Genomic DNA, 459839 nt, shown 5'->3' on the forward strand with positions numbered 1-459839 from the left:
TACAAAAACAGACTGAAGTACAGGCAAGTCAAGTGATTGCTCCAAACTCATAGCTGGTTACTGCTGGCTCTAGGCTTTGAAGACAGGCAAGAGTTATAGCCTACAGTCTAACCACTATTACTAATCTGCATGTTGTATGACAGGACAACAGGATGTTTCTCCACAACCCATCCTAGTAGAAGAGATGTGTTGATGACCAGAGAGGTGGCTTCAGGCATATGGCCAGGTTGACGGAGTCATTGCATTGAGCTGCAATTCTTCTATTTGGGAGTTTCAGATTGTTGGTTGAAATGCCTTAAAAGATAGGACAGCCCTATATAATATTTTTCCAATAACTGAAGTATCATACATTCAGTCAACATTTACTGTATTCCTGGCATTGTTTTGTATGCCAGCTTAAAAGCATTTGAAACATGTATTTTTAGATAAAAGTACTTTGCAGAGAAAAGTTACAATGATCTTTGGTTTCTTCATTTGTAGTTGGGTCTAATAATCTATGCCTTGTCTATGTTCCAGGATGGTCAAATGGATTAAATGAGATAATGTCTGTGAAATAACTTGGCTGCAGTAAATCACTGTGTAATGTTAATGCAATGATAATGATCAACATAGTACACATTTCTTTTGAACTTCTTGTGCACTGCAATGAGGAAAAGTCAAAGGCCAATCAAGTCATAGCATGGTCACCTGACACTGAGCACATGAAATATCAAGTCATAAGTTATATGCCATCCATGGAATGCTTATGGGTACAGGATACCTTTGGAAACTTCTGATAACTCCTACATTAATCATTTAGGGATTTCTAGTTTATCTAGTTTCTTTTTTTATATTGTATTTGATCCTATTTGCACATATATTTTAATATAGTCTATTTTGGGTGTGTGTATTTAATTTACACACTCTTCCAAATATAATACTCTTTTGTAATAACTCATAGCACCTAGCAGAGTATTCAGGAAATCGTCATTTAATTGAATCTGTGTCGTGAGAGTAAATGTTTAGACTTTTTTTTCCTGCAAGAGGTATAGGAACATACCTCTAGAATAATATAAAGAGAGGTATAACGCTGGTTTCAGTGTTTTCTCATTTATTATATAAAAGAAAAAATTAATGCAGTTGGTTTGTACACATTTAAATTCCATAGAACAAATCCATAGAAATTAGGATACTCTATGCATGCACTCTGCATTTTCTTTGTTAAATGTTTTTGTTCACAAAAATAACAACACATTTTTTTTCTTTTTAAAGCCACTAAAGCAGAGGGAGAACAAAACATGCAGCACTGTATACATTTGCATAGTATATTTTACCCAGCATGCCTTGTAGAATGCTACACATTTACCTATATGAGAAAAATAAAAGGGGGTAAATTATTAAAATATATAACTAAAATTTAAAGAAAGGAAAAAATTATTTGGCAAAGGCAGTATTTTTTTTCCACTTTGTACCTGGAGATACAGCAATAGCTTGGGATATCAACAGCCTCAGAATAATTGGTAAAATCTTTTTACATCAACTTGCCTTATTTATTTTTAGTTTTAATAAAATTATGTTTTTCCCTCCCGCTACCCCTTCAAAAAAACAAAAACAAAACAGCTAATGGCTTTAACTTATGTTTCAAAATAGTATTCAATAAAAAACAAATTAAAGAATCCCTAAATACTTTACTTTGTTGTTGTTGTTGGGACATCTTTATTTATCATTCTGACTTTAGGCTGTGAAAAATATAAAACATTTCAAACATGTCCACAATTTAGAGGAGCCCTATGAGCTCATTTGCCATTACTTTTTGTAGCTGTTACTGAAGGAGCAGAAATAAGAACAGTAAATATAGTATGAGTCTTATCACAAAATAACATGTAATAAATTTTATGCAAGGGAATAAAATAAAATAAATTACATCCACAGATTGCAAGGCTATGAAGTAAATTGCTGGAAAAGTATCAAGCAGCAAGTTAAAAAGATGGTAGATGAAATAAATCTGATAAAACTTAGAATTAAATCTATATACTTTTAAAAAATACGACTGCCAAATTTAACAGTGGATTTTGTTATAAGTTTGTGCTATAACAAATGTGCTTCTTTCTCCTCAATCTATTTTCATATTATTGGCAAAATATATATCTTTTATAATTTTGTACTATACAATATATGTTTTGCTACATTATTTTTCTACTGCTAATGCAGATAAGAAGTAACAACATAGATTTATTTTGGCAATAAAATGTTTTCATTTTAATAACATCCCAGAAAATATTGTAAGGCATATGAAAAATAGTATGCAACAATATAGCATTAATGATCCTGCATCTTCGATACATCCCTTATGCATACAGAATTCACACTGATTTCAGTTAAAAGTGTGTGAAAAATGGCATGCAAGTAGGGCAAGAGTGGCCCCTACATAAATATAGCCATTTGTTGAGAAATTTGAGTGTTCAAAACATAATCAGGAACACTTACAAAATATTGAAAAGCTAGAGGCCAGCCACTTTGGGTTCTTATGTAGTTCTCCTTTTAACTTAATAATTTTCCAAGAGGATGCATCAGTATACTCCCCAGACCACTCTAAATTCATTAGTAACATTTTCTACCATCTCTCTGCAAACATTTTACATACTTCAAAAGAAACAAAGGAAAGTTTCATATGTATCTATGACTCTCCAACACTCTTGCTATTCACTTACTTGTAAGTTTCTCATGGTAAGTGGGAGTTACAGCCCTTGTTCAAGTTTATCTGATGAGATAAATTTTCTAGTCTTCTCATACTGTCCCTCAATTATAGGAAGCATTTGGGATTAAACCATCCACAAGTAGATAAAAATAGTTGCTATAAGAGGGGCTATTTCATTTGAGAAATTTCATTTTAATAAAAGAAGAAATCTTTAAAAAGTAATTTTTGAATGTTGTAGCTCTCTGCCCATATAAACCAGTTTAACTATTTTGACTAACTTGGCTGTTTAAGTCAACAACAAAAAAGTTATCCTTGTTGTCTGCTGACAACTACTGTATTGACTAGTTTGATCATAATTATGTAAAAGAGGTGGCCTGTTCTCTGTCCTATAGACACAGTTTGAGTAAGTAACTTAGTAACAGAGTATTAACAATATTTAAAGATATGAGGAACGAATAAAACAAATTTTATTACACAATTTGCTATAATGTTTTCATTCATATAGTCATTCAAAGATGAGTTTTATATAATTAAAAAGAAAACAACACGCAACATTGTCACGCAACACAAAGGCAGAAATAGAAAAGAAATAAGGGGTACAGTCCCATTTATTTAAAACATTTATATGAAGTTTGCTCCAATGACATGGGAGTCCAAGATAATGCATACCCTTACATAGGAAATGGCTAACTGTCCACAGGAGACATTAAGGATCAACAAAAGTTGAATTTCCAAACCAGCTGCACTTAAATATCAAGTTTTTGGATCTACTCTTTAGGCTTAGAGCTAGATATTGTAACAAACTGCACACAAAGGCAATCCCCTTGCAGTTTGTTTTGTTCCCTATGATGACCGATTTCTTAAATTAACCTTGTGTCCTGATAAACTGTGAACCAATTCAAAGAAAACTCCACTAACATGGAAGAAAAGAAGGGTGACAAGAGTATTTTGGAAACAGTTTAAAATTTAAAGGGAATGTATATTTTAAGAATTTATGCATTTAGTTTTGCAGCTAGGTTAGCAGTAAGAGTAATAAATCTGATTACTACTTATTGAAAAGTGTTTTTCTCTTTAAAGACAGATTGTCTTCTCTAGAGAAGAGGTAGTATAAATATTAATATATAGGGCAATTTCTACAGTGGCATTATATCATTTTTATTTTTTAGCAAATACCAAAATAAAATTGTATAACTAAAAAAATACACTAGCATGCAAATTAAGGTTGCCTAGAAACATTCTTGACTGACATCCTGGGTCTCCACAACATTTTATGATATGTTCATTCAAGGGTTTAAATTTGCAAACTATCTTTTGGCATAATTTCCTTCTCTCCCTCCCTTTCACTGCCCTAGCTTCCTATTACGAATTTTAAGGCCCCCACACAAAAGACAAGTTCAAGTATGCAGGTATGAAAAGTGGTTAACATTCCAAAAATACATTTTGCAGACAACAACAATAATAAAGTAATTAACAAATTATTCAAAGGGAACAAATAATTTTCTTAGAATTTGTTTTATATTTAAAAAATTCATTTCATTAAGGACTAAGTGCAATGACATATTGTCACATAATTAAGACTCTCTTATTAGGAAAGACTATCAGTCTAAATTGTTAATTTCAATTTTGCTTTCCAATAGAACTGTATAAAGATAAGAGAGAATCATCAGTCATTTATAAACATTTCCAAGTGTTGCTTTAAATATTGGAGTAAACAAGATAACATTGTTGATTATAATACTGGAGTCACATTATAGCCTTGAGTATTAACATCAGGATTGACAAATTGCATTCTCTTTTTTCCCAGAACTACATTTTCACATTGTCACATGAGTCTACAGTGTTACATGTTCGCAGACTAAAATTACAGAATATGTAACTTACATATTCTGATATTACATATACTGAAGTTACAGAATATGTGATTTATACAAGGTAAAACGCCTCAAAACATTGTAAGAGTTGTTTCTCCTGCTTATCATTTGCTATTTTGAAATAAAATAAGTTAAAAACAAAGTATTTGTGGAATACGTATTTTTTAAAGTTGCTTGATATGCTTGGCAAAAATAAAACTTTCATTTAGTATATATCTGTATTTTAGTATCATTTACACAGTAAACTCTAACACTTAAAAAAAGGAAACTGTGTATCTCTTATTTATTTGGAGAAGATAAACTTATTACAAAAGGAATGGAAAAGAATATGCCAAATCAAAGTAAAATTTCAAATATGTCCATCAAGAAAATATACATTATACCCTTTCCAAGATTGTTAGCTTTTGAATAAGAATGCAAAGCAAAACAGGTACAGACACTTGATGGTAAACGACAGATTGGTTTTGTGCACAGATACTGAATAGACCTCTCTCTTTATCAGCATGACATGGAAGACTTAGAAACAAGGCTTTAAGAAGCTTTTAAAAACAAGTGCTTTTTAAAAATTGAAAGAATATGGTAATCTTGCTGACTAGGAAATATAAGTAAATGCTGTTGCAGCTACCTGCCATAAAATGTAAATATCTTAAAGTAGTTAAATGACCAGATTGCTAATGCTACTACAGAAAAAGCTGAACAGCTGTCTAGTCTAAATTTATCACCTTGGTGCACTCTTTGCAATTAAATACTTTAATGCACACAAACAAGAAACCAGTAAAGCATATAGAAAAATGTTTTGGCTAATGTTTTCTTTTTCATGCAAATATGTGCTGTACATGTAATAAATATATTTTTGTTTGCTGGAAAATGCTCTTCTGTGCTCTAACAAAGTATTCAGTAATGGCAGGTTCAATGTTTATTAAGGTGTCTAATGGATACAGGTCTTTCACATGTCTTAACTGAAAGTTCTGTAAGCTTCACTAGATGACAAAAGAACCTCACAAGTCAATATCACATGTTAACTTTTAGAATTTACTGAGCCCATATTTTCAATTGTATCAAATATGTGAGATAACTTACATAATTATAGGCATCCTCATCATAGCTAAACAGGTTCATAATGGAGTATGCACAGTGAACAGGAGGGGAGGGAATGTGGGAGGTCGTGATGGGGTTCAAGATATGTATAACTAATCAAGAATATGGAATTTATTTTTATAGTCAGGAAAATTATTTAATGGGTGCATGCTTTGAGAGCGTAAATATTGAAAGGCGTGGGAGGAAAATAAGGTAATAGAAATCAATTATTATTGTTTTCCAAATATAGGCTTCATGACATGTACCAGTAGAAAGGGATTTTTATGCCTCGTCCTACTGGGGCTTTCGAAAAATTCATGCATTGTGGACTTTTAGAAACAAGAGTCTTTTCTGAAAGATATTTGTGTATTGTATAAAAGGGTCAATTTCAATAATTCCTTGAATCATAGTGCATCTAAGGCTTCCTTGATAACATAAGACAGAAGGTCACCAATTCTGTAATTTTAGCCACTGGAAAAACTGTCAAGACTTAACAGGTGAAGAGGAGTGTTCATTAGAAATAAGGCAGCTCAATCTCCAAATTCTTTGTAATTCTCGACAATAAAAATGCTGTAATTTTAGTGAACAAATATACTCTGAATCTGTGAATTTGCTTTTTATTGCAAGCTTTTAAATTCATCATTTGTTTTCACATTTTTCATTTAATCATTTTGTATAAACGCAGCTTTCAATATCAAAATTGAATGTTTCCATGTAAAACAAAAGTCCTTAGCATGACTATAAAGAATTTGGGGAAGGGCTAGAACATTCATATATTCAAAGACAGAGACTGAATGAAGCAATGGAAAGATATGCAATTGTGCTGGCAGGAAATACAGGCCCATGTTTGTGGGAAGATGGAGAGATGAATTCCCACCTGGAGATGTTTAGCTTCGCACTCAGGAGGATCTGTGCCCATCCTTACTGTCTGACTTCAGACTCCTGGATGTATGTAGTTGTGCTCAGAGAAAGGAAAGGGGAAACAACACCCCGTTTCCCATGTCCAGTGATCAGCTATGATTGGGCTTCTCTATATTATTCTCTCTCACTGCTAAAGAAATTTTGAGGTTTTTTTTTTTTTGCCAACTTCAAACAAGCTAACAGTAGGGACTAAACAAAAAGCAAAACACTTTGAATACAACAGCTGTGCCAGGAAAGAAACAAAAATATTAAAATCTGAGGAGAGCGTATAATTTCTGCATTAATTTGAGGTGGGTTTTTTTGGCACTATGAATACATTTGGTAAGTTTGAAAAGCCATTCTGTCAACATTAACATATGTTAAAATGTTTATACAGTCCAACTTTAAGTGTAAATTTAAATTCCAGCAAATAAATACCATACCTGGTTTTGGCTTCTTTTGGTATTTTGATTTTCTTATTATTAGGTTTTTGGTTTTTTTGTGTTTTTTTTTTTTTTTTTTTTCAGATTTTTAAATTGACTGCAACATGCTCAAGTAGACTTTCTAGTCGATTCGCCCAAATTCCAACAGGAATTGGTTTATAAATTGGTTCCAACTGGAACTGGTCATTTGGAATTTCCAGCATGGGAAATTATTTTATATGTGCCTTGATAAATACCCTAAATTACAAATCAATGTGTCTAAATCTAATGAAGAAAACAAAAGGTACTGTTATGTAAATGCTGAGCTTAAAAATATCTATATGACTGGGCATCTAATAACCATCTAGACTTAAGGGCATAATGTACTTTTTTTTTTTTTTTGCCCCTTATTTAGCATCAAATGACAACAGCCCATAAGCACAGTAAATACTGTGCTGTACTTGCCAAGTTAAGATGATTGGTTTATCCTAGCAGTGCTATGGCAAATTGTCAACAGATGAATTTTTTGTTTGCTTCTGCAGACTCAAAGCCTATGTCGGGAGTCATGGCTATATCCCCCAGGCGATCCTCGGTTCCTATGGGGTTTGTATGTGTCCTGGTATGAGTCAGGGTAATCTTCTTCCACAAGAGGGTAATGATCTCGGCTATGCTGGGAACTGGAAGACAAGCGGTTCCTACTCTTCCGAGCCCGTTCATTGTGATAATTTTCATCAGAGGTCATTAGACTTCGTCTTTCAATTGGAGAGTTCTCCGTGGAGTGGTTGCTGTGCCTCATACGCTGACTCTAAAAATATCAGATAGTTCATCGGTTACATCATGTCAGTTTCATTCATCTAGAAGATGTAAATGCACGTAAAACAGTAGGGTCTGTACAATAAAATGCTAAATATCTGACTTAATAAAGCATTTTGATGCACAAATGGTCTACTCAAAAGATCTAGTCTATTTTATTTGGGGCAGAACATGCAAAGATACGAAAATGCTGATAGTTTGTGAATTTAATTACATGATGCTACACGACTATGCTTCCTATTAAAAATAGAAATTTGAAAGTTAACTGCTGAATGGAACTTAATGTATCTATGAAGACCTAATAACTCCACTTCTACTGCAAAAATGAGGATCATTTTACTATTGGGAAATAAGTTAAAGTTCAGAATAGCGTCTGCTATTTTATTTCTCTCTTGAACTGATAAAATCTTTCTTCCCCTGAAGTCACACACTTCACCTTTATCTAGCTGAATGTTCCTTATACCTTTTAAAAATATTTTCGTGCAATTATGATTTGTGCTGCCCATAAAATAATGTGTTTGTTTCTTCATCATACATAAATGTTAAGGCTCTCAGCAATATTCTTTCCAATGGAGTATGCAATAATTCTAGAGCTGGCTAACTGATATTTACAATTCTTGCTTCCTCCACTGAAATGTCCTGCAAAAATTATCTTCAGATATAAACTAAATTCCTTTAATACCATTAATTGAAATTAATACCGTCAAACACTTATTTGATGGCTCGTTTAGAAACTGTTATTCAACATTTTCCTTCAAATCATGGGAAAACATGTATCATAGCTATGTCTCTCTACTTAGGTAGGTCACCTCAGTCAAGAAACAGGATCCTGATGAAACCAAGGACCCATATACATTTCCTCTAAGGGACACTCACCTTCACACAGCAGGAAAATCATTCAACGGCCACAGCCGGTGCCTTTAACCCCAGCCAGGAGTCTAACAATTAAATACCCAGGATAAAGGGCATCATGTTAACTCACGTGAAACTGGGAGAACCCCCCTAGGTGGATGTCTTAGAGGTGATGAGTCTGTTCATAAACAAAGTGCATTTCACTTCTACCTACATTAGAGAAGCATATTGCTTCGTGCATCCATTTCTCATCCCACCATGTACAATTTAGAGCCAATCCAAACTAGTCAGTGGAGATACTACACTTGGCTTAGCACATAGGCAGTGAAATCAGGCAAGAGATGGTCCTGGTGCATACAAATATACCATATATTACACAAGCACATTTCCCATGTTCATTTCCAGCCTCAAAGCTATTTGTTTATAGGGCAGTGTTTTGTTTACAAAGATGAAATTTTGCAGCAAAGTAATACAGTTAGAATAGCGTTTCAGAGAGTGCCCTTTCTCTCAGAGTTAACTCTACGTGATCTACAATTACGATTATCATTATAACCCACGAATATAAAACTAGTCATGATACAAGAGGCCTCAATTGACTATGTGTTCCTTAGCTAGCTGTGGGTTGGACTCCATTCCAGCAGGCTCTTGACAAATGGTAAATAATAATTGATTTAGAAAGGCAAAATTCACTTTGTATCATAATGTCTCTGGCTCATCACACCTAGCCCTGAGTGAAGCACTAGAAGAGCAGAAGAGAAAGCCTCTTCCTCCTGCACTTGTCCCCAGCCTCCCTAAAGGACACCTGCCATAGCCACTGACCAAGATGGATGCCCACACAAGAAAACTCAAGGATCTGTCACTGTTTCCCAACACAGTGGGCTCGACTCATGTCCACGTTCTGTACTGAGCAAGCTAGGGGACAGGCCTGGCAGCCTGTGGGGCAGGATTAGTTAAGGACAGTCAAAAGGTCCATCTGCCCCAAAACATCTTACTTAGCTTGCTATGGTGTCTTACACTGCCACCAATGTATAATCTTTAAGAAGTGACCTGGAGAGATAATGGGCAGCTGCACTGAGTAGGGAGTAAGTATCCTGGTAGAGTTTAGACACAGGAGGGATTAATTTGTCTAAGTAAAAGTCATTATACATTAACAGAGAGCAAAGTTCTTTGGCAAGGGCCACTGTAGGTAACTTTGCCTAGGGTAGACCATGGTGAGGTAATATTTTGGATTTTTTTTTTTAATATAATGCCCACCCATGTTTCCCTCTTCAGATTAAGGATAATCCAGTTTCATCCCAATCAAGTTCTCTGCAGAATCTTCAACGTAAGGCTGTAAAAACATGGGTGGAAAGTGACAATACCTGTAATCCGGAAATTGCTGTGGGATATGGTGAGAGCGCAGTTGAACCCAAATTCCTCCCGAGCAGAGGGGTCATGGGGGTGCTACCGGTTGTGTGGGCAGCACGCCAGTAGGCTTCAAGGTACTCTCCCAGATGTTCACATGCATCTTCCAGCTGATTTTCATCCAGTATAACATCAAACATTTCCTGCAGATGACAAGAAAAAAATCCATTCTGGGGAGCCTGGGTGGCTCAGTCATTAAGCGTCTGCCTTCAGCTCAGGTCATGATCACAGGGTCCTGGGATCGAGCCCCGCATCGGGCTCCCTGCTCCGCGGGAAGTCTGCCTCTCCCTCTCCCACTCCCCCTGCTTGTGTTCCCTCTCTTGCTGTGTCTCTCTCTGTCAAATAAATAAATAAAATCTTTAAAAAAAAAAAAGAAAAAGGAAAAATCCATTTTACTTATACCTCAGGTTTTAGGCAACGAAACCTAAAATTCCACTTAATGCAGATAATAGCATTTCTAATATCTAGTACCAAATATCACTTTTGAGGGGCTGGACTGGCAGTTTCTAAAATTAAAGTCAAGTGAGGTGCTGCACAGTTAACCAAGTGCAAATTTGGACATTGACACGAAAATGGGAGTGCTCATTCAATGCTTAGATCTTTCATTACTTAGAAGAAAAAGATGAGGTGAGTGTACAAGTATTATATGCAGAATATAGCAAAAACATTCATATTTATCCACAGATTTATCCATAGAGCTCAATTACACTTACTTCAGAATACAAGAGAAGCAAGTTAATAGCATTGAAAGAGGAGTTCTAAAAACGTTTTGGGCAATGACCATATCACTGAAACAAATATTTCATCTTCCAAAGTAACTATGTCGAAGGGAATAACATTTACTAAGATAATTTTCAGAATGCCTGTGAAAATGTTATCTGTCTCATGATAAAATAATAGGGAAAGAAGATTTAGGATTTAATACTAGAAAACCACATTAAGGTGATTTCTGCTACCAAAAGATCATTGTGTGAAACAGTTAAAACAAGGACCAGGAGTATTTAATCGTGGAAGGAAGGGGTGTCATACAGCAAGTGTCTGGTATCCGTGTTTCTGTCAGTAAGGATTCTGTCCAACATCTGGCCTATAATCAGGAAGTGTTTTTCCACCCCAAAGGAGCAAAGTGGCACTTCAGAGTCACTGCAGTGTGGCTGGGAACACAGACAGGATGGACAGTCAGAAAACAGTGGCCCCTCGCAAAGAGAAAAGCCATCCCATAGCTAAGGGAAATCACACTCCCAACTCCAAACAGCTGGATTCAAACCTTCCCTCTCGCACCATCACTGCCACTCCCTACCTCCTTTTAAGCTCATTCTGCCAAGATAAGAACCTGCCACTAATGAATCCAATACAGGGTTACTGCCACCAGCAATGCTACTGTGCCCAGATTGTAGGTTCATGGCAACTGGACAACTATGAGTTGGTGATAGGTTAGCTGACTCACTCTCCTCGGTGTGAGGCTTCCCTCAAGCAGAAGTCACCATGGAAACCACCTCTTTCCCAACATTTACTATTTGAATGTTTTCATCACATTGATCTCTACTGAACATTTTGACCTTAATTTGCAAAGCAGTTTGAAAGTCAGTGAGAAATGCTTAACAGTGAGAAATGTTCAGCAACTAGGCATAGAATAAGGTGACTTCAGTCCAAACTGATTGGTATTTGAGAAGACTCAGCCAATTCATGTAGAAACCTTTCCCGGGCACCTGGGTCAGTCTATTGAGCAACTGGCTCCCGATTTCAGCTCAGGTCATGATCTCAGAGTCGTGAGACTGAGCCCTGCGTTGGGCTCTGCGCTGGGCGTGGAGCCTGCTTAAGATTCTCTCTCTCCCTCTGCCCCTACCCCCTCAGGAAAAAAAAAAAGAAAAAGAAACCTCTCCTCTTATTAGTAGATTTCAGATTTTTTTTTGCATATTTTATTTATTCATAAAATATTTACTCAGTGCCTATTTTGTGCTAGGCATTGTTAAGTATATCATGGCAAAGAATACAGACATTGTCGCTATGCTCAAGAAACTCCCCTCTTCTAGTGGGAGACACAAGTATTAAAATCCTTAATACTCCAAGTCACACTGGGACTTTAATTCAGAACAATTAAAGAGACTGAGCCAGTGAATGTTCAGAGCTGCAGCTTTAAGTTCGGAATTTAGAAGGAAGCCCAGAGACACAGGTGAAAGTCGAACTTAAGAGGGAGGGGAAATTATAAGTAAGTCAAAGAATTCTATCTGTAGAGGGAAGAGAACAGATAAAGAGAAGACTCAATGGGAGAAAGAGACCATGTGGCCCATGAAAGAATGGGAAAAGAGCTGGTTCCTACAGTGTCAGTCAACACATACCCTTACGATAATTCCCCTGTTCCACAAAAGTAACTCAAGGGAAGGGCGCCTGGGTGGCTCAGTGGTTAAGCAGCTGCCTTCGGCTCAGGTCATGATCCCAGGGTCCTGGGATCGAGCCCTGCATCAGGCTCCCTGCTCCGCGGGAAGCCTGCTTCTCCCTCTCCCATGCCCCCGCTTGTGTTCCCTCTCTCGCTGTCTCTCTCTCTCTCTGTCAAATAAATAAGTAAAATCTTAAAAAAAAAAAAAGTAACTCAAGGGAATTTCTACCTCTGGCCATCAAAAGCCCCCAGCCCCCGTTAATGTAACCCATCAACAGGTACAGACGTCGGATCTGAGAACTGTCCCTCGTGCTCTGATATGAACTTGCATTCTCTGATAGCACTGCAGCACTAACTTGAGTGGGACGAGAACAGTCCCCCCCTTGCCCCCCCCGAAAGAGTATGCACAGACTCAGAAAGATGACCCAGGAAGAAGGATGACACTGGGCAGCCCAGGAATGAAGGCCCACTCTGTCAGCCACTGCACGCTAAAACTGTTCACAAATTCTAAACTGTATGTGATTTGGAGTCTGTGGTTTATATAATTTCATTTATGTTAACTGTATACTTCACTTACATAGGTCTCATTCTATAATGTGGGTTCTCAACAACGTGTAGTCTCAAAACCTCTTTTTTTTGCTTTCATAAAGTCCCAAGTGAAAGAACCCTCCAAGGACCCCTGGACTGAGGGTCCAGACTATCACAGTCAGGACAACTAAGCCCAGAAAGGGAAAAACCAGGTAGGCAGCCCCCACTAAAGGGTATTATTTGAATAATGTTTATATCCACTTCACTGTTCCACATGTTACACGGTCATTCTGCAGATACAATTAAACATACACTTTATTACAAGTCATTTTAATAAAGTACTCCTCTTTGCCAATGGACAGAATTTGTACCTATCAGCACATGGCTATTTGCTCAAGCCTCAATCATTTCTAGGAAACGATGCTTTTGCACCTGCTAAAAAGACAGCTGTATGATGGAAGATGATTTGAAACTGCTTTTATGCTTTCAAAAGCACAGAGGAAAGCAAATTTCGGCTTCTGAATGAATACTGACATATGCGTCTCATTTTCAACTAAGAAGAATTTCACAGTCTGTGTATCTGTGGCAATTTTTCTTTTCAACTGTTTAGGAAATAACACAGCTGATGAGACCAGAGTGTTAGAATGTGAGTATAAGGGCATACATTTTTAAAAGAAATTATACATGAAATTCAAAGAGAAGCAGCCCCGTGAATTATGCAAATCAGCTTTGCCAATTTTTCAAAAATTTAAAGGTTCAAGTCTAATTAGTTCCTTACTGTGCAATACGTGAGACCTCCAGCATGGGGTTTGGATTCAGACAGCTATCTAATCAGCGGCAGAGGGTGTGGGAAATGGGACAGTCACAGGCAGTAGAGAGGCACCCACTCAATGATAGCATGCCCTTGGTGAATGCCGAAGATAGGGTAACATGAAGCTGTTTGCCAAGCTCTGCCACAGCAAACACCTCTGACATACTGGGACGGGGTATTTTCTTTAGCTGAGGTGGGCAGAAATAGCGTGGCTGCTAAAGTAAATACATCATGAGCAGAGGAGTCAAAACAAACTCTTGGAAAACCAGGCACAGGAGGTGCCTTTTCTGGATAAGCTTGTTGGGCAAAATGAAATATTAAAGCATTATAAATATAAGAACAGTGAAAACTAGGCCTCCAGCTCACCCAGTGGTTCAGAGAACTAGACAAAAGGGACCAGGGAAAGCAAAGACTGATGCTGAATTCAATGGAAAGGAAGAAGATCTGCAATAGCTTTTAAGAAAATTTTAAGTACTTAACGATCTGTCTAGTTGTCCATTCACAGAGCAAAGTTTCCCAGAGAAGGCACCCGAATCAAGGCTGATCCTGATCTGCCTGGGACTGAGTGTTTTGGGGTACTTTGGACTATCAGTGTCCAAATCTGGAAAATTCGGGGGGGGGAGTGGGACAGTCGGTCACCCTAGTTTTTACAGAAGATAGAGCACTTTTCAGTTCCTACATTGAGAATTGGAGCAGGTTCTGTTTATTTCTTTTACATTCCTTTGGGCGGGGAGATACTGAGACAGAGTGGACAGGTCTTTCTTTATGACTATGAAATCCATCCTTTCTAGCATAGAGGGGAGGGTCTCATGAAACCTAACATATAATTTGTAATATGTTTTATCTAGGATGTTGCTATTGAACATTTCCTAATAAAAAGTTTATAAAACTTAGAAATTAATTTTGCAATTTAATTTTAACTTTTTTTTTAAGTTGGCGCATTACAGAATACTAGCTAGGCATGAGAGTAAATACAGATAAACTCTCCCACGGGATGTGCGTCACTTTATATTTATTTATTGTGTATAGATAAAACCTCAGGTGGGTCATCTTTCCTATTTCTAAGAGGAAAAAAGAAATAATAGGGGTAAGTACACTTTTATTTCTTTGCTCCTAGAATATAGAGATCCTGAATCCACTACCATTTAAAAAAAAAATGGCAGATACAATTCAGTAAAATAAAATGGCTGAATGACAAATATGTAATGCTAATTATAAAATAACCAACCAATGTTTCTTTCATATTGCAAGTGCATTCTTGATATTATTAAAGCTTTTGAAGTCCTGAGTACTTAACTCACTGGTCAGCTAGTGATGGGAAACTGGATGTTAAATTAAAAGAATCTTGAAAGATTTAGGAAGTCTTACAGGGGATACAAGAAAGCCTACCAATATTATGGGCTCTAGCAGTTAGTTCATCTCAGGCAGTTTCCAACTTTAATAAGCTGAACGGGAAAAGACAATCAGAATTCTTGCCACTAATTTCAGGGGCAAAACATAAAAGCAAAGAATATCAATGACTTTGATCCCTTGTAGTTCCTCTCTTAACAATCTGTGACGTTCATCATGAACCCATGCACATTTCCTCACCACACCCCTCCATCCTGTCCATTCCTATTCTTCAAAAATTACAACATCTCCCAGTGTTATTGTCTGTAGAAGAGACACCCAGTGTTTTTGTTAAGTTCAAATTAATCCAATGCTTTAAATCATAGCACTGGTGGGAGTGCTTAGTTGGTGGGGTATCCAAGTTGGGTGGCCAAAATCCCCGCAATAAGAGTAGTCTCCTTTGGATGGAGAGAAACTAGATCCCGTGCAGCCTTGTTTCATGAAGGAAACCTCTCAAATTGATTATTTTCTTTTTCAAAAACACTATTCTGAATTAAACTGTGGACGCCCAGGGGCTCTGTAATAATGAAAGCACCACTGGGGACAGTTACTTTAAATAGATGGGTGGGGGGCGCCTGGGTGGCTCAGTCGTTAAGCGTCTGCCTTCGGCTCAGGTCATGATCCCGGGGTCCTGGGATTGAGCCCCGCATCAGGCTCCCTGCTCAGTGGAGAGTCTGCTTCTCCCTCTCCCTCTGCCTGTCTCTCTGCCTACTTGTGCTCTCTCTCTATCTCTCTGTCAAATAAATAAATAAAATCTTAAAAAAAAAAATAGATGGGTGAATCCACACAATTCTAAATAATTTACATAAAATGGCTGGAAAAGGGCAGTGGAAAATTACTACCATGATAGCAATATGGTCAAGGATACCGGGCACTACCATTCACTTCAGAGTTCTTGTGTTTACTAGAATAAGTCTGAGTCTATTCGGCAATGGAAAATAAAGGGTGACAGAAGAGAACTCCAGTGGTTACTGTAATGTTAGAGGTTTGCAAGACTCTGTGAGGAGATGAGTTCCCCTCTTGCAGAGAGAGCGATCAATGTCATTTTACATGCTCAAAAAAATTACACAGCTCAAAGAGCCACAGGGTCATCTTATAGTAACACAAGCCAGCTTGTAACTAAGTAGGATTAAGGGATTATATTTCCTTTATATATTCAATTGTCTGCCTGTCTGCCTTTTTTTTTTTTAAGGGTTATTGATTGTGTCATTTTTTATTTTTATTTTTTTAAGATTTTATTTATTTATTTGACAGAGAGAGACACAGCGAGAGAGGGAACACAAGCAGGGGAAGCAGGAGAGGGAGAAGCGGGCTTCCCGCCGAGCAGGGAGCCTGATGTGGGGCTCGATCCCAGGACCCTGGGATCATGACCTGAGCCGAAGGCAGATGCTTAATGACTGAGCCACCCAGGCGCCCCTGCCTGTCTGCTTTTCTCACCATGTATTATGAGGCTCTTATTATCACAGTACTGGGGCGATATGAACTTTGGTCTTCTTAAAATGTACTATTTTTCAATATCTCTGAAAAGGAAAAGGGTAGTAATACCCAGTAGAAGCAAAATGAAATCTCACAATACAATGTAGAGACGGATATTCCAATTAAAAATTCAGGCTGGTCATATTAAAAAAAAAAAAAAAAGTGGGTCCTAGTCTCATTGGCTCCTTTTCTGTCTGCATCCCACCCTTTTTTTTTTCTGTGAATCCAGAGCAGGCAATGAAGCAAAGTCTTCCCTCTTCCAGAATACAACTGTCTGTGGCAGATTAAATATGGCCACAAATTCTTTGACACTCTGTCCCCTGAGATGGAGGGTTTAATGTCCTCTCTCCTTGAATCCGGGCAGCTCCTGTGACTCCTTTGCTAGCAGAACGCTGTACCATTATCTAAGGCCATTATCTAAGCTTAAGAGACTGGACTTCTTGGCTCTTGGAGCCCTGGGAGCTGCCCTGTAAGAAGCCTGTATCGCTGTCGGAGAGATGCCATGGAAAGGCCCTGAGACCACGTGGAGAGAAAGAGGAGCTGGCTAAGCCCAGCCTTCTAGGCATCCCTGCTCAGGGACCATGTCAGCCACCAGCTGAATACCACCAAGTGCTCATGTTGGAAGTCACTAAGTTTGAGGGAACTTTACTGCACAGTCACAGATAACCAAAACCTTGTCCTAGAACAAGGGTGGCAACTTTGGTCGGCTGGCTACATGGGGGCTGCTTCTATAAACAAAGTCTGACCAGAACACTCCCATTCATTTACGTATTACGAGTAGCTGCTTTCCTGCTACCAAAGCGGAGTTGGGTAGTCTTGTGAAGACCATATGGCCCAAAAACCTAAAATATATACTTTCTGGCCCTTACTGAAAAAGTCTGCAGACTCCTATCTTAAAAGAAGCTTTACCTATGAAACCCATGCTTCTCTTTCCAGAATATATAGTAACCAGTTTGCTGCCATTCACTATCTTATGCTGACTTTGGCCAAGGTTTATGTACTTTGGAAAGCCAGTTCACCTCTCTTGGTCTCAGTTCCCTCATTTGAAAAATGAGCTGGTTGGACTGGATCAGTCCTTCCCCAGAAGTGTTCCATGAAACACTAAATCCACAGGATGCTCTGTGAAAAATGGTTCTGTAGGCAAATTTATGGGAACCACCGTATACTATCCTGATGGAGGTATAAAATACTCATTAGCATATGAAGTTTTCTGCAGTAGAAAAACCAGTGTAGCTTTGTTTACATAGTGTTTTCTCAAACATTGTTGGTATCAGAGCTCTTTCCCCATAGCACCTGCTGACATCACATGAAGCCCATATTGGGAAGAACACTCCAGGAAACACTACACTGGGTGCTCTTCAAGGTTCCTTTTGGCTTTGACAATCCCTGGGTGTAGGATTCATTTTTCTGGCTACAGAGAGCCAGTTTTTTTTCAGTACTCTTTTAGATCTCCCTTTCTAAAGACTGATGCCTTTAATTTCTTAGCAATGTGTGACTCTGCCAGTATAATTTGCTGACTTTTCAGATTGGAGATGCAGTGGCCAATTAAGCAAGTTGTAAATTCTCCTAGAGGAACTAAAATGACACAGTGATCACCAGTCTTTCAGTGACAATTATAATTATGGGTCTTAAAGTAAAGCAGGAACAAATGCAGGCACATTTTTAGATTACTACTAGTTTTATAATCCAAAGATTTTTTTCACATGTGCCAACACAGAGTGTAAAATTCCTTCTTAGCATTACAAACGCTATTCAAAGAAGATCAAATGAACATGTTTAATAATGCAAGCAGTGTTTAGAAAATATTAAATACAAAGTAACCTTACTTATCCAGACTGCTTGTTTAATATTTCAAGTTATCTGATCAATTACATAAAACAGGAATTTGCTGCTGAGATATAATAGAGCAAGGCTGTCTTGCCAGTGCATGAGGCTGTTTTGAGATTCCTGACATATGGATAAATCCTAAGATATCTCACAGTATTATCTGCATTTAAGTATGCACATGTATTTTCTTGGTGCCAGCTATTTCAAAGGTAACACATTACATTATATACACAGCTCAATTGTCAACCCTCTCACAGCAGCTAAAATAAAACAATTTTAATAGGACACAAGTATATTCTCTAATGATTATTAGGGAAAAAATGTAAATAAACTCATTCTTATAAACAGATCAAAGAAACAAGTTTAATTCACCTAAAATGTATCTCAAGAAATCACTTATTAAGACCTCTTATAAGGGCGCCTGGGTGGCTCAGTCGTTAAGCATCTGCTTTTGGCTCAGGTCACGATCCCGGGGTCCTGGGATCGAGCCCCACATCAGGCTCCCTGCTCGGTGGGAAGCCTGCTTCTCCCTTTCCCACTCCCCCTGATTGTGTTCCCTCTCTTGCTGTCAAAAAATAAATAAATAAAATCTTAAAAAAAAAAAAAAAAGACTTCTTATAATGTTATTCACCAAAACGTGTGTCTATATTAACCTAAACTAGTGGTTCTCAACCAGGAGTGATTTTTTTCCCTAAGGGACATTTGGCAATGTCTGGAGACATTTTTGGTTGTCCTAATTTGGAAGCTGGTACTGGCCAGGGATGCTGCTAAACATCCTACAGTGCATAGGACAGGTTCCCATAACAAAGAATTATCCAACCTAAAATGTCAATAGTGCTGAGGTGGAGAAACCCTGATCTAAACCACTCTCTTCATCTATAAGAGATTTACAAAGTAATATCTGTAAGGATATTCATGATCTACCAAATTGTTTGCTAAGAGTTGACTTAGCCAACTGTAATCTCTTTCTGAAAAACTGAAGAATAATTGACATTTGATATTGTATCAGTTTCAGGGGCAGGACATACTGATTTGACAATTATATACATTGCAGAATGCTCACCACAAGCAGAGTTACCATCTGTCACCATATAAAGTTTTTACAAATTATTGACTATATTGCTTAGGCTGTACTTTTTATCATGACTTATTTATTTATAACTGGAAGTTTGTACCTCTTAACCTCCTTCACCTATTTCATCTGCCCCCCTCACCTACCTCCCCTCTGGCAAATACCAGTTTGTTCTCTGTGCTTGAGTCTGTTTCAGTTGTTTGTCTGTAGCCAACTGTAATCTTATTAGACTATGCAGTCCTCGAAGGCAGGAACATGCCTTTGAAATCCCAACACCTAGCGAGGTAACAGGCCTAACACTTTTTTTTTTTTTAAGATTTTATTTCTTTATTTGAGTGAGTGAGAGAGAGAGTGTGCGCATATGCACATGTGCATGTGCTCGCATGAGCGGGGGTGGGGGGGGCGCAGAGAGAGAGGGAGAAGCAGACTCCCTGCTGAGCAGGGAACCCAATGTGGGACTCTGATCCCAGGATCCTGAGATCATGACCAGAGCCGAAGGCAGCCGCTTAACCAACTGAGCCACCCAAGCACCCCAGGCCTAACACTTAAATAATGTTTGCTGAATGTATTTTAGTTCTTGTAGGTGAGCCGCAGAAAATTAAGATGACCAAATATTTTGAGTTTGTCTGATTTATCCATACAGTGGCATGGATACCATGTCCTCAGCCGTGCCCACGGATCGTTCCATAGAAGTATCTGATATTAATGACATTTTGAAACAATGAAGCTATCACTTAACTTGATATATTTTCTGTTTATTTTTATACTCTCCTCTTCCTTGGGCTCCACAGATGTTGGTTTTACCAACATCTCTACACCGATCACTTCCAAAATCTAGACAGAATCAATCTTACAGTTGAGAAGGGTCTTAGATACCATAGCCTTCAGCCTTCACCAGAGGAGATTCCTCTCACAACTCTGACATTTGTTCCTAGAGCCCACTCTGTGAATGGAGAGCCTCCAAATGAATGCAGTGAGAGACTAGGAGCTCACCACTTAGAAAGCCATCCCATTCTTTTCGGCATTTGCATTTGCGTAGACTTGTGAAATGCCTTGCTCCTGGTGGGTGAGTCTGCTCACTCTGTCCAATGAAATTAGACAGGCCTAACTACTCTCCAGTCCACCCAGATCTGCTCCCAAAACTCCCGCAGATCTTGTGGCCACCTCAGGGACCTCACAGAACTAGGCCACCTGCACAGTGTAGATCCTTCTACATCTGTGAAGACAAACATGGCCAACGAATTTCGAGATAATAATCTGTATTTTCTCCCTTTTGTATTTTCCCCCTTTCTTTTCTACCACTCATGCAGGTGACAGGGTCTGGGCTTCCTTGTCTGGCATGGGGATGGGCGTGGGGGGGGGGTGATGGGTGCTGTGGCAGGAAATTGCCAGCTCTCCATTTCCCTTCCTGGGTTTTGTTTCCCAAAAGCCTAAATTGGTTGAAGAGATTTTGCTAACTGACTCAGGAAACAAAGGAAGGTGGGGATGCTTTTAGACATAACAAAAGCAAACAGGAAGTTCCCTTAATAGCAACAAGAGGGGAAAAGAGGGAGACACCTCCTCTCCCTCAGACACAGAAGAGAAAGGAACTCCCTTGCCAATGTCCAGAGAGCAGGAACTTCCATGTCTCCTGCCTTACCAAGATTCTCTGTTCCAGATGAGGTCCGATGCAGCAGAACATCCATCCTGAAGAACCACATGGACGTGGCCAATGGTTGCCTGAACTGGAACTCTCCCCCTCAACTCCCTCAATTTCCTTACCAACTCCCCTTTACCACTTGAGGTCTTTGTTCTGTCCTGGAGATTTCTCTTGCACAGCAAAGGTGGGGGCCAGAGCCTCACCTGCACGACACAGCTGTGTAGAGGTGGAGGGGCACAGTGAACGGAGGTTTGTTGGAGGCAGACAGTCCTAGGGTTGAGTCTGGGGGCTCATTTACTAATTGTTACCTCCAACAAGTTTCCTAATCGGGGACTTAGCTTTCCCTTCTAGAGAGTAAGGATAATGTTATCTACTAGGGTGGTCAAAGAGGCCTATCCTCAGATTTACTGGAAAACCTGCTGTGATGAGTGTAGTCAGCAGATAGCCTGGGGCGGGGGTTGGGGGGACTGTGGCACCTTCTGGAACAACCACAGCATTGGTCCAAGCCAATGCCGTGCTCTCCACAGGCCGCGGCTCCTAGCCAGTGCCTGAGCACAGCACGGAGACTAGAGCCTGAACAGCTCTGCCCAACATGTGACAAACATGCAAGAAAGCTGCATTTCAGTCTGAGGCTCCTCCAATCCATTTCTCCTTCCTTCCTCCTTTCCTTTCATGAGATCAGTCTGGTCTGGTCGGAAGGTTCTCCCAGCCTGTTCTGTCCTCTTTCTTGTTTAGTCTTTCAAACGCATTTTCTCCAATAGCTTCGTACTTCTAATTCCATTTAGGTGTCTGCTTCCCAGGAGACCCAAACTGACACACTCTCTTTACAAGACTGTTCTAAAAATTGGAAACAATAGCACAGCCTAGTGTTTGGTGGCTGCTCAGTAAAGGTTAACTTCCTTCAGCAGGTAAGGATTACAGAGTCAGGGGCTAGGTAATACATTTTTGTATTTACACGAAGGGCTTGAATTATACATTCCATTTTGTAAGTGGACTTCGTTCATAGGCAGTGTGAAGTTAGACTTCTTAACATAGCACTCCAGACACCAACCTATCCAAATTATCTGCGGGCAGGTATCCAGTTGTGTATACAGGTAGGTGGGACTGAGAGGACAGGCAACTGGCTTTGGAGCCAGATAGATTTAATCTAATCCTAATTTGCTGGGTGACCTTAGGAAAATCATTTAACCTCTCTCCCTTCAGTAGCCTCATCTACAAAATGGGGATAATACTGCCTACCTTACTAGGTAACAGTGAAGATTAGAGATAATCCATGTAAAGCATCTAGCATTGTGTCTGGCCTGTCTAATAAGCATCCGATAAAAGGATGCATCATACTCTTATTGTCTTTCATTCATCCTTTCATTCATTCACTTATTCAATAAATATTTACTGTGGGCCTACCGTAATAAAGGGCTGAGATATAACAGTGAACTAGAACAGGAACAGATCTTATAGAGTTTGACAGCTTAGGCACGGCAGAATGCAAAGTACATCCGATATTTATAACAGAAACACCTAGATGGTGCTTATTATGTGCTAGACCCTGTGCTAAGAGCTTTACCACATAGTCACTCATTGAATCTTTACACCAACCCAGTGAGGGAGGTACTTGCTCAAGATTACAAAACCAGTGTGGATGTGAACACAATCTGGCTCCAGAGTCCATACTTTTAACAGCCATGCTGTATTGTCTCTCTAAACATCCGAATTAGATTTTATGCTTCCACAGAACATAAATGATCCTTATACAAGTATATATTTAAAAGTCTAGTAAATCAAATCAATGGGAAAGACAGTTATTTTCTTTAGAGAAACACAGGCACAGAAGGAGTAACTCAGCTGAGCAACAGACACTGATCAGCTACTGGTGGCCCCCGGGGGCGCGGGGGGCAGTCACCTCCCCACACCCACCAAAATCCCTGCCATTGTCTTGGCTTCCAACTCAGCAGCTGTTTTCTGGCAATGGCACCAGGAAAAACATTGCTATAATTTGATTTTTCATCTTACTTAACCCTGACCTCTTCATCTGCTATTACCGCAGGGCTCTTCTAGTTCCCATAAATTCTCAGCCTTCAAGGTCGTATCTTTTCTGCCTACTGGAACTTTCTGGCAGAAAAATTAAAGGAAAGTCAAATCAGGATGTTTTATTTGTATTTTTATTTTTCATAAACGTGTCCCCATGACTGGATTAAGCAGTCTGCTGAGTGTTTGTGAGGTCAAGGTAGCAGGTGAAGACATGGGACACAGGACACTAGGTTCATTTCTTCTTACATGGCAGACACCACCCAGTTCTGGATGGCTGAGTGTAGCCAACATGACAACAGCACTTTGTTTGAAAAACCCTGTATGTTTATGATAACATATCATCACCCTCATTCTAGAACAAAAATGACCATGGTAATAGGAAAACAAAAAACACAAAACACACCACCCACTCCTGTCTTGGCAAGAATGACTAAGACAAAAAATGATGGTACTTACTGGGGGACATTGTGCAAGTTTGTCAGCTGCTACCAGTTGAACATTTAAGTGTTTGCTTTGGGACTTTCCTCTAGATTTAATCAACCGCTGTAAAACCTGACAGAAGAAGACATGACTCAATGAGTTAAAAGAAAAATGAATAAACCAAGACCTTTTTAATAGTCTGGTTAGCCCTGAGTATTAATAAAGAGGAAATACAATATGAAAAATCATATATGTAAACTCTGTAATGACATCACCCACTTACACTGGCTCTCACTTATCATGGCTTTGATACGTGCATCCTATTCTCTCTCCATGTGGGTCCCAGTGGGATCTCAAGTTCCCGCCCTAGATTTTACCCAGAAATTTCAAAGAGAGCCCTGCAAAAGAGGAGGGACTGCTCTGTACCAGGTCATTTATGTCCAAATTCAGTTAAGTAATATTTTAGTTCACTATCTCAGTATCAGATAAGTATCAGTCTTTTATGTATCTGGTCCTTTTGATCATTGATAATTATTGAGGTGTTCCAGTTTACATTCATAAGATTTCATGATAGAAATCTAGGCAAAACATTTGCACTGCCATATTGCTGCATATAAACCAGTGAATATCTGTGTCATTTGGGCACTGCTGTAACTGCATTTGCCATATACTCCCTCTCCCTTCCCTTTTTTTTTAGCTGAAACAGGGCCCTCACCCCCAAAATGGTACTAGTCAGTGAGGCTCTATGACACCTCAGTGTGTATGTCCATAGGAGCCCCTGTTCCTACACTTAAGCAGGAGAAAGAGGTTGGGATCTATTCTGCTGCAATGAAGGGTGCTTGGATCCCCTTCAGTTTCTGGGCCAAAGAGACCGCCAGGTGGTCAAGGCAAGTTCAGTCCATTCTAATGGTTCCCCAAAGGTCCTGGTTTGGTCAGGATTCCCAAGTCCATCCTGTGCAGAACCAGTGCCTGCAGAGATGGAAGGCTGAGGGGTTGGGGAAGGACACAGCTTCTTTAGACATTCTCCCTCTGCGAGAGGCAACTACTGCTCTGGCTGGAAATTGAATTGGCGTTTTAGTGCTAAAAGGCACTCTTGGAGGCATTAAAAATAAACTAATTGTTAAGGTAGTACCTCCCTAGGATATCTATTTCACATTAACTTTTTAGAATGTCATCACTTCTTAAAAATGAAAGAACAGCCAAATCAAAAGAGACCAATTTGAGGCTGTCTCACTTTTATTTTTATCTACCTTTGTGGCATAGAGACACATGGCAGATATTCCATTGTGTTTAATCACAGAAGACCTACTCCTTGAAGAACCCAACCTGAGCACATATATAAACGTCTATAACTTTTCCATAAGAGATTTTATGCAGTGATGTTTGACTTTATATATGATCAATGTATATAGTTTTCTTGAACTATGTACTCTCTCAACCAGGGAGAGAATATAGGTGCTACAAGAATCAATATTACCCAAGAAATTTACTAAGATAGAACCTAAAGTCTCTGAAAAGCCATACTTACTTTTTCTCACCTTTCTTAATTTTTTGTTTCTATTACATTCTTGCATAACTGCCTGGCTGGGGAACCACAATAGAGAGTGACCTTCTTTAAAACAATGGCTATTCTTTATTTGCTCTCTTAGAATTTCTAGAACCTGTACAGACGTGGGAATTAAAACTGCCCATTAAAAAGGGTCTCAATAAGATATTCTCCTGACCCACTAACAAAAAAGCACAGAGCGGGTGCCTGTTGGTTAAGCGACTGCCTTCAGCTCAGGTCATGATCCTGGAGTCCCAGGATCGAGTCCCGCATCAGGCTCCCCGCTCAGCAGGGAGTCTGCTTCTCCCTCTGACCCTCCCCGCTCTCATGCTGTCTCTCTGTCTCATTCTTTAAAAAAAAAAAAAAAAAAGCACAGAGCAAAGAATATTTCAAAGGAAATGAGCTTCTGATCCTTAAGGGACAAATGAGCTAATTACCTTTGGAGATGAGACCTTTACATGAACAATAATTGGTGCTAAAGAAGTCTTTGTAAGTTGTGCTGGGTGATTGATTGTGTCTGCATCAAGAACAACCAGTTGCAAAGATCTTGCCAACTCAAAGATTCTTTCAATTTCACTTTGTACTTCCGCTAAAAGGAGAAATAATAAATAACAGGACATAGTTATTTTTACTAATTAGTTCTTAAATTTAAAAACATAGTACCCCTTTCTGATGTTTGTCTATATTGCAAAACAGAACATTTTGAATTTCATACTTCTTTTAACTTAAGATCTTTTCTAAAGAGATGGGTTGAGTTCTGGTTGGTTTTCACCAAACCAAATATTTGGTGAAAAAAACTGAGATGGTTCTCTTAACTCACTTCTTACACTTGTCCTGAAATTTAGCTATTTATATAGCTATGTTGTTTACGATTGTTGCTTTGTTCTAAAGAACTTTTACTTTAGCTATGAAAGCTGAAACCCCATTTAGGAAAGAACTGAACTACATGTGTAGAGCAACATCACATGGAAAGCAAATTACACTGAAATATTTCAACCAATCAACAATGTATATATTAATATTGTGGAAATATGTTTTTTAAAAACCCCCCACAATTCATCTGTTTTGACTGATATGCATATTTTTTATCCAGGGTTAAATGTCTGGGTCTACTCTTACAACTAACATATTGCTATGTCTTAATTCAAGTATTAGGGCCAGTACACTTGTTCTAAGGCATAATCTTCAGTATTAAAAAAAAAAAAAGAACTAAGGCAATTATATTATAAATGCTGAAATGCCTTGAGAACGAAATCTATTCGATTGGCTTTAATAGCCAAGTGACCTGAATCTCTGCATGAATCTGGTCAAATAAAAAAATCTAGTTATTCTCCATGTCTGAAGCAATCCAGCTATTTTTAAAACAAAGCAGATTATCTATAAAAACATAATCTGGTTTTCTAAAACATAAAAAGCTTTTTCATATATATTTTATAAATCATCTGATATATTGATTGGGTCATGTTCAAAGTCTGAATCAGACTACTTAATTTTCAGAGAGATGATCTTGTTTTACTTTTTACTTATTTTTATTTTTGGCCTATGCATTATAGGGCGTGACCTAGCAATGTTGTAATCGTGTTTAAATTACACAGAGTAGACAAAGTTGCCTAATGTAAATTACTTCAAAGATGGCCTAGGAAAGAGGTGATGTTGCTTTAAATATACTCTTTGAAAAGGGTTTCTACCAAAATGCCATGATCTGTTTTGCTTATCCAGTATATATTCAATTTCACGTCACCCACCAAAAAGTCCTCCCTTCCATAGCCAGACATACTGACAGGGTGTGCAGGAGCATGAATGCTCAAGACTATCTTGTAACTCTTATTTTCTTGGGCTTTGCATAATAGCCTAAAATTCTTCCCACAAAATCACTGATGTTTAATGCATGATTTGTATTAGAAATAGGAATTTCAAGAGTGAACATAGCTATCATTTTTCATATGATCCAATCCCAGTGGTCTGAAAGATTTTATATTGCTTTGAAAGATGACTAGCTCCCAAGACATTTACGTAAAGAATTTGGACAATTAGGCTCATTTGCAAAATTCTTCTGAAGTCACAAAGTGCACTTGTTAATAACACACCTGTCCCTTTTTTCTCGCATGTCAAAAACAGTTAAAAAAATATTCTTCTTATAAGTTCAGAAAATAAAGTGTGTTTGTATTGTAGTAGATTTCAGCCTCTGGCTGTTGCCGAACGTTCTCCATTTGTTGTTGTCATTAAATTGCCACTGGTTTAACTCCTGTCCAGGGCTGTTGCAGAACAAGTCTGCACTGCTTTAAATTTCAAATCTGAATACAATGTTTCCCGAAGTAGCAAAAAGGTAGTGAGGTAAACTGGACTGCTCCAGTACAAAGAACCCTTGAGGCACACTGTGTAAATAACACAGAAATACCTAGCCTTATTTATTCTGCATCAGCAATGAGGTAAATGTGTTTTTTGACCTGTGCAGAGGGCAAGCACATCCAAGACTTAGACAACACAGAACTCTTAGGCAATGCGCACTCTGGCAGGAGGGGAGAGGTGCTCGGGCAAGAAAGCCAGAAGGCTGCAGAGGCCACATTATATACTAGAGTGGGTCCATATTTGCATAGTATGTATTTGGAATTCAATATATAAACTGTATGTCTGAGAAAGAGAATGGCATATATATCTACATAGCTCATTTTCTTAAAGAAAAACTTCAAGCTAATCCAGCAATCTTGACTTCCCATGCTGATTCTCGGTTCCAGTGGAAGGTTCCAATGGAAGTTTCATCATGATCTTATTCCAGACAAATGGGGCCCTGAGAAGTCATGGATTACGATGCTGGAAGAACCTCCATGAACACTTCTATAACTTGACCATGACCGATCTAGACCCACCTCTCTCCAGCATCTCTGTCATCTGTGATCTTTCTTATATCCAAATGCTTAAACTACTCCCTTGGGTTCAGAGCAACATTTCCCAAAGTGAGTACCCTGGGACACTAATCCCTTAAGATATCCTAAGAGGAAAAAGAGACTTTTTTGCAAAATATTGCAGGCTCTAATAGTTTCTTCTGGAATTTCAAACATGCATTGCCCTTTGTATCTTAATGGCTCTCGGAAGTCTTGCAGTAAAGACTGCCAACTGTTTAATCCAAATCTCCAAATTTGACTATGGAAAACATTTTGGATGTAACAACTATTAGTATCCTTTAGAATTCACATTTCATAGAATCTACTCTGGAGGTTTCTTTAGCAAGGTATACTTAGAGCTCTAACACACTGACCTCAACCTACTTTTCCAGTCTCTTTCCCTGTTGCTTTCAAACCATGCCACCCACTCCCCTTTTCTAAGCTTTCTCTGAACAAACTACTTGTTTATCAACCACACAAATGCTGATGCCTTTGCACATTTTTGTCTGCCTTGAAGAACCAGCTCAAATATAACTTCCTCGAAGTCTTCTCTGATACCTCTTACTCCCTACCCTTCTTTCCTTATACCCCTAGCTCTTGGCTCATAATTCCATTATCAGACAGCATTTTAACCATCTGCCCCTTCTTTCCAGTGGCTTATGGGTAAGATATTTTTCTTAGTTATGTTTGTACTTCCTAGGTCTGGCATAATGTGTGGCGGCACATAACAATAAACATGTGATGGCGGAATGTACAAATGCGCAGTAACAAGCCAGCAAATGGACATAAGTGGCTCACGTAGTGGTTATTATAATAGATTGCCATTAAATTATTTCTAATGGTTGTAGGTATATGAATTTGCAAAGCAAAGGGAAAAACTAGTGAACTGACATTCACCTTGTTTTGTTTTCAATATTTATACTAACTCCACTCCACTGACTGAAACAGGTGACTGGATTATACAGGATGACTTCAAAGAATATCCATGAGACCCTTGGCTGGGGTAGACGTAGAGTCAGGCAACCCTGCGTATACATTTAAGTGTTTTTTAACCTCTCATTATACATCAGAGGAAGGAGTAATCAAAAGTCAAAGGCACTTTGTGGAGTGAAAAGGAGAGTGGAAGACAGGAGAATAGACAATGGATGCTTATTTAAGAAATCTTCAATCTAATTTGGAATCTTTGTCTCCCACAGCATTTAACTTTAGTCAGTCCCCTACTCTGATTCATCATCATCAACCCTTCCATTGTTACTTCCTTAAGGTCAAAATACTGTGTCTTTAAGAGTGTTTCACTCATGTCAGCTGTGACTCAGGTATGACAGACATCATTAACAGATGTGAAAGATCTAAATACTGAACTAAGGAAAGAACCACTGATGTCCGGGATCTTGCCCTCACAAGGACTGACAACTATTCCACTGGTATGTTTAACATTCCTTCATAAACCATCCAACAAACATTTATTGAACAATTACCATGTGCCAATCCCATGCCAGGAATAGAGATGATACTTCATAGCCTCTTTCTAATCTGTACAATTCTTGGCTCAGGGTCAAGGTTCAGCCTCCAACAAATTCTTGCATAGGATGTTTGGGTGTGCAAGCTATCTTGGAATTTTTTTGTTTTCTATCATCATCTCTTGAGATGAATGTCATTTTTCCCCAGCAGCATGGACTTGTTTCTGTGGATGGTGATTCCATCTCCCACAGCCCTGTTCATCCATGGCTTTATGTAGCTAACCACATATTGAGTAAGGGGCAGGTGGGGCTAGGTAGGGAGAGATAGGTAGGGGGCTATGTGACTAGGCTCACAGAGGGGGCTACGTGTTCGGGCTCACAGCAATCCCAGATGGGGAAAATGCTGAGGCGAATAAAACCAGAGATGAGGGAATATAACGAGACTAACGAGTCTACCTCATTTGTCTTAGATGTCAGAGATCTCTGTAACAGCTACAGGTGGACCACTGAAAATTACCAAACTTCAAAGAAAAAGTAAACGGTGCTATCAGTGGCGGAGACGTCAAGATTTACGTTCCCTAGTCAGTTCTCAATAAAAGACTGTCAGTGAAAGCCCACAGCGGCAACCCACTCGGGACCCCTCTCTCTTTAGAGTTTTTTTTTTCATCTTTCCTTTCTGTTCTCATCTTCACTTAATAAACTTTCACCTCACCCTTTTGTGACTGTGAGATTCATTCTTCGACTCCGTGAGACAAGCACCCTGCAATCTGGTAGCAATATGGTATTTTTTTTTTTAAAGACTTTACCCATTCATTTGAGACACAGAGAGAAAGAGAGAGAGCATGAGCAGGGAGAAAGGCAGAGGGAGAGGGAGAAGCAGGCTCCCCGCAGAACCAGGAGCCTGACGTGGGGCCTGATCCCAGGACCCTGGGACCACGACCTGAGCCAAAAGCAGACGCTTAACCATCTGAGCCACCCAGGCGCCCCAGCAACTTGGTATTTTTCCCTTCTCCATCATGGTGAATTTCAGAATGCTTTCTGATTGTGCTCCAGGAAAGACACATTTATACTCCCTGCATGTTATTCATGCTCATGGCTCTTTCCACTTAAAGCTGTGACTATTCTGGGTACTACCAGCTAGCAGCAGAAGCAACACTAAAACACCATTATCTAGCTTTCTTCTAAAGATCTGAGAAGGTTGAACATCTCATTTCCTTTCATGTCAGCTGTGACTCAGGTATGACAGATATCATTAGCCTCGTTGAGAAGCTGGGGCAGAGTGGAGATGAGTGGTTTCAGGTGGTTAGGCAGTAACAGACCAGGAGAGCCCAATGAGGATTCTTCCCACCAGACTACTAATTAACTAAATGACTAGAGCTGAGAGAGGAGGCTCTGGCGGCTATAGGACTCTGTTCCCTTCTTTTCCATGGATACCATTCTTTTCAGTTCATCAGCACTTCCCCATTCAGAATGGGGAGCAAACTGGAAAAAAGACATTCGCAAACAAAACATGTGTCATCCCACTCTGAAAGCATAGCTTGGACAAGTACCACATTTGAACATCTTACCTAAGCTGGACCGAGTGTTCGAACGTTCGATTATTGCTCTCTTGCTGGGGTTATTTAGGACAGACCTCTTAGCAAGAGAAATGTCAGCTGTCACTCTTGTTATTGATATCCTATGAATAGGAACACAGAACAGAACAAGCCAGTAAAAAATGTTATGGGGCTCTCAAGTGATTTATAACCACAGTACTTAATAACCACTTTATATACAGCCCTGTGACCACAGTATAATAAACATTTGCCACAAGTATTTTAAACAGGCTTTGGCTAGTATTAAAATATAAGTCAGGTAGAATGGAGGAAGGTTTTGGCTGTTTAATCAAAACCAAAACTAAAACAAAAACAAACCTGTTGTTTAAAAATCAGCTCTTCCTCCACTATTACCTACCTTGCCAAATTCTCTTTATAATGCACACCATATCAGAAGGGAATCAGAACATATGAATAAACCATGCCCTTTCTGGGAAAGAGCAATACAATTTCCCTACAATTCAGTTGATTTGCTCTTGAACAAGACTCCAGGAACTATGAATGCTCTGCCCAGATGTATCAATGCTGCTGGCCAAAGGGGAAAGCCCTCTTCATTTTCATCATGGACACTCAACCAGTTGGTAGCAATGTTGCATTCCCAGTGCTCAACAGTTAAATTCATGTTACAAGAAGCATTTCTCCCCAAGCCCAAAGGAATGTTTCATTTCTAAGAATATAGAAAATATGATTTCTCTTCTGCATGCACAAGATTCTTCAGCATATTTGCTTAAGACTTTGAATGCATAAAGTGGGAAGCGATAAGACACAACAGTTGAGGGCAATGTGAGGATCGTTGTGAGGATTTTGGGAAGTCAGAAAGTTTCCTGCAGTTATGCAGGAGAAGAATAAAGCAAAGACACTGCAAATGAACTGAGAGAGGAGTCTATTTGCACATGATTGATCACATAAGGATCTCTGGAATTTATAGTTTTAAAATTCTTGACTTTAAACTGGCATTGATCAATTTCAGATGATTATCCACCTGCAGAATGCAAAGAATGCTTCTCTAAGCCAGTTACTGCCACCACGAAAAGGACCTTTCTCCATTCTTATCTTCAGAGCTTGGCAGAGTTCCGGAAAGGAGACAAAAGAGTAGTGCCCCTTCCCTTTATGTGCAGTGCACCCATTCTCCTTCATTTTTATATGCCTTTGGGGGTTGGGGCAGGGAAGAGGTAGAGTTGTGAACAGTAATTGAGCCATATGTCATCTCATACCTGTTGTAGTATACTATCAACCCTCTCAGGAGACTCTTCACCTGACTTCAGTGACCCAAAGCCTTAAGGAAAATATAAAATACTCCTTTTCACAAATGACTGGAAATTGCTTTTTTAAAGCAACAGGCTGTACAAAAGTTCTGATACCATTTTAATGCAAAGCACCTTCTTATGTCATTGTATTGTATTTATAAGCTGTAGATGGCCGGTAAGTTTTATGTTTTTACATTTTTTAGAATTTTTAAGCATTAATAAATTATTTGAAGCATCTTCAAATTATCTTCTGCAGAAACCAAGGACTTTGTGAAATACCCTCAGGCCACTGAGAACACTGAAGGGAAGCTGAGTTGGCGGAGCGTGGGAGTTCCTACCGTCCATGCCAGGCAAACGCCTCCACATTTCTGTTTTCTACATTGGGGTTTTATTTATGATTTCATTGTAAAAAGCTGTTCAACTGCTAAAAGACACTGGAAAACACTGGTCAAGTACAACGTCTTCATTTTGCCAAGAAAACCGAGACACAGAGAGGAAGTTCCACATGATTAGTGAGAGGCTAAGAAGGCCTAAAACACAGACCCCCAAACACCAGGCCAGTACTTAGTCACCTGACTCATAAGTCTCTTAGAGTTTCAGTTTTCTTCTCTAGCAACCCTGAATGCCCAGATGCAAGCCAAATCATCAAGCACAGACGCAGTCGACCTTGACAATGTACAGAGAGGTGGTCAGGATTTCAATGAGGTTAAAGTCAAGTGAATCTCATGTCTCAGTCTCCATTACTCAGGTGGCCTTTGCAATTTAACGTATGAAATCTCATGGGCAGTCCTGTGCTTACAGCTCCTTTATTTACAGAACAGGTTTATTTTTGTGTTTCTGTTTGTTTGTTGTTTTTTAAAGATTTTTATTTATTTATTTTTGTCAGAGAGAGAGCGCACAAGCAGAGGGAGTGGCAGGCAGTGGGAGAGGGAGAAGCAGGCTCCTCGCTGAGCAGGGAGCCCGATGTGGGGCTCGATCCCAGGACCCTGGGATCACGACCTGAGACGAAGGCAGCTGCTTAACCAACTGAGCTACCCAGGCTTCCCTGTTTGTTTGTTGTTTTAAGAATAGAGTTGCTGGTTAGGAACATACAGTCAAGTTCCAGAGGAATTCAAATCTATGACTGGAAAGAAGTGGGTTAATTTAGGAACAGAACTCAACTTTCTAGAATAAAGACTTTTGGAGGGCCTAAAAAGTCTGTTCTGCATAAGGGAGATCAAGTTTTCTAGTTCTAAACAAGCCAAATAGTGACCTTTGGTTCTTAAAATTTGAAAGGATTACCAACAGGTGCATACTCTTATTTTTTCTGGATCTTAAACATGTTTACGAAGCTATTTTCAAACACACACAGAGCTTTACAAATTTTTACAAGTTCTACCAAAAAGCAAGCAAACAAAACAATAACACACACATACACAGAAAGAAAAACTGCTTCATATATTCCACAAATAGGAAAAGGTATGGACAATATAGGGTTCTTTTTCTTGTTTTATTTGACAACTAAATACCAGCAGATTTGTTAATCTAAGTTATTTTTTAAAAATATTTTTTTAAAAAAAGATTTATTTATTTATTTATTTTAGAGACCAGAGAGGGGGGCGGCAGGGAGAGGGACAGAGAGAATCCCCAAGCAGACTCCCCACCAGGCGTGAAGCCCATCATGGGGCTGGATCCCAGGACCCCAATTGAGATCACAACCCGAGCAGAAAACAAAATTAGGCTGCTTGGTTAAGTATTATGACACGTTATTTCTTTTTTTTTTTTTTTTTTTTTAAGATTTTATTTATTTATTTGACAGAGAAAGACACAGCGAGAGAGGGAACACAAGCAGGGGGAGTGGGAGAGGGAGAAGCAGACTCCCTGCCGAGCAGGCAGCCCGATGCGGGACTCGATCCAGGGACTCCAGGATCATGACCTGAGCTGAAGGCAGTCGCTTAACAAACTGAGCCACCCAGGCGCCCCTACACGTTATTTCTTAATAATAGAACACATGCATGCATGAAAGAGCTCAGGACAAGACAGACACAGCCCCAGAAACCCTTCAATAAGACAAAACAGAGGTTTCTACTTTCCATACAAAGATGCCTACTATTACCAAAATCAGACACCAAATCCAAACTCTTTTTTTGTAGAAGGCTTCTCAACAATATAATTGAAGTTTATATACATTTTTTAGTTTTATATGTTAAAAATATACTTTATATACTAGTTATATATTTATTATTATTATTATTTTACTTATTACAATGTCTTTTCTACTTCTCTTCTTGCTGTACTCATTCCCCCCAGTGTCTTTCAGTACTTCTGTGCATCTTATTTGATATATGTCTTTTTAAAATTTCCTTAGGAAACTTTTCTGTGACATAGTGTCCGTGATTACTGACTGGGAGATAAACACTAACAGAAGTTCAGTTCCTCAGCCAACTGGGTATAGTAGCAAATACCACTGAAAGCTAGCAAAAAATGTTCTCTAAATCTAAGCAAATCTGATCCCAACTGTTCTTTATTTCTGTTTTGGAATTCATCATAATTGCTGCAATCTATCATGACTTAGGAGTATTAGTTTTCTGCAAAAAACCCGCTACTTTTAGTTATAACACATTCATTCAAAAACAATTAGTATTTCCACATTCATTCAGAACAGCTATAAGGTCCTTTTATACTCTGTCTTTGCTACATCTAATAAGCAATGCCATTAGTGCATTAATTAAAAAAAAAACTCCTAGTATTCATAGAGAAGACTATTCTTTTTTTTTATTCTTATGTTAATCCCCATACATTACATCATTAGTTTTAGATGTAGTGTTCCATGATTCATTGTTTGTGCATAACACCCAGTGCTCCATGCAGAATGTGCCCTCCTCAATACCCACCACCAGGCTAACCCATCCTCCCACCCCCCTCCCCTCTAGAACCCTCAGTTTGTTTTTCAGAGTCCATCATCTCTCATGGTTCGTCTACCCCTCCAATTTCCCCCCTCTTCATTCTTCCCCTCCTGCTACCTTCTTCTTCTTCTTCTTCTTTTTTTTTTTTTCTTAACATATATTGCATTATTTGTTTCAGAGGTACGGATCTGAGATTCAACAGTCTTGCACAATTCACAGCGCTTACCAGAGCACATACCCTCCCCAGTGTCTATCACCCAGTCACCCCATCCCTCCCACCCCACCCCCCACTCCAGCAACCCTCAGTTTGTTTCCTGCGATTAAGAATTCCTCATATCAGTGAGGTCATATGATACATGATAGAGAAGACTATTCTAAAGAACAGAACAGTACACTGTCAAGAGAATGGGGATGGAGGGCATACATAGATCTGAGTATTCTTCCTGGATCTTGCCTTTGCTGGGTGTGTGACCATGGACAAGTCATGTCATCTTTTGAGCATCAGTATCCTAATCAATACAATGGTGATAGCGGCTTTGCCAAACTATCTCATGGGACTGTCCATGGGAGCAAACAAGATAATATATAAAAGTGCTTTACTAAATAATTATTCATGGTGTCCTATGTTGATAGGACATAATGTATATAAGACAATTACTGGAGATTTGAAGACTGGAAAGGGACAGTTTCTTTATATACTATCCTCAGAAATTGGCAGTCTACCATGAACTCCTGACCCCCAGAGACCATGAAATTTATATATACTTTGAGGGTGAGAGAGTCAGGTCAGACACGTAATCAAAACCTGATAATGTGAACGCCTGTTTGGCATTCAAGTATTCAATTACGTATCTGTAGTGTTTGACCACCGATGAGTCTGTATTTAAAGAGAGAATGGTAGAAGGAGATGATAAGAGGGTGATATTGATTTTGAAACAGAAGGCACTGTGTTCTTTTCCATTTGTTGACTGCAGTTGCAAGTTGTTTTCATTCTGCTGTGCCTTGGCTCCTGTGTGATACCATCAGGTGTGCCCATTGCTGTTTATAGCTAAATACTAGCTCTCTGAGTCTCCTAAGTTAGTTGTACTCTCAGCCTCTTTTCTTCCGATTCTTTCTCAAACCCTTTTTTTTTTCCTTTGAGTAGCCTTTGGCTAACAACTTCCTTTAACTTTAGATCTTATCTATATAGGCTACAGGATGTTCATTTAGGATTTTTGGCCATGATCATGTTGGTTACAAAGTGTTCGACAACTGCCATAGAGCTGATCTGATCTAGTTGTCAAAATGCATAAAGCAACAATTTTATTGGAATTTGAAATGATTAGCATAGGTCAACAAACGGCAGTTGGTTTGACTGCCTGCAGTTCAGACTACGAATGGTATATTCAACCAGTCGAACAAACCTCATCCTGAAGGACGATCCCCAGTGAATGTTTGTGGCATAAAATGAAGAGAGAAAAGCTGCATGCCACTGTATGTTCACTGGGCTGATGCCACGCACCTACTTTATGATCTGTGCATAGGAACTGTCACTATGTGTGGATATCCACACGGACAAAGATCCCCCCGGGAACTAGTTAGTGCTATGCTGTTCTTTTTCTTACACATATTGCAGTTAGGCCCGGCAGTAACAGCCACAGCAATAACGCTGTGTAGTAAGTAGCTCTCAACTAACTCAAATAATCTGAGGTATTAAAAAAGGGGCAGGTCTGTGATTTTGTAACAATCAGGCTGTTGGACTTGAATCCAATTTGTTGAATTATTTTCTAACCAGGATCTGAAAACAGTACTGAAGAAAGCCTCTTAGCCAACGGATCCCTTTTTTGCTCTTTCTGAAAAATAGTAAGACTTTCCCTTGACTCTTTTGTCTAACCTACTGCATTCATAGCCAATTAAACACTGAGTAGGTTTCCATTAGAACATACTGTTTATGCTGTATCACTGTGCCTTCTGTGTAATTGTTCTCTTGGCTGGTTTCAGTTAAAGACTATTTGTTGTTTTCTCTCCTTTTATTAATTGGTAAAACATAATACAGCAGATTGTCATAGCTCAGAATGTAAGGCCATTTCCCACACAGCAGATGTGTCACAGTCAGTGTGAGGCTACAAGCACGTTGCTTCCTCCTTATCAAAGTCTCTACATACCCTCAGCGAATGAATTCATTACTGGTTTTTCTGCTGCACTAGCCTCTTAGGATTTGAAAGCAAGTCCACTCTGCTACTCCCGCCTTTACCATCTATCTTTTCCCAACTCTGCCATAAATCAGAGCTCTCCAGGGCTGGGTCTCTTTCTCTGGCTATTACTTGTGCTGCTCTTTGAATCTTCCTCCTATCTCTGGATCGTCCGCTGTGCCATCAGACCGTATGGAACACTTGGCATTGACATTTTAATTCTATTTTTACTAAAACCGTCTTCAACAGTGTGTGTAAATGCTTCATGCAGCAACTCTACCCGACTCAAAACAAATCTCTGCTGTTACCATCAAATGCACTTCCTCCTTCTGGGCCTGAAAACTGAAGAAGAACCTCAGATGCTTCATTCTTGAAAATAATAATTAAGCCACTCGCTTTCTCTTTGTTAAATTCTAATAGTTCCCTTCTTCTAGTCCCATAGGTCCTACCTTTCAGACTGTTAAAAACGTTGTTTATAAGGATGCTATGTGGTGACAGAAACAATCTGACACAAACAGGTGTGTTATGGGATGGGATTTGTTTAGCTCAAGGGCTGTTATGGGGTCACCTGATGAGGTGCTGCTCAGAACTTCCTTCGGTAAAGACACCACAGGTTAAAACCACGCAACTTTAAGCATAGCTAGGGGAAATGTTTGTGCGTGTGGCCAATAACACAGAAGACTAAGCCATGCATGTTAGCTGCCTCCAACCCACAGATTGCTGCATGAGGTAAGGGTTACGGCCCAGTCATCAGCAGGCAAGGCCAACCAAGGCCACTGCCATCAAGTTAAAGAGTCAGAGTTCAGCCGTTCTTTGCAGTGCTTTTTCAAGAAGTGAAATCCCAATAACCAAACATTCTCAAACAGAAGCAGTTTATCCATCTGTTTGTAGTTGCTGAAGAAACAATAAAAGAACTTCTACATTTCCACCCAACTCTAATATTCAGTGCTTTTCATTTGTGTGAAACTACTTCATTCTCTACTTATCTTCTTTTTTTTTTTTTTTAAAGATTTTATTTATTTATTCATGAGAGACAGAGAGAGCGAGAGAGAGAGAGGCAGAGGGAGAAGCAGGCTCCCAAGGAGCAGAGAGCCTGATGCGGGACTCGATCCCAGGACCCTGGGATCATGACCTGAGCCGAAGGCAGACGCTTAACCATCTGAGCCACCCAGGCGCCCTCTCTACTTATCTTCTTTAAGAAAAGGGGGAATGAGGAACAGAATAAACCCATGGCTTTCTTAGTGTCTTGTGTCCACTAGATGAACGTGGCACAGACGGTCATTTGTTCCACAAAATCGATTTCCTCCTCCTCTGGCCACATAGCTATACTACATTTCCCAGACTGCTTTGCAATTCAGCATGGCCACATGACCAGGTTCTGACCAATGAAAAGTGAGGGCCATGTGCATCCCTTCCAGGCTGGCATGCACCTCTCCCCACCGGCTGACTGGAGAGACCACCCTCAGGCCGAGGACCCCAAATGATGGGTGGAACAAGCTTTCTGTCCATCCTCCCCTCCCCAGTAGAACCCTCTCCACCTAGCTGAGGAATGCCTGTCTCAAACTGTTAAATGAGCAACAGTAAGCTCCCATTGTGTCTGAATCATTATACATTTTGGGGTCTATTTATTAAGGCAGCCTGGCATTCTATTAATGTAACCAGCCATTCACATAAGGGCACTGAAGCATTCTGATTCCTTGAACTAAAATCTCAACTATTGGAACCGAAATCTCAGTTTCTTTGTATGTAGTCCCAGAAACTAATGAATATTTTAAACACAATTACCCAGAAGGCTTTTCTTTTGACAAATATACACAGTTTGTACTTAAAGCATTATTATGTTTACTTTTTCCCTTAAAATACCATATTTTACTTTATTTATTTATTTTTTAAAGATTTTATTTATTTATTTGACAGAGACAGAGATAACGAGAGCAGGAACACAAGCAGGGGGAGTGGGAGAGCGAGAAGCAGGCTTCCCCTCGAGGAGGGAGCCCGATGTGGGACTCGATCCCAGGACCCTGGGATCATGACCTGAGCCTAAGGCAGACGCTTAACGCCTGAGCCACCCAGGCGCCCTTAAAATACCATATTTTAAAAAACCTATTTGAAGCTATTTTTAAAAAATATTTGGTAGTTTGATGCATGTACCCATACTTCTCAGTACACACTATGTACATTTTCTTCATTTCTATTAAGTCTTCATTATTTGCAATGTGGTTATTTTTACAAGGAATGCATTCTGCATTGTGAGGGAGCTTAGTGCTTAGTAATGAGCCAGTATGGACTTTTTACCATTTCTCTGCAAAACACAGAAAACTCCTTTAGACATTTTTCACAAACCTTATATGATAAAATTATTTGATGGCTAAAGACTGAGCCATGTTAATCACAGGATACGTACAAAATATATCAATAAAATACAAGGTGATTTCTTGGTAAAATAAACCCAGAACTAAGCATCCAAACAAGTACTCTTCCCTACAAATAGTCACTTTGGGAAGCTTATGATGAAAACATTTCTTGCACTCTTCTTTTGAGGAAACTCAGTACTTTATACCTTCGTATGTACACACATACATGCATACACACACACACACACACACACATGCATACACAGTTCCCAGCGAGCCACCACATTTATCAGAAACAATCCATATTTTCACTAAGATTTTTCATCAAATAAGTTTGGTATGAATTCACTAACAAGCAAGGAAATAAAGACAAACACATATATTTGCTTAAAACAAATGGATTATTTTCCTTCTCAAGGTCCTTTCTCCCTTGGGGATTCAATGCTATACTTCATAACTTCATACCTTCAGAATTCTTTCATTGTATTCTTCCCTGAATACTGAGTTAACTTTTAATTAGAAAACTTCTGCAATCACTGGAAACAGATCCACAAATCAATTTGTCATACATGTTCAGTTAAAGGAAAATAAAAATACAAAAACATCTGTATGTCTCACCTCCCATCAAACCTGTGCTTCAGGAAATCAAAGAGGGCTTTCTGCATCATGTCTGTTACCTTGGCAGAGGTGAGAAAAAAAGAATGAGGCAAACACACGCAGAGACAAGAGCACAGAGACAGAGCGTGAGAGGTCAAAGGTGAGAGAGGTGGGAGGGAAGGGCACTTTGTCTGAGCAAAGACCTCACACAGTCTGTTGTCTCCAAGGGGTGGGGTAGGTTACCATGGGGGGCATGTTTCACGCTTAACCACTTACAGTTACTCCAATTCCCCCTTGGTTGTCCTCTAGGGTGTTGAGGAATGAACCAGCAGTGTTCACTAGACCCAAGGCAGAACCCCTTCCCTTCTTAGGCGATAGGACTGCAGCCAAGAGACCACAATAAGCTGGCTTTACTCGCAAGTGCTGCCGGTCCTTGGCTCCCCTGAGTGGTGCCTGCCTCCCAGGAGGAGCAGCTAGAGCTCCTCAGGCCAGCCCTGGACTTAGCCACCGGCTTCTTGGTAGAAATTTTCCATTTCTATAGATCACTCTCCTGCTCTTCCTCTGACATTCCCCACGGAGAGGCAAAGGGGAGGGAGAGAGAAGGGAGGGAGCCAGGCAGGGGGGAGAAGGGGAGAAACAAAAGGGGATGAGATTCTTAAATCTGCCTCAAAGAGATTCATTAATTCATTCCATCAATGTGTATTCAGTAACTACTATGGGCCAGAGATTGTCCTGGCTCAGTGGGAATGGTAGGACCCTGGAGGTTGCCCACCTTTGATTTTAATGTCCCACCCCACCTATTCTTATCTATGCTAGCACAGAGTCAGAACGGTGACATCTGAAATGTAGGACATCTAAGTCTTTACTCTTTTCCTTCTTACATGGTATTGTTTAATCTCTGAACAAGTTCATTAATACTTTCAGTGGAGGTTTTTTTCCTTCTCTGTCCTTAAAATAAATAAGCAGAGAAAGCACCAGAAATATTTCGTGGGATAGGTCATCATCTTGAGCACCCAGCAAGGTGAGATTTGTTGGTGCTTTGAGGGTTTAGGTTTGCTAGCATATGTTCTCTTGTGCTGTTTATACTCAATTATTTCTTTATTTTTAATTTTTTTTAAGTAAGCTCTACGCCCAACGTGGGGCTTGAACTCATGACCCGGAGATCCAGAGTTGCATGCTCTACCACTGAGCCAGCCAGGTGCCCCCATACTTGATTATTTCTAATAGTAATGGGAATGGTTGAGACAGATAAAGTCTTTCACTTTGAATTTAATGCGGAGCAAAACGTTGACCAGAATTTTTCGTTATAAACGTTTTAAGGGATATATTTCTAAACAAAGAGATACATATAAGGTGAGAAGTGTGCCAGAGAAGGAAGCAAGAGTGAAGGGTCACATAAGCCCCATCCTGTGCCACCTGCCTTCACAGGAGGCAACTTGGCTCCATCAGTACCTCTATGTAAGCAGACCCTCGAGGAGCAAGCTCCCAACAGCTGTCTCTTAGGTTCTTGATCAAGAACTGAAGCATAACAGACTGGTATTTGTACCTCATAACCCTTCAGTGACGGCCCCACTAACACCACGGGACGCATGGATGGCACAACATCGTAAGGAGGAATGTGCTCCGTCTGAAAAAGATGATTTGACATGCATGACAAGGTGAGGCTAAGCACACCTCCTCAACAGCCACAGAATTCATAGTTCTCAGGTCAAACGAGAAATGATTACCACAGGTCCCCACCAAGGAGGCTCATCCCTTATTTTGTAGCCATTTGGGTCACTGAAATGGAGCATTGCAGGCATGTATGGATAGAAACCTTAACAGTAGATTTAAAAAGGAAACACAACTTACCACTTTTTGCTTCTGTTTTGCTAAAAGACAACAATGAGAGCCATATCAAAATATGTAATCTCTGTAAATGATAGTACATGATTTTAAAAGATGGAAGAATGTACCGATTTGTCCCTATAATTCTCATCATCTCACAATTACCCACTCTGCAGAACACTACTCTATTATTTCATTCTGGACAAGACAATTTTGAAGAAAAATGACAGAAAAATGGAAAAAAAAAAAAAAAACCCAGACAGTTTCCTCCTTGTACGAATGACCTTATATCCTGATTTCATGATGGGTGTGGAGGGTGCGCTTCATAACAACACCGGAAGTTCTGGGCCAGCCATGGGCCATAGGATGTTCCCTGCTGGACACAGCATACAGTGTAGCTGAGAACAACGTGGACAAATAAAATTTCATAAAAAGGAACTAAGAATAACAATTTGGGTAAAAATGATCCTCACCTCAATCACTAGTTAGTTTTGGATTTGTAATTTTGATGAACCATGAGAAAGTTTTGCAGTCCTTTATGTGTTCGTAAGTTTTCTGCCTACTTTCCAGGACATTGACACATTTTTCCTACTATGTTGTTGTTAATTTCAAATAAATTTATAACTGGTTATTCCTGTTCTTTGTTTGCAATAGTGCAAAGCTACAATGACCTAAATGTCCAATAAATGGGGATGAGGCAAAATATTTCGATATCTGATTAAACTGGTTTTGTGGTCATCCAAGTAGGTCCAGTCCATTTGGGGGCAACTCAGAGACCTAGTTCGGTTCAGAGACCAGGAGATCAGGAAGAATCCACACCAACAAGAACCCAGTACTCAGAACTATCCCAGAACCAATCACGTTTACTGCAGTTATGGTAGTCCAGGATAGACCTTGGACTTGTCCTTCTGAGTTGGTAATACAGGATGCCTTAATCAGCATCAATTCTGGGCCAGCACAAGTTAGACTACAGGAGTCAGAGAATGTGGTAGAAGAAAAATTCCTGCTTGAATACCTCCATAATTACCAAATATATAATAACTCCTGATTGGACCACCACTATCCCTTCATTTCCATTATCTGCTCTCCAAATAGAAATGAGGTCATCCAGGCCCATTCTCTGTTTCAACCCTCCCAATCTCCACAGCCCAGGCTGCACCATCCTAAGTTCCCCATGGAGACTGGAACAGAGCATTTTCTTGAGAGTCTACAACTTTTTTTTCTTTTTAATTGGCCTTCACCATCTTAAAGTCTGTTGGTTTCTTGGGTGGAATAATGAACTTGCTTCAGATTGAAATGCACAATGGACAGTTACTGGCTCTGGGGAGTAAATAAGATTTTTCAAAATTAGATTATAATGCTCTGAGTTTTTAGTATTAATAAGTACCCTTTAAATAGAATCAAATTACTATAGAAAGCAAATGAGCAATGAAATATTAAGTAGAAGAATCTCTTAAATCAAGGCTTTAAATTGTTTCCAAATTAGTAAAAATACTTTCTGTATGTTCAAATAGTAAGAAAGAAAAACATTCCATTAAAAACAGTTAAACTAAAACCCTCACCTGTTGATGTGGGTGTTGCTCGAAATGTCCCTGATACCATTTCTCCAAGACTTGAAGAAGAGTTTCCACTGGATTTCCTAGGATATAGAAAAGGAACTTAGGACTCATTCCCCAGATTCCTTGCAAATAGAACTTAAGAGTACAAAGCTTTCTTTGGCCTAAATCCTACTGAATAATTCAAAACACATAAAATCCTGCTTTGGAGAAGAACTTCAAGATTCTGTCCAAATGTTTTCTTTGACCTATTATTTCTCAGAGAAGGTGGGGAACTAACTGGGACCTGGAAATACTTTGCAAAAGTATCTCTCCTAGTCATTCAATGCAGAAATTAGGCAGAAAAATCAAGGACAGAACCACTCTTGTGAACTGATGCTTAACTAATACCAGTCACCAGTTGGATGCATCAGTTGGATATCAAACATAGCTCAAAACAAGCTGTAAGAGCTAGAAGAAGCATTTTTTTTTAAAGATTTTATTTATTTATTAGAGAGAGAGAGAGAGCACATGAGGGGGGAGGGTCAGAGGGAGAAGCAGACTCCCTGCAGAGCAGGGAGCCCGATGTGGGACTCGATCCCGGGACTCCAGGATCATGACCTGAGCCGAAGGCAGTTGCTCAACCAACTGAGCCACCCAGGCGCCCGAAACATTTCTTTTTAAAAAGTGATTATATGATGGGGTGCCTGGGTGGCTCAGTTGGTTAAGTGTCTGCCTTCTGCTCAGATCATGATCCCAGGATCCTGGGATCGAGCCTCAAGCCGGGCTCCCTGCTCGGTGGGGAGCCTGCTTCTCCCTCTCCCTCTGCCTGCCACTCCCCTTGCTTGTGCTCACTCTTTATCTCTGTCAAATAAATAAAATCTTTTTTAAAAAAGTGATTATATGGGAGTCAAAATTAAGAGAAGAGGGTAATAATATAATAATATTATTTGTGACCTAGAATGGAAGATTTTTCCATTGGTCTCCTCACGTGGCTTTGGAAGCTTCCCAGGAGCCCACAGAGGCCCTTGGGAACCCACCTTCCTATTTCTCCAGTGTTCTTCCCTCTCAGTGCTTGAGAGTATCGTCCCTAGGTCAGAACAATCCCAATTCTCATCCTGGCTTTGCCATTTACTAGTTACAGGATCTTGGCATATTATATTTCATGTCTTTGAGCCTCAGTTTCCCTATCTATAGAAGAGGTTACACCTCATAGGGTTGGTATAAAGAAAGTGAGCTCTTGGTTTTACTCTTTTCGTTCAAAAGTACATAATAACATTATTGTTTTTAAAGATTTTATTCATTTATTTTAGAGAGAGAGAGAGTGGGAGCAGGGGTAGGAGCAGAGGGAGAGAGGGGATCTCAAGCAGGCTCCAACAAGAGGTCGATCTCACAATCTCAAGATCATCACCTGAGCTGAAATCAAGAGTCGGACACTTAACTGACTGAGCCACCCAGGGTCCCCAGTACATAATAACATTATGAAATAATAATAATAAAATAACAACTTTGGAAATGATAATAATACATTTATTATTTCATTCAACAAATATTTATTGAGTATCCACTGTTCTAGAAACTAGGAATACAACAGTAGGGGGAAAAGACAAAATCCCTTCCTCACAGAGAGAGATTTTAGCAGGAGATATCACTATCAAACAGATGAACAGGTAAATACATAGTATTTCTGATAGTAATAAGTGCAATGGAGGAAACTAAGTCAGGAGAGGGACAGGAAATAAAGGAAGGGAAGTGGGTACAATTTTAAAGATGGTGGCCGGAAAGGGGTCAGTGAAAAGGTGATATTTAACAAAGATCTGAAGCAGATGAAGGAGTGAGCTGGTGGAAATATGAAGAAAAGGGCTCCAGTAAGAAGAAGTGCAAAGGTCCTGAGGTAGGAACATATGTTCCTGATTTGTTTAAGGAGCAGCAAGGGATAAACAGTCAAGAGGAGGAAATAAGAAGAATTAATAATCAATAATATTATAGGCATGTTAGATACTAAAAAAGATTTATAATTAAAAGTTGGGCGGGGCACCTGAGTGGATCAGTCGGTTCAGCGTCTCTTGATCTCAGCTCAGGTCTTGATCTCAGGGTCATGAGTTCAAGCCCCGCTTTGGGCTCCATGATGGGCATGGAGCCTACTTAAAAAAAATTAAAAATTAAAATTAAAAAAAGTGGGGCTAACTATACTTTTGGGATATCTTATCACTGTTTAAGAAGTTCCCATTGAGACAAAGGCAAAAGGACTCCTAAAGAACAGAGGAGCTTCTGAAGCAGAAAAGGATCCAACAGAAAAAGTTGAGAATCAAGAGAAAGAACTGCTTCTATTTTAGGTCTTTCAAAAAATGATAATATATATCAAATTCATGCTTCAGTGTAGGTTCACAATATACACAGGCTCAGTATGATTCTGATTTCTCTTTTCTCAGGCTTTGCGTGTATCCCTGGGACCTACGAATACCTGCACTGAGATTTCTGTGGCTGTTTCATTAGTTCACTAGAGGTTGATTCATCCCAAGTTAGACGGTGTCTCCATCCCATTACCAAGAGATGGCAGATGTCCTGGGTGGAGAAAGGTGTTTCTAGAGCCGGACGGTGGCACATGTACCGTTGCATTCCACGCCCACTTGAAAGGGGGTCTCTGAGAGTTAACCAGGAAGGGCCCTGATGGCGGGTCAGGCCAGGTTCCCACCTGTACTGAGAAAGAAGGCCTCATATGACTCGTGGAGGAGAGCTTAATTTCCAAGGAAGGTTTGCTGAGGCCACAGAAAAGTCTCCACTGTGGAATTTGTGTTGATGTCCGTGATGTGAGGCTCAAGCATGCAGTGGGGAGAGTGAACTCTCTGAAACCCCTCTGTGTCAATTTCAGAAACGCCTCATACACAGACAAGCACATTTTACTCCAAAAGCATACATTTTTAACCTAATAAGCAAACTGGAAAACATCATCTTATTTTTCTACCCATCTCCCCAAATAAGTTTATAGAAACAAAGGAGCCTTACCCTCCGTGAAAACGTCCCCTTTTTTGTTCTTGCTGAATCCGTATGTTCTCCAGTCTAAGCGGACTTGGGATGAAGCCAATCTCACAGCCCTCTTTCACCAGCCTTCCTATCCACCAATCATTGTTATATTTCTGGAATGCAGATATAAAACTGCTATCAGTAGTAATTCACTTATCTTCACATCCCATTAATTAATTTCTGAGGACCAGAAGAACCAAATACTGTTTAAATTATACTCGATTGCATATAAACCCTATTTATATTATATCATACTATGTTATATGTATCTAAGCGTCCACAGACTAAAGCCAAAGTCTGCAAATTTTTTACCTAAAGGCCCAGATAGTAAATATTTTAGGTTTCGCAGGGCTCGTGGTCTCCGTTGCAACTTCTTACATCTGCTATTGTCACATGCACGTGGCCATAGACAATACATAAAAAAGTGAGCATGGCTCTGTTTCAGTTAGCCTTTTCTTTCTAAAAAAAGACTGCAGACTGGAATCAGCCTGCACACCACAGTTTGCCAATTCCTGGACTAAAGTTGGGTCCTAACCTTTGGATTCCTTTGGTCCTTGTCAAGAAGCCCTAACCAATTCTTAAGAAATAGATTTTAGAGGGAAAACTATGCATCAATGTAACTGGAACCCTGGAGAACAAGACAGACAAATCTGAGATGAAATACATTCAACTGTCAGTTATTTGTCAAAAGCTTTCCGGTAAAGATTCCATGATATTGTCTGTAATCTACTCTCACTGGAGAATTGTAATCTTCCAAATATAGGTTTACAAATTCAGATCCATCTCATTACCTGATGAAAAAGAAGCCTACTCTTACAAAGGTTAAGCATATTGTATATATGTGGAATTTTTGAAATAATCTCCAAATGGCCTGAAGTCCAATAGGAACACCAGGATTTCCATTTACATAAAGTTCCATGACATGTAAAATCAGAAAATAAATCCATGCAAAGGCTTCAGCCAGTATGGGGTAAGACTCTGTGAACATGATCCTATTCAGTGGGTGAGCAAAATACATTTGTAATTACAGATTTGCTGAAGCCTAATCAGAAGGCATATTTAATCCAAGCCACCTTTCTCAAGGGAAGGTTTCAGGTAGGTGATTTTTAGAAAGCAGGTATCAGTCCTATTGTTTACATCCTCCAGAGATGATGCCAAAAACTTTGTCTTCATCAGTGTTAGGCAAGGTAACTCTCTCTCATTGATCCAAGAAGTATCTGGATTTTTTTTCCGAAATGAAGAACTATATGTAGTATACTTTGTCTAGCTCAGAGAAAAGTGAAATTTATATGTATACGACACTGACACATTGTGAAGGAGAAATGGTTTCATTAACTCACTGCAGCATGAAATTCTGCATAGCTGTGAGTAATTCTCAGCATCAGCCTCACACTCAAAAGCAAAACGATATGGCTTAGGGATTTGGCCTTTATTATGCACACAGCTCCTGCATGAGGCATGCATGGCACATAGTATGAGACTGCACTTCAGGAATGTGGGTTGAGGGGGACACATGGGTGGCTCAGCCCATTAAGCGTCTGCCTTTGGCTCAGGTCATGATCCCAGGGTCCTGGGATTGAGTCCTACGTCGGGCTCCCTGCTCGGCAGGGAGCCTGCCTCTCCCTCTCCCTCCGCCTGCCGCTCCCCCTGCTTCCCCTGCTTGTGCTCGCTCTCTCTGAAAAATAAATAAATAAAATCTTAAAAAAAAAAAAAAAAGAAATGTGAGTTGACCTAATATAAAATCTTGAACAATCGAAGTCTTGATTTTTCCCATCTTCCCATCCTGTATTTCAGGATAACAGGCCTGAAATAACAGGCCTGTTTATTTTGGAATCAATAAAAGGCAAGGAGGCCCTTTTAGAATCTTTGGTGCACAGGTCTGGAATGTAAATCTTCTTGTGGTGGGAACAAAGCAGACTATGAGTCAGAGTGTCCTAGGGTTTAAGTTACTTCCTGAACCGTAAGTTAGCCCGCTGGAACACTAATTTATTAAACGGTACCCAAGTGACCTTAAAGGGCTTCCAGAAATGGTTCATGGCAACTTCCCAATCTTTTAGCTTCGTTGTAGGAAGCAGCTAAAGCTCAGTGAGAATCTGGCTCAATGGAAATGACAGTTCTCTGACTACCCCAGTAGGAAGTTGCCACATAGATTCAAGAGCTTCACACGCTCATCATTTGGTGAATGTGATAAGCAGACCTGCAGCTTTTCTCCGAGTTTAAGCTTCTCATTACTGAAAAAGTGCTTAAAGCCGTGCATAAGAGATGGCCGTCTAGATGAGAGAGGAGAGGAGAGGCGACAGCTTGATTACAGAAATGTGTTCATCTGCGCGGATGCTCCAGAAATGCATGCGAGGGGTTCTGGGAAGGTCACCTTAGTGTTGTTCCAATCCTTCTCATTCTCATTTCCCGAACATGATTAGCACTTTCTCTAAGATGTTTTCTTATCGGATATTTCAAGATCTGAAAACAAGTGGCTCTAATCCACGTAGAATTACCAGCTCAATACCATACGTCAAACTGCCCGTCTGACAAGAAAGTCACTGATCGAGGAACATATAAATCAAAAAAGCAACCAACAGGACAAACTGAGAATACCAATGGAATGGAGGAAAGCATTAACATACAGCAAGGTTGGAATGTGGGTGTGAGTGGGTGTGCATAAAATCTGTGAGAACTTCTCTTACCTTTTAGAGTTCTGCTTCTCCTTGGAAACAATGGGTGTTAGCAACTAATGAATAAGGTTTGGTCATTTTTGATGGAAATGGTGAGACAATCCACTTAACCACTTGGATGCTGGGGCACATGGTTCAGGCTTGGGGTCCTTGCTTACCAGGCAAATGTGGATATCCTCACCTCATACACCTTGAGGACATGGAAATCAAGTCTTTGCTACCCCAGCTTCCTGTTAGCAAGGCTCTGAACCATGTGTGTCTGCACCCATCCTCTCCCAGCATGTTACAATGAGTAAGTGGTCCCCCCCTATCAAAAATCTTACCCCCCACCAACTTGGGGGTCTGGATCCCACCCTTCTTGCCTACTCAAAAACTGTACTCCTCTGCCTATCTTTCCTTTCCCATCAACCTCTCCCTCTCTCTGTTAATATCAGCATGTGCAGGTGCTCCAGGAGCTCCCATCTCGAAAGATAACTTTTGACTTCACATCCTCCTCAGTATACTACCTGGTCAGTGTCAACTTCCTTGAAAGTATGCTCTACGCTAGCTAAACATACTTCCTAACTCCCCTTCTCTCCTCATCCCCCTTCTTTGGCTTCCAGACAATCGTCCCAATGACTTCCGTGCTGCTGACCACCATGTTGCCAACCCAACGTCCATTCCTCACTCCTCATCTTAGGGTACATGTCATAGCATTCACCACAGCATTCACTTCCTCCTTTGGGACACACTCCTCTCTTGATGCCCATGCATCACCCTGTCCTGGTTTTCCTCCTGTATGTCAGGCTTCTCCTGTTCCATTTCCTCATTTGTTGAGTCATTTCACGTAGCCCACCTCTGCAGGATGGAATTCCTTTGGGTTTGATGTCGGGCTGCCTTCTCTTCTCCTTCTACTCCCTCTTTAGGTGACTTCGATCATTAACACAGCTTTAAATGCCACACATAAACTAATGACCTAAAATGACATCTTTGGCCAACCCTTTCCTCGAAGTTCCAGATTCTTATATCTAACTTCTACTTGATATGTCCTTTGAGATGTCCCCTCCCCATCTGTCCTTTCCCCACCTTAGTCTTCTCCATCCCCATTGCTCAATTCACAAACCTTGATTTCCTTGATCATGCGTGATTTCTCCCTCATTCTTAGTTTCTTCACCTGGTCCATCACCACCACTCTTCACTGAATGTCTGCAAAAGATCTCAAATCTGCCTACTTCTTTCCATCTCACTGCTGCCATGCTGGCTCGGTTCTGTTAGAATGGTTCTAATGGTCTCCCTGATTCCATACTTATCCCACCCCAATCCATGGTCTCCACAACAATCAGAGTAGCCTTTAAAAAAATAATAAATTCATCCCACTCCTTTGCTTTTAAAGTCTTCAATGGCTTCTTATTGCACTCAGAATAAAATCTAAAGTCTCATCATCATTTTAAGGTCCTCTTTGACCTGTGCCCTGCTTACTTCTATGACTGTCTCCTGCTACTAGGTCCCTGGCTCACTGCATTACAGCCATATGGCTTTCTTCTAGTTAACTGATTGTGCCAGGCTTTTCTCCTACCGCAGGGCCTTTGCACATGGTGTTTCCGCTCCCTAGAAGACCTCCTCTTGCTCTTTTTAAGGTTGGCTCCTCTTCATCTTTCAAGTGTCTACTTAAAGGTCACATTGTCCAAAAGGCCTTGTCTGATCACCCCTGTATTTAAAAGTATATATAACACCCTCATCCCTATGTTTTTTTTTTTTTCCTCATCCCTATGTTTTAAATTTTTTAACATCTGCTTCATTTTCCCCCCCAAAGCGTTCACAATTTGGAATTATTTATTTGTTCATGATCTGTCTCCCCACTAGAATTTCAGCCCATGAAGGGAGGGAACCTGTCTTTATTGATAGCTATCAGACAACATCTGCCAGGGCCTGGCACACACTTGAACACAAATGTTCAAGAACTGTATCTTGAATGAATACCTGAACAAAGGAACAAATGTAGATAGAGCCTCACCCAGCTCACATGGGCACAAGGCAAAGACAGACATCTGTGGACATCCAGATGTTTGACCTACTTGCTATCAAGTGGTTGAAGTGTTAAAACTATGTATATGTCTCGGTGTCACCACTGCCATTGTAGAATGCAGAGCTTCAAAGACAACGATTTGCAAAATTGTTACATATTTACCACGTGCATCTCATTTTAGACTGGGGGTATGTGCAGGTATTTCAGCAATGTGGAGTGATTTTTTTTTTTTTTAAGATTTTATTTGTCAGAGAAAGAGAGCACAAGCAGGGGAAGCAGGGGGAGCGGCAGGCGGAGGGAGAGGGAGAAGCAGGCTCCCCGTTGAGTGGGGAGCCTGATGAGGGGCCCGATCCCAGGACCCCGGATCATGACCTGAGCCGAAGGCAGACGCTTAACGACTGAGCCACCCAGGTGCCCCTGAGTGATGGGTTTTTATTGACCACACTGCCTCCAGTTTCACTTTACTGTCCCACTCTCTTTTTTAGAGGGGCATGAGGGCTTGCCTACTTTGCCAGTGTATGCCACCAGCCCCGTCGGGAAGTTCCTTGCAGAACAAGGCAGGCAAGACTGCTCCTGACCCGGCCTAATCCTTGTGTCCGTCTTCCAGATGCCGTCCCTCCCCTCTACTCCAGCCCTTCACTCAATCTGCGATCCTTCCAATATATTTCACTGGGTTCAACAGCTCAGCATGGACAACATGCTGCAATCTTTCCTATCTTCAAAAAATAAAAAAGCAAAGAAACATTTAAAAACACTCCCTCGATTCTATACTACCTTTTTCTGGCTACAATGCATTCTCCTTTTCAACTCAACGCTTTTAGGAAGAGCAAATTGCAATTCCTCTCCTCTGGCCTCCAGGTTATGTGGGTAAAGGCCTGTTAAGTGTCTTGACGGGGCTTTCACAGCACCCCAGACACAGTGTACCTAAAAGCCAATTCACAACCACATCCATCTTGCAGCAAGGCTTCTCCCCTCCCTGCCCTCTTCATCCTCCCACCCGCTCATCCCCAGAGTGCCCCCCTGCCTTCTTTATTTTAAAAGCTGACACCACCCTCTACCCTTTCTAGTGAGCTGTAAACCTGGCCTTTCTCTATCCTTCCTTTCTCTCTATGTCACTTTCTCCACTAGCGCCGCCCATGTGAAATCTCCCAGTCCTGTCTGTCTGCCTCTTCACTCTCCCTCCAAGCTGATCCCTCTCTCCAGCCCCTCTGCTGCAATCTCGGTCCAGCCTCTGCAACACTCCCTCGATCATCAGAGTTAGTATGCTAAGACACAAGGCTGGTGGCACCTGTCTAGTATTTAAAATTCCTCTCCAGCCCACTGCCTGGTGACAAAGTCCAGGCTTCTTGTCAGGGCCAAAGAGGTCCTCTCTTATCAGGCCCCTGCCTCTGTGACCCGGCCCATCCCCCGGACCACTCCCTACCTCCCACCCTCCAGCCAGGCTGCACTGCTCCTGGCTGTTCCTTCCACTTGATCCACCCCCACACCCAGCCCCCTGAACTCCCTCAGGCTTCACCATTTCTGTAGAGCTCCCAGCCCCCTGACCCTCCTTTCCCCAGCCACGTGGTCCCTCCTGCTCTTTCTTCAGGTTCCCACAACAACTATTCAATTTTTCTACAATAGAACTTGTCATCCAGGGCAGAAACTAGGCACCTGCCAGTGTTTCCCCCCAGACTCAGAGGTCCCGGGCAGCGGGGACAGTGTGCCTTCATCTCTATCTCTCGATGCCCAGCACAATGTCTGAGATGAAGTAGGATTTCAATTTAGGTTGACTAAATGGAAGTTTTTGATGTCATCATTCCACCTTTCAAGTTGCAAGGCCTCAGGTCCTCCCTGTACCTCTCGATCCCTTAAGCTTTCTGTTTTCCAAAGTCCTCTGCCCTCTTCTTAGCTTTAACACTTTAATTATTAATTATACTCTCTAGTGTTGGTTGCAAGGTCAAGGTCCACAGGATTACAGCAGAGATATTTATAACTACAATATCGCTTGTAAATGGTCCCTCACGGGAAGGTGCCATGCCACCAAACTCATGTTTCCCTAAGTTGGATCCGCAGACCTGTGGCTCTGCAGTCGTACAAGGTGATTAAAAGGTGACCAGGGGACCACAGGTCTGTCCCCTGAATCCACCCTATGATGACGGTGATCCAATGTTTTAAATGTGTGATCATGCAAGCAATGATCTCAGTCTTCTAAATCTCAGTGAGAATCAATGGATTTGGAAAGCCCAGCAAATTAAATGAGGTAACACACTGACAGCTCCTCAGGGCTCCTCTTGGTTCAGTTTGGTTCAGAGCCAATCCCGGCTCTCGCCTTATGGCAGATTAAGGGATGCAGAGAGTCCTACATTTACCTCTTTAATGTGGAGAAAGTCCTTGGCATCAAAGGAAATGGCCGTGCTCGGAACAGGCACATCCTCATCCAAGGCACCACAGTAGCTCACGTTCGTCTTCACAGCAAATGCTACAGGCTTGGACTGGGGGCAGAACCATGGCATAAGGATGGAGGAAGAAGACAGAGTGGGATTTTTCATATTAAAAAGTATAATAAGATAATTGATAGCACCAGGCAGGAAGGGGAGACCACTTTCCAAAGAGGTGTCTCAAATGGGTTTCACAGTCCCTGGCAGCATAGAGAAATCTGCATTGATGACTCTAAAAATGATTCAACCCAATCAGCCTAACCATTTTCCCCCTCCTGTGCTACTTTCCAACATCCCAAACAAAGAATCCTACCCTACAGTGCTGGGGAGGGATGCAAAGACAAGAGGGAGTTATCTGCTTTGCCCTCTGCTCCTAAAACTTATGTTTGCTATTTTAAATGATGATAGGTGCCCTTGGGATACAGGAAATGTGTGCTAAGTCTTAAATTAAAAGGTGGTGGTGGGAGTAAAATAAATATTTTTTGAAATAGCCTCAGATCTGTAAACCTGTGGAATCCCACTCAGTAGAATGAATACCTTGTCCTGCCAGGAAAAAGAAAAGCCACTTAAGGGTAGACCAGAAGGACGAGCACCGTCTTCTCCCTAAGTAACAAAAGCTGGTTCTGAAACTCTTTTTAGGCAAATTCCTCCTCAGCAAAGTGCTCTTGGGCGGTTGCAGCCTCGCAGAAGCTAAGCAAACCAGCAGCCTAAGCTAACAGTGCTGCTGGCTGCCATTTGGGTGACCACAAAGGCCACAAAACACTCTAAAAGAAAACTAAAACAAAAATTAGCCACAAGTGAGAACACAAGGTTCCTGCAATCCTGGGCTGCTCTGTTAGTGGCTCATTTATTCGTGCTGAGAACATGACCAGGGAGCAAGAGTTGAGGCAAGACCCCAGTTAGATTAGAGTCTTACCCATGTCCCTTCACAGGCACTGCCCCAAACCCCCTTCAGCCAACCAGACACAGATAACATGTGTCACAGCAAAGGAAGACGCCTCATTATCGACATCGTTCCCCTCTTACTGCTCTTAAAGAGTTTACTGTAAAAACAGAAAAAGGAAGGAATTCATATTATTTGAACTTCAGTTTTTTGTCTAAAAGTTAAAAAGACTGGATCAATATGCCTTAGGAGTCATCATGGAGGGTAAAGAAGAGAGGCTGGCCACAATCCCCGTCTTATATTTTGCATAAAACTTCATTTGATAGAAGGAGTCTATGCTAAAACAAACAAACTAACTAAAAACAGTTTGAAAGGCATAGAATAGGAGATCTCTAGTGACTCTTCTAGTTCTAAGATTCAAAAATGCAGTTTGCTCCCTATTGCCCGCTCTGTAGGTACAGAGATCCCCAGGTGGGGGCTTTCCCTCTGTGGAATATCTAAAGTTCTGTTTTGGCAACACCTCTGATTGCTCAAATTTGCCGAAATGCTAATAGTTGTTCACAGCTCCAAACCGCATGCTGAACTTGAGGTAGGAGACTGAAACCAAGAGGGGAGCAGTAGAGAGACCCCCGAAACAACAGTGCATGAGCAGCCCGAAATGAAGGCTGATGGCACAGAGAATGAGGGGTAAGCAATGGGCAGCACAACCTGCACCTTAGAAGGCTCTCTGCCAACACTGGCAGTGGCAAGCTTAATATTAGCCACAACTGTGAAGTAGGAAAAAGAAAGGCCAGTTAAGGGTAGACCAGAAGGACGAGCACCATCTTCTCCCTAAGTAACAAAAGCTGGTTCTGAAACTCTTTTTATAATTCACCACCAAAGCTAACACAAAGGGTGAGGGGTCAGGGTCTCAGGAAATGGCCCCCCTGGGAATGGTATGAACCTCTCTTGGGGGGTGAATGGGTCAGGGAGCCTTACAATCTGGTACCTTATCAGGATGATCATTAAATGACTGTTCCAGAGGAATCTGAGGCAGGGGCTGGGCAGCTGATACCTGTTGAGCAACATGCCACCGTGGAATCAAAGAGGGGCAAGAAAATCACCTTTGCTCTCTCAAGCTGGATAGCGGCTTGTTGTTCTCTCTCCTGCCGAATTGCTTCCCGATCCTCTTCCAAGGAGACATCGGAGTCAGACGGCCTGCTCGTGTAGGAATCCGCTGAGCCCTGGAAAGGACAACCCAGAGGGGTTTAAATGAGGTGATGTGGAGCTTCTTCAACTGTCACATCCATAAAGCATCCTGGAGCGAGTTGTCTTCATTTGTGTAGGGTTTAGTGCACGCACTCTGCACCCATGTTGCAGATGTAGGTTCAGACGGCAGGATATAGTTAATTATCTTAGTAATTCAGAAGGAAGAATGTTGTGAAGGAAGATATTTTGACTAGATCAAGCGCTAGGAAGTGAACTACAATGAAAATTATGTGATATTCAGCTCCAGTTTTAACCGATTTATCTAAGATTTCCATACAGCAAAGCAGAATCCTGCATTAGTAAATGAGTTTCCAGTTCTAGTATCCACACCATTGAACTCTTTCACTATTAAAGCTTCAGTCATTGGGACGCCTGGGTGGCTCAGTCAGTTAAGCGTCCAATTCTTGATTTTGGCTCACGTCATTGATCTCAGGGTTGTGAGATCGAGCCCCACGTCGGGCTCCATGTTGGGTGTGGAGCCTGCTTAATAATCTCTGTCTCCCTCTTCCTCTGCCCCTCCGCCCCTCTCTCCCTCTCAAAACAAAACAAAACTTCAGTCATTGTCCTACAATAGCCATACCTGGTCACTATGGCTACCAAGCCATGAACCTTAAAGATGAAAACAAGGATGTCCTCAACAGAAGCACACATCTAGGAAGGCTATTTGAACAACACTGAAATCCAGCCTGACAGATGTGGCCAAGGTACTGGGGGCGCCCAGCATCACTCGGTATTCATGGTGTAAGAAGAGATGAAAACTACAGGAGCTAGTTAAAAAGTTAAAAAAAATTCCTTTTAAGTTTGCCTTCTGGTTGCTAAAGGAACGTCACCCTTACGATATCCTCAAGCTGGCATTACAAGTTGATATTTGCATAGATGATGACATTTACACAGCAGCATTATTGATAGAACTGATGTATTTGGCATGTTTCATAAGTCACGCACAGATTTTGAAAAGCATAGACCTATCCATATAGCTGAGAATCTGCTATCCACTGCAGAAAAGAACTCTAAGAATGGTTGACTGCTGAAATGGATCCTTTGAAAGTTTTCCTAAACTTAGAAATGTTAGGGTTAGCACAGATTTCCCTGGTGGCCTAGGACAGTAACTCCTGGTGAGAGGTTTTATCAGAACACCCAATAGAACCCTGGTTCTTAATTCTGCTTCTGCAACTTACTTTAGAAAACTGTATGCAAGTTACTTCGGCCACTCCAGACTCAGTCTCTTCATGTGCACAACGGGGACACCACTTACTTCAAAGAATAACGAACAGCTAATTGACTTAGCCTTCACTATCATACCAACACAAGAACTAGCTGCTTTGCACACCTCATCTCTGAATCCTTGTAACAGTGTAGAAGCTTCGATTCAAACTTGGGCAGTTGAACTTTAGAACCAGCAGTTTGAAACCCTACACTGAGCTGCACCTGATATTAAAATATTTACTCCAGGGGGCGCCTGGGTGGCTCAGCCGGTTAAGCGGCTGCCTCCGGCTCAGGTCATGATCCCAGGGTCCTGGGATCGAGCCCCACATCGGGATCCCTGCTCAGCGGGGAGCCTGCTTCTCCCTCTCCCTCTGCCTGTCTCTCTGCCTACTTGTTCTCTCTCTCTCTGTCAGATAAATAAATAAAATCTTAAAAAAAAAAAAATTTACTCCAGGATCTGGCACATGGCAGGTACATAATAAATGGCCATTCTCATCCCTGTTTCCTAGTCCGGAGAGCTCTACATTGATTTTTTTAAAAAATTAACAGACTCTAATCATTTTTTCAACTCACTTATATATGCACAATAGCCCATCTCAAAAAGTATTCATTTTTCTTATTATATTTGTTGCCAAGAAAACACTGTTTTTTTCCCAGCTTTACTGAGATATAATTGACATATAACAACATGTAAGTTTGGGGTGTAAAATTTGTTGATTTGATGCACTTATATATTGCAAAATGATTACACTATAAGTGTGATAACCACAATGTGCCCAAATCCATGCACTTAATGTAGCACTTTTGAAAGTGCCCTTTATAGAAGAAATGGATTTGTTAAACAAAAATTATAACCAAATTCCTCTGTGCAAAAGTACTGGGGGAAAATCTGGACCTACAAAATGGATCAATGCAAGGTGACTGACTATTCTATAGATCCCTCATTGCTGAAAAAAAAGCTACCTTGAAGTCCTTTTAATGAGTTCTCTTAGAACACAGCTTTTGTCCAAAGTTAGGTATAACTGTAAAAAATCCAGAGTAAGAGAGAAAGGAAACAATGTTTCTAAAATATATACGAGAACAGTTTTGAGTTAGCGTGAGGTGATGCTTTGCGGCAGTATGATGTATGCTGTAGATCATTTTAAGACACTGGACTGGCTGTGTGCCGAGGTCTGGACCGGCACATGATTATGCTGCGTGAAGTCAGCAAGGAGGCACTTGCCATGTTTTGCAAACATGTGCTGGGGAGGCTGGTGACTGTGGTTCAGGAGCAGGCAGGCTGCCTGCTGCAGCGGTGAGGCAAACGACTAAAATAGGCAGTCTACTGTTGACACGAGGAGACAGCTCATTCCCGAAACTACCTTAACGACTTTTCATCCTGGCATTCCATCATCTCTGAGCACACAAGAAGCAAATCAAAGGATTCCTGCAAATGAACTTGATTTTGAAATGTGAACAAGACGGTGGAAATTTCAGAATTACTTATTAAGTTCTACTACTGCCAAGTACACATAAAAGCAGAAGCTTCTGTTTACTTCCCTGTTTCTGAGACTATGGGTAGCGGGAAAGATAAAGCACTAGGATATTCGTTTTCATAATCCCAGGGTTACATCATTTCGACATTTACTCTGGTTTTTCTTCTTCTTTCTTTTTTTCAATGCCATCTACATTGCTTTGAATAGGAAAATCACTGCTGCTGTCTTTCAGGGTCTGGGGAAAACCAAAGTCCACCATCAAGAGCCCAAATTTGGCTCATGGATGTGTTCTGCTGGCTTGGCAAAGAAATGGTTTCTTGTTTTTATTTATTTGTTTTGTTTTGTTTCAACTGGGTGAAAGAGAGTATAGACATAGCCCAGGAGAAAGAAGGAAAAGAAAACAAAAAGGAGTTGAGTGGTGTACAAAGGTTCAGAGAGAAGAACAACAAAGCCACAGGGCAGCAAGAGGAGACTGCCTGGGCCAGACCAGAGGAAGGATCTGGAAGGGAAGGGGCTACCGCAGGCTTGGTAAAACTGAGGGCTGGAGGGGGCGGGCTGCCAGAGAGCTGGTTACACATTTATGACCAGGCACAGGGAACTGGCAAGAAGAGAACAAGGCGGGCTGCCAAGAGGATATAAGTGAACATGTAAAGGTTACTCTCTGGCAAAGGCTGGAACATGCAGCCCCACCAGCTTTCCATCTTCCGGAATTCTATGTCATAAAATGGGCAAACAGCAAGCTAGCCAGCTTATCAGCTGAGCCAAACCTGTGCAAGAGGCATGACAGAGGCTAGCTTCAAAAGTTCCTAAGCAAACACCATGGCAAGTCCCATCTTGGTCTCCAATGAACCAACTAAATCAGGAGAGAAATGGAAGCAACTGCCATAAGTCTCTTCATAAATATAATATATGTATATAGACAGATGTATATGTATATGCTTGGATGTCATTTTTTTTTTAAAGATTTCATTTATTAATTTGAGAGAGAGTGTGTGTGTGAGAGAGAGAGAGAGAGCATGAGAGCGGGTTAAGGGGCAGACAGAGAAGCAGACTCTCCCCTGAGCAGGGAGCCCGATGTGGGGCTCGATCACAGGACTCTGGAATTATGACCTGAGCCCAAGGCAGATGCTTAATCGACCCAGGCATCCCTCAGGGATGTCATTTAAAAGCCAAAACATAATGGATTCTAGTAAACATCAAAAGAGAGAGAGGCACCTGGATGGCTCAGTCGGTTAGGTGGCCGACTCTTGGTTTCAGCTCAGGTCATGATCTGGGGGTTCTGAAATGGAGCCCTGCGTTGGGCTCTGCGCTCAACAGGGAGTCTGCTTGAGGATTCTCTCCCCACCCCTGTTGCCCCTCTCCTCCCACTCACGCTCTGTCTAAAATAAATAAATCTTAAAAAAAAGAAACGCAAATCTTTCCATTAACATAAGGCTCAGACCTGTTTTCCGCCCTTTTTTCAATATTGAAAACAGACTCATGCCTTTCATGAATCTTGAGTACAAAATACAAAACACTGATGGAAACACTGGAAAATCAGTTTGCTGTTGTTCTGGAAGAAGGAAAGTGATCCCGAGTCGAACAATGGAAGGGCTTCTTCTCATTCCCAGAGGCGGGGCACGACGTAGGGGAGAGAGCAGTCATGGGCTGGGGGGCCAGCCAGTGCTGCGTTGAACACTCTAGCCAGTTTTTCCTGGCTGGGGATCTTGGGCAACTTATTTTAACTTTCTAAGTCTCCATTTCATCCCCTGAGAGATGAGGATAATAATGTACACCTTGTAGAGTTTCCCAGTGTTTGGTTTGAAATGAAACCTCACCTTTTACCACCATTAGGGAAATTCAGGGAATGCCAGCAACTAATCTTTGACTCACTAAAATTCTGGCAGCTTCTCAGCATTAAATTTTTGGCTGCCCCAGGGTTTTAGGATTTACATCTTGTTATTTAAAAAAAAAAAAAAAACAGCATTACTGAGGCATAATTTATATATCATTAAATTCACACATTTTAAATGTACAATTCAATGATTTTTAGTAAACTTACAGAACACAATTTAAACCAGAATCTAATATTAGAGTATTTCTACCACCTCCAAAGAGACCTGTGTCATCCCCAGTCCCTCTCTAATCCCATTGCAAGACCTGCGCATCCACTTACTGACCCTGTCCTTTTAAAATTGGAATATACTTTCTCTTTTTATAAGAAATTTTAGTTATGTGTATTTTATTATTTTATTCTATTATTTGTATTTTATTGTTGTATTTTATGACTATTTTAATATTACGTCATGAAAGTAGAGTAAGGAGAAGGGAGAGTTCACAAATGTTTATTTTATTTTATTTTTTTAAAGATTTTATTTATTTATTTGAGAGAGAAAGACTGAGAGAGAGAGAGCATGAGGGGGGGAGGGTCGGGAGGGTCAGAGGGAGAAGCAGACTCCCTGCCGAGCAGGGAGCCCGATGCGGGACTCAATCCAGGGACTCCAGGATCATGACCCGAGCCGAAGGCAGTCGCCCAACCAACTGAGCCACCCAGGCACCCCTATTTATTTTATTTTTAAGATTTTATTTATTTATTTGAGAGAGAGATCGAGAGAGAGAGCATAAGCAGAGAGAGGGGAGAGAGGCAGAGGGAGACGGAGAAGCAGACTCCCCAGTGAGCAGGGAGCCTGATGCTGGCCTCGATCTCAGGACCCTGGGATCACAACCTGAGCCAAAGGCAGACACTTAACCGACTGAGCCACCCAGGTGCCCCCAAATGTTTGATTTTAAAATGCATTAATAGCAGAACAGAACCTTGTTCTTGCTGGAACGTTTGGGCTTCAGGCTCAGACAGTCTTGGACCTCTCACTTGCTAGCTCAGCTGTCCATTCACTGAACACTAACCTCTGGTCAGGTCTGCAGTGGCTACTGCATGAGAGGAGAATGGCTTAACCATCTGAGAGTCTTTCCTCATTCGAAAAATGGAAATGAAACCCTTCAGGGTTATTTTGGAGAATTAATAAGATACCATAGTACAACATAGTATACAGCATAATAATGGCACATACTAAACCCCTGCTGTCCTAGAGAACTTCTGTAGTGATGGAGATTCTCTTTATGGGTGCAATTCAATATGGTAGCCACTAGTCACAGGTGGTTATGGAGCACTTGAAATGTGACTAGTGAAACGGAAGAACTGAATTTTTTATCTAATGTTTAAATGCTTAAATTTTATTTTACTTCAAATAATTTAAATTTAAATACCCACACATAACTAGTGGCTACCATATTGAGCTGTGCGGGAGCAGACATTCCAAATGTCAGTTTCACTTCCAGATTAGACAAGTGAATGTCCAACCTGGTGTAAATTTGGTATTTAATAGTTGTACCAAGTGGACTAAGTGACGATGGAATGTCCAGAGAAACATATCACTCCCAATAGATTTGAGTTTGTTTCTCTCCACCGAGTTTGCAATGACTTAAACGATGCACTTTTCCACACTGCAGAAGGAAAAAACCCTTACTTGATTATTTTCCCAGATTTCCCAGGGTAGATGGGTGAATAGCCCACTCACAAGGCTGCTCTAAGCAAAAAGGTCTCTTAGGCATCCTTTATGTTTACAGTCCAGCCCCGCTTTCTTACAGATACTTTCTTCTCCTTCACCCCCTTCACCAAACATGCCAGAGCTTTTTGCTAAGGCACCCAGCCTACAAGGGTCCAGGCTAGTCTCCAAGGCAATGTCTGGTGCAGAAGCTCAGTTTTGTTGAAAAGAAAGACACTCTTGCTCCCATCAACATCTATCTATTCTTTGCTCCATGATTTTAAGTTCTAGGATGGTTGGTTAATTGACCAAGGTTTATGATTACTGGGTGTGATGTTAATTGTTAGCCATCCCAGCCCCATAACATGAGTTTGGTGTTGTTTTTTTGTTTTTAAAGAATTGTTTTCATTGCCTTAATCCAGAGCACTGGATAGTGTGTGCATTCTCAGCACTTTGGCAGAACAAGGAACTTTTGAAACTACACCTTAGAGATGACAATTTAACTCTGCTTTAAGGTACCTTGTGCCATTTCTTGTAATTAGGAGGCTGGGTGAAAGAACGAGGCAGCTCTGTGGCCCACTTCTACTGGACCTAAGACCTGAAGGTCAACCCCAGCCATTAATCTAAGCTTCGTTTGGGGGCTTCAAAGAGCAGTCAAGGGCAGCAAAGCAGTATGCTCTGAAGAGGCCATAAAGGGAAGGAAAGAGAATAAATGCTCACTCAACCCTTACTTTTATGTCCAGACAGGGAAACTAAAGGGACCCCTTGCCTTCTTTTTTTTTTTTCCTTTGCTCCTTCTCCAACTTCTATTCTTTTTTTTTTTTTTTTTTAAGATTTTATTTATTTATTTGACAGAGATAGACCCAGCGAGAGAGGGAACACAAGCAGGGGGAGTGGGAGAGGAAGAAGCAGGCTTTCCGCTGAGCAGGGAGCCCAATGCGGGGCTCGATCCCAGGACCCTGAGATCATGACCTGAGTGGAAAGCAGATGCTTAACAACTGAGCCACCCAGGCGCCCCTCCAACTTCTATTCTTGCTAGGGCCTGCACCCCCACCCCACTCTACACCTGCCTTGTAATGCAAACAGCATACTTCCTCCTTGTAAGGGACAAAGAAATATTGCTATCTTTGGAGTCTTCCAGCACAATAGATAACGTCTAAGGAGTGACTAGGTAGGGTCATCTAAACGTTCAAGACCACTGACTCCAAAAACCTTGATGCCAAGACCCCTGGCTTCAGGGAATGAGTGACTCATGAGGGACAACAGGACCCTGTCCTTGTTCTGGCCAGTTCCTGGATGCCTAAGAGGCCGTGTGCACCAGACCAAAAGTGACAATAAAAACCCACACCCCAAGCAAAGACAAGACTCATGCTCCTTTCCTTTCCAAGTCTCCCGGATGCTCTGTCTATATATATATATTTTTAAAGATTTTATTTATTTATTTGAGACAGAGAGAATGAGAGACAGAGAGCATGAGAGGGAGGAGGGTCAGAGGGAGAAGCAGACTCCCTGCCTAGCAGGGAGCCCGATGCGGGACTCGATCCCGGGACTCCAGGATCATGACCTGAGCCGAAGGCAGTCGCTTAACCAACTGAGCCACCCAGGCGCCCCGCTCTGTCTATATTTCTCTATATATACATGTATCTTCAACAAACTCTGTTTTCACTTCCTCCTGGCTCATATTTGATTTCCATCCTGCATGAACCCAGCCTACCCGGCACCAATGTGAGTTATTAATTTACGGACTTTATATCATCCCATCAACCCTATGAAGTAGGTTATGATTATCCCCATTTTACAGATGAGGCATTTGAAGCTCAAGACAGACAGTTAAGAACCTTCCTCCATGCCACTATCACAGGGAGCTCGCTATGCAGCGGGCAGGAGCATGGGTAGAATCTTTTAAAAAATTTTCCCCTACAAAATCAGATGCAAAAACTTATGTCAAACATTTTAGTTCCTTCAGTAAAACAAAACCCCATTCTACAATATTTTAACACTGACCATAGACTAAAATGTCCCTAATTTAGAATGATGGAAGTAGGTAAAGAAATGGCAATCTGAGATCATGGAAAGTGAATTGCAGGCTGCTTCTCAATAGACGTGTTTGCCACGCGGTATCTCTAGATTATCAAGGCTTTGATTTGTAGATTTCTTTGAGCTTCTGCTTTAATGACAGGATTTCTGCACAGCATTTTAGTTATTGATAGGAAATTTTCAGGTACCTCTGAGTACCTTAAAGTAACTTAAAGGGTCACTCCCCCAATTGTGTTTACACTACTTATGTACAGGCTATTTCTTGTAATTAAATTATAATCATATACAAACTTATAGTTAAAAACAAAGTGCCGCCTTATCTGAATTATCTCATTAGTGGAATCCAAATTAACGGGTTCTATTAGAACTGTTTTACGTAACAGTTTATTTAAAAGGAAGTAATATTCATTTAGAAAACTTAACCAGCCTCACCCTTCTTGTTCTGTTGACTAGTCTGACTAGTCTGACAATGGCCATAATTGCCTAATTTCGGATTGCTATTTCTTTCAATTGCCAAGAAGACCCATTAATGGAGGTACAATCACTACAGAAGAATGTCAACTGACCTCACAAGCACAAAGAGGGAAGTAACAAAAAGGCCCAGATGGAGATGGACCGGAAGTCTCTATCAGCCGAGCCATTAGGTGCTGTGGGAAAGGAGAAGTTGAAATGTGGGCTAAAAGTAGATTTGCAATTAATCCCTGCCAATGGTGGTAATGGGGAGGCAGATTCTTTTTATATTGGGGGTAGTATAAGAACCGCAATTTCACGTGGTTCTACTTAATATACTGGGAGAAGAACAAAAGATAAAGATTACTTCATATGGATGCCATCTGGCTGAAACGGCTTTGATAACCAGTGCATAATATTGTACAAATATGTAAGAAGTGTGACATCAGTGAACACAGTTAGCAGTAAATCAAAACCCTTCTGTGAGACTGAGGGGTAATATAAGTTGAAAAAGTCATGATCAGGTTTTTTTGTTTGTTTTTTTTTCTGTTCTGTTGCATCCAGTAAGAAACTGTACCCTAAAGGTAGGCATGATGAGATGATGGAGCTCACTCTCCTTATGGGAAAGGGAAAGTGATCACCTGCTGGGAAGGTGGCTTCAGGCACAGGCCACAGAATAACATCATGGGACATTGAGCAGCCACCCCAGGAACCAGCCCTACCTGGTCAGAGTGTAGTAAGAGCTTCTGACCAATTCATGTAACACAGGTGAGTGCCTTGCCAGCTATGCCTGACTAACCCTCGCGCTGGCCCCTGTCAGCAGAAACCTGGGCACAAGTCTTCATTCAAGGGCAGTAGCTAGAGCAGCACTAATCTGGTTTCAGCTGAGATGTTAAAAAGGAAATGACGGTATTTGCTCAGGAAATCCTGGATATGCTGCTGGTAATGCAGACCTGCATACGGATGAGGGAACTAAAAGTTTCTTGTAAATGTGGACTTCTACGGCCCTTCTGGAAAAGTGACTGAGAAGTGCTTCCTTCTCATGTTGTCCCAGAGTGGTCTGCAAAAAGTAGCCCACAAAACACTACTTTTGTGGTCGACGTTTGAGTCATATTAGAAATATGATAGTAAATATGCTTCTCCTAAAAGTAGCTTCAGGCAATCACTTACATCTTCAAAAAAAAAAAAAAAAAAGACCTTTCCTTCTGGCATTTAAAGGGAAGGATAGGTTGGCTTAGAAGAGAAGAAGAAAGTGTGGAAAGGACTTACACCTCACCTGTATATTATTTCTGGAGCCTCCAAAATTGATGAAAAATTACCTTTAATTCGCTGGAGCTATTTTTTATTCATTAAGTTTCTCATTGAGTGAGTGTGTATTGACAGCTAAGGGAATCCAGGTGTGTCATCAGGAGCAGAAATGCTTCCCCCAGACAGCTGCAGGTGTTAACGGAAGCCAGAGTGAAGCACCTACTTCATTTCAGGTGGGGACCATGTCTTAACAGCCTTTGTTGTCCTCGGAGTGCACAGCACAAGCCTTGTACCGCAGAGGAGCTCAGAACTACTTACTGAATGAAAGAGTACATTAACCTTAAATGATAATTTTGATAGGCAACATTATTAGTAATCATTATAATATCAAAAATAATAATAACCACTATCATTTATGGAGCACTATGATGTCCATATATATGTACTATGGTTAGGGTTAAGCACTTTTATTAATTGTGGTCTTGGGAAAGAATATTTCCTGGAAAAGCCCCAGCAAAGGCTAGATTGGTATGAGTTTTTCTCTTTGGTTACCAGCCAATCTCCTAAGTTTCTGAAGCCTGTATATCTTAAGTTAAAAACAACTTGATGTAACTTACTGGAGCAGTTTAAATTTAGGTACAGATGCTATTTTGGTATTATAAGAAAGGGACTGATTCGAGGGTATTGAGAGGTGTGGTGGGTCCCTTACGCACACTTGCAGAACACTTGCCGCTCTAGGTCAAAGCTGTGCCAACCCCTGGTTACCTCCACAGAAGAAGGAATCTTCCAGCAGCTTAATGTCATGGGCCTTGTACGCTAGACTGCCATATTCTTTACACACTTGCTAGCCCTCTGCTCTTTGGGGTCTTGATAGAGACTATACAGTGCCCAGCCCTCCTCATCCAAGTGGACCAACCCCATTTGGAATGTGGAGTGGCCAGAGCTCACATCCTTCCCCTGGCATAGTGCCCTTCCTCCCCAGCGCATTCAGAAGTGGGAGGAGATGAAAGCAAGGCTTGTTTTTTGACTCCCATCTGACAATTCTGTGTTGGAACCCATTAGGTAGAGGACAAGGACTTACTCTTAGTTCAACCTTTGGAACCAGGAAATGGGGCTTTAATCAGAATAAAACCGCACTTTACAGATGTTATCTAATTTAATCACCATAAAAACTTTAAGAGACAGAGTTCATTTTCTGCATTGATGTAAACAAGGCTTAGAGTCACCAGTAATATGCTCAAGCTTATACAGCTGGTGAAGTGTGGTGAGCTTTGGTGTGACTGACTCCAAAGTCTTTGCTAATAGCTAATAACTAAGCCCAGCAGAGGTGCTGGTAGGCACTGTTGGATGAGCAGATCATCAGGGTTGGAGGCATAAAAAAAAAAAGTAGAATCAATTTCTCTCTCTCTCTCTGCTTTTAAAATTAACTAACAATTACTAGGATGTTCTGTCCTCTCTAGTACATTATCTTGATTTCTCTCCAAAGTTCTTTTGAGGCCTTATTGACAGGTCAAGCTGCACGCTCTAAGTCACCCAGCAATCAGCTAGTGAAGCCAAGACTTGCCTTTCAAGCAAGAGCATCTCTTGGATGATCTCTAAGATTCCTCTGAGATCAGTTCTTAAAGATGTCTTTATAGTGCCAGGAATCAGGTCTGCAAGTAATTGGGGATGGAGTGTTCATTTGCATTGACAACAGAATACATATAATCAACTATTACTAAGGATGTGACCATCAAACCTGTGGGTTTTCTCTCCCCTTTCTTCAGGCCTATCCATTAGCTCATTAATATATCCAGAGTGATTAGAGAGGAAATTGATAGCTGCTCACTTTTTGTTAGAAACTTTTTTGGACCAAACAAACAAAAAACAAGTTAAGAGATGAAATTATTGATGAAAATGAATCTGGGAGAGATACTATGATTTAATTTATTCTGATCACCTTTATTTTTCATTAGGAAATCTAAGGAGAGGAAGTGATTATTCAGATGAGAGCTGGAATAGAAAAGAGCAGTTCAGACTTGGGCTTTGAAGCTAGACTGCCCCAGTTGGAATCCTAAGGCAGTCAGTCAGTCACTAGATGTTTGCTTCTGGACAAGATATTTAATCCTTTATGCTTAACTTCCTTTCTGAAAAGCAGCATATTAACCTAACTCATGCACCTGCTGTGAAGATTATACACTCAGAACAAATAGTGGAAGCACTCAGCAGAGGAATCACTCAGTAAAAGTTAGCACTGAAGTACACTTCAGTTGATAGATTTATCCTGGCCCTTTGTTTCTTGGGTGAGCCAACTTGCTGTTTTTAGCCCCTGTCTAACAAATAGAATGCTGATGGCAAGATCACATTCTCTTTTATGACTGGGTAATATTCCATTATATATATAAATGTATCTACTTATATTGATAGATCTATATTGATATAGATAGATTGATAAATATTTCACATTTTCTTTATCCATTCATCTATTGATGAACACTTGGGTTGCTTCCATACCTTGGCTATTGTAAATAATGGTGCAATAAATATAGGGGTACATATATCTTAAAATTAGTGCTTTTGTTTTCTTTGGGTAAATAAAATTGAGGGACCTAAAGTGTATTACGCTAAGTGAAAAAGTCAGACAGAGAAAGACAAATACCATATGATTTCACTTATATGTGGAGTTTAAGAAACAAAACAAAGAACAAAGAACAAGAGACAAAAAAACAGACTCTTAGATACAGAGAACAAAGTGGTGGTTGCCAGAGGGAGGTGGGTGGGGGGAAGGGTGAGATAGATGAAGGGGATGAAGTACACTTATCATGATGAGTACTGAGTAATGTATAGAATTGTTGACTCATTATACTGTACACCTGAAACTAATATAACACCGCATGTTAATTATATATCAATAAAAAAATGGATAACGATGTAAAGCTAGCTGAGTAGGAATTAAATGCTCTAGTAAGAACTTTTATTGAAACAATTAAAGGTATTGGCTAAAATGAAGTTTAGAAATCAGGTTGGCCTTATTCCTCCATATTTTCTCTGCCTGCCAAAGCTGTGTTTACCCAGGAGGCATTCCCTCTTCGAGAATAACCTGAAGATAGTCAGTTTTGGTTTTTTGTCAGAGAGTAGCATGGTTAAAATGACTGTCCTTTGAGTGTAGGAATGATGCCCTTGACCCACTCTCCACCCTAAGCTGCATGGCAGCTCCAAGTGACATGCTCACTAGCTGGGCTGATGTGGTGGCCCTCCTCTCTAAGACTCCAGCACCCACTTCAAGATGGCCAGGGCTCGGGTAGCCACCAATCACAGAGCATAGTCATGTCCTCTGCTAACCCACCCACACCTCAGGCTTCAGAGCCAGCCCTCTCAACAGAAGGAACCAATCTATCAGAAAATTTTAGAATTCTAAATGTGTTCAAAGAGTTACCTCCAAGAGAGAAGGCTCTTTTCCCTTCCAAAAGCAGAATATGGAGTCTCTGGGCACAGAATATACAAGCTGCTTTACCTTAACTATATTTTGCTTTTTTTCCTATTTCCTCGCCCTTTTGCCTCCTTGAAATACATGCTTAAAAAATGAAAACGCTCGGGGCTCCTGGGTGGCTCAGTCATTAAGCGTCTGCCTTCGGCTCAGGTCATGATCCCAGGGTCCTGGGATCGAGCCCCGCATCGGGCTCCCTGCTCGGCGGGAAGCCTGCTTCTCCCTCTCCCACTCCCCCTGCTTGTGTTCCCTCTCTCACTGTGTCTCTCTGTCAAATAAATAAATAAAATCTTTAAAAAAAAAATGAAAACGCTCCCATTTTAAAGATGCGGTAAATTTATTTAAAATAGGACTTTTGGGGCGCCTGGGTGGCTCAGTTGGTTAAGCGACTGCCTTCGGCTCAGGTCATGATCCTGGAGTCCCGGGATCGAGTCCCGCATTGGGCTCCCTGCTCGGCAGGGAGTCTGCTTCTCCCTCTGACCCTCCCCACTCTCATGTGCTGTCTCTCATTCTCTCTCTCAAATAAATAAATAAAATCTTTAAATAAATAAATAAATAAAATAAAATAGGACTTTTGTTATCACGCTCATTCTGCATCTTAATAGATGGGGAAAAATTCATGAACCATATACATACATAATTCAAATGGTTAGATTTGAACTAAATTAACAAACATCTGAGTACCATAGTCTTATAGTCTCTGTTGTCAGGGGCGACAATGGTTATAGAGCAGAACCCAAGCCCAGGTGAAGGCAAGGCCTGAGAAGAGAAGCAGGGGATTCCCATTAAAACCTAAGAGACAGGATGTCTGGTCAGTGGAAAAGCTTTTTTTTTTTTTTTTTTTTAAAGATTTTATTTATTTATTTGAGAGAGAGAATGAGAGAGAGAGAGAAAGCATGAGAGGGGGGAGGGTCCGAGGGAGAAGCAGGCTCCCTGCTGAGCAGGGAGCCCGATGCGGGACTCGATCCCGGGACTCCAGGATCATGACCTGAGCCGAAGGCAGTTGCTCAACCAACTGAGCCACCCAGACGCCCTGTGGAAAAGCTTTTTTGTCATTGGGTTCATCCTGAAAGCTCTTTTCCTCCACCACCCCTGCTATTGCAGGGGACATGAAACTCCTTCCATGCTGCCACAACAAAGCTCAGAGACTCACAGTGTAAAAGAGGATGACCCTGAGACCAGCAGCCAGCACTGGGCAGGCTGATCTGGAAGAGACAGGTGCTTCCATCTTTCCAGTGCTGCATGCACCGACGCACTGGGTAATGTAAAGAGAAGGGACACGTCCAAGAAATTCAGTCCAGGGAGACTTGGTCCCTTAATGGAGAACTTAAGGCAAATGCAGACACATACACTAAGAGTTCTCTGCCTCTTGAATAAAAAGGTTCCAGATGACAAAGGAATATTTCAGTGAAGGTGGCCTTCACTGTTTCACTAGAAACACAACAGCACTGAACCAGTGAACGGAGATGCACATGGGCACTGGAAAAAAAAGAGCTCAGAGATATTTTCCTTATGTCCCCCAGCAGAGGGGTGCTACTAATAATACCCAGTGAAAAGGGCCAGAAGTCAGTACCCAACAGCCTTGCAGAAACTGTGCACACAGTAGTGAAATTATGCTTAACTGCCTGGTTCTAACCTCACAGTCTCGCTTTAGTCAGTAATACTAAGCACTTTATGGTCTTTATTAAGTTCCAAATAAGAGAATCCTTTCAAGTGTCATTAAAAAAGTATATATGTGAACCAGGCAAATCTAACTAATAACTGTCACCAGGTTCTGGGTAACCCAAGAGGACTCACAGGTGCCCTAACAATGCTAAGTCATGTCTGATTGTCTACCATCTAATATGGGATTCAAAGTGACGAGAACTTGCTGAAAGATCAGTATGTATAAGACCCCATGCTAAGTGCAATGGATGTATGAAGATGAATAAGATGTGGTCCTTGCATAACAGGGGCTCATAATCTGACAGGGCAGACAGTTATGCAAATGAGCACATTATGAAGGAGAGCCTGAGAAGGGATAGAACAAAAATACAAATCCAATTTGTGAATAGGAGATAGCAGATTAGTTCCGTTTGCGGGAACAGAAGATAGTAGCAAGAAGGTGAGAGAGTGTTAAGCAGGGCCATCAGGAATAGACTGTACAGCAAAAGACATCAGGACAGGGCATTCCAGATGGGGCAGACAACAAAGCCAAGCAGGAAAATAAAGGAAATCTTGGGAGAAGGATGAATTTTGTAACAGCATAGTCAGTATTGGGGTGGGAGTTGTGCAAGATAAAAGGCATGTTTCTCACCCTTCAACAGTTGATAATCAAGTTGAGGAGATGAGATAATGTGTTCATGAAATAGAGTAATTTGGTGCTGGAACTATGTTATTTAAAAAAAAAAAAAAACGATTAGGACTATTGACTTTGGAGTTGCAAGAAGGCAGAGGTCAGTCTGAGGTGGCCGAGCAAAGGAAGCCTCATGGAGAAAGCAGGGTTTGAACTGCATCTTTTTTTTTTTTTAAGATTTTATTCATTTATGTGAGAGAGAGAGAGCACAAGAGGGGGTAGGGTCAGAGGGGAGAAGCAGACTCCCCGCTGAGCAGGGAGCCCGACGCAGGGATCGATCCCTGGACTCCGGGATCAGGACCTGAGCCGAGGACAGCCGCTTAACCTTAACCGACTGAGTCACCCAGGTGCCCGGGTTTGAACTGCATCTTAAGGACCAGCTGGGGTCAGGGAAATGTTTCCGAGGCATTTCAAGAAAAGGCAGAGGCATTGTGAACAAGAGCACGAGGAATGAGACAGTGGAAGTGTTGGGGAATGAGAAGTTCAGCGGTCCATGTTGAGAAGAAGATGGAAGGAAAATTGTGGAGTGAAATAAATGCAGATCCCAGCAAATCGGGGAAGCTGGGAGGAGGTGTTTGCTCAGAGGGTGTGAGTACTGGGCTCACATTGCACTGGAGCGAGAGTTTCCAATGGGCAAGTGTGCGCTGGGAAGATGGGTGGGGAAACGTGAAAGAGTGCAGTCAGAGAGTGACTGGGAGGCTGACAGGATGATGGTGGTGGGAAAGGGCAGGCTAAGTAACACGTTCCCAAGAACACATTCCAAAAATGGTTTAGACACATGGTAGTTACACGGTGGTGAGCAGAGCCTAACAGAGAGTTGTGGAATCACTAGGTGTACACCTGTAACTAATGTCACAATGTGTGTCAACTAGACTTCAATTAAAAAAAAAAAAAAACACCCAGGGGCACCTGGGTGGCTCAGTTGATGGGGCATCTGCCTTCAGTGAGGGTCATGATCACGGGACCTAGGATCTGCCCACATCAGGCTCTCTGTTCAGCAGGGCATCTGCTTTTCCCCCTCCCTCTGCACCTGCCCCGCTCATGCTCTCTCCCTCTCAAATAAATAAATAAAATCTTAAAAAAAAAATCACCCAGTTAAACAGTAAACATCAGCATAGGAAATTTTTACAACAAATGCATGAAAAATAAATTATAAAAAATAATAAGTACCATGTATTACCTACTCTATTCCAGCAACTGTTCAAAAACCATCTTATTTGATACCCAGTGCCTTCATGATGTTTGTTTTAGTATACTATTGCATAAGTGAAGAAAGTCTGTTTTAGAGAGACACATTAATTTGCTGTTATGGATTGTACATTTGTATCCCCGCAAAATTCACTATGTTAAAGCCCCAAACCCCAAAGTGACTGTATTTAGCCACAGAGACTTCATAGAAGTCATTACAATTAAATGAGGTCATAAGAATGGGGTTGGCCTGGCTTCTGTTTCCATGGGGTGCCAGGCTCTTCATGGTGGCTCAGCTCTATATGCAAACCTACTCCTAGTAGATGTCCTGGCCCTGTGTGGAGGCCAGGGACCCTGAGGAGGCTCAACCCCCTTTGGAGGCCCATGGGCTTCTTCCCTAGGATGGCTTTTTTCTGAACGAAGAGCTGATCCTGTGAGAGCTGGTGCCTCAAATCTCTGGGTTTTATGTAAACAAGGGGTTTGATGAGATGGTATGGTTCCACGGGACAATCTGTTTCAATGGCCTATCTCCTTAGGATGCCTGTTGGAGGCTTAGGCAACAGCCACTGAGCAAATGTCCTTGAAGTCTTTGTTTCTCCACAACGAGTCCGATCTTCCTGCCATTGAGTTCTTTGCAGCAAGCTCTGGAAGTCTGAAAATTAAGAATTGCTTCTTGGAGACCCTACCAGGAAGAGAGGACTGAGGGTTTGGGAGTCTGGAGGTATCAACAGAGTCATGGCTGTGATTCTGGTGTTAGCTCTCAGATGTGCCTTCCACCAGGCAGAGAAATCTCTTTCTACAAATATATATTCATACATATATATACTTGGCTATACTCATGCACTTTCCTAGAGTTGCACAGCTAAAAAGTGAAATAGGGGAGAAGCAAATGGACTCATCTGGCTCCAAATCTCACGCTCTTTCTTATTGTAGCTTCTCTGAAACATTTATTAAATACCTAAAATGCTGGGATGGGGTAACTGGGTGATGCGTATTAAGGAGGGCATGTGATGTAATGAGCACTGGGTGTTATATACAACTGACGAATTACTGAACTCTGTCTCTGAAACTAATGATACACTATATGTTAACTAACTGAATTTAAATAAAACAAGTAAAAAATATATTATATATATAAAATGCTACAGATAGTAAATAAAAACAGCAAAGAACACTTCATGAATAATTACAAAAGAAGAAATCTGATCAGGAAAACTATGGTTTTGAGCAGGCTTGCATGTTACTTCATTAGTAACAACAACAAAAAAATCACGCAAGAACCAAGATTCAATAAAGATATGAAAAGGGTCGGCAGGACACAATTTACTGACCAGTTAGCATATGCAGGCACGGTCTTAGGTGTTGCCTTAAAGGTGATAAAGGAGGTGAAAAACATCTTTTAATTTAATCATTTTCAACTTGAAGACCAGTATTTTTCACTCTGTGTTTGTTTTTAACAACTGTGTTAAATCCATCAACAAACTGTCAGCATTTCTATTCAGCAGAGAGGAGGAGAAACAAAAATCAGCTGATAAGAAAGAAAAAATGTAGTAGATGTGGGAAAGTTTTAAAATGTATTGAGCCCTTCATCTAACAGGACCAGTAAATCCTCATTATTAATTTCATATTTTGTGAAAAGTTTCTCAATTTAAGCTATACTTGTTCAAGGCAATATCATAAAATTAGTAAATAATCCCTCCTCCTAAAAAAGACCATGAAGATTAAAAAAGGAATGTGGACTGAGTTTTGGACACTGCTATTGAAATATAGTTTTGTACTTATTCCAGGAGTTCTTTATAATGAAAGAGAGCATAAAAATTGACAATGATGAACAAGCAAAATGCCTCACTGGGCGGAGGCTGAGGCTTATCTTAATTTCAAGAATAAGAATTTGAGCAACAAGCCTTTCCCATCTTAATGCTTTACTGAACGAATTCCTGATAACCTATTTTTTCTGCAAATTCTATTCCTCCATTATAAAATTGGAACCACAATAGAACCTATTACCATTTAGTACAAAATGCTGTAAAGTATGCTGAATATGAAGGAAAAATGAAGCTCACATGGGCAGAACAACTAAACTTGCCTAGAAAATAAATCACTATGCACCCTGTCAATTGAGTAGTTCTCATGAGAATAAACTGGATGTAGCTGAAGTTGGCAGCACTCTTAGTGGTTAACATGATCATTCATCTTTTGATGGGATGTCAATCTAAGCTTGCATAAAAACTGCAGCAAAAATGCCCCATGAACACCCTGGAAAATTCCCCCAGTGAAAACCCTCCCGAAAACATGTGAGGCTGAGTCTATGACCAACTTAGACGTCAGATGACTAAATGAAGAATGGTTCTCCGCAAATACCAGAATCTTGTGTTCTAAATAATAAAAGTTAAGTCATCATCTGTCCTGAGATATTTTCTCTTTATGGTAGAGAAGCCTACAACTGATATTTTGTTTTTTCCTTCAGCCATCAGGAAGTCAGAATTAAGTTCTAACTTCCCTCTTGATACAGATCTTCTCTTAATTTGTATCTTCCATGACCCTAATCTTTGCTTACTAACTTTTTTGGGCTTTATATTTTTTTTAAGTCACCTCAAAAACTGTAGAATGAGGTAAGAGTAGAATTAAAAAAACAAAACTACCATGATTTTCATCAAATTTTATTCTACCATTTGTGATGAGTGAAACTTTCCTCCATTTTGTACAAAGATAGTTCTTTTGAGCCCTTGGTTGCTGCTAATTAAACTAATTATTACTAGCGTCTCTTTTCAGACTGGAAGTTTTTTAATCCCTCTCTTGCTGTCTGCCCAGGTTCCTGCTAGCCATTTGGAAGTTTCCAAGTGAGAAATTTGCAGTTTACTGTGCTGTGGGTTGGCCTACTTCTGCCAATGAATGCTGAATTTGTGATTCATTCAGTATGTTTCTTTCTTTAAACTGAGGTACCATCAACATATAATATTATATTAGCTTCAGGTGCACAAAATAATGATTCGGTATTTGTATATATTACAAAATGATCACCACCATAAATCCAGTTAACATCCATCACCACACAGTTACATTTTTTTTCTCGTGAGAGAACTTTTAAGATCTACTCTCTCAGCAACTTTCAAATATGCAATACAGTATTATTAACTATAGTCATCAACAATATGTTTCTTTGTATTTACTAAGATTGGGCATAAGCATGTATTAAATCAACTCAAAATCTTTGTCCCATTACTCTTTATTTCATCAACATCAAACTACAACAAAATTTTAAAATGTCTCTTCATTTATTTTGCAAAAAGAAACAAAACCGGGGCAACATTATTAAAATGGTATCTTAAATTGTCCCTGCCAACACTTAGGTTCATCTTTCATCTTTCTCCTCGAACATGCCCCAGTCATAATATGCTTCTCATGTTTTTCCAGATATACTTCGTTCACAGTGCGTGGCACATGGTCGGCACTAGAAAATACCTGCTGAATAAGGAGGGGGAAGTGTTCTCAGATCAACTTGCCTTGTACAGGGTGTTGACTCTTATTCGAGAAGGTCCTTTTCTCCTATCCATGTGGCAAACTGTGTTTCATCGATCCACTGTGCTATAATTGTTTGTATGTGTTGCTGTTTTACCTTTCTGACAATAATTACTTAGCACAAGCACTGCACCATTTTCGTCTTTGTGCCTCCAACATGGACTTGGCAGGTGTATAATAAATATCTGTAGGTAGGTAGGAAGGAAGAGAAGGAGGGGCGAAGGGAGAAAGGGACCGACATTTCTTTGCACTGCTCTTTAAAAAAGAATGTATGGCACTTTACTAGCCACTCAGAGTTGCATTTGGTAGAGAAAAATGCTTGCCTCCAATTTTTCAAAGCCACGCCTGCAAAAACAGATTGTATTCTGTGTTTTACTGAATCCATCCATTCATGATTAATTGGGTAGTTAAACACTTCCAGTTACATGTGCAACTGGGAATTCCTCCAGCTGTCATTAATTTCACTAAAGATTCAAATTCTCAGTATTTATCTGCTGAAATGAAGTCACTGTTACTCCTCAGCCAATCAAAATGGAGTAATAAACTGTCCATTATTGACAGACAACTGAGTAATTTACAAACTGGAGTATGTTAACTCCAGTTGCCCCACTGGTTACTGTCATAATAAATATGATACCATTCAGTCTCCTGTTTTCTTCCACTGACCAGGTGAAAAAAAAAGAAATCCAGATACATCCCATAAATCACTGAACTCTGAGACATTCAACATAAATACAGTCATAATAAGCAACGTCTTAACACCTGAAATTGAAGGAAATCCATTTCTTCGGCTTCCAGTTTGTTAGCTGGGTAGCAAGAGAGGGACTGCACTTGAAACCTATGCAGCATTTGGCAATGACACATTCTGAAGTGTAATGCAGAAGAACGAGAATACTATCATTTTCCCTCACAGTCTGCAATCATACAATGAAGTGGGAATATGATCCAGCTCATTTTGGCTGTCAGCCTCGCAGCATGGCTCAAGTGTGTGCCAGGATGCTGTGCTATTAAATGTAATATATATTATATGTAATATGGGCCTGCCGATGAACCTAAAATATTCAACCCATTCTCCAAAGAAGGAGGAACAAAGCTCAGCCACCATGCCTTGTAATCTTCTTCCCCCAAACTGGACTTCTCACCAGCCAGTTATTGATCACCCATTGACACTCCATTTGCTAATACACTGTATAATCAATTTACAGTTTCTCATATGCTACAGATAATGCAAAATGCACTTTACTTCCACCTAACATACATCTTCCAACAAGAATGTATCACTTACTGTCTGAAGTAAGTTCCTAATGAATCTTCACAGACAGAAAGAATATTAAACTTCTTACATCGAGTTCATATTCAACTCAATGGGTGTAAACCCCGACACAGCCAGATCCCCTTTAAGAAAAAAAAGTGTTTAGCCAAAACCCTACCTTGGTTTCCTTCTAGCTCTGCATAAGCAGCTATGTTGTTTAGTCTCTCCACACACACACACACACACACACACACACACACACACACAATGCAATCACCTACCTATTCAAAAGCCTCCAGGAATTGCAACAAATCCAGAGTATAAAAGTTGGCTTTTTCCTCAAAAAGTTTAGGGACCCTGTATCAAAAAAGAGCTACTCAGATGCAGTTTTGTTCTTAGAAACCTTCAATTCAAATCAGTGATTGATAGTACAAGAACATTTAAAAAGAAGCACTTATCAGCCTCTTTAAATAATTTCCCAGGGTGCCTGGGTAGTTCAGTCGGTTAAGTGTTGGACTCTTGATCTCAGGTCAGGTCTTGATCTCAGGGTGAGTTCAAGTCCCACATTGGGCTCCATGCTGGGTGTGGAGCCTACTTAAAAAATAATAATAATTTCTCCCACTTTATCACATGAGTTTTTAAAATAAAAGACATTGGTTGCTCTATGAATAAAAGCAAAAGATTTATTTTTCACTTTTTCAGGAATAAAAATAATTGTCTTATGTATTACTGTCTAAGCGCAATCATTATTGAGCATTATTATCTATATAAACACTAAAAATAAACCATTGTTTCCAGCTACTAGGGCAGAGGGGAGGAGGCTAAGAATAATCATTCTGAACTACAAAGCCAACAACTCTTTTCATGGCAAGACCAACTCCTTCAGGGTTAGCCATATTTTCAGGAAATGCCTGAGCCACTGTTATTGATGGGAAATAAAGGGAAGATGCGATGCACCCACATCATTTACTAATTATCTCTCTGCAGGTTTATTCCCCACTAGCTTATCCACTCTTTACAGGCAGGAACCACACTTCTTTCTGTTCTTTTTCTTTTCCTCAGGGTTAAGCTCAGTACCTGGTTTTATAAATGTTTATTGAATGAGGGAGCAAGGGAATGAGTAAGTAATTTAGAGATAAACAGAAAGCAGAAGGTGGAAAAAATTGCACAGGAAAGAGCACTAATATATGATCAGATATTTTCATTAGGGATATATAGCCTTAACAATTCTTTCCTGCATGCTAAAGCTGTTTCTTATGTTAACATTTTTTTTTCTTGAATTGGGTCCTTAACATACTGCTCACCAAAGAAACAGAAGCAAGCAACCGAGATTATTCTAGAGAAAAAATGCTTTTATTTATTTTTAATTTTATTTGAGAGAGAGTGCGCACATGCACAAGCAGGGGGAGGGGCAGAGAAAGAGGGAAAGAATCTCAAGCAGACCCTGCGCTGAGCCTAAAGCCTGAGGCGGGGCTCTATCTCATGACCCTGAGATCATGACCTGAGCCGAAACCAAGAGTCATCACTTAACCGACTGAGCCACCCAGGCGCCCCTCCATTTTTTTATTTTTAATTCATGGGAAGACTCAAAAAATAAAAGTGGCCTTAGCAGGAAGGGAATGTTGAGCGGCCAAGGGAAACTGTTATGAGTCCTAGTACAGTGTGGCCAGTCTCCTGCCTCAATTTCCCCAACTCCATCCAGTGTGTATGAAAGTGTGAGTGTATGAGGCGGGTCTAGGGCTGAGCTGTGGCCCTCTAAATACACTTTTTATTTTGGGGTAATTTCGGATTTACAGAAAAGTTGCAAAGGTAGTACACAGAGTTCTCACATACCCTTCACCCCGGGTCCCCTAACATTCCCATCCTATATAACCACGGTCATTTGTCAAAACTAAGAAACTAACACTGGTACATCACCATTAACAAAACTCCAGCTTTCATCAGACGTTGCCAGTTTTCCACTGATGTCTTTTTTTTTCTGTTCCAGGATACCATGTTGCATTTAGTACACGCTTTTCTAAATTATATATCACCTTGATTTTGACTTAGGGAAAACTGCTTCAAAGATTGATTAAACATCACAGCCCTTCTTCCTGTTTCCTCCAGCTCGTGTGTGGCGGACGGGCCGGCAGCCTCCTTCCCTGCTCTCGGCCAGGAAGAGAACAGCAGGTGCTGTCCTGCTTCAGTTGTTGGGCACAGCGGCTCACTCATGTGGGCTAAGAATATTTCAATCAGGTCAGCACACAGTTTCTAAATAAAAGAAACTGAGGTAGAGTAGAGATGATAGCAAAGAAGATAACGGGTAACAAAGAGCATCCCAAGTTGGATTTTCAAAGGGATCACACGTGGATCAAAAGTTCTCAAATATTCTTCAAGAGGCTTTTGTCTGGACGCTTAGCTTGGTGCAGGGGGTTAGAAAAAAGCCACACTAAGAGAACGCACGGATGGGATGGGCCTCTGCGGCTGTCAAAACCAAAACCCTGGCAGGGAGGCTGGAGAGGAAGAGCACAGTAGAGAAAAGTACAAAAGCACCAGGAGAGCCCAATTTCAGCAAAGGGGCCTTTCAAGGGCATTAACAGCAGAAAATAAGGAGCTCATTTGCAGCTAATTTCCGTGTTCCCAGGCCTTATAAGCTAGAGAGCAGTATATTTAGGTAGAGGTGGTGAACTTGAACAGTTTGGAAAGTTTGAAAGCAGACTCCACGCAGGGACTGTATTTAAGGCAAAGAGAACCTGAACTTTTTGCTTGATGATGAAGAAGAGAGAATTCTATTCTAGTCAGAACAGTAGCTTAAGGCCCGTCAGGATACCTTACCTAGCATCCTCAGCTCTGCTTGGTTTCAGAGATCTGCACTGCAAAGGAAAGTGAAGATCCTGAAGGAAGCATGTGGAGGGTTGCTGGTAATGACAGATCATGGCAAAAAAAAGAAAAAAAAAATAGATCAACTAATCTGGAGACAGAAAGCTAAAGGAAGATTTTAAATAATGTGCTTTAAGAATCTGAATGGCTCAAACTCAAAGACTGAAGGAAAGCAATTTTGCAGTGAGGGCAGAGTGGAAGAAACCATGCCGCACTGCAGCCTGAGAGATTTAAGTCAGACGTAAAAATACATTTTTTTTTACCAAGACAGTAAGAGTTCTGAGGTGCAGGACTAGTTTCTGACACAGACTATAAAATTTCATGCCCTGTTTTCTCAAGTTCCCTCATAGTTTTGAGAGGTTACTTAAATAAGCTGGTATTTTAGATATTTTCCCATTTTCTTTAATTAAGTAAAAAGCGAAAGTGGCAATATAAAGGGTTTTAAGTATAAATTTTTTTTAAGGGAAGAGATATTATGCTTAAAAAATGATAGCTGGATATATTGAGGAAGAAAGAAAACTAAGTGTTACCCTTGACTTAATTATTCCTTGGTCTTCTTTTTTTTTTTTTTTTTAAGGTTTTCAGGTCTCATACTATGATTACCTTCTCTTATCTCCTTTTCAAAGCATAGAAAGACCCATCCTACATGATTTCTTGATATAACCCCTCTCTATTTGTTACAGAGAAAAACAATTAGAAATGCAAGAGATCAAGAAAGATATAAATTGAACCAGTTTACTCTATATTTATATGAACATCTAGAAGAATAAAAGTGCCTCAAGCATAAAATTATTCATGCCTACTTTAAAAGCTTTCCATTGAAAAAGACCTATTATGGAATAAAACATTCAACATGAGAATCTATCACTAGTTTTAAAATAGTCAACTAAAAAAATCTTAAATCTTATTTTGATTATAAACTGTTGAAGGGAATGAATTAGACACACTTATATTTATCTAAGGAATATTCAATACTCAATGATTGCTCATATCTAACAAAGAAAGCCAAAATACTGAACTGTATACAACCTGCCTACAAAGCCTCAAGAAGAAATAGCAGATTTCTGTTCTGGTACAAGGTCAAGCTTTTCAGACTATGGGCTTAGAACAGTGGTTCCCCTCTTACGCTGTTGGGGGGAATGCAAGTTGGTACAGCCACTTCGGAAAACAGTGTGGAGGTGCCTCAGAATATTAAAAATAGAGCTACCCTATGACCCAGCAATTGCACTCCTGGGTATTTACCCCAAAGACACAGATGTAGTAAAAGAAGAGCCATATGCACCCCAATGTTCATAGCAGCAATGTCCGCAATAGCCAAACTGTGGAAAGAGCTGAGATGCCCTTCAACAGACGAATGGATAAAGAAGATGTGGTCCATATATACAATGCAATATTACTCAGCCATCAGAAAGAATGAATACCCAACTTTTACATCAACATGGATAGGACTAGAGAAGATTAGGCTAAGTGAAATAAGTCAAGCAGAGAAAGTCAATTATCATATGGTTTCACTTATTTGTGGAACATAAAGAATAGCATGGAGGACATTAGGAGAAGGAAGGGAAAAAGGAAGGGGGGGAATCGGAGGGGGAGACGAGCCATGAGAGACTATGGACTCTGAGAAACAAACTGAGGGTTTTAGAGGGGAGGGGGGTGGGGGGATGGGTTAGCCCGGTGATGGGTATTAAGGAGGGCACGTTCTGCATGGAGCACTGGGTATTATACGAAAACAATGAATCATGGAACACTACATCAGAAACTAATGATGTAATGTATGGTGATTAACATAACATAATAAAATTAAATTAAAAAAAAAGAACAGTGGTTCCCAATGGGGGGAATTTTACACCCCCAGAGGACATTTAGTAATGTCCAGAGATCATTTTGATTATCACACTGTAAGGGAAGGGGTTGCCACTAACATTTACTGGGTTGAGGCCAGGGATGCTGGAAAACTTCTTAGGATGCATGAGATAGGCTCCCACAGCAAAGAATTATTTGGTCCAAGATGTCAGTAGTGCTGAGGTTCAGAAACTCTGGCTTTACGCCATGGAAAACAGTATGGGTAGTTCTCAAAACATTAAAAATAGAACCACCATATCATCCAGCAATTCCACTTCTGAGTATATCCAAAATAACTGAAATTGGGATCTCAAAGACGTACCTGCACTCCCATGCCCACTACAGCACTATTCCTGATGGTCAAGATATGGAAACCACCCACCTGTCCATCAACAGACGAATGGACAAAGAAAATGTGGTGTATACATGTAGAGGGGTATTACTGATCCTTATAAAAGAAGGAAATCCTGCTATTTGCAACAACACGGATAAACCTGGACGTAAAATAAGTGAAATAAACCAGCCACAGAAGGGCAAATCCTGCCTGATTCCACTTACATGAAGTATCTAAAATAGCCAAACTCACAGAAGCAGAGAGACGAATGGTGGCTGCAGGGGTTAGTATGGGGAGGGGGAAATGGGAATGGCTCAATAGATAGAAAGTTTCCATTTATACTCAGATGAGTAAATTACAGAGATCTGCTATATTACAGAGTGCCTACAGCTAACAGCAGTACTGTACTGTACACTAAAAGAAATTAAAAGGGTAGATCTCATGTTAAGTGTTTTTACCACAGGGGAAAAAAAAAACACAAAAGGATACCAGGAAGTTTTGGAGGTGATTGATATGTCTATGTCTTGATTGTGGTGACTGTTTCATGGGTATTTATCCAAATCTATCAAACCATACACATTTTTTTTTTTAGATTTTATTTATTTATTTGTGAGAGAGAGAATGAGAGACAGAGAGCATGAGAGGGAAGAGGGTCAGAGGGAGAAGCAGACTCCCCGCTGAGCAGGGAGCCCGATGCGGGACTCGATCCAGGGACTCCAGGATCATGACCTGAGCCGAAGGCAGTCGCTTAACCAACTGAGCCACCCAGGCGCCCCTAAACCATACACATTTTTTAAAAACAAGAAACTCTGGCTTAGAATCATCAGCTCTGGGGCGCCTGGGTGGCTCAGTCATTAAGCGTCTGCCTTCGGCTCAGGTCATGATCCCAGGGTCGTGGGATCGAGCCCCACATCGGGCTCCCTGCTCCGCGGGAAGCCTGCTTCTGTTCCCTCTCTCGCTGTGTCTCTCTCTGTCAAATAAATAAATAAAATCTTAAAAACAAAAAAAAAAAGAATCATCAGCTCTGCCGTTAATGACCAGTTTATTTTTTCAAAATTAAGTGGACATATTTAGAAAGTGGACATATTTAGAAACATGTTTGTGTTTTTCTTTTTTTTTTTTAAGACTTTATTTATTGGAGGGAGAGAGAGAGAAAGTGCGAATGGGGGGAGGGACAGAAGGAAAGGGAGAGAGAGAATCTTAAGCAGACTCCCCAGTGAGCGCAAAGCCCAACGTGGGGCTCGATCTCACAACCCTGAGATCATGACCTGAGTCAAAATCAAGAGCCGGACTCTTAACCGACTGAGCCACCCAGGCACCCCTCTGTTTTTCTGATTAACAGGAAAACAGTTTACCAGCCAACCAACTATAGCTTCACTTTTCAATAAATATTTCAATGAGAAGACAGGTAGGATGTAGGGAAACTAGTAACAGTTAGCCAATATTTATAAAGCTGGAGTTTTGATAATACACTCCTTGAATATCCAGAAGAGGATGTAGCTCTCTCCTATGGAAGAATGAAACCATCACAAATGAAAATACAACTGCCAGCTTTGAAGGCTTTGGGAAGACCCAGCGACACCTGTGTGACTGGATCTCAGTGGGGTCCCTATATACGACCCCACTGGAGTATAAGGAATATAGCTATAAAACAAACACCTGGAAGGACTCTGAGGTGAATTCGGGTCTGGGAATGTGCTGGTAATGGGTTTAATAAAGAGTAACCACCACATAGGGTTGAGGACTACATGCCAGTATCCTGTAGAACACAGAGGAAATGTTCAAAAATATATTAGCTAGAATGAGAATAATGAAGATGATTGTCACTGTTACAATGAATACCAAATGAGTATTTCCAAAGTGAACACTGTTGTTTACCCCCACACTTGTCCCCTCCATATGCTTTGTCTGTGACAACTACAAGGGCATTAAAGAGAAAGCTGGCTGGAAACCTCAATGCACTGACAACTAAAAGAGATCTTTTGTCTTAACTCCTCCTCTCAATATGGCAGAAGCAAACATTTTGAAACAAAAGAGAGAAGGGCTGGGGGGAAAGAATGCTACCAATTTCCACATTCAGAACATACAACCGCCACCTCCAACCATATGTACTGGTTTGTTCCCTGCCAAAGTATGTGGTTTGCCATTGGAGACGCACAGCAGGCTTTCCATTTGCCACAAAAGCATGTATTTACTTTTTTAATACAGCATTTATTCAGCATTGACTAAAGTCTATTATTTCACTCATTCCATCGACAAGTATGTATTAAGCACTCAACCACAGGCAGGGCACCATGGGAGTTACAAAGTTCTGTATGACTCTGTCTTTCCTCTCAAATTGCTCACAATCAGGCAAAGAGAACAGTAAACCTTACCAAGAGACAAATATGGATGGCTCTGGAGACTCACCTCCTTCCCTCTTTGGCTAGCTACACAGAAAGCTGGCTCAGCTCAACAGAAAATAAGCTGATACCAACCACTGGGCTCCAGAGGCTTTCCCTTTCTAATAAGGTCACTTCCCTGACCAGGGAGCTTCCACTGTTACACAATCACATGGATGTGCCCCGACGACTGACCCTATCATACAGAGAGTACTCTCTACCAGAACTGTGGCTATGGCGTCTGCACACATCCACACCTGGCCTAAATTGTGGGAGGAGAGGTCAAAGGATTGCATGCATTCTGTTACGTCCGCTTATTATTTATTCTCTAAATAAAACCCACAGTAAATCTTCACTGTGTAGCCATTAGCATTCCTACAAGTGACCCCTTGCATACAAGACAGAATTGGTAATGGCAGCACGTCCAGAGATGCAGACATCATGTTAACTACATCTATAGTTTACCATTCCAAATTTGTACAGATTTTATGAAATTTGAAGTATTTCTAGTTGCACAAAATAGATTCAAATAATCATTGACTGAAGAGTTTCTTGAAATCCAAAGGCATATAAGAGAACTGAATGAATCCTGTCCCCTAAAGTTCTTAGGACATGGAAGGTGCGTTTTAGATTGGAGCCAACTGTAGAGTCAAGCTCTCTTGAAGGGTGAGTCTAGAACATTAATCAGGGTAGCCTCAGGAAGTATGGTTCAGAGGAGAGATCATGCTCAAGTCTGATCTGGGGCCATACTAAGGCAAGAGTTCTGTGAATTCTGCTTAGCAGTTCAGGCTTTGCCAAAGAGGGATGGTCTGGAATGCATGAGGAATCCCAGGACAAACCTGACTTCCAAGTAGAGACAGGCTTATATCTATCATTACAGCCATCATCGGCCATGCCCTCACCTTTAGGGAGAGACTACTGAAGCAGATGAGGTACCTTGGTTGCAAAACGTCAGGAGGCACTCACCATCAAAATGGTGCAAGTGCCAACTTGGCAAATGCATGATACTGAGAGTGACTGCCTTCTTACATTTGTGCCCTGGGCACCTCTGTCTTAAGGAGGAAACACCCTCAGGTTCATGCAAGTGTAGGTTGGCAGTGTGCACAGAGAGTAAGCACCTCCTTAAATTTTGTACCCTAGGCTCCTTACTTGCCTCACCGTTCACCTCTTCCCTTCTTCCTCTTTCCCATTTGGTGCCCCCTTAATTTGTACATTAGTCCTCCGTGCACACTTTGAAGAACTAGGATCTAAAGAAAACATTAAGACCAGATCCATTTTAATAGGGGCACATCTTGTTTGAAAAAAACTACCCAGACTGAATTTTTTCCTCATATAACTAAAAACCAGAATATACCTTGAAAAGTTCAGACAAGACAGGACCGAATTCCTGACTCATTTTTCATCCTGTCATGACAAACACTCAAAAATCCAGCTTTAAAGCCATTTTGCAATGATTGTGATTTCCAAATTGAATGCCTGGTAATTAGCTCGTGCTATATGTTTGGTAATATTATGGCCACTCATTAAGCATCACACCAATTTAGAAATTATTAGATGTCAGAATGTGTCTTTCTTTTGTGAATATTAATTCGTAGAATAATTGTAGAAAGACTTCATGTTATATTCCTTTTTTACTCTACCAGTCCAGAGTCTTTATAGTAACCTCAGACATATTACCAGTCCAATGTATATAATTGGTTTATATACATTGTTTGTAATTTGTATATAATTATATTTATAACTATATATTATAATTATATTATATATATAATATATAATTATATAATTATATTTTATATAATATATAACAATAAATATAAATATATATAATTATAAATTATATATAAATATATATTTATATAAATTATATAAATTATATTATATATAATGCATATTATATATAATATAATATATAAATATATAAATTATATTTTATATATAAATTATATTTTATGTATATAATAATAAATATAAAATATAAATATAATTTTATGTTATATATAAAATATAATTATAATTATAAAATAATTATACAGTTTTTAATTTGGTTCTCTACTTACCCAAGACGACTTTCCATCTAAACATGAAACTATGTTTTATGATAATGATCACACCTGACAAGTGAAACAATGCTAAGTGGCTAGTTATGATGGGTCTTCAAGATTTCGAGAACTGGCCTTAGAATCCTTAGCTTTTGCCATTTAAACTCACTTGATTGGTTTAGGAAGCATGAAAGAGCTTCACAAACACTGCCTTTTGGAAACAAGTCACAGCTTCATCATCAAAGGATGATGTTTGTTGTAATTGCCAAACCATAACTATGAAGATGGTGAATCTTGGTTTAAAACAGCATAAATGATAGTGGGTGAGCTACACAGATCTAGTCATGTCTCCTTTATACTTTTCTCATCCAGGAGTGTATTAGTTTCATATTCTTACTGTAACAACCACAAACTCCATAGCTTAAGCCAACACAAATTTATTATTTTACAGTTCTAGAGGTCAGAATTATAAAATGGGTCATACTGGCCTAAAATGAAGGTATTGGCATGGGTACATTCCTTCAGGAGGCCCGAGGGGAGAATCTATTTCCTTGCCTTTTCTAGCTTCTGAAGGCCACCCAGATTCCTTGGCTCAGATTCCAAGCGAGTAATGTTTGGTTGAGCCCTTCTCGTGCTGTCAACTCTGATTCTATCTCTTCTGCCCCCCTCCTCCATTTATAAGGACCCTAGTGATTACATTGAGTCTACAGGGATAATCCAGGATAATCTCCTCATCCCAAGGTTAGCTGATAAACTACCTTAATTCTCCTTTGCCATGTACCCTAACATATTCACAGCTTCTGGGGACATCTTTGAGAGGTGATTATTCTATCTCCCACATGGAATTTATATAAAATTTGCCCTGTGTGAGGCAGGGGTTTTTAAGATTCATGACATTTCAGGCGTTGGATCTTTGGTATATACAATCTGAAGTTTCTTGACAATTAGAACTTTCAAAAAAAAAATTCTTTTACAAGGGCAGTTGTAAATCACACATGCTATTTTCATACCATTATTTTGAAACCTTTTGAACTATGTAGGTCAGTTTCATAAAGTATTGAGTTGATTCTTAAGGACCAGGTCTAGTCAATACCCAAGATTTGTTGATTTTGCCTACGGTGAAATAACTTCACATTGGAATTTCTCCACATTCCTATTTCTGAACCTATGAGGATTGTCAGACTGTGTAAAGGAATGGCACTTGCTCTCTAACCCGCAGTGCAATACCTGGACCGGTAAAGGAACAGCAGCCTAGGTTTTTTTTGTTTGTTTGTTTGTTTTTTGTGGGTTTTTTTTTAATTTTTTTATTCTTATGTTAATCCCCATACATTACATCATTAGTTTTAGATGAAGTGTTCCATGATTCATTGTTTGTGCACAACACCCAGTGCTCCATGCAGAATGTGCCCTCCTCAATACCCACCACCAGGCTAACCCATCCTCCCAACCCCCTCCCCTCTAGAACCCTGTTAGTTTTTCAGAGTCCATCGTCTCTCATGGTTCGTCTACCCCTCCGATTTCGCCCGCTTCATTCTTCCCCTCCCGCTACCTTCTTCTTCTTCTTTTTTTTTTCTTAACATATATTGCATTATTTGTTTCAGAGGTACAGATCTGAGATTCAACAGTCTTGTACAATTCACAGCGCTTACCAGAGCACATACCCTCCCCAGCCTCTATCACCCAGTCACCCCATCCCTCCCACCCCACCTCCCACTCCAGCAACCCTCAGTTTGTTTCCTGCAATTAAGAATTCCTCATATCAGTGAGATCATGTATGATCTCACTGATATGAGCAGCCTAGGTTTAATAAGTGCCTGTCCGTGTGGCTGTGACACAGACAATAGCTGGGACTATGGTGAGATGGAGAGCACGTGATCTGCCTAAAAGTACCACAAGTAATTTTTTTAAAAAATAATAATTATTCTCAACCAAACACTGCACGTCATATGTGGCCCCTGCAGCCTCCCTGCTAGAGGCTGCTTCCATTCTGAGTCTGACTCCAACTCCCACAGTTCCAGAGGATCCATTATGACTACTTGGCCATTAGAGCTTCACCTTACTTGGCCCTCCCAATTCCTTCTTGTCCTTAAAGACTCTGACATCTCATCTTGCTCTTCTATATAGGGACTGGGTCTCTCACGAGCTAGCCTGATTTGGGGTGCATCGCTGTCCAGACCCTGAACTTCTCCTGTGCTTTGCTCCTGTCCAGGCAACAGGACTATGATCCCAGATGACCCCTTGCCTGTGGGCTGCTTAGAGCTATTCGTGTGGCCTTTTTGTTGTAGCCACTATGTGAAGGGGCGCCTCACGGGAGGCCAGTGGATGGCCTCCAGCTGATATTCCATTCTTCAAGTGCAAAATATTTATACTTGGCTAAATAATCTCAGATTGGCCTACAGAATCCTGATGGGAAAATTTGTTTCTGTGTGTCAGACAATGACATCACATTAATAAAGCAGAAGCAGCAGCGTAGGACTGAGATAGGAAACTTGGATTCTATCCCCAGTGCTCTTACAGATCCGTGGGGTAACTCTAGGAAAGGTCCTCATCCCCAAATGGCCTCAGTTTTCTTATAGGTAATATAAAGAGGATTGGGAGATTACTTCTTGGCTCAATGCACCATGGGAGCAAGTGATAATTTAACACTGAACGCAGGCAGTCTGTTATTCTGAAATTTCTAATAATTTTTCATGAGTTTTCATCTCATCTCCATTCAGGAGGGCTGGTTTTTAAATATAAATCTCTGATATATTTATATTTATTTCATTTAAACACATTTACACTTAAAATTATATATTATATATATTTATATATATGCATATGTATATACATATACATGTGTGTGTATGTGTGTGTAAAATCTGTTCTAAAACCTAAAGTTTACACACACACACACACACACACACACACACACACTTCCTGTGGAGAAAAGCTGTAACATGATGGAGGTAATTACATATAAGGTAGGAATCCTAAGAAGCTTTTCCAATCTCTGAATGAGTAAGAGAAGTTCTGGAATATATCTACTTTAGGAGGTTTCACAATAGATCTCACTTTCTCAGACATTTCAGACAGGCATTTTTCCAACCTAAGGTATTTACAATACCTATGACATTCATTTTTCACCCTTTAGAATTCCAACCAAGAATTAATAATATCAACCTTTAAGGAATCCCATACAATGCTCCAGGATTGAAACTTCCTTACTGATTTAAACAAAGTTGATCATTCCATCCTTTGTGCTATTGTTGTAGTAATACCTACCACCTCTATTATGGTACATATCACATTGCATGGTACCTGTTTACTCCTCTGCCTCCCCCATTTGTCGGTGATCTCTCTAAGGATATTCACTGGATTTTATTCATCTTTGTATCTCCAGCACCCAGTGGAGTGCTTGGCGTATAAAAGCCATTCAATACTATTTATTGAACAAAGGACTAAATTGCTAAGAAAGTTTACCTGCACTCCAAGCTACCTGAGGCATTTCTATTATTTTCTGATTATATTGCAGAGAATGAACACTAGAAGGATGTGGCTTTTAGCTAACAAGTTTTGTGTATTTAGCAGTCACATGACAAAAGTAACATAATTTGGGGACCTACATCATCATTTTATTTGAACATATGAAGCAATCTCTGAGTACCCTTTTCTTTTATTTTAAAGATTTTATTTATTTATTTATTTGAGAGAGAGACAGACAGCGGGGGGAGGGACCGAGGGGGAGGGAAGAGGGAAAGAATCTCAAGCAGACTGCTGAGCATGGAGCCCAACATGGGGCTCATTCTCACAACTCTGAGATCATGACCTGAGCCAAAACGAAGAGTCTGATGCTTAACTGACTGAGCCACCTAAATGCCTCTCTGAGCACCCTTTTAAAATGAACTCCTAAGGTTGAGATAACAAGCTTTTTAAACTGCCTTAATATCAAACCTGCAGAGCTACATTTAACATTCTATCAGGTTAATGATGTTGCTGCTGAATGAATTCCGTAAGTCACTCATGGGAGACTGTCCATCATTTTGGAACTGTGTACATTATCAATACCTAAAACTGAGATGAGTTTTGAGTATAGCTAAGGAATTATGCATATTTCTTCTGAATTCAGAGGAGCAGAGTAAATGGGATGCCAGTAACATTTGTGAACTTTTGACTTTTGGGGCAGAAAATAGGAATGGGGAGAGGGTGAAGACGATAGAGTGTTCCTGGGGAAAGGCCTTGGAGGCTTTTGTCAGGATGGCAACAGTGAGGTTGTAGAAAACAGCAACACCCAGGATACTGTGAAGTTACAAGTGTTAAGAGTTGCTGACAGACTGCGCTTTGTGCTTTGAAAGAAGTGTACAACCCAATTCCAGGGAGTTTGACCAAAGCAACTAGAAGAATGGAGCTACCAATTGCTGAGGTAAGAAAGACTGCAAGAAAAGCAGGTTTGGGAAGAACATGGGAACCCAGATTTGGACGCAATGCATTTGCTTGCCTATTAGGCAACCAGGCAGAGATATTGAGTAGGCAACTGGAAATAGTAGGGTAGACTTCAGCAGACAGGTCAGGGCTGAAGTCATCATTACCTGATGGCAACATCAGAATACAATGAGGATTTACAGCTCACAGCTGGATGAGATGAACAAGATAATGCGTATAAATAGAAATAAAAGATATCTAAGGATTATATCCAGGATCACGCCAAGATTAAGAATGCAGGAGATGAGGAACCAGTAAAGAGATCAGAGAACTACTGGTTAGAAAGGCAGGAAGAAAACCATGAGAGTATATATTCCTGAAGTCAAGTGAAGAAAAGCATATCGAGAAGAAAGAAAGATCAATTGTCTCAAATACTGCTGATAGGGCAAGGAAGATCATTGGCTATAACAATACAGAAGTCACTGGTGATAAAAGCAATTTCAGTGGATTCTGGGGGCAAAAGCCTGACTGAAGTGGACTCAATAGAGAAAGGGGAAAGAGAAGTAGAAAGCAGAGACTACAACAACTCTGAAAGGGAATTTTGCTATCAAAATCAGGGCCTCTTATTAGGGTGCCCAAAGAATCTATGGGTAGAATTCAAAAAGCTCATGAATTTAGATGGGGAAAGGATGGTATCTTTATTTCCACTACTCTCATTTTCTTCAGTTATTAATGTAAAATCATGAGTGTCTTTCTTTGTCACCACATCTAGAATTCATGGAGAGTTTCATATCGCATTACAGTTGTTATAGACATCTCAAAACATCATGATCATCACTATTTCAAATGTTTGGTAAGTATTAGACCCATAGCTAGACCTCATGAGACTATGATCTTCTGCTATAAAAGTGGTCCTACAAATACACTGGCCAACTCTTAGCAAATGTGATCCAAAGTTCAGCAGCCTGGTAGTGAAGGGACGTATTCTCACAGTGCTGACCCAGACGACTGTGTTGCTTTTCAGTATTCCTTCTCCATCCATAATTGCTTGTTGGCCAATTCATGGAAGGAGATGAGTGGTTTTCATTATTTCCAATGTATAAAATTTGATAGCTCAAATGAGAATTATTAACTCCCATAAGATGGTACAGCCTTTTGTAACAGGTACAAGATGCAAGAGCTATGACTGAAGAGAACCTTTGCAGTAAGATGTCTTTAAAAAACAAAATTTAACTTTAGCTTGCCTATATTTTAAATGTATTATCTAATCCATTAATAAAGAATAACATGGTCCCATTTCACAGTAACTGAAAGTTATTTTGATACCAAATTCCAATATAATTTGTTTCTCTTGCATTCCTGTTTTATTTTTAGCATTTAAAAACATTATTCTGAGGAGTCCACAAACTTCACCAGACCATGAAACATATTCATAACACAAAAAATGAAGAATGCCTGCTGAAAATAGAAGAGAGAAATGAATAATAGGAGGAGGAGGAAGTATTGAGAGCATGTTCTAACATGGAGCAATACAAAGATATTTGCATTGCAGATGAGAATGATTCAGTAGAGAGGGACGAAATGGCGACGTAGGAATAGGGGAATTGCTAAAGCAACGCTCCTGAGTGGGCAAGAGGAGATCGATCTAATGCACAAGGGCAGGGGGTTAGCCTAAGATGGGAACCTGGGCCATTCATGCAGTTGTGAAAGAGAAGGCAGAGAATATGGGTGGACAGCAGGTAGGGGGAAGAGATGCTGACAAGACCCTGTGGGAATTCTCTTCTGATTGCTCCTATCATCACATTAAAATGAGAAGCAAAGTCATCAGCTGAGAATGGGGTAGGGGAGGAGGTGCATGAGGTTTGAGGAAAGAGCAGAAGGTGTAAATGAAAGGGTTGTCCAGAAGAGTGGGAGAGTGAATGGACTAATACAATGCAGTGTGACTGGTGACTAGTATCGGGGACTTGCTTGAGGGTAATGATGACAAATTCCAAGTGAATCATCGCAATTGTGTGCTTTACTCCAGTCTCATCTAGGGGCAGTGATGCAGGTGCTGAGTAGGTGGAGAGTCAGATACACCAAGGTTGTGCAAGTGAAGACAAAGCAAGAGAGTGGCAAGATTGCAGAGAGTGGCCAATGGCTAGGAAATGAAGAGCTCTGATACAGAAGAGGTGAACGTGACCAATCAGATCCATTTTTTCTTTCTACCTTTCCCTGTCTCCTGCTTTCCCGGGAAGCAAACACAAAAAAGGAAAAATATCAGGCAGGTGGTCTCAGGAACAGAAGCTGAAAGGCTGTCCAACGGAGAGAGGCACGGAGAGGGCTATGAGTAAGCACAAGTCTTAAGTGAGCAGAAACTGGAGTTGAGTATGTCATAGCAGAAGGAGAAGACTTGGTCAGGTGAAGGGTTGAGCATGGAGTCAAGATCTATCAGCTCCTGCTGCTTCGGGCCTGACCTGCTCAGAACAGGTCCCTGGAGCGGCTTCAGAACCTGAGCACATCAGAGATACTATCCACAGCTATCTGGATAAAACAGTATACAAGCAAATGAGAGCCACTCATTACCTAATCTTTAAAAAATACCTTTCAATGACTGAATGACTTTCAACTTACAAATGGGAGCATTAGATCCTCTTGGTGTCCCCTTTTGCATCACTTTCTATGTTGTGTGCTAAACTGTACATATCTAAATATAAGTATCTGAATAACTATAATGTAACAGGACCAAAAGCAGCCCTGTGAGGACAAGAACCACACCTCATTTATTCCCATGTCTCTTAGGACATCCTATTGCGCTTGGGAGGCAGTCCACAAATGCGTAGGTGTGATGACTCTTATGGATTACACCCTGACTATATCTCACCTTTTTCTGCCTCCTTGAGAAACTGAGTTGCCTAAGTGGAGCCAGGTAGTTGAAAAATCAACTGTGGATTTGCAATCCCTGCACTTTTTTGGCAAATTACAGGAATACCTTAGAGATATTGTAGGCTCACTTCTAGACCACCACGATAGAGTATCACGATAAGTCAAGTCAAATGAATTTTTTGGTTTCCCAGTGCACATAAGTTATTTTACACTATACTGCAGTCTATTAAATGTGCAATAGCATTGTGTCTAAAAAATACAATATACATACCTTAATTTAAAAATACTTTATTGCTAAAAAATGCCAGCCATGATCTGAGCTTTCAGCATGTTGTAATCTTTTTGCTGGTGGAAGGTCTTGCCTTGACGTTGATGGCTGCTAACTGATCAGGGTGGTGGTTGCCGAAGGCTGAGGTGGCTGTGGCATTCCTTGAAATAACACAACAATGAAGTCTGCTGCAACAACTGACTCTTCCTTTCACAAATGATTTGTCTGCAGCACGTGATGCTGTTTGATAGCATTTTACCCACCTTAGAACTTTCTTTCAAAATCAGAGTCAACCCTCTCAAAGCCTGCCATTGCTTTAACAACTAAATTTATGCAATATTCTAAATCTTTTGTTGTCATTTCAACATTCTTCACAGCACCTTCACCAGGAGTAGTTTCCATCTCAAACACTCTCTTTGCTCATCCATAAGAAGCAACTCATCATCCATTAAAAGTTTTATGAGATCACAGCCATTCAGTCACATCTTCAGGCCCCATTTCTAGTTTTCTTGCTATTTCCACCACACCTGCAGTTACTTCCTCCTTCACTTAAGCCCCTCCATGTCATCCATAGGGGTTGGAATCAACTTCTTCCAAATGTCCATTCATGTTGGTATTTTGACCTCTTCCCATGAATCATGAATGTTCTTTAATGGTATCTAGAATGGTGAATCCTTTCCAGAAGGTTTTCAATTTACTTTGCCAAAACCATCAGAAAAATCACTATCCATGGCAGCTACAGGCTTATGAAAAATGTATTTCTTAAATAATAAGACTTGAAAGCCAAAATTCATAGGCTACAGAATGGATGCTGTGTTAGTGGCCATGAAAACATGAATCTCACACATCTCTCATCAGAGCTCTTGGATGACCAGCTGCACCATCAGTGAGCAGTAATATTTTGAAAGAAATCTTTTTTTCTGAGCGGTAGGTCTCACAAGGGGCTTAAGATATTCTTTAAACCATGTTGTAAGCATGGTTGCTCCATTTGTAGGGCATAAGCAGAGTAGAGTAAGCATAATTCTGAAGGACTCTAGGATTTTCGGAATGGTCAGTGAGCACTGGCTTCAACTTAAAGTCACCAGCTGCATTAGCCCCGAACAAGAGTCAGCCTGTCCTTTGAAGCCAGGCACTGACTTCCCCTCTCTAGCTGGGGAAGTCATAGATGGAATCTTCTCCCAACAGAAGGCTGCTTATCTACACTGAAAACCTGTTGTTTTCTGTGGCCACATTCATGGATTATCTTAGCTAGATCTTCTGGATAATTGCTGCAGCTTCTACATCAGCACCTACTGCTTCACCTTGCACTTTCATGTTATGGAGATGACTTCTTCCCTCAAACATCATGAACCAGCCTCTCTTAGTTTCAAACCTTTTTCTGTAGCTTCCTCATCAATCTCAGCCTTCACAGAATTGAAGAGATTTAGGGCCTTGCTCTGGATTAGGCTTGGGGTTAAGGGAATGTTGTAGCTGGTTTGATCTTCTATCCAGAAGATCTATACCACTGAAACTTTCTCCATATCAGCAATAAGGCTGTTTTGCTTTCTTATCATTTGTGTGTTCACTGGAGTAGCACTTTAATTTCCTCCAAGAACTTTTCCTTTGCAGACACATCTTGGCTGTTTGACACAAGAGTCCTAGCCTTTGGCCTAGCTTGACTTTTGAAATGCCTTCCTCACTAAGCTTAATCATTTCTAGCTCTTCTTTTAAATTAAGAGACACGTGACTCTTCCTTTCCCCCGAACACTTAGAGGCCATTATAGGATCATTAATTGACCTAACTGCACTACTGTTGTGTCTCAGGGAAGAGGGAGGCCCTGAGGGAACAGCAGGTTGGTGGAGCAGTCAGAACACACCCCACATTTATTAAGTGCCCCATCTTATGTGGGCATGATTCATGGCACCCCAACACAACTACAATAGGAGCATCAAAGATCACTGATCATGCATCACCATAACAAATATAATAACAATAATGAAAAAGTTTGAAATACTGAGAGAATTACCACAATGTGACACAGAGACACGAAGTGAGCAAATGCTATTAGAAAAATGGCGCTGATGGACTTGTTCAATGTGGGGTTGCCACAAACCTTCAATTAGTAAAAGATACACAGTATCTGCAAAGCACATGTAAGTGATTTTATTTCTGGAACTTACACATACTTTTCCTTTTCCTCTGGCAGTTAGTTATATGAGTGTATTTCAAACATTTTTTTACCATAATCTACAGTAAGACATTAATTTCACAGTGGTCCAGTAAACATGTGCATCCTGAACCCACAGATCCTTAATTCTTACTGTATGGAATGCTCTTGGATAGTTTTCTGTTTTTATTCTATTTTATTTCTAGTTTTAAAAGTGCAGGTCATAATATATTAAATGCATTTAATGACCCACAAATGCTTTGTCACCTACAGTTTGAAAATACTAACCTCTGTGAATTAGAAAACAAAAGATATTATTATATCTCTCTTCTGTAACACCATACAAGTAATTTTTTTATCAAGATAGAAAATAAAGCTGCACAGTTGAAAGGAAGAGACAACAATTACCATATTTGCAGGTAATACGATTGCATTCCTGAAAACTTCAAGAGGATCAACTAAAAAACTAGTGTGAACAAGATGAAAGTTGAGTATATTGTTAGTCACTATGTTAGCATATAAAAAACAATAGTTCTCCTTTACATAAATAATAACCTAATAGATAACAAAGAGAGAAAAACCTCCCATTTAGGATAAAAACAAAATAGCTATAATACTGAGGGGAAAATACAGAATGCCCAGGCCCTATTTGAAGAAAAGCATAAATCTTCAGCAATGATCATACAAGAAAAATTACACAGAAGGGTAATTGCTCTGGGGTGAAAAGAGTCAAAATTGTGAAGATGTAATTTTTCCCACATTAAATGTAATGTAATCATAATCGAAATACAAATGGAGGGCCACCTGGGTGGCTCAGTTGGTTAAGCATTCCACCCTTGATTTTGGCTCAGGTTGTGATCTCAGGGTGATGGGATGGAGCCCCACATTGGGCCCTGCGCTCAGTGAGGAGTCTGCTTCTCCCCTCCCTTTGTGCCTCCTCTCTCTCAAATAAATAAATAAAATCTTTTATTTTTTATTTTATTTTATTTTTTAATTTTATTATGCTATGTTAGTCACCATACAGTATATCATTAGTTTTTGATGTAGTGTTCCATGATTCATTGTTTGCATATAACACCCAGTGCTCCATGCAATACTTGCCCTCCTTAATACCCATCACCGGGCTAACCCATCCCCCCACCCCCTCCCCTCTAGAACCCTCAGTTTGTTTCCCAGAGTCCACAGTGTCTCATGGTTCATCTCCCCCTCTGATTCCACCCCCCTTCCTTTTTCCCTTCCTTCTCCTAATGTCCTCCATGCTATTCTTTATGTTCCACATATAAGTGAAACCATATAACAAATGTTGGAGAGGATGTGGAGAAAGGGGAACCCTCTTACATTGTTGGTGGGAATGCAAGTTGGTACAGCCACTTCAGAAAACAGTGTGGAGGTTCCTCAAACAGTTAAAAATAGAGCTACCCTATGACCCAGCAATTGCACTACTGGGTATTTACCCCAAAGACACAGATGTAGTGAAAAGAAAAAAAAATGTAGTCAAAAAAATGGTAATGTTCATAGCAGCAATGTCCAAAATAGCCAAACTGTGGAAGGAGCTGAGATGTCCTTCAACAGATGAATGAATCAAGAAGATGTGGTCCATGTATACAATGGAATGTTACTCAGCCATCAGAAAGGATGAATACCCACCATTTGCATTGACATGAATGGAACTGGAGGAGATTATGCTAAGTGAAATAAGTCAAGCAGAGAAAGACAACTATCATATTAAATAAAATCCTTTTTAAAAATACAAATAGTACTCTTTGGAGAGAAATTTGACAAAATAATTCTCAAATTCACATGGAAAAATAAACTTATAAGAAATGCCAGGAAGACTGTCAGGCAAAGACAATATCAGATAAATACATAAATACAGAGTTCAGAAAAAGTCATAAATGTATATAGATGTTTTATACATAGTAAATGTAGTCCTTCAAAACTGGGGTGGGGTAGGCAAACATGGTAGATTAATTAATAAAAGATGTTTTTGGGGGCGCCTGGCTGGCTCAGTCGGTAGAGCAGGCAATTCTGCGAGCCCCTTTGTAGGTGTAAAGATTACCTAAAAATAAAATCTTAAAAAAAAAGATGTCAGGATATCTGGTTGGCTTTGAGGGAAGTAGTTAGATTGTACTTTTACATTATTTATATTCCCCTAAAATGTCATATGGATCAAAGACTTAAACAGTAAAAAAATTAAACTAAGACAGTTTTAGGATAAAGTATATACAACTTTAACACTTTTTTCAAATGAGGAGTATTAAAGCATGACCCAAATTTCGGAAGTCATAAAAATAATTAATAGATCTGTAAATATAAGATGGAATACACATGACTGCACAAAGACAGTTCTATAAGGGTATTATTTGTAGTACTGGACATAATATCAAAACACTCAAAACTGCATAAATGCTCATCAGAAGGGAACTGGTAAAACATTACAGCACAACCCAGCCAAGGATTGCTAAATAGCAAGTGAGATGAATGGGTGGGTCTAGATGTACTGATATAGAAATATGTTAAAAGTATATTATTTAGTGAAAGAGAATGTTCTAGAACATTCTATACATATATATAAACATATAATATGACACATATAATTTATGTGTCTTTACATACACTATAAATGTATGTAATATTCACATTACAGTTTATCGTGTAAGATAGATAGCAAAATACTATACATATTGTTCTGTAGTTTGCTTTTTTTTCATTTAACAACCATCTTGAAAATATATATATTACAAAAAAAAATAGTACACAAGAAAATGTTAGCAGCTACCTCTGGCAATTAAAATTATGGCACCCCCGGGTTTTTACTTGTCATTTCATGCCCTTCTGTGCTATTTGAAGTCTGTTTTATCATGAGCTTTTAAAAAGCAGACGAAAACATGCCAGTACCACATCCAAATACCCCATACTCCATCCTTCCCCGTTTCAGCCATGCTCTGTTCCTCTTCGGTTGAAATACATAAACCTATAAAGTCACTTCCTACAGTTGAACTCCCCGGTTACCCTGGGTCACTGCAGTACACGAGCTGGCTACTGACTAGAAATCGCGATGCAGTCTGCACTGTGCTTGCTCTGACAATGGAACCAGTTTAGGATTCATGCTAACTAGCGACTAAAACACAATGTCTGGGAGCCTGTTACTGGTATCTCTATGGACACACTAAGCCCTGAGATGGCCCTAACGCGGCAGTAGACATCAGCTTCAGCTTCTAATTATTCTTCCTGAAGAGCCTGCCTGTCCGGTCTAGCTGGCAAGGACATACGTAGTACATGACACATGAAGGCCTATTTCCAGGCTCACAAAAAGAACACGGCAGCACCAAACTTGTGAAACTCAGGCATCATTAAATTACAAACCTCAAAGATGTTTCTAAATCACATTTCACAGTTCCCATTGGTCCCAGGCACTCCCTTTGTCACTCTCCCGAAAGCACAGGGCGACAAAGTGGCAACGGGTTTCACCAGTCCACGAAACAGATATTCCTATATTGATAAGAGCTGAGATTTTGCGGGGTTTTTTCCTTTAAAAATAATTGTTTTTTAGGTTGCACAGTAGGAAGACAAAGGAATGATTTCCACCCCTCCTCAACATTTCCTACAACTTAAAGGGGAAAATGGCAATCTAAATTTCCATCAGTAAGTTTTAAAAATGAGCAGAAAAAAATTGTAAGATACCCATATATTATGCAACTATTAAAAAGAGACACAGCTTTCGATCTGTGATCTGGATGCAAGCAAAATGGTAAATAGGACACGATCTTATTTTCTGTAAAAGTAAATCCAACCAAAAAATGACAAGGTACATTGTATGTGACTGAATGTGAAGAAATAAATGGAAAGACAGACACTAGGTTACTTATCTTGACTTTACTATTAGAGATGGTGAAAATGGACGAGAGTTGGAAGAGATGGCTAATTTCTGCTTTTATACATCACTGGGTTGTTACAATAAGCACATACTACTTTTATGATTTTTAAAAATTACAAAATAAAGTAGAAAAACATCTTAAAAGGAAGTAAAATCGGCCACTGAACAAGTATACATCCTGAAAGAATCTGTAGGAATGACAAATTTCTACCATACATAAAGTTACAAGTGTGACATGAACCCCAAGTTTGAAATAGCCAATGCATGACAGTCAATAACAACCCTAGAGAATGTGTATCTGGTATGAGTTGAATTGTGTCCTCCCAAAAAAATACATTGAGGTCCTAACCCCCAGTGGATCAGAATGTGACCTTTTTGGGGGCAATATGCTCTTTACAATGGTAATCAAATTAAAATGGGGTAATTTTGTAAAAGAAAAAAATATTCTTTTTCCTGTTACCATCAGAATCTAGCTATTACAAATCTCACAAATGTTAGCATGGAAGCACCATAGATTTCAGACTTCTGGCCCTCAGAACTACAAATACAATAGATTTCTGTTATTCTAAGCCACTCAGTTTGTGGTATTTTGTTATGGTAACCCCAAGAAACGAATACAGTATCCAACAACGTGATTCAGAAATCTCAGTGTCTCAGTGCTTGTCTGGGTATATATATTGAATTGTATATATACAATTGAGCCTGCTATCAACGGGATTATATCCTCTGATTGCTCTGTGGACACATGCTGTCTCCAGTAAGACAGGAAAACACCTTGACCATGTCTTGTTTTATAATGATAGCTAGCACTTTTGATTACTTACTAATTATTAAACATTGTGCTTTTCATGGATTATTTTATATAAACCCAATCACAACCCTTGAGAGGTTGTCAGTTTTATTGTTTTCATTCCATAGTCTTTTTGAGCCCCAGTTCCCCTAAACACTGTACTCCAGACCACACAGTCAGAAGCTTGGACTCACACCTGACAACGCCAAGTTCTCTTATTGAACTGCTAAACCCCACTTCTTCCACTCAGGCTTCCCCCACAGTGTATGGTACTGCAATGAGTCAAAAACAGCTTACACTTGGGCTTTTCAATTAAGTTGTGACACTTGATATCCAAGTCCATATATTTTGAGATTCTGTTTAAATTAGAGGATCACCATTAAAATAACTATATTGAGGGGCATCTGGGTGTCTCAGTCGTTAAGTGTCTGCCTTCGGCTCAGGTCATGATCCCAGGGTCCTGGGATCGAGCCCCACATCGGGCTCCCTGCTCGGCTTCCCCCAGCCTGTTTCTCCCTCCCCCACTCCCCCTGCTTGTGTTCCCTCTCTCGCTGTGTCTCTCTCTGTCAAATGAATAAATAAAATCTTTAAAATAAATAAAATAAAATAACTATATTGAGGGCTTTTTTTAATTGATGGGGGAAGACTGCCTAAGATAGCTATACCTAAAATGTAGCAACCAAATACATAAAACTTCAACTATCAGACTTGATAAAGTAGGAAGTGATTTGGAATATGAAACCCGCCTTCTCATGGCTACAGAATGTAAGGCTGGGCCTTTCGCCGAGGAGAACAATACTGTGAGGGGTGTAGATTCTTCTGCACCTACTCTAAATAGAGTTACAAGGTGACTGAGGAGAAATAGCTAAATTATATGTATTTTGTAAGACACAGAGAGAAAAAAAAAGTTTTCTGCTCTTTAGGGAAAGAGCAGCTGCTTTGTGGGCTGAACTTGGGATAACTGTCTCCAACCAGTGTGTTCATGGGGGCATAAGGGAAAAGAATGTTTCCTATGTGGAATCAGTATTGTTCTACTCTCTTCCTATGTCATGTCATCTTTGTAAACTTGGGGAATGTGAAATGGCCAAGGAAGCGTGTGTGGCCACGTGGTTAGATTTGGAGGCCAGAAAGAGTTCCGGAGAGGCTATGTGTCTGCATAGATTCCAGTTTTTTGAAAGGGTGAAGTGAGCACAGTACAGCAGAGTGCTTTATTTTTTAGTTAACTTTGAACCAGATACTATACTAGATGCTTAATAGGCATTGTCACATTTAACACGATGTAGGTAGTATTCCCATTCTACAAAGTTTCAAAGACATAAGGAACTTAGAGTAATAGATCTAAAACTCAGTCAAAATCCATATTTACTCCACGATACCACATGAAATAGAGAAATCTGATAGTATTTCTTGATTGAGTGCTGATTAATATATGCTATCACTAAACATGCATATCCCCCATGAATATACACAGATTTATACAAATATACACATATTTGTTCCATGTTGTCAAGGTAAAGAGAGCAGTGATACTTTCCTTTGTGTAGTTACTAGGGATCTCTGTACCTTCCCAGAACTTATCTGGAACATCCATGGGTGGGTGAAAAATAAGTAAGTGTCAATTTTCTGATTAACTAAGGTAGAACTCTTAGAATCATCAGAACTTCAAGACACTGTTTTCATTTGCATAGTACCGTGCCAGTGTGAAACAAGGCTCTCTTGTGCTAATGGAAAGAAAGCTCTTAAACAGAAGAGATTAAATGAAAGGTTTTAGAATTAGAGACCTTGATTTAAGTCTTTGGCTCAGCTACCTACCAGCTGTGCTTCTGGGCAGGTGACTAATTTTCTAAGCCTCAGTTTCTTCATTTGTAATGAGGCAACTACCATTACAGAGAGCACAAAGGGCTTCCTTAGTAAGAATGAGACATGTATCAAAGCACTTAACGTGGGACAGAATCCATAGAAATTATCAGATGGTCTAAAGCAACATCTCTAAACATGTGAAATTTTGTGCTTTGATTTTTGGCTTGTGGAAACTTCCCTATTTTAACATAAGAATGGCTTAAATAAGACCTGGTTATTTGAAATTAGTGAAACAAGCTGCGTTCAAACTAATAAACGTTTGGAAACAATTGTTACCATAGTTGAGCACACCACTATAGACAAACCCATCTGTGGATATAAATCTTGAATGAAGATTGCTGAACTCGCTCAAGAAAATTCAAATTATTTCATATTCATAACATTTCATCACAAATTATCAACATATGCAATGTTATTACGGACACGATTGTTACAAGATTTGGAGAAATAGTGTTTACTAGGCAGCTAGATATTCCTCATGGTGGGATATGTTCTTTTATTCAATTAGAATACCAACTTTCAAAAAAGTTCCCTTTCAAAGAATATGAAATGCCTAGAAAAGGGAGATCTGGGTTGCTTTCTGAAAGACTATTGTTATCCTTTCTGTATAAGTGAATCTACCCATTTTTGAGTTTACAGATGCTAATGTGTGAACTCTTAAGCCAGCTATGAAAAACAAAACAGAACAATATCAAAACTGTATCAGCTTCACCTTAAGATTCCCAAAATTTGGGGTGCCTGCGTGGCTCAGTTGGTTAAGTGTCCAACTTTTGATTTCAGCTCAGGTCATGATCTCAGCAGGGAGTCTGCTTGAGATTCTCTCTCTCCTTCTCCTTCTGCCCCTCCCCCACAATATTAATAAATAAATCTTTAAAATAAAATAAAATTAAAAACTTTTTAAAAATTTAAAAATTAAAAAAATAAAGATTCCCCAAATTTGGTCAATTAAGCAATCTGGTCCATAACAAATTAAAGTTGTGGAGTAAAGTACAATTCATGAGTTTTTCTGTGCTATTTGAAACAGAAACATAAACGGCTTTTGCAGAGTGCCAGAAAGCCCACGTTAATTTTCCAAGGAATGGGAGTTCAGACAGCACGCAGTTAGGAATCCTTGACTGAAGGATTCTGGGAAGCAGCCAACTCTGTTTATTACACAGAGGACTGTGGCTTCCTTGCTATAAAAAGTCATGTTCAGGCTCTAATGGGACATTCAGGGATCACAGTGCATTCTGCTTCTGCTCCCTTCTTCAGGGCATCTTGGCCAAAAACCTCGGCCAAAGAAGCATGAAATGGTAGTCTGACCTCCAAAGAAATTTTGTGCAAATAATTTTGTTTAAGTGGTTCCCATCCCACAAAGAATAGTGAAAGGCTCTGGATCCTGTTGTGAAAATAACTATTAAAGATGAATCGTGCTGGTTAATTTCAGCTCAGCGAATTAATGCGTTCTGTGCCTGGGACGTCTTGTGGTATTTGATTCTGTGGTCATTTGTGTGTCAACTGCCTCCTTCTGAGATGAAAAGCAGCCTTCCTGGGAGCAGTTCTGACGCCGAAAAGTGAAGCCCCCTCCTCCTTTCATCTGTCTCTCCTAGTAATATGTGGTTGGGAAGTCCCTAGGGCCTGGACCACCTCTCATTAGGGAAACAAGATGCCTATTACATCATCAGGTGTAAATTCAGTTCTCCTCCTGTAGACGAATATGCTGTGGTCTAATATGAGCCAGAAGAAATGCCACTGAAAGCCTCTAAAAGCCCTGCTGTGTTTCAAGATTATAAATGTTTTCTGGGCTCTCAAAGCATAAATCATTGAAGATGCTTCAGTTGATTTATGGAGGTCATTTCATGAGAGTGCATTTGGTGTCTTTATACATCTCACTGAATAAGGTTTTCTTTGTAGGGATCAGAAGTGGCCTTGTCAAAGGAGACATGTGGTGGTCATGGAAAAGGCACAAATTACATTTTAACCCAATTTCAGCAACGAATAAGTTCCATTCCACACTCATAGAGTTTCCTATTTGGAACTCACTAAAATTAACACATTTCAGTGAATTCCGATCAGAGCAGGCCTTGTAAGTGGCTAGGTTAGATACTGACTTACATGACAGGAAGGATATTCTCCCTTCCAGTCCTTCCCCCCACAAAATCTCTTTCTGCCAGTCCCAGGATTAATTTCCACTGTTAGTGAGTTATTTTTTCAAGTGTTAGAGTTTTGTTCCATTTTGCCTTGATCATCTAGAACTCCCTATAAAAATACAAAGACCTCTGGAAGGCTACATTAAGCCCTTTTCAACTATTAACTCACTTCCCAGCTACCCAAGAGATAGTTATGAACCTGGAGATGAAAGAGGAAGGTAAATAGAAGTATCTGAGATGTGAAGTCCTCCCAAAAGGAAGGAAACCTTTCTCAGCTAATTTCTATTTACTATGTATTTTTGCATACTATGGAGGAGATAAACAGGATATTATGGAATGGTATCATCTCCCAGAAATCAGAGAAAAAACTTGTCGGTCTTCTAAGGAATCTTGGCATCTATAGTCTGGGGAATGCTATGCCTGGAGTCGCTCATGGTACCCTTTTCTACAGACAATGGATATATAGTGACTTGCAGAATTTACAATGAACAATGGAGTCTTATATCATGGTGCCATATTTGATGACTGCTAATTGGCCACTGATGGAATGGTCAAAATCTAACTTCCAACTGACACACAGGATCACCTCATTTCAAAGTTGGAGGGCATCTTAGAGAGCATCTAGTTCATTTGCCAATTTAAGAATCAAATTCCATGAAAATAATAAATACTAAATGGTCTTTTAGTCTCTGCTTGAACACTTGCAGGGCTGGGGAGCACACCCATTCAATTTTCAGAAAGTTCTGAAATTTTACTCTTATATATTATAAAAATCTGCCTCCCTGAGATTTCTATCCATGAATTCTAATCCAATACCTGAGCTCCCACAGAACAAGCTAGACACACATGACAGTCATTCAAATATCTGAAGACAGGTGTCAAGCCCCCAAATCTATGAGGTACCAGAAATGGTGAATAATAAACATTCTGCCTTTGATTTAAAGAAATTCTAGCACATTCTCTGCAAACATGAGTTCATAAGGAGAGTAAAAGTTTTGTCTGAGGTCCTCTCTTGAAGTATCCTGATGTGCTAATATGGTGACCTGAACGACTCTATCAACTTTGACCAGCGGACATAGGTATACAGAATGTACCTGCCCATCTGAAAAGTTTGGGGAGGCTATTCAAACCATTCATAACGCTTTATTTCCTCTTTTTTAGTTATATATTTACATCTTCTTTTTATTTTTATTTTTTATTTATTTATTTTTAAAGATTTTATTTATTTAAGAGAGAATGAGATAGAGAGAGCATGAGAGGGGGGAGGGGCAGAGGGAGAAGCAGACTCCCTGCCGAGCAGGGAGCCCGATGCGGGACTCAATCCCAGGACTCCGGGACCATGACCTGAGCCGAAGGCAGTCGCCTAACCGACTGAGCCACCCAGGTGCCCTTCTTTTTATTTTTTTTAAAGGTTTTATTTATTTGTTTTAGAGAGGAGAGAGAGAGTGCACGAGGTGGGGTAAAGGCAGAGGGGGAGGGACAGGGGAAGTAGATCCCCACTGAGGGCAGAGCCCACTGCAGGGCTTGATCTCAAGACCCTGAGATCATGACCTGAGCCGAAACCAAGAGTCAGATGCTTAACCAACTGAGCCACCCAGGTGCCCCAATTTGCATCTTCTTTTTAGAAGGACTACAAGATAGAGCATTTTGAAATCTTGGACCCAACTTAACCAGCCTCTGACTGGCTATACTAAACCCTACTGGGTCAAAGTTCCCTTTCATCTGTGTCTTTCCGAGTGGGGTCATGTCTGAGTGCAGAGATAGTGCTATCAAGGAATGGAACCTGCCCCCTTTGGTATGGATGGGCAAAGGGTATCATTGGTGCTTAGAAATTCATCCATTTTTACTTTCACTTTACATTGGATTTCTAGAAACAAGGCCTTTCCTATGATTTCAGAATTTTATTCAGATGTCAGAATGTCAGTGAAATAAAAGGTTTTTTTTTAAGAAAGACATTTGAAGTATGAGTAGGGTTGAACTCTTCCTCTCCCACACACAAAAATAAGAATAATTTGGAATTCTCTTGCATTTGGAGAATCTGGAGAAAGGGACATTAACCTAATTGCACACAACAGCCTCAGATGTCCAGTACTATGGTAAATACAATGGAAGAAGTCAAGGGTTAGAACCGGCAATGCTCTCTGGTGAGAGAAAAGCTGGACTGGGAGCCAGGAAACAGATTCTTTCTCAGCTTTGCTGTACTTTGAGACTTTTGTCAGATCTCCTCACATCTCATTTCTTTGTCTATAAAATAGAGACATACTTTCCCTATACCCTTCCCAACATTACTCTTAAGAAAATCCAAAACACCTGGGGCGCCTGGGTGGCTCAGTCGATTAAGCGTTGGACTCTTGATTTTGGCTCAGGTCATCTCAGGGTCATGAGATTGAGCCCACGTCCAGCTCTGTGCTGAGCGCTGAGCCTGCTTAAGATTCTCTCTGTCCCTCTTCCTCTGCTCCTTCCTGCCCCTTGCTTGTGTTCTCTCGCTCTCTCTCTTTCAAAAAAAAAAAAAAAAGAATAAAGAAAATCCAAAGTTTCTAATATATTATGAGAAGATACTCATCTTTTGCTTTTATTTTTTGCCCTTCCTTGTCGGAGCCCTTTCCCTCAGTGTGTCCACATTGCTTCAAGGGGAATTAAAATTAAAACTAGCATCCAAAGAGCAACAATGCAGTGGAAAAAAAAAAGTCTACCCTTAGTTCTGACTTCAAAAATAGATTTTTAAAAATATTTACAGGAGACACAAGAGCTTTGAAAGCCAAAACACTTATTTTGAAGCAGTGGATTTGGTTGAGAGAACTAAGTACACTTGAGAACCAAAGGGAAGCTATTCAAGGAGTAGGCCAAAGAAAACCAGATGATGGTCACCTGGATTTTGAGAGTTGTGAGGAGAGCGAGATAGCCCAGGGCCTGACCCTGAGGTTTTGCAGAGGGCCTCAGAGAAGGGGGGCAGGTCTGAGGGCCCAGGACTTTCCTTGAGCAAATGACCAAGTCTGGATGTCTCCAGCAAGGCATTATTCATTACCAGTTATGTGATCACTGTGGCTCCCTTAGGCTGAACTCTTTCTGGCGAGTGAGGGACTTCCATCCATAGCTGTGGGCACCTCACTTGGGAATTAGCCCACCAAAGTGACTACCCATGAGCAACAATTTTCTGAGAGCCTTCCAAACTGCTTTGTGTGAATATCCCTCTTCTCAGTGACCCTTCACTACCCCCTAAAAATTGATGGGCCAAGACAATGGTGAAACTCACCATGTTATGACATAGAAGTTCTTCAGAAAAGCAAAAATACTAATAATAATTTAAAAATACCATACAAATGTAAGAAATTAGGAAGCAAGTAAGGGGGAAAATTCATTTCATTTATGTCAATTCATTTCTTAAAATAAAAAAGCCTAGCCTCTTAGATAAGGTGAGCTGAGAATTATATCAAATTTTCTATCAGGCAATCTGTCCTACTCCTAAATTATACTCTTGTTAGTTTTAAAATCAATCCTGGAAAAAAAATTGTTCCAGTCTAATAAAATTTACCCAAATAACGATTCCTAATTTATCTACATGATTGGCAATCATTCACATGTGTGTGTGTGTGTATATATATATACATATACAAGCAAAAAGCAAATTAATAAGCAACAGAATCCAGTTTCTTCCTAAGAAGAATGTCTCTTTCTAGTTAATGTGACATTCATAAACAGTGTTCTGAGTCCTTATGCTACACACGACGTGTGAAGCACGAGGTGCTGACCTCAAACCATATAGCCTGACCTAGATTCTAGAATCTCAAAAATCTCCTAAAAAAGAAGCCTCTGGATTTGAGTAGGATGTAGGTAGAAAATGTATTAAGTGGGACCAGCAGAGAGAAATGGCAGGTGAAAAGGCAGGAAAGGGATAAGAGTTGAGCGAATAGAAAGTCTCAGCTAACTGCTTCCCCAAAATAGGGTTCTGGAGTAGAAGGCCAGATTTCCGATCACCGATTCTTTAGGACTGGGGGCAAATCTGAGTGCTGGGAGTGTCTCCAGGGCATCCAAAGACTTGAGAGGTACGGGCTGAAATTTAAGTCTCAGGTTCAGCATTTACTAACTACTGGGCTTCAGGCAAGATATTTATTCTATCTGAGCCTCAATTTCTTCATCTGTAAAATGGGCATAGTACTACTACCACCCAACTTATCCTTGAGGTAGAAATCCTTTTGTCAACTATAAAGATTAAAGAAGGCAAGGAGAGAGCTATGTGGTATTAACTGTTTAAAGCGGGGATAAAATACCTTTGCCAAATGCTTGTGTTTCTAAGAGTAGTGTGATTCTAATGAAAGAGGGGTGTGTGAAGGTATTATTTCATTATTATCCCCATTGCAGTAGCACCCATCTTTTGGCACAGAATTGGGCATACAGAAATGCTCAAAGGGGCATTTGCTAACAATAACCTGATGTAATAATCTATTAGTTTCCTCCATAAATGTGCTGTGACTAATGAGTTATTACCCAGATCCTCTGAAATGGATTTATAAACATAGCCAGTATTTTATTTTTGGAAACTCTAAGTTGTGGACTGAAGGAAGCCTTATTCTGAAAGTATTAGACTCTCCCATGCTATTATTTATGAGACAAAGAATTCTTCTGGATGAGCAAGTAGCACTTAGAAAATAGATTTCCATTTTTTTTTTTTAAAGATTTTATTTGTTTATTTGACAGAGAGAGAGAGAGAGAGCACAAGCAGGGGGAGCGGCAGGCAGAGGGAGAGGGAGAAGCAGGCTTCCCGCTGAGCAGGGAGCCCGATGCGGGGGTCGATCCCAGGACCCTGAGATCATGACCTGAGCCAAAGGCAGCCGCTTAACCAACTGAGCCACCCAGGCGCCCCGGAAGTAGATTTCCAGTTAGTACCTCCACAGAAACATATGAAATGAACCAAACCAGACTAGGAGCAATTTGGAAAGAGACTTTCTTCAACTTCCTTCCTAGTCCATTTTGACAACCCCAAAGAAGCACTGAATTGTTAACTTTAAAATGGTTAATTTCATGTTATGTGAATTTTCCCTCAATGGAAAAAAAAGAGAAAAAAATATTAAGACTAGCACCTCCCCTCAAGTAGTTTATGGTTAGGGTCTGATCAAACAACAAAAATAGCCTTCACTCATCCAACAAATATTTCCCAAGTGTATGTTTCATTCTGGGCATAAATATAATGCCAAAAAATGCACAGAGCAAAGCACCTTAAGGTTAGGGGTTAAATTATGTCACAGAGCCAAAATGAATCCCTGGAATTAATGGGAAGGAGATGGGTGTTGGCTTCTTGGAGGAGATAGAACTATTCTGGCCATGAAAGAGAGTATTATGTATAAAGTAAAAGGTGAAAAGAGAGTTTTTAGGCAGAAAGAATGAAAAAAGGCCCAACAGTCACCCTGAGCATGGCATGGATGCTGGATAGCAAGGAATCCTCCCTAATATCCATGCTCTTTTGTGATACGGCTACAGGAAATGCTATTTGGGACTCACCAAGCCACTGAACAGAGTAACTTACAACATGGAGAAACACAGACTGTGTTATAGGGAGATGAATGTGCAAGTGTCTAAATGCAGGATGCCTATCAACATATGAAATATCAGGCAGGAGGATGGTTTCTGGTACCGTGCTGCCGGTTCTGAAACGTGTCTTGCCCAAAATGTCATAATGAGAAACTTGGCTGAAGATATAAATAGCACTGATGATCAAATTTATGGTTGACCATGACACTGGGAGAGAATACTCACACATAGGATGACAGATGGAAAATCCATAAAGAATTCTTCTGGCTGAAATGATAGCCATATTGGACAAGATGAAATTTAATATAGATAAATGTATTTAATTCAGGGTGGGGGAAGCCTATCCAAGTACAGTTATGAGAGGCCTGACTTGAAAGCAGTACAAATAATTAAAAGAGTTTGTGGTTTAACTGACTATTGAATTAATATTAACCATGTCAAACCCCCCAAAAACCTAACATGGGGTTCAGTTCTAAGTGTCTCATGTTAGGAGGAACAGTGTCAACCAGGAGAGCCTCCAGAAAAGAACCAGGAGGGTAAAGGATTTTTGAGGATCATTTGAAGAAACTGGGTATGTATAATTTGGGGAAGACAATGCATGGTAACTGTGTGTAAATACTTAAAGGCCAGTAGATCAAAAAAGGGCAGAACTAAGGCAAATGGACAATTATTTTTTTTTTTTTAAGATTTTATTTCTTTATTTGAGAGAGAGACACAGCGAAAGAGGGAACACAAGCAAGGGGAGTGGGAGAAGGAGAAGCAGGCTTCTCGCTGAGCAGGGAGCCCGATGCGGGGCTCGATCCCAGGACCCTGGGATCATGACCTGAGCCGAAGGCAGATGCTTAACAACTGAGCCACCCAGGCGCCCCGACAATTATTTTTTTTAAAGACTTATTTTAGAGGGAGAGAGAGAGAGAGAAACTTAAGCAGACTATACCCAGAGCTTGGAGCTCGGAGCCTGAAGCGGCGCTCGACCTCATGACCCTGAGATCATGACCTGAGCCAAAACCAAGAGTCTGACGCTTAACTGACTGAGCCACCCAGGCGTCCCTCAGTGGACAATTATAGAAACTCTGATTTTACCTGTATTCGAAAAAGACTTTTCTAGCAATTAAAGTGTGTGAAAAGAAAACGTGCTTCCATATGTTGCTGTCACTAAGAGTGTTAAAATTGCTCCTGAGTGACAGTTTGTGTGGGACACTGATCATCAGGTACAGGATTAGACTTTCTAAGGTCCCTTTCAGTGCTGAGCTTCCATGATTCAGAGATAAAGAATGCGGTAAAGGTGAAACATAGAGTTCCTCAGGTCTGATCTCGAGGATGAAAGAGAGTAAAGTATTCAGCAGGAGAGAGACGTGATAAAAGCATAATCTGAAGACAGGAGGGAGCACATGGAATGGAAAGGAGAAACACTGGAATCCAGGAACTCAGAATTAGGGCTGTGGGGGGGCGCCTGGGTGGCTCAGTTGCTTAAGCGTCCAACTCTTGATTTCAGCTCAGGTTATGATCCCAAGGTCATGAGATCGAGCCCTACATCAGGCTCCAAGCTAGGTGTGGAGCCTGCTTGGGATTCTCTCTCTCCCTCTGCCCCTCCCCCACCCTAAATCCCCCCCTTTATTTATTTATTTTTTTTTTTTTTAAAGATTTTATTTATTTATCTGAGACAGAGAGAATGAGAGAGACAGAGAGCACATGAGAGGGGGGAGGGTCAGAGGGAGAAGCAGGCTTCCCGCCGAGCAGGGAGCCCGATGTGGGGCTCGATCCCGGGACTCCAGGATCATGACCTGAGCCGAAGGCAGTCGCTTAACCGACTGAGCCACCCAGGCGCCCTAAATCCCCCCCTTTAAAAAAAAAAAAAAGAGAGAGAGAGAAATGGGGCTGTGGCAGTAGTCCAGCTATAAGCCAACAGGGTCGAGACTGGGTCAATATTAACAGGAATAAGAAGGAAATGGCATACTACATAATATATGAAAAGCTGCCAGGATTTAGTCACCAGCTACTTATGACACAGGGAGTAAAGGCTAAGCTTATTTGGGGTACTGGAACTGAAATGATAAGATACCCAAGTGGAATTATCTGGTAGGCAATGGGAGCTGCAATACTAGAGACTGGATGATAAACCACAGATAGAGCTAAAGATTGGAGACTTCTTCGAATAAAGATGATGGTTGAAGCCATGAAACAGATGAGCTCCTCTAGGAATAAAAGAAAAAAAGAGAAAAGATCATGGTCTAAAATAAATCTTAGGAAAGAGTAAGTGCAAGAGATCCCAAGGTGGAAGAGAAGACCGTGAAGGAGACAGGAGGGACCAGAGGAGCAGGAGACCCTGGACAACGTCTGTCATGAAAACTATGAAGGTCAGATATACAGGGGTGTTGCGGGGAGGAGCAGCCGTGCCAAACACAGCCGTCCTTGGTCCAAGATCGGATGTGCCAAGACCACCAGCACTGGAAGAAGCAGATTATGGTGGACAAGCCACCCATTCTGTCACTCTACAATAGTTCTGCTCCCCATAGAATATTCCTCCACGATAAACATTTTATATATTAGATGACTGTGAGTGCCAGTAAGACACATACATATACACTCAACAACAACCCATAGTCTGAGTTATGGATTTGGGGACCCAAAGCATAAGCAAGATGAGCCCAAGTTAGACTATATCATGTTCTCCACTGAACGGAACCGTTTTATCTGGTTACTGTACAGAATTACCAATTTAAGAAGTTTTAGAATTATCTTTTACTTGTGAGGCAAACCAGTGACAGAACCAAACCCTAAAGGAAGAAGTTCTGCCTTGGAGAATGTTATGGAATGAGTTGTGTCCCCCCACAAAAATCGTATGTTGAAGCCCTAGCCCCTAATACATTTGGAGAGAAAGGCTTTAATAATGAGGTAAATAAGGTTAACTGAAGCCCTAAGGATGGAGCCCTAATCCAATAGGACTAGTGTCCTTAGAGGAAGAGGAAGACACATCAGGAACGTCCCTGTACAGAGAAAATGCCGTGTGAGGACAGAGTGAGCAGGCGGCTGTTTATAAGCCGGTCTGAGAAGTCTAACTAGTAACTAACGCTGCAGGTACGCTGACCTTGGTCTTCCAGACTCCAGTACTGTAAGAAAATAAATTTCTGTTGTTTTAAAGTGGCATTTTGTCATGACAGGCCAAGCAGACGAATACCCAGATCACAGGCCTGCTTTAGATCTTGCTTCTGCTCCGTGGTCATTTCATATCTCAATCACTCGCTGAGACTAAGTTCAGTATTTATTGGAAGTTCTACTAACAGAGAAACCCAGACTGTGAGCACCAAGTAATTTTCTGCAGGGGCTTGATAAATTTGTGTGTTGAAACAATTTCTCAACTTTCCCGCCAAACTGAAAGCTCATCAAAAGGAAAGCAACATGGAATAAGGGAAAATACTCAGGTTTCGAAGGCAATTTTATCCCAGGACTACCTCTTGCAGGTGACCTTCCGCAGAGGTAGAACAAGCAGACAAGTGGCTGGTAACTTAAAGAATTCCAGAAAGCCTCCTCTCCTGCATGAACTTGGGCATATGGGTCTGTACCTCAGTTTCCCCATCTACAGAATGGGGATAATGATAGTATACATCCACACATTTGTCAAAAGGAATAAATGAGTTAATACAGGTGAAGAAGTTAGAATTAGCACCTGGCACAAAGCACCATACAAATATTAGCTAGTGTTATTGCTAACGCTGTTGTTATTATTATAAAACAGCTCCCCGATGAGGCTTCAGAGACCAACCCTCCAGGTTTGCCTGGGACATGCCTGGGATATGTCCAGGACGTGCAGGTTAGTCCCAGGCAAACCGGGATGGGCTCAACCTAAGGGGCCTCAAATTCCTACAGGTTCACTTCACGGAGGTTGCTACTGAGATGCAAACATTATCAGAGAGAGGCTGGGCCAGCTTAAACCATTAGCACTCTTTAACATTTTACAACCAGATCTTCAACTTAGCTAGCAAAATGCTGAGAACAGTAGCCACAGGATAAATTCTGACAGGCAATCAGCAGTCAGAAAAAGATGGGAGCTTCAGGGTGTGTCCTAGATAGCCACATGCTCTATCAGGGTATCAGGCAGTGGGCAGAAGGAGGCAGAAAGGGGACCAGCATCCCAAACAAGGAGGAGAGAAAGAAAGAAGGAGACAACGGTCCCAGAGATATGCTGTTTCTCGCTCTCCATTTTATCAGAAACCATCCTTAGGTGGAGAGTACTTTATCATAGTTGTAAGGACCCCTTCCCTAGATCCTTATAGAAGTGAGATCATGACTCTGAAGGACTGTGGTGATTCTGAGCCCTTTAGAAAAACAAAATCCGAATAAAGCCTGGTGCTCCGTGCCACAAATCCTGGTGTGACATGTGCTCACAGCCTGAGATTTGATTTCAGTCCAATCCCCTAAAGAGAGACACCGGATGAAAAACATTCTGTGTGTGGCCAATGTGAAGAAAAGAGCAGTCATCAGAAAAGGCAATGCTGCTGAAACGAATGGATTAAATCCCAATTCCAGAAGTGCTCTCTATAGCCGGCAGCAGGTGCTGGTGGTGTCATCCTGGATGACGGGGTCACCCAGGTGAGTCAACAGGGAAGGAGCTCTGCAGGTGTGCCAAGAGATGCCTGGAGCTTGCCCTTCAACGTGAGGTGCTCTATAAACCGGCAAGACTATGGTCCTGGGGCTCTTTAAAGATGGTGCTCCTTGGGCACCTGGGTGGCTCAGTCGGTTGGGCGACTGCCTTCGGCTCAGGTCATGATCCTGGAGTCCCGGGATCGAGTCCCGCATCGGGCTCCCTGCTCGACAGGAGTCTGCTTCTCCCTCTGACCCTCCTCCTTCTCATGCTCTCTCTCTATCATTCTCTCTCTCTCAATAAATAAATAAAAATCTTTAAAAAAAACACTCTCAATTTCTGCAATTATCTCATTATTTCTGGGGGTTTTTTTCTCTCCTATACTTGATTAGAGGACATAATTTTACCACTCAGTTTTTATTATAGATTATAGATCTGTTCAGATTTTCTATTTCTTTTCAAGTCAGTTTGGTAACATATTTCTCTAGAAAATGGCTTATTGGGGCGCCTGGGTGGCTCAGTTGGTTAAGCGACCGCCTTCGGCTCAGGTCATGATCCTGGAGTCCCGGGATTGAGTCCCGCATCGGGCTCCCTGCTCGGCGGGGAGTCTGCTTCTCCCTCTGACCCTCCTCCCTCTCATGCTCTCTGTCTCTCATTCTCTCTGTCTCAAATAAATAAATAAAATCTTTAAAAAAAAAAAAAAAGATGGTGCTCCTTGCTGCCCCTAGCGGATCCTGAATGGAGTTCCAGAAGCTGCATTCCTAACCAGCTTCCCAGGTGATTTTACTGTGGTTTGTGGACCATACCTTAAGAATCACTGCTGCAGGGGTTCTGCGTCACACATAAACTAAACAACTTTAGAAACGGTTCCCAAGTGGCCTGGAAATGTCTGTGCGCTTTTCAAAGGTGCTTCTGGAAACATTTCCTGCAGGCCTCCCTTAAGGAGAAGATTCTTTGATTTGCAAAAAGTTGTGAGATCTTCTGGCTCTGGTAGCAGAGGCTTCTAACTGGGAGTGAGCACTTGCCTGCTCTCCTCTCCTTCCCTGAGCCCACCCTGCACTTTCTGCAGGCACCTGCCTCAACACAGAGCCCAGCAGAGAGACAAATGAGATTAATCACGTTATGAGAATGCCTGTTTGTTGGCTGACTTGTCTCTGATTTACAAAAACAAGCGGCAGTAGACTTAAAAGGGAAAAAAAGGCCAATGGAAGCAGTGAAGTGGTATATGAAGGATTCTCTTCTTGGCTGCAGCTGCCGCAGGTAGGTGAGGCATTCCCATACTCCACTTAGGAGCTCAGGCCTCTAGGAGACCAGTGATTCATGAGGAGGCTTTCTTGGGCCTTCGGGCTGGGGCACGCATAAAACAATGTGGGTATGGATAACAGCGCCATTAGTGCATTTATCACATGTGGGTCGGCTGCTTAAAAACCCCTTATGAGAAACTAGGACTGAACCTGCCGTCATTTTCTCTGTAGAGACCTGAATTTAAAAAGCCTTCCGAGAATCATGGAACACTACATCAAAAACTAATGATGTAATGTATGGTGATTAACATAACATTAAAAAAAAAAAAAGCCTTCTGAGCCCCATGCCACCATTGCCTAAGTGAACCTTTCCTGTTCGGCTGCAGAGCCAGAAGGTAGGGGCATCACCTAGCAGCTGCTTGCAAAGTACAAGTTATGTAACATGTGCTATGTAAGCAAAGAGCAGACGCTTAGGCTGAGCAGAGGACAGCCGCTCCCACTTTGATCTCGAATGTCCCTTTATGTGCTCTGACCCAGAGGTCCCCCAAACAGACAAAAAATGATAGGACTAATGGAAGCAGCTATTCCTGCCAAGTGTCTTATACCCTCAGGGATTTGGAAAATAGCAGTTCCTCTGCCCCTGGCCACAGTGCAGAATGGGCATGGGATGGGGTGGGATCATATAGGCATTCACTCCGAGACTGGAAGCCCTTCATGTTTCCAGCCTTTCTCCCCACACCCTTGCAATATGAAAGCACATGTTCTAATGCAATAAGTTTGAGATTTGTAGAATAAATGGCTGCAATTTTTTGAAGCTAGGCATCCATGACCTAGCTAACACCCTGCCTTCCCTAGTTTTGTTCAGGCATCTACTTTGAGAACTCGTTTGTGCCAAGCACTGCTGCAGGTATTTGAGACACATGATAAACTAAACAGAGTAACAGTCCCTGTCTTCATGGAGCCTAGTAAAACACATAAGGAAGCAATGAAAATACAGTGGAGCGTATCAAAAGTTCAGGCTGGGGAGTCATGAGGGACTCTGGCAGGATATAGTATTTGAGCAGAGCCTTGAGGAGATGTGACAGCCCTTTGAGCGAAGGAGAGAACATGTGCAGAGGCAAAAAGGGATGTAAGAGCTTGCTCAGTTGGGGACCCACAAGTAGGGGGTGTGGCCAGGTGTGAGGATGCCTGTGGGAGAGAGGGAGAAGCTGAAGCTAAAGACCCCAGCAAGGACCAGTGCATCGGGGTCTTGATGTGCCAAAGAAGGAAACCTGCAAGTAATTCTGAAGACCATGGTGAACCACTTAAGGATTTTAACCAGGTATGTAACAAATGAGGTTTGCATTTTAAAACAGATAATTCTGAGAGCAAACGATTCCAAGGGAAGGACTGGAAATGGACAACAGCAGAGGGAGAGCAATCAGTGAAGAGGTCATCTCAATAATCCCAGTGGGAGATGGACTGAGGAGACATAAGAAATTCTCTGCTTCCATGGGTATACAGTTATATTTTTTATTGCTCAATATTGATCTCTAGAAGACATCCTACTATACGTTTTCAGTCTTGTTTTAAGATCCATAGACTTTATGTGGTGACAGAGTCATATGCCCTTTTCTGTCTTCATGATGTCTGCCCTAAAGTTCTCATCAAAACTAATGACCTTCCTCTAAACAAAACAAAACAAAACAAAACAAAACAAAACAAAACAAAAAAACTAATGACCCTGTGGAAGACAGTTTGGCAGTTCCTCAAAAGCTAAACACAGAATTACCCTTTGACCCAGCAATTCCACTTCTGGATCTATACCCCCAAAGAGCTGAAAACAGGTATTCAAACAAATACTTACATGAAAATGTTCCTAGCAGCAAAAGGTGGAAATAGCCCATGTGTCCATCAACAGATGAACATGGTATATCCATATGATGGAATATTATTTAGCTATAAAAATGAAGTACTGATTCAATATGGATGAATCTCGAAAACTTGATGCTGAAGTGAAAAAAGCCAGACACAGAAGGTCACATATTGTGTGGTTCCATGTGTATGAAATATCCAAATAACTAAGTCCACAGAAATAGAAAGACTGGATGCTCAGGGTGGGAAGAGGGAGGAGGAGTGGGGAGTAACTGCTTGATGGGTACTAGGTTTTCTCTGGAGTGATGAAAATGCTTTGCAACTAGACAGAGGTGGTGGTTACATGACACTATGAATGTACTACATGCCACTGAATTGTTCACCTTAAAATGGTAAATTTTATGGTATGTGAATTTCACCTCAATTTTAAAAAATTGTTTCTAAACCTAATGCCCCATTTTCACTCTCCCTCCTTCTCCAACCCTCTTCCCCTATAATCAATCTCCTGATGACTGAAGTGTTATAGGCTGGAGTTGGCCAGAGCAAACTCTCCAGAGTTGGCACCCAGCACAGGGTATGACATTTTTCAATTTCCCTTAAGGGTGCTGAGAGTTTAGAGCTGGCAGAACTAGGGAGGTCAGCGAGCACAGGTTTCAGTTTGCTCCTTCAAATGGTGGAATCTGATAGTTTAAGAGAATGCGATGTGTATCACAAAACAGGACAACAAGATGAAGTCCATGCGTGGGAAGAAAGCTAAGGTCCCATTGCAGGAACACGTGCAGCAGGCTTCAGTAAAAGCAGCTCAAGAGATGCTTGCGGACTGCAGTTTGGCTTCTGCTGTGGCTGAGCCTCTGATTCTTCCTATGAGAAAAAACTAATGAGGAAGCTGGAGTGCTGTGCCCAAGGAAGCTGATTAACCTCCATCCTCCAGTCTTTGAGAAGGAGGCATTCTGAGAGACCTCATCTAGTAAACAAAGCAGCACAACATTACTTAGGCTCACTGGGAACTGAAAAGGGACTTTCTAGAGCTTGGAAAATAGCATTGCACACTAGGAAGGCCCAGAGGCTCTGGCTACATATGTGGATACTGCCATGGACTAACTGTGTGGTGACCAGAAGTTATTAACTCTCTCTGTGCCTCAGTTTCTTCATCTGTAAAATAGGGATGATAACACCTATCTCACCTGCTCTTGGGAGAACTAAATGCCAAATGTCGTGTGACATATTCAGAAAGTGCAGAGCGATATTCAAATTGTTTGATGACTGGTATGATATCAAGAACAACTAATCAGAATAAGTGCTGAAACAAGCAATCCAATCAGAATGGACACCAGCTATGCCCCATCTGTGTGCTATGCAAATAACATATGGATCAGCCCTCAAATAACCCATGGTTCATAGTAAGCCTTCAGTGGAAAGTGACCATTCTTTGGAAGAGGCAGCTAGAAATAGGATTCTGGGGGTCACTGTTTCTGAAAACACAGACCACTCTTACAGCTCTAAGTATAACACAGACGAGGGCAAGCGCAAGTTGGAAAAGATCTTTGAAGGTCCCCTTTGCCTGGGAGCCTCCTCTTTCTCCTGTCCCCTTACCACACCCCACTTCTATAGACAGGTGATCTCCAGGGAGGGTGGCAAAATGGATCCTGTTTCCCAGACACTTAAAAAGAAAGCGCAGGGCGCCTGGGTGGCTCAGTTGGTTAAGCGACTGCCTTCGGCTCAGGTCATGATCCTGGAGTCCCGGGATCGAGTCCCGCATCGGGCTCCCTGCTCAGCAGGGAGTCTGCTTCTCTCTCTTGTGCTCTTTCTCTCTCTCACTCTCTCAAATAAATAAATAAAATCTTAAAAAAAAAAAGAAAGAAAGAAAGCGCAAAGGAAGTGTAAATATGCATGAGGGATATTTAAAACTGACTAATCATTTGCTCCGAAAAAAAAAGGACCTCCAAAGCAGCTAGCCCAGGACTTAAAGGCTGCCCCCAAAGGAGATAGGAGCGTGCACCAGAACGCAAATATAGGCCCTGATGTCTTCATTGAAAAAAGGATTGCTATGGGGAGGGGGGGTGTCAGCTGCGCTAACAGCATGTTTAGTGATGTAGTTGATTCACATTCTGGCATTGCTCTCAAAAACATTTGAAACATTTATATTCCTAGGAATAGAGGGTAAATTTCAGGGAATTGTATGAGAAGGATGAAAAACGGCTTCTGGCTTTGCTCAGCATTTTGCAAGCACAGTCTTCAAGTGTGCAGAGCGGCTGAACGCATCCATGGACGAGTGAGTGCATGGCTCGTGGAGAAGAGAGGACAGGGTATGTTTGGAGAAGAAACTGCATATTACACGGGGTACTGGAATGCAATTTTTGCCCTAAACTTAAGAAAATTAAGAGACACCTCAGCTGAGATGAAAGATTCTGCCCTGACACGGGGCACCTGGGTGGCTCAGTTGGTTAAGCAACTGCCTTCGGCTCAGGTCATGATCCTGGAGTCCCTGGATCGAGTCCCGCATCGGGCTCCCTGCTCGGCGGGGAGTCTGCTTCTCCCTCTGACCCTCCCCCCTCTCATGTGCTCTCTCTCATTCTCTCTCTCTCTCAAATAAATAAATAAATCAATCTTTAAAAAAAAAAAAAAAAAGATTCTGCCCTGACAGAGAAAATGTGCATTAAGAGGCTCAGTCATCATCACTAGGAACTCAAATAGGGAAGAGATGCAGCAGAGTGAGACTACCATGTTCCCAGGACTCCTCCAGGTGCAAAGGAAGCTCCCCCTTGTGAGGCTCCACCTCCCTGCTGCCTACAGATTAGTCCGGATGCTTGGGTCCCAAGGCCATGCCCAATCACTAGCAGGTCTCCCTCCTTATTGGTCTGCCAGTGCTTTGCTTATTCTTTCTCCCATTGTTCTGTTTCTTCATTTGATCTGCCATGCCTCCCCCCTCCAAAACACCCACCAAGCCACCCTAACGCCTCACTTACCTGTTTCAGAAAGATGCTCTGAGTCAGACACTTGGATTTGAATCCTGGCTCTACTGTTTACCATGACCTTGGACAAATCATTTAACATTTTCTGTGCCTAGAAATTGAATGGTAAAAGTACCTGCATCATAAGGTAGTTGTGAAAATTAATGGAAGGAATCCATGTAGTACACTTAGAACAATTCTGGCCCACAGCACATGGTAACTATTATTATGGTTATAGTGGTCTGGCTTAAATAGTATTACTTTTATGAAATTATACAGATGGGTCCCGTGCCTTTCCACAATTCCCAATTCCTTTTGTGCCTGGGTTTAGACTCTGTACCAAACCTCCTAAACCTGATTTCAGTCATCCTAAGCTGTCTTCCAATTAATAATAATAATATCTAAATTCATTAAACTGCTCTGCGTCAAGGAACTTTATTTAGCTCTTTACATATGTTCTCTAAATTGATTTTATCACCACAAAGGCCATGTAAGGATATTATTATCCTCGTCATACTGATAGGGAGATAGACTCAGGGAGGTAAACAATTTGTCCAAATCCCAACAGTTTATAAATGGCAAGCATTGTGATGAATCCAATTCTTTTTTGCAAAAATAAAACACAACCCATTATTTTATGGTCCCCCCTGGTTGTTTCATATGCATGAATCTGATCCTCTTGACTTAACTAAGCATTTTCATAATGGGCACATCTTCTATTTCTATTCCTCTTATAAGAAGTACCAACATAGTACAGTGTCAGACATGCCACAGGTACTACCTGTTTGTTTAAATGCTCAGAAAAAAAGCATATCTGTAAACAGTTCTTTGGTTACACTTCGATTTATTTACTGGTCCTGCCATTCTCTTACAACATACACAAAGATAAACTCAAATGGATGAAAGACCTCAATGTGAGGCAGGAATCCATCAAAATCCTAGAGGAGAATATAGGCAGTAACCTCTTCAACATCAGCCACAGCAACTTCTTTCAAGACACGTCTCCAAAGGCAAGGGAAACAAAAGCGAAAATGAACTTTTGGGACTTCATCAAGATAAAAAGCTTCTGCACAGCAAAGGAAACGTCAACAAAACAAAGAGGCAACCCACGGAATGGGAGAAGATATTTGCAAATGACACTACAGATAAAGGGCTGATATCCAAGATCTATAAAGAACTTCTCAAGCTCAACACCCAAAAAACAAATAATCAAGTCAAAAAATGGGCAGAAGACATGAACAGACACTTCTCCAAAGAAGACATACAAATGGCTAACAGACACATGAAAAAATGTTCATCATCATTAGCCATCACGGAAATTCAGACCAAAACCACATTGAGATACCACCTTACACCAGTTAGAATGGCAAAAATTGACAAGGCAAGAAACAAGTGTTGGAGAGGTTGTGGAGAAAGGGGAACCCTCTTACACTGTGGGTGGGAATGCAAGTTGGTACGGCCACTTTGGAAAACAGTGTGGAGGTTCCTCAAAAAGTTAAAAATAGAGCTACCCTATGACCCAGCAATTGCACTACTGGGCATTTACCCCAAAGATACAGATGTAGTGAAAAGAAGGGCCATATGCACCCCAATGTTCATACCAGCAATGTCTGCAATAGCCAAACTGTGGAAAGAGCCGAGATGCCCTTCAACAGACGAATGGATAAAGAAGATGTGGTCCATATATACAATGGAATATTACTCAGCCATCAGAAAGGATGAATACTGAAATTTTGCATCAACATGGACGGAACTGGAGGAGTTTATGCTAAGTGAAATAAGTCAAGTAGAGAAAGTCAATTATATGGTTTCACTTATTTGTGGAACATAAGGAATAGTATGGAGGACATTAGGAGAAGGAAGGGAAAAAGGAAGGGGGGGAATCAGAGGGGAAGACGAACGATGAGAGACTATGGACTCTGGGAAACAAACTGAGGGTTTTAGAGGGGAGGAGTGTGGTAGGATGGGTTAGCCCGGGGATGGGTATTAAGGAGGGCACATACTGCATGGAGCATGGGGTGTTATACGCAAACAATGAATCATGGAACAATACATCAAAAACTAATGATGTTCTGTATGGTGACTAACATAACGTAATAAAATAAATAAATAAATAAATAAAAATAAATATTTACTGGTCCTGCACAAAGGGCACCAACAGATAGGTCTAAGATTAATTTACAAAGCTGATGTCTTAATTTTGCACAGTAAGAACTTAAGGAAGTCTGTTGCCCAGATGACCCCTGTCTTTACATGAATGAGCCTGAGGATCCAAGGACACATCCTGCTGAAGGGATCTACCACTGTTCTACCTAAATCAGGATGGCCCAAAGTAATAAGTCCCAGGGTAGCAATGACCAACAGCTGCTACCCTAGTCCCTAGAGTTTTTCCAATGTCACACAAAAAATAAGGTTATGAACTAATAAAGTAATTTTATTTAGGCAGAATTATTTCCATGGACCTTTTCATAATCAACTCATAAAAAAAGAACTGGGATGATTTGTTTAATACTCTCATCTATAAAGAAATACCTGAAGAGTAGGTTTTATAGGAAAATGCTTAAAATTTTCCTTGCCAAGTGCAAGAAAAACTAAAATATGTGTTCTGTTTCAAATTATTATACCTTTCTGTTGGATTTCCTGTAATTTTTTTGTTGTTGTTTTCATTTGGGTTTACAGATTAACATAAGAAGGTCCATTTATGCGGGGCTCACTCTACTGACCTCATCTGCGAAGTCATAGAAATTTTGGATATGACCATCACCGACATAATGGCTCTGATAATGACAGAGTTGCTAAATTATGATCTAAGCTTGGAAATAAAAGGGAGGAAGTTGCAAGGATCTTATATTCAAGACAATGTCCCTGAACATGTCCTTGCAAATGAGAACAAGTAAGAAGAAATGAAGAGAATATATGATGGTAAGACAGGATTATTTCTTTTTTTTTTTTTTAAGATTTTATTTATTTATTTGACAGAGAGAGACACAGCGAGAGAGGGAACAGAAGCAGGGGGAGTGGGAGAGGGAGAAGGAGGCTTCCCGCAGAGCAGGGAGCCCGACGCGGGGCTCGATCCCAGGACCCTGGGATCATGACCTGAGCCGAAGGCAGACGCTCAACGACTAAGCCACCCAGGCGCCCCAAGACAAGATTATTTCTACACAGAATGCCTTTCAGCATTTTCTGTGACAAGTCAGCAGCTCTTTAAATGAGCCCCTCACTATTTCAGAGCTGCACCTGGTTTAATTGATGACTCTTGTCATTTCCTCACGGGTTGGTGCAATCCAGTCCCATTTTACTAGACACTGAGAACATCAATGTCATGGAGGCTTTGAGCTATAGCACCTATTCACTGATTCGGTATCAATTTCTCTCTTACCCTTGGTGTAGTTGGGGTTGAAATAAGGGAGGCACAAAAGAATGAAGGGAGTTGGTCCTTGCCCTCCAGCACTTTATATATGTAGAGATAAGCAACGGACACATGGAATAGTGAACTTGCTATATAAGGTGACATGCCCAGGTGAGTGGGGGTAGATGCTGCTATGTGAATTCAGAAGATTCAGAAATGCTGGGAACAGCCTCACGAAGTAGAGTAAGAGTTGGACTTCATACAGTACGAAAGCTGTAAGGGGGGGTGGTGGGCAGAGAAGAGCTCTCCAGAAGGAGGGGATGGTGTCCACAATTCTTGTACTTGGGATTAAGCACTGTCTACTCATGTAACTCTGGGGGAATCACACTGACTAGAGCAGGGTTACATGGAAATGGCTGAGATATGGCCATACAGGTCAGTAGAGTAGGATTCTATAATACCTTGATTCTTCAGTATATCTTTAGTATATCTCAAATGATTAAAAATGGCTTACATTTTAAAGTGGTCAAGAAACTGTTAAGTTCCATATACACACACAAACTTGTCACCAATGTTCATAGCAACATTATTCATAACTGCCAGAAAGTGAGAACAACCCAAATTTCCAACAGATACATACATAAAATGTGTTATATATATACAACAGAATATTATGTGGCAATAAAAAGAAATGAAATGCTGATATATGCTATATAAATCTGAAAACACTATGTTAAGCGAAAGAAGCCAGTCACAAAAGGCCACATATTGAATGACTGATTCCACAGGTACAAAATATCCAGAACAGGCCAATCCATAGAGATAGCTCAGGGCTGGAAAAGTTGGTGGGAAATGGGAATGACTGCTAATGTGTGCATGATTTCTCTCTGGCGTGATTAAAATATTCTGAAATTGACTGTGGTGATGGTTGCCCAATTCTGCAAATATACCTAAAACCACTGAATTGTACATTTTAAATGGGTGAATTGTATGGTATGTAAATTATAGCTCGATAAGCTGTTATTTATCTTTTTAATTTAAATTTTACTTAGTTAACATACAGTGCAATATTGGTTCCAGGAGTAGAGTTCAGTGATTCATCACTTACGTACAACACCCAGTGCTCATCACAACAAGTGCCCTCTTTAATATCCATGACCCATCTAGTGCATCCTCCCCTCCACCTCCCTCCATCAACCTTCAGTTTGTTCTCCATTGTTAAGAGTCTCTTATTCTTCCCCCCATATGTTTATCTGTTTTCCTTCTTAAATTCCACAGATGAGTGAGATCATATGGAATCTTTCTCTGAATGCCTTATTTCACCTAGCATAATACACTCTAGCTCCATCCATGTCATTGCAAATGGCAAGATTTCATTCTTTTTGATGGCTGCATAATATTCCTGTGTGTGTGTGTATGTGTGTGTACACACACATCTGCTTTATCCATTCATCTGTCGATGGGCACTTGGGCTCTTTCCATAGTTTGGCTATTGTTGATAGTGCTGCTATAAACATCAGGCTGCCTGTGCCCATTTGGATCTGTATTTTTGTATCCTTTGGGTAAATACCTAATAGTGCAATTGCTGGATCATAGGGAATAAAGCTGTTATTTAAAAGCAAACTATTAAGAGAGATGAACTCTAGGGAAGAGGATGTAGGGAGTCTAGGGTGGGAGGGGGGCTTAGTGTCACCAGTGAGCCCTGTTGGAAATATCAGGAGAGAAGACTGAGTTTCCCTTATCACACTCCAGCTCTTTTAAATATAAAGGCCTTTTAATTTCCTAAGTCTGCTAGCCTCCATTTTAAAATTTACTTTGATTTTTCAAAGAAGAAATAATAGTATGGCTGGTCATGGATATACATAACTACTATAACTATAACTATATATATATACATATACATATATATCTACATATATCTCTTGGGAATCCCTGACAAATATATCACATTCAATCATTTCTGACCACTCCCTGGGTCCATCTTGATTTCTGGAGGAGTTAAGGTTATCAAATTTCAATTTATTCCAGTAACAATTTACTGAGCACCTGTCTAGGGACACGCACGCACGGTATGCAAAGCTATGCAAGGTTAGGGAGATGAGTGAGAAAGACATTCCTACTTCAAAGTGCTTGCCACTCCAGAAGACAGTAGGACAAATAAATGGGGACCTAAATGAAAAGGGACACTGTGAGTGCTCTGTACTGTCACCAAACTGCTGAAAGACCTACACGGAAATCATCTTGCGAGGGTATAGCAACAATGCAAAGCCTAAGCCCCATCCCAGACTAACTGAAGCAAAGTCTCTGAGAAGAAGGCCCTGGAAACATATTTTTCTAACGTAAACTCCATTCCAGCCCACAAAATCCACCCAATTTAAGACTGAGAATGTTTCCAGCAAATAAGGCTGACATAAATAACCTGAACAACATTTCCTCCACTGAATTCTGCAGCATGCCAGTTCTTCAAGTAGTTACTAGGTATTCCTTGCGGGGAGGGGATGGGTTCTGAGGTCAAATAAGTTTGCGATATCTTTGGGCTAAACAAAATTTAATTGGTTTATTTATTACAAAATGCTAAGAGACTTTAGTGGCCTATTGTATGCTGGGAATCTTTGAGAAAAGGACATACAATGTGGTTATTACCAAACTTATTTGTCTAGGGGATCATTTTTGTCACATATATCAATAGGCATATCAAATTAATGGTTAGAGATTCATTTACCAAAATTAAGAGATAGAGATACTCTGGAAAAATAATATGACCTTCTACTCCTTAATAGAAAAAGAAACATATAAGACAATAATATTTTTTTAATAGTTTTTTTTTTCTGGTTAGGATCTAAGCAATATCCCAAATGCCCTTTTTTGTAATCTAGTTGTCACTTGTAATAAGACTCATTTACTGAGAAAAAGAATGATTAAAAATCAATTTGAAGATTCTTTGCTGCAGAGTTCCTCTGGAGAGCACGTTTCCTCTATGGCTTTCAGATATGCATGGTAAGGTACAGAAAGATGGGTATGGGGGCCAGAATGCATAGAGCTAGAACATAATTATTCTATAGCCAATTCCTGGTCACTGTGGGTCCTGGCTGTCTAGAACAAAACTATTTCATAACCTTGGGATGAAGCCAGCAGTTTTCTCAGCCAGGAATCAAGATCAACAACTGAAGGACTGAAAACTTCAGAACCTGGACCCTGCTTCTAACCGGAGCTCCCTTGGGTCAGTTCCAAAGGCATCAGAAGAAATGGCCTAGTTTGCCAACCTCAGTGACACCATCATCCTGTCAGCCACCCAAGCCAGAAGTGGAGGGGCTCCTTCCAGACTCCCTTCCCTTCCTAAGCTAATTAGTCATGAAACCTGCTGCATTGATGACTTAAGTATTTCTCAGTTTACCTCCTCCTCTCTATTCCCACTGCTACTGCCCCAGTTGAGGCCTACACCACCTCACACCTGCACTATTTCAACAGCTTTCTAATTGGACTCCCTGCCTGAATTCTCCCTCCTCAAATCCATCTTCCACTCTGACCCATGTATGTCTGATCACACCTTTCCAGTTTAAAAATCTTTCAACAGCTCCTTATTACCTACTGCAAATAATTTTCCCCATACTATGCTCTGCAAAACACTAATATTATGTGTGGTCCACACAAAAAAAAAAGAGAGCTCTTTGAAACTGAAAAGTAGGTACAATGAGGAGGAATACCTATCAGTATCTGACCTGTCCTCAGTATAGCAGAAGGGTCCAAACATTCCTTGGAGACTCAGGACCCAGCGGAAGTTCCAATCAGTAAATCAAGAAATGCTTCCAGAGTCTATAAGTATCATTGGGTAGAGGATCTTGGATGTCATGTAACATAATGCTTATGGGATAATGGGCACTTTTTACGCTTCTCAGAAATGGTCATAGTTTATAGCCAGAGCCTACTGAGTATCCTCAAGTTTTCTCCAGGAAGTCATTCTAGAGCTTTGAAACTATCCATTTTTCATTAAGTATGCAGAAGTGAGGTTTTATGCTCACAGCATCTTTGCAATCCCTAAATTAGGAACTAAAAACTCAAATACTCTAAGAATCAGATAGATCACAACTGAGAGAATTCTGGCTGAGTTTCCAGAACAAGGTATCTGATGTGTGCCCTCCCCCTCAACGTCTTCAAGATATCTTCTTACTAAACTAGTCACTGAGTTAGACAAATCTTCAGTATTTGAGTTGGCTGCTGGCTGGCATTTAAAAGCCAGCTTCTCTATGTAAATGCAACACTCAAATGAAAAATCTAACAACTAGATGCACATCTTACAGCCAGAATATATTTTAGTTAAAAGGGATATGAATCAAAAATGTAGATTCACAGAATCTACGTTATGCATTTCCTTGTCCTTTTTCTATCTTATTTATATTCTTCTTTATTTTTCCTTCTCTTAAAATTTTTTTGGATAATTTATACAAAGTTTGGAATGTAGCATGAACAACCTTCTTCTAGTTACCTTTATATCAGTGTATATTTCAAAACCAGGGCAAAACAATACATACTTATCAACATACTATTCAATCCTAATAAAATCCTTAGAGTTGTATCTTGCATTGTTCTTTATATTAAGCTTTGATCCAAGGAGTTTCTCTCTCTCTCCCTCTCTCACAGCTAATGAAAGCATCTATAACAACAAATGGTAACAGTGTACTTCAATTATAAGACCCACCTCATCCTTCTTGCAAGACTGCACTCCATGCTAATAATAATTTAGAATTAGAGCTATAAAAATAATATAAGAAACCAGTCTCTAAAAATAACATATGTTATTTTATAAGCAGGTAGATTTTGAAAATGAAAACATTCAAGTAGTGTTCATGTAATATGTATGCTAGCTTGGCTTTAATCTAGTTCCTTACATACACTTAGAGACTTACTCAGTACTTCTCTATTGAGTGTGTACATCCACATACCAAGTACACAGTCTTCCAGGAGTAAACATCTGAACCTTAGGACCTTATTTCGATAACCTCAACCAAGACTCACAGCAATCATCATTTTATCCCCTGTCACCAGAACTGGCTTTCTGCTGAAGCCCTGGCACAGTTCTGAAGCATAAGGATCAGCTCTCACCCCAAGAACAGCTTGGCTCTGACCCTGCAGACCATGCTAGAGGAGGGGAGAAAATCTACTTCCCAGAGTCCTCCTTACCTTAAAAATCATGGTTTTCAGAGAAGTGAGGCATCTGCCACATATAGGTATGTAACCACCACTATAGTGACCTGTCCCAGAGAGAGCATGAAACAAAAGGCCAAGATGAGCATCACCCAATGAGAAAGTCTTCCACTCTGGGCACTGGAAGAATATGGTTTACCCACCTCCCAATGATGACTCATGGGTCCCATCCTTAGTCCACTGGTCAAGAATTAGTGCTGTTTCTAAACTCAGGACTCCAGCACATGGTCAGCATATGAATCTACTCCCTTCTACGCTTCCTAACAATTAGAAGCAAGAACCTTTATTATATCCTTCCTAATCTTAATCCCAGCTCCCAGAATCCCACTAGTTACATTTGTTTTCCCAAAAGAGACTCCCCAAATTTCTAATTGAAGTATATCACACACATAAAGAAACTTGCACATATCCTATGTGTACAGTTCAATGGATTCTTACAAATTTTACGCACTGTATAACCAGCAAGCAGTCAACACTGACTTTTTAATAGAGATAACCAAGGTCTGCTTAGCTTCACTAAAAATGACGAGGCCTGACCTCCAAGCTAATATTTTCCAAGGGCTTCCTCTACCTTACAAAACAAGTTCTGCTTCCAACACTGTCAAGGAAACACTCCTCTTGACTTTCCTGCCCCCACTTAGTCCATGTATCTTTTAATAAGGAGGCTGTTGTCAGAACTGTAAAATCTCATGACATTAATCCTTACTCCCACCAATCCTCCCACTGTTTCTGTTTCTACGACTTGAGGAGAAATCCTAAGAATTATTTTAGTCTGGTCATGACAGCGGAGCACAGCTGACCCACAGCTGACCGTTCTTCTGTATCTGCTTAGTATCAGCAGAGACCTTCATATATTTAAGGCAATCATGGAAGCCCACATAGCTTAGCTTCTCAAGCTTTCTCCACAACACTAACATTTAAACCTTTTATTTTATCCCATTTCTAGACCTTGTTGAAGTACTCCAAATCTTAATAATAATTTTAAAAAACAGTACAGGGGCACCTGGATAGCTCAGTCTGTTGAACGTCCAACTCTTGATTTTGGCTCAGGTCATGATTTTGGGATCGTGGGATCAAGCCCTGCATGAGGCTCTGCACTCAGCACAGTCTGCTTCTCCCTCTCCCTCTGCTCCTCTCCCCACTCTCGCTCTCTCTCTCAAATAAATAAGTAAATAAATAAATAAACAGTACAGGAATTAAAATCCAGGTCACCATTTGTACTGGAACTAGAGACATATGAAAGCCAACACACACCTCCAATGGAAAATGACCAACAGCATCTCCTTCAGAGCTTCACTAACAGCTTCAGAAGTGTGGTTTAGGAATGCCTTCAAACTGCATGATTTCATCTACTGACACCGATATAAGTCAGACAGGGCTCATCAGTGATGTGGATGAAACCAACATCCATTTACCTCTCCGGATCAACACCCAGCCCACCCCCACTCTGCTTTCACAGTGTGTTGTTGCTGACCTATAAGCTCTGCTCTTTGGCTTCTGGTTGTGTTTGGCCAATCAGAACCCTAGCATAGATCAGAGTAAGGGAAGAGAATGAGATTGGAGTATACATCCCCTGGCTTCCTCCCTGTGGGATGCCCGTAGGCTGAGGATATCCCTCCCCAAGGAAGACTGCATCCATCTCAAGGTAGCCTTCTTGACAGAACTCATCCCTCCCAGGTTCCCATAACCATGCTTTTGCCCTTTCCTGGTTCTGTTGGGCCTAAAGGTGCTAACAGCTCTGCAGTTACCAGCCCTGGGAGTACTGTGGTATCCCTTGTGGCTTCCTTCTACCCTACCTACACCTCTTCTATTTATTAAACCTCTCAAGTTATCCTAATTTGAGGATGCTGTTTTTCTGTAGGGATTCTGACTGATTCTGAAGGAACCCCACTCATAACTTAGAGTTCCTTTGATCTTTTACAAATATTGCTATCCCTTTTACTTTTAAAAATATCACTACTAAGTCATGCAAACGTTTCCCTGAATTGGAAGCTCATGGAGATGAATTGAAAATGAGAGAAACAATAAAAATGGAACTTTGGTACTCTTGGCTAAGGCCAAATGTAGCATCCGTGTGCAACTGCCATCAAGACCTGCATACGAATAATGAGAATTCTAACATTTCCCTAAAACACAAAACCTCTTTCAGACGTTCTTTAGCACTGAGCTTTTATGTTCGTCTAAGTTTTGTGGATGTGTTGTCATTTCAATCCATCAAAATGGGGACTTTGAACCATAACAGAAAACAATATCAAACAAGAAAGCTTGAAAGAAATTGGGACTCTAATCTGGATTCCAAGTAGATAAAGGTCTCACCACTGGGGTCAGAGAGCAATCTGTTCTCTGTTTTGGAAATTCTCCCAACTCCCAAATGCTTTGTAAGCTGTCAAGCAAGCACCATGCAAATAATACAACTCTACCAGCCTTTGTTATTCCAATTTTTTAGATTATTAACCCTTGCATTTGGCATCATGAAAAGAAGAGTGCTCTGGTGAGATACTTGAGGAAGGTTCCAGGTCCAGCTCCACCATAAATTGTCTGGGTCATTCTGCACAAGTTGCCTAAACTTTTTGGGCCTCAGTTTTTCCATTTATAAAATAAAGAGGGATGAACTTCACAAGTTTTTGTGGGTTTTCAAGAACCCAATTCTTACAACAGAGAGTAGACAAATTCTTCTTATGAAACCTGGAGGCCATACATAGCCTAGAGCTGCTTCCCACAACCAAGAACACTTCTTCGAAGTCTTATGTTTCATTTTGAGCTAATTTCCTTTAGTCTCAATCAAAAAAGGGTGTTTATTTTAATATAAAAATATCTTACAATACATACCAATCCATATATATACATCTTAAAATGTGCTAATCATTTAACTCAGCAATTCCAGAAGGCTGTTCTGGAGAAATGCTCCATGTGTACACAAATATTCCTCTATAAGAATGTTAACTGTAGCATTTAGCTACAGGATTGAAAAACAGGAAATATTCTAAATCTACCAGTGGGCTAAATTCGTTATGGCAAATCCACACTATACAGTCAGTATGTCACTCAGTTTGTGAAAAAAGAATAAATTGATATGGAAAAACATCCATGGTACATTTTTTTCTGAGGAAAAAAAGTCACAGGACAATATTTATTATGTTCTTATTCATGCTTTTTAAAATTACAAATATGATATGTGCATTTGTAAGTATGTTTTTCTAAATACCCATGTTGGTCAATGTATAGGAAAAAAGACTGAATGGATACCCACTGAATTGTTAAAAACACCTACCTGTGGAGAGAGGAATAGGTTGGGAGGTTGTTAAGGAAAACCAATTTTTCATCCTATATAGTTTTGTATTATTTACACATTTTCTCCTAAAACCTCATTTCACTGAATTTAAGATACCAATTATTTTATTTTATTTTATTTTATTTAAAGATTTTATTTATTTGACAGCAAGAGAGGGAACACAAGTAGGGGAAGTGGGAGAGGGAGAAGCAGGCTTCCCACCGAGCAGGGAGTCTGATGCAGGGCTTAATTCCAGGACCCTGGGATCATGACCTGAGCCGGAGGCAGATGCCTAACGACTGAGCCACCCAGGTGCCCCTAAGATACCAATGATTTTAAAAACCAACATTAGATTATGTACCACTAGGGGAAAAAAACTGCCAATAGAGCTATGAGCCATTTTAGGGCACCTGGGTGGCTCAGTCAGTTAAGTGTCTGCCTTCGGCTCAGGTCATGATCCCAGGGTCCTGGGATCGAGCCCCACATCGGGCTCCCTGCTCCACGGGAAGCCTGCTTCTCCCTCTCCCTCTGCCTGTCGCTCCCCCTGCTTGTGCTCTCTCTCTGTCAAAATAAATAAAATCTTAAAAAAAAAAAAAAAGATGTAGCCCCATTTTAGATATATCAAAATGTTGGGGGTGGAAGGCAGGGAATGTGAGCTTTAGGATTAATAAAATACAATATAAGACTTGAAAAATTGTTACAATATTAAAAAAAATAACATTGGCACTCTAGGAAGATGCACATCTAGGAAGAGGTTTTATATACCAAATTGTTGGTATATAAAATTAATAATTTTATTAATTATTAATTAATTAAACATGACCATCAAAGTGGTCTTTTTTTTTTAATCAAATATCTACCTAGGTCTTTTTGATCTGTTTGGTTTTATTCCTTACTCTACTCTTCAGTAGCCTAGCACTTCACAAAAGTGCAGCATGACAACTAAGCATGTTCTGTGTTTCCCTACCTTATCAACTTTATCTTAATTCCATTCCTATATTCTAAGCATTAACAATATGATTAAACATGAGATGATATAGGGGCTCCTAAGGGGCTCAGTCAGTTAAGCTTCCAAATCTGGATTTCGGATCAGGTCATGATCTCAGGGTCGTTAGACTGAGCCCTGTATCTGGCTCTGTGCCCAGCGGGGAGTCTGCTTGTCCCTCTTCATTTTCTTCTCCTCCATCACTCCCTCCTCTTTCTCGTGCTCTCTCTCTCTCTCAAATAAATAAATAAAATCTTTTTAAAAAAGTGAGATGATTTGAAAATCTGATAAATTCTTAATTCTGTCCCTTAGATCAATAGAGCCATTGAATCAAATAAGTCCAAGACATTAATCTCTGGGACATCAATTAAAATTAAATGATATTAAGCTATAAATAATGACTCTTTGGAAACAAACCAGGGAACTAATTTGTTGACCAAATATTTTAGCATGATATTCACCACATTTTTCTGCCTTCATGATAGATACTTGCTTCCAACTCTTACTTCATTCAAACACTCTTTAAGGGAATATTTGAGAGGTTGGACTGAGGTAAAGATTGCCCCTTTTCTTCTATCCTCTGGCCTTTCATTTTATCATAGAAGAAAATTAAACAGATCAGGCACAGTGACTCCTTTTAAAAGTAATGAATGACTTTTTAAAAAATAATTAATGTCTCCTAGAATTTATTATATTCCTGGGGTTTTCTAATTGATTGATTATTGCTTTTAGTACACCCCAAAGGATAATAATGATGAGCTGAAGAAAATTTTGTAAAGCAAGAAAACACCAAACAATAAACATTCTTGATGATTAAGCAACGTAACAATCATAAAATAATTATTTAAACTTTTTTCTTGTCAACAGTCTCCTAGTGATAGCTAAGACAACTTGGCCAAGATGGAAAGATACAAATCATTTAAAGCAGAAATACCACTCCTCACTTATCAATAAGAGTTAGGAGAAGCTTACTTCTCAAAAAGCATTTGCTTTTGATTTTTTTTCTTAGAGATGAGACTCAAGTGTTTCCATCTCAAATCACTGTGGGCTGGAAGTGCAATGTGGGTATTGGCAAGCAAATGAGCAACAGACAAAGCATCCTTTGGCTTTAGAGTTAAAAGTCTTAAATAAAACATCCCCCCTTTTCAAAAATCTAGTCCTCTCAAAGATGTGCACCATATACACTTTCCTCCTTCAAAGATTCTGAAAAGGCCAAACATTCAGACTCAGGGACCAAATACAGAGACCTTACTCAGTATGCACAACACACCATGGTAATTGATCATTTCAAAAAGCAAATGGCATATGGTGGTATTTGTATCCAAACTGAAGAAATTGCTTATTGACAAACAGAACAGAATTTTAGATGTAGAAAAACCTTAGAAATCATCTAACCAAGTGTTTTCATTTTATAGGAAGGAAAATTGAGAATCGGAGGGATCAAATGACTTGACCAAGGTCACTACTAATAAGAGGCAAACACCAAGACTTCCAACTCCTAGTGCTCTTTCAATTAGATTCTACTGCCTCTTTCTCTGAAACAAAATACAACAAACTAATCAGAAGGCCTTAGGACATCAGTACATTCTTCCACTTGACAGCCACTATAATATTTTTTTTAACATTTTTTTTTAATGTTAATATTTGACAGAGATTTTTATTTAATTTTAATATTTGACAGAGAGAGACACAGCGGGAGAGGGAACACAAGCAGGGGGAGTGAGAGTGGGAGAAGCAGGCTTCCCACTGAGCAGGGAGCCCGATGCGGGGCTCGATCCCAGGACCCAGGATCATGACCTGAGCCCAAAGCAGACGCTTAATGACTGAACCACCCAGGCGCCCCCCACTATAATATTTTTAGAAAGCACTGTCAAACCATGCAAATGCTCTGAAAATAAACTAAAGGATTAGATGGAAATACCAAACCTGCAGAGAAAGGAGCATGCCAAAAGCATAAATATATTCATGATATGTATAATAATAATAGCAGAAAACACATGTTTTAAGGGCTTTACACATACTACCTTATTTAATCTTCAAAACCACCCAAGATGTAGGTTTCATTACTATTAACACTTTAGTAATGTGGAAACTGAGGCACAGCAAGTCTAAGAAATGTACCCAAAGCCACAAACTGGGAAGTGGGGAGCTGGGATGTCATCCCTAGAAATCTTGCGTGGAGTCTCTGCTTTTAATCCCAGCATTATTACACTACATTATTGTTTTGTAATACAAAGTACAAAAAGTAATTTTAAAAAAAGATTGAGAAACAATTTTAACTACAACCCTTTTACTCACCAAACTTCTCAACAAATCTGCTAATAGAGAAGTAACACTGAAGGTCAGTGTTATATTATGCTCAAGCTAAAAAGAAAAGAAAGATTAAAGAGTAATAGGATTAAAATGGCAAAATAAGAGAACTAAGTTATTCACAAACTACACAATCAAGCTCTTGAGCAATTGACAGTTGCCAGTATTCATGTTAGAATGTATCCCTTCCATCAGTTCCCCTGAACAAAAGGGCTGAAAGCAAATTCAAAACATCCTGTTTCAAGTTTAAGACTTTTCACTATTTCTTTTTTTTTTAAGATTTTTTTTTTATTTTTAAGTAATCTCTATACCCAATGTGGGGCCCAAACCCACAATCCCGAGATCAAGAGTCGCATGCTCCACCAACTGAGCCAGCCAGGTGCCCCTCACTATTTCTTGAATGATGCAAAAGAAAAAAAAAATGTACTGACATAGTGGCACCATTTAAGATGAGAGAAAAATATTTATTGCTAGAACTATACATTTATGTTATAAAAGAATACATAAATGTAGAGTGAGACCAAGTACTGATCTATTTCGATCTTGCAAACTATCATGTGAGCCATCTGAGCCACCTCCCCTTTGGCATACCCAGAAGTACTGTAAAAATGGCTGCACAGTTTTATCTTAGATTCACACGCTCAGAATCTTAAAAAGTTCAAAGCCCAGGGCATAAAAATCTACAACTCCCAATCTGCTTGCCATGATTTTCTATGAACTGCAAACTCCCTCGAGTTTACACACTAAGCAGTGCCCTCTGGGGCCCTGTCTCAAGTAAGATCACATGCCAGGGTCCTTAGCAGGGTGGCGGGTTAGAGCTATTTCTGTTTTTGAAGTCAACGAGGCCTGATGGAGGCACAGTAAAAAAGGCAAGTAAATCAGCCTGATTTAGATCAGCTGCAGAGTCTACATCTACAGAACTTTCTTGGTATAATGTTTAACTCAGCTTCATGGATATGTGAGCTCATGACGTGATGATCACTGTCAAGGACTAGTGGGGGAGGGAAGAGAGAAAAGAGAAAATGAGAACAGTCCAGTTCTGTCTTCTTGTGCTCTTCGGGTGGCTCAGTTTCCCCAGGTAAGGGATAGTAAAAGGAGATGGTGAACAGAATAATGAGAGAACCACCCACATAGAAATAAGGTCCGCACTGAACTCGGATAGAAACAGAAGGGCTAAGGCAAGGATGCCTGCCCACCTTTTCCTAAAATAACCCTAATTATTGCTGACCTTCCTACAGAATACCTTGTACCACAGAAAAATGTAGTGTTCACTAAGCACATATGGAGTCACAGGACTATATTCTAAAATCCTGACTGACTCATCATAATCTAATAGGAAGAACACCAGCAGGAAAGAAGATGCAGAAGTCCCAGAGAAAAGGTGGGGAACTGATCCTAACACATCCCTCTGTCACTTGAAAATGGAAATGACAAAGAAAGTAGCCAGAATGATGACCTTGGAGAGGCAAATTCATGGATTCTGATCAGATTTAAGGGCTTTCTCTCTTTAGCTCAATGACAATTACATCTAGAAATCATTTCAATATACATTTTAGAAAACCATCATTGCTAAGAATTGACTGATTGAACAGAAATTTCTGTTCATCATTCACTTAGACTCTGAGCAAATACCAGAATCACTCTCTGGCCAGTGATGCCAACAAACAGACCTTGGATTCTTTAACAGAACAGGTCTCATTCTCTAGAAATAGACCAAAAAGACTTTCTGACCCCGGAAGGTCCTCTGATCTCCCAAACCATAAAGACCTCCAGTCTTCCCGTTTCCAAAAGGAATCTAATCCTTAATATGCCTACCGTGGTTTCCCAAATGTCCCTAAACACACAAAGCCTTCTCTTTGAAGTTGATCCTCCTTCCTAGCAAGCACAAGGACGTAACTTCATATTTAAAATAACTTTATCGTATCTCTGACAGCAGCAATTCTTTATTCTCTTGTGGCTGTGTGCCTTTCAACCCTCTCGGGTATCTTCCTTTATGTCAAAAGCAGTTATTTTTCCTCCTCCAAAAGCTGTATGGCAGAAATCTCCCACTTGGCATTAACCATCAATTAGCAAAGCATGGAGCATATCTATATACGAATGTACCGGGGTGTATAGAGGGTGTACAACTATGGGTACACAGACATGTAGGCAAACGTACACAGTTGTGCAGCTTATAGAAAATGAATAGTTTAAATAATTAGCATATAGTTATACTTTTAATAATGTATAGATACATATAAATTTAAAGGTGTGCTTTTATATGCACACACAGATATTACATACACATTACAGTTTGTAAATTCACCTTCACTTTAACTTTTACACCTATAAGATTTCTAACAGTATTAGTAAATACATTAGGCTCCTTTCTATGAGTGGAAACATTTCCAAGGATACATTTTCCTCTCTAGTAAATGCCCTGAGTTATGATCTGATTATCTTTTTCGCTGAGAAAGTCTCAGGTCTCTCCCTCGAAGCACTTTAGAATGTAAGCATTTAAAGATGGAAGCAACTGTGTCAGAGAAATCAACTATTAATTCTATGTGCAAATAGCCCTGACTTCACTTTACAAAATACTCTAATTAAAAGTCTATATTTCATTTAAAGCGCTCAAAATTCCAGAAGGCCCACGTAGAAGATTTAAATTGTGCAAAGCACCTTTTGCACAGGCCAGTCTAGTTCTAGTGTGCTGAATCTTTTATCAGCTGAGAACACCATTTCACAGCAAAGGATGCAATATACAGTGGCAGGTTTAGAATGACATATTCATATAGATGTGCACTGAGAGTCTGAAAAGATACAAATCAATATGTTAGCAGTGATTATCTCGTGGTGGATTTTTAGGTAACTTCTACTTATCTGCTTCTTCCATTATACCCGTAAAAACATCACTGCTATTGTTTGTGTAATAAACCTGCTGAATGAAAAAAGAAATCTACTCGTGATTTCACAAATGTGAACATACACAATGAATCCGTTTATAAAACAAGGAGCAGATCTATCAAAATCTATTGTGAATCAGATAAAAAACACATAGTGTATCTGGGAGGCTCCGTCAGTGACAAGCATCTTGGCCACCTGGACCTCTATTAAGACCAAGCGCAGGTAGTGAAGGTGGGATAAGGCAGCCTTCACACGGAAGACAACGTAGTACGAGTCTGTGCGCACGATCTCTTGTAACTGGCCTGGTCCGGGTATGTACTCATTCAGGAGCACACATTCCATGATCCACATCAAGGTAACAAAAGGAGTAACATGATGTTCTGCGTGAAATCTCTCATTCCTATGCAGAGCTTTGCTGTGGGGCACTGAATCATCTTTTGCACTTCCTTATATTCTGAATGATGCAAACAATCAACTATTCTCCTAGAAACCAGAGCAGAAACTAATGGACTTGTCCCAAAAGGCTCCACAGAACTCAAGAATCTAAAATGCCCAGACTCAGGTGTGTTCCCACATGGTCCTTGTCCCTCTCTCTTTATACATACAGTGCATGAAATGCCCAAGTTACAAGTGAAAAGCTAGGCTATTAGAAGGATAATATCTATCCCTGGACCAGAATCTCAAGAAAAACCTTGCATAACAGGACCCAAATCTCTCTCTTACTGTGGGGATGTGAGGTGCTAACAGTGTATAATGATGCTTTATCCTTACTCAGACTAAAATTTCATCAGTCCCTAGGCAAGATGATCTTATTACAGACTTACTGTGTGAACACACTGAATACAATCACTTATCCCATGTTAAACTCCCACACACCCCACAAAGACATTTCCAACAGCACAGAGTGGTAGGACACAGGCGGACGGCACCCCGACCCCCCCGAGAAAGTGCCGTACTCAGCTTTTAGTGCCTGTATATTCTTGGACTGCAGCTGGTCATCTGAGAAAAGCCTCTTCACACCTATCCAGCAGCCCTGCTCCGAGAGCTCTGCTCCAGTCTGGGCGAACCCCCACACTTACAGCCATAAATGCATTAGCACTGAGAAAGACTGCTGAGGATGTGGCACTCCAGGTGTGGCTTTATCTGTCACTTCACCGGGTCAGCTATTTAGGCCTAGTCTTCTCCATTGGCTTGAAGCTTTGGTCACACCATCGTGGGTAACACATCACATTATTCTTCCTTATAAAAACAAATAAACTCAAATGAGCATCCTGAGCCAGTTCATCCCTCCAAACACCTCTGCCTTCCCCTCTGATTTCAGTGACACACTTTCAATCCCAGCCCACTGAAAGCCTCCCGTACTTCTAAGTGAGGACCGGCCAGATGCCGCTCTTCATTTCTTGGGTTTCCCACCTTCCTCGCCTCCGCAGATCCCCGAGGATCTCAGGCTGCTGGCCACCACTGAGTCACCAGGAGCACAGCACTGCAGTACCTAGCACTACCCGCCATCAACTACCACCAGTCAAAGCACTGCACTCTGCACCTCCCACCCCACAGTGAAACTCGGCCGTCCTGGGAGGCTGGACCAAAAGGAGGGGGGGAAATGTTTTCGTACTTATAATGGCCTCCCTCCAAACCAGTGCATCTGAAATTTACACAGTTCTAGAGAACAAGGTGATGGGTACATTAGTTCCTAGCCGACTCTGCTCATTCCAGCCGGTTTCTAAAATAACTGGTGATTCCGAAAGAACTCCTGTCCACGGAAGTGCCATGCAGCGCCCGAGTTAAAACAGATGGTCGCAAATAAAAGTTACAATTCAATAAGGCCTCACACATTTCACAACTGAGTGTGGACAGAAGGGGTATGAGAAACGATCAGGCCTCCTGAAGGACCCCGCTGGGGAAGCTGGCTTACTGAACTCCTATAGTTCTTCCACCCCACTCGCAAGTGTGGACTTCCTCTATTTCAGCCACCAACATGTCAAACTACAGCCCCTTGCGATCAGCTGGCAGTGGGGATAATTTACGAGCACACTGGGCACCATGCAGAGAGACTTTGCAGAAACAGAGTTAGAGTCAGAGCTAACACCGAGACAAGGAGGAAAAATGGAATGCCTCATCAGAACAGAGGATTTCTATCTTTCATAGAGAGCACAGTTTGATACATCCGTCTGCATTGACATACATGTACCATGGGGCTCTGTTGTTGTTGTTGTTGTTGTTGTTATAGTTTGTTTATTTGGTGGTTTAGCCAAGGAATCTTATATAACACATTCCTGTTTCAAATGTAGCAGCATGTATGGCATTTCACTCATATAAAATTCAGACTCCCCACAGCAGGTCCCATCAGCCACCCCAAATCATTTTACCTTGCAACATTTCAATATGATTGAGGAAAAATCAAGAACTACCACTAGCACAGAGTGAAAGCAAGACTCAGTCATCAGCTTTACCCTATATCCGCAAGCTAACATTCTGGTGGTATGATTTTAGGGCTTTCAGAAAACCATTTTCATCCTGATCTTAATAGATGACATGAGCCTGACCTACGGAAGGAAAGGCGTCCAGTTTTCTAAACCAAAACACACGTGAGCCTACTTCAGTCTTCCAGGGTAGAGTGGCGGAGCGCTAGCCTCTGCCTCTGCACTGGGCTGTTAGATGACCACAACCTTTGCAGCTCATTTCCTTAACAAAGAAGCAGTAGATCTGCACCACTTGTTTGGTCAGAAAGCACATAATACAGCTACAGCTGAGCAACTTCCATTCATGCTAGCTCACTAAACAATGTGTATTATATAATGAATGAGCCTTTCCTCTGAACCCTTCTATTGGAAAACATAGGCACTTTCTGCATAGTTTAAGCGGATCTACAAGGAGCAGTTACCCCTTGTGAGATCAAACGTGGACTGAGTAATGTATAAATCACAAACAGCTTACACTCTTAGATGCCTTGGCTACCACCCTAGTTTCTTTTTTGCTTGACAAGAAATTATATAATAAAACATAATTTCAGCTCACTCTGAACTATACAGAGAACATTCACACAGCAGCTAGCAAGCGCCCGAATGATGTTGGCTTTCAGCTCCATGTTCCCTGCGTTGCCTAAGAAATGGGGTTGGGGGGGTGAGTGGGAGGAGGGAGAGGAGGGAAGAGGGAATCAGCTATCTGTGAAGATACTTACAGCCTCGGAGTCTTCAATTCCATGCAGGTACAAATTGTCATACATGGAGGTCTGATAATCCAGAGCACCTCTGTCAAGGCAAAAATAAAATTGCTACAGGAGCCACGGCTACAGCTAAAAGACAGAAAAGGCCCGTTGGAAGGACTGCACTTGTCTCATCAATTCCCGGGATTTACCAGGCAAGATGCTATTCATTCACATCACACAGGGTGAGGTTATCCCCAGAGGCAGTCCAGCCCTGGCATTTTATCTGCCTTCCCAATACAGAGCATAAGAAAGCAAAACCCTTCCTCAAGCACAGACTGGTGACTGAGCTAGGAAAGTGGCCTGTGATTGGCTCAGCTTCCCTGCTTCAGTCAGCTGAAGAGTGTTCCCTCGGAGAGTGGAGGGCGCCTCAGAGCATCCTACCCAGCAAGGAGCTGCTTCCTGTTTCGCCTGCACTGTGCAGTTCTGCAATCCACACTTAGCAATATCTGAGAGGCTGCTCGGAATGTCTGGAAAGGCAGACTCTTGAATACTTTAAACACGACTGCTCACCTTCTTAATTAAATTCGCAATGGGTGGGGGGAGCAAAGGAGAAATTTTATTTTCAGAGAATATTGTACAAAGACAGGCAAACAGATATGAACTCCCATCCAGCATCTGTGCTTAACAGATGCAATTTAAGTCAAATGGGCAAGAAGTCATTAAAAAAAAAACAAAAAACAAAACAAAACCACGAAGGTAAAGGAAAAATGGATATGATAAACAGATGTAAGTAAGATTTCTTGTGGGAATTTCTACTGTAGAGGTCTTCAGTGTTCTCACTGAAGTCTCTCTGCCCCACTGGCAAGAAAAGACCTCTGTGACCCAACTAGTGAAGTTTGAAAAAGAAGCCCAAAGTCTCTCAAAGGCTTTTATTTAGATGCAAAATGTTTAATGTCTTTTTAGTTTGACATTTTGAACCTGTGACAGCTAGTGTTTTCACTTAAATCCTTCATCCCCTTTCCAATACTTAGACCTTTAATATTCCTAAAGCAGCACTGATCACTTCCCCAAACCCCAAAAGAAAAAGTCCACTCCCTCCCTCTGCTCCCACCACACCACAACTCGGTTTGACTTAGGACGGGTCCCACACTGGAGCCTACCTAGATACTGCTTTCTGGTCAACCAATAAGGTGCTGCAGCTTTGAAAAAGGAGAGCTCACGCTATGAGAAGGCAGCCTAGCTTTGGAAAAAAGAAGTTGGTGGTGGACAAAGGACATAATCTAGAGAAGCTGCATGACTCACTGGGGTAAGCAATGACCCAGAAACTCAGAGGCTCTGAATCCAGTACCCACGTCACCATTCATTGGTTGGATGACCCTGGACCAGTCACCACCTCTACGGGCTTTAGTTTCTTCACCTGCCAAACCGAGGTAAGACAGAACTCCGAGAAAGAACTTTGAAATCCAAAGTGCAACGTAAACACTTATCAGTGACAACCCTGCTTTGTCAGCCGGAAGGCAATGGCTGCAGTTCACGGGAGCTCAGCACAGGCGTGACTGGCTGGCCGTGGACCTAGGAAATGAGGCCTGTCCTTCTAGCCAGTATCTCTGAAAAGCGTAACTCGTAAAGGGACAAACCGGAGTCACAAAAAGCAACACAAGAGCTACAGCAGTTGAGCAGAGCCCAGTTCTTCCAGGTCTGCACTGACCCCCTGATGTCTTTCAATCACAGCTGCACGCCTTGGAAACGGCACCAATACTTAGTCACTTTGAAATATAAAAGATGGCAAAGGGACTCATCTGTCCTTCAGAACCCCAAAATGGTAGGGTTCATATCTGTGCCTACACAGAGGGAGGACGGCAGAAGAGGATGGAGGCAACTGGCAGGATTCCAGAGAAAGAAACCCAGTGTCCGCTCTCCCTGTTGACACCTGTGTGTCCTGGAGCGAGTCACTTGCCAGGCTGACCCTCAGCTCTCTCCTCCATAAAGCAAGAGGACTGTGTCAAAAGATCTGGAGCTTCAAATTCTTGTATCAAATTCTATTATTATAATTAACTACAGCCATATGATATTTTAGCCAGAATCTCTAGAAAATTGAGGCAAGAGGGTCTTTTCTCTCCTTAAGATTTTCTAGATCATTTCCTTACTTTACCATTTCCATTGAGAGTGTAGATATTTCCCGAGTGTCTTTAAATAGGCAACTAAATTAGGGGCAAAGCAAGAGGCAATCCACTTCCATAATCCACCCAGATGAGAGAAATTGCTCCCTCCTGGGAAAACTGGACATGGCTCAGCTCCTCTCCTCATTTCTTGGTCTTGGAGTGCTCCTGGCAGCTAATGTGAGGGTCCAAGGGAAGTTTTTAAGGAGCAGAGGTTCATTCAGGGATATACTAATACATGCACTAAGCAAGTGGGACATCAGGAGAGAGGCACTGGATGGAGCAGAGCATCCTATAGTTACTCCCTGCTACCCTACATCCAACCTCTGCAGGACTAAGAACAAATGTGAAGCAGGTGTTGGCTGGCTTCGTCTGCTTCCCAGGACACTAAAAAAAAAAAAAAAAAAAATGCTGGACTCAGAACCAAAAACTGTTAGAGGTGGGAGAACCTCAGAGGTCACCTGATCCAGCCCTCATTTTAATATCCAGAATGGTTAAATTGCTATATTGAAAACCATAATTTTTTATACTTGAATGTTCCTTCCCCACTCCCTTCTTTCTCACTTTCTTTTTTTGAAGATTTTATGAGGGGCACCTGAGTGGCACAGTCAGTTAAGCCTCTGCTTTGGTCTGGGTCATGATCCCAGGGTCCTGGGATCGAGTCCCACATCAGGCTCCCTGCTCAGCAAGGAGCCTGCTTCTCCCTCTCCTTCCTGCTCATGCTCTCTCTTGCTATCCCTGTCGCTATCTCTGTCTCTTTCAAATAAATAAATAAAATCCTTAAAAATAAGTACATACATACATACATACATACATATTTCATGGGGCAACCAGGTGGCTCAGTCAGTTGAGCGTCCGACTCTTGGTTTCAGCTCAGATCATGATCTCAGTGTTGTGAGATCGAGCCCCATGTTGAGCAAGCCCGGCGATCAGCGTGGAGTCTGCTTGTCCCTCTCCCTCTGCTTCCCTCTCGACCCCGCTCACGGTCTCTCTCTCAAATAAATAAATAAGTAAAATCTTAAAAAAAAAAAAAAGATTTTATTTTTAAGTAATGTCTACACCCAAAGTGGGGCTTAATCCTACAACCCCGAGATCAAGAGCCACAAGCTCTACCAACTGAGCCAGCCAGGTGCCCCTCCCCACTCCCTTCTTGATGGGGTTTTCAAGAAAAGGGAGGAGAAGCAGTGGGCATGTTCCCAGGAGGAATTTGGTAAAATAGAAGAAGGTCATTTTGGTGGGAAAACCCCTATCTCTTCCTACTTTCGTTCTAAAAACAAGAGAAAACCAGTGAAGAGACTTGGGAGTCTGCCCCTAGGATTTAGATCTACACAGAATAAGCACTGCACCTGCAAGTCATCTGAAGGCTTCACCCAGTCCCCAGGCTAACCCTAGAGTTCCAGATGAACCTTACAGAGAGATTCATTCTGGACTTCCCTAGAGGAACTCTGAGGAATTTCTAGAAAAATGAACTCTTAACTCCAAGACAATTTGGAACTGACCATCTCTGTCCGAGATTCTCTGAACTGAGAACGAGCTGAGAAGTAGTGAGAGGTCCCTGGGAGCCTCCTGGGCTTGTTTCAGATCATCTCAAGTCCCTAGCTTTTGGTAAAAGGGCCTTGGGATTCCAGCAGGTCTAAGTTCTGAGGGCCCAATTTCAAATCTCACTGCAGCAAGGGGTGAAAAACAGCCAAGGGACTGGCACCCCCGTGGTTTGGACTTGAAGAGTTCTCCAGTTAAATGACTGGTTGAGCACATGAAAGAGAAACCACCCCACCCCCAGTCTGCTTCTACATCAGGCTACAGTGAGAACAAGTCTGAAAACCTTGTGGCTCATCTTGTGTTGGTGTTTCCGTAACACACCTACCTCTCATACTGAGAAGCCTCCAAAACTGCATAGCCCCAAAAAAGACTGCCTCCCATTTTGAGGCTGCTCTGCTGAACGTGCGTCTCACCCAGTTCCATTCAAGTCACTTCTCGTTACGATCAACAGTTCAAAGTCAAAAGGCCTTAAGAAAAGGCATTGCCTGTATAATTCTATTTTGTAAAAGACCCATGATTCTTGGTATGGAGGTAGTTCTTACAACTTGCCAGATGTCTCAACTGAGCTCAATTCAGTGGAGGAAATGTTATGGTCCTCAAAAAAATCAGGAAAGCTCTCTTTGGTATCTCAAGGCAAGAGTTTGGTTTTTTGTTGGCTTCAAACTTAGCGACATGGAATTCCTTTTCCTTACCTGAGCTGGGCTTTGTGGTCCAACAAACCCATGGAATTGGCATTGGAATATAAGGGACAAGCATTTCTCCTTTCTACTTGTTTGGGAAGGGAAGGGAGGAGGGAGAAAAAATCCAAGAGCCAGTGCAGATTCGCTCTAAGTTCTAGATAGCCACAAACAAGACAACTGGCATAGATTTGGAAGCAGAAGGGAATTTGCTATCCGATTTTCCAACCAGATTTCTCCAGAATTTAACTTTTCTAAGCCAGTTCAGTTATATGTTCTACAGCAGGACTCTGGGAGGTCAGGGGAAAGATTCTCACTGGCTCTCTGTGGGCTTAAGCGCAAGCCCAAGGCCTTTGCTTGCCAATTCAGCCTTGGGGTTGTTTGCTTTTTTTGTTTAAGTTTTACGAAGTGAACACAGTGTGCTGGACGATCTTCTTCCTCTTCTGCTCTGCAAGTATTAGTCCACTCGTTTACTTCTAGAATGTGCGGCACTGCAAGCATTAATATCGTAACCCCCGTTTCCTCCCTGATGTGCCTGCAGACAGGTGGTACCTGCAGAGCAGACAAAGGAGTGAAAACAAAACAAAATAAAACAAAACACTACAATTGATGTCCCTTTTAGTAGTTTTCGGAGTTTGAATTTAGACCTTACGATCCAGGGAGGCAGGAGCTGGAGTCTCTCTGGGCCTCATCTCTAACATGGAGATAATAACAGTTCCGAACTTAATGAGTTAATATATGAAGGGCACATGGAAAGTGCCTGGCACATGAGAAGGCACAAAGAATTGGCCTTTTCATTTTTGAAGAGAAGTAGTATGGAATCAGGGCCTCACCCAGCTCCTAGCCGCCCCCCCCCCCCCCCCCCAGTACACTGCCATTTGCGGGAAGGGTATTCCCAGGCATAGTGTGAGAGGAATGCTATGAAACAGGGTGGTTAGGAGCAGGGACTCCTAAGCCAGGCTGCCCGAGTATCCCCGCTGTGCCACTTCCCAGCTGGATAACACTCAGCAAACTATGTGGCCTTTCTGTGCCTCTCCTTCCTCATTTATAAAAGGAGGATTCTCCTAAGATGATCATGCAGATTAAGAGCCTTGATAGAAGAGAGTGCTCAGAATGGTGCCTGATGGACACTCAGTGCTCCACAAGTATCAACTGCTTCTTTAAGTCCCGACCCGAAGCCCTGGTGCTCTTTGCCTCTAGGGTGGGATTCCTCACGCCTGCCCCGAATGCTGGCCTGGTCCTCTCTATCCCCACCTGGGGCCCTGGTTTCAGCCAGCAGAGCTGAAATCAGCATCCTGCCTCCTGTTGACCTACTTAACTTCATGCCAGCCTCCTCCCGGCAGCCCACCTGCTTCATCTGGCCAGGCTGCCTGCGCCTTATGCTGAAGCTGGCATGCACGCCCAGGCCTCCTCAGCCTGGCAACACCTCGACCCTTCAGCCGCCATGCTGAACTCCCCATTTTTCCCGTGAGCCCCAGCCCACGAGATACCCACACTCCTGGACTGGACTCCCGGACACCCAGCACTCTCACACTGGCCTTACCAATGGCCTGGCCTCTTGCCAAACTAGAATTCTGACCTCCATCACCCCCACCAGCCACTCCTGGACTGCCCCAGCCTGTCACCCGCCGCTGCCAAGAAAAGGTCCCCATGAAAACCCTGTAACGCCTGCCACTCCTGCTTCTTACCAAGGAGGCAAAAGCAGCATGAGAGAGACACACGGAGAGAGACAGTGATAAACAGGCCAAGACAGAAAACCCGAGAGACACTCAGAGTAAGAATGAATATATGGACTAGCTCCCTTCCTCCCTGCCATTCTGGATGGCTCCAGGAAAAAATAATACTTCATAATTCATAAAAGAGTGAGTGTAAGTAAGGTAGGAAATTCCCCTGGCCTATTCAACTCGACAGAAAATGACAGATCTCTCCCTGTGATTGACATATTACTCAGAAGTCTCTCACTTACCAAAATTTCTGGTAAAAAAATGCCAATCTCTTGGCAAAAACATTCCATACAACCACAATTTTCATTAACGCTACGGAACTTTATCTTCCACGCGTCTCCAAAATGAACTGAGCAGACCTGTCCAGTTGGCCCCTCACTGTCACCAGAACATCAGTTAGCTAATATTGTTCATGCTGATATCACAGCTACAGCTTTCCAATTGCCACCTGCTCTGCACTCCTGTAGAGGCTGGTAACTTGGTATCAGCAGGACAGGACTGCATCCTCCAGGAAGCTGACCGAGGGATGGGCCATAGCAATACCAGAAATCCCAGAGACAGAAACGGAGCCAAGGAAGTGGCTGCCATCATAGCTGAACAGTAATCTGATTCCTTTATCGGCAAAGCTTCAGCAGGGGTGAGAAGCAGGAAAGGGGGGAGGAAGGGCTCCATCTCCCCCATGCAGCAGGGCAGAAATGAATCAGTCACCAACCTACTACACGGTTTGGGCAAACCATTTCTCACGGTTCCTAATTTGCAATAAGGGGTAAACATTAGTTGAGGGTTGTTTTTTGTTTTTTGTTTTTAATGTAAAATTTGTGAAGTTTTATTTTCTATATTGTTACTACTTTTAGGCAGAAATTCGTGGTTTTGCCTCCCAGAAGGAGTTTTTTCTCTCTGATTTGATAACACAGTTCATGTACAGATCCATTTGGCCATCAAGTAACACCCAAAAATGTCTCCTGGGTACATAATCCGTCCTCCAAATAAAACTTAGATTGTGTCAGATCTTATCTGAAATTTTCCAAGGCTTCCTGTTGCTCTTAAGATAAAGACCTAAATCTTTAACTTGGTCTAGGCTGGCCTCGACGTTTCTCTTCTGGCATCCCTCATTTCGCACCCCCGTCCCCTTCACTCTCTTCCCTACAGCCAGCCCGGTCTTCCTGGACACATCACACACCCTCCCACCGCCCTGCTTTGTCTATTCTGAGCCCTCTGCCTGGAACCCTACACCTTCTCCCACCTCACCCTCCATGAATAAGCATTAGTGAGACTGATGAATTAATACCTTTCTCCAGAATGGGAGTTCTATGGGAAGAGGAATCATGTAGCTTCTTACTCACCATTAGATCCTCACAGCCTAGCACAGAGACTTCCACATAGATAGTTTTCAACAAATATGTGAACAATTCATGATGGCCCTGAACTCCTTGGCTGCTTCTGCACTTTGGCTACCAAAACAGTGTACTGACTAACAAACAAACATAAAGTTTACAAGATGAAATGTGAATATTTTCTGAAGATAAGGAAACTCAGAACCTGAGCATCCCTAGAGAGTCCACACCAAACTGTCTTCATGCCCTGACTGGGAGAGCAGTCCTGTTCAGATTTAGATTCTTACAAACTAAATAACCTAGGTATGACATACTGGTATTATTTTAACAATATCTTCATTTCAAAGAAAACAATTTACGATGTGCTGATAATTTGGGGGTGGGAGGTGAAGGTGAAGGAGAAAAGACTCCACGATCATTCATACCTTCAGAACCTTGCACAGGGTATTCATATTGTCTGGGAGGTCTCCTCCACTATGCTGCACTCCACCCTCGACTTTTTGTATTTGGTGAATTCATTCTTTCTTTAAGATCCAATGTAAATGTCATGAAGACCTTCCCCAACTCCCTTAGACATTAAACACTCCTTCCTCTATATTCTGCCCTCCTCTACCTCCACTAATGGGCCTACTACATGACAGTGTACTCTGTTCAATAAACCTGCTTCTTCCACTACAAGATGAACAACTAAAGAACAAGAACCATGTCTTACTCAGTTTTGTACCCAAATGCTTCATGCCATAGAACATCTTCCATAAATACTGGTTGCAGGAACTAAATAACACACATGAAAAGAAAATCCCCATTTGGGGCTCTAATGTCACGGTCTCCATCATAACCCATGCAGCCTAGGTGAGTAGATGTTTGAAATCTTAAGGGAGTCAAAAGAGAAGGGAATGAGCCAGGAATCTGTGAGGTCAACTTTAAGGCTGCTGTGGATTTAGAAAACAAGCCCCCAAAATGGAAAGGAGAGTCAGGAAGCCAGGTCTGAGATGGACTTAGGTCAGCTAAAGAGGCTTTTCTTGTAAGGAATCTATGAGCAAAGGGCATATTGGTGTATGATGGATGAATAGTAGTATTAGGGTCCTGGGATGTTTCCTAAAACTTTGTTGCCTCAGAACGTATTTTTGAAGAAATACCTACTTCCCTTTGGAAAAAAGTACCAGACTGTGTATCTTTCAAGGGCAGGAACTATGTCTTTTTCATCATGTAAATAGGAGTTAGACCCCTGTCTGATCCAATACCTACCACAATAACTGGAAAATACAAGTTCAATGACTACACTGGAAAAAGCTGAGTAAGCAAGTATGATATAAGATGACCTCCACAATATAACATAGCCCTGAGGGGACCATGATCTCAAGTTCTATCCTATCTCATGCAGCCTCAGACACTAAGCATACTACAACCTCAACAGGGCAGTAGGAAAATCTGACCAATGCCCAAATACTAAGCTTGGAGTAGCAATGTTCATTCTAGATCCCACCTGAAGTAGACCTAGAACTTTTAAATTACTGCTGGACTTGAGTAGGATTATCTCAGGCAATAGATTGGTCTTAGGCTTCAGGTTGATGGTTTTCGGTTTCTGCAACTCAGTGAACAGTAAGGAGAGAATGGTGGTTTTGGTGCACGCTGCTGACTTTAGCCAAGATGACTAAAAGCCCTAGTATCCATTCTCCTATTCTTCCTTTTAGCAATTAACCACATTCCACCCCCAATTTTAGCAAGGCATATGACTCTCCAACTAGGAACTACATTTCACAGCCTCCCTTCCAGCCACATGTGATCCTGTTCTTGCCAACAGAATGTAAGTGAAAGTAATGCATCCAACTTATACATCACATATCCTGACACATCACAACTTACACGTGTCCTTGAAAGGATACTGATTGCCCACCACATGCTCTCTTCCTCATTCTTTTGGATGTGGTGCTGATGAACCAATTTCCACCACACAGATGGAGGATGAAGAGTAATAAGGCTAGAGAAGCTTGAGGCAGTAAATGAACTGTGGAGAGTCCTACCTCTGCTGTCCTGGACTGCTCTCCTGCCCTGTGGAGTGAAAGAGAAAGACACCTCCATCTTATTTAGGCATCTTTACTTGGAGGTCTCTTTGTTGAAGCAGCTTAGGCTAACTAATCCCCGGTGCAAAAGTAACTAAAATATACATGCTACTAGAGTGGGAACAAGGCAACCAGAAAAAGATGTTCAGAACTGGGCTCAGATAAGGCACCTCACTAGGTTATGTCGTTTCTACTAACTCTTCTTTCACAAAATGCTAACAAAACCAAAATGGTGGTCAGTTATAGCAATCCCCACCCCATCCCCTCCATCCCCTTTAAAGCCAGAACATTGTTATATAAGTTTTTAGCCACAATAAGCTTGTTTATTTTCTGAAACCAAGGATAGGGACAAAAACAAAATGTTGGTAAACTAAAAACACATAAATTGCCAACTGCATACTGCTTTTTCAAAGCCCAAATGATTTTTAAAAAATTTTCAACTTGGGGTGCCTGGGTGGCTCAGTTGGTTAAGCTTCTGCCTTCTGCTCAGAACCCTGGGATCAAGCCCCAAGTCAGGCTCCCTGCTCAGCAAGGTGTCTGCTTCTCCCTCTGCCCCTCCCCTGACTCTTGTACTCTCTCTCTCTCTCAAAAAATAAATAAAACCTTAAAAAATTTTTTTCAACCCTATTGAGTTTTTGAATACTAGTAGATCACTACAAAGAGAAAATTATTCGCCACCTTTTAGCAAAGTCCCTAAGGATTTCCCGAAGATTTGAATTTTCAATAGAATTTCTCCTAGTTCCCAATCTGTTTGGTCATTTCCTTTGCAGTAGTGGATGGAAAATTAGTTGGAGCACTAAGTCCAAAGCCTTTCCCCAAGAGGCACAAACGGAAACAAGCTGAGCTACTTGATCTAAATTCCAATTCTCAGAAGTGATTCTTGCATCACATATTCAAAAAAATAACAGTCATCTCCATAGAAAATAGTATAAATTTTGGGACAAATAGCAAAAATAGTGTATGTGCATTTGTATTGATAGAAAACAGGAGAATAAAAAAAAAAATCCCTTATATCTGTAGGCATGTCTCATAAATCCAAAAGCATAAAGATTTTGGAAACACACACACACACACACACACACAGTACTGGCCTTTGCAAAGTTGTTTGGCAATGCATTTTTCCTAATAACAGAAAGTGATTTCTCAAATATTTAAGAAAGATAGATTGAAAATTAAAAATAGCAATATCCAGAGGCTTCCTGGCTAGTGCCTGGAAGAGCATGGGACTCTTAATCTTGGGGTCATGAGTTTGAGCCCACATCAGGTGTAGCGATTATTAAAAAAATAAATAAATAGATTTTAAAAATTAGCAATATCCAAAAAATATTTAGGTGCCATGTACCTTACCGCATATGAAACTCACCGCATTTCTGAAGCATGTGTAAACAGCAAAAGTTATAAGTACTACTTGACCCTCTGGTCTTGTGTACCTCAGAAATCTGTTCTCCTAAACTGAGAAAGGCAATAGTATTACAATTTTTCATAAAGAGTAGTTTAAAACAAATTATTTCTAATAGTTCCTCTAAGTAACTCTTTAACACCCAATCAGCTCTAACTAAATATAAAACACTACAAGATAGTAAACTAATAACCAGTCAGTCTGGAAATAATATCAAATCATAAGGTTCCCTGGGTTTCTTGGGCTCCTCTAACCATCCATTTAAACCTATGGATCACATAAACAAAAAGGACTGTTTCAACAAACTTGGATATGTTAACATACAATGAAAGAGATATAAATAGAAAATGGGGGAAATTCATAAACACATTGCTCTCAAAGTACTATCAGCAGGCATTAGGAAAAGGAGTACTATTAGTAAGTGTTCAGATTTACCTAACTTAGCAAGAAATTACGAGCTTTTTCCTACAAGATACCTTTAAAATTTGCCATCAAAGTCTTGAACTAAAAGACTAAAGACAGTATCAGGCAGATGGCCTTTGGGACTCAACTAATAAAGGTTTACTTTTAAAAAAGATTATCTGCTAAAATATTAAGACATTAACCAACAGCAATTTTGGAAATCATTACCTTATCTGCCATCAAGCAAATCAACTACTAAAAGTTGGGGGAGAAGAAGAAAGGTCCAGTAGGAGAAAGGATGATCAAGCTAACTTCATAGTAGGTAGAGGTCATTTATTTCCTTCCACATTCTGCTCTTATTCGTTGTGTTTACTTCATTTTGAACCTTATACTTGATGAATATAAAGCAACTAGAATGATCTGAAGAGTTAGAAATCATGGGGAAATTTCCTAACTCCACATAGCTCTGAAACCATAAACGAAGAGAATAAACATATTTTTCATTATATTTGCCTTCCATCTTCTTGTTTACTGCCGTCTCTATATCTTTCTTGTCCTTACTTGAGCCTTATTTCATCCACTCACTACGCTTTCCCCAAAACATGTGCTTACGATCCAGCTTCCTACTGCTTCTTATGCTTGAAACCAACTTAAGCGTTTTTCTAGTCTACCGAAATTTCCCACAAATCTCCCCTTTACAGATCAACTCTCCACTTTAAAATGAGATCTTCCACAGCCAAACAAAAAATTTTTGTTTTTCCAACATTTCCAAGGAGTATATTTATTTTTTCTGAGTAAATATACTCTTCTAAAAAAGAAAATTTGCAACAAAATTCAGAAAAGTACAAAGACAAGAAGAAAAATCTGTAGTCTTACTGTTAAAATATGATTATTGTTACTACTTTAGTGTTTGTCTTTGTATGCATTTTGTTTCACACTTAAAACATGTTCCTAGGGTGCCTGGGTGGCTCAGTTGGTTAAGTGTCCCACTCTTGATTTTGGTTCAGATCATGATCTCAAGGTTATGAGATCAAGCCCCACATCGGGCTCCGCTCTGGTGTGAAGCCTGCTTAAGATTCTCTCTCTCTCTCTGCCCCTCCCCACTCTAAAACACACACACACATTCCATGTAAACTTTTGCATTCTCTTAACAATAACAACAGAAGTATTTTCTCCGGCATTACCAAAAATTCCTCATAATTTATTAAATTACATAATACTGCATCATATGTGCAGTTCCCATTGTTTTGCTCTTGTAAGTAATGTTGGAATTATAGTCGTCTGCAATTCAGATTAGTTTCTTGGGCTGACTCCCAGATATTCTTGGGTCAGAGTGTATGAACATTTTCAGCCTCCTGATCACAATGCCAAATGTTGTACAGAAAAATTTCTACCAATTTACATACCTATTAGTTAAATGTGAAATGCTAGCTCTTAGTCTTATCACTAGCCATGGAGCAAGGTGGGTACCTAGGGGTCTAATTGTTTTAATCTGTTAATTTGATGTGCAAAAAGTGGCATCTCACTGACACTTTAATTTGCAGTTTTTGCTAAACGAACATATATATTTGCTAATAAACAAATATTTTAGCGACACTACATGTTTTCCTAAGTACAGCAAATCTACTTTCTCTGAGTGATGAAATTCCACACCTAAATAACAGATACTGTGATGTTCTTGTCTCCAGTTTCTTCTGGGAAAGTCTTATGAAAATGGCATCAAAGGCAATGGCTCTCCGCAACAGCAGAAGATCAGAATCACCTGTGGAACTTTTTAAAAATCCATTCACAGTCTAGAAACCCAAGCTCCATCATGTATATTTTCTAGAAATCCCACTGCTATTTTAGTAGGCAACTAAATGAGAAGACCACCAGGCTAAGACTGCAAAAGTCAAATATCACACCTGTCAAGTAAATAAGCAAGTGCATGCAGTTCTTCAGGGATGTGATGAAGAGTGTATGCCCTATACTCTCATTTTATTCTATGGCGTTGACCTTACATCCATAAAGCAACTTACTCGCTCTGTGAGATCCACTTTTACTGGGTGACATAATATCACCCATATCTCTTACTCTCATTTCTAAGAATTATCTTGTTTCACATGATAAGAAAGTAATCTAAATACTGATGTACCTTGTGTTTATATTCCCAGCACTTGGCAGAAGTTATTTCCACAGTAGATAGGATAAACAGCTGGTGTGTATTTCCAAAATGGCACTTCTTCCAACTCAAGGAGAGCTTCTGCCTGCATTCTATGGGCCAGGGATAAGTGTTCATACTATTTATTGATTTATGGTGATGTTTATCAAAATAAGAAATCTCAGCTAACCCTTAGACCCACCCCAGTTCCACTCCCATCTCTGAACAACCAGTTATTCCCCTTGAACACTATTAAGCACCACAGTTGGACAGTTTGTGGACATGGATACTGGTATGACATGGCTCAGCATAGTCATAACCTGACATAACCTGGGCTTAGAAAGTGCGCTGATCTTACTCTCAGAACTAGGTTAGCTAACACTATCATGGGGGAAAATATGAGGGGAAAAAAGAAGATCTGATGTCAGAAAGAAAAATGTCCTCCATGTCAACTCTAGTAAATCCCTTTTGGCTAGAATGTACTAGCATTAAGAACAGCCTGGGCCCAATCAGACTCTCCTGGCACTGCCTGGATCTCAGTGCCACATTTAGCATAATCCCCTACTGGGGGGAATCCCAATTTGGGGATTGCAAATCGAATAGTAATCAATCATTAGCACAAGAAGTTCTGCAAGAATTGTTTCAGAGATTATTTTTTTCCTTTGTAGGTGCTAAAAGTGGTCATCTTGTACCACCACAGAGAGACCATTCTGGAAGGAAGAGATGGAAGGGTAGTACCAGCTAAAGTGCTAAAAACCAGTACTTACTCTGTAGGGTCAAAATTGTCATGTCCTTGACAAATCCGTAAGTGGAAAACTCACTCCAATTTTCCAACAAAAAAAAGTAATGGACAGATTTTCAAAATTAGGTAAAATATGAGTCCAGATGAATTATTTTATCTGTTCTGCAGATAAATTCCCCCAAGTATCAGCATTATCATGCCAACCACCTTGGGCTCTTGGTACAAATTAACTGAACACAACAGACAGGCTATTTGAACTTCAAAAATTAAATCTTTATATGGCAATGAATATCCTTTATGGTTTACTACTGCAGCTCAGGGGCGGTGCTTCAATCTCTTGGCTTGGTTGAGTTCAGAGAAGCAAAGTGAACACTCTGTTTCATTCTACTCATCTCTCTCCAGGGGCTCTTTTGCCTGCCTTTGGATTGTTCCTGCCACGAATATCACCCTCAAAAAAGCCTCAGGACAGAAAAGCTTGGGAGGACACTGAGTATAATAAGCTGTGATGAAGCATCTAAAATAAAGGGACTTTTGTTGATGTTTTGAACTAAGTAAAAGAAAAAAAAAAAGCATTAACAAGTGCACTAAACTTGGTGACTGGAATTAGCAAACCAGGACATATATACAAGTGTATTCACGAGGTCACACGTTCACACCTAGGCATTTAGCTGTGTGTCACTGTAAATCACCACGCCAGCACATTCCCTCCTCTTCATTTTTTTTATTTTTCTAAATTTAGTGCCATTACAAATGCTGTTAACTCAGATAACTTAGAATCTATGCACAGGAGAGTGAATCACAGTTTCCATGAGATCCACCAATTTAAATGTCTTCCCTTTTGTATATTTCCATTACCAATGACACTATCTCAATCATTACGTGTCATTTTTCTGGTGTTCATTCTTGAGGATTTTATACATCTGCATAAATATGACCGAAAAATGTCTTTACATATATTCATTAGAGATTGTACCCCTCCTTTTGAAAATTTGATCTCATGAAATGATTTTTATATTCCCTTGTTATTACCAAAAATTTATTACCAAATCAAATACAATTTTTTCAAAAGATCCTGTTTGAGATGAGGATACACTGTTAAAATAATCTAGAAATCAAAGTAAAGTAAAATCTGATTGGGAAATTGTTGCAAGTGATTGGCTATAAATTAATGTTACTGTCTATTTTTTTCTAAAAGAAGTCAAAGTGGACAACGAAAGCAAAGGGATAGACAAACCAGGCTCCCCACCTCAGAACACTGCCTCTTCTATATATTCCTTTACAGGTGTCTCTCAGTTATTCACATTCACTTGCTCTCGGCCCTGCTGAGCTCTTGAGACCCTAAATACCTCACTCAGTACATCTGCCTTTCCTATGTTCACTTCACCCACACACTGGTGGAATCTAAAAACTTTCTCCACCCTATACCAGACTGTGTTGACAGGTCTGATTTTTTTTTATTTTCTTTTTTTTAAGATTTATTTATTTTTTTTGAGGGAGGAGGGGCAGAGGGAGAGGCTGAGAGAGAATCTCAAGCAGACTCCACACAGAGCACGGAGCCCAGCTCGGGGCTCTATCTCACAACCCTGAGATCATGAGCTGAGCCGAAACCAAGAGTCAGAGGCTTAACCAACTGAGCCATCCACGCGCCCCTGATTTTTTTAAAGGAGAATTATGCAGATGCATCCTTATGACCTCCACCGGTCTCTCAACACTACTTTTTAGTCCACTCGGACTGCTATAACAAAACGATATATTGGATGGCTTAAACAGCAAACATTTATTTCTCATAGTGTTGGAGAGTAGGAAGTCAAAGATCAAGGTGCCAGCAGATTTGGTGTCTGGTGAAAAGCCTCTTCCTTGTTTGCATATGGCCACCTTCTTGCCAGATTCTCACACGGCCGAGAGAGCAAGCTCTGGTGTCTCGAGGTCCTCTCCTTATGAGGCCGAGAAAGCGAGCTCTGGTGTCTCTTCCTCACTAACCTCATCACAGAGGCTCCACTCTCATGACCTCATCTACACCCAATTACCTTCTAGAAATCCCACCTCCAAATGTCATCACATTGGGAATTAGAGCTTCAAACTATGAATCTGTGGGGGACACAAAACACTCGGCCCATAACAACTGTCCAGCACTCCTGTATCTATCGTCAGTTTCTCCTCAGTCCACACAAACCTTCGTCAGTCTGAAACTCCTACCTCATCCCTCTTCTTTTACCATTAACATTTGTCTCACACCCTAACTCTCCAGGAGGAGAACATATCAACACTCCCTAAATTTCCTGTTCCATCCTACAAATTGGACCTCTTTCTATTCTGTTCCTTCCAAGGTTGATCTCTTCATCTGTACTCAGAACCCCAATTTCTCAGGTCTCATTATGAACCTGGTTCCATATACTCTCTTGACTATAACTTCAACCCACACCTCTCTCCTGGCTGTTACCCTTAACACACAAATGTTGTGAAGTACCATCACTCTCAAGAACAACCACCCTTCCCTCACCTTGCCTCACCCCACTACAACCTATTTCCATTTTTCCTTCATAGCTGACATTCAGAGAGTGTATCTACACTCTTGATCTTCATTTATGCTACACTAGTCAGTCTTCACAATCTGCCCTTTATCCTCATCTCTGACTCAAACTGTTCTCACCAAGGTCGCCAATGACCTTTTTGTAACTGTGTCTAACAGAATTTCATCTTTCATGACCTCTGACACTTTAGACCTCCCTTTTGTTGGAAACTCTCTGGCCACCTCTCCAATTTTCCAGAATACTACCTCCAGTTCTCCCTTAGCTTCAACCACCTCCCATCTTCTGATAATTCATAAATAAGTATGCTCAGGTCAAACTTAAGTCTGGAGTTCCAAGCCCCTGTGCCATAAGACAGAACGGCACTGCTACCCAGTTGTCTGATTTGGAGATTTAAAGATCATCCTTGACTCTTCCCTTCCTTCTCTCCACTGAATCCCGTATTCTGTTATTATCCCCAACACCTTTTGAATTCCTCCTCTTTTCTCAATCCCTAGGAGTTGAGGCTCTCCTAATTTTTTCACTGCATTATTGTGACAGCCTCCTTACTGGCCTTCCTGCCTCCAGCTGTACCCACCTTTCAAGTCCCACATCTTTCCATTTTAATACCAAAATATTCTGTAAATCTTATGACATTCTGCTTAAACAACATTGATAACACCTCCCTTTCTTTGGAATAGAATTCAAAATCTTTCATGGGTAAAGTAGAAACCACATCCTGAAGTGACCAGCCTCATCTCTTGCCTGACATCCTCACGCCACACACTCCAGCCATATCCTATTATACCCTGAAGTATTTGCACTTGCTATCCTGTGTTTCTGAAAACACTGAAGCCTTTATCTCAAAAAATGGTGTGCTTACCTCATTCTCTTTAATCATTCAAAAGCCAACCTGGGAATCTCCTCCCTTGGAAGCCTTGCCAAAAGCAAACCCCGCTCCAATCAGATTATAAGATCCCTGTTGCAAGATGTCCCAGGTCCAGATGCCACCACATCATAGCACTTAGCACACTGTGCCGTCCACAGTCAGGTGAGAACAGGTGTTCCAGGAGGAACAGGGGCTGGACCTTGTTGCACTGTTGATTCTACCACAGTACCTACTATACAGAATGTGTTCCCCAATTTTTTTAATACATGAAAGAGTTCTACAAATTCTGGGATCAACCTTGTCATTGGTCAAGGAGTTTCAAAGAAACACATTCTAATCCCTTTTACCCTCCGATTATACCTGAAACACCAATGTCATGACATTCATCCTGATGAAAGCACAATTTCAATGGAGCAAGTGAACAAGGAGGTAGTCCACAGCACTGGAAAGAGATCCCCATGTGCAAAGACACATAACAAAGGATGTGAGGAGAGCTTTCAAAAATTAGTTTGATAAAATGACAAGTCCATTTACAATCTTGCTAATATTTGTTTAAACAGCCATTTTAGAATGATGTTTTGCAATTGGGAGTTGGGAAATTGTGTAGCTATATAAAATGACATAATCTAGTGGGAGTACATTTGCAATGAATTACATATGGAAGGAAAATTACACTAAGGTTCTTTCAAAAACTGCATGTCTAAGTCCTATTTATCTTTAGACATTTGGTTACACCAGAAAATATCTGACAGAAGCCCGCTCACGAGGAAATCCAGATTATTTCTAACATGCTCCCATCCAAATAGCATTTACTAAATCTTTTTAGAAAGAACGATTGAATACCGCTCTACACAATGGCATTGAGCTGCTCATCACTTCCTAACTTGGAGTTCAGCTCCATATTAAGCTTTAGGACTGTGAGCATGGGGTTCCATGTTGGAGACCCACGTCAGCCTTTCTCATAATCAGTAATAGATAAGGCCAAAATTCCATATTGGCTGAGACCTAGCCAAGGGAAATCTTCTTCCCAGAAGTTGGTCAAGTGCCAGCTCTAATTATATGTATGTCTAAGATTCTTTATGCAATGTGGCAAGCCACACTGACTATTCTGAAAAAGCACTTTTCTCTTCATTTGTCCCGTTTCCTGGGAATTTTAATTAATAACAGTGTGCATTTCCTCCCTACATTATTAGTTTATCTTACAAGTAACTAAGAATGAAATGTAAGGGCAACTATGGCTTTGGGGAAATTGTTAAGTACATGACTGTGGAGAGAAAATATAATAACCCTCGGCAGGAACCACTACATGGATACCTACTCTGGAGGGTTTTTACTTACCAACACAAACTTCAAGCTTTATCTGTAAACAGCATAGCTATTTCACATGTCATTATGATAGTTCTTGACAGGTGTGAATGTGAACTGAGTCCTTGGGGAGCAAATTTAAGTTTCCAGAAAAGTTGCAGCCAGACCCTAGCCACTGCATCAATCAAAGATGCAATTCTTAGCCCCATTTTTTCCTATATTCCAATGGGGACCCATTCTGTCACCCCTAGAAAAAGTTGCCCCTATGAGCACTCAGTCGATGCAAGCTGAGCATAGCATTTCACATCCTCTCACTGACTTTTATTCCTCCAAAATCAAGGTCAAGCCATGTCACTAAGAAGCTTTGGAAATATTCCACTTCCTAAATTGCAAATGGTTTTGCAAGCAATGCAGACAGAAAACTTCAGTTCTCAGTACTGTCAAAATGACACCCTCATAGGCTTCTAAATTCAGTAATTATTGTTTTCCTCACACCCACTCACAGGGCTGAAACTGAGTGGATCTCACAAGGTCCTGAACTCTGGTACCCTTTTTGGGGAGGTATGGGAAGAAAGGACAAGAAAACATCTTGGATAAGGTCAGGGTCAGGGATGTTGAACCATGTTTCCGTAGCATCTTTTTTTTGGGTGGGGGAGGGGGAGAGAGAGAGAGACAGGCAAGAGGCGGAGCAGAGGGAGGGGTAAAGAATCTCAAGCAGGCTCTGCACTGAGCACGGAGCCCGACATGGGGCTTGATCTCACCAACCCCAAGATCATGACCTGAGCTAAAATCGAGAGTCAGACGCTCAACCGACCGAGCCACCCAGGCACCCCCCTTAACATCTTTTTTAACTATCAAGGCTTTACCCACAAGCTTTCATCTTGTTAGGAAACACATTTTTGATCACTAACTATATCTAGAAACACTCCTTGAGACAAAGTAATTTGTAGATACCATTTTTGTTTGACCCAGGAAGCCCAGACCTACTTTCAGGGACAGGAACTAGGAGCCTGGGGCCCAGGAGAGATGATATTCATGGGAGCCAATGAAAGTTGAGTCAAACCAGGAGCATAAGGTGGCAGTGGCAAAGCAAGGCTGAAACACTGCAGCAGGGAGAAATCTGCAGGCCAGGGGAGGCGAACAAGCTACAGGAGGTGGCAGGCCATTTCCGGCGGCCATTGCTCTGAACAAAGGGGCAGAGGTCAGGGACCACTTTTTAAAGCTGAAATGGATAAATGCAAAGAAACATATGTGGAGAATATCAGTCGAACGTGCCTAATATCCTCACATTGAGGTTTAAATTTTACTAATCTGGAGAAGGGTCCCTTTTCTAGATGCCTCATGGATTCTTTACGCAAGCATTATTGCCTGCCCAGCCTACATCTAGTAATACATACATACAAAGGCCAGATTCCTTTTAGCCCACTGATTTCTACTAGCCTTGCAAATTCTTGCAATGACTTCTGTGCCCAAGCGAAAACAGAAAACAAACTTAGACGTGAGGCCCATATGCTGATCAAGCCAGGAATTAGCGAAATTGCAGAAACTTTAGTTTTTAAGCTTTTCAGAAGTTTATACTCAATAAGACATATTCCAAATTATTACTGGCCCACTGAATACCTCCAAAAGGTTGGCAAGCAGAAACGCCAATGTTAACTACGAAAGTGCCTATCCCCTTAGATGCACACCAGGAGTGTTCTGGTCCTTTAGATGACACAAGGGAAAACATACCTTGAAAACTCCCCCAGGCAGTGACAATAAACCACAAGGCCAATGCAGTTATAAGATTGAATGAAAACCCATCATGTGTGAACTTTTTGAGTATGTGATCTGTGGCTGGCAATTGTTCAGTCACGTGTTTAGCATCAAAGGTGTTTAACACATTAGACTGAATCAGAATTAGCAGGAAAAATAAGGTGCTAAATGTATAGATAAAATGACTCAAAGCGTAACACCATTGATGGAGATGCCTCATTTAAGTCTGTCATTTACAAGTCTGTGGGGCCCAGCAACACAGCCGGGGACTCAGGCCCTATATTATAACACTGCCCACCAGTTTCTGCTAGAGCTAGAAACTGCTCCTGAGAAGAAGCAAAGTTTTCCTTGGCCCGGTTTACTTGAACATTTACTCCACCTCCCCACATAGCTTTGTTTCTACCAAATTGTTGCAGGGCTGACCCTGCAAACAAGTTCAAAGCAGTTCAAAGTCCGCAAAGGAAAAATAAGCTTTTAGATGAATGTTTGCAGCAAGTCCTTATTAGGAAGAAAGGCTGTCTTCTGTTCTGTTGTTGCTTCTCTCAAACAACCATATAAACAATGATTCCAGCCACGTTATCTTTCAGACAATTCACTCGGGTTCAAGGAAGGCATTGTCAATAGTAGGTATCAGTATGGGGGAAAAATCCATTTGCTTGCAGACACCACACCTCTAGCCAGCTTAGATAGAGTCTGAGCAATACAATCCCAGCATTTGTTTTTTCACCCATTTATTGAATGAGGCTTAAACAGAACAAATTCAAGGCTTGGCTCCGTGTGTGTGTGTGTGTGTGTGTGTGTTTGGCTGTGAAGGTCAAGACCCTCGTATACTGCCCAGACAACCAAAAATTAATGGAGTAAGCACCCCTGGAGATGCACTGGGATTCGGGGGATGGGAGCAGAAAACTCAGAAAAACTCCCAAGTGTTAATGCTGGGTCAGCCTACAACTTGCTAAGTGACCTTATATAATCTTTCTGGCTTTCAGTTTTTTCCTTCTGCAAACTGAAGAATGTGACTGACTCCAAAAAAAAAAAAAAAGTCTGATATCCACTTCCTTCCTAAGACTTTCACCTTTCTTTCCAATCTGGAGCTGAATAAAGGTGCCATTCCATTCCACTACTGAAGAATACAGAAACCACAGGACAGTTTCCTTATTTTCTTTTGCTTGATTGCTTCTCTTCTGAACAGCAGTTTCTAAGACCGAAAACCCAGTATCTTGCCCAGGAGGCTAAAGAAAAGAGGGAGAAACAGAGTCATAGGAAATGTCATGACAAATAGGCACAGCTCGAGAAAAGCTCTGGTTTTCAAACTGGCTCTGCTACCTGTTGGTGTTTAAGAAAAAAATAACATGGATCACAGGTATGAAAGCCAAGGGATTTTTACTTCACTGTGGAAAAAAATAGATAAATAAAATATTTACACTCTGTAGTAGGTTGAAATGGTGCCCCTCCCCATAAGACCTCTCCATATCCAAATCCCTGGACCCTTGAAATGTGACCTCATTTGGAAAAAGGATCTTTGAAGATGCAGTTAAGCTAAGGATGTTGAGATGAGATCATTCTCGCTTATCCAGGCGGACCCTACATCCAATGACAGGTGTCCTTACAAGAGACAGAAGAGAAGACAGACACGGGGGAGGAGGTGATGTGAAGAAGGAGGCAGAGATTGGAGAGGTGCAGTCACCAGACAGGACTGCCAAGGAATGCCAACAGCCACCAGAAGCTAGGATTGTCAAGGAACGCAATCTCCCCTAGAGCCTTCACAGGAAGGTGACCCTACAGACACCGTGACTTCAGACTTGTGCCTTCCGGAACTTGTGAGAAAGTAAGTATCTGCAGGTTTATGCCACCAAGTGTGTGGTAATGTTATAGCAGCTTCAGGAAACACATGCACACTCTATCCATTTACAACCAAATCGCTACAGAAACCCCTTTTTAATATATGGAACTGTCCTTTTCCCTACTGCCATGGGAGCCATCATTTGAGAATACGTCTCATTATTTCACAGCTTCTTTAGTCTATTATGTTGGCACATACAACAAATGCTACCTACAGATCCCTCAGTCTGTTGTGTCTGCTAGAAATGAATGGTTACCAAGTAGTTGAAATCAAGTAAGTTGGCAACTACGTGATAAGGGGAGAGAGAACATAACCTGATTCCCCAAACTTACTTCCCCAAACTCTGCCCCATATTATCTGTATGAATGCCAGTAAGTCCCTTCATTCCTTTGACCCTCAGTTGCCTATTTGTAATGTGGGAACAAAAGTACCAATACCTCACGAGCTGTTTTAAGGCTCAGGTCGTAGATGTGAAAGTAACTGAGGACTGTGTAGAAATCAACAGTGCCGTTATCCCCTCTCTCACTGTGTATCCTCCCCTCCACAAACAAGCAAACAGAGGCACTGAGTAATCCATCTGAGAGAATCAGCGATGGATACGGCTAATCACTGGCTGCTCGTGCCAAATCTGGATCAGGATCTGGTTTATTCAGCACACACCCAGAAGATCTATTTGTACAGCTGGCCTGTCCCCTGAATTCCTGCGCTGTCTAGCCGAGTCTGTGAGACTCGGCACAGAAGTGGGCAGACAGGCCGTCTGCCAGGCTCCTCGCTGGGTGTGTGAGTGGGGCAGTAAAGCAAGCAACCAACCCCGCCACCAAAGTAGGACGAGCAGGTGAGCCTTATTCCCCTCAGAGTCCAGTTACCTTCTGCTTCCCTCTGTCACCTCAGTGCCAGTGCTGGGAACTCTCACCCCAAGACAGAGTCCAAATTTTGTTCAGAGAATTGTTCTTGCAGCTCTAGCCCGGGGACAAAAGCAGCCACCAGCTGCTCAGCCTGAGAAAGCAGGTGGGAACAGGGTGTTTTAATTAATTACCTTGACAATCACTCACTCCAAGGCCTACCCCTGACCACCACTAGATGGCGCGGCGGCGTTTCTTCCCAGCTCCAGCGCAGAGTGGCATTCACCTCCCCAGTCATTCCAGATCCTTTTGAGTTTTCGACTTTATTACCCTTTTAAATCCAATCCCATCTGCTGGTATCTTCCAGAAAAGCCTCAACATTTCTGAGCTGTTGATTGGTCCCTTTCCTGTTTGCCAGCTCTATCATGGCTTTTTTTTTCCTCATATCTTTTTGGGGAAATCATTTCAATGCGAATGTGGGGTAAAGAGGAGATCAATACTTATGTCATTGCATCATCTTAACAAAAGCACACTTATTTGAGAAATGCATTAGTCAAAAAAAAAAAAAAAAAAGCCCTAGTCTGCTCCTCTACCCCCACCCTGATTTACTGAACCAAAATTCACAGGAGTGGGGCCCAAGTGTACAGTTTCTTAAAACCCCTCCAGTGATTCTGATGCAAAGTCAGAGCTGAGAGCCACAGAGTTCAACTTCTTGGTGTAATTAAGGCAGCAAGTAGAGTGCAAAATAAATCATTAGCAGCCACTTCATTTTGTTTAGGTACCAGGCTATGCCACCCTAAGAGTTAATTGAAAATTACTAACCCAACTCCAGGACATAACCAGTACTTTGCAATCTAAACCCTCTTTCAGCGGGTGCTTTATTAAACAAAATGCTTGGTGGGGAGTGTCTAGCTAGGATTCTATTCCCATATTCACTTCTTCCCATGTACCCTCAATAATAACACTTATTACTTACTTCCCTCACAAGAGTGTTAATTTACAGAATTTGAAAGCAATTCAAACAAACCTTGTTGACTGACGTGGGCAACATCAGTGTTGTATCAAATCACTGTGTCATCAATCCCGTAACCTTTTCTTGGGGATTTTAAGAAAAGTGTTGCCATTAGTTAGCTCAGGCTGCCACAAAATACCAGACTGGGTGACCTAAACAGCAAACACTTCTTTCTCACAGTTCTGGAGACTGTAAGTCCATGATCAGGGTGCCGGCACGGTTGGGTTCTGGTGGGAGCTCTCCTCCCGCCTTGAACACAGCTGCTTCTTGCTGTGTCCTCACATGGCTGAGAGGTCTTCTCTCACCTGTCTCTTCTCATAAGGGCACAAATCCCATCATGACGGCTCTACCCTCATGACATTAGTACCTCCCAAAGACCTCATCTCTAAATACCTTCCCACTGGGGACTAGGGCTTCAACATATGGATGTGGGGGGGGACACAAACATTCAGTCCACAGTAAGTATTATGCTGTCACTTGACCTTTCCTCCCAGTCATACCTTATGTGGATCCTGTATCTTCCAAGATGATGTTCACTGAGGCCAGCAAATGAGTTTCTCTCAGTGAACACCCACCTCACCTGACGGTCTCCCTTCGAGCAGCACCATCACTGCTTCCCCACGTCTACATGACCAGACTCTCCTCTGAGACTATAGATACAGGGTCTGTTCACAATGGTGGCTAAATGAGGACGAAAATAGTACTTCCTTCACAGTGTGGTTGTGAGACCAAGAGGATTAGAACCAGTGAAGGGCTTGAACCGTGACAGGGGAACATAATATTCTTTTGCTACTTGTTATCTGGCGTTGTCATTACCATTGGGTGGCTTCATCTGGATGCACCCTGGGACACTGCCAACTCAGCATGTCCATAACTGAACTCCTTACCTGCCGCTCTAATCGGTTCCACTCTCAGAGCCCTTTCTCAGTGAGTAGCATCACTGTCGACCTCGACATCCAAGCTGGAAACCTGGAAGGCACCCTGAACTCCCCATGTACTTCCCCTACCTCCACTGGGGCGCGCACCAAATCCCTTCCGCTCTACCTTGGAATGCTCTCAGTGACAGCACGCTGCATCTACTCTCCCCTCCTAGCAAGCGAGTGGTGAAGGGGCCTGAGCTGAGGCAGGTAGAAAGTGTGGAGGACGGTGCACGAGGCCAGAGCCAGCCTCTCCGTTCTCACTGCCCCCCGCGGCCTCTTCATGGGCCTCCAGTCTCCCACCTGCAGATATTCCTAAAAAATAACAATGACAGGCTTCTCTCCCGTTTACTGGGCACCAGGTACTCTTCTAAGCACTTCTCACATCACACCTCATTGAATCTTCTCAACAACCCCATGAGGTAGAAAGATTTCCATTTTACAGAGAAAGAGGCTGGGTTGCCAAAGGTTATAGTCAGGAAGCAGCAGTCAGCTTGCAAACCCAGGAAATCAGGCCCAAAGGACGTGTTCCTAATCCCCACGGCCACCTCCCCCTAGCCAGCGGCACCTGGCTCAGGGCTGCGTGCCGGAAGGAGGTGGAAGAATGGGTGGCAACACCCCGTTCCTGCCCTCCTGAAGTTTCACTCAAGTGGGGAGATGAAACATGCATGTTCCTGAACAAAACCATCATCAGGCGAGGCAGGATCCAGTCAGTTACAAAATGAGTCAGACCGGTATACACATTTGTGGAGGACGACTTTTACATCAGGCTGGGATTTCAAGGAAGGAGCGTGGGAAACGTGGTTCTGATGGGCTGTTGATGAGAACGTGAGTCAATGGGAAGGGGCACAGGGAGCTTTTCAAATCGGGCGGAATGACAATGCAAAAGACACCAAGGAGCTTTCTGAGAGGTGTTTTCAAAAACGGGCTTCTGTTGTCCCATCAGGCAAAGATCCTAAAGATGCTGCCAATGCCCCGCTCTCCGAGGAGTGGGCCGGGGCGCGCCGAAGCCTTCACGTACTGCGTGCCACGGTCACAGGGCTACCATTGCCTTCCCCTGCTTGCCCCAGCCACGATCACAGGTGCACCTGCACCTTCCCTCTCGGCAGGTCCCAAGAATATTTCTAAACAGAACTCTTTCTGAGTCTCACAAGTGACTAATTCGCAATGCAGCAATATTTCAAAGTGAAGATATTGCACTTGGAAAGCGCCCCTCCTTCTTCCCTTCAATTAAAAACAAAACAAAAATGATGGCGCTTCTTGAGTCAATAAATTAGAAATATGACTTTTTTTTAGGAAGATGGTTTTTTTTAACACCAAATAATGTGGAGCTAACAGAAATCAAAGATGTACCTGCTTGGCTTCTTTTCTGCACATATACACCACAAATAACACTGAGGTTAGACTATGGTCTAAATATCTGCAGTGGAAGATTCTGCAGATACTTTCCCAAAGCAAAAGTCTATTAATGGGACCTATTTATTTTAGTAAGAATTCTTCTGCAAACAATTATGTAACTTAAGCAACTCACTCATTGTGGCCTTGGCAAGTTAATTAACCTCTCTGAGCCTTGGTTGGTTCACCTATTACCTATCAAATATAATTAACAATGTGTACCTCATACCATACAGAGCTGCTGTAAGAATTAAATGTCACGATGTTGGCGAGGATGCGGAGAAAGGGAAAACCCTCCTACACTGTTGGTGGGAAAGCAAGCTGGTGCAGCCACTCTGGAAAACAGTATGGAGATTCCTCAAAAAGTTGAAAATAGAGTTACCATATGACCCAGCAATTGCACTACTGGGTATTTACCCCAAAGATACAAATGTAGGGATCCAAAGGGCTATGTGCACCCCGATGTTTATAGCAGCAATGTCCACAACAGCCAAACTATGGAAAGAGCCAAGATGTCCATCAACAGATGAATGGATAAAGAAGATGTGGTATATATACACACACACACACACACACACAGTGGACTATTATGAAGCCATCAATAAAATGAAACCACATGGATGGAACTGGAGGGTGTTATGCTGAGTGAAATAAGTCAATCTGAGAAAGACAAGTATCATATGATCTCAGTGATATGAGGAATTCTTAATCTCAGGAAACACACTGAGGGTTGCTGGAGTGGTGGGGGGTGGGAGGGATGGGGTGGCTGGGTGATAGACATTGGGGAGGGTATGTGCTATGTGAGCGCTGTGAATTGTGTAAGACGGTTGAATCACAGACCCATACCTCTGAAACAAGTAATACATAATATGTTAAAAAAAAAAAAAAGATAGTAGGAAGGGAAAAATGAAGGGGGGTAAATCAGAGGGGGAGACGAACCATGAGAGACTATGGACTCTGAGAAACAAACTGAGGGTTCTAGAGGGGAGGGAGTGGGGGATGGGTTAGCCTGGTTATGGGTATTAAAGAGGGAACATTCTGCATGGAGCACTGGGTGTTATACGCAAACAATGAATCATGGAACACTACATCAAAAACTAATTATATAATGTATGGTGACTAACATAATATAATAAAATTTAAAAAGAAAATTAAATGTCACCACATAGGGATAAAATGGGATTCAAATGTGTGGTATGGCAATTATTATCATTATTAAATAAATACAGCAGTATCAAAATGAACATGCCATTGTCCTATGTGGTTATGGTGATGACTCAGGACTCAAATGGAAGCATTTGCAGTTACATACAGGAAAGAGGGAAGGTTAATGTCAATAGTATTCCTATTTGATATAAATTAGCATTTGCATTTTGTGTGATTAGCAGGAAGTCTGTTGAATTAATAAAGGTGGGAAGTTTCTTGAAAGCATCAATTATTATGTTCCAAATTATTTTTAATTCTTTTAAATTTTATTTTTAAGTAATCTCTACACTCAACACGGGGCTCAAACTTACAAACCTGAGATCAGGAGTCGCCTGCTCCACTGACTGAACCAGCCAAGTGCCCCTATGTTCCAAAATTTTCAAACACATCTTATCAACGACCATAATGCAGAGCATGCTTTCCACTTCTGTGCAAATGAACTTCAACCTCCAGGACCCACATAAAATATAAAGTTCTGCCTGATAATGACATTCTCTTCCTATAATTTAAAGACAATCAGCTGTACTATTTGCTTTATTAGCCAGATTTTTAAAAAAAGATCTCTGCAGCTGTTCTCATAACTTATGCAGCCCCATTTTTCAAAAGAGCTCCTGACGTGGCTATTATATTCTGACCTCCTCTCCAAAAGAAAGGAGACACATTGCAGTACAAACTTCACATTTTTCTCCCCGCAGTTTTTTCCCCCTTCTCTGCTCTATTTTTGTATAAACACCATGTTTTAGAGAACCTTCTCTTCATTTTCCCGCCTCAAATGAACTGGGATAAAAATGTGATTCATCATTCTATTGACTGTATTTAGATATAAATACAGAGAACTCTCCAGAAGTTTACAGTAGAGAAGAAAGATTTCAAAATTAGTTGAAGAATTCTGGGATCAAGGAAGAAAAACTTTAAAAATAAATCTTACATATTTGATTTGCTCATTCTTTTTTTTAAAAGATTTTATGTATTTATTCTTTTATGGGGGAGGAGGGCAGAGGGAGAGGGACAAGCAGACTCCGAGCTGAGTGCAGAGCCCGACACAGGGCTCAGTCCCACGACCCCAGATCATGACCCAAGCCGAAACCAAGAGTCGGATGCTCAACCGAGCCACCCAGGAGTCCCTACTTTGCTCATTCTTGACAAATCTTTGTAGGCACTTGAAGAAGAATGTGTAAGTTCTGTAGCTGTACCCTGAATCAGTATTGGCTGGGTACCTACAAGGAGGGCACAGTGCCCCTTGCTCTATCCCTTTCTTTCCCTCTGAATGAGTCCCTGGCACATTCTCCCCATCTCCTCCACCACCCACTGCCCCTGAGAGGCTCCGGACCCTCCCTATTCCCTTTCCAGATCCTCCTCTCATTTGCCGGTGCCTTGTGCACAAGCCTCACTCCTGCCCTTCTGCGTCCTTTAAGAGCAGGTGTTTGTCACACTTCTACTCTGTGCAAACACCGTGGTGGAGAAGGTCGTAACTGAAAGCCCTAGTCCCAATTTACTCAAAACGGGAAAAAAAACAACTCAGCCTCTCTCTCTCTGTCTCTGTCTTACAGGTGTGCACACACAGTAGCAACAAAAACCAAAACCCTCCCAGCCCATCCTGCGCCCCCTTCATACAGGAGGGAACTGACTTATGACGTGAGAGTCCCTTCCGTTTTCCTGAAATTACACAACGCAGCGTCAGGGCTGGACGGAGGGTGTGGGAGGGAAGGAAACAGAGGTGCTATGGCAACCAGGTCATGTCAGCATTTTCCAACAGGAACACTGCAAATACCAGTGGTTATGTGGGGTTTTTTTCTGTTTTCTTCAAGTCACAGGGAGTCACGGGGTTCCTTGTCTGTTTTTTAAGTAGCACCAGCTAGTGACATCTAGTGGTCCCTATTTAAATTACTCTTGGACTGTAGTGCCACAAATAAAGAAATTAAACATAACTTTGAGGAAACTCAGTAAATTTTAAGTACAACTGTGGCAATCGTTGTGTCCTAGATTTCTGCCACAGTCACCTCTTCACACCTCCGTCTCCTCATCTGTAAATAGGAGTAAGAACAATACTGAGCATGTGGCCTCTGACAAGGATGGAAGGAGATAATATATGCTAAGTGCTCAGAATGGCACCTGCCACATAGCAAGTGTTCAATTAGTATTAGCTTCACATTATTTTCATAGATAGAATGTATTTTATTTATTCATTTGAGACACAGAGATACAGAGAGAGAGAGAGCATGAGCAGGGGGAGAGGCAGAGGGACAGGGAGAAGCAGGCTCCTCGCTGAGCCAGGAGCCCGATGTGGGGCTCGATCCCAGGACCCCGGGATCATGACCTGAGCCGAAGGCAGACGCTTAACCATCTGAGCCACCCAGTGCCCCAATAGAATGTATTTTAAAATCTGGAACATAATAATTGGTTAGCTACATCAGTATTCTAATGTATTCCATTTGTCTTTGTCACAACATAAAAATATCTTTAAATACTTAACAAAACTGCATTAATTTTTACCCACAATCTTCTAGTACTGTTGACTCAGCCAAAAAGGTGTGCTTTGTGTGTCATGTGGTCTTGCATGTCCTTGACATCACCCTGCCTACCTGCAGGGATGTGGGGACCTCTCACTGAGAAGTTCAGTGTTACCTAACACTTGCCTGAAAGCCCAACAGTGCTCCACACTGCTCTGGGTTTATGTACGAAAGCTGAATGTCTTAGGTAGGATGTGGCCTATTCAGTTTGCCACCGTCTATACCATTCCTTGGCACCTTGCACTAAGCCACTTCTCCCATTTATGTTGGCTGCTGGCTCTGAAAACACTACAGTTCACTACCCCCTGCTTAGACACTAAAAGAAAGACCACATCTCTTATTCTAGAAGTGAAGGCCTTTCGTGGTCTGCCCTTCTGGTCATGTTCTATTCCTATGATCCCTTCACGCCAGCCACAATCCTGCTAGCCGGATACCCATCCAGTCTCCGTATCTGTCCTTAGCCAGTTCCTACTGCCTATCTAGAATGCCCCCCAACCTCTTTCCACCAAAATCCTGTCTCTCCTCCAAGGCCCACCTTACATTCCACCAACACCTTGGAGACTTCCCTAACTGCAATAGCCTTCAGTAATCTCTTCCTTTTCTTTGTCTTGACACCTACAGGTCGGGCTAATCAGCTTCCTGGGGTGGTGGTTGTAGGCGAAAGGAGTTAATAAGTACTTTGCACCTGGCACGTCCTGTGTGCTCCACAAACGAGGCCTTACTGTTACCACTTTATTTTTCTCACCTGACAACTCTACCACCTACTGTGCTTCTGGTGCACGTGACTTTCTCTCATCATTTTTTTAAAGATGGTAAAATATACATAACATAAACATTTACCATTTTAAACATTTTTATTTTTTTTAAAGATTTTATTTATTTATTTGACAGAGAGAGAGAGAAAGCAAGAGAGGGAACACAAGCAGGGGGAGTAGCAGAGGGAGAAGCAGGCTTCCCACCGAGCAGGGAGCCCAATGTGGGGCTTGATCCCAGGACCCTGGGATCATGACCTGAGCCAAAGGCAGACGCTTAACGACTGAGCCACCCAGGCGCCCCAGATTTTTTTTTTTTATTGCTTGTCACCGAGGCCTTTCACTTTTCTCTCCAGCTTTCTTTTTTTTTTTAAGATTTTATTTATTTATTTGACAGAAAGAGACAGCGAGAGAGAGAACACAAGCAGGGGGAGTGGGAGAGGGAGAAGCAGGCTTCCCACAGAGTGGGGAGCCCGACGCGGGGCTCGATCCCAGGACCCTGGGATCATGACCTGAGCCGAAGGCAGACACTTAACAACTGAGCCACCCAGGTGCCCCTTTAACCATTTTTAAAATTAAGAGATAACTGACATACAACACACCAGTTTCAGTCCTATAACATAATGATTCAATATTTGTAGATATTGTGAAATGATCACAAGAAGTCTAGATAACATGCATCACCACACAGTTACAAATTTTTTTCTTGTGACAATTTTCTTGTCACCATTTTTTAAAATATCTTTATTTATTTGAGAAAGAGAGAGATCACAGAGGGAGAGGGAGAAGCAGACTCGCCACTAAGCAGGGAGATGGACATGGGGCTTGATCCCAGGACCCTGAGCTCATGACCTGAGTCAAAGGCAGATGCTTAACCTACTGAGCCACCCAGGCGTCCCCTCTTGTCACCATTTTTAAGTATATAGTTCAGTGCCATAAATTACATCCACACTGTTGTGCAACCATCTCCACCATCTATTTCAGGAACTTCTTCATCTTCCCAAATTGAAACTCGGTACCCATGAAACACTGGCTCACCATTCCCTCCTCCTTCCCAGGATCAGGCAAACAGCCTTCTACTTTCTGTGTCTGAATTTGACGGCTCTAGGCACCTCATGCGAGTGGAATAGAGTAGCATTTGTCCTCTTAGGACTGGCTTATTTCACTGAGCATAATGTCCTCAAGGTTCATGCGTGTTATAGCATGTGTCGGAACTGCCTTCCTCTATAAGGCTGACTACTCTCCCCCTGTATGTGCATCCCGCATTTTGTTTAGCCACTCAACTGTTGATAGACACTTGGGTTGCTTCCACCTTCTGGCTGTTGTGAGTCATGCTGCTGTGAACATGGGTGGACAAACCCCTACCTGCTCAAGTCCCTGCTTTCAGTTCTTTGGGGTATCTACGCAGAAGTGGAACTGCTGAATCACAGGGTGACTCTACATGTCAGTTTTTGAGGAACTGCTATACCATTTTCCATGGCGGCTGCACCATTTTGCATTCCTGCAGGGAATGCACAGAACTTCCAATTTCTCGATTTCCTCAATATCCTCACCACTTGTTTTAGGTTGGTTGGTTGGTTTTTCTTACAGGAGCCATCTCAACGGTGTGAAGTGTCTACCATCTATTGCCTTAATCTCCATTTCACACTCTACTTTTCACTCCCTTCTCTTGTTCAATTTTCTTTTCCCCTCACAGCATCACAAGCTTCCTGGTGGCAGAGACTGTCTTGGACAATTTCTCTATGCACAAGTTTGGGGTCTTGATCCTCACAGCATGATCCCCAGTGGCGTGGGCACACATGGGAGCTTGTTAAAAATGCAGACGCCCTGGCTGTGCCCTGGAACAGCTGAACCAGAATCTGCATTTTAACAAGATCTCCCAGGGGTTCGCAAGCACACGAGGAGCACAGCCGCACTATGAGGAAGGAAGGCAATGGACCTTCATTCTGTCCCCAGGTTCCACTACCTCATCCTGCAGGTGCTTTATAAATGTGTGCTGACTGAAGGGTTCATGAGAAAAATCAACAGCCCTGTTAACATCCAGCATCAAGCATTGATCAAAAATGTGAAAGAGCATCTCCTGAAAAGTAGTTCAAAGCAGGCTGAAAAATAGGGCAGAGAAAACTCAAAGCCAAGTGGAGTGAAGGAAACATGATAAAATGGCAGGTGCTACCCTGGGTAGGATCCTGGGACAGAGAAAGGTCATTGGGCAAAAAGTAAGCAATCTGAATAAAGTACAGCCTCTAATTCATTATAATGTATGGATACTGCTTCATTCATTGTGACAAATGTACCATATTAATGCAAGATGGTAGTAATAGGGGAAATGGGGTATGGGGGATATGAGAATTCTCTGTGCTACCTTCACAATTTCTCTGTAAATCTAAAACTACTTACTCTAAAATAAAAAGTTTAGGTACGCCTGGGTGGCTCAGTCGGTTAAGTGTCTGCCTTCAGCTCAGGTCATGATCCCAGGGTCCTGGGATGGAGCCCTGCATCTGGCTCCCTGCTCAGCGGGGAGCTTGCTTCTCCCTCTGCCTCTGCCCTTCCTCCCCTTTCACGTGTGTGTGTGTGTGTGTGCGCGCGCACGCACACACGCGTGCACACTCATGTGCCTCTCTCTCAAATAAAATCTTTAAAAATAAATAATGAGAAGGATTCAACTCCAATCAAGGTTTTTACATAATAATTTCTATATTTTTCTACAGAAGTGTTTCAAATAAAATTTTGCTTTCCTAAACAATGATGATTTTGCATAATTTGCTAACCTACTTATGAATATTTACTTAAGGCTAGTCTGTAACACATATAATCCTGTTATCATAACATCTCAAACTTGAATTTCTTTTCTAAAAGACTTTTTCCATTCAAAGTTTATTTAAAAGAGGGAGGCAGATAGAGCAATAAAATTTAAAAATACATGAAAAAGCTTACCTTCAAAAGTCCTAAGTACTTAGAATTAAAAACACTCAGGGCACCTGGGTGGCTCAGTTGGTTGGGCGACTGCCTTCGGCTCAGGTCATGATCCTGGAGCCCTGGGATCGAGTCCCGCATCGGGCTCCCTGCTCGGCAGGGAGTCTGCTTCTCCCTCTGACCCTGCTCCCTCTCATGTTCTCTGTCTCTCATTCTCTCTGTCTCAAATAAATAAATAAAATCTTAAAAAAAAAAAAAGAATTAAAAACACTCTCCTGAATGCCTCCTGTATCAGAGGAATTCAAATTTGAAATCGTCCAGAAAATAACGAAAAGTCGATGGATGAAGAATTGAAAGAAAGGGAGGAGGAGGGGGGGAGGGAGAAAAGACATGGGGGTGGGGGAGAAGAAGAACTAACCCAACTAAATCGGTTTTTGTTATTTGAAAGAGCCATCAGTTGAATGCCAATTAATAAAAGCACACCATGATTCAAAAAAAAAAAGAGGGAGGCAGAGAATAAACAGGGCATCAAAATGACAGCTGAGGAAGTGTAGGAAGTAACAATTGTGTCATTAATTTCCTGTTGTGGGATTGGCTGGAACCTCCAAGGCCTTGTTGTCAAAATGACATCTTTGCAGCCCTGAGGAACGCCAGCCAGCCGCTGCTTGCCTTTGAATCTGACGGCGGTCCGGTCTCTCTCTGCTGGGCCCGGGAGAGGACACAGCACAGCTGAGAACTATCCCAGCGCTATCTTATCTGCCTTCGCTGGGTTGGAATGTACTTTCTTGAGATGAAAATTTAAGTTATGTCAATTCTTAGAAGAAAGCACTGACATCGAGTCAGTAACTAAAGTCCAGTGCCACAGGGAGCTAAGTTTTACTGACAGGCTACTAAGTTCAGGCACTGCAGCAACCCTTTACATAAGCTCATTCTCTCTAGGGAAATGCTTTCTTTCTCTCCTAGCTCCTCAAATAAGCTCCCTCACTGAATATGTCACATTTTGTTTATATCAAAATATTGACCTTAGGGAAGTAAACACCATTAAAACCAATCTGCAGTATGGGACATCTGGGTGGTTCAGTCAGTTAAGCATCTGCCTTTGGCTCAGTTCATGATCCCAGGGTCCTGAGATCGAGTCCCGGATTGGGCTCCCTGCTCAGGAGGGAGCCTGCTTCTCCCTCTCCCTCTGCCCCTCCCCTTGCTTGTGCTCTCTCTCTCTCTCTTCCCTCAAATAAATAAAATCTTAAAAAAAAAAAAAAAAAAAAAGAACTTGCTATCATTTTAAGTTCAGTGTGGCACAGGAATGATATGGCTATCAAAAAACTGATATAGTATTATCCTGAATTAATAAAAATATAATACTCAGAACAATGGAAAAAAAGCATTTACGAAGAACAGATCATATGTCATACATTGATGTTCGAAACTTCGAACATGTCATCAATTTATTGTTCACAATACCCCTTGGATGAGGAATTGTTGTCCCCATTTTACAAGATGGATAAACTCGAGACTCAAAGATCAGAAAATGGCACATGGGTCCCACAGCCAGGGTGTGGCAGAGCTGGATGCTGAGCCCAAGCATATCTGATGGCCGAGTTCGTGCCACTTCCATTAGGACCACTCTGCCCAGGCAACTGGTTTGGCCATAGCTGGAATCCCACATTGATTCCAGACCTTGCACTGTAAAAGGGGGCCTAGGGATCCAAGGGAACACAGCCCAAGGAGAGCAACCAGAGAGGGGGGGGGGAATTAAAACATCTTCTGTGAGAAATGGTGAGAGAAGAAACTTGGTCCCAAGGCAGGGAGACACATTTCAAGGACGCCCGTGTAGGAAAAGGGACAGACATTCTGGGTGATCAAAGAAAGCAGAACTAGGGTGAAAGAAGGCCAGAACTAGAGGGAGACAAATGTGGGTTCAAAAAAAAGAAGAATGCAGAACTATTTCAGAAGAGTCACTGTCTCATGGAGCAGTGAGGTCTGCATTCCAGCTGGTGAGAGGTCACAAATGATCTAGATGAATAGTGATCTAGAATTCCAGATAGACTTTAAGATCCCTTCTAACTCTGAAACCTGGGACTTAGTTACCCTGATACAGAGTTTTACCACCTAGTCCACTTACACAGAATATACACAGGCCATATAAGGATCACATGTTTTCATAAAATATGTCTAATTCACACCAAATATATTGAAGTCTTTGTCAGCTCTTCAAGGACACCATTATGAATATTAAATGTCATCAAGCAGCAGGGACCACAGAAAAATCAGTGAGAAAAAAATATCAGGCTGCAAAGAATGAGCATGTGAGAAGTGTCTTCAGGCCTGGTGGGGTCCATTTTGTACAGGTCCTAGTGAACCGCCCTATGGAATTCCTGGAGTTTCACATAGCAGAGAGGCCCTAAAGAGGAGGCCATATCAAGTACCTGGCCCCTCAGAAAAGCGCGCACTGGACACAAAACCCGTCCCCCAGCCTACTGAGGACATCCGCTTTGAATCTCTTCATGCAATCATTAGTATGGAATCAGCAAGAATGTGGCAAATGCCGGGTTGTAATCACAAAGACTTAGAACTCTTCAGCAAGGGGCGCCTGGGTGGCTCAGTCGTTAAGCGTCTGCCTTCGGCTCAGGTCATGATCCCAGGGTCCTGGGATCGAGTCCCACATCGGGTTCCCTCCTCGGCGGGAAGCCTGCTCTCCCTCTCCCACTCCCGCTGCTTGTGTTCCTGCTCTCGCTATCTCTGTCTCTGTCAAATAAATAAATAAAATCTTTAAAAAAAAAAAAAAGAACTCTTCAGCAAGGAGGTTTGCCCTCCTATCATGCATTACAGGATAGGCTGATTGTTTCTTTCAGAAGGACGGAATCCTCACAGCAGAACTTTTGCAGATCTCCTGACTTTACTCTGTATTACAGACTGTTTCAAGTCTTCTGGGCCACTACCTCTCTTCCACATGTCTCCCCATCTGTTCTGTAAGGAAGTTCACTGGCTAAGCAAGCAAGGCCTTCCCTAACCAGCGGGAAAACACTACACCATCCTGTGAGACCACGGGTGTGGCAAACATCATCAATAGTGAACCTAACGCATCAGTCTCAGTTGTTATACCCAAAAAAGCTGACAGGTCAATCTAGACCACTTAAGTTTTCTTCCGGGGCACTATCACGTGAAGGAAATGTTTCAGCCATAATTTCACGTAGAATTAGTCATGCACATCCACCCCCACAACTCCTACGCACCCCTTGGCTGCTCAATGTTAATGAGGTACAGCACATGCATGCCAACAAGCAATGCCCTATGGTTCAAAAAAGTCCTTCTTGGACCAGTACAGGTCTCTTTCTCGATCCTTCTTCTTTCTGATGATTTGGGTGCAACCCAAAGAATCATAATTCCAAATCAATATAGAAAAACTACTATCAGAAAAATGTTTTATTGGCCACTTTCACTTCTTAAAGGTCCTGTGCCTCCAAGAACCAATTACAAAGACATTTATGCAGTCACTGGGTTCCACTATAAGAAATTAAAATGTTTACTTTAATTTAATTATCCGAAGTAACAATCAAAAGGACAAAAACAAATGGAAGAGAAAGTGCTTTAACCCAAGGCCGAATACACTGCTATCTTGTACAAAGAGCTCATTTGTCAAAACCATACAACCAAGTCTTCTCATTCTAGAGAGAAAAGAAGGCTAGGCTTGGCACTGAGAGACCTGGTTTTAGTGTCCATTCAACCACTGCATGGCTGCAAGGATTTCAGTAAGTCCCAAACTGCTCACGGATCATTTCACCACACTCAAAAAATCTGTGATTGTACCATACTCTGAACCATCAACACCCCTAAAAAAAAAGTCTATTATCCCCAAGCTCTGATGTCCCTGGTGTGATGAATTTTATTACCACAGGGGGTACCATATTCACTGCGGGGCACAGGGATTCTTTGTCCCCAGTCTGTGGATTCAGACCCAGACAATGTGTTGTGAGCAGAAATGTGTGGCACTTCGGGATAGAAGCTTTAAGAGCTAACATGCTCTCTTCTCTCTCTATCATAGAACTGACAAAGTTCCACACGGGGCTGTTCTGTCAACCCAGGTCCCAGAGTGAAGGCGGTAAAGAATGGCAGGGAGAGAGAGCCTACAGCAAACCTGAAATGGGCAGGAAGCACAAATAAGAAAGAAACACTTGTTGTGTTCCTAAGCACCCCTTGGCTGCTCATTGTTAATGAGCAGGTCCTAGTGAACCACCACTGAGGCTTTTCGGTGTGTTTGTTAGCATGGCAAAACCTCGCCTGTCCTCACTGTGATATGTGCAATTGCCAAATCGGTTAGTCAGCGCCTGCAAAAGCATTGGTTTTCGTGATCACAAGCTCCAATTTTAGAATTGTTTCAGACAGATACATGCTAAAATACGTCTTTTACAAAAATTAGGCATTTACTCAAAAGCTTTTTCTTTAAGTTGCTGCTAAAAATAGGTTGACTTGCTAACCTGGGAACTCTATAACAGTTGCTCTTTCCTCTTACTAATTACTATAGTATTAGTCAGAAAAGTCAAAAATACACAGTGCATCTGTTATGAGCAACAAAGAAAAACATTAGCTATTCATAGCAAAATGAGGACTTTAGGGAGCCTTGGGACTCCCATTCAGAGATACCGGAAGAATTTAGCAATGTAGTACTACAACAACATTAAAATTACTAATGGCAAGAATAAGGAAAAAGACAAAAGTTCCATTTAGAAAATGCTTTGCACAAACTACATATTCTCTAACTATAGAAGGAATGAAACTTGCTTTTTCCCCCACTGAAGAGGATTCTAAGATCCTATTTTGAATTCAGGTTGCCATGGAAACCAGTAGAATTCTGGATGGGACTCCATCATAATTGCTGCATAATTTGGTGCACATAGAAGAACCCTAGCTCACCGTCTCAACTTAAAACTAAGTCACGACTCCGGTTTGAATCCTTAGATGAGCCTCACAATTTGAGGCTAAAACATCTATAAAAAATAAGATGCATGAAAATGATACTCCTTCAAACTTACATATTTTGCTTTCAAAGAAAGAAGAGTAACCTAACATGACTGTGACCTACAGTTATGCCCTTTGAAACCAGGCATAATATGTCATTCGTGCTACCAGGCATTCATGTCTATGTATGTGTGTTCAGGCACCAGGGTGGTTGGGGAGAGTATTTTTATGTATAGCAGCAATCATGTGCTTCAGAAAAAGCACAAAAGCTATGATACAACCACTCTACAAAAATGGGTAGCAATAATAGCTAACATTTATTGTGTGCTGTCTTTAATTCTGTTTTTATATTAATGCCACAACCTCATAAGGTCTGTACCATTATCATCTCCATTTTATAGATAGGGAAACTGAGGCACAATCCATTTACAGACGTTGCCTAATATTATGTAGTGGTTAGAGGTAGAACTGGGACCAGGGAGAATGGCTCCAGAGTCTGCACTTTTAACTACTAGGCTTTTCTGCTTCTCTGAGCATCTCAGAAATTTGCAACTACAAGACAAGCTTAGCTCAGGTTAAGAACACAGGCATAGCACCCATTCCAATAGCTCTCAAGCTCTAGGGCATACAAATCGCTGCGGCTACTTAATGAAAATGCATATTCTTGGGCCCTCCACCCAGAAACTCTGATTCAACATGTCAGGGGGTGGGACCAGTGCACCTGCATTTTAACAGCATCCCTAGTGATTCTGACGGAGGTGTTCTGCAGGCCACACTTTGAAAAACACTGACCTCACCGAATTCAGCTGATGAACAGCTGAGGATGGATGAGGCAACTTCACCTACTGAGAGGAAAGCTGAGAAACAGTAGATGGCCTTAAAAAACCCTCTGTGGATAGAAAAGCCAAAAATAAGTCTTAAAACAATAAATCTCTTGTACTTTATTCCTTAGAATTCTCCTCAAGCCTTTGATCAGAGTCTATTCTAATTTTGCACACAATTCTAAGAAGTACAGTTACCTAGTTTTTAAGATCACAAAAGATTAGAAGCAAAAATAAAAGGGAAAATAAGGCAGAAACACTGACAGCAATGAATGAAGGCAGGTAGAAAGAAAGGAAGTAAGGAACAGGCAAGGGAAAATGTTTAAAGTACATTGAAAGAAGAGTGGGAGCATCGGTGTTGAGACTACTAGCCCTCCGCACATCTGGAGGAAGGACTGGTTCTCAGAAGATGGTAAAAAATTACATTCCTGATGCCAGGTCATCCAAAAACAAAAAGGAAGGTGGGTTAATGTTTTATCGTATTCTATATACTATTTTCAAAGGACAACAATATCAAATATTTGAGGAAACTCGCCACTTAAAACCACTGAAACTCAAAATCGGGGTCCTTAAAAGCTGGTATGTGACCATTCTCTCTCTTGGGCTAGAAAGTTGCTAAGCAATTTATTGGTGGGGGTTAGTGAAGCCAAGGGGGAAAGGGCTTGTTGGTGATTAGGACCTGGGTTTGGGGGATGGAGGATACACACACCATAATGTGTTTTGTACTCTGCTTCTTGAAGAATGTAGGTTGCATTGGCAATGGCACAATGACCAGACGTTGATGTTGAACGAAGACTGGTATTGTGTTGGTGCTGGCACTTGGGAGTATTTTTTACTAGAGTGCAGGCTTTTCAGGACACTCACCCAGATGGTAATTTTCAACTAGACTCCTTTTCCTTTAGTAAAATTGGATGATAGAAGTTATTTCAGATGATTTCTGGTTATCTCAGTGCTTTGGGAATATGATTTTATATACAAGCTTCTTTTCTATTCCACTTCTACTCCTGACGACTAATTAGAACTGATTCAAAAAGTTAGACGTATATGTGTGTCAGACAGGCAGACCAGAGAGATAACAAATGAAGGAAAATTATTCTCAGATTTTTGATTTCCCTATATTTAGCAGCAATGACACAACATAGTTCCTCAGTACATGTTTAATGCATGAATGGATGAGTGGATGGGCAGATGGATGGATGGATGGATGGATGGATGGATGGATGTACAGACGGACGAGTGGATGGATGGATAGATAGATGGAAATGGATGGAGGGAAAGAAGGATGAATGGGTGGATGGATGGAAGGATGGAGGGATGGATAAATAAATAGGTGAGTGTTTGGAAGGATGAACAGATAAACAGATAAATGAAGAGCTTTTCTGATAATACAGAAGATTGTATCTCCCCAGCAAAATAATATTGCTAATAATGGTTTTAGAAGGTTAAAATTACAAGCAGACCAAATATAGTTAGATGACCACCAAATATATGTGCATGCACATATGTATATGTACTTATGCAAAGGACCAAGAATGGAGGTACTCCTCAATAAAGTTGGTTTTCTCCCTCTTTTCTTTTATTATTCTGGAAATGTCAAACAACTCACACAGCTGCCGTGAAACAAGCAAGAGGACCCTGCCACAGAAATGTGGTCCAAGTCAGTAGTACATGTAGCTGACCAAAGGAGCAAGAGGAATCTTTAGACGAAGAAGCAGCTGTGATGGGAGCTGAGAACACAAAGAAAGTCTACGCAGTAGCTGAGGCTCTAAAAAATTCAGGGAAAATTCATTGTGCTTCTATTTGTCTCAACTCGAGATCCTTAATCCTGCAACCCACAGTACTGATTCATGTCCATCCTCAAGTCAAAGTCTCTAGAGCCTAGAAGTCCTAGTCCTTTTAATTGAGCCCTGCCCTTTTGGAAAAAGGAGAGCCTTTTCAGACTGAGATGTACCCAGTAGTGTCCATGTGAGATATCAGGGCCATGGTAGTTTAACAGGTGTTTCTATGTCCATTTGGATTTTGGCAAAATCAAGATGATGGTGGCATTCTTCTTACCCTCCTACGGTGTCTCCGCTTTGGGGTTCCCAGGTAAGAACTGGTCAGGACTCAGGAACTGAGAGCAAGCTATATTCCCATTGCTTTGAAAAGTTAATAGGAATAGAGACTAGAAATGGCCCCAGAAACTGTCCTTGTGACTGTAACCTTCCAATCAATGTTATAAGAATTCTGGTTGCCCCTGGTGGATATTCCTCTTGACTCCAAAGGCAAGGAGAAAATAGACTGCCTCCCTTTATGTATAATAGTAAAGAGAAAGGTTAAGCTATGATACATACATTATACTAGAGACACTGGAAGCTTGTACAAGAGGCCTAACCAAGCAGCAATAATGAAAGAGCTATTAAAGAGGTCAAGTGGAATTCCAAACCTCACACAGGAATAAGGTGAGAAATTAAGAATATCAGAAGAAAGGGCACCTGGGTGGCACAGGTGGTTAAGCAACTGCCTTCGGCTCCGGTCATGATCCTGGAGTCCTGGGATCAAGTCCCGCATCGGGCTCCCTGCTCGGCAGGGAGTCTGCTTCTCCCTCTGACCCTCCTCCCTCTCACTCCCTCTCATGCTCTCTGTCTCTCGTTCTCTCTCTCGCAAATAAATAAAATCTTAAAAAAAAAAAAAATTTAAAGAATATCAGAAGAAAAAACATTCGGACATGGCATGAAAAATGAAGAAGGGTAAAAAGATGAACTCTGGCCAATGAAATATCTTAGCAACACCCAGTGACACAAGTCTTGGCTACTATGATGTCTAACACATAGTGGCAATGTTTCAATACCATTCATTGCTTCTTGTTAACCAAGAACTGTTTCAAAGAGGAAAATGGTCTTCTTTGAAAGGACATTTCTAAGTGACCAATGAGTTGTGATTTCTTGGGTGATGAAATCAAGAGACCACTTTGTCCTTGGCCTCCCAAAGACACTTTGAGGAAAGTAAAATGATTTGGGAAAAGAAAGCACAGGGCATTTCCTTGTCTAAAACAGTACTTGAAGGAGTCAAAAGCCCAAACTGGGGCACCTAAAATGTGTTTTCTATAAATGCATAGATTTAATCTGCCACCTACAGCTGTGGCTTGTCCTCAAAATGCACAAAATAACTCTGAGACCTTAAAACAATGCTTTTTTTTCAAATTATGTTCTGTATCTTCTTTTAAGCAAGAGGAAAAATACATAATCCATTTTAAAATGATTTCAAATAAAATAAAATTTAGATTGGTACTTAAAGGGTTAAACCTTCAATAAAGAGAAATGTTACCCTTCAGGTAGCCAAAGTGTGACTTAATGAACACTGGTATTAATTGCTTCAACCCATCCTCCCTTAACATTTGATTCACCTAGAAATGTCAGTAGGCTATCAGTAAAAGCAAAGTAAAAAGTCTCAATATGAAAATGCTATTCTTTTGAGAATGTTGTCAAAACTTAGAGGAGAATATTTGACACCCTTTTTAAATATTAAAACAGTGCCTATTTTCTCTTCTCATATATTTGTTTATGAATCAGTGATGTTTTATCAAGTGTAAAAATATCACTTTTTATTTTTTTTATTTTTATTTTTATTTTTTTAAGATTTCATTTATTTGAGAGAGAGAGAATGAGAGACAGAGAGCATGAGAGGGGGAGGGTCAGAGGGAGAAGCAGACTCCCCGCCGAGCAGGGAGCCTGATGCGGGACTTGATCCCGGGACTCCAGGATCATGACCGGAGCCGAAGGCAGTCGCTTAACCAACTGAGCCACCCAGGCGCCCAAAATATCACTCTTTTTAAAGACTTCACAGAATTAGAGACAATACACATGGAACTTTACACTGAGTCTTGAAAGAATGAAAACTAAAAAGTTGAAAGTAACCTGATTTCCTCTCTTACTCTTTCTTCAATTCTCACCTTTTAAAGAAGAGATACAGCTAATTCCTTTACCTTACTGAACACTGGCTTTTTACATTTTATCTTCTTAAAAGATTCTCTTGAGTAGAATACAGATTTAAAGTTGTGTATGTTCAAGAAGTATAAGCTCCTTATTTCAAACACGTCATTTTGAACCAGTAGGCAATGTTCCAAAACACATCACGATTACAAAGTTCCCTTGCAACTGTGGTGACCTTGAGAGCCTGACGCAGAAAACTCAAGGGAGACAAGCTCTTCAGCAATCTGCTTATTATCTGCATCTCTCCCCTCCAACCACCTCTGCATCCCAATATACACCACTCAAACCACCTCGCTTATTTTAACTCCTACTAATGAACCCAGTTAGGTTAGTTTTCCCCCCTCGGTATACTCGGTGAACAGCAGAGATGAATGGCATGGTCCACAGGCATTATGGAGAAATGGTGGAGGAAATCTGACAGCAATAACTATTTTATGAAGAGCACAATCGATGGCTCAAATCATACAAAAGCAAAGTACTTGAGTGCTTTGCAAAAAACAGTTAATTCAGTCCAAATGCAATATAAAAACATGAACAGTAATCAAGAATTACATCTATTGCTACAATTTTCCCAAAACCTCATTTCATTAAGTTGGACAAGAAGCGCAATATTCCTTTCCAAAGAGATGGCAGCATGTCATAGATCTCTATTCCATTAATATGCCTGATTTGTGGTATGAAAGCATGGACTTCGGGGTGCCTGGGTGGCTTAGTTGGTTAAGCGACTGCCTTCAGCTCAGGTCATGATCCTGGAGTTCCGGGATCGAGTCCCGCATCAGGCTCCCTGCTCGGCAGGGAGTCTGCTTCTCCCTCTGACCCTCCTCCCTCTCATGCTCTCTGTCTCTCATTCTCTCTGTCTCAAATAAATAAATAAAATTAAAAAAAAAAAAAAAGAAAGCATGGACTTTATTTTAATGACTGGCAACCTCTACATTTGCTTCAGTGCTCCTTACAGAGTCACATAATTCAACATTTGGTATGATTCTCCCTTAATGGAATAACATGAAGCCAAAGAATTACAGAAAGCTCAGTGCTCTCGTGGGATCCACAGCATCTCATCACCTGCAGTACTGCTTCCATGACTCACCTACTGAATCATGTACAGACCTCACAACTGTGATCATTAAGACCCAGGTGATGAGGGCGAAGGAATTTAGGGCTGTTTTGAGGTTCCCCGAGTTTCTATTGACAGTGTTTGCACTTGGAAAAGCTGAGGAAGTCCAAGAAAATAAGTTTGGACCAAAAAATGAAAAGACAATGGATTCTAGATAAAGGCCACTATGGGCTTGGGATGAGAACAGTACTGAAAAACAACTTAAGTGCACGACTTAAAGAATTGAAAGCACTGGGCGCCTGGGTGGCTCAGTTGGTCAGGCGACTGCCTTCGGCTCAGGTCAGGCGACTGCCTTCGGCTCAGGTCCCACATCGGGCTCCCAGCTCAGCGGGGAGCCTGCTTCTCCCTCTGACCCTCTCCCCTCTCATGCCGTTTCTCTTTCTCTCTCTCAAATAAATAAATAAATAAAATCTTTAAAATATATATATATAAAAAAAATAATAAATAAAAAATAATAATAAAAAAATAAAAATAAATAAAAAGAATTGAAAGCATTTCTGTGATTACAAAGCCAAGAAGAGAACCTTAAAAAGCACAGGTAAGTCAAACTACCCTCGAGACACACACACATTTGCCATGGTCACAACTGATATTTAAGATGAAGAAGCACTATAAATGGATCATGATAGCTGTACATAAAATGTCAGGAATACCCTAACATGTCTAGTTTAAGAACCAACTCTTTCCCAGTTCAAGGAAATTGAAGAAAACACAAAATGGCTAAAAATGAATATTTGTAGACACTGGTTTTTGTAATGACATAGCTTATGACAGCTACTTCTACTTTCTTGCTTGTCTCTTTTATATTTAAGCAACTTCCATAAAGTCTTTATATAAGGGACATTACAATTTTCTTATTGGACAGTCCTAAAAGGGCATTAAAAGATTATATGCTATTTTAGCTTTGAACTGTGAAATAAAGAGGTGAGGAATATTGCCTCAATCATTGCTTATTAATCGAGCATACCAACCATGACAGGCATCATTGTGTCTTTGCCCACAAGCATATCATTACACACCTGAAGGGTGCCGCATACTGAGCGCCCTGTCACGGTAGCAAGGTGCTAGGCAGTGTTCATTTAGAAATCACAATACCAGAAATCTAAAACCCAATATTAACTTTCAACCAATTTCTCATTTGGATAAATCATTAGCAACCATTAGTTCCTATACTGTCAGACAAGTAAGCAAGCTCTGATTTTTACTGTTCTTCCAATGTTAACCCACCTCCAAAATCTTGACTTTCATTTGTATGAGTTAGGTATGCTGACTTTACTGAAAATAGGAAATGGTTCAAAACACTTTTCTCTTTCATACCATCGAAAGTGCAACAGTGCAACCACAGAGCTGAGAGCCTGGAACGGTGGGGTGGGGACCAAGAAAGACAAGAACTTTTTCTCCAAATTCTCCCAAACTATCTACTTCCATCTACCAGATTCCAGATATGAGCACAAACTGTTTAGTTCCCAGCCCGCAGCCTGTATTGTAAACCTAGGAAAAAGCAGAAATGAGAAAAACATGCATTGAGCCTACAGGGCAAAAGAAGTGGTTGTAACAGTAAAAGAAAGACTGCTCAAGGGCCAGATTAAATTAAAAATCTGGGTCTCTAGAACGTTTCAAATGCTCTGTGAGGTGTGCAGAAAACATTTTGTTATTGTGACACATGAGCGTCCTGTTTAATAGGAAAATAAACTCCAGGAAATTAAGCTGCAAAGAGGCCACTGTTATTGAAATCATTGATATCAAAATCAGATATCCAGTAGTTTTAAAGGAATTGTGCCCCCGTGTGGTTTTTAATAAGATTTCAGAAAATGGTCAAGGCTAACTCAGTGGTCACACTTGTTACACCACGAAACGGTGCATTTTTCTTATGTGCACTTTTTGTTTATAGTTTTAATGTGATTATAGTTGAGCCTAGAGCATTGCAGAAGAAAATGTACATCCACGCGTTTATAGCATGAAGGGTTGTTCCGTCTATCTCTTGCTTAGTAAAGAGGAGGATGTGAGGCTAGGACTTGCAAAGGGCACTCGCTGCAGGTGCTCATGCACCTGGGCCACCACGAGCCGAGCCTTGGCAAGAGTGCCCAGAAGATACTCCTGGGGGCTATGAGAAGCGAACCTCCACATCTACCCTTCCACTGCAATGGGTCCAAGTATTCTGCCTTTTCTCCTATTGTGAGCAAACCACCCCAAGTTCCTGACAAAACCAGCCCCTCCAGTCATGCACTGGGTCTGACCAAAGGAATGGGCTCCAGCAATTCTCAGTCTTCTCTCCTGCACTAGCCACTGGACTATCCCCCACCAGCACCAACATAGCAACATGCCATCATAAAAACCCTCTCTTGGCCCCATTTCTCCCTACAATTAGCTCCCTATTTCTCCACTCCCTTTTCCTGCCACGGTCCCTAAAAGAGTTGCTCACATTAACTAAAGCCAATTTCCTATCTTCCCATTCTCTCTCTTTTCTCTTTCTTTCTCCCTCCCCAGCCTCCCTCCGTCCCTCCATCTCTGGTTTATCATGATTCTTAGCTTGCTAAAGTGGCTCAAAACTTTATTCACGACATTCCTGTCATTAGTGGGGCTGCTTTAGTTTGCCATTAATTAAAAAAAAAAAACATGGGAGTTGTAGTTTGTTTCTTTGAGTTCCCATTAACAAACTCCCACTTCCCCTCGAACCCATTCCAGTAAGGCTTTCTGGCCCACCATTCTACCAACACTGGCCTCACTGAGGTCACCAATGGCCTCCAAGTGGTTAAATCCATCCGTGAATCTCAGGCTCATCTAACTTGACTCACTGACAACATTTGACTCAATTACCTTTCCTTTATCCTTGGACCGCTTTCTTCCTTTCGCTTCCAGGCATCTCCTCCCACTTTCCTGGCCACTCCTTTGTCTCCTTTGCTGGATCCTTAGCTCCCCAACCTCTAAACCAGTGGCTCTCAACCCTAGCTGTGTAGCAGAATCACCCAAGAAGCTTTTAAAGGAGTGAGATCGATGCCGGAGCCCCACTCCTAGCGATCCTGATTTAATTATTCACGGGAGCCCCCCCCCAAACACACACACCCGGGTGGGCTACTAGATTGCCCCCCGGCAATTCCGATGTTCCTCCAGGACTGAGGATCACTGCTCTAAATGCTGGAACTCCCCAAGGCTCAGTTCCCGGACCTCTTCTCTTTCTGTCTACCCGCAGTCTCTGGGAGATCTCATCATCCAGTCTCATGGCTTTAAATACTTTTTACAAACTGATGTCTGAGTTTTGAGTTCATCTGAAAGCAGAGCTTGAGCCAAGGACTTGGGTGCAGTGAGGTTATCTGGAACATGATCCCATTAATCAGGAATTGGGGGAGTAGGGAGAATAAGAGAAAGGATGAGGAAAAACGAATATAATGTGCATTTTCTGAGTCACTGTTGTGGGCTGGATTCTGCTGGACCTCCTGGAAAGTGTACAGAACCCACCCTCCCCAGGATGCTAAAGCATTTATCTACTTGCTTCACTTCCTGCTGATGGAGGGTTTCCCTGGAGGCATTAACTTCCTTGCACTTCTGGGCTACAATGAAGTTCAGAGAAAGCCAAGCAACAGAAAGTGAAAAGATAGGCACTTTGCACTTGAGGTGAGTTTGAGCTCACAGTGACCTGCCTGGTGGCAGACATCAAAGGTGGTACCCAAGGCAGGTGCCACATCCAATGCCTCCAAAATGTATATATCTATCCTTAACCTTCCCCCAAACTCCAGACTCACATAATCAATTTGGATTTTTAATAGGCATCCCACATTTAAGACTTCCAAAACAAAGTGCCTGATCTACTCCTTTCCCCCACCAAAACTGCTCTTTTCCCCAATCTTCAAAAAAGGGCAACAACCCCCATCCGTCCACTTGCTCAGGCCAAAAACCTTCAGTCATCAAAAGCAAGATTCCTTTTTCCCACTCCCCACATTCAATCCATCAGCAAATTCTATTGACTCTACCTTCAAAATATATCCAGAATATGGCCACTTCTCACCACCTCTACCTCCCCAGTCGAAGCCATCATCATCTCCTACCTGAATTATTGCTACAGCCTCCCGACTGGTGTCTCTGCTTCTACCCTTCTTCCCCCACCCCCTTAAATCTACTCTCAAACCAGCAGCCTGAGAAATCCTGGTAAAACCGTAAGAGAGAACACGTGACTCCTCTGCTCCCAACTTCCCAATAGCTTCCCTTCTCACTTGGAGCAAAAGGCAGGGCACAACAAGAGTTGGTTCCCTGTGACCTTTTAGATCACATGCTACTTAGCCTTTTTGCTCCCCGAACACACCAGGCACAATTCTGCCTCAGGGCCTTGGCACTTGCTACAACCTCTGTTTAGAGCACCCTTTTCCCATTTAACCATTGGCCTCCTTCTCTCATCTCCTTTGGGTCTTTACTTAAATGTCATCTTACTGAAGTCTTTTCCTAACAGCACTATGTAAAATTGCAACACTTTTCTGACTTTATTTTTCTTCATTGAATTTCCCACACTCTAACATAGTATGTGTTTTTCCTATTTACCTTATTTACAGTCTTTTCTACTAGAATTTGAACTCCATGAGGGCAGGGATTTGGGTCCATTTTGCTCACTCCCTGCTGATCTCCAGCACCTAGAAGGGTGCCTGTCTTTTTCTTTTCTTTTGAACTCACGACCCTGAGATCAAGACCTGAGCTGAAATCAAGAGTCAGATGCTTGGGGACGCCTGGGTGGCTCAATCATTAAGCATCTGCCTTCGGCTCAGGTCATGATCCCAGGGTCCTGGGATCCAGCCCCGCATCAGGCTCTCTGCTCAGCGGGAAGCCTTCTTCTCCCTCCCCCACTCTCCCTGCTTGCATTCCCTCTCTCACTGTCTCTCTCTCTCTCTCTGCCAAATAAATAAATAAAATACTAAAAAAAATTAAAAAGTCAGATGCTTAACCGACTGAGCCACCCAGGTGCCCCTAGAATAGTGCCTGTCTTATAGTAATCTCTCAATAACTAGGAGTTGAATGAATGAATAAGACCAATAATTATAATCATTAATATTCACCAAGTATTTTCCCTATTCCAGGCACTCTAATGAGCTTCCATGGATTAACTCATTTAAGCCTCACACCCAGCTTAAGATCTAAATTCTATTTTGGTCTCTATGTTACATGTGAGAAAACAGAACATAGAGTTGTTGAGTTACACAACTGTCAAAGTTATGCAATTATTAAGCAGCCCAGAGATAAGCCCAAATACGTCTCATCCCGAAGTGTGGACTCTTAACCATCAGAAGACCCTGGGGCTAATTGCTAACCCCAAGATTAATCACTTCTCCAGATCTTTAGGGAAACCCATGTCACTGCGACAATGATGTCCACGTAGATGAGCTTGAGGAGGGAAAGGAGAGTCCACTTAGTGAGTTGGGTGCCACAGACAGGCAGGAATAAAGAAGAATGCCACAGAGGGAGGGTCAGGGGTACAGCCAGTCACAGGGGGGGATCTGTCCACACCACAGATACGTACTGAGAGCCGCCCACTGCTTGGCACAGTTCTTGTCCCTGGGAGTTGGGTGGGGAGCAAATCAGACAAAGCCCTTATAATCTAGTGGGGGGAAAACAATCAGATAAACTTTTAATACAAAATCAGGTAGTGCCGGTGGTGATCAGAGAAAGCCTCTCCGAGAAGAGCTGTAACAAAGGAGCTGCCTCCATTTTTGGTGTTGGGTGCTGACAGCTTTCAAGTCCCGTGCCTCCTCCTACCCCTCATGACCCACCTCAGCCGGTAGGAAAGTCGGGTGCTGTCTCCTTTGGCTCTGCTGGGAAGCCCAAAGTACACATCCCCACTAAGCCCAAACCCCTAACCACTGTAAAAGCCAAAGCCGATTGCCCTTTCCCGCTCTCATAAGCCATTTTCAGACCTGCCTGGGAACCTGCCTGCTCCCCGCCCAGAGAGCTGTCATCTGTGAGTGATAAATTTTTTGTATCCTCTTTCTGCATCACCAACGCGGCATCATCAGTTTTGACATCAGAACCAAATTTTGGATCCTGAATTATTGCTACAGCCTCCCGACTGGTGTCTCTGCTTCTGCTCTTCTTCCCCCACCCCCTTAAATCTACTCTCAAACCAGCAGCCTGAGAAATCCCCACCAGGGCAAGCACAAAGTAATAGGTCCATCTGAGCCCAGACCTAAATGAAGTGAGGGAATGTGGGAAGTGCACATAAGGGTGCAGCCCATGATCCCCTTTAAACGTAAAAAAGAAAAAAAATAAGCCTAGGAATTTCAGGAATTCCCAGGTGGATGCTGAACCAAACAGTTACTGATAGGTTAACTGTTATTGTAACCTTCAGACGATCAAAGAGCACCAATGGGAAAACCTGCATTACAAAATTAAAGCCACCCAAAACGTATAAATGGTAATGAACAAGCATTTCGTTATGGCCCAGATTCACATGTGTCCAGCGTGAGTCAATGCACATTCTCCTGACACCCAGCAACGCCTCTTCTAATACAGAACACCCAGCCTCATCACCGCCCTCCTTCCCCCGACCAGTTCTAGTGTGGCCCGTGGCCCCCAGACAAGCCTCTCTGTAACGACCCTTGAATATTTAAGCCATGCCATTTCCAGATAACGATGCAATCATTTCATCACCACGATGCAATACGTGTAACTAGATCATTCCTATTTGTCCTTTTATGAAAGCAGAGGATTATTTTAATTTGTTCTCCTTGGCATCCGACCAAGACCGAGACCAAATGAGCAATCTGTTGGTCAAAAATATTTCAGGTGTAACCACATGGTGAACAGCTTGCCGGGAGCTTTGGGGGAGTCATAAGAAAAAAGCAGATCCCTGCATTTAGTGCTTAAAGTCTAATAAGCAATAGGGAACTCACACAAGTGGGTATCAGCAAGAAAAGAATAAATACATAAAAACGCACCCACAAGGGCTAGGGATGGGAAGCCAGGGAAGCTGCCTGTTCCAAGAGAATGGCACTAAGCAGCCTTAAGGAGAAAAATCCAAGTTGTTTGAGAGAGAAAATCCCCTCCGGGAGGAAGAGATTAGGGCTGAGGAGGTGGACTGTATTGATCACGTGACAGCAAAGGTATATACCATCATGGTAAAAAGGAAATCACAGAAAAGGGTAGAGACCCTGGAAACCCAAGTTCAAGTTCAAGATGCCTCATTTTCTTTCAAGGGCACCTTGTGGGATTGAGACTGGGGTGGAACAAGGCCCTGGGAAGATGGCTCATTTGCCGCGCGGCCCGGGGTCTGGGCCCAACAAGGGAGTAAAGAGGGAAGACAAGGGTGGAGCCGTCCCCGGGAAAGGGCCTTTGGGGCAGAAAGGTATCACCATGAGGTAACAAGATATTTCAAGATGAAGAAATAACAATGTATTGAGACACCTCCTGCCAGAAAGAAAAAGAGGACCTAAAAAAAGGATAACCAACCACCCTGGTGGGCCTGGGAACTGTCTTGGTTTTAGCAACTGATCTCCCTCCCATGTCCTGGACCCCCAAGGCCCCAAGATGGTCACCCCACCAAGGACACTTCACAAATGATTAAATCCAAGCACGTAATGGGTCTAAGGCGCCATGGTAACGAAGTAAGGACAGGAAATAAACGTCTGAGGGTGAATCGTGATTTAAACCGCAGCCCTATGTTACAAGGGACGTTAGGAGGACATTTGGGATGGTAGGAGGACATTCCAGAAACTGGAACCACCGGACACTGAGGATGAGAGTGCATGCAGGGTGAGTGATTTCTTTTCCTCCTGACCTTCCACTGTAGACAGGTGCTGTCATCTGGCCTCCAGGACTGCACAGCCTGAGGGAGACGACCAAGCGCTTGACCGAAGGGACTGGGCAGGAGACGGCTCACAGACGAGCACGGGTCTCCTCACCTGGTCTTGTCACCTCTGACCAGCCCTTCCTGGTGGCTCCTCATCCTCAGGTTTCAACCCTGCCAGCCTCCCAGGGACTAGAGGAGAGTCCACGGAGAATGGGAAACCCGGAAGGGAGACAAGGGGCTAATGGTAGAGAACAAGGTCATAGGGAAAGAAAAGAATGCTCAATAACCATCCATTTTCTAAAATGGCTATTTCCCTCCAGTACTAAAAATCTGCCTTTTCTATCAGCATCCCACTGTCTAAAAGGTAAACCCCGTGAGGATGGTCTTGCAAAGCCAAAGGCTTAAAGCTTTGCACCCCGAGCGTTGCTTTATCTAAGACTCAATTAGGGGAGGTGCAGCTCCTTCGTTTCATGGTCAGGAAAGAGCAGAGCGCAGCACAGCCTTGATGATTCAAGCATCCGCATCCCTCAAGGTGCAGAAAAGGAGGCAAAGAAGGGGGAAGTAAATGGAACGGGAGGCCCACCAATCTCTCCACCAATGTGGAGCCTGAACTCACGACCTCAAGATCAAAAGTTGCATGCTCTTCTGACTGAGCCAGCCAGGCACCCCTTCTCTGAAAATTTGCAATTCCGCTTATTTTTATTTTATTATTTTTTAAAATTTTAGTTAATACAGTGTAATATTGGTTTCAGGAATAGAATTCAGTGATTCATCACTTACATATAACAACCAGTGCTCATCCCAACAAGTGCTCTCCTTAATACCCATTATCCATCTAGCTCATCCTCCACCCACCTCCCTCCATCAACCCTCTGTTCTCTGTCATTAAGAGTCTCTCATGGTTTGTTTCACTCTCTCCTTCTTTTCTTTTCCCCCTCCCCACATGTTCATCTGTTTTCTTTCTTAAATTCCACATACAGGTGAGGTCATATGGTGTTTGTCTTTCTCTAACTGACTTATTTCACTAGTATAATACACTCTAGCTCCATCCACGTCATTGCAAATGGAAGATTTCATTTTTTGATGGCTGAGTAGTATTCCATTGTATATAGATACCACCTCTTTATCCATTCATCAGTCAATGGATATTTGGACTCTTTCCATAGTTTGGCTATTGTGCATGTACCCCCTGGAATCTGTTTTTTTATCCGTTGGGTAAATACTTAGTGCAGTCGCTGGATCATAGGGTAGTTTTATTTTTAACTTTTTGAGGAACCTCCATACTGTTTTCCAGACTGGCTGCAACAGTTTGCATTCCCACCAACAGTGCAAGAGGGCTCCCTTTTCTCCCCATCCTCGCCAACACCTGTTATTTCTTGTGTTGTTGATTTTAGCCATTCTGACAGGTGTGAGGTGGTATCTCATCATGGTTTTGATTCATATTTCCCTAATGATGAGTGATGTTGAGCATCTTTTCATGTGTCTGTTAGCCATCTGTATGTCTTCTTTGAAAAAGGGTCTACTCAAGTCTTCTGCCCATTTCTTAACTGGATTATTTGTTTTTTGGGTGTTGAGATTGGTAAGTTCTTCATAGATTTTGGATACTAACCCTTTATCAGATATGTCATTTACAAATATCTTCTCCCATTCCATAGGCTGCCTTTTAGCTTTGTTGATTGTTTCCTTTGAGGTGCAGAAGCTTTTATCTTGATGAAGTCCCAATAGTTCATTTTTGCTTTTGTTTCCCTTGCCTCTGGCAATGTGTCTAGTAAGAAGTTGCTATGGCCAAGGTCAAAGAGGTTGCTGCCTGTGTTCTCCTCTAGGATTTTGATGGATTCCTGTCCCACATTTAGGTCTTGCATCCATTTTGAATTTATTTTTGTGTATGGTGTAAGAAAGTGGCCCAGTTTCATTCTTCTGCATGTTTCTGTCCAATTTTCCTGACACCATTTGTTGAAGAGACTATCTTTTATCCATTGGATATTTTTTCCTGCTTTGTTGAAGATTAGTTGACCATTGAGTTGAGGGTCCATTTCCGGGTTTTCTATTCTGTTCCATTGATCTGTGTGTCTGTTTTTGTGTAACCTTATAAACTGTTTTATTTCCTCACTGATGGGTTTATCTTAAACCCCAAAGAGAAACTCTCCACCTGAAAACATGCTTTTAGCTTTATTTATTTTTTCCAAGTTGGTGGCCAAATAAAAAGTTTGATTAAGACCCTGGGAAACTGACGTAAATTGGGAAGCATTTTTTACTAAATTGAAAATTAGGAAATTTAAAATTCATAAAGTTAATACTTTAAAAGTGTTTATTTAAAGAGTTTTTAAATTATTCTCACTTTTTAAAGATTATGGATTCATTTAAAGTTCATTCATAATCAGTAACTGGTTTTTAACTTTTACAATAAAGCTTGACACATGCCATAAATATTTGTTGACTTGAACTTTATTACGGAATACAGTTTTCTCGTTATCTGACAGCCAGTTCAAAAACAGGTCTATACATATTTCTGTGGAGAGAGAGAGAGCACACAAACACAAACATAAGCGAATGCCTTATGAAGCAAGCATTGTTCTAGGACCTAGGAAGGCAGCAGGAAGTCACAGGCTCTGCCCCATGCCTTCTAGCAGGGACAAAGGAGGGAATACATGGTCAACAAGCACAAAATAACAATTACAATTATTAAAACAACAACAATTAAAATAGCAAATGGTTATAGTATTTGCCATGTGCCAGGGCACCACACTAAGCGTTCGCATGTATCAACTCATTTAATCCTACAACAACTCTATGAAGAGATCTACTTCACGGATGTAGCAACTGAGGCAGAGACGTTAATTAACTACACCGTGTCCGTATAGCTAGTAAGTTATATCCCTCTTTGGGAACTAAATGGCATTCCCAAACTGAGTGATTCCAGGAGAGTTTAATAAAGGTTCTTTTCTCAGGTAGGGGAAGTGTTTAAGGAAACCAGCAAGGTAGTGCAGAACCCCAGGGCACAGGGTGGGCCAGGCCTACCCCAGTTTGAAGGGGTGAGGTGAGGGAGCAGGTGCAAGAAACAGAGGGGTGGCTGAATGGACGGTGCCTCTTGGCTAGGGGTATGGCCTTCCCAAAGAGGGGTGCAGGTGCCAAGCCCAGGAGAAAGCCAGGCTCTGCACTGGCCTCCGCTGTCCTCCTGCCTCCCTGACTGGCTGGCCCAACCGCAAGCAGAGGGGGCAGGCCTGAGGCAAGAAACCCAGGGACAGGCCCAGAACCGGGTGGAGATAGCAGCTAGCCGGGGAAGGGCGCACAGAAGGCATGCAGCGCATAAGGGGCAGCACTGAGATACACCTGAGGGATGTCACGTCACAGTCTGTGCTTTTACAGGCATCTAAGACCATTCCCGGCACTGGAAATGCTATGAAGACAGAAAACTGAAAAATGATGGACGAACTTGATGCAGAAAGGCCCCCTTTCCTTCAGGCTTGCATGAGGAGCGGGGAGCCAGGCAAAGACCTAGAGAGCACCGTGCCAAGCAGGGGATGAGCTGGGCATGCCTGAGGGCCCGAAAGGGGCCCATGTGGCTGGTTAAATAACAACCAAGGAGAATGGAGGGAAATGAGGATGAAGAGCGACGCAAACAAATGTTTTTGCAAAAGGGCAGATGTCTACGCAGATGTCTACTTGCCAGTGCAATCAGACTCTCGGGTGGGCCCTTCCCTGCGCGCTGTGGATGGGCTGCCGGCCCTTGAACGTTGCTGAGAACAACAGGGAGGGTGCCGAGGGGCTAGGCCCAGCATCCTGGAGCAACAGCTTCCCTTGGGGTGGAGGTCTCTCGAGGTCTCCCGAGGCCTCCAGCTGCCTTTCCAGCACGTGACATGGCTCCCTATCGGCATCTGCCATTTAGGGCGAGAGGCAGATTCAGTGTGATCTGGGTAAATACCATTTCCAAAAGTAACAGGAGACCAAACCTCCCATCTTTTTATAAATTCTCCTCCACAGACGGTATAATCTCAAAGGACAGAGGAGCCAAACTTGGAAGAATTTTTTTTTCTCCCCTATTTAGAAAGTTCTAAATGATCTGACACAACATTTAGCTAGTGGGGGTGGGAGGAAGTAGAGAGAAGGGCCTCAAGGCAAAAGTCACATGAATTAAGGAGAAAAATGAAAAGTATAAGCTTTTGCCCTTTTGCAAGAACTCTAATCCCTCTGATATTTCAAATTTCCCCAAATAGAATTATTCACTCCTTCTGTTTTTAGGTAACAGAACTCTCTCTTCTTTATTCACAAGGTACAGGTAATCAGCAACATGATAGAAGAACTTTTTATTGCTCAGTGTGTCTGGGTCAAACACTATTTTTATTTCCTGTTTCCTTACACCTGGAAGAAAAAATAAAGTTCAGCAGCACCTTAAGCAGGAAAAAAAAAAAACACGAGTGTTTCTCCCTCCCTAAGAGGCAGCTCTTCCAAATAAAACCTGTCAGGCTTAGGAGCAAGATGGACTCCGAGTGACATTCTGAGTCATTACTGTCTCCCATCAGGGCTATGAAATTATCAGAATGCTCAGGGTCAGTGCATTTAAGTTTCACTTCAAATTAAAGTCCCAACAGAAGTTAGGTTGTGCAAAAAGTAGGTCTTACTACATCCATGCTGGGTAGCAGCGCTCTGCCGGGGAAGTGGGAATGGAGAGTGGGATGCGGATGGCAACGCTCAATGGACTGAATGCTCCTGAAGCCTCCATCAGGGCGATCACATGGGGCTGCAGCAATGGGTGACACCACTGAAGGGACAAGGCCACTCTGCAGGGGGATTAAGAGGAAGGACAACAAGCTGAACTTGCAGCGTTCTCTGGCCTTCTCTTCTTTATTTTAGGCCCCATGACCAACAAAATGGGGCCACCACATGCAGCCTCCCTACAGAAAAGCCTCCTGTCATGAAAAGCATCACATAAATGCCATTTTTACTTAATGCTTTGCATATGAGGTAGAAGGATGTGGACTTTATTTTTGCTCCCTAGGTGTTTACACTCTGCTTTGAAAGACCAGGGGATTGCATCATATATAGAGTTGCTGCTTTCTCCAATAGAGCCCTCACAACATCCTTCCAAACACAGCTAACCTTCAGGGTAAGAGAAAGAGGATATGGGGAAAAGAGTTCCCCTGGTCTTCTTAATGTCTACCAATCACTGCATGGTGCTGCTTGAAATGGGACTAGCCGGTTTTGACTTCCTGCCCTAAATGGATCGACAGCAGGGCTGAGATAGAGGAGCTGACTGACCCAAGGAACCACTTGGGTGGCTGGAAGTCCTGGGAATGCGGTGGCAAAGTGTTGTTAAGTGCTTGACAAGTGGCCCCTGTTGTTAAATGAACAAATTTCCTATGTCCTGACCTAATCCTAAACTAACTGGTCTACTTTATAACCCAATGCCCTCTAAAATCCCAGACCTCTGAGTAGGAAGAAGGGATGTCTGATTTCCAATGAGAAATCAACGTCCAACGTTGTCTCCACCATACTAACAAGCAATATCCAAATGCCTCATGGGAGGCAAGAATGCTCTTAAATGGACTCTTTATTTTGATATTTATTTTCTTCCTTGTTCCAAAAATTATTTTTTTAAGATTTATTTATTTATCTGAGAGAGAGAGAGCATGCACGCACACACACACAGGAGTGGGAGGAGGGGCAGAAGAAGACAATCTCAAGCACACTCCCTGCTAAGCATGGAACCTGACATGGGCAATCCCACTACCCTGAGATCATGACCTGAGCCAAAACCAAGAGTCGGACGCTTAACTGATTGAGCCAGCCAGGTACCCCATTCCAAAAATTATCTGAATTCCAAAAATACTAGAATATTAGAATGAAACTAATATGGATTAAGACTGTCCTTGTTAACAAAAAAAAAAAAAAAAAAGACGGTCTTTGTTAGATAAATCACAAGATGACTTTGCCTAAGCTTAATAAAAATTTCCAGTATGGAAGTTCCTGAAAAAATTAAAAACACAACTACCATATCATTCAGCAATTCCACTTCTGGGTATTTATCTGAAGAAAAAGAAAACACTAACTGGAAAAGATATCTGCATCCCCCAGGTTCATTGCAGCATTATTTACAGTAGCCAAGATACAGAAACAATCTAAGCATCCACCAATGGATGAATGAATAAAGAAATGTTGAGATCTTGCCATTTGCAACATGGATGGACCTTGAGGGCATTATGCTAAGTGAAATAAATCAAAGACAAACATCATATGATCTCACTTATATGTGGAATCTATTAAAAAATAAAAATAAAGTTTAAAAAACCAAGCTCATGGACACAGAGAACAGGTTAGTAGTTGCCAGAGGCAGGGAGTGGGTGATGGGGAAATGGGTGAAGGGGGTCAAAAAGTACAAACTTCTACTTATAAAAAGTAATGGGATGTAATGTACAGCATAGCAAATACAGTTACTAATACTGTATTAAATATTTGAAAGTTGCTAAGAGAGTGAATCTTACAAGTGCTCATCATGAGAAAAAAAATTATCTGACTATGTATGATGACAGGTGTTAGACTTATTGTGTTGATCATTTTGCAATATATGCAAATACTGAATCATTATGTTGTAAACCTGAAACTACTATAATGTTGTATGTTAGTTATACCTCAATTTTTAAAAAGAAAAATAAATAAAAGTTTCCCTCAAGCCTGTTCCCTCAAGCATTTCCGAGTTTAAAACTTCAAGAGTATTTCAAATTCTCCAGAAAATATTTAAACCCCATCATATCAATGAAAATAAAGGTGTTAACTGTGATGAAGGATAGATTTCAATGAGGTTGTCAACTTCTAGAAGTCGTTTCCAGAGCCTGGGATATGATATTCCCAGGGTACTTTAGACCACTCAGGCTATATTTAGAGTTTCTAGCTTACTGTGGACCCAGTGGCCTATGGACAGACCATGGCCGAAAGGCGTGATGTCAAACAGAGCCTTGGTTATGCCTTCAGTTACAACATAGAGCAAGTATCCTCGGCCACAACAAGAAATCCCTTCAAAAACTGCATTTGACAAATATTAACTGAGTACACGAGGAACTGCTTTAGATGCTAAAAGGTCACTATCGTGAACTGTTAATTCAAAAGTAAAAAAACAAAACAAAAAACTTGGGCAGCATCCTTTTTTGGGTTTCCATCTCAAAACATTTATGATGGCCTTAGCCACAAGATGGCGCTCTTAGACCATCCTGCACACCTGCTAACCCTGACCGTTTATTCTTGGGGGACAAAGAGCAGGTTTCCAAGGGCTTACTTAGGGTCTTCTTCCCTGAGCTTCCATTCTGTTACCTTCTCAATGAGTCATGTCTGAGAATCTTGGTTTAGGCATAAATAATGATAACAGCCTCTTCATCCCCTTTGAAGAGCGCTCTAAAATATATCTTGCAGTAACACTATTATCTAAAAATGTAAGGAGGCTCTCTCCTTTGAGTATGAACCCGAGAAGGTGCTTGCATGGCATTTATATCCCACTGATCTACAAAATGTATCATTCCAAGAAAAATAAATCCTGCTTGCTCCCAAATCTCAATCTTTGCTAAAGAAACACATCTGCAGACATTACAAGGAATCATGCTGTTCTTGAGCCCATATAAATCCTAGTTCTGCAAATGCTTGTGTATCTGACTTCTTGATTTAGGCATTTCAAAGCAAAAAAAGAAATACCGGCTAACGCGTTTTGAAGTATTCCATGAACAACTCCATGCGACCTTCTGACTCCTCATGAACCTCCATTTTTCTCATTCTTCTTGCTTTGACCAAAAGCACCTCACCCCTCCTAGGTGAGGGCACAGCAGTTAGGATGACACTCTTTCCTAGAGATGGGAGGAAGAGAAGGAAATGCTGTGGGGCAGCCGTAGCTTTCCTTTGAGACCCGAAGGGAGGAGGTGCTTTGCCAGAGAGATTTTTCTTCTCTCAGTTGGTTGAAAGTCAGCCAGGGAGGCCATCCTGCAGCCAAGACATCAGCAGGCCTGCAGTATTGCTGCTCGCCCCTCATCCTCGGAGCTCCCTGCCAAATGCTACAGCAGGGAGCTGGCAGCACCCCAACCTGCAGGGAAGACGGAGCCAGGCTTCAGCAAGCTGGATGCGAAAGGCAACGACCCCCAAAGAGGTTGTGACAAAATGCAGGGCCCAGGGAATCTGTGCATTGCCCACGCCGGCAGGAAAAACTGGGGAGGATCAGAGGGGCTCCCCCCACCACCACCGAAGAAACGCACGTCAGGAACCTATTGTGATCTACCATGCTGTGTTTGGGGGCTGGAAGTGGGAGTGCTGATTGCTCGCATAAATCCTGCAGAGGGCAAAGCTCCCAAATTCTTTGAAGCACTGAGGATGCTCACCTGCAAGGGGAACGCAGAAGAAATAGCCACCTAAGAGATTGGTGAGCCTGTAATTCTGGGGTTTGCTAATGCTCATACCAGAGCGTGTGCACGCTGGAAATAGTGGAACAGTCCTCCCCAGACCCTCTCCAAGTTCTGCTGTCTGCCTTTGACCTAATGTGCCAAATTCAGACCGCATATCCCCTGTCTGGCTTCTCCTAAGGACAACAGGGTTTTGGCTAATGGCCAGCTGGGAGCTGGAGTGCTGCCTGATTGCAGATAACGAGCATGCTCTGCAGACGTGATGAGCACTTGGGACTTCCACCTCAGGACCCGAATCTCACTCGGAGGCAGAAGTGGATAGACGTGTGGGCACAGCCAGAGACAAGGGAGGGGGAATGCTGCCCTTGCCTCAGCCCGGCCCTTTACCTTAGTCCAGGGTCTCCTGCAACAAATTAACATCAGAGGATGAGGCTTCCCTTTCTCCCTGACTCTCTCTTCACAAAAGACGCAGGCAATCAAAGGCAGGACAGGCTGCAAGCTCAGTCGTTTTCAAAGATTCACAGAATGTGACATGAGTAGAAGGGTGGGAGGTTGGTGCCTCACAGACAGGCACAGAGGTCCTGAGAGGTCACACAGCATGTTCGCGGTGGACAGACAGCAGGCCAGGCGTCTGCCCCCTGCCCCGATCCCTCTCGGGGCAGGAAAGGAACTCCCATTCTCTTGCCAGGCCTCAATGTCCCGACCCCATGAGAACTGATGACAGTTCCCCAGAGATGCCTCCCTGCCAGCCCCTTTCTGAGAGCTCTGGACAGGGACAGAGGAAAGATAAACCAATCCAGAACAGACATCCCTTGTTTAGTTTATATGGGAGTAATTAAATCACATTTTTTAAAGATTTAGCTGTACAAGCTAACATTTTCTTGCATTAAAAAAATCAAGAAACAGCTTTTTTATTTCTTTACCTACTTAAAAATCTTATTATTCCTCAATGTTGAACCTGAATCTTTTCTTGGTCAGCTTTTTACAGAAAGCCTCCACTTTTCCTACTCTATTCACTTGCCAAATAGCATACAGAGCCCTAGAATATTCTTAATTGTTTTTACATAGGTTCTGTCTTACGTTTCCAAAGTTATTGTTTGCTCTTTGCAGAGAATAGCCTTGTTTTATGCTTCTATCTCTTAATGAAAACATCTGATTGATAATTCTGCCCATGGCAGGCATGCAGACCAAGGGAGCAGGGTGGGATGAGGGTTGCTTATAGAGATCCAGAAATTCCTTTATGACACTGGGCAAGCAGAAAGCTCTGAGAAAACGAAATGAATCCTCAGAAACCTAGCTGGAGACATGAAGTGGGCACTGAACCTGAACGTATATAAAATAACATCTATTTTTGAAAAGAATTTAAAATAAAGAATTGACAACAGAAAATAAAATGAAGATATTTAGGCTTGTGCACACTTTGGGCATAAATAAATGACAAAGATTAAAGCCCCTTAATTGTACTAGGGAAATGAATATACTTTATCAGTGAATGAATTCTAATTCCGTATTCTATTTCTACAAAAATTATACTGGCTAATAAATGATGTGCCCCCCTCCCTGTTTTCACTGCAGCTAAATGGTTACGTCTCTCATTTATGGGTTATTCTGAATAAATTAGCTGGAAGATTTTTTTAAGTCTCAAAAATACCAAGAGGTCTAACCCATATACTAGTTAAAAAGTAGAATTTTATATATCTGCTCTATCAGAAAGTTCATGAATTTCCTATTTCACGGTATTTAACTCCTACATTTTAAAAAGAACTCAGTAACATTAAGCACCTTCAAATTTATAAATCCCTATAAATGAGTCTGGCTTAGATAAGAATGGAACCAAAGCCTATGAAGCCATGTCTACCTGAGGTCTCATATTTCACAGATATTTCCTTCCACTAATTAAATTCAGAATGAACTTTTGAAGATTTGAAAATGTTTACACCTTACCTAAGAATCGGGCCATTTTTTTTCACACCCAAATGGGCACGTTGCCATCACCAAATGATGATAATTAGCCTCTAGCTGACATTTTTTGCGACGCAAACTGGTATTTGCAGGACAATTTCCTAGTGAGAAAATGTCCACATAAACAAAACTGCATTATGCTCCAATCCCCATGGTGGTCCATCCCAGCAAAGTCCTAAAGACTCCTGGCAGCAACTACCGATCCCAGCCTTTCAGGGTGGAGGCCTCTGAGCAGCCAGGGCAGAATCTGTGAACTCCATAAAAGGAGCACAACAAAGATTTCAACCTCAGAGAAAGAGCTCTTTGGTTTTTCAACAAACTCTTGGCATTCAACATAATGATTCCAAAACACTAAGACAGATGACTTTTCCCTCTCTCATTAGCTAGTCCCAAAGTATTTTGCTTTTTCCCCTTTGGAACTTTTTGCTGCAGAATCCTCTGTGCACAGATAAGTCTATGTTTCCAGGCTCAAGAATCTGTTTAATAAACCATGAATTTATAAGGCATCATCATTTTTTAACTGCATAAACTGAGTACTCAAGGGAAACATTTCTGGAATAAGGCAAAGGGCAATCTGTAATGGGGACTATAAATTTCTTTTTTTATTTTTTTTTTATTTTTATTTTTTAAGATTTTATTTATTTATTTGAGACAGAGAGCATGAGAGGGAGGAGGGTCAGAGGGAGAAGCAGACTCCCCGCCGAGCAGGGAGCCTGATGTGGGACTCAATCCCGGGACTCCAGGATCATGACCTGAGCCGAAGGCAGTCGCTTAACCGACTGAGCCACCCAGGAGCCCCGGGACTATAAATTTCTATTTAAATTTGCCATGAGTGATTAAATCCAGTTAAAAAAAAAAAAAAAACAGAATTAACGTGACAGTGGGAGAAACATAAAAGTAGGCAATTGGATGAGCAGGGCGGGAGGGAGGCCATTGCTGGTTATGAGAGACTTTACTAAAATCACTATCATGGAAGATCAGGGTTTGCATAGAAGACAGCCACGGAGACCCTGCAAGAAAAAAGAAGAATCTGGGCGAATCTGGCCATGGCCATGATGCTTAGAGATCCTATCACTGGAAACACTCCCCTCAGTAATCCTCTGATTTTCTGAAAGAGACTGAACCAAGAAACAGCTCTGGGTAGGACTTCTCTTTGCTCCTCCAACACCTTAAAAAGAAGGGAGATATTTTGCAAGTGATTAAAAGATAGCGTTTTGTCCAGTGTTATTAGAAGGAATAGTCACCTGGAAGTCAGAAGGCCAGATGTTAGCACTAATTCTTCCTATTGATTCCATCAGAAAGAGGAATACATTCTAGGAATCTGATATTCAGCACGGTCACTATAATTAACGACACTGTGCTACATACTTGGAAGTTGCTAAGAGAGTAAATCTTAAAGTTCTTACCACAAACATTTGTAAAAAAACACATAATTATCTGAGGTGATGAGTGTGTCAAATAACCTCACTGTGGTAATCATTTCACAATATATATGTGTATCAAATTTAAAAAATCTATGAGAACATGGGGTGCCTGGGTGGCTCAGTAGGTTAAGCGTCTGCCTTCAGCTCAGGTCATGATCCCAGGGTCCTGGGATTGAGCCCCGCATCGGGCTGCCTGCTCTGCAGGAGGCCTGCTTCTCCCTCTCACACGCCCTCTGCTGTGTTCCCTCTCTCTCCCTCCCTGTCAAATAAATAAATAAAATCTTTTTAAAAAATAAAAATAAAAAATCTATGAGAACATAAAGTCCATACAAAGCCTTTGTCTTGCTCACTCCATCATCACTGGCCCTTGGAGTAATGCCTGGCTCAATAAATATTAGCTGAATGCATGGATGAATGAGTAAACTATGTAATCTGTTCAGTGCACCACTCCTATAGCCAAACCTCACCCCAGTGTGGGGATGGAATGGACCAGCCGCTACTTCCAGAAGCAACACTCTACCTCCCCAACATCCAAGGCCAGGTCAATGACTCTGTAAGGGACAAGCTCCCAAACTACTTGTTGCACGGGTGGTGAGGCGAAGATGTTTTTGGGATCCTCCTCCTGCTTCGTCCGGGGTCACCAGCAAGGTCTCAAGCAGCATTTGTTCCTGCTCCCTTATAACCATAGGAATGCTATCTAATTCTGTTTCTGCTCCTCCATCTGCTCCTCCCCAGGCTCTGTCTGTGGGAAAACATGTCTGTGGTTTTCCAGAGAACTGGACTGTATCTCTCAGACTCGTCTGCTTAGGAAAAGGCCTGCAACCTCTCCAATTTCCTGAGTGAGTCCTACAGACCAGAAACTTACTCTTCAAAGTCAGGCTGAAGTCCAAGGAGCTAAACTGGCAGAATTATTGACCAGAAACACCAGCTAAATTTACTATGTTATTTATTGCTCATATCGTTGGCCATCTGCTAATAGTAGATAATCACTGGAAGATGAGTAAGAGGAAAAAAATGGTATTTTACATCTTAGGTTGTTCCTTCTGGCTGAAAAAGTGTGGTTAATTTTTTTACACCTTCACACTTAGAATTAAAAGTGTGTGTGTCTGTGTGTGCATATATATGTATGGCATGTATGTATATTCTTATAGAATATACTTATAGTCATAAAGATAATACACACACTTGGAGTTTTTGCATATTTGTGGAAAAATACCTAGAATTCACCTTTTTGTTTTACTAAATAAATCAAAAGAAATTTCTTCATTCTTCAAGTATTAAACTGTTCAACTGAGCAACATCCATTCTTCAAATATTAAACTAAATTGAGAAGGCTTCTCCTTTTCCATTCATAAACATCTGATTCAATCAGACTTATTAAAACAACAGAATTATAGAGAAAAGATCAAAATAAATTACTGATGTAAAATATACTAAAAACAAAATGTGCTCCTCTCTTTGAACCATGGAGAATATCTGTTAAGATTACATCAAACAAAAATGCACTCCTTTTAAAACAAAATTATTGAAAGGACACTTCCTGTATAAAATCTACCATACAGAGTTTGGAAAAGAAATAAGTATTGCTCCCAGGTAGAGGACTTACCAAGCACATCGTAATAATGGAAAACATGTAAGGGCCACATACAATAAAATCAACTTCAAATGAAACATTCCCAACACTTCCCATCCCACATCCTCACTCTGGTCATTTTCTCTGGCAGGAACACATTTGCCCTCATCTCTGCCGGCCCTTGGAAAGCCTGGCTTCCCCAGGAGGCTCACGGCCTGGCTCACACAGCTAGTATCGTGGGCCTTGTCTACAATAAGGGACTAGGAACAACCCAAGGGCAGTTCTATTCTTCAAGGCTCCCAGAACACATTGCATCTAAAAAGTTCTCAATAATACAAGTTTGCTAAATAGAACTGAATTAAGAGAAAAAAGAGATTTGGGGGCAGGAGGTTGTACCTGGGTGGCTCAGTTGGTTAAGCGTCTGCCTTTGGTTCAGGTCATGATCCCAGGGTCCTGGGATCGAGCCCCGGGTCAGACTCCCTGCTCAGCGGGGAGTCTGCTCCTCCCTCTCCCTCTGACCCTCCATCTGCTTGTGCTCTCTCTCGCTCTCTCAAATAAATAAATAAAATCTTTGGGGAAAAAAAATGATGAGGGGAGGGATAGTACTGGAGAGAGGGAGGGAGGGACAGGGTAGAAAGAAGGGAGAATATGAAGCAAGTGTATGAAATGGTATTGTTCCAGCTCAGGACTTCAGGCCAGAAAAATCATTTTCCATCGTGTAACTATTCCCAGAACATATAACTAGATACACATATGGATATACATGGATATTGGAGACGTATTATTTGCCAACTTCTTTTCAGAGCTTTAACAGAGCAGATGAGGTTTTATTTAATATGCTTTAAAAGAAAAGGACTGGGAGTATACTCATGTTCACAGCAGCATTATTCAGAACAGCCAAGAGGTGGAAATACAAATGTCCATCTGCAGATGGATGGATAAACAAAATGTGGTGGATATATACGACTGGAAATTGCTCAGCCTTAAAAAGGAACAAAATTCTAATACATGTTACAATAAGGAGGAACCTTGAAAACACTGTGCTAAGTGAAATAAACCAGACACAAAAGGGCTAATATAGTGTAATTCCAGGCACACGAGGAACCTAGAATGGTCAAATTCACAGAAACAGAGTAAACAGTGGTTAGCAGGGGCTGGAGGGAGGAGGTCAGGAGGAGTCGTGGTTTAAGGGGCACAGAGTTTCCATTTGGACTAATGGATGAGTTCTGGAGATAGATGGTGGTGATGGTTGCACACCAATGTGAATGTGCTTAATGCCACTTTATTGTACACTTCGAAACAGTTAAAATTGTAAATTTTACTACAATAAAAAAAGGCAAGGATTGGGAAAGAGGATCCAAGGTATGGCTCGCAGATTTAGAGGTAACTTCTTTCCCTCTCCTTCACACACCCCACTGCGAACTCCCGCTCCTGGGACTTCTCCCACCTGGTTCCAAGAGAGTCCGGATGGCGCCTTAATAATGGAAGATCCACAGTCTACATACAGTGATTTGCAGCTAGCAGGGATTCATTGAACATTTGCAGATTGGAAAGGAAAAAAAAACACTGGTAATTAGCAGTTGGAAGGATTTTTTTCTTTTTTAGCACAGAGACAGGAATAGGAGGGGTAAAAGGTTCTGATAAATCAACTAGAATGTAGGCAGATTAGAAATCAACACGTCTTGTTGTTCAGAGTAACTGTGAATCGATGAAAGGATGGGAAACTCTTTAATGACAACTTCTATTCCAAGTGGGAAAAAAATAAATCATATGTAACTAGAATCAACTTGAGTTAGCATTTTTAATAAAATGGAAAAAGAAATGAGTTGTCAAGAAGGAAAAGGCAACTTTCTACCTGGAAACTGATTCTGTAACAGTGTATTTGTTATTTCCTTGGGCCTGCCCATCCATTTAGGGAGATGAGAACATCCCAGGCCACTGAGCCCCCATTTTCTCAGGGGTGACCGACCACAGGCAGAAACAAGTCCTTCCTGGAGGAAGAAAGGATGTTAGGAACACAAATACAGTCTGTGGCTCAACAAGGGAAAAAAGAGGTTAAGTTATCAAAAAACACCTTTGGCCTGGAGCAATTTCATAGAACAATCAGTAACATGACTCTCTTCCTTCCGTAATCTCTTCAGCTAGAGCTGGTTTCAACTTGACTACGGTAAACAGGACAGTCTCTTTTGCCCTTCTAGAAATCTGTCTCTCACAGTTCAGCCTTACCTCACTTCCCTTCTTGACTGTCAGCTAAGCCTATTCAGGGCCACACTTTGACCACGGAGGCCTACATCTAAGCGAGCCCTTATTTCTGCCTTTTTAAGATGTCACCCTGGGCAGAGGCCTCTGATGGGAGCAGTTAAAATACGCCTGCTGGGCTGTAGGCATCTCAAAAGGAGATGAGAATTCTGCCTGCTTTTCATCAAACCTTGACTTTTTTAATTAAATTAATTAACCCAGAAATGCTAGTCAGTTTAACATCTCAGGCAGCTTGCCGGAGCCCCTGGGTATCTGGACTAAACCGTCCCCTGGTGCTTCCACCCAGTTAGGAAAAAAGTGTCTCTATCTATCCTGGGCCACGGGTATTGAGCTTCTGTTAAGAAGAGATTAGGTCAAGTGGAGTTTCTCAACCTCAGCACTATTAACATTGTGGGCCGGATAAGGAACTCTGTTGTGGGGGCGCCATCTGTGCATTGTAGGATGCTTAGCAGGATTCCTGACCTCTACCCACTAGATTAGCGCCCTCTAGAGGCAACAACCAAAAATGTCTCCAGGCATTGCCAAAAGTCCTCATGGGGGCAAAATCTCCCCAGCTGAGAACCACTGGAGTAGAATGAGAGTCCATCCTGCTGCTCCCCCCTCCCAGCATCAGAAACTTCAATCTGAACGATCCTCTCCACTCCCCACCCCCCCAACCCCTCCAGAGACTATGTGTTAGGCCCAGGAGGGTCCATCAGCAGGCAGCCAAGCTGGACCCAAATTAGAATGGGTGAGAATTTGTCCAAGTGGAAACCAAATGGCCTCCATTTCAAAGCCCAAGCTAAATGAAGGAAAGAAGAGAATAAGAAGTAACCAGAAATAACCTCTGTCTCCCAATTATGAGAGACACTGACAAAGCTAGCCCTTCATCGGCCAGCCTTCTCTCCCGCCTTCCCCTTAGCCAACCAGATCTCCCCAGGAAGAAGCAGGAAGACAGCTCTCTGCACAGAGAGGAGGGCCCACCTGGATCTCCCAGGTGCCCAAGGGATGGAAGCTCTGCATTCTTGTTCAGCTTGGCAACCTGCTCACTATCTAACCTCGGATAAGTCATTTAATTTTTCTGGATTTCTTTTTCCTCAGCTGTAAAATGAAAAAGCCAAATCTTTTAGACCTTCTCTGAAGTTACTTCTAGATCTAGATCATGATTTTAGGGGCCCAGTGCTTGGGCAGGGTGCAGGAATAGGGTAGGGTAGGTAGAAGACAGAGGGCAGAGCAACCAAGAAAACAAAAGAACCGTCTCTGGTGATAGCATAGGATGCACAAGAGAGGGAATGAGCTAGATTTTTTAAGAAAAGTCAGGGAGGCTGAAGGCCAGCAATAATCAGATGCAATTTTGAGGACATAAAGAAGGAAGAATTCATAAGAAGTAGCTTTCTATATATTTCAGCACTCCCTACATGTTTACCCATCCTAACTGGTTCTGTTCATACCCCGAAACCTCTCTCCCCCATTTGCGTTCCCTTTCCATCTTATTTTACAAGCCTATTTCTCCTTCTTTCTCCCTGTTTTGTACTCTGTTCACTCTTTATGATGTTTCTTTCTCTGTGGTTCTCTTGCTTGCTCTCTCTCCCTCTCTGCCCCTACCTCCTTCCTTTCCTTCCCCTCCCTCTCTCTTGCCCTCTTTCTCCCTGACCTTCTTCAACAGAAGAGGAAGTAGGTAACCAACCCCAGCTCCAGATTCCCTCTCCTCAAAAGATTCAGATCTTCTGGCAGTCAAACCGTGTCCTGAAGGATGAAGCTTCCACCTGCTAAGTTCTGACTCTATCGTATTTCCTTTTGTAGGACTCGAGTCAGGCCGATGTTTACAAATGACCATCATAAACCTCAGGTGAGGAACTTCTAGTGAAGGCCAAATATGTCGACTCGATTGCAAGGCACTTGTGTCTGAAATGACCAGGCCACAATACAGAGATGCATTATGTCTTCATTTGTCTTAATTTGGCCTGCAGAACTTCAGTAGGAACCTGACTGTACTATGTGGGCATATCTTGACCGAGCTGGTCCCATTCCAGGACAGGGCAAGTTGGATGAAGGCCACAGATTCCTTGGTGAAATACAGTCCATCACAGCCGAGCCAGGAAAGTGACTTTCCAAAGGGACACATGGTGTTAAGCCTGCTGCCCATCATTCAGACACTAGGAAACGTTCAGGGCTCTCCCACACCCAGCTGCAACCTTCACCTTCCCCCACTCCTTATCCCACAGGAGCTGATCAGAAAGATCACCACTTGATATTTATGAAGAGAACACCGCCTCTGAGGGAGAGCTTTCCGGAATGCTGGACAGTGGGAGGAGGGCACGTCACAAACTAGATTCACTCTAAATGAGCAAATCAGCACAACTGGAACATGAACAAAACCTCTCATCAGCCACAATCAAGTAAAAAGAAACTTCCTGGAGAGTAACAGCCAGATGGGAAGTTAATATCGTTCAGACCGTTAATGCTCCACCAATGCTCACTGCTTTTTTAACAAGCAAATGGGGCCAGGTCTGGTAGAGACAGGAAAAGAAAATTGCAGGCACATCCGCTTTTTCTTTAAAAAGCACACAGAATTAATTACATGATGCAAAGACAGGTGATTGCTGAAGAAGTTTACCTAATAAAGTCCCTTCCCTTGACCACACCTGTCTCTACTCAGCAGCCCAGCTCTCCCTCTGGCTTTCTACAATCACTTTCTTTTCTTTCTTTCCTTTTTTTTGGTAACAGCTTTATTGAGATATAATTCACGTACCATTCAAATCACACATTTAAAGTGTACAATACAATGGGTTTAGTGTATTCACAGAGTTGTGTAACCATCACCACATTGGAGAATATTTCCATCACCCCAAAAAGAAACCCCATTCCCTTTAGCAGTCACTCCCTGATCCCAATCCCTCCTATCTGTGAGCCACCACTAATCTTTCCATCTCTGTAGATTTGCCTATTCTGGACTCTTCACATAAATGGAATCAATATACGGGGGGGAGGGTCTTGCCTGGCTTCTTTCCCTTAACATAATGTTCTCAAGGTTCATTCATATGATAGCATGCATAAGTACTTAATTCCTTTGTATTGCCAAACAATATTCCATTATATGCGCATACCGTATTTTATTTATCCATTCACTCAGCCTCTCTCTCCCTCTTCTCTGATGGACATGTGGATTGTTTCCACACTTTGGCTATTATGAATAAGGCTGCAATAAACATTCTTGTATAGATTTTTGTGTGGACGTACGATTTCATTTCTCTTAGGTATACACCTAGGAATGGAATCGCTAGGTTATAAGGTAACTCTAAATTTAACCTTTTGAAGAGCTACCAAACTATTTTCTGAGATGGTGGACCATTTTTCATTCCTCCCAGCATTTTCCACATTACGTTATTTTCTATATTTTTGCCAAAAATTATCTTTTTTATTATAGCCATCCTGGTGAGTGTAAAGCAGTATCTCATTGTAGTTTGATTTCTATTTCCCTAATGATTAATGGTACTGATTGTGTGATTCTGGCCACTGGTGTATCTTTTTTGGAGAAATGTCTATTCAGATCCTTTGCGTATTTTTTAAGTGGGTTATTTATCTTCTTATTACTGAGTTGTAAGGGTTCTTCATATATTCCAGGTACAAGTGCCTTATCAGATACATGATTTACAAATATCTGCTCCCCTTCTAGGTGTTGTCTTCTCACTTTCTTGATGGTGTCCTTTGAAGCACAAAAGTTCTTAATTTTGATGAAGTCTGAATTATCTGTTTTTTCTTTGGCTACTTGTGCTTTGGTGTCACATCTTAAGATCCACTTCCTCTCTAAACAAGGCTTTTTCAGCTTGCGTTGCTCAATCTCAGGCATTGATTTTGTTTCCATTATAGCAGCAGGGCCTCTCCTTAGCTCAACTCCCTCATAATGCCGGCGCGGCAGACCATACAGCCCACAGGTAACGCGAGACACGAACGGGCTTTCGTACCCCACTGAGTCCTGCAGCTCTCTGATTATGGCTATGATTATTATTGAACACTCACACGTCTGTGTAGGGCTTTTAGGCTTCTGGGGGCTTTCAGAATTATTAATTACTACTTAAAATAGCTGTGAAGGATAGGAAAGAAGGTGATCCCCACCCCCCTACCCCCTGCCACTGCCATTCTGAGATAAGACAATTAAGAAGAAGTTGTTACAAAGACAAATAATTTTCATCAGAGAAACTCTAACCTCTGAAATTCTCTAATTCTGATGAGGAGGGAGGGAGGAAATAGAAACTGGGCAAAGTGTGACAAAAAGAAGTCAAGGCACACAGCAAGGCAGGGGCAATCGAAGCCTCATATCCTGATATAATTATTCACTCTCACCACCACCTCCTTGGGTGACCCACCACACCACAGCCAGAGGGGCCTTATTCAAAAATCTGATTATATCAGATGGCTCATTGATATGTGTGACACTTTTCAGAAATCAGAATTTTTCAGAAGTCAGAAATTTCAGGTTCCCAAATGCTTCTCTAGCTCATCTGCTATAATTATCTCCCATGTTTCCCACACTCACACCTTATTAAATTCCTGTTTACCAAAACCATCGGATCCCTAAAACCTCCTTTGCTCTCGAATGCACTTTCATTCTTCTCCACAGAGCAGACTCCCACTCATGAGTGAAGACCCAGACGGTGTTGCGTCCCTGGTGAAGTCTTCCCAGCTTCACCAGGCAATTAATAGATGCTACCCTGTGTGGTATCCTCAGCATTTTCTTCATAATTCCATTATTATTATAACCCAGATGGCAGCTGGAATAGCCCTGCCCTTTACGCTCTAGTTACCACTGGCTTGCACCACAATTCCATATTCTGTGGAAAATTTAATACCCATCCAAGATTTCTGAAATTCCCAGAGGATGAGGGGAGAATGGTGTTCTATCCCTGAGGATCCTGTCACTTCTGATTTTTTTCTCTCTACTGAGTTCTTACTTTGGGCTCTGTCTTATGACTATTTCTTGCTTCTACAAATATGGACCTCAACTCCTCATGCTGATTTCCACTGAAAACTGTGGTAAGTAACCCTTAAGATGGCTACTAATGATCCCTGCCCCCTGGTATCCTTGTCGTGTACAATTCACTCTCCATGAGTAACTTGCTTCGAATCAATAGAATGGAGCAACATGGAGGGATGTCACTTTGTGATATGATTTACAAATCATATTTGTAAACTTGTTCTTGCTAGCAGACCCCCTTTCACTGGCTGGAGAGGCCCACGTGGCAAGGAACTGGGGTTAGTCTCCAGTCAACAGCCAGCAAACCACTGAGACCCTCAGTCTGACAGACATGAAGGAACTGAATCTACCACCATCCATGTAAGTGAGCTCAGAAGCAGATCCTCGCCCACCCAATCCTCAGATGAGACCCTAGCCCTGGCTGACACCTTGAGTGCAGCCTGCGATGCAGCTAAAACCGAGGTCCCAGCTAAGCCGCACCCAGATTCCCCAATCCACCGAAAATAAGAGCTAACAAATGTGTGTTGTTTATGCAATAATAGATAACTAACACAATAACCTAACAAATAAACAGCCCCATTCAGCCGGGGACTTCTGTGTGTACAGAAGACTTTACTCATGGTTTAGAAAACCCAGAGGCTTTACATCACAGAAATGCTAAAAGACAAAGCTGAATCCTGGACACTTAGTTTATAAGAATCATTTAGCCACTCCACTGTCAGCCTCCTTCTCATCCTCCATGACATCCTCTATCTCATGCCAAACAAATACCATATATATCTAAAATACACACACACAGAGACAGAGAAAGAAAAGGACTCTGACATTATGTGCCCTTGATAGGTCCTAACAAGGTACACTGACAAAGCACCATTTTTCTCCATAATTCCTGCCTAAGGCAGTCAGTGAAGAAAGGGCCCTTTATTTTTCTAAGGGTATAGTATAGTATAAGAAATAGAACACAATTTACCATGATGTTTTATAATTATTTGTTTACATGTCTTTCTCCGCCACCAGACTCAGTTTTTCTAGAAAAGTGACTGCGTTTCATTCATCTTTCTGTCCCCCGTGTGCTATACAAAGTTGATTCAACAGTCAGGACTCAGTAAATGTTTGCTGAATGTGTATTCATTACATAGCATTACACTAAAAGATCTACATTTGAAAGTAGTTATTAATGCATTATTAAATTAGGAGAACCACTGTGCTTGGCAACAAGTAAAACTACACCATAATAAGATCCTCAGATATTTCAAATAACTAGAACTCTTTAAATTGGTTCAAGAAAAACTATTACTCTGATAAATCCAATATTAGAGCATGCCATGAGGCTCAAATGTATTAATTAAATGCTCTTTTAAAAAACATATGTTCTACATTACTAGATATTCTATAACTCATGGGGGAGTATGTTAGATTTTCGGCTTAGAAACAATTGCTCAGGGATTCCAAGTGTAGGAATTTAGCATAAGAGAGTAAAACATCAGCATTATTTTTAAAAGTGAAAAACTGGAAAACCAACTATGCAGCAACAGGGGCAAGTTAAGTAAATTATGACACATCCACACAATGGATTAAAAGAGATGAACTTGATCTTATTTATTAGCTCAGAAAGTTGTCTACAATATTGTCTTGTATGAAAAGAGTAAGTAACAAAGCAGTACGTAAATGTTTGTAAAAAGTGCACTTGCCTATATTTACCTATACATATGTAGAGAAAACATGGAAGGATATACCCCCACATGTTAATACTGGCAGTGACTACATTATTGGTGATCTTTATACTTTTCTATATTTCTCAGATATTTTGTAATGAGCATGTATTTCTTTTTAATCAAAATATTTAGAACTGTTTAAAAACAGAGAAAAGACTCAATTAATTTTATCCCAGCTTAGCAAACGTGGACTACCAATCAAATATTTGCAAATTAACATTCTGGAATGTAAAAGCACCCAACATAATCTATCACACTTTAATTTTAAAAGCAACTTTAAAGTAGATTCATTTGAGCTTCCCAAAACTCTGCGCAGTAGAAAGAGCTTGTTAAGTCCATTTTAAACATATTAAATGACTTGTTCAAGTCATATACTGAGTAAATAAAAAGAGCCAGATGTAGAGGTTATGGTTTCTGCCTCCCAAAGCAGGGAAGAGAAATGTTATGAATGGTTCCAGATGCTGCTGGTCACCTCAAATGATGATCACAAAAGTAACGATCAAGAATGTTTTGTGGATATTCTGATATCCTGAGTACTGTAATTCTTTCTCCGCAAATACCAAAGACTACTGGATAAATTCATTTTCCACGTTGTCTTATTTGGGAAAACTTCTGACAATTTTAGTTAACTATTCTTTTCATTGGTCCTACAAATAAGCACAGGCCACTATATGGAACTCCAAGTGCATCCAGACAAGTAGAAAGAAAAAGCCAAACCAAGAGTTTAAGAATAACAGTATTCAGGCAGTCAAGATGCTGGGCAGGGCACGCAAAGTCCCCATCCGCCCAGTCAGGGGTCTTGACAACACCGTGGAGTTGCAATCAACGCTTCATTGACCACTCTTCTAAGTCATTTTACTTTAGTTTTGAGCCAGTCCCTTCGTGTATATGTCAGTTGTCGAGGGGAGTTCGCTTTAAAGCACAACAAAGAAATACTCAGAAAAACAGCATTTCTGACAGATCCACGCATTCCTGAAGCAAGCCAAGGTGGTACATATCCAGAATGGGCCACTGAAACAGAAGACCCCTTGTGGCTGAGCGGGACTGGAAATGCCACAGAATGGACCATCTCCTCATCGCTGAACAGTGAAGGAGGCTCCTTCAGGGAGCACTGAACTTAGAGCAGCACAGCAAGACAGACTGCAGGCATTTGGCAGAGGACACAGGGGAGGAGACAGAACATCCCTAAAGTCTGGCTTTACTCAGACCTGTGCAATGACAAATCAGGAAGGAAACAGAGCAGAAGGCAGGACGCGAGGTGTGAACTGTGTGCAATTTTAGACAGAAAGGCTGGCACTTCTCTGAAGTTAGCATATCCGCTTTGGGACAAGGAAGTGCCCCTTTGGACTTAGATCAGCATTAGGGTGTGGGCCAGCCAGCCACCCAGCAGAGGATCAGCAGATGAGTCGAGACCCATGCCAGATGGACCGGAAGAGAGACAATGCCGTAACTGCTCCACAGTAAGGAATTCACTGATCCCTTGTTGAGAAGGGACTGGATTTAATATCAGACACACCAGAATGCTACTGGGAATTTACTGCATACATATTTATGAATAGTCAACTGTTCAGTAAACTGTATTTAGACCATTCCACGTTGTAGTTTAGTTATTCTCAACCAGTTTCGATATTGTCAGTTACAAGCCTCCTCATAATCATCAAAGGAATTGGTAAATTAAAGATAACAGAACAGCCAACCAACACTTACTACATGCTGAGCAATGTTATTAGCCAGTTATTTGACATCTGTCCATTTGTTACTATCTCCATTTTACAGATGAAGAAACTGAGGCGGGGGTGGTTAAGCAACGTGCATGAGGTCCCAGTTAGGAAATGGTAGAGCCAAAACCTGGACCCAGGCAATCTCATTCCAGTGGCTGTGCTGTAAGCACTAGACTACAATAAACCACGCTATACCAAGCCAACTCCAACTGGGGCACAAAATCAGATTCTGGGGCTCTGCGTGCATAAACCAGGTAAACAGCTCTCCTTGCAGAATGAGGCTTGAATAGGTTTTCTGCTCACTGTATAATTTCAAGAAGCCTTTGTTAATGTTAACCATTTGCAAAATTTAGATCAAAAGAAACAACTTAAATTCCACGCAACACGCACAGCATAATTGAGTGAGGCATGCTAGGTGTTAGACAGTGGGAAGTGGGGAGATGGGAGAAAGGACCAAGAGGACAAATGCCGACCTAAAGGAATATCTCCAGACGATCGTCTCCCCCAGAAGAAGAAAGAACTACTTTTGCAGGTTCTCACATTTTTTAAAGAAAAATTGAAAATTCAGATTCTTGTACAAAATCCCTCCAATTTTTAAATCTTGGCACTCATTCAAAATTATTTTTCTCTGAACGATGAGCCAAACAAAACCCATCTGCAAACTTAGGCTGCCCCCTCAGTTCTAGATTCACTGCAGTTCTTGACAGACAAAATGATCATGGTCTTCTGAATGGCAGAATCCTGGAAATTAGCAGAAGTTCTGAAACGTTAAGAAGACAGTCTCCAATACGTAACTATACCCAGGTTGGTTTTGGTCTGGTTATGTCTAATGGCAAGTAAATGAATCCAAACATCCCTAGTGTTTACCCCTGGTGTAGTATGTGAATGCAGCCATGGACATCTGAGTTGAGGGTCCCCAAAGTGGGCTTTAGGCACTCCAGGTGGTGTGCAAAAACATCCACGGAGGTGCAGGCAGAAAATACTCGCATTTGTATTTCTATTTTTTTTTTACTCTTTTAAAATTGCATTTTTATATATGCATCATAAGGTTCATAATAAACTTTAAAGGAGTACATGCATATATTCTTCAAATAATAGATATACATAAAAAAAGAAAACAGATTTCTTCACAATAATTGGCTATGACAGCTACAGCAACACTGGCCTGAAAATACACTCAAGCAAAGAAACTAGATCATAAAATCCAAGGAATTCTATCTATATGCATAGTCATGAAATCCAAAAAATGCTGTCTACATAAGCATATAGGTCACACAGGGAATTCATCAACAAACTCTATATTAAACAAAAGCCTGACTCTCCAGTCCCCAACCAGATGCTACACAGCAGCACTCTTCTGAAGTCAGGACCAATCGAAGGAGCTGCTCTCAAGGGCAGGGGCTGATTCTTATTTCTCTATTCAGTACCAGCTGCCTAGCACAGAGCAGACAATTCACGGACACTCTTGCTTGTGCAGTAAACCTTCTTGACTTGCCTATCTGTCCTCCAACCTGGACCCACAGGATAACACCAATTTTGAGAGTGCTTATCTACCTTTTTTCCAAGGAGGTTCACTCCTGCCAAGTTCGTTGGCTGGTAACATCTATTTTGAAGGTTTGGTTAGGTCTGTTAAAAACACACAGATAGGGGCGCCTGGGTGGCTCAGTCGTTAAGCGTCTGCCTTCGGCTCGGGTCATGATCCCAGGGTCCTGGGATCGAGCCCCGCATCCGGCTCCCTGCTTGGCGGGAAGCCTGCTTCTCCCTCTCCCACTCCCCCTGCTTGTGTTCCCTCTCTCGCTGTGTCGCTCTCTGTCAAAATAATAAAATCTTTAAAAAAAAAAAACAACAACACAGATAATCCTCATAAGTAAGAGGGAAAGGAAGAGTGCTAGCAAGAGGAGTTCTTAGTAATGAGCTGTTCGGACCAGGTCTTCAAGGACTTGACACACTGCAATTTCTGGCTTTTTACTGTAACGTTTGACTTCTCTACCTTCCACTTGGGAAGTAACAGCATGCAGCAATTTAATGACATAATTTATTCTCTACTCTCTTCACTTGTCCTCTCCCCCAGGCAGTCCTACATATACTCACATTAAGACTATAGTATTTATTTTTTTTAAAGATTTTGTTTATTTAACAGAGAGAGAGAAAGCACAAGCAAGGGAGGTGGCAGGCAGAGGGAGAAGCAGGCTCGCCACTGAACAAGGAGCCTGATGTGGGGCTCCATCCCAGGACCCCGGGATCATGACCTGAGCTGAAGGCAGGCGCTTAACTGAGCCACCCAGGCGTCCTGACAATATTTTTTTTTAAGATTTTATTTATTTGACAGAGAAAGACACAGGGAGAGCAGGAACACAAGCAGAGGGAGTGGGAGAGGGAGAAGCAGGCTTCCTGCGGAGGAGGCAGCCCGATGCGGGGCTCGATCCCAGGACCCTGGGATCATGACCTGAGCCGAAGGCAGACACTTAACAACTGAGCCACACAGGCGCCCCATAACAATATTTACTTTTTAAGAAGGAGTGATATTTTATTTTTTTAAGAAGGAGTAAAATTTTAAACATTATTCATTATTACAAAAGTTAAATATATTCATATTAGAAAAAATAGAAAATAGATACTGTTAATGAGCATAATAAATGAATCCATTTAGTCAATGGATCAATCAGGTGAGATAAAGCCTGTATCACATCCCTCGCTGACCACTTCTCAATGTCTCAGCCCCACATCTTATTCCAGTGCTTGTTGAAGTGACCAGGTCCATGCAAGATTCAAGCAGATTCAAGCAGGTGTAATCTGATCACACCTAGCTTCTGCCTCCCGCTCCCCCTCCAAACACCATTCGTCTCCTGCTCCAAAGCTTTTTAATGCCAACCAAGGCTTAGGGGCACACAGTTATCTACTCCATACTCATGTATTTGCAACCCAAACCCATGCATTTGCAGGAAAGTCATCACCTTTAGGCCACTCTTGACCCAAGAGGGACAGAAGCCAATGGATACATGCTTCTTCATTTCAGCCTCCAGGCACACAGTTCTGAGATGCATTTTATAAGGCTCCTCAAAGCACCCAGGATCAAGCACCTACTGCCCTCAACTGTGGTCAGTTTGACAATGCATGCTTGCTTTGGCTTCCCTGCTTCCCTTTTCCCTTCCTAGGTCCTCTACTCCAACTGGGACCACATCCCAAATAAATTACCTGCATGCAAGCACTCATCTCGGGCTCTGCTTTCTTGGGCACCTAAGCTACAAGTATTGATAAGGAAGTGGACTTGGAAAGCAGACCCTCTGGATTATGGAGCTGGATCACTCACCCACTGCTGGTGGTAAGCAGCATGATGATAATTCCAGGCATGCAGTAGCATCATATTTGCTCTTACCTGGGGTGGATTGGGATGAGGTGCAGATGGAATACGAAGCACTGCACTGAGACATAGTTGTAGTACTTGAATGTTATGGGGTCAATTACAACAATCATGGAGTTGTTTAGCTGTTGTTAACTGCTTTGGAAGCCTTGAAGAGATAAAATTAAAATTACACATCCAGGTCAGTCAACCATTCACACAAGGCACACCGTGAAATGCTTCTGCGGCAGCGTTTAGGTTGACCTTCATCTGAGGCAGCCATGAGGCAGACAGTGCTGAAAATCAGGCTCAGGCACTAACTGTACAGCTGGGGGCCTGCAAAGGAGACCGAATGCAATCTCAATGCATCTCCTGTCCAAGTCAGGGCCCTGACAGGAAAGCAGGTGACTCTATTAGCTAGAATCTGGACCTCTGGTGGATGAGCCTAGGAATCTTAACTCCCTGATTCCTCCAGGCTATTAACAACAGCTTAGTCCTTCTTGCTCGAGGAGAGCTGCCTCCCCTCTCCTAGAGACCCTGCAAAGTCCTCACATAAGGTAGGTGCCCAACAAGGTAATTCTTGTCCTTTTTGGGATCTCCTGCCACATCATCTCTTTGTCTTTGAACCAATAACTTAGAGTCAAATCTCAGCACAGCCCAAGCAGGGAAACATAGTTCCTGTTGTAGAAATAAACTGCTCATTCATCAAAGCAACATATATCAGCAGGAACCAGAGGAAGATAATTTGGAGGGGATCCTGAGGGTTTTAGACCAGGGAGTGCAAAATAGCAGGCTGGATAAAGGATAACTGATTGACATGGGCACACTCTCCTACGACTCTAACTTCAAAGGCCTCGAGAGGACACCAGGACATCAACATCCTAACTGAAATAGCTCCCCTGAAGCTTGGACAGGACAGTGGCTTCCTGTGAATAAGGTGGAGAAGCCGAAGTGAGGAACGGATCAGGAGGATCAGGTAGGTGAGCCTATGAACATGAACTTATTTCTTGAGACTGAAGAACCCACCACCCATGTTTCCTGGGAAGGCACAGAAAAGAATTCTCCCTTCACCAAGGCAGTAAGAAATAAACTAGTATCTTGGGGATGCCCACTGGTGCCTTTTAGGAACCACTTCACCCCCTCTAGGTGCCACCCCTTCCTCCCATTACGGCTGCAGCAATCGGCTCTGTACAGGCTCTTGACCCGCTTCCCACCAGTGTGATCTGACGGTGCCCAGCCTCGCCCCGTCCATGGGCCTTTGGCTTCCTGACCCTGGGCTTCTCGGGCAACAAGGTGCAGGATACTTGGCACTCACACACGTGCAACCTGGTAGTATGAGAGAGTCTTGATCCAGGGGCCGCCCTGGATCAAGGAGGGGCAGAAGGCCGTGGAGAAATGCTTTCCCCTTTGTTTTCTAGGTGGACAGTTCTGACGTGCATCTCACAAGGCTCCTTAAGAAGGCATGGTGTCATCGATCACTAGTTGCTCCTAGCGCTGGTCAACGTATGAAAACATCCTGATAATGGCTTTCACTCTCTCCACTTCTGCTCCCTGGAATCATTTATTAATAGACCATAGGCACCAAAGCTTTCAGAGGGACTTTGGATACAACAAAACCCAATGGCTTAAGGAGAGTGTGAGAGAGATAGTGCTTTCATATGGATCAAGACCTCCGCCTCTTAGGAAATTGGTCCCACAGCAGAAGTCACACTGATGACAAAAGCCTCATCAGCACATACCCACCCCGAATCAACCTCCCACTGAATCTCTATCACAAGCATATAAGCAACACCCTTCTTTTCTTTTTCAGTAGAATCAAATGCTACTAACACACATACCCTCCACACTGGGTCCTTTACACATCAACCTGATCGGCTGACAGCAAAGAAAGTGAATATAGAAACATAACAACGGAAAACAGGGAGGAAAAGGTTTTAGTGGATACTTAAATGAAAGTCTCAGACATTCTTGTAATAGGATTTTAGCTCCAATAATGTAATAAAAAGCTCCCACTACAGGGTCAGGCACTCTAGATATGCTTAATACACTTCTGTTGTTTTAGAGAAAAACGTATCCTTTATTTTAGATCTTCCTTTAGATAGAATAACCATCTACGCCAATATTTGCAGCTAAACAAGCAAGAATATGTCATGACTTCTCAAAAAAAAAAATACTTATTAGTAGCCCCCAAAATAAGAAATCAACTTTTCTGTGCAAGGCCCAACCATACTATATCAGAAATAGGGCTTTTTTTTTTTAAGATTTTATTTATTTATTTGAGAGAGAGAGAGAGCACAAGCGGGTAAGGTGCAGAGAGAGAAGCACACTCCCTGCTGAGCAGGGAGCCCGATGTGGGGCTCAATCCTGACTCCGGGATCATGACTTGAGTTGAAGGCAGCCGCTTAACCGACTGAGCCACCCAGGCGCCCCAAGAAATAGGGCACTTCTTGAGAAAAAGCCAGAATTTCAGCAAGCTGAATATACCCCTCTTTTAAAAATATCTTTTCATGATTTGCTAATATACTAGGCTTAGAGAATCATTTATTCACTAGCTGGGTTTGGGGCTGCAATGCTTTATTTGTGTCAGTCAAAGATAGCAGAACCCAATCAAGGGGTGCCTGGGTGGCTCAGTCGTTAAGCATCTGCCTTTGGCTCAGGTCATGATCCCAGGGTCCTGGGATTGAGCCCCGCATCGGGCTCCCTGCTCCGTGGGAAGCCTGCTTCTCCCTCTCCCACTCCCCCTGCTTGTGTTCCCTCTCTCACTGTGTCTCTCTCTGTCAAATAAATAAATAAAATCTAAAAAAAAAAAAGATACCAGAACCCAATCAAGCCCACATGGGCTATGCCCCAGAAATCATTCATGCTTTTTCTATATTTAGCACAAACAGCACACATATGCTTAACATAAAAATGATTGTCCACAGAAACTGCACAGCAACAAAAGAGCCTTGGTTTTGATTTCTGCATAGATGTTAAAATAATTTAATGCATTATTACTATGTTGTTGACTCCTAAGTGGAGGACAATATGTAAACTCATTTGGCTAGCAAAAAGGAAGTTCGGAAGTAGAGGCTAATTTAAACAGGTTGTCCAATAGTTAATCATTTCGGCAAACCAAGTGCCATATTCTAATCTGCATGAGTATTAAAATTATATTCATACCTGCTTAATCATAGTTGCTATATATCATAAATCATTCTGGATCAAGAAACAAGTAATCAAAAGCTGAATATTTAATAACTGTTGTTCACACTGAAATTTCTTATGCTATTAATATCTAAGTTCCCTTCTGTGACTTTAGGCTATTTTAAAAGGGGGAAGAAATACAGAAATCTTGTTACCATGGAGACTGTAAGCCGGTCAGCCCATCTGCTGAAGAGGATATAAAATTTTGTAAGTAGAATTTTAAAAGCCTTACTATGAGAAAGACTTCCTCAAACACAGTAGGGGGTAGGGAGCTACAGAAAGTCTGGCAAAGGGCCATTTGCAAACATTTGGGCTATCATTATTTTGATACTAACCATGAATTTGCAGTAATTCTTATTAAGGGGAAACTATTAATATCCATACATCAGAATACTAGAGATGTAAAACATATTTTGGCATGTTCTTTGCCAATGTTTATACCATTTTTTAGGGAAAAAGATTTTAAGAATGTATACTAAAAACTAGTCCAGGGAAGCCTATGATTTGGTTTATTTGATTTTTAAAAGTGCTCCAGATATTTACCACAGGTTTTTATAAAACAAATATCATGCACTTTAAACAATTATGGTGTGAAGGTACGACATTTTGAGGACCTTATAATAATATTTAGCCTTTCTCTTCTGTTTTTTAGATATGTGTGCCTAATCCAGAAATTTATTCACTCAACAACTTGTAAACCTAGTAGGCACGAAGCCCTGCCCGAGATGAAGGCACAAGAAACATTATAAAGCAGTTCGTGTCCTTAAGAAACTGAAGGAGGTGGCTTATCTTCATTCATTCACCCATTTATTCATTCAGTAAAGGTTCTCTGAGCACCCACTATGTGCCAAGCACATTTCGAGGCACTGGGAATCACGCCGTGATCAAGAGTGACAAAAATGCAGCTTATGCGCGGGTATAATTTACAATTAGAGGACAGTAACTGAGAGGGGCGGTTTAGTGATAAGAACAAGATGCTGTAAGATGACAGAAATGGCTCCTTCTGCCGGGAGCAATCAGATAAAGATTCCAAAGAGGAGACTTTCGAGCTGAGGCTTCAGAGAGGAACAAGGGCTGGAACAACATTCAAGACCAAGAGAGCACAGTGTGGTGGCAGAAATCTGGAGAATGTCTGTCACGGAGCTGGATTTTCTGTCACACTCCAAGACAAAATGAGAAATCCAGCATGGCTAGAAGGGCTTAATGAATATCAAATTTTAGGGAAATTTCTGTATGCAAGTTGATTTGAAAGTGTAATTATTTTCATAAATGTCTGTGATAGGTGAATTCATTTTCCTAAACAGCAAAATTCCTGGTTAAAGAACATTCTTGTCTTAAGATAAGTATCACAAGTCAAATATAAATATAGCAATAGAAAACTTCTAATGCTGTAAGCCTTTTTCACAGGTAATCTCTCTCAGTCAAGGCTTACAAAAGCCTTGCAATGAGGTACAGCAGTTATTACTCCCGTTTCACAGAGGTGGAAACTAAAACTTAAAGGAGGTAAGTGACATACTCTAGATCTAGTAAAGGGCTAAGCTAGACCCTGAACTTCAGCGTTCACCATAAATATTGTGCTCTTTCTACTAGACTAGAATTTTGTGCCAATTTAAGGGTTTTTACAAAATAACAGGGAAAAGCTCTCACAGAGCAATGTATCACAAACATTACTGGTTTGTGGAAGAAATCTATACGTATCTACTTTGTGCACTTGGCAGAAAAGGAGTAAGGCCAGGAGTGCTGAGAATAGTCAGCCATCAATAAACGCAAATGTCACAACGTCAGCATAATGATTTCCTTAACAAAGTGACCTTCCTCCTTGTTATGGAAGGTCCAAAAATTCACCCGCCCCACCCTTCACCCCCCACTCCTGCAGCAAATCCAACACATTTGGAAGTGTCCTCTCCATTGAAGTGGCTGCTTTAGCTCAACGCTGTTTCCCCTGTGTAGTAAGCTGGCAATCATGGTTTTACTATGTTTCTATGAGAATTTAGCCACCGCCCCCAGATTCTAGTGCCATCACCAAGTCTGGCATTAAATTAGCAGAAAAATGGAATTATTATGAATTTTGAACAAGCTGATACAGAAATGTAAACAAATGAATTGCTAAATATATAACTTAAAAAGCAAACAGGTTAAAGAATGTTAAAGAGATTAGAACGGAGTGCAGGATAATAAAAACTCTGGAAATAATTAAAGATACATTTTGAAAACAGAATAAAAGAGGTAATTGTGAGCATATTTGTCAATCTGCTGTCATTGTTTAAAATAAAGTCCCTTACTAACTGTATTCTTCAAGAGAGGCCTCCCAAAACTTGGGACATCCCCTTCAACAAGAAACACAGTCTTCTAGCATTAAGATCTCTCATTTGACAAGCAACTCAAAGGACTAATCTACTGGGGACATGTCTCTGACTCCAGGGTGAAGAGCAGGGATCTCGGACCAAAGACAAGATTATATGGAGGCAGGTGGGATGGGATTCTATGCTAGATCCAGGAAACCAACCCCAAAGCTAGTATATAGAGAGAGTCAAGAGCTGAGCCAGGTGAGGAACCCCAAGGAAGACCATGTGGACTGAGTTAGAATAAAGCAGGCAGGCAGGGGGAAAATGGCAAGAGAAGAGAAAACAAAGCTGTGTGGTCAATCACTCCAGGAGCTGGGGACCATGAATCTCAGGAGCAGGATGAACAACAGAGGTGAGGAACTCAGAGTAAGTGCCAGAAACTAGCATGTTCCCAAAGCCTTCGGAGCTCCCAACGCTTACCGCCATCAGCTCCACCACGACTACCACCACCCACCCATCCTATCACCATCACCATTACCAACATGGCTACCACCAGCCATGCCCACGTCACCAACACCACCATCTTACCACCATCACCACCACCAGCCCTGCGATCAACATAACCATCATCCCTCTAAGATGTTCTCTTCAGAAGCACAAAGGAACAGGCAGAGGCTTTGAAATTTCAGCCTTCCCCACCAGTCTCTGAAAGTAGAAGGCAGCAGTACTGATACAAATTATGGTCCCTACCCTGCTTCAAAAGCAGCTACAGTAGGTTGTGGTCTTAAATAAAATAATTTGTACCCAAGATATACCTATACTATCCCATTTCTCAAAATTCTCATAACCCTCTGTGAGGCAGATATTGTTATCCCCATTTTATGGGTGAGGAAAATGAGCCTCAGGTCGGTATTACTTGCCCAAGGTCATACACCTCGAAGGCAATGGAGCCTGGACTCACATTCTAGTCGGCCTGATTCCACAGCTGATTCTATTTACAGCTCTGCTGTGCTGCTTCTCTGAAGAAAATTAAGATACAGTCAAGTCCGTAAGGGGATTCACTGGTAGTGGGAGAGACCTGTAAACATATCATTTCTTTTTTTTTTTAAAGATTTTATTTACTTATTTGACAAAGAGAGACAGCAAGAGGGAACACAAGCAGGGGGAGTGGGAGAGGGAGAAGCAGGCCTCCCACCGAGCTGGGAGCCCGATGCGGGACTCGATCTCAGGACCCTGAGATCATGACCTGAGCCAAAGGCAGACACTCAACCGACTGAGCCACCCAGGCGCCCCTAAACATACCATTTCAAAACAATGTGAGAAGTGCTCCAGATGTACTAGGGGATGAAGAAACTAATTCTGGGGATGCCTGGGTGGCTCAGTCGGTTGGGCGTCTGGGTCATGATCCCCGGATCGTGGGATCGAGTCCCGCCTCGGGCTCCTTGCTCAGCAGGGAGTCTGCTTCTCCCTCTGCCTGCTGTTCCCCCTGCTTGTGCGCGCTCTCTCTGACAAATAAATAAAGTCTTAAAAAAAAAAAGAAAGAAACTAATTCTGCCCGGGGCAATAGGAGAAGACTGTACAGAGGATGTGACATTTACACAGTCGTGAAGAAAAGAAGTAGGAGTTCACCAGAAAAAGCAGTGGAGGGGAGAGCAACCCACAGGGAGTGCCAGCAGATGTGGAGGACGGCCGCAGTGTTTACTTCCTCCCTCCCGCTGGCCCTGCGGATTTTCCCAATGTTTGACCTCTGGCCTGACTGAGAGCCTCCCCTCAGGTCTGGTCACATTGCCAGCTTGTCTCTTTGCAGGCACTGAGGCACACTCCCCTCGGCCATACACACAGACACCTGTCTCAGCCTTTCCTAACTCTGGCTCGAGTTCCAGAGTCCAGCACATCCTGAGGAAGTCTGGGATGAAAAGATCTGGTCTGCAGGACTCAGGCATCCAGTCTCCGGCCCAGACCAAAGCATCAGCCACAAGGTGATGAACTGCTGAGGCCAAGTGCCAGTCAGTCGGTGCTAACCAAGGCTTCTTAGACGCCCTCTGTTCAGGCAGAAACTGTCCTGAAGCAAATCCCGGATGGAGCATCCAAATGAAACCACTAAGAGAGTAAAGCTATTGCTCACCTGCATGTCACCAAATTGTAACTAACATCCCTGACATCAAGTCTTGCAAACCAGTGCTTAGGGCACATATTTCGCCATGAGGTCTACTGGGAAAGTAGATTAGAAGGGGAATTGTCCGGAGTTCAAGGTGCCATGGTAGGGGCCAAGGTGCCATGGGACCACACCTGCTTTAATTTTTCTTCCAAGCCCAAAACACTGAGCTTGACACTACGGGTCCACAAACAATTGTCTTCATGTTCTTGAGTAACCTTTCAACCACTTTCTGAGAAGACCCTCAGTCCATGGATCACCTCTAAATCTTCTTTTCAGAAACATGTTTTTCTTAGATACCTCAACTCTTAAAAGAAAACATCAAGTCTATCCTTAGCACAATGTCTCACTTAACTGACAACAAAGACTAGGCCTTACCTGGGTTCTGATCCAGGTGCTGAATCTCAAAATCACTATCATTCTGTTCATTTACCAATCAGTATTTATTAAACACTTACAATGTGTCAGATGCTTATTCTGTTCACCTGGAATGAGCGATGACAAGGATGTACAGGTTCCCTGCCTTTTTGATGCTTACGCTCCTGTAAGGATTGATGGGAACAAATAAGTAAAAAGAAGACTATGCAACTAAGGTGATTTCGGATAATAAAGGAACGTGATAGCGAGTAAACACAAGACGGGGCCTGCCTTTAATGGGCAGCCAGAGGAGGTCTTCAGAAGGTAATGTTTGGGCTGAGATGGGAGAAGGAATGAGAAGGAAGCAGCCGTGTACAGAGCTGGGGAATGAGCATTCCAGCACAAGAGGACAGAGGTGCAAAGGCCCAGAGACAGGATTAACCTTGGCTTATTCAGGGGCGCCTGGGTGTCTCAGTCAGTTAAGCATCTGCCCCAGGCCCGCCATGTGAGGCTCCCTGCTCGGGGCGGCGGGGGGAGTCTGCTTCTCCCTCTCCCTCTGCCTGCCGCTCCTCCTGCTTGTGCTCATGTGCACACACTCTCTCTCTCTGTCAAATAAATAAAATCTTTAAGAAAAAAAAACAACAACCTTGGCTTATTCAAAGAATACAAAGAAGGCCTTGGGCTGGAGGAAGGGGCTGCAGGGGGAGTGCAGAGTAGTAAGCAGGGGTGTGGCAGATGAAATAAGAGTCTGGCAGGAGTTCTATCACTACAGAGCCTTGTAGACAATAAGGAATTTAGATTAGACTTTCACACAACTGAAATCCATTTGGAAGGTTCAAAAGAGGGGAATGCCGTGATCTGATTTCCTTTTTAAAAGGACAACTCTGGAAGTTGTGTAAAGAATGGATGTGGTGGTGAAGGGAAGCAGGGAGACTTTCAGTAGACCGGAAGCGAGATGTTGCGGCTCACACTAGAAACTAGGCTGGTGGCGAGAGAGATGGAGAGAAGTGGATGGATTTGAGATGGCTTTCGGAGACAGAACTGATTGCAAGGATTATTCAGACCCATCAATCCAGGATCATCCCAAAATTCGTCCATGAAGAACAATATTTCAGGACGATGGCCTATAGCATATGCGGATCATCAGTTCATCTACAGCACTGATGTTCACGGGCCCTTCGAGGTGCCTCTAGAAATGCTGCCGAGAGCATGAGGAGGAACCTGGGAGGGTGATCCAGATATAATCCCTCCCCATCAAAGCATCTCCAAGTATGCTGATTATATCACCAAGGACAACATCTGCAATTTCATTGGAAGAAATTTTTATGTTAAAGCCAAACTCTGCAAACCACTACTGTGACAAGGCAGAGTCTAAGTGGCCCCAATAACCATTCTCTCTTTCCGACCAGAAATAGAGCCATCACAATTTTTAGCCTTCACGTGGCTACTCAGCTAGAGACCACATTTCTCAGTCTCCTTTGAAGGCAGATGTAGCCTCACGACAAAGTTCAGGCCAATGGGTTTGGAGCACAAGAAATATGTTTAACTTCTAGGTCATTCCTTTAAAAATGAAACTGCTTATTCTCTTCTTTCCCCTTTGAGCTGCCTAGGAAACTGATGCCTGGAGCAGTCACGCTGGACCCAAAGATGGAATCTAGATGTTGAGAATGGCAGAGCCTGCCCACTAGCCTGGGTCCTTGGAACACTGATCTCTCAGAATAGAGCTATTTACCACTCTGAACTGCCCACCTACCTCTGGACTGGTAAGTGACAAAGAAATATACATTATATCTTCTTGTTTCAGTGGTACAGCAGCTTCGCATATGCCCAGGCAGAGCCTCAACAGCCAATGTATGATCCATCATGTCTCTCATTCCCTCTTTTGCAGCAAACTGAAATATGCCAGGGAATGGCTTCTCTATTGGAGTAAAGAACAACAGCAAGGAAGGCCCCAGACAACCCAGGAGTGTGAATGCACAACAAGTCTGTGTTGCTGTAGTTGTTGTTTTAGGGAAGTTTTTATTACCGCAGCATCACCTGACCTATCCTGACTAATATATCCTGGTTGAAAACAGCCCATGGATTTTTACATAATTACCTGGTGATCCTAATAGGCAGCCAACACTGAGAACCACAGACACTTGTGGACCTTGTATCAGTGGCTCCCACATAATTGCTTTTATTGAACTGTACTTCAGCATGATGAGGAATATTATCTCTACACTGAAGGATAACTATAAGAAACAACTCTAGAATTATGATAGTGTGTCACTTCACGGTTTAACCTACTGTCATACACAGCGCTGACTCTATGAAAACAAGGGACAACTTTCTCTCTAGTCTCAGTGTGGGAAGTATTTGTGCTTTTTCTAAAGAACAACTTTATTTTTATTCTTGGACATTGTAAATCCTGTAACTGATCTTGCTTTCTTCTTTAGGTAGTTCCTATAAAGTTCAGAGTCAAACTTGAGGCTCCCAACTAGCAAGTAACTAGAGTTTTGTTGGCACACATTTTGTGTACTCAGCACACATTCTTACGCTTATTTTCTCCTTAGTTCATTTTATTGGCTTGTGATATCATACGAGCTAATGTAAGTCATTTCTAGAACAAGGCAGGATATAAATATATCTTTAAATAATAAATAAGTAGCACGTGCCACTGACTGGAAGAGAGAAGAGAAAGAAAATAGTTAAGTGCACCAGCTTACCCAAGCGACTTGAACACATGAGATCTGTTATAAAAATATCCACCGATGTCTACTTATTAAATAGTTAATATTGGTTAAAAACAGAAATCCCTGCCTTATTTATCAAAAAATGGGAACCCAAGCTGAACTACATATGCTAAACATTATGCCCCTGAGAAACTAGGGATAAGCAGGAAAGTCAATATTGAAAGCTCCTAATGCAGCGTTTTCAAATGATATAAATCAATCTTGCGGTTCAACTCACCTTCAGCAAAGTTTCAATATGGCAACTTTTGTTATTCTTTATTACAGATTTAAAGCCCCATTAGCTACTTGCTCTTCCTGGTGGCCGTAATAATCATAGCACCAGGAGCTACACCACTCCACAGCCGATTTCCTCTTAATAGCCTCCAGGATACACATCTGCGAACCATCTTACCACATTACACAAATACTTCATTCCTGACAACCCACTCTATTCTCCACATATCCTTTCTTGTCACATGCATATGCTTGAAACCGTTATAAATTCCAGCTCTATCCCAAATTATCTTTCCTCTTGTAAGCTTCTCCAGATCATCTCTTTGTTACCTTCTAAAAAGGATATCGTCATCTAATACTTTCAATAATATTTGATATTGAATGATCCTACGTTTTATGAGTTCATCTCAGCAGCTAAGTGACACAGGATAGCTGCAAAAACTACAGAATACAGTGGTTTCTAGCACGATGTACGAGTTGACCACACACAGCTGCAGACACAGACATAAAGTCCTATCATACTAGAGCTTGAAGGAACCTCATAGGTCACTAGTCCTCCCCACTTAAACCCCCATTTTGCAGACAGAAAAACGGAGGTCCTGGGAAATATTAATTCAGTAGTCATTCCTGTATTAATACTTGTGTCCCAGAAATTCATTCTTGAGTCAGTTATTTGAAACTTGGTATATATTTTCTCATTAAGAAACAATGTTACAGGGGCACCTGGGTGGTTCAGTCCCGGGGCAGATGGAGAATAATGTCTTTTCCTCAGTGGGACCCTACAGAGAGATGCAGGCCAAAAGTACAGAAGCAGGCTTTCCAAGGGACTCTTGGACATGCAGGGCACAGGAAGCTCTACCCAAGTGCCCAGGGGACCAAGTGTGACCCAGAATGGAGGACGTCTGGAACAAGCTTGTTCAGAGAGGCTGAGGAGCATGGTGCTGTGTGTCACCTTCTAGGTTTTGCATGACAAGCAGCATCCTAACTGGAGGAAAGCAGTGTTCTCGTAGAGGCAGAGCGACTACAGCAGGAGAAGCCTTCCTCAAAGGCTGCAGCAGCAGGCATCAATGAGGGACAGAGCTGTGAGCACCCGCTGGACTCCCAGAAATAACGGACAAGATATTAGGAGGCAGGTTTGAGGTCCTATGTCTACCTACACGTAGGAAAGGTGAACAAGCAAAACGCGGATTATTAATGTTGATTCCTTACCACTTCTCCCGTTCCTCCTTCCTCTTATCCCACACATGGTACCTGTCCACAGAGACCCACAGGCTGGTGGCGCCTGGGGACATCCAGCTTACACAAAGGAGAATCTAATAGGTGAACAGACAAAACAGAAGGCCAGCGAGGGGTGCCTGGGTGGCCCAGTTGGTTAGGCGTCTGACTCTTGGTTTCGGCTCAGGTCATAATCTCATGGGTCGTGAGATGGAGCCCTACATCAGGCTCCACGCTCAGCAGGCTGTATGCTTAAGATTCTCTCTCTCTCCACACCTCTGCCCCTTCCCCCGCTCGCACTCTCTCTCCCTCTCTCTCAAATAAATAGGTAAAATCTAAAAAAAATAAGAAGATGAATGCCAGAGAAGGCAGTCTGGAGCCATATTGCAGAGCTTTGTAGGGAAAGGTTCTAGAGGGGTTTGACAAAGATGGTCATCACGTGGAAATGGTGAGACCTTCCTCAAGGAGAAGGAATGGCATGACTGAGTGGGTGGTGGGGAGAAAGCACGGTTTGAGTCTAAGTCTGGGTATGTGTGCTAATATCAAGGGCAGAGGGGACAAGTTTAGATGGGAAAGTGGGGGAAACTGTGAGAAAGGACAGACTCAGGGAGCCTGAGGTCTTTGTTGGGGAGCACGTCTGCTTTGTTGTGATGCACCTTTAAAGGATGGGAAGATGAGCCCATTTGTAAACAGTAAGTCAAGCTACAATACTGTATGAATGACTACAGCCCCTGAAGACTCCTGGGAACAAGCATATTTTTCAAATAGGCTGCTCGTTAACCCAAATCATTTGAAACTGCTTGGACCTCAGACAGTGGAGGAAGAAGTGCCAAAAGGCTTCGGGCATGTTAAAACAGGTATTCTGGGGCAAAAGAGTCCTAACAGATGCAGTTCCAGAAGAAAGCTTAAAATGGACCGAGTTTGATCCCATTCACCCACCCTCCCACTCTACTAATCTCTACTAATGTAGATCTCCACTAATGTAGAAACAGCAATAGTAATAATAACACCCATGGTACAATTACCCTTATAATGTGTATTTGACATCATTTTTATTGATATTATTTGGTTTAATTTTCATTTTATAGGATCAAAAGAAATATTTATGTTAAAGTAAATGAATATGACAACCAATACCAAATGAAAAACTGAGCCTTTCCTACCAGAAGTTCTCCCTATAGCACGGAGACCAAAAGAATAAAAAAATATCCCCCAAACTAAAGCACCCCTCAAGCTTTCTGAAATTAGCAGAGAATATTTGCAGCTGACCTATTTCTCTCCCACACGACTGTGTTGATAATTGACTTTTGTCCCCCAGGGAAGTGCTCAAATATAATTGAGCAGCACCTGCCACATAGAGAGTACAGTTTTATAGACCCAATAATTCCCATAAATATTGTACTTAACTTGGGACTCAAGCACTCTGCTTTCTCCTTAATTGTATCTCCCAAGGAAAAAATATTATAATTACCAAAGCTGAGTTACTATAAACATCTAGATAAAATTTAGAAGTATTTTGGATTATAAGTGTCCAAGACATTTCTCTGATGAAAAATTATTGAAAATGATGGCAGTAACTACTCTTATTGCTTACTTTTTTAATTCCAGTGATCTCATCCTATTATATAAATCCCCTTCTATAGATGAGAGTCACTCAGTTTTGTTCAATTCTGATGACAAGGAGGCCAAGATCACGGATTTGATTTCCATGCGGGTCAAACAGTTTTACTCCCCCACAAAATTCAGCTTTATGACCTGAGACTGTAGCTCTACAATGAATATAAATATGATCTACCCTATTCAATGCCATGACTTGAAAAGCTCTCTGGAACATAGAGTTAAGGAAAGTCATTGCAACAAATGAGAACTATCTTCAAGGAGTTTCAAAGCCAGCTCTATATTCCAGCCAGGTGTTCATGAAACATCAGCCTTCTCTGGTTCTGAAAGCAGGTTGCCATAGCACACGGTGTATCATTATTGTTACCTGAAAGCCCTAAAACTATTCCCTTAAAATTGAATGATTTAGCCTTCGCATTAATTTCGGCTTCTAGCTCTAGTCCTACCCCCTATACACACGTGGGCCAACATCTGCACATTTGGACCAGGGGTACAACTTGAAACCCTCAGGCTGGTGTAGAGAATATGTTAATGAAAAAAAACTGAAGCCAGTCACAAAAGATCACATTTTATTGTATGATTCCAGTTATATGAAATGTCCAGAATAGGCAAATCTATAGACATAGAGACTAGTAGATTAGGGGTGGGGAGGAGTGTGGAGAATGACTGATAATGAGTACAAGGTTTCTTTTGGGGGTGATGAAAATGTTCTAAAATGAGATTATGATGATAACAGAGTACAGCCTCTGACTTCCTGAAAGAATGACTTCCACCCCTCTGTTACACACACGCACACACACTAAGAGGCCAAATAAGAAAGTCACGTCTTTGGACATGTTAACCCTAACAGTGACCATTTTACCCACCTGCTTGAATGGGAAACATAATCAGCATGTTGAGTTCTTGACACCCAGCACTGGGCCATTCGAGAAGAAAGTAGAAGGGTATGATAAATTCATCTACATAATATGCTACTATGCATTTCCATGACTGCTGGTCTTTCCAACACTAAAAAAGAAATTGCAAAAAAGTTTTCCTAAGGAGTTTAAAATTAGTATTATAATATAATATAGTGAACACTACAAAAAGTCACCATTTCTAGTGATTTTGACAACCCAGAAAAATGCAGATTCTTTTTAGGTTTATGTTTACAAAATACTTCTCTCAAAACAAAGACTACTGCCACAGCTATTAAACTGCAGCCCCGGAGAAAGATGCCTCCACCAACAAAGAATGTAAAATGAGAAATAAGATAGGCCCAGCTTGCCATCCAAATGATTACAGTGAAATGATCAGAGAGATTCAGGAGATGTCACAGAAGCTGTACAGCCCCATCTAATTAATGCTTTCAGGACATAAAGCACAAATGCTGAATGACATCCCTTCAGAGTCAAGGAATCACCTCTGTTCTGTGCATGTGTGTAATAAGAAAGGACATGCTCGGGCGCCTGGGTGGCTCAGATGGTTAAGCGTCTGCCTTCGGCTCAGGTCATGATCCCAGGGTCCTGGGATCGAGTCCCGCATCGGGCTCTCTGCTCCTTGGGAGCCTGCTTCTCCCTCTGCCTCTCTCTCTCTCTCTGTCTCTCATGAATAAATAAATAAAAATCTTTATTAAAAAAAAAAAGAAAGAAAGAAAGGACATGCTCAAGAAAATAGGAAAGTTTGCAGATGGGCACGCTGACTCCGGTGAAAATGAGAACTATCTTCAAGGAGTTTCAAAGCCAGCTCTATATTCCAGCCAGGTGTTCATGAAACATCAGCCTTCTCTGGTTCTGAAAGCAGGTTGCCATAGCACATGGTGTATCATTATTGTTACCTGAAAGCCCTAAAACTATTCCCTTAAAATTGAATAATTTAGCCTTCGCATTAATTTCGGCTTCTAGCTCTAGTCCTACCCCCATTCCCTGCCCCAGTTTACGTGGTTAAAGCCACGTACAATTGCTAATGTGTTGCTCCGTAGTCAAGTTCGTAACAACTCTTCTAGAACAAAGGGTGTTGTATTCTACCTCAACGTTCTTCTGGGTCACAAAGTACAAGGGCATACAACTGTGTGAAGCAGGGCAGTACCAGCTGCTCGGATCAGAATGTGTTTCTATAGGGGTTCTTTGTGGGTAACAGCCTAGCTCTTCTCGAGACTCAGCAATTTGCTGTATTCTAACCTGGAGAAGTACTATAAAGACTGTGTGACTGGGGAGGGTGCAGGAAATGCTCCGCACGGCCCCACAGAGGAAATAGTGGTGCAACACCCTGGGTTCAAAGGGAGTGAAAACCGTCCAGGGCCTGTCTCAGGCACACCCTGCAGAAGGACAAACTCAGAGGATCCATGTTGCTGAGGCCTGTAACCCATTCTTGGCGCACACACTCCTGCTGGGAAGGAAGCTCCAGCAAAGAGCGAGCAACAGAGAGGATGACACTGTTCTAGGAAACACTCCGCTCCAAAGTGTTGCCTAAAACAAAGCATGCAGAGGCCAGACAGCAGAATGGGGCCGGCATACCCCTCTGTGCACATGCCTGCAGACATTTCCTAGAGTCTTCAGTGAATCTGAGTGAACTGCAAGCCTGTTCTCCCTGGTTAGGGCTGATGCTTTCTCGGAGTCTGAGCTGCAGAAATGAGACCAAGAAATGGCCAAACTAGGAAGAAGATGAGGAGTTTGGCTAATGCTACAACATCAGCTAGAAAAGATGGGTCAGAACTAGATTGGCTGGGCTCAGCTACCCCAACTGAGCTAGTAGACTCACCAGAAGCAGAGGGACTGGTTTCTACAATGAGCTACACCACATGGTTTGACTCAACCACATTCTCTTTAGTCCCACCCCTGCTTTTTCCCTTGATGAATGAACAAGCAGTCTTTGCTCCTTAACACCCGAGGACGACACTGCCTGGGGAGGCAGCAGAGTCATTAAAGAGAGAGAGCCACAAAAAAACCAAGGTCCTTTTCAGCTTAAGTGTCCACACAGCATCCTATATAACTTTATAGAAAGATTAAAATTTCAATCAAAATTCATCTAAGTTTCAATAAAAAAAAAAAAAAACTCACCATCCTAAACTGAAGGATAAATAGTTCTTTATTCTACAAAAACGAGACTTTAGGGAACTCTGTGTGCCAAGAACAGGGACTAGGAGAAAAGCACAAGTGACTGGTTCACAGGTTAGCTGCCCAGGAACTGGATTTCTCAATGAGGAGCATGGTAAATTCAGTTCCATGTATTCAAGCCCAAGAGCGAGAACAAAGCAGTTGGTTGGCCACGAGAGGCAGAGTTCTTCCTTGGTCTCAATTTGGGAAGATGCATTCCAGATAAAATTCACACAGGAAATAGGTGTGAACTTTTCCCTCAGGTTCACTGTAACTGTATTATCCCACTTAGCCAGGAAGTTAACTTCTAATTTTGTTAATGAACAAGAATCATTATTGTCTTCCATGCAGTTACAATATAATAATGGTTGTGCTGGTCCTGTCCCATTTCCCTCAGATTCATTCCCCCCTTTCTCTGTGCTCCTTTCTATCTCAAGAGGGCCAAGGGTCTGCAGGCTGCTTCCCAGGCTCCCAGTCAGCCGGTTTCCAGCTGGGCTCAGCCAAGGGCAGGTGCATCAGGAGACTGAGGGCTGGCTGGGAGGGGGCGGGGGCAGAGTATTCCTCCCCATTCTCTGCCCTCAAGTGGCTTCTTTAGTAGAAGCTATATATCCTCTGAGTGTGTGTGTCTCTCTCTCAGTAGAAGCTATATATGCTCTGTGTGTGTGTGTCTCCCTCTCTCTTTTTTTAATTGAGGTATAACTGACAAAGAACATTATATTCGTTTTGGGTGTACAACGTAACGATTCAGTATTTCTATATATTGCAAAATGATCACAAGTCTAATTAACATCCATCACCATACGTAGTTACACATTTTTTTCTTTTGATGAGAACTTTCAAGATCTATTCTCTAAGCAACTTTCAAATATGCAATATATTATTAACTATAGTCACCATGCTATAGATTACACCCACCATTACTTACTTATTTTATAACTGAAAGCTTGTACCTTTCACCCCTTCACCCATTTCACCTATTCCCCCACCCCTGCCTCTGGCAACCATTAATCTGTTCTCTGTATCTATAAGCTCAGGTTTTGTTTTTTGGTTTGGGGAGGCTTTTTAGATTCCACATACAGGTGAGATCATACAGTATTTGTCTTATTATTTGATTTATTTCACTTAGCATAATGCTTTTAAGGTCCATCTATGTTATCACAAATAGCAAGCTTTCATTATTTTTATGGCTGAATTACACACACACATATATATTTCTATATTCACACACTCCATAACTTTTTTATGCACTCCTCCATCGATGAACACTTAGGTTCTTTCCATGCCCTGGCTATTGTAAACATTGGCTGCAATGAACATGGGGTGCATATATCTTTTCAAGTTTGTGTTTTCATTTTCCTCAAATAAATACCCAGAAGTGGGATTGCTAAATCATATGGTAATTCTATTTTTAATTTTTTGAGGAATCTGTATGCTGTTTTCCACAGTGGCTGCACCAATTTACACTCCCATCAACAGTGCACCAAGGTGCCCTTTTCTCTACATCCTCACCAACACTTGTTATTTTTTGTGTTTTTATTGTAGCCATCCTAACAAGTGGGAGGTGATGCCCTCTGTGTTTCTGGCTCCCACAAAACAATACACCAGGGGCTCCAGCATCTACCAGGTGACTCTGGCCCTTGGGCTCCAGGAACAGTTTCCTTGTCCTGCTAGCCTAGAGGTCACAGTGGCTTCCCACTGTCACTAACCCAAAAGGTTAGCTTCCAACCTCTCCCATCACCTGTTTAACCATGTCTCTACATTCAAGTCCCTCAGTTGTAAAATCGCAAGTAGTTTTGTTTCCTGGTTAGACTCTGGCTAATACAATGACTACTAAACAAACAAACTTACATGAACCCACGTAAACAAAAATTCCATCTCCTGGTAAAATGAGGGAAAAAACTACAGTCTCAAGATTCTTCAGTTGTTGCTTTGTTCTTCACAGTAACCATACAAGTTAAGAATACTTCCACGATCAGGGGCGCCTGGTTGGCTCTGTCAGTTACGGGACAGACTCTTGATCTCAGCTTGGGTTGTGATCTCAGGGTCACAACACTGAGCCCTGCATCAGGCTCTGCAGTGAGCGTGGAGCCTACTTGGGATCCTCTCTCTCCTTCTCCATCTGCCCCTCCCTACTATGCACTCTCTCTCTCTCTTAGAAAAAAAAAAAAAAGAATATTTCTAGGATCTAAGAGGAATAAGCTCCATATGTCCTTTCATGTGTCCACATTTCTGTTTGTATGTCTGTCCTGATTTTTCAGGGATGAAGTGTGTTGTGATGGAAAAACTGGACAATCTGGGTAAGGTCCCCTGTCTCAGTTCTATTACTACTTGATGTGATGTCGGTACAGGCTTTATGTCCTTGGGTCTTCTCATTCATCTGAAAATGAGGAACTGAAGTATTTTCCCTCTGCAATGTCTTCCTGTTCTAAAATTTTGTGATCCTAAGTTTATGGATGAATTTTGCACATATACACGCCTCTAGGCATATGATTATTCTTAGAGCTATGCACAAAGCATACACCTTCTGTTGATGAATCTGCATTTTATTGGAGAAATGTATCTCCAAATTATAACCCAAAGAATTTTTTTGCCAGCTTGTTTTATTATAGTATCAACTTAGTAACTAAATATGTTTTCAATCTCTAAATACAGTGTGGGTTTACTGAATTATGATCACGATCATTTGATTAGCATACTTAAAAAAAGCCCAAGGTTCTGTGATCTTAAGTAGAAGGCTCCAAAGATGGCTGCAATAATAATAATATGTTCTTTTGTAAGGTGACCTTGCTACACCCCATCAAAAGAGAGTCTATTTCCTCTCCCTTTGAAACTGAATTAGCCCTTCGTTTTGGTTTCGAGACTATAACAGAAGCAATGTCATGTAGCTTTTAACAGTAGGTTTTACAAAATCTGTAGCTTTACTTCTTGGGATGCCCCTTCTTGGAACGCAGCCACCATGTTGTAAGGAAGTTCAAGCAACCATGCTGGGAGCCCAGGTGGAGGAAGACTGAGCCCCCTGCCGAAAGCTCTAGTCGAGTTCTCAGCCAGCAGCCAGCACCAACTGCCAACCACATGTGTAAGGCTATTTTAGATCTTTCAGCCATGCCAGTGCCCAGATAATACCACACGCTGGTCAGCACACTGAAATTTAAAAAAAAAAAAATTGTGTTGCTTCAAGCTGCTAAATTTGGGGAAGTTTTGTTAGGAGGCAATTTCTCCCCATTAAACACAGAGTTTGATATTAGAGCAGAACCCCATGCCTAAAATATATCAAGCTAGTCCTCCACCCATCCGTTCCTTCATTCATTCAAATAAACATTTATTAAACATCTACTATGCTAAATTCTGAAGATACAAAGGAGACCAAATGCAGACCTGTCCCTGCTTATTATCTGGAGGAGGGGACAGATATTAACAGAGAAATCTAATTATTGAGAACTGGCAAAATGCACTCTGGAATGAGGTAGGTGGTTAAGGAACTGATGTCATCAGAGAGATGAGAAAAGTAAGTGAAGACTAGGGGTGCCTGGCAGGCTCAGTTGATGGAGCATGCAACTCTTGATCTCGGAGTTGTGAGTTCGAGCCCCACCTTGAGCGTAGGGATTACTTAAAAATAAAAAATCTTTAAAAAAAAAATAAAGATGAAACTTAGGTCTCAAGGAAGATTACAAGTTAAGCAGGCAGAAGAGAGAACAAGAGCCCTCCACACAGAAGGTTTAGCATATCCAAAGAGCCTATGGCAGAAGGAAAGATGGTGTGTTCAAGTTCTACATCCAAAGCTAAAAGATCATGGTTCAAGATGAGGCTGGAAACGAGTAGAGGTCAGGCTTTGTAAGACTTGCAGTCCTCATAAGGGCAGCCTTAACAAGGACAGGTCAACAGACCAATCATACTCTGATCAAATTTTCTCTCTGAACCCCCGTGGAGAGAAAAATGGGAGTAACCTGGAGGACTCCATCACACAAACTCTATGTGCAATGGCACCCAGAGTATTTCAATATTCAGTGCACACAGGCATTTTGCCCACACCCTCATTCCTTGCTACACTTCACTATATTATGTGTATATACCTATGTCTCCTTAAGTAGATTACAAAATCCTTTGGGTTCAGGAGCTCTGTCTCATTCATCTTTTCATTCCTCTTTTATAGTATCTAGCACAGTGCTGGGCACACAGCAAATGTTTATTAAGTGTTTCCTAAAGTTTTAAAACACAAATAAATAGGGGCCCCTCGGTGGCTCAGTCGGTTAAGCATCTGCCTTCGGCTCAGGTCAGGATCCTAGGGTCCTCTGGGATCGAGCCCCGAGTCCAGCTCCCTGCTCAGCGGGGGAGTCTGTTTCTCCCTCTGCCCCTGCTTGTGTGTGCGCATACGCTCTCTCTCTCTCTCTCACTCACTCTCAAATAAATAAAATCCTTTTTAATTAATAAATAAAGAAAGAAAGAAAGAAAGAAAGAAAACATTAATAAATCCACTCACAAATGTCTGTCAGAAGTGATCTCCTAGGAAAAAATTCTACAGGCTCATTTGCAAAGCCATTCCAATGACAGCAACACTCTTAAGAAAGTCTTGTGTGAAACATCATTCCTTTCCTGTTGTAGCAATTCTTGAGTTTTATCCTCAGTGAAGACGGACAACAGTCCATCACATTTCCAAAGAATGCCTCTGTGTACACTTTGAAGATCATTACTGGGTCACCCAGCTCTCTCTTCTTACAGTGGCAAAATACTTCATCTTCTCACCTTTCCTCAAAGAAACCATTTAGTTGTTCCCTGGATTCATTCCAAAATCTCCATCCCTCCTAGATTATGGAGGCCAGCAATCGAGGAGCCCACAAAACAAGGCCAAAGATGCCTGAAGGACTTTGTGAGCAGTCCACAGAGCAGAGGCAGGCTCTCTTTCTCAGTTTGCTTGTTTTCAGGCCAACTCACATGGGCACACAACACACACAAACACTAAAACTTTTTACCAGTTTAAAGAATAAACAGTTTTACTAGGTGAGTTTGCCAACTGTCCTCTGTTCTTCACCACCAGCCCTGTCTTACACATCTGATTTGACATATCACTTTTTTGTGAGAGGGAACACTTTCCCTCCCTAAATTTGTAAATAATATGACACCAGAAATGAGCAGCACTATTTTGCTGGCATTCCCACTATTTTCATCATGTGTGAAGGCACCACACAGACTATGAAATATCACCAAGAAATTCCATCCCTCTAATGTATCAAGAATTCAAAAACAATAAACCACTGGTCATTCTACAAATAATGAGGCTCTAATAACATAAGCAGCTGTTGTGCTTCTTAAAAAATATTTTTTTGGCACTCAGGTGAAAACTCTTCAATTTTACTTCAAAAAATACTGTTAAATTCCATTTGCAATAACTTTTCATCTCTTGTCAAAGAAACAAAAATCCCTCAGTTATTTTTATTGTAGCCATTATAGAAGTCTATATTATGCCATTTAAACAAGATCATGTGTAAGATACTTACTGAGCTGTAAGTGCTCACAAAAATTATGTATTATTTTTGCACAGAAAAAACAGGAAGATTGTGTATATAATGCAATTATACCTAACTCCTAAATTTAAATTAGACCATTTTATTAAATCAACAAATCCCAGTTTCAGAAAAACTAATGAAATATATTTGTTCTAAAAATGTGCATTGTTTGGGGTACCTGGGTGGCTCAGTCAGTTAAGCCGGTTAAGCATCTGCCTTTGGACTGTCTGCCTTTGGATCAGGTCATGATCCCAGGGTCCTAGAATCGAGCCCCACATCCGAGCCCCACATCCGGCTCCCTGCTCAGGGAGGAGGCTGCATCTCCCTCTGCCTGCAGCTCCCTCTGCTTGTGCTCTCTCTCTCTCTCTCTATCAAATAAATAAAATCTTAAAAAATAAAAATCTGCATGATTTAAATTACTCCCAAAATTATTAGCATGCAATATTTTACATTTTTAAGACAATACATAGCAACACACTTAACAAGAACTTATAAATGGATTAATCTCAATCATTTATTGGAGTAAATTGAGGAAAGAATAAGGATATCAGAAAAATATAGATTGTTTTGTTTGTGGCTGGAAGAGTAAAGCATTAGTGAAGTGATAGTGTAGATGAGTTCAAAAGTTTTAGTCAAACAGTTCACAGAATACACTGCTGTATAATTAGTATTTCTAAGAATTTGCAACAAAAAAACACTACCAAAAATAGGCACCTACAAAATAAACATCAACAAGATCTCAGTCACATAAGTCAAAAATTTTTTAAAGGTGAAGAATGTCTTTGCTTTATCAAATACACAAATGACCCAAGCAAGCATTGCAAAGGAGATAGAATGCACTTTTAGAATGAATTCAGGATCTAAAATATATTTATTTTAATAATGCAAACGCTTGGTGTTCACTGAATTAAACAGTAGTAGTAATAATTTGTTTCCAGAAAATGAATATCTGCATAATAAGTATTATCTAAATATGTTTTATGAACCCTTTAGAAGAAGTCTGAGTCCAATTCTGAATCTAAAACCCATTTGTCGTGGACAATCTGTTTAAATTGATGATAATCACTAAGGAAACACACCGCAGCTGCCACCCTTGGTTAAAAACACATTACACAATGTTCTGAGTGACCGAGAGGGAAAAGAACTTCCCAAGGTCATTCCAGCAACCCACAGCAGAGCCTGGAATAAAAGCGTCTTGGGGCGATGACCAAAGTATTCCCAAATCACCCGGAAAGCACACACCTCCACAGTTTCTGTTCCAAAGAAAGATCAAGGTGATTCACTTTTGCATGATCTCGCTAGCACCCAGCACCTATGTAGAGATGGTTTCATTTACAGCACATGGGCAGTACAAAAATTAAGGACCAATCTCCTATGTCAAGGTGAAAGAGATCTAAGCATTCAGTGTAACCGGCGATCTTTAGCACACAGAACACTCACTAGAACCACGCAGAAGGAAACAACCACGAAGAAAACAAACACCAAGTGTAGTACCACCCAGACCCCGGGACTGAGTGCCGGCCTTGGCTTATTTTGATTTGACCAGATCTGGGAAGTCCTTCCCTAGTTAAGCGAACCAAAGAAGAGGTCCCAAGTGACACCAAACTTTCTGTTCGAAGTGTCTTTCATTTGACCAGAGCTTGCAGATCTCTCCCAAGACCTAGACGGAGAAGAGTGTTCGAAATAGGGCAAAACAGCAGAGTCCGCGAACTCTCAGCCAGATCAAACCATGTACCGGGCCCCAGGGGCTCTGGTTACCTAAAGCCAAGTACACGACTTGAAGACGTTTCTCCACACACAGAAAGCGCAGCTAGAAATACTTTCCAGTCTTCAACTCAATATTCCTGCCCTAAGCCACGTCTCCACCAACTTGCGTCCGCACGCACGAACTTCCAGGGCGGCGCGGAGCCGCCTGGCCGCGAAGACAGCGCGCAGGCGGCTGCAGAAGAAGGATGCAGCGGGAGCGCCGGGCCCCGGCCGGAGAGAGGCGCGCAGAGACGCGACCCGCCGCTCCGGCTCGTGGGGGCAGCGCTCGGCTCTCGGACCCCCGCGCCCCGCACCGGGCCTTCTCCCCAACTTGCCCATCACCGCCGCCCCCCCCCCCCCGGCCACGCCGCCTCCCCGAGTCCGCCTCCTACCTGTCTGAGGATGAAGCTGGTTGAAGTGGTGCTGCCATCGGATCTTTTCAACCTGCTCCTCCGGGTCGTGGTGCCTCGGGCCACCTGGACTCGACACACGGGGCCAGAGAGAAGCCGGTGAGGACCGAAGCGTGGAGCCGGGCGACCACCCCGGGCTAGAGTCCGCCTCCGGACCAGCTCCCGGGGGTCTCCCAGAGCCCGCAGCCCAGTCTCCTCCGCGGTCCCCACACACAGCCTCTACCCCCACCCACCCACCACAAGCCTCGACGGCTGAAAAGATGCCCGGGAAGAGCAGCCCGCGAGCACCCACCACATCCATTAACAAAGACTCTCGGGGTGCGGGGTCCGAGTGTCCGGCATCGGCTGGGGAAGGCTGCGGGCTCCAGAGCGGGAGCGCTGAGACCGACGAGGTGAGGAGGAGGAGGAGGTGGAGGAGGAGGAAGAGGAGGAGGAGACAGAGGAGGAGCTGGAGGAGAGAGGGACGCGGAGGAAGGGTGGGAGAGCGGCGCGGCCGACTGCCAGGACTGGGGGCCCCGCGTGGCCGACAGGAAGGCGGGGCGCGCTCGGGCCGCCGGGGCGGGGGGAGGGGGGAGGGGGGCGGGGGGAGGGGGGGGGTACCTGAGAGGTGGGGGAGTGCGGCGCGTCGGCCCGCCCGTTTTTGGCGTAAGAGGCGGACATGGTTCACGGCCGCATGGCGGGTCGGTGTGCGGTGGGCGGTGGGCGGAGGGCGGAGGGCGGGCAGGCACCCGGAGGCTCGCGAGCGGGAGGAGAGGAGGGCGGCAGGACTTCTCCAGCGGGCTGCGGGCCCCGCGCCGGCTCCCGGCTGCCTGCCCGCACTTCGGAGAGCGCGACACCTTAAAGGGACCCAGGCGCTTCCCCCGCGCCTGCAGCGGGGTCCCGGGCAGCGGCCCCCGCAGACGGAGGTCCCGCGGAGGGGGCTTCTGGGGATCTCGCCTACCCGAGCCGGTGGGGAGAAGCGCTCCCCCCACCTAGCGAGCGCCTTACATTAGAGCTTTCCAGAGAATGAAGGGAGGGGGGAAATCTGGGATGGGGGTGGGAGGATTAAAATAGTCTGCACAGTTTCAAATGAGACAAAGGTGGCACGGTTCATGAATCAGGACTTGGGGAGGGACGCCGGTGCAATGTGGCAGGGAGTGGGAAGAGCCGACCGGGCGCGCGCGCGTCTGTGTGTGTGTGTGTGTGTGTGCGCGCTCGAGCGCGTGTGTGTGGGGTACACTGGAATTTTAACAGGGCAAGAAGTGTGTGTGTGTGTGTGTTCGAGCGCGTGTGTGTGGGGTACACTGGAATTTTAACAGGGCAAGAAGTGTGTGTGTGTGTGTGTGTGTGTGTGTGTGTGTTCGAGCGCGTGTGTGGGGGGTACACTGGAATTTTAACAGGGCAAGAAGTGTGTGTGTGTGTGTGTGTGTTCGAGCGCGTGTGTGTGGGGTACACTGGAATTTTAACAGGGCAAGAAGTGTGTGTGTGTGTGTGTGTTCGAGCGCGTGTGTGTGGGGTACACTGGAATTTTAACAGGGCAAGAAGTGTGTGTGTGTGTGTGTGTGTGTGTGTGTTCGAGCGCGTGTGTGGGGGGTACACTGGAATTTTAACAGGGCAAGAAGTGTGTGTGTGTGTGTGTGTTCGAGCGCGTGTGTGTGGGGTACACTGGAATTTTAACAGGGCAAGAAGTGTGTGTGTGTGTGTGTGTGTTCGAGCGCGTGTGTGTGTGGTACACTGGAATTTTAAAAGGGCAAGAACAGAACCTTCCTTCCGCGACTTCACTCATCAGCCCACTGTGGTAAGGCATGGGGCTTTGTGGATTGTTTTTTGTCCGTGTTTTTGTTATTGTTTTGTCAACTATAGCTTCACAACCCCGAGCCATAAACATGCAGGCGACCGCGGGAGACCCTGCCAACCTGAGTCTGATTCAGCCTCGCAGGAGATCAGCGTGTCCTAAGGAGTTTTGAAGGTCATGTTCGACCTGCTAAAAAGCAAGACTTGGCCACGTGCCTCCCATTTCTACGCAGATAGTTGATTTCAAGCGCTGATTTCAAGCGAGGAAACTCATCCTTGAAACCATACACAATCCGTGCCATTGTTGCAACCCTTGGTTTCCTCCTGCACATACAAGAGATTAATTTGAAATCAAATTAAGTGCAAACTGTGGAGAAGGGGAATTTGAAGTATTAAGAAGGGGGAAGAAAAATACATGAGAATTCAAAAATAAAGAGACCCGTTTATCTATAGTTACTGCATGAGAAACCCATCAATAAAATATACATAGTATCTCAAACTGCTAAATCAGCCCTGTCACCTCACATTCTAGTATTATTTTTGATGGAAACAGCCATGTTTGTTTTAACTATTGGCTGCTTATTGAGGTCCTGATTCTATCTTAGCACCCACCAAACACTTCCTTTCCATTCCCGCCTTCTTCACTTAATCCAGACCTTCATTTCTTTGTACAGTCTAACTAGTCTCCTTGCTTTGGGGCTCTGCATGTGCGCGCAGGGGCACGTGTGCACACACACACACACACACTTCATTCCAACTACACACTACAGGCAAAGTCATTTTCCTAAAATCTCTGCCAAAGTCATTTTTCTTGAAAAAGCACTCATTGCTCTCAGCAGCCTGCAAGACGGTTCAACAACCAAGCCCCACTTCTCCCCCCTGCTTTTCTGGTCACCACTTTATTTCTTGCTTAATCTCTTCGTACAGACCTTCCAGCAAGCAGTCAGGTCTACTCATTATTGCTCAAACAAACCAAATACAATACCACTTCAGCAGTTCTGCCTTGGAATGTGTCCTACTTCCAGCCCACCTACCCAGCGGAATCCTACATTTTCCTCCAAACCTACCCCAGCCACACTCCAAACCTATCCCAGCCCAGACTTCCTACACAGAAACCCTCCCTGATCACTCCAGTCCTGGAGAGTTTCTCATGCCTATGAAAAACTGGAGTACTTATTCCCTGGGCATTTACTGTAGACTGCCTTGGTTTATTAGTTGTCTTTTTATGAAAATTGCCTAATTTCCAAAATAGATGTTTAGCTTTTTATCTTGTGTTTGTATACCTTACATAGAGTAGATATTTCCTAAAGTTTATGGGTAGTGGTATGTCTGCCAATGCAGAACTCCTTGCTTTAGTTACCATCGATTCAGTCCATCTTTAGTTCTGAGCCATTTAATAGCTGATATTTTATCTATGTATATAAAAATACGTATCTATATAGATAGATAAAATATCTATCTATATATATAGAATGAGTTATTATGTGGGCACCAAAATTTGAGTTTTCTGGCTTTCCACTGCCCACAGCCACTGACTTTAAATTATGAAAAAAGAATCTGCAGTAGCATGACAGTGAGGAGCTCTCTGCATCTACCCTATAGCAAAACTGGTAAAAATGATCATTTTTCTTTCATTTAAATCTCTGGAATGGTCCTAAGGGTACACAACAAATAAACATTTATTCAAGAAAACTCAGAAAGAAAAGTTAGAGTCTGTGGTATATGAACCAAGACCCGCTCCCTCCTTCCCTGCTTCCATCCAGCTCAGCAAGAGAGAAACTCCATTCCACACTGGTGCACCCTGGAACGCAGCATTTCCTCTCCCATCAGCTCCAGTGGGAGGGTTCTCTTCCTTGGAGGGACAGGACATCAGCGTTTATCATCCTGCCCTCACATCCTTGTTGCTGAGGTTAAATTCCCATCAAATACAGCAGAGAGAAGTGCGCTCCCTTCTTTGGCCCAGCCCCCGCTTGTGGGATGGAGGCTCTACCTTTGGCACAGAGCCGCTGAGAATACTGGGGCCCTGACTGCTCATGCAGAGGCAAGCCTGGAGACCTGGCAGGCTGCCGCTCCCTACCAAGCACTCAGCTCCTACGGGGGGGGGGGTCACACAAAGATAGGTGCACCATTGTCCCTGCCCCCAGCACCAGGCATGAAGGAATGACGTTGGACCCTTACTTCATACCACATACAAGAATTAACTCAAAATGGACCAAAGATCTATATGAAAGAGGGAAAAATGTAAAACTATTGGAAGGAAACATAAGGGTAAGTCTTCATGACTCAGATTTGGCAGTGGATTCTTAGATATGACTCCAAAAGTACAAGCAACAAAAGAAAAAAATAAATTGGACTTCACCAAAATTAAAAAATGTTTGTACTTCAAAGGGCACTATCAAGAGAGTGAAGACAACCCACAGAACGGGAGAAAATGTTTGCAAAGCATATATCAGATAAAGGATTCCTATCTATAACATATATATAAGGAAATCTTACAACCCAGTAATAAAAATCCTATTTTAAAAATGGACAAAGAGGGGCACCCGGGTGGCTTAGTCATTTAAGCGGCTGATTCTTGATTTTGGCTCAGGTCATGATCTTGGGGTAGTGGGATCAAGCCATGCATGGGCCTCTGCACTCAGCTGGGAGTCCGCTGGGGATTCCCTCTCTCCCTTCCCCTCTGCTCCTCAGCCCCACCCCCTCCCACTCCCTCTCAAATAAATAAATAAATCTTTTTTAAAAAAGATTCTCTTCCTCTCCCTCTGCCCCTACCCCACCCCACCCCTACCCACACCCTTGGGCACTCTCTCTAATTAATTAATTAATTAATTAATTAATTAATTAAAAATGGGTAACGAATCTGAATAAACATTTCTCCAAAAAAGATATCCAAATGACTGATAAGCACATGAAACGATGCTTGACATCATTAGTCATCAGAGGAATGCAGATCAAAACCACAAGATACCACTTTACATCCACTAGGATAGTTATAATAAAAAACAAGTGTTGGCAAAGATACGAAGAAATTGGAACTGTAATACACTGTTGATGGGATTATAAAAACAGTACAGCCACTGTGGAAAACACTTTTGACAGTTCTCAAAAAGTAAAACACAGAGTTACCGTATGATGCAGCAAGTCCACTCCCAGGTATATAGCTAAGACAAATCAAAGAATATGTCCATGCAAAAACTTGTACAAGAATGTTCGGCGTTATTCATAATAGCCAAAACTGGAAGCAACCCAAATGTGCACCAACTGATGAATGGATAAAAAAAAATGTGGTATATCTATCAGTGGAATATTATTCTGCAATAAAAAGGAATGAAGTATTGATACATGCTACAACATGGGTGAGCCTTGAAAATATTATGCTAAGTGAAAGAAATCAATCACAAAAGGTTATATATTGTATGATTCCACTTATATGCAATGTCCAGAACAGGGATATCTTTAGAGACTAAAAATAGTTTAGGCTGGGAGTTATCAAGGTGGTAACTAAAGGTACAGGGCTTCTTCAAACTGAGGGTTGCTGGAGGGAGGTGGGTTGGCGATAGGCTAGATGGGTAATGGGTATTAAGGAGGGAACTTGTTGGGATGAGCACTGGGTGTGGTATGTAAGTGATGAATCACTGAATTCTACTCCTGAAGCCAATATTATACTATACATTAACTAACTAGAATTGAAATAGAAACTTGGGTGAAAAAGAAAGAAAAAAATTTTAAGTTAAAAAAAAGGAAAAAAAAAGTCCAAGCCTTCTTTTGGAGGTGAATAAAATGTTCTAAAATTGATTATAGGGGCACCTGGGTTGCTCAGTCATTAAGTGTCTGCCTTCGGCTCAGGTTATGATCCCAGGGTCCTGGGATCGAGCCCCGCATCGGGCTCCCTGCTCAGCAGGAAGCCTGCTTCTCCCTCTTCCACTCCCTCCACTTGTGTTCCCTCTCTCGCTGTGTCTCTCTCTGTCAAATAAATAAATAAAATCTTTAAAAAATAATAATAAAAAAATAAAATTGATTATAGTGATGGTTGCACATATTGTGGATATGCTAAAAACCAATGAAGTGTACACTTTAAATGGATGAATTGTATGGTATGTGGATTCTCTCAATAAAGCCGTTATTTTTATATGGACCTAAATGTGAGACCTGAAACCATAAAAATCCTAGAAGAGAGCACAGGCAGTAATTTCTCTGACATTGGCTGTAACAACATTTTTCTAGATATGTCTAGGGAAACAAAAGCAAAAGCAAAAATAAACTATTGGGACTATATCAAAATAAAAAGCTCTGCACAGCAAAGGAAACAATCAACAAAACTAAAAGATATCTACTGAATGGGAGAAGATATTTATAAATGACATATCCAATAAAGTGTTAGTATCCAAAATATGTGAGGAATTTATACAACTCAACACACAAAAAAATAATAATCCAATTTAAAAATGGGCAGAAAACATGAATGGACATTCTCCAAAGAAGACATACAGATGGCCAACAGACACATGAAAAGATGCTCAATATCACTCATCATCAGGGAAATGCAAACCAAAACCACAATGAGATATCGTCTCACACCTGACAGAATGGCTAAAATCAAAAACCCAAAAAACAACAAGTATTGGAGAGGATGTGGAGGAAAAGGAACCTTCATGCACTCTTGGTGGGAATGCAAACTGGTCCAGCCACTCTGGAAAAGAGTATAGAAATTCCACAGAAGGTTAAAAATAGAACTACCCTATGATCCAGTAATCACACTACTGGGTATTTACCCAAGGAATATGAAAACACTAACTGGAAAGGATATATGCACCCTATGTTTATTGCAGCATTATTTACAATAGCCAAATTATGGAAGCAGCCCAAGTGTCCATCAATAGATGAATGGAAAGGGGTGCCTGGGTGGCCAAGTCGGTTCATCATCTACCTTTGGCTGGTTCAGGTCATGATCCCAGGGTCCTGAGATAGAGCCCCGAGTTGGTCTCCTGCTCAGTGGGGGGTCTGCTTCTCCCTCTCCCTCTGCTGCTCCCCCTGCTTGTGCTCTCTCTCTGTCCCCCTCTCTCTCTGTCAAATAAATAAATAAAATATTTTTTAAAATAGATGAATGGATAAAGAAGATGTGGTATATATGCAATGGGATATTATTCAGACATAAAAAAGAATGAAAACCCTATTTGCAACAACTTGCATGGATCTAGAGTATCATGTTAAGCGAAATAAGCCGGTCAGAGAAAGACAAATACCATATGATTCCACCCATATGTGGAATTTAAGAAACAAAACAAAAGAACAAAGAAAAAAGAGACAAACTGAAAAACAGACTCTTAACTATAGAGAACAGATGGTTACTAGAGGGGAGGTGGGTGCAAGGAATGGGTTAAATATGTGATGGGGATTAAAAGTACACTTATCATGATGAGCACTGAGTTAATGTATAGAACTTTTCAATCACTATATTGTACACCTGAAACTAATTTAATACTGTATGTTAACTCTACTGGAATTTTTAAAAATTAAAAAATAAAGTGAAGAGTTGGTTTCCCAGCTCTACCACTTAATTTTAAAAATAACTAAATAAAACTACGGCTATTAAAGATAGGTGAGAGTGTATGTACAGACTTAGACATCTAAGGCATATTAAGTGAAAAAAAAAGGATTAGAACCAAAGATCACATTTGTGTAAAATGATGTGCATGTGTATACACACACACTCCCTATATATATAGGGAGAGGGCACATTTTAATTGCTAAACTTCCATATAATACAAATATTTCACCAAGAAAAGCACTTAATAAGAAGCGTTTTTATCCTATGTACTTAAAATGCTTGGATATTGTTTAAAACTACAAAGCATGTTTGAAGTTTTCCAGAAAATTTAAATTATACTTGAGGGGGGGGAAAGCTGTTATTTTAAAAAATCTTCAGACTGTATAAAAAAGTAACTCAAAATGGATCATAAATCTGTGTGTGAAATACAAAACTATAAAAACTTCTCGGAGAAAACCTACAGGACTTTGGATTTGAAGACGAGGTTTTAGATGCAAACATGATCCAATCCAGTAAAAATTGGTATGTTGGGCTTTATTACAATTAAAATTTTTGCTCTGTGAAAGACTTTGTGAAGAAAATGAAAGACAAGTCATGGATTGGGAGAAAAATATTTGTAAGGCACAAATCTGATAAAGAACTTGTAAACAAAGGTGCACCTGGCTGGCTCCAGTCAGTGGAGCGTGTGGGGCTTGATCTTGGGATCGTGAGTTCGAACCCCACATTGGATAGAGTGATTACTTAAAAAAATAAAATCTTAAAAAAAACCCTTGCAAACAAAATATATAAAAACAACTCAAAACTCAGCAATAAGAAAACAAACAACCCAGTTAAAAATGGAGAAAAGATTTGAACAGACATCTTACCAAAGAAGATATATGGATAGCAAATAAGCATGTGAAAAGTTGCTCAACATCATTTATCATTAGGGAAATACAAATTAAACAATACAATACCATTATACTCCTCTCCGAATGGCTAAAGTTTTTTTTTTTTTTTTAAACTGACAGTACCAGTTGTTAGTATTAGAAGCAACAGGAATTTGTATTCATTAGTGATGGGAATGCTAAATGGTACAGCCACTTTGGAAAACAGTTTGTCAGTTTCTTAACAAACTTAGCATAGTCTTTCCATACAATCCAGCAATCATGGTCCTAGGTATTTACATGATTGAGTTGAAAACTTACACTGCCTAAAAACCAGCTCACAAATGTGTATAACAGGGGCACCTGGGTGACTCAGATGGTTAAGCGTCTGCCTTCGGCTCAGGTCATGATCCCAGGGTCCTGGGATCGAGCCCCATGTCTGGCTCCTGGCTCGGCGGGGAGCCTGCTTCTCCCTCTCCCTCTGCCTCTCCCATGCTCATGCTCTCAATCTCTCTGTTTCAAATGAATAAATAAAATCTTAAAAAACAAAACAAAACAAATGTGTATAACAGTTTTATTCATAATGCCCAAAACTGTAAGCAACCAAGATGTTCTTCAATAGGTGAATGGCTATAACGTGGTATAATCATACAATGGAATACTACTCAGTGATAAAAAGAATGAACTAACAAGCCACAAAAAGACATGGATAAACCTTAAATGTATATTGCTAAATGAAAGAAGCCAGTCAGTCTGAAGCTGTACTTTAGGATTATATTTTTCTGAGATTCTAGAAGAGTCAAATCTGTAAAAACAGTAAAAGGTCAGAGGTTCAGGAGGGGGAGTGTTGAATATGTGAAGCATAGCAGGGCTTTTTTTAGGGTGATGAAATTATTCTGTATGATACTATAATGGTGGATACATGATGCTATACATCTGATAAAACCTGTAGAACTTTCCAGCACAAAGTTAAGCCTTAATGTGTGCAAATTTTTAAAAAGTCATATAGGAAGTTGGGAGGTTCCAGGCTGGAATGCAGAATGTAACAAAAGAATATAACTGTATTACAAATTTATGGAACAACTTCGCTGAAGGAGATTGGCGGGGGAAAGGGCGGTGGCCTAAATATCTTTAGAAACTAGTGGAGTCTGTAAGACTAAAGGCAAAAGGAACTGTGCATAAGCACTCTACTCACATGCTGATGTTTCTAACTCGAATCCATTACCACATGGATCCTCCTAGCCTTCTCCCCTTACTTATCTGCAACTGTCCACTCCAACAGGTGAAAACTTGGCTCCCATCATCTGCCATCGATTTACTTAGATGTTCAATTCCAGTATATATGTATAGTGACTTCAGAATTGTTAACCCATACCTCAGGTAGTAACTTTATCAGAGGCAGGAGGCAGTAGAGGGGAGGGAGGTGGGGGGATGGGAGAATTGGGTGATGGACATTAAGGAGGGCATGTGATGTAATGAGCATTGGGTATTATATAAGACTGATGAATCACTGACCTTTACCTCTGAAACCAGTAATACCTTATATGTTAATTAATTGGATTTAAATTTAAAATTAGTTAATTTAAAAAGAAACATCAGCATGAACTCAGGTGTAGCTTAATATAGACATAGATAGCTATATAGGTTAGGCTACACATATTTTCTTGCTCTCAGCGAGGGCCTAGAAATAATAACATGTCAGTAACAACAAACACATTTAGTACCCAGGTCTTGGTTTCTAATACCATCCTCTAATAAAAGAAATCAGGGCACCTTGGAGAAATGGCTGATTCTAAGACTGGAGCAGGAAATATACAAGATGAGCCCAGAGTGTCTTATAGTGCCAGAAAGTAAAGAACGCTTTCAAAACAAAACAAAAAGCACAATGACTGGGGTATGTCAAAGGGACACAGGAGCAAACTGAAAGAGCTCCCCATGGCCAAAGTTGGAACAATTTGAGCAATAAAATAAAGTAGTATTGGAATCCATCCCAAAGTATAAAATAAGTATTCATGAGTCCTTAGTGATAAAAGTAAATGACTGAATAAATAAATAAATGAAAGAGAAGAGACAAGGTTCTCATGTGGAAGAATTCCAAATAATTTATGTAGATATTCCACACTTAAGGAAGGAAAGAATAACTCCCCCTTCTTAAGTGTGGGCTGCGCATTAGTGACTTCCTTCCAAAGAGTACAACACGGAATGGAGGAATTGGAGAAACTTCACAAACACTACCTCAGTCACGTGATTAAGATGAACATCAATAGTGATGTCAGGTTGATAATACATTACCTTGATATCACACGAGGAGAAGGATACTTTACCTTTGTGACCTTCTTCCCCCAAACCCCTAACTCTAACCAAGAGAAGACACCATACAAATCCCAATTGAGGGACAGTCTACAAAATATATGACTGGTACTCCTCAAAATTGTCAAAGTCATCAAAAACAAGGAAAGTGTGAGAAGCTGTCAGAGCCAAAAGGAGTCTAAATCAAAGACCAAGGGCACCTGGGTGGCTCAGTTGGTTAAACATCTGCCTTTGGCTCACGTGATGATCCCAGGGTTCTGGGATCGAGCCCCACGTCGGGCTCTCTGCTCAGCGGGAAGTCTGCTTCTCCCTCTCCCTCTGCCTGCCGCTCCCCCTGCTTGTGCTCTCTCTCTGTCAAATAAATAAGTAAAATCTTTTAAAAAAATGAAAAAAATCAATCAATCAAAGACCAAACCAATACCAAAATCACCAAATGGGGACATACACTCCAGGAGTCAAGGGCATGGGCAGATATGTACAATTCTCTTACAGGAAAGGAGGGGAAGTAAAACCCAACAAATGGGGGTACCTGGGTGGCTCAATTGGTTAAACGTCTGACTCTTGATTTTGGCTCAGGTCATGATCTCAGAGTCCTGAGATTGAGCCCCGCCTCGGGCTCCACACTGGACATGGAGCCTGCTTGAGATTCTCTCTCACCCTCTGCCCCTCCCTCCCCAAAACCAAAAAACAAATGAAAAAACACGACAAATACCAATACATCCCTTTGCCTGAAGGATAATTTACTTAACTAGACAGTTACAAAATCTGATCACTGTCCTTCTTTTTCATTCTGACATTTTTGGTGGCTTGTTTTAAATTATGCTAATTCTTTCTATAATATTTAAAGGAAGAATTCTTTTTAAAGTTCACAGGAAGGTGCTGAATGATGTAAATTAAATTCCAAATAACATTCAAATTCTGTCCCCAGTGAAGAACATAGACTTACAGACATTTAAAGGTGGAAAAGACCTTGAATAAATCTATAATGGTGGTTCACAACCAGTATAAATATGTAAGTGTGGGATGTGGAGATTGAGATATCCAGTATTGTTGGGACCCTGCATAGAATTTGCTTTTTCTTTCATCTCCTTATTGTCTTGCACTGTCTCTTGCTAATGTTACCTGCCCAAGTGTCTGACTGTGACCTTTCCCCTTTCGAGGTGACTCCCTTATTGAATGCTTTTCACAACCATTTGGCCTTCCTCCAGCCCGTAGCAGGGGTCTGTGATGTACACTATCCTGTCACAAGTCAGAAAGAAATGTTCACTGTGTTTCTGCAATCCCTAGGCTAAGGCTGGAGAAATGAGCTTGCTGTTCTGGAAAGCATCTTGTTTACTGATTTCCATATAGAGGAATATAAATAAGGTGGTTGGGAATGCATGTTGAATGAGCCAAATGACAGTATCTGACAGAGCCAGATCCACATACACAGAGACAAATCATCCCAGTGCAAGGTGGCAACCACTGTAACATAATTACAAGATGCTACTATAGGGCAGCATGGTCTGGGGGCCAGAATCAGTGCAATGTGCAAAGGCTGACACTTGAAAAGACAATTTATTAGATGGACAAAAGCATTTCAGGCAGAGAAACAGAGCCAAACACAGGTATGAAAACGCAAAATTGGCACCTGAGGAATTTTGGGTTTGGAGTTGGAATCCAGTGTGTATATAAGAAAGTGGAAGAGGTTAGAAGGGTTGTCAAGAGTGAGACCATGAAGACCCTACCTAATTATGTAATCACATAATCACAGAGTTTGGCCCTGGGGCACCTGGGTGGCTCGGTCAGTTAAGGGTCTGGCTCTTGGTTTTGGCTCAAGTCATGACCTCATGGGTCCTGGGGTCGAGCCCCACCTCAGGCTCCGTGCTCAGCGCAGTCTGCTTGTCCCTCTCCCTCTGCTCCTCCCCGGCTTGTGCTCTCTTTCTTTGTCTCTCACTCTCTCAAATAAATAAATAAAATCTTAAAAAAAGAAAAAAAGAAAAAGAGTTTGGCCCTTATACAGAATGTAACAGAAACCTGAGCTCAGGCTGAGGAATTCTCTCAGTAACTTTGGTTCTTAGAGAAATCAGTGTGTGTGGACCCTGGGTTTTTAGACTTCAACTCAGAACCACTCTCCTCATTCAAATCAGCCTCAACTAGTTGTCGCCTGTCATTTTTCCTTCGAAATCCCTTGAATTTTGCTCTTTTCTGTTCAGAAAACACAGAACTCCGTGTGCTTCCTGAAGCTCCCGTTTTCTCCGATCTTTGACCCCTCCCCCTCACAGATTCTCATAAAGAGGCAGTCTGTTTACATCAAGCTCTGGTCTCAGCAGCCCCCCTGTATAACCGAACTAATTGTACTACAATGCACACATTAAACAGATCCAGCCACTATTATGCTCTTCCTCACATGAGCATTCTCACATCTGAAGGCATTTTGTAACCATGTGAGCCCTTGGGACCCCATCTATCTCAGTGATGTGTGGGAAAGGAAGTTGTTACAGTTGTTACCTGATAAATACAACACACAAATTATTTCTAGGTATTAGTCACACCCATATAGTGGAGAAAAGCACATACTTGAACATCAGCTACAACCTGGTTTATAATCCCAGCTTTGCCACTTACCCTAGCTGTGTGACTTACCCTCTTCGCTTACCGCTCTACCAACAGGTGTTAGAATTCAGTGACAGTGTATATGAAAATGGTTTTCAATCAAGTCAAAGTGCAATGTCTGACATTATACAATTAGTTAGCTCATGGCAAAGCCACAAATACAATTCAGGCTTGGAAATTCAAGTCTTAGCATCCCCAGCATATAATAATTGCATTATTGAATGCACTGATGAATGCTAATACATCTTTAATTTTTTCATGTTTCTAAATAGAAGAGACAGGAGCAGTTTGGAGCTTTTACCCTCATCCCTATTTCCAGGGCCTTTTCTATCTCTTTTGAGAAAGTTAGAAAAAAAGTCCTAGTTTTAACCATTAGGACAGATGTAAATATATTAAATCCAGCCTTTACTGACTAAAAACTATGGTATGCTCATATTAGAGGATCTTTCTTTTTTTTTTAAGACTCTACCCATTTATTTGAGAGAGAGGGAGTACAAGTAGGGGGAGCAGCAGACAGAGGGAGAGAGAGAAGCAGGCCCCTGCTCGGAGGGGGGGGCTCAATCCCAGGACCCCAAGATCACGACCCAAGCCAAAGGCAGACACTCAACCCAACTAAGCCACCCAGGCGCCCCTTGTATTAGAGAATCTTAACAAGAGCTTATTTGATGGTGGAATAACAGATCAACTTAACTTTGAATTTATTTACTAGGCACACAAATAGTAAGAGGTTGTAAACACACTTGGGCATGTCTGTCCCTGTGGCAGATTATAGTATGGCCCACTCTACATTCATTCCCAATCATCTTCTCCCCTATCTTCTCTAGAGGCTAGAAGGCAAAATACTAACTTCCCCAGACTCACTTGCTGCTAATAGTAGCCTTTTGGGACATTTCTGACCAATATCATACGGGTGAAAATTGCAAGGGGAGTTTCCCAGGAAAGAAATATGATAAAGATTATTTTTGGCTGCGGTTCTAAGTCTCATTTTTCTATGTGGACAATGCATTTTTCACATACTTGTCTGAAGTTACTTGGAGGGAAAAAATTCTCTGACAGCTAGGAACCATCATTATATTGACACCTATCCTCTCTGTTCACCCTGGGGAGCTATATCCTAAATAGATGGCATGGACTCCTCTTTAGGTATGTGACAAAAGAGATGAGAACAAGGCTGTTACCTTTTATTTTTTTTTAATTTTTTATTCTTATGTTAATCCCCATACATTACATCATTAGTTTTAGATGTAGTGTTCCATGATTCACTGTTTGTGCATTAATACCCAGTGCTCCATGCAGAACGTGCCCTCTTTAATACCCATCACCAGGCTAACCCATCCTCCCACACCCCTCCCCTCTAGAACCCTCACTTTATTTTTCAGAGTCCATCGTCTCTCATGGTTTGTCTCCCCCTCCGATTTCCCCCCCTTCCTTCTTCCCCTCTTGCTATCTTCTTCTTTTTTTTTTCCTAACATATATTGCATTATTTGTTTCAGAGGTACAGATCTGTGATTCAACAGTCTTGCACAATTCACAGCACTCACCATAGAACATACCCTCCCCAATGTCTATCACCCTACCACCCCATCCCTCTCACCCACCCCCACTCCAGCAACCCTCAGTTTGTTTCCTGAGATTAAGAATTCCTCATATCAGTGAGGTCATATGATACATGTCTTTCTCTGATTGACTTATTTCGCTCAGCATAACACCCTCCAGTTCCATCCATGTTGTTGCAAATGGCAAGCTCTCATTCCTTTTAATGGCTGCATAATATTCCATTGTATATATATACCACCTCTTCTTTATCCATTCATCTGTCGATGGACATCTTGGCCCTTTCCACAGTTTGGCTATTGTGGACATTGCTGCTATAAACATCGGGGTGCACACACACCTTCGAATCCCTACATTTGTATCTTTGGGGAAAATACCCAGTAGTGCAATTGCTGGATTGTATGGTAGCTCTATTTTCAACTTTTTGAGGAACCTTCATACTGTTTTCCAGAGTGGTTGCACCAGTTTGCATTCCCACCAACAGTGTAGGAGGGTTTCCCTTTCTCTGCATCCCCACCAACATCTGTCATTTCCTGACTTGTTAATTTTAGCCATTCTGACTGGTGTGAGGTGGTATCTCATTGAGATTTTGATTTGGATTTCCCTGATGCTGAGCGATGTTGAGCACTTTTTTATGTGTCTGTTGGCTATTTGGACGTCTTTTTTGGAAAAATGTCTGTTCATGTCTTCTCCCCATTTCTTGATTGGATTATTTGTTCTTTGGGGGTTGAGTTGAGAAGTTCTTTATAGATTTTGGATACTAGCCCTTTATCTGATATGTCATTTGCAAATATCTTCTCCCATTCTGTCGGTTGTCTTTTGCTGGGCAAAAGCTTTTTATCTTGATGAAGTCCCAATAGTTCATTTTTGCCCTTGCTTCCCTTGCCTTTGGCGATGTTTCTAGGAAGAAGTTGCTGTGGCTGAGGTCAAAGAGGTTGCTGCCTGTGTTCTCCTTTAGGATTTTGATGGACTCCTGTCTCACATTTAGGTCTTTCAACCATTTTGAGTCTATTTTTGTGTGTGGTGTAAGGAAATAGTCCAGTTTCATTCTTTTGCATGTGGCTGTCCAATTTTCCCAACACCATTTGTTGAAGAGACTGTCTTTTTTCCACTGGACATTCTTTCCTGCTTTGTCAAAGATTAGTTGACCATAGAGTTGAGGGTCCATTTCTGGGCTCACTATTCTGTTCCACTGATCTATGTGTCTGTTTTTGTGCCAGTACCATGCTGTCTTGATGATGACAGCTTTGTAATAGAGCTGGAAGTCCGGAATTCTGATGCCACCAGCTTTGCTTTGCTTTTTCAACATTCCTCTGGCTATTTGGGTTTTTTTCTGGTTCCATACAAATTTTAGGATTATTTGTTCCATTTCTTTGAAAAAAGTGGATGGTATTTTGATGGGGATTGCATTGAATGTGTAGATTGCTCTAGGTAGCATTGACATCTTCACAATATTTGTTCTTCCAATCCATGAGCATGGAATGTTTTTCCATTCCTTTGTGTCTTCCTCAATTTCTTTCATGAGTATTTTATAGTTTTCTGAGTACAGATCCTTTGCCTCTTTGGTTAGATTTATTCCTAGGTATCTTATGGTTTTGGGTACAATTGTAAACGGGATCGACTCCTTAATTTCTCTTTCTTCTGTCTTGTTGTTGGTGTATAGGAATGCCACTGATTTCTGTGCATTGATTTTGTATCCTGCCACTTTACTGAATTCCTGTATGAGTTCTAGCAATTTTGGGGTGGAGTCCTTTGGGTTTTCCACATAAAGTATCATATCATCTGCAAAGAGTGAGAGTTTGACTTCTTCTTTGCCAATTTGGATGCCTTTTATTTCTTTTTGTTGTCTGATTGCTGTGGCTAGGACTTCTAATACTATTTTGAATAGCATGGTGATAGTGGACATCCCTGCCTTGTTCCTGACCTTAGGGGGAAAGCTCTCAGTTTTTCCCCATTGAGAATGATATTCACTGTAGGTTTTTCATAGATGGCTTTTATGATATTAAGGTATGTACCCTCTATCCCTATACTCTGAAGAGTTTTGATCAAGAAAGGATGCTGTACTTTGTCAAATGCTTTTTCTGCATCTATTGAGAGGATCATATGATTCTTGTTCTTTCTTCTGTTACTGTATCACATAGATTGATTTGTGGATATTGAACCAACCTTGCAGCCCAGGGATAAACCCCACTTGGTCGTGGTGAATAATCCTTTTAATGGACTGTTGGATCCTATTGGCTAGTATTTTGGTGAGAATTTTTGCATCCATGTTCATCAAGGATATTGGTCTGTAATTCTCCTTTTTGATGGGGTCTTTGTCTGGTTTGGGGATCAAGGTAATGGTGGCCTCATAAAATGAGTTTGGAAGTTTTCCTTCCATTTCTATTTTTTGGAACAGTTTCAGAAAGATAGGTATTAATTCTTCTTTAAATGTTTGGTAGAATTCCCCTGGGAAGCCATCTGGCCCTGGGCTTTTGTTTGTTGGAAGATTTTTGATGACTGCTTCAATTTCCTTAGTGGTTATAGGTCTGTTCAGGTTTTCTATTTCTTCCTGGTTCAGTTTTGGTAGTTGATACATCTCTAGGAATGCATCCATTTCTTCCAGGTTATCTAATTTGCTGGCATAGAGTTGCTCATAATATGTTCTTATAATTGTATTTTTTTGGTGTTGGTTGTGATCTCTTTCATTCATGATTTTGTTGATTTGGGTCATTTCTCTTTTCTTTTTGATAAGTCTGGCCAGGGGTTTATCAATCTTGTTAATTCTTTCAAAGAACCAGCTCCTAGTTTTGTTGATCTGTTCTACTGTTCTTTTGGTTTCTATTTCATTGATTTCTGCTCTGATCTTTATTACTTCTCTTCTCCTGCTGGGTTTAGGCTTTATTTGCTGTTTTTTCTCTAGCTCCTTTAGGTGTAGGGTTAGGTTGTGTATTTGAGACCTTTCTTGTTTCTTGAGAAAGGCTTGTATTGCTATATACTTTCCTCTTAGGACTGCCTTTGCTGCATCCAAAAGATTTTGAACAGTCGTGTTTTTTATTTTCATTGGTTTCCATGATTTTTTAAAATTCTTCTTTAATTTTCTGGTTGACCCATTCATTCTTTAGTAGGATGCTCTTTTTTTTTTTTTTTTAAGATTTTTATTTATTTATTTGACAGAGAGAGAGACACAGCCAGAGGGGGAACACAAGCAGGGGGAGTGGGAGAGGGAGAAGCAGGCTCCCTGTGGAGCAGGGAGCCTGATGCGGGGCTCAATCCCAGGACCCTGGGATCATGACCCGAACTGAAGGCAGATGCTCAATGACTGAGCCACCCAGGCGCCCCTAGTAGGATGCTCTTTAGCCTCCATGTAATTGAGCTCTTCCCAACTTTCCTCTTGTGATTGAGTTCTAGTTTCAAAGCATTGTGGTCTGAAAATATGCAGGGAATGATCCCAATCTTTTGGTACCAGTTGAGACCTGATTTGTGACCTAGGATGTGATCTATTCTGGAGAATGTTCCATGGGCACTAGAGAAGAATGTGTATTCCATTGCTTTGGGATAGAATGTTCTGAATATGTCTATGAAATCCATTTGGTCCAGTGTGTCATTTAAAGTCTTTATTTCCTTGTTGATCTTTTGCTTCGATGATCTGTCCATTTCAGTGAGGGGGGTGTTAAAGTCCCCCACTATTACTGTATTGTTGTTGATGTGTTTCGTTGCTTTTTTTATCAATTGCCTTATATGATTGGCTGCTCCCATGTTAGGGGCATAGATATTTACAATTGTTAGATCTTCTTGTTGGATAGACCCTTTATGTAGGATATAGTGTCCTTCCTCATCTCTTATTACAGTCTTTGGTTTAAAATCTAATCTGTCTGATATAAGGATTGCCACCCCAGCTTTCTTTTGGTGTCCATTAGCATGGTAAATGGTTTTCCACCCCCTCACTTTCAATCTGGGGGTGTCTTCAGGTCTAAAATGAGTCTCTTGCAGACAGCATATCGATGGGTCTTGTTTTTTGTGTTTTTTGTGATTTTATTTATTTGACAGAGAGAGACACAGCGAGAGACGGAACACAAGCAGCGGGGAGTGGGAGAGGGAGAAGCAGGCCTCCCGCGGAGCAGAGAGCCTGATGCGGGGCTCGATCCCAGGACCCTGGGACCATGACCCGAGCCGAAGGCAGACGCTTAACGACTGAGCCACCCAGGTGCCCCCTCAATGGGTCTTGTTTTTTAATCCAATCTGATAGCCTGTGTCTTTTGATTTGGGCATTTAGCCCATTTACATTCAGGGTAACTATTGAAAGATATGAATTTAGTGCCATTGTATTGCCTGTAAGGTGACTGTTACTGTATATTGTCTGTGTTCCTTTCTGGTCTATGTTGCTTTTAGGCTCTCTCTTTGCTTAGAGAACCCCTTTCAATATTTCTTGTAGGGCTGGTTTCGTGTTTGCAAATTCCTTTAGTTTTTGTTTGTCCTGGAGGCTTTTGATCTCTCCTTCTATTTTCAATGACAGCCTCGCTGGATATAGTATTCTTGGCTGCGTATTTTTCTCGTTTAGTGCTCTGAATATATCATGCCAGTCCTTTCTGGCCTGCCAGGTCTCTGTGGATAGGTCTGTTGCCAATCTAATGTTTCTACCATTGTAGGTTACGTATCTCTTCTCCCGAGCTGCTTTCAGGATTTTTTCTTTGTCTCTGAGACTCATAAGTTTTACTATTAGATGTCGGGGTGTTGACCTATTTTTATTGATTTTGAGAGGGGTTCTCTGTGCTTCCTGGATTTTGATGCCTGTTTCCTTCCCCAAATTAGGGAAGTTCTCTGCTATAATTTGCTCCAATATACCTTCTGCCCCTCTCTTTCTTCTTCTTCTGGGATCCCAATTATTCTAATGTTGTTTCATCTTATGGTATCGCTTATCTCTCGAATTCTGCCCTCGTGATCCAGTAGTTGTTTATCTCTCTTTTTCTCAGCTTCCTTATTTTCCATCATTTAGTCTTCTATATCACTGATTCTCTCTTCTATTTCATTTATCCTAGCAGTTAGCGCCCTCATTTTTTATTGCACCTCATTAATAGCCTTTTTGATTTCGACTTGGTTAGATTTTAGTTCTTGTATTTCTCCAGAAAGGGTTTCTCTAATAATTTCCATGCTTTTTGCAAGCCCAGCTAGTATTTTTAAAACATGATTCTGAACTCTAGGTCCGACATCGTAATAATGTCCATATTGAGTAGGTCCCTGGCAGTCGGTAATATCTCTTGTTCTTTTTGTTGAGGTGATTTTTTCCATCTTGTCATTCTGTCCAGAGGAGAATAGATGAATGAGAGAACAAAATGCTAACAGGGTAACAACGTCCCCAGAAAATATACTCTAAACAAATCAGAAAAGACCTGAAGCCAGGGGAAAAGAAAGGGAAAGAAAGAAAAAAAGAAAAAGAAAAGATAAAGATAAAAACAGAACAAAACAAAGAAAAAAAACAAATTATGATCAAATATGATCAGGCTGGTGCATAGATCAGTGCCACACACTAGATTTTGGGTGTATTTTGGTCTGTTAGAAGAAAGCGCCTCCCAAAATTTTAAAGAAAGAAAAACTTATATATGTACAAAAATAAGGGTTGATACAATGAAGGGATGGAATATGACTGTAAAGATGAAAATTATAAAAAATTTTATAAAAGGAATTGATAAGAAGTGTTTGAAAAAAGAAAGAAGAGGATTTTAAAAAAAAGAGAAAAAAAAGGGAGAGAATGTGATCGGCAGGAGACTAGAACAAAGCCATACACTAGAGATTTAGGGTATATTTTTATCTGTTAGAAGAAACTGTATCTCAAAATTTTAAAGAGAGAACAACATATATATATGCCAAAAATAAGGGTAACTACTATGAAGGGATAGAATATGACTCTAAAAATGAAAAATAAAAAATTTTTTTTAAAAAGGAATTGATAAGATGTTGGTTGAAAAAGGGAAAAAGAAAAATTCAAAAGAAAAAAAAAAGGCAGTTAAAAATAATTAACTTTTAAACACTAAAGAATCATGGGAAAAAGCCATGAATTCTACATGCAGTACTCCCCTAGCCCTGGAGTTCTGCCGTTCTCATTGATCTGTAAACTTGGCCTTGGCTGGCTGTTCTTGCTGACCTTCTGGGGGAGGGGCCTGTTGCCGTGGTTCCTAAATGTCTTTGCCAGAGGCGGAATTGCCCCGCCTTTGCCGGTCCGGGCTAAGTAGTCTGCTCAGGTTTGCTCTCAGGAGCTTTTGTTCCCTGCAAGCTTTCCGTAGAGCTTTGGAGGACGAGAGTGAAAATGGCAGCCTCCTCCCAATCTCCGCCCCGGAGAAGCCGAGAACTTGGGGCCACTTCTCAGTGTGCCCCCAGAGAAAAGCAGTCAGTCACTCCCGTTTCCCTGGTCTCCGGCCGCACTCCGTGCTCACCCGGCCTGTGACTGAGCGTTTCTATCTCTGGCTCAGGACCCCATGTAGAGTCCCCAAACCCAGCTGATCCCTGCAGTGCGCTCCCGCGCCGCTCATCCCAGGGAGGAGAGGAGTGTCCCCCATCTGCCGCTTGTTGGGCCCCTGCTGGAGGAGCAGTGGCTCGACTGTGCTGCGGATCACGGTTTACGGCAACCCCGAGCTGAGAGCCTGCGCCTGGGCTCTGTCTCTGCAGCTGGCTTCCCCACTCTGATACCTGGGAGCTCTGCCACACTCAGGCACCCCTGGTCTTCCTGTGACCCCAAGGGTTCTGAGACCACACTGTCCCACGAGGGTTCCACCCCTGCTTAGCCACTGGAGTGACGTCCCTCAGCAGAGCAGACTTCTAAAAGTTCCGATTTTGTGCCCCCTGGCTCTATCATTTGCCAGAAGCAGCAGACGGAGGCCCCCTCCCCCGCCGTCTATCCTCGCGAATATCGCCTCGGATTCACTTCTCCACACATCCTACCTTCCAGAAGGTGGTCGCTTTTCTGTTCAGAGAATTGCTGCTCTTCTTTTCTTCGATCTCCTGTTGAGTTCGTAGGTTTTCAGAATGGTTTGATCCCTATCCAGCTGAAATCCTGAGACCAGATGAAATCCAGGTCTCCTACTCCTCCGCCATCTTGCTCCGCCCCGAGGGCTGTTACCTTTTAGAACTGCAAACTATATAGCCATGGAGTCGTTGCATTGCAGTTGTAGTTACTGACTGCCATAGGGTAGGTTATAGCAATGTCCAAAAGCAGCTGGTGAAAGAAGTCTCTCCAACAAATGGTGTTGGGACAACTGGATATCCATATGCAAAAAAAATGGAGCTAGATTCCTACCTCGTACCATGTACAAAAACTAACTAAAAAATGAATCAATGACCTAATTTTAAGAACTAAAACCATAAAACTCTTAGAACCAGGAGAAAATCTTCATGACTTAGATTTGCAATGGACTCTTACATATGATACCAAAAGCAGGAGCAACAAAGAAAAAAAACAGGTAAACTGGACATCATCAAAGTTAAAAACTTTTGTTAAAGAATGTCATCAAGAAAGTGAAATGACGGGCGCCTGGGTGGCTCAGTTGGTTAAGCAACTGCCTTCGGCTCAGGTCATGATCCCGGAGTCCCAGGATCGAGTCCCACGTCAGGCTCCCTGCTCAGCAGGGAGTCTGCTTCTCCCTCTGACCCTCCTCCCTCTCATGCTCTCTGTCTCTCATTCTCTCTCTCGTAAATAAATAAAATCTTAAAAAAGAAAGAAAGAAAGAAAGAAAGTGAAATGACAACCTACAGAATGGGAGAATATATTTGAAATCATGTATCTAGTGGAGGTCTAGTATCCAGAATATATAAAGAACTCTTACAAGGCAACAAAGGACAAGCCGGTTAAAAAATGAGCAAAGATGTACATAGACATTTCTCCAAAGAAGATATACAGTAGCCAAAAAGCACATGAAAGATGCTCAACATTATTTGCCTTTAGGGAAATGGAAATAAAAGTCACAATGAGTTACCACTTCACATATACAAAGATGGCTATAATTTTTTAAAATTAGAAAAAGTGCTGGTGAGGACATAAATTGGAACTCTTCTGCATTGTTGTAGGGAATATAAAATGGTTCAGCTGTGGGATTTTGATAATTCCTCAAGAAATTAAACATAGAATTGCCATCTGACCCACTAATTCTACTCTTGTATATATCCAAGAGAACTGAAAGCTAGTACTCAAATACATATTCACACACTTTCCTAGCAGTACTATTCACATAACCAGAAGATGAAAATAACCCAAGTATCCATCAACAGATGAATGGATAAACTGGTATTATGAACCTCATATATATACTGTGGTGTATGTGGAGATAAAGCTCAAAAAACATATGCTAAGTGAAAGCAGACACAAAAGGTCAATTTTGGAACTAGAGGTAGTGGTTTCACAACATTGTAAATGTACTAAATGCTACTGAGTTGTTGTTCACTTTAAAACGGCTAGTTTTATGTGAGTTCACTTCAGTATTTAAAAAAAGGTAGCTGGCTCCCTAGACCAACAGGTAATCAGTAGACTAGGTCACTGACTTGCTGTAAAGGTATTGGAAAGCCTTTATTTTCCTCATCAGGATAGCAAATGGTGTAAAATAAGAAAAGCAAACTCCCATTCTTCAGGAGCCTTTGTGGGAAATACCCACCCACCAGTTTTGTTTCTTCTGTTCCTCTGCTTGCCTTTGAACATTTCTCCAGTCAATACCCACTACTCAAGATGGACAGAAGAGTGGCTAGTAAAGGCATAAATTGTAATCCTGTTAATATCTCTGGCATAGTAAATTATTGAGATGTGACGTTAAAAAAAAAAAAAACAGTAAAAATGGGATTATGGAATCAACAGGGATCTTAGTTTCATTAATCCATGCAATTTCATTAGAATTCAGAAAAGATAGTAAGATTGCTACTACTGGACTACAGACATTTGTCTCTGAACTCTGGTGCCAAACTCAACCAATCTTATAAAAGTTTGAAATGGTTGGTACTCAGATTTTGCTGTACACTTTTATCCATGTTCATTAGTTTCCTAGGGCTGTTGGAACATACTTAGTGGTTTGAAACAACATAAATGTCTTCTCTCAGGTTTAGAGGCTAGAAATCTGAAATCAAGGTGTCAACTGGGCTGTGTTCCCTCTGAAGGCTCTGGAAGGGAATCCTTCCATGCTTCTTCCAGCTTCTGGTGGCCCCCGGCCATCCCTGACTTGTGGCAGCATCACTCCAGGCTCTGCCTCCATCTTCACATGCCCTGCTTGCTATATGTCTGTGTTTTCTCTTAAGGACACCTTAAATCCAGGATGATCTCACCTCAATCCTTAACTAATTACATCTGCAAACTCTTTTTCCAAATAAGGTCACATCCTGACAATCTAGGCAAACATGAATTTGGGGGGGGTGGGGAACACGATTCCTCCCACTACACTTTGTAAGAAGCAACATAATTTCTCTTTTTGACACAGTAAGGTTTTTAGAAAACTCTAACTCAAATTGAGCTTGGTAAAATTAGAATAATTCTTCTGGGAAAAACTTAAAAAAAATCTAAATCTTTAATCTCCAAAAGAAACTAAATTGTACTAACAACAAAAAAATTAAATCCCTGGAATTGAGTCCTCCCTTTACTTATTGACTAAAACTGATGTAAGTAAATAAGAAAAATGTCTTCTCACAAAAAGAAAGCATGATAGATTGGTGCTATATTATGTATAATTTATTACTTACAAAAATAACTTGAGCTTTCTCATTATAACAATTCAGTAAATCCTTCCCTAGAAGCCAGAAGACTTAGACACTTATGATTTTTACTGAGAAACTTTTAAAAATACCTAAGCCATAATATTTTTAACATTCAAAATGTTTAAAAAATTTGGAAGGCGAAACTTTAAATCATCTTTAAAACGTACAGTGAAATTTGTTATGTGGTCAAGTATCAACTACTTGAAATAACATCAGATGACAATGTATTTGCAAATAATTTCAAATCCTAATTGATAAATAGTATAATTATTTAATGTTCAGGTAATTTTGTAGATTACCAAACTGTGAGACAATGTTGGTAGACTGTACATTTTCTAAACTATAAGAACATATCCCGCTTCCTCTGTTTTAACACCCAAGGGAAATTCTTTCTACATTGATGAAAAGTGATTTTATTATAAATTTTCAGAAAATTTTTCTAATGTACCGAGATTTCATATGAAATAGAAGTTATTTTTATTTTTTTTATAAAACAGCAAGTATGAACCCAATGTAGAAATCTGATATTAGACAATTCCTTTGGCAGTAAACATTTAATTATAAAGAGGTCTTAAAATAAATACAACCCATAAGATCACGGAGAAGAAAGAAAAGTAACAACCCTGTTATTTCCTATTAACACCAAAAATACCATCTTAGTACACAGATTTAATAACATTTTTATACTATTAACAAGCTGCAACACAAAATTCATTATACAGTGTGGCCAAAATAAAATTGTTTTTAATTTATGAGGGAGAAGAAACTCCTGGATGTATAAAATTTCACAGATAAATGCCAATATACACGATTTATATACATGTCACATGTTATATTATTCCCAAACTACATTTGGTGAACCTAATTAGCTGATCCCAATTTAGTGGGTTTGCAGTATTTATACGAGTTCAAAGACTTATGCAGAGTTAAGCTTTTACAATTCAGATCACAATTATACATGAAATATTTACACAAACATTAAAATAACCTTATTAAATACTGTTTGGGAGGGAAAAATGTAAGATTTTCGATATATATGCAAACATTATCAAGAGCAGCTTTATAAATGCTTTTTATGTTTTTTCTTTAAAGAATAGAAGATTCATTTCCCAAAAAATAAGGTACCATTTTAGAATTTTTTTATAAGTGTATAATTGAATTCACATGGAAGGAAAATACTGGATGAAATAAAGAATATGAGACATTCAAGGTTAAAATGCTTTCAGTTACTTATATCTGAAATAAGACAATGACAGAAACTGGGCTTTCAAATACTGTTGTTTTTTCCTTTAAATGTAGACCAAGTAGTATATAGCCTATTTTATTTTAGGACACAGTTTCTTTGAAAAGAGAACATACTTGTAATTAAATTTCTGTAAATAGATAAATGACAAAAATTTCCAGAGCACTGTCTTCAAATGAATTCTTAGCAGAAAGATTAAGGGTTCTCTTTAAAAAACAATTTAGAAATCTTGCTCCCAGGCAAGTAACTTCACTTATGTCCTTTGTTTTTTCCCAGTCTAAGTACCGTGTATCTGTAAGCATATATATTCGCCATCTTCTATTTTGTGTTATCTAGAAAGTTGGTAGATGATGCAATAGTGTATGAATTTTTAGGAGAAAACAATCCCTACTGGTTTACTACCTAATTCCTATAGTATGTGGAATCTATTAGCACTGTAAACTAATTTATAAAATATAGGCTTCAGAAAAACTGTCTTGATAGCTTCCCTATCAATCCATTGCCTATTATTCAACAGGCTCAGAATTATCTCTGAAAGGAATGGCCAAATTTCTCAACAGCCTGGCATAGCAATGGTACTTGAATTACCTCTTTAAAGAAACAACACATCTATTAAAAAAACACTCATTATTCATGCTTGGGATATATCACATCAAATTACGAGGAAATGTCTCATGGCTCAAATTCACAAGCAATCCGTAAAAAGAAAATGCAGCATCTCTGCACACCACACTTCAGGAAGGAAAAGAAGTGGACCTTATTATTTTCATTAGAGAATGTCCAAAGTCACTTTAGAAGGTCATTAGTGGCAATTCTAAATACAAGGGAGCCTTATAAGGAAAATGTTTGTCTTCAGGGAATGGAAATGTTTTGTGGGGCATTCCTTAGCCCACAGCTGGCATGACAGGGGACTAGCTAAATGCTTTATCACACATCTGCATTTATATGGTCTTCCCCGTTAATAATAGAAAACATTTTTGTTCCTTCCAAATTGCTCTTGCTTCTATAGACAATTATATGCTAATTATTACTCAACATAACAGAGAGCAAAACTGACAGTACTGCAAACACAACTGCAATTTAAGGAGCCAAAGAAATATGCTGGCAAGCTAAATGCTCACCCAAAAAGAAGTCCGCCTTTTGAAGTAATGGTTTGTGGCGAACACTGAAAAAAATAAGCAGACACAAAAAAATAGTCAAAGGTTTTGGTGCTCTCCCAATTATCATGTTTTAGGGATAAAGAGTGGTTTCTTTAAAGCAAAAATGTAATACTCCTATCTCATGCTGTTTCGTGTCATAAGGCTACTTACTGGGTGTCCAGATTTGTGTAGATTTGAAAGTAAGACAAAATTAACTGGAAGCTACCTGAAGCTGCCTCTGATCAGAAGTTGGACTTCAAACAAATTGGATTGAAAAAGTCCTTTCATGGCCTAGCAGAGTAAGTTTTTGTGCTTTATTTATTCATGGTTCGTTTGAGTTGAGAAAAAAAATTTTTTTTCTTTTAATATTTTCAGGTTAGAATCACAAGGGTCAAGTAATACACATATGAAGGCTTTCAAGAAAATGCTTGGTTTGTTCTAAAGAAGAGGCTGCTGATGGTAATTTGTTTGCTGCTGTGCAACTGAATGAGCTGGAACTGCCACTGGAAAGCCGGCCAGTTGTGGCAAACTGGAAGCAGCGTTCTGGTAAGATGACATATCCACAGACACCCCCATCTGCTGTGTATAAGCAGCTGTACCAGTAGCTGCCTGAAGGTTAGAGTTCTGGTTCATATAAGTAGGGTTGGAAACAGTGTCTTGTCCAGTGCTACAAACAAAATTTTAAAAAGAAAACCATATTTACTTTGCATTATCTAGGTCATGGTCAGAGATCAATCATCATGAAACAATAAAAATGCCTTTTTTATCTTTTAAAGTTTATATAATAATTACTCCAACTGTCCAACACTGTTAATATAATTTTTATATTTGGTGAGAAGAAAGTACTCATAAAAGAAACAAAATATAAGATTATAAGGCCTATTTAATTTTGTTTTCTCCAAAATCTCCTACTGCAAATATTTAAAAACCTTTTGAGGAGATGCAGATTGTGCTTCTCACAGTGGTATCCTTGGCCAGCTAAAATGAGCACAGAACCGCCCAAAGTACGCCTGCAGACCGTATTCTCCCTTCTCGCAGCTCTCAATCCAACCCGGAGACCACCTCTTTTCCTCACATGCTCTATACTTTCCTTTGATAGGGCACTTTCAAAGCTGCCCCTGGTAACTTAACCTGAATCTCTACATAAAAATAATAAAGGCAGGGAGAACAGTGTAATCCACATAGGACCCTGAATCTACCCTCAAGATAGTCTTGACCTATAGTTTACTTATTAACACTACACCAAAACAAAAAAACAAGTTGAAAAATTACACCAAATTGCAGAACTTCTGCTTATTCCTATAATTACTATAACATACATTTTTAAAAAAAAGATATATAATTTCAAATTATACCAAATACACTGCTTATGAGGATTAATGTCTATCTCTCCAGTTTTTTTCCTCCATAATTTCTAGTATCAAACAGAGTAACAAAATTTTACATTTTAACTGAACTAAACACCAATGTGAACAGGTTTACTTAATTTTGGGATAATATCTAAAATTTACACTCATGAAATTTGAGTGGGAAAACCTTAAAGATCATCTACCATGACTATACTGAATGAACATTTTGTATGGTTAAGCTGTTAATGGAAAGCAATATTTAAAAATCATTTGCACGGGGCGCCTGGGTGGCTCAGTTGGTTAAGCGACTGCCTTCGGCTCAGGTCATGATCCTGGAGTCCCTGGATCGAGCCCCGCATCGGGCTCCCTGCTCGGCAGGGAGCCTGCTTCTCCCTCTGACCCTCCCCCCTCTCATGTACTCTCTCGCTCTCATTCTCTCTGTCTCAAATAAATAAATAAAATCTTTAAAAAATAAAAAAAATAAAAATAAAAATCATTTTCAGAACAGAAGTGTTAGTATAAAAAATTAGGCCACAGGAGTGTCTGGGTGGCTCAGTCAGTTAAGCATCAGACTCTTGATTTAGGCTCAGGTCATGATCTCAGGGTCGTGAGATGGAGCCCCACATCTGGCTCCAAGCCCAGCATGGAGTGTACTTGAAATTCTCTCTCTCCCTCTGCCCCTCCCCTCCAGTGCTCTCTCGCTCTCCAAAAAAAAAAAAAAAAATTAGACCACAGATTCCACAGCTCAAATGCACTTGGGAATCAAGTAAAGTTTTGATATTCAGGAGTGCATGCAGATAAATATGCCTGGGACTACTTTGCTAGGCTGATTACAGCACTGTGCTAAGTATATCATGGGCTTGGTCCCTGTAAGGGACAGTTAGCTTTAGTTTGTCCCAGAGACCCAGATTATAAGCCATGTCTGGGCAACCATTTTAGTAGGGGTAGTAAGGAGCATTATGGACTAAGAGCATTATGGACTTCATGGCATTGGGAATGAGAAGTTCTACAACTTCATCTCAATTACTATTATTATAAAAAGAAAAGTCAATTTATTCTCATGAAATTCTGTGAAAATTTAGTGTATATAATTACAAAATTAACACAGCTCCCAAAAACTTACCTTAAATATGGAGTCTGTGCAGGCTGTGTTGTCACCGAGGAACTGACATTTGGAGGCAGAGATCTCAGTGGACCAATCTGATCTGGTCCTAGGCTGTAGCTTTGGGCAACAGTGACTTGGTGAATGCTTTGACCCATATAGTTTCCACCATGTGATTGAACTGGGTATGTCTATTAACCAAAGAGAAAAAGCTGACTCACTGATTTCCCAAACACCTATCTAACAATATATTTAATACTTTAAGAGACTTAAATAAAATTAAATGTTATAGTTCTTTGGGGAGCAATCTGGTTCTACCAATCCATCCACCCTAGTACAAAAAGTGGAGAGCTTCCAAATCACAGTGCCAAATCTTTGGAAATTTATGATTTACTTGATTGTTCTTTTATTTTGCAGGAGGTGGCATATTTTTAAGCAGCAGGCTGGAATCCATCCAGGTTGCCTATTACTCAGTAACATGTCTTGCTGCAAAGCCCCAGGAAACTACATACTCCCTTGAAGGGCAGCCCATCATCACTTCAAGTCACCAACCCAATGACAACCTTCTTCACCCCTATCCCAGGATGACTTATTCAACTCCTTCCTAAGAATGAAACTTGGGAGAATAAGAATAAATGGTATCAGGGCAGGGTGCAGACCTTCTCTGGCAATGTCTCCTTTATTTTCTGCCTTTACAACAAATAGGAAAAAAGTAAAGAAGATTTTTTGGTAAAGGAGATGTATCCTCAGGAAACAGCAAAATGGTCTAAGTTTCTTTGGATATTTTACATGCCCTAACTAATGTTCAGGGTAGTATCTCCTTTAAGAACAAGATCTACTATCTGCCTACCAATATAACAATGCAAACACTAAGTATCATACAGTAACTATCATCACTCCAGTTTTAAACAAATCTATTTGTAAAGCAAAGACCATGGAGGGGCACCTAGGTGGCTCAGTCGGTTAAGCATCTGCCTAGGTGGCTCAGTCAGGGTCCTGGGATTGAGGCTCATGTCAGGCTCCCTGGTCAGTGGGAAGCCTGCTTCTCCCTCTCCCTCTGCTGCTCCCCCTGCTTGTGTTCTCTCTCTGTCAAATTAAATAAATAAAATCTTAAAAAAAAAAGACCATGGACATGAAAATTTAGCATGCTGAAGTGCCAAATCAACTTTAAGGTAGTTGCAATCATATCACCTCCTTGGCCAACATGTACCAACCCATTGACAACAGGCTGAGCCTGGGAATGGACCTCTTCTACAGTGCAGGGTTCCTGAGTAGACTTCACAGATTTAACTCATGGTGTGTTACTCCAACATTTTTAGGATGGAATTTTTTTTCTAATTAGAATAGGATCTTTGAATATTTTAAATGCTGTTATGCATGAATAGTATATATAGAAGTTATATGAAGAATCAGACAGAAAGCTAACTTTTTAGAAACCTGAGTTATGCTTAGCAAAACAGATTATAAATAGTATGCAACTAAACACAAAAACCTGACATAGGAATGACAAATAGCCCTTTAGAGACACACAAAGAAGCAAATATAACAGTTCTATCATTCAATGGAGGAGACACTTCTATTTTATTCCACTTTCACAGTAGCCGCAAATAAACTCACTGAAAACAGAAGCAATACTAAATAAACCCCAGCTGTCTTTTGCACCCAGAAATCCTTTCTACCCTCATATGTAATGATTCTTTTCACCATTTTCCAAAAGTTCGGGACATGGCATATTTGATAAATGCATCTTGTCTGATGTGACAGTTACCATAGAAACTCTTCTTTTTTACTTAACAATTATGTCGTGTCAAGTCATCTAGCTTATGCACCCACATTCTATCTTTTCTCCTTGGTGTCTCCTTCACACACTCCTTTACATATCAGTTCTCATAAATTAACATGAATTTTGTTCATCCAAATTCATTCTGAATTCAATTGCTAACTGGTTGAAATTTAAAAAAGGCTTTGGAATACTTGATAGTGATAAATGTAAGTATTCACTTCAGCAGGAAGCACAGAGAACGTGTAAAGTCCCGGGAAAAGAGGCTATTCATTAATGGCTTCTGGACCCTGAACTCACAGGCCTGCATCACATCCTTGTTGTGCTTGAATTCTTAACAATTTAAGTCACATCAAAGAAAAAATATATAGCATGATCTGAGGATAAAAGAAGTTCACTAACTAAAAAGCCTTTTACTAATCATGTAAGTCAAAGAAATCTTGACACATTTTTACTTGTGTTTTTAAGATTTTATTTATTTATTTATTTAACTGACAGAGAGAGAGAGAGAAGGAACACAAGCAGGGGAAGTGGGAGAGGGAGAAGCAGGCTTCCCGCCAAGCAGGGAGCCTGATGCGGGGCTTGATCCCAGGACCCTGGAATCATGACCTGAGCCGAAGGCAGTCCCTTAACCCACTGAGCCACCCAGGCGCCCCATTGACAGCAATTTTTAAAAGAAATGTTAAATCTTGCTTGTTGAGCAACAGGAACAGCATTGGTACCTCATCTAGAGGACTTTCAATAGGTCAGGCACTGTCCTAAATTAGAGGACTTGAACATTTTACTTAAAGGATTTATGCTTTATATTTACAAAAGCAAATGAAGAACCAGAACTCCCATCATCTATTTAATGGTCTCTTTGTTCATGTTAAAAATGAACTAAAATTATTTATGAAATAGCCATATCTAATTTGTCCTGGTGAATGCTAATTGTTTAGCCCATATTTGGACCAACAAAGATGAATTTTATGATTTTATTCATGGACCATAGAAATTTTAATACTAAGCTTTAAAACATTTTTTTGAATTTAAAACTTTTTTCTAATTTTGAAAAATGTTCTCAAAAATATGCTCACCTGCATTGGAACCCCAGCTGATGAAGGTGGGTAATGTGCTGGAGGATGGAGCTTTGAATAGACTGGATATACTGGTGCTTCATTCACCAACTTGTTATATAGTTCCAGGGCTTCCAAGACTTTTACATTCAATTCAGACAATTCTGAATGCTTCCTGATAGAGAAGAAAAAGCACTGTAATATTCTTCAATGCTTTTAAGCATGCATTTAGGAGCATAAATTACTTTTTAAATTTAGCACATTTCCTATTCATATTTTAAAAGGTTCTTTATATACAATGAAAGAATATTCACCATGGGAAAATGGGAGGAGGAATTCCTTAATTCTCATAATAACTAGGCTGATAGGACTTCATAATATTAGGGAAAGTCCCTTCCACACCTCATAAAAATTCAGTCAGTTCGTAATTTTGGTGCTAGGACAATTCTGTTTCACATGTTACAGGCTTCTGTTGAAAACTCAAATACAAAGCAAAATAATTTCTCAATTTTGGAAGAGCCCAAGCCTTAATTAAAATCTAAGTAGAAGAAAGTACTCAGGCAAGGTCAGGAGCCTGCTTTGAAGCACGATATGACTAAAATAAAAACACACTCATAAACAAAATCATACTTTTTCATTTGCTTATGTACATTAAAGAATCAAATGAAAAAAATCTTAATAATTATCCTAGAAAATGCAAATAAAAACAATTAAAACATAAACTAGTCCCTATTGTTCTTGTTTGTTGGTTTCTTTTGAGAAGGTGAGTGAAATCAGATACTTTGTTGTATAAATAACAAATCCAAGTAAGAGCATTTTTCAAATTTGCCCAAGGAACTCCAGAGCAAATCCTTCTGACTTCGTACAATTTTGTCTATTCCCCTGGGGAGTAATAAAGAACTCCCATTGCAACTGACAAGTTCATACCAGTTAAGTGTCCACTTCATGTGGCACCCACGGCCTGTTTATTAAATGTAGCTCTTTTTACATACACACAGAGAGGCTCAAAAGATAAGCAACAGAGGCCGACGACCAGACACAGGACTACCAAATAAATGACCTGGACTGAACCCTATCAAGACTTGTCACCTTTCCTCTATAATGTTTCCTTTATAATATTATGTCTGAAACAAACAAAAAGGTGCTATTTCCTCTCTTGCATGTGTGACTATATAAAGCAGGTCAAACTCTATTTTCAGAGTATCATTTATAAACCACAGAGAAAGCTTCAGAAATTAGTGTCCATGCTAACAAAGGTGTGACTAAGAAATGACCATAGGCATTTGGTCCACATAACCCAGTATACTGATGAAACACCAGAACACAGAAATCACCTTCAAAGATTCGAGACATTACCCCAAAACAATTAAAAAATTTTTACTGAACTGTGCCCAAACACAATACTAGCACAAAGAAAATGGAGCAGAAGGTGTAGTTTTCTCCTTCAAAGAGACTTCAATCTATTAGGTAGACAAAGCTAAGCACATGGAAAACAGCAAGCAATATAAGATGGCATATAATTGAATCCAAATTTATATGAAATAGGTAAGGAACAGAAGAGTTTAGAAAAGTAGACTAGTTTGGGTGGTGGTAGACTGAAAAGGCTCTATGGAGAAGCTGGGACTTAAACTGGCACCTGAGGAAGGATGGATAGGCCCAAGCAAAAAAGGAAGACTAAGTCAGGTCAGTAGGACAGTGTGAATTAAGACAGGCAAAAGGAATGAGAAGGGTACACAATGGAAGAATGAAAAGGGCAATTTCATCAAGGTGGTAGAAAACGATTTTTGGAGGGCAGGAGGAAATAGGATTAGAATAGTCTGGAACAGGGGCTCAATCGGTCAAGCATCTTACTCTTGATGTCGGCTCAGGTCATGATCTCAGGATAGTGAGATCCAGCCCTGCCACTATCTAAAAAAAAAAGAAGAAAAATCTGAAACATTGTTAAGTTCAGACCATGGATCTCTCTTCAATACATCTATCTAAACTTTCTTGGAGTCTATTACATGTTTGCCCAATATAATTTCTTAGTGTGATAAATGCTAAAAAATCTCATTCCAAACAATGACGATAGAAAATAAATGTAAATTTTTTTTTTCTGACAGCAAAGTTGTTTTTCTTATTAGGAAAAACAAATCGATAATGACCCATTCAAGGGAAAAAATGGTATTTTATTCATTTCGGAATGCTTGACAAGGAATAAATAGTCAATAAAAATTTGTTGAAGAACAGCAAGCATTTTCCAGAATAGGAGCTGCATCTGTAGTCAGTAGCCATGGAACAGAAAATGCCAGCTGGCCTACTCAGAAACTGAAATTGAAGAACTAACAGGTGAGCTGTGACTCAAAAAATTAACTCGTATCAGAAACGGTCACTCTGATTTTTAACTGTGCTAGACCTGTTTCTTTGAAGATATTCTTTTTATCAACAAAAATAAGATTATACTGTCATATCCTCTTTTTCATGACATAGTATAGTATCTTTCCATGTCAATAGATATTTATCATTGACAATGCTTTTTACTGTAGAATGTATAGAAGTGTAATTTTATCTTAAAAATCAATCTCACACTGAAAGGCATTTTAGTTACTTCCAATTTTGTTGTTATAAATAATACTGTGAAGAATACTCAAAGAAGTAAATCTTTGCATATATCCTTATATATTTAGTATGGGCCTGAATTTGCTGGGTTAAAAGATATGGACTATTTTTAAGATCCAGAAAGGTTTATAATAATTGTACTCCTAGCCACACTCCTAAGGTAATACTGATGTTTTCTTTCTAATCATTTCCAGTTTGATTATTCACTGACCCATCAATATCCTTGCACTGAAACCACAGTAAATGTGTATGTAGATATTTAATGCTTTCTCCAAAATAAGAATATGAAACTACATTTCATTTCATTAATTTCTGAAAGGGATTTGTTTTTCACTTCTGTAGAAAATATAAAGGATTTATAAAAAAACATCTTATGGAAAAAGATTATAATCTTCGGTGACTAGAAAAAATCTTGCTGCTACTACTCTTCTCTGGCAAAGGCAGATACGAAGTAAAGTAATTCCTGTTCTTCTTGTGCGGGTTTTGTTTGTTTTTTTTTAAGATTTTATTTGACAGAAAGAGCATGAGAGAGAGAGAGAACAAGCAGGGGGGACAGCAGAAGGAGAAGCAGGCTTCCCGCTGAGCAGGGAGCCTGATTCGGGGCTCAATCTCAGGACCCCGGGATCATGACCTGAGCCCAACGCATTTCACTTAACTGACTGAGCTGCCCAGGTGCCCCATCTTCTTGTGAGGTTTGATACAGTAGTTCAATAAACAGAATCTAGAAAGGGATGATGATGGAACACAAAAGCCTTATCCTTGTCTTCCATTCACTACGGCTTCTCCCTGTAACTTCAAACAGGAAGCTGAAGAAGCAGAAAAGTCAGAAATAAATGTAAAGCTCAAAATGCTGAGTCTATCCTTCAGTGCTGCTGCTGTTTCTAAGGAAGAGTAAGACTATGTGGGATAAGGAAATTAAAAACACAAGAGAAATACAGAAATACAAGGAAGAAAAATGAGGGGAGTATGTGTATTGGATTTAGCTTCACAAACACAAGGGAAATCTTTTTTTCTTTTTTTTTTTTCCCCTAAAGATTTTATTCATCCACTTGACAGAGAAACAGTGAGAGAGGGAACACAAGCAAGGGGAGTGGGAGAGGGAGAAGCAGGCTTCCCGCGGAGCAGGGAGCCCAATGCAGGGCTTGATCCTAGGACCCTGGGATCATGACCTGAGCCAAAGGCAGACGCTTAACGAATGAGTCACCCAGGAGCCCCAACACAAGGGAAATTTCATTTGAAAGTTTTACAAATATTACTTCTCATCACATAACAAGACCCCAGTTTTCATTCTGTGCTCTATTCAGCTTTATTCCTCATTACTCATTATCCCTCAGTTCCAGCCCAAGTAAGAAAATGAAGACTGGTACCGTAATAGCAAGAGCCCATGATTCTAGGTATACTATACTGCCATAGGGGAAAAAATGCTACCAAAATAAAAAGTACCAGCTTGCTATTTGTTTGTAAGAGTTTTGGAAACTGAGAGACAATTTCAACAGATTGAACAGTTCCACAAAACTTCTTAAAGTTCTGCCAAAAAACAAGTAATCCATAAGAAAACTATACTTGTTGGGGTGCCTAGGTGGCTTAAGCATCTGACTCTTGGTTTCAGCTCAAGTCATGATCTTGCTGTCCCAAGACTGAGCCCCACATCAGGCTCTGTGCTCAGTGCAGAGTCTGCTTCGATTCTCTCTCCCTCTCTCTCCAGCTCATGTGCTCTGTCTCAAACAAATAAATAAAATCTTTAAAAAAACAAAGAAAGAAAGAAAACTATACTTGCTATTCCCTGCACAAAGAATCTCACCTATCAATCTCTTCAAGTTTTTCATCTATCATTGGGCCCATCTGTTGGCAGATATCTGTAAATACAAAAATAATTTTGAACCTTGAAACTTAAACCAGTTCAAATCAATTTCGACAATTTTTAACAATGGAGCACACCGATATACAACACCATGCATAATACAAAGAAAATGAGGTGTATGTTAGAGAAAGGACTATAAAAGACCTAATTTTAATACTATTCAGCACCAATATTAATATCTGTGACCAAAGGCAAAATCAAAATCAAAAGAGAAATCTGACCATGTTCTCTGAAGTACTAAGTTTACGACTGTGAATCTGGAGCTATCGCAAAACCTAGAAAACTATTATTAGCTAAGTAAATGAACTTGAGTCACAGTATATAAAATATATAATTGTGTACAGATTACATACGAGCATTTTCCAAGGACCTAAGCCATTTTAAAATTAAATATTTTGTGTTATTTCCAAATGTAAACACTGATAAAATGAATAGTGTAGTATCCTATATTCATAACCAGTTTCTTCTATAAAAAGATTTAAGATTTATCCATTTATCAGAGATTTTTCTCCCAAAGGATTAAAAAAAGGCAAAAAAACATTTGTTTCAAATTTCTTGGGGATTGAAAGGACATATCAGCATGCATCAAATGACTACATTACAAAGTTAACACCGATCATATATAATTTTGCCCTTTAAAATCATGATACAAGAGAATTATAAGAAAAATAAGAATTTCTAACACTTTGACTCAATTAATTTAATATGCTCTTATTCTTAATTCTGTCCTTTTTTGGATTGCAACTCTCTTCAGCCAGTATCACTAGTGGGCTTACAGAAAAATAAAGACTTCCTTCTTGAACATGATAGGCAGATTTATAACATCTTCCAAGTTATGTGTTTACTATTTTATTACACTAGTCTGTTTCCCACCAGAGATCTCTAATTTCTAAAAGCAAACACAAGGCAGAAAGACATTTAAGACATTAGCTAAAATATTAAATGACATTAAAGTAATCTCTAAGGCTCACTAAGTACCTTCTAAATCCAAGAGGTCTTGGGAGTCTGGTTTTGAATCTGTTGGATCTATACTCTGGAGTACCTGCAGGGCTCTATCCATCTTATCCTAAAAAAGTATAAGGACACTTAGAAACTCAAAAGCTTTCATTTCAATGACCATAAAAATTACTCTTTCCAAGCATTCTCAAGGATAATAGATTTTTAAAGTATTGATAGTTTAACTATTAAACAAAAGAAAAACTCTACCTCATCTATATAAACAGGCTCAGGCTCTGATTTCTTAATTTCCTCCTCCTCATCATCAATTACATTCAATTTGTCCACAGCTGCTATGGAAACAAAGTAAACTTTAAGTTCCTCAGCATTTACTTTGGTATTTTAGTCACTAATATGTAAATAGCCTGTGATTATCCATAAGAAAAAAAAGGAAACCCTTTAGTCATCACATTTCATAATTAATATACGTTATTACATATGTTCATTCATTCATACCACAAACATTTATTAGCCCTTACTATGTGCCAGGCATTGGAAATACATCAGTGAATAAAACAGCAAGAATCTCTGCCTTGATGGAACTTACCTTCTAGTGGAACAAGTGAGCAATATTAATGGGAACTGTTATTCTAGGCATTTTCTGAAAAACTGAGTGTTACCACTAGGGTGAATATATAAGACAGTAGAGTGTAATCTGAACAGCTAAATTCAGAGTTAAATATATGAGCTCCTTCTACACTTTCCTTGCTATAAAAATGTATTTCCCAAGGGGCGCCTGGGTGGCTCATTCGTAAAGCATCTACCTGCGCCTCAGGTCATGATCCCGGGCTCCTGGGATCCAGCCCCGCATCGGGCTCCCTGCTCAGCAGGAAGCCTGCTTCTCCCTCTCCCACTTCCCCTGTTTGTGTTCCCTCTCTCACTGTGTCTCTCTCTGTCAAATAAATAAATAAAAAATCTTAAAAAAAAATGTATTTCCCAAATGAACAAAAAAATACTCGATTTCATCTTCAAAATGAAAAAAAAAATACTCAATTTCAACCTAACTTTGATTAATAGTTTTAAAGCAACAGAAAACAAAAAAACCCCCACCTTTCATAAAGAGAAGGTTGAAAAATAATTTATAAATGTACATATCCAGAAAACAATTTAATGTTCACTGGCGTGTTGCTGTAATGTACTATATTTTAATAAAGTAAATTTTGATAAAAAATAAAATTATAATAAAAATCTACCTTGCCTCTAATCCAAAAATCTGTTTGCTCTCCAGGCCACGTGAGAGCCTTCAATGAAGACATCGTGTTCTGTCTGAAAAGTACTTAAGGTTTCCAATAAAATGTATACCCCTCAGGAAAAAAAAAAATCTCTATAACCAAAGGATTTTTAAGTCCCAACAGTTAGCCACTTACTTCAAATATTTGGCTAACTTTCAGACAGGTCCTAAGGAGCAGAGCTCAACATAACATGAGGATATACTGAAAAGCCAGAATAGTTTTTACTTTTAAAACCACAGCTCAGGGGGCGCCTGGGTAGCTCAGATGGATAAGCGTCTGCCTTCGGCTCAGGTCATGATCCCAGGGTTCTGGGATCGAGCCCCGCATCGAGCTCCCTGCTTGGCGGGGAGCCTGCTTCTCCCTCTCCCTCTACTGTTCCCCCTGCTTGTGCTCTCTCACTCTCTCTATCAAATATATAAATAAAATCTTTAAAAAAAATAAAAAATAAAAAAAATAAAATAAAACCACAGCTCAGGTGCTCTAGCCTACCCCAAGGGGTAATTTCTATAAAGGATCCCCTGAGCATGGTCTTACGAAGTTATTAAAAACAGCGTCTCCTTGGGGCGCCTGGGTGGCTCAGATGGTTAAGCGTCTGCCTTCGGCTCAGGTCATGATCCTGGAGTCCCGGGATCGAGTCCCGCATCGGGCTCCCTGCTCGGCAGGGAGTCTGCTTCTCCTCCCTCTGACCCTCCTCCCTCTCCTGCTCTCTGTCTCTCGTTCTCTCTCTCTCAAATAAATAAATAAAATCTTTAAAAAAAAAACAACAAAAAAAACAGCGTCTCCAACTTTCACAATACTTAGAGCGTCAGACTAGAGGAATAAAAAGTATAAATACTGGCAAAGTACTCAGTCTTTAAATGAGTCTTAAAGTCTCTCAAGTTTACTTTAACTGAATGCCTCAGTCCACCCATACAAAGATGATGTTCCCCACAATGCACAAAGCTTTCACAATTTAAGTTTTTTCTCTAACACCGATAATACAAACTAGCACTGACATGTTCTGCAGTGAGTCAGTATAAGTACATCTAAGAGCAGACTGGCTGACTTTAGAATCATGGCTCTATCACCTACTAGCCACATAAACCCTCAGCCTCAGTTTCCTTATCTGTAAAATGGGGTTAACAGAAGAACCTATCTCAAGAGTTATGAGGATTAAATGAAATAGTGCAAGCCAATGACTTTGCAAAATACCTAATAAATGAATACTCAAACACCAGTGAACTGTATTATTTCCGATCATGAGCATCATTAGTAATACTATTAGCTGTTCTTTACACTCAGCAACCCCCACCTTTCTGCCTGCATAACAAATGGAAGCTTTCTCTGCATGGTTGACAGCAGAAGATCTGAAGCAGGAACCCACTGTCTTAATTATACTGTTTTATTATTGCTTCAAGTTCCCTAGGATCAAATCAAGGTGAGGAAAAATTTAAAATTTAGGAGTACTCCTAACCCTTGTAATCACATTTGGCACTTGTCAACCAGCCCCCACCCCGCCACCTACTCCCTTTGATACTGTGGTTCAGTGATGAATAAAACCAATATTCTTTATACTGAAGATTCAAACTGCCTCTTAAACCATAATTAGGTTGAATTAAATATCTACATGGTCATCACAGATTGTTTTATGCCTTATATGGAATTATGCACATTAATTCTCAGAGTTTAAAATAAAATCATAAAAAAATTAGTTCTTGGAATTGACTTGGAATAAGTTAACCCTTTAATTTGGTAAGAAATTAAACTGTACTGTCTATAAATAATTTAAAACAGAGTAAAATGCCAATCTACTTTATATTCAAAATTGAACCAGGGCACCTGGCTGGCTCAGTCAGTAGAGCATGTGACTCTTGATCTCAGGGTCATTAGTTCGAGCCCCATGTTGGGCATAGAAATTACTTAAAAAAACAACCATAAAACTCAAGTGTAAAAAACTTTAATAGATTTAATCTTCCCTAAAATTTAACTTACCTGACTCAGACTCTATGTTTAAATTAGTTGTTACAAAATTAGATGGGAAGAGTCCTATTCCTCTGTGATTTTCTCCTTTCCACCAATTGGCATCACTGAAAATACAGTACAAAAATGTCATTTGTTCTTCTACATTTCAAGTACATTAGCAGCAAGAGGAATTAAAATAAAAATTAAATTTAGCCTACTCTGAAAATACTAGTTCATATCCAACTATATTTAAAAGTAGTTCTTAATAAAAGATACAGAAAAGCACAAGTAAAGCAAACATCCACATTCCCATATTTAAATTTAGAACGAATTAACAAGTCATAGCTGATTTTGGGCTTTAAAAAAAAATTATCAACAACCCCAAGTCCCAACCCCACATCCAACCTACCAAACCATTACCTAAAGCTGGTATGTAGCCTTCCTATGAGTGTATTTTCATTTGTTTACATACACCTATGGCAAAGTTTATATATATATATATATATATATATATATATATAAATCATTATAGATTTTTACATTTTATATGTTAATATTTTCATATCTTGTTTATCCCTTTTTTTTTTTTAAAGATTTTATTTATTTATTTGACGGAGAGAGACACAGCAAGAGAGGGAACACAAGCAGGAGGAGTGGGAGAGGGAGAAGCAGGATTCCTGTGGAGCAAGGAGCCCAATGTGGGGCTCGATCCCAGGACCCTGGGAGCATGACCTGAGCCGAAGGCAGCCACTTTACCAACTGAGCCACCCAGGCGCCCCTTGTTTATCCCTTTTAAAGACCCATCATCCGAATACAGCATATTTGATTTATCCATCCCCATACAGATGGACACTTAAATATTTCCAGTCTTTCACTTTATAAAGACTGGTGTAATGATTATTCTAGATTCTAGGGCACACAAGCCAACAATACTTGAGGTTACTCACAGATGTGGACTTGCTGGGCCTCAGGATAAAAACATTTTCCATTTTACCAAATACTGCCAAATAGTCTTCTTAAGTGCTTATGGCAATGCACCATCTTCCTTCCCTCAGCAGCATGTGAGAATGTCATTTTCCCTCATGCTTGTTAACTGTCCAAGCAACACTTGATATCAGACAGGAGAGAGATCATATCTCAAGGCTATGCTCATTTGCACTTCCTGAGCATCCACATGTTTTGCCGGTCATTCAGACTGCCTCTTCTATGAACTGCTTGTTCATGTTTTCTGTCCACTTTTCTTTTCCACTGGGCTATTTATCTCTTTTCATGGATCTGTAGTTCTTTATATATTCTGGATAGCAACTGTTTGAATTATGCAAATACTTTCTCTCAAACTGTCACTTGTCTTTTAACGTATGTTCATAGTTTCTTTTACTGCATGGTGTTTTTTGTTCCATGTAATCAAATTTTAGCATTCTTTTATGGTTTATAGTTGTTTTTTTTTTTTAAGATTTTATTTATTTATTTGACAGAGAGAGAGACAGAGAGGGCAGGAACACAAGCAGGGGGAGTGGGAGAGGGAGAAGCAGGCTTTGTGCAGAGCAGGGAGCCTGATGTGGGACTCGATCCCAGGACCCTGAGATCATGACCTGAGCCGAAGGCAGACGCTTAATGATGGAGCCACCCAGGTGCCCGGTTTATAGTTTTCTTAAAAGAAATCTTTCTTGGGTCCCTTCGGCTCAGGTCATGATCTCAGGGTCCTGGGATCGAGTCCCACATCGGGCTCCCCACTCGGCAGGAAGCCTGCTTCTCCCTCTCCCACTCCCCCTGCTTGTGTTCCTGCCCTCTCTGTCTCTCTGTCAAATAAATAAATAAAATCTTTAAAAAAAAAAAAAGAAATCTTTCTCTATCCCTAAACTCCCAAATCTGTTTTCTAATATACTTAATAGTTTTAGGTTTTCTTTCTTATCTCTCCCCCATGTTTAAGTCTTCTTTTTTTCTTAAAGATTCATTTATTTTAGAGACAGAGAGTGCATGTGTGTGCAAGCATGGGGAGGGGCAAAGGGAGAGGGAAAGAGAATCTCAAGCAGACTCTGCATTGAGCGTGGAGCCTGACACACAGAGCTCGATCCCACAATCCTTAGATCATGACCTAAGCAGAAACCAAGAGTTGGAGGCTTAATCGACTGAGCCACCCAGGCACCCCACCCCATGTTTTTTAATTCATTTGGAATGAAACCATATGTACTACGTGAAACTGAATCAAAGTTTTATTTGTACTATATAAAGAGCCATTCATCCCGGCAAAAATTTATTGAATAGCACATCGTTTTTTCTACTGATTTAGGATATCCTATCTTTCAAACAGCAGGCTGCTATCTGTTCATGGGCAGATGGATCTGGATTCCATTCTGTTGAACTATCTATATACTTATTTACTACAGCTTATTAATAGGCCTTGATACTTGGCAGGGAAAGTACCTTCTCTTGAATACTTTCATATCTCCATATTAATGTTAAAATTAAAACGTTTTCAAGGTCTCTGAAAATAAGTCCTATTGGGATTTTAATTAGAAATGCACTGAATTTATGCATTAATATGGGAAAAATGAAATCTTTACAACATTAAAGTTTTCTTTACCATGAATATGGTATCTCTCTCCATTTATATTTAATATATTTGAGGGGCGCCTGGGTGGTGCATTCAGTTGAGCATCTGACTCTTGGTTTCAGCTCAGGTCATGATCTCAGGGTCCTGGGATCCAGTCCCGTAATGGGCTCCACACTCAGCACAGAGTCGGCTTGGGGTTCTCTCTCCCTTTCTCTCTGCCCGTCCCGCTCGTGCTGTCTCTCAAATAAATAAATCTTAAAAAAATAAACATACTATATATACTTATATTTCTTTATATCTTTCAAATAATTCTGTAACTTTCTCCATAAAGTCCTCACATATCTTTATTAGATTTATCCCTAGATCATTTATAATTATTACTAAGGAGAATGGCAATTTTTTTCTATTACATTTTCTAAAGAGCTGTGATTAAAGTACCCACTGATTTTTGTATGTTGAGCTTGTATCCAACAACCCTGATGAACTCTTACCAATTTTAATAGTTTGTCCATTGAGTCCCTTGGATCTTCTATATGGATAATCATAGAATCTAGAAATGATAATTTTGTCTATTCCTTTCCAAAAATTTGACTTATTGAATAGACATTCCTAAAAATGAAACTTCAGGATGAATTAACTCCTAGGACTCTGGAACATCATTTCATTTAAAAAGTACCACAAAGATGTGAGCTATATATCACCCAAATTCTTAAAACCAGAAAATAATTGACGTATTGACAATTCTTATGTCTGCAGATATCTATATAAAATGAGAAATTCTCTTACGTGCTTTTTTAAATTAAACATTCCATTTTAAAAAGGACAGCTGAACTCAGAGGAATTTTTATATAAAACCAGAAAACCCAACCTGTGAAATGGACATGTGGGTTTTATTTGAACCTATCAACAATTTTATCTGTAGCCTTCTCCAGTGGTCCTACTAATGTAAGATTATTTCCCTCCCAACCAGTACTACAAACTCCCTGATAAAGCATAAAAGTAGGCAAAACAACCAAATGCCATGTCAAAGCATGATGACTCCTTCCTAGCCCTAATCCAGCTCTATCTACATTCTCTCCATGGACAATCTTTTGATTCTTTGGAATGTTAATGACACAAAGTACTGTTCAATTTTAAATTTCTAAATTAAGGCAATTCAGCACTATAATTTTACATAAATTGTTTGATAATTAAATGCAGCATTTATATTTAGAGCTTTTTATATTAAGAAAAAGAATAAATCACAGCTGAAGTGAGTGAAAAGTGATAAAGACAGAAACTTTACTATCAATTAACTGATTATACAGCTAACACTTATGAAAGCCTACCAAAGAGGGGCCAAGTGACATCAGGTTAAACACTGAAGTTACAAAGCTAATGGAAACAGTTTCTGCCCTCAAGAATGAAAATCTAGTGCGGTATTTTTCAACCCTCCTGTACCAACTAAGAACATGTTACCTTGCTTTACCTTGTGGGATTTGTTTTCTCCTTCCCCCTTCCTCCCACCCAAGGAAGTGCTGACCCTCTTCAGAATCATATAGCCGGAGAGACATATGTACGAGCAATGCTATTATGTGCAGGGAGCTATAGCAGCACAGAGAAAGAACTTCTAACTATTGGAAACTAACGACAGAGAGTAAAGGCTGCTCAGAAGACGTGAAATCTGCATGGGTTTTGGATTAAACTGGCATTTGCTAGGAAGAAAAGGAAATTAGGGCTATGGAAATATAAATGACATCTGCTCTGCTGCCATTAAAATAAATGAAAACCTGAGTCTTTTAGGCTACTGACTTCTCAAATAAAACAACTTACTTGCTGACTTTTGTTTTTTTAAGATTTATTTATTTATTTGAGAGAGAGAGGGAGATTCCTCAAGAGAATCCCAAGCAGACTCCCCACTAAGTGGGGAGTATGACGTGGAGCTCAATACCACAAACCATGAGATCATGACCTGAGCTGAAATCACAAGCCAGACACTTAACTGAATGAGCCACCCAGGGGTCCCTTTGCTGACTTTTGTAATGACAGTGGCTCAAGATTAACTGATGCCTTTTTTATGGATATGATAATCATGTGAAAAACCACAAACATACAAATAATAAACCTGGAAATCTTGGTAATCTTGTGGGGAGGTTGTTTCCTTAAAATACCTTTTTAATTTAGGGAGCCAATCCTACTTGATTATTTGAAAGAGTACATAAAGAACAAACAAGGAGTGGTGAGATAAAGCTAAAAATGTAGAAAGTGAAAAGGTGGTTTTGTTTTTTCTTTTTTTGGTATATTCTGTTAATAAGAAATGTGTGCCTTTTCTATTAGTTCTGTGTTTCTTAAGCTGAGGTCCAAGAATGATGTATCTTCAAGGCACTTCAAATTCTACATATGAAAATTTTAATTTTATGCTTTCATTTCCACAGCAATATAAAAACAATGAATACAGTCATATTCTGGATCACCTAGATGATCTCTTTAACTGAAGACTGCCATTTAACTTTAGGACCCAAGTTTGCATTTGTGCTTAAAAATCTTGCCAGTGATAATCTATCACCCAGAATGACAACATTTAACCTACAGGTATTAATGAGCATATCTATGGAACTTTAAGATTGGGGTATCCTATCATTAAAATGACAGCAATCAATCTACATATTCCATCATATTCATGTTGAATCCTCCTAGAAGTTATAAAGAAAAAAGTTCTCTTTTGCAGTGTTAAGTCTCAACTGAAAATACTTTTATATGAGTCTAAGTTGTTAAATGACTTTGTGCTTAAACATGTGTGGAAAGACACATGCAGCACAGCAACATAACCCTTTACTCACTGCAAGCCTGTAGACTGCAGTAAGAGTATAGTGCCACGTGAACATCAATGATGTCAAGGGATACATTCGGTACTCACAACAGGTACAAAAGAAAAAGTCAGAGATTTGAGTTATCAAAACACAGGGTGGTACAGGGCTGCTGAAGGTAAGTGCTAAAGTACCTGTGCCATTAATCAGTACTCTACTTACTTACTTGTAAGTAGCAATTTAGTTTATTTTTTTAAAGACTTATTTATTTTAGAGACAGCGGGGAGTGGGGGAATGCGCAAGGGAGTGTGCATGAGTGGGAGGGGTAGGGGGAGAGGAAGAGAGAATCTGAAGCAGACTCCACAATGAGCACAGAGCCTGACTTGGGGCTGGAACTCATGACCCTAGGATCACAACCGGAGCCGAAATCAAGAATCAGTTGCTCAACCAACTGCACCACCCAGGAGGCTCCAAACAGCAATTTATTTTAGAATATTTTCTCACTACATAAAACACTCAAAATTTGTATCTTAGAGCAAAAACTACTCATATTGTAGTTTAGTCTCTATTCACTTCACAAATTCAATTTTCTAGTTGTATAGGAGTACCTGAAGTATAAGCTTAAGTTCTTTTGTGAATATTCTAACTAAAACTACACTAAGAAGCCTGACATTTCAGACTCTGTGTTCAGTCTACTGAACTACTTCTGCACCTTAATATTTATTTACTCTCATTCAGGGATGTGTTCCACTCCGAATGATTATTAAAAAAAAAAAAATTTAAAGAAGAAAAATGATTACTTTCTTGACTGCCTAAAAGACCTTCTTTTTCTTATTCTCAATTTCTTGCAAAATTTTTCCTATCCCATCAAAACCAAAGTTCACCTGAAATGAACCCCCTGGTTAAGCCTTCTTTCCCAGATGCTGTACCTGGTACAAATCTGGTCGCTACTGGACCCCAACATTACCTCTTTCATGGCATTCACAATCTGTATTCCATACAAATATCTACAGAAATTTTAACTCTAGTTAGTCTAGATTTTAGAAGACAGAACTGTGTCCTCATTCATTTTTTATATAAACAGAGCCTATTACATAACATTTTCTTAGTAACTATTCACTGTGGGAAAGTAAAACCATTTTGTGTATCTACTCATTTAAAAACGCACTAGACTAATATATCCTTACTAAGTTATTTATAACAGATACCAAATGCATCTGCAATCTCTGTTCGCAGCAACAAGCTGTTAGGAGTCACCCTTGCTAAATTTCATCAACTTCTTTTAAAACCAAAGTAAAAAATAGAATTAGGCCCAATAGAGACAGATCTATCCTTTTTTTAAAAGTTGAAGTGTAGTTGGCATACAATATTATATTAGCCTCAGATATACAATAGATCTATTCTTTACTATAACTTTAAATGATAGAGAAATTGTGAGGAAGAGTAGAGTAGCAAGTTAAGAATTGGGGAAGAACTGAGTGTAGCTTTTGGTTGCTTTTATCAGATAATATAGCTGGGGCGCCTGGGTGGCTCAGTTGGTTAAGCATCCGACTCTTGGTTTCAGCTCAGGTCTTGATCCCCGGGGTTGTGAACTCAAGCCCACCATTGGACTTTGAGCTGGGCGTGGAGTCAGCTTGAGATTCTCTACCTACTCCCTTCCTCTCCCTCTCTCCCGCTCTTAAAAAAAAAAATTAAAAAAAAAAATAATAATAATATAGCTGTATTTCTTCCTAAAGGCTGTTATTTTTGCCAGTAATTTTGATATACACAACTCCCCAATGTAAATGTATTCAGATGATGACATATTTATGCTTCACAACTATGATAAGCAACATTATTTAATACATCTTTTATCCAAGATATAAAAAATACTACCAAATTTAACAAAATAAGGAATTCACATCACCTAGTCTAACTTTTATTTTAGAAAAAAATTAAGGTATGAAAAGGCTCTATTATGATTTAAATACACCAAAGTCAAAGACCTGAATATCCAGGATTCTAAATAAAGAATATTATACTTAATAACTTCAAAATATTCCAGAAATAAAGATATAAAACTTACCTGTCATCCAAAACAATAATAATTTCACCATGTTTAAAGGTGAGTTCATTGTCCTCAACGGCTTCAAAATCATATAAAGCTCTCACTTTCCTTGCAACTTTATTATTTAACTGAATTTCTGCAGATGGATATAAGGATTTTGTTTCTGCATGCTGCTGCTTCTGTTCTTGCAATGATAATTCAATAGCTAATTTGAAAAATTGAAATGCAAGAAATGAAGAAGCCAGAATTAATTCTGATTTTTTTTAAAGTTTAATAATGTAATACTTAATAAGAATAAATGAAGTGAGTATTTTATTTGTCCAGTTAAATGCTAAATAGTTAACTTTCTTGGGACGTGGGAGGTCAGGGCAGAAAATCATGACTTTTTTTTTTTAAATAAAGTTTTTGCTCATTCCTTATTATCACAGTCTGTCATATACAGCAGCTATTATTTTTATAGCAAACAGATTGTGACATTATAATATGGGTAGCTTTCCATATAGGACAAGCCGTGAACATATTTCTGTGCTTGACTCATAACTTTGGCATTAAAGAAAAGGTGAAATGAAATCTCTTCAAAGGTAGGACATTAAATACATATTACTGACAAGGATTATGAATTAAATCAATATTGTATCATATCAATTGTTTTCCTTACTTTTCAGACCCTACTAGATTTGAGGTAAAATACTAAAAGTATACCCAGTTTGATTATAATTTTTATTTAAATAAATTGTTCTGGCAAGGATGTTTTAAGCAACACTAAATTATACATGCTTGAGCATTTACCTTTAGCTATGTCTTCATCTTCTTTGTTTTTGTTCGATGATGTACCATTCTTGGCAGCAGATGAGACAGTCTGTAAATGTATGAGTAAAATGAACACAGCCACCGTTTCAAAGAAAACACAAGCTCTATAATTACTTGCACATGTTAATTCTTTAAAAACTGATGAGTTTCTTTTAAAAGTGAAGTTCTTTGTAAAAATTTTAAGTAGCAGTTTTCAAATACTAAAACAAAACATCAGAATTTTCAAGAAAACATTATAAATTCACAAAGGGCACAAACTGATTAGATTTTGCATCCATCTTAGTATCTGATACAGAACATGGCATACAGAAAGTACTTAAATACGAATCTCTCCTGATTGTACTTCCCTGATCTCAACTGTCCAAGGTCTCTTATTCAGTGAGGGGCATCAAGCTCCACAAGAAGCGGCAGCAAGAAGCCATGATAATTATTGAAGAGAGAGGGCGGACAGAGACAATGGGTGCAGTTCTAGGAATACACGTTAAGCTCTCATTTAGTATTCATTGTACTTGAATCTTGGTGCTTCTTCAGGCACAGTAGAGGACTTAGGAAGGTCATGTTTAAATTTAAAGGCACGCAAGACAGAGACGTCCAGGATTCTGAACCATCAACCAGTTCTTTAAACACAGGTTTTTGACATACGAAGACAGAGCAGAAAAATGCTTGCTTTCATTACTTGTAAGGTTTTTGTCCCCAAATCCTTAGTTCTGGTCAACTCTAAAGATTCTTTCTGTCTCTTTAGTCTACAGTCTAAATTAAAATAAAATATACATTTCTCGCCCTCTTAGTTTCTTTCCCTAGCCCGTATCCTAATATGAAGTGGAAGGCAAGAGGCACCGAAGCAAAACTCAAGATAGCGTTCTTCTCCCACACTTAAATAGCCCACTCTGTGACTCATTATCCCTACCTCCACCCCTGTCCTACTAAAGCTATTCCCTACCTCCTCAAATAAATTTCTAGTCTTATAGTTCCACTCATCTATATGTAAGCCATTCACTCCACGCAAATTCACTCTTCAACAAACAGGTCTTGAGGTTTCTCAATTCCATGAATTTGTTCGTAGCATTCCTTCCCCAATAGGACCTCCTCCCTCCTATCTATTGGAATACATTCCAGTCTAAAAATTCTACCTCTTTACCATCCCAGTCTGTAGTTACCTCTCTCTTCTGGCATCTAGTCTTTGTTACCCCTCCCTCATCCATATGTGTCACTTACAATTTAGTTATTTTTCCCATGTATATAGCTACCCTCCACATTTACTATAAATTTTTCTTTTTTCTTTTTTTTTTTTTTAGATTTTATTTATTTGCGAGAGAGAGAATGAGAGACAGAGAGCATGAGAGGGAGGAGGGTCAGAGGGAGAAGCAGACTCCCTGCCGAGCAGGGAGCCTGATGCGGGACTCGATCCCGGGACTCTGGGATCATGACCTGAGCCGAAGGCAGTTGCTTAACCAACTGAGCCACCCAGGCGCCCCTTACTATAAATTTCTTAAACATAAGGGCTCCCTCATACATCTATGCCTTTTGCATGACTCTAGCCTTAAACAGATTATTTATCGCTGATTCACTTCTCAAAGTTCTGATATATAAAAGAAATTCCCTCAACAATTGAAACATCTACTAAATATAAGGCACTATCTCAGGCACCTGGAGAGGAGAGGTGGGAAGGGATGATTACGACAGACCTTGCCTAGTTTTTATATAAGATACATACCTTCAAAATAGTGTAAGGCCAACCACGGATCTAAATGAATCTCTTACCTGAGAACCTGCTGGAGGAAAGGTAATTCCTTCTTCCTTCATAGATTTAATAGTTGCAGATATTAGACTAAACTGAGGATCCTTCTGAAACTCTTCTGACCATTCCACCATTAAAGACTTAAGTTTTTCACATACTTTAGGATGAGCCTTTTAAAGGCAAGGCAAAGAAAGAAATAAAACTATGGTTAAAGTAAGTACTTGAATTATTTAACAGATTATCACCAAAATTCTCTTTAATTATACAAACATCAACAAAAGTCCACCAATCAATCCCTAGCCTCGATGAGTGCTTGATAAATGCCTGTTTTCGTTTTAAGATAGAGCTGTTTCTTGTAAAATTACCCTTTTAACATCAATTTCTAACTCTTACTATAATGACAACAGATCTTTTATACTCAGAGGTTATTTCTTCTATTTTTTTTTAATATGCTCAATATCAGATTAAGCTTTTTATATCAACTAAACTAAAATTCCTGGATTTTTGCCACTAATAGCAAGAGAAGCTTCAGAGTTTCTATCCCAAAGAAATCAGTAACAGAAACCCTATTGTGAAGCACCCCCAACCCTGCTCTAAAATAAAGGTCCTCTTTGCTTGTCATCTCTAGTGTGAATCAGTACAGCCGAGTGGTTGGTTTGGACTCTTAAGTTCTAGAAACCTGGATCTGAACTTCAGCCGTGCCACATACTAGCTGCATGACCTGGGACAAGTTACTGAACTTCTCTCTAAGCCTCAGCTTCTGCATTTATAAAATAGGAATGACAAGAGAATCTAACTTTTAAGGGTTATTAAGAGCATTAAACAAGACAGTCCATGTAAAACCCTTAAAGCAGTGACTGTTTACTAACTCTAAATAAAGATTAGCTATTATCACAAGTATATATGCTTTGGGAAGGAAAACAGTTTTTGGTGCTACAAATGAAAACATCAAGTTTTAGAACAGAAAGTTTATTTCATTTCAAACTTAGCTAAAAGTGATTTCATTCATAATACAACTTTATTAATGCTATACATAGTTAAAATGACAGACAGTGTATGTACTTTTTAATGACTTAAATTTCTTCTCTTCTTAAAATTTACCTTATTTTTTATCACAGCACGTACTTCTGTTGCAAAATCACGGGAACATACTTCTAAATGAAATATCTTTCCACAGTTTGCCACACAAGCCCCAAGAAGCTATTAATTAAAATAAAAAATCAATATACAAATGTTGAGATATTATCTTACTTAACTTACTGAAATAAATACACATTTAAAATTTGGGTCAAATAATAAGCTGACTTTTACTTACAGTTAACGCCTGCAGAGCAACATGAGGAACCTTATGATTTACCCTTTTCATTATGGCTTTTAGGCAATCTTTTGCTCTAAGAAAAAAATGAAGAATATTAAGCATTTATTCAGAGTTTCAACTTAAACATTAAAAATATAAGGCATTCTACTATCAAATAACTTTAAATTTAAAAATAAAATCCTGGGGCACCTGGGTGGCTCAGATGGTTAAGCGTCTGCCTTCGGCTCAGGTCATGATCCCAGGGTCCTGGGATCGAGCCCCACATCGGGCTCCTGGCTCAGCGAGGAGCCTACTTCTCCCTCTCCCTCTGCCTCTCTCCCTGCTCATGCTTTCTCTCTCTCACTCTGTATCTCTGTGTCTCAAATGAATAAATAAAATCTTTAAAAAAAAAAAAAAATCCTGCAAACTTCACTTCATTAAAGGAATACATCTGTAAAATGATTCCACATAATATTTTGTTCATAGAACTGCGGAACTCTAAAAAAAAAGGAGGAGCTTGTTGCAAAGGTTGTATATCCCATATCAAGAACCAAATAATTTCCTCTAAAAGAGAACATAGGCAGCAACCTCTTTGACCTCAGCTGCAGCAACTTCTTGCTAGACACGTTGCCAGAGGCAAGGGAAGCAAGGGCAAAAATGAACTACTATTGGGACTTCATCAAGATAAAAAGCTTTTCCACAGCAAAGGAAACGGTCAACAAAACCAAAAGACAACCGACAGAATGGGAGAAGGTATTTGCAAATGTCTTATCAGATAAAGAGCTAATATCCAAAATCTATAAAGAACTTATCAAACTCAATACCCAAAAAAACAAAAAAATCCAGTCAAGAAATGGGCAGAAGACATGAACAAACATTTCTCCAAAGAAGACATACAAATGGACAACAGACACATGAAAAAATGTTCAACATCACTCAGCATGAAAGTAATACAAATCAAAACCACAGTGAGATACCACCATACAATGGTCAGAATGGCTAAAATTAACAAGTCAGGAAACAACAGATGGCGGGGATATGGAGAAAGGGGCACCCTCTTACACTGTTGGTGGGAATGCAAGCTGGTGCAGCCACTCTGGAAAACAGTATAGAGGTTCCTCAAAAAGCTGAAAATGTAGTGATCCGAAGGGGAACCTGCGCTCTAATGTTTATAGCAGCAATGTTCACAATAGCCAAACTATAGAAAGAGCTTAGATGTCCGTCAACAGATGAATGGATAAGGAAGATGTGGTACACACACATACACACACACACACAACAGAATACTACTCAGCCATCAAAAAATGAAAATTTGCCATTTGTAACGACATGCATGGAACTAGAGGGTATTATGCTAAGCGAATTAAGTCAATCAGAGAAAGACAATTACCATATGATCTCACTCATATGTGGAATTTAAGTAACAAAATAGGGGATCATAGGAGAAGAGAGGAAAAAATAAAACAAGATGAAATCAGAGAGGGAGACAAACCGTAAGAGATTCTTAATCATAGGAAACAAACTGAGGGTTGCTGGAGGGGAAGGGGGTGGGGGAATGGGGGAATTGGGTGATGGACACTGAGGAGGGCATGTGATGTAATGAGCACTGGGTATTATATGACTGATGAATCACTGACCTCTACCTCTGAAACTAATAATACATTATATGTTAATTAAGTGAATCTAAATAAAAATTTTAAAAAAGAGCCAAATAATTTCCAAAAGATCAACACAAGAGAACTATGTCATATAAATTATCTTCTTGTTTCTTCAAGACAGATTTAGTGTTCAGACAGCAAATTCTTATCTTAAAAAAAAAAGTGCAAGTTACATAGTCTTCAAAGGTGTAAGTATAAACATGTATGAAGGTACCCTGAAAAGCTGTAATGTTAAATGCTTTTATCAGTCTTCTAAAGTATAATCAGTTCAGCTTATGTGCTGTATTCCCCCTACAAAAGCACCCTTATTTATATTCACTTTTTCATAATGATGTTATTATATTTACCTACTCATTATTGAAGGGCTTCTTCACTCTATTACATACGTTATTTATCTACTTCATTATTAAAAGACTCCCATACATGTCTAAGTCACAGGGGAATTCCCTAAATAACTAGTCTATTCATTGTTAACATGTGTCCCTAGTGCGTCAAAGCTTTATATATCTCAGGTTTTCAGCTGAACTCTTTGCCCCTTGTTCTTTCAGGAGGAGGTTAATCCCACAAATCTGGCCACCAGGATCTCTTAACTTTTGTCCCCCAAAAGTAAAGAGTAAAATTCCATTTTCCTTTCAAAGTTACATCAGGGAAAGAGACACAGGTTATGAAGCTCCTAGACATTCATTGGGCATGACGGGGACTCTTACCCATTAGGAGTGCTTCCAACTTTGTCACATATGTCCATAATAAGACTCCAATCTTCTGTAGTGTTGTACTCATTTGTGGCTTTTTCTATAAGATATCAGCATACACAAAAATTAGGACATGTCACACTTGACAATAAAATACTAAGAAAGGCACAGTAGTTAAGAAGCCCTTTTCTTTTGCCAAATATAAAAAACTGAAAAACTTAAGACAGAGTAATTTTACTACTTTCAACTTTAAATTTTAAAACTATATGAATTAAATGTTCTAAGGTACACCAATAAAATGTCTTCTAAATAGTTAAATAACACTAAATAAATTACAAATCATCAATAATCCTATCAAATTCTAATTTGGAAGAACGCCTTAAAAATGTGTCATCATTGGCACGCCTGGGTGGCTCAGTTAAGTGTCTGACTCTTGATATCAGCTCAGGTCCTGATCTCAGGAGTGTGAGTTCAACCCTGTGTTGAACTTAAAAAAAAAATAATAATAAAATAAAATAAAAATATATCATCATATAAGGAAATATGGATTAGACTCTTCACAAAAGCATTGCTTTTAAAGAGCAAAAAAGGAAAATGGATTAATAAAATATAGTAAATTCATACAGTTGGACGTGAAAATGAGTTATACAGAACTAAATGTACAAAAATGTATAAATCCCAAAATATAATGATTTGGTTTACACTGAGTTTAAAAAGCTAATAGTAGAATATATAACATTCACATAAACTTTTTTTTTTAAGATTTTATTTATTTATTCATGAGAGACAGAGAGAGAGAGAGAGAGAGAGAGAGAAAAGCAGAGGGAGAAGCAGGCTCCCAAGGAGCAGGGAGCCTGATGCGGGACTCGATCCCAGGACCCTGGGATCATGACCTGAGCCGAAGGCAGACGCTTAACCGTCTGAGCCACCCAGGTGCCCTCACATAAACTTTCTAAACAGCTTTACTGAGATATAATTCACATCCCAATACAATTCACCCGTCTAAAGTGTACAATTTGATTTTTTTAGCATATTCACAGACTTGTGCAACTATCACCATTATCTAATTCTAGAACATTTCATCACCCTAAAAAGAAATCCATACCCATTGGCAGTCACAGCCCAATGTCCCCCCATAACCCCCACCCTAGACAACCATGAATCCATTTCTATAAATTTGCCTAATCTGGACTTCTCGTATAAAGAGAATCATACAATATATGGCTTTTTGTGACTAGCTTTTATTTAGTAGAATGTTTTCAAGTTCATCCATGTTGACGCATGTATCAGTACTTGTTAATTTTATTGCTGAACAATATTCCACTGTAGATATGCTTCATTTTATTTATCCATTCACCAGCTGAACATTTGGTTGTTGTTCAGTTTTGTTTCATTTTTTAACTTTTTGGCTAATATGAATAATGCAATGTTGCTATGAACATTTCTGTACAAGTTTTGTGTGGTACATACTTCTCTCCTTAGTATATATCTAAGAAAAGTGCTGAGTTGTGTGGTAATTCTATGCTTAATTTTTTTAGGAACTTGGCAAACAGTTTTCTAAAGCAGCTGTTCCATTTTACATTCTCACTCTATATGAATGTTCATATAAAGTTTTAAAATATTCGAAAACACTATATTCTCTAGTGATACTTATATAGGTAGTAGAAATATTAATAAAATGCGTAATAGTGGTAAACATCAAACTGGAGATAGGATGGGGGGTATACAGGGGCTTACTTGTATTTATAAAGTTTTGTTTATTAAGTTAGGCACGGAATATCTAGAGATTATTTTATTCTCAGCATGTTTTTGTGGTCTGAAGCATTTCATAATTGAAATAAAAATTAAAAAGTAAGATTTTTAAAAAGCAAGATGAGAATATAATGACTGCATTACACTGCATTTTTACTTTTTTTTTTAAGATTTTATTTGTGAGAAAGAGAGAGAGAACGAGCACAAGCAGAGGGGAGCGGCAGGCAGAAGGAGAAGCAGGCTCCCCACTGAGCAGGGAGCCCAATGCGGGCCTCAATCCCACAACCCTGGCATCATGACCTGAGCTGAAGGCATGTGCTTAACTGACTGAGCCACCCAGGTGTCCCTACTCAATTTTTTATAAAATTATAAAATCAAGAAATACTTTTTTTTCTGCTGTTAGAGAGAGAGGGATATAAAAATTACCACTTTAGAAACATTGTTTAATCTTTTCCCTTTTTAATAAATTTATAATTTCAAATATGGCCAAACCTGAGTATTATATTCATATAGGCCTATCATAATAAGCAGGAAAGATGGTAGAAATCTAGAGCTATTCCTCTATTAAAGGCAAGGAATAATAAAAGAAGGCACAAAATGAACAGGCTTAGCAAACTTTGCAAGTAGGAAACAGAAATACAGAATCCAGTTAACCTGTTAAATGCTGGAACTCACTTTTTTTAAAAAAAATTATGTTATGTTAGTCACCATACATTACATCATTAGTTTTTGATGTAGTGTTCCATGATTCATTGTTTGTGTATAACACCCAGTGCTCCATGCAATATGTGCCCTCCTTAATATCCATCACCAGGCTAATCCAACCTCCCACCCCCCTCCCTTTTAGAACCCTCAGTTTGTTTCTCAGAGTCGAGAGTCTCTCATGGTTCATCTCTCCCTCCAATTCCCCCCTTCATTTTTCCCTTCCATCTCCTAATGTCCTCCATGCTATTCCTTATGTTCCACAAATAAGTGAAACCATATGATAATTGACTCTCTGCTTGACTTATTTCACTTAGCATAATCTCCTCCAGTTCCGTCCATGTTGATGCAAAAGTTGGGTATTCATCCTTTCTGATGGCTGAATAATATTCCATTGTATATAGGGACCACATCTTTTTTTTTTTTCTCAAAGATTTAATTTATTTGACAGAGATATAGCACAAGCAGGCAGAGCAGCAAGCAGAGGGAGAGGGAGAAGCAGGCTCTCCATGAGTAGGGAGCCCAATGCAGGGCTCGATCCCAGGACCCGGGGATCATGACCCAAGCCGAAGGTAGCCGTTTAACCAACTGAACCACCCAGGCGCCCCGCAACCACATCTTCTTTATCCATTCATCTGTTGAAGGGCATCTCGGCTCTTTCCACAGTCTGGATATTGTGGACATTGCTGCTATGAACACTAGGGTGTATGTGGCCCTTCTTTTCACTACATCTGTATCTTTGGCGTAAATGCCCAGTAGTGCAATTACTGGGTCATAGGGTAGCTCTATTTTTAACTTTTTGAGGAATTTCCACACTGTTTTCCAAAGTGGCTGTACCACCTTGCATTCCCACCAACAGTGTAAGAGGTTCCCCTTTCTCCACAACCTCTCCAACATTTGTTGTTTCTTGCCTTGTCAATTTTTGCCATTCTAACTGGTGTAAGGTAGTATCTCATTGTGGTTTTGATTTGAATTTCCCTGATGGCTAATGATGATGAACATTTTTTCATGTGTCTGTCAGCCATTTGTATGTCTTCTTTGGAGAAGTGTCTGTTCATGTCCTCTGCCCATTTTTTTACTTATTTGTTTTTTGAGTGTTGAGTTTGAAAAGTTCTTTATAGATCTTGGATACCAGCCCTTTACCTGTAGTGTCATTTGCAAATATCTTCTCCCATTCTGTGAGTTGCCTTTTTGTTTTGTTGACTATTTCCTTTGCTGTGCAGAAGCTTTTTATCTTGATGAAGTCCCAAAAGTTCATTTTCACTTTTGTTTCCCTTGCCTTTGGAGACATGTCTTGAAAGAAGTTGCTGTGCCCGATGTTGAAGAGGTTACTGCCTACTAGGACTTTGATGGATTCCTGTCTCACATTGAGGTCTTTCATCCATTTAGAGTTTATCTTTGTGTATGGTGTAAGCGAATGGTCAAGTTTCATTCTTCTGTATATAGCTGTCCAATTTTCCCAGCACCATTTATTGAAAAGACTATCTTTTTCCCATTGGACATTTTTCCTGCTTTGTCGAAGATTATTTGACCATAGAGCTGAGGGTCCATATCCGGGCTCTCTATTCTGTTCCATTGATCTACGTGTCTGTTTTTGTGATCACCAAGACAGCACAACATACCATGCTGTCTTGGTGATCACAGCTTTGTAATATAGTTTGAAATCAGGAGCTCACTTTTAAAATCCATCCAAATTGCTTGAACTATTAATGGATGGAAAGTAATTATTGTGACATATGTGTTGAAATGACAAGCCAGAGATTTTAGAACAGTAATACATTTTTGCCTACCGTAAGTTCTAGACTCAAGCACCACACTATGAGGTGGAAACATCTACTCAGGTCCAGCTTTTTCCCTTGTACAAAGATGACTAATTCTTCTACATGGGAAGTCAGACCATGCTGTCTATTTTAGAGGTTTAAAATACTTAACTAGGTCTTAATTACACACCTAATAAATTCAGTGACTTCAAAAGTACAGACCAGAAAAAAACTCCTAATTCTACCAACCTCTTTTGAAACTATGATGCTTATCTTTCCAGACTTTTTTCTACATGTATATGGAAAACTACTGAAAATACATAGAAACCTAAATAAAACAGAATCCTGTATGAGGTGGCTCGAAAAAGAGCACCCCAAAGCTGGTAACTCTATCCCTGCCAAAGTTATGAACAAGTTGAGAAACAAAACAAATAATAAAATATCACTGCTATTACTAATAGAAGCTGTAGGTGTACTAGACAAATGGGCTTGCTGATAGTGAACCTCAGAGGTGGGCATGCTTTAGCACTAGACAGAGGCTGACCTCTCCCTGCAGAGGTAAGCCCCTACACAGCTTATATGATAGAGGAGGAGATGAAAAATCACTCAACGGCTGTAGAAAGACTAGCTAGCTCCTACACATCAATGAAGTGCGTCCGTAGGGATAACTACTCTCAAATTTACCAATCAGATAAGTCATTACATCAAAGATGAAGTGACTTAAAGGAGAAAGAGCAGACTTAGGGTGACACGAACGGAATTCCCTTCTCAAGAAGGAAACCAGAGGTAGAGAAAAAGTATTTCCCACTAATACTTGTGATCATACTAAATATATCATTTCCTAAGCTGCATTTCCACTTATATAAACATCTATGTTCATAAATATAAACCTATACCAATACTTTTTAATAACTGCATGCTGTATCATTATATGCACAGTGGCCACAAAGTACCTCCTCAAGCTAGTGAGAAGTTATCAACACACTGTGATTTTAAATCCCTCAGGCTCTCTGTTATACTCACTGGTATCATCATACATATTGACGCCCCCACAGAATAAATGTAAAATAATTAAAAGAGGTTAGGATTTCATGCAGAGGCCCTTCTACAGATGCTGCATAGCATAAATACTTTGTCTATTATATGTCTCTACCCCACCTCTCTTCCTCTCAACCCCCAAAATGAATGTAAGCTCCATGATGGCAGGAATTCTTTGTTTTATTTACTATTATTATTTCTAGTGCATAAACCAGCATCTGGAGCACACAGTAGGGTACTCAGCAAACAGTGGTTTGATGAATAATGAATGACAGTTGCTCCTCCCTAAAACTTTGAAGTCTGTACAAAGTTTTGGACCAGCAAGAGCTTCTGGACCAGCAAGTTTGCTAAGCAAACATCCAAAGGGGCTGCATAGGATCAAACTTCACTAGCAACATCATGTGGCAACAAAAGGCAATAGCACTATTGGCCTACAGCTTTATAAGGTTCCAGTTCCCTGCTTTATTTACTAAAGAGGAATGACAATACCTTTGGCACTCTCAACCAAGAGACAAGGTAAGTAGGGAAAGGAATGTCTCAAGAGGGAAGCAAAGGGCTTCTTGTGCTGTGATGATCTAGAGTCTGAAGAGCAAATCACATGTATTATATGTGACTTGCCAGCTTCATGCTCATCTTTTCTTTGCTTTTAAGCTTTTTGTTTTTGATAGGGTTTTGTTTTTCCTGTACAGATCATTCTTTCTTTCTATAGCATCATTCGGTACAGTGTTTAGAACTACCTGAAGATTAAATATTCACCTATATTATCTTTTGAATATGTATTATTTCTCTTTTATAGGTAAATCTTTAGTCTCCCTGGAATTTCATTTGGCAAATGGAATGAAGTAGGGACAGAAAAATATTTTACTAATTATTTGTCAGTAGTTCCAAAATCAAGGATCTATCATTTCCTCTTTGACCTGTGAAGCCAGTATCATCATTTACCAAATTTTGCCAGTACACATATGCATGAGTACAAAGAGCTGAGTCTGATTTTAGACCATCTAATAACCTATTATTGATAAAACTCAACTTTTAATGATTATTTCTTCAATTTCAGCCTGTGATACACAATTAAATGTGAAACCTATTAAAGACCTACCAAAAACGCTTCCAACAATTTCAAAAATACCTAAACAGTATTTTTTACTTGATTTAATTTTTATAGAAAATGGAAAAATCCTGATTTGAATACTCTATCCAGCATAGTTTATGCTCTACAAATACAGGATTCGCAATTACTCTTTTAAAAAAGTAAAAAATCTGAAGACTTTATAATGGCCTGCCAAAAAGGACTTCATTTTTCAAGTGAACTAAATAACAGTTAAATTATGTACTTAGGAGTATTTTAAACTCCTGGAAAAAATTTTAAATATTATAATTAAGGAACCATTCTTGTACAGTATTGTCACTTTACCCAGTGTTAAGGCCATACCTCACATTATCCTGTGTCAAATGCATAGAGAGGAGAGAGAGTTTAAAAAGCCCTCCTGGGGCCTACATGCTAAATTTCCAGGGTTGGTGGGTGTAAGCCAGGTTTTGATTACTGCATATAAAGAGCCTCAAATACACTGAAATATTTCACAAAGATTCTAACAATATCACATTCAGTCCATCAATACCTATAAAGAACAAAAAGGCGCCCCCTCTACACGGTGCATTATGTTCAGCATACAATTTTAAAAACAATTCAAGTCTACCCATAAAACTTTTAATGAAATAGGCTCTACCAGTAATTTTTAAAACTTAATTATATAAAAGAAAAATGCTCATAAGACATCTATAATGCTCCTCCTACTATGTTTGGAAATAAAAACTCATGACTGGTCTGCTTCCAACCACAGCAGAGTATCTACTACCAGATTTGTTATTCTACCAAAAAAAAGTACAAAACAGGCCACAATATATGAGGCAACTGTGTTCAGGAAATGAATAACAGGCAGTGCAGGACTGAGATCTCTGAGGGAAGGGAAATATGAAGGCCCCACGATGGCCCAAGATTTTGCCTGGGAACACTCTCCTGTCCCAACACAAGGGGAACTAGCCCAAGCAGAGCAGCTGGGATAAACAGACCAAATATCTGAGCACCAAATTTCTGGGATTTAACATGGGTCCTTGGTCAAGGGCTAGGCAATTTGAATCTCTATGAAGTCTAGCAGAGATCACCTGCTATCGGGCTGGAAGGTCTGGCAGTGCAGGGAGTCCTCGGAGTTCCTGCTTATTATGGACTGAACGTTTGTATCCCCACAAAATTCAGATATTCAAGACTCAACCTACAGTGTTGCTGTATTTGGAGACTGAGCTTTTATCTAAAGGTTAAAGGAAGTCATGAGGGTGGGGCCCTGATCCAATAGGATTAGTATCCTAATAAGAAGAGACAACATGGAGCTCACTATAATCTCACTATCTCTCCATACAAGCACAAAGAAGAGGTCATGTGAGCACACAATGAAAAGGCAGCCATCTGCAATCCAAGGGAAGAGACATTTCAAGATGGTTGACCTTCATATCAAGAGACCAATCCTGCTGGGACCTTGCTCTTGGACTTCCAGTATCCAGAACCGTAAGAAGATAAACTTGTTGTTTAATTCATCTAGTTTAACGTATTTTGTTATAGAAGCCCAAGTGGACTAATACTCCCTGCAACCAGAGTAGAGAGAACATTTCAGGCATTCAACTGAAACACAAAAAGAGAGTAAAGGTCCTCTGTAATTTAGTACAATATCAAAATGGGCCTGCCTCACAAAGAAAATCAAACCTAACAAAAACCTAAAAGATCCTCCCATAACTACATGACAGAACAAAATTCAACACTCTTTAAAGAAAGACAACATATCCTAGCCTCTTTACAAAGAATAATCATCACCAACAGCATAATATAAAAAATCACCAGTATACGAAAAAGTATCCCATAATCAAAATATAAGTAATAATAAAAAAAGATAATAGCATAATTCAAATATCAGAATTAGCCCCCCAAAAAAGTACTTTAAAGCAGGTATTATCAAGAACTTAAAGCAAAAGATGGTCATAATAAGTAAGTAGATGGTGAGTGCTCAGCAGAGAAAAGGGAACTATAAAATTAGAATTTCTCGAACTAAAAAGTAGGATTATCAACTAAAAAATTCACTAGAGATGGGCTTCAAAACAGACTGGAGACTGCAGAAACAGTGAATGTAAAGAAAAATCAACAGCAGTTATCAAATTTGAAGAATAAAAAAATTTTAACTGAACAGTCTCAGTATAATACTAACTTTTTAAACTTGCTATGTAACAAATTACTCCAAGTTAGTAGTTTAAAACACCACCCATTATTACCTATAGTCCTATAGTTAAAATCTAGGTATGCTTGGCTGGGTTCTATGCTCAGAGTATTACAAGACTTCTTATTGGGGGGTTTGGTGTTACTTAACTAAAACATGGTTAACTAAATTCACACATACTGGAACTATATAAAATGAGGACTATCTGTACATTAAAGCAGAGTTTAAATCCTTCCTCAAATGTGCATGGAACTATCAAAACCTGGAAATAATTTAGGACAATATACACAGTATATTCTCTAAATACAATGTTTTTTGTTTTTTTTTATTAGACCAAGTATAATACCCAACCACATGGAAATTAACAATCAGGAATATAATTACCATTATAACAAAGAATACACAAATTTGTTATAATTAGTATACAACATATCAGTATCTTTTTTTTTTTTTATAGATTTCATTTATTTATTTGTCAGAGAGAGAGCAAGCACACAAGCAGGGGAAGAAGCAGGCAGAGGGAGAAGCAGGCTCCCCGCTGAGCAAGGAGCCCAATGCGGGACTCAGTCCCAGGACCCTGGGATCATGACCTGAGCTGAAGGCAGACGCTTAACCAACTGAGTCACCCAGGCGTCCCAACATATCAATGTCTTGAGACGTGACTCAACCAATGCTTAGATGTTAGAGGAAAAATTGTGTTTTATGTATTAATACAAAAAAGACCAATTATTTTTATACCTTATAGTAGTTTAGGAGAAAACTGGAAAAAATTTTTTTTCAATAGTTTCCAGCAATAACTAGAAAATGGAAAGTAAGTAAATGACTAGAATTCATTTTTGGCATCTAACAGGAAACCACAGCTCACAGCTTTTACTAAAGATACAAAAATGTTCTTTCTTTGGACCAATTCATTATGAACTAAATAATTATTATATTTTTTTGATCTTTTATTTTTTTTTAAGATTTTATTTTTATTCATTTGACAGAGAGACAGCGAGAGAGGGAACACAAGCAGGGGGAGTGGGAGAGGGAGAAGCAGGCCTCCCGCGGAGCAGGGAGCCCGACACAGGGCTCGATCCTGGGACACTGGGATCATGACCTGAGCCGAAGGCAGACGCTTAACGACTGAGCCACCCAGGCACCCCCTAAATAATTATTGAAAATGCAGGAGAGCCAATTCTTTCTAGTTTATAAATAAGTCATACATGTTTAATGATGAAAATAATTATATATACTTGTTATTAAGTTTCTAGACCACACAATTTTTGTGTAAATTTAGACTAAAGTATTTATGTCCAAAAACCTCAACCTGATAGATAATAAATATTTCATCACTTTCTCTGACTTTAATAACAACCACACTTAGCATTCTAGAATATCTGGGTTTAGCATACATTTTCTCATTTACTCCTCCCTCCTTATTTAATGTTTTGGTTTGTTTGGGTGTATTTCACTGATGCAAATCTTTAGTTTACTCTGGGGAAAGCAGTAATATAAATTCTACCTTAAACTGTTCATTATCTTTTTTTTTTTTTTTTTACACTGTTCATTATCTTCTAAAATGAAAACCAACTTACAGCTCTTAGTACTGAATGGTACGTAATAACTGAATTAAGAACAACCGTAATAGCTTCAAAACATTTTATATATGCTAAACCACTTACACTTCAATCAAATGAAGTAAGGATTCCCCATTTTATAGATGAGGAAACAGACACAGAAAACTAGCGCAAGGACAGAAAGCTAGTAAGTAGTTAAACAGGGACTTCAGTCTGGGGCATTTGACTCAGGGTATCCTCAAACTGCTGCTTGAGCACAATTTTTGTTCAAAACTGCTAAAGTGAGGCGCCTAGGTGGCTCAGTCATAAAGCGTCTGCCTTCGGCTCAGGTCATGATCCCAGGGTCCTGGGGTCGAGACCCACATCGGGCTCCCTGTTCCGCAGGAAGCCTGCTTCTCCCTCTCCCACTCCCCCTGCTTGTGTTCCTGCTCTTGCTATGTCTCTGTCAAATAAATAAATAAAATATTAAAAAAAAACCAAAAACTGCTAAAGTAACTCTTCCCAACAAGTTAGTTTTCAGTTTCCCTATGTGCAAATATTTTAAATATACTGAATAGGGCAAATGCAAATTCAAGTCTTGTTTATAAGGAAAGGACCATCTAATATCATCTAACTTACATCCACATCATCTAAAAATACAATATATTTAAGAGCTTCTCAATCTGGTGGAATACAGAAGAGTGACTGACAGTCTTTTGACTTCACACTTCACTAGCATTTTTGGGGGGCACGTAGGACAGTTAGGAAGGAGAGGAAAAACCACATCAAAATCATCTTTTACTGCCTTGTAATATTGTAAACCATCTATTAAAAAGGCAAAAGGTCTAGGACCAGCCTTTATATTCCTGCAAGTTCACTTTCTTCCTGGCTGATACTTCCAACATGCCCTCTCTAAACCTGTCAGGTGACACCCATGCATGCTCCCAACTCCACAAAATGGGCATGCTCATTTCCACACTCTTACATTAGGGAATAGGGAAGAAACAGAAATGTAGTTAAGCATAATTTTTATTGTAATAGACCTATCAGGAAGCTTCATAGCTTCCTGCAAGATATCCTGCAAGATGGCTGGAGAAAAGGAAAAATACGTCTCCAAAGTAGCTAAAATGTCATAGATGGAAAATCAAAAGCAGTTAGACTGGACAGGGGATCACATGACCTCTGCAAAAAACTGAGGAAACCATCATGCACATTCTGCATGCATCTGCGAGGTATACGCATCACCCATTAAATACTGAAGACCTGCCTTCTATAGACCCAGCTCTGAAACTAACTTACTAGCCTAAGGTCTCTAGGTAGTTCACCTTGGCTCAGATTCCAATCTGAATCCATGTTCTTATTTAGAGATTAAAATGGCTGCCAGGCTTAAAAGAGGACCTGTGAAAATTAAGTGAAAAGAAAAATGGATGAAACACTTAAAAATCGATACTTCAAAAAAGAGGTTATTCATTTATTTGTTTGTTTATTTATTGTAAGTAAGCTCCACACCCACCATGGGGCTTGAACTCACAACCCCAAGATCAAGAGTTGCATGTTCCACTGACTAAGCCAGCCAGGGGCCCCTCAAATAAATTTATTTAAAGGTGTCCAACATCAATAGTCATCAGATAAATGCCTATTAAAACTACAATGAGATAACACTAGAATGACTAAAATTCTTAAAAGTACACCACCAGGTACTTACAAATTTCTGACATGAAATTGAAGTAATATGAGCTAAAAATAAGTAGGTGGTACACTTCAGAACACTGATTTTCAGAGGGCATTGTCTGATACGTGTCACACTGACCTTAGGTTCAATCCCTAAACCAAATACAAATATTTATTCACTATCAAGTGGAGTAACAGAGCTTAGTAAGACAACAATGTCAAAAAAAAAGTTCTTCCCCTTCAACCCTCAAGGGCATAGCACTAAGTAGGAAAACCAAAACATGCACTGCTAGATTTAAGCAGAGCTTTTAGAAGAGAATGTTAAGATAATTCATCCCATGACAAAAAAAGGCAAAATTCAGATAACAATTAAAAAATCCCTTTTAGTTCACATGACCTAAATCCTGAGTCTCTACAATTCTCATGTTGCATGTGAAAACTAATAAACAAATGCTTCATAAAAGAATATTTACTGACCAAAAAGCCTGTCAAGTTTTTAGTTATGATCAAAATTTCACTAGCAAACAAATTTTTCATCCTATATGTTGCTATCATTCAAAAATTATATTAAATAGGGATACTGCACATAATAAAAATTTTTAATTCATCATTTCCCTTCACGCTTTTATAAAATACCTATTAAAAAACAACTTCTGAGATGGCATTAAAAGTCAGTCAGAACTGTAAATACTTCATGGGATCTTCAGTTTTCAACCTTCTTTAACTAGAGGAAACTAAAGAAAATCTTCCTTGAATGGAACAGTGATAGCTGTCACAAACAAGTCTCAGTGGTAAAGAAATATTTAGTGTTCCACAGAGTGTTGTAGGAGAGGTGCTTATCCTTCAGACATCAGCAGTTATAGGTCCATTAAAAAAACTTAGAAAGACAAATACCATATTATTTCACTCATATGTGGAATTTAAGAAACAAAACAGATGAACATATGGAAAGGGGAAAAGGGGGGGGGAAGAGGGAAACAAACTATAAGAGACTCTTAATGATAGAGAACAGAGGGTTGATGGAGGGAGGTGGGTGGGAGATGGGCTAAATGGGTGATGGGTATTAAGGAGGGCACTTGTTGGGATGAGCACTGGGTGTGGTATATAAGTGATGAATCACTGAATTCTACTCCTGAACCAATATTGCACTGTATGTTAACTGACTAGAATTTAAGAAAAAATTAAAAAATAATAATGTTAAGGGTAGTCTAAAAGATGGGAAGCAAGATTTATTACTCCAAGACTTGAAGATGCCAATAAGCCAATGTGAACTTCAGTCCTAAAAAGGAAAGGATAAGGGAAAAGGATGAGCAATACCCAAATGTCTCTGGTTTCTAGAAACAATATGCTCACCAAGGGAGTTTGACAAATGTTGCTGATTGACGGATAACTGAAATAGGAAAGAAGACTATGAGCAAAATATTTTTAGACGCTTTGTAAAAGACAGGGCACCCGGGTGGCTCAGTTGGTTGAGCGTCTGCCTTTGGCTTAGGTCATGATCTCGGGGTCCTAAGATTGAGCCCCATGGCTACTCAGCGGGGAGTCTGCTTGCTTGTCCTTCTCCCTCTGCCCCTCCCCCCCACTCGTGCCCTCTCTCCATCTCTCAAATGAATAAACAAAATCTTAAAAACAAACAAACAAAAAGAAACAAAACTTTGTAAAAGACAAAGTGAAAAACCAAAAGGAGGGGGAAGGGGAAGGTTAGATTTGGGGACACAAGGCAACCAAGGAAAGAAAAAAAATAACAGGAGATTAAAAAAAAACTATATATCCTTAAGTTTTATTTTGATATCTAAGTGATAGATGGTTAGAATTATAAGTTGTCAAGTAACTGGAGTCTGATATTCTATACTACATACTATAAACAAGGTCTACTCTTTTAACACTTAAAACACCCTTAAGGTTCTTTCATCTAAACAAAAAAAGCAGCATAGGGACACATCCACCTAAGAACATGGCTATAGTATTATATTGCATATTTACTTGTAGAAAAATCATCCTCTTGCCCTCTTGCCTTACTTTCAAACTATAATCTAAGTAAGCTTAGAACTAATTATTATTACAAGGAATAAAACATTTACTTTTAATTATCAACATCATCAGTTCACAGGACACAAAAATATAAATTACAATGCCTTTTCTCTTAAATGCTAAAACAGCATAAAAGAAATTCCCTTTTATGATTATAGCACTCTGATCATAAACCCATATGAAAGAACAAGGTCCAAAAACAGCTAAGGCTATGAAAATGAAGAAAAACAAAACAGGGGAGCTTGCCCAAGGCCACTGACATTTAAATGTGGTATTGGTGGCAGAATAGACAGAGAACAGTGTAGAAGGACCAAAAGCAGAGACACAGGCTTCATATAAGGAATGTACTGTATGAAAGAGTGTTCCAAAATCATGGGGAAAGGACAATTCAGTAAGTAGTGATAAGACAATAAATTACTGTCTACTATAGCTGATTATCCAATCAAATTCCTCCTCAGACCCTACACAAAGATCAAGTCCAGGTGGATTAAAGACCTAACTGTGAAAATCAAAACTCTAAAAATCTTTCAGAAAAAAATATGACAAGATCCTTATAACCTCAGGGTAGAGAAGGCTTAAAATAAGAAAAATGAAATCAAGAAAGACAGTACCAATGAATTAAAACTTAAATTTTCTTGGAGTGCCTGGGTGGCTCACTTGGTTAAGCATCTGCCTTTGGCTCAGGTCATGGTGTCTCACTCAGTCCTGGGATGGAGTCCCACTTCGGGCTCTCTGCTCAGCAGGGAGTCTGTTTCTCCCTCTCCCCGTCCCCGTTCCTGCATGCTCTCTCTCTCTCTTTCTCAAATGAGTAAATATAGTCTTTTTAAAAATCCTAAATTTTCTTAGTAAAAGACATCAGAAAATAAAAAGCAACAAACTGAGACACATATTTGCAATTCACACAACCAACAAGAGATTAGTAGAGAATGTATAAGGAACTCTAAAATTCAATATGACAAAATAATCCAACAGAGCAGTAAGTAAAAGTAACAAGCAGGTAATTTACAGAAAAAGAAAACAAAATAACCACGAAATATGTGAAAAGATGCTCAACTTTACTAGCAATGAAGCTGAAATGAAAACACTGCCCTATTTCACACCCATCAACTTGGAATAGATTTAAAAATATGACAACACCCAGGGTTTGTAAGGATGTGGAACAAGAAAGAACTTCACTGCCACTGTTGGTGGGAGTAAAATCTTCCATATGCACTTGGAAAGACAGCTCTGCACTAATATTTTGCAAGTCTGCACTATCTGTATTTAAAGATTTTATTTATTTGAGAGAGAATTAGAGAGAGAGAACACATGAGAGGGGGAAGGGTCAGAGAAGCAGACTCCCTGCTGAGCAGGGAGCCCGATGAAGGAATTTACTTCAAGATATAATCCCTAGAGAATCTCTCACTCACATAAACAAGAAAACATGAGTAAGAACTTTCACTGCACTGTTGTCTATGGCAAAAACCTGGAAAAAACTTCATGTCCATCAATAGAAGAATGAACAAATAATGTGGTCTATCCATACAGTGGAATACCACACACAACTGTTAAAATTAATGAACTAAAGCTACAAATATGACAGAAATAATTCACAAAAATGCTGAATGACAAGATACAAATGACAAAGAATGACACTTTTTTATGAAGTTTAAAAACATGCAAAACAATACGTATAGTGTATTTGCATGTGTGTTATTTATATTATAAAATACAGTTGTATCGGGTGCCTGGGTGGCTCAGTTGGTTAAGCGACTGCCTTCGGCTCAGGTCATGATCCTGGAGTCCCGGGATCGAGTCCCACAACGGGCTCCCTGCTCAGCAGGGAGTCTGCTTCTCCCTCTGACCCTCCTCCCTCTCATGCTCTCTGTCTCTCATTCTCTCTCTCGCAAATAAATAAAATCTTAAAAAAAAAAAAAATTAAAAAAAAATACAGTTGTATCTTTTTGGAGAGCGTTTAACTCTGAGAAGGGAGGAAAAAGAATAGGATTAGGAATAGAATAGGAAAAGAACAGCTGCTAAATATTCCGAAGAATTTCAACTCTATCTTGAATGTTTTCTTAAAAAAGATAAAGTATGGCAAAATATTAGGCTTGACAGAGTTGGCTGATAGGAAAAGGACTTTATGCTAAAATACATCAACTAAAATGTGTTAAGTATCTAAAGGCTTAAGGTTGTAAACAAAATACAGAAAGAAATTAACTATTAAAGTGATCATTCTCATCCATAACGAAATACTTAATTGTAATTTCTTGAAAAGATTATAGCAACCTCACTGTGTTCGAGAATTGCCTTAAGTATATAAATGTTATAAATCTGAACATAGTAAATTGTATTAAAGGAGCACTATCAATATCTATTTTTATGTAAGCATTTCTTTCCTTTTTTTTTTTTTTTTTTTTTTTTATTTGAGAGAGAGAAAGAGATAGAGAGCATGAGAGGAGGGAGATTCAGAGAGAGAAGCAGACTCCCTGCCCAGCAGGGAGCCCGATGCGGGACTCGATCCCGGGACTCCAGGATCATGACCTGAGCCGAAGGCAGTCACTTAACCAACTGAGCCACCCAGGCACCCTCCTTTTTTTTTTTTTAAAGTAAACTCTAAACCCACCCCGGGGTTTAAACTTAGGACCCCTAGATCAAGAGTTGCATGTTCCACCTACTGAGCCAGCAAGACCCTCCTATTAAGCATTTCTTATAAAATTTCACTGGAGAAAAAGATCCCTGGACCAAAAGCCCAAGCTACCTCACAGTTACATTCTTCTAACACAAGACAAAGACACAGCAATATATTCATTCAAATTTCACTTAAAAAGTCTTCTTTCACTGCACCTGGGTGGCTCAGTTGGTTAAGCAACCAGTTCTTGATTTCGGCTGAGGTGTGAGATCAAGCCCCCAAGTTGTGCTCCGCACTGGGTGTGAAGCCTGCTTCAGGTTCTCTCTCTCTCCCCCTTTGCCTCTCCACCTGCCCCCCGACCCCTGCTCTCACAAATACATAAATAAATCCTTTTTTAAAAAAAGTTTCCTTTTGGTCCTGGGTGGCTCAGTCGTTAAGCGTCTGCCTTCCGCTCAGGTCTTGATCCCAGGGTCCTGGGATCGAGCCCCGCATTGGGCTCCCTGCTCTGCAGGAGGCCTGCTTCTCCCTCTGCTGCTCCCCTTGCTTGTGTTCCCCCTCTCCCTGCCTCTCTCTCCATCAAATAAATAAATAAAATCTTTAAAAAAAAAAAAAGTTTCCTTTCAAGATAAAAGTTCACACTTCAATCCACTATGTCATTAAATGTTTTACAGAGGTAGAATCTGAGCTCAGCTTTGTAGGACATAAGTTAGTATATCTATAAGGAAGGCGATAATAAGGTTGTTGAAAAAAGAAAAAGTGTATCAGTAAATAGAAAATGGCACAAAAGCAGAAAATGGCCAAAAAAAAAGGCTGTCTGGCTTGAGCAGGGAGAAAAAAGATGTGCAAGTAAGAACTGAACTAGAGTTGGAGAAAAGACAAGGCATGACTTGGGAAGCAATGAAGCGACACTGGAAAAATTGGCATAAAATATAGGGAAATGACATCTTCCTTTTTAACACTATCTACGCAATCTTCCTACTGTGGCTCTGTCCCTCATATTTCACTTTCCTCTTTAATTCTCTCAGAATGGCTGCCCCAATCTCCACCTCAAGAACCCTACACACCCACCTTAAGATGTGGAGGTGGGGGAAGAATAGTTGGATATGTGTAGATATGTTTTCTTTTTTTGCTCGACACAGCTTCAAAAGAATTTTATTGAACAAAGCAAAAATCCAGATTTGAAGAAATCAAATAAAATATTTAAAGAGCTCTAATGCTACCATAGCTAACATACACGTCAAGGATTGTAGGATCTGACTCTAAGAAAAAAATAGGAGCCTGCTGGAGATCCTTACTTCCTAGCCTGTAGCCTGCTTCCATTTGACAAGTCATATACCATCATCAACTTATGAATGCCTCGTAGACATCTTGACCCACTACAGCTTTTTCTCAAGGTCTCAGGGAAGAATTGCTTCCCCACATGAATGACGTCAGACAAGAATGCTTGACCTCCAGTGAAGGAGGTCGATGAAAGGAATGTGGTTTCACCTTTATTTTTTATTTTTTTTTTAAGATTTTATTTATTTGCGAGAGAGAGAATGAGAGACAGAGAGCATGAGAGGGAGGAGGGTCAGAGGGAGAAGCAGACTCCCTGCCGAGCAGGGAGCCCGATGCGGGACTCGATCCCGGGACTCCAGGATCATGACCTGAGCCGAAGGCAGTCGCTTAACCAACTGAGCCACCCAGGTGCCCCTGGTTTCACCTTTAAAAACCCTTCATTATAGGGGCGCCTGAATGGCTCAGTCATTAAACGTCTGCCTTCGGCTCAGGTTATGATGCCAGGGTCCTGGGATCGAGCCCCGCATCGGGCTCCCTGCTCAGCGGGAAGCCTGCTTCTCCCTCTCCCACTCCCCCTGCTTGTGTTCCCTCTCTCGCTGTGTCTCTCTCTGTCAAATAAATAAAATCTTAAAAAAAAAAACCTTCATTATAAAATGACCTTATCATACATATAGTTAGAGGTGGTTACTTCCTGCAGGCAGAATTGCTGTCAAGAAAGGAGGAGAGAGAGAGAGAGGATAATGTCAATTATCTTTACAGAGAAAGCATATGCCTGAAAGTCCTTGTTGTCTTTTCAGGGAAGATGACTTTTATTTTTATTTTATTTTTTTAAAGATTTTATTTATTTATTTATTTGACAGAGATAGAGAGAGCACAAGCAGGCAGAGAGGCAGACAGAGGGAGAGGGAGAAGCAGGCTCTCTGCTGAGCAAGGAGCCCGATGTGGGACTCGATCCCAGGACTCTGGGATCATGACCCGAGCTGAAGGCAGCCTCTCAACCAACTGAGCCACCCAGGTGCCCAGGGAAGATGACTTTTAAAGAAAGAAAGAATGTAAAGCATCTTGTGTATTTCCAGTACTATATTTATCACATTATATTACAATTATCATTTTACATATGTACATATCCTCCATTAGACTGAGAGTTCCTTGAGAGCAGTCTATTAAATTTTTGTGTTCCCAGAAATTAACACAATACAGATACACACAGTAATCATTCAATGTTGTTTGTTGAATGAAAAGTGAACAGAAGAATGACAAAAAAACCCCAACGGTAATAAAAATCTGACTGAATCAAAAAGGTTAAGTGAAAAGGCAATGACACTGCAAAGGAACATATTCCTGTAGACATCCTACGTTAAATAATAACTTGCTTATATTACTTAACTATTTCAAATTAAAAGATTTCAGTTCTGAAAAATGTAATATATAACTTTTCTTCTGTGATATGGATTTAAGGGCAATTTAAACTCCATAGTATTTCATTCCACTTTTTCTACTAATTCCATCATGTGTCTTTTTTTTTTTTTTAAGATTTTATTTATTTATTTGAGAGAGAGAGCAGTAGGGAGGGGCAGAGAGAGAGGAAGAAGCAGACTCCCCACTGAGTGGGGAGCCTGATGCAGGGCTGGAACCTAGGACCTGGAAATCATGACCTGAGCTGAAGGCTCATGCGACTGAGCCACTCAGGTGTCCCCCATTCACATGTCTAAAAGAAGTTATTGGTGGGGGGCACCTGGGTGGCTCAGTTGGTTGAACATCTGACTCTTGATTTCAGCTCAGGTCATGATCTCAGAGTCATGAGATCGAGGCTGTGTTGGGTGCAGAGCCCACTTGAGATACTCTCTCCTGCACCCCCCTTAAGGAAAAGATGAAGAAGAAAAAGAAGTAGTAGTAGTAGTAGTAGTTGTTGTTGTTGTTACTGGTGGGCCTCAATCAAACTTGACCTTTTATCCTCCAACTGTCTTTTGGATAGTGACTTCAATCATACTTGAACTAACAAGTCCTTGAAGCTGTGATTGGTGGCACTGCCAATGAAATAATCTATACACGGCAGTGTTTTCTGTTTGAACAGCAGCGCCTCCTTTTCTAGAGTAATATTAAACTGTGATCCACTAAGCCACACAGGGACCTTAGGAGTCACTGGGGGGAAGGCCAGTTTATTTCACTGTTCTTTTAGTGCCCAAAATAAGTTCTCATATCCTATCATCTTTCTTTTCATTCAACAGTCACTAAAAACATCGCTCTTACAACTCCAACAAATAAGACAGTAGTTGTTCTAAACTATTTTGAGATCCTAGGGCTTTCCTTTTCTTTCTTTCTTTTTTTTTTTTTTAAAGATTTTATTTATTTATTAGAGAGGGAGGGAGAGAGAAACAGCATGAGAAGGGAGAGGGTCAGAGGGAGAAGCAGGCTCCCCGCTGAGCCGGGAGCCCGATGTGGGACTTGATCCCAGGACTCCGGGATCATGACCTGAGCCGAAGGCAGTTGCTTAACCAACTGAGCCACCCAGGCGCCCTAGGGCTTTCCTTTTCATACCCTAAGACAAAACATCTCGGAGCACTTGGCGCCATCCATGGATAGAGAGTAACACTTCGAACCTTTGTAGATAAATTCTGAAGCTGTGCTATCAGAGCTTGGACGCGTTTGTAGAGGACCGAGGTGAAATAGTGCTTTCCTATTGAATGGAGGCAAGTCGAGGTCTCTAGTGTTGGGCTGCCTCAGACAGCAGGGTCTTTCCACCGCTGCATCATCTACAAGTTGAGGGAGGGAGTGGTGATGAACCAATTGTAGACGGAGCAGGAAGTTTATATCATCAACTCTGCAATTGCTTACTTGGTCCAGTCCCCAGCGAGCCACAGGCTCTTCCCTATTCCGGCGCTCGGCGAGGGAAAAAAATCTTCTTTCGGGGACTCCAACCTCAGGTGTACAAGAGACACGCCCCAGGCCGCTAGCGACGCGTCAAGGTAGCCCCCTGAAAACTCCGGGCGGCGAGGCAGCGGCGCCGCCCCCTTCTCTCCCTTTGCTTGGCTTTCCAGTCCCCGGAGTCGCCGCCGCCCACTTTCTAGCAAGACAAACAGCGGCCCGAGCCCGTGCCCAGCACTTACCCACGTCTTGCTCGAAGGGGTTAGCGGTGAACAGAGGCATCTTTCCGTCGCCTGAACCCTAATCGCTGCGGTCTGGCTGTGGGGCGGCGGCTGCTCCAGGCTGGGTGACCCGCGGCCGCCGCTTCCTAGACGGCTCCACTCCGACCGCGTCCTCGCACTTCCGCCACCGCACCTGCCCGGCTCCCGCCTGACGGGCCAGCTCCGGGTCCGCACTCCACCCCCGAGCTCCAGCCTAATTCTCTTCCCGGAACGAGCTCCCGCCGGCGTGCGTATCCTTTCAGCGCTCCTGTCGCCGCCGCCTCCCCGGAAAAGGCAGCAGCCATTGTCCCAGGCTTCCGTTGGGGGGAGGGGGGTGTCAGGCGGCCGCCGCGGCCACCTTTCCATCGCTAGGACCCCGGCAAGCCACGGAGCAGGGGACCTTCGGGGCCGGAAGTTGTCGCGCCTAGAACTGGGCGACCCTAGAGGCCCGGAAGCCGCCTTGCGGGCGGCGACACTGAAGGGGCGTGGTCGTGCGGCGTTTTCCGCGTTCAGAGGCTCTCGTTCTCGCTCGTTTAATTCGTTCCTAAGATGCAGTCTGATCCCTCGAGGGCAGACTAGTGGCTGCGCTTGCGTCACAGTCCGCTTGCCCTGGAAACGGATGGAGCCTCGGCGTCTACCCCTGTTGGAATAACCACCCTGGAAAGCAGTGGCCGAAGTAACTATAGCTCTGTGGGGATTCCCTAACTTTTCGCCCTGAAAACACTGCTCGACTCTGGGAATCCAAAGACGAATGAGGCACACACTTCCTGCCTTCAACCTGCTGACAGTTCTTTAGGGCCAGTGTATAGCATGCGCAAGACAGTGTATTAGAATTCTGCTAGGGGCCACAAATCAAATTTCCGAAGGAGCCAGCCAGTTATTTAAGTGAATAGAAAAGTGCAGGTGCGCTTCCCAACCAGAAATTCCCTATCCCTCTTTTTTTTTTTTAAGTTTAAATGCATTTTATTTTTAGACAACCTACATGACATCTTTTTTTTTTTTTTTTTTTACAATGCCTCTGCTCCAAATAAATCAGGGTCAAAACAAATGAAGAGCTCAAGATGCCATCAGTCCCATCTGTCTAAGTCCTATCCCTCTTAACCCTGTCCCCTGCTTGCTCGATCTATAGCATTTATCACTTCCTAATATGTCGTATACTTATGTTTTCTGTCCCTCCTCTTTAGCATATAAACTCCATGACCAGTTTTGTTCATTGCTTTATCCCCAGCATCCAGAAGAGTGTCTGGCAAGTAATGGGTGTTCAGTAAATATTTTTCCAATGTAGTTGTGACTATCCAACTGAACAACACATATCCAAAGATGGCGGCTGCTAGTAAACTTTAGTCATTTGTTGAAGTGTGGGCCCTACTAGAACTTAAAATTTTTCAATGATTTTTAAATGTTAAGAATTATTTCCACATTTTGACAACGGGTCAAATAAAAGCATTTACAACCAGAGAACCCTTACACATGAAATAGTTCAGAAAGGTGGTTGCATGTTCTATAAACTTGGTGCACAAATAAAGATTTGCAGGTGAAGGGAGCTGGTTTTCAAAAAAAAAAAACACTGAACCTAGGATGTTAAAGATATGTTTAGAAACTTTCTAGGATTAAGACTTAGAGTTGGAATGGAAAATAAGACTAGAAAAAGAGGAAACAGATTGGGAAAAGTCTTCAAGAAGCTAAGATGGTTTAATTTTAGCATGTAAGGCCCTAAATACTCATTTAAAGATTTTTTTTTTTTTTTGACAGAGAGAGAGAGACAAGAGAGAGGGAACACAAGCAGGGGGAGTGGGAGAGGAAAGCAGGCTTCCCGCTGAGCAGAGAGCCCTATGTGGGGCTCGAATCCCAGGACCCTGGGATCATGACCGAAGGCAGACGCTTAACAGCTGAGCCACCCAGGCGCCCCTCATTTAAAGAATTTGAGCAGCAGAGTAACATACTAAAAAAAGTATCTGGATGGTAATCTGACATCAGCATGCACCATGTATCTGAAGTAGCAGAATCTCACAGAACAGTTTAGCAGGTTATTGCAGCGCTTGAAAGCCATTAGAAGAGATATTGTAGAAGAGCTTGTACTAAGAACAAAGGGCTGAGGATTAGCCTTTGGAAAGCATTCACATTTTAAAGACACTTCTCACCTTGAATGGCAAGCATACTCAAGAATCTATAGGTAGTTACCTTTCTCTGTGTGTACCCAGTCTCCTGGTGAGTTCCTTAAATGAGCAAATTTCTAAATAGTAACTAAGAGCCAGACTCTGTGTTAGGAACAAGAGGAGACAAAGATTATTCACTGCAACTTCACCTGATGAAGTTATTGAAGAATTAAAAGATATGTCACTGACAGCTCACAAATTCTGCTGTGTAAAGAAATGCAACTTTTACATTTTTCTGTGATATAACCTCTTTTGTGCCCCTATAACAGGGGATCCCTGGTAACAGAAAATAATCTTATCAATTTCAGTTCAATTCAGTTCTTTAGGGTTTTCTTGGTTATTTTGGATTTACACTCAACAGATCTAGAATATCCTTACCTCAGAGCACATTCCCTAAACATATACCAAGATCCATCCCCAGCCAGGTGTGTTCTTCCAATTCTGCCAGTGCGTGTTTGGTGAACAATCTTTTTTATTCCAAAGCAGGGACAGTGCTCCCCCAGTAAGGCCATGATGAAAGTTGACTCTAGTTATTGGTCTAGAAACACTGGAGATAGTTGTGGCAAATCTTAAGGGAATCTAGCATCTTGGAAGGCATCTTCTCAGGTGAGATTTCTGCATGGTTTTCAAAGGGAGGTCACTATCCCATAGGAAGGCCAAGTGACTCTAGATCTCAGGGTCTCATTATTCTCCCTTCCAGGCCCTGACTTTAGTTTAGGAGACATGCTATGGGTTATGAATTCAACGTTCTAAATTCTGCTGCTCTCACAGTTGGATCCTGAGTTTGATTTTTTTTAAAAAAAACTACAATCTGTCCCTGTGGCTACAGTAAATAAAATGCTTGCATTCTCTCACTTGCTCCCTCTCGTTTTTTTCTTTGTGTTTCAGTTTAGATAATCTCTCTCCCTCTCTCTCTTTCTGATGAATGGTATATGAATGGTATAGTCTTTTTTATGAATTTCCAAAGCATTTTGTTTGAGTGTTACTTTTCTTTAAATTTGTTATTAACATATAATGTATTATTTGTTTCAAGGGTACAGGTCTGTGATTCATCAGTCTCACACAATTCACAGCGCTCACTATAGTACATACCCTCCCCAATGTCCATCACCCAGCCACCCCATCCCTCCTGAGTGTTACTTTTTTAATAAATTTTTTTATTTTGGAATAATTTTAGATTTACAAAGATAGTATAGGGAGTTCTCATTTACCCCTCACCCTGTTTCTCCCATTGTTAAGATCTTACAGTTCCATGATACATTTGTCAAAGCTAAAACACCAACATTGGCTCATTGCCATTAACTAAACTCCAAACTTTATTTGGATTTTACCAATGTTTACATTAATGTTCTCTTTTTTTCCCCAGGATCCAATCCAGCTGTGTCAAGGTTCCCCGAGGCCACCCCCAAGTTTAATGATTTGCCAGGACTCAGGAATCAGCATTTGGTCATCCTCATGACTATGATTTATTACAATGAAAGGCTACAAAACAAAATCAGCAAAGAGAAATGGTACCTGGGGTAAGTCCAGAAGTATAAGCTTCCAAGAGTCCCCTCTCAGTGGAGTCACACAGGACATGTTTAATTTCTTTTTTTTTTTTTAAAGATTTTATTTATTTATTTGAGAGAGAGAATGAGATAGAGAGAGCACATGAGAGGGGGGAGGGTCAGAGGGAGAAGCAGACCCCCTGCCGAGCAAGGAGCCTGATATGGGACTCGATCCCAGGACTCCAGGATCATGACCTGAGCCAAAGGCAGTCGCTTAACCAACTGAGCCACCCAGGCGCCCAGGACATGTTTAATTTCTTTAGCAACAAGTTGTGATAACCAGAAATATTGTCTGCCCGTAAGCTCATTGCACATTCAATGCCTAGGATTTCTATTAAGGACTAGTCACACAGGTACCCTCTAGCTAACAAGCACCCAAATTTCTAGACTCTCAGAAGGAAAGCAGGTGTTCACCATAAATTGTATTATTTGTACAAACAGTTTAGGCACCATGAGCCATGCTTACAAGGGAATTGTGGGAACTCCCCCAAAATCTAAGTTCCCAGACACCAGTCAAGGGCCAACCTTGCAAGCAGACCTTTCCAAGGATAGCAATCTCAAGACTGCTTTGTTAACTTTTTCTTTTTTAAGATTTTATTTATTTGTCAGAGAGAGAGAGAGAAAGAGCACAAGCAGGGGGAGGGGCAGAGGGAGAGGGAGAAACAGACTCCCTTGCTGAGCAGGGAACCCACTGCGGGGCTCGATCCCAGGACCCTGGGATCAAAACCTGAGCCAAAGGCAGACGCCCAACTGACTAAGCCACCCAGGCATCCCTCTTAATTCTTTTCTGCATACCAGGGTAGCACATTTCATTTAGTTGTCATGTGTCCCTAGTCTCCTCTGATTCGTGGCAATTTCTTAGTCTTGTTTTTCATGACCTTGATAGCCTTGAGGAGTGCTGATCAGATATCCTATAGACTGTCCCCGAATCTAGGTTTGTCTGATGACTTTTTCATGCTTAGATGGGTGTTATGGGGTTTTGGAAAGAATACCTCTGAGGTGAGGTGTCCTCATCACATCATTGTAGGGGGTACATGATATTCACATGATTTCTGCAGATGGTAACTGTTCAGCACTTCAAAATGTACCATTTGCCAAGTTCTTCCATTTTATAGTTAATATTTTTCCCTTTCCCTACTCTAAGGAAGCAGGTTACTGAGGCTAGGCCATTCCTCAAAGGAAAGGGAGGGAATTAAGCTTTACCTTCCATGTCTTTTTGATGTGCCCCTATTCTTTTTTTTTTGAGCATTTCTTTACTTTCTGGTACCATAATGCTTCAGTCTCACCTTGTATTTTCTCTGTCTCAGTCTTAAATCAAACATTTCTCAAAGGAACCCTGGTTCTGAAAGTCTCTTTAAAGGCTGCCATAGATGATTTCTAGCTTTCATGATATGCCTTGAGTAGATAGCTGGCTAACATGAGCTTGTCTTTTCCTTCCTGTAGCACATTTATAATAATTAACAAAAACCAACCAACTCCACATTTCTTATAATTGTCCTTATCTTTCTCAAATGCTGGAGCTATTATAAAAGCCAGTGCATGCTCTTCTACCTATACTTTTCCCTAATTTACCATGGTCTTAATAATTGTGATGGTATAGAAGTAGTTTTCAAATTTGGCATTCATCAGAACCAGTGGGAGGGCTTGTTAAAAACACAAATTGCTGGATCCCACTCCATAGTTTTTGATTTAGTAAGTCTTTTGCAGAACACAACGTAACCCCTAACTGGTCAAATGTAAAACCTCCCACTACAGACCTATTTTCTTCAGTTTTTTTTTTACTAAGCATATCATGTCTGGCTTTCAACCAATGATTACAAGGCATACTGAAAGACAAAATGAACATGAAACAGTAGAAAGAGCAAGCATCGTAACCAGACTCAGATATGGCAGAGATGTTAAGACGTTTCTTAAACTCACAGATTCTTCAGCCATCTCCAGTACATTGATGAACTTATTAAAAATATTCTTCATTTCCTTTACAGTATTTTTGATATTTAGTATTTCCTCTTGATTCTTTCCTAGGGTTTCCATCTCTCTGCTTACATTACCCATTTGATCTTTTTTTTTTTAAATTGAAGTATAGGGATGCCTGGGTGGCTCAGTCGTTAAGCATGTGCCTTCAGCTCGGGTCATGATCCCAGGGTCCTGGGATCGAGCCCCTCATGGGGCTTCCTGCTTGGTGGAAAGCCCGCTTCTCCCTCTCCAACTCCCCCTGCTTCTGTTCCCTCTCTCGCTGTCTCTCTCTGCCAAAATAAATAAATAAAATCTTTTAAAAAAAATTGAAGTATAGATGACATATTATATTAGGTTTAGGTGTACATACAGCGATTTGACAATTATAGTTGACCCTTTGAATAACCTGGATTGGGGTGCTACCCCCTGCACAGTCAAAAATCCACATATAACTTTTGATTCCCCAAAAACTTAGCTACTAATTGCCTACTGTTGACCAAAAGCCTTAACAATAACATAAACAGTTAACACATATTTTATATTTTATATGTATTATGTACTGTATTCTTGCAATAAAGCTAGAGAAAAGAAAATGCTATTAATAAAATCATAAAGAAAAGGGTCACCTGGGTGGCCCAGTTGGTTAAGCATCTGCCTTCAGCTCAGGTCATGGTCCCAGTATCCTGGGATTGAGCCCCATATCAGGCTCCCTGCTCAGCAGGGAGTCTGCTTTTCCCTCTGCCTCTCCCCACCTGGCTTGTGCTCTCTCTCTCTCACTTACTCTCTTTCTCTCAAATAAATAAATAAAATCTTTACAAAAACAAAAAAAATCATAAAGAAAATACATTTACAGTACTGTAAAAAAGTCTGCATGTAAGTGGAACCATGCAGTTCAACGCATGTTGTTCAAGGATCAACTGTATATCCATTACAAAATGCTCACTGCTGTAAGTGTAGTTACCATCTAATTTCCCATGCATGTTATACACTTTTTCCCTTAGCACCTTTAGCATATTAATATAATTAATTTAAATCCTGGTATCATAATTCTAATATCCCTGCCATAGTTGAGTTTAGTTCTGATGCCTGTTTATCTAGCTAGGGTTTAGGCTGTGTTTACTGTTTGCTGTAACTGTAGGTATCAGAGACTAAATTTCCTCTGATGTCCTTGTTTTTGTCTCCCCTATTATCTTTAGGTTCCTGACAGAATCAGGAGTTTTATGTATGTATGTATGTATGTATGTATAATTGACATACAACATTATATTAGTTTGAGGTATACAATATAATGATTACACATTGTGTACATTGCAAAATAATCACCACGATAAATCTAGTTAACATCTGTCACCATACAAAGTTACAACATTTTTTCTTGTGATGAGAAATATTTTAAGATTTGCTTTCTTTGTAATTTTCAAATTTACAATATAATATTATTGATTATCGTCATCATGCTGTATATTACATCCCTGTGACTTACTTATTGTATACTGGAATTTTGTACCTCTTGATCCCTTTCAACTACCTGCCTGCCCCCTGCAACTACCAATCAATCTATTCTCTGAGTTTTGTTTTGTATATTTGTTTGTTTTGATTTTTTAGATCCCATGTTTAAACGAAATCTGTGGTATTTGTCTTTCTCTGTCTGACATATTTCACTTAGCATAATACCCTCCAGGTCCATCCATGTTGTCACAAATGGCAAGATTTCATTCTTTTTCTGGCTGAGTAGTATTCCATTGTGTGTGTGTTGTGTGTGTATATATATACACAATATAATGATATATTAATATAATGATATTAACCCCTTATCAGATATATCCTTTGCAATTATTTTCTCCCATTGAGTAGGCTACCTTTCTATTTTGTTGATGGTTTCCTTTACTGTGCAGAAGCTTTTTAGTTCAATTCAGTCCCATTTGTTTATTTTTGCTTTTGTTGCCATTGCCTTTAGGTCAGATCCAAAAAATATCACCAAGAGTGACGTCAAGGAGCATACTGCCTATGTTTTCTTCTAGTAGTTTTATGGTTTCTGGTCTTACATTCAAGTCTTTAATCCATTTTGGTAAATTTTTGTGTATGGTGTAAGATAGTGGTCCAGTTTCATTCTTTTGCATGTGGATGTCCAATTTTCCCAATACCATTTATTGATGAGACTGTCCTTTTCCCATTGTATATTCTTACCTCTTTTGTCATAAATTAATTGACCATATACGCTTGGGTTTATTTCTGTGCTCTTTAGTCTATTACATTGATCTATACATCTGCTTTTATGCTAATACCATAGTGTTTTGATACTATAGCTTTGTAATATAGTTTGAAATCAAGGACGTGAGAGAATTCTTTTTTTTTTATTCTTATGTTAATCCCCATACATTACATCATTAGTTTTAGATGTAGTGTTCCATGATTCATTGTTTGTGCATAACACCCAGTGCTCCATGCAGAATGTGCCCTCCTCAATACCCATCACCAGGCTAACCCATCCTCCCACCCCCCTCCCCTCTAGAACCCTCAGTTTGTTTTTCAGAGTCCATTGTCTCTCATGGTTCGTCTACCCTCCGATTTCCCCTGCTTCATTCTTCCCCTCCTGCTACCTTCTTCTTCTTCTTTTTTTAGAATTCTTTTTTTTTTTTTAAGTAGGGTCTATACCCATTGTAGAGCCCAATGTGAGGCTTGTACTCATGACCCTGAGATCAAGACCTGAGCTGAGATCAGGAGTCAGACACTTAACCACCTGAGCGGTTTTGTTTTGTTTTTGAGAGACTTCTTTTTTTTTTCTAAGATTTTATTTATTTGAGAGAGAGAGAGAGAGTATGAGCAAGGAGGAGGGGCAGAGGGAGAGGGAGAAGCAGACTCCCAGCTGAGTAGGGAAACCCAATATGGGGCTCGATCCCAGGACCCTGAGATCATGACCTAAGCCAAAGGCAGATGCTTAACTGACTGAACCACCCAGGCACCCCAGAAGACTTCTTAAATAAGGTCTGAGGTATGTAGTTATTTCCATTGTAGTCCACTGTTTTATTGGAGCCCACTTCATGTGAGGTGTTGGGGGAGGACACTTCTATAGTCCTATGATTAGGTCTCAATCTTTATTGAGCTTGTGCCTCTGGGCTATGACCTTCACACATGCTTTACAGCTTTGCCCTTTCCCCTCTAGGTGAGACAGGAAGGCTAGAGGGTGTTTGGGTATTTCCTGTCCCCCCAGTTGGTCAGGCTCTCATAAAATAGTTTCTCTTGAGGTCAGACTTCATTACAAAGAGAATGCTCGAGGCTTATTTCAGAATGGCTACATGTCTCCTTCCCTAGCCAGAAGCACCAAGGGATTTTCTCAGATTTTCACTGTGGGCACATGGTAGGCATCTTGGAGGTAACACTCACAAAGATGTGTGGTCCCCCTATTGCTTGGTTCCTTCTTAAATTTTTAACCCTCAGATTTGTCCACACTGAGCTTCCAGCAATTTATCAATTACAGATTAGCTTTTCCTACCCCAGCACTGGTTTTCCTAATTTCTCCTCCAGTAAGTTGTGATTCTTTATATCTGCCTGTCCCCAATTTTGAGGCCAGGTGTTTACCTTGTGACCTCAGTTCTCTAATGGATCTAAGAAGAATTGCTGATTTTCAATTCAGCTTTTTTTTCCCTTGTCATGTGGATGGGAGTGACAATTTCTGTGGGTTTTTTTTAAGTTTTTTATTTTAATTCCAGTATAGTCATCATAGAGTGTTACCCTAGTTTCAGGTGTACAACATAGTGATTCAACAGTTCCATGCATTACTCAGTGCTCATCAAGATTAGTGTATTCTTTTTTTTTAAATTTTATTATGTTATGTTAATCACCATACATCATTAGTTTTTGATGCAGTGTTCCATGATTCATTGTTTGCGTATGACACCCAGTGCTCCATTCAGTACGTGCCCTCTTTAATACCCATCACCAGGCTAACCCATCCCAGGATTGGTGTATTCTTAATCCCCTTCACCTACTTCACCCACCTCCCCTCTGGTAACCATCAGTTTGTTCTCTATAGTTAAGAGTCAGTTTCTCGGTTTCTCTCTCTCTCTCTCTTTATCCTTTGCTATGTTTCTTAAATTTCTTAAGTTCCACATATAAATGAAATCATTTGTCTTTCTCTGACTGACTGATTTCACTTAGTGTTATACTGTCTAGATCCACCTATGTTGTTGCAAATAGCAAGATTTAATTCTATTTTATGACTGAATAATATTCCATTGTATATATATACCACATCTTATTTATCCATTCATCTACTGATGGACATTTGAGCTGCTTCCATAATTTGGCTATTGTAAATAATACTGCAATAAACAGGGGTGCATGTATTCCTTCAAATTAGTGTTCTTATACTTTTTGGGTAAATACCAGTGTGATTACTGGATCATAGGGTGGTTCTATTTTTAACTTTTTTTTTTTCTTTTTAAGATTTTATTTACTTATTTGACAGAGAGAGAGATAGCGAGAGCAGGAACACAAGCAGGGGGAATGGGAGAGGGAGAAGCAGGCTTCTTGCCGAGCAGGGAGCCCCATGTGGGACTGGATCCCAGGACCCTGGGATCATGACCTGAGCCGAAGGCAGACGCTTAATGACTGAGCCACCTAGGCGCCCTACTTTTAACTTCTTGAAGAATCTTCATGCTGTTTTCCATAATGGCTGCACCAGTTTGCATTCCCACAAACAATACACTAGGGTTCCTTTTTTTCCACATTCTTGCCCACACTTGTTGTTTCTTCTGTTTTTCATTTCAGCCATTCTGACAGGTGTCAGGGGATATTTCATTGTGGTTTTGATTTGCATTTTCCTGATTATGAGTGATGTTGAGCATCTTTTCTTGTCTATATTGGCCACCTACATGTCTTTTTTTGGAGAAATGTCTGTTCATGTCTTCTGCCCATTTTTAAACTGGATTATTTGTTTTTTTGTGTGTTGAGTTGTATCACTTTTCTACGTATTTTGGATACTAACCCTTTATCGGATATGTCATTTGTAAATATATTCTCCCATTCAGTAGGCTGCCTTTTAATTTTGTTGATTGTTTTCTTTGCTGTGCAGAAGCTTCTTATTTCGATGTAGTCCCAATAGCTTATTTTTGCTTTTGTTTTCCTTGCCTCAGGAGACATATGTAGACAACTGTTGTTAAAGTCGATGTCAGAGAAATTACTGCCTATGTTTTCTTCTAAGATTTTTATGGTTTCAGATCTCACATTTATGTCTTTAATCTATTTTGACTTTATTTTTGTGTATGGTGTAAGAAAGTGGTCCAGTTTTATTCTTTTGCATATAGCTGCCCAGTTTTCCCAATATCATTTGTTGAAGAGATTATCTTTTTTCCTACCGCATATTCTTTCCTCCTTTGCTGAAGATTAATTGACCAAATAATTGTGGGTTTATTTCTGGGTTTTCTATTCTGTTCTATTGATCTATGTGTCTGTCTTTGTGCCAATACTGTACTGTTTTTTGTTTTGTTTTGTTTTGTTTTTTTAAAGATTTTATTTATTTATTTGACAGAGACAGAGATAGCGAGAGCAGGAACACCAGCAGCGGGAGTGGGAGAGGGAGAAGCAGGCTTCCCCTCAAGGAGGGAGCCCGATGTGGGACTCGATCCCAGGACCCTGGGATCATGACCTGAGCCGAAGGCAGACGCTTAACGACTGAGCCACCCAGGCCCCCATACTGTACTGTTTTGATTACTACATCTATATAATGTAACTTGAAGTCTGGAATTGTGATACCTCCAGTTTTTTCTTTTTCAAGATTGTTTTGGCTATTCAGGGCCTTTTGTGGTTCCATACAAATTTTAGGATTGTTTGTTTGAGTTCTATGAGAAACACTGTTGGTGTCTTGATAGGGATTGCATTAAAGTGTAGATTGCTTTGGATAGTATAGACATCTTAAAAATATTTGTTCTTCCAATCCATAAGCATGGAATTTCTTTCCATTTCTTTGTGTCATCTTCAATTTCTTTCATCATTGTTTTATAGCTTTCAGAATACAAGTCTTTCACTTCTTTGGTTAAGTTTTTTCCTAGGCATTTTATTATTTTTGGTGGAATTGCAAATGAGATTGTTTTCTTAATTTCACTTTCTGCTGCTTCATTATTAGTGTGTGGAAATACAACAAATTTCTGAACAAAGATTTTGTGTCCTGCAGCTTTACTGAATTCACTTATCAGTTCTAGTAGTTTTTTGGTGGAGTCTTTAGGGTTTTCTATATGTAGTATCATGTCATCTCCAAACAGTGAAAGTTTTACTTCTTTCTTAACAACTTGAATGCCCTTTTTTTTTTTTTTTTTGGTCTGACTGCTGTGGCTAGGACTTCCAGTACTGTGTTGAAGAAAAATGAATAAAAATGGTGAGAGTGAACATCCTTATCTTGTTCCTGACCTTAGGAGAAAGCTCTCAGTTTTTACCCATTGAGTATGATGTTTACTGTGGGTTTCATAGATAGCCTTTATTATGTTGAGGTATGCCTCCTCTAAATCTACTTTGTTGAGGGTTTTGTTTGTTTGTTTTGTTTTGTTTTTTTAAGTAAGCTCTATTTCCAAATGTGGGGCTTGAATTCAAGAGGCCAAGATCAAGAGTCACATGCTCTACCAACTGAACCAGCCAGGCGCCCCCTGTTGAGGGTTTTTATAAATCATGAATTGATGTACTTTGTCAAGTGCTTTTTCTGCATCTATTAAAATGATGATATCATTTTTATCCTTTTTTTAAAAAAAGATTTTATTTACTTTATTTGACAGAGAGAGACAGCGAGAGAGGGAACACAAGCAGGGGGAGTGGGAGAGGGAGAAGCAGGCTTCCCACTGAGCAGGGAGCTCAACGCCGGGCTTGATCCCAGGCCCCCAGGATCATGACCTGAGGCGAAGGCAGATGCTTAATGACTGAGCCACCCAGGCACCCCATCCTTTCTTTTATTGATGAGATGTATCATGCTGATTGATTTGAGAATATTGAACCAAACTTTCATCCTGTGAATAAATTCCACTTGATTGTGGTGAATGATTTTTTAAATGTATTGTTGGATTTAGTTTGCTAGTAGTTTGTTGAGGATGTTTACATTTATGTTCATCAGAGATTTTGGCCTGTGGTGTCTTTATCTGGTTTTGGTATCAAGGTAATTCTGGCCTCATAGAATGAATTTGGAAGCTTTCCTTCTTCTGTTTCTTGGAATAGTTCAAAAACAATAGTTTTCTTCTTTCTTTTTTAAATGTTTGATAGAATTCACCTGTGAAGCAGTCTGTCCTGGACTTCTGTTTTTTGGGAGTTTTTAATTACTGATTCAATTTCATTGCTGATGTCTGTTCAAATTTTCTATTTCTTCCTGATTCAGTTTTGGGATATTATACATATCTAGGAATGTATCCGTTTCTTCTGGGTTGTCCAATTTGTTGGCATATAATTGTTCATGATATTCTCTTACAATCCTTTGTATTTCTGTAATATCAGTTGTTCTTTCTCCTCTTTCATTTCTGATTTTGTTTATTTGAGTCCTCTCTCTCTTTCTCTCTGAGTCTGGCTAGAGGTTTCTCAATTTTGTTGATCTTTTTAAAAAACCAGCTCCTGGTTTCACTGATCTGTTCCATTGTTTTTTTAGTTTCTGCTTCATTTATTTCTGCTCTAATCCTTAGTATTTCCTTCCTTCTGCTGGTTTGGGGTTTTGTGTATTGTTGTTTTTCTAGATCCTTGAGGTGTAAAGTTAGATTGTTTGAGAGCTTTTTGCTTCTTGAGGTAGGCCTGTATGGCTATAAGATTCCCTCTTAAATCTGCTTTTCGCAGATCCAAAGATTTTGGATCATTGTATTTTCATTTTCATGTATTTCCATATAATTTTTGATTTCTTGATTGACCCATTCATTGTTTAGTAGCATCTTATTTAACTTCCATGTATTGGTGTTCTTTCCAGTTTTTTTCTTGTGGTTGACTTCTAGTTTTACATTGTTGTGGTTGGAAATGATGTATGCTATGACTTCAATCTTTTTGAATTTGTTGAGACTTGTTTTGTGGCCTAATAGGTGATCTATTCTGGAGAATGTTCCATGTGCACTTGAAAAGAATATGCATTCTGCTGTTTTAGGATGGAAAGTTCTGAATATATCTGTTAAATCCATCTGGCCCAGTGTGTCATTCCAAGCCACTGTCCCCATGTTGATTTTCTGTTTGGATGCTCTGCCCATCAATGTAAGTGGGGTGTTCAAGTCCCCTACTATTACATCTGAAACTAATGATGTACTATATGTTAGCTAATTGAATTTAAATAAAAAAATTAAAGTCCCCTACTATTATTGCATTGCTATTAATTAGTTCCTTTTTGTTTGTTATTAACAGTTTTATGTATTGGGTGCTCCCATGTTGGATCCATAAATATTTGCAGTTGTTATATCTTCTTGTTGGATTGTCCCCTTTATTATTATATGGTGTCCTTCTTTGTTTCTTGTTACAGTCGTCATTTATTTTATTTTATTTTTTTAAAAGATTTTATTTATTTATTTCACAGAGAGAGATACAGCGAGAGAGGGAACACAAGCAGGGGGAGTGGGAGAGGGAGAAGCAGGCTTCCCGCAGAGCAGGGAGCCTGATGCGGGGCTCGATCCCAAGACCCTGGGATCATGACCTGAGTTGAAGGCAGATGCTTAATGACTGAGCCACCCAGGCGCCCCACAGTCTTCATTTTAAAGTATATTTTGTTCCAAGACTCTTAACTATAGAAAATAAACTGAGGGCTGCTGGAAAGGAGGTGGGCGGGGGATGAGCTAAATGGATGATGGGAATTAAGGAGGGTACTTGTAATGAGCACTGGGTGTTATATGTAAGTGATGAATCACTAAATTCTACTCCTGAAACCAATATTACACTATATGTTAACTAAATAGAGTTTAAGTAAAAACTTGAAACAAGGGCACCTGGGGGGCTCAGTCGGTTAAGCAGCTGCCTTTGGCTCAGTCCTGATCCCAGGGTCCTGGGATCAAGCCCCGAATTGGGCTCCCTGCTCAGCAGGGGAGTCTGTTTCTCCCTCTGCCTCTCCCCCGGCTCATGCTCTCTCTCTCTCTCAAATAAATAAATAAAATCTTAAAAAAAAAACTTGAAACAAGAAATAAATAAGTAAAGAAAGTCTATTTTGTCTGATATAAGTATTGCTACCTTGGCTTTCCTTTGACATCTACTTACATGATAAATGTTTCTCTGTCCCCTCACTTTCAATTTGCAGGTGTTTTTAGGTCTGAAATGAGTCTCTTACAAGCAACATATAGAGGGGTCTTGTATTTTTATCCACTCTGGGAAGTAACAGCTTCTAAGCTCCTTAGATGCTACACTAGAAACTGGAAGTTGACTATCTTTTCCTCCCTCTGTTCGAGCATTAGGTACCACAGTGTTTTGGACCAATGTACTGGAAACCTTGAAGTGGACTCTAAATCTGCTCTTATTCCAATTTTTTTTTTAAAGAGTTTATTCATTTATTTGACAGAGAGATAGAGAGAACAAGTAGGCAGAGAGGCAGGCAGAGGGAGAGGGAGAAGCAGGCTCCCCACTGAGCAGGAAGCCTGATGCGGGGCTCGATCCCAGGACCCTGGGATCATGACCTGAGCCAAAGGCAGCCGCTTAACCGACTGAGCCACCCAGGCGCCCCTTATTCCAATTTTTTAAACCTAATTTTTTCACTTATTTTTTCAAAATTTTTTTGCTGTTCCTTTCCCCCTTCTCCCTGCCATTGCTTCCATTATATCCCAGGTCATTGTTCCCTCCATGACTTCCAATTCTTCCTGTTGAGAAAGGACACCAAATGTAGAGGAGGCAAAGGGCCTGGGGTCTAATTCCTGCTTTGTTAATCAAGTCACAAGCCCATAAGGCTGCTTCCCTCCCAGAAAGGGTCTTTTTTTCCTCTAAAAACATCATATGACTAGCCTAGCCCTGCACATAAACCAATTTAATTATCCTGAAACACACCATTTTTATGGTTTTGTTCCTTTACTCAAGAACTTACTGGATTTTCCCTGCCACATTGGTGGATGTCATTGTCTCTGATAAAGAACTCACTTTTCCTTACTGAGGAAACTTATTTTCCATGGCTTACGGTATCAGTTTTTGAAGTCAGATGAAACTTCAAGTTACAGCCCTGCCACTTACTCTGTGACTTTGGGAAAATCCTTAAGTTTTAGGAACCTTGGTTTTCTTCTCCGTAAGTATATACTTCACAAGTTTGCTATGAAGATTAAATGGAATCATGAGAGCTTCTTATATAACAAGTGCCCAATAACACTTACTGTAGCACTTACGAAAGAACTTTTTGCAATGATGGGTGTGTCTTATATTTGCACTCTTCAATACAGTAACCACTAGCCACCTGTAGCTGTTGATCCCTTGGAATGTGGCTAGTGCAATCAAAGAACTGAATTTTAAATTTCATTTCATTTAAATTATTTAAACTTAAATAGTCACATGTGGCTAGTGACTGGTATATTAGAGCAGCACTAGACAATATCATGAAAATCAGTTGAAGGAGAAATAGAAGTGTTTTTTTTTTTAGTATTACTTGTGCTTTATGATATTTCACTTTCCAAAAACGCATGCTTTCTTCTTTCACCCAACTTCATCTTTTGCCTCTTTTTGTTTCATATCTGGAAATTTAAGATCTGATTCAACACCCATCTTCTGCAGAAGCATTCCTCTGTTGGTACCAATCCACATGCTTTCTAGTTCCCTGAAACTTTTATTGAACACATGGTCAACATTGCACTATTTAGCACATAATATTCTTTTAACCTATTGCATGTGACAGTTGTAACTCCCCAAGAGCACAATATGAGGATCTGTGTGTTTTTAAAATCCTGTGCCCCTCCCAAGAAATTAGCACATTACTTAGAATACTATAAACACTGCATTATGGACTGAATGTTTGTGCCCCCCCTCCCCTAATTCATACTTTGAAATCTAACCCTTAATAGAATGATACTTGGAGGTGGGGCCTTTCAGAGGTAACTAGGTCATGAGAGTGGAGTCCTCAGGAATAAGATTAGTGCCCTTAAAAGAAGAGGCCAGAGAGCTAGCTCACTCTCTTTTCATCATCTGAGGATACCACAGAACATGGCAGTCTGTAACCCAGAAGAGGATCCTCACCAGAACCTGACCATGCTGACACCTTGATCCCAGACTTCCAGCCTTCAGAACTATGAGAAATATATTTCTGTTGTTTATAAACTACTCAGTCTATGGTATTTTGTTATAGCAGCCTGAGCTAAGACACACTTGAATAGCCCTATGTTTGATTGATTACTTGTCCTTTACCTCTCTAATTCCTTCCTCTCACCTTCCAGTCCTCACCACTGTTCTGTAGTTGGCTGAAAAGAACAAAGAAGTGCCCAAACATCCAACAAAATTCTTATTGCTTTTTTCTTTTTTATCTTTGTGTTACTTTATTTTTCCCACTCCTTCACAATGGATAAAAGCATCTTTCAGGTACATTGTATTTCTCACCTTTTATATAGTAGACATTATGTGCCTACTATTTGCAAAATACAAGTGGTGGGGCAAGGGTTGATGATGGGGGGGCATGAAAATGATATAATAACTGCCCTCAAATGAGTTATATTCAGATGGATGGGGTCATTTATGAAAATGATTGATTAACAGTAGAGAATATATAGGCAAAAGAGAAGTACCAAGTGCTGGCTAAAGAGAACAATAGTATTTTGGTATGTATGCATTTAAAGTATTTTAGTTGCCTAATGGAGGGTATTTAACCCAACAAATTTGGTGTTGGTAATGGTTTTGACTGTAATTGAAAAGATGTATCGGGCGCCTGGGTGGTTCAGTTGGTTAAGCGACTGCCTTCGGCTCAGGTCATGATCCTGGAGTCCCTGGATCGAGTCCCGCATCGGGCTCCCTGCTCGGCGGGGGGTCTGCTTCTCCCTCTCCCACTCCCCGTTTGTGTTCCCTCTCTCGCTGTGTCTTTCTCTGACAAATAAATAAATAAAATCTTTAAAAAAAATAAAATAAAATAAAAAAAGAAAAGATGTATCTCGAACTAAATTCTCACAAATTGGATAGATTGGATCCTTAGCAAAATAAAAAGAAACTGTGTGTGGACAATTTAGAAAAAAAGATCACATTGGAAATCAGCTTATGGAAGAGTAAAGGATAAATGGAAACAATGATAACATTAAAAGGTCATGTAAAAAGGGTTGGAAAAGAGAAAAAGATGCACAAATTCAGGAAATTGTGTGTGTGTACATGTGGTAATGTGTGTATGTGTTTTAAAGAAAGATATTGAGGCATTCCTGTCCAAGGAGTTCCAGTCCAAGATGGCAACATAGGAAGAACTCACCTCCTCCATGGAACACACCAAAGTACACCTACTAACAGAATAATTCCTCCTGAGGAAGAACCGAGGGCTGACTGAACAGCTACTGAACAACCAAAGTTAGAGAGAATGGCAAGAGAACAGCAAGAGAGAAGGAGCCACAGTAACAAGGGGAACCCCCACCCCCTATGCTGCGAACAGTATAGTACTGTTAGTACTGAGAGATGGGAACAGATCCTTCTGTCCTTGGGCATAGGAAAAAAAAGCAGTGGTTTAAAAAAGCAACTAGTATATAAAAGAGACAACACTAGAACTTCACCAAGTAGTGGAGGACCTATCCAAAAGCTCTCCAGATAAGAGGGATTGGAGAACAACAGTTTCTGTCCCACCTCACCTTAAAAATCCACCCCAGTGCAGGGTCTGGACACCATAATGGGCAGGTCTGGATGCCATAACAGGCGGGTCCCGGTGCTTTAACTACCAGGTCTGGTCATCACAGGAAGCTTGAAACCCCACAAGCCTAGGGTCCACAAGCCCAAACCATCCCAGGTAGCACTGGGATATAGGGGAGAAAAAAAAAAAAGCTTCAGTTTTAAAGGGCAGAGGAGCTGCAGGGACACTCTCCCCCACTCCCCCTTAAAAGCCCAGACTGGAACAGTCTGAAAGTGAAGGGATGGAAAAATATTCACCAGGCAAATGGAAGCAAAAAAAAAAACAACAAAAAAACTGGGATAGCAATACCTGTACCAGATGAAACAGACTTTAAAACAGACTGTAACAAGACACAAAGTCATTACCTACTGATGAGGGGGTCAATCCAACAGAGAATATAGCAATTGTAAATATCTACATTCCCAACGCTGGAGCACCTAAATACATAAAGCAGATATTAATGGACACAAAGAGAAATTGATAGTGATTCAATAATAGTAGAAGTCATGAGAATAAAAGGGACAGCATAAGGAATACAGTCAATGATATTATAATAGTGGTATAACAGGCCAGATGGTAGCTACACTTGTGAAGAACATTGCATAATGTATAAACCTGTCAAGTCACTAAGTTGTAAACCTGAAACTAATGTAACATTGTATGTCAACTATACTCAAATTTAAAAAAAAAAAATACTGAGAGGAAGTTAACCTTAAAAGTCCACAGCTAAAAAGTCCTAGCTTGATAAGACTCCTAGCAGAATTGGTTGATTCTCAGTAATTCAGTTCACTTGCAATACAATTGAAGAGTGGCGTAATGTAATTACACCAAAAATAGCTTAATATTTACTTCATAATTTTTTAAAACTGGAAAGTTAATTTTTCCCTTTATCATTATCATTCCCATGCTCTGCACATTAGGTGGCGACATTGCGCCACTCCTGGAATCAACTGGGCTGGCCTTAACCATAAAACCTAAATGCAAACTTTGAAAACAAATCTCAGGGACTAAATAGGCCAAAATTAAAAACATTGCCCTTCCAGGGTGCCTGTCGGGCTCAGTCGGTGAAGCATGAGACTGTTGATCTTGGGGTCATGAATTTGAGTCTCATGGGCATACAGATTACTTTAAAAAATAATGATATTTAATAAATAAAATAAAAATATTGCCCTTTCTATTTATCTTTAAGTCATATGAATAATACACTGAGTTTAATAAAAAGTATTTGTTGACTAATTCATTTTGCTAATGAATGTCAATAAACCAGTTTGTGCTATTTTTAAAAATAATGTTCACTTAATCTTCATCATGAGAATGTAATGAATTGTCTCCTTTTTAGTTTTAATGTAAAGAAATTATTTATTTATACTTAATTTCATTTTGTTCTGGTCATTCAATGATGTTTATTGGACCTATGATGATTGAACTCCATGAATCTCTGTAGAGGTACAGTGAGAAGAAGAGTTATCTGGGCAGGGCACTAAGGTCAGGTAAAATATCAATATGCAATTGAGATTTAAAACATAGCTGTTGGGGCGCCTGGGTGGCTCAGTTGGTTAAGCGTCTGCCTTCACCTCAGGTCATGATCCTGGGGTCCTGGGATGGAGCCCTGAGGCAGGCTCCCTGCTCAGTGGGGAGCCTGCTTCTCCCTCTTCCTCTGTCCCTCCCCCTGCTCGTACACACACACACACACTCTCTCTCTCAAATAAATAAATAAAAATCTAAAAAATAAATAAATAAAACATTGCTGTAGTGCAATAGATAGCCACATTAACAAATGCTACAGAGTAGTCATTTATCCCAAAATTTACCTCTTTTTACTTTAAAAGATGCAGTCTAAGTTTAGTATTCAGAATTATTCATTATTTGTACTCAGCTATACCTTCCTATGATCCAACTTTTTAAGTCTTTATTTCTCTAAAATAAACAAGAATTATTTTTTTAAAAAATCTGTCTTTATCTCCTGTCCAGTTTGGGTTCCCTTTTTTGATCCTTTCCATGATCACTGTAGTCTTATTTGAAGTGAAACATTCCAAGTAAAGACATAACATGGTTTTATAACAGGTAAGATTATATTTCTATTTTTGATTTCCATTAACTTCCAGGATACTAAATGTGAACTAATAGCTTTAGGAAACCAACTTCAAAATTCTAAGATCCATTTTTGGGGCATAATTAATACATGCCTTCTAACCCAACATCCACGCAGCTTATGTTGCTTTTCCCCAAATGTCTTGTCATGTTCTTACTTTAGTCAAAGTTTATCTATTCTTTCTAGTCAAGGGCAATTGTCCATTGAAGAAACATGTCAAAGATTTATATAAGAAACAAGAAACCACATTTGTTGCAGGAATTCACAATATTTTCTACAAGTATATTCACATTTTTTAAAAAAAGATTTTATTTGACAGAGAGAGAGAGAGCACAAGCAGGGGGCAGCGGCAGAGGGAGAAGCAGACTCCCTGCTGAGCAGGGAGCCCAATGCGGGACTTGATCCCAGGACCCTCAGATCATGACCTCAGTCAAAGACAGACACTTAACCAACTGAGCCACCCGGGCGCTCCTATATTCACATTTTTAATAAGATATGTTATGGGTCCCAGGCTAAGCGTAGAGACAAGATGTTCTTAAAAAGCTTTAAGTTTTGTTTGCACCAAAAAAGGTTTATGTTATGTCAAATAATACCTCTCTAATGTACCAGAAACAAGACTTATATTCTTTGTATCACCTGCACCTGACTCAGTGGACGTGTAAACAACTGGGGGTTGAATGAATGCACCTGAGCATTCTCCATGTCCTGAACCACTTTGATTCCATCCATATAATAGGGCCTCAGGTATCCTATTAGAAGCTCCCAGGGCTATCCTCAAGCCCTATGTAAAGTCTTTCTAAGCACCTCCATCCTGCTTTCTCTTATGCACCGGCTTGTTCCACTCAGTGCCTCTGATTCCCAGCCTGTGCCTCATTCCCACCATCCTCTATTCTGCTGTGCCCCTTCTCATTGCCACTTTGGTTAGCAACAAACAAATTCAGCAAACATTCATACCAGTTCAACTCTCTGCCAGGTTTGTTCCAGCTTTGCTGTCAGGTCTGTTTCAGATCTTTCTGGACATCAGATTCTGTTATCCTCACACATTAATCCAGCCTCAGGTCACCACATTCCCACTTCATCTGGGAGGGAAATTCAGGGAAAATGTATGAATGCAAGAATGAACTAGCAAATTTTAATGTAGAATATTAACAACTTCAGTAGCTGAAATAATTGGACTAGAAATAGGGAAATCTATAAAGATTATGCCCCCCCCCCAAAAAGAATAAGGCAAGAAGTTGTAAGTATCATAGCATCAGTATAATAAAGGAGGGCACATACAAAAATTGAAAGCTTTTTTTTTTGGCGGTGGGGGGAGACATTTTACCATTTCTATTTATCACTATACTAGCTTAAATTGCTTTATTCAATAAGCTAAATAATAAATAAATTTAAACATGGTAGGAGACCAAAGTGGAAGTGCCATAAATGTTAAGTGACATTGAACTCCATGATAAGCAAATGTAGTGGTGGATCACCCTCCACACTTTAAGGTCTTTAAGATGTTTAAAATATTTAATATTTTTTAAATAGAAAAGACATTTAGAAATAATGTAGAAAACCTTTACTTACTTTTCTATAAAACCATACTCTAAAAGCTGTGGAAATATTTTTATGGTTCTAGTTACATGGTACCTCAAGAAGACTAGAATGACTCTTGAAAAAATCCAGAAAGACATCATCAGAGTGATAAACTATATTGGGTCCTATTATCTGGAAACCAGCCAAATGATTAAGGCTATAACTTAAGAAAGATAGATGTTAAGAAGGAATATGATCAGAGTTTATAAACTGTAGCTCACACATGTATAGCTCACACATATTTTTCAAAACATGCTCATGCATTATTTCATTTGATTATAAAAGCTTAATAACAGTAAGCATCATAATCATTTTTAAAACAAACAGCATGTAAAACTATGACAGGAATTGGTCAAGTGATAATATACCACCTAACTAAATATTAGTGTATGAGAAGTGGGAAAGACTTCTTTGTAGTTTGTAAGAGGTACATTTAAGACAATGAGCATAACTTAATTAAAATTAAAGTTATACAAAGGACAATAAATTTGAGACACTTTTAAAATTCATGTTGGTAAAGTCCTCAAAGTTAAGTGGTTCCAAAGAAGATTAAGGTCAGTTTGTAGATGATATATCCATAATGGGTTATTAGGAGAAAACAGAGGACAGTTTTCTTCCACAAAACATCCCTGTGTTTAAGAGTCAAATCTTAGATGCCAAAAACAAATATCACATGAAATCAACTAATTGCTGTATTCTTCTAAATACCCTGTATGAGTCTTTTTTTTTTTTTTAAGATTTTATTTATTTAAGGGAGAGAGAGAGAGCAAGTGGGGGAAGGACCAGAAGTAGAGGGACAAGCAGGCTCTGTGCTGAGCACAGAGCCCCACGCGGGGCTTGATCCCAGGACCCCGAGATCATGACTCAAGCCAAAATCAAGAGTCGGAGGTCCAACCGATGGAGCCACCCAAGTGCCCCGAGAGTCTTGCTCTACTACCAAATTACTATTTAACCTTTAGTCAGAAGATTAACGTCTTCCATATTCCATTTAAAATGATATGGCCTTTGTGTCCCAAATTCATTAGCACACTAGCAGAATCCATGCAAATCAGTTATCAGAGAAATGGCAAAATGAAACTCTAGGGTAAGAAATGAATGACTTTACCACTCTAAAACCCAACATGTATTTCTTGCCCCATTAGAAAATAAAATGTTCATGATCTTTGAATTCATAAAGGAATCTGGAAGTTTAAACAAAGACAAATGAAAATCTCTTTCTTTAGCTTTAAAAATGCTTTTGTTTAGGGGCACCTGGCTGGCTCAGTCATTAAAGCATGTGACTCTTGATTTTGGGGTCTTGAGTTCAAGCCCCACAGTGGGTGCACAGTTTACTTTAAAAAAAGAGAGAGAGAGAGCGCACGAGTGGGAGAGGCAGAGGGAGAAGGAAAAAAAAAACGAAAGACCCTTTCCCTCTGCCCCTCCCACTCATGCTTTCTCTCTAAAAAATTAATGAGTAAATCTTAAAAAAAATAAAAATTTAATTACAAAAAGAAAGGAAGAAAAACCACAAAAAAATTTTTGTTGTTGTTTATTGACTACATCTAATCTAACCATAGTACGAATCAGGCTGTGATATTGAGTCAAAGCTAATGAAAGGAAAATACAGTTCTAAAGACCCCACCATAATATTAATTTTAGTTATATGACATTTATGAGGTTTTGTTTCAGAATAAGCTTTCAAATAGGACTCCTTTAACTAAATCAAAGAAGGTTGAGATGGCTTTCCAACTCCTTTAGGCAAAGATTACATGTCAGACAAGACAGTGAAAGCAAAGTAGTTAGATATTTTTCATGAATTATCTTAAAGTTCTTAAGACACAGGAGAAGGGGAACACAGAAGAGGCTTGTTAAAGTGCTGTTTTTGATGGCACAAATCACATATAAAATTTCAAATTACTGAAAACAGTATGACTTAAAAGGCTTTAAAGCCATAGGTCTACACACACATATCTGCGTAAGATCTACAATAATCCAAGCCTTATGTCTGTTTCACTCTTCCTACAACTCATGGAAGAGGTGAGGAAATGTCCCAGGAGATAGACAAGAGCCAGAATGACCAGAAGCAAATGTGCTCTGAGAGACAAGTGCAGACCACCGGAGGAGTAGAGGCAAGGGCAGCACCAAAGGACCGGTCATAGGCATCTGTCCAGTTCAAAGGGAAGGACTGTGGAGAGGCGATCCGGCAAGAAGATAGGAGCAGAGAAAATGAGATCCTGGCAAGCCAGGATGAGACAAGCCAGAGCAACAAAGGTAGAGGCTCAGTCTAGAAGATGCAAACAGTGTAAAAAGAGATTAACAATCTAGTTGGAGAGATTTAGCTTATACCCCTGGGAAGTATAATAACAACATAGGACAATAATTCAAGTGGTGTTGCAGAGGAATGTACCATTGATGAAATACCAAATTATTTGTCCGCAAAAGCTTCAAAGTAGAGAGGAGCTTTGATCTCTATCATGATGGATGAGAAAATACAAATGGGTAAAACAAATACAGGGGTTAAATAGGCTTAAGAAAAGGGATGGGGTCAGAATATATCTGGTATACTATGGGAAAGTAAACCAACCTGAAAGGTGTATTGATCATATTTTTATTTTTATTTTTTATATTTTTTACTGAAGTATAGTTGATTACACAATGTTACATTAATATATGGTGTATTTCTTTTTTGTATTTCTTTTTTTTTAAGATTTATTTATTTGAGAGAGAAAGAGAGAGAGAGCGAGTGCAGGGCCGGTCAGAGGGAGCGAGAGAGAATCCTGAAGCAGGCTCCCCACTGATCATGGAACCTGATGCAGGGCTCCATCGCAGGACCCCCAAGATCACCACCCAAGCTGAAACCAAGAGTCGGACGCTTTAACCAAGTGAGCCACCCAGGTATTGCCCCTTTTGTATTCCTTGATGCTTTGACGCAGTGGGGCCTTATAGACCTGAGGAGGGACCGCCCCTCCCCCAAGGGGTAGCTAATTCCTACAGATAGCAAACCACTGGCCTGAGAAGAACAAGCACACTTTTGATATACAAACCAACCAATCCCAGGCCCTTACCCCCATCTGCCTCCTTTTATCAGGCTCCTGCAGTCTAGGACATTATCTTCCTGCCTTAAATCTCCCCAGGGCCAGGTAGCAGACACCCAGAGAGACCACACCTGTAGCCCTAAGCCCACAGAAATTATTTAAACTACCTGATCCTAAACCTGTTCAGCTGCTTACCCTGCCTCGTCCATTCCGTCCCACAAAAACTGCAGTCAGGGCTTTTGCCCACGCTTTCCCCTCGCTTATTCTGCCTTCTGACTGACTCGGGTGCTTCCTGTGGCCCTCTGTGGCATGCCACGGCTCCTCTCCTCAGGAACTGTAAGTAACCAACCGTTTTTTCAAAAGCAATCATCTCTTGATCAGTGGGCCTCACCATACCTGAGTAAGAACAAAATCCTGCATACATTTTATTATAATTCTTTTTCATCCACACCATGTTTTTATTTTTATTCGACTATAAGCAAACAGCAGAATTAACACAACATTAACACAGACGAGGAGTGACCAGCTTAATAGGTACAGACTTGGGGATTTCTGACAACCTCTCACCCAGCCCTGCCACTCATCTAGATGGCCGTGCCTTCACTACAAAGCGACTCTCCCCATTCCTTTTCCCAGGGCTGCGCCTTAAAGAGCCAGAGTGGGATGCTGACCTTTGGTAACCAGTCCGAGATGTACCACACTGGGGGTTCCTGGACGCACCAGCCTCTAGCTGGTTTCACGGCCATGAAAACACAACTAGGTATATTTTAAAAACAAGAGATGCAGAATGCAGAGGGTTAACATAGAAGTTGGTTCTCAGTGCAGTCTAAGGAACTCTGGGGTGCATGAGACTCTTCAAGGAGTCTGAGAGATCAAAATCATGCACCTAGTAAAAGAAACCCTCGGAGGGCAATAAATAGCGCAATGGATTTTAACGTAACAGAGGATGAAAAGACCATTGATTTCAGATAACTCATTGTAGCTAATCTTTGAGAAACTTTATCACTTGTTGAATATTGGTATTGTATCAGAGAAGAATATCTTCAGTTATCTGTAAAGCTTTTAAAATACTTCTTCCTTTTCTAACTACATATCTGCATATGGCCATATTTTCTTCATATACTTGACCAAAACCACATACTAAAAGTAGAAATGCATATTAGCATACAGCTGACTTCTATTAAGCTGGGTAGTAAAGAAACTTGTGAAAATGAAAGTGATATTCTTTACACTAAATTTATTTAACTTGGAAAATACATTTAGTTTTGATAAAAATGCATTTATGGTAAAAATAATGTGCTTATTGTTACTTTTAAACAAGTCAATAAATCTTTTCAACATTTCTCAGTTTTCATTTCAAATATGTTTTTATCCTTTGGATAAATAACTAGTGGTGCAATTGCTGGGTCATAGGGTAGCTCTATTTTCAACTTTTTGAGGAACCTGTTTGAGGAACTGTTTTCCAGAGTGGCTGCACCAGCTTTCATTCCCACCAACAGTGTAGGAGGGTTCCCCTTTCTCTGCATTCTGGCCAACATTTGGTGTTTTCTGAGTGGTTAATTTTTGCCATTCTGACTGGTGTTGGGTGGTATCTCATTGAGGTTTTGATTTGTATTTCCCTGATGCTGAGTGCTGTGGAGCATTTTTTCATGTATCTGTTTTTCATTTGTATGTCTTCTTTGGAGAAATGTCTGTTCATGTCTTCTGCCCATTTCTTGACTGGATTTTTTGTTTTTTGGGTGTTGAGTTTGAGAAGTTCTTTATAGATTTTGGATACTAGCCCTTTATCTGATAAGACATTTGCAAATATCTTCTCCCATTCTGTAGGTTGCCTTTTAGTTTTGTTGACTGTTTCCTTTGCTATGCAAAAGCTTTTTATCTTGATGAAGTCCCATTAGTTCATTTTTGCCTTTGTTTCCCTTGCCTTTGAAGTCATGTCTAGCAAGAAGTTGCTGTGACCAAGGTCAAAGAGGTTGCTGCCTATGTTCTCCTCTAGGATTTTGATGGCTTCCTGTCCCACATTTAGGTCTTTCATCCATTTTGAATTTATTTTTGTGTATGGTGTAAGAAAGTGATCTAGTTTCATTCTTCTGCATGTGGCTGTCCAATTTTCCCCAACACTATTTGTTGAAGAGACTGTCATTTTTCCACTGGATATTCTTTCCTGCTTTGTGAAAGATTACTTGATCATAGAGTTGAGGGTCCATTTCTGGGTTCTCTATTCTGTTCCATTGATCCATGTGTCTGTTTTTGTGCCAAAACTGTCTTGATGATTACAGCTTTGTAGTAGAGCTTGAAGTCCGGAATTGTGATGCCTCCAGCTTTGGTTTTCTTTTTAACATTACTTTGGCTATTTGGGGTCTTTTCTGGTTCCATACAAATTTTAGGATTGTTTGTTCCAGCTCTGTGAAAAATGTTGATGGTATCTTGATAGGGTTTGCATTGAACATGTAGATTGTCTTAGGTAGCATGGACAGTTTAACAATATTTGTTCTTCCAATTCATGTGCATGGAATGTTTTTCCATTTCTTTGTGTTCTCCTCAATTTCTTTTATAAGTATTCCATGGTTTTTCAGAGTATAGATCCTTTACCTCTTTGCTTATGTTTATTCCTAGGTATTGTATAGTTTTTGGCACTTATAAATGGGATTAATTCCTTGATTTCTCTTTCTTCTGCCTCATTATTAGTGTAGAGAAATGCAACTGACTTCTGTGAATTGATTTTGTATGTTGCAACTTTGCTTCACTCCTGTATCAGTTCTAGCAATTCTTTGGTGGAGTCTTTTGGGTTTTCTACGTAGAGTATCATGTCATCTATGAAAAGTGAAAGTTTGACTTCTTTGCCAATTTGGATACATTTTATTTCTTTTTGTTGTCTGATTGCTGAGGCTAGAACTTCCAGTACTATGTTGAACAACAGTGGTGAGAGTGGACATCCCTGCCGTGTTCCTGACCTTAGGGGAAAAGCTCTCAGTTTTTCCCCATTGAGGATAATATTCATTGTGGGTTTTTTGTAGATGGCTTTTATGATAGTGAGGTATGTTCCCTCTATCCCTACATGGAGACACCACAGGGGATTTTAATGCAGGAGATCTTTGGGCCACATTTTGAAAAATAGTGCTTTAAAATAGTTAAACATGACCTGAAGCTGTGCCTATTTACACACACACACACACACAAAAGATTTGGGATGTAAGGGGCACAACCTCTCACAGTCATGAACATTATTTCTGACCCATAACTATCATTATAAGAAGTACAGGCCAGTTTAAGGATCTTGGAACATTTTCAGACTTGCCAAGTTTTACTGGAGATTACTTTGTTAGTAAACATGGGAACAGTGAAGAAAAATACTGTTTCTGACAAGTTTGGCATTTAAATATGTGTCCAACATCCTGTACAGTCTATCATGAGATGCCTCTGAACATGCCATCAGTACCCCCAGGGTCCCTGGCTGCCCCCCACCCCACATTAACTTGTGATTTGTACAGCCTTTGGCAATTCACCCTTCTGTCCTTCAAAACAAAAATACAGCAATGAATGCTTTTGAAGTGTCTCTGAGGTAAATGACCCCGGCCACCTAGAAAGCACCATTAAAGTGATGTCTGCTCTGGGAAATTGTAGCTGCAACGTTATAAAGCCATCAGCGACCATGATGACCATGAAAAAGCCCGAGGTTCTGCACTGTCTCAGAGGAGTTAGTTCTCCATACCGAAAGTCAGTGATTTAGAAAAGCCATGCTGTGAGGGACATCTGAAAGGCTTGTAACAGAATCATCCCCAGATTCTTCACAAGCCTTCTTGCCTTTGGGAACCAGCCTGAGAAGACTGAGTAGGTTGGCCCAGCGGTGGCATTGCCACAGCCATGGGAAAAAGTACTTTTCCCCTCTCATCAGTAAAGGTAGCGTAGCTTTCCAGGGCATGGTTTACTTCTGTCAATGGTTATTAAATTTTAAGTGTCTACTTAGCTAACATCTCTTCTTCTTCTTTTTTTTTTTTTAAAGATTTTAGATTTATTTATTTGACAGAGAGAGAGAGATGGCGAGAGAGGGAACACAAGCAGGGGGAGTGGGGGAGGGAGAAGTAGGCTCCCCACTGAGCAGGGAGCCTGATGAGGGGCTCGATCCCAGGACCCTGGGATCATGACCTGAGCCAAAGGCAGACGCTTAACCGACTGAGCCACCCAGGCATCCCTCTAACATCTCTTCTTAAAACATGACTTTATAACTTCAGGCGTGGAAAAGTTTCTCTCCTAGCGCACAAGAGTGAGCTCCTCATGGGCCAAAATTCCAACCAGATAACAAGAGATAAACACAACCTGGGAGATTTGCAGAGTGAACAAAAGGCAGCACATTGGGGGAGAAATTAAAATTTGAAAGACGTGACCAGGGTGGGGTGAATTTCCTGTTTTGTTTTACAGCTTGACCTCAGGGGTAGACTGTGTAGATGAAGTATAATATGAGCAGTTAAAACTCTGATAAGAAAATCGGCCATCCTCTGTCCTGAGCAGCCAAGGGACAGAACCTGGCATAACAAGAGCTTCCAGAGACTGAGACCAAAATCCCAGACAAGAGAGATCCTAAGAAGGGGAACCCAAAATTCCTCCGTGTAGACTCTGCCCAAGGCTGACTTCTGAACAACACATACACAGGGCGGACTGTAGTAGTTCCCCTAAAAAAAAAAGATCTGAGCTGGAATTTGAGATTCCACTGGCTACAGGCAAGCGAGAGCTTGTGGTATAAGTCTAACCGATGAATATCCTGCTAAAAGAGAACTTCATTACCCTTTGGAGAAATATGAAAGAAGCTGGAGTCCAGAATCCATAGCATAACATTTACAATATCCAGGATACAGCCCCAATTTTCTTGACATTCAAAGAATTAAGGGCATGTAGGAGAAAATGATAACCAACAACAGCAGATCCCAGATCACCCAGACGTTGGAAATGTCAAAGACTTTGAAGCAGCCATTACACATATACTCAGTGAGGTAAAGGACAATATGATTGGAATGAAAGGATAGGAAACCACCACAGAGAAATAGAAACTGTAAACATAAGTAAAATGGAACTTCTAGAGTGGAAGTATTCAATATGTGAAATTAAAATTTCACTGGGTGGACGTCATAGCAGAAAGGGCACAACAGAGGAAAGAGTCAGAGAAACTGAAGACAGATCAGTGGAAATGATTCAGTCTGAAGAGAGGGGAAAGGGTTAAAAGTAAAAAGAACAGAACCACAGGGACCTGTGGAAATATCAAGCAATCTAGCATGTGTAGTTCATAAATAAAAGTTGACAAGATCGGGGCGCCTGGGTGGCTCAGTCGTTAAGCGTCTGCCTTCGGCTCAGGTCATGATCCCAGAGTCCTGGGATCTAGCCCCGCATCGGGCTCCCTGCTCCGCGGGGAGCCTGTTTCTCCCTCTCCCCCTGCTTGTGATCCTGTTCTCACTGTGTCTCTCTCTGTCAAATAAATAAAATCTTAAAAAAAAAAAAAAAGTTGACAAGATCGACAACTCCACAATTATAGTTGGAGATTTCTCTCAGAAATTGATGAAACTACTAGAAAAAAAAATCAGTAAAGACATACTGATTATGAACAACATTGCCTACTACCCTGTCCTGACAGTGTTGAATGTTTATATTTGAAAAGAACTCTGAAATCAATGACCTAAGTTTTCACCTAGGAAACTAGAAAAAGGAGCAAATTAAGTAGAAGAAAAGAAAAACTTAAAAGGACAGTGTGAGAATGAAAATTTATAAGTCAGTATCATTCATGAAGTGAAGTGCAAAACCCCTAACAAAAGTATCATCAAATAAAATCCAGCTAAAAAAAGATAATGTATCCTCACAAAATTGAGTTTAATTCCAGAAATACAAGGTTTAAATGACCACTTTAACAATTTAAAGGAGAAAGGTCATATGATGAAACATCATTTATTCATGATAAAACTCTTAGAAAGCTAGGAATAAAAGAGAACATTCGAAATTTGACAAAAGGTATGTATAAAATCACATATCAAATTTTATTTGTGAAATGATGAAAGCCTACTCTTGGCATTGGGAAAATGGTAAGGATAGCCAATATTCAGTAGTGTACTGAATATTCCAGGTAAACAGAAAGGCAGAAAGAAAAAGTATAGAGATGAAAAGGAAGAAACAAAAAGCCCATTTTTTTTTTTTGCAGGTGACAAGATATGATTGTCCACATAAAAACCTAACATAATTATGGATTAATCATTAGCATTAATTTCAAAAACTTAAGTTGCTAGATACATCAGTATTAATATATTACATTTCTATAAACCATAGAAGGGGGAATTAAATCACACCCCCTACCTCACACAATATATACAAAAAAGATGGATTAAAGACCTAATAAAAAAATACAATCAAATTTTAGAAGACAATATTGGATAATATCTTTATTGCATTATGGTAGGGAAAGATTTCTTAAGACAGAAAAGTATAAAAAGCAATGAACCGACTATATTCAAGTTTAGAATTTCTGTTCATCAAAAGATACTATTAAGGGCGCCTGGGTGGCTCAGTTGGTTGAGCGACTGCCTTCGGCTCGGGTCATGATCCTGGAGTCCCTGGATCGAGTCCCGCATCGGGCTCCCTGCTCGGCGGGGAGTCTGCTTCTCCCTCTGCCCCTCCCCCATCTCGTGTGTTCTCTCTCATTCTCTCTCTCTCAAATAGATAGATGAAATCTTTAAAAAAAAAAAAAAAAAAAAAAAAAAAAAAAAAAGATACTATTAAGAGAGTGAAAAGAAACCGTAAGCTGGGAGAAGGTAATTGCAACACATGTAACCAACAAAGGATTTATCCAAAATGTTTCAATAATTCCTGTGACTCAATAAGAAAAATACAAATGCTCCAATAGAAAGATGTCAACAGAGATAACCAGAAATGTTGCCAAGATGAAGCAGACATGGCTCCTAAGTATGTGAAGCGTTGTTAAAATTTTCTTGGTAATCATGGACATTCAGAATAAAGCCACAGTGTGAAACCACATCACACACCAGATTGGAAAACACAGATCACTAAACTAATTTATTTTCTCTGCAGATCCACTCCTTGTGATTTGACTGCTTTGATTTTCAGGAGAAATTCAACATTGTCTTCAATTCCCTTCTTAATAAATAAGTGTGAAGAAACTCTCTTCACCTATTGATGATGCTACTTTCCCTGTTTTTACCCTGATCTTGATTGCTAAGTGGAAAAGTGTTGCCAATGCACTTTCTTTCCACTTTTAACCGTATCTCTGTGCTATATTTATTTCTAGACTGACGGTATTTTCTTAGTTAAGTACTTGACAGCTGTATCAAAATTAACATTAGATAGTTAGGTTTATTGTTTAATTGTGATTCTTTTATCATGATGAGTGACAAAGTAATTAACGTAGCAGAACTTATATGCCAAGATTTTACCTGAAATATGATCCCTACATAAGTCTAGAGTCATATTTTTTCCCCGTTGGAAGGGGACTGCTTTTTTATTTTTTATTATTTATTTATTTTGAGAGAGAGCAGGGGGAGGGGCAGAGACAGAGGGAGAGAGAGAACCTCAAGCAGGCTCTTCACTTAGCGCAGAGGCTGACTCGGGGCTTGATCTCATGACCCTGAGATCATGACCTGAGACAAAATCAAGAGTCAGACGCTCAACCGACTGAGCCACCCAGGCACCCCGAGACTGCTTTTTAAAAAAAAAATTCTGGAGGGACATCTTCAGGTCACTCACAACTTACTAGGAATTCATTTATCAGAGTTTCTCCTTTATTTATTTATTTTTTAAGATTTTATTTATTTATTTGACACAGAGAGAGACAGGTGAGAGAGGGAACACAAGCAGGGGGAGTGGAAGAGGGAGAAGCAGGCTTCCCGCTGAGCAGGGAGCCCGATGCGGGTCTCCATCCCAGAACCCTGAGATCATGAACGACTGAACCACCCAAGTGCCCCCAGAGTTTCTCCTTTAAAACAGAGAGCATAAAGCCTAAGATGGATGCAAGGCAAAAGAGGTTTACAAGTAAAAGGAGGGAAAGGGAATCAGGAAGCCCGTGGAAACTAAATCAGAGAACAAACTTCACAATGTGCTTAGCCCTCCTGTCAAAGCCTACTTTCAGCTGCTGTTTTGTCTGTCCTGATAATCTCCATGAAAATACTGTAGATGAAATAAATTAAAAGACATTTAAGCAGTAATTTTATCTGGGAAAATAGAGGTGGGTTGCCAGAATATAGGAATGTCTAGACACTGTTGTTTTACAAAATTTTTTATAATAGTTGAATCATGTAGCATACCAGCGTTCTCAATGAAAACAATTCCCCAGTCTTTGTTAGCGCAAAATTATCTAAATTCTCTTCTATGAAAAATCTCTTCCTGATATAAAGCCCTCAGAATGAAGCAGTAAGCAGTTTCGGGCACTAGCTAGTGACTGTGGTGACACAGACACATGATGATGCACTAAGACCCGGAAGAAGAGCCTTGGCTCAGGTCCCTCCATAGAGATTATTCCCCAGAGATCAGGGAACTCTTTTTTTTTAAATAAGATTTTATTTATTTATTTGACAGAGAGAGAGCAGGAGAACACAAGCAGGGGGAGTGGCAGAGGGAGAGGGAGAAGCAGGCCCCCGCTAAGCAGGGAGCCTGACATGGGACTCGATCCCAGGACCCTGGGACCATGACCAGAGCCGAAGGCAGTCGCCCAGCCAACTGAGCCACCAGATCCAAGGAATTCTGATTACAGACTCCAAGTCCCTGGTCTTCTGTTCTGGCTCCTAAAACAAGTTACTTTGTTCATATATACTTATGATCCCCAACTGATAGGTGAATTAATTCCCATTTTGTAATACTGTTTTTTTTCTTTTTGTGAAGATTTATTTATTTGTCAGAGAGAGAGCACAAGCAGGGAGAGTGGCAAGCAGAGAGGGCAGAGGGAGAAGCAAGCTCCCTGCTGAGCAAGGAGCCCAATGTGGGACTTGATCCCAGGACCCTGGGATCATGACCTGAGCTGAACGAAGGCAGACGCTTAACCAACTGAGCCACCCAGCTGTCCTTTTTGGTGTCATATCTAAGACATTGCTGAATCCAATGTCATGAAGATTTACTCTTATATTTTCTTCTAATATTGTATTATTTTAGCTCTTACACTTAGGTCTTTGATCCATTTGACTTAATTTATTTATATGGTGTGAGGTAGAGTTCCAAAATCATTCTTCTGCATGTGGCTGTCCAGTTGTCCTGGCACCATTTGCTGAAAAGACTATTCTTTCCCTAATGAATTGTTTTGGCATTCTTGCAGGAAGTGAATTAATTGTGAATGTGAGAGTTTATTTCTCAAAAATATTGACAAATATATAACATTTCTATACATTATAGGTGTATATATATTTAAAAGCAATTGTGTATGTATATATACATACAATATTGTTTTTAAATCAGTTAAGAGGAGAGAGAAAAAGAAAAGAATATGTGTAATTTTTGTGGCATATTCTTTGAGTTTCCTATTGAGAGTTCAGAAAATTATTCCAAGATATTTCTTTTTAGATTCCTATGGTTTGATTATTTCTACCATTAACTCTGATCTCCACAATTCATTTTGGTGTTTGGTCGGAAATAATGACTATTTTTTCAAACTGCTAAGCCACTATCTCAGATAAATCATTGAATAATTCTCTCTTTACTCATTTTCATCATATAATAAGGTAGTATATGTAAAAAGGTTTGTTTTTCCACCATATTGTTTGTGGTAGACATTTCCTGTTTTCTTCCTTATTTCCTTTAAGGAACTGCCCCTCCACTTCCTACCAAGTTCTGGTATAGCTGCCAAATATTTTAGCAACACCATCACTGGTTGTAGAATGCATACATGGTGCACACACAAATATAACACCCCAGTCTCTTGTTTCAAGACACTGGTTTCAAGTAGTAGGTATAGCTCTCAAGCAGGTGCCCAATCCCTCCCCTGGATTAAATATACCCTTTTTCAGAGAAAGAAATTCTCTCTGAGATTGCTAACTTTTACAGTGAAATTTCTATTTCTTGTAATCTAGTAGTTTGATCTGGGGGCTTGATCAGATTCAGGTTCAATTTCATTTATCTGGGCTACTTTATGAGTGCCACTGTATACTTGAATCAGGAGACAGCCAATGTCTGGTTGATTCTCTTTTTAGGATAAAATCATTAATTGATGTTCAATGCTTAGATCTATTAGTTCATGAGGGATGTAAAAAGGTGATACATCAATTCTATCATTCCTTTGTCATATATTAGCTTGACTATTTTGAAAAAATTATTTTGTGGCTTTTTTATGCAAGCAAAGTTGGCACATAATGTTACATTAGTATCAGGTGTACAACATATTGATTGGAGAAGTCTATATGTTATGCTATGCTCACTGCAAGTGTACTTACTGTCTGTCACCATACAACACAATTACAGTATCATTGACTATATTCCCTATGTTGTACCTTTTATCTCCATGATTCATTCTTTCCATAACTGGAAGCCTGTGTTTCCCACTCCCCTTCACCTATTTTACCCAGCCATCCACCCGCATTTCATCTGGCAACAACCAGTGTGTTCTCTGTATTTGGGGGTCTGTTTATGCTTTTTGTTTGCTTGCTTGTTTATTTGTTTTATTCTTTTACATTTCACATATAAGTGAAATCATATGGTATTTGCCTTTTTCTTTCTGACTTATTTCACTTAGCATAGTGCCCTCTAGGTCTATCCAGATTGTCACAAATGGCAAGATCTTATCCTTTTTAATGGCTGAGTAATATTCCCGTGTGTGTGTATCTCTGTGTGTTTGCATGTATCATGCCTTCTTTATCCATTCATCTATCAAAGGACACTTGGGTTGTTTCTATATCATGGCTATTGTGAATAATGCTGCTGTAAACATAGAGGTGCATATATCCTTTTAATTAGTGTTTTCATTTTCATGGGTAAAATACCTAGTAGTGGAATTACTAGATCATATGGTATTTCTATTTTTAACTTTTTGAGGAATCTCCATATTGTTTTCCACCGTGGTTGTAATTTACATTCCCACCAACAGTGCATGAGGGTTCTTTCCTCTCCACATCCTTGCCTTTCTTGTTTTTGATTCTAGCCATTCTGATGGCTGTAAAGTAATATCTCATTGTGGTTTTGATTTGCGTTTTCCTGTTGATGAGTGATGTTGAATATCTTTTATGGGTCAGCCATCTGTATGTCTTCTTTGGAAAAATGTCTATTTTCTGGCCATTTTTTGGTGTTGAGCTGTTTGTTTTTTTGGTGATGAGTTGTATATGTTCTTTATATATTTTGGATATTAACCCTTTATCAGTATATCATTTGGAAATATCTTCTCCCATGCAGTAGGTTGCCTTTTCTTTTGATTGACAGTTTCCCTCACTGTGCAAAAGGTTTTTATTTTGGTGTAGTCCCAATAGTTTATTTTTGCTTTGGTTTCCTTGCCTGAGGAGACATATCCAGAAAAATATTGTTAAAGTCGATGTCAGAGAAATTACTGCCTATGTTTTCTTCTAGGAGTTTTATGATTTCAGGTCTCATATTTAGGTCTGTAAGCTATTTGGGGTTTATTTTTGTGCATGGTGTAAGAAAATGGTCCAGTTTCATTCTTTTGCATGTAGCTGTCCAGTTTTCCCAACACCATTTGTTGAAGAGACTGTCTTTTTCCCAGTGTATATTCTTGCCTCCTTTGTCATAGATTAATTGACCATATAAGTATGGACTTATTTCTTGGCTCTCTGTTCTGTTCTTTGATCTATGTGTCTATTTTTGTGCCAGTACCATACTGTTTTTATTACTATAGCTTTGTAGTATATATGAAATCTGGGATTATAATACATCCAACTTTGTTTTTCTTTTTCAAGATTGCTTTGACTAATCAAGGCCTTTTGTAGTTCCATACAAATTTTAGTATTATTTGTTCTAGTTCTATGAAAAATGCTCTTGGTATTTTAATAAGGATTGCATCAAATCTGTAGATTGCTTTTGGTAGTATGGATGTTTTAACAATAATTCTTTCAGTCCCTGAGCATGGAACATCTTTCCATTTGTGTCATCTTCAATTTCTTTCTTCAATTCTTTTCATCTTTTATAGTTTTTAAAGTGCAGGTCTTTCACCCCCTCAGATAAGTTTATTCCTAGGTATTTTATTCTGTTTGGTGCATTGTAAATGGAACTTTTTTTTTTTAATTTCTTCTTCTACTTCATTATTAATATATGGAAATGCATTGTATATTGATTTGAATCCTACAACTTCGCTGAATTCATTCATTTTAATAGTTCTTTGGTGGAGTCTTTAGGGTTTTCTATGTGTAGTATCATGTCATGTGCAAATAGTGGCAGTTTTACTTCTTCTCTCCCAATGTGAATGCCTTTTATTTCTTTTTCTTGTCTATTGCTATGGCTAGAACTTCTGGTACTGTGTTGAATAAAAGTGAGAGTAGACATCCTTGTCTTGTTCCTAACCTTACAGGAAAACTCTGTTTTTTACCATGGATGCAAACTATGGGCTTGTCATATATAGGCATTGTTATGGTGAGGTATGTTTCTTCTAACCACTTTGTTGAAAGTTTTTGTCATGAACAGATGTTTAAATTTCTCAAATGCTTTTTCTGCACTTACTGAGATGATCATATGATTTTTATCCTGCATTTTGTTAATGTGGTGTATCACATTGATTTGTGGATATTGAAACACCTTTGCATCCTTGGAATAAATCTTATTTGATCATGGTGAATGATTCTTTTAATGTTTTATTGAATATGGTTTGCTAATATTTTATTCAGGATTTTTTTTATGTTCATCAGGATTATTGGCCTATAATTTTTTTTTTATAGTACCTTTGTCTGGTTTTGGTATCAGGGTAATGTTTGTCTTGTAGAATGAATTTGGATGTTTTCCTTCCTTTTCTGTTTTTTGGAATAGTTTGAAGAGAATGGGTATTAACTCTCCTTTAAATGTTTGATAGAATTTACTTGTGAATCCATTCAGTCCTGGGCTTTTGTTTGTAGTTTTTTAAAATTACAATTTGATTATAGTTTTTTAATGACAATTCAATTTTGTCACTAGTAATGGGTCTGTTCAGATTTTCTTTTTTTTTTAAATTTTATTATGTTAATCACCATACATTACATCATTAGTTTTTGATGTAGTGTTCCATGATTCATTGTTTGCATATAACACCCAGTGCTCCATTCAATACGTGCCCTCTTTAATACCCATCACCAGGCTAACCCATCCCCCCACCCTCACTCCCCTCTAGAACCCTCAGTTTGTTTCTCAGAGTCCATAGTCTCTCATGGTTCGTCTCCCCATCCAATCCCCCCCTTCATATTACCCTTCCTACTATCTTCTTCTTTTTTTTAACATATAATGTATTGTTTGATTCAGAGGTACAGGTCTGTGATTCATCAGTCTTACACAATTCACAGCACTCACCATAGCACATACTCTCCCCAATGTCTATCACCCAGCCACCCCACCCCTCCCACCCCCCACCACTCCAGCAACCCTCAGTTTGTTTCCTGAGATTAAGAATTCCTCATATCACTGAGATCATATGATACATGTCTTTCTCTGATTGACTTATTTCACTCAGCATAACACCCTCCAGTTCCATCCATGTTGTTGCAAATGGCAAGCTCTCATTCCTTTTGATGGCTGCATAATATTCCATTGTATATATATACCACCTCTTCTTTATCCATTCATCTGTCGATGGACATCTTGGCTCTTTCCATAGTTTGGCTATTGTGGACATTGCTGCTATAAACATCGGGGGGCACATACCCCTTCGGATCACTACATTTGTATCTTTGGGGTAAATACCCAGTAGTGAAATTGCTGGGTCGTACAGTAGCTCTATTTTCAACTTTCTGAGGAACCTCCATACTGTTTTCCAGAGTGGCTGCACCAGCTTGCATTCCCACCAACAGTGTAGGAGGGTTCTCCTTTCTCCGCATCCCGCCAACATCTTTCGTTTCCTGACTTGTTAATTTTAGCCATTCTGACTGGTGTGAGGTGGTATCCCATTGAGGTTTTGATTTGGATTTCCCTGATGCCGAGTGATGTTGAGCACTTTTTCATGTGTCTGTTGGCCATTTGGATATCTTCTTTGGAAAAATGTCTGTTCACGTCTTCTGCCCATTTCTTGATTGGATTATTTGTTCTTTGGGCGTTGAGTTTGAGAAGTTCTTCATAGATTTTGGATACTAGCCCTTTATCTGATATGTCATTTGCACATATCTTCTCCCATTCTGTCGGTTGTCTTTTGGTTTTGTTGACTGTTTCCTTTGCTGTGCAAAAGCTTTTTATCTCGATGAAGTCCCAATAGTTCATTTTTGCCCTTGCTTCCCTTGCCTTTAGCAATGTTTCTAGGAAGAAGTTGCTGCGGCTGAGGTCGAAGAGGTTGCTGCCTGTGTTCTCCTTTAGGATGTTGATGGACTCCTGTCTCACATTTAGGTCTTTCGACCATTTTGTGTGTGGTGTCAGGAAATGGTCCAGTTTCATTCTTCTGCATGTGGCTGTCCAATTTTCCCAACACCATTTGTTGAGGAGACCGTCTTTTTTCCACTGGACATTCTTTCCTGCTTTGTCAAAAATTAGTTGACCATAGAGTTGAGGGTCCATTTCTAGGCTCTCTATTCTGTTCCATTGATCTATGTGTCAGTTTTTGTGCCAATACCATACTATCTTGATGATTACAGCTTTGTAATGGAGTTTGAAGTCCAGAATTGTGATGCTATCAGCTTTGCTTTTCTTTTTCTTTTTCTTTTTTTAAAAAATATTTTATTTATTTATTTGACAGAGAGACAGCGAGAGGGAACACAAGCAGGTGGAGTGAGAGAGGGAGAAGCAGGCTTCCCGCTGAGCAGGGAGCCCGATGCGGGGCTCAATCCCAGGACCCCGGGATCATGACCTGAGCCGAAGGCAGACGCTTAACGACTGAGCCACCCAGGCGCCCCCAGCTTTGCTTTTCTTTTTCAACATTCCTCTGGCTATTCGGGGTCTTTTCTGGTTCCATACAAATTTTAGGATTATTTGTTCCATTTCTTTGAAAAAAGTGGATGGTATTTTGATGGGGATTGCATTGAATGTGTAGATTGCTCAGGTAGCATTGACATCTTCACAATATTTGTTCTTCCAATCCATGAGCATGGGATGCTTTTACATTTCTTTGTGTCTTCCTCAATTTCTTTCATGAGTATTTTATAGTTTTCTGAGTACAGATTCTTTGCCTCTTTGGTTAGATTTATTCCTAGGTATCTTATGGTTTTGGGTGCAGTTGTAAATGGGATTGACTCCTTAATTTCTCTTTCTTCTGTCTTGTTGTTGGTGTATAAGAATGCCACTGATTTCTGTGCATTGGCTTTACATCCTGCCACTTTACTGAATTCCTGTATGAGTTCTAGCAGTTTTGGGGTGGAGTCTTTGGAGTTTTCCACATAAAGTATCGTATCATATGCAAAGAGTGACAGTTTGACTTCTTTTTTGCTGGGTCCTTTTATTTCTTTTTGTTGTCTGATTGCTGAGGCTAAGACTTCTAGTACTATGTTGAACATCAGTGGTGATAGTGGACATCCCTGCCGTGTTCCTGACCTTAGGGGGAAAGCTCTCAGTTTTTTCCCATTGAGAATGATATTTGCTGTGGGTTTTTCATAGATGGCTTTTATGGTATTGAGGTATGTACCCTCTATCCCTACAATGTGAAGAGTTTTGCTCAAGAAAGGATGCTGTACTTTGTCAAATGCTTTTTTTTTGCATCTATTGAGAGGATCATATGGTTCTTGTCCTTTCTTTTATTAATGTAGTGTATCACATTGATTGATTTGCAGATGTTGAACCAAACTTGCAGCCCAGGAATAAATCCCACTTGGTCATGGTGAATAATCCTTTTAATGGACTGTTGGATCCTATTGGCTAGTATTTTGGTGAGAATTTTTGCATCCATGTTCATCAGGGATATTGGTCTGTAATTCTCCTTTTTGATGGGGTCTTTGTCTGGTTTTGGGATCGAGGTAATGGTGGCCTCATAAAACGAGTTTGGAAGTTTTCCTTCCATTTCTATTTTTTGGAACAGTTTCAGAAGAATAGATATTAATTCTTCTTTAAATGTTTGGTAGAATTCCCCTGGGAAGCCATCTGGCCCTGGACTCCTGTTTGTTGGGAGATCTATGTTTTTTGTGGTTTTTTTAAAAGATTTTATTTATTTGACAGAGAAAGACACAGTGAGAGAGGGAACATAAGCAGGGGGTGTGGGGGAGGGAGAAGCAGGCTTCCAACGGAGCAGGGAGCCCGATGCAGGGCTCGAGCCCAGGACCCCGGGACCATGACCTGAGCCGAAGGCAGATGCTTAATGACTGAGCCATCCAAGCGCCCCTTGTTGGGAGATTTTTGATTGCTGCTTCGATTTCCTTAGTGGTTATAGGTCTGTTCAGGTTTTCTATTTCTTCCTGGTTCAGTTTTGGTAGTTTATACATCTCTAGGATTGCATCCATTTCTTCCAGATTATCTAATTTGCTGGCATAATTGCTCATAATATTTTTTTATAATTGTTTGTATTTCTTTGGTGTTGGTTGTGATCTCTCCTCTTTCATTCATGATTTTATTTATTTCGGTCTTTCTCTTTTCTTTTTGATAAGTCTGGCCAGGGGTTTATCATTCTTATTAATTCTTTCAAAGAACCAGCTCCTAATTTCATTGATCTGTTCTACTGTTCTTTTGGTTTCTATTTCATTGATTTCTGCTCTGATCTTTATTATTTCTCTTCTCCTGCTGGGTGTAGGCTTTATTTGCTGTTCTCTCTCCAGCTCCTTTAGGTGTAGTGTTAGGTTGTGTATTTGAGACCTTTCTTGTTTCTTGAGAAAGGCTTGTATTGCTATATACTTTCCTCTTAGGACTGCCTTTGCTGCATCCCAAAGATTTTGAACAGTTGTGTTTTCATTTTCATTTGTTTCCATGAATTTTTAAAATTCTTCTTTAATTTCCTGGTTCATCCTTTGGTAGGATTCTCTTTAACCTCCATGTATTTGAGTTCTTTCCAACTTTCCTCTTGTGATTGAGTTCTAGTTTCAAAGCATTGTGGTCTGAAAATAGACAGGGAATGATCCCAATCTTTTGGTACCAGTTGAGACCTGATTTGTGACCTAGGATGTATCTATTCTGGAGAATGTTCCATGGGCACTAGAAAAGAATGTGTATTCTGTTGCTTTGGGATGGAATGTTCTGAATATATCTATGAAGTCCATTTGGTCCAGTGTGTCATTTAAAGTCTTTATTTCCTTGTTGATCTTTTGCTTAGATTATCTGTCCATTTCCATGAGGGGGTGTTAAAGTCCCCTACTATTATTTTGTTGTTGTCAATGTGTTTCTTTGTTTTTGTTATTAATGGGCTTATATAATTGACTGCTCCCATGTTAGGGGCATAGATATTTACAATTGTTAGATCTTCTTGCCGGATAGACCCTTTAAGTATGATATAGTGTTCTTCCTCATCTCTTATTATAGTCTTTGGTTTAAAATCTAATTTGTCTGATATAAGGATTGCCACCCCAGCTTTCTTTTGGTGTCCATTAGCATGGTAAATGGTTTTCCACCCCCTCACTTTCAATCTGGAGGTGTCTTTGGGTTTAAAATGAGTCTCTTGCAGACAGCATATCAATGGGTCTTGTTTTTTTTTTCCAATCTGATAGCCTGTGTCTTTTGATTGGGACATTTAGCCCATTTACATTCAGGGTAACTATTGAAAGATATGAATTTAGTGCCATTGTATTGCCTGTAAGGTGACTGTTACTGTATATTGTCTGTGTTCCTTTCTGGTCTATGTTGCTTTTAGGCTCTCTCTTTGCTTAGAGAACCCCTTTCAATATTTCTTCTGGGCTGGTTTCGTGTTTGCAAATTCCTTTAGTTTTTGTTTGTCCTGGAAGGTTTTTATCTCTCCTTCTATTTTCAATGACAGCCTAGCTGGATATAGTATTCTTGGCTGCATATTTTTCTCATTTAGTGCTCTGAATATATCCTGCCAGTCCTTTCTGGCCTGCCAGATCTCTGTGGATAGGTCTGTTGCCAATCTAATGTTTCTACCATTGTAGGTTACATATCTCTTGTCCTGAGCTGCCTTCAGGATTTTCTCTTTGTCTCTGAGACTCGTAAGTTTTACTATTAGATGTCAGGGTGTTGACCTATTTTTATTGATTTTGAGAGGGGTTCTCTGTGCTTCCTGGATTTTGATGCCTGTTTCCTTCCCCAAATTAGTGAAGTTCTCTGCTGTAATTTGCTCTAATATAGCTTCTGTTCCTCTCTCTCTTCTTCTTCTGGGATCCCAATTATTCTAATATTGTTTCATCTTATGGTATCACTTATCTCTCGAATTCTGCCCTCGTGATCCAGTAGTTGTTTATCTCTCTTTTTCTCAGCTTCTTTATTTTCCATCATTTAGTCTTCTATGTCACTGATTCTCTCTTCTGCCTCATTTATCCTAGCAGTTAACGCCCCCATTTTTTATTGCACCTCATTAATAGCCTTTTTGATTTTGACTTGGTTAGATTTTGGTTCTTGTATTTCTCCAGAAAGGGTTTCTCTAATATCTTCCATGCTTTTCTCAAGCCCAGCTAGTGTCTTTATAATTGTCATTCTGAACTCTAGTTCCGACATCTTACTAATGTCCGTATTGATTAGGTCCCTGGCAGTCGGTACTGCCTCTTGTTCTTTTTTCTGAGGTGATTTTTCCATCTTGTCATTTTGTCCAGAGGAGAATAGATGATGAAAGAACAAAATGCTAATGGTAACAACAATCCCAGAAAAATATACACTAAACAAATCAGAAGAGATCTGAAACCAAGGGAAAAGAAAGGGAAAGGAAGAAAAAAAGAAAAAGAAAAAAGAAAAAGAAAAAGATATAAAAAAAGAATATGATCAAATATTATCAGGCTGATGAATAGATCAGTGCCACGCACTAGATTTTGGGTGTATTTTGGTCTGTTAGAAGAAACTCCCTCCCAAAATTTTAAAGAAAGAAAAGCTTATATATGTACAAAAATAAGGGTAAATACGATGAAGGGATGGAATATGACTGTAAAGATGTAAATTATAAAAGATTTTATAAAAGCAATTGATAAGATAAGAAGTTGGTTGAAAAAAGAAAGAAGAGAAATTTAAAAAAATTAAAAAGGGAGAGAATGTGATCAGGCAGGAGACTAGAGCAAAGCCTTACACTAGAGATTTAGGGTATATTTTGGTTTGTTAGAAGAAACTGTATCTCAAAATTTTAAAGAGAGAACAACTTATATATATACCAAAAATAAGGGTAACTACTATGAAGGGATAGAATATGACTCTAAAAATGAAAAATAAAAAAGATTTTTTAAAAAAGGGATTGATAAGATGTTGGTTGAAAAAGGGAAAAAGAAAAATAAGAAAAAATTAACTTTGAAAGACTGAAGAATCGGGGGGAAAAGCCATGAATTCTATGTGCTGTATTCCCCTAGGGCTGGAGTTCTGCCGTTGTCATTGATCTGTAAACTTGGCCTTGGCTGGCTGTTCTTGCTGATCTTCTGGGGGAGGGGCCTGTTGCTGCGGTTCTCAAATGTCTTTGCTGGAGGCGGAATTGCCCTGCCTTTGCCGGTCCGGGCTAAGTAATCTGCTCGGGTTTGCTCTCGGGAGCTTTTGTTCCCTGCAAGCTTTCCGTACAGCTTTGGAGGCCGAGAGTGAAAATGGCAGCCTCCCAATCTCCACCCAGAGGAGCTGAGTACTTGGGGCCCCACTCCTCAGTGAGCCCCCAGAGAAAAGCAGTCAATCACTCCCGTCTGCCCGGTCTCTGGCCGCACTCCGTGCTCTCCTGGCCTATGACCGAGCGTTTCTATCTCTGGCACATGACGCCGTCTGGAGTCTCCAAACCCAGCAGATCCCTGTGGTATGCTCCCGCGCCGCTCTTCCCAGGGGAGGAAGGGGAGTCTCCCTGGATCTGCCACTTGTTGGGTCCCTGCTGGAGGAGCAGGGGCCTGACTGTGCCACGGATCACGGTTTATGGCAACCCTGAGCTGAGAGCCCGTACCTGGGCTCTGTCTCTGCAGCTGGCTTACCCGCTCCGATACCTGGGAGCTCTGCTGCACTCAGGCCCCCCGGTCTACCTGTGACCCCAAGGGTCCTGAGACCACACTGTCCCACGAGGGTTCCACCCCCCGCTTAGCCACTGGAGCGACGTCCCTCAGCGGAGCTGTCTTCTAAAAGTTCCAATTTTGTGCTCTGCTCCTCTGTCACTTGCCAGTAGTGGCTGGCGGAGGCCCCCCCCACCGTCTATCCTCCCTAATATCACCTCAGATTCACTTCTCCGCACATCCTACCTTCCAGAAAGTGGTCACTTTCTGTTCAGAGAGTTGTTGCTATTCTTTTCTTTGATCTCCTGTTGAGTTCTTAGGTGTTCAGAATGGTTTGATCCCTATCCAGCTGAATTCCTGGGACCAGACGAAATTTAGGTCTCCTACTCCTCCACCATCTTGCTCCTCCCCTCTGTTCAGATTTTCTATTCCTGATTCAGCTTTGAAAGTTCATATGTTTCTAGGAATTGGCCCATTTCTTCTGAGTTGTCCAATTTGTTGGCATATAATATTTTGTAGTATTCTTATAATTTTTTTTGTATTTTTGTGGTGTTGATTATTTCTCCTCTTTATGATTTTATTTTTTTGTGTCCTGTCTCATTTTTCTTGATGAGTCTGGCTAAAGGTTTCAGTTTGTTTATCTTTTCAAAGAACTAGCTCTTGGTTACATTGACATTTTCTATTTTTTAAAGTCTCTATTTCATTTATTTCTGCTCTGATTTTTATTATGTCCTTCCTTCTACTAACCTTGGGCCTTTTTGTTGTCATTTTTCTAGTTCCTTTAGGTGTAAGCTTAGATTATTTATTCGAGCTTTTTCTTATATCTTCAGGTACACCTCTATTGATATATATTTCCCACTTAGAACTGCTTTTCCTGTGTTACAGCCTTATTTTTTAAAGTAAATTCTTTAAGAAACAATTTTTAAAACTTTTAAAGTTTCTTTAAACCTTCATGTGAGACTCCTAAAACTTTTTACATGGACGTGAATCTCTTGTATTTAAGGATTTTCAGACATGAAAATTCTATAAATTTGGAAACCAATACCAATTTCTAACCCTTATTGTAGACAATTTTTTCTTTACCTCTAAATAAAATCTGTCCTTTTACAACTAAAGGACGTTCTTTGTTCTTTTCTTAGATTATCAGCTGTTTATCATCCTCCATAGTTCTTTTTTAGGCTTTAATTTAATTCTAATTAAGCTTTAATTTAGGAGGCAAACATGTAGGCAAAGTCTATGCATGTCTAGCAGTCAACTTTAATCTAAAGAATGTCAGTCAAACATATAGACAGATAGTGCAGAATACCCAATTCCATAGTCCTCATGAGAATTGAGATTCTACTCCCAATGTGTGCATTCTAGAGCAGAACCACAATCTTGATGGTCCTAAATCAACTTCCGTTCCTGCATAATTGGCAGTCTCTAGGGAAATATATTAGATTAAGGATGAGGTGATGGTTGGCAATCTCCAAAACTTACATATTTATCTTTAGCTGTCTAAAATATACAACTGCCAGATCAACTTTTACCTCTAGTAATTAGAAACTAAGTAATTTGAGGGAATTCTCCTGCCGAGGACAACTCTAACTACTGGGAAAGTTCCAAAACCAAATCAAACAAAATAGAGAAAAGAAAACTAAAAAAAAAAATTTTCTTAAAGATATAAAAAATCAAAAGGACTTTCAGAGCAATATTTGAGAGAAGCTGAAAATCCAAAAAAGTATACTTGTCATTTATAGTGACTTTTCTTCTGGAGACATTTGCCAATTAAAGAAGAGAAACCAAGATTCTGATCAGTTCATTTAATATCCATAGGCTATTAAATGGACCTAGGATGATAAAACTTGGAGTTCAAGATCTGAAAGTGAAGAGTAGCCATGGTAAACCTCTTTGCATATTCAGGCTGGAATCTCAAAGGGCTGAACCCTGGGGAACCTAGTCATCACTGAGACTAGGTTTTTTGTCATTTCAATCTCCAGAATTTGGTTAAGTTTATTCTGATTGCTAGTTTCTCAGAGCTTTGCAGAAGGAAAATAAAACCACCATGCAGTATTGTAATATTATCCTAAGTGTAAAATTATTTCTGTAAGTATTGTCTAGTACAATATCTAGCACACAATAAAAAGTAACCTGGTACCCAAAGAGACATGAGAATATAACTGAGAAACAGCAGAAACAAGAGAGAGTCGAAATAGGCACTCAGAGTCTATTAGCATATAAGAAATAGATATTAAATATTAAAATATTAAATAAATAATGAAATATTAAATTAAATAATAAAAATATTAAAATAAATAGGCTTACCATGTTCAAGACAAGATTGAGAGTGTTTAAAGATATAGAATAGGAAAGATTCAAGGGGCACCTGAGTGATTCAGTTAAGTGTCTAACTCTTGATTTCAGCTTAGGTCATGATCTCATGGTTGTGAGATTGAGCCTCACATCAGGCTCCATGCTTAAGATTCTCTCTCCATCTCCTGCTGCCCCTCCCCACTGCCCACTGTCTCTAAAAAACAACAACAACAACAACTCGAAAATGTTACCAAATGGAATCCTGGAAATGAATAGCTGGAATTAAGACTCCAGAGTAAAAGAAACTGTTGAGAATGAAGCACAAAGAATAGAAAATTATACATGAAAGGTAGAGGATAAAGGGTGAAAAATAAAAACCATAAAGATAATTGAATCCCAGAAGAAGATGAGATGGACTGAGAAGAGACAGTATCTGAAGAGATAATAACTGAAAATTATCCAAAAACTAATGAAAGACAAGTTAAAAATGTAAGAATCCCTACAATTTCTGAACAGGATAAACTAAAAGAAATACACAAGTAGGCTCATGACAGAAAAATTTATGAAAAGGGAAGAGAAAGAAAAAGAAAATGAGAAATCAGCCAGGGATGTGGAAGAAGCAGCCTGAGGGAAAGAAGAGAGATTGCTTTCAAAGTGATAGTAATTAGGCTAAGAGCTAGCCGCTAACTTCTCAACGGGAGCAATGGAAGCTAGAAGACAATGGTAACTATAAGGAACTAAAAGTAAATAAGTACCAAACTAGAAGTCCATATGCAATGAAAGTATTCTTCAGTAATAAAGGGGATATAAAGACATTTTCAGACAAATAAAAACTGAGGATTAGTCACTTGCATATCTGCACTAAAGGGAATACTACAGGATATTTTTCTAGGTAGAAAAAAAAATGATCCCAATTGGAAATGCAGGTAGAAGTGAAATAAATGAGATGTAAACATTTGGGTTAATCAAAATAAGTATTTATACCATGAATAGTAATAATAATGACTTTTGGTTTTTAAAATATGGAGAAAAATACATAATAGCATATTTGTTAGAAGAGATAAAATATTGTTACTGTTCTAAGGTTCAAGCCTTTTGGGGGAAAGGGGGTAAAAGTACCAATAAATGTCAGATTTTGATAAATAAATGTATGTTGTAATAATTATGGTAGCCACTACAGATCTGATAAAATGGTAATTACTTTTAAAGCTAATTATGGGTCAAGGATAAAAATTGAGATTGAGTTCATTTAATAATTGGAAATTTGACTAAACAAGAGAAATTTTAATGAAATATGTACTGCAGGAGACATAGTCTCATTTTAATAAAAATTTGAATCACTGGTACTTCTTTAAGGTTTCATTTACGGTTATTTTACCTTTCATTATAATTTCTAAGAAGCCAATTGTTTCCCAAAGGATTTGTTTAACAATTTAAAATTTCATGTGTTTTATTTTTAACCAGAAATAAAATGGAATTAAACATGTGCAAAATAACTGAATATCAAGTAACCAGTTACGCAGCCAGCTCATTTACACTGAATTAGTAATTTTCTCAGTCTGCAATTTATGTTAATTAAGGAAAAATTATGTTATACCTTTACATAATGACATAAATGTCTCCTCTTCTCTGTAAATGTTATTATTATCTTAAGTTTCAGTTCTTTTTCACTATTAGTGTCTTGGATAACTCCATATAAGCTATTTTCATTATACTTTAGCTGGCACTATAATTGGGAGAATATTCAACTTAAAAGCTAAATAAGTATTGAAAACACTAGAATTGTCTTGATTTCAACAAGCTGTGTGATACTCCACATGAAGTGATTATGATAACCACTATGATATATTCATTTTTAAAGTATAAACAGGCTCTTATGCTTTATAAACTTTGTATCTTTTAATGTAATTTGATTTTATGAAAATGTTTTGATAAAAATCTTAATAGCAAAATATTTATGAAATATGTTGGGTTTTTTTTCCCCCTACATTGCAGAGATTAAGCCATGGTTTGGTTGTATGTATTTGTTCTGAATCTCTATCTAGCCAATTAATTTTATGTGCATAGTTTAAGGCCCCAGTGACTGGTCAGGATGATTTTGGGGAAAAAGGACATTTTATTGGGTGTCTACATTTCCTACATTCATCAAATAATTGTCATCTCTCTGAAATAAGTGAAGACCTAAATTTCAGTTCTATCTTGGCTACTGACTTGTTTTGTCAACTCAATTTACTTCTCTGGGCTTTTCAATTTTCCTCATAGTAACTTATCCCTGTCTATTGAGTCCTTGTCTATTAGAGCAATTTGATCTCAGTAGAAAAGAGTTTCTGTAAATCCAAAGTATTTTTATTATCCTTCATTGGTTCAATACTGATATCTAAAGTTTTCAGCTAAAAAAAAAAGCAAGTGTTTCCCTGGGCATATTAAGGGCCTCACCAGAAAGCTAGACCTCAATGCAAAGCATGTGCAGAACCCAGCAACCTCTCTAAATAAGTACAGTGAGTCTGTGGTGTTTGCCGTCTTATTGTTCATTGTTTACTGAACTTGTTGACGGTAAGAGGCTGCTTTTCCAGTATTCCCCATTAAAGTTCATTTCTGCTGTCATGGCATCTTTCCACCCAACATTTTGTTGTTTATTGTGAATCGGAAAAGCATCTGCAATAGAAAACTTAGTTTATCCCACGAGAGATTTTCGGCCCAGATGAAGTACCAAGGCAGTTCTGGAAGGAGCAAAGTCTAGATGTGTGTAGGTGCTAACAGCCACCATTGTGTTTGTTCTATAATGCCTGAGGACCTAGGTGACTGCTATGTGAGCAGTGGAGGGGTCTGGCTCTGTGTAAGAGCTGAACTTGCAGAAATTGGAGATAAACTAAATGTTAAAAATAGATCAATTCAAGTAACACCACTAAATTAGGAGTATATGTAAATCACTAAAATGTGAGTTTCATAGTCGCTGTCAAAAAGAATCTTTAATAGTAAAACTGAATTTTTCTCAGTGAAGAGAGGATGCTGGAAAGTCAGCTCAATGAAGTCACAGAAACAGGACTATAAGTGATATAAGTAAAGAAAAAATAGGTACGTTAGGCCTAGGAAAAGGTCAGATTTATGCCCTCTGAGTGTTTATGGCATAAAAAAAATCCTGAAAATGGGACTGGAGCTTTGATTTTGATGTTTAAGGTTAGAAAGTGCCAGGATAAGAAATATTGTATGTACCATTAAAGGAATAGCTCTTAAAAAGTATTCTAATAGTGAGAATAGAGAGGAAAGGAAGGCTTGGGGAAATAGAAAACAGAATCAATTGACATTATATAAAAAGAGAAAAACATCAAAAGGGAAAGGAATCAAAGAACAGAAAAGAATTAAACATACATTAAGTATACTTATGAGAAATGTACATTCGTCTTAGTGACTTTGCAGTGTTACTGCTGCTATGTTTTACAAGATGCCTTGAACAAGAATCAAATTGTAGAATTTTACCTTTTATGTCTGTTTATGGAAGAATGAGTTTGCTACGCAAGCAATGCAGAGTGAGCTTGAGGCATACTAACAAAGATATCATGATTCCTCAAAGTTAGAGCCCTTGCAAGATTAAGCCATAGCCCAGAGACACTTCAATCTCAGAGAAACAAAGATGATGGGCTCCCCTGCTGGGATTACTATCCTAATTATCAGAGAACCATTGTTTCTATCCACTCCTGGGCATCAAATAGGCTGACCCCCTCAACTTCAAATAACCTCCCACCAGTACTGAGAACATTCTCTGGCTCGTGCTCGCCTTCTCGAAAACCAAAGGCACTTGGCTGTAAGCCAGTTCTTAGTATTACAGCCCTTGGCACATTTCCATCAGCACTGAACTTTAACACACACACACACACACACACATCTTAACACAGACTTTTTAAAAGCTTGGTTCACTTTTTTTTGACATTAGTGTGAAAAAAGAAATATTCTAGTATTCCTTTTAATGATAACTTTGATCTCTTGCCACTGAACTATCTTATAGGAAGTCTGCTTATGATGGATTTTTTAAAATGGAAATTCTGAAGTAGTATCTTTAAAGATCAGAAATCAGAAAAGAACTCACCTTTGAGCAAATTGCATTGTTACAAAATATGAGTATAAGCACTACTGATGGCCAAATTTCCTCTGAAATAGAACTTTATCCCAAAATTCTATCAAATCTCAAATATTTTAATAAATCTATATGAGGTGTCCATATATTTATTTTCTTTGGCTCTAAATGGGACCTACCTTCATCTTTCTCCTTTCAAGAAAAATTAACCTCCCTTATGAAAGAGAGTTACAATTCTAGATATTTGTTTCCTGGGAATAGAATTGCATCCACCATTGGATATTTGCATTTTATACTTTTGATAATTTATTTACCACCCACTTTGTTTTTCTTCTTCTCAGTACAGCTGTGTTCCCTCCACACCCAAATATGGCCTGAGTCCTGATACACAAGAGTACATTAACTTCATTACAGCTGTTGTCTGGCTAACTCTTTCCTCCTCCACCAGGCTCCACCCTTCTCAGGGATCTTGGGTCGTGGCTGAAGTAGTGAGGGGTATCAAAGAGAGCTGGAAATCTGGAGCCTCCTATTCCAGTCTGCTAATGAGACTAACTGGCTGTGTTATCTAAGAAGGCCAGTCACATCCCGTGGGTCTTGTAAAATAATGAGGTTAGACTATTTGTCATCTCACATTTCCTCCCCTTTTCAATTTTATGATTTTAACACTACTTCTTGGTTCCACTGTTTCTAGAATGGGTGAAAAAAATCCCCAAACCTGAAAGATATCCTTCTGAAAAGAGACCATTTGGCAAGAGAATTCTAACCTTATGATTCATTCACCACTCAACAAATGTTTGTTGAACACCTACTATCATCCAGGCACTGCGCTGACTAGGCATTGAGTGTTAATTAATTCCATTTATGTTTGTTCACTCCCAAACTGTTTTATCAAAGTGAATTTTACATAACACAAAATTAGCCATTTAAAAGTGAACAATTTAGGGACACCTGGGGGGCTCAGTCGGTTAAGCGTCTGCCTTCGGCTCAGGTAATGACTCCAGGGTCCTGGGATCGAGTCCCACATTGGGCTCGTTGCTCAGCAGGGAGCTTGTTTCTCCCTCTGACTGCCGCTCCCCCTGCTTGTGCTCTCTCTGTCTCTCAAATAAATAAATAAAATCTTTAAATTAAAAAATAAAAAATAAAAGTGAACAATTTAGTGCATTATATATACTAATATACTAATATTTACGATGTTGTATAACCACTACTTCTTAGTTCTAAAACATTTTCACCACTCCAGAAGGAACCCCCATACCTGCTAAGCCCTCAGTCTCATTGTGCCCTCTCCCTAACCCCTGGTAACCACCAATCTGCTTTCTGTGTCTATGGATTTCTGTGTCTATGGATTTACTTATTCTGGATATTTCATATAAATGGAATCATATATGACCTTTTTTGACTGACTTCTTTCACTTAGCATAATGCTTTTGAGGTTTATCCGTGTTGTAGCATGTGTAATTATGTCATTCCTTTTTCTGGCTGAATAATATTTTATTGCATGTATATACCATGGTTTGTTTATCCATTCATCTACTGACAGACATTTGGGCTGTTTCCACCTTTTAGCTATTGTGAAGAGTGCCGTTATGAGCATGCGTATACCTCAAACAACTTATAATATCAATAATTATAGCTCAAATACTTTTGGAAGTAGTTAACTGTCTTCCCAAGCTGGATTCAATCGAAGCTGCTACCTTGTCATCTAATCTCTGACTTCTCTCATTTCTTTGTTCCTAGTTTTACTACTCAATAAATTGAGAAAATATATAAAGTATCTCCTAATCCTTGCTGTGTTCCTATAAATGTATAAGTATAAAACTAGAATTCAACAAATGTCTTTATAATCAATGCCACATACAGTCATATAAACAAGGAGCCATTAACATCAGGAAAAGTAAAGACCATGTTTTACTTTAAAATGTTTCCAACTGATCAATTACTTACCAGGAAGGGGAGGAGGGCAAAAGCGCCAGGCTATTGCTCTTCAGCTCAATTAGGGCAGCAAAGATGGATGGATTTTTCTTCCTTAAATTACAACTTGTGGAAACTATTTCTTTTCTTCATTATATAATAATTTAATAAGAATTGGTATTTTAACTCTTATTTGTGTTTTTCTGTTCACAGGCCAAGTTGCAAAATCACTTGAACTGATGGTATAATTTTTAGATATAGTTTAATAAATTCTTCATGCCAACTCCTGGTCCTCAATATCCAAGACATCTGTGGTTTTCTTCCAGTTTCTCTGCTTACAGCCTTAATGATCTGTGTACTGTTTCCATTTTTAGATTCATTGGCTCAGTGTAAATTTATAAGAACTAGTGATGGCAAAAACCAGTCCTTACAGTCACTCACACACACACATTCAGTGCTCTCTTATTCTCTTCATCAACTTAAAGATTTAGGCTTCACATGATTCACCAATTTAGAACTATTTATTTTAAATATTTCTCAATAAGTTCTGGCTTGGATTAGGTAGAGGTTTAACAATGATATGAAGAAATTTTGCAAACTGACAGAGATACTGCCTTTGTGAGTCACTAAAATCTATTTTTCTAAATTAATAGACTTCATTCTGTCTAGTGTGGTACATCCATTGCTCTGTCCAGTGTTAATTCTTTCAGTCCAGTAGTAAACGTGTACTGATTACATACACAAGGTGTTACTGCTGCCATCCCTCCATTCAGGTTAATGGTAAATTGTTAGCGTACAGTTTTATGCAATATTTGTGCTCACGAGAAGCCATGCATTAAATGTAATTTTTTAACGTTAACCTTGAATACATTAGAGGACCTCAGTAATTGAAGAAATATCTTAATATCTCTTATAAAGCAGAGAATCATCCAGAAAAGTAAATTATTTCTTTATTATTAAAGTATTTTGCAAAGTTAGATTTTCCTATTGGGTTTGTTTCAAAAGCAAGGTGCTATCTTAAGTAATAATACTCCCCACTTACTCAGTTCTTTACTTCCAGACATTTTCTCACCTGTTATTTTACTCACACAGTTGCATTGTATAATAAGTACAACTGCTATTATGTACACACATGAGTGAAATATGTTAAGGCCTTGCTGCTTTTTTTTTAAAGATTTTATTTATTCATTTGAGAGAGAGAGAGCACGAGCAGGGTGAGGGACAGAGGGAGAAGCAGGTTCCCCGCTGAGCAGAGAGCCCGAGGTGGGGCTGGACCCTAGGACCCCAGGATCATGACCTGAGCAGAAGGCAGATGCTTAACCGACCGAGCCACCCGTGTGCCCCAAGGTCTTGCTGCTTTAAGTGTGGTCTGAGAATGAGCTTTATCACCAAATGAGTTTGTTAGAAATGCAGAATCACAAGCCCCACCATGGACTTAGTGAATTAGAATCTGCATTAAGAAATATCAAGTGGTTTGCCCTGAGTTTTTTAAATGGTACATCTAGGGCTGGAACGTATATATTCTACTGATCTGCAGCTCAGAAATCTGTCATCTGACTATCCTGAATTATAATCAACAAGTAACATGAATGTGAGAGAATACCCTTCTAGAAATCAATCTGGCATTTCTACTATATCCGTGAAATATGTTGTCGATTCCATCAAACAATAAAACTTGTAGGATCCAGGAAACAAGGCCTGGCTGCAGACGGAGCAGTCTGATGAGTCTTTAAAGGACCATCTCTTTTCTTTGTCAGATATTCAGCAACAATTTTATTAGCACCGAAAACAATATAACTAGCTTTGCTTTCTTTAACATAAAAATAAAGGTAACAGGAATTAAATATTAAGCCGGAAGTTAGAAAGTGCTCATTAAGTTTACCAACCAGCTCTGAGTGTAAAACAACATACTGGCGTTTTCCATGGATAGGTTAATGCTTTTGACGAAGATAATGCTTTGTTTCCTTAGTTTCTCATTGCCATGAGTAAAATACTAATGAGACCCACCTTTTTGAACAACAGTTATCTTCCCCTCTGGCTTGCCAAGGTGCTTTAATGATAAGATTTTTATCTCAAGAAACTTCCTTTTAAAATGCAAACATAAGAGGGGTGATATATTAATATGAGGTAATAATTGCATTTCTGGGGTTTATCTGATTGGTATAGAACAGGGCCCTCTAGAAATTTATTCCCAACTCCAAGTGTTTATAAATGTACATCAGGTGGTAGTGGAAGGAGGTGTGCAGAGAGGAAGGATGGAAGGTTGGGGGGATACCTGGGGATGGTAATAAATAAGACAGCCATTAAAATTCTATAATGCTTTACACTTTCAGAGTGTTTCCCCTTATTTGCTTCGCATGGTAAGGAGCTCTCTGGGATCATAGTAAAGATAGGGGAGACCAAAAGATGCAGCGAAAGCCTTTGGGAGGGCAGAGGCTTGAGCCTACCGAAGACAGACGCCCGTGGAGCCATCTTTCCCTGGGATTCTGTCCAGCCCAGCTCTTTGGGACAACTGCCTGGCTCCTGAGCGACAGAGATCCTGTTTGCATTCACAGGGGAAAGCACTGTCTCTCAGGTGCAGCCCGGCATGATCTCTTCCTGCTCAAGCCAACACTCTCTTAATTGACTTCGGACAGTAAAATTCACTAAAAGTCTCTCTGTTTGTTTAAAAAAACAAAAATGAATATTCGAAAGTCTTTTTAGTCCTCTTTTACTGTTTCCTCCTAGTTTACCCTAGAGAAGGGAATCCTGAGAGAAAGGAAATTTGAATACTGGAATAATGGAATCGTTTACAAGGGAAGTTGTGAAATCATCATAAACTGAGATACTGAAAAATCAAATAGCATCCAAGACCTTTGGGATGATTAGACAGACAGTGTCTAAAGGCAGGACAATGGACCAAAATTTTTTTTAGTGCCTCAGCTCAGCAATGCACAGACAAATGCAATGTGTATGTTTCAAATTAGGCTTTAGAGTTGAGTTCCTAAACATTTCAAAATTTCACAAAAGCAAATGTTTAAGACTTCATGCTTGAGATAGCACTTTGACTTGCAAGAGCTACAGTGTAAGGACACCTAACAAAACAATTTCTACATTCAAGATGATATTAGGTGTTATGTATTCTCAGAAATCGATATTTGCTTTTGTGTCTTTTTTAAAATCCAGTTACTCTTTGTATGTGCTTCTATGGCGCTTCATACATTATGAATATAAATTATACTTGTGTACAGAGTATAAACATCATATGATTAAAAAAAGGGATGGAATCTTAGTGAATTATAGAGTAATAAGAAAAAAATGTTTTTAAACTTCTCAGACCTTAAAGTCCTTTCTTGCTTCCTGATTGTTTCAGGTTTCAGGTACTTTAACTTAACTGTGGAGAGTGACCCCAGTTAATAAGTTACTCTTAAATTATAAAGTATGCAAATTTAGCAGACTTTGATCAAGGGTATCAACTTGATCCATTTATGAAGTTGAATGCAACTTCTTGTGGAAAAGATTTTAGAAATATATTTAAAATTCCTTTCTAGCATTTTAAGAAAGTTCGGTAATACATTCATTCTGATTTTTTAAAAAGATTTTATTTATTTATTTGAGAGAGAGAGAGAGAAAGCACAAGTGGGGTGAGGGGCAGAGGGAGAAGCAGACTCACAGCTGAGCAGGGAGCTGATGTGGGGCTTGATCCCAGGATCATGACCTGAGTGGAAGGCAGACACTCAACCGACTGAGCCACCCAGGCGCCCCTAATTTTTTAATTATATTAGTTAAAACAGCAAAAGACAATATACTATTATTGACTTACTCCTTTTTATTAAAATTAAACTTAAGGTACTTAAATGTTAAAAGGAACTTCTTAAAATATATATTATATCTGCTTAAACTTTGTAATTTGTATTTGATAGTATATTTGGAGAACGGTGTGAATTTTAGTGACTAAAAATATTAAAATGGATGAGATGAACCCATTTCCCATTTTTTAAAGGATTTATTTATTTGAGAGAGAGAGCAGAGTGAGGGAGAGAGAGCATGAGCTGGGGGGGCAGACTCCCCACTGAGCAGGGAGCCTGATGCGGGGCTCGATCCCAGGACCCCAGGATCACGACCTGAGCCCCAGGCAGCTGCTTAACCAACTGAGCCCCCCAGGAACCCTGAAATGATTCCATTTTTATATGAGTAAATATTGAGAATTATTTTGTTTGGCAATAATGTATAAACTTAACAATTTATACTTCCACATACAACTATGTAGATACATACATGCAAAGATTTTTAAAAAACAGTCTCAATTTGCTTATATTTGCATACTGAAGTTCCCCAAAGGGAACAATAAACATTAGTTTTATAAATACACAACGTAAATTGTAATGTACATTTGTATGTGTATCCATCCCCCCCAAACATACACATATACATGCCATACATCTGCCAAAGTAAAGGAAAATAAGTCCTTGATTCCTGCACTATTTTTCATTACGGCCTGCTTTAAAATAGAATCTATTCATTAATTTAAAACATAAATAAAACTATTAACCAAGAAAGTGCTCACTGAGCATAGATCTTTGAGTAGTCTGTAAAAAACATGGGAATTCAAATTAGAGGAAGCACTTATTAAGGAAGACTACCATGTTGGGTATGTCTAGCATTTGGCTTAAAATTGTAATTGTTTTGTTCTTCAAAAGAGGTTCCAATTAATGAATGTGTCAGTTAAACTTTCTTGGCCTGTCGTGACATTATTCATTTGCCTGACATATTTCTGAAAGCAGTTATTCTATAGATTCAGCTTTTATATTGGGTTAGGTTTTTATAAAAATATTTTTACACAAAGTAAAGAGAGGGTTTAGCACATGACCAGTTGTTTTTTTTTTTTTAACTTGAGATACACAAAAAGTTAAAGCACCTATAACCCCACCATCTGTTTCCCCCACCGCTATCTTCCTGCTCCCACCATTTAGCAGCACCCCCAAAAAGAGCTCCCCATTACCCATGTGGTGCTACAAACTCTTCAATCTTCCTCTTTTATATAGAGGTATCTATCTACACAGGTTTTACAAAAATAAATCAGGCTAGCCATACTGATCTATAATGTGCTTCCCCCCCTTATTTGTAAATCTGGACATCTTTCCATATCATCAGTCATCATACATAGATTTTCTCACTTTCAATGGCCGAATTGCAAAATTCGGTGCATGATATACACCATAATCTATGTAGGTATTCTCCATTGATATTCAAATTATTTTCAGGTAGATGTTTTTCTTTCATGCTACTAAAATGACTGTTTTAATGAACGTTGTGTGGTTTTGTGTGCTTGCTTAGCATTTATGTAAGACAGATTCCTCTGTAGACCAGTTCTTGCCAAGCTCCCCTTAACCAACATGATGTTAGAGCCAAGGGGGCATTTATTTTCCTTTGCATCTTCTTGAGCATCTTCTCTGTCCCTTGGATGGCTCTCTGCTCTTCCTCCTCCCTCTTTTGTAGGTCCTTCTCAATGTAGTTTGCTACCACATTTTCCTCAGTGCAACCTCCTCAAGCTCAACCTAGATACTCTTCCCTTTGCATATTATATTCCAACTTTAGACAGTCTCATCAATGACTAAGGCTTTACTCACCATGTATATAGGTGGCACCTATATTCCTATCTTCACATTAGACCTCTCTGTTTTACAGAACCATGTAGCTTGCAACACATTTGTTTCTTTTTAGATTACTTTTGATTTATTTTTCTGCTCCATTCCTTTCTTCATGACCCAAGATGCATAAATTCTGCTCATTTTATCTAAAACTAAGCTCATAATTCTATCAAACCCTGTCTACCCCAGTATCTTCTATCCTAGTGAATGGTACTGCCATCCAAATGGTTGCACAGTAGAAATAATTACCCTTATACCATTTATCACCAAGCATGGTTTTACCTCCTAAGTATTTCTTCAATCCATCCACTTCTCCCTATCTCTACTGCTCCCAATTAATTCATGCTGCTACCGTCTCTCCTCATTGTAAAATCTTCCTAATTGAGTTCAGCTGCCTATTCTTCCCTTGCTCTAATCAAGTTTCCATCAGATTGACCTTCCCTCCTCACTTTTGCCTTTCATCCACACCAAGCCTTCTTTCTGTTCCTCCAATATTCTCCCACGCTCCCTTCATCTGCAGAACATCTTTATTTGTTTACTTCAAGACTCTGGGGTTATATCAATGAAAAAGACAGGAAGGGTTTCTTCTTCTAACCAAGTTTATATTCTAGAGGGGTAGAATGAGAAAAGGCATACAAAAAGTAAAATACAAAAATAAACAAGACAAACATAAGAGTGATCATTGTTCATTGTTATTTTCTGCTCTCATGCTATAATAGAGAATTACTAACTGACTCCTCCTTATTGGGTGAGCAGGGAAGCCTCCCTGAACAGGCCTCTCTTATAGTTGGGATTTGAAGGAAAAGGTAGCTAACATGCAGAGATCATGGGGAAGAGCATTTCAGGCAAAGGGGACAGAGAATGCAAAAACCCTAATATGGGAAGGAGCTTAGCTGTTGGACTAGGTAGGGGTGGATGTGGTGAGAAATGAACAGATGGAAGAAATGCTTGTATGTGCTGTTCTCTCTGTCTGGAATGTTTCCCGTTCTTTTAACCCATTAACTTCTACAGTCCTTTCTTTTTCCCAATGTACTCCTACTGATTCTTTGATCTCACTTCCCCGGGGAGGCCTTTCCTGACCCTGCAGATATGATCAGGTTCCCCATGTATGTGTATAATGCACCTTTCCTTTGTAGCATACATCACAGTGTAATTTAGTAACATTAATCTCCTAGGTGATTTGATAAACTTTTCTGTCTGCTTCATTAATACTCATTCCATGAGGGTCAGGAGCTGTTTTGTTCAATATGATTTTCTTAGTTTATAACATAGATGAGGGTCTTAATAAATATTTGTTAAAGTGAGATTGTTGGGTTAAAGGTATGTGCCTTTTAGATTTCAATAGATATTGCCAAACTGCTTTCCCCTAAATGCATACTGCTTTTCATTTCCATTAATCATAAATGACAGCATTCATTTTCCCTCATCCCCAACAGTCTTGCATGTTAGCATTCTGTTTAATTTCACCACTATAGTAAATGGCCACTTGCATTTTTTCTTTGTGAGCACCTACATTTGAGATAAATCTAATTATAGTAAGCTCATGTCCATACTAGACTTTTAAGGCCTAAATTAATTTTTTAAATTATAGGAATGGCTTCCTCCCATCTAACTCTCTAGTTTGCATGTGACACACTATACATTTCATACTCTTTGTTTGGAAGTTTCTGTGCTTACATATGCTATTTTGGCAGCCATAATCTATACAGTAAGGAGAGATTGGGTGCCTGTGAGAGACAGGTGGGTTCTGGGCCTCCAAATGAGCAGATAACAGAGAGGAGAATTAAAAGAATCAGGGAAAAGGATGAGACAGAGTTAGAACAGAAGGAAGTCTTATAAAAATATTAGAGATAAGGTAGGACCTGATGGTGTAAAAGACGTTGGGCAAAGTGTACCCGAGGTCTTGAGGAGTCCTTAAGAACTTGATAGAGCCACTACTTCAGTATTTATTCACAAAATGAAACTAGGAAGAGAAGATAGATTTGTTGGGTAGTAAAACAGAAGAAGGCCTAAATCTGAAAAGGCTTGAATTGAAAAGATTGGACAAATATATCTGAAACCAAGTACCAATGAGATCTTACTCATTTGGACAAACTTGGACCCAGATATCTGTAAATGTGCCCTAATGGACTCTTAGGCTCATAGTTAAGATTGTGTTCTTGCAAAGAAAAAGATACTGTCTTTTAAGAAGGGCCTTGGACTTGTGATGAGCGCTGGGTGTTGTACGTAAGTGATGAATCACTGAATTCTACTCCTGAAACCAATATTGCACTATACATTAACTAACTAAAATTTAAAAAAAAAGGGGGGGGGTGCTTGGAAAACCCTGGAGGAGGGACTTAGCACCTTATCCCATAGGTATAAGGCCATAGGGTCATCGTGACCTCAGTAGGAAGTGTCGGCAAAGGTAGTTGTCATTATTGGAACTTGGCCATAAGGTCTGCATGATCATGGTTTTTACTTATGGCAATAATAGTGAGCAAGGATCCAAGCTTGTGGACAAGGAACTCATGGGTGCCATAGTAATCATCGAGTTTCTAAAGCCCTAGCCTAATCATGGACTAAATATTAAGCCCTATCAGATGGGGAGTGGGGGAAGGAGTGAGAGGGCAGGGTATTTGAATTAGCCTAAGGACTGAAACAAGGCTGCAGGAAATTATGGCCTGAGCCATGGAAGGCTGGAGGAAGAAGGCAGAGGGAAGTGAGGTGGAGTCTAACAGTGGCGAAGACAAGTGATTCACTATGGGCTCCCTAGAGAGCCTAAATTACTGGGATGTTTTCTATCACCTTCACTATGTATGACAACAATTTTATAATTAATTTCTGCAGGTTTCTGAATTTAATTGTGTCCTGTGCTGACATATGTATGAGAAGAAATGATTTACCTTGGAACATTAGGTCCTAGAATGCTGAAATGCAGTGAATGAGATGGAACCCTGAGGGGTATTAAGCTTAGTCAGTCCATTCATTCCTCCTTTCAGAAGGATTTCACCGTACATTTTCTAGTGCATTGTTCAGGCTGGTTTTCAATGCCTCTTTGGTATGGATTTTTTATTTCTTGGCAGAACATAACTCACTATTAAATAAGTCTCACTGATAGGAAGTCAGAGAGGCTCCCTGCATTTTTCCATTTTGTTTTATCTCACAATTTGTAATTTGTGATAGTAAACAATTCCCCTCCCAGTATGGCACTTTAAAGTAAGCACTATTTATTTCACAAAGCCCTGTAAGGTTTCCTTTTGTGTTCCAGTCCAATATATTACCCACAAGCTCTCTTGGTTCCAGTTATTACAAACAATTTGAGTTGGCAAATGCACTTGAGCACTCATTATCTGTTCCACCTAGATGAATGTTTGTAAATGTAGCACCTTTAGAATGGAATAAAACGCCCTCTGAATATCTTGGGAATTATTGATGTTATAAAATGGGAAGAAAAGTATGTATTTCATGTTTTTATACATGTTCAGAAATAAGATGGTTCTAGTGCATTGCGACCCCTTAAGAAATGCTGGCAGCAATACAACAACAATAATAGCAACAAATATTAACAATAATAAATCACCCATTGCTTTACTGTTCTGCATTTGTCGTGAAGACAAATATAATCTTCCTATCATACCTTCTATTCAAACGAATCCAGTATGATTTTCAGCGTATCTTGGTAGCAACAAGAATATTTCACATATAACAGCTAATTTTTAAAGAGAGAATTAAGAGAGAATATCTCCCTATAGAGAAAAAAATCAGATCTCTAAAAATGATAACTCACTGTCAAGGCACAGAAGCTGGCCAACTGCTGAACAAAAGCTTGCAGCTCTATAGACAGTTTAGTTGGCAATCCTATCACTACCTGCTGTGTGTTTGTGTCCAGATGGCCTACACGCCCAGCAAATCTTTGAACCACAGGGGGCGATGAGATGCTGATTCTGCATGGGAGATTGTGGGTGGCACGCGCCTGCCCCAGCAGGTAGGCTCTCTAAGTGAACCCTGGCAAGCCACAGAAGCATTGCCATCCATGTGTGGGTGATGATTGATGATGCTGAATTAGGGGATTACTGAGTATGCAGCAAGGCAGCTGCGTAAATGGACATTTCCCTTCCCTGATCTGAGACAATGTTTCTCAAGGTGTGTGTGGTTTGAGGACTCCCCCTGAATTGGGATTATTTGGGTGTCTGTTAAAACTGCTTAGTGGATCCAACCTCTGACTTAATCAATCTCTACAGAGAGTTCAGGAGTCTGTACTATTTTAACAAAATGTATTTTTATTTTTATTTATTTATTTTTTAAAGATTTTATTTATTTTACAGAGAGAGACACAGAGAGAGCAGGAACACAAGCAGGGGGAGTGGGAGAGGGAGAAGCAGACTTTCCGCCGAGCAGGGAGCCCGATGTGGGGCTCGATCCCAGGACCCTGGGATCATGACCTGAGCGGAAGGCAGATGCTTAATGACTGAGCCACCCAGGCGCCCCAACAAAATGTATTTTTAAACAAGCTCTCTGGATGGTTCTTCTGAGCACTAAATTTGAGAACCATTGATTCACTATCAGCAGAATGATACTTAAGACATGCAAACACATCACTTTATGGAATTTAAAGAGAGCGCAAAGGCCCATCTGTCCATTGGCACAGCCACCTGCTACCGGTACCCGGGTGGCTGGCTAACCCCATAGCTTTCTCTGACCCCTGGGAGTCTTTGGCAAACAGTGAATTCCCTCAATATTTACATATGTAGAATGCAATTTATGGCAACCATACAATTGAAATTTTCTAGGACGGTTCCAGTTTCATGTTACTTCATTCTTTTCAATAAAAGTAGCCTATCTAAATGAATTAATATTTTATAATTCTGCAACAGCAAATATTTTGGTACTAAATCATGTATTTGAAAAAAATCTCGTTTACCCCTGCCCTTTCTGCGTCATTCAAGCAGCACCAAGAACAGGTGATATGTACTCTTCTCCAGATTAGAGTGACGCAGAGACTAATTAATGAAATTCCTGGCTTTAATCTTTTAACTTTAAAAAAAATACGTAACAGAGGCAGTAGTCTGAAAGCCAAAGCACTTTTGAGTGGAGTGAAACAGAGTCAGAGAGACAGAAGTGGTTTTTTGGTGAATTGTTTTTAATTCTAAAAGCTTTATTTTTAATATCAAGAGCCAAGTGTGAGAGAGAGAACAGCCTGCATGAAAACCAGAGTGCCAAGAAGGCACCATAATGGTAAAAATAATCTCTTCACAAATAGAATAGGAAGTACATTTTCTTTTCCTGCTGGTGGTGGGAAAGAAGCTGAGTGACTATGACTAAGGTTCGTCATGGATTGTCTTTGAGAAAGAGCCCAGTGTCCTAGGCCAAGTCCTAAAGTGTAGAGTGGGGATAGTTGGCGGAGAGAGAGAGAAACTCCAAATAAATTGGGCAAGAGTTGAATCTCAGAGCAGAAGAAACATTACAGGGCTTCCAAGGATATAGCTGGGCATTTGCAAAGCCCACTGTGCTGCATGAAATGCAAAGTAACTACCTCAGTAGATGGGCCTGGGGGCCTGAACGAGCTGACTTGGAGAGACTCAGTGTTGGTAGTAAATGCAAAGTGACCTTGCTGGACCCAGAAGCCAAGAGAAAAAGGTCACTGGAGCCCTTTAATTACTGAGGCCAATGAACAGAAGAGTGAAACGAACAACTCAGGGAGGCCCTGTACAAAGACAAGCACATCCCCTCCTCCATGCCAGGACATTACCTATGTGATATATACCTTGAGGTTTTTATTGATTGATTGATTGATTGATTGATTATATCCTGAGGTTTTAGACCACCCTTAAGGAGATAGAAATGGAGTGGAAGAATCTCAAGTTTGCCTGAGTGTCTTTAGACAAAAGACCCCAAGTTTTAAACTGGAAGTCACTGCATCATGTAGTCAGTGAAATGTCCAATTTAATACAACTTTGTGAAGTTTCATATGAACAAATTCACAAATTAATAACAAGAAATTGTCAGACCACATGTTCTGATATTTTGACCTAGAAAACGTGGTCATCATGTTTATACCAGGCTATTCTACCTTAAATTTTCCTAAAATTGTTTTCCAAATATTCTAGTCTATCTAACTTGCAGCTCTGTAACCAGTTTAAGATCAATGTGTCCTCTATTCTCTCTCTTATAGCTTCTGTGTCTCTGGAAGTATGAAAGATACTGAATGTATGAATGAATGATCTACTCAAGTGTACATGGCATCTCAATTTCAATAAATTAGTTGCTGAGGAAACATACTAATGGATAAAATGCGTAAAAAATATAGTTTGGATTTTTTTGCATGAAAACTTAGGTTGCCCTTAACTTGGGAATTTATATAATATGTAGGACACCTGAACAGAAATAAAGCTCATTAAAGCAACCATCTGTTAAAAGTGTCACTTGTGTGTCTCTCTTTCCCTCTTTTTTTTTGGCTCTAGGCACCAGAATCTTGATAATGTCAGCTAAGCCCTACAAATCTACATCTTGATCTAGAGGATTCTTTTTATTTTTATTTTTATTTTTTTTAAAGATTTTATTTATTAGTGAGAGAGAGAGAGAGAGCACAAGAGTGGGGAGTGGGAGAGGGAGAAGCAGACTCCCTGCTGAGCAGGGAGCCCGATGCGGGACTCGATCCAGGGACTCCAGGATCATGACCTGAGCCGAAGGCAGTCGCTTAACCAACTGAGCCACCCAGGTGCCCTAGAGGATTCTTTACATTGGCAATAAAATGATTTGGATTAGAAAAACACCTACTAGACAGAGTATATACATTTTGCCACAAAATATATTATCCTTTTTTTTTTTTGGTTCCTATCATATGCTTGTCATTTTGTTTCTGTACTTTATGCGGTAGACATTGCTATCTGGTTACCAAATTTCCTGGGCTCTTAGCTAGACTACTAACTCCCTTGTAGTTAGGTCTGGCCATATGTCTAATTCCTAGTCAATAAAATGAGAGTGGAAATGACATAGGCCACTTCCAAGCCAGGTTCCTAGGAGACTTCCATATGGAATAATACTCTATAGTCTTCCCCTGCCTGGTTCAATCTAAGTAGATATAGTGCATGTTGAAGATGGCAAAATAACAAAGCAAAACAAACATGGGTCCCTGACTCACCACTTGAAGAAGAGTCTCACCCATAAGAAGTGTTCATTTTGGGTGCTGAGTGAGCAAGAAATAAACTGTTACATTAAGTCATTGAAACTCAGGGGTTTTCTATTTCACTAGCATTAACTGCTAGACTTACAAGTTCATACAACAGTCTACAAAGTGAGATGTGAACTTCTAGTTTTTCCCTCAATAAGAAATTGGTAAAAACCCTTAATTAGGTGGTAGGCTTTTACGTTATTCAAGCAAAAATACAAAAAATGACTCAAATAATTTGAAATAATACAATTGCTACTTTATATTAAGGACCTACTGTGTTCTAGAAATGGTCATAAGCATTTTGTATTTATCATCTCATTTAATACTCATTTAAGGTTTTATATTAGGTACTAAGATTACCCATTATGAACTCATGGAGGTTAAGTTACTAGACCAAGATCACACTACTGGTAAGTGGTTGTGACAAGATTCAAACCCGATCTGTGGTTCCAAACCTTAAGTTCTTGAACTTAATGTTATGCCCTGTGTCTTTCTTTCCCAGTGTGGTCTGTGCTAGGGTATTCTTATGTCAGAGCTTTACTACTTTTGCAGGGTTTTTATTAGTTTCCATCTGCAATTGTGCCAAATTCATTTTATGTATTGGATTTAAACATTTGTATTTCTTTTTTTTTTTTTAAGGTTTAAATTCTCAAAGATTCCCTGTAAATACCTTCCACAGGTCACATACTTTCCCAAGAATTACTCTATTTGCCAGTCAATAATGAGGGCCCTTTTTTTTCCTGACCAACAGATGGGAATGATGGTTTTTTAGTTTCTTTGCTTTTGCTCCTTTTTGAGGGAAGAGCAACTTCCATGATTGGAATCCAAACTGAAAGTGGATACCCCCATTGGGTAAAAACATAGATGCCAACTTTATTGCAATCCCATCTGGAATCTTTCCTGGCTGTAGCAGTTCAGTGATATTACTACAAACAATTTCATACCCCATGTTGTGAAGGCTGTTTCAATTATCTGCTGCTATAGATAACTACCCAAACAATCAATGATTTTAAAATAATTTTTTCTTAGGGTGCCTGGGTAGCTCTTTCAATTAAGCGGCCAACTCTTGCTTTCAGCTCAAGTCATGGTGTTAGAGTCCTGGGATTGAGCCCCACATTGGGCTCTGTAATCAGCGGGAAGTCTGTGTAAGGATTCTCTCTTCTTCTCCCTCTGTCCCTCCCCCCTGGCTCACACTCTCCAACATGCTCTCTCTCAAATAAATAAATAAATCCTTTTTAGAAAATGTGATTTAAAATAATTTATTCTTATCTCTCTTAATTCTGTGCATTTACTGGGCTCAGTTGGGTGATTCTGATTTGGGGTCTCTAATGCAGTTGAAGTTAGATATTGGCTGGCACTGGAGTTATCTGAGGACTCAACTAGATATTCAAGAGTGTTTTTTCTCTCATGTCTGGTGCCTGGGCTGAGATGGCTTGAATAGCTGGGTACTACCTGGGCATATCTCTCTACATGGCCCTTCCATGGGGCTAGCTTGGGCTTCATTACAGCATGGAAGTCTCAGGTTAATCAAAGGTCTCATATGGTAGCTGCCCTAGGGAAAGCATTCCAAGGGATCAAGGTAGAAGCTGCAAGGCTTCTTCTGACCTAGCCTCCTTGGAAGCCAGGCAGCATCAATCCCAGTGCATTCTATTGATTCTGTGATAACCAGTAGAAGTCAAGAACAGGGGGTACATAGAGGCATGAGTACTGGGAGGCATGGTTCACTGGGAGACCATCTTTGGAGAATAGGTACCTCACAGGGTAAACCTATAATGTTTTCCCTTATGCTAATCCAGTCAAAGGAAACAGACAAAAAAGATACGGCTAAGACTTCTAATGCCACCAGAAGTAGCTTCCAAGTTCTCTCCTATCCTTTGACTGGTTCCCAGAAGATGTTCAAATTTTCCTTCAATTTAACGCTGCTTTCTGCCACCTGGTTACTTCAATTAGCAACTGCTTCTGCTGTCTTTATCTCAGAGTATAACCTTGTCATTATTGCTGAGCTTTGACCTTGCCATTGCAATGATGTGAACTTCACTGCTTCTCCTTAAGTTTGATAGACCTATGATTTACTTGGAAGAGTCTTTCCATGGACATCAGTGTTATGGATTTTTATTAGGCTCCCAAAAGGTAGTTTCCTCAAAATCGTATGGATTTTTCCATCACTATATTTTGGTAAAGTTCCTTCAGGTTAAAGGCATCACTCAGAGACATACACCAAATTATCTGTCTATTCCCTGCCAGTGTCTTCTGTTTCCTGGGATTCCAATATTTGTACTATAATCCCTTCACTGCTTAACCCAAGAAACCTTTGATCAGACGTACTATATGATAGAATTATTGGGGGTGGTGGTGAAGAAGGCAGCAAATGTGCAACTTTCATGATCCTAACTCATCATTCTGCACTGCTGGGCATTTTAAGGATCCAAACTGAGATTGCTGAGTTTAAACTATGTAAAAATGAAGGCGCAGAGATAAACAGATGAAGATTAAAATGCCAGCTTTATTACTGATTTACAGCTCTAGCTTTAGATCTGTGGCCAAAGAGATTGCTAACAATCCCATGCCCCACCTTCCCCACAGGTTGAACTGCCCCCCTGCAAAACAAACAAACAAACAAAAAACCACCCTGTCTACTAGGGTTATCACATCATGAAGAGCAAACCAGAATGTAAGAGTCACATGGCCAGGCTGGCTCCTCAAGAAAACCCAGAAGGGGCCAGCCCAGCCAACATGTCCTTCCTCAAAACTCACCAATCAGACAAATCATTTCTCTCATGAGTTAATAAGTGAGGAAGTGGGGAGAGGCTGGAATATTCCTCTTCTACTTATCTTTTCATGGGAAACATGAGAATAAGGGAGTATGTGTTTTTCCTTTTTCCATCCTAGGACATCCTCCCTCTCCCCTGGGATGTTGGGGAAAAGGCACAGGAGGGCTGGTGGTGGCCTGCCGTGGCTTGTGAGAGTTTCTGAATTAGACACATATGTAAGTATCCCCACCCACCTCCGAACCTTTTTTTTTTTTTTAAAGATTTTATTTATTTGACGGAGAGAGACACAGCAAGAGAGGGAACACAAGCAGGGGGAGTGGGAGAGGGAGAAGCAGGCTTCCCACGGAGCAGGGAACCCGATGTGGGGCTCGATCCCAGGACCCTGGGATCATGACCTGAGCCAAAGGCAGACGCTTAACGACTGAGCCACCCAGGCGCCCCACCTCTGAACCTTTTTATACTGTTTCAAAAATGCCATTGTAATTACCCAACAAAACCACATCTATGTAAGTGTGGTAGGAAGATAAGGATAAATACAGCTGGAATTTAGATTTATGATGCAGAGCCTGATTATACTCTTCAAGTATGACCTAGTAATTCCACAATTTTTTCCTGTGATGTTTCATTTGAAAGACTATTTGTCATTGTACAGTACAAAGGAAGCAGGAGTGTCATGTTTTATATAGAGAAATATATGAACATGTGTGTGTGAATGTGTGTGTAAATTGCCTGTTCATGATAGAATAGGTATATGCATATGTGCTGCCGAAGCGAGCACGGAATAGGCATATGTAAATGTGATGTCTGTTCCTTCCTCCCATAAATATTTCATTGGTTTCTGTTATGAGTCTTGAAACTGGAGGTTTGGACCCCTGTGAGTTACCTCTCACATGTAATTTGCACATTAAACATGTATGCATGCTTCTTTATAGCTCTATAATTGTCACATCTACATAATATATGTGCTGAATGAGGAGCTTATTTTCCTTTTGAATTGAAATTTCAAAAATACAAATCCATCTTTGGAAGCAAAAACACTGATCAAAAGATGAAATGATACTCGTTAACACCAGGTGATGAAAAGTGTGTTGTAATTACGATGAGCAATAAGTTCTGGTAGTGGATATGGGGAACTATGCAATGTGCTTTACAAGTCACAACTCCACCACAGTGCATCTGACAAGCAGGCAGACCCGACCCTGGGTCTCCAGTAGTTACCCAACATCCCAGGAATGTTGTGCAAATTAGTTTCAAAGAAACATTTTTTAAGATCATGTAAGTAGATAAGGAGCAAAACAGAAGGTCTTTACCATCCCACTGCATTTTATGTTTAATAAACTCTTACATAGCACATATCAGGTATTGTTCTAGGTATGTGGCATACATTAGCTCATCTAGTCTTCAGAGCAAACCTGTAAGTGAGAAACTCCTATTAGCTCTGTTTTGGAAAGGGAAATTGAGGCATAGAGAAGTTAAGTAGGTTGCTCAAAGTCAGCCAGGTGAGCCTTGAATCCAGACAAGGCTGGTGCTAAAGCCCATGCACTTAATGACTCTACCTTGCTCCCTTCACCCTGAGCGTTCTAGTCCAGTGATCCTACTGTTCACCTAACCTAAAGCAAATTACTGCATCTTACTGGGCCTGGAACTCATCATCTTTAAAAGACTATTGATCTATAGCTATTCTTTACTAAACACATCTTAGTGGTAGGGTGAGAACAAATGGAATGGATTATTAGCTTCTCAGAGTTTTTATCTGATAGATAGCAGGATAGAATTTTAAATGTCTATGAGTATTTTTGAGTATTTTTTGGAAAACGAATCAGTTGTTGAAATTTCATAAACAAATGCCTGGCCTTGTTATGCTATTCCAATTGCAGCAAATAAAATTTGAGGCAAATTGAATGAGTTGATTGATATAACATGAAAAGCCTTTTACAGAGGAAGTTTCCAAACTTGAAGCTCTCACTCCCCTGGGCTATTATATAGCCTCGTGCAATTGCCTCCTCCATGTTCTACCAGATGCCTTCTTAGTAGTCTAGCTCCTGAAATGAATCCATCCAGACCTTACACTCTGGCCACAATTATTAACACTAATTGGTAGGCTCAGCAGAGCAGCTGAGGGCTGAATGAGCACCGGGAACACAAGTGGGTCCTCTCCTTAGAACCGTGTGAATGAAGAGGGTGGGAAAGGTCAGCGTGCTGCTGCCTGCACTGAATCCACTGTGGAAGAAAGGACTTCGGTCTGGCGCATCTCCCACTAGGGAGATGCCACTAGGCAAAATTTTCGGAAGAAAGGACTTCGGTCTGGCGCATCTCCCGGCAAACACAATTTAAAAGAAATCCCACTAGGCAAAATTTTCTCTCTGGATTTTATCAGATTATATAGATCCTAGTTATAGAGAAACACACAAAAACGAAGCCAATCTATCCCATATCCTCTGGGCCAAAATGAGATTGTGTTTAGACAATGGCTTTATGAACTGTGAACTCTACCTGTGGAGCTTGGCCCTGTGATTTTGCTCTACTTGGAGCTTCCATTACTGCTGAACCCAGCCAGCAACCCACTTCTGGCAGTCGTGGTTCTAGTGTGTTCTGTACCCGTGGTGCCAAAGAAACAAGGACAGAAAGGGCAAGAGCAGGATTTCAATAAACTCTCCAGAGTTTCAATAAACAGAGAGAGGCTCTTGACAGCTACAATGGGAAAAAAGTCACACACAAATTTCCTTTTATGGCAGCAGTAAAATTATGAGATGGATAGGTTTTAACTGGAGCACAAAGATGGGAGACATTTCCCTGGGCAATTTGTGTTCAGGTTTTTGGCCAACAGGAATGCATGGCATGGATTTAAGTTGAAGTAGAAAAGTAAATACCTAATGGATTCCAAGAGTATGCCATTAGCTGGTCATCATCAGCTTCAAAATCTGGATAATTTGAGTTCTGAAAATTTCTGAATGAAAACCACCAATTGTTTTTTTCCCTTTCTCTAGAAGAGATCTAGGTGTAAGAAGTTGGATAATATTTAGGCTATACCACAACACTTAAATAGGGCCCAAAGCTTTTCATCAAATGATCAAATTGAGTACAAGGTATTCAGTTCAATCATAATGTTAGGGTACAGAGAAAACACTTTGAAGATGTACCTCCTATCAATGATCATGAACTCTTTGGTTTGTGATTGATTTTTTATTTTTGTTTTTGTGTGTGTTTTTTAATCAAGCTCATCAAACACTTGAAATAGACAAACATGATGCAAAGGCCCATTAGGTGTTGAAGCAAATTTGAATAAGACCATAAATTCAATGAACATTCATGAATACTTTTTGATAATGAAAATAGAATCTCCAGGGCTAATGATATAAACATCAAAAGAATTGTCAAATCTTTTCTAAACCTTTTCTCATTTTCCATTGTAATTTATATGTCTGGGCATTCTTTATGCTTGATCGGCGCCTTCCCCATGCGCATTCTCTCTTTCCTGCAACAATTGAGAAACTCAAGAAAGAGTTGTACCTTGGTTTATAACTCCTCATGCCCTGGAATATTAAGCTACTACTGCTGTGCAACATAGAAGGACTCAGGCAAACTAAGATCTGTGATGAACGTTACAGCTCTGGGATTCTTTTGAAATATGCTTTCTTCTTTGTACCATGTTGTACAAAAATCACTGTAGTAGATGCCTATTAATTGACCTCTTTGTATGTAAAGTATGACATAATTAGCAATACAAGGAAGATACTCTTTAATTGGTCCTTTAGTTTTTGGACACAAAGGTTACATAAATATAGTAACATAAAGGGATTTCCTGGAAGTGTTGGCAGCTAAACCAGTGTTTTTTTGCCTCCAAAACTACTACTTCATATGAGAATTTTATAACATATCAGAGACGTTGCCAGAATCTTTGTTCAGTCAACTGGCATTAGAACACCAATAAACTAATTTAAAAAGAAGGAAGATGTGCTTCTAAAGTTGTGTGGTGAGACTAACATACTAAAAAATGGTTGATTGTAGCAGATGTGCTTCACCTGTCAAATTGATAAAATCTAGAAAGCTTTTACTTCTTCTGAAGATCACAACAGTTGGCTTTCAGACATTTAATGGAGACTGTATTCATCAAAAGCACAAAAAAGACTGTTAACCCAGTGAGTGCTAGCACATTTTTTGAGGTATACCAGCAGGGCTTTTCTTTTCTGGGGAAAACAGCATGAGCCATTCCCTTGGTCCTACCATCAGGGTGGAAGTATTTTATTTATTTATTTTTAAAGATTTTAGTTATTTATTTGAGAGAGAGTGAGCGAGAGAGTATGAGCAGGGGGAGTGGCAGGCAGAGGGAGAGGGAAAAGCAGACTCCCCACCAAGCAGAGAGCCTGATGTGGGACTCAATCCCAGGACTTTGGGATCATGACCTGAGCCAAAGGCAGATGCCCAACCGACTTAGCCACCCAGGCGCCCCTGTAACAACTTTTTAAAATAAGTTATATAAGTTTCAGGTATACGGCTTTATAATTCACATCTGTATATGCTATATAAAGTGATCACCACCACAAGTCTAGTTACCATCCATCACCATTTATATATAAAATGTGGGGATGAAGGAGGAAATAAAAAGGGAAAAATTTGGAATGTGTTTTAAATTAAGTTGCTATCAACTTAAAACAGACTGCTATTTACATAGGGTATTTATGTGACCTCATGGTAACCACAAGGAAAAAACTTAAATACACAAAATGAGAAAAGAATCTAAACATAAAACTAGAGAAAGCCATCTAACCACAAAGAAAGAGAGAAAAAGAAGAAAAGAGAAAGAGAGAGAAACTACAAAAACAGTCAGAAAACAGTAAACAAAATGGCAAGAAGTATATACTTATCATTAATGACTTTAAATGTAAATGGACTAAATTCACCAATCAAAACACATAGAGTGGCTGAATGGATAAAAATACAAGATCCATCTATATTACGCCTACAGAGACTCACTTCAGAAGTAAGGACACACACAGACTAAAAGTGAAGAGATGGAAAAAAATATTCCATGCAAAAGGAAATGAAAATAAAGCCAATATAGCCATACTCATATCAGATGAAGTAGACTTTAAAACAAAGACTGTAATAAAAGACAGATAAGGGTATTACATAATGATAAAGGGGTCAATCCAGCAAGAACATATAAGTTTATAAATGTATATGCACCCAACACAGGAGCACCAAGATATATAAAGCAAATATTAACAGACCTAAAATCAAAGAGGAGGAAAGCTTCCATACACCTTTTGCCAGGCCAGTGTTACCCTGACATCAAAATCAGACAAGGACACCACACAAAAAGAAAATTACAGCTAATGTCTTTGATGAACATAGATGCCAAAATCCTCAACAAAATATTAGCAAATAAATCCAACCTACATTAAATCATACACCACAATCAAGGAAGATTTATTTCAGGGATGCAGGGATGGTTCAACATCCACAAATCAATCAATGTCATCCATCACATTAACAAAATGAAAGATAAAAATCATATGTAACAACATTTTAATAGTTGTCTAAGACTCCTTACTCCACTATGATAGTACTGGGTGGGATAAACAGATCAGACAAATGAGCAAGAGCCCTGATTATCTGACTTCAGTTGTAGGGTGGAAGTCACACTGATATTCCCATCTTTTTTCTAGATGAGTGCAACAAAAATAACCACAACAAAGAAGATAGATAGCTCCAAGGGCCACTAAATGAGATTCATTCCTCTGAGGCATTCTACCCTTCTGAACTTGCTGAGGACTGCCTCAATGTCAAGCCCCAAGTACAAGCCCCCAGAGGTGTACTGCCAAGAGCTGATTGCTGGCAAATGCAGTCAGTAGGTTAACTAGGAAGCTATTCAGAGTGGGTGATCCACAGTACCAAGAAAATATTAAAGATCTAGATCAGTGCTGGTCAATAGAAATATAATGGGAGCCACATACATAATTTAAAATTTTCTAGTAATCAAGTTAAAAAAATAAAAAAGAGGTAAAATTAATTTTAATAATAGATTTTACTTAATATACCCAAGATAATCCATAGATCTTATTCAAATTTCACTAACTATGCCATGACTGATGCTTCTCTGGTTCAAGATCCAGTCTGGAGTCTCCTTTAATCTGAAACAGTTCCATATTCTTTGACTTTAATGATCTTGACACTTCTGAGGAGTCCTGTCTAGTTATTTTGCAGATATCTCTTAATTTGGGTTTGTGTGGTATTTTCTCATGATTAGACTTAGGTTATGTATTTTGTGCCAAAGTACTATAGAAGTGACATGATGTTCTTCTTGGTGCATCATATCAGAGGCACATAATGTTGATTTGCCCCATTATTGGTGATTTTATTTTTATTTATTTATTTATTTTTAAAGATTATTTATTTATTTATTTGACAGAGAGAGACACACCGAGAGAGGGAACAAGCAGGGGGAGTGGGGGAGGGAGAAGCGGGCTTCCTGCTGAGCAGGGAGCCCAATGCGGGGCTCGATCCCAGGACCCTGGGATCATGACCTGAGCTAAAGGCAGGCGCTGATGACTGAGCCACCCAGGCACCCCCTGGTGATTTACCTTTTTAAAAATTGGGATGTAATTGACACACAACATTATATTAGTTTCAGCTAAAAAACTGTAAATTGGGCGCCTGGGTGGCTCAGTTGGTTAAGCGACTGCCTTCGGCTCAGGTCATGATCCTGGAGTCCCGGGATCGAGTCCCGCATCGGGCTCCCTGCTCGGCAGGGAGCCTGCTTCTCCCTCTGACCCTTCCCCCTCTCATGTGCTCTCTGTCTCTCTCATTCTCTCTGTCTCAAATAAATAAATAAAATCTTAAAAAAAAAAAATCTTAAAAAACTGTAAATTCACAATGATAACCTCCAATTCCAGTCCAACACCATGAGGTTCACTAGTTTTCTCCTTTTCTATTCCTGTAACTCCCTTTTCCAACAGTGACAAACCTGGCCCCAATTATTTGTAATGTATTACTCCTTTGATCAATTCCCCTGTATGTAACCAATCTCCTATAAGCCATCACCACCCCTTTCATGCATGGATGCCTGCCTCACAGCACTCGGACTATGACATGCTCTCAGTGCTGTGCTATGTACTGGATGCTGTCCTCGTCTGGCTTGGACTCTGACTCTCTGTGCCTGGCCACCCTCCCCATCCCTTTACCCCTTACCTGGAGTCCATAGCCACATGAGAAGGAGTAAATACCTAAGCATAATCAGGGTTTAGTGAGCAGGGAGGAAGGGGAAACTGGATTTTGGGCAGGTTGCCAACACTGCCTATTATGGCACCCATTCCCATTTTGGTATTAGTAACCCACTTTTTCTTTGGGAAACTATGCATCTTCTCAAACTGTCCTTATGATTTGAGTGAGGCTCCAGTAAGAGCAGGCTGACCATATTGCAAGCCTTTGACCACTGTGGTTGGTTCAAGGATGGGCACATGACATAGTCAGGCCATGCGAGCTAAAAGGATTACATAGAAATAGAATCTCTTTCTACTGGTATTGCCAAGCCTGGGGCTGCTGATAGTCATCTTGTCACCACATCCAAAAAGAAAGCCAACATAAAGGAAAGCAGATCTATGACTTGGAGAGAGAGAGAGAAAGATTCCATATGTCATTATTACACATCTTGATCCAACCATACTGGAAGCTGGCATACTCCTGGGCTTATCAGTTATATAAGCCAATAAATTTCCTTTCCGCTTAAGCCAATTTGAGATGGGTTTCTGTCACCTGCAACCAAAAGAGTTCTAACTGATACAGCTGGACCCTAGAAGGCTTTTATATTTTCCCAACAACTCAGGAAGGCTGAAGTACCATAATTCTTAGCCTAATATAGTGGGATGAGGCAAAAACAGTAACACGAAAACTCCATGGAAAAATCACAGGGTTAATCGTGATTTAAAAAAAAACTCTGTGAACCCTAATATATTTTACTTTTTTATGCCAGTCTCACTTAACCAGTCTGTTTCCTTTCCACATGTGAAAAATGGTGACCACAATACTAAAACTTTCAAATCACTCCACCCAAAGATCAGGCAAGGAATTCTGAGCACACATTTTAAAGCAGCTTCAATTCCTCAAGAGATGCAGCTAGATGTGCTCTTTATCTTCTCCTGTACTGTGCTTCTATCCATCATCTAACCCAGCCAGTAACGAGTACTGTTGTCAGACTCTTGAACATACGGCTTACATAACTTTTTAAAAAGCAAACTCATACAAGAAAGAGACTTTGAAGGCCATATCTGGGCATCTCAAGAAAGCAGGCCCAAAAGGAAGTCAGAAGCCTCAAATGAACAAAATGGGTGTCTGAGTCCAGAGACAACGATTTGGTTTTCTATGTTTATTTTAGTCATCCGTTTGGCATCGGGACGGAGGTCACTCTCCCAGTTCTGCACTGCAGCATCTTGCCTGGGGTTAGCAAAGAAAAGCGAGACAAAGAGAAGCTGAGTCAGCACGACCCACACGGCAACCGTGACAAGAGAAATGTGACGCAAAACAGCTTTTCACACAGCTGCACATCTCACATTGTCTCTTTGAACCTAAAAGTTGAATTTTAGGGGTTTTCTTTCTTTTTTTCTTTAAGATGACAGATTTCTCTTTTCCGTTGTCTCCCGCGATTTCTGGGCTCTGTGTGTGTGTGTGTGTGTGCCCTGCCCTGGCTTGAGGCGGTGGTGTCACCCAGCTGAACCACACAGGTACTACTCCATGGCCAGTCAGTTCCCAGCGGAAAAGATGTAACAGCTATAATCCTATAATCTTTTCTTCAAACAATGACTCTATTTCACTTGAAGTAGTTGAAATGAATGGCTTTCGTCATTTAGAATCTGGGCACATATGGATGAATTAAAAAAAATCAAACCATCAAAATAGCAAAGAATATTTCTTGTTTTGAGGACAAATGTGATTTCATCATATCAAACACATGTTGGAGAGCTCGGCTTATTCTTATTTCCTCATCCTTCTGAAGTTGACAAAGATAGCTGAGCTACTACTCTGCCTCATGCTAATCGGATGAGGAAGGCAGGACTGAGTGGGACTATCAGTGGAGAAAGTTCTAGCCACATGGAATTTTAAAGATTTGACAAACAGAAAACAAAGCTTCAGTAGATGGCTGTATAAGATTGCTAGTAATTTATTTTTAATTATCATAAAAACAATAACTTTAACAAATACATTTAGGTTTGTTTTTGTTTTTATTTTTTTAAATATGGTGTGTCCAAACTTTCTTCTGGAGACTACAAATCCAAAGCCCAAACCCAGAGAAAGCCACCCTCTCCTGGATAAAAAAGAAGCTTCATGACTCAACTTTTTACTGGAATTTCAGACTTCTAGAGTGATCTAAGGAATAAATTGATTTTGTACCCCAGGGAGATCTTTGGAAGATGGAAAACATCTTTCGGTTCCTCTTCTCCATTAGTTCCTACATAATCAGTCACCACATCTAATGGAGTCCACTTCCTAAACGGTTGTTGGTTTGCTCCTCTATAGCCCCATTTGTTCAAGGCCCTCTCATTTCTCACCCAAGTGACTGCAAAAGTCTCTTAACTGACTTCCTTGCCCCAGTTCTCCACCCTGCCACAAGAATGAGCTTTCGATTTTGTATTCTCTACTCTCCCTCCTTTGCTGGATTATATCAATGACTCCAAGTTGCATCCATTATAGAACACATACATACAGTCTTCTTGTCCGGCCAGCCTTGTTCCTCCTGCCTCAGCTCCCCACTCTCCCCTACTTGCTGCTCCAAGATCCTGAATTACTTGGGAGCTTTCTTCCTCTCTCATAGGAGCCTTCCTCTCATCTGAGCCGTTCCATTTGCTGTTCCCTCCCCCAGGAACCCCCTCTGTCACTTTGTAGCTCGTTAAATGACTGCTGCTGGAATTTCAAAACTTAGCTGAAATGCCAGTGCCTTTCCAACATCTTTTTTGGCTTCTCATCTGCTTCCAGGTAAGAAGTCTTTGCTATTGCTCCCTGTGTTTACTTCCATTGTAGCACTTATCTTCTTAGTAGTACCTTTGTCTTGTCTTACACACTAGTATGGGAAGGGCTGGTTTGTCTTACACACTAGTCTGGGAAGGGCTGTTTCTTTTCCTTCTATATCCCTATTATCTACCATGATTCTTGGCTTATTGTTGGTGCTCAAATGTTGAATGAGTAAATGATGTGGAAGATGGGGAATTGGCTTGGTTATATAAGGTTTAATAATTTGTGGTTTTTTTAAATTAGAAATGGCACTGACATCTTTAGGTCACTGTTTAAGTCTATTCAGTTGGACATTTTTGGTTAAGTTTTTAGAAGCTTTGAAATGTATCTTGGGTCTCTGCTTCAGTCAACTGTAGCTGCACTAAATTACGTATTCAACACAGAACACTGTAAGCAAACACATAAATTCACCATATGCAGCCAATAAAAGGTGTTGGAAGCAGAGGGAAAAGGTACTGATAAAATGTGACAAGGTTTTAAAACAGGGGTAATATTGTTCATTTAAATTGCAGAGACCTTATTCACAGTCACTGGCAAACAAAGGAATAAAGTACAGATTTGTTTTGGAGTATTTGGGGGCTAGAAATAGTCATTGTACTCCCTGTATCTGAGTCATCATCTAGCAACATTAATTATCAAACTTTATGCCCTACAGCCCCCAACCTGATTTTCATATCCTAGTAGAGCTGGTTTCCTTCCTATTTCCTACATTCATTATCTTCAGTGCAGGCTTCATGCCCTTGCTCATATATCCCTCAGTTTTCTATCTTCTATCCTTTGTCTAATCAACCTAAGTTCTTATCTGTTCTTTATTCTCAGACTAAATACTACCACCTTCAAGGAAAACTCCCCCAACTATTCTGGCCCATATGAATGGTACCTTTTCTGATCTTCCACAGCACTTTTATTGCCCCTCTCATATCCTGATTCCATTGGTCCCCATACTGGCTGGGATCTACAATTCATTGACACCTGTCCCACATCCCTCATATCTTCCCTTTCTACCTGGTGCAAGTGACCTCCATGGTCAACCACTATAATCACTCCCTTGAATATATTTCAACTGTATTTATGATACTTGCTTAGCAAAACCCCAATCCAGGTATAGCACTGTCTATGGTACAGCTGCCCTCACATAGCTGAGTGTGACTAGAAAATGTCACCTTTTAATTTAAATATGTGAACTAGTCTCATTTAAATACGTGAACACTAACCTTGAATGGTTTTTAATACTGCCTGGCAATCCTTTTATATTTCCTTATCACATTCACTGTCCCGTTCTCCCAGACAACTATATCATGTCATGTGATTATATATTGGCCTGTTCTCTAGTTATTCAAGGAAACTGGTGTTTGCAAGGCTGTATATAACTGGAGGGCAGGAGACATTGTCAGAAGCCCCTTTTATATTCTTAATGATGCTAACTGAGCACAGGAGCAGTGTCCTGCAAATTTTGGAGCTTTGAAAGCTTTGAAAAGCTCCCCATCCCACCCCCATGCAAAAAATTCTAAGAGGCTCAGAAGTTCAGCTAAGAGTAGAAGGCCTAGAGCTATTTGAAATTGCCCCTTACAGAGAATATTGATGATGGGGGTGACAGGAGAGAGAAAAATGAGAGTCCTTTATATTCAGTGGAAGTTGCCATCAAGGAGGCAAAAAAGCTAATTGTCTGAACAACTGGCCGTAGATTCAGTCTGCTTGGGTTTGAATCCCAGTGCCATTACTAACCAGCCATGTGATCTTGGGAATGTTATTAATTGATCTTCACATCTATTTCCTCTTTGGCAAATGCGACTAAAAGTAGTATTTCAGGGCGCCTGGGTGGCTCAGTTGGTTAAGCGACTGCCTTCGGCTCAGGTCATGATCCTGGAGTCCCGGGATTGAGTCCCGCTTCGGGCTCCCTGCTCGGCAGGGAGTCTGCCTCTCTCTCTGACCCTCCCCCCTCTCATGCTCTCTATCTCATTCTCTCTCTCAAATAAATAAATAAAATCTTAAAAAAAAAAATAAAAGTAGTATTTCACTCATAAAGTTTAGAAGGTTTCAATGAGATACGCATGTCAAGCACTAGCACATATAGCTAAATGTCTAATAAATATTAGCTATTATTTTTAGGAATCAGGGTGAGGCTGAACAGTTTTGCTTGAGCTTCCCCAGCTTAAAAGGCAACATCAATCCTCTCATTCCAGTTAGCGTGAGCTTTAGTATATTATGCAGCATTAAGTTTTTGATCCTGAGACCCTAGACGCTTTGTTAAGCTCTCCAATGCCAGCTTTCTCACTGTCACCCTGCTCATGGACCTTCAGCTCAAGGGGCCTTCAGGCCATATTGGAGCTACTCAGCTCCTCATGTCAGACCTGGGTCGTTCGGTTGGTACCACTGGCAGCTGGCCTGGGTGATAATAAAACTTGATGATATGGATTAGATTCTGAAGAAAGATATAGGCAGTTGGCCCTCCTCTGGCTGTGGTGGAAATTTATAGAACTGCCCCTACTTTACATTATGGTGATTTGTATTCTAGATGTACATACAACTTCTGGAGAGCAGAGGAGACTTCTACAATGGGCCAGTCAAAACCCTGGCAGGTGACACAGCCTGTCACCTGAGGCAAAAGGGCTTTGATGCTGTTTGCATTCAGTATACGATCATCATCTCTTTCATCTGATATATCCTCCTCTTAGCATCTGTCAGTCTCTTATCAAGTTTTGTGCTAGGCGCAAAGGAGGATATAAGGCAAGGCAAGACACTGTCCTGCCTTCAAAAAGCTCACAGCCTGGCTGGGGAAGAGATCCTCCAACACATGCACTCAAAGTTGGGGATATGGTGCGTAGTCAGGTATTAGGCTATGAGAGAGTAATACTCGGAGAAGAAAGCAATCAGGAGCCCAGGAAACTGGCCTGGCTATTTGATGGTTCATTCCCTTTTTTGTGTTCTCTGAGCACTGCCAGAGAGCCCATGAGTTAATGCATGTGTGTGCCTACGGGTGGCAGGGAGGATTACCAGCAGAGCCTCACCCGTAATACTGTTACGCATCTGTCTAGAAGTTTGTTTGTGAATGTCTGCAAAACTTTTAAGTGTTTGATGTAGAGGTCTAATCCTCCGGTAAACACCTACTAGGATAGCTTTCCGCTTTAAGAAGTAACGCAGGGTTTCAAGGGTCCATCAGTGTCACATGCATACCAAGTTCTTACCATGTTCTTCAATGCCAGACACACATACAAATGCTAGACTGTTCTATTACATGTCCCAGCGAAAGCATACATTGATGATGTCATCCCACGTTTAAGGGTAAACTCTAGCTCCAGCTCTGTGAGAAAATATACAGAGAACAGTTGTGTAAAAGAAGGGAGAGGAATGAGTGGGGCCTGGCGACCCAAGGACACACCCACTGTCATCCACATTTCCTTTTGCTGCTCTTCTCTGCTGTAGCCCTTAGAGCTGGCCTGAATGAGGTTGAGTAGTGTTCAGATATGACAAAGTCTCCAAATCCCTGCCTACGAGCTAAGTGAGGGAATGAGCTGTAGCTTGTACAAACTATTTCTTTAAATCATTCCTTCTTCTATTCAGTCACTGCCTCTCTAGTATCTTTAATGTTGAAATGTTGTATTTGTTTGGGCAAAGATGGAAAGAACAAGTGACATCAATAATTAAAAATGGGGGCGCCTGGGTGGCTCAGATGGTTAAGCGTCTGCCTTCGGCTCGGGTCATGATCCCAGGGTCCTGGGATCGAGCCCCGCATCGGGCTCCCTGCTCAAGTGGGGAGCCTGCTTCTCCCTCTCCCTCTGCCATTCTCTCCACTTGTGCTCTCTGGCTCTATCTCTCTGTCAAATAAATAAATAAAATCTTTAAAAAATAATAATAATAATAATTAAAAATGAACTGTAGGGGGGCACCTGGGTGGCTCAGTTGTTAAGCGTCTGCCTTTGGCTCAGGTCATGATCCTAGGGTCCTGGGATCGAGCCCCGCATCGGGCTCCCTGCTCAGCAGGAAGCCTGTTTCTCCCTCTCCCACTCCCCCTGCTTGTGATCCTGCTCTCACTGTGTCTCTCTCTGTCAAAAAACAAAAAAACAAAAAAACAAAAAAAACTGTAGGGAGAGGAAGTAATGAGACACATTGTCCTTATAACAGCATTCCTAAAAAAACATGCCTGGGCTAGAGATTCTGACTGAAGTCACTCATTTTAGGAGGTTTCCCCCCTTCCAATTAACTCTCCCACGATCTGATGTAAACTAGTCCACACTAGATTTTATGATCTTTTTCTTTAAGAAAAAAAAAAAAACCCAAAAAACAAAAACCAGACCTTCCTCTGTTCAATAAAATTTTCCTAGAATTTAATACTGGATGAGGGAAAAGACAATGACATGATTAACATTATTATATTTTGGCAAGAATCTGAGATCTGCATCCGGTTTGAATTAATTTAGGGTGGTTAATAATTATGATTTAACACTTAATGTTAAAGTCACATCCCAGCAGTTACTAGTTCTAATTACATCAAATGCAGATACTAATAATACTAGTTAATGTTTCGAGCTCTTACTATGTGCTAGTTACATGCTGAGCAAGGAACTCTAATTGTATTGCTGTTAGTATAAGTGAGCAGCAGCTTTTAACTATAGGTGAGTTAGGACTGGTTGTGAATCAGCTAATCAAGAGAGTCGATTAAAGTGGAGAATCACCAAAAAATGTTGCATATATATCCTAAAACATTTTGTTTTGATTAAAACACAGAAACTCATATTCATCTGCCCATCTTTTGGTGTTTACCAATATCTTGTCTTTTAGTATAGGTCTGCTGAATGGAGTTTTGGAGGGTATTTTTGTTTTGTTTATTTACCTTTCATAAATAGCACCCATAATTAATGGTTTAGAGTTCCACATTTAGTTTCTTTAAAGAGTAGCAAGAATGTCAATATACTTGGGAAGCATCTTAAATGCAGATCAGTCTAGATTTTTAAGATTGTTCCACAATCTTTTACAGTCATCCAATTCACATGACAATTACTTTCCTTTTCTTTCTTTCAATTTGCATTTTTTAAAAATTCCAGTATAATTAATGTACAGTGTTATATTAGCTTAAGTTGTACAATATAGTGATGCAATAATTCTATCTATTTCTCAGTGCTCATCACAGTAAATGTACTCTCAATCCCCTTTACCTCTTCCACTCATTCCCCCACCCGTCTCCCCTCTGGGAACCATCAGTTTGTTCTCTTATAGTTAAGAGTCTGTTTTTTGGGTTTGTCTCTTTCTTTCCCTTTGTTCATTTGTTTTGTTTCTCAAATTCCACATATGAGTGAAATCATATGGTATTTGTGTTTCTTTGACTGGCTTATTTCACTTAGCATTATATCCTTTAGCTCTGTTCATGTTTCAAATTTGGTGACATTTCATTCCTTTTAATGGCAGAATAATATTCCACTCTGTATATATACCAGATCTTCTTTATGCATTCATCTATCGATGGACATATGGGCTGCTTCCACAATTTAGCTATTACAAATAATGTTGCAATAAACATAAGGGTGCATATATCTTTTTGAATTAGTGTTTTTGTAATCTTTGGGTAAATACCCAGTAGTGTGATTATTGGATGATAGGGTAGTTCTATTTTTAATTTTTGGAGGAACTCCACACTGTTTCCCACAGTAGCTGCACCTGTTTGCATTCCCACCAACAGTGCACAAGCGTTCCTTTTTCTTCACATCCTCACCAATGCTTGTTGTTTCTTGTGTTTTGATTTTAGCCATTCTGACAGGTGGTGTCTCATTGTAGTTTCAATTTGCATTTCCCTGATGATGGGTATTGTTAGGCATCTTTTCATGCATCTGTTGGCCACCTGTCTGGCTTCTTTGGAGAAATGTCTATTCATGTCATCTGCCCATTTTTAATTGGATTATTTGGGTTTTTTGGTGTTAAGTTGTACAAGTTCTTTATGTAGTTTGGATACTAACCTCCTTATCAGATATATCATTTGAACATATCTTCTCCCATTCAGTAGGTTGTCTTTTAGTTGTGTTGATATTTTCCTGTGCTGTGCAGAAGGCTCTTATTTTGATGTAGTCCAAATAGTTTATTTCTGCTTTTGTATCCTTTGCCTGAGGAGACATAGCTAGAAAAATGTTGTACAGCTGATGTTGGAGAAGTTACTGCCTATGTTTTCTTTTAGAAGTTTTATGGTTTCAGGTGTCACATTTAGGTCTTTAATCCATCTTAAGTTTATTTTTGTGTGTGGTGTAAGAAAATGGTCCAGTTTCATTCTTTCGCATGTAGCTGCCCAGTTTTCCCAACATCATTTGTTGAAGAGACTGTTTTTTCCCCAGTGTATATTCTTGCTTCCTTTGTCACAGATTAATTAACCATATAAGTGTGGGTTTATTTCTTCACTCTCTGTTCTATTGACCTTTGTGTCTATTTTTGTGTCAGTACCATATGGTTTTGAATACTATAGCTTTGCAGTATATATGAAATCAGGGTTTGTGATATCTCCAGTTATGTTCTTCTTTTTCCGGATTGCTTTAGCTATTTGGGGTCTTTTGTAGTTCCATACAAATTTTAGTATTATTTGTTCTAGTTCTGTGAAAAATGCTGTTGATATTTTGATAGGGTTTGCATTAAATTTGTAGATTGCTTTGGGTGGTATAAACATTTTAACAATATTTGTTCTCTCAATCCATGAGCATGGAATAGCTTTCTATTTGTGTCATCTTCAATTTCTTTCTTTAATTCTTTTCATTTTTTTATAGTTTTCAGAATACAGGTCTTTCCTTCCTTGGTTATTCCTAGATTTATTATTATATGTATTATATATATAATATATAATATATAAATATTATATTTATTATTTTTGGTGCAATGTTAAGTGGGATTGTTTTCTAAATTTCTCTTCCTGGTACTTCATTATTAGTGTATAGAAATGTGATTGCCTGGATGGCTCAGTCAGTTAAGCGTTTGCCTTCAGCTCAGGTCATGACCCCAGGGCCCTGGGATCAAGCCCCATGTTGGACTCCCTGCTCAGTGGGGAGCCTGCTTCTCCCTCTCCCTCTGCAGCTCCGCCTGCTTGTGCTGTCTCTCTCTCTCTGTGTCAAATAAATAAATAAATAAATATTTAAATAAAATCTAAAAAAAAAAGCAATGTTTTTCTGTACACTGATTTTGTATCCTGCAACTTCACTGGGTTCATTTATCAGTTCTAGTAGGTTTTTGGTGGAGTCTTTAGGGTTTTCTATGTATAGTATCATGTCATCTGCAAACAGTGAAAATTTTACTTCTTCCTTACCAATATGAATGCCTTTTCTTTTTGTCTGACTGCTGTGGCAAGGACTTCCAGAACTATGTTGAATAAAAGTAGAGAGAGTGGACATCTTTATTTTGTTCTTGATCTTAGGGGGATAGCTCTCAGTTTTTCCCCATTGAGTCTGATATTCATTGTGGGTTTTTCATATATGGTCTTTATTATGTTGAGGTATGTTTCCTTTAAACCTACTTTGTTGAGGGTTTTTATCGTGAATGAATGCTGTACTTTGTCAAATGCTTTTTCTGCATCCATTGAAATGATCATATGCTTTTTACCCATTCTCTTATTGATGAAATGTATCAAATTGATTGATTTGTGAATACTAAACCATGCTTGCATCCCAGTAATAAGTCCCACTTGATTGTGGTAAATGATTTTTTTAATATACTGTTGAATTCAATTTGCTAATATATTGTTGAGGGTTTTTGCATCTATGTTCATCAGGAATATTGACCTGTAGCTCTTTTTTTGTGTGGTGTCTTTATCTGGTTTTGGTATCAGGGTAATTCTGGCCTCATAGAATGAATTTGGAAGATTTCCTTCCTCTTCTATTTTTTGGAATAGTTTGAAAATAATAGGTTTCTTCTTTCTTTAAATGTTTGGTAGAATTGACCTGTGAAGCCATCTGGTCCTAGGCTTGTTTGTTGGGAGTTTTTGATTACTGATTGAACGTCATTGCTGGTAATCAGTCTGTTCAAATTTTCAATTTCTTCCTGATTCAGTTTTGAGAGGTTATATGTTTCTAAGAAAATATCTATTTCGGGCACCTGGGTGGCTCAGTCGTTAAGCATCTGCCTTTGGCTCAGGTCATGATTCCCAGGGTCCTGGGATCAAGCCCCGCTTCAGGCTCCCTGCTTGACAGGAAGCCTGCCTCTCCCTCTCCCACTCCCCCTGCTTGTGTTCTGTCTCTCGCTGTGTCTCTCTCTGTCAAGTAAATAAATAAAAATCTTAAAAAAAAAAAATCTATTTCTTCTAGGCTGTCCAATTAGTTGGCATATAATTTTTCATGATATTCTCTTATAATCCTTTGCATTTCTGTGGTGGCTGTTGTTATTTCTCTTCTTTCATTTCTGATTTTGTTCATTGGAGCCCTCTCCTTTCTCTCCTCTCACTCTCTCTCTCCCCTGCCGCTAGAGGTTTATCAGTTTTGTTGATCTTTTCCAAGAACCAGCTCCTGGTTTCATTGATCTGTTCCACTGTTTTGTTTTTTAGTTTCTATTTTATTTCTGCTCTCATCTTTATATTTCCTTCTTCTGCTCATTTTGGGTTTTGTTTGTTGTTGTTTTTCTAGATCCTTTAGGTATAAGGTTAAGTTGTTTATTTGAGAGTTTTCTTGTTTCTTGAGGTAGGCCTGTATTGCTATAAGATTCCCTCTTAGAAGAGCTTTTGCCTCATCCCAAAGATTTTGGTCCATTGAATTTCATTTTCATTTGTCTCCATGTGTTTTTTTATTTCCTCTTTGATTTCTTGGTTGACCTATTTATTGTTTAGTAACATTTTATTTAATCTTTATATAATTGTGTTCTTTACAGATTTTTTTCTAGTGGTTGGTTTCTAGTTTTATCGTGTTGTGGTTAGAAAAGATGCATGGTATGACTTAGCTCTTTTTGAATTCATTGAGACTTGTTTTGTGGCGTAATAGGTGATCTGTTCTGGAGAATGTTCTGTGTGCACTTAAAAAAATGTATATTCTGCTGTTTTAGGATAGAATGTTCTGAATATATCTATTAAATCCATCTGGTCCAGTGTGTCATTAAAGCCACTGATTCTGTGTTGATTTTCTGTTTGGATGATCTACCATTGATGTAAGTGGGATGTTAAAGTCCCCTACTATTATTGTATTACTGTCAATTACTTTCTTTATGTTTGTTATTAGCTGCTTTATGCATGTGTGCTCCCATTTAACTGCATAAATATTTATAACTGTTATATCTTCTTGTTGGGTTGTTCCCTTTATGGTCATATAGTGGACTTTGTCTCTTATTATAGTCTTTGTTTTAAAGTGTCTTTTGTCTAATATAAGTGTTGCTTTCCTGGTTTTCTCTTCAATTCCATTTGCATAATAAATTCTTTTCCATCTCTTCACTTTAGGTCTGAAATAAGTCTCTTGTAGGCAGCATATAGATGAGTCAGTCTGCAACACCTCTGTTTGCCTGTTGTGGGCAGGGTTTTGTCCCCGTGTTGCTAATGGGCCAGTATGGAGTGTCCTTGTGCTTGAGATGGGTCAGACCAGGTGTTTGGCAGAGATGTAGTAGCATGGAACTCCATGTTCCCTTCCCCATATTGTTCCCTGAGAGGTTTTAGTGGGTGGGGCCTGCAGTCAGACCAGATGTCTGCCTCTACTCCACTGCTGGGGCTGCAGTTGAACTTGTGTATAAGGTTATCTTCCCCTCTCCCTGGGACAGAAGTCACTTTGGAGTGGTGCTGACAGGGCTTGCATACTGCTACACTGTGGTGTCACTTTGCGTGGACTCCTGCTGAAGGTGTATTGGAGGGAGTGGGTCTGCAAGAGAACATGGGAGTGGGGTGGGCCATTAGCAAGCTAGGTGGAGATAGCTGGCACTGCACTGGTTCCTGCAGGTGTCTGTGTATCTAGGCTGGGGGCTCTGGGGGGGGGGGTGCAATTGTGCCCACCAGGTCTTTTGTTCTTGGACAAGCCTCCTAAAGATCCCTGCCCCTCCAATACACATTCTGAGATTAGTAAACAAATCTTCCCATATACCCCAGGCATTTTTCAAACTGTTGCTTCTATGCTATATCTCCGTGGGGTTGTTTATTATGCTGTCTCTTCAAGGGTAGGGATTCAGTTTCCTATTGCCCTCTAGCTCTTCCAGAGCTGAGCCTACTGATTTTTAAAGTTCCAAGTGTTGAACCCCACTGATTATAAAGACTTGTGAAGGTAAGGCCCTCTGGGTTTCAAAGCTAAATGTTATGGGGATTCGTCTTCCCAGTGTGGGTCCCTGTGCCTGGGATGCCTGGTGTGGGATGTTTTCCTTTCCCTTCTTTGTGCTTTCAGTGTCCCTCACTCACCGACAGTCTTGTGGGTCACTTTGGTTCCTGACCACATCTCTGGCCTTCCTACCCTTTTTGATATGGCCTGTCCTATACATTTAGCTGTGGAGAGTCTGTTCTGCCAGCCTTCAGGACACTTTCTGGGTTATTTACACCAGTGTGGTTATTTTCTAGGTGTATCTGTGGGATGAGATGAGCTTTGGATCCTCCTACTCTGCCATCTTCCCAGGAAGTTCCCCACATAACAATTACTTTTCAATGTTTGCTTTTTCTGGGATTTTTCAAAAGCATTCAACTTGATTTTTGTAAGTTTACATGCATTTTTATCTCCTTAATTAAATTAACTAATTACAATAACAAGTACAACAGTCATAAACAGGTTTGGGAATAAACACAATGACTTATTAAGAATTACAATTTAGCTGGTGGGAGCAGAAGTGTGCATGCATACAGGAGAGTAGATTGCTTGCTTCAGTCAATAATTCTGCAGTTATCCCAAGATCATTGAGAAGGCCAATTATTTAAGCTCTCTAAGCCTTAGTTTCTTCATCTTCAAAATGAGGGAAGTTGTTCCTAATTGTAGGATTGCTACTGGGATCAATAAAATAATTTATGTAATATTGGCACATAGAAGGAGCTCAATAAATAGTTCTTTAGAGAAAAATAAGGGCCAATGAATTTCTCCCCTTTGTTCATCGTTGTGATTAGAACAGAACTACTTTTCTTGCCTGAAATGCCATTCCTCTGTCATGGTTCAGCTTATTCCTAATTCCTACCTAGTGCTTCATTTGGCTGTGTTATTCCATATTGATTCTTCCTTTTTAAATAATTTATCATATATACCACATTTTTTGCAGTTCAATTCAATAAATATCAAATTCTTACCATACACAAGACTGTAGTCATAATTTTAAGAGATATAATGTAGAATAAGATACAGATCTGTTTTTAACAATTTCTAGTCTAACTAGTGATATAAAAGATGTACACAGTTGGACTTCATTAAAATTAAAAACGTCAAAAAGATGACATAAGTGTATAAAAAGGCAATTCACACACACACACACACACACACATATGGCAAGCCACAGACTGGGGATAAGTTTTTCGTAGAATATATATCGGACAAGATTTATACCCAGAATATATAAAGAGTTCCTACAAATCACTGAGGAAAATAAAGACTTGACTGGGTACTTCACAAAAGAGGATATATCCAATAAAAGTGTGCTTCATATCATTAGTCATCAAGGAAATTTAAATTAAAATCACAATGTGATACCACTTCATATCCATCAGAATGGGTAATAAAATATTTAACTGAATATTTAATTGTTGAGGATATTAAGCTACTGGAGCTGTCTTTCACTGTAAGTCAGGGTATAAATTGGTATAATATCTATTACATCCGAACAAACACTTACCCTATTACATATCAGTCCTACTCCAGATATATCAAATATATATAAATATATATCAAATATACGCACCAAAACATATGTACAAGAATGCTCATAGCAGCATTATTCATAATATCCCCAAACTAGAAACCACCCAAATGTCCCTTTGAAAGAAGAATGGATAAATTGTGATGTATTCATATAATAAAATGTAACACAGCAATGAAAATTAACTATTGCTACACCTAGAAACAGGGATGAATTTCAAAAATGTAATATTGAGTAAAAGAAGGCAGACATAAAAAAAATCCAAACTGTATGATTTCATTCCATAAAGTATAAAAACAGTTAAAACTAATCTATGGTGATAGAAGTCAGAATAATGGTTACCTTTGCAAGTAATGACAAAGAAGGGAATTAAAGGAAGCTTCTGGGTTGCTGTGATATTGATCTGCATGTTTGTAATATAGGTGTTTTAATTAGTAAAATAATCATCAAGCTATTTACTTAAAACTTGTGCATTTTTCTTAATGTATGTTATATATCAGTAAGAATCTTTATCAAAAATGGAAAAAATTAGCTCTTCAGGGGGGAAAAAAAGATGAGCACAAGGCAAAATGTGAGAAGTGCCACAAAAAGATTGTTAAGTGAAATGCTATAGAGTTAGAGATACTATATCAGGATAGACAAAATCATGGAAGGTGGATTTTTTAGTTTGTCTGGGAAAGACAAGGGTGAGGCATGAGAGGGCAAGAAAAGAGTATTTCCACAGGGAGGGAATCGCAAGCATGAAGGTATAGTATATGCACAAGGAACAACAAATATTCCAAGTTCTGGAGTATCACAAGAAGGACAGCAATGGGAATGAAAAGCCTGGAAAAATAGGGTATAATTCCACTGGGTCAGGCCTTGACAATCTGGTTCAGGAATATGCATTCTGTTCAATAGGAAATAGAGAGCCACTGAGAATTTTTAAGCAGGTTACACCTTTGTATGATCAAACAAATGGTAGTGGGAGGGAAATGTAGGAGCAGAGGAAGAAGAAGCGAGCAATCAGTTAGGAGTTTGTCTCAAATGGATTTAAATCTTAGGACTTGAACTAAGTTAGAGGCAGTAAGCACCGAAAGGAGGGGTTGACGGCAGATGTTGACATAGAAAGAGACTTGATAGAATTTGCAAAACAACTGGACATTGGAGCAGGGAAGACAGAGCCATCAAAAACAGATACCCATACAGTCTGTCCAGCAGGATAATGGTGTATTCACTGTAAGAAAACTTTAAACTATTAAATCTTATTTCCTGATGTTCTGTCTCAAGCTTTGTATTTTCTAAGAGCAGAGTGTATGGTATAAATTCTGGTACCCCAACTCTTAACCTGATGCCTTGAATATAAAAGTATTCATAAAGATATTTGGTTTTGATTGTTATCATGACAGGGACAGCATGTGGCCAAGACTTACCCTCACTGCTTCCAGGTAGACTCTGAGTTTGGCTTTGCTTTCAGTTTTAGCATTGCCAAATTCAACAGTGCTCTGGCCCTACAAACTAGTTGAGCAAGAAAGAATTTCCAAAAACAATCCAAGAGTCATCACATGTCAAACATCCTTGGGTTTAATTCCAAAAGACATCTGGATGTATGAGTCAGAATTGTTCCCCCCAAAACGTTCTTTTTTCAACCAACATTTATTAAATATCTTCTATGTGTCAGGCTCTTAAGTTACTCTCAAGATTTGTAAAACCCTTCTTAAGTGAATTCATGGGGTTTCACATTTTAGACATCAGAAACAAATGTGGATGGGTACCATTAATGACACTGGGTTGGCAGAATATGCTTAAGTAACCATATGTTCAGGCCCCAGGGACAATTTAAATTTGTCCCACAGTCATCTTGGTTCACTGTTTTGTAAATATAATCCTTAGGCTTTTATTATTTTCTTTAACTAGCTTCAGCACCTGGGCTGTTCATGAAGCCAGAAACTGACCTTCTAAAATAACCTCTGAAAAGCAGTGTTGGGCATTAGGTCTACACAAAAACCTTGAATTGTTTCCTAAACAATTACTGAAAGACTGGTTTTTGTTTTCTTTGGATCTTATGGCTAGACCAGTGTTGTCCTAAAACATTCTGCACTGATGGTGATGTTCATTTTGAGCTGACTAGACAATAGCCAGTAGCCACTTGAAATGTAGCTAGGGTGACTAAGGAACTAAACTTTAATTTTATTTGAATTTCATTATATTTGGTTTAAATTTTAAATAGCCACACATGACTAGTGACTATCATATTGGACAGCACAGCCCAGCCTGGGTGTTTATGGTTAGCTCTCTCAAGAGTGCCCAACCATCCTATAAACAGTACAGCTTAATGTGGAGTAAATATTCTGTACAGAAAATGCTTAGCTTTTGTGTTTAGTATTTTGCTGAAGTTTCTCAGGAACCTAGAGGGATAATAAGAACTTCTGTGTAGTTAATTGATTGGACTCCACAAATCCAGTTTATTGGCCATTTCCTAAGTACTGCACTCACTACTAGTAAAATGGTTCTTGTTTTGGGGAACCCCACAAACTAATAGAAACAAATAAGCAGATAATATCAGTTCAGTGTGGAAAAGTGGTAGAGGGAACACAGGAGAAGAGTACTTCACTAAAGGCTTCCTGGTCAATCCTGAACTGAATCTTGAAGGCTCAGTATGAGTAAGCCAGGCAAATGGGCAGGGGGTAAAGATGGAAAAAGAAGGCCAAGGGAGAAGCATGGGCAGGAGGTAAAGATGGAAAAAGAAAGCCAAGGGAGAAGCATGGCAAAGCCCAGTGCTGAGATCTACACATTTTGTTGCTGCAAGGAAAAGTACAAGGAAAAGAATGGCAGGCAATGAGGCTGGAAAGGTAGACAGGGACCCAAATCAAAGGGGCTGATTCATTCAACAAATATTCATTGAAGACCTGCTTTGTATCAGAGACTATTTGAAGCCAAGTTCTGGGAACAGAGATGAACACATTACTTGTCCTCATAGAGTCCCATATCCATTAAGGGATACAGAAACATAAACAGGCAACTCTACAAAATTGTGAGATACTATAGTAGACTAAAAACAAAATGCTTTTGACACGTAAGAGGGGTACATATCCAATGTTGGTGTTGGGAAAACCTTCCTCAGATATTCCCAAGAGTTAACAAAGGGTCAAAATCAAAAGGCAGAGTTTGTAACTCTCATTTGAAAGAGAGTTGGGCAACTGTCCTCGGTGGCAAGATTGTGAAGAACAAAAGGGTACACCCCAAAAAGCATTTCACTTAATTTTCACTTAGAAATGTAACATATAAAAATTGTATTGCCTATTAATTCCTCTGGTATTTTGGATGTTTCAATTTCTCTGTGATAGACTATAGAATGAGAAAGGGATCTAGTATCTAATAGACAGTTGAGACTCTTGAAATAAAGTTTGTTTTAGGTATTGTCTCTTTATTTTCACCAAAATTGCTCTATGACTAATGATTATGTTTGAAAATTAAGCCACTAAGTTCTCTCATTTGTATATTGTTTCAACCAATTTTCAGTGAGGGCTTTTTTTGAATTTGAACTTTATGAGGGCAGAAACCATATCTTTCATCTCTTTTTCCCCAAGCATGGAATCCAGCATACAAAGAAGTTCAAATATTTGTCAAAAAAAAAAAAAAAAGAATGAATGAGTGAAAGAATGCCAGGCAGATACTAGATGTTACAAATATAAGTTCAATATGATGGCTTCCATTGTCAAGCTCATGGTCTAACCAGAGCATCAGAGATACACTATCCATCTAATATAAAGTTGCATTTTCCAGAGTGTGTCTTATGGAACTATATCTAGTCTTGAGACATGATTTATGAAAAGGTAAGTTCTAGGGTCAATTAAATATGTGGAAAGTCATGTGTAACATATCTCTTCTTTTATGGGTTTGCAATTCACACTAGGATATTAAAACACCTGTGATAAAGAAACCTGTTTAGCCTACCATTTACCAAACTAATTTGATCTGTTCTTTTTGCATAGCATCCATTAACATGCCACAGAGCTAATGTTCTAAAGAGTACATTTTGGGCATTTCTGATAAAATGTGATAAACACTTTTCTATACTCTTCAGAGATATAAATATAATGGTAACTGTTTTTATGAGTGCAACATATATTTAGCATATAAAATGCAATCAAAGTAATTCACCATAGTAACAAATCAAAAAGAAAAACCATGTAATCATCTCACTATATGCAGATTAAGTATTTGACAAAATTCAACACATTTTCATGATAAAACCCCTTGGCAAACTAGAAAAAGAAAAGAACTTCTTTAACCTGATAAAAAGCATCTATGGAAAACCTATAGCTAACATCATACTTAATGATGAAATACCAAATGCTGATCTTGGTAATCATTTTACGATGTATATACTTATGAAATCATCACATTTTACCCTTCAGATATATACAATTATATTTTTCAATTATTCTTCAATATATCTTGGGGAAAAAAGACTAAGTGCTTTCCACTAAGATTAGGAAGAAGACAAAGATGTCTGATCTCATCACTTCTATTCATCATTGCACTAAAGGTTCTAGCTAGTCAATAAGGAAAGTAAAAGAAAGAAAAGGTATCCAAAATGGAAGGAAGAAGTAAAAATATTCACAGATGCCATGAACCTCTATGTCAAAAATCTGATGGAACCTACAAAAAAAAAAAACTACTAGAATTAATAAATGACTTTAGCAAGATTGTAGGATGTGAAATCAATATATAAAAATCAATTATATTTCTATATACTAGCAATAAAAAAATCAGAAATTGAAATTAAAAAATTGCTTATAATGATATCAAAATATAAAATACAGAAGGATAAATCTGACAAAGATGTGCAACTTATAGAACATTGCTGAGAGAAATTAGCAAAGATGGTAAATGGAGAGATATACTACTCTCATATATTAAATAGTCAATATTTTAAAGATATCAATTCTCGGAGCACCTGGGTGGCTCAGTCGGTTAAGCGTTTGCCTTTGGCTCTGGTCATGATCTCAGGGTCCTGGAATCGAGCCCTGCATCAGGCTCCCTGCTCAGTGGGGAGTCTGCTTTTCCCTCTTTCTCATTCTCTATCTCTCTCTCAAATAAATAAAAGAAATTGAAAAAATAAAGATCTCAGTTCTCCCCAGTTTGATCTATAGATTTGAGGCAATCTCAATCAAAATATCAGAATTTTTTGAAGAAATTGACAAGTTGATTCTAAAATTCAAAAAGAAATATAAAAGACCAAGAATAGCAACCTCCCTCCCCCACAAGAACTTGGTAAAATAGCAACAAACTCAGAGGACTTATAATACCCAATTGCAAGACAACATGGTATTGACATAAAGATATTTGAATAGATCAATGAAACAGAGTATAGAATACAGAAATAGGCTGACATACATAGTCAATTGACCTTTGACAAAGATGCAAAGGTAGTTCAAAGGAGAAACAAGTCTTTTCAACAAATGGAGTTCTGGGATAACTGGAAACCCATATGCAAACAATCTACTTTATTTTATTATGTATGTATGTATGTATATATGTATTTAGGGAAAGAGAGAGAGAAGGGGCAGAGGGAGAAGGAGAAGGAGAGAGAGACCCCCAAGCAGGCTTCACTTCCGGCATGGAGCCTGATGTGGACCTCGATCTCACAACCCTGAGATCATGATCTGAGCCAAAATCAAGAGTTGGACTCTTAACTGACTGAGCCATCCAGGCGCCCCCAAACAATCTACTTTAATCCGTACTTCACACCACATACAAAAATATATTTGAAAAGGACCATAGGCCTAAGTGTAACAACCTAAAAATGAAATTTCTAGAGAAACACATGGAAGAAAATCTTTGTGATCTTGAGTTAGGCAAAGGCTTCCTACATACAACACCAAAAGGAAAATATGATGAATGAGATTTCATCAGAATTAAGAATTTCTGCTCTTTGAAAGACACTGCTGAGAAAATTAAAAGATAAGCCACAGGCTGCTAGAAAATATTCACAAATCAGAAATCTGAAAAGACTAAAATCCAGAATGTATAAGAGTATCTCAAAGTTCAGGGGTGCCTGGGTGGCTCAGTCGTTAAGCATCTGCCTTCGGCTCAGGTCATGATCCCGGGGACCTTGGATCGAGCCCCACATCAGACTCCCTGCTTGACAGGAAGCCTGCTTCTCCCTCTCCCACTCCCCCTGCTTGTATTCCTGCTCTTGCTATCTCTCTCTCTCTGTCAAATAAATAAATAAAATCTTAAAAAAAAAGAGTATCTCAAAGTTCAATAGTAAGAAAACTCAATTTTTTAAGTGACTTAAAGGTGTGAACAGATACTTCATCAGAGAAAATATGTGGATGAGAAATACGTGGATGATAAAAGATGCCCAACATAATTTTTCACTAGGGTAACATAAATTAAAACCACAATGACATACCACTACATTCTTTTTAGAATGGCAAAAATTAAAAAGTCGATCATACCAAGTGTTGTGAGGTTTTAGAGTGACTGGAAACTCTCAGACACTACTGATAGGAACTCTTACCCACCACATTGGAAAACAGTTTGACAGTTTCTTAAAAAGTCCATCTAGTTCAGAGAGATGGAGTCAACATACTTTTTCCTATTCCTTTCACTAAGTGCAGCTAAAACCTCTGGACATTACATATAAAACAAACATAATAACACTCTGAAAGGTAGAGGGAAAACAGACTGGCTAGGAATCTTGGACCTGATAAGGTGGTGAATTCCCTCGGTTGTTTGTTTTTTCCTACATATACCCCATTGGATGCTGAAGAAGGTTGTAACCCAGAAATGCCAATAGGGGCAGACCAAAAAAAAAAAAAAAAAAAGCCTCAAGAAAGGCCTGATCTAACCAAAGAACAGGAGAGGGATACCTGGCAAGACAAAAAAAAAAAAAAAAAATTTACATGATAACTGCTCTATTGCCCAAACACCACAGTAGGGTCTACCCTGCCCATGCCAAGGAAAGGAAGACTGTGTGGGAAACCTAACTTTACTCTTGCCAGGCTGTAGTGAAATAGCCAATGCCCTTGCTAAGGTGGGGTGTCAGAAGGCCAAATATGGAGCTGGGACTTTCATCTCTGCTGGGTAGTAAGGAGGTCCTCTCTTCCTTGGCAATATCAGTGGAGACCCCTTAGGGAGTCTGACTTCCTCACAGTAACAAGATACCCTCTCCCTCTTCACTAGAGTGACATCCAGAGGAAGTCTAGGGAAAAGTTAGGACTTTCACCATAGCCCAGGTGCTAATGGGGTACCTCCTTGGTGTCAGTAGAGGCCACAGTGGAGAGCTGAAACTACTACCCCACCAAGCAGTCATAAAACCGAGTGTGGTACCTGGACTTCTACCTTCATCTGCTGGTAATGAGGCATTACCCTCTTACCTTCCCCTGCTGGATTAGTGTCAGAGGAAGTCATCTGAAACAGAATATTTAAATAAGATCCAGGGTCTCCTGGTACCCCAAATATTCATATTTCAATGGAAAATCACTTGTCATATCAAGAACCAGGAAGATCTCAAATTGAATGAAAAAAACACCACCTCAGTAGTTGCCAACTTTGAGATGAAATTGAGATGTTAGAATTACCTGGCAAGGAGTTTAAAGTATGCATTGTGAAGACACTTCAATGAGCAATTGAAACAAATGAAAACGTAGCATCTTTCTGAAGAATTAGAGAGGCTCAGCAAAGAAATAGAAGATAGAAGGCAGAACCACATGGAAAATTTAGAACTAAAAAATACAATAAACCGAATCAAAATGCCCGTGGAGGAACTCGACAGCAAGCTAGAGGGGACAGAGGAATCAAGAAACCTGAATATAGGGCGCCTGGGTGGCTCAGTCGTTAAGCGTCTGCTTCGGCTCAGGTCATGATCCCAGGGTCCTGGGATCGAGTCCCACATCGGGCTCCCTGCTCGGCAGGAAGCCTGCTTTTCCCTCTCCCACTCCCCCTGCTTGTGTTCCTGCTCTCGCTATCTCTCTCTCTGTCAAATAAATAAATAAAAATCTTCAATAAAAAAAAAAAAAGAAACCTGAATATAGAATAGTAGATGTCACCCAAACTGAACAACAGAGAGAGAATAGACTGAAATAAAAGGAGCTTTAGGAACCTATAGGATTATAACAGAGGATCTAACATTCATGTCATTGGTATCTCAGAGGGAGAAGAGAAACAGGATGGGCTGAAAAAGTACCCAAAGAAATAGGGGTTGAAAACATCCCAAATTTAGCAAAAGATAAAAACCTACAGATTCAAGAATCTTAGTGAATTCCAAACAGGATAAATTCCAGGACATCCATACTAAGATGTGGTAGGGTCAAACTGCTGAAAACTCAAGAGAAAACAAAAACAATCCTGTGCTGTCTGGTGGATTATAGGACTATGAGAGAATTTTGATTATTTGTCTTACCCAAAAGGAAAAATGTAAAAGCATTATGCTTTGAGAACCTTTACATAAATCTCCAGATTCTCTCTTTCCAGGCTTCTGCTCTGGTTTACAGGCATGTGATAGACACTGATCAGTGTTAATCATGACAAATAAAACTGTTCATCACAGGTGAGCACTTGCTCAGAAGTAGAGGTCTGTCTAAATGAGCACATTCAAAAAGTCTTTTTTAATAATCTGTGCTTACTGGGGAAGGGATCAAAGACTTGGAACAGAACTGAGCCTATTGTATTACATAACCCAATGCATATGAAATATCTTCCAAAACAGACCTTCTTCCTGGTAGTAATTGTTGGCATCATATTTCAGGCCACATGAATTTCTACTATTGAAATATGAGCCATAAAAGCAGGCTTTTAAAAAATAAAGTGATACCACTATGGTATACATGCTGAAGGCCATAATTACTGGTTGCTTAACACTTATTGTGTAGGTAGAAACTGCTTTAAAAAGAGTATCATTAGGGCGCCTGGGTGGCTCAGTCGTTAAGCGTCTGCCTTCGGCTCAGGTCATGATCCCGGGGTCCTGGGATCGAGCCCCGCATCGGGCTCCCTGCTCGGCGGGAAGCCTGCTTCTCCCTTACCCACTCCCTCTGCTTGTGTTCCTTCTCTCACTGTGTCTCTCTCTGTCAAATAAATAAAATCTTAAAAAAAAAAAAAAGTATCATTAGAAATGTTGATTCTTTTTTTTTTTCCTTATCCCACCTCTGATATTGACAACAATCAGATAATTTAATTCCTTGGGGAAAATTCTTGTTCTGTTACATGTTTTGGCTTTATCCATATGAAAAAGTCAAAAAGACTTTCCCTTCCTGAGGCTTTGGCTGGATTGCTTCAACTCTGAGAAGATGCTTAATCACGAATGGCTGTATCCAAATCCCATAGTTAATTCTGTGATTTTGCTGTGAGCAAAGGTGGGATTTTGTGGAACAGCCATGTTCCCTTTTTGCCCTTGAAAATGCTTCCAGGTTTTACCTCATTTACCTATAAAACATGGACTATGTCCGTGACCTCCCATGCTTTATAGCTTGTGATGATAATAATAATACCATGTATTTTACATAGAGCATTATACATACATAGATATTTATTGTCTCCATACCCTTTAAAGCAGAGATTTTGCAATTTGCCCCAAGTAACACATTAAGTCAATGGCAGTGCCAAAATACAAGCTAGGATTCCTTCAATTTCTCTGTTTTGCTCTTACTGCAACCCTAATTTTGAAGACATTGCAAATAGGAATAAAGGAGAAAAAATGTGGTAGCTCATTGGACTGAGGTAACAATGTTTTTCTAGTGACAAAGAAACCTCTAGTGAGGAATAAACACAAGGTCCTGCCCATTCTCCAGCTTCATCTCATGCATTCTCTCCAATTGCTTTCTCTACTCTAACCTCACTGGTCTTCTTTCCATACCTGCACCAGATCAAGCTCCTTCCCACTGCAGGACTTTCAAACAAGCTATTGGCTTCATGTGGATGCCCCTTTACTCCCTCAGGCTCCCTCACCTGACCTTTCAGGGTTTTGTTGACATGTCTCTAGTTCCCATCTAAGTAAGACCCATGTCTCATTTAACTCAAGTTTTCCCCAAAGCAGAGCCAGAGACAAAGGCTATTGTCTAAGTGTATAGCAGGAGTGAGAACAGGGGAGTGAGAGAGAGAGGAAGGGTGAGCCAACACAAGGATACATTACTGAATTGACCACAGCTATGGGAAGCTGGTTGCTTGAGCACCCTGGACTTTCTGGGAATGTTATGAAATGCATTTGGCCATCTATCCATTGGTTCCTGTGGGGCATTGGTTGAAAGAGGTTTGGCCGGCAGCTCAATGCTATATGAGGTTTAAAGGTCTCTAAACAATACTCTATTTTTAATATAGTGCAATCTTGAACAGATGAGTCTGCTGATTCCTGGGATCTCCTATACCTTTGGGCCTCTCAGCCAGAACTAAAGCTCTAGCAAGTGGGTAGAACCAAGATCCACAAGTTCCACGATCCTTATAATTACCATACCTCATGTTGGTCCAGTGTTAAGCCTACCACATGAGCCAGTGGGTCATCTTCCATCTGCATGTCATCCCAATTGCCAAAAGTCATAGTCTTAGTAACTGTGATGCTCCTGCCTGTCAGTTTGTCAACACACTACCAGCAGCAGGGTGCTTGTTGCCATCTAATTGGTGAGTTGATTGAGCTCCAAGTCCACATTCTTATCCTTGGATCTCCCCCAACCAAAGCACAGTCTCGGATAAAGACTTTTATATGAATAAGGAGCAATGGAGTACTGATGAATGTTTAACAATCAGCTCTCCAGAAAAAACGTATGTGTGCATACATACATGTGCAAAAGTTTATTACACATTTTTATGGACATAAATAATGTACAGCAATCCCCCCTTATCTGTGGTTTTACTTTCCACAGTTTCAGTTACCTGCAGTCAACCATGGATGGAAGTAAACAATCCTCTTTCTGACTTATTGTCAGAGGGTTGGTAGTAGCCTAATGGTCCATCACAGTGCCCATGTCATTCACCTCACTTCCTCTCATCACGTGGACATTTTATTGTCTCCCATCATCACAAGAAGAAGGATGAGTACAGTACAATAAGATAGCTTGAGAGAGACCACAGTCTCATAACTTTTATGACAGTATATTGTTATAATTGTTCTATTTTATTATTGTTGTTTACTCTCTTACTCTGCCTAATTTATAAATTAAACTTTATCATAGGTATATATGTATAGGAAAAAACAGTATATGTAGAGTTCAGTAATATCTGCAGTTTCCGCATCCAGTGGGAGTCTTGGAGCATAGCCCCTGCAGATAAGGGAGGACTATTGTATAGGACAAAATTTCCAAATTATAATAAAATGTACAGTGCTCTTTCTGGTAAATTCCATATAGCTTATTGATTTTCACAGAATATTTTCACTGATTTTTGCTGAAGTTTTATATCCATAAGCAACCTATGTTTGTGATTGACAAGAAAGTACAGTTGCAATATGAATGTTGTTTATTTATACTAATAAGTAAAATGAAAGGGAAACTGGGAAGGTGTGTGTCAGTTTCATTCATTCATAAATTATGTGAATGACTTTTTTGCCGAATAGAATAATAGTTTAGAACACAGGGCGCCTGGGTGGCTCAGATGGTTAGGCGTCTGCCTTTGGCTCAGGTCATGATCCCAGGGTCCTGGAATCGAGTTCCCGCATCAGGCTCCCTGCTCCTTGGGGAGCCTGCTTCTCCCTCTGCCTCTGCCTCTCTCTCTGTGTGTCTCTCATGAATAAATAAATAAAATCTTTAAAAAGTTTAGAACACAGTTTTATGTGCCATTCACAATGTCATTGCTAGAGACATGACACACTTCTAAGTTTAATTTACATTATTAATATTTTCTCCATCATTTCCCGAAGTCTAGACAATCAACAAAACAATCAAATCCTAATTTGTAGCATTTGCCTGTTTCTGTGATATAGATACTTCCGCTGTGGCTAATATCGAGCTACTAACATGATGTCACTGAATGTGCACTTGGGAATAGATGCAATGTTACACAGCATTACATAGTATTTCCACCAAACAGATACGATAATAAATGTCAATAACCTCAAGACACAGATAATAATAAGATGGAGTAAAATAATTAGGAATCTTGAATATTTATTACCTTTGTTTTAAAACATAATTAAATTTTAAGTTTGTATAATTTAATTTTAAATAATGCCTGTGTTTACCACCAACCGGCAAAATTCCTGAGGTTTAACAATTGGCTCTTGCCTGGATGAGCCAGTCAGTGCAGCACCTCGCTGGGGTGGGGGAGTGAATCATGAAATCAGGGGGAGACAATACAAGGACACACTACTGAGTTGACCATTGCTATAAATGACTGGGTGCCCACTCTCACAGGACTTTCTGAGAACCCTTTGAAATGCGTCTCAAATGCTTCCTGCCACCAGACTTCAGAACGAGGGAAGCGTTTACTCGGTGGCTCCCCACATGGCATTAATTCTCCCATGGTCCCGGGTGCACATGTGTGAGTGTTCAGTGGATTCTCGAAGTCATACCACACCATGAAGCCAAGAGAAGCTCCAGGGCAGGAGCCCAGACACCGCAACCTGGGCCTGGGCCTGGTAGAGGTGCCAGGGGATTGCACTTGCAGGGAACTGGCTGAAGCCTGCTCTGGAGATAATTACCACAGCAGTCACTGGAATAGAAGTGAGACCGGATGGATTTGCAGTGGCAAGAGGCAGTACTTGATTAAATCCTCTTCCTCCTGTCTCACAGCACACGGTTCCTTCCTTTTGGTTTTTCATGGCATTCATTTATGTCTGTATCTTTTTTTACGGCCATTACACCACTTGGCTGCAAATTCTCTGATGTCAGAACTATGTCTCTTTGCCCCCTGCCGTCCCCAGTGCCTGGCACTTGCACTTTTCCCCTTATAGGCGATGAATGCCTTTGTTGTAAAATAAATACAGAAATAGGAGATGACAGGCACTCTTCAATCATTGTCTAACCTCTCCCTCCCCTGCTCGCACAATTACCTTCCACCTTGATAAACAATAGCAAAATAATCAAGTGTTTGTATGTAGTAAACAATACTAAAGTTGGAGGTGATGGAAAGAGGCAGCCACATCTTTTTCCTCCTCCCTGCCCATTTTTGGGGTTTCCTACCATCAGGATCCTCTCATTAGTGGGAGAGCAATGAATCTTTCTTCCCAGAGTTGGTTCTTTCTCCACTCCACTGTTCCATACCCAGAGCCACCAACATGCTCTGCCCAACAGCGGTCCATTTGCTTCCTGTCCCTCTCTCTAGAAGCACAGGAACCTTGCCAGGAGGATTGAAATGACCTTCTTTTCATTTTCTTCTCTCTTTCACCAGCCTGCTCATAGAAATGAGCGACATAGTGATTTATTTCCCCACTAATGTGAATTATGATACTTCCCCCAGTGAAAAATTTTCCAGAAAGAAAAAGTGCCTATGGTTAGTTTGGGTTTTAATTGTCAAAATTTCCCATCTTCATCACAAACACCTAATGTTTGGGAAACTACTCAACACACAGCAGAAACCAATATTCATTCTGTTTCCTTTTGCCGGTGGTTCTCAAACCTCAGCCATTCCCTTGCAATTTTCACATTTTTGACATATTTAGATGCCACCAGAGCTATTACTTATTTCAGAGTTTCTTTAAATCATGTCACTTTTTTATTTAAATAAGATTATTTAAGTGATTAATTATGTATGCCTACCATAAATAGAACTTTTCGAATCACCTGTCATAACTAGAAAGTAACCATAAAACATATTGTTATGGACAGAATGCTTGTGTCCCCCCCCCCCCCCCAAATTCATTTGTTGAAGTTCTAAGCCCCATTGTGATGATCCTTGGAGGTGGGGCCTTTGGGAGGTAATTGGATTTAGATTAGGTCATGAAAGTGGAGCCCCTATTATGGGACTAGTGTTCTTAGAAGAAAAGGAATAAACCAGAGCTACTACTCTCTTGCTCACTAGAGCGCTCCCACTTGCTCTCTCTCTCTCCGACCCTCCCATACGAGGAATCATCTAGAAGGGAACTTTCTGCAAGCTAGGAAGAAGGCCCTGAACTGAATCTGCCAGCACCTTCATTTCGGACTTTCCAGCCTCCAGGACTGTGAGAAATTAATGCCTGTTGTTTAAGCCATCCTGTCTATGGTATTTTGTTATAGCAGCCTGATCAGACTAAAACACATACATATAACTGAAAAGAGTTCATTAATTAAGTACCATCTTGATAAATACCTGATAAATGCCTTAAATGTGATGCCTGTTCTCTCATTGTTTAAAAAAAAAAAAAGTAGATTAACAAGTGTTAGAATAAGTTTTTTAACAAGAGGAGAGAGATTTATCCCCTGATGTCAGAATGATTAAAATAGAATTTAAAAGGGAGTGAATTCCTCACAATGGCTGTCTATGCTTTGTAAAATTATATTTGGTACTCCCCCAAATTGTCTTATGCATATGTCCCAGACTTGGGGAAACCCCGGTCTACATTCTTGCCATCCATAGGGGTAGACATTTGAGGAGGCACTGCTCAGTTTTTGCATATTGGTGCTCATTTGCAAGAGAACACAACTTTGTGTTTTAATCTCCTGCTTTCTTTAATGTCCATGAACCTATTGTTTGATTATCTCAGTTTTCGTGTTGGAAAGTTCCTGTGGTAAACCACAAAGAGTTCTGGGATAGGAGGGTGGGAAGGGGGTCCTGGCTTTCTTTCAGGCTGTGTAACCTGGGCAGATCCCTGATTTCCCTAGCTTCAGTTGCTCTGCCTATAAATGAAGTGTCACAATCAGTGGGAGAAATGAGGCAAAATGACGTGTAGTGGATGTAGAGATTGGGCCAACCCCATGTTCTGCCTGATATATGTCAAAGCCTTTATTTAAAATTGTTACATATAACCATGGGAAAGTGCCTTGTTGTGAAAACCACCTATCATTAGTTTTGTAGCAGAAAAACTGCTAAGAATACTGAACCCAATCATTATTCCCAAACTGTGACGGCATAGTTCTGTGAATTGAATTGAGGTGGTACACATGTACAAACTTATCTGTAATTGTAATAGTTCTGCCTCAGTTTTTACAATTGCCATCCTAATTATGGAATAGAGGAAGTTTCTATTTAAAATTAACGCATTTAAGCGGTGTCTGGCTGGCTCAGTTGGTAGGGCCTGCAGCTCTTGATCTTGGGACTGTGAGTTCAAGCCCCATGTTGGGTGCAGAGATTACTTAAAAAAAAATCTTAACAAAAATAAATAAATAAAATTAAGGCATTTTAGTAAAATAGGTGAGTCAGTTTATTTTTTAAAAAGATTTATTTGGGTGCTTGGGTGGCTCAGTTGGTTAAGCAGCTGCCTTCGGCTCAGGTCATGATCTCAGAGTCCTGGGATCGAGCCCCGAGTGGGGCTCTCTGCTCAGCAGGGAGTCTGCTTCTCCTTCTTCCTCTGTGCTCTCTCTCTCTCTCTTTCTCTCAAATAAGTAAATAAGAGGGAGAGCATGAGCAGGGGGAGGGGCAGAGGGAGAGAGAAAGACAATCCGAAGCAGGATTCCTGCTGAGCGCGGAGCCCGACGTGGGGCTTCATCCCATGACCCTGAGATCGTGACCTGAGCCAAAACCAAGAGTCGAACGCTTAACCAACTAGGCCACCAAGGTGCCCCAACAGGTGAGTCAGTTTAAAAAAAACCACTACACTGATAAACGAGGCATAACATATGAATATCACCAAATCTGTGAGATGGAACTCAGGTGGCTGAAGCTTAGGAAACACCAACTCGATCTTTAAGATAGCTCTGGTCTAAAGCAGTAAAATTCTGTGCCATAGTTTCCCCAAAAGTATTAGAGTAATTAAGAGGCTCAATTGTTTTCTAAAGATGCTGTGAAAAATAATTAAAGAATAAGGTTGCAAAGGCAGGAGTTTCATGGGAACTCTGTACTTTCTGCTCATTCTGCTGTGAACCTAAAACTACTCTTTCAAATAAAATCTATTTTAAAAGAAACAAACGAACAAAAAAACCAAGCAAACCCAAAAACCAAAAAAATGAATGGTAAAGCATTTCAAACAGAAAACTTAGTAACAACTCTGCTGCTGCAATTTTATGAATAACCCTTTGTTATATCAAGAGGATATGTGTTTTGACCCCTAAATATGCCATCTTAATGACTCGGTTTTTTTTAGAAGCTTTTTTTTTTTTAAAAAGGTTTTATTAATTTATTTGACAGAGAGAGACAGTGAGAGAAGGAATACAAGCAGGGGCAGAGGGAGAGGGAAAAGCAGGCTCTCCGGTGAGCGGGGAGCCTGATGCGGGGCTTGATCCCAGGACGCTGGGATCATGACCTGAGCCGAAGGCAGACGCTTAACGACTGTGCCACCCAGGCGCCCCTTAATGATTTGTTCTTTATTGTACAATTGGAAAACTCATTCCTCTGACGCTACATTGGTAAGTAATTTATTGAGAGATTGTATTCAGTACTAAACTATTGTCTTGTGTGCTTTATACAAATCTATTCCCGTCATTGTGGCTTATGTTAGATTTTGAACCTTAAGGTGAAGAAGACCAAGCTAAGTTGCCCTTGTCTGCGCAGAACACAATATTCTGGTGTAAATTATGATTGCAGTAACATTGTAGTATTGTTGAGGAATGATTGTGAACCTCGAGCAGGAATATATCACAGTGGTTAAACATAGAATTTTATCCAGAAGCTGCACCGGTGGCAAATCATAAACCTGATGTGCGGTCATTCAACATGTCTATTTCGAGCCAGGGTACAGCTTTAGCCTTTTTTTCTAGACAGAGCTGTGCTCTTGGTTTGATATTCTGCTGGTATCATGAAAGTCTTAATGATTTTGTCTTTGAAATTGTGTCTCGTAAGCAATGTCCCGTGGGACAGTGGGGCACGCCCGCGAGCGGAGGAGACATGCACAACACATGTATCCACTGTTCCTTCGCCCTGCGTTTGCATATGGCACTCCCACTGCCCAGGGAGCACAGCATTCTGGCGGACCCACAGTGAGACTCAGAGCAAGCAGAAGGTGTTACATCCAGGACTAGTAAGCGGCGGGCTTGACAGCCGCAAGAGGCCACGCCTTCCGTTCGAACCACAGTTTGTTTCAAATGCAGAAAGAAGGTGATGGCGTTCTAACACGAAAACCAAGGAACCCTAGCACATCCTCTCGCACTTGCATTCGTATTACTTCCCTGTCTTAGCCAGCCACTTACACTGTGACGACACAGAAGGAGGGGGGAAGATAAGGCAGCCCAGAGATCTTTTCCTTTCCGCAATTCCTTACTGGACAGTAAGGCACAGTAGAATGTTGGCCGAATGTGCCCATATCATGAAGTCAAACAGAAACAGTTGAGTTAACTTGGTGCACCTTTTCTAGGATTTTGGTAAGAACCAAATGCTTATGCATGTAGGAGCCATGAGATAAGAACTGTGTCATTTCAGTGATTCCGGGTATGAGTTAATGCTCTTAGGGTTAAAGGTGGCATTGAAAAAATACAAGTCATAAAATTCATGCTAATAATGAAGAAAACGTTTTTACTTAGAAGAACATTAAATAGCAAATAAAAAACATCACAAGTCAAAAGAGAGACCAAAGAAAGGAAAAACTTTTCTATTTTAGTACCTTTAACACCACTCTTTTTCCTGTTTTTTGAACAAAGGTTTCCACAAATGATGTCTGCTTCCCTCTTTGCAGAGAATAGTATATAAATGCAGTCTTGGCTAAATGTAGAAAGATAAGTGTAGTTTCTAAAGGTAATTTTCAGCCCAGGGTGCCTGGGTGGCTCAGTCAGTTAAGGCTCCAGCTCTTGGTTTTGGCTCAGGTTTTGGCTCAGTGGTGGGATCGAGCCCACATTCGCCTCTGTACCCAGTGGGGAGCCTGCTTCAGATCCGCTCTCCCTCTCCCTCCTGCTCTCACTCTCTCTCTCTCAAATAAATAAAATCTTTAAAGATATATACTTTTCAGCCCAGATATTCCTTAATTCCATGTACCTTAGGTAATTCTCGGGGATCCTTGAAGAAGCTGCTAGGCCTGCACTGCTGAATGAGACATTAGAGGCCTTCCCTGAGCATTTCTGCCTCAAGAGAAAGTTAATCACTACCCCTCTGTGTTACTACTGTGTCTCAATTTTACTGTTGTACTTAGGACAAGGTGTTATAACTAATATGTTTATAGATGTGTCTCCCGTGTTCGGTTTTGGACTTCTTGAGGAGAAAGACTTAATTTACTTATCTCTATAATCCCAGAAACCTGGCTCAGAATAGATACTCAATAACTGTTAATAAATCATTCAAATTATTTTTTAATAACTTATGTATAGAATAGATTCAGGAGTGTCTCTAGAGTTGATTATTTCAACCCTGAAATACCTGTCCATTTGTGCCAGAACAATTCTGGTCAGGTATAATACTAAAGAAGCTGTTGCGCTTGGGATTTGGATTCTAGTGTCTCCAAGACCACTCAGAGGAGAGTGGAATAGAAAAGCAAGAGCTTGTAGATTGTGGTTCTACCCATTTGCTAGAGCTTTAGATATGGCTCAGGGGCCCAAAGGTCAAGGAGATCCTAGTGCCCGGCAGCCTCATCTGTTTTCAAGCCTGCCCTATATAACAAAACAGAGCGTTGGTTAGAGATTTTTAAATCCCATGCAACATTGAGTTGCGAGTCAAACCTATTTCAAGCAAATGCCTTACATTTAGAATAGATGCTCATTTATCAAAGATTCGTTAGCTTTGTCAGAAACTTAGGCAAATCATGCACATAGTGTGACCTGCATGGGAAAATGCAAATGGAACTGGAGACGAAGATAGCTCAGAGCAATCCAAGGGCTGTGGAGAATAGTCAGGTGGCCTCACATTTTAGGGTTTTGGGACTTATAGTTGGCAACAGTCAAGAAGGCATTTTCTGAAAGGCTTGTCACCACATAGATGATATGCTTCCTGTTAGCCTCAACCCATGATGGCAGAAATAAGAGCTGAGTGAGCTCTCAGTGAAAAGGGAAGGGAAGTGGTGGGATTAGGCAGACCCTCAGATCCACATCTGAGGTAATATAGATAAAGTGAGAAAATTACATTACAATCCAAGTTACCCAGTTAAAAAACCAAATCATTATGCCTGAGTCATTTTTGGCTTGACACACAGAAATAATTAACTCATTCTTCCATCTGTATATAGTAGAAAAGGGAGATCCTAATATTTTGCAGAGAGCTCTCTCTGATTTCTTCATGTACCTGTTTTCATGAGGCACGAATCATAACACCTTCTTGGAATCCTGTAAACAGTGGTACATATGAGCAGTAGCTCTTCTATCTCTCCCTCTTTTTCTTGTTTCCTTCCATCTCATGTCCTTAACCCAAATATATTTAGATAGATGCAATAAGCCAGGTTCATTTTTGTGAAGTAATTGTGTATATTCCTTTATGACAAAATATCTGGTTCTGACCATCATAAAAAGGAATGGCATTGGACTTGATAAATAATAAAACATCCATTGCAGCAACAATAACTTTTATTCTCAATGCTCCTTTCAAAGTAAAGGCCTTGGGCATACTAATAGGCTCAAGTCAAGCAAAGCCAAGAGAGTTCCATTGATGTAGCAGATAATTTGCCCCTGGCAAAATCCCAGGCCTGAGACCAGTGTTGACTTGGCAAGCCAACCTATATTTTTCAAGGGCTCATTAACTGTAAGTCTTTTAAAAATTGCTTGCTTAGTGTATCTTATCTCATAACCTCCAGGTATAGTCTTAAAGGCACAGCATGAGAAATGGTAGCCAATGGTAGCCATTGTTAATGGTAACACTTGGATCATCTTAATACACAGTCTTAGTGTGTGTGTGTGTTGTATGTGGGAGGAAAGGTGCAGGGGAAGAGAGAGAGCCAGTCACCATCCCACTGTTCACAAATGGACCAGCTGTCTTCAGAACAGCAGTACAACAAGGAGAAACCACCAGACTTGCTCTCAGGAGACTTGGGTTCTAGTTCTACCTCTGTCACAGGATGTCAGGAAGCCTGTCAAGACCTGCCGCTTCTCTGGAACTCTGACGTAATGAAGAGTTTGAATAAAATGATGTTTGAGTTTCCACCAGCATCTAATATTCTAATAACTAATGCTAAAATTATCAGAGAGACTTAGAATTCTCTTCTTTCCTTCCCGAGTTCATCCCACTCCAATAGGAGGTTCAAATTTGCATAAGGGGGCTTCCTTTATCATTATTCCTCCTGCCTGTGCTTGTTCTTGCACCCCAAACTGAGTCTTCTGATTTCTCATATATGCAGACTGGATTATAATATACTGTGTTTCTGAGCCAAGAAGCTCTTTGCTGAAGCCTCTCTTCCCCAGTTCAGCCAGGCCAAGTGGAGTATGATGTACTTCTAGGTACCCAAACGTGGTGCCCAGTGCTAAGCGCTGGGCACTGTCACTGAGCTCCAAGCTGCAAGTGCCTGGCATCCTCAGCTTCTGATAATAGGCCTCTGAGTTCCTTCTCCTGACTACCAAAAGAAATTTCAAAAATTTAAGGAGAAATAGAGAAGAAACCATAAACCGTAATCCCACTACCCAGGCAACCACCCTTTTGGTATATAGCTATAGTATAGATATATACTATACTATAGATATTATGCAGAGAGCTCTCTGATTTCTTCTTGTAGATTGTGGTTCTACCCATTTGCTAGAGCTTTTTGGTATATATCTATAGTAAACTGTTACAGCAAGGCCCCCAAATGTGTTCATACCTCCCTGTAGGCATTGACTCGGGGCTTGGCCAATGGGACAGTAGCAAATGCATCACAAACAGAGACTTGGAAAATGCTTATGATTGTGCTTGCCCTCTCTTGCTGCCCTCAGAAGGTACTGCCACCTTGTAAATAAGCCTATGCTAACCTTCTTTTTTTTAAAGATTGTATTTATTTATTTGACAGAGAGAGATAGAGAGTACACGTAGGCAGAGAGGCCGGCAGAGGGAGAGGGAGAAGCAGGCTCTCCACTGAGCAGGGAGCCCGGTGCGGGACTCGATCCCAGGACCCTGGGCTCATGACCTGAGCCGAAGGCAGCCGCTTAACTGACTGAGCCACCCAGGCGCCCCAGCCTATGCTAACCTTCTGAATGATAAGGGACATGTGCCTAGTTGCCCCTGTCACATCAGCCGACACTCAGCAAGTCTCCAGTAGCAGAGCTGCCTAGTTAGTAGCCCCTGAACGCAGACCCCTAAAAGGTGGACCCAATCATGACCAGCAGAATAACCACCACTAAGCCCAGGCCAGAGCACAAACCCACTGAATCTCAAGCTAAATAAATGGTTGTTATCTAAACCAAGACGTTTTGTAGTCTGTTATGCAGCAAAAGCTAACATACAGTAATTCTTTAGTCTTTTCCTATATAATAAAGTCAAGATTATACCATATATACTATTCTATAAGCAGCTTCTTTCACATGATATTTTCCCAAATCTTTAATATTATTTTCCTTCTCATGTAAGTTCCATCAGGGTGAAGAATTATATATATCTCTTTTGTTCAATGCCGTATTTCTAGCACATAGAACATTGCCGCAAACGTAGTCAGAACTCAGTAAACATTTGTTGAATGGATGCTAGAGGACATGATTTTTTTTGGATGGCTGAATAGTGTTATACAGAGTTACCACCTTTGCCCCATTCTGAGTTCTTGCTTCTCTAAAGGTTTGGCATCTCAGTTTTCCACTAGAACTGGAATTCGGATGAGTTCTTCCTGTCGTCTAGAAACTGGGTGGATCTCTGGCCCTAAATCATGGCCAGGAGGAGGGTTTAGTTAAGCAACCTTTACAATTCTGTTCAAATAGCATGTCCTATGAGGGCTTACGTGTGCCTTATCAGGGTTTACATATTGTGTTAGAGAGATCTCTAGCATGGCCAGTGCAACATGCCACAGTGTTTCATTTATGAGTCTATTTCTTCTACTGCTTCATGAACTTCTGAGGATAAGGGTTCAGGTCCCAGACTGCTGGGACGTAATAAGCACTCGATCAGTGCCCGTGGGATAAATGAACAGGTTAACTTGCACATTGCACTTCCTCTGACAGTAGCACACACATAATTTCACTCTTCTTAAATAAGAAATGCACTTTTATTATGAACAATTAATACATTAAGGATTATAATAACATTGTGAGAAAGCAGATTTATGATCTAAAAAAACCTTAAGTAGGAAATACCACCCAGAAGGACATTTCTTAAATGGTTTTAATTCCATTTGCATCTTTTTAAAGGCATGAGGAAATGAAACTAGGAAAGTGGGAAACAGAAGCAGGACATAGAAAGGGAGCCTAATGCTCCAGTTTGCAGTTTGCAATGATCCATTCTGTGCCATAGACAGGGAGACAATATCAGTTTACATATTGGTTTAAACGCAAGTAAAACATAGAGGTTAAAGCCTGAACTTAGGCTAATGGCAAATAAAGAAGGGATATTAGGTCTGCATTGATTAGAATTCTTTTTGGGATTCTTCATTGAAGAGAAAACGCTGTGCTTTTGTAAAAACTGCCATTCTGTGAAAAACTACCTAAGAATAGGACTCGGCCAAGGAATGTTAAGACCCGCATTATTCACGCACACATACACATGTGAAATTCCAACACATTACTCTGATTGCTGTAATAAACTTAAAAGACTTTGGTTTAGATAAGAGGGGACTTTGTTATAGTAAGTGCAAACTCTTATTAATGTGTTGCAGTTCTCTCCTTTTAAAGGATATTGGTTTAAGTTCGGACTTCAGCTGATATATTATTCACACACGTGAACATTTTAACATACTCACCATATCTAAGTCTCTGCCAACAACATTGCTGGTCATTCTTCAACTATCAGAGGGCAGAGACAACATCTTTGAAACTCTCTCAGGCCACAGAAGCACCATTTACTAAAAGTCAGCTCTGGTAGGTCTTTGGTTCCAGCATAAAAACATTTTTATTGTATTTTATTTATTTCAGTTACTCTTTGACATACTCAGTTCAAGTAAATTGGTAATTCTACTTAAGAAATAATAAATTATATGGGTCCAGGAAACAGGAAACAAGAAAGGAAAGGAGTAGAAAAAGATTTTCGTTGTGATAAAGAGGTGAGTACGATCTTTCAATTTTTTATTCAGAAATAAGCATTGGTTAGAGTGCTATTAGTACCCAGATACCAGCATTTGATCTTAGAGATTTTGATGCTGATTTCTAACTTTGTGCTCATTTTTACAAAACAACAGAACACAAAATTTTCCTTTTGCTCACTTGTAAAAAAAAATTTGTCACTCAGGTTTAATATTTATTAATATTTGGTATTGTTTGCTTCAGATTTTTTTTTTACATTTTTAAAAGATTGCAGTATAGTTGATACACAATGTTACATTAGTTTCAGGTGTACAATATAGTGATTCAATAAGTCTATGCATTATGCTGTAGCTACCGTCTGTCACCACGCAACACAATACAATTGACTGCATCCCCCCATGCTGTACCTTTTATCGCTGTGACTCATCTATTCCATAACTGGAAGCCTGTATCTCTTACTTCCCTTCACCCATTCTGCCCATCCCTCTATCTCCCTCCCCTCTGGCAACCATCAGCCTGTTCTTTGTACTTATGGGTCTGTTTCTGCTTTTTGTTTGTTTGTTCATAGTGTAGAAGAGTTCCTTTTTCTCTACATCATTGTCAATACTTGTTCTTTCTTGTTTTTTGATGCTAGCCTTTTTGACAGGTGTAAGTTAATACCTCACTGTGGTTTTGATTTGCATTTCCCTGATGAATATTGATGTTGAGCATCTTTTCATGTGTCTGTTAGCCATTTGCATGTCTTCTTTGGAATTTTTAATTGGATTGTTTGGTTTTATGGTGTTGAGTTGTATAAGTTCTTTATATATTTTGGATACTAATCCCTTATCAGATATATCATTTGCAAATATCTTCTCTTATTCAGTGGCTTGCCTTTGCATTTTGTTGATGGTTTCCTTTGCTATACAAAAGATTTTTATTTTGGTGTAGTCTCAGTAGTTTATTTTTGCTTTTGTTTCCTTTGCCTGAGGAAACATATCTAGAAAAAATGTTCCTAAAGTTGATATCAAAGAAATTATTGCCTATGTTTTCTTCCAGGAGTTTTATGCTTTCAGGTCTCATGTTTAGGTCTTTAATCCATTTTGAGTTTACTTTTGTGTATAGTGAAAGAAAGTGGTCCAGTTTCATCCTTTTGTATGTAGCTGTCCAGTTTTCCCAACAGCATTTGTTGAGGAGACTGTCTTTTCCCCAGTGTATACTCTTGCCTTCTTTGTCATAGATTAATTGACCATATAAGTGTGGGTGTATTTCTGGGTTCTCTATTCTGTTCCATTTGATCTATGTATCTACTTTTGTGCCAGTACTATACTATTTTGACTGTTACAGGTTTGTAGTATATCTTGAAATCTGGGGTTGTGATACCTCCAGCTTTGCTCTTCCTCAAGATTGCTTTGGTTATTTGGGGTCTTTTGTGGTTCCATACAAATTTTAGTATTATTGGTTCTAATTCTGTGAAAAATGCTGTTGGTATTTTAATAGGGCTTGCGTTGAATCTGTAGATTACTTTGGGTAGTAAGGACATTTTAATGATATTAATTCTTTTGATTAATTTCCATTTGTGTCATCTTCAATTTCTTTCATCAATGTGTATAGTTTTTAGAATACATGTCTTTCACCTCCTTGGTTAAGTTTATTTCTAGGTATTTTATTCCTTTTGACACAATTATAAATGGAACTGTTTTCTTAATTTCTCTTTCTGCTAATTCATTGTTAGTGTATATAAATGCAACAGATTTCTGGGTATTAATTTTGTATTTTGCAAAACTTTACTGAATTCATTTATCACTGCTAATAGTTTTTTTTTTTTTTTTTTTGGTGGAGCCTTTAGGGCTTTCTATGTGTATTATTATGTCATCTGAAATAGTGACAGTTTAACTTCTCCTTATCAATTTAGGTGACTTTTATTTCTTTTTGTTGTCCGACTGCTGTGCTTCAAGTACTGTGTTGAATAAAAGTGGTGAGAGTGGACATCCTTGTCTTGTTCCTGACCCTACGGGAAAAACTCTCAGTTTTTCACCATTGCGTACATTCGCTGTGGGTTTGTTATAAATGGCCTTTATTGTTTTGAGGTATGCTTCTTCTAAACCCACTTTATTGAGAATTTTTGTCATGAACAAATATTGAATTTTGACAAATGTTTTTTCTATATCTATTGAGATGATTATATGATTTTTATCCTTCATTTTGTTAATGCAGTATATCACATTGATTTGTGAATACTAAACCGTCCTTGCAACCTCAGAATAAAATCCACTCGATTGTGGTGAATGATCCTTTTAGTGTACTGTTGAATATGGCTTGTTAACATTTTGTTGGATATTTTTACATCTTTGTTCATCAGGGTTATTGGCTTATAATTTTCTTTTTTTGTATTGTCTTTGCCGGCTTTGGTATCAGGGTAATGCTGGTCTCATGGAATGTATTTGGAAGCTTCCCTTCCTCTTCTATTTTTTGGAATCGTTTGAAGAAAATAGGTGTTAACTCTTCTTTAAATGTTTGATAGAATTCACCTGTGAATCCGTTGGTCCTGGACATTTTTTTCAAGAATTTGTTGATTACCAATTTAATTTAATTACTAGTAATTGGTCTGTTCAGATTTTCTATTTCTTTCTGATTCAGTTTGGGAAGATTATGTTTCTAAAAATTTATTCACTGCTTCTAGGTTGTGCAATTTGTTGGCATATAATTTTTCATACTAGTCTCTCATAATATTTTTTAATTTTTTTTTAAAGATTTTATTTATTTATTTGAGAGAGAGAGACTGAGAGAGAGAGCACATGAGAGGGGGGAGGGTCAGAGGGAGAAGCAGACTCCCCACTGAGCAGGGAGCCCGATGTGGACTCGATCCAGGGACTCCAGGATCATGACCTGAGCCGAAGGCAGTCGCTTAACCAACTGAGCCACCCAGGCGCCCTTTTAATTTTTTTTTTAAAGATTTTATTTATTTGAGAGAGGGAGAGAGAGAGAGGGAGAGCACAAGCAGGGAGAGGGGCAGAGAGAGAGGGAGAAGCAGGCTCCCTGATGAGCAGGAAGCCTGATGTGGGGCTCAATCCCAGGACTCTGGGATCATGACCTGAGTTGAAGGCAAACGCTTAACTGAAGGAGTCACCCAGGTGCCCCATCTTTTTTATTTCTGTAGTGTTGGTTGTTATTTCTCTTTCATTTCTGCTTTTATTTGTGACCTCTCTCTTTTTTTCCCTGATGAGTCTGGGTAAAGGTCTATCAATTTTGTTTATTCTTTCAAAGAACCAGCTCTTCATTTTATTGATGTCTTCTATTAATTTTTACTCTATTTCATTTATTTCTGCTCTGATCTTTATGATTTCCTTTCTTCTACTAACCATGAATTTTGTTTTTTTTTTTCTTTTTTTTCCCTCATTCCTTTTAGGTGTAAGATCGGATTGTTTATTTGAGTTTTTCTTTTTTCTATTTTTTTTTTTTTAAGTAATGCAGGGCTTGAACTCACGACCCTGAGATCAAGAACTGAGCTGAGATCAAGAGTCAGATGTTTAGCTGACTGAGCCACCCAAGTGTCCTGGGTTTTTCTTATTTCTTGAGGTAAGCTTGTATTGCTATAAATTTCCCTCTTAGAACTGTTTTCACTGTATCCCAAAGATTTTGGACTGTGTTTCATTTTCATCTATCTTCATGTTGTTGTTTATTTCCTCTTTGAGTTCTTCATTAATCCATTGGTTGTTTAGTAGCATGTTGTTTAGTCTCCACATGTTTGTGTTTTTTCTACTTTTTTTTGGTGTGTGACTGATTTCTAGTCATATCATTGTACTCAGAAAAGATGCATGGTATGATTTCAATCCTCTTAAATTTATTGAGAAATGTTTTTTGGACTAACATGTGATCTGTTTTGAAGAGTGTTCCATGTGAACTTGAAAAGAATGTGTATTCTGTTGTTTTGGGGATGAATGTGATAGATAGATAGATAGATAGATAGATAGATAGATAGATAGATAATCTGTTAAGTCCATCTGGTCTAATGTGTTGCTCAAAGACATGGTTTCCTTATTGATTTCTGCCTGGTGATCTATCCACTGATATAAGTGGAGAGGTAATGTTTCCTACTATTATTGTTTTACTGTCAATTTCTCCTTATTAATATTTGCTTTTTATATTTAGATGCTCCAATTTGGGATGCATAAATATTTACAATTGTTATATCCTCTTGGTGGATTGATCCTTTTATCAATATGTAATGCCCTTCTTTGTCTCTTGTTACAGTGTTTGTTCTAAAGTCTATTTGTCTAATACAAGTACTGCTAACCTGGCTTTTTTTTTTTTTTTTTTAACTTCCATTCACATGGAATATCTTTTCTCATCCTCACACTTTCCAGTGTGTCTTTGGACAAAGTGTCCAAAGACACTTTGTCTTTGGGTCTGAAGTGAATCTCTTGTAGGCAGCTTATAGATGGGTCTTGCTTTTTATCCAGTCCACCACCCTATATCTTTTGATTGGAGTATTTAGACCATTTAGATTTAAAGTAATTATTGATACAGATGTACTTATTGACATTTTGTTAATTGTTTTCTGGTTGTTTTTGTAGTTTTCTGTTCCTTTCTTCTTCTCTTTCTTTCCTTGTGAATGATAACTTTCTGGAGTGCTATGCTTGGCTTCCTTTTTCTTTATTTTTCATGTATCTATTAAAGGTCTTGGGTTTGTGATTACCATGAGGTTAATATATGACATTCTGAGTATATAGCATTTTATATTAAGTTGATGGTCACTTAAGTTTGAACACATTTAAAAAAAATTTTTAAAAAGGTTTTTAAAAAGAGAGCAAGCAAGAGAGAGAGCACGAGCTGGGGGGAGAGGCAGAGGGAGAAGCAGCCACCCCGCTGAGCAGGGAACCCAATGTGGGGCTCCATCCCTGGATCCCAGGATCATGACCTGAGCTGAAGGCAGATGCTTAACCTACTGAGCTACCCAGGTGCCCCAGTTTGAATACATTCTAAAATAACTTCTGCTTTACTCTCCCTTCCATGTTTTATGTATATATTGTCATGTTTTGCATCTTTTTATTCATATTTTTTAACTTCTTTTTTTTTTTGAGAGAGAGAAAGAGTAGGAGATGGGGAGGGCAGAGGGACAGGGAGGGAGAGAGAATCTTAAGTAGGCTCCATACCCCATGCAGAGCCCAACCCCAGGGGTCTTGATTTCACGACCCTGAGATCGTGACCTGAGCTGAAAGCAAGAGTCGGAGGCTTAACCAACTGAGCCACACAGGCACCCGTATTTCTTTTTTTGTACTTCTAATTACAGCCTTTTCTTTTTCACTTAAAAAAGTCCTTTTACCATTTCTTGTAAAGCCAGTTTAGTGGTGAAGAACTCCTTTAACATTTGTTTGGGAAACTCTTTTTTTTTTTAAGATTTATTATTTATTTTGAGAGAGAGAGCACAAGTGTGGGGGTGGGGGAGGAGCAGAGGAAGAGGGAGAAGCAGACCCCTTGCTGAGCAGGGAGCCCACCATAGGGCTCAATCCCAGGACCCTGAGATCATGACCTGAGCGGCAGGCTTAACCAACTGAGCCACCCAGGTGCCCCTGTTTGGGAAACTCTTTATCTCTCCTTCAATTCTGAATGATAACCTTGCCCAGTAGAATATTCTTGGTTGTGGGTTTTTTCCTTTCAGCACTTTGACTATATCATGCCCTTCTGGTCTAGCCTGCTAAGTTTCTCCCGAAAAATCAGCTGATAGTCTTATATGGTTTCCCTTACTGCTTTTAAAATGTTGTTTTTGTCTTTAATCTTTGACATTTTATTTATTTATTTATTTATTTATTTATTTATTTATTTATTTATTTATCTATTTATTTATTTATTTTTAAAGATTTTATTTATTTATTTGAGAGAGAGCATGAGTGGTGGGGAAAGACAGAGGGAGAAGCAGATTCCCTGCTGAGCAGGGAGCCCCACGCAGGGCTTGATCCCAGGACCCCAGGATGATCTGGGCCGAAGGCAGACCTTAACCACTGAGCCACCAGGTGCCCTCCAATCCTTGACATTTTAATTATTATGTATTTTGAAATGGGCCTCCTTGGAGTCATCTTCTTTAGAACTCTCTGTGCTTCCTGAAAATGGATGTCTATTTCCTTCCCCAGGTTAGGGAAGTTTTCAGCTATTATTTCTTCAAATAAGTTTTCTGCCCTTTTTTCTCTTTTCTTCTTCTGGGACCCCCTATAATGTGAATGTTCTGTTTGCTTGATCTTGTCCAAGAGATATTTTAACATTCTTTTTTCTTTTTGCAATTCAGCTTATATGCTTTCTATTATCCTGTCTTCCAGATCTTTGATCCATTTTCTGCACCTACTAATCTATTGTTGATTTGCTTTAGTATATTTTTCATTTCAGTTATTGTATTCTTCAACTCTGATTGAATCTTTTTTATAACTTCTCTTTGTTGAAGTTCTGAGTTCTTCTACTCTTCTTTCCTTGAATGATCTTAGTGATCTTTATAATCATGTCTTTGAAGTCTTTATCAGGCCTATTGCTTATCTCCATTTCATTTAGTTTTTTTCTGTGATTTTGTCTTGTTCTTTCGTTTGGAGCATATTCCTCCATCACCTGATGTTGGTTGACTTTCTGTGTTTGTTTCTATGAATTAGGTGGAACAGCTACTTCTAAACTTGAAGGAATGGTCTTAGGTATGGTCATTCCTTGTGTAGGTTGTGTGCCTGGTGACTTTGGCTGGCTGGTTGAAGCTGTGCCTGCTGTGGGCTGGGGTCCTGGGGCACTCCATGCTGAAGCTGTCCTGGTAGTATGGCTGGAGCTGAAGTGGGCATGGGTTGGGGCAGTCCCAGGGCTCTCCACATAGCACCCTGGCAGAACAGCTGAAGTTGAAGTTGATGCCAGCCAGGATGTCCTTTGGTGCTCCATGCAGGGGGTGTCCTGGCAGTTGCCACCCAAGGCTTTTAATTGCTCTAGAAGAGTTTAGGAGAGTTGTTCCATGCCCTTATCCTGGATTTAGGCAAGCATCTCTGATGGTATTTGATTCATTTGTTTACACTTCCTTATAAGATTTCATCCAATCAAAGATAAAAACAGGTTTTTATGCCCTGATGCTATTAAAGACAAAGGCTTCAACTGAATCCCTTGTCCTGCAACTCTGGCCTGTGGCTGAAGTTCCAAGACCACAGGCTGCACCTGGAACTCTGTGTGTCCATTTTGTAAACAAGAATCCTTGACTCACAGGAGAATGAAGAAGAGAGAGGCTGGGTCAGAGCAGATGGCAGGGAGGCCAGGCTAGAATCCTTTGGCTGTTCTTTCAGTACTAAGATTGGAAACCACGGGAAGCACCTGTGTGATAGACACTGCTAGTGACATAACATACATCTAGTAAACAGAAAAGGGATTACCGTAACATTGTAAGGAAGCATATTTATATCCAGAAAAAATCTTAATTAGGAAATACCATCAAGGAGGAAATTTCCTCACTTCTTCCTTGCTAATAAACCTTCAATTTAGGGGGGTGCCTGGGTGGCTCAGTCAGTTAAGCATTGATCTCAGCTCAGACCTTGATCTCAGGGTCATGAGTTCAAGCCTTGCATTGGGCTCCAATCCTTAATTAATTAATTAATTAAAAATCGGGGCGCCTGGGTGGCTCAGTCGTTAAGGGTCTGCCTTCGGCTCAGGTCATGATCCCAGCGTCCTGGGATCGAGCCCCGCATCGGGCTCCTTGCTCAGCGGGAAGCCTGCTTCTCCCTCTCCCACTCTCCCTGCTTGTGTTCCTGCTCTCGTTATCTCTCTCTCTGTCAAGTAAATAAATAAAATCTTAAAAACAAACAAACAAACAAAAAACAAAAAGACACTTCAATTTAGTTCAGGGCATCCATGTTCACAGTCCCAGGCAAAAATAATAATGATTAGTCTAAGTCATGATTATGATAACCCTATTTTCTCCTTTCTCTGCCTTTTTTCTTTTGGTGGGGGAGGGGAGAGGCTTTTTTTTTTTTTTTAGGACAGTTTTAGGTTTACAGCACAGTTGAGCAGAAGGTTCAAAGGCTTGACATATACTCTCTGTCCCCACACACCTACGACCTCCCCAACTATTGACATCCCACACCACAGTGGTACATTTATTACATTCAATGAACCAACATTGATACATCATCATCACCCAAAGTCTACAGTTTACATTAGGGCTCTTTCTTGGTGTAGTACATTCTATGGATTTGACAAATGTGTAAGTAGTTTCACTGCTCTAAAAACCTTCTATGCTCTGCATATCCATCTTTCTGCCCCCTCTCCATCCCTGGCAACCACTAATCTACACTGTCTTCATAGTTTGCCTTTTCTAGAATATCATATAGTTAGAATCATACAGTATTTAGCCTTTTCAGATTGGCTTATTTCACTTAGTATTATGCATTTACGTTTCCTCCATATCTTTTCATGGCTCAATAGATCATTTCATTTATTTATTTTTATTTTATTTTCTTAGGTCATTTCTTTTAATGTTGAATAATATTCCATTGTCTGGATATAAAACAGTTTATCTATTCATATACTAAATGACATCTTGATTGCTTCTAAGTTTTGGCAATTATGACTAAAGCTGCTATAAACATTCATGAGGTTTTTGTGTGAATTTAAGTTTTCAATTCATTTGGTTAAATAACAAGGAGCAGTAATCCTGGATTGCACGGTAAGAATATGTTTTATAAGAAACTGTCTTCGAAAGTGGCTGTACCATTTTGTATTCCCAAAAGCAATGAATGAGAGTTTCTGTTGTTCCACATTCTTGCCAGCATTTGGTGTTGTCAGTGTTTTGGGTTTTAGCCATTCTAATAGGTATATAATAGTATGTCACTGTTTTAATTTGCAGTTCCCTAAGGACGTATGATATTGAACATCTTTTCATATGCTTACTGGCCATCTGTATATCTTCTATGGTGATGTGTCTCTTAGAGTCTTTTGCCCTTTTTTAATTGGGTAGTTCTTTTTTTTTATTGTTGAGTTTTAAGTGTTCATATACTTTGGACAGCAGTCCTTTATCAGATGTGTCTTTTGCAAGTATTTTCCCCCAGTCTGTTGATTATCCTGTCATTCTCTTGACAGTGTCTTTTTCAGAGCAGAAGTCTTTAATTGTAATGAAGTCCAGCTTATCAATTATTTCTCTCATCAATTAAATTTCTTTGGTACTGTGTCTAAAAAGCTATTGCCATATCCAAGGTTATCTAGATTTTCTATGTTATCTTCTAGAGGTTTTATACTTTTGCGTTTCTTTTAAAGTTTTATTTATTTAAGTAATCTGTACACCCAATAAGGGGCTCAAACTCACAACCCCAAGATCAAGAGTTGCATGCTCTTCTGACTGAGCCAGCCAGGCGCCCCATACTCTTGCATTTTATATTTAAGTCTATAGTCCTTGTGGAGTTAATTTCTATGAAAGGTGTAAAGCCTGTCTAGATTTATTGTTTTGCATGTAGATGTCCAGTTGTTCCAGCATCATTTTTTGAAAAAACTATTTTTTTGTTGTTGTACTGCTTTTGCTCTATGGTCAAATATCAGTTGACTATATTTATGTGGCTCTATTTCTGTGCTCTCTATTCTGTGTCATTGATCTCTTTTTTTCTATTGATTTATTCTTTCACCCGTATCACATCACCTTGACCATTGTAGCTTTATAGTAAATCTTGAAGTGGGTAGTGTCAGGTCTCAAACTTTGTTCTTCTCCTTCAGTATGTTGTGGCTACTCCTATTCTTTTGCCTCTCCATATAAATTTTAGAAACAGTTTGTTGATATTCACAAAATAACTTTCTGGGATTTTGATTGGGATTGTATTGAATCTATAGATCAAGTTGGGAAGAATTGATATCTTGATAATATTGGATCTTCCTATCCATGAATATGGAATATCTCTCCATTTATTTTGCTCATCAAAGTTTTGTAGTAGTTTTTTTAATATATAGAACCTGTACATATTTTGTTAGATTTAGACCTAAGTATTCAATTATTTATACCAAAATATTTTATTGGGGGTGTTAATGTAAATATATATATATTAATTTTATGTTCTACTTGTTCATTGCTGGCATATAGGAAAGCAACTGACTTTTGTATATTAACCTAGTATCCTGGAACCTTAACTATAATCCCTTATTAGTTCCTGGAGTTTTTTGGTTGATTCTTTCCTATTTTCTACAAAGGCAGTCATGTCATCTACAAACAAAAACAACTTTATTTCTTCCTTCCCAATCTGTATACTTTTCATTTCCTTCTTTTGTCTTACTGTATTAATTAGGACTTTTAGTACAATGTTGAAAAGGAGTGGTGAGAGGGGACAATCTTGCCTTGTTCCTGATTAGCAGGAAAGCTTCTTATTTCTCATTACTAGGTATAATGTTTGCTTTAGAGTTTTTTGTATATGATGATCCTTATTTAGTTGAGGAAGTTTCCCTCTGTTCCTAGTTTGCTGAATTTTTACATGAATGAGTGTTCAATTTTGTCTTTTTTTTTTCCAATGATATGCTAATGTGATTTTTCTTATTTAGCTTATTGATGTGCTGAATTACATTAATTGATTTTCTGCCTTTTTAACAGCTGGGGGTGGGGGCAGGCAGGCTTGTGTCCTGCACTGGTAAACATGGCCTTAGGGGAAGTCTCCTGGGTTTGTGTAGGAGGATGTGCTCTAGATAAATAAGGAGGAATACCACTGACACTGCCCCTTCCCCTTTAATTTGGTGTTTAATGTGGATGCAATAGCTGGAGATACAGCAGCTGTCTTGTCATCATATGGAAGGGAAAGGTCAGAAGAATTGCAGAGACATTAGCTGTGAAATCACTACAGTATCTTGTGCAAACACTGACCTCTAAACTTCTTGTTATATGAGAAAAGTAAACCACTTTTTGTTTAGCCATTATAGTTGGGTTTTTTGTTCTATGTAGCCAAACCTGCTTTTAATTGATATTCATGTCATATCCATAACAAGACACATGGAAGTCATCAGAGAAGACTACATTATTGCTTTGGCTCTTTAAGTGGTATTCTATGTTTGGGCAAGACTGGCCATGAAGGAGAAGCTGAGGGTAGGAAGGAAAGTGGCTGAGTAACAGGGAAACAATAGAGCATCCAATTGCTAGGGAACTCCTGTGTGAGACCAATTCAGGGTAGGGAGACTAACACTTGGCCAAGGGCAAAACCCATGTCCTGGGCGGGGGTGGGGGTGGTGGTGGCAGAAAGGTGTTTGAGAAGTTGCAAAATAAAGTGAGGAAGCAATATGATATAGTAGAAAGTAGATGAGCCTAGGGACCAAAGAAATGGGAATTGAGTCCTGGCTCTGCCACTTCTTAGCTATATAACTTCGTCCAGGTATACGACCACTATTGATGTGAAATTTTGGGGTCCTGGAATGAACGGCCGAGAAAAAATTCTTGAGATGTCTTCGGTGCAAAAAAAGTAGTTTTATTAAAGCACAGGGACAGGCCCAATAGCAGGAAGAGCTGCACTGGGGTCGTGAGGGGTGATTGTATACTTTCAAGTTGGGAGGGGGTCAGGGACAGCAGAAGTCTCTAAGGAATTTGGAAGCAAGGTTTTCAGGACCCTGAGGGGCTAGTTTTTGTTAGGATAAGGTCATTTACTACTGTCTAGTAAAACCTTAGTCATGAGACCCTTCAGTTGTGTATCGTTGGGCCTTATGTTTGGAGGATGATTGCTAACATATATCTTATGTTATGGGGGGGGGAGGAAGTAGAGATAAAAGAAGTTTCCAAAGCGATGTTTAGATGTTAAAGAGGACTTAGAGGATCTTGGAGGTTGGGCTAATGTCAAGCTAAGGTTGCTTTTGCCTCTAGCAAAGTATTAACATTGAGGCAGTTGAGTTCCTGGAGGAAGGTCACTCTGCCTGTCTCAAGTACTTGTCAATGAACTGTAAGTTATAAGGAAGGTTTTTTTTTTTTTTTTTCTATTTCTTTTGCCTTTGTTCTCCACATCTCTATTAGCTTTAACTCTTTTATAATATGGAAAGAAAATTGTCTGCCTCGCAAGGTCACTGTGAAGATTAAAAGCAGTGACATGTTTAGAGTTCACAGCGATATCACCTTTGCTCCATCTCGTTCTTCACATGTTCAGTGTCAAAGTAAGGTTAGCAAAGAGATCAAGGCAGCATCTATTAGAAAAACAGACAAGAGGGAAGCTTGAGTGTTAATGAGTTATGCTGATAGAAGCTCTGTGAACTAGAGGTCTCTCAAAGTCAGCAATCCAAAGTGTCTACCTGGAGTCATCCAGCATTACATGGCCTGCAGCTAAGGAGCAAAAAGAGCTTTTAAACCTAATTGAATAAAGAAGTCTAAATTAATACTCCCAGGGAGCAATAGAAAATCATTGGCTTTCGTGTATGCACTGCTTGGGATAACAATCTGAATGTTTAAGTACAGTCAATATTTGTTGAATTAATAATATGTTAAAACATTAAAACCTATCTAGTAGTCCCTATAACAATATTTACCTGGCTTATAAAATCTTTTGGTATTTCCTTGCAGTTATAACTGGAGAAAACTCTTACAGCTTCTACCCAGGAGGAGGTCTAAGATGAATTAAAGAACACCTTGAGTGTTTTGAACCAGTTTGATATGATATTTCATCACAACCAAAATAAACTTAAATTACATTATTTTAGGAAGAAGCAACATCCAAAGGAGATTTAAGCAGTTTAACCCATGAAGGAATGAGGATTATACTAATTGAAGTTGGGATTATGGGCACATTTAGTGAAAATTGCAAATATTTCCTTAGAGTAGGGAAGATTTCCCATGACTAGATTTCCTTCCAAAGTTAGATTTATTCATTCTCTAACCCAAGGAGCAATTAGTGATAATCTTCCAGGTCCTAAGCACAGAACTGGAAGTACCTGGAGTATTTAAAAAAAAAAAAAGTCTGTTATCATAGTATCTGTTCTTACAATACAATGGATCCCAAGCTCTGTATGCATAAGAACCACCTGCGTAGGGGCGCCTGGGTGACTCAGTTGGTTGAGCCTCTGCTGTCTGCTGGGGTCAGGATCCCAGGGTCCAGCTCCCTGCTGGGGGGGTGGGTGGGGTTTGCTGCTTCTTCCTCTCCCTCTGCCTGCTGTTTCCCCTGCTTGTGCTCTCTGTCAAATAAATACTAAAATCTTAAAAAAAAAAAAAAATTACCTGGGTACTTGTTAAAAATGCAGCAAAGGGGGCGCCTGGGTGGCTCAGTCGGTTAAGTGTCTGCCTTCGGCTCAGTTCATGATCCCGGGGTCCTGGGATGGAGCCCCACATCGGGCTCCTTGCTCAGCGGGGAGTCTGCTTCTCCCTCTCCCTCTGCCTGTCGCCCCCCCCGCTTGTGCTCTATTTCTGTCAAATAAATAAATAAAATCTTTTTCTTTTAATATTTTATTTATTTGAGAGAGAGCGTGCAGAGAGAGAGAGTGCACGAGCCAGGGGGAGGGGCAGAGGGAGAGGGAGAAGCAGACTCCCCCCTGAGCAAGAAGCCCGATGTGGGGCTCGATTCCAGGACCCCGGGATCATGAACTGAGCTGAAGGCAGGCGCTTAACCCACTGAACCACCCAGGCACCCCATAAATAAAATCTTAAAAAAAAAATGCATGCTAGGAGTCCCTGGCTGGCTCAATCCGTAGAATGGTAACTCTCAATCTCAGGGTTGTGGGTTCAATCCCACATTGGGTATAGAGATTACTTAAAAATAAAATCTTAAAAAAAATTATACTTTTTGGACTTATTTTAGAAATTCTGATTTGTGGTGATGGAACTAAAAATGTTTATTTTCATAAAACCTTTAAGGGGCACCTGGGTGGCTCAATCAGTTAAGCATCTATCTGCCTTTGGCTTAGGTCATAATTTTGGGGTCCCACAATCGAGCCCCACATCAGGCTCTCTGATCAGCGAGGAGTCTGCTTCTCCCTCTCCCTCTGCCTCTTCTCCCCACTAATACTCTCTCTCAAATAAATAAAATGTTTTATAACAATAAAAAAAAAATAAAGCACTCAATATGATTCAAGTGCAGATGGACTGAGAATCACACTGTGAAGCACATTATTCTATAGCTAGGACATATAAGCTAGTTGGGAAAATAAAAAATATATATTTCTGGAGGTCAAGGATACTAGATGACAGGTCAGAATGAAGGGCCTCAAGGCAGAGGCAGGAAATCCAAATATGCTGGTGTAGGGAACAGATACACCTAGCATTTTCTGGGAAGCTGTGATCATGAGTAGCTAAAACTAGACAAACAAACCGTCCCAATTAGAACATATAATAATCCTACAAACCAGGGCAAAGCAATAATTGAGACTAAACAGAAGGTCATAGGAACCAAAGTCAGTCAAGAATTACAGATTAAAAAAAAAAAGACTAAAAATAGATTCTGATTTAGGTGATAATTCAGTCCTATCCCAAAGTTCTGTTCAGGCCTCCGATTGGGAAAGAAAGGAGTTCAGGGTGAGGCTTCCTAGCAGATGCAGAGGAGCAGTACAGAGAGGAAGTGAAAAATTGGAATGCAACCATGGAGCATACTCACTCTGGGAGAGCAAGAAGCAAAGCAGCCTGGGAAAGTGAAATAAGCTTCTCTGGCTTGAGTTCACACTCCTTCAGCGTGGTAATGGCCATGTCACCGGCTTAGCAACTGACCGGTAACCAAGATAGGCTGATGGACAGAGGCGACAGACAGAAGTGAGAAATAGCCACTTCTCTTAAATACACTGGCTGATCACCTCTAGGTGCTGGGAATGCTGGGCTCTCAGTGAATAGTCTTCATTGAAGGCAGAGTTCAACATTATTCATCAGTGTCCTCATCGGCAAAATTGGAATAATACCAAACCCATCTAGTGATGGTAAGTATTAAGGATGTAAACCACTCAGCTTCCTGCCTGGCCTACAGTTAGCACTCAGGACAAATTATTTATTTGTAATTATTATCATTATTAACCCTGCTTTGTGGTTTCCACTTTTCACCATGCCTGTTGTTTTTCTGACAGTTGGGTTAAAATTGCAGTCAGGTGTCAACTTCATTTGGGGGTATTTTTCTAATCAACAGTGCCGGAAATCTCGTCACTTCTTGTCCTTTGAATTGTGGGTCCCACTCCTGTAGTTTACTGTTTCTTAACCTCATGTCTTGGGGCGCCTATTGGTTGACATTTATTGAGCTCTTTCCATGTGTTGAGTCCAGTATTCAGTGATTTCTATCAATTATCATAATTATTCCTCCCAAAAACCACTTGAAGTAAATACTGTTAAGATTGCCTTTATTTTACAGATAAAGAAACCGCATCTCAGAGAGTTTTGAAAACTGTTCAGTTCACCAACTGCTCTGTTCTTGTATAAGTAGGATTTCCAGGCAGATCTTTCTCTCCATCTCCTACCTCTACATGTTACATCGGCTTCTTTTCTGTCTGCCTATCAGTCACCATGGTCATCCACCACATTTCAGTTTTATAGCCTACAGCGTCAGCCATCTGAGGAAATGTAACCTGATACTTTTAATCCAAAATCCAAAAATCAGAAAGGAGAGAGAAGGATTTTTGCCAAACCTGAGTTAGAATCCCACCCTTCATCAGGTCAACAGTGCCCAAGAGACCTACAGAACTATAGCAGCTCCTTTGTTAATTATAGCATGGAACGGAGGGAAGAGCAGTTCCTACAAGAGGGTGATTTTCTAAGAAGTGGTGCTGGGCAGACAAAAAAATACGTGTCCATCGTGTCTACTTGGGCTATGCATTCCCCACAAACTCACTGCATTTTTAAGGTTTTTAACTCCCATTTTTAATCATTGCCAGTGCAATAGAATATTATTTTGGGGACTTGCTTCTTTCTCATAGATTTCAGTTGGGTATTTTGAATGGTTTCTTTAATAATTTTAAGAAACACCTTTCATTCCCTAAATCTGGCAAAACAAAGCAACCAGGCTATGTGAATTGGGCCTGAGACAGGTCTGTCTGGCCCCCATTGCAAGCACTTTTTTTTTTTTTTAAGATTTTATTTATTTATTTGATAGAGAGAGAGAGATTGAGAGCGAGCGATCGAGCACACAAGCAAGGGGAGTGGCAGGCAGAGGCAGAGGGAGATGCAGACTCCCCGCTCAGCAGGGAACCGATGCGGGACTCGATCCCAGGACCCTGGGATCATGACCTGAGCCAAAGGCAGCCGCTTAACCGACTGAGCCACCCAGGAACCCGCAAGCACTTTTCTAGTACAGTCGATAAGGTTAGCAGAGTTCAATTCTCTTGAGGGAGTGGGAGCTCTGCAGGTGTTTGTAACTAGTGATTACAGAGCAGGAAAAAGGGCTTGATACTTTGAGGGTGATCTTTTAGTTCTACTAATTAGCCACCCAGCCCTCTCCCCTTCCTTCCACCAGTGAACTTCCCTTTGATCTTAATTGTGTATGGAAAATGATTGCAATTAGAATGATATAATACAATAAGCATATGTTAGTAAAATTAATTTGATAAAATCAAATGCAAAATGGTGTAAGTAGCATTCAGTAGCTCTGGACAATTTTATTTATTCTGTGTATAATGTCATCTTTGGCATCTATTCAGCCCATTTTTGCATATAAATGTGAGTCTGAGGGCAAGAAGAAAACTGCATACCCCAAATTCCTCCTCAAAATTTGGACACCTGACAAATCCGCCCCTAGATAAGTCATGGACAATTTACACAATGATGCTTTGTCCTCCTCCAAAACCTAAAAAGCACAACAAATCCAAATATGAAGAACTAGTGACATTTTAAAAACTTTAAAAATGTGTATAAATGTATTCTAAATGGAACAATCCCTCTGATTGAAATATTAGCTAATTCAATTTTTTGAGCAGTGTATATAATTATTCAATGGCTTTAAAATAACTTGGCATTGTTCCTTAAGTAGAGGCATTATTGCTTAATTGCAGATGAGTCATTTCTCGAGTCCCAAGCAATTAATCAGTGTTTCCTAAACTTGCCGAAAATAGGAACCATCTGGGGTTTTTGTTAAACATACAGATTCCCAGGCCCACCCCAGACCTACTGAATTAGAATTTCTAGGGAAGGCACAGGAATCTGTAAGTTCAATAAGCATCCCACGTAGATCCTATTATCAGACAGGTTTGGAAAACACTGTTTGGATTCCTTTGAAAGTGGCATTAAAAATTTCATTTACTATTATACTGAATCACCAGAACAGAGCTTTATCATTGGGAGAAAAGAAAGCACTCACCAGTGCAAACCAACACATGTGCTATTTTATAACAATATATCTTCCTGTTACCTGAAACAAGTACCGTGTATTTACATATTTTCCCTTTACCCATTCAGGTACTGCAGAAATTTTTATTGCTTCATTAATAATTCCAAGATTAAGTCCATGACCATCTTGAAGAAAAGAATATAAGAAGGAAAATACCTTATTGAGCCTCTCACCATACATCAGGCATGGTCTTGATAGTTGTTGTACGTTTATTTTCCCTAATCTCTACAATTAACTGGTGGCGTAAGTATTTACTTTCATTTTATAAATGCAGAAACTGAGGCTTGAAGGGGTTAATGAATTTTCCTGGGATCACTCAGTAAGCAAGAGAAGCAGGGATCAAATCCACCTAGCACTTGTTCTTACCAGGATACTAGCCCTTAGTATTTAAACTGGAAGTCCAGGAACTCAAAATTCATTAGGCAGAATAATCGTGGGCTTGTGAAAATTTCTTCTCTGAAGGTCAAAAAGGGCAATTTTTTCATAGAAGTGGGCTGAGCCAGAGAGGGAGGAAAGGACAGGTTTCAGAAAGTCTGTCTCTTCTAGGATGATAAGCCTCCTTTTTTCTTGTGATCAGAAAGAAATGTATGGTTCTCCCCTAAAAATTAACTCTCCCAAAGGACAAATGAGAAAAGTAAATAAAATCGTAAACCTAGATATTCAATATGTGTAATATATATTGGTGGAACTAGATTTTACTCCAACTCTTTCTCTGTCTTAATCTCCCTGTGGTGTTTATTCTGGTTGAAATGGTTGCAGCCGGAAACAAAAATGCCCCCTTTGGGCTTTCTTGTTTTAAAAAACCTTTTTTTTAAAGGGATTGTTTTCTTAGACTTGGAAGCTGTTGAAAGGTGCCAGATGGATAGCCATGGTCGCTGTTGAGTTCTGTGTTTATCTGCAGAGGAGGCAGGTGTGGATGGGGCTCCCTGGGCTACCCACGCAGCCTGGCTTAGGAACCCTCACCTCCTGGATGACAGTTAAGTTGGGAAATTAAGAGGACTCCCTGAAATAAAAGCAGACACTTCAAGTCAGCAGCACATTCCTTTGTTGTTGCCATTGTTATTGGTATCACAGGCTAAGACCTCCCCACACAGTCATTTTTAAAGTAGGTTGTTAAGGAGGATTTTGCAGGAGGCAATCCAGTACAGGAATGCAGGAAGAAGGGAGAGAGTAGGTGAGAGAGAGGGGAGGATGGCGAGAAATCGTCTGAACTTGACTTTTCATACAATGCTATCCACATTTTGTGATGCCTGTCTTCATTCCTTCCCTTTTTTTAAAAGCTTTTATTTATTTATTAATTGGAGAGAGAGCGCACCCACAAGAGTTGGGGGAGGAGCAGAGGGAAGGGGAAAGAATCTGAAGCAGACTCCATGCTGAGTGCAGAGCTCACGGGGGAGGGGAGCTTAATCTCAGAACCCTGACATCATGACCTGAGACAAAACCAAGAGTCAGGGGCTTAACCGACTGAGCCACCCAGGTGCTCCTCTCTTTCTTTTCTTTTCTTTCTTTCTCTCTCTCTTTCTTTCCCTCTCTCTTTCCTTCCTTCCCTCCTTTTTCTTTCTTCCTTTCTTCTTTCTTTCTCTCTTTCTTTCTTTCATGTTTTGATGTCTATAGAGATATAGTTGTTTAGTATATTAGCTATTTTGAAAGAAGTTTCAGTATGTTCTTTATATATATCCATATATATATATTTACAAATGTGTATTAAACTTCTATAAATGAAATTAAGTTTCTGTGTTATTATCATTCAAAAATAACCCAGATGGGGATGCCTGGCTAACTCAGTCAGAAGAGCATGTGACTCCTAATCTTGGAGTTGTGAGTTTGAACCCCATGTTGGGTGTAGAGATTATTTAAAAATAAAATTGTTAAAAGAAAAATGACCCAGATAGATTTTTGCCAAATTTGAAGGTATGTTTATGTGACATGGTACATACATTGGGGCCTAAAGGAAGTGGAATCTCAGAGATATAGGCAAGATAAGAGCTGGGATTCAAAAGCCTACAAATAGTTAATAATTCTCTGGAACAATGTTGGACATGCTAGAATCTATTAAAAATTTTTAAATTATAGAGGTGGCATTATTTTAGATATAGTTAAAATTCCTAATGCTTATTAAAACAAACCAATGCAAAAGAAGCAGATGATAGGTTTCTACCAAAATGGTGAATAGAATATATATCTATGTTTTCTGTCTTCCAAAAATATCTTGAAATGATGGAATAGAGCAGTATTAAAAAAGGAACCAGCAGGTAATAAAGTCAATGATATGGTAATAGCGTTGTATGGTAACAGATGGCAGCTACACTTGTGGTGAGCATAACCTAATGTATAGACTTGCTGAATCGCTAAGTTGTACACCTGAAACTAATGTAACATTGTATTGTCAACTGTACTCAAATAAAACCATTTTAAGAAAGAGATTAAAAAAATAATAAACAGGAACAGGTAGACTGAAAAAGAACTGGACCTTCTTCCAGAAGTTCTCCACCTAGAACTTCTACCACAATTTCATCAGTGAAATTTAAATCTCAATGAACAAGGAAACCAGGGAGAAAATGATACAGTATCTATTTTTTTTTAAGATTTATTTATTTATTTAAGAGAGAGAGAGGGTGGGTGTGCAAGCAGGGGGGAGGGGCAGAGAGGGAGAGAGAGAATCTCAAGCAGACTCCCTGCTGAGCACAGAACCTGATACAGGACTCAATCCCAGGACCCTGAGATCATGGCCTGAGCAGAGATGAAGAGTAGGCTGCTTAACTGAATGTGCCACCCAGACACCCCTACAATATCTATTTTTAAACAGTAGGTGACAATTACAGTGACAGATTTCTCATCACCAACGATGAGGGCTGGGAGATAATGAACTAATATCTTTAGAATGAGGAAGGAAAAGAACTTTCAGCCTGACGTTCTATAACCAAATAAACTATATTTCAAGACTGAGGGCAAATAAGACATTGCCAGATAATTTTGCCATTCACAAACTCTCATTGCAAGAAACACTAAAGAATGTTCTTTTGGAAAATGAACTATAAATCTAAAAGAAAAAAGGGGAATGCAAAAAGCAAATGAATTTGTAAGCATATTAGTAAACCTAAGGATTGGCCATGCAAGTAATATTACTACTACTAAAGGCTAATGTGAATAAATAAAGAGGAGTTAAAATGATAAACAATATTAACATGGAAGGTAGGAGGAGAGATTTGAGTTAAGGTGTTCTGAGTTCCTTAAAGGATGAGGAGAGAGAAAACAATTGACTTGACTGTTATTTTTTGTAACAGCTTTATCGAGCTATAACTAACCAACAATAAACTATACATAGTTATAGTTTATAATTTGATAGTTTTTTTATTTTTTTATTTTTTATTATTTAAAGATTTTTATTTATTTTTTAGAGAGCGAGCGAGAGAGAAACAGCATGAGAGGGGAGAGGGTCAGAGGGAGAAGCAAGCTCCCCACTGAGCCGGGAGCCCAATGTGGGACTCGATCCCAGGACCCTGGGATCATGACCTGAGCCGAAGGCAGACGCTTAACCATCTGAGCCACCCAGGCGCCCGATAGGTTTGTTTTTTTTTAAAGATTTTATTTATTTATTTGACAGAGAGAGAGATAGCGAGAGCAGGAACACAAGCAGGGGGAGTGGGAGAGGGAGAAGCAGGCTTCCCGCTGAGCAGGGAGCCCGATGCGGGACTCGATCCCAGGACCCTGGGATCATGACCTGAGCCGAAGGCAGATGCTTAACGATTGAGCCACCCAGGCGCCCTATAATTTGATAGGTTTAACATAAGTATATGCCCATGAAACCAGCACCATGATCAAGCTAATGAACATATCCATCATCTCCAAAAGTGTGTGTGTGTATCTATATACACAGAAGAGACATTATACATTTTACACATACTAAAAAGGATAATCACACACACACACACACACAGATTTTTTCACCATACAGTGCTATTAAAATGCCATCAACTATATTCTCAATACCTTTCATCCCCATGACTTATTCATTCCATAACTGGAAACCTGTACCTCCTACTCCCCTTCACCCATTTTGTCCATCCCCATATTTTAATTTTGTATATCAATCTTATATACTGAATCCTTGCTAAACTCACTTATTAGTTCCAGTAACTATTTTATAAATTCCATAAGCATTTCTACATAGAAGATCATGTCATTTGTGAACAAAGACAGTTTGATTCATTTTTTCCAAACTGGATAGCTTTTTGTTTGTTTTCTCTCTTATTGCACTGGCTAGAACCTCCCATACAATGTTGAATTAAACATTGTTCCTGATTTTAGGAGAAAACACTTATTCTCTTACCATTAAGTATGATATTGGTAGTAGGTTTTTTGTAGATGCCTTTTATCAAGTTAAGGAAGTTCCTTTCTATTTCTAATCAGCTGAGGGTTTTTATCAGGAATGGATGTTGGATTTTATCAAATGCTTATTCTCCATCTCTTGAGATATCATGTGTTTTTCTATTTTAGTCTGTTAGTATGTTGAATTACATTGATTGATTTTCAAATACTAAAACAGTCTAGCATTCCTGGGATAAACCCCACTTGGTCATGATGCATTACTCAAATTTTGTTCAGAATGTTTACATCTACGTTCATGAGGAATGTTGGCTATAGTTTTCTTTCTTATAATGTCTTTGACCGGTTTTGGGATCAGGGGAATGTTGACCTTCAGAATGAGCTGGGAAATATTCACTCATTTTTAATTTTCTGAAATAGTTTAGGTAGAATTGGTATTCTCTCTACCTTAAGTAATTGGGGAAGTTTCTTTTCTTTCATTCGTTTTCTTTTTTCTTTTTTTTTAAAGATTTTATTTATTTGACAGAGAGAGCACAAGCAGGGGGAGCTGGAGGCAGTGGGAGAAACAAACTCCCTGCTGAGCAAGGAGCTCAATGTGGGACTTGATCCCAGGACCCTGGGATCATGACCTGAGCCGAAGGCAGACGCTAAATCCCCTGAGCCACCCAGGCACCCCAACTGGGCAAGTTTCTAGTGAAGCTATCTGGGCCTCTAGTTTTCTTTGTGGAAAGATTTTAAATACAAATTCATAGATATGACTGTGCTGGTTATTTATTTCATCTTGAATCAGTTTTGGTACTTTGTGTCTTTCAAGGAATGAATATGTCCATTTCATGTACATGATTGAATTTATTGACATAAAGTTGTTCCAAACATTCTCTGATTATCCTTTTTACTTTGTGTAAAATGTATAATGATGTCTCTTCTGTCATTTGTGGTATTGGTTATTTGTGTCCTTTCTTTTTTCCTGATGAATCTGACTAGAAGTTTGTCAATTTAATTGACCTTCTCCAGAGCTAGCTTTTAGTTTCATCAATTTTCCTGTTTTCATTTTACTGACTTTTGCTCTTGTCTTTATTGTTCCTTTGTTCCTCTTTGTTTGGTTTTCACTTGCTTCTTTTTTTCTAGTTTCCTAAGGTGGAAACTAAAGACACTAATTTGAGCCCTTATTCCTTTCCTTTCTTTTTTTTTTTAAAGATTTTATTTCTTTGTTTGACAGAGAGAGAGACACAGTGAGAAAGGGAACACAAGCAGGGGGAATGGGAGAGGGAGAAGCAGGCTTCCCGCGGAGCAGGGAGCCCGATGCAGGGCTCGATCCCAGGACCCTGGGATCATGACCTGAGCCGAAGGTAGACGCTTAATGACTGAGCCACCCAGGCGCCCCCCCTTATTCCTTTCTAATAGAGGCATTTGCTGGTCTAAATTTCTAAGTACTGTTTTTGTGGCATCCACAAAATTTTAATATATAGTGTTTTCTCTTTTATTCAGTTCAGAATATGTTATAATTTTCCCTTTTATCTTTTAATTGATCCATGGTTTTTCAGAAGTTTATCTTTTTTCCTAAATATTTGAGGATTTTTCAGATATTTTTGTGTTCTTGACTTCTAATTTAATTTCATTGTGGCAAGGAGACAAAATTTGTAATATTGGAATCTTTTAATATTTATTGACCATTTATTGAGAATTTCTATAGTTCAGAATTGGTCCATCTGGTAAATGTGCCTTGTGCATTTGGAAAGTTATGTATTGTGTTGTTGAGTGAGGTAGTTTATAAATATCAATTAGATCAAATGGTTGATAGTATTTTTAAAGTTTTCTATACCCTTACCGATTTTCTGTTTGTTTTAACAAATATTAAGAGAGGAGTGTTTAACTATAACTGTAATTGTGGATTTGTGTATTTCTCCTTGAAGTTCATGTATTTTGAAGCACTGTTATTGGGTGTCACGTTCTCTTGATGAGTTCAGTCATTTATTATAAAATGACCAGCCTTGAGTCTTTTCCTCACCACTTACTAATCAGTACTCAATTGAATACTGAATGGGAACCTCTTCAGGCATCTGAAGTTCTTACAGCTCTTTTTCCCCCAGTATTCTGTGCTGAGAACTCTGGCCTGTTTGGCTTCACTGGACTCTCACCTCTGCCTTCTCAAGTCAGGGACACCAGTAGGCCCAGTCGGGGTTCCTTCTCTGGGCACGGCGGTCTAGAAACTTTCTGCAGGCAGTAAGCTGGGGTGATAGTAGCGTTCAGTTAATTTATTCCTTATCTCTCAGGGATCATTGTTCTTCACTGCCTCCCAAGAGGAT

General features: G+C 40.2%; 2 protein-coding genes and 2 long non-coding RNA genes across 6 annotated transcripts; 2 read left to right on the top strand and 2 right to left on the bottom strand.

Annotated features, from left to right (window-relative positions):
* Nucleotides 1–1091: 1091 nt before the first annotated feature.
* On the bottom strand, nucleotides 1092–247633 carry CACNB4 (calcium voltage-gated channel auxiliary subunit beta 4). Its single transcript, XM_054506216.2, has 14 exons — nucleotides 247484–247633; nucleotides 247174–247257; nucleotides 55787–55906; nucleotides 53732–53854; nucleotides 46686–46816; nucleotides 43707–43783; nucleotides 42169–42188; nucleotides 41864–41944; nucleotides 40339–40397; nucleotides 31037–31146; nucleotides 25564–25715; nucleotides 23617–23712; nucleotides 9974–10159; nucleotides 1092–7752 (listed from the first exon to the last, which is right to left on the bottom strand). Exons 1-14 carry the CDS (start codon nucleotides 247490–247492, stop codon nucleotides 7492–7494), a joined length of 1509 nt encoding a protein of 502 aa, XP_054362191.1. The 5' UTR covers nucleotides 247493–247633; the 3' UTR covers nucleotides 1092–7491.
* Nucleotides 247634–271936: 24303 nt separating this feature from the next.
* STAM2 (signal transducing adaptor molecule 2) lies at nucleotides 271937–322349 on the bottom strand. 3 transcript variants are annotated; one of them, XM_064586548.1, is made up of 15 exons: nucleotides 322166–322349; nucleotides 321659–321811; nucleotides 301433–301517; nucleotides 299086–299161; nucleotides 298872–298970; nucleotides 297794–297940; nucleotides 296012–296081; nucleotides 295241–295427; nucleotides 287866–287960; nucleotides 284873–284952; nucleotides 284645–284732; nucleotides 283607–283661; nucleotides 279229–279382; nucleotides 276394–276563; nucleotides 271937–274588 (listed from the first exon to the last, which is right to left on the bottom strand). In XM_064586548.1, the coding sequence occupies exons 1-15, from the start codon at nucleotides 322203–322205 to the stop codon at nucleotides 274360–274362; spliced, it is 1728 nt and encodes a 575-aa protein (XP_064442618.1). In that variant the 5' UTR covers nucleotides 322206–322349; the 3' UTR covers nucleotides 271937–274359. The 3 variants fall into 3 exon arrangements, with proteins under 3 accessions (XP_064442618.1, XP_064442617.1, XP_045724818.1); XM_064586547.1 differs by having other exon boundaries at nucleotides 284873–284955; XM_045868862.3 differs by lacking the exon at nucleotides 321659–321811 and having other exon boundaries at nucleotides 284873–284955.
* Nucleotides 322350–322660: 311 nt separating this feature from the next.
* LOC135363880 (uncharacterized) lies at nucleotides 322661–348550 on the top strand. Its single transcript, XR_010410153.1, has 4 exons — nucleotides 322661–323086; nucleotides 325706–325859; nucleotides 346950–347137; nucleotides 347914–348550. It is a non-coding gene; the product is annotated as an uncharacterized LOC135363880 (long non-coding RNA).
* Nucleotides 348551–366081: 17531 nt separating this feature from the next.
* On the top strand, nucleotides 366082–439458 carry LOC135363770 (uncharacterized). Its single transcript, XR_010409830.1, has 3 exons — nucleotides 366082–367198; nucleotides 391330–391426; nucleotides 439440–439458. It is a non-coding gene; the product is annotated as an uncharacterized LOC135363770 (long non-coding RNA).
* The last annotated feature ends 20381 nt before the right edge of the window (nucleotides 439459–459839 follow it).

This window comes from Mirounga angustirostris, unplaced genomic scaffold (assembly GCF_029215605.1).
Source record: "Mirounga angustirostris isolate CCGP_5_RB_7025 unplaced genomic scaffold, mMirAng1.0.hap1 SCAF_3, whole genome shotgun sequence".
Lineage (NCBI taxonomy): Eukaryota > Metazoa > Chordata > Mammalia > Carnivora > Phocidae > Mirounga > Mirounga angustirostris.

Coding starts and splice junctions, on each gene's coding strand:
- CACNB4 (XM_054506216.2), bottom strand. Junction 46,817..53,731: donor ACTTTCTCCACATTAAAGAG/GTAAATGTAGGA, acceptor TCTGCATTCCAG/AAATATAACAATGATTGGTG. Junction 23,713..25,563: donor TAAAGGTCTCATCTCCAAAG/GTAATTAGCTCA, acceptor TTCTTCTGTCAG/GTTTTACAGCGGTTGATTAA.
- STAM2 (XM_064586547.1), bottom strand. CDS start 322,205: ATGCCTCTGTTCACCGCTAACCCCTTCGAGCAAGACGTGG. Junction 298,971..299,085: donor TTGCTCTGCAGGCGTTAACT/GTAAGTAAAAGT, acceptor TTTAATTAATAG/CTTCTTGGGGCTTGTGTGGC. Junction 276,564..279,228: donor CAGCTGGGGTTCCAATGCAG/GTGAGCATATTT, acceptor TTTGGTTAATAG/ACATACCCAGTTCAATCACA.